This window comes from Arvicola amphibius, chromosome 10, assembly GCF_903992535.2.
Source record: "Arvicola amphibius chromosome 10, mArvAmp1.2, whole genome shotgun sequence".
Taxonomy (NCBI): Eukaryota; Metazoa; Chordata; class Mammalia; order Rodentia; family Cricetidae; genus Arvicola; species Arvicola amphibius.
In genome coordinates, this window is record NC_052056.1 from 46,830,829 (window position 1) to 47,407,544 (window position 576,716).

The 576,716-nt window shown below is 42.0% G+C and overlaps 8 protein-coding genes and 1 long non-coding RNA gene across 17 annotated transcripts; 2 read left to right on the forward strand and 7 right to left on the reverse strand.

Annotated features, from left to right (window-relative positions):
- The first annotated feature begins 4,590 nt into the window (after positions 1-4,590).
- Positions 4,591-12,424, forward strand: Gcsam (germinal center associated signaling and motility). 2 transcript variants are annotated; one of them, XM_038346778.1, is made up of 6 exons: positions 4,591-4,720; positions 7,254-7,322; positions 9,451-9,507; positions 10,478-10,524; positions 10,857-10,885; positions 11,869-12,424. In XM_038346778.1, exons 1-6 carry the CDS (start codon positions 4,692-4,694, stop codon positions 12,184-12,186), a joined length of 549 nt encoding a protein of 182 aa, XP_038202706.1. In that variant the 5' UTR covers positions 4,591-4,691; the 3' UTR covers positions 12,187-12,424. The 2 variants fall into 2 exon arrangements, with proteins under 2 accessions (XP_038202706.1, XP_038202707.1); XM_038346779.1 differs by lacking the exon at positions 7,254-7,322 and having other exon boundaries at positions 4,692-4,720.
- A 6,069-nt stretch (positions 12,425-18,493) lies between these two features.
- On the reverse strand, positions 18,494-51,426 carry C10H3orf52 (chromosome 10 C3orf52 homolog). The gene is made up of 7 exons (XM_038346460.1): positions 51,329-51,426; positions 50,977-51,136; positions 45,598-45,733; positions 31,754-31,881; positions 24,577-24,647; positions 21,032-21,213; positions 18,494-19,894 (listed from the first exon to the last, which is right to left on the reverse strand). The coding sequence occupies exons 2-7, from the start codon at positions 51,112-51,114 to the stop codon at positions 19,890-19,892; spliced, it is 660 nt and encodes a 219-aa protein (XP_038202388.1). The 5' UTR covers positions 51,115-51,136; positions 51,329-51,426; the 3' UTR covers positions 18,494-19,889.
- Positions 51,427-53,465: 2,039 nt separating this feature from the next.
- Tmprss7 (transmembrane serine protease 7) lies at positions 53,466-90,002 on the reverse strand. Of its 2 annotated transcripts, XM_038346458.1 has the most exons (18): positions 89,955-90,002; positions 87,555-87,762; positions 85,390-85,520; positions 83,536-83,603; positions 82,289-82,482; positions 80,457-80,495; positions 79,517-79,745; positions 78,171-78,301; positions 76,724-76,836; positions 72,823-72,929; positions 66,912-67,048; positions 65,322-65,429; positions 61,926-62,036; positions 61,015-61,131; positions 59,991-60,162; positions 58,162-58,430; positions 55,863-55,999; positions 53,466-53,636 (listed from the first exon to the last, which is right to left on the reverse strand). In XM_038346458.1, exons 1-18 carry the CDS (start codon positions 90,000-90,002, stop codon positions 53,466-53,468), a joined length of 2,490 nt encoding a protein of 829 aa, XP_038202386.1. The 2 variants fall into 2 exon arrangements, with proteins under 2 accessions (XP_038202386.1, XP_038202387.1); XM_038346459.1 differs by lacking the exons at positions 80,457-80,495; positions 87,555-87,762; positions 89,955-90,002 and having other exon boundaries at positions 82,289-82,479; positions 85,390-85,482.
- A 21,445-nt stretch (positions 90,003-111,447) lies between these two features.
- On the reverse strand, positions 111,448-124,681 carry Tagln3 (transgelin 3). Its single transcript, XM_038346304.1, has 4 exons — positions 124,502-124,681; positions 123,287-123,461; positions 112,774-112,876; positions 111,448-111,589 (listed from the first exon to the last, which is right to left on the reverse strand). The coding sequence occupies exons 1-4, from the start codon at positions 124,679-124,681 to the stop codon at positions 111,448-111,450; spliced, it is 600 nt and encodes a 199-aa protein (XP_038202232.1).
- Positions 124,682-135,197: 10,516 nt separating this feature from the next.
- Positions 135,198-147,421, reverse strand: Abhd10 (abhydrolase domain containing 10, depalmitoylase). Its single transcript, XM_038346769.1, has 5 exons — positions 146,938-147,421; positions 144,333-144,516; positions 141,128-141,239; positions 140,499-140,636; positions 135,198-135,874 (listed from the first exon to the last, which is right to left on the reverse strand). The coding sequence occupies exons 1-5, from the start codon at positions 147,353-147,355 to the stop codon at positions 135,530-135,532; spliced, it is 1,197 nt and encodes a 398-aa protein (XP_038202697.1). The 5' UTR covers positions 147,356-147,421; the 3' UTR covers positions 135,198-135,529.
- Positions 147,422-149,637: 2,216 nt separating this feature from the next.
- Positions 149,638-364,812, reverse strand: Phldb2 (pleckstrin homology like domain family B member 2). Of its 7 annotated transcripts, XM_038346768.2 has the most exons (20): positions 364,609-364,812; positions 258,839-258,953; positions 226,061-227,397; positions 209,812-210,195; positions 203,107-203,250; positions 201,943-202,080; positions 190,192-190,320; positions 183,235-183,390; positions 182,199-182,309; positions 178,709-178,798; positions 175,663-175,782; positions 174,819-175,004; positions 173,374-173,514; positions 171,805-171,904; positions 163,387-163,591; positions 159,671-159,761; positions 158,643-158,789; positions 156,393-156,612; positions 152,618-152,703; positions 149,638-151,305 (listed from the first exon to the last, which is right to left on the reverse strand). In XM_038346768.2, the coding sequence occupies exons 2-20, from the start codon at positions 258,945-258,947 to the stop codon at positions 151,165-151,167; spliced, it is 4,035 nt and encodes a 1,344-aa protein (XP_038202696.1). In that variant the 5' UTR covers positions 258,948-258,953; positions 364,609-364,812; the 3' UTR covers positions 149,638-151,164. The 7 variants fall into 7 exon arrangements, with proteins under 7 accessions (XP_038202696.1, XP_038202691.1, XP_038202690.1 ...); XM_038346763.2 differs by lacking the exon at positions 174,819-175,004 and having other exon boundaries at positions 175,639-175,713; XM_038346762.2 differs by lacking the exon at positions 174,819-175,004 and having other exon boundaries at positions 175,639-175,782.
- On the forward strand, positions 364,172-406,668 carry LOC119825712. The gene is made up of 3 exons (XR_005287252.1): positions 364,172-365,027; positions 400,382-405,506; positions 406,532-406,668. It is a non-coding gene; the product is annotated as an uncharacterized LOC119825712 (long non-coding RNA).
- Positions 376,082-435,010, reverse strand: Plcxd2 (phosphatidylinositol specific phospholipase C X domain containing 2). Its single transcript, XM_038346771.1, has 4 exons — positions 434,848-435,010; positions 400,361-400,821; positions 392,372-392,613; positions 376,082-376,238 (listed from the first exon to the last, which is right to left on the reverse strand). The coding sequence occupies exons 1-4, from the start codon at positions 435,008-435,010 to the stop codon at positions 376,082-376,084; spliced, it is 1,023 nt and encodes a 340-aa protein (XP_038202699.1).
- Positions 435,011-457,755: 22,745 nt separating this feature from the next.
- Positions 457,756-536,603, reverse strand: Cd96 (CD96 molecule). Its single transcript, XM_038345996.1, has 14 exons — positions 536,445-536,603; positions 533,934-534,290; positions 521,437-521,555; positions 510,409-510,616; positions 507,159-507,214; positions 493,484-493,574; positions 491,249-491,437; positions 486,854-486,946; positions 475,618-475,689; positions 466,938-467,051; positions 464,177-464,242; positions 463,300-463,386; positions 460,178-460,301; positions 457,756-457,919 (listed from the first exon to the last, which is right to left on the reverse strand). The coding sequence occupies exons 1-14, from the start codon at positions 536,503-536,505 to the stop codon at positions 457,811-457,813; spliced, it is 1,746 nt and encodes a 581-aa protein (XP_038201924.1). The 5' UTR covers positions 536,506-536,603; the 3' UTR covers positions 457,756-457,810.
- Between the last annotated feature and the right edge of the window lie 40,113 nt (positions 536,604-576,716).

Genomic DNA, 576,716 nt, shown 5'->3' on the forward strand with positions numbered 1-576,716 from the left:
CCCATGAGATGGTGCCAGCACATTCAGGCCAAACCTTTCCAACTCAGTTAACAACCAAAAGTGTCCCTAACAGACATGTCCACTGCCCAGCTTGACCTAGGCAATCCCTCAATGGAGAGGGATTTATTGGTGATTGTAGGTTTTGTCACAGAAACATTTGAAACTATGATTATGTAACTTGGTGTTTTTGTGGGACTCCTAACAGTGGCAACGGAGACTGTGTCTGACTCTTTTGTCTGCTTTTGGGACCCCTTTTCCTCCTACTGGGTTGCTTTGTCCAGCCTTCATACAAGAGTACGTGCCCAGTTTTATTGTAACGTGTTGTGCCAGGATTGGCTGGTGTCTCTGGGAGGCCTGCTCTTTTTCTGACGGGAACTGAGGAAGAGTGGATCTGGAAGAAAGGGGAGTTGGGAGGGGAGACTTGGAGGAGAGGAGACAGAGGAAACTTCTGTCAGGATGTAATATATGAGAGAAGAATAAATTTAAAAAACTCAGGTGCATGACACATTTCACTGTATATTAGTCTGGAACTTGATCATTATAAAATTGATACAATAACGTAGATATATTTTTTTCACCATTTATGGGAGGTCAAAGGAAGACAGAAATTTCGAGTAATTTACAAAAAAAAAAAAAAAAAAAAAAAAAAAAAAAAAAAAAAAACCCTCACAGTTTTTAGGAGACAGAATGTGGAATTGAAAATAAGCTGTTACATTCTTCCAGTATGGACAACCCTAAATGAATACCTGAAGAATTAATAAAAATTTCAATGCCTATTTTTATGATCAAGCGTTGGGAATCATGAATGTTATGCCAACAACTTGAGATGGAGACAGAGGAGCCAAGTGTAGATGTCCCTGTCACAGACAGATCTGATCCTCTTGGGAACCTCAGACAACCTTTTCCCAGTATTAGTGACTAAGCAGCTCTTGCAGTATTGTTTTAGAGACTGCATTAGATATGCTTCTGCCTTCTCAGCTGAGGAAGAATTAAGTAAAGGAATTAAGATAGTAAAGCATACACTTGCATGTGTATACACACACAGGTAGATGTAAACACACATGCACACACACACACACACACACACACACACACATACACACACACAACATTATTATTGCTGGAGCCGACAAGAGAATGTGGTTACCTTCTCTTTGATAGAACTGGAAATGGACTATTGCAGACATCTGGCATTATGCTTGGTGCACAGCCAGGAATAGAGGAACATCTGGGATGTCTAAGGGTTAATCCATGCCCAAAATAGAAGGAGAATTGCACAGAGACTACCCACCGCACAAAGACTACCCACCGCACAGAGGCTACCCACAGCACAGAGGCTACCCACCACACAGAGACTACCCACATTCTACTTCCATCTGCGCCAGATATGCAGCCTGGTCGAGTGAACCACAGGAAGCAGCTGAAGACTGCAAAGACATGGGATGGAGAGTCCTCTCTCAGTCTGAGCTAAGCCCCAGGACAAGGGATGGAGAGTCCTCTCTCAATCTGAGCCAAGAGTCAGAACAGGGAAGAAGTGTTCTCTTCCAACAGCTCCTGAGGACATCACACGTGTTTTAGAAGCGGAGGGACCCTCGTTTCGCAGAGGAAGTCATGGAATTTAGAGATCAGGGCTGAATTACTCCATTTCACAGCTTCACTGTGTATTTCTACCTTATAGTTGTGAACTTGTTTGATCCCATGCCATTGGCTGTGCTGCTTAGATTGTCTGGGTTCTAGTTTGGAAAAGTAGGCTACTGAAGAGAAGTATTCAGCCACAGTTTTGGTGACTGTCAGTGCCTGGCTGGAAGTGTGGACTGGATTGTAAAGTCCTCCCTACATAAGACACTGATGTAAGAAATGATCCTGTCACCAAAGTGTAGTCACACTTTGCCACACCCGGAGCTCTATGCCCATTTGAAAAGAATACACAGGGTCATCGGCCTGGGTAGGGCACAAAAGGCTCTTTCATCCCATGATACTGAGATAACCACAGAATTATCACATTAAAAAAATTGCTGGAGTGTGGGATTCTTACAAATCCAGTAACCAATGATTATTCTGATCTCGTTACCTTATAATATAAAAGTATAATGGGATCATTTTTACATTGGTTGTTAACTCCCCCACACAACAACAAACAATAAATAGGAAAGTGCAAAGATCTTGGCTCCTAAATCTTCTAATTTCATCCTCACTTCTGTAGAAATATCCAGGTTTTTGTTCACAGTTCAGGGCACACAATTTCTCAGGGGTATTAAGTACTGAAGTAAACCCTGATGGGAATAAGGAGAAAAATGGCTCAGATTTCTTTTTAGAGTTGCAGCAGTTTCTTCTGTGCAGTGGGGAGAGTTTAGCACAAAGTCTGGACCACACTAACCAATGCCCCACCTCAGGCAAAATCAACACATTTCCTTGATCGGTATCTGACACTTCCACAGCTCAATGTCTCCACCTAGTGGTCAGAGTAAAACTGACGCCTGAAAACTGAGACTCAAGACCCAAAACTGATTTGCAGTCCCCACCTCTAATACGTCCACCTCTAGTCAACATTTGGGGAGGATTCAGAGGTGTGGCCTTGTTGGAGTAAGTGTGACCATGAAGCTGGTGTGTCGCTGGGGCTGGGTTTTGCGCTTTCAAAATCTCAGGAGAGACGACGTCCTCCTCTATATCTACTGACTAACTACAGATCAGGGTGGAAAATCCTCAGCTACTACTCCAATGCCATGCCTATTTGCTTCTCACCATGATGAGTCCCCTGAAACTATAAGCGAGCCCACAATTAAATGCTTTCTTCTCCTGTAAGAGTTGCTTTGTTCACCTATCACTCACGGCAATAGAACAGCAACTAAGACAGTTCCCATCCTGCTGTTGGCTTTAGATAATGACCCCTGTATTACTCAAGGCCAAATAAAGAAGTATTTTTCCCTCTGCTTTGCTCACTGTCAAGCCCAAGGTGCTCAGCACATAGTAGGTTCTCACCATATACTCGTGGAAGGGATGAATGAACGAATAAATAAACAAAAAAACATCATAAACAAGATTAAAGAAAAAATAGAGCAATGAAGAAAAAAAAAACAAGATTGCAGTCCCAGAATTCATTTTAAGCTTTTTCTCTATTGCAATATAATTTCTATACAGTTAATTCCCCCTTGGTATCATTCTGTAGAGAGCGAGGAAGGCATAAACACACAGCCACTACAGTCAAGACCAAGATCAAAATCCCCCCTAACATGAATCTGTATTAGAGGTATGTGGGGTACTGCTGGTAGGTATACCTGCTTTCTGCTCCTTGCCTTGCCTTGTCCGGAAAGTCACAAATCCATTACATGTCTGGTTTCTTTCTGTCAGGTAATGTGCTCAGAATTACTCTAATTGTTATGTAACCCAGGGGTCCGTTCTTTTCACTGCCAGGCGATATATTCTACCGTGTGGACATAGCAGGTTTTCATCCATTCACTGCCTTCAGAGCTCTATTTTATTTGTGAATTTTTAGTGAGTGATGTGGGAATTGATATAAAATTTTATATCCAGAATCCAGATTCTTAGAGGTTATACTTTCAACCTGAAAAAATACCTAAACATGGGCCTGCTAACTTATTTGGGAAGCCTGTTTTATCATACAAATGTGCCTTATTGATTTACATAAAGACTTCCAAGATCCATGACTTCACTAGCTCTGGGGAGTTGCCAGGCATGGTTTCCCTCTTGTTGAGTAGCTCTGAGGTCCAACTAGAGAGCTGTTGGTCACCACCATGTTATGTGTGCCATTGTGGCACCCTTAAAACTATTTTGCTGTGCTGGTCATCATGTGATTCATAGACTCATAGGCATTATTATCTCGGTAGGACTGCTGGTTGCCTCCTTCCTTTGGAAGCTTACACAGTGCCTTCTGCACCATAAGAATTAGTCCACAGGGAAGAGGCCTTCAGGTCTGTTCCAGATCAGTGGTGTCTGGGCCGTCTGAAGTGCAAGGTATCTTCAGCAATAGAAACTAACCTTCTGCCTTCAGGGGGCAGCCAAGAGCAATAGCACTAGGCTGTGTGTTTGGGGAGTCTCTTTGAGAGCCCTGACCAACAAAAAGAGGTCTTCTCATGTGTGGTGTTGCAGTTTTTGTTCAATGGTCTTTGGCTCTTGGAAGGAGCATTGCCAGCCAACATGGGAAAGTTTTATTTGTCAGAATGTGTTTGTGTGTGTGTGTGTGTGTGTGTGTGTGTGTGTGTGTGTGTGTGTGTAAACTAATAATATATATGTATGTCCAGCTAGACTGTGGCTTGATTCTGGGGTTTTTGTTGCTGTTTTGCAGGGTTTTGTTCGGTTTTGTTGTTTACTTGTTTACTGAGGTCCTCCCCCATTTGTCTTCCCTGAAGCAGTGATTTAATAAATGCGGGTGTCTGCCATGAAAAACTCCCATAGCCCCTCTGAAACCACAAGCCTGGAGTCTCCCTGACCAGCAGTTTCCGGTTTAGTTAATAGCTTGGTGCAGAGGGGTTTTGACTGGCTTTCAGAATAGTCTTTGTGCACGTGCCTCTCATGCTCCCCCAGCCCTCTTCCTCCTCCTGCAGGCAGGCGCCTCCTCCTTTTGACAGAGCTGCTCTGCCCCTGCTGTGAGTTGAAAGCTGCCCCAAAAAGTAAGGTGCAAGATCTTTGAGAAGGAAGTGGGAACACACTCGGGGAAGGGGCTGAGAAGCCTGATGGGGAACTGTCTACAGAGGAAAATCGGGTGAGTTCTCTTTCTGGGAGAGCAGGGACCTGGCCCGGTGATGAAAGAGAAAAGGAGGGCTACTCTTAGGGTGAGGGGAACGGAAAAGGAGTGTAACAAGAATTCATCACCTCCTGAGCTGCACAGCAGGTGACTTTCTTGCAGGTTTTACCTCCTGCTGGAGGAGAATGGTTGAAATCTCTCCATTTCAGGGATGCTTTTCATGGACTCTTGATGTTCCTAAATATGTTTATGAGCATCCACCCTTTTGGGGATTCTTTATAAATTTAAAATAAATAGACATTCCCTGCCACCATGAGGCTTCAGTTGGTGCATTTAGAAGCAGGTTAAGAAGGGTCATATCATTAGGGAAAAGACTTACTTCTTGTTCCTGGACGTTGGTCACTTTTATTTTGTTGGTTGTTTTGGCTTTGGGGGTGGGTTTTTGAGACAGGGTTTTACTGCGGAGCCCTGGCTGTCCTGGAACTTGCTCTGTAAACCAGGCTGGCCGCAAGCTAGGATTAAAGGTGTGGACCACCACAACAGGACTGTTCTCCTCACTTTAAATGGAAATAATAGTGTAATCCTACCCAGAGATTCCTAGTGTGGATGGCAGCTGCACACATCGTCCCTGACAGAGAAGGGTTCATTGATGGGAGGCTAATCTTGGTTTTCAGAATGATGATTTTCATTCGATCAAAGCAAACATACGTAAAGAAAATTCTATCACCCGAAACTAAGGAATTTCTATGGTATGAAATGAGGAGATCTATAGAGAGTAAACTGGCAGGGGGTCTTCCAGGATTGTGCTTGCATATAAAGGGGAACATAGAAAAATGATGTCCTGCAGAATGTCATTTACCCAAGGAGACTTGGGAGTGTACGTGTAGTTTCCTGAGAGCCAGCCTTACCTGAATGTTTGCCCAGGACTCTCTTACACCTCCTCCAATTGTTAATGGCCTTCTATAATGACTGCCTGCCGCTATATCTCTCTGTGAATGCCTCAGATGTAAAGATTGCTTTTCATTTTCCGTTCTTTTCTTTGGGAATTCCTGGTTCCTGCCTTTTTTCCTGGCACACAGCAGGTGCACAGTAAGTGCTAGATGGACAGCTGAAAGCGTCCCTGAGGAAAGAGAAAGGAAAACGTGGATTAGAATAGATGAGGGCATAGTGATGGATAACACACATGCACTTCCGTGTCTCGGAACTTTGCTGCGGGGTTGTGTTGTAACACTGATGTATATGGATCGTGAGAGAGATGAAAATATAGAGATACAGGTAGGAGAAGATGGAATGAGCTGGTGTTCAGACTAACAGTTACAGCGTTACATGCACAGTCTTCATTAACTCCTGTATCCATCAGTCATTTGTGTTTCTTTACCTAAGGAGAGCCAGTAATGCCTTCCTTCAATTTTTGCTTGGGGCTTACTCTATTTTGTTTCTAAAGTGAAAAGCCGTTTGTATTTTTAAAGTGAGCTTTTCTCATAAATATGCAAAAATAATAATTTTCTACTCAATGACTGGAACATTTTAGAGATGAGTGAATTCACTCCAGAAATCGCTTGGGTGCGAATCACTGCAGTCTTCCCTGACCAACTCACACTCTCCTTTCTTCGTGTGGATTTAGAATTTACATTTACTCCTATACATTCTTTCCATGGTTCAGATCTCATTGTGTCCCTAAATAAATTCCCCAGCATCCGCATTCCTGGGCTAATTGAAGTTGTTGCTTCACGACGTCAACTGGCGTCTCTTGTCCATCTTTCCTCTGGTACCCGTGTGGGCACACTCCTTACCATGCCTCTGCAGATCCTAGGATGAACACCATCTCTCCCTACAGGGAGAGCCCAAGGTCTTAGGACAGAGCACTTTCCCCCTTCCTGGTTGTGGATCCTCGAACAAACTGCCTAGATTTTGTCCCCAGTTCCTTTGTTAATAAATGATGGGACAATAATATCAACCCGTGGACTTCCTCTGAAACGAAACGGAATATTGCACATAGAAAGGCGGGCGTATACTAAGAAGTACTCACCAAGTTTATTTCTCCACACCCTCAACTTCCAGCAAATGGAAAAAAGAATGACTAAAGAGACATCTAATCCAAACAGGGAATGAATTTAATTATCTTTATTTAATGTTTATTTCCCCTTCTACTTTCCCTTGTTCTCTGGATATCTAGAAAAGATGGTGTCTCATAAAAGCCATTGCTTGCATGCAGCCCCTGAAACTGCAGCAAACAGAGAATGAACAGAAAAGGCTCCAGCCTCTCCCTGTGCGGTGGCATGTTCATGCTTGTGATGAGGACTCTCAGACATTATCTTAAGATTGTGGGTGTGGGCTACTTCTCTAGTGATAAGGATGTTCGATCTGAAATGGGCTACGTCCCGTGCTTCAGGAGGGGACATGAATAAATGGCAAAGCAATGAGGGAAGTGGTAAGGCGGTTCCAGGACTACACATACACAGAAGAAATAAAAAGCTTGGGTAAAAACACAAAACTATAGTGGGAATTATGGGAAGAAACACATGGCCCCTTTCTGATATTTACATCTTAGGTGGCAGCTGGACACTCAGGAGACACATTGGAATCTGAGACTCCAAAATGCCAAGGAGAGGACACGCAGGTAAGAGTATATGCTACCCCACTCCCCAGGAAGAAAAAGCCTGTCAGGGCTGGGGCTACACATTCTCACAGTGGAGACACAGTACCAGCCATAATGGCAGTAAGTGTGAAAACACTAGGAAAGAAAACAAAACTTCCCCACATTGGACAGGAGATATCCTGCTATTCTAAGAATCGCGTGTTTATTTGGCAACAGGAAATAAGATGCTTAAGTCCCTGGTACAGCTTGAAATAAAGATCTGAAATCCTGTTGTCTCTTTGTTTTTGGAATAAAGTACCTTTGTACTCAAATCTCTACATTGGCTTTGTCATATTAAGCTTCAGGTTTCTATTTCTGAGCTCAACACATTCTCCCATGACACGAGGTTGAAAGGCCTGTGGAGAGGTGCTTGTTTTTACGCCAGTGCTGTGGAAGCTAATACAGTTTCATGCATCCTTCCTGAGTGGCTTTTTGAGTACCTAGTCTTAAGGAACTCCTAAGAAAGGAATCTTGCAATGCACAGTTTCTCGGGTCTAAGAATTCCAAATTATGGCAAAGTCTGTTGTTCTATAACCTACAGAGTTAGCAGCCATTTTCACAGTGTTCCAGGATGTGCTTTTGCGAGAGGATGTAAAAAGAAACTACAAAATCAAGACTATGTTTGGGGAAAGGATGCTAAGATTCTTCCCACCCAAGGCTGCATATTTTCAGTGCAAGCTGAGAATTCTGTATCTCGAGGGTATCATTGACCATCTGTTAAAGCACGCACATCACAGGATGGTAAGGTGAGAAAAGGAGAGGGGGACGAGGACAAAGGAGAGAGAAATCATAGACTTGAGGACAGAGGCCTCATGAAAAAACAGGCACTCGGGATTGCTGGTGTCCCTCTGATGTTACCAGAGGTTTGTGTCTCTAATTTGAGGTCACAATACAACCTTTTCTTTGCTATCCTTTCTGAGGGAACTCCAGGAATCGTTTACCAAGAGACACATTTTTAGATGTTGTTTTGCTTACCTGAGCTCTCCTTAAATCAAGACACACATATTAAAATGCAAGAATACATTGCCGGGAAATGTATGAAAGAAGGAAAACCTCCAAGTCACTTTTACAAATTATCACCGTCATCTGATCCTCAACGGCTTCATAAAATAAGAAGAACATATACCCTCATTTTACAAATTAAATTGTGGCACAAAGGACACTAAGGATGACCTAAGGAAGAGAGCAGTGGCCATGCCCCAAAGTCGCTGATACCACAGAGAACCCAAAAGCCATCAAGATGTTCACCCAAGTTGGAAGTCACGGCCATGGGTTCTAGCCAGCCCTTTCTGTTCTCCTTCTGAGGGAACTCTTCAGGAAGTTCACTGGGGGCACGTTTTTGAGTGCTATTTCCCAAATGTCTTGTATAATGCAGCTTGTACCTGTAGTGTGTTAAGGGGCGCTTTTATGATAAACCCTGTAGGTAGTCAGCTATCCCTCCAATCCAGAAAGAAGCACAGAGTTTTAGACTTTATCCTAAATGCCTGACTTCCAAATAAGTTTCTCAATTTCTGCTGTAAAAATCATAAGCTTTTGTACTTAGCTATTCCATTGGAATTTGGGTAGCAGACCTGGTGGCTGTGCTCACAGCTACTCACTATAGCTTCAACAAGTATTTGTGGAAAACAAATTTGCTGTATATCAGATAGGGTGCCATACATTGGTGACATAAACCATAATGGGCAGGACGAATAGAGTTCCCAACCTTGTGAAGTTCACATTCTAGTGAAGGAGAGAGACGTGTGACTATTCTGTTAGAGTGGAGTGTATGTAGGAGAGATTAGAGAATCAGAGTTCAGTGACATCCTCTGGAGATGCTGCTTGACCCAAACAAGATGATTTCTCAAATGTCTGCATACTTGTACCTTGATTTTCTGGCAAATCTCCATCGAGAGGCATCAAGGAAATCCCTTGATTTGTGAGTTTTAAAACTTTTTGTGTCCCTTGCTGAGAATGAGACAGGAAGGTTTGACCCTGCTTAGAAACTGATGGCGTCACAGCCCTAGGCCCAGTTCACCCAAGGCATAGAATAGAAGCAGCAAGGGGAAAGAAGTCACCGTTAACAAAGTTCCAGAAACCAGACTCATCAACTTCCTGTCACCTCGCTCAGCTATTCCAGATGCTGGAGTTGTTGCCACATCGTTGAAGGGTGTTCCTGCCTTCCTTGGTAAGTGAAGCACTGCTCTAGTGAATTGGCTCCCTAGCTGTGTTTTTAGCATGGGTCTTGTAAGGGGCTTGTACCTGTGAGCTCCTTCCCCCTTGTGGCTATACCCAAGCCAGGTACCAAACCCAGATAAAGCCACTGAGAACCAGTCAAGGAAACAGCCTCCAGAGTGTGGTAAGAATCACGAATAATTGTTTCATGGGTGGTAGCGTCTTCTCACATGGGTAAGCCTCCGGTGTAAGAATGAAACTGCCCATTAATACTGAGAGTCTTCGCACTCCAAGTTCCTTGTATAGAAGCACACATCTCTGCCTTCTGCATAGTTTGTAGTCCAGGTGATAATTTGTTGTCCAAACTGAGACACTCTGGGGAGTGAAAGGACTGCTAAAATTAGCCTGCCACCACTCCGTGAGTGATAGAGACATTGACCAGACTTAGCACAGCAGACCCGGGGCCATTCTGATAAGAAATTGTGTCTTTGCCCACTAGATGACAATGGGCTCCCATCATAATTCCAGGGGGTCCCCTATGCAGTGTATTTTAATGGGAAGTGTTTGGGTTTTTGTTTGGGGGGAGTCACAGGTTAGGCTTGGGATTGAAAAATGCTTGCTCCTCCATTTGATAAAATATAAAACATATATATATATATATTAAAATATAAAACAATATATATTTGATAAGATATAAAACAAAATAGAGCTTTGTGTCAGAAATAGTCTCCAAATATATAACCTCTTAATACCACATACGCACATATTAGATTGCAAAATATAGACAGAAAAGGGGGGTTTACTTCTACATGACAGCATCTTACATTTTTCCTCTTTCTTATTCGTTCAATCCTATTGTTGAAAGAGGTATTATAAAAAGAATAAGAACTGCCAATTACCAATGATAGAAATGGAAGTTTCATAATATAATGCTCAAGGCTTTCTAAATATTGAAACAATCCTTCTACATTCTTTTCTTACAGGAAAAACCTAAGCATATTTAAAGCCAGACAAGAGTCCCCAAAGCAAAGTAAGTCATTGTTTTGTTTTGTTTTGAGATAGGGTTTTTCTATGGAACAGCCCTGAATATCCTGGAACTTTCCCCACCTCCCGAATTCTGGGATCAAAGGTGGGCACCACAATGCCCAGCAAAATAAGTCATCATTTCCCCCATCATTTTTACTCTTGATGAACTTACATTTTTAAAATGTCCTTTCTCTGTACTTTGGAGACCCTTGTCCATTATGGACTTCCGTAGACTATGCTAGCTGTCCCTTGGCTGTCTGACTGCCAGCACCCTAACCCCACCCCCTGGAGTCTCCTGCCAACCTGAAATTCATTGAGCCTATTTTCTTTCTGCAGATGAAGGGATGACTTCAGCTCCTATGCAGGTAATAAGAGCCCTTCTGATCCCAAGATGGAAGAAACACTGTAGATGCCGGGGCGGGAACGAACAGTTATTTGCAGAACCTGATGGCAGGAACAGCAGCAATCCTGTTGCGTAAATGACTGGAGAGAACTAACATTTGTTGAGCATGTTGTTGATGGCAGGCCATATGCTGAGTGTTTGACAGACATCTCATGGAGCTGTCATAGCTACCCATATTGCTGTATTACTGTGTTACTGTGTCTTCTCACTTCCTGGTTACTAAGCCTGAGAGCTTGAGTTATAGTCTCTGAACCCAGACCTCTGAAAGATGGCAGAGCCAGCATCCAAACTCCAGTCCCGCTCCTGCAGCAACATGCTTTTCACTGTGCATTGCTGCCTTTGGTTAGCTCCTGAGAATCCACCATTAGTTAGACCTTGCCTTGAATTATTAATACAGTAATCTGCAAATAGGGAGCCTGTGGGTGTTGTTCAGTGTGTGGAAAGTGCTGATCTAGCGTTCAGGAGGCCTTAAGTTTGATCCCAGCACAGCATAAGCTGAATGTGATGACATACATGTCCCCATGGCACTCACACGATAAAAATAAGAGGACTAGAAGTTCAAGGCTACATATTGACTGGAATACATGAGACCCTATCTCAAATGATGGCTACAATAATAATAATAATTTCTTGATGAGTAATTAAATATTATCTAATCCAGTGTTCTATGACCAAGGGAAGCACACAAGGTGGCCAGGGGTCACTATGGAACATGTCAAAAAAAGACACACAAGGTTAGCTATATACTTTGGGTGACATGAATACTCCATCTTCTAGTTTAGCGTTTGGAATGCCGCTGCAGCCATTTAGAAAAGATGGCCATGAAAAGGAGGGAGTGGTGGTGGTGGAAGACAGAATCTCCCCCATCAGGCCCGTGGGGGTCACTGAAGTATAAATGGAACGGAAAGAGGCCAGCTCTTATGACGACTCTCCTTTGACCTGCAGGACAATGCTAGCCAGATGTACACAGAGGAGTTATGCTATGTGCTTGTTGATCACAAGGCCCTCGGAGGAAGACCGCCAGGCAACTCTGCTGAGGGGTTCTATGAGAACGTCTCCAGCCAGACTGCAAGACACAGAGAGTCTTCAAGAGGAGCAGAGACTGAGTATTCCGTTCTCCGTTTCCCTTCCACCCTTCAGTCGCCACCTTCCACAGAGGATGAATATGAACTTCTTGTGCCCAGCACACTCCCCTCTCATGCCCCTCAACAGCCACGGCCATTTACAGCTGCCTTTGAAACTCACTTTTCTCATCTAAAATGATGTGACTAGATTAGAGTTTGTTTAGCACTGACAGATCAAAGGAGGAGTGAGAGACGCTGTTTGATGACAGATAAATGTAGGGTTTGGGGACACTAGTTGAAGAAGTCATGGGGCATGACGATCCTTAGCTTATTTCTTCTGGAGGAGGTTGGCAGGGCAGACTGCAAACCACAAAGCCTTATAGAGACTGACAGTGGCCAACATTCAAAAATTAGTCAGTTGTCTTGAACATCACTCTTGTTTCTAAGTGATGTTAAAAATACTGTGTGGTAGGAAGGGCTCCCCGTATCTACACCTGGGAGTACTGCAAAAGGCTCCTCTCTTCTCACTCAGTTCTTATGAATTATCCCCACAACTGTTTACATGTCCCCAGGGGGAATTCCCTCATCATTGTGAAATTCCAGCTCAGCATCACTTGCTATGCAATTTGCAATATTTCTTTTACTTCATGGTCCCAAGACATGTCCTACTTGGTGTCCTTTCCCTCACGGTCCCAATGGCTTATAATTTCCTGTACAATTGTTGTTAATATAATTTTAAATTACATTTTCAAACACTGAGTTTCCCCTCACAATTATTTTCCTTTTATGGTGCAGGAAGTCATCTCCAGAACATCATCCATGCTAGACAAGCAACCCACCATGAAGAGAGAGTTCAAACACCTCCACATACATCTCTGTAGAATCCACCCTGGTCTACAGAGTGAGTTCTAGGGCAGCCAGGGCTACACAGAGAAACCCTGCCTCACAAAATAAAACAAACAAACAAACAAACAAGCAAAAACATCAGTAGAATCACCACAGTATCAGAGAGTGATGGAGGAGAAAGGCCACTGACGAACCTTTTTGATCCCACCATCTTCTTTTTTTGACTAGGAAATCATAATTTGCCCAAAGGTACTTTGTCAGCATTAGTGAAGAACCTTATTCTAGCTTCCAAGTCTGTGTTCCTGCTATATACTATTTAGAGTAGAGTAAATTTCCCCATAACTAATCCAGCATGTGTCAATGTCCACATGGGGAAGATAACACACACACCCCTTCTCTGTGAGCACCCTCTGTGCTTCTTTATTTTTGCTGTTTTTCTTTAGAATTTCTGGAATTGCATCTACCCTACATTAGCCAATTCTGCATAGCCTGCTGATGAACCGAATCTGGCCCGCCACCTGTCTTTGGAGATAAAGGTTTACTGAAACATAAGTCACACTGATTTGTCTGCTTACTGTCTATGGTTGCTCAACCATGGTAGAGTTGATTTGCAACACAGACCAGGCTTTTGCAAAGCTAAAAATACCTTTAATTTAACCTAGTCTTGGTAATAATTTTGCAGACTTTTGACCTAAACAAGCACAGTTTGTGATTTACTTGAGATTTACTACGTTTGGTTATTGAGGCAACCCTTTAGGAGGAGATATCAAGGAAATGGCGGGAAAATATTAAAACACAAATGAGATGAGCGAGACTAAAGCAATTATTAGCAAATTAGACTATTTCTACCCTCACACCTGCATCCTCAAGGTGTTATTGTATTTACTTCATGGCCACTCTCCTAATTTTAGGGATGCTAAAATGGCAAGATGTTCATTGAGACGAGCTCTGGAAGCTATGTATTTAATAACTGCTTTGTTCTCAATGCTGAATACCTTTCTGCTTAAAATGTCGCAAGGCATTAGGGAGGCAGCTCGGTAGTAGGATCCTTGTCCAGCATGGACAAGGAATGCACACACGCACATGCGCACAAATAAATAGCGAAGGGAATATAAAGCAGCCCGAGTGGCCCCCTGAGAGTAAACGTAGCCACTGATGGTCCTCTGCATGAGTTTGCTGAGCTGTAAGCCGGTTGATCCCCTGCAGCTGACAGCTGACCAGATCTCAGGGCCTTGGTCTCTGCTAAGTCCCTTCTTCCAGGGATCTTGCACACAGAAGCCTAACTTTAGACTTTGGCCAGAAGTCACTTGGGTTGCTCTACAAGATGCAGCACATGACTTGTGGGAAGCAGTGTGGGTCAGAGACTGATTCAAGCCTTCGTTTCTTTTCTGCCTCTGACTCTGACCCACTTAGTTGAGGCTCAGTCTATTGCACCCACACTTTGGCGGGCTACACCTGACATATGGCCATCTAGTTGGCTTTCTACTGCTGTGCTAAAGCAGTGGCAAAAATCCATCTGGGGAAGAAAGGGTTTATTTGGCTTATATGTGCCAATCATAGTCCATCGGGGCCGGAGCTTGAGGCAGGAGGAATGCTACTTCTTCTCCATAGCTCTCTTAATTTGCTTTTTATACAACCCAGGAACTGCCGCTCAGAGGTGGCACTGCCCTAGTTGTCTGGGCCCTCCCACGCCAATCATCAATCAAGGCAATGCCCCACAGACATGCTAATCGGTCAAGCTGATGGCAATGATTCCTAAGCTGAGGCTCCTCTTCCCAGCTGACTCTGGTTTGTGTCAAGTTGATAAAAAAAAAAAAAGACTAACCATCATAACATTTATTAAAGACCCAGAGGAGAAACTATAGTAAAGGAATAAAGCCTAGAGCCCCCAACTTCCCTCAACAAATGGCTCTATGTTAGAGCTCTTCCCATGGATCCCACACCTTTGTGGCTGGTAGGCGGCGAAGATATTCTCAGTAATGCAATAAGCTGTATTTGTTTGCACCTCATCCAGTGAAGCATTATCTGTCACCCAAAAGCAAATATCTTTTATCAGGACCTCACTAAATCTAAATGCAGAGATGAAGAAGCATAGCTGTATGGTAAGCTAGAGGGACTGCACACCAGCCTGTCTGGACGGAAGAGTCACTGGGGGCTTTCAAGACACCTGCTATGGATGCAAATGCAATAATAGCTCGGGGAGTAAAAGTGCTTACCGGGCAACCCTGACAACCTGGGTTTGATCCTAGGACTCCACAGTGGAGGTGAGAACTGATTTCTGAAAGTTGTCCTCTTTCACATACACACACAGACACACATACACACAAATACACATACACACACAGCTCTAACTGGACTTAACATGTTATCAAAAAAAAGCACAAAATGTGTTAGGTTATGCTGAAGAGTAGAAGGGGAAAATGGGGGTAAGAGTTTTATCATATATATGTTTTAAATTCTCAAAAAAATCCTAATGGCTATCACAGGTTGATGCCATTGCCCTTTTCCACACATTTCAAGGGTTCTGATGAAACTGTGTAGCCTTGCAGAAAGTACACACCAACATAGGTGTGTGTGTGTGTGTGTGTGTGTGTCCCTCACTTACAGAATCCCTGTTCTTGAGAAAGAAACTGAGGCTGAGTTTCTAATTTACTCTTTCAAGTCACAGCTATAACGAGAAATGTCCCTCCTTTGTTCAGGCCTTCAAACAGCACACAGAAAATGGAGAGAGCCGCTCTACAAGCCACGGCAGGTTTTGTGGTTTCCGCTCACATTCATGTTAGCACCTATAAATAAACTCCTATTCTGTGAATAAATTCTTATTTAAAACAGAAGAAAGAAATGGGAAAGGGTGAAGACAAGGCAGGAAAATGTACCAGTGACAAGTTCAAATGCTGACATGATTAAAACAGCCTCTTAAGTCTCTCAGGATGGAGAGCATGGGGAGGGGTGGGATGGAGGGTGTGAGGGAACAGGATGCAAAGGCATGGGGTAGGGGACAGGATGGAGGGCATGAGGGTAGGGGACAGGATGGAGAACACAGGGTAGGGGACAGGATAGAGGGCATGGGGGAACAGGCATGGAAGGGCATAGAGAGGAAGAGAGGAGCAGGACAGATGGGAATGGGTGGGGGGACCAGGATGGAAGGCTATGAGGGGACAACTGCATTTCCAGGTCACCAGAGGAGCCTACAGAGGAAACGAGATTCTCTCTTGTGGCACATGGGTGGCCCCTTTCCAAACCTAGTCTCTGAAATTCACACATTTGACTAAATCTGAAGATATATTGGTTCAGCCAACTATTGAATGGATCAATGCAAATCAATCCTATTCTTCTGATCTTTTTATTTTCAATGTCTGGAGAAATGCCACAGCATCATTTTCATTAGTTCTCTGCAGCCGACAGCTACATCTGTCCGTCCTTCTCTTCCCCCATCACTTGTGTTCCTGGCAGATGATTCTCTGATGCCAACAAAAGCTGAACTGAGGATGCACTCAGGACAGCCACCAGGATGGGTGGCCACTCATCATGGGTGACTACCCAGTGGGCTAGGCTTTGTCTTTCACAAACTGTAGGACCATAGATGATCTCTCTCTCCCTCTCCTTCCCCCTCTTCCTCCCTCATACCACACTCCAGGCTTTGGCTTCTAGCTATAAAATGTGGAGCTGCCTTCTGATGTTGTGGATTATTGTCAATAAACATAGAAAAGACATTAAAGATTGCACAGAATACAGAATGCCCAGAATACAGGAGAGCGGCAACAGTGTCATGTACTTTATTTAATGGTGGAAGAGAAGGGAGAATGAGATACTGCTCCCACTTTGAACTCTGGGTTCATATCAAGCATCTGCACCGTTTAAAAAGGAGCTGGAGACAGTTCAGTGGTACAGAGCTTGTCTGGCATGTGTGAGATCCTAGGTCCAATCCCCAGTACAGCAAAGAAACAAACAAAACCATGTTAACTTTATCAGTATAATAGGCAAGCCAGGCTTGGTTGCCCACTTCTTTAATCTCAGTACTCGGGAGGTGAAAGCAGGCAGATCTCTGGGGGTTCAAGGGTAACCTGGTCTACCGAGTGAGTTCCAGGACTCTTACACAGAGAAACCCTGTCTCAAACAACAACAACAACAACAAAAAATGAAACAAAAGACAAATGAGCAAGGACAAAGAACAACTTTGCTTGTTCAAATCACTTCGGGGTCAGCTTGAGTCTACTTCTCACACAAAGTCTGCAAGCAGACTCCACTGGCCATTCTTTTCTCTGACCCACAACCCTACAGTTTGTCTGTATTGTTAAACCTGGCTATTTTTTCTCTGCTGTTTCCTGTTTCATACACACAGATCCTGTTTCTCTAATCACATTAGCAACTTCTTTTATTTTTTTTCTTCTTCACTGGTATCATCTATGCATGCACAAAACCATATGACTCACATCTACCAGTGGCTGGAGAGATGGCTCAGTGATTAAAAGTGCTTGCTCCTCTTTCAGGGGACCTAGGGTCAGTCCCAGCACCACTGTGACTTTCACAACTGCCTACAATTCCAGTGTCCGATGCCTTCTTCTGATCTCCTTGGACTCCTACACACACGTGGTGCACATACATACACTCAAGCACAGATTCATAAATAAAATGAAATAAATAAAAAATTTAAAAGATAAAAATTATCTTTGCAACAAAATTAAGTTGCAAAGCTAGAAAGGTGGACACCTGGCTAGAAGTTTTATTGAGAACAGGACAAGTGTTTCTACCCATAGCTAAATAACTTCCTGAAAGCAACAGGTTTTCATCCCAAATCCTTCAATTATTTCACAGGTACTTGTTGAACCTTATGATGCACCAGGCATTATTCCTGTCATTAAGATATGCGGTGACAGCAAGACTTGTTTTCTATAACAAAACAATGCGTATGTGCACGGGATTGTTTTTACCAAACATCTCCATATGCTTTAGCTACCCATAATTTATTATACCCAAAAGCCAAACCTTGGAAAGTCTTCTCTAGGGTCAAATGGTCAAAATCAAAACTAAGTTATTTTTATCTTAGCTTCTCCAAAAAAAAAAAAAAAGAGCAACAAAACCCAACCCCATCTCCATACATGGACAAACCCATCCTTCCAGCCTCACTCAAGATGCAATTTCCTGCAGAAAAGATTTATTTTGGTTCATGGTTTCGGCCCATCGTCATAGGGAAAGCAGAATTAATGGCAGCACATGTGCATGGTGGGGAGTGGGAGAATTCCACGTTATGGTGGACTGAGAAGCAGAAAATGAAGCGTGGACACAGTGGACTGAGCTACAACCTTCCAGAGGTCACCTGTAGCAGTCTCCAGAGGTCAATGAGGACCACCTCCTAAGGGCTATACAGTTTCTCCAAAGAGTATCACTGTCTGTAAACAAGTGTTGAACACATGAGTCAGCGGGGGACATTGTAGATTAATACTGTAACACTTTGCAGAAGAAGGACTGCAGAGAAATGAGAGGCCACAGCCAATCCCAGCCCAGCCTGGTCCAATTGGGCTTCATCTTATCCAAACAGAAGAGGAAGCTGCCTCCACGCGCACAATCACTTCTACCCCCATTTTCTGCAAGTCAAAGCCCACCTGACGTATAGTCTTAAGAGAGAGAAGGCCTGAGAGACAGATGATAAAACAACACGGTTGCAAAATAATAATAATAATTTACTGTAAAGGCTTCTAAGACATTATATATTAAAATTCCTCATTACTTTCCAAAAAGTACAGGCACAGAGAGGTTCACATTTGATGTAAAAAAATAAAGGGGAAGAAGAAAAATCCACCCGTTTCAGTAGTTTAAGGAACTATACTGAAAATGAAACAATAAATTACTATATAGAAATTATTATTACTATAACATATAGTAGATAAATAAGAAAGCAAATTCACATTGTTCAGAACCCTACATTTGATGCAGACTCATACATAGCTGTCTGCCACAGTGACCTGCATCCATGGTTAATCTCTCTGAGGTATCAGGCTGGGAAATTTCTCATTCCACAATGAAACTCTCTCCCCCAGAATTTCCAGAAAGACAATTTCCCCAACAAAACAAATATTCTATTCCCTCATGACAGGCATTCTCTATCTGCAGGTGACTGATAGAGTCACTAACTTCCTCGTGGCCTGCCAAAGGACAGGCATGCCTCTTTTGACAGTTTCAAAAGGACAGAGAGTCTCTGCTTAGCAATCATCTGCAGTAAGACATACAAGTAACAAGTCAAGAAACTGTGTCCTACAGAAAGGCTGGTGACACCAGCCAATGCAAAGCCAGTATGTGGTATCAGTAGCAGAAATGAAGCAGTCCTAATGATCCTTTGACGAGTTTTACATAATACAGCAATGATAGTAATAAAAACCCGAATGGCTGGCAACCTTAAAAGATGGCAGCATGTTCAAAACTCACAGACTTATGTTTTCAAAAAAAAAAAAAATACTGAGGCATCTCAGGAACAATGAAGAGATGAGAAACGAGATGCATCGAACTTATTTCTGTGAGTAACACTCAGTGATATGGCTGAGCTCAGTTGTTCATATACCTAGGTATAGGTGGTGGAGGTAGATGCGGAATTATGGTTCCCAGATCTTGGAGGGACCTTCCTGTTCCTCCCTTTCTCTGCTTGGAGGTCTATCAAATATAATTGTGAGTGGAGAGAGGGCCTGAATGAACAATTGTCTCGGTTCCCTGTCCCCTGACTACTTGCTTTAGCCTTGCCCCATGAACATAGGTTAACAGCCAGGTACTCTGCTTCTACTACAGGAAAAGCATCCATGCTCGAGCAGAGGCAGCCAGTGCTTCAAAGGCAGCAGAAATCTTGGGTTGTGGATCTTTGGTTTGCCCCAGACCTCATCTAGCTCCTGAATCCAGCTGGGACAGCTCTCACAAACAGCTTTCACGCATTCAGCCAATGGAGCCAGGCTCCCTATCTGTGCAACATGACTGTCTCCTCTTGCTGGTCACTACAAGATAGGTTTTTGAATTCTCTTCCTTTGGAAACTGCAGAGCACTGCTTTCTGACACAGACCGACCTCCACCACTTCATTCTAGAAAGAAAACAAAGACAAACCAAAGTTACCGCCATGCCTAGTTTCCACTGTCAGCTTGACCAGAACTGGAATCACCTGAGAAAAGAATCTCAGTGAGGGGTTGCCCAGGTCAGCTTGGCCTGTGGGCCTGTCTTGGGGTGGGGGTGATGTGTTGACTGCCTTAGGTAATGTGAGAGGACTCTCTCTGAAAGGGGGCAGCACCATTCTGCAGTCTGGAGCTCTGGATGGGGTGAGAGTTGAGAAAACAGTTGATCACTGAGTGTAAGTGCATTCATTTCTTGACTGTCGTTGTGATAATAATGAGAAACCTGAAGTTCCTGCTGCCCCGAGTTCCCTGCAGTCACAAACTGGAACCTGAAATCAGGCTTTATCCCAGCAACAGAAGTGAAACTAGGCCAGTCACTAATTTTCAGAAACCAAAATTATTTTCAACATTTGTTGAAACACTTGGCTTTCTGGAGTATAGAATAGTAGATCATATTGGGATGGCCATTAATTATGAATAGAGAAACTTTATTCTCTGTGTGCATGTACAAATACACACGTGCATATAGGTAGAATGCATGTAGCACACTGGACACTCTTCAAAAGGCAAATAGCATTTCCCTTTTGGGTGCTAATTTATTTGCAAAATAATTTAGATTTTTAATTGCAAACTAAGTGGATATTCATTTATTTTTGTATGATTGGTGACAAATATGTGATAGTCTTTTGGAGAGTGAAGGCATTTTGACATTTGGCCCTTCTTTGTACTCTGACTGTAACAATAGCTAATGTATGAGCATCTCAAACCACTTTCAGCATGACAGGAGAAACGGACAAGGGACACGGTGTTAGGTGACTGGCGTAGGTGGAGGTCCTCACATTGGCCCCGGTGGACACTGCGGGGAGAGTTTGCTGTTCTGTGTGGGGTTCCCAGTCCCCAAGGCCCACTTTTCCCTACACTGCTTTCTCACTACGTACTTCCTGTCTGCTTACAGGCTGTAAGCTCCGGAGAAAGAGACGGGCTTGTGTTAGAGTGAGTAGAATAATGACTTGGCACAAGGCAAAGCAACAGCACAGCCATGCCAGGTCATCTGCCCCAGTCCATTGGCTTAGCATTCCAGGTCCTAATTCTTTGCTTTATCTGCTTACCATAGAGCAAGAGAGATTCTGGGTCCAGCCCGAGACTCTCACAACTAGACAGATTCTTATCGTGGAAATTCTGTCGCACAATGCCAAGCACCAGCTCTTTGCTCATCATGAACTCCATGAAGCCATCATCCTCAGCTGGAACTCCGAACTGCAAGTGGTAGGTTACCGTGGCGTTTTCAACGCTGGAGGCCGAGTCATTGAAACAGACAGACATTACAGTGAATAACGAGAATCACAGTGAGGCTCAGAAGCCACTTTTAGCGTTAACACTTCTTTGACTCCACATCTTCCTGTAAGCAGCTTCAGAAGGTGCACTAGCCTAAGAGAACGCATTGCCCTTGACCCCGCCTCTGCAGGCCATCACACAACCATCACCAACTGCTCACACTTTAGGGGGCCACCTTTGAAAGGGAAGGACACAGCCCCGCTATATAAAGAAAGACTAAGAGTTGGCGCAGCACCCACCTACATCAGCCTTTCATCCTGTAGGGGCAGAGCAGGAAGTCTCCCTCTCCTCCTCCTCTACGTTCATCGTTCATCCCCTGTTCTCAGTGTTGCCACTACGTGTATGCATCAGAGCTAGTCAGTGTAATGAGTTCTTTTAAAATGTATAAGTTCTCTCTCTCTCTCTCTCTCTCTTTCTCTCTCTCTCTCTCTCTCTCTCTCTCTCTCTCTCTCTCTCTCTCTCTCACACACACACACACACACACACACACACACTTTGATCACACCCTCCCCCAGGTTTAACCAGTTAACCTATAAACATGATTATGGTCTGAGCCAAGGCTCATTACCCTGAGCTAGCTCCAGACCTTGTGATCCCTTCCCCCCCTCAAAAAAATGCCCTGTGCTCCAGCAGTGAGTCCTACCTCCTGTGTTTGGGGGTAATTTCCCCCTATATCCACTTCCAGAGCCCCCTAAGACATGATGACAAACTATGAATCTTTTATTAATGAGACCTAAGGAATTTCCAACCCCAAGGAGGCCCTAACCTTTTCATCTTTTAGCACACTTTTTTTCCCAATTTTTTAATAGTGAAAAATAATTATAGGTTTATCCTTAATTAGTAGCTTAAGCTGTCCTATAGAGGCTACCTTAGAGTTATTCTAGTTATATGGTTAAGATGACCCAGATTAGGCTCAGCAATAAAAAAAATCAATAAACGGTCACATCAGAGAGATTCTTCTAGGCAGAGTATTATAGAGTCTTCAGTCTCTGGGGTTAATCGGGCCACTGCCCTGCTAACAATAGGCAAAGAGCTCCCTCTTGAGGCCAAATGTCACATAGGCTACTGTCTATACATTTTATAATGCAGAGGGAAAACTCAGTTTGCAAACTTTCCCCAATAGCAAAGAAGTGTGCCGAGCTTCGTGAACCAAATAAATAATGAAGTTTAGACTCTAACAAAGCCCAGGTACCAGGATGCCACTAAAGGCAGTTTTAAAAGCCCATTTTCTGTCTCCAGTCCATTTAGCTGAGTTTGAGAGTGACCTGAGTTATCCCCTAGCAATGCAATTTATCACGACGGAGGATGGACAGGCGGGCAGGCAGCAGTTCTGTATGCACACTGCTAAGGACATGGGCTCGTTGATGAAAAGGACCTGAGGTGGACTTTCAGATCAAACTGAAAGCAAGGTGAGAGCATCAAGCTGCCCAACGCAGTCTGAGAACGCCATCCCTGTGACCCCTGTCTCCCTAACCCCACCCCCACCCCCGCTGATTTATAAAAGGCAGAGATTTGAGAGCTGTTTTTCTGTGGGCTTTACCACAGCAGCCCACCACTGGAGTGGGTCCAGCGACTGATACAGCAAACAGTATTTTCAGGTTCCTGTTGGGCCAGCTGGGTCTGAGATAAAGAACTCTCTGTAGATGTAAATGTGCGTTCAAGGGACAGGAGATATCTTTTCACATGCAGAAGGGCAGCGACCTTGAAAGTTGGATCAAGCCAAGTGTGTGAGGTCCAACTATGCAATTCTTCCTTTCCTGCTTGCATTTTTGTGTCAGTGACTTAGGATTGAAGGCAATATGGTCAGAATTGGGCAGCAGGTGCCTGCAGAGTCTTATAAAGAAGAATGAAGACAGCCTTAGACTGCAGATACTTTCTCATCCTCCACCATCAGGCCACCACTGGCGTTAGATGCTTCCCACAGTTCTATGAATTTGAGTGGGAGAATTTTAATAGACAACACTGACTTTGATGACTACCTCTCAGTGATACCTGAGGAACAATTGACAAGGCTTTATCACATAAATCTTGTTTAAAATACTTTCAGTAATCTCTGTGATATAAAACTATAATTAATTAACTGACTCCTTACACACACACAAGCACACAGACACACATGCACACACTTTGGTCTATATCCCCAAACTATTAAAAATTTTTATGGAATTAAGAAATGTACACTGTGTATAGTAAATATGTTCACAGAAAAAAATCAAGGCAAACTGTTGGGGTTGTTCATTCTGTAGAAGTGAGTGTAATTAGTCATTGGATTGGTGTCAGCACTAAAGAAAGGAGGCAGAAGATAGACTTGACTGACAGGTTTGTCTCTATATTCTTAATATTAAATGAGGAAAATATAATCCTAGATCTCTTTTGTGGCACATGAATCGTGTCACTCCTGGTCCATCACTCTCTGAGATTTATGTCTATTTCTAACCTAGATTTATGTCTACGCCTGTCATTTCCATTTTTTCTGCCTTGTGAGATGCCAGCTGAGCTAAGTGGTTTCCAGGACCTAGTCCAGCACGGCACTGTGGTTCTATTATTGGCCCCTTCCCTGCACCAAGACTCCTGGAAATCGCTGTGGGTGGGTCAACAGTGATGGGCTGGGCAGGTGGGTGGGTGCTCTTCTGAGCAAGAGGCCAAGTTCTGTGCTCTAACCCTGTGGAGGCCCAAAATGTGAGCCTGTTTCCACGTGGACCAAAGGTCAGAGGGTTGGAGTTTTAGGCTAGTTCCTTAAAGGTTATTGTGCTTCTACCTCAAACAAAGGTCCCACCTAGTTATTGAACAGAGAGTTCTGCTCTCTCAAGGCTATTGTCAACAGGTGTGGCTAATTGCCAGACCTTGTGCTCCAGGAATGGAGAAGTAGTTTGTTCCCACCTCAAACAAAAGTCTAAGGATCCAACTAAGTTCCAGTTCCCTTTATGGAGATAACTTTGGATTCCACCCAGGGAGTGGTTTGCCTGCCGAAATATTTTGGTCTAGGGTGTAAGCATGACTTGTTTTGTTCTAGCAATATAACGTTTAACTGTGAATGTAGCCTGTGACTTTCAGTTGGTCTGTTCATTCCCTTGTATCATGTTAATGCAGTCTTTTGTCTTACTCCTACCTTTTGGGGTCAGGGGTATTTTAAGCAGTTGGAAATTAAATGCGGGCAAAACGGGAGAAATTTAGTACTCACTGGAATTCCCTCCCAATACTATCCTATATGTTTCTCCATTTTATTATTTTCATTTGCGTCTTCATATTCTGTACTTCTAATCCCCACGCCTTTAACCTGGCAAGAGGTATTTTTGCTGTGGCTGGTCCCCGACATTACCTGAAGTCCACGATGTCAGCAGAGGTGAAATAACGACTCAGCGACGGTGACTGTGTATACACATCGGTGAGCTAAACACACAACAAGAAAAAACACACAAGTCACTGGTGATCATCTCACAAGTCAACTACAGAAGCAAGGGACTTCCGGACAAAGGGGAATTCACCCTGGGTAGGCATTCACTAATCCAGGAGCTCTAGACTAAGAGTAAGACAGAGGAAGCTGATCTCAGATCAAAGCGCAAGCTAACACTCAGTGAGTTCAGTGTTCAAAGAAGAGTCTCATTGAGAGTCAAGCACATGCCTATAATCCCAGCATTCTGAAAGCTGAGGAAGCCAGACTGCCCAGGAGTTCAAGGTAAGCCTGGTCTTCATAGTGAGTTCTAGGTCAGCCAAGACTGCACAAGGCTCTGTCAAAAAAGTAAAAAATAAAAATGGGCTTATTGATAAGGTCCAAGTAGCTCACTGGGAATTGTCTACATCACTTAGGAGCTGAGCTGACACTTGGTATCCTCAGTGGTACTGTGGTCAGCAATCCTCAAGCAGAAACTCACAGAGGCACCACAAACTGCTCGGGGAATGAGGGGGGGAAAAGGGAGAAAGGATCTGTTCAGCACAAGCCACTCAGCACCAGGGACATCACTGGTCGTGGGCGTCTTTCTTTCTTCTGCAGAACTTCATTGGTAGGAGAAAGATCTATCCTGAGTGTCAGGTCCAGCACTTCCCCAGGCAAGGGAACAAGTGATGAAGTTCCGAAGATATGGAGGTTTTGCAGTAAAAATTGTATGCGTCTTAAAAATGATAACGCCCATGTTTCCACCACCTGTGTTTCACGCCTTCACATTTGGCTGTGCAGTAGCTCCAGAGTCTATGATTGTTTATTATTTCCTAATGAACCAATTCGTGGATTGAAATTACCAAAAGTCAGCAATATACAAATGATGGTATAAGGGTAGGTAGAGGCTGCAAACCCAAAATGAGGCTCATGAGATTGGGCAAACGAATCTGGAAAAGAGAGGAGATGGGGAGACCAATAGAACACATGTGATGGGAAGGAGGAAGGGGGACTTCTTAGGACAGACCACCATAGCAAAGATGGTGGCTAGGAGACACGGGAGAGGAGCTAGTGAAAAAACAGACAAACCCGTGTGCATATGAAAATATCACTTTTTTATTTTGTATTCTAATTATAAATGGTCGAAATGAGACGGGCGGTGGTGGCGCACGCCTTTAATCCCAGCACTCGGGAGGCAGAGGCAGGCGGATCTCTGAGTTCGAGGCGAGCCTGGTCTACAAGAGCTAGTTCCAGGACAGGCTCTAGAAACTACAGGGAAACCCTGTCTCGAAAAACCAAAAAAAAAAAAAAAAAAAAAATGGTTGAAATGCATTTGCATTTGATACATCTAACATACTCAACATCTAGCCTAGCCCAGTCTACTTTAAAGATGCCCAAAACACTTCCTTTTGTTGGGCTACAACTGGACAGACCCATCTAATACAAAGCCCATTTTATAATAAGGTGCTATACTCATACAAACTGTCTAAGTATTGTCATTAAACCCCAAACCAGAAAGGCTGTATATGTGTGATTTCACACCACCAAAAGTCTGGAAACTATAAATTAAGAATTAGGCATTCTTTCTTTCTTCTGTGGCACTGACCAACACCCTGACATTGGTATGCACCCTTTCTTCACTTATGCTTGGAAATCACTACTTCTCATAGAATCATAACAGCATTTTATTTATGTTCAGACACATTCTTAACAGCTTGATCAAGCTGGTCTCAGATTCCTGACTCAGTATCTTCCTGCTTCACATTCTCAGGTAGCTGATGTGTACCATTGTGAGCAAATTAAGACTTACCTTTTTTTTTTCGCTGAAAATTACATTGAGAATCATGTCTAAGAAACATCTCAGTGAAGGCCCTTCAGTCTCCCACAGAGACTGCATTACATCATTACCCCAGTTCATCCGTTTACCCACTGATGGTCATGTAACTTCCTTCCATGTTGTCTTTACCATAAATTATGCTGATGCAATAATTTGCAGACATTTCTGTGCACCTCTTTGTTCATGTGAGAATCTCCCCGAGGCACATGGCAAGAAGTGGAACTACTGGTCCAAAAACAGCTGCATCTTCAACTCAGCTCATTCCTGATGAACGTTCTCCATTTTCCTATCTCCCTGCACTCATCCCTATTCCACTCCCCATACTCTTACTAGACTTAAAATTTTTCCCAACTTTGGGGATGTAGGACCGTGTGTCACACTGTGTATACTGCCTGTCCTACTATAGGGGGAGTACCTTTCTAGGTGTTCAACTCTCTCAGACCTCTTACCTCTGAATCATCTGTCGTTTCCTTTTCTTAGCTTTTCCCTATCTATTTGGAGTGGTTGGTTTTATTTTCAGACAGTAGTTATTGGCGTTATGTGACATCATTGTTCTCTGGCCTTGAAAAATTATTTTTGTTTTCCTGTGCATTTTGTCTGCATTTGTCTATACGGGTACTGCACAGGTACATGGCACTCATGGAGGCAGAAGGCATCGTATTCCCTGGAGCTAGAATTACAGATGTTGTGAGTCGACATGTGAATACTGGGAACCAAACCTGCGTTCTCTGCAAGAGCAAAACGTGCTCTTCACCACTGTGGCATCTCTCCAGTCTGGTTTTTCCAAGCTTTGATTAGTTCTCCCATCAAGGTTCAGAGATACAAATCCTAACTCCTTTGTACTAGAGAACACATGGCAGATGAAATTTACAGTGTTCCTTCTGCATTTACATTGGAAAATTAAAATTTTGGTTCCCAGTGCACTAGTTCTAGTGTAAGTCAGCAGTGGGCTGGGATCTGGTACCACTCTCAGCATGAGCACAGCTCTGGATTAAAGTCACAGCTACCTCAAAAGCAAGACCGGATCCATTCCTGCTCAGCCCTGTTCTGGACTTTTCACTTCACCAGTGGTGAGCTTGTGGTGAGCTAGCCATCTCCAGGTATACCAGGAAGCCCTGGTGAGCCGTGAACTTATCCAGTAGTAAGCATTGTAACATACAACACACAGGAGAACCCTATGAAGGTGCACACCTTCTTTCCTGCCGAATCTCAAGGAGGTTGCACAAGCAAGCACTCCCACCTAACTCAGTGGAAATCCAGTGGTACTCAGGGTTTGTATAGTTCTAATCTTAGAAATGGAACCTTTAAAAGAACTCCACATGAGAGGAATTTTGTCATTCCCTTTCTACAGATTAAGAACCAGTATTCCAAGAGGTTAAAAACTTGCCAGTTTCTTCATACACAGCTCGTAGATTCTGAAGGCCAAATTCACTTTTATATGTGACAGACATGAAGCCCGGGTGAGAGATGTGTCTTTCACTGAAGTATCAGGAAAGGAAAAAACATAACACGATAAGAGCTTCAGGGGGAAAAGAAGTCATCTCAGTTCTTGAGCTCCAGTATGAAGAAGGTGGATGATGGACGAGGGGAAATTCAGGTTCTAGAAGGCAATGTTCACTGCTCAGAATGGAGAGAAGGAGATGGTAGCTGGAGGATGTTACAAAGGATGTTTTTTCAAGCACTAAAAATACTGGTAATAAATAGTAACCTCTCTTCTTGTAGACTGTTCCTATCACTCTTCATAAAAACTTAGGCGTGTATGTTTAGTGTGTGTGTGTGTGTGTGTGTGTGTGTGTGTGTGTGTGTGTGTGTGAATGCACCTGCCTGTATGGAGGCCAGAAGTCCTCTTTCTCCGTTGCTCTCCACTCTGTCTTTTGAGCTAGTGTCCCTCCCTGAGTCCAGAACTCACCAAACAACTAGACTAGGTGACCGACAAGCTCTAGGGGTCTTCCAGTCTCCCATTCCTGACTCATTCACCCCAATAATAGGATAATAGATTCAGGCATCCATGCCTGGCTGCTTTACATGGGTTTGGGGGATCCAAATTCAGGTCCCCATGTTTCCACAGCCACCTCCCCAACACCCACTATTATTTCCAACCTGTTCTTTCCCTACATTCCTTCCGAAATCCACCCTAGGATCTAGCACTCTGCACATAGCAGATGCTCAGCAAAATGTCAAAGCTAAAATTGTAAATTAAAAGTTGGAATGTATGGCTGGTGCACAGTTAGTGCACACTCTAAGGGTCTCTTTGCTAGGCACTGTCTGCCTGATAGCTGTAATAGCAATGTTTATGGTATACAAAATCCTCTAAAAACTGTTTTTGTTCCTACATCCCTTCCTCCCTGTCTTCTGCAGGGTTCCCCTGGTTCCACCTCATGTTTGGCTGTGAGTCTCTGCATCTGCTCCCGTCAGTTGCTGGATGATATCCCTCCAATGACAACTGAGCAAGGTACCAGTCTATGAGTATAGCAGAAGGGGTTGAAGACGCCACAAGAACACGGCCCACAGGACTCATAGAGGCTCACAGAGTCTGAAGTGACAAACACGGATCCTGTATGGGTCTGACCTGTGTCTTCTGCATATATCTTATAGTTGCATAGCTTGGTGTCCTTGTGGGACTCCCAGCAGTGGGAGGAGGGGTGTCTCTGACTCTTTCACCTGTACTTGGGACTCTTTTCCTCCTACTGGGTTGCCTTATGCAGTCTTGATATGAGGTTTTGTGCCTAATCTTATAGTACTGTGTTAGGCCATGTTCTGTGGATACCCCTGGGAGGCCTGTTCTTTTTTTTTTTTTTAAGGGAAACAGAGGATCTGGGGAAAAGGGGGTGTTGAGAGAAGAACTAGCAGGAGTGGAGGGAGGGGAAACTGCAGTTGGGATGTAATGTAAGAGAGAAGAACAAAAGTTTTAAAAAGTATTTTTGTTTGGATGTTTTTATTTCTTCAGAGTTTGTTTGTTTGGTTGTTTGTTTGGTTTGGTTTAATTTTGGAAACAGGATTTCACTCTAGGCTAGGCTGGCCTGAAACTTTACTATGTAGGCCAAGTTGCAATCTTCCTAACTCAGCCTCCTAAGTGCTGGAATTAGAGCCATTAGCTATCCAATGTACCTACTCAAAAGTTAAGCACTTAATATTCTGCAGAACATCAAGTGTACTATCCTTGGCTGGAATGACAATTATCAGAGAACTGTGTGAACAAGAAGGCTCCCGGAGCAAGGAATGATGTGTTGAGACCCGAATCTCAGAATGGCAACAACCAAGGGTAGCTCTGGTCCACTGCTTTCGTCACACTTTCCCTGGAGTGGCCACCCAACCAAAGGATGAGAACTGTCAAATACAAATTATCGGAAGGTAGCTTGAGAGGTTGCTCAGTGGTTAGAACCACTCACTGCTCCTATAGAGGACACAGATTCTCAGCACCAAGAGCAGGTGACTCACAACCCATCTCTCTTCAGTTCTGGTGTCTGACACCCTCTGGCCTCCATGGACACTGGCATGTGTGTGATGCATATAAACTCACAAAGGCACACATGCATTCTCATAAAATATTTTAAATAATTAAAAAATTGCAGGAAGTCTTTGCTGTTGTTGTTACACTCCTATGCAAGCTAAGACATCCAACCAAGGTCACCAAAGCCGGATTTCTACGCTACCAGGCTGAAACTAGGCTGTGTCCAACTGTCTGTGAAATCAGGATTAAAGTGACAGCCAGATAGGCCAGTTTCAACTTGAAAATGACGTTCCCTCAAGGCTTTATTTATTTTTTTTTGTAAAAGCCAATAACCTGAACCAACCTATGCTTAACAAACCAGTTATTTTCTGCCATTCTATATCTCTCTGTCTCCCCTTTACAAGGCTGTCATCGTGGATGACTTAACCACTCTCTTCTTGTTACTCCCTTCTTCAAGCCCTTCTAGTTCTATAAAACCAAACTCCTTTGCTCAGACCAGAGGATTTTTTTTATGGATTAAGGTGTTTCCCATGTCTTGGAGAGGAATAAAACCAATTAAGCTTTGTCTGGTGCATTCCTGCAGCTAGCACTGGCGAGCTTAAAACAGGAACCTGATGACCAAGAGGAACGTGTGGTCTACATAGGAGACTCTGCCTCCGAATATTCCTGGGTCTGGCATGAACTCCCATCGTTGGTAGCCAAGACTGACCTACAAAATTTTCAATCTGTCTGCAGAGCTTCCATCTTGCAGAAGACTCTTCTACATTTCCCATCCCACAGATCATGTACCCAACCTTCCAACCAGGAGGCTGGAGGTACACTCTTCTTTACCCCTTTCCAGTCACTCAGTTCCTCTGAGTAAAGTTGCCTTAAATCTCAACTCTTTCTTACCGCCCCCAAGGCTGCCCCAATTGAAACTGCCTTCATTTCTCAGATGCACACTGCTGCGCTGTCTCAAAATGAGTCTCTTCAAGTATTGTCCAGAACCACACAGGAGGAAGAAAATGAAAATCTAGCCTTGTCACTCTACAACTTAAAATCTTTACACAGTCTACCCAAAAGTGGGGAGATCCCATGACCTACTCCCTACTTTCCTGTCTAAGTTAACCCCTATAGATCCTCAATACAGCACACTCAAGCCCAGTACACCAATGCATAGACCCTTGAAATATACATATCCTGCCCTTCCATCTTTCTGTCCTTTACAAGGAAAGTGTGTGTGTGTGTGTGTATCCTATATGCATATATACCCTATATGCATATATATCCTGCATATATAGCCTGTATGCATATAGATATAGATATAGATATAAATATTGTAACATCTTTGCCCTTATTTTATAACTATCCTGAGTACCAGCTCCTTCATCTGCTTCCACCCCCAACTCACATAATTTAGATATGTACCTCCTTCGTAGATGTAGAACACTGTGTGAGAGACTGGGGAGATGACTCATTCATAAAGTATTTGTTGTTTAAGCAGGAGAATCTGAGTCCAATCTCCAGAACTCACATAAAACGTCAGACGTAGTAGCACCCGCCAGTAATCACAGTGCTGGGGAGGCAGGGACAGCAGGATCCCTGGAACACACTGGTTAGCCACCCTAGCCAAACTGGGTGTTCTCTGGGTTTCAGGGAGAAATTCTATCTCAAAAAATAAGGCGGAGGGCAATTGAAGAAAAGACTTAACGTCAACCTCTGGCGGCTTTGCCACACGGAAGACCCACTGGCAAGCATCTCCTTCTGCTGCTCACTCTAGAGCTTTGCCAACCTCTCTAACAGAACTCATAATGCAATGTTGAGACCTCCATAGACAACACATAAGGCATAATCACCCTTTTAGTGAGCAAGTGAGGCAAGTCCTCTTCATTGGCACACTCCTCTGGAATCTTGAGCATGACGAAGAATGTTTTGTTTGACGATAATTCAGGTATTTCATTCTCATCTTCATCGATGTAAGTTACTAAAGAGATTCAGGAGATAAAACTGAGATGAGAACATGCATAGAATAATGAATTGAATAAAGACAGATGTGGTGGTGTACACCTGTAATCCCAGAACACAGAGGCAGGGGAACCACTTCAAGTTCCCGGCCAGCTGGGTCTACAAAGCCAGCTCCCATGACTTCATGGTGAGACTGGATCTCAAAATATACAAAGCCAAAAAAAGACATCCGCTCTGTTGGCTTCTATAACTAAACATAACGATCCATACTGATGGACGCTGAAGCCTAGACACAGGAAGTACAAGCAGGAATTCTTCCTTTGAGCACAAAACAGAATAAAAGAGAGTCGCTTGTGTTCATTGTGATAAATGTCTTGTTGGTTTTAGGGCAAAGGGGTCTCTGACACCACTGAATAGAGACCAGGGGAAGGACCAGGAGGAAAGAATTGGAAAAACATGAAGTTGTTTGCAATACTGAACTTGAAGGTTAGCTGGGTCCTCAGGTGTCACGGCAAGGGCTAGAAGACAGCATGGACCCATACAGGGAGTGATCGCAAGGGAACCACCCATACAGGGAGTGATCGCAAGCATGGACCCATACAGGGAGTGATCGCAAGCATGGACCCATACAGGGAGTGATCGCAAGGGAACCACCCATACAGGGAGTGATCGCAAGCAGCTTCAGGGAACCAGTTTTCATTTCAGTACTGTCAAAGACCGTGAAGAGACAGTGATATCACGGACAAACATGGAGGTACAACTAGAAAATGGGGATATGAGTCTATGTCTCCAAGCATTCTAAGAGTCAGGGCATGGGCATGAAGTCATCACTCCAACCACAGAAGGGGGATGTTGACATACTCTATTTGCAGAAGGGAAGCCAAACTTCACTTGGAGCCCCAGGGCCTGCAGAGCCACTCCTAGGACAATGAGCTCTGTGTGGCTTGTGTTCTAATGACTGGTGCTAATTGATTTTTAAACAGTTAAAGCTGGAGGAATGAAGGAATGCCACCCAAGGAGCCAGGAGCCAGAAGCTGGCACTGGCATGCTTATTACAGCTCTTCTGGCTCCAGTCCAGCCTCACAGACTTGCTCCACACAGGGGGCCACCTCATCTGGCCTGTGAAAGGCGTGGGCAGCTGAGGAGCTAGGTGCTCTCAGACATCCCCCTGAAATCCTATACAGCATATGTAACCTACTCCCCATCTTTTACTGGCCTTTGAAAGACCATGCGGGAATGGATTCAGAGTTTGTGACGGAAATACGGATAAAATGCAGGGTTGTTCTGTCTCAAAAAATCCAGGGGAGTAATTGAAGATGACACCCAATCTCAAAGGTGGCTTCCACATGGGCATGCACACACATACGCGACAAATGAACATGTTCAACAGTCTTCCCCAGCTGTTAACTCTGTGAACTACAATAATGACCAGTGTAGCATATGCCCACGGATGCAATAGATGCAAGGATGTTATGGGAGTAGCCAACTGCTCTCTGATTTAAGTCCAGTCCACTAGAGAAAGCTTGTGCCCGGTATTCTAAAATCTGTCCAGGAGCCCATGACTAGGGAACTCATAGGCCACAGGAGTAAACATATTACTATCACTCCGCTAAATGGCCAAAGTCACAGCAAACTGCCTCTAAATTCCTATCTCTGTATCCATAGATTAGTGATGCTCCCAGACCTTATCGGAGAAGTTTTTAGTGCAAGGGATAGTGGTGAACACGGAAATTCAGACCTGATCACAGTGCAGAGAATGTGTCTCAGTGTTCAGCCATGACTGGAGCATCTACATCTCTCTCTCTCAACCCGCCACCCAAGCTCAGGGATGACTGTGGGAGAAGGATCGAAAAGATTGTAAGAACTTGGAATCAGGATGACAAGAATGAAGCGGTGTCTTCTAGACATGACAGGACGGCTGCAGCCATGAGCTCATAGCAGTTGTGGTAGTCTGCACGAGGCCCACGCACGACCAAGCTGGTCAGCATTAACATGGAGGAAGTGGTGCTCAGAGCCTCCTCCCTCTAGGAGCTATTGGCAGTTAAAAGTTTCCAGGGAAAGGAAAGACAGATTTTTTAATTTCTTTTTAACTTTTTACTGATTTTTTGTGGATTTCACACCATGCATCCCTGTCCCCTAGTATCTACCCCCAAAATAAAATAAAATATAAAAGAAAAAAATCTCATCTTGGAAGCTGTAGTGTGTCTCAGTGAGTCACACAGTATACCCTTCAGATCATATACCTCCTATTGAGTCTTCACTGCAATGAGTCATTGGTCTGGCTTGAGGCCTCTGGTTTCTGCTACACTGTCAATACTGGGCCCTCAGTGGGACTCCTTTTGGATATCCTGTTTTTGCCCTGTATCGTGGAGATCCTGTTGCTTTGCATCTGCAGGACCAGTCCTTTCATGTGCTCCAGCAGTTTGTAGATGGATGTTGGGAGGGGTGGAAGGGACAACTCATAACCCTGGTTCTGAGGCTAGGTGGTAGCTTGATCAACCTGCCGGCTCTCCCTTATTCTCACCACCAGGATAAGCTTTCCAGCACTGCCTGGCTAGCTCTCCTAGTGTTGCAAGCAACAAGGGATGGGACCACTTCTCCTGCTCAGGCCCTCAGGGCCAGCTCACCTGTATCCACACCTCCAGGGCCAGCTCTGCTATGCTGCCAAGGTGAGGTGCAGGGCCCACTGTCCTGAGTGCTGAAACTTGTGAGGGACAGGACCAGCCCTCCCACTAGGAGAAAGAGTATTTTAAGGTGTAGCCCAAAGGAAGTCAAGCATGCTTCAGGAGATGGTCCCACTCCTGGGAGTATATGATCTGCACAAATTAGACGTGATAGATCATTTAGAAAAACAAATAAACAACAAAAAATGACATAGAGTTGGGAAGGGTAGGGAGACAGCAGTGGATCTAGGAAGAATTAGAAGGAAGAGGGAGGGTGAATATGATCAAACTATATTGTATGAAATTGATAGAAATATTAAAATTGAAAAAAAAACTACCACTAACACCTGACAGAAACTTCTGTACACTGACCCACCCAAAAAGGGAATGTTCTTTCTGACTTCAGAAATCAACTGTAGTGAGGAGCAGTGGGCTACGTTCCTGCCTGGCTCCCGGCTGCCTGGCTAGCTTATGCCCCGAAATAACAACACACAAACTGTATTCATTTAAACACTGCCTGGCCCATTAGTTTCAGCCTCCTACTAGCTAATTCTCACATCTCTTGCTTTAACCCATATCTAACAATCTATGTAGCACCACGAGGTGGTGGCTTATCGGGAAGATTCTAGCATACGTCCATCTTGGGCTGGAGCTTCATCGCATCTGACCCAGAGAGGAGAGGCATGATGATTGCCCAAGGCGTCTGCCTCACTCCCAGCATCCTGTTCTGTCTACTCCACCCACCTATGTTCTGACCTATAGGGCCAAGCAGTATCTTTATTAATTAACCAATGAAACCATCAGATAGATAGAGGATACACCTACATCAATCAATTATCATAGATTAACTTTGCTTATTTTAAACTTTAAATAAACAGAACCATACTAGAAAGAAAAACAAACAAGCCAAGCATGATGGCCTATACTTCTAATTTCAGTTCCAGGAGGGGACAGGCAGAGCTGCAGGGTTCATTGGCCACCTAGCCTAGCATACTTATTGAGTCTGAGACCAATAATAGTATTAGTGAAAGACCAGCTGAAAAATAAAATGGAGGGCCCTGAAGAACAACAGTCAAAGCTATCCTCTGGTTTACACACACACACACACACACACACACACACACGTGCACGTGTGCACATGAAGAATTCTGATACTTGCCAGTCAACAGTGGCACACATCATTAGCCCCAGCACTCAGGAGGCAGAGACAGGGATATCTCTGTGGTTCAAGGCCAGTCTGGTCTACATAGTGAGTTCCAGAACAGCCAAGGATACACAGAGAAACCTTGTCTGGAAAAACTAAAAACTAAAAAATAAAATAAAAAGAATTCTGACACTTATTCCCAAGGAGACAGTATTGTGAGGAATTAAGGGCAAGAATGGTCCATAATTCTTAATTCATGATTATTAGCAAAGCTGACCTGAAATTACCAGCCTTGGAAAGGCCTGCTCAGGGTGACTTCTGGCTAGCATCTGGAGCTTGGATTTGAAAAAGATTCCCATCAACCCCTGACTCATAAGGGTGACCACTATGTCTCATCTACTTGTATAAACAGTATGGTCAACATCTCCTTTTCCTTTGAGAGCCTGTAAATTTGGTATACTCAAGACAGAGGCTATGTAACCAACGCCCAATGAAAGTCTTGGCACTAAGTGTCAAGTGGGCATACAGAATGGATTTTGCATGGGTCTAGTCACAACTTACTGCTGTAAAACTTGAGTCCCAAGTACCCCGACTGGGAAAGAACTCTAAAACCAAATCCTAAACCCCTGTGGATTCTTTTATAATAAATGCCTTTATTTAGTGGGTAGTCATAATTTTAAAAATGCCATGACTAATCATTTTGGGAATTCTCACACACAGAAGGTTAGACCTTAATTTTTATTTATTATAAATCATTGAATATTTTTTGTCTAACTCCAAAATGTATACCATCTTATCCCCCCCAAAAAAATGAAAACTACAAAAAATTGTAAATCAACTTAAAACCCAAAGTACTTGTCATATCATCTGTTATGGTTTAGAAATGAAACTGCCCCCCCCCCCATGGCTCCTGACTGTGTGATGCTGCAATGGATATCTGGGTGCTCTCTACCCACCACACAGTCATCTCTCAGTGACTCAGAAAGGAACAGGGATGCTGCAAGATGTGTTAGAAATTCCAATAACTAAATGCTATACTCAAGATGCCACGAAGACACAGCAAGTTCAAAATGAACTCTCTAATACCGTCTCTGATGACATTCACTTAGCTTGTAGCATAGAAAGAATTCAGTCTCGACAGAGACGTGGCTTTTCATTGCGTTCATTAAAATAAAAATAATAACAGACTGGGCCAGTCAGAATAGCTTTTATACAACTAATGACAGTTGACCCAAGCAACGCTTTCCACAGAGATGAAATGGAATGGCTTTTCCAGTATGTAGGAGGAACATGAAGTAGATCTTCGGCTGGACTGTAAGACTTGAAGCTGGAGAGGGAGCTACTAAATGCTAGGTGATGTCAGGAGGTTAACAGAGCGCTGTCAGGAGCCTCTCTAGAAGAAGCCAGAGGATGTGCTTGAACCAGAACTCACACTTCAGATCAGTTGGGACCAGAAGAGCCTGGAGACATCAAGGCTACTGTGTACAATACTGGGAAACTTCTTTTGCCTGACAGTGAAGGAAAGAAGGAAAAAGGGAGGGAAAGAAAGACAGAGGACAGAGCTGGTTTATAGTTGGACAGACTTAGGTTTTCATGCCAGACTAGCTACTTATTAGTCATGTGATCTCGGGGAGCCCACCTAAATCTCTGAAGCTGTCCCTTCAACAGAAATATTAACACCAGTGTTGCAAGTGAAGGTGCAGATGAAGAGGAATGCAAATAAATACAAAAAAAAAAAATACAAAAAATATACAGCACAAAACCATAGTGTCAGGGACTGTCGCTGTTAGGGAATGATTGGAAAGATTTTGTTACTACCTAAGGAAAGGAGAGAAGAAAGCAAAATGATTCTATGGTATCAAGCCTGTCCAAGAAGAACAGTTACTCCAGTAATCATTAAATAAAAGAGCCTGCTACCATTTTATAGGTCTTACCTCACATCACTCCCATGAGCTCAATGTTATTGTGTTTCTTTAAGCCTTAAAGAAGACTTAAAGAAAATGTATAATTTTTTTTCAGGCCAATAGGTTAATATGTAGTAGGACCAAGGTACATTAATAAATTCAGATTTCATTTTTATTTTATCAATGTAAACATTTTTTAAAAAAAATAAAAAGTGCAGATGATTAGAGAATTTGTCTAAAGCTACATAGCCAGATGTTAGCAAAGCAAGAGTATTTGGTCTCCCCAGTCATCTTGAAGCTATAAAACGTGGCAAGGGAGGAGCTATGCTGTGCTCTGACTGTGTGTGTTTTCCCAGACTCAAATGTTGAAATCAATTACTAGTGTAACTGATCAGCATGAATGGGATTACTGTTCTTTTTTTTTCAAGCCCCAGAGACCTGCTTAGTCCCTTTAACCAAAGGCTATAAGGAGTCAGCTACCATTCAGAAAATGATCACTACTAGTTAACATATCTTCTGACACTTTGAACTTTGACCTCTGAAACTCTGGAATTATAAGCAATCAATTTCTATTGTTTAAGGGGATTGGGCTTATGGCATTTTGTTACAGTAAAGCTAAGAAGACTGGGGGAGAATACAAATGTATACTAGTTTCACATAGATAATAATGGAAATGGTAATAGTTCTTTCTAAGTGGAGATATCTTATGAAGAACATCTCTAAAACTGAGCAGCCTGAGAAGGTGTGCACCAAATTTTTCTCCCAAAGGACAGGCTGCTGCCCATGCTATCAATGAGCTTTCCAAGCAAGGAAAATTAAGAATATGAAAGGTGACATCTCTCTGTCTCTCCTTTCTCTTCTCCTTCTTTCCCTACTCTCTCTCTCTCTCTCTCTCTCCTCTCTCTCTCTCTCTCTCTCTCTTTCTCTCTCTCTCTCTCTCTCTCTCTAAGTAATAAATGTCCAGTTCTGATCCATACGATGTGACTGTTACATGTCCCTACTCATGCACCCGCTTGCAGCTGGGAACCTGCTCAGTCGCTCGCCCACCGTATGGCGAACAGCTTGCCCCGCCGAGGACCTTGGAGCCAGCAGCTGGGGGACCCACAGCTGGGGACTCGCCGGACTCGCAGCTGCTCTGTGAGCTCGCCACCTGCTCACACAGCCCCCTTGGGTGGCTCTCCGGGGACCCGAGAGTCTCTGCCTGGGACTGGCTACTCTGTGGGGCTGCCAGGGACCCGCCAGCATTTCCCGCCGCCAGCTGCAGGGATCTCGCCAGCATTTTTAAAAAAATCATAAAAACCATTCTAGACAGGCAATTATTTTAATAAATCCTGTCGCCATTGGTCAATAAAAAGTCTTCAAACAAGAAAAAAAAAAAAAAAAAAAAAGAATATGAAAGGTGGGAGAGTTAAAGAAAAGCCTCATAGACTCACAGTGCAGATGAAGTAAGAAAAAGTAACAAAAGTAACCTAGCTCCAAACACGTGGACTAGCAATTATTGATTGTGAAGTCTGACCTTTATCCTCCTTTGGTCCTATATATAGTGTCATCTCTATCAGTTGCATTGTACTCCCTGAATCTCTAGAACTCCATGACTCTATACATACGTGCATACACACACATATGCACTAGAGAATGGTATACCTTGGTATGGTAAAACTGTGGACAATAGGAACAACAGGTCTAGATGCATTCAGAGAGCAGGACTCAAAGGCAGACCCAAAGTCTATAATATCAGTTCCTCAGAAGGCTGAGACAAGAGGATCATGGGTCTGGGCAACTTGGTAAGACCCTGTCTCGGAAAAAAAAAAAGGCAACAAGCTGGCTGTGATGGCACATGCCTTTAATCCTAACACTTGGGAGGCAGGGGCAAGCAGATCTCAGCTTGAAACCAACCTGGTCTATATGGTGAGTTCTAGGCCAGCAAGAGCTACAGATCCTGTATTAGAGAGAGAGAAAGACAGAGACAGGGACAGAGACAAACATACAGAGAATAAGGGCTTGAAGATGTAGCTCTGTGCTACAACATTTACCTAACATATATGACTCTACATTTTCTAGTGCATAGGTGTGTATGCACCTACATATATAGTCATGGAGTTCTAGAGATTCAGGGAGTACAATGCAACTGATAGAGATGGCACTATAAATAGGACCAAAGGAGGATAAAGGTCAGACTTCACAATCAAGTAATTGCTAATCACGTTGGTATGATAAAACTGTGGACAATAGGCAAAACAGGTCTGAAAATATTTAGAGAGCAGGACCCAAAGGCAGACCCACCTCTAAATTCTCAGTAGAAGAAGAGAGAAAAAAAAACAATACTTCCATGACAGGGCAACATGAAGGAGAGATGAGGCTACTTCACTTAAAAGACTCTTTGGATGCATAGGATATTTTGTAGGGAAGAAAAGTAAGAATTGAGTCTCGGGAAGGTGGAAAATCTCCAAAGATTTGGTGGAAAGACTGAAAAGCGAAAAGGTGAAGTAACTTTAAGAAAGTGGGTCTAGGAAATACCAATTAAGTTTCTGCCCTGAGGGACCTTTGTAGGTGACAGCTGCCAAGGGTTTCCCCATGAGTCACCCAAACCAAGAAGTATCTCCCTGTGAAAACAGTGTGTCAGGTTCATGTGACACCAAAAAAAAAAAAAAAAAAAAAAAAAAAAAAAAGAAAGTCTCACCTTCTGCTGAAGAATTCAGTAATCCACTTACTATTGCATGGCCTAGAAAGTCTCTGCTTCAATTGTGCCACAACATTCCTTTCTAGGAAAGGCCCTATGGACTAAGACCGTCGTCAGCTTTAATGCTGGGGGAGGTTTTGTGGGGGTCATTCAGCATGTTCTAACTTGGCGTCACATTTAAGCATGCAGCTGTCTGTCACAAGGCGTTCCACAGTGTGGTGTTACTCTTTTCTAACCAGGGTACCAGAGTGAAAGGAAGCCCTTGAAGGTGCCTGAGTGGTCCCCCAAATTGTCCACAAAGAAAATGACTCGGAGGGAAAGAGGAAGATGTTCTCCACGTCTCCCATGTGGCATGGTAGTTTGAATGAGAATGGCCCCCATAGGCTTATATATTTGCATGCTTAGCACCCATTTGATGAACTATTTGGAAGGAATAGGAGCTGTGGCCTTTTAGAGTGGGCATGAATTTTTGGGGGGAATGTGCCAGTGGGGGTGGGGTTTGAGTTTTCAAAAGCCCCTGCTAAGCCCAGCCTCTCTCCTTCTATCTTCCCACTCCTCTCTGTCTCTGTCTCTCTCTGTCTCTCTCTGTGTCTCTGTCTCTGTCTCTCTCTTTCTGTGTGTGTGTGTGTATGTGTGTGTGTGTGTGAGAGAGAGAGAGAGAGAGTCTCTTTCTCTCATTCTCACTCTCTGCCAGCAGATCAAGATTAGCTCTCAACTACTCCTCCAGCAACATGCCAGCCTGCATGCTGCCATGGTGATAAAGGACTAAATCTTGAAACTGAAAGCAAGCTCCCAATTAAATGCTTTCTCTTCTAGGAGTTGCCTTGTTCATGGCATCTCTTCATAGCAATAGGACAGTGCTTAAGACACCCCCTTTACCCTTCACACCAAAGATTTTATAATTCTTCAGGGAGAAGGATATTGTCTGATGTGGAATTCCCCTCTGGATGCTGTGAATACCATTGGTTAATAAAGAAACTGCTTTGAGCCTATAGCAGTGCAGGGCAAAACAGAAATAGGTGGAGAAAACTAAACTGAATGCTGGGAGAAAGCAGGCAGAGTCAGAGAGAAGCCATGTAGCCCCACAGGAGACAAATGCCAGAACTATACCTGGTAAGCCACAGCCACGTGGCAATACACAGATTAATAGAGATGGGTTAAATTAATATGTAAGAGCTAGCCGATAAGAAGTTACAGCTAAAAGACCAAGTAGTGATTTAATTAATACAGTTTCTGTGTGGTTATTTCAGGTTTGAGCAGCTGGAACAAGCAAGAGGCCTCTTTACTACAATTGTCCATTAATAGAATTCTCTGCAGAGCTGGAACAAAATCAGTTCCCCAAATTCAACAAGCTTCACTAGTCTCCACCCAAAAAATCACCAATTTAAAAAAAAATGTCAATGTCAGCTGAATCTTGTGGCATGATGTCCTCTTATCCCTATTATATACACGGGTGAGCTGCGACTCTGGATTACCCAGCACTTCAGTGCACAGCAGAGTAGAGAAAGAGGTGAGGCCACGCCAAATGCTAGACAATAACATGTGTTCAGTCTTCAGAGGACTGAGAACAAACACAAGACCAACCACTTTGCCTTAAATATCACCACATACAGGTGAGTGTTAGCAATGGCAATCACACCGCTTCACCTGATGCCCTGCCATGGGTTCCTTGCTGCTCAGCTAGTTTCCCTTTGTGTGCAGGATGTGCTCACTTTTTCTACATCCATTCCAACTGCATAGTTAGTTCCACCTCAATGCCCAGTTTGCCGGGGAACTAAAGAGTCTTGAGATTGGAGTTCCAGAGATTTGAGAGAAGAAAGCCTCGGGAAGGGACTGGGCAGTATGGATCCCGAGGAACCTTTTGGTCTCACTAAATCTTGACCCCTGGTACTCCCAACACCACTCTCTCCCCTATTTCCTAAACAGTACCTTAAGTTCTGCAAATATGTGTGTGATTCATATCAGTGGGCTTGGCAGTTGGGCAGTGGCTGAAGATTGCCGGCTGTCGTCCAGAACTACTAGCAGAGCAGCTCTGGGTGTGGCTATCACGATCCCACAGGGAAGCCTGTCCTCTCACTCCTTTTTAATCTATTGTGGTCTACACTGACCCTGCTCAGATTTAGCCCTGAATTTTTAGTGACTCAGCAAAATATTATCAAAGTGATCTAAAAACATTCAAGAAAGGTTACTGTCTTAAAAATTGATCTCAGATTATTTCAAAATGCAAATTAGAGATATATGCTAGTGTATTCATTATGCTGTGATGAAACACCATACCTAAAGCAAGAAAAATGTTTTGGGGTTTGTTTGTTTGTTTTGTTTTGTTTTTTAGGCTTATGCCTTCATAACACTGTTCATCTTTGAAGGAAGTCAAGACAGGAACTCAGGCAGTGCAGGAACCTGGAGACAGGAGCAGAGGCCATGGAGGAGTGCTGCTTACTGACTTGTTCCTCACTGCTAGTTAGTCTGCTTTCTTCTGGGCCCTCTCCCGTCAATTTCTAACTAAGAAAATGCCCTACAGGCTTGCATACAGCCTGATTTTATGGAGGCATTTTCTCAATTGAGGCTCCCTCCTCTCCAGTGACTCCAGCTTATGTCAAGGTGACCTAAATGTAGCTGGCACATTAACTGAACATGTAATATTTTTCTAATTCAAAGTGCTTACAGTAGTTTCCATTTTTTTAGTCTGTCATGATTCTCCCTGCAAGCCTTAGAGTCCAATAGGCAAGGTTCCATGTAAAATAAGTACTTCCCAGAGAAGGGGGAGGGGAAGGTATTTTGTAGGTTTCTTTTATAACTTTAACATATGTTAAAATGCAAATTTAAAACCAAATTAAAGTTTACACTATAATATTAAATAGTTACTTTGGAATTTTATAGTATGGCTTTTCACATCTCCCAAAAAATCTTCCAAGGGAAACCCAATAACTCTCTGCAGATAGCTTTTTGTGGTTGAAGTCAGGTGATTTCTAAAGAGCAGATAGACATCTAGTCTTGTGTTTCAAGCCCTGAATATTAAAGCATCTGCTGTATGACTAGCTCTTTGGTTGCTACCAGGCAAATCAGTCAAGCTTCAGGATTGCACCAGGCCCAGGCACTTGAGACGGGAGGAGACAGTGTGACTCAGCTTTGGTTTCAGCATCCACCTGTGGCAGCTGATGTGGAGACAGCTGCTCACAACAAAGCCATTGTCCTCAGCGTGGTGGAGCAGGTGCAGCACACCTCAGAGATGCTCCCTGCTTAAACCAAGCTCACAGCCTCAAGGATGTCCCCATCCCACCGAAACAACGTCAACTGAGTAGACAGGGTGCTTATCTGAGAAACTCAGAGGTTGTGAAAATCTTCCAAGAAGGAACAGGCAAATTGGCTTTCTGGAAAAAAGTGTCCAAGATTCCCTCTGGAAATACTCAAGAGCTCCATGTCCTTGTGACATTCTGTGACCAGGATTGCCACTGAGATCCAGACTCAGACTCCTTGGAGGTAGCACCTTAGAAGAACCCCAGCTCTGGAAGAGCACCCCTTCCCTCGACCACCGCCATGTACTAGTAAAACAATTCTCCCTCCTCCCCTTATTTTGATGTAAAAATTATCTACTTCATGTAGTTTAATATCTTTAAGCATCTTGAAAATTCAGGGAATAATTTTTAAAATAGTAACAACCTAAAAGACTTTAAAATGCTGTAGAAGAATATATATATATATATATACTGTAATCACTATATAGAAGACTATATATACTATAATCACTATATAGAAGACTATACATACTCTAATCACTATATAGAAGACTATATACACTATGATCACTATAAAAGATTGTACATACTGTAATCACTATATAGAAGACTATATGTACTGTAATCACTGTATATAGGACTATATTACTAATCACTGTATAGAAGACTATATGTACTAGATATTCTGTTCACAAACATTTTAATAACCTTTAAAAATTATCTTCATATAACATTAAAATCATGAAGATGGGCTAGAATATAAAACTCTGATCTCAGGTTAAAAATGCAAATAAGAAAAAGAGAAGAAGAACATGTGGAAAACTAATAAAGGAAGGGGATGACTAAAACTGTGTCGCTTTTAATTCAAAGCACAAAGCCATAAAGTGAGATATGATTTATAAAGTATATAGTTAGTGTTCTGCAAATATGTTTCATAGACAAATTCAACACAAATATAATAGTTATTTCTAAAATAAGTTAAAATAGCTTATTCAATAAATGGTTCTCAACCTTCCTAATTCTGACACTTTAACACATTTCCTCACATTGTGGTAACCCCTATCCATAAAATTATTTTCTTGTTACTTCACAATTATAATTTTGCTACTGTTATGAATTATAATGTAAGTATCTGATTAACAGGATATCTTATATGCAATCCCCAAAGGAGCCACAACCCACAGGTTGAGAACCACTGGCTTATTGCTACCTACCTCAGTAAAGATGTATTTTAATTCTCTCAAATATATTATTTATTATTTATCATGTGAGTACAAAATATACAAAATGATTTCACAGAACAAATTACAAGAAAATTAAAACAATCAGGTATTAAAAGGTAATAAAATGTAGATTAGTGTTCAAGTTCAAATTTTAAGCAGCAGAAAGATGGCTGAGGGTTAAGAGTGCTTAGGGCTCTTCTGAAGGCTCATGTTCAGTTCTCAGCACCCACACACGGTAGCTCACAGCTTGTCTCTATAGTTACAAATGCTGTAGCGCCCTCTTCTGGACTCCGTGGCACCTGCACTCATGTGCACACACCAACATCACACACACACACACACACACACACCTAGATGCAGGATTTTAAAATAATAAAAATTAATATCAGAACAACCTCAAGAACCAGTGAGAAAATTTTAAAAAGAATGGTCTTCATACTTCTTCAGTTTTAAGCAAAACACACACACATACACACACACACAGAGAGAGAGAGAGACAGAGAGAGAGAGAGAGAGAGAGAGAGAGAGAGAGAGAGAGAGAGAGAGAGAAAGATTTGTATATATCTCACACTCACACAACATTATTCCAAGCCAGTTTTGTCCTATTTGATTTTAGCTTCTGTTTTTGTTTTTTGAGGCAAGGTACCCCCTAGCTGGCCTCAAACTCACAATATAGACCAAGCTGGTTTTTAACTAGAGAGTCCTCTTCACCTTGGCCTCTCAAGGACTGGGATTACAGGTATAAATCATGCCCAGTTGCCCAACCCTTGTTTCAATTCGTGCTACAAATAGTAAAATCACAATGAGTACATTTTCCATTTCAGTGTAAGCCACAGCTTTTGACAAGGTCTTCAAATGTGTCAACAGAGTCAGTGGAATCCTTACCTCCTATAAGGCATAAGCTTATGGTAATCACTACGACGAAACACAGGAAAATGGTGACAATGACCATCCACAGTTTACATTGTCCAACCACCGTCTTGTTACAGGGACTCCAGGGACTTTCCTTGCCCTTGTCTGGCTAGAAAGTAAAGAGAGATTGTGAGGTAGTCATCGGGTTTCGACAAATAGTATCAAAGTCCAACTAGAGACCAGTAACCCAGAATTCAGGTCATCAGTCATCTGGCTCTTAAGCTCAAGGGGTTACTCTACACTGAATCAAACTAAGAACAGGGCGGAATAGAGCCTCGAGAGGAAGTTAGTCACAGGCCCTCTGGGAGTTCTGAAGGGGAGATGGGAGGCAGGATTTTGTTCTTAGAGTTTTAAATTTTTGTATTTCTTTTATTTGTTTCTATTTTTTCTTTATTTCTTTTCTTTTTTTTTTTTTTTTTTGGCAGAGTTACTATGTGTAACAGCTCAGACTTTCCTGGAACTCCTTTTGTAAACCTGACTGGCCTTGAACTCACAAAGATCTGCCTGCCTCTGCCTCTCAAGATGCTGGGAGCTGGATTTAAAAGGCATGCACCACCACTGCCTGGCTTGTATTTATTTATAACTCACATAAAAACTGTATATATTTATGGAGTTCAATGAGATAGTTCCAAACCCATGTGTCAGGTATAATGGTAGATCCATCAGCTCCAATGTTTATCATTTCTTTTGTGTTAAGAATGTGTAAACTCCTCTCGACTAGCTGCTTTAAAATGTACAAGTCATTGTCAACCATCATTTCTCTACTGTGCTACAGAACATTGTGAAGCATTTACTCTGTCTATACCTATTTACCACGTGCTCCCCATCCCACTGTTCCTTTCCCTTGCTGGGATAATGATGTTTCTGCTCTCTGCTTCTGTAAGATCAACATTTTAAACTTCAGTGTACACGTGACAATGTGATATTTGTCATTGTGTATAGAAGAAAGAGGTTTTGAAGGTATTAAAAACCCAGAAAACAGCATTTGCTGATCATAACAGAACTACCTAAGGACTGGGACGAGGTGCAGAAAGAGACAGGAAATTGAGATGAGAGCAAAAAGCTAGCGCCCACGGCAAAGCAGCTGGGTGTTAACTTTAACAAAAATTACCTCAGAGATTTAGTTGGTCTATGGTTTAATATTTGGTATTCATGGTTTGGGTCCATGGTCAGTTAACTCCATGGCAGAATACCACAGATGAGGGAATGTGAGGCCATTCACCTCAGAAATCAGAAAGCAAAGAGAAATATGTCAAAAGAGTTGGGCACAAAACATAACATTCCGGGACAAACCCCCCAAAATACTCTCTCCTAGTACACTCTACCTCCTAAAAGTATCCAGTATTTCCCAGTCATGCCATCAAATTATGAATTGGGATTGGAGAGATGGCTCCGGGATTAAAAGTACTTGCTGTTCTTGCAGAGGACCGGGTTCAATTCCCAGAATCCACTTGGCAGCTTACAGTTGTTCATAATTCTAATTCCAGGGTACCTGACACCCTCATGCAGATATATATGAAGGCAAAACACCAATGAACATAAATAAAAACTTTTTTGAAAAGGAAAAAAAAATATGAATTGAGCAACAGACAAGCCTGTCAGTAAAGTCAAATCCCTCAGGATCCAATTATTTTCCATAAGCCTTATCGCTGTACACTGTTGCATTTGGAAACCAATCCTTAAACATGAGCCTAGAGTGATGGCTCAGGTCCAACAATGAAGGGTTTGAGTGCTGTTAAGGTTAGTTGGATCTAATTTGGTGTGCACCACTGATCTGCTGAGAGGCCTCAGGGAAGTTCTTCCACAAGGCGCCTTCTATATATGCTTGCAAACTCCAACTTACATTCGATAATTGCATTAGACAGCCATGGAATTTCCAAGACTTTTCTATGAAAACAAGAGATCCACCACCTCCCTGGGTAAACTACTAAACACGTGACATTCATAGACATTGGCAGGACTGTCTATCTTTGATCCAAAACGTTTGTCTTCTTGGCTCAATTAAGAGCAGTTATTGTAAAGACTAGGGGTAAACCTGTCAGAACACGGGAGAGTCTGCACTTCCACCTCTTCACTGTGGCATCGAATCTAAACACACCTTTCATCCGAACACAAAAGAATCCGTTGATTCTTGTACTCGACTGAACAATGCACAGCAATTGGGCTAATTTGTTAGCTCAAATAAGCCTTGGTCGCCACAGAACACTCAATTTACTTGGCTATTGTTAATGCAATGATGATGCCATCACTTAAGACATCTCTAGGTTGCTGAGTCGGGGCCCAAGTGGTGAACCAGAAAAGAAATCCAGAATCACCTTATCACCTACAATTTCTTTAGCAATTTTTGCCCAACAGTATCAACCTGTGATAACAGTTGACAAAGAGGAGTTCAATGGCTCACATTCCTTTTCCTCTACATTCCAAATCTAGATTAAGGAAGGAAGAAAAATTCTTCACATACTCTCCTAGCTTACCTTTTCCAAACAGAAAGACACCTACAGTAATGGGATGCTTATGATCTCAGTACTATTCCCTGCCCATCATCCATTTACCCATCCATCTGTAATTCCCCCTCATCAGCCAGATCTGCCATTCTGGTCCTCATACGTCATTTAAAAAATAAATATATTACCTAACTGTATATATTTATTAGTAATATAATTTGTAATTGAGGCAACTATAAATGAAATGATATAAATCAAGTCACATGTATTTATCTATACATGATAAGATCAGTTAGCAGGGGCCAGCAAGATGGCTCAGCAGGTAAAGGTCCTTGCAGCCAAGCATGACACCCTGAGTATAATCCCTGGGACATGCATGGTAGAAGAAAAAAATTGACTCTAGAAAGTCATCCTCTGATTTCCATATGTGCAGCATGGCACATGTAAACACACACACACACACACACAGAGAGAGAGAGAGAGAGAGAGAGAATAAATGCAATATTTTCTTAAAATTGATTAACAGCATAGACCTTGAGACCCTGGATCCCTGGGTCCAAACTTTAGGGGGCTCCACTATGAGAACCTGAGCAGTTTGGCTGCATCTCAGAGCCTAAGTTTTTTCACTTAGTTCTTTCATCTGTCAAACCATGGAAACTAGCATCCCTCCTCCTCTCCCACTCCACTTTCATTTCTGTCACTAATAAAACACTCTGGCAAAATCAACAGAGAGGAAGAAGAAAGGGCTTGTTTGACTTATCCTTCCAGGCCACAGGCCATCATTGAGGGAAGCCAGGGTAGGAGCTCAAGCAGGAACTTGAAAGAGTCCATGGAGGAATGCTGTTGGCTGGCTCCCACACTCGCTCATGCTTAACCAGTTTTCCTATTGCCTAAGGGCTACCTCCCTAGGAATGGTAGCCCCCACAGTGGCCTGGACCCTGCAATATCAATTGACAGTCAAGACAATCCCTTGCAAACGTATACCAACCCGATACAATTACTCAGCTGAGACTCCCCTGTCGGGTGATTTTAGGTTGTTGCAAGTTGTTTATGGTAACTAGGACAGCTCCTTCTAAGTTGGTAGTAGTTAACTACATTTACGTGTTATGGTATTTCACATAAAACAGGTTACAAATATACAAATATAGTATGGAAAGAAGAAGGACTTAAAGAAGCATCAAAGTCAGAACCTATTATCACACAATTTAAGACCTTGATACAAAAATCGTAAGCATCTGAAACCTGGACTGGTGCAAGCCTGTCCTTACTGAACCCCATTAATTGACCTTTCATGCTGAAATGCATGTCCACCTGTTCTACAGAACAGAGGGTGATTAACATATGGTGGGGAGGGTGTCCACCCTCTCCTTGCTAAAATGCCACCATTCAAGTATTTCTAGAAAGCCCTTTGGGTTCTCGGGGAGCCCTTTGCCTTCCCTCCATTCCATGGGTCATTAGAACTTTACTATTTAGTGGCCTACAAAGCTGTATTACAAGGAAGTCTAGCGCATCTGTACCGTCTGACTAACAAGGAAGTCACTAGGACCTGAAAGCACAGTCTCCACAAGACAGGTGCTAAGCAATTATAAAAGTCTAATACTCAGCATGGATGTGGCGTGTTCTCAACTGTTGTTCACGGGCAGCCCAGGGCTCCCAGAAGCGCATGGAGCCTGTGATGTTATATAGCTTCACAGCCTTGTCCCAGGTCATGAGTTTTTTTTTTTTTTTTCTGGAGAATGCTAAATCTTTGGGGTTGTGCTGGGCCTGGTTGACTTGAGACAATTAGCTCTAATTCCCATGCCCAGACCCTGCCCTGGAGGATTATACAGAAAGTTCCTGGCTATGGCTACCTGCACTTGCCTTCAGCCATATTTTCCAAACTTCATTCCTCTGTGGTCCCAGTTCATGCAAACCTAAGGTGCCAACTTATTCTCCAAGGTACTTATGAAGTAAGATATTGCCACTCTGTTTCCAGGAATCACTGTGGGCCAAGAGTAAAGTTTTCAGGCTTTGAATTTTCTACTAAAATCAGCACTTGGGCACAAGAGAGATGAAGGTGGAGCAGGGTGAGAGAACCCAGGCTAAAACGATGTGTCCTGGGAATTGAGTGAGCCCAATAAAACTCATCTAACCTTAGGGGTTACTCAGAAGACAGGTCGCTCAGAATTCAAGCTCTCTGATGTTTTACAAGTATTTGATCTGTGGATAAAGTTCAGCCACTGACATGGCTGAATCAGAAGAGTTTAACAACCTGCACACCCCCAAGGACTTCCTCCGAGATGAAAAGACAGCAAAGCTATTTCTGAGGTAAAACTTTGATATTATTTCCCTTTTTCTGAGCCGGTAAATTCGCCAGGACCAACCCTCAGTCGGGCCGCAGTTCTCCTCCTTGTGTTCTTTGCCTATCTCTCTTCCGGAGGAAGCAATGACCAACGTAGGCGAAAATAGTGTGTTTGAAGATGGGGGAGGGCTGAGGACATAGAGCCTATATCTATAGGAAGTGGTAGACAGTATGCCTCCAGTGGTGGTGGAGTACTGAGGGGGAAGGGAGAGGAGGGAGAGGTGGGAAACAGGGAGAGAGAGCAAATATGAATCAATCCATCACTCTCTATTCTTGCGAAAGAAAGAAAAAACAATTTTAAAAATTCTACAACTTTCAAACAGTACCTCTACCTCCTAATCGTTCCTCTCCATTGAAAGGAGCAGCCACGCCCCACTCCAAGGTTCCTGAAGTGTCTCTAAGTGAGGTCCCTGTAGTGGAGGGGTCTAACCTAAGACATTTTTGCTTTCTTTAGCCTGCCCCCCTCTTTGTGTGTCCTGGACGTTAGAATGGAGGAGCCCTAGCACTCTTAAGCGGTGTCAGGACCCTTTCCTGCTGTCACATGCCGCCAGAGCCCCAAGTCCTTACCTGGGCTGGGCTAGGGCTCTCCGCGGAGGAAGGCTGGATCTGGAGGCTGAGAGGCGTCTGTTCTTCCTGCTCCCTCTCCAGCTCCAGCGTCGAGAGCTCCAGCTCTTCCCTGGGCGATGGGGCTCTGTCCTCTTCCATGGCAGCGCAAAGGACAGACGCTCTACAGAGAGGGAAGACCCAGGCACCTAAGGGTGCAGAGTCCAAGACAGGGAGAGTCCTCAGCTCACACTCCACCCACCTGGCGCGGCAGGTAGACCTGGGGCGGCTCCAGATCTACCTGTGGTGGCTGGCCTGGAGGGGAAGGGCGAAGCCAGCAGGAGGAGGCTCTCTGGCCTTGGACAGCTGACTTTACCCCGGAAAAGTAGTGGCAGGTGGGACCCTGCTGCCTTGGGCTCCAGAGCAGAGGGCTGTTTTTCTGGTTTGTTCAGGGTGCTGCCTGCAATGCGTTTCCCTGTGGATGGACCCAGACTGGATCACATGGCCTGATTGCAAGCTGGACTGTGGCAAGGAAGGGATTGGCTGGGCTGGGGGCGGGATGCAGTTCCCAGTGAGCCATCTCCCAGACCACTGTGTTGCTGAGACTTACTCCAGTTCTCACTGTCTAGCGAGGGGCTCATCTACCGAATCAACAAACAGGCATGAATAATCTTCCGTGTGTCGGGCAGCCTGCTGGGTTGTGAGCACAGGAAGATGAGTGTTACCCAGCAGCATAATTCCCCTTGCAAGCTGATTCAGCCGTAGGGGCAGTGCCAGTATCGCTGATAGTACTTAGTTAGGACAGCCTGTTTGGGAAGTAGCAACGTGTTAGTTTTCCACGCACAGGGTGTTACTCGGGAGAGAAGACAGTGACAGGCAGAAGCAAGGACTCATAAACGTTACTGATTTACTCGTTGTTTCTCTTTGAGAGGAGGGACCATAAACACACCCCACCTGGGGAAAAAAACACAGCGCCTGTGTCGGTAAGCACACACATACACACAATGTCCTCCACACCCTATGCATAGTTTACAACTGGCTTAGTGAGTCTGGAATTACATTTGTACGTATACACCAAAGTGTGGTTTGGGTGTTGGTCCAAAGACCTTGCCTCTCAACTTTCTGTGCAAGCCATTGCACTCCCTCATTCCCTTCCCCCAACAGACACAATTACTAAGACCAATTTGGGGACTCCAGAAATCTTGGGAATATTTTTAAGTGTTGGGATCCATCCCAGGTAAATGGTCTATCCCTGGGTTACATACCCCAGTACCAGACAAATGTTTATTCTTAATCCCAAGGAAAGTCTTTTAGAACATCAAAATATGTTCTGTGAACCAAAAATATTCATGATCTCAGGGCAGTCAGAATTTTCCAGTCATTTTTTCTAATTTGGGAAATAACACATCCTGCTCTCTCTCCTTTCATTTTTGAATTTTCTCTGCAGTTCTATGCAGTATTCTGAGCCCTGTTTAATAATAGTATTGTTATTTCTCCTTTGACTTTGTTTAAGGGAAAATAATATTTTTTTCCTCCATTTTATTTGTTTGGTGCTATGGTTACCTCTGGACTCTGACAATGAAAATATTATTCTAGGATATAGAAGCTCTCTAAATTAAGGTAAATCAAGAACTAGAATGTGTTGAGCAGGTACTGTAGACGTACTGTTTTTCAAATCATTACTAACTTTGAAAATAAAAGAAAATCTTGACAATTTAAATTTTACTAAAACAACCAAAAGCCAGGAGATAACATACCGGAGAAGTTTGACCTTCAGAACACTTACCCAAAATGCCTTTGGCCTTTCGCTGTTGGCCACCACTATCAAGATCAAAATTCCACGGGCGTATTTCCGTCCACCTCTGGCCATACAGCTTTCTACCACTCTAGTGAGGATTGCAAACCCATAGTCTTGTCTGGGGTGGATCCATGCTTAGTTTTGTGCACAGGTAGATTAGTTTCTCCGTATACAGCATGCCCCTCTACAGCCATGGTCCGACATGATGTGGGCAGAGCAAATTGGACTGGAAAGCAACACCGTCCCTTCCTCCTCTGCCAGTTAGTGAATTTTGCCTTATGTCTGTTTGTGAGGTACCACTGTTTTGTGCATTGGGTTTTGTGAGAATGCCAACAGTCAGGTAAGGCTTCCCTGAAATATCTTAGCTGTGTGCCGTACTTGTCTCCATCCTTGCAAGCATCTCTGCTCTCACTGGAACACATACGAAGGACGCCTATCTTAGTTCTCACTTTACTTTAGAAGCTTGGTTTGTGACAGGACTTAAGTTTTCTTCCATCTATGAACCAATAACATTTTGACATCTTAGAATGAATATCATTACATCCTTGGGGAATTTTTATGGAATACATATTAATTTGTTTACCTTGCAATGAATATCAGACGAGCTTAATCCGGCATTTCCGGTTGAAAAATAGGATTCGTTTTATTGATGATAATTACATTCTTTTTCAAGAATCGATCACATAAACCACAGTTAAAAATCCAACTGGTACAGTTACAAAAGAGAAGGGACATACTTATGGATCCAGGGAACAAAGTTTGACACCCTTGTGTAAACACCAGGAAAATTTGGTCTTCCACATCCATGTCCCCAGCTAACAATGCCGGTCAGAATCCATTTTCCATCACTCTTTCTTCGGCAAGACAAGGGTCCACCTGAATCTCCCTACACAAAAAGATAATGTGAACATGATGGCATGTGTCTCATGAGCACCAAGTCCAGCATTTAGGTGTCAGATACATTGTGCTCATTCCAACATGATTTTGCTTGTGTGACCACTATGAAGGAGAAAGCAATTCTCACCAATCTTCAAAGAATTAACTACTAGTAGTCATTGCAGCAACAAAAAATACTAGCAATCCTAGGGGCTGATATCTAATTAGCGACGGCTATATGCCCGGTAGTGTCTGGGTTCATTTCATTATCATACAAATCATGGAAGACTGACTTCCATCTGTGGGCCATTCAGCTTCAGCAGCTGACTCATTGACCCAAGGTGAAACGAGAAATGACTTAGTCATCCAGATCGACTTAAGCCACCCCAAGAGCTGCTGGCTGCCAAATGTTTTCATCTGGGAATGCCTCTGACATCTCGGTTCCACAGAGCAAAAACTATAATAATTTAAGGGTCAAACAGTCCCTACATCCTAGATCTTTAAGTGCAATATCTGGGGTTTTGTGTTTCTATTTTGGAGGGTGGGTAAAGTTACAGCTTGGATATGAAGGTAAGAGAGTATCCCCTGTATCTCCATTCAAAAATTTCATAATTCGTTAGGTAGATTCTGACTAATAGAGAAATTGGGTCATTATTGTTGTTGCCAGCTCTATAGGTCTGATTTAATGCCCAATCCTGTGCTCTTGTGTAGAACACAGCTATATAGTTGGCCAGCCACAATGAGCACCTGATGTACAGTAACATTAGGATTAAGAAAGGAACGGGTTCCCATCCCACCCAGGCACAGTCACTGGCTGTGTAACGTGGAGGGGCTCTATTTACGCTCTGCTATAGGATAAGGGTAAAGGGGTGATGTGAAGGAATCTATATACAGAACCTTGCCCAGTACTTGCTATATCAGTATGATAAGATGAGGTGCTGGCATTGCAACTAAAGTCGGCAAGATGTGGGAAAGGCCGCCACTGCTCTTTGTGCTCTACATCCTTTAGTTGTTCATTGTACATCAGGAAGGGATCTGTACAGATTGGAATTAAAGGCTCAAAGTAGTATCCTACAGCTATCCTCATTGCTCCCAGGGCAACCGTGGAGCCTACATGAGTGTGCTCTGACTCGGCCTCCTTCCTCTTCCCTTCCCCAGAATATGCATCAAAATGAACCCTATAGTTTTGGTGCTAAGCGAACAAGTAACAACATTGAAGTACTCTGTGTGTATCTATGTGTGTATGATATTTTTTCTGTCTATTCTTTTATTTTTAAATGAATTTATTTATTTCTTTTACATCCCAGCTGTGTTTCTCCTCATTCCTCTCCTTCCAGTCCCTCCCCTCAGCCCCCTTCTGTTCCCACCTTTCCAATCCCCTCATCCATTTCTGTTTAGGAAAGGGCAGGTCTCGCATGAGTATAGACAAAACATGGCATAACAAGTTGCAGTAAGACTAAGTACCTCCCTGTGCATTAAGGCTGGTCAAGGCAACCCAGTATGAGGAGTAAGGTCCCAAAAGCCACTCAGTATGAGAAGTAGGGTCCCAGAAGCCAGTAAGAGTCAGAGAAACCCCTGTCCCCCCTGTTAGGAGTTCCACAAGAGGACCAAGCTACAGTTCATGCTGGAGAAGACATGGAGCAAGGGGAACATTCTTCCTTTGCTGGTGGGAGTGCAAACTTGTACAGTCACTTTGAAAGTAAGTGTAGTGATATCTCAGAAAACTGGAAATCAGTCTACCACAAGACCCAGCTAAACCACTCTTCAGTATATACCCAAAGAATGCTCAATCATACCACAAGGACACTTGCTCAGCTATGTTCACAACAGCTTTATTTGTAATAGCTAGAACCTGGAAACAACCTAGATGTCCCTTAGCTGAGGGGTGGTTTAAAAAATAATGTGGTACATTTACACAACGAATTGTTACTTAGCTGTTAAAAGCAAGGACACCAGGAAATTTGAAGGCAAATTTCCTTCCTGGATGGTGAAGAAACCCGGACTGAGAAAAGCAAACATGGTATGTACTCACTTATAAGTGGATGGTAATTTTTAAAAGCTGTTCTTCTTCCATGTTTCCCTGGTCTTAGGCAACTGACTCATAATTAGCATCTGGGTAATTCAGATGAAGGAAGGACAAGGCCTTCCCTAGATAGCTCCGGTATTGTGTAGATCGAATGTGAATGTGTTTACGGCAAGCATGACATGCTAGGCGAGGGGAAGGCAGAAGACTTACTTTGCAGGCATCGCTCTTGCCAGACATAACCCCTGCACAGAGCATCCTGGACGTGATGATCCCGTAGGTGGAAACACAGACGGTTTGATCAATGAGCTCTACCTCTGCTTGCTGCAAAACAGGGGAGCCTTTCTTATCTGAAAGACACAGGAGGATGGATATCGTGGTGACAGTAAGGATTACACTTCTTCCAGGTTTCACCTGCGCAATCAGCTCAGATTTTCTCCTTGAGGCCTCATTGTGCGTCTCTGGAGGTGAATTCTATTAGCCCCATTTTGCTTCCAAAGAAATGAAGCCTTGTGAGATTCAGGTCTTGCCCAGTGGTACACAATTAGCAAGGAACAGCAGAACACAGCCAAAGATTTGGCTTCAGCACCTTGGCCACTGTGTCCTGTGGGACTGAGCCCTAGCAACGTTTAGTACCTGTGTTTATAGTCCAAGAGTGCTCCTCAAAGGGAAGTATACAGCTGATTCATGAAAATCTCCAAGGAAGCCCTAAAAGTGACTTGCTTTTCTATGGCTTCTTCCTTTCTAACTTGCCTGCCTATAATGAGTCAAAAACATACATATACACTCATGCTCATCATGACTCTGTCTCGAGTGAGTTGGATAGTCTCTTCCACTAGTGAGAGATGACGAAAGTATTGGTTATATTTTTATCAACTTGACAAAAACTGGAGTCATCTGAAAACAGAGAACCTCAATTAAGAAAACGCCCCCATTCAGACTGACTTTCAGACAGGTTTGTAGAGCATTTTAATTAATGATTGATGGGAAAGGATTCAGATACATCCCTGGGCAGGTGGTCCTGGGAGGTATAAGAAAGGCAGCTGAGGCCGGGCAGGCAGAGGCAGGCAGATCTCTATGCCTTTGAGGCCAGCCTGGTCTACAGAGCGAGTTCCAGACAGCTAGTGCTATACACAGAGAAAACCTGTCTCAAAAAAAATTAGAAAGAAAGAAAGAAAAAGAGAGAGAGAGAGAGAGAGAGGGAGGGAGGGAGGGAGGGAGGGAAGGAAGGAAGGAAGGAAGGAAGGAAGGAAGGAAGGAAGGAAGGAAGGAAGGAAGGAAAGAGAGAGAATGCTGAATAAAAGCCCGAGCAGCAAGCCAGGAAGCCTCATCCCTCCATTGTCTCTGTGTTTCGGTTTCTGCCTCCAGGTTCCTTCCTGCCTCAAATTCTTGCTCTCACTTTTTTTTAATAATGGTCTGTAAAAAATCTTAGTGCAGTAAAATAAACCCTTTCCTCCTCAGCTTGCTTTTGGTCATAGTGTTTCTCACAGCAATAGAAAAGCAAACTAAGTCAATAAAATCACCAGGCACAACAACATGTAAGCAGAGTTACAAGTGTGTGAACAGCTGCTGTCCCTCCTTGGGATTCTTAGACCTCAGCAACCTCCATTTGATAGCAAACGTCATTACTTCCATAAGTTCACAAGGGTGCTGAGACTCTGAGAAACCACCAGAGAGGATCTTTAGAGTACCACACCAAAGCTCAGGAACAAACTGAAAATTTTCATGTACTATACCTGCCCTTTCGCCTTGGAAAAGACATCAAAGGGATCTGAGATCCCAGGAGCAATACTTGAGCACTAACCCTTGGGGAAACATTCAGGCAGTTTTGGATTCTCTTCCTCACTGTGTATTTAAATTCAGCTACAAATCATGAGCCAGGGGAAACCTGGGCAAGTTGGATAGTGAGGCTTCCCAAGCATACAGCTTGACCTTTACCTGCCAGAAAAGATTCCTTTTCTGGATGTGTGAAGGGATTGCAAAAAGCCATCCCCACTGGGGGGACTGACCTAAGATGCTGTGATGCCTGGGTCAGAATTTGCAGTCTGAGGTGGCCCCTGGCTGGATTTCTTTCTCACTCCCATCCCTTGGTTGCTAGTCCTGGTGTGAGACATGCTTACATAACCTTCCAGACAGCTGTCTGGACTGGCACAGTAGGGTATGCATATGTATGCTCTCTCCTTTACAAAATGAATCACTTCTTTAGATGAAAAGGAAGCCTAAAAATAAAAAACAAAAAAAATTGTCTAAAGTTTGAAACTCCTGAGTTTGAAAAGGGCTCATGGCCAGTCCTGCCTTGCTCATAAAATTCCTCTCTCCCTTTATTAATTGAGTCCTGCTTGTTGGAGGACAGGTAAAACGGTCAAAAAAACACAGATAATAATACCCCCTTCCAGGGCCTCCCTCTTCACTGAGATGTATACTCAATCATCCCTGGGAATGCCAAAGCATTAGGAGGGCCCAGATGTCTTCCCTTTGTAGGGCAGGGGAGTGACCATTCACTCATACACACCTGCTTCGTGCCTCCGCCCCCAGCCAGTCACCCAGCACTTCTCCCCACTGCGCACTTTCTGGCCAGCTGGGGGAAGACATATTGGCTGAATGATCTGTTTCAGGGTCTCAGGCCAGGCTATACTGAGCTGTAGCAAAGCAATATCATAGTCAAAGGTTTGACTGTTATAGTATTCGTGGACCACAATCCTTCTCAGTGGAGAGACAAACTTGGCGCTCCCCTGCACATACATCCCAAGGTGTGCAGTCCATGGAGTGGGGTCAGACAGCCTGGTAGAAAAGGAAAGAAGCACAGGGTTAGTAACTGTCTGAAAGCAAGTACTTACAGAGCCATGATCAGGATGCACAGAGGAGGGCCTTACTGCCAAGCCCTGTCTTAAACCCTGGTTCTGTTCAGTGTCATAGCAAGATCCACAACCTCCCTTGTCTCCTTGCTAACACAGAAATGATGTAAGTTATCATAGTAATAGCAAGTTATAGCTGTATTCCAGAAAATTCTCTCAGTGGTATTTTGAGAAAATACCTCAAAATTTTCTTGCCTTCTGTCCTCTCATGAACCAACAACACACAGGTCAAAAATATGGGTGTCTTCAATTAATTTGTTACTCTTTTATTTATGCTAATAATATAGACACACAAGGACAGTAAGGTATTGTTTGGGGCCCCTTTTTTAAAATTCAAATGAAATGACTATCAACAGATTAGACACTGAAGGGCTTTAAGCCTCAGAACATTATTGAAAAACTTTCCTGTGAGCTATCAGAATTTTTGCAGATTGGTGTAGTGGTTGCTCAGGCCTTTGCCAGTCCATCTGAAAGGGGCACAGAACTCCCTTTTAAGCTTCAGTCTCCCACAGAATCAGTGTAGCAACCAGGGAGAATATGGGCGCAGAGGACATGGAAACTTTGGAAGAAAGCTAAGGATGTGGTTCAGAGAAAGACTAGCATCATATTTGGAGCAGTTATTTTACTTATTGATGAAGTTACTTCAATAATTAGCATGAATCCTGTAAGTTCCAGGGAAAGCTAAGATTCAAATTGTATAACTTCACTGTAATACTCTACTTAAAATTTTGGATTAATTAGTGTTTTGTTTTACTTAAGATCCAGCAGATCTTAGACAGGTTTAAGATATTTGTTTGTTGGTTTGTCTTTTTTAATTTTTTTGTTTTTAGATTTATTTATTTTTGTGTTCACTGGTGTTTTGCCTGCATGTATGTCTATGTGAGGGTGCCAGGTACCCTGGAACTGGAGTCCCAGACAGTATAAGCCATGTTGGTGCTGGAAAATGAACCCAGGTCCTCTGAAGCAACAGCCAGTGCTCTTACTGCTGAGTCATCTCTCTAGTCTTAGGAGTAAGGTTTTAAGTGAGGTTTTCTTTTTTATTTTTTTAATGTTTTGCCTTTACCCTTAGTTCAAAGAGAATCTGTCCCTTAACAACCCTACAGGCAAAGGCAAACAGAGTCCTTCTGATGCCAGTCCTGGCTTCTGGTACCCCTGCCTCATCCAAAAGAGATCCATGCTCTCCAACTATCCTCCAGTACTGCCCTCCTCTACATTCCGTACACTGACTTGGGTTTGCCCCTGTGGTTTCAAAGCCAGTCTCCATTTCCTCAGCCTAATGAAAGTATCTCCAGCCTTGGTGATTCCGTTGTGTTCTTTTTCTTTATATCAATGGTATCTAAAAACAAAACTGGCGTATAACTGGTCCCCCCCCCCCACCCAAAGACATAAAGGAAACCAACTAAATTGTTCATTTCCACTAGAAAGCTTTTTCCCCAAACTGGAGGTCAGATATATGGTTTTGAGAGTAAAGATTGGGACAGCCTACCTGTTTCCGTGGAAACAGTGGGCTGCTGAGAGAAGCCACTCCCTGGAGATGACGGAGGCACCACAGTAGGCTGATCCAACAAAGTGAAGGCTGACCTGCCATGGCCAGGTCCCTTCTTGGGAGTCAGAACCCCCAACGATGCGATGGAGGGAGGAAGAGCCCCTGCTACAGCCTTTAGGAGAGGAAGGGTCATATGACTGAAAGGCAGACAGAAACAGAAACACACACAGAGAACCAGAAATTCAATCACATTATGGCTGTGTTGGGAACTGAGTCATCAAGCCATCAGTTGGCAATCTCCTGCATATCTAGCAGAGAGGAAATCTATAGGTCTATCTGGAATCAGGGCCAACACAGCACCCCTCCTTTGCTCCTGAGAGCATGCCCTGACTTGGAGTCTCTACGCTGATGCATATGGGGTAGGAAGGCCTTGTAGTAACAGCTGACATAATCAGCAGCTCATGGAGTTAGGTGATGTGGGAAAGAAACAGTAACTTCCAAATCTAAAAGAACTGAGACTGTCTTTGAAGTTGTGCTAATCTGAGAGAAGGTCATTTAGAAGAGAATTTGTAAGTCCAAGAAGTGGACAGCTACTGAAATTTAGTTATCAGAGCCCTTGCTTTTCAGTGTAAATGGCATCAAAAAGGATGGATCGTGAACCTGTTGCCTCATGATTAATGAAAGGTCACATGGCTGAGGAGGACATCTGGCATAAAGAACTTTGGTGTTGTCCTTATGGAGAGTCATAGCTAAAAGTCATCCACTGGAGTCCACTGCTTTACACACAGGTGATTTCCTCCTTGATTTTCTTGTGTGTTAACTCTTTTATCAAGGAGGAAGCTGGAACAAACCTCAGAGGTTTTTATTTCTTTGGAATAATGTCGGATTCAGGTCACCAATAAGTATTGTTATTTCCTAGATCCAGAGCAACCTCTGTTTGAGGAATGGTACTCTGAGGCCATGGACATGACCAGTGGATGAAGGAAGAGAGAGACATGAAGCAAAAGAAGCCACTGCTACGCACTGCAGCCCTCTTCGTCACTTCCGTCTGGACAATCCACGATCCCATCACACTGCGCATTTTGTTTCCTGAAGCAGATGTCATTGCTGCACTTAAAGGTCCTGTTGGTGCACGGGATGCCTAAAAATGAGCAAAAAGAAGGAACACTTTGGGTTTTTGTTGTTGTTGCTGTTGTTGCTTCTAGCCAGAAACAGATTTGAGGGAATGACATGGAACTCTGCGAAGAGTTATAGTCACAGCACCCGTGTTTTCTGCTCTGAAAAAGGCTGGCAGAATAAATGGGGAACCCCACAGGGACATGTTTCTTCACCTAAGCAGATCCCTTGGAAGGCAGGCCAATAGCACACAGCTGAGAATCATTCCAACTGCCTCTCCACACTCATGATGAACACAAAATAAAAAAAAAAAAATTGACCATATCAACGGCCTTGGGTCATGGCCTCTTAGCTATCGCTTAGTTTTATTCTCTAAGAAACAAAAAAGTCACATTCACATCACATGCTGTCTTTTTACGGGAAAAATAATGAAGTGATACTCTGAATTTTACAATGCATTTGTTCACAACCTATGGGGTTAACTTTCTACAGCCGTATTAGCAGGAGTCCTCACAGTGTCTGGCAGGCTCCTCTCTGACAGACCGTCATTGTCTAACCTACAGCTAGCATGAAAAGCCAGTAAAACCATGAAAATATGCCAATATTTGCACGGGAGCACATCCAATTCCACCCCACCTACTGTGAGCAAGTATGTCATTGTTTTTTTAGGCTGGATAGGATTCTCCGAACAAGAGATATCAGGGCTAAAACTGAGAACAGTCTGGGGAAACTGGGGCAAGATGATCTCTCTGAATGCAACAGAGCTTTTGGCTGACTGAGGTGCTACAGAAAGAACAGAGCCCTGTGTGTCTTGCTCACTCCGAGTGCAGTTCTGCTCATCCTGGCCATCCTCACAGTCCCAGAAGCCATCACAGACCAGAGGGCCGCGCTGCCGGAAGATGCTGGCATTGCAGGCAGGTTTGGCAGTCACTGTGGTGAGAGACAGACAAGTTATGAACACAGGACATCAGCTGGTCTCCCTGACGACCAGCAGTGTCCCTCTTAAGCTGTGAACCTTAACGTGGCAAATGCAGGGGAGTGACAGAGTGTGTTTTTTCTTGAAATGACACATCCCTGGAAGGAAGCAGAAGTTCGGTGTAACTACTTTTTCGGGTCTTGGTTTTGCTATTGTGTAAGTGCGTTTAAATCAGGTGGTTTATGTCACGTCAACTCATTGCTTCATAAAGAATCATATTTTGTTTTCCTTTTGAGATAAGATCTCACTGCGTAACCTTAGCTAACCTGGAACTCACTATGCAGACCAGGCTGACCCCTGAACTCAAGGAGATCCTCTTGCCTCTACCTCCTGAGTGACAGGTTTAAAGATGTACTCCACCATGCCTGGCATAAGTAACCCTTTTCTAAGAAAAATAATCCTCCTCATCAGCTATGACCTGAGTTGAACTTGCCAACCCTCCTGAATAAGGTGCAGGGGATTGAAATGGGAGCTTTTGTCTCATTCATTTCTTTACCTTGGGTCCCTAACCAAAAATAATAGGTGTTCACAAAAAGCTTGGTGAATGAATTAATGTGAAAGCACTTTAAAATTGTTTTATTCTGATAGATGTATACCCTAAACACCACCACTTCCTTTTTGACATGCATCTTGAATTACCTTCACAGCCACAGCAGGCACAGTGCACCAGCAAATGCTAGGCTTCCTGAGCCTCCTTATTCCCCAGGAAAAGTGAGTGCACTATCCGCCCCATTCTGCAGCACCACGATGCAGGACAATCAGACGTGCTAGGGAGTCGAGTCAAAGCAGGAACTCAGTTTATTACTGTGAGCGTCAGCTTATATATGTGAAGTGACATCCTGTGAGATGGGGGTACCTCCAGTCAATGAGAGGCAGCCAAACCCTCCTCCTGCCTGGAGGGGCATCTACCCAGTTCTCAAACTCAAGCCAGGCTTTTTTTCTGCCCTATAGTCTTCAAGGCATAGGCTCTGAGATAATTTTGGCCCAACATCAAGCGCCTGTAGAAGGGACGTTTTCACAGTGATTTCGGGATTGTGAAATTAGCACTTTTACTGTCTCTGCCTGGGTCACCAGAGTATTTCTCATCCTAGCCCCTCTGAAGAGTGAGGAAAGTACACTGCTACCTTGAAATAGTTGGTTGTCTCCAACAGGGCCCAGCTGACAACCGGAGGATAGCTTCAAAATTGATGCAGTGAAATATAATGATAAAAATATTAGTCCTTATAAAGTAATGGCAATGGCTTTTGTCTGGAGCATCAGAGCAGAGAGCAGTAGTGAAAAAAAGAGAAACCTTCAACCACTAAAACTGACAGCATCTATTTTCTTAAAAAATAGAAGCCAGGCTGTGGCAGTGCATGCCTTTATCCCAGCACTCAAGACAAGGAGTTAGAAGGATCTCTTATAAGTTTGAGGCTAACCTGGAATCTCGGTCCCAAAAAGTACACACCCCCTGCCCAAAAATACAAGAAAGAAAAAGAAAAAATAGAAAAGAAATAGAAGATTTTATACATTTAGAGTGCTAATAAGCCATAAATTAAAAAGATTTTGGTTTTTTTTTTTCAATTTAAAAGTATACAAAGGAGTTAGGCATATAGTTCAGTGTTAGAGTACTTGCCTAGTATAAGAAAGACACTAGGCTTGATTCCAGTAACACACATATACACAAAATTGTAGAGAAATGGATTATTTTATGAAAATAATTTTAAATAGTTGCAGTATAATAAATATAATGTCTGTCCAAACATATGGAAAAATTGCATACTGTCACTGTTACAAGAATATTTAAACATGGGCAAAAAGGTTGACAATAACTTTATATTGTCCTGCAAAGTTATCTTCTAAATATCATTCCCTGAAACTAGAAATAAATTCAGGGACAGGTTACAAATGACAATGAAAAACCAAGCTATAAATCCTCTATCTAGACTAGGACTATCTTGTATCCATTCCTTTGTCGTTACCAGCATGATATCAGTGTATGTGTGGAGGAGGAGGCAGGAAGAATGTAAGACAGCAGTGTCTTCAGACACGGCAGGCCTAGTGCACATATGAGCTCACAAGACTGTGGTAGCAGGCACAGAACCTCCAGAACTTCAAGCCAGACTGGATCTCAGCACTGGGAAGGGGAAATGGAGAGGAGCTAACCAAGATGCTATCTCCAATTGGCGTCTGCTTGCAAAGGAAAAATTATTTTATTCCAGCAGATTCTCACTGGGTATACTAACTACACTTGAAGGGCTGGCCACAGGCCTAACAGTAGATAGCCAACATAGAACAAACTCAGTGGAATTTTTGTAGACTTTTTCTCTCCTATTGCTTTGTTTGGTATTTTTCTTTTTCTACCTTACCGATCTTTTGGTTACAAATTATGGTTTCCAATTTTGTACTTTTATGGGTTTTGTTTTTGTGTCTGTGTATGTGTCTGTGTGTGTATGTGTGTTTCTTGTGGGGTTTTTTTCTGTTGACTTTTTGCTGTTCTGTTTTCTTTGCTTGTTTTGTAAAGAGAGAGAAAGAGGGTAGAACTGGTGGAGAAGTGGACAGGGTCTAAGAAGAATGGGAGAGGGAAAATCTTTATCAATATATTTTATGAAAGAAACTTTTTCAATAAAAAAGTCACTATAACAGAAAATGTAAATAAATCCAGCTTGTTCAGCATGTCTGTGTTCCAAGAGCAACCACACTGAATTTACTTCTTGCAGATTTTGAGCTCTTCAAGGAGAAGGTTCTGAGCTTTGACATAAGGATTGTGTTGACATAGGTCATTATCCACAAGACGTTAGTCCCCACAGTCAGAGTAATGCCACAGCCCTGGGGTATGAAAAGTGATTTCCATCCCTCTTGACTATGGGCACAGCTCGGTGACTTCTGAGCTATGGAATGTGAGATAAACTTTTCAAGGCCAGGCCATATGGGAAGTCACATGTTTCTGGTTACTTTTCCTTGCTTTTGTTACTACTAGTTCCTTGGTTCAATGAAAGAAAACACCATAAAGATTAGCCATAATCCCCGCCTGGAAGGACTCAGTACAGAACGGCCCAGTGCTTGAACCTGAGCCACTCAGTTAAGCTGAGCCTCTGCGACTCATGAATGCGAGATGAAGAATAAATGATGGGGTTAATTACGCCATTGAGTCTTGGGATAGCTAGTGATTGCAGAGCAACTACAGACACTGGTGTTAGCCAGCAGCAGCAAAGATTCCAAGGAGTGACTTCTTCATAACAAAGTCATATTCCACCTACCACAGAAAAGCTCGTCACTTTCATCGAAGCAGTCATTTACCCCATCACAGCGCTGGGCCTGGGGGACGCACAAACCGGATGAGCATCTAAAAGACCCAGCAGGACAAGCTACAGGCAATTAAAACAGAAGAAGAAGAAATAAAGAGAAAAGAAACAGAAATTCTTGGCTTGGTTCCTAAAAGTGATCAGACTACCTTAGCAAAGAATTACGAAGTATTAGTTGGTTAGAGATTTGGTAGATAAACTGAAGCGATGATACAATTTCTCCATCCAACCAAGACTATGCATAATTCTTAATGCATAATTAGCATTATCAAAGAATAAAAGCAAATTAAAGCTACAAAAGCTGAATATAGTAAAACCAATGTCTGTTCCCAAAGCCCAGAGCTCCTGCTTCCTCCCTCACTGCCCATCATTCCTTCCAATTTAACTAGGCTACTTATCAAAGATAAAACCATTGAGCCAGAGCTTATGGGTAAACATTACACCAATAATAAGTCCTCTCTCCTGTTACATGAAAGAACAGAGAACACATGTCAGACCATCTACTGTCTCAGGGGCAGTGGGAAGAGTGGGTGGCCTGCTAGACCATCATCAGGTTGTGTGAAGCCATTAGTAATGGATACGCTTTGCTTCTCCCGTGTCCCCACTGGAAATTCAAACACTCTGCGTATCAGAATGCAGTACTGAATCCAGAAGTGGTGTGTTTGGATTTGGCAGAGTGGAACATGTTAGAAAGAAGATTCTTCTCTTGTCATACCCTCGTGGCATCTCCACTGCGTCATTTTTATTTGTCTCCTTTCAAAAGAGTCTAAAATATCTCCAGGTCATTATCTATACTCCATAGCTTCAACCACTTCCCCCAAATGTTGCCACTTCCTGGCTATGTTCTGTGGTTTCTTATACAAATTTCAACTTTCTGAAAGCTGACCGTTGAGTCATCTTAACTAACCATCTCTCCACAGTCACTGTCAGCCAAGGAGAACACAGAATGCCGCTCACAGAGCCCCCGTATGTTTGTATAGACACTATGATCACATGGATTTGTGGCTAGCACAGAAAACCTCACAATGAGTCCTGTGGAGGCTGAGGCAAGAGGATTGCCACAAGTTCGACACCAGCCTGGTCTACATAGGCTAACCAAAATTACAGTTAGAATTTGTCTCAAAAGGCAAAAAAAATAAGAAAGAAAGAAAGAAAGAAAGAAAGAAAGAAAGAAAGAAAGAAAGAAAGAAAGAAAGAGAGAGGAAGGAAGAAAGAAAAGAAGAAGGTGAGGGCAGAAAATAAAAAAGACCAAAATATAAGCTTTTCCTATATTTTAGAAGTCAAATGAAAAAAATGTATTTTAACTCTACGTAATATCAAAAGGCTATTTTTCTATAATTTAAAATATATCACTAATACATACTTTATTATATCTTTTATTAATTTGTTTCACATTACTTGCCTACTTTAGAAGATAAATAATAGCAAATAACAAAAATGAGTCAGTATTAATTCCTTAAATTCTCAAGGCCTGAAGTAAAGAAAGATTAGCCTTGCCTTATCATTAAGGATTCCTCAGATTTTCTAAACTGATTCCAAACTTACGTTGATTGATGTTGTAGCTGCCATATTCTACCAAGAGAGGCTTATCTGAAAGTCTGGAACTGCATTGGAGCTGGATATGGACCAAGGAGCTGGGCACCCGGAAAATGGTCTCGTGATCCATGTAGGAGCCACAGTACCTGAGAAGACAAGAGTCAGGGGGTCCGTGTGGGGTGAGGTCCCCGAGACGCTGTTCCTTTGCCAGTGAACATAACTGAAGCTTTGGTCATTCAGGCTCCGTGAACAGAGAGGCTTCCGGCAGAGCTAAGAATGACAGCTACTTTGTGTTGTGGGACTGTGGTGTGGTAAGAGTTCTCCCTCGCTAAACAGAACATAGCACTGTTGACCTGCCGCTTTCTTTATTAACACTGCAGATTAACAAGACAATGGCTCAAATTCTCCGAGTTTTCGTACTTTTACAGTCAAAAATACATGTAACAAGAATGACCTGCTTTTATCCATAAGCTCTTCTGTAGAGTGGAGCAGAATCTGTGAGCTCAGGCTGAAAATATGCAAATACTCCCACCCACAGTTGAGACAAAAGACAACAACATTAATTCAATCTTAATTGAAATCTGATTCGCACTGCGGGGCTTGTCCTTGGCAGCTTTTCAAAAAAGGAACAATTACCCACAGTATTCCCTACCTTGACTTTTTCTCTACTTCCCATCCTTTCAGGTGAGCAGGGTTCCCAGGGTCCTCTTGAGTAAATGTCAACCTAGTTAATAATTCTCACTATGTGAGCATTGTAAATAATAGAGCATAGAATATTACTTTATAGCAAGATAAGTTAGTTTACTGCCCGGTGTAGGTGAGGCTTTTCCAGTGGGAAACCTATGGGAAGTGTCAAGACTCTATGGGAAATACCTGATACAAGAATAGAGGCCGCGATTGCTTGGTACCTGTGAATGCCAAACACTCTAGGCTCTCAAGGCTTTGGGGAACTGCTAATGTTCCATTGCTGTCAGGAGTACTATCAACAAATTTGAAGGCAAAAAAAGACACCTATATTATTCAGAAATCTTTGGCAGTTGGCCAAAACTCAGGAAGTTGAGAGGATATAACCTGCTATGAGGACACAGAAAGAAGTGGCTACTGCAGGGTCTGAGAGGCACCTAAGGCCAAGTCAAGCTGTTAGGAGCATACCGTAGCTGGTCATGTACACTGAAAACATGGCCATTGTCTTGTCTGCTTGTGTTTTGTGCCTTCTCTTTGCAGCTAGACTTTTCTTGCAAAGGTGAGCTCCTTTTGGTGTATTGGTATGGTTTGAGTGTGAAGGTGCTCCTACAGGATCATGCAGCTGAGTAGTTGATTCTAAGATGGTAACACTGTCACAGGAGGCTGTGAACACTTAGGGGACAGGTCCCAACTGGAAGTAGATAGTTAGGGGTGGAGTCCTAAAGGGTACATTATCCTGGCCGCACCCCACCTCACCCCACCCCTGCCCCTGTCTCACCTTCTGCTTCCTGGTTGGTCTCTGCAATGTGCCTAGCTGCCCCATGTTTCTGGCCACCAGACAGAGCCACTCCTACCATGGTGACTCCTCCGCCACAACAAACTAAAATCCCCTGAAACTTCGAGCCAAACTAAATCCTTCCTTCTCTTTGCCTCATATTTTGTCATAGCAACAAGGAAATTAACTAGCATACACGCTAAGGAGGAAGTTGAGGAGAAGGGAGCCTTTGTACCTATGCTTGGGCTGGAGTTTGAAGATTAGTGCACTGCAGGGCATGGCAGTGAGTTATAGATTAAAAGTGTAAAAAGTGGGAGAGGGAAGAAACCCAGCAAGAGTCAGTTTATATTCTGTGTACGGTCACACGACAAGGAATGGTTATCATGAAGAAGTGAAGGGATCTGTTAAAGTTCAGACAGCAAAGATGTTCCTGCTGACTCAGAATCTGTACACCAGTTGGCCTGATGCTAGATTCTAGCACTTTCTTAGACACCAAAGGCCTGCTTGGCTAGGGTTGCACAAAGGTCGCTCTTCACTGCTCTAGGATTCCAATACTGTATTCAGCTCCCCTGGATACAAATACCCCATTGATGTTGTCTGACGTTCCCGAGAGAACCTTGAATTTCTTTCCATCAACACTGGTTTTTGTTGTTATTGGGTTTTGTTTGTTTGTTTGTTTGTTTGTTTTCCTGCTTCAGCATTGCAGCCCACATTCCCTCGTCCCACTTCTCAGTTTGGTTTTGATGAAACAAAGCAGAGGCTTTCTTCTCTAGATGGACAGGACTGCCCTGGAAAGCGCTGGGGATGTGCCTAGCGAGGGGACAAGCAGAAGCAGATGAGTCTGATAATTCTTCAGCTGGCCTAGCGGACCAGAAAGAAGCAGATCTGCTTCAGGGAAAATATTAGGGGCAGGAAGTTTTCCTGGTATTGGTTGGAAAGAGACTCTTCTACTTGCAGCAAAATGTCCTGGATTATATCATATTTGTTCATTCTGAGGGAAAAGTCTTCTCTCCTTTTCTTCCTTTCTTTTTTGTTTTTTTTTTTTGTTTAGTTTTAGTTTATTTTTTGTTTTTTTAATTTCTTATTTAAAAGTTTTTTTTTTCATTTTACATACCAACCATAGTTCCCCCTCCCTCCCCTCCCTCCCCTCCTCCCACTCCACCCATCTCCCCCACCCCATCCAGTCCTCAGAAAGATAAGGCCTCCCATGGAGAGTCAACAAAGTCTGGCATATTAAGTTGAGGCAAGATTAAGACCCTCCCCCTAGGCTGAGCAAGGTATCACTCCATAGGGAATGGGCTCCAAAAAGCCAGTTCATGCACTAGGGATAAATCCTGGTCCCACTGCCAGCGGCCCCATGGACTGCCAAGCTTCACAACTGTCCCCCACATTCAGTGGGTCTAACTTGGTCCTATGAAGGTTCCCTAGCTATCAGTCCAAAGTCAGTGAACTCTCTCTGGCTTGGGTCAACCGTCTCTGTGGGTTTCCCCATCACGATCTTGACCCTTTTGTTCATATAATCTCTCTTCTACCGGCCTCCAGGAACTAGGCCCAGGGCTTAGCTGTAGACCACTGCATCTGCTTCTATCAGTTACTGGATGTAGATTCTATGATGGGAGTAGGGTATTCACCAATCTGATTACAGGGGAAGACCAGTTCAGGAACCCTCTCCACTATTGCTAGGAGTCTTAGCTGGGGTCTTTTTTGTGGATTCCCTAGCACCAGATTTCTTCCTAATCCCACAATGGCTCCCTCTGTCAATGTATTTCTTTTCATACTCTCCCTTTCTGCCCTTCCCCCAACTCAACCAACCCTTTCCCTTATGTCCTCCTCCTCCTTCCCTTTCACTTTTCCTTCCCTCCTCCCTTCCCAGTTTACCCAAGAGATCTTATTTATTTTCCCTTCCCAAGGGCATGCATGCCTGTCACTCTTAGGCTCCTCCTTGACACCTAGCTTCTCAGGGGTTGTGAGTTGTAGCCTGGTTATCCTTTTCTTTACATCTAATATCTACCCATGGGTGAGGGCATACTGTATTTGTCTTTGTGGGTCTGGGTTACCTCACGCAGGATGTTTTTTCCTAGTTCCATCCATTTGCTTGCAGATTTTAAGATGTTATTTACCACTGAGTAAACATTACTGTGTAAATGTACCACATTTTATCCATTCTTTGGTTGATGGACATCTAGGTTGTTTCCAGGTTCTGTCTATTACAAATAATGTTGCTATGAACTTTGGTCCTGTCTAGCTGGTGTTCTGTAAACTTCTTGTACCTTCATAGGTGTGTCCTTTAGGTTAGGAAAGTTTTCCTCTATATTTTTGTTGAATATATTTTCTCTTTCTTTGAGTTGGAATTCTCCTTCTTCTAGCCCTATTATTCTTAGATTTGGTCTTTTCATGGCATCCCAGATTTCATGAATGTTTTGTGTTAAGAATTTGTTGGATTTGACATTTTCTTTGTCCAGTGAATCTATTTTTTCTATCGTGTCTTCAATGCCTGAAATTCTCTCTTTCATCTCTTGTATTCTGTTGGTTATGCTTACATCTATGGTTCCTGTTCGTTTACCCAGATTTTCCATTTCCAGAATTCCCATGGTTTATATTTTCTTTATTGATTCTCTTTCAATTTTCATGTTCTGAACTGTTTCCTTCACCTGTTTGATTGCTTTTTCTTCATTTTCTTAGCTTTCTTTAAGCTGGCTGCTGGGTCTTTCTCTCCTTTTCAAGGCACAGTTTGTCCATTCCTAAACTCAAAGCTCAGAAGCGTGTGCTTCGGGTCTTCACTTTCCTTATATATGAAGTTCCGTGTTCTTAAAGCTTTAGGGATACATTGTTTTGGGTTTATTTTATTTTATGTTTTTAGATGAGGAAGTCTCACTGTGTAGCACTAGCTAGCCTGGAACTTGTTATGTAAAGCAGGCTATCCTGAAACTGCCTTTGCCTCTGGCATGTTGGAATTAAAGGCATGCACCACATACTTTTGACATTCAGCTTTTTACATTGAATGCTAACAAAAACAAGTTTAAATATAGCTGTAATCAAAAAGTGGTAATATTTTTCCTAGTCAATAAACTACTAGAAGACAGGCAAGTTTTGAATTTGATCCCATATAAGAGATGCTTGAAGCTGGGCATGGTGATGCATGTCTTTAATCCCAACACCAGAGAGGCAGACATATCTCTCTGGGATATGTAGACAGCCTGGTCTACGTAGCGAGTCCTAGGACAGTCAAAGCTATGTAAAAAGCCCCTGTCTCAAAAAACAAAATAAAAACAGAAAAAAATAACATAAACTTATTTCAAGCTATATTTCAAAAATGAATAAAGGTCACATCTTAATAATGGGGTTCAGTTAGATCTCTTCCAGTGAAAACAGGAGCATGGCTACTTTACAGATTGCCTTTCTAATCAAAAGATGTCTTGTTCAGAAAAACCTCTTAGAAGGCTGGCCGGATGGCTCAGTGGTAAGTGCTTCCTGTGCAAGGATGAACACCTGAGTTTGAAAACCAACACCCACATAAAAAGCCAGCTGTGATGAATACCTGTAATTCAGCAATGGGGGTGTGAGCGCAGGAAACTCACTGAGGCTTGCTGGCTAGCTAGCCAACAACAAAAAAAAAAAAAAAAACAAACCCTCCAGTTCAGTGAGATGTGGTCTCCAAAAGATACAGCTGAGAGTGATAGAGGATGATACCTGATATCAACCTCCAGGATGTCAGCATGGGTATACACACACACACACATACACTCTCTCTCATATGCATGTACAACATGCATACACATAGGCTTGCACTCCGCACACACACACACACACATAGACTCAAAAGAAAAAAATTTAAATAAAAAGAAATGAAGAAGGAGAAAGGCTTGTGGAAAAGGAAAGTTTTATTCAGAAAACAACAAAGAGAGAAGAATTGACTGGAAAAGACTTTAACTCACAAGATACTTCTTAGAGTATGAATTGAGAAGCTATTCTGCCAAAAGAGATCACAACTGTATTTTTGAATGCAGTTTTATAGTTTTAGGCATGAACCAACAACAATAATATCTAAGGAACAAGTTAAGATATAGGATGATGAGACCTATGTGTTGGATTCAGGAATCCCAGGCACCTATATGTTTGAGATTCTGGTCAACCATTTCCTAGCGTTAGGTTAGCCATGTCCAAAGCTGGCTAGTAGTCTCTTATTCTTGTACTTCAGAATGAGAGGCCCCTTATTATTCTTCCCAGTGGCTCCAGGATTCAACAGTGCCTTTGTAAGACACAGAATACCCCCAGGAAGAGCCCAGCAGCATAGAGAAGGTGTGGGGCTGAGGATCTGAATTCTGCTATAACCACAGGTGCCAACTTTCATGTATATGTTTCTAACCCGCTCTATTCTTAGTTTCCTTCTCTCAGTAAACTGAAGACTCCCAGGGGACAAGGAACTTTCCATGTGACCCCTCACGTAGGAAAATCACTTACATGTGTTCATTAATTTCCCACCATCCATGCTCACAGCCTTTCATACTCTTCTTGGTTAGTGAGTAGTTGTAGAATCTCAGGGCTATGCCAAGAGTTGCTAGGGGAGTCTGTGAAAAGCAAAAAGCAAGTCAGAAAATGCCTCCGTAGAACTCGTTTCAAGTTAAAATGTCCTTGCTTGCCCCATACTCATTCTTTTGACTTGCTGCCTTAAAGATGTTCTGCTCTTTGTGGTATGTAGCACTTGGTGAGATGTACCATGGTGGGAGGAGGAGAAGGAACCTGGAGAGGGGAATTGTAGGAAGCAGGTGCTATAAAGTGGACTTGGGAAAAATAGGGGTGGAAGAATGGATAATGCAGGGGGAGAGGAAAGAAGGGGAGATAGGATATTCAATAATGTCAAAGAGAAGCATTATTTTATGTTTACTTAAAAATACAGATATGTTCACATACACATATGTGTACATGTATGTATGTGTGTTTGTGTTTATGTATGTATTTTAATGGGGTTACAGCACATGGGTGACAGTGTTCCACCCAAGAGTCAAGCATTGCGTAACAAAAATTCCAATACCAGTCATGGAAATTTTTCCTTTGTCGTTGTTGGTCAAAGGAAACAAGATGGGCTATTTCAATTGCCCTTGATTCCCTTCCAGAACTTGAAGGTAAGACCCTATTATTGCTGAAGACTCATTCATTAGACACAGGCTTGGAGGAATAGGGCTGGAACTGAATTGGAAAGCTCCTCCCTGAGAACCGTTGCTCATAGCATTGGAAAGTTCTAGGAATGTTGCCAAAGGAGAAAAGTAATCAGTAGATCTACCCAGGTATGAAGTCTATAAGCCACAAAAATGACTTGCTGAGCAATTTACTTTTCTTGGTGCAATAGTGGCGCTTTTATCTTTGAGGTAACCAACAGCTATCTAATTTGCCTGAAGGCCTGGTGGATGGCAGGGAAATTACACCTGATACTGTAAACCTACACAACCATTCATGATTGGTGAGGTCATCGTCCCTGGAGGAAAGGCTACTGCCATCATTTTCCTACGCCAATATAATTTCTAGCTGTGTTCTAATTACTTATCCTACAGATGTGTGTAGCTCTCGCTCCTCATCAAATCAGCGTCTTTTTGTAAAGATGGATACTATTACATAGACACGAGCGATCAAAATACAGACTGTGACATGCCCAACTACAGCTGATAGGTCTGCAACTCAACCCCTATACCAAAGGCTCAGGAAAAACTGCTGAAAAGTAGGGAAAAGATGATAAGTGTGTTTGCTGCTAGACAGTGTCTCCTATGATTACACTATGCGCCCACAAAATATCAACATATGGTTGCCTGAACAAGACCAGCATAATTACAACACTGGCTGACAGACTATTGTAGACAATGAAAATTCCACATGGTCCTGCCCATACGTGAAGACATACAAGTGGTCAGTGGCTCCTGAGAGAGAAGAATGGTTTCTTCCGTGGAGGAGCTTCTGCAGAGACTGTCCAGTTCAAAACAATTTATTCTGGATTAGCCTCATACGTACACACGTGAAACACTACATGAACTCGGTAATTAAATAGACATAAAATAATAATAACATAAGAAAAGATCATGAATCTGGCTAGGGACAGGGGAACACAGAGGAGGAACTGAAGTAGAGAGGGAAGAATGGAAGTGATGGAGATAAAGGGCTTGTGTATGAGACTGACAAATGATGAAATTGCTTTTAAAAATTGTAGGAAATGTTTTACCATTCATTCCTATTATGTTCTTCTTTAGACTGATTTTATCCATTGGCATACTGTTCTGACAGATACTGTATTTGGTTATGCACTTATGTGTGAGTTGTAAGTACATACATGTATACAGTTGCTTCTTTCTAACATAAATATAGGCAGTCATTCATTATTACCCACTTTTGAGAGAGACTGAATCGGACATTTTACTGCTCATTTTAACATGATAATTAACCTGTTGGGCCAGTAATATGATCCCCATTTTACAGAAGAATAAAAACCGTAGCTGACAGAAAATGACTAACTTTCTAGAGGTTAGGAAATTCAGACCAGAGAGTTAACCAAATCTTTTACTTGCCACTTTCTCCACAATATATCATGAGGGACTCAAGTAGAATAGACTCAACTGAGTATTAGAAATTGTTGTGGCAAAGATGCCTGCATATTTCCTTCATAGAGGCAGAGAACAAGTGACTCCCTTCCAAGCCACCCCACCAACTTCCTCTGTGATATGGAGAGGGGATTTCCATGGCTCACTGTAACTGCACTGAAGGCTGCTGGGCCTTGTCTCATGTCCCTTCTATGTCCCTTCCTCTATTCCTCACTCCCTGGTATGATATGACCTTTCCCTTATAAAGATTTCTTTTCTGCAGCCCTCAACCATAAACCTCTAGCAAAATAGAAAGTAAGCCAATATTCTTATTTCTACTCTTACTACAAATCACAAGTGTTTATGGATTTTCATTTTAAGGCTCTGTATTATATCAGAATGAAAATTTGTTCTATATCACAGGAATTTTAAGCATTTGGCAGAATTACAGGGGAAGGTGCATTCCTTATTCTGGTTGTTGAATGAATTCAAAAAGAAGCGTCTGTGTTTTGGAGGGACTGGAGAAGGAAAACATGGTATTTTCCCCTCTCCTCTTTCCTTAGTTCTTCATCTATTCTCTCTTACCCTCTTAGCTACCCAATCCTCTGACCATCTGAGACACTAAATTCTGAAAATCTGGCAAAGGGCAAGCAAGGATCAAGCTTCTTGTTTATAGATGACCACACTATTGACAACAAATAACTTAAGGATACTTGTCACCAGGACATTGAAGCAAACATCAGATTTGGTCAAAATAGTAAAAATCATTTGAAATATTAAATTTGCGTGACTATGTATAAATGATCACACATATCGACTTTCCTCCTGCCTCAGGGTCCTCACCTCAACTGTTCCCGTGACTGCAACACTCTTATCCTAGGCACCGATAGGGGAGGTCCCTCTTTTTCCTCTCAGCATCTCTGCAAATGCTCCCTTTGGTAAAATGCAGTTCTAGTCTATTGCTTGAGAAATAATATGCTCTATGTATGTTCAATATAGGTGCACACTTGATGGAGTCGTTTAACTGAACCCACAGATGTGAAACCCACAAATAGGGGGGATTCATTGTATATGTTGCTTGTTAGCATATCACCTGTCTCCCCCTACTGGAAGGCACATTCCATGAAAGACGAACTCTTCGCTTATTTTCTATTTCAGATTTTCTGTTTATTTTAGTACATGGTTTCAGGCCCACAGCTATCATTCAATGACATATTGATGAATTCAAATTATATATATTTGTCATTTACATTCAGTCCAATTAGTGTGATGCCACACACTAATGAGTTTATCATATGTACTAAGTGAGCGATAGTGACATTTTCCACTTCTGTATACTATTATAGTAGGAAAAGAAAAGCAGCTTTAAGACCAAGATTTAAGATAGCAAACAACGCCTTGACAAGCAGAAGAAGGAGATTATGAATTTCACATAAACTCATATACTGAATATAAATAATCAAATCTAATTTATTATTTTATTAATCTCCATTATGAATAGCACTATTTGTAATAAAATAATTTGTTGATTCTGCAACAATATATTTAGATTTTAAAAGATAATAAAAACAAAATAACTTGGAGAAATAAGATCAAATCAGTTGAGAGCAGTAGCTATCCTGGCAGCAGAGGATGTAGAAAATGGAAATTTTCATTTTCTAGATAATATATTTCAATAAGGTTTATATCTCCTAACATTAAATGGTATTGTTCTTAAAATTTCAGAAACAAAGGGATTGAAATATATTTTGCTAAGATAGAACAATTTCCCCCTGAGATACTAAGAAGATCTAGGCTACCTGAAATTTCCAGGTACACGTGCACTTCGGAGGATAGTAGCTTGGGTAATACGGACTTGAAATTTTCCCTTCAAAGCTGTTGATCTCCTTCACCAATATCGTGTTTTCACACTCTGAAAGAAGGTATCCACATACAAGGACCCAGCGTGAGGAGATGAGACGTGGCTGCACGCTTTCTCTACATGCGCACATTTACTCAACTAATGAACTGTCATAGTTTTGAATCAGCATCTCTTCAAAGAAAGAACAGCCCATAGATACCTAGCTAATGTCAGGTCCCAAGGAAACACCAGTTCCCAAAATTCCCAAGGTAGTCCAGATATCCAGAAATGGGCTTGGCCTGGACTAGAGGGGGATTTCTGGAGGTTAGATAAAAGCCAGCATTCCTCAGGAACTCTTCCCCCTCTATAAAAAGAAGTTATGTCTCTTATCATTAGCAGAGGGACAAATTGCTATCTGTGTGCAATTAGCATACCTAGGCTGCTGCTAGCCTGCAGGCTCCCTCAGTATGTAAGTACCCATGACACATTTCAAAGAGATGCTAGCATCCTAGCTCTTCTAACCTCCTCCCCTACCCTAAACTCCTCCCTACTCACTGGCTTCCCTTCCCTTGGCCACTCATTCCCCTTATAACATTACTGTTTCTCTCTGTGTCTGCCTTTTACACTTTCTCTCTCTGTCTCTCTCTGTGTGTCTCTGTCTCTCTCTCTGTCTCCCCTACCCTTTCCATTCACTCCCTCTCTCTCTCTCTCTCTCTCTCTCTCTCTCTCTCTCTCTCTCTCTCTCTCTCTCTCTCTCTCTACTCTGATCCTGTTTCTCTCAAGGCCAGGTCCAGTCTGCTGGTCAGGTTCCATCTACTACTTCCCCTCTCTGTTACGGACTCTTACAGATGCTTCTGACTGTTTAGCTAGCTAGCTAGCTATCTCTATCTCCCTATCTTTTAATAAAAACCAACTTCCAAGCTTTAACCATATCACAGGGTGATCATGTCAACAGTTTATACAGCTAACTCATTTTTCCTCACATTCTAGACTTGTTTTCCAAGCTTCATTTTTGCACAGACCTGTAGGACGTGACTACCTTCTTTAAACCATGGTTCTGGATTCAGAGACACACCAGAAGTAGGTAAGTGGTGGATCTGCTAAGAGGCCAGAGCTTCAGCCACAGACCCCTTCCTCCATGTCTCAATCACATTAATTCCAATCTTCTCTTTGCTCTTCCAAACACGCTTTCAATTCTCCTTTGCCCTTCTGAGTTACCTAATCAACATGTATATGCTAACAGTTCTTTACTGAATTTACTATGAACCTCTCTTCTGAGTCAGGGTTAAGGTCCAGCACAACTTCTTTGCCTGGCACAACTAATATGACAGCATACCTAAGGATAGAAAGATTACAGTATCTTCACAAGTATTGCAAGTGACATGTTTAAATTGGAGAAGACTTACTTTGTTCTGGAATGACTTCAAAATATGCCCGGATCCCTGACAGCCTCCGCACATAAGGAGACTTCAGTGTCACCAACATGAGATTATTTGTAGAAACAAACGACATTAGTGTTCTTGTAGGTTCACAGAGTCTGCAACCAGATAACAACACATGAATGATTGCTTGCTTCGTCAATTGGTCTCCATATTATACCATCATCTCTCACATTTCCAGAGCCATCACTCAGTTCTTCCGAGTTGGTCTCTGCTAGTTAGAGCTTCGTCAGCAAGTAGTCACAGATTGACTACTGCAGACGGAATGGAGCTGGGAGAGATGCAGGATTCCTCTAGTAATGACTACTGAGGGATTTTCTCAGATGGCCATCTTTGGGCTCTTCTGGAGAGCAAACAGGACGGGAAGATGGTGGGTACAATGGCGTGGTTCCCTGGATCAGCTGGATGAAAGATGATAGACAGTCAAACTATTAAATTTATGTAAGTTCCAGGGTTCTTTCCATGAAATGGTAAACACTTGCGCTGATGTTGCCCATTGCTCTGCAGTAAGGATCAAAAGGAGATAACAGTTCCATGCGTCTAGAAGGATGAGTAGAAGCTAACAATCACTGAAGGGAGACAGGAGTGAACTTACTTTTCATTGCATATCATATATTGTGTTTGGGCTTCTAATATGTACATTCCTCACCAAAATATAAATGCATATGCACACATATAAAACACTATGATACATGTAAATGTTAAAAATAAAGTAGTTCACATGCCCTTTTAATACAGTACCTAAAGAAATCTTAATTGCCATCATTAACTTATTGATTATTTAGTGTCCATGATAGAAATTTACTATTAAATTAAGAAACAGGTAAGTATTTGTATATTTAGTAGATATATATGAATGGATAGATTTATATGAAAATGTAACAGAAATTTGCTGGAGGATAAAATTGTAATGTAATTGTTATTATTTTTCTGGCCTCATTTTTCTTTATAATGAACATCTTTGTAATTAAAGAAATTTTTAATTGTTTAAGTGATCTAATCATCTTAGGGTATTTATTTTCATGCTCCAGTGATACAATAAACTTTACTGTATTTGAAGTGAAAGCCAAATTACACAAAATATCTGATGCATTTTTACATATCTTGCCCAAAGTCTTTCCTATGTGGAGTCTATGAGTCTTGTGTACTACAAATGAACAACAAATGCAAAAGCTGACAGACACTTGAAGTATCCGGAGTATCAGGGTCAGTCTTCGACATAATAAATACACTTAATATTTTTAAGCAAATGATTTGTAAATAAAGAGTATGAAAACCTTTTTCACCAGGCCACTAGGGAGCCTGCATCTTACCTGTACAGGGTGGCACTCCGGATTGGCAAGAGGGAGTCGTAAACAGTCAGGGAGTCAGTGACGCAGTTGTCGGCTTCCAATTGGACGGACTCAATTGAGAGACGAATCAGATAACCCACTATGGCCACTAGCTTGAAGTGACACATTAGCTGTCCTGAGGTTGCAGAAATTTCCAGAGGGTAGCGGAGGGTCAGATGATCTGCATAGAAGTAGTGCGAGCAACCTTTGTCTGTGGAGAAAGGTTGTCCTTAGTCTTGTCCCCTCTTCGCCCCCCTTCTCTCTCTCCTTTCAAGGCATGACCTCTCTAGAAATCTCTACAAAAGGGTAGCGAGCAAAACTCCCACATGGAGGACATTTGTTTTTCATGCCCGTCTAGAGACTCCATGCTCTTCTCTTTCAGTGACAGAGACTATCACTTTGAGAAAATGCCCCTACTTAGTCCATATGTTAGTTGGGGTTAAATTCACGTCTGATTCCCTAAGTGGGCATATAACCAGATTGGCCAGTTGGCTCAGGAAGGGGCACATCTGCCAATCTACATAATGGGATTCAGCTCAGAAGTTCTATGGGAACTTTCATGAAGTCTGTTGCAGGAGTCCCCCACCACAACTGAGACAAATGATCAACCCTAAGCTTTGACTTGCTACGAGAAGGGAAGCTACACGTGAGAGCAAAGCCTCGACACGTGAAGGCAGAGATAGAGAGTCCTGCAGCATCTCATTTTAGAGCTGAGGTCCAACCATGCCTGAAGTCAGCATATTCCACCTTTGTCTCAACTATGTAATACATCAGCCGATCAAGTTTCTTTTGTGCTAATGTCAGTCAAATCTCTGTCACTTGCAACAAAAGAGCATTAACAGATCATATCATTAGAAAAAGCAAAGTGTAGCCAGTATATATACACACTAGAGAGGGGTAAAGAAGAAATTCATGAATTTACCAGATCCTATGGTTGAAGAGTAGTCTGAGCGGAGCCCAGCTGCATTGAAACAGTATAGAAAGAAAACCCCGTTAGTTCCAGAGGTTCATTTGTTTAGAAAAATGTTCCTAGTCCCTTTTTAAAATAACCAGACACATCTGACATGGGTTGTGCTTCACAATAGTCCAGTGAGGAGCAGAGTTATCTCAGTATTTAAAAGTAAATACAATAGCTAGAAGATGCCAGCATTGCAGCTAAGGATCCAGGAGAATTCTACATACTATTTTATTTGCTTCCAAGCATTCTTAGTCATAAATTTTAAGTGATTTGAGGGTAAGAAAACAGCTATATAAATAATAATAATTAGTCCTATGACTGAAAGAGTAAACATAGTGTGGAATTTTCCACTACAGATTTTTTATTTGTTCAAACCAAATATCAGTTACCTACTATATGTCATGTGTGTATGTGTGTGTGTGTGTGTGTGTGTGTGTATAAGTGGTACTTATACATTCAACACTTATATCAAAAGGCAAAGCTTCAGAGACTTTGAGTAATACAGTGTAATACAGTGTTTTGCTGTCAAGACAATTGGCACCACTGTGTTTCCACAGGGCTGAGGCACAGCCTGATTGGGAGCATTGGTGGAGACAAGGTGTTAGGGAATAGGACTGGGGGTGGTCAGATCTCAAATGCTGGCTCTTCATAAGAAAGCAGGAAGCCTCTAGTCAGCTTCTAACTGACCGCAAAGCTGAAGAAAAAAAAGTAAAGATAAAGTGTTGGCCATGCAATGCATTTACATATTTTCTCCTTAGCTCAATAAAGCAAAGAAGATAATAAAGTATGCTTAGCTATTTTCACCATGTCCAAACATGCATCTTAATTCTTAGACCACACCCATGTCTGGTCACAAGCCACTGCAGTATGATCTTCCACGAAGGGCACTAGACCTATATGGGCAAAAGCAGGCATCTGGCCCACTCACTTGCACATGGCGCAGGGTACATCTGATGCAACCTTTATGGCAGTATTTCCCACCCTGAATACAGATGTGCAAAGACCTGAAAAGATGGAATCTGATTTTCACACGGTTAGGCTCATTTTCACACACAAAATCCGTGTTGCCATGACCCCATCTTAACCTCAAAAGTCTCCAAAAACAACCACTCTGGAGCCAGCAAAAGTGTCTTAGCAGGTAAAGGCTCTTGATGCCAATCCTGGTGACCTGAACTTGATCCTTACAGAATAGAAGGAGAGAAACACCTTCTACCAATGGACCTCTGACTTATACACATGTGCCATGGTGCACAGACACATATGCAATTTGATATGTAATGCTAAGAAAGACTCAGGAGAGCCAGTTCTCCTTTCCCCTCCCTCTGTGCTTGCTTCATCTTTCCATGTTATGTAGTACTTTCCCCTCACCGAACATGTGGCCTCTCTTCTGTTCTCTCTCATTTACTTTGCCTAGGAGAGCCTTCTTTCTAGTTTCTACCACCTCATCCGGGACCAAACTAAACTCTCAGTCCCCAGCAACAGCACTCATAAAATACAACAAAGGAAAAAAAAATTATTCTCTTCTGGAACTTTTTTGGAACACAGTCTGAAGGTGCCCGAGTTTCAGAAATGATGAAGGAACACACTCTAATAAATATAGCTGTGTTCACGAGTCTCTGTTTCAGTCACACTGTGTATAGCATTTAAGAATTTCCCTCACCAATGATAGCTTCAATGCCCAGCTAGTCCTCTGCTCCTGGGATTGTAGAGGAGTCTATATTACAATGTTACATCTGATAATGGTGTCAGAAGTGATACAGGAAGGTATGCATAAAGGAGAATTACCCAACAATCACCATTTAGTACCACAGAGTCCATATCCACAGCCAGACCCTGCAAGCTCCCCACAGAGGTGCGGTTTATGATGCTGGTTTGGATGGAGTCCTTCAAGATGGCTGCCACACACTCCTCACAGAAGATGTGGCCCTTGGCGTGTGGCATGACAAACACAATCCAAAAGTGGACCAGGAGACCACCTTTGTTGTTACTGCTATAGAGAAAGAGAGAGAGAAGTGTTCAAGGATGCTGCTCTTAGAAAGTAAACATTCCCAGGAAAACAGAAACTGACAGATTCAAGGCCACTGAGAACATCCTTCAAAGGAACCTAATGCCCTTCTGCAGGTTGTCTTTGGTGCTGGTATAAGGACTGGAAAGAGAAAATTTCATGCTCTCTGTGTTCTAATCATTGGGGTGGATTCAAGTCTGGATGAATTATGCAATAGCTCCATCTGCACAGATTCTTTTAAGGGTTATCAAAGTAGTCACTGTCCACTGCAAATAATGACAGTTCAGTTCCATATCTCAACAAGGCTCACACAGAATTACACCTGCTTGTCCAGTTAGCCTGCTAATGGTCCAGTTCTGCACATGCACAAGTTGAGGACAAATGTGGTTCAAAACCACATGACTAATATGCGATGGAGCTAGAAACAGGGTCCAGTTTCCTTTCTAAACTGACCATGGAGTCTGCACTCGTGGTTGTGCAAATACAACATGGTTTGAGGTAGAAGCATATGATGGTGTTATGTAGTAAAGCACTCAGGAAACGGGAGCTAAGGATGGCAGACAAGCGGATCCCCTCCAAGGCTTCTCAGTAGCTTTCCTATGTTCTACGAGTCTCTGCATCCGTACGAAGGTAAGAGAAATGTGATTACAGTATACGGAACACAGCTTTTCCTAGTAAATTATCATTTACCACGAGTCTCAGATAGTCTCTAGTAGCCAGTCTGTCACTGAACATATTTTAGAAAGTAGTGGTTTGAGTCTTATTCTCCCTCCACCATCCATCTACCATGGTGGCTATGTCTGTGGCCATTTCCCCCAGAGGCACTGAAGTCAGGATTCCATTTGGGTGAAAGGAAGACTTGGTAGATATAAAACCAGACATGGTGTGGCAGCCTGGCAGATGGCTGGGTTGTTTTGCTAATGGGGTGTTCACCAACAGCAAATGGTTTCTGAATAGGGAAATCTCAGTCCTTTTTGGGCCATAAGCAGGATGAATGGCAAGAATGGTAAGAATCTCAGAGCGAGAGTCATCTGTTACCTGACGTCTGCAACCACAGACTGCTTATAAAATTTGGAGAAAGCAGATGTTGTGTAAACCAGGTTAATCTGAAAATAAAGAGATTAAATTATATTAATTCTTTCAACTCAGTTTCCTTAGAGCCAAGTTCCAACTGTTAATAGTGGGGAAAGCAGGCCTCAACCCAAAGGTTTCTCCAAACCTAGACATTATCTCCTGAATTTAATTAACTCCTCATTCCTGAAGCATCTCTTAGAACTCTTTTATTCTGCTGTGAATAATCATCAGTTGTTCTTACCTATTTATTTCTGCTTTTAAAGTCTGTCATCAAGTTTAACTTCTGAGTTCTTCCCAGTACTATATTTTTCTCCACAGATAACAAATGTATTGATCACCTGTTCCAGATCTGGTAATTCCCAGGACAAATTCCAGTATTAGCCACAAGGCGGCGCGTGGTGACCATAGTCGGGCCAACTGTCTCCCGTCAGCAGGTCCAAAATTCCATAATTGGCTCTCAAAGGAGACCTTTTTCAGTCAATATACCATCTTTGTCCTTGTTTAGTTTTTCCTAAAGCTAAACTCATTCTCCTCTCCAATCTAAATGAAAAGCACCCACCTTACTGCCCAAATCATAGAAATTCTATAATATTGTGGAAAAGAATACGAAGCTTAAAATAGCCCTACAGCACCAAAAATATTGCCTAAACCTACTGGGCAGCATTGGTTCGGGTTCACCCTGCCTACCTAGCAGGCATAACTTGAGGTATAATCTGTGCACCTATATCTGAGGTGAAGGATTCCCTGCTGTAGCTATTGGTCATCAGTAGGAAGCCATCTGAGGACTGCTGTCATTCTCAAAGCCCCTCCTCATTTCCCATTGCAGCAAGGTCCCTGCAAACCCTCTGCATTGCTGCAGAAGTCCAAATGTGCAGAAACCTCCCCATACTCGCCCTGTGCCAGGAGCCCTGAATGGACTTTTTTCTACTAGATGCTTTTAGGAAGTCATCTGGGAAAGATATCAGAAATATGCATAATTCATGGCAGTTTTGATTTTGTATTATGTTTGATGTAAAAAAAAAAACTGGGAAACAACTTAAGCATCCATTAAAAGGGGATTTGTTAACTTTGAGACTATTAACACTTGCTTTTAAAAGAATATTTGCTTGCATAGAAAGCATGAAATGCAATGCTAAGAGAAAAATACCGCACTAACAGAATAGCTGCTAATACTCCATTATTTCAGTGCCCTCGTGTCCTTGTAAGCCAGAATCAGAGCTTTTTCCCTGGAAATGACATTGAAAAACTGATGATCTTTTTAAAAATATACTTTTCCAAATTTTACTAATTTTCATAATATGTATTATTTGAATAAAAAGGATGTTTTGCTTTTGTTTTTTGTTTTGTTGTTGCTGCTTTTAAGTAAAGAGATGGTCAGTATAAATATGTAGAAACCACAAGATTAATCAGTGCGTTTGAACTTCAGAACTGAAGGATATTTTAGAGATCACATGATAGTCTCTATTTTGCAGAGGAGAAAAACGGGGGAAAAGCTGTATCCTTTTAGGATTACAAAAAGAAAGAATGTGGCTGTATCTTACAGTGAACATGGACTAAATAGAGGGCAGAAATGCAACTATATTTTAAAACACAGATGAATTCATTTGCTGTTTTCCTCCAGCAGCTTCCTTTTGGGGCCCTGCCCTCTATTTCCTAAACTCAGTGAGCTAGGATGTTAGGAAGCCCACCTACTCCCGGTCGCCTGCTCCCGCAGGCTCCGCCCTCCTGCTCCCGCAGGCTCCGCCCTCCTGCTCCCGCAGGCTCCGCCCTCCTGCTCCCGCAGGCTCGAACCTCCTGCTCCCATGCCTGCAGCCTTACCACTTGCTGTACTGTCTTTGCCATGGAGAGAAATTCCCTGGACTCCTTCTGCCGGTACTCAGGAAGAAACTCAACGTTGGTGATGCGGAACATCCCAACAAAATAAAAGGCGTCTTTGCTCTCTGTCTTACCTACAAAACAAGAGAAAAAGGCAGGCAGTGAGAAAATTGTGGCAGCTAAGCAACTCCTGATCCAAATCAGCAGGACTCTCCTAAAATGATTGCATCTTAGGCAGATACACGCTCCCGCAAATCATAACCTGTGAAAGTCAAAATAGCCTGAGTGACATGTTTTCTACTGGCAAATACTTAAAAGCAAGGTTTAAAGGTAAAAAAACTGCACGTCTTGAACTTCTTCCTAGTGTCTAGAGAGTAAAGAACATACACAAATTTGTCAATTCCATACCTGCAAGCTGTCAGATGCTAACACACGCACCATCACCGTTTGGGGTGCAGTTAGCATGATGAGGAAAGACAGAAGAAATCCCCCGACTCTTTGGAGCTTCCACTGAGCTGCGGGCTGACTTGTGTGCCTAAGATTGAGGAGGGAGGCCACGTTTCTGCACTATCCAACATATGGAGCATTTATCCTTACCAGCATGACCTTCGGCTCAGCATGGGCTCACTCCTACTCAAATCTGCTCTGAGAACTGAAAGGCTAGGTTTCTTGGCATGAACTTTGCTGACAGATGGACAGAGACAAGGCTGGCCGCATCTGCATGGACTCAGGTGAGAGAGGAATTGGAAGTGACTGGGGGAATTGAAGTCTAGTGCTCTTGCACCCCCTCACAATATCAGGGCTTGAACCCTTGCTAGACAAGCACTATAGCACCAGACTACAGTCTCTCTTCATTTCCAAGGTCTCTCTCCTCTTCCACAGCTCTCCATGGATTTTTTTAAGTATTTATTTATTCATTCATGCATTTCCTGCGAGGCTGGGAATCAAATTCAGAGCACTGTACATGGAGTCAAGTGATGGCCACTGCACTATGTTCCCATTTATTGGTCTTTCAGGATAATCTCACAAGGACAGCCCAGGCTGTCCTTCAGAACCAAATCTTTTTGTTTTTGCCTCTCAAGTGCTAGAATTGCAGTGATGCTCCTCTCCCTCTGAGGCTAGAGCACAGTGGCTCCCGTCAAATTCACCCACTTAGAAATGTTCAGACCCTGATTTGTAGGTGTTTTTATGCAGGTCCTATTATGAAAGCATGATTGCTTAAATTGTTAGCCATTGGTGATTGAATTTAACCTCTAGCTTCTCTCCTCTTTCCAATATGGTCTAGAATTGAAAGATACAGCCTGGCAATGCCATGGATCCTGTCTTTCTGGGTACTTTCAGGTACCAATCATCTTATCATTATGAGAAAACCAAAACAAAAAAGCAATATTCTTAGAAGTTCCGTATTAGCAACAAAGAACTGGACCATGATGAAATATGACAACAAAAGACACCCCCATCTCCTATCATTTAGGAAGTTATAAGAATGTCAGAAGCCTCGTGTCGGAAAGCAGGGACTGAGACCATAGGTTTGTGTCTTTCACTTCTGTGCGATTAAGTGTACTTTACATCAAATGTATCACACACAAGGGAATGCCAGTGCAAGTCAACCAGTACTATGGTTACCAGGATGAATCAGTAAGTACTCCGTAGGAAAGAGTCTAGCTGTCACATCTGCCCCCAAAGGATCAATCAGGTTGACAAAAGCATAGTTACAGGGGCAGAAACAGAACTGGGAGACAAAGATGTTAATATGAAAGGGGGCTCAGGGAGCCGGAAATTTAAGGTTGCCTAGTAACAGGCTGCGGGTGGAACAAGGAAATGAAACAGCTTAGTATTCCATTCATTTTTTAAGAGCTACAAATGCATTGCATTGAAGAGTGAGTCAACTCCCTTCCCATCCTCCACATCTGGGCATCCTCCACAGCTCCTTTCCCATCCCTCATCCCTTCTCCTTTTGTCCACTCTTGGGAAGGAAGAGATGGCGAGAAAGAAGAAATGACAGACAGTTATGGTGGCTTTCCTGTTGGCATCTCAAACCCCTTTTTGGAAGCAGTGTGTCTGTCTGGGAAAGATGGGAATTCTATTGAAGAACCCAGAGATGGCCTAGGCCTGCTGGTTTAGGCAGGGCTCATCCTGCCCCTAAAGGAATTTAAACTTTAACTTACTGATATAGAGCCACAGAAGAGTCCAGGCTATGACTGCCAGGATGAACAAAAATACCGTGAAGAGAATGATCTTATTCTGAACGTTCCAAAGGGCAACTCTCTTCTTGGGTTGCTTGCAGGACCTGGGTTTGCCAATGGGTTTTCGAGGCAGCCTTCTCCCCGGAAGCTTCCCCGCGGTGCTGAGCACCTGAATGGAGATGTTGGATATCTTTCAAAGAAAAGACAAATCATCGATTAGAAGTCATCTCAAGCTTGGAGTGACTCATGCAGAAGGCATTGGTGCCAAAAAGGCCTATCAGTCAAACCTGTGTGAGTGCAGTAAGTGGTTTTGATCAGTTACCAAATGGAGCTCAGAAAATCTAGACATTAGGGCTGGCAAAATAGCTCAGTGAGTAAAGGTGCTTGCTACCAAACCTGGTGACCTGAGTCTGAATCCTCCAGGCCAGTGGTCCTCAACCTTCCTAATACCACCACCTTTAATTCTGTTCCTCGTATTGTGATGGAACACATGACATAGTTATTTCCCTTGCTGCTTCATAACTGTAAGTTTGCCACTGTTAGGGATGGTAATATAAGTATCGGTGTTTTCCGATGATCTTAGGTGACCCCGTGAAAGGGTCACTGGATGGCAGAGGTTGAGAACCACTGCACTAAACCCACAGAAGCAGGAGAGAAAATTCCTGAGAGTCATCCTCTGACCACACACATGCACACTCACTTGTGCACTTTTTGAAAAAAAAAATGTATAAAGAAAAGGAGAAAGTAGACATTGTGCCAACCATAGAGTCAACCTCCTAGGTCCTCTCCAACCCTATTGAATGAAGCCGAGGAGCAGAGGTCTGATCACATAGAGCCAAACAAACAAAGGGATCTGAGGTTGGGAAATGAAAATGGTGTCCTGATGCTTGGGTTGGCAACAGTCTTCTTTGTGTATTTCTTTGAGGTCTTAGTTTTTAATTTGAGATTCAGAAGGGACTGGGCTTTGGGGCATTTGTTTTATTAGACAAGATCTCACCATGTAGCTCAGGCTGCGCTTGAATTCATAATTCTTCTGCATGTGTCCTAGGTGTTGGGATTACATGAATGTATTAACATGCCCAGATGTTTTTATGACTTTTAAATGTGTGTGTTATCCTGCTTTTCTCTTGTCTCTTATTACTTCTGTCCCTTAGCAAGACTGAAAATAAGAATACACGTAGGTTTCTCACAGAAATACATTGATTTCCTCATCGCAACTTTCTGACTGCTGGGCTAGGGAGAGAGAAAGGTGTGGTGATTTGTGTAGGCCTGGAGAATGGGACGCCAACACAATCGCTTTGTCACAGACAGCCACTAAACTGATCGGTGACTCAGTTTCTCAATCATGAATAAAAGAATAATTTTAAAGTAAAGCAGGGAATGAAGCCGATGACTCACTGGCTGGTGAAATTGCTGGTTTATGTGCATTCTATGGCTTGAAAGGAGGAAAAATACATTATTTAACTCTACCCTTCCTCCTCTTTTATTTTCGCCTCTACCTCCTGTCATCTGATTCTGTGAGTTCTTTAATAATGCATATGAGAGTTTAACTTCTTAGACAAAGAGATTTATACACGTCGGGGTAACTAAACTCCAGTGATGAAAGAACTTTTAAACACACATGCTCTTAAAGGAAGCAATGGGGGGGGGGGGGAGGGTTGAGGAAGAAATAAGCTCCCAACAGCTGTGTTAGAGTCTTCTCATCTTCTTGCTCTCTCCCTTCTTTTTTCTTCAGAGTGCCATGTCTTCTCATCTTTAATCCTGCCAATTAATGGGAAAATATGGGGCCAAGTACACTTTGCATTATTCATGACGCCCTCATTCTTTTTGCCAAACATCCTTGTCAACCCTTGGAATGAAACGCTGCTTGTGTCTCTCCTGGTGAAACTGAACTAGACAGACTTCATTTCATGCGGTTTCTTGAAGGGGCGAGTTTGTTCTTTTGGAAAGAAAATAAACCACTGTAGGATGAATTAAGTGTGGGGTCAAGCTACTTTCAAGCACAGCGTAACTCCAAAGGGGTAAAAGAAAAAAAAAACAGAAATGCCAAATTGTAGAGTACCAAGACTCAAGCTGGATCTTTGGGTACCAGAACGCAGTAGGGGCAGTCTCAGTTAGTGCTACTAATTAAAGTTTAAAGTGGAACTTGCGTAGAGATCAGGACACTTTCCTTGGGGTTTCTAAAAACAGGCACTAATCAATTACCAACTGCAGTCTTTTAAAATAAGCTCACAGTCACAAAATCCATTAAATACTATAAAAATTAAGTATTTATTTTTTGTCCTCTTAATTTTTACAGCCACATGAATGCATTTCACTAACAGGGTCAACAGTACACACTGTTCAAGTAGAGTGAGCAGGGGCTTCCCACTCTGCACTTACTTTCAGGTCTGAGGATTTGCAAGAAGCATCACCATTTCCCTTGTCCATTTTCAGGCCTCTGTGTGTGACCACGTAGAGATGTCTGCAGGCCAGCCAGTGTTCACTCACTCCTACACATGCTCGCTCGAGAAGAACTAAGCGACAGTCACTGTGCGCAGCTAGCTTACAGAGGAATGGAGTCAGCTTACCTCCCTGGGTCCAGTTCGGAAACTGAAGCTGCCTACTTGCTTCACTGTAAAGTTAAAGGGACCTAGCGCTCAGCATTTCACCCACAATGGAAGGTTTCTGAATGTAAGTCTACGATGAGCCAAAGGTTCAGTTCCCTACCAGGAATTCAATTCGACACTCCAAGTACATTGCTACACGTCATTAAGACTGAGATTAACCGAATAGACCTTTTCCTTTTGGCCTCCATGTGTCCTCATCTTAACGGTGATTTTGGAATGGTCATCCTGCTGTCGCTTCTCCTATCTGCCTTCTAAAACCTTTCTAAATCTATAAGATCAACCTCTTGGCTCAAACCATCGGACAGAGGTTTAGTCTATTTATGCTAAGAAGTCTTTACTGATTATACAACAGAAAAAAAACAAGTAATTTAACTGGATGGATGGAGTCTTGGGAGATATAAACTGGAAGGCCAAAGTTTGAGGATATCCTCAACTACATACAGAAACCTTGTTTCCAAAGAAAGTAAAAATTCCATAAACTTTCTGCCTGGTTAATACATCTCGCGAGCTCCTGAAGGAACCCTCTCCAACCCTGCCCTCAGCTCTCTCACCCTTAGAAATCTTCTACCTAGCAACCTTTCTCCCATCTCTCCCCCCATTGTTTTGGATCCTATGAAAACCTAGGAGCCTTTCTGATGTAGATTCCCTATAGCCATCTCTTTAATAGGAATCTGGATTAGATCTGCGGATGGAAACAGCAATGCTAGAAGGCAAGGTCAGAATTCCTCTTGTTGCTGAGGAAACTCACACAAGCTAACATGTCTTTCTCGGAGAGCCCCATCTGGGCATCATGGGGATGCTTTATAATTTAAAGGAACTAGAAGGTTTAAAATTAGGCCTTTTTAGTGGTTCTTTCTGATTATTCTACTTTTTTCTAGAATAAACTCATATTCTATTAATGTAGGCAAAATATCCACACTAAGCAGTGATCCTTAAGCAATGGTCCCTAAGTAATGGTCCCTAGTGAAGACTTTGTCTCTGACACAAGCTTAGGCAGACTCTCCTGAGCTCTCTTTTTAACTGGACTTTGTTCTTGGACCCTGTCCATCGCTTGTCTATCCCAGTCATGGAAAGGAACTTGCTACGGTGATTCTGTGGAAATCCCCATATGCTTGATGTAGGATGACTCCTGATATTTAGCCACATTCATTCTCTGCGCTTCTGTAAGCCTTGGCCTGCCTTGAGCAAGAATCCTCTTAGGTTAGTCATTGAGGATTCCCTCTACTGTTGATGAACTCTCTTAAGCATTTTCTGTCTTCTTGATCTGCACTCTATTCATTGGCTCTAACGACTCAACTGTCTTTCCTATGTTGCTGTTGAGCTCATTTCTATTCTGCTCTCTTTCCCTTGTTGCAATGGTGCCCAATAAAACCAGTCTTTGTAGCCTGCAATGAGTTCATGCATGAAGTGATGGTTTAATGAGAAATGTTCCCCATAGGCACATGGATTCAAACACTTGGTCCCTGTTTGTGGCACTGTTTGCAGAGGTATGGAACCTTTAGGAGTTAGAGCTTTACTGGAAGAAATATGTCACTGGGGATGAACTTTGAAAGTTTATAGCCTTGCCTTACTTCCACTTTGCTCGCTCTGCTTCAGGTTTGGGGTTGTAGATGTGATCGCTTATTTTTCTTCTCTAGCCACATGGGCTGCCATGCCTTTCCTGCCTTTATGGACCATTCCTCTGGAGCTGTAAACTAAAATAAACTGTATTTCTTCTTCACAAAACACTGTTGGTTCTGATGTTTTATCACAGCAATATGAAAGTAATGATTACACTGCCCTTCCTCTTTGACATACCTAAGAGGGAGAAGTAGCAGCCAGATAATAAGATGCTGCGCTGTGTGCCAAATGTAAAAACTATATGACCACCCACGGCTGCTTTTCAATCACCATTCCAACAATTGTCAGTGATAAAAACATCCCATCTTGGAAATTTTTTTTTTCTCATGGTTTATTTTTTTTATATTTAAAAATTTCCATCTCCTTCCCTCCTCCTCCCCCCTCCCTCCCCTCCTTCTCCCCCTTCTCTCCCCTCCTTCTCCCCCTTCCCTCCCCTCCCCTCCACCCATACCTCCCCTCCCTCCCTCTCAAGGCCAAGGAGCCATCAGGGTTCCCCACTCTATGCTAAGACCAAGGTCCTCCCAACTCCCCCCAGGTCCAGGAAGGTGATCGACCAAGCTGAGAAGGCTCCCACAGAGCCCGTCCATGAAGAACAATCAGAGCCCAGAGCCATTGTCCTCTGCTTCTCAGTCAGCCCCCGCTGTTGGCCACACTCAGAGAGACGGGTTTGGTCGCATGATCCATCAGTCCCATTCCAACTGGAGTTGGTGATCTCCCATTAGTTCTGTCCCACCGTTTCCATGAGTGAACGCACCCCTCTCGTTCCTGACTTTCTCCCTCATGTTCTCGCTCCTTCTGCTCCTCATCGGGACCTTGGGAGCTCAGTCCAGTGCTCCAATGTGGGGCTCAGTCACCTTCCCCATCTGTCGCCAGCTGGAGTTCCCTCACGGTCCTGACTTTCTTTCTCATGTTCTCTCTCCTTCTGCTCCTCATCAGGACCTTGGGAGCTCAGTCCGGTGCTCCAAGGTGGGGCTCTGTCATTTTCTTCATCTATCGTCAGGTGGAGGTTCTATGGTGATATGCAAGAAATTCATCAAAAAAATTTTTGATTAATTTAAAATCTAAATTAATTGCTATCACAATTGAGTTTTCATAATTTATATCTAAATATCAAGTGATTACATTAATTTTCAAGCTTTAATAAATGATGAGTGAATGTAGAAGTTAATTTGCAGAATGTTCAGTTTTATTTAACAAGAAGTCTGTGACACATGTTCACTTTAAGTTTTCTTCCTTCCTCCCTCCCTTCCTTCCTTCTCCCTTCCTTCCTCCTTCCCCACTTCCCTCCTCCTTCCTCTCTTCCTTCCTCCCCTCCTCCCTTCCTTCCTTTCCTTCTCTCTATCTTTCTTCCGTCCTTACTTTCGTAACTGAAGCTCTGGAGCACAGGTACGGCACCACCAAGCCCAGATAAGGATAAGTTCTTCAACTGCTGGAATCATTTCAGCTCACACTCACATGGGCTGGGTGCTTGTCTCCGTCTACTCCCGAAGGACTGCACAGCCCCACACCAAAACAGAAGATTTGGAACAACTGTGCTCATAGGGACTGCAGAGACAAGAAAATGGAATTTAAATGATTTCATTTCTAGCTTCCATGTGACCACTCAGGGTTAATTTGGATTAAAACTTCACTACAGTTATGCAGAAATTGAGCAGTGAGGTATTATGCTTTTACATGTAATATTTTATGAGCAACATTTATTTTGTTAATTTTACTCTTACTAATATGGTAATATATACAAAGCTGAATAATTTTTCCCATTTTCTACAGACATTACTGGTCCCTTGGATTATATAATTTTTTTGAAAAGATAATTTCAAAGTATAGAGAAAGAAGGTGTTAAAATATAATCCAGTCCCAATGGATACACATACAAAACACTCCCAGCCCTAATACTCTGGGATCGTTTACTCAGGAACAGGCACCTGAGTAGAGTTGGGCAAGGTGGTCCTCCCCAGGGAAGAGCACACTCATTGGTTTTTCCAGTGCCAAATGGTCAGCCCTTAAAGTACACATACTTAAAGTAACACTTTATGGACTCACAGGTTATATTTAGGAATATACAAATACATACATACGTACATATATACAATAACAATTGACTGAAATAGAAAGAGACCATGAATTTGAAGGAGATAAGGGATGGGGCACCAAGGAGGTTTTGGAGTTTGGAGGAAGGAAAGGAAAGAGAAAAATGTAATTAAAATACAATCTCGGCCAGGCAGTGATGGCACATGCCTTTAATTCCAGCACTTTGGAAGCAGAGGCAGACAGATCTCTGTGAGTTCCAGGCCAGTCTGGTCTACAGAGAGAGTTCCAGCACAGCCAGGGCAATGCAGTGAAACCCTGCCTCAAAAAACCAAACATGAAAAATAAACAAACAAGCAAAATATAATCCAGTTTGAGTGAACAGGTATATGTCAAAACAAGCGTGGGTGGCTACATGTTAAGGCTGAAAATCTAAGTGTGAATAGATTTATTGATGCTGTTAAGTTCTTTCAATGCAAACTTCAAATTTTCTCTTGCTAAAATGTTGGTGGGGAAGTGCTCATCTCTGGGAGTGAAATACACTAGACAGGCACAGAGCTGAAGAGAGGTGAAGGAAGCTGGGCTGTGAGGCAGACAAGCTTGCAGGCGCCTTGGAGAGCAAGCAATCTTTGACCTTGTTGGTTGTTTTTACTCTTAAAGTTCTGGCAGACTCCCTTAAATTCCAGAACACATCACCAAAGACAAAAAAAAAGGATGAAATGCAGGCTAGTGTTCCCATCAGAAGCAGCTTGGAAGACGGTCCTTGTCAGCCACAAAGGCCCTGTACTGAGGGAGGCAGTACCTGCCTGTCAAGCAGACAGCACACAGTGACCCGGATCCAAGAAGAAATATTTCTCCACTGGAGTCGGCAGTGATCACAGAGAACAGAAACTTAACCTCAATGTAAATTTGATCTGTGAAAGCCTTGCAAGTGTTTCTACTTTCCCCACCAAAGCTACTTGCGTGGTGAAGACTCAGAGACGACACCGAGTCATTCATCCAGCACAAGAAAGGTTCTGAGATCTTGGCACTGGAGGCTCCCAGCAGTGGGAGGTGACTCGTCCATCTTTGCCCAACTGCAGGAGAGGCCAGCTTTTCAGCAGCTGAGAAGAGCTTTTCCGCTACTCAAGCTCCGCTCCCGCCCTGTTATGATAAATGCACACACAGAGAGCTGCCATCTGATCGGCACTCACTGCTGAGCCCTCGGGACAGGGGTGGGAGTCTCAAGGTTACTCAGGTCATCCGTGATGTTCTGTAATAAACTGCTGGCTTCCTTTTCCTTCTTATGAGGACTGTGATCTTAATGCTTTGTGTCATATCCCATGGATCTGATTTAAAAAGCAAAGCATCTTTGATCTGGACTTCCCTGTCTCTTTAACTGGATTTCCTCCTCTAGGCCCCACCCACGCTGAAACTGACCTCTGTGGTGGTGGACTCAATACTGAAAAATTAAGCTTCCTAAAATGACTCCAGCATCACATTATTCCTTCACAAACAGAAGTCCTCCGTATCTGTTCCCCCAGCCCGCTGCTCAAGATCTCTCTTAGGGTGACAACAAAGCCCCATCTGTGTCCTTCCACCACAAACACTAACAGATTCATGAAATCACGCATTTCCAGTCTTTACCTGTCAACGCTCTCATCCATCCATCTGCTTATACATTTATGGCATGGCATTCGGTGACACATGTCGAATATCTTTAATGATAAAATATATCACTGTTCTAAAATAGCTCTCAGAGGAGGGAAAGGCATGTAGGCTGCTGATTACATCCCGAGGCGATGTGGCCAATCCCAAAGATGTGAAGATTAGCCTGGACCACAGAGGAGCACAGCATCAGCAGCCCTCCCTCCTGGCCTTGTGCCTCTGGCCCACTCTGCTTTCCAGGTTTTAACCATGCTCTACATTCTGCTTGTAGCGCTCCTGCAAATTTCTGCAACCCAGCCTACAACAATCTCTTGTTTTTCCTGCCTCAAAAGCTTTATGGTGCATCCTGTTGTTTGAGACGTCCATTATGATAATTCATCAAGCAGTACTCTACAGAATCTCTGACATTGTCTTATTTACAGATTGTCATGTCCTCTGCCTCTTCAATATCCAACAACGCTTCATTTCCTTCAAGGCAAGATTCTCTCCTAATGTCTTCCATACAATAACCTTGAAGGGGGTCAAGGAAAGAGAGACTTGACAGAATTTTGTTGAGTCTGGGATTTGGTTTCACTCTATTTACAAGTTAATAAATGAGCCTCTTACTGTTTCAGAGGTGCTGGCAAAAGACATAAGAGTTGGGCTTAGAAAGCAGATTAGCATCAGCTCATTTGTGTTGCTTCCCTTTGCCCCTTCAGTCTCACGGGAGCATGTCACAACGCCGTGCAAGTGGATGCTGCTGTCACACTATGTTCATCACAACGGAAGGAATCTCTGCTTGGGGCATGTATTACTTTCCCAAGAGACAATAAACATATGGTCGAAGATGAAGGTAGCACCTAGTTCCCCGAGTTTCACTACAAACATACCCTGAGAAGTGAAGAAGATGGAGGTCAAAACAGGCATTCTTGGCACTTACAGTGCACCGCCATCTCTAAACTTCCACAGCACCACCACCGCACACCGAGAGATTGAAAAAGCCACCGCAGAGGCTTACTGTCCCACAGTACTTGAGGACGGAAATCTGACATGGAGGTATGGGCAGGGCGATGCTTCCTCTGAAACTCTGGATTCCTGGCTTCTGATGGTTTGCCGGCCATCATTGGTGTTTATTGGATTCGCTGTCCCCATGGGAATCTTGCTGCTTCAGAAGTCATCAACCATGGTTAGCTATTAATCCTTGGAGAGAGGCAAAATGAAAGTGTGGCGAGCTAGTAGCCCTTTTGTTCTGGTTGAACTGTCCCACGACAATGCTGTGTGTTTCTCGTTAAATTGTTTTGTAGGAGAAGTGCTCAACTCGGTCTACACATGTGGTTGGATTAAGGTGCACTGGGGTTCTTCTTATTGACCTGCTGCCCAAGCTCAAGTGACAGGCATTGTGGCAGACAGATTCACAACCATTCTGACTCACAGGCTTAACCAGACAAACAGCTGGAGGCCCAGACTGATTCAGAGGAAGCAACAGTCTCACAGAAAGCCATGGCTCTCATGAGCTACGTAAGACTGCTGGCTCACAGCAGGAGCTGAACTGGCTTAATGCTTGGCAAAGAAAGATCTCTTCTGCATTAGAAAGTATTGATTTTGGCAATCGTGAAAAGGTCATAATGTTAAAAGGGAATGACAGGAAATGACTAAGAACATGAAAAAAAATGATGGAAAATGAAAATAATTATGGTACAAAGAATGAAATGAAACATGAATGCAAATATGCTGGGCCCAGAGAAAGGTCAAGAAAAATGAATAAAACTATCCCTCTAGGACATTGTCGATGGGTGCTCTGCGGCAGATACTAGCCTGGGGAGTAACAGCACTGTCAGTGAGGAGTCAAGCCCTGCTCAGCCTTGTGGTTGGCATTGCCAAGTTCATGGCCATCATACTGCTCCACGCGCCCCGCTTCAGTGTGGTTGTCAGGGCAACCATTCCACGGACTGTGTGCAGAAGCTGGAATCTGAACAATGCCTCATTCAGCTGCTTGCTCCTCACCCCAAAATGCACCCAGTTAGTGGCCTCAACAACTTTGATGTAATTTATAAATGGCAAGTAAAAAAATCCCAATACATATTCTACTTATTTCTTCCAAAGTCCAGATATTGGGATTGAAATTCATATACCTGTGTCAGTGATGTGTGGTGCAGACCGTACTCACCCTGTTCTCGCTTCCCAAAAGATGATCCATTTCAGAATTAAATAATATCTTGCTACCACAAACAGCTTTGATGGGGGGTTGTTTTGTTTTGGTTTTGGTTTTGTTTGGTTGGGGGTTTTTTGTTTTGTTTTATTTTGTTTATTTTTGTTTTGTTTAGTTTTTCCTGCCTTCACTAAAAAGTCACATAGAACTTGTTAGGGGTTTTTTTTTTGTTTGTTTGTTTTATCTTTGAAGTTATAGGTTCATCTTCGTTCCAGACAACACAAATAGCATCTCTGTGGGGTTTGTGTTATGGCTACTAAATAACTTTTCATTCAGCCCACTGGCCTCTCTTTCTAATTTTGCCTAAACATTAAAATACCCAGATGAGTATTGACTTATAGGGGTCTCTTGCCTGTCTCCTGCTTGCTCTTCCCATGAGAATCATAAAATAGGTTGATTAAGTTCATGGGCCTACCAACACAAGGAAGACTCCAATGGAGTCTTGCTGCTTCTTCAACAGGCTTCTGTCTCTTGGGGGTGTTTGGCAGCAATCCTTCCACTTTCTCTTTAGGTATGAAGGGCATGTGCATAGATGTCTCTGCTAACTGATCCTTCACTGGATCCACAAGACCAGAAGGAAGTCTGACTTAAATGAGAGTTTTCCACTTTCCCAAGTTGAGTTTCTCTAGAAGTCACAGCAGCGTCATCCACCCACCGTCACCCACGGCTGCCAAATCCCTTTACTCTGAGCTCGGGCTCTTGAGACTCACTCATCTGCCTTGGTGTTTGAGCAAAACAGCGGAGGAGGGAACTTGTCTACAAGTCTTGTGTCAAACCTTGAGAGTCATTCTTCAAAATCATCTAGTCAGGAGGAGTGGCTGTACAGCAGGGGCCTTTACTGCCTGGCTCTTCTCCAGACAAGTCTACACTAGCTAGGGGACGTCATGTTTCTTATGCTAGTTGAAGGGTAGCACAGAATCTGATGCAGACTGAGTGATTAAAAATTTGGGGTTTTTGTATTAATTATTAATCAGTTAGGTTATTTTATAGAACGTTGTCAAGATCTAATTCCATGGTCCTTGCTTCTTTTTGCCATACAGGGGAGTGTTGCAGGCATTTGCTTCTCAAAATTAAATGCTCACTTATCTTACCTCAATTTTCCCCTCTGGAAAAGATCCCAGAAGAAAAGATAATTTCCATAATATCTATGTAGCTTTGCAGGAATAATTCTGATCTAAAACCCTATGCTAAATTTTCTAATGTGTTAAAAGCTACATTAAATATTGTCTATTAATATGCACACAGGAAAGTCTTAAATTCATCCCTTGAGCTGGGTCCAGAGAAATGGACACATCTGTTTTTTACAAAGCTACAGCTGGAAGAAGTCTTCACTGTGAGTTTATACTGAGGGAAGATGAAGTGCTATCCAGGTGCAAAAACCATGTTTTTACCCATGTATTTCCTAGAGCCCAGATCTAGAATGCAGAAGGCGTCATTATATAGTGATGCTCATAAGGCTTGGGAATCACAATTCACAATTCAATTGTATTCACAATTCAAAATTCTGGGTGTTTTGTTGTTCTTCTTCTTTGTTTGTTTTTATTTGTTTAAGACAGGGCCTCCCTCTATAGCCTTGGCTGGCCTAAACTCTCTATGTAGATCACATTAGCCTCTAACCCACAGAGATCTGTCTACCTCTGCTTCTTAAATGCTGGTATTACAGATATGAGTCACCATGTCTGGCCCCCAAATTCATATTTATTCTCGTTTTCAAAGAATCAAATTATGTATGTTATAAGACCATCATAATTATTAATTATATGGATTATATAGAAATCTTGACATTCAATACATGCTAAATAAATATCTTCTATGGCTTGAATGCACATGTTACTCTAAAAGCCATGTTAATATTTACAAGCCTACCCCATACCCCCCAGAAATTCCCCAAATGGCCTTAAGAATAGGGCCTTTCACTACAGGGGAGGTTCTGGCAAAGACCCAGGACTCACTAAAGCACCGTTGATAGCTGATAGTTGTTAGGGAGGAAGAATTATTCTTTTTGAAGGTGTTCTGTGTCCCAGGAGACAGCCCCACCCCCATGCACATAATAGCAATACTAATTTTAATTAATGAGGTTTAATTTAAAAAATAAAGAGATGAGGTTTGTAGAGCAATGTGTTGTGGAGGAATATGGAGAAAGTTGAAGGGAGAATATGGGGGATGAATATGGTTATATTTCATAGTATACATATAAAATTCTCAGGAATAAAGAAAATGATAATAAAAATCAATGCTATTCATTAATGCTTATTACTTTTCCTGTAATAAAATTATATAAAAACAGAACATTTTAAAAATACAAAAAGGAATGGAACCTCCGAGATCTGGGAGTATGGGGTGGTTGGTTAAGTTTTCTTCTTGGAAAGATGAACAAATGACATGAATTCCCAGCACTTCATAGAAATACTACAGTGGTACACATAATTATAGCACTGGGAGAGACAGGAAGATTTGGGGGGCTTGCTGGCCTCCAACCTAGCCTAATTGAGTCCCAGCAAATGAGAGACCCTGCAGACAGTATTCCTGAGGGTGACACTTAGGTTATCTCTTGGCCTCCACAAACATAGACTCTCTCTCTCTCTCTCTTTCTCTCTCTCTCTCTCTCTCTCTCTCTCTCTCTCTCTCACACACACACACACACATACACACACTCACACACACACACACAGAGAAGAAGAGAGAGACTGACAGACAGAGAGATAGAGAATGAGAGACAGAGAGAGAGAATAGAATGAGACCTTTATAAGGTGATTACATCATGAGAATTTTCCCTCATGATGGCATTAATATTTATAATGAAAGAAATTTCAGACAGCTCCTCATTCCCCTTCATCTCTTCCACTATGTGAAGACAAAGGTTTGGTCCCCATCCAGGGACACTGCTGTAAAGCTCCATCTTTGAAGGTAAGAACAAAGCATGAAACTCCTTGATCTTGGAGTCCCAAGCTCTACACCTGTAAGAAATGCGTTTCCATCATTATAACTTAGCCAGGCTCTGGCATTTGTGAGAATAGCTCCATTGGACCTACGGTATCTTTTAGGTGAAAGTCCCACAGCCTCTTAGTTTGTTCTGAAACAGGATCTCTTCACAGACCATTAGTCATTCGTGAATCTGCGTGATCTAAGACCATTCCATTCCAAGACTGATGTAATGTTCTCTCAAAGAAGTATTGATCCAAGAATATGGAACAGAATGGATCTTTAACTTTATCCTACAGAAGGCCATTCAATATGTGTTTCATTAAAATAAAGGTCAGTAGGACAATATTTGCTCTAGACAAACGTGCACTCTGTGAGCTTTATCTTTGCCCTTCAAACTGGCTTTACCTTCTTAGCTCAAGGCTACAAAGCTGTCATATTTATCTTGAGAATATATTATAGGCCAGTGGTCACATCAGAGCTCTGGATTGTGTTGACAGATAAATCAATTAACCACATTTCACTTAGGTTCTTTTGCCTAAAGCATTCAAGCGGAATTCTCAAAACAATAATTTCTCTTCTGGTGCCATACTTTGTGGTTATTCTCACCAGTCAATTTTTTTCCAACCCTGCCATCTTTATGGGTCCTTTTAAGCATGAATTGCTCACAAATTTTATGTCCTATGGGGCAGACATAAATAACACTGCAGCAGGGCAGTAAGCCTTTGGGAATTTCTCTGCAGCTGCCTGTGGACCTCAGATTCCACTAATGCCCTAACTTGATGCCTTTTCAAATAGTCACAGTCTTTTTGAGAATAATCATTCAAATGGGAGTTGGAGAAATTGGTAGAGATAGACTTTGTGGGAGACACTGTAAATTGGAAGTGAGGATGCTAACTTGGTAATATTAGTCAACAATGGGTAAACACGGGCCTCTACAAGGATATTTCTTATGGTTTGATTTTCAAGAGTGAAACCCAAAAATTAGGGGATTAGATAAGAGCTGACATATCCATGCAATGGATTTCCTTTTCTGTTTGTGTATAGTTTTATTTCAATTTACTTTTTGAGACAGGGTCTTACTTTTAGCCAAGACTGTCTTCAAGTTCATGGCATCTTCCTTCTGCAGAGTGATGGAATTACAGATGTGGACCACTGTGTCCAGCATATCCAGTGGGTTTTCAACAGTAAATTGTGCAGTAGCTTCCATGTGGAGGTATTCTTCATGATGAACGGATAAGCTTCCTCATCTGATCTTACTAGGACATGGCACATGTCACATACATGCTAAGAACATGTCTGTGCTCCTTGTTCTTAAGAAGACTTCCTGCTGAGCAGATTGCAGCTGGAGGATACATACTACAAAAAGATCATGAGGGCAGAGAAAGTCAGGAGATGCTGTGCATGTTAGCTGAAGGCTATTAAAGTTTGGGGATTTATTTTGAGAATGCATTATAGGCTCAGAGCCAAACAGAGCTTTGATTTTGCTGAGTTATAAGCCAGTTAGCCATATTCCACATAAACTCTCTCACTTAAAATATTCAAGAGGGATTACAAAAACCATAATATAAGTACACACGTGCTAGCATAGGTAAATTGTATGTGCCGGTTATTAGATGTAGAATTAGTCTTCCATCAACCACAAATTACTAGATGACTTTGCAAAGTTCTAAGGCAACAGGCACAGAGTGGCTCCTAGAAACAAATGTTCTCTTTGAGGACAATTACCTCAGATTCTCACCTACTGCAGGCTATACTATAGGTCATTCTGAGTGGTCATAGGCCAAAGAAAAGATTAATGTTAAATATAGCCAACTCTTTTTCTTCTCTTTGTTGCATATGCTAGAACTGCCCTGTGTTGATGTGAAGATACCGATTTCTACAATTAGCAGCCTGTTGGCATCGCACAGAAAGCTAAGCACTCACCGCTCGTCTAACGTGTGGTTTTAGTGGCCACAGGAGAGGTATTACTGAGGACACTTGAGGTTTGCATAATGATTCTTTAGAATTTACTCTCCAGTGATCACTACCACTTGCAATGGGAAAGGATACATAGCATGCTAAATAAGAGTACAATTTAAGAGGGGGGAAAGATTAAAACATAGTCCTGTCTCTATCTCCATCCATTGCCAGATGAAGCTTCTATGGTCATATGCAAGATATTCATCAGTATGGCTATAGGAAAAAGCCATTTCAGGCTCTCTCTCCTCAGCTGCCCAAGGAACTAGCTGGGGACATCTCCATGGATACCTGGGAACCCCTCTAGATTCAAGTCTCTTGCCAACTCTAAAATGGCTCCATTAATTAAGGTATCTTCTTCCCTGCTCCCCTATCCACTCTTCCTCCATCCCAACCATCCCTTCCCCCAGGGTCTCCCCATTCTCCCCTCCTCACTTTTCTCTCCCCATCTCCCCATATCCCCTTACCCCCACCCCATTTCCACTCCCCAGTTTCCAATTTTTGCCTGGCAATCTTGTCTCCTTCCAATATCCAGGATGATAACTATGTTTTTCTTTGTGTTCACCTTCTTATTTAGCTTCTCTAGGATCATGAACCCACATTAGAGCGCTGGACTGAGCTCCCAAGGCCCAAATGAGGAACTGAAGGAGGGAGAACATGAGCAAGGAAGTCAGGACTTCGAGGGGTGCGCCCACCCACTGAGACGGTGGGGTTGATCTAATGGGAGCTCGCCAAGGCCAGCTCTACTGGGACTGAAAAAGCATGGGATCAAACCGGACTCTCTGGATGTGGCAGACAATGAGGGCTGACTAAGAAGCCAAGGACAATGGCACTGGGTTTTGATCCTACTACATGTACTGGCTTTGGGGGAGCCTAGTCTGTTTAGATGTGTACCTTCCTGGATCTGGATGGAGTGGGGAGGACCTTGGACTTCCCACAGGGCAGGGCACCCTGATTGCTCTTTGGACTGGAGAGGCAGGGGGAGGGGAGTGAGGAGAGGGGAGGGAAATGGGAGGTGGGGAGGAGGCGGAAATTTTTAATTATAAAAAATAAATAAATAAATAAACAAACAAACAAACAAATAAATAAATAAATCATAGTCCTGGATCTGGATCTGGTGGTACAGGCCTGTATTACAGCTATCCAGAAGCCTAAAGGAAGAGGCCCCCAAGCTCAAGGCCTTAACGGTCTTCAGAGAAATGTCAAGGATATTCTGGGTATGACTAAGTGTGACCCTGTTTCAAAATAAAAAGTAAAAAGAGGGCTTGGGATATAGTTCACAATAGAGTACTTGCTTAGCATGTTAGAGGCCTCAGCACTGCCAGAACAAAGGGCTTACCGGCATAATGCCTGCTGTAGTCAGTGTTCTATTGCTGTGAAGGCAAACCATGACTAAGACAGCTCTTTATAAAAGAAAACATTTAAAGGGGGCTGGCTTGCAGTTTCAAAGGTTTAGTCCATTATCATCATGGTGGGAAGCATGGCAGCACACAGGCAGAAATGGTGCTGGAGAAGTAGCTGAGAGTTACATTCTGATCCCCTGGCCAAGAGACTCTGGGCTGTTAATGGACTTTTGAAACCTCAAAGCCCATCCCCAGTGACACACTTCCTCCAAAGACCACACCTCCTAATCCTTTCAAACACTGATACTCCTTGGTGACCAAGCATTCCAATCTATGGGTCTCTGAGAGGGGCATTTTTATTTAAGCCACCACAATGCCATAGGCCTGTAATGCCAGCATTTGGTAGCTGGATGGAGGCAGGAAGAGTTCAAATTTGGCCTAGGCTACATAACTTGTCTCAGAAAAACAAAATCAATCAATCCAAAAATTGGAATACACTTTGGAATCCAGTCCAACAGCCGTTCTTTCAGACTGAATAAATAGTCTTCCAGGAACTGGAGTCTCTCATCTGAGAACCTCCTCATGCTTGGGAACAAAGCATCTTAGAAGAGGGGTGGCAGGGCCATTGCGTCCCTCATTGTTTGCACAATAGGAAGACTCTGTGAAAGAGAACCCAGAATCTACAGTACGTCAGAAGTTGACCCTGGCCCATTTAATAGGAAAATCAGCCTCCAAAAATTTCCAAAGAAAACAGATATAACACACACATACTCGTGATATAATCATTTCCAGGAAAATACAGCCATACTTTAAGCCTTAACCTTTATGCTTTACAGTAACCATGACAACAAAAGGTCTGAAGTCAGCAGAACTGTTCTAGTCTCGAGGACTGAATTAACAGTATTACCAGCTTGAAGTCATGGCAACTAAATGTATTAGCGACAGCACTGAATATATTATGCCACTAAAGCTTCCTGTGGATGCTAACTAAAGTGATGGAGCGCAGGCAAGCAGAGAGAAAAGCCTTATGAAAAGCAAGCTCTTCATTGTCATTGGCAAGAGATGACCTCAGTGCCACTTGTTGGTAGGTGGGGTACCTTGAAAGAGGAGAACCCTAGTCTAGTTTGTCCGCCTGGCACTAGGCTATTAGTTGCTCATTCATCCTTCTGCCTGACTTACCAACGCAGCAAGAAATAGGCCAGGCCCTCCCACTGCAGTCCGAGCAGCCTACAGATGACACCAGCTGTAAGCAAACATTTCAGTTCCTATAGTCTAGAGCAACTTTTCCCAAGGCAGGGGAAGGATTTATAAAGCTGAGAGTCAGGGTGTGACCTGCCTAAGTCTCGGGCAGACCTACAAAAACCACAGTGAAAAGTGTTGCACGCTGTGTATCTCATGCTGTGTTCCGACCAGGCCTCTGGTGCCAACGCTGGTGGAATCCAGACTTTAAAAATCACTTAGTGTGGTCAGGCAAAGGTGGCCCAAGCCTTTAATCCCAGCACTTGGGAGGCAGAGGCAGGCGAATCTTTGTGAGTTCGAGGGCAGCCTGATCTACAAAGCAAGCACGAGAACAGCTAGGATTGTTGCAGAGAGACCATGTCTCAAAAAAAAAAAAAAAAAAAAAATAGGGAAAAAAATCCCTTAATGTGGACTGGAGAAATCAGTGTTAGTGTGGCTCAGAGAGTGCCCAGCACAGCATCGAGAAGGCCCCAGACTAGCTTCTCAGCACGGTATAGATACAGGTAGTAATACACAGCTATAAACCCAACACTCTAGAGGCAGAGGCAGGAGGAGAAGGAAGATCAGAAATCACAGGTCAAGCTCGTCTACGTAGTGAATTCAAGGGCAGGCTGGGCTTCATAAACCCTGTCTCAAAAAAAAAAAAAAAAAAACAAAAACAAAACCATAAATAAATAAGTAAATAGTGACTTAAAAGCAAGTAACTTTTTGTTTTGCTTCAAGATTCTGGCTTTTAGTCGTCCCTTAAGGAGCTCTAAGATGAAATGAGATGTAAGCATAGGGGTCACAGGTATTTCCCAAATCAACTCCTTGCTCAAGTCCACCCAGCAAGGATTGTCTTGGGGTCACAGCTCTTTCCTCATTCCGTTGCACCCACTCGGTCCAAGCAGACTAGGGAGAGTCGCAATAAAGGCATACACCCTAATCAACACGGGATGGAAATCCAATCTGGGGCTCTCTCTGCACTAGGCAAAAACTACCTACCACACTGCATCTCCAGCCTGTGTTGCTTCTTTTAAAGCCCAAACTGAACCAGTGCTTGTGCCAGAGCTTTCTTGGTTAGAGTGAGCCTGCTGTGGGATGTGGGACCACTTCCTCGAGATGCCTGGAGGTCTACCAGAGACCCGTGCCATGACTCTCAGTTTTGAACATATCTTAAGAACGTATTGTTGGATGCCAGTCAGTGGTGGTGTATGCCTTTAATACCAGCATACAGGAGGCAGAGGCAAGTCTATCTCAGAGTTTCAGGCCTGCCTGGTCTATTGGTCTATAGAGTGAGTTCCAGGATAGCAAGGGCTGCACAAGAAACCCTATATCAAAAGACCTATGTAAGTATATTGGTTTGGGGATTGGTTAGCCACTATGTAATTTTATCTTTGTCTCTTCTCCATGTACCTACTCACTCACTTACTGGAACTAGTACAGATTAATATATTTACTTTATAGTTTAGGTTCTAAGCTAATATGGTTATTTATTTTGTGGCCCAAATAGTACCGGTTTTGGAGAATGGGCCCCTCCTTCTTCCAAACAAAAGGGTTCTCTTAGAACATGTGCCTTTCTCTGCATTTCTCCTCCTTTGCCATATAGGCCACATTAGTATTTCTAGAATCTTAGTGTTTTGCTTACTGTCACCTTGTTGGGCTTATTTGCCAGTACCTTTATATTTGAACAAGAATGGATTTTTCTAATTTATATATTTACATACACTTCCCACGTTAAATGGCATATTCCTGGTGATATATTTTTCTTAATGAAATAATTAATTATGCTCTCAATGTAGGTCTTTATTAACATGTGCTTCATTCTTGAGCTTCAAATTTAGTGAGCAGGCTAGAGATTGCTCTGTGGGTAAAAGCATTTGCCACAAAGGCCCTTTGAGTGCCACCCTCAAAATCAACGGTGGAAGGAGAGAACTATTTCTAAACATTGTTCTCTGAGCTCCATAGAAATGCCGTGGCATGCACATGGTCCTTTATCTCATATTACCAAATAATATCATTTTAGAAGTGGTATTCTAAATTTACATTGTCCAGATCAGCGGTTCTCACCCTGTGGGGTGGGACCCTTCCAGGGGTCAAATGACCTTTTCACAGGGGATTATGATGGAGGATTCCCATTGGCTAATAAAGAAACTGCCTGGCCCATTTGATTGGCCAACATTTAGGTGGGCGGAGTAGACAGAACAGGAAAAAGGAAGTGAGGTAGATGGCTCAGTCAGATGCCACTCCTCTCCTAAGTGAGACTGCCATGCCTCTCCTCAGGGAGAGAGATGCGATGAAGCCAGCAGCCCGGTCAGACATGCTGAATCTTTCCCGGTAAGACACCGCTCGTGGTGTTAAACAGATTATTAGATATGGGTTAGTCAAGATGTGAGTAAGAGGCTGAAAATAATGGGCCAGGCAGTGTTTAAAAGAATACAGTTTCTGTGTAATTATTTCAGGGCATAAGCTAGCCGGTGGCCGGGAGCTGGGCAGGATGAAAAGCAGGCCTGCCTGCAGCCCCTCACTACAGAATGGCGCCCAACGTGGATAACTAAATCCACAGAAAGCCTGAGAAATCTTGGGAAAGACTAGAGTAAAGCATGTTTTCTTGATAAAAGCATTTTCTCGGGTCTGAGCAAGCACTCTCATCTAAGAGAGGCTTCCTGACTCAGCTTCAGCTGAACCCTGCAGCTCATTAAGAGGTCCTGCCACAAAACACTTAAATGGTGTTGAAGAAAAGCTTTTCAGTTTTCAGCTGTAGCAGGAAAAAAGTTGTGCTGTTTTAAAATGCCAGCTTTCTGGGTCATCCTACCAGGGCAAACTCTGACTCTTTCAAGCAGGCGGTACTGACTATGGAGCTTTTGATTGTTGTTTAACACTGCTGCAGCTTGCTTCCTGGCAGGGACCTTGAAACACTGTAGAATTGTGGCAATGAACATGGCTCTGGCTGGTATCTCAGCCACAAGGCTGAAATAGCAGAAAGCTAAGGAATGGGCTGGATCTAGCTGTCAAAGTCACGGCTTTAGTCCTACCGATATTGTTTCGTAAATTAAAGACTCATGTGGTCCAAAAAGAGAGATATACAGTAAAAGAAAGATTCAAAGTCGAAGAAAATGTCTAAATGGTTTACTATGTGTTGGGAATATATGCAGGCTAAAGGTTAAAGTTCTTAAAAGTAAAAAAGATAGAAAGAGTAGTTGGGTGTATTAAAAGAATACAGTTTCTGTGTAATTATTTCGGGGCATAAGCTAGCCGGTGGCCGGGAGCAGGGCGGGATGAAAAGCAGGCCTGCCCGCAGCCCCTCACTACAGGATTACATATCAGATACTATGTCTATCAGATATTTACATTATGATTCAGAACAGTAGCAAAATTGCAGTTCTGACATAGCAATGAAAATAATTTTATCATTGGGGGTCACCACATGAGTTACTGTATTAAAGGGCTATAGCGTTAGGAAGGTTGAGAACCACTGGTCTAACCAGAAAATTCCTTGTTGAAACTATTATGTCATGTACCAAAGGTTATGTTAAGAACTCTAAAGATGAACATGATTCTCTTTTCTTATATGTGATGGCTTTTACTCTTGAAAAGCTTTGGGCTGGAGAGATAGTTTAGTTGGCCAAACATTTTCTATGCTAGCATGAGGAATTTGATTCCCAGAGTCTGGATTTTAAAAGGTGGATGTGGTGGCCTACTTATAATCCCAGTGCTGGGTAGGCCCAGACACGTAGATCCCCGAGGCTTGCTGACCAACCAGCTCAGCCTATTTGGTGAGTTCAAAGCTTGTGAGAAGTCCTCTGCCAATCTTATGTGTTCTGCACTCTTGTGCATGTGTGCACCCATATACACACTTACACAAGCAGACATATAGACACACACACACACAGACAGACACAGACACACACACGTACATAGACACACAGACACACAGAGAGAGAGAGAGAGAGACACACACATATACAGACACACACACATATTCTCTTAAGCTTTGAAAGTTTTCTTCTCACTTTCAGTGGTCAAACATTTTACTACAATGCTACCCATTAAAGGCTTTTGGGTTTTTTTTCCCAGCATTTATGTGTGTTTTTAAAACAATTCTTGTCAAAAAAAAAAAAAACCCTCTGGAAAAGCCTTAATATTATTTCTTCAAAAATATCCCTCCAGCGTCCCTGTGGTATGCAGACATTCATGCAGGCAAAACATCTGCACAAGAAATAAATAAACTACTTAATTACATTTCATTCCCTAATTGGCTTTTCTCCTTTCTGAGACTCTAAACTCATGAATGTTATCTGTTATTTTTACTATTTCTTTTGTACTCACCAGACATTTGTGAGTTTTCATGGGGTGCATTTTCTTGGTATTCTAATTTAGTAATCGATCCTTGGCGTCCAGCCTCACAAGCCTCATTTTATTCTCTTCGTTTTGGTTACTGTTCTATAATGGAGCTTTTTTCTTCATAATGGATTACTGTTTTATGTTTCCAGGGTTTCCTCCTTGCCCCTGCTGGTGTATTTACTTGGCTTATTCTAAATGATTCTCTCTTGGAGCGAAGTACTGCTTACATCCCTTGGGGGTCTCTACATGCTCAATGAGTTGTTCCCTGAGGCCATATTATTGCCTTGATTGACAGTGAGCACAAATTAGAAAGAGCAGAAAATCTTCTCTCCACAGATACCAGGTTTCCTTCCAACTGTCCCTCCCTGGTGGATGGTATTTCCCAGACCTCCTACACCCATACCTACACCCACACAGGAACCCAACTGGCTTTCTCTTGGAATTTCCTCCTAGGTTTATTTCACTTTGGTGGCGTCTTCAGTTTCCCTCCTTTCTCATATGGCAGCTCCAAGGTAGGGTTTAAGGAAAGGTTTGCCACATTTAGATGGCACCACGGACAACTCAAGGATAGCTATGAAAGGGTCACAGGGACTTCCTGGGTAGTTGAGAAGGGTCTCATAGAAACCTCTGCAAGAGCCTAGAACTGCAAGGAACTCAGTCTGAAAACCTATCACCCAAATATTTAGAGTGGCTATATATATATATATGTATATGTATGTATATAATAAATTATATATATAATTTATTTCTTATTTTTTCTTATTAGTTGATGGTTCATTGTGTGAATAAAGATACTCCATTTCTCTTACTAGCTACATTTTTTTTTAATTTTTTTTTTTTGAGACAGGGTTTCTCTGTGTATCCCTGGCTGTCCTGGAACTTGCTGTGGACCATGCTGGCCTTGAACTCACAGAGATCTACCTGCCTCTGCCTCCCAACTGCTGGGATTAAAAGCATGTGCCATCACCACCTAGCTGCAATAACTGCATTTTAAAGAATAAGATGAACTGATAGTCTCCAGACTTATTTTCCCTGTTTTTATTCCGTGAAGAAAAAAAATGTTGAAAATTCATTCATGTTAGGCAGATCTCGATCTTGAGTAATCTTAAGAGTTTTAGGGGTTTGGGTTCTGTAAACGATGTGTAGAGAGCAGTACTATGCATTGCATCGTTCCTGGTCGCTGGGTGGGAGGACACTGCATAAATATCAGCTTAGATCTGAGATCCACCCTGAATGAAGAAAATTCATGCAATAGAAGCAAACAACAAAAAACTCTCTCATTTTTTTCTTTAAAAAAAATTGTTGTTTGAGAAAACTGTCCATCCACCCATCCATAATCTCCTGGGTAACCATACAAGAGCTCCTGATGCTTTGTCTTGTTTACAAAGTCTAACATAAACACACAGTAGGTAGTTAAAGAAACGTGGATAGGTCAAAGGCAGTGTTTGTGGATGCCTAACTTTAAGATCTCTAGTGGGAAAAACTACTTCTGATTTTTCCATTGAAATTACCAAGATAAACATAATAATCTCGCAAAAAGCTTCCTCATAGTTAATCCATTTTCGATACTCTATGCTAATTTCATTTTGTCAGTTACCTCTTGAGTGAGGCAGGAAGGAGCCATTCCAGCCGGCAAAGTCCCTGATAGAGAATGAAGTTACACTCTGAAACACAGACTAATTTGTTTATTAGGTACGTTCTGTAAGTCAAGGAGAGAAATTTTTGGCAAATAAATAAATAAATAATCAAACGAACGGAGATCCCAGGGCACAGGAGGTCAGAGAGAGGAAGCAGAGTCTTTGCATAGTTCTAAACAAACAAAGGGTGGCAGCAATAGGCAGCGTGGATTCCCAGCAGAAGGTGCAGCACTTGCAAGAACAGGGGGCAGAAGGCTTTGAGAAAGAGGAGAAGGTGAGCAGGTGACTACCTATTTCTTTGTCACAGACTGTGGTGCGGAGCATTCGTCCTCTCTACCAGGGTGGGCAAGATGTGGCATCTTACATGATCTGCCTGGGCATCCCGTACCCGGTCATGCCCGCCTGGGAGGCTCCCTTGTTGCTGCCCATCTGCAGGCCTATGACGTTCTGTCCCTGGCGAAGTTGCTCCTCTGAAAATCCTCTCCGATTCTGCTGGGCTTTCCTGGGTGGAAAAAGTGAGATGGAGCTATGTCACGTGACAGTTCTAAATCCTCCTCAAGATACGGATACACAGCTTCTATCTGAGGCAATCGAACAAACCAGCAGACCCTTCCCTGGGCCACAACTCTTAATGACCTCTGACCCACCATGAACTATGGCCTACCGAGAGCTATGGTCTACGGAGCTGTGGCTGACAAGTACATACAAGTTTTCTATCCCTTAGGAACCAAGATGACTCTTAGAATTTCTAGCAAAAAAAGAAAGGAGAACCCATAGCTGCCTTCTGGAAAACTCAATCTCAGCTTCTCTTTTTCCCTTCCTCCTCTTTAGAACGCCTCAGTCTTTACTGTCTCACCCTCTCTGGTACCTCTGCTCACAAAACTAACTCCTTTTACAAAACATATCCTAAGCCTCATTCCAACCTTCCCACATAGGACCAATGGTTAATCTCTGTTTTGCTGCCCAATCAACCTAGGAGTTTTCAAGGAGCAATCTATATCTCCTGACCAGAGGCTGCCAAATTTTGGTAAAGAGCAAGATTGTGAATAAATTTGGATTTGCAGCCATACAGTCCATGGTGGATCATCAATAATTCTGGAATTAGGACCAGGATTTCAATATGTTTCTAGGATGAATTTAGGTCAAGGGCATCTAAAAAACATAAACTACATCCTTCTATACTTCTCCAGAATGAGAAAAAAGAATTTCCGAGTAGCAGCTACAAGAATTCCTGTCATCTGTCTCCAAACACCTCAGTTTGCACATCTCTGTCTCTATTCTCATTGCCATAAAGATCGCTTAAGGCCTAGTCTATTTCAGTAGACTGAAACAATCATATAATTTATCACCCAGACCAGGACGCTTTTGAGAGTCAAAGCAGGGGCTGTTAGTTAACCTGCTGGGTTACAAACCGAGATGGTACTTGCCAAAGGGATGAATTCATTCTTCATTAGGTGCATAGGAGAAAATTAAGAAGATGAAAGAAGAAAAAGAACAAGGGAGAGGGAGATGCTAGGAGCTAAGAGAAATCCCAAGCACCTCAGCCCTGGTTGGGTGTCGGCTAGAATGGCAGCATCGGTCTTCCTTCTCAGTGGACCTTGCCGTGGGACCAGAAGTGTTTGCTTCTTTGTAGACAGTGTCTGACAGCTCCAGGTGTCTCTCTGGGGGAGGCAGGGAAGGACTCACCTGTGAAACCAGGACGGCTCTCCCCGGTAGCAGCCATCATCCTTGGTAACTGCAACGCTGCCTAGAGCCATCAGAGTCCTCTGCACAGCTGCCATGTCCTTCCCTGGAATCCAATGAAGAGGTTAAAGTCCAGCATACCAGGGCCAGGGATTTCGGAAGAAGGGGTGTCTGCACCCGGGAAGAGCTCTAGATAGAAGAGGCTATGGGTGACTACAATCACGGGAGAAGGACTAAATAACACTTCCCAGGGTGGCTCTGACATAAAACCCATCCCAATCCTGCTAATTATTGTATTCACACAAGAAGGCCCTTTCTATTTTATTTAAGTGTATGTGTAATAAACACTCCAAGCATTAGCCGCTCACATATGGATCCACCCCTGGCCTTGGGCCTGGCCTTCATGGCTTCAGCCATGGTCTGGTGTGATTTGATCAGGAGGTCCTGGGTGACGACCTGCAGATGAACACTTTCCTCATAAGTGGACAGAGAAAGGAAAAACGCAGACAAATTGGTTGCTTAGAGTAATTCTGCCCCAGACCCCAGGGGGCTCCTCTCTTTTAGTTTATCTGGGTTAGCAGGGTCTAAAATCATCCCTGTTCATCAAATTGAGTATTCACTCGGTGCTCTGGTCCATGGGCCAATGGAGAAAGAAATCAACACAGAAAGCACTCAAGGCACAAGTGATGCATGAACGGGACTAATGGAGACAACACATCACTGGCCCATGTGTGAGAGAGAACAAAGCGGTGGGGGGGGCATTGGGTAGTCTTACATAAGGGGTGGGGACATGGTCACAGGATTGCCCCTAGAGAAGGCAGCTGAGCCTTCCAACCAGCCAGCTCTTTCCATCCTCTTCCCTCCCTCCTTTTCAGAGGACTGGCAAATCTTATACTAGAGAAGGTGCTACCAGGGTGGGTGGATCAAAGGTCTGCACAGAGCAGGAAGGAGGGCTACAAAAGCTAAAAGGCAGGAAGCTAAAAGAGGGAGAAAGAGGCTGTGGGGCCTGAGACAGGGAAGAGCAGATAGGCAAAGGCTCTGAACGGACCCAGTGAGTGTCTGTGGTCTCTTTGGTGCACTTCCTGCAGCTCAGTCCCTGGGGAATACAGAGTTACAGGGGAAGGGCAGAGAAGGGAGCAGGAACTGTAATGAAATCAGCTATTATGGCCTTTAAGGAGGTCCTGTTCAGGATGCTCATGTGTTCCAAGACGAGAGGGAAGCGTCTCCTTCCCTCACATGGTTTCCTCCACCCTATGTCCGACACTCACTACAGGGCAATTGCCTGGAGCTTGAGGCCGGTGGGGATGGCTGTGAGTATAGAAAATTCTGCAGTGGAGACTCCCTCAGACTGCTGGGGTGATGGTGAGCAGAGTATCCATAATAGATGGCAAGGGAAGGAAACAAAAAACACTAAGAATTTGGAGAGAAGAAAGGCAGAGACGGCAGTGAGGACAACTTTTCTTTTCCACACACAAAATTCCTTTCTGTAACTATCACTATATCATAGGCTGCTGTGAAAGATAAACCTGTAGTCATGGCATTCTGGAAGGAGATGTGACTGGGTGTGTTCGTGTACAGCCAAGGGATTAAGGAGAGCCTAGAAGAAAATGAGTAAGTACAGGAAGTATGAGCTAGAGTCTGCCAATAAGCTCACCTCTTACAAAAAGCAGTAGGAATATAGTTCTGATAGATGGAGGGTGTGGGTCTGGCATGTACAGGATCTGGAGCAATGTGGAAAACACTCAGCAAGTCAGCCAGAAACATTCTATGACAATAGGAAGGACATAAGCTTTGTTCCAGCACAATGGGACTTCCTTCAGAAGGAGCTAGCTAATGTGTAAATATATACACTCAGAAAGGATAGAGCCGCAGGCAAGGGCTAGAGATCCAGGAACCTAGAGACATAAAATCAACACCACCCACCCTCTTCTCAGTACCGTGGATAAGGAAGTGAATGTATGACTGAGTTAGGCACATCTAAGGGAAGGAGGCATTCTTTCACAGGAACAAACCAGAAAGTTTCTTTCTTAAATTGAAGGTTTCAAAGAAAGAGATGTAATGTAAATCATGGGCTAGATGTTTTATTACATGTGGTCTGAACATTATGGAGTGGAGACTACTCCTCCCCATCTGTGGGCAGCAAATCAAATTCAAGGAGATTTGCTAACACCCTCCAAGTCACCCAACACACAAACCAGAGCCCAGCTCTAGCTCCTGTTGGACTGAACTCAAACTCCACAATAGGTGCATCCACTTCACTGTTATCCCCCTTGCCCCTCCCCTTTGTGAAATTGGTGAGAAACCACGTTCCTTGGGAGGAAGCAGTGACCAGAGATAACCAAAGGTGTCAGGGTATTGGTAACACAAGGACTCTAAATCTGGGCATTGATAATGGGTACCATAGGAATAAGGACGCACATCCCCAAATGATCATAAGCCATTGGATGTTTTTGTCAGCAATAATTTTGCTATATCTTCACTCCACTCACATAACATTAAAAAATACAAATATTTGGAGTCTACATGCTAACCAAGTTAGTTATTAGGATTCTAAGTAATTTAGTGACTACAAATCTGACTTAGCCAGTGCACAGCTCGTCCATTTTATGTGTATGCTTTCTAGTAGAGATTTTTGTGAAGAATTCCAGAATTCTTAGGCTGATGACATGGGAAACAGAGCTCTTGTCTGTTCCCGATTAGAAACTGAGATCGAGTGAGCAGTATTAGATGGATGAACCAAGTGGCAGGAATTGGGGCCACTCCTGGAACCCCACCTGTGTCAACAGGGGTCAAGTATGTAAATGTGTTTTGAAACAGGAAGGTCAAGGAAGATCTGCACAGTATGCTGGGCATAGGACATCAAAAACTAAGCTGCTGTGTCACAGCCAGCGTAAGATCTTGTGAAGCTTTTGAAATGATGCAAATGCAAAAACTTGCCTTGTCCAGCTTGCTTCTGAGCTCATCCCCACGCTTCGTTGTTTCCTCAAGGAAGTTTGCAGAGGGGGATGTCTCTCCAAAGGTACTATATGAATTTTGAATATTGAGGGGTTTTTCCCCATGAGAATTTGACAGAAAGTGTCAAGAATCTATATTACAATAAGCTTGGTCAGTAATACACAGGTGATAGTCTGAGAAACACAGGCAGTGTCTGGTGACTGTGATGCTTGCCTGACCACCAGCATAGCCTGAGCACCTTAATTCCAGTTCTGGGGTGATCTCCCAAGACAGTCCTTCTGTGGTCAGATAGACCCGCAAGCCCCACTCTAAACTCTTGGTTCTAGCTGACGAGTGCTAAGAACTACATATATTTTGTTAAGCAATAACCCCTCCCTTCAGAGACATCTCTCGCAAAGTCCAAAGAACAAAACTGATCATTAGAAGCGCTTTGATCCAAGCTGGAAGTCTGCCTCCTTAGCATCTCTTTGATTCCTGAAAGCCATCTTGGACACTTTGGCAAACGCTATGACTCTTCATGTCAGCCTGATTACTTCCTCTAAATACCATTCTCCCAAGAAAATAGAGAAATACAATCCTGAAAGACAAACTGTTCAGATGTTGACAGTTTTCCACACGCAAGCAGAGCAGGAATGAATCAGTCCCAGTGATGACATAAGAATTTACTACTGTCCCTGAGAAGGAAAGAGACACAGGCAGAGGAAGGCAAGCTTTCTTCTATTTCTTTATCATGAGAAATTAATGGGTTTTACAGCAGAGCTAATAGAATTTGAATGGACAGCACACAGCATGATGTGACATCTTACAAAGGGCAAAACCAAACAGACAGCAAGAGGAGAAGTGATCACTGGGACTGATAATGGAAAAAGATAAAATGATGGGCCACAGAAGATTTTTAGGGTAGCGAAAGTATGCTGCACAATACTATAATGGTGGACACATTTGTCCAAATTCACAGAATGTACTATTGTAGATAGGAAGAGGGAACCCGACTGTAGAGTGTGGGCCTTGGATGATGCAAGGCTTCACTGAAGGTTTAAAAATTATACAGGTAGTATAATATCACCCGGATGGACAGGATGACATGGAGAGGCATGTGTGCATCAGGGCATGTTATACTTAACAGTGTAGGAGTCACTGCTTCCAATTTCTCTCCCTCCCTAACCCCCTCATCTATCTATCTATCTATCTATCTATCTATCTATCTATCTATCTATCTATCAAGTAGTTCCTCCATCTATAGCCCAAACAGACCTTGAATTTATGATGATCCGCCTGCCTCAGCCTCCCAAGTGCCATCATTCACACTGTATTCATTCTGTATTATCACAAAATAATAACACCTCAAAATAGCCATACACCCCAAACTGCTAATCAATAAGCCTCAAGGAATGGAGCCCAGAGTTCTGCCTTGTAATGTCCTAACTTGGTGCTTATAAAGTTTAAGTTTACACGCAAGATATCTTATGCATGTCTTACATGGATCTACACCAAGTCCTGTAGATGATAGATAGATAGATAGATAGATAGATAGATAGATAGATAGATAGATAGATGATAGATAGATAGATAGATAGATAGATAGATAGATAGATAGATGATAGACAGACAGACAGACAGACAGACAGACAGATAGATATTGAGTTAGTATTTTTATGGGACCCCTGACTGTGAAAGCAAGCAGGCCTCTGACTCTTATGCTAGCTTTAGGACTCCTTTCTTCCTATTGGGCTGCCATATACTTCAATATGAAAGTTTTTGCTTCATCTTATTGTATTTTATGTTGACATGTTTGGTTGCTATCTCTTAAATGCCTGATTGTCTATAATTAGAGATAGAAAGAGAATGGATCCAGAGGGGAGGGAAAGTAGAGAGGAACTGGGAGGAGCGGAGGGAGAAGAAGCTATAATCAGGATATATTGTACAAAAAAGAATCTATTCTTAATTCAAAACAAAAGAAGAAAACAAATGAGAAGAAAAAGGGAAAAACAAAGGCAATGCAGAAGTCACTTGAGTAGGAAAAGTGAGATTTGACACTATTTTCTATTCTATTTTTAACACAAAAGTCAGCCTTAAATTATTTGTTTTAGAACTGCTATTTTCTTAGTCTTGACCAACTCTGTGAACTCTTAGAAGCTGATTTTTAATATACACATCACAGAGAAAGCGAGCTATGATAGAAAAATCACTTCCCACCTCCCTGTGAAACTGCTGCTGCAGGCCAGGGAGAAATGGAAGAAGATAAGCTGAGCATTCTCTCTGAATTTTATGGATTTTTGTTGTTTCCATTCTGGCCAGTGGGAAGAGAAACTGTAAGGTAGTGGCTCTCAAAGTGGGGCTCTCAGGAGAGCAGAAGCAGCGTCACCTACAAATTGGTAAGAAATGCAGATACTTGGGCCTTGTTGCAGATTTAACATGTCAGGAACATGTCTGTCAGTCAGACCACGTGCCTGTGATGCATGCTGGAGATTGAAGCTAAAGGAAAAGCTCACAAAATACAATGGCCAGCAGCCCTTCTGAGTGAACACGGCTGAGGGTGCTGCCATGGGAAAAGAAGGTGGAGGAGTGGGCATTCGTCATAGCTCAGGTCACTGTGGGTACCGTGCCGTATCCCAAAACCCATCTCAGACTAGGAGAAATGAGACTTCAACTTCTGCTGTTGAGGAACAGCATACATAGTGACACCTCCTGAGAGAGCACAGGTGAACCTCCCAGGCTCTACCCTTCCCTGTAAACAACATCTCCCCAACTCCCATCATCAGGAGAAAAGAACAGACAACATAAAACCATGCACCCATTATCCTCCATCAGTTCAATTGTTGAGAAGAATAATCAGGCTGGTTGCTCTTTGAGTATTGTCTACACTGACATTTTGGAATTCTTAACATTCTGACACTAAGTGCTTATACAAATAGGCCCCAAAGGTCATTGCTGATGAGCTTACTGAAGCAGAAGAAAAGTCGACATTTATTAGGCAACTAGGAATCATATATTGTGCTGGAGAGTTAACATGTTTGTTCCATACAATTCCTTTAGGGGTTGGGGGTGCTAGACCAATACACAGAAGAGAACCAAGACTCTAGGCAGCTGAGCACTGTAAACAGAGTCACACAGATAGGATGCATTGGAAGACGGTTTTCAATGTATCTACTCTAAAACCGGTGCTATTATCATTCTACCGAGGGCTCCCAGGTCTGACATTGGCATTGCAATGTATCATAGGGACAGATGACAAATTCAATGTCTTCTAAGAAAAAAAGTCAGTAAGGTAACCCGCATGAATGACTGCCAGGGTGACGGTCATCCAGGCAATCCTATCAGCTTTTAAGTGTGATAATTAATCAAATCCATCTTTTAAAGAGGAGTCTATGACCATCCAGTCCCCACCCTTCCTATTAACCCAGAAAGGGCAGGCCACTGGCGATACTTATACTATTCCTTGTCAGGCACCATCTGAGTGTTTCTAACACATTGCTTCCTTTGTTTCCCAGACCAATAACATAAAATAGGTTCTATTAGGCCCATTTGATGCAGGAGAAATTCAAGGCTAAGACACTTTAGCTGAGAAGTGATGGCACACAGGCTCGGTCCATGTTCTCTAGTTTCTGCCTTGGGAGCCTGACTCCACCCCACCTCATAGGACAGCCCCACTGCAGGTTTTCTGACCGGACCTCCGACCAGCTTCTCTCTCCTATACACATACAGACTCAGTTTATTGTTGCTCCCTTCCTCCCATCTCCCTTCTGGTACTCTTGGCAAAGATGCTGCAGGCTTGCCTGTCCTATCCTCTCCGAGTCAAAGCTGAAACAGCCCCACCCCTGCCCTTCCCTGGCATCTGTGCCAGATCTAAAAGGAACCTGTCAGACAATTTACCTTTTCTCTTCACAGAGGGGCTCTTCCTGTCCCCTTCCATTCTTTGCAGTGACCCTTGCCTTTCCCGTCACCAACAATGAAGGTCACTCTGGCCCTTCCCCAGTGAAGGCTTTGGTAACTTTGTATTATCTCCATGATCAAGCTGTCACCTGGGTATCTTTATGAAGACCCTTGCGGCCTTGCTGGCCCCAGGTCTCTTCCAAACAATGTACCTAAAGGGGGCTCAAGAATGGTGGGGACTTTGGAGCCCCACCTATATGAGTAACTGAAGCTTAAACAAGAAGGCACTTGGCAAACCTGAGCTCCTGCAGCTTTGCTGATCTGCAACCTAGAAGCAGCTTGGGAAGGCACTGTGAGAAAAAAGAACCATATTTAGGAGACATGTGCCAAGCAGAGGAAATGGGGTACTGAGAGCAGCCAGGCATAAAGTACCTGCAGAGGAGGAAGGGAAGTATCCAGGAAGAGTGGGGGCTGGACCCACAGTAGCCACAGTCCCCTCAACTGTGATGCAGGGACTCCTGAAATAGTGGGAGGAACTGAAGTGTGAGGGCACGATTGCAGCCTCGGTCAGGGAGCAGAATGGTAGATGTGATGAGCTTTGCTTACGGCTAGTCTGACGTCTGATATCTGTATGACAGAGAGTGTGTACATCCTCATGCAGACATGTCACACAAGCACACGCCAACCCTGCTCTTTGACTACAGTTTAGTCACCAACCACATCATGCATTACAAGCGGCTGCTGCAGAAAGGACCAGAGCCTCCCATGATCAGTCCGCGATCTGTGCCAGCCACCAAGGCCATCCCACCCACTTCCCTGTTCAAAGCAACCTGCTTTCTACTCCTACGCTCCTGGGTCTGGGAAACAGCTCTGGCCTGAGCTTCAGACAGGGATCCTGGGAAATATCAAGTCTCTCGCCTATGACATCATCTTCAATCTCAGCTCCTTGGGGCTTCCAGCAAGTCATCTGGAAACTCCTCAGCATCTGTCTCCCTGCTGTCAGCTCTTTTGCACTTCCCCACCTTTGTGTAGTTCTAACGTTTCTGTGACCTGTCAATCACAGTGCCTTGAGAAACAGAGTCTCCGTATTTCATTTAAAGTCCTCCTCTTCTGCAATGGGGCAGGGATGGGTTGAGGTATGGCGAATGATGACTTTTATTGTCTGTCTTACTTTTATCTAGAAGCATTATCATATTCCAGAGCTACGTTTCACATTGCCCTGCTAACATTTATGCCTCCTAGCTTTCTTCTTTTTCCAGGAGTGTTTCTAACACAGGTTATGGCAGGGGTGTAGACTGCCACACATGCTGCCCACCCAGAAGTACTGCTCCTTCTCCCCTTCCCATTTTGAGTTCCCCTCCCAAGTATAGAGCCCCTCTCTATGGTGTTTCAATAAAGGGGGAAAGGAAGTAAAGCTAACCCTTCCCTAATGTAGATGGGTAGGCTCCTTTAGACCCAACCTCCCAGGTATCTCCAGTGCCCTTCTTCTTACGTACGCCCTGCACTATAGTGCTCAAGAGGGTTTGTCTCATTTGCTCTAACACCCTATCTCTTGGTTTCACATGGCTTTGATTCATCCTTCTCCATCCTCCTCTGCCTCCCTGGCATCACATCAACAGTTAGTCACTGACATGACGCAGCAGTACATTCATGGTAGAGAAAAAAGATGCTAAGGCCCCTGGCCAAAGAATGGTGTGGCCTGTTGAATAGGTCTTCTGTTTTGGTTTCAGAGCCCAGGGTGGAGCTCAGGATTGTGAACTATAAATTCTGATGAACACACATAACAAGGGCAGGCAGGTGTCATTATCTATGCAATGATGAGGTTGAAAAAATTTTCTTCATAGTTTAGTTGGAAGAACTGTGTGTCATTGTCCAGAAAAGCTCTTATCTATGTGCTTCTAGAGAAGAGGAATATCAGTGAAAAGAAACCGTATTAACTGTGGACAATCACCATTATCCTGACCTGGGAATCAAGTCTCAATGGGGACATCCCATGGAGAATTGGAGGCAGATGCCCATGAGGTCTGGTGGCTTTGCCAGCATTTCAGGTATCTGAGGTACCAGAAAAAAAAGTGCAAGTTTAGACCCCTGGCCTCTACAGGTTTGAACTGCTCAATCATGCAAAAAGCATGAAATCGGAGCCCTTTTTGAATGGAGACTTGAGGTTATTGTGAGGATGGAGGAGGTGATTTTTTTTTTATTTATAATTATCTGGGTATACTGTCCTATGCTTGGGATATCCATGGCTCTTGATCAAAGTATCATTAGTCTACTCTCTCTATCAGCAGGCCGTTTGGTCACCACCCAAGGGGTTCTGTGGGTTGCCCTGTGATGACAGCCAGTGACAATGGGTGTGTCAATCAATCTGGCAATTAGACAGCCTCTCTGTGCCTCAGGCAGGCCTAGTGGTGGCTGTATGGACTAACATGTCCATTTTCACTAAAGGGGACTGGACGCCACATGGCTATTGGTCCCTCAGATTCTCCAGCAACACCCCCATTACACATCCTTTTCTCCAATCATGGTGGATTGCTAAATAGTTCCATAGCTAACCTTTGATCTATATAGCTTTGTGAGATATTTCTCACCAAGTCAATTCACAAATGTGAATGAAAAAAACCATCTGGTAGTCTCCCCAAGTAGAATACTCACCTAGAAGATACAATCACTGTACTCTGGATAATATCCATCTAGAAGATACAGTCACTGTACTCTGGATAACGTCCATCTAGAAGATACAATCACTGTACTCTGGATAATATCCATCTAGAAGATACAGTCACTGTACTCTGGATAACGTCCATCTAGAAGATACAGTCACTGTACTCTGGATAACATCCATCTAGAAGATACAGTCACTGTACTCTGGATAACATCCATCTAGAAGATACAGTCACTGTGCTCTGGATAATATCCACCTAGAAGATACAGTCACTGTGCTCTGGATAACATCCATCTAGAAGATACAGTCACTGTGCTCTCGATAATATCCACCTAGAAGATACAGTCACTGTGCTCTGGATAACATCCATCTAGAAGATACAGTCACTGTGCTCTCGATAATATCCACCTAGAAGATACAGTCACTGTGCTCTGGATAACATCCATCTAGAAGATACAGTTACTGTGCTCTGGATAATACCCATCTAGAAGATATAGTCACTGTGCTCTGGATAACATCCATCTAGAAGATACAGTCACTGTGCTCTGAATAATACCCACCTAGAAGATACAGTCACTGTACTCTGGATAGTTGTTTAACAGAAAGATGGAGCGCTCTCTTGTTTTCCCTCAGATTGAATGGCAGAGGAGCAGATGGCTTTGTCTGTAAGCCCTAGTGCTGGTGAGTCAGAAGAGCACTCACTCACGCCTGCCTCACTTCTTTTCCACGAAATGTGATTTGTTATGAACGGCTAACTAGAGGAAAAGACACCCGTGTAACCAGTTCACTTCTCTGTGTACACTTCTAGTTTGCTGAGGTACTTGCCATATCCTCAGCATAAAACACCACAAGCAGGAAGGACAACACTGCCCATGGGGTGACAACTGAGAACAGACTTCCCTCCCGCAAACAGTGCCAGGAAGCCCTTACAGATAAGTGGCTTTTATAAATAGATGATAAAGAAAAGAGGAGGTATGGGAACGGGAGTCCAGGGGAAACAGACCCAAAGACAGAAGGGCTGTTTACCTTCCCATAGATCCACTGTTTGAAAAATGTCTGTGGTCCTGACACCATAGACCTCGGCCGCTTTCAGGAACTGGGAGATTTGCTCCATCTGCTTAAAAGCCATCTTTGACTCTGAGATCTTGGGGATGGGTTCTTGTCCTGGTGGATATAAACTGTTTATCAGCTTGCACAGGACCTGAAGGGAATGCAGGGACAGAGAATCAGTGTTTGCCTTTGCAATAAATGTCACAAGTCAGAAGTAAATGGTGCATCTACATGCACACACACACACACACACACACACACACACACGCACACGCACACGCGCGCTCCCACATTGAACATGGAAGAAGACTCCAGGGAGCCCATTCTCAGGCTACAGCTGACCACAGTCCTGCAACCGTAATCCGATTCTCTCATTTGAAATGATGCTGGGTGATGAGGACATGATCTCAGACTCTTAATGGAGGATGCGTTGGAGGCTGGTGGGGAAGTGGGAGGATTATGATCTGCTTTCTGGGATCTGCTCTCTTCACTAACTCATCCTATATGAGTTTATGACGTGTGAAAGAACTGAGTTGGGTCTTCTCACGGACTCTGAGAAGACGAAGCCAAGCAAGCCTTGGTCTACCCAACATATGGGTGGGATCACAGTTATGTAACAGTAAATCGCAAGCTGCCAGAAAAGACCGGCTTGCTCGACTGAGCTGAGCTGTCCTCCTGGAAGCCAAACACACAGCATCTAGACAGAAAAGAACCCCACTATCAAATAAGAATTCCGCTCCAGAGCCCCTGAGCTTCTCCAAGGGGCTCAGCATCCCCAGAGGATAAGAAGTTGACTAGCCTGACTCTTTCCTTTGTTTCACCGTGTAACCCGCGGGTTCCCCTGGGGGTAAGAAAAGCCCCAGAACGGCTGATGTACCGAGAAGGCAAAGGAGATCAAACGGCTGCACTTAGCTCTATTCTGTGTGGAAATATCCGAAGGGCTTCAATATTGCTTACAGCTTAGCAGGAAGCTTGATGCTCAGATGGGTGGAGAATCCTCTAAACTAGCTAGGGAATTGTACAGGGAGCCCTCATCTCAGGGCCCCGAGAGAAATAAAGGCATCCCCGGTCCTCCCGGTGAGACCCAGATCTTGGCTACAGAGGATTCCCCGGGGCCCTCACATAGAAAGAAAGGGCCTCAGGAGGGCTTTCTTCCACCGCTCCAGCAACCAATATCCCTGCCCGGCTTACCGTCCCGTCCATCAACCATTTCTGAAAATGGGCCCTGCCAGGGGGTGGGTGCTCTATATCCTCAGCACACTGCAGGATGATCCAGTCCACCAGCTTGTTCTCCAGGTCCGCATCATACTTCTGCTCAATCTTCTCCTGCACCTCTCGGCTTAAGCCATAGCTCGGGCCCCTGTTAGCCATCTCTGGAAAAGAAGAGAGGACACGCGCGGCATCCACACAATAGCAGCCACAGCAGTCCCCGGGTTTCCTGAGAACCCGGCTGGGATGTGGCAGGGAGGCCGAGCCCAGCAGCAGCAAAGCGGACAGAAAGCCGGGCGTGGTTTAAATCAAGGAGCCAATGAAGCCAATGGGGTTTCACCTACAAATGGGAAAGAAAAGCGCAGCCACGCTCCATGAACTCTAGAATAAAGCCCCGGCCGACCCAGGGGGGCTGAAACCCCCCTTTCAGTCCTGCCTGTCAGGCAGACTGGATGATGTACAAGGACTCACTCGCGAGCCTGAACCCCCAGGCAGTCGGGGGCTGGGTTGCGGATGGACGATGGTTGCTTGCTCCCCCTCTCAGCAGCACTTTGCGTGAGATTCCCAGGGCAGGTAATTAACAGGCAGGAGAAAAGATGCCTCGACAATCGCCCGCTGATGATGTGTGGAGTCTGGAAGCAAGGCGCTCTGATTTGATTTTCTCACGGCTGAGGCGGGTCAAATCAGGGCTGTTGCTAAGAGCCCTCCAAAGACAGCCCTCTCCTAGTCAGGCAAACCCGCCTGCCTCCCGCTGGGAGCCTCTTTCTCTGCACCACAATCCTTTCTCCTCCTCTGGGGATCCCAGCATTGTATCCAAGGCCCCACGCAGCTGCCTTAGGGGATCTGGGTCTCTGGGAGGGTCCATTCTGCTAAGTGCCCATCTGCCAGGAATAGTCAGACCACTTTAACCTTGTACTGAAGTGACAGTTGTTACGGGTCAGGATGGGGTGGGGGTGGGGAACACTGGAAGCTGCAATCATTTACTTTAGCTGTCAACCCAGTTTCATCCAGAAACTTCCAACCCGTGGAAAACCTCTGTGGCTTGGTTTGGCTCTATTCAAGAAATAAACCTTTTAAATGTTACTTTAAACTGAAAATATATAGGGCAAATTTTATAAGTGAACACAAGTCAGTGAGTGTTCTAAAAGTTCTGGAAAACTGCAAAGTCTTTGTCTATTTTAGATAAGGATGTCGAAGGTGCCAGGGACACGCATTTAAGTGTCACTTAACACTGGGGGAGGCAGACAAAACATGAGGAAAAATCATTGGGTTCAAGCTGGCCTGAACATGTCTTAAGAGCTAAAGAACTTAGCGGTTTGCTCCCAAGTATAAGATGTTCGAAGGTAAAGAGGACTTCTCACTTTAGCTGTGTTGTGTAAGTCCCTGGGTACTTCCATTCCAAATGTTTGTTGCTTGGTTTTTACCTTCATTCAACAAATATTTATCAAGTGTTTGAGTCGTGCCAAAAGTTGTACCTGAAAAAAATAATTATGGTTTTACAATGTGCTGATAAATTGGCTCAAGACCATAGATTAAGCAGTTCTAATGAGGAAATGGTCATTGTCCCTGTGAGGATTGGTTAGAGCCAAACACGAAGTTACTCTCAGACAACACATGTACTCAGAAACATCTGCTAGTTGAGGCCTGTACTAATGAAAACATCCCTGCTTAGCAGATAAGTGACCGGTTTTCTTGAGGAAACTTCCTGATAAGTAGCTGAGAGCCTGGAGAGAAAGAACTGGAAGGTGAGAAACAGGCCAGCTTTTAGAACATTAGTTTAAGGAGAAAAAGCAAGCTAGGGATGCGGGCTTTGATCTTCCTAAAAGCTCAATTGAAGAAGTCCCAAAGATGCAGAGCTGTCTTAGAGATTTGGAGCTTGGGAGAAGGAAATGCTTTAAGGTAATACTGCCAGAAGATCATCTGCAGAACCTTGGAAGTCACCAGTCCGCGTCATGGGTGGCAGCAATAATGGTAGTTCCAACCTGTAACTCAGGGGAAGATGCTCACAGAGAAAGCATGTGTCTTTTCTCCACTTTTAGATGCAATTCCAAAGAAAACAGTCTTCCTCATCCTCCTTCTGCTTCTCCTCCTCCTGCTGCTCTTCCTCTTCCTGTTCCTCCCCTTGCTCCTCTTCCTCCTCTTTCCTCAACTCCTCCTCCTTCCCCTACTCCTTTTCCTCCTCTTCTTTTGAAAGTTTTGTGCAGTTTCCTTTATATGATAACCAAATTGTTGGTATGTTTTACATGAATGATTGAGCCCATAGTTCTAGAAAGGATTCCATGCAAAGAGGAGGCACAGCAGGATATAAGTGTCCAAAATCCCAGCGAAGCCTTCAGAGAAAAACTGTTTAATGCTGTGGATATGACAATGGAAATTAGTTCAACCTTGCATTTGCTTGAATACTATTAGCATTATAGTAATTTGCTTCAATAACCTATTTTTTATTTTTTTGTTTGTTTGTTTTTCTCATTTTTTATTAAAAATTTCCATCTCCTCCCCTCCTCCTCCCCCTTCCCTCCCCTCCCTTCCACCCATACCCACACTCCCTCCCTCTCCAAGCCAAAGAGCCATCAGGGTTCCCTTCACTATGTTAAGTCCAAGGTCCTCCCAACTCCCCCTAAGTCCAGGAAGGTGAGCAACCAAACTGACAAGGCTCACAGTGAGTCCGTCCATGCTGTAGAGTTCAAGCTCATCACCGTTGTCCTTGGTTTCTCAGTCCTCCTCCACCGTCAGCCACATTCAGAGAGTCCGGTTTGGTCCCCTGTTCCATCAGTCCCATTTCAACTGGACTTGGTGGTCTCCCGTTAGATCTGTCCCTCTGTCTCAATGGGTGAACGCACCCCTCACGGTCCTGACTTCCTTGCTCATGATCTCCCTCCTTTTGCTCCTCATCAGGACCTTGGGAGCTCAGTCCGGTGCTCCTATGTGGGGCTCTGTCATTTTCTCCATCCAACGCCAGGTGAAGGTTCTATGGTGATATGCAAGATATTCATGAGTATAGCAATAGGATCTGGACATTTCTGGCACCCTCTCCTCAGCTGCCCAAGGAACTAGCTGGGGGCGTCTTCCTGGACACCTGGGAACCCTTCTAGAGTCAAGTCTCTGCCAACCCTAGATTGGCTCCCTTAATTAAGTTATATAATTCCTTGTTCCCATATCCACCCTTCCTATATCCCAACCATCCTATTCCCCCAAGCTCTTCCCATCCTCCACTTCACACTTTTCTCTCCCCATCCCACCCCACCCCCAAGTTCCCATTTTTTGTCCGGCAATCTTGTCTACTTCCAATATCCAGGAGGATAACTATATGTTTTTCTTTGGATTCACCTTCTTATATAGCTTCTCTAGGATTTTTTATGAATTATAGGCTCGATGTCCTTTATTTATGGCTAGAAACCAATTATGAGTGAGTACATCCCATGTTCATCTTTTTGGGCCTGGGTTACCTCACTCAGGATAATAACCTAATTTTTTAAAGACAGGTTCTCCCAGTGTAGCTCAGGCTAGCTTAGAATTTTGATCACCTGTCAGTACCCTGAACACTGGGATTACAGGCATGGAACTATGAGGCCCAGCTTTAACATTTTTAAAAAATGGCTTATGTATGTATGTATGTATGTGAGATGCAAAAAATTAAATGAAACATGCTAAGTAGGTCTAGCACCACAGCTAACCTTGTCAGCAGGAAACGCCAGCCAGATGGTATGGTGTGTTTAGAGGAAGGGAATAGGGAACTAGGGAAAATGACTTTAAGCACTGAATGACAAGTAGGTTATTTGTCAGATGAGTGCTTAAGGCAGAAGAGCTGTGGACTGTTGCCGGTAAAGGCAACTTGTTTATAAAGGTGGAAAAATGGGGCTGCAGAGATTGCTCAGTGGTTAAGAGCACTGGCTGCCCTTCCAGAGAGCCCAGGTTTGATTCCTAGCACCCACATGGCAGTTAACAAGTTCCTGTAACTCCAGTTCCCCTTTCTGGCCTCTGTAGGCACTGTGTGCATGCAGTGCAAAACACTCACTCATATAAAATAAATATTTAAAGTTAAAATTTATTTTTAAAAAGATTAAAAAGTCTTAGCATCAACAAATCGTCGGTTAAATGGGATACACAGAAAACTGGGGCAGGAACGCCAGGCAGGCTCCAGGTAATAGATATGCTTACGAGGATCCAATGTTAAGTTTTCAGGAACTTTGAAGGTTCATTAGTAAACTCTTATATTATTAGTTGTCAGATTACATAAATAATTATATTACAAAGATTAAATACTCAATGAATTTTCTTTCTTTTTGCTACATTGTCCAATAATTATTGTTTTCTTGAGGATAATTGTGTTTATGTTTCTACAGGACATAAACACTATGTGATTGTCTGCTCCTGGCACTTCTCAGCTTTGTTTTCAGAGATGTCATAGAGACAATTTGAAAGCAGTTTTGATGGGGGTACATACAAATGCCACGGGTGGTGGCAAGTGCCAGCAGTAAAGAGCCGGTTGTTAAAGCACTTACCGTCCTGACATTGATTTGCCATGTAAAGGAGTTTGATCTTTTTCCAGAGAAAGAAAACCACCAGATCTTGGCTGGGTAAAAGGAACGAGATTCACACTATCTGCTGTTGCAGAGTTCCTGCTGCTGCTACCCACCACAGAAGGACGCACAAGCAGGGTAGCTTACAAAGGAGAGAGATGATAAAGTTTGGTCCTGCTGCTTTGAGAGGCCTCTGATCCATGGAGTTCACTGGGCGGTTGTTTTATTGGTCTGGAGCTCAGGTAGAAATATGCTTGAGTCACCTGCTTGCAGGTAGTAGTTAAACCCATAAACCCGGTGATGCAGCTCAAGGAAGCAACATGAAAAGAGCGCCAAGGGCAGAACTAAAGGAAAATTAGCATGACAAGCTGGGCAAGGAGGGGAGAGGACTGGGGAACTCAGCGATGTTTGAGGATAAATGATGCCAAGTCCAAACTCATCCGTGCTTTGAAAGAAAAAGGCTGGAATACCTGCTGAGGATGTCAAGACAGTATATTCTATCCACAAGGTACAGACACAGAGAACCTAGGAACTAGCATCTGAGAAAAAGAGGGATGGGGCTGAGTCAAGGGCTTCCTAGAGAAACTGACAGGCCCCAGAGGCCTCAGACCTTGTGCTGCTGAAGACAGCGATGAATGAGGACCAAGAGAACTTCTTTAGTTAGGTGAAGAAAGTTAAGCTATCAGTATCCTCCTGAAAACTCAGTACAACCAAGATAAAATGAAAAAAATAGTAGAATCCCTAAAATGTACATCTAATTTAAAAACGCCTGCTTTTTTCTAGATATTTTTGTCATAAATCAAGGAATTCTATTTCCTGAAATGCACTGTCTTCTGGCCTCCTCTGGCACTTGTATGCATGCGTTGCACACGAATTCATGCAGTTACGTGCAAATAAACATGAAAACTACCTTTAAATCTTCAAAACAGACGGTTGGCCCTCCATTTCTAAAGATTCTACATTCAAGATCCAACTAAAATTATAAAGAACAACAACAAGAACAGAAACAAAAAAAATCAAGTCAAACCAAACCCGTCTGGAGCCTGGCATAGCAGTACAGTGAATGCCTGTAATTCCAGGATTAGAAGGTTGAAGCAGGACCATGAGTTTGCGACCATCCTGGAGCAGGGGAGGGGAAAGGGAAGAAAAGAAGAGGTATTGTATCTTGAAAATGTATGTTTCCTTATTGTCCCTTAGAGATACAGCCTAAGAATCATTTGTCTTTGCACTGTGTTGGTCTAAGTACTCTAGAAATGAAGTGTTCTGGGTCATGTGCACGCCGTCTAGGCACTATGCAAATAGTTCTCTGTCCTCCCTGAGGGACTTAAGCCTTTTGTAATTTTGATAGCCTCGGGGGGAGCTGGAACTAACTCTGAAATAGCAAAACATGGATGTATTTAATGTTCACTTACTCTTTTTTCCTTCTAGAAAATGAGTTTGTGCTCTTTTTCATTCTCTTCTCTTGTTTTGAGACAGGGTTTCTCTGGGTAGTCCTGGCTGTCTTAGAATTTGCTCTGTAGATCAGGTTAGTCTTGAACTCAGAGATCCACCTGCTTCTGCTTCTCAAGTGGTATGTACACGACCACTCAGTGCTCCTTTTCAACTCTCCCAAATCCATTTGGCATCCTCACCCCAGGGACTGTCCTAGGAATGGTAGCGCTTTCCAGATCTATCAAGATGCTTACAAAACTCAGCCTTACTCCCCAGACTTTTCACTGGCTGCTTAGAGACTTGCATACTGGATAGATTTGCATCAGGAAATATTTCAAAGGCATACATCTTTGATTAGCATTCCTGTTCTTGGTGATTTGCTGTATCCGTTCTCATTGTCCATGTTCAAATTGTTTAGTAGGTGGATGCCACTTAGAAAATCACACTGAAATTCAAGACAAGACACATGGAGCTGCTGTGTGTTCATACATTTCACATGCCATTGCATACTCGGCACAGAAACAAAATGGCCTGAGTATCGCACACACACGCATGCACGCACACACACACACATACACACACACACACACACAGAGAGAGAGAGAGAGAGAGAGAGAGAGAGAGAGAGAGAGGAACAGAGACAGAGACAGAGAGAGAGAGAGAGAGAGAGTCAGAGTCAATAATGGGCGACAACACACTGAACCCTATTAATTTTTTATTGAAAATATTTTTTCATATGATATATTCTGATCACAGTTTCTCCTATCGCCTCCTAGATCCACATCTAATCCCATACTTCCCTTCTCTCACTCTCTCTTTGGAAAACAGGCAAATTTAAAAAAAATCCAGAATAATAAACAAAAATAAAAAAAACACAAGAAACACACATCAAACACACACAAAAAATAAAGTCAGAAAAATACAAAATTGGAAACCATAATAAACAATCAAAAGCCCAGCAAGATAAAAAATATGCCAAACAACATAATAGGAAAAAAACTAGAAAAATTATCATTGAGATTGGTTTGTGTTAGCCATCTATGCTGGGCATGGCACCTATACTTAAGTGTGGTTTACATACCCAGTGAGATTCCATTGGAGAAAATAGATTTTTCCTTTGCAATCAGTTATCAATTGAAGACAGCTTCTTGGTTCGGGATGAGAGCTCATGTCCACTTCCTCTCCCACCCACCCAGTGCTGAGACCCTGTGCATACTACCATGGTTTCTAAGTTGTTATATAAGACAATCCTGCTGTGTCTACAAGACACTGTCTCCTTGGTGTCATTTATTCCCTCTGACTCTTACAATCTTTCTACCTCCTCTTCCAAATAATTGCCCAAGCGCTGAAGGGAGGAATCTGATGAAGACACCCATTTTAGGACTAAGTGTTCTAAAATCTCTTACTCTCTGTACATTGTACAGTTGTGGGTCTCTTTAATAGTTCCTGTCTGCTAGAAGTGGAAGCTTCTTGGCTGATGGCTGAGCACTTACCAATGGGACTAGCAGAATGTCATTTGGAGTCATTTTGTTGCTATGTTTCTTTAGCAGAACAGTAGTTTGGTTTTCCCCTAGACACATGGCCTATATAGTCTCAGGTTCTTGGTCACTTAAGCTGTGTTAGTCATGGCTTCTATCTCTTGGAATAGGCCTTACATCCAGAGTGGTTGGTTACTCCCACATTTGTGCCACTATTGTCCCAGTGTATCACATAGGTAGGTCACTGTTGTAATTTACAGGGTTTGTAGCTGGGCTGATGGTTTACCTTTTTTGGTAGTGTAAAGCGCAGCCTCCAGTACCACAAACACGAGTCAGTAGAGATGAAGGCTCCAGCTAGGAGCCAGTTCAACTTCTCCATGTTCAATGAACTATGTAGGTGTTGTCATCAGCAATGGGGCTTTACCATGAATTGTGGTATAGTGTTGGCAATAGCCTGAGTTGCCTCGGGATTTTCATGGGGCTCCTTTGACCAACAATTCCTTTACTTGTATCCTATTCCTGGCACTGGGCACACTGGAAGTTCCATTTGATGGTGAAAATATCAAGTTTATCTCATTTGAATTCTGTTATGTCAACTCTTGCCAAACTAAATTCTAAGAGGTTTTCCTTCTGTAAAAACAAATTTGGGGAGGTAAGTCATTGATTATTTGAACATGCATGACAAAAATACGCCAATTTAGGACCTTTCTGTAAGGAAATATCCTTTGGCTTCCTTGCTTAGTTCTTTTCTTCTCAAAGCATTATGGGTTGATGTCCATCAGCTCCTCGCTGGACCATGTTCCGTGCAGAAGACAAAATCAGGAATATTGTACCTTCTGCACATCACTGTTCTAAACACGCCATGCATCTTTACTAGTTCTATCTACTATCTAGGTTTATACCATTTTGCAGATGAGACAACTAAAGCTCAAAAGAAATCTGCTATTACAGATTTAGTCCATGTGCTGGGACACAGCCGGTCTTAGTTTGGATTTTATTGCTGCATTGACACTTGCTGACTCTGCCACTTCATTACATTTTGCTTAACCCTAGAGAACTCCAATGGGCATCCCTGCATGTCCTCTTCGTTTTCCAATACTCTTCATGCCTAGCAATGTCTAGCCAAAGGTGTCCCCAAATGGTCCCTCTCCTAGCTCAAGGAAACAAGGCTCACAGGAGTCATGTTTTGTTGTTTTATGATTTTTCTCTGAGAGAAGAGATAATCGTGGAGTTCAATTGCATGGGTATCAGAGGTTCCTGAGACCACCCCAGGTGTGCAGACTTGCTAGAATGCACAGAACTCACCATACAGCTCCTTTCACTACTGATTTGAATGAAAGGATCCAAAGCAGAGTGAGCAAAGGAAAAAGGCGCATGGGGTGAAGTCCAGGGAAATTGGGGGAGAGCTTCCAAGAATCCATACTGGAGTCACTCAGGCTGAAACTGGGTCTCCAGCAAAGAGCTGTGACAGCTCATGTGATGTCCACAAGGAAGCTTTTTAATAGTCAGTGCTTTTATGAGACGACTCAGAGGTAGTCCCCACTCCACATATACCAATATTCTGGGCACCTGAGAGGAAAGCAGGGTTCAGGACAAACCAGTGTTTACAGAGTTCATGCAAGCACAGAGAGCTACTGTGATCAGTGCTGGCCATAGTGGGAGTCCCTGAAACCCAAGTTCCCAGACAGCCAACAGCCAACTCATAAAGTATGTTTCTCAGGATGATCTGCCCACCAGCTCTACCACTTCCTTGCACAGGAATTTTAGCAACCTTTTCCAATGGCTATAAATACCCATTTCTTAAATTGTCCTTTGAACCAGGTTTACCATCTGCTGACTCTCACTTGTTTATAAGTCTTTGACATATACTCACTTATGAGTCATGTGTTCAACTTAATAACTTAGACATAACTCATGAAGACTAAAGTCTAGCCAAAATTAGTAACTAAAAACCCACAACTTAATATAAAGGCTAACATATATCAATATCAGTATCCCAGTGGCTATTAAAAAGCACGCTTTATACTAGCATTTTCTGTTGCTTTACCGACCACACTTCTGCCACTTCTAACTCAGGTAATCACATGGCTTTACACTTAAGGCAGACTGGTAGAAAGTATTCTCGAAAACAGGACTAATACAAAAAGATCATTTTTTCTCTTCAGTCTTACCAACCATTCTATAAAAATAAATGCATCATTAGGTGAATACCATTTAAATAGAAGGCATGTTTGCAGGAAAATGGGTAGAAATAAGGTTCTGTAAAGTGAAATACGTTAGGTATGGAAAGTGTGTTTTTTTCTCATACGTAGAATGTAGATTTAAATACACATATGAGATGGCTGGAGAAAGTAGATTATGTACAGAAAAGGGTCTAAAGGAGGAAGGGGAGCACGAAAGGGTAGTGAGAGAGGGAAAGAGAACTCTCTTATGTTGTCTCTCACACAGAGACATTTCAGGGCAGGAGCCTGAGGAGAGGAAAGGCATGGAGAAAAGCAGAGAGAGATAAGACAGAGAGCAGTGGGCTGTATATGAGTGAGGTACAATGACATGACAGACGTGTCAAATTATAATACCCATTATTTTACATGTAAACTAGAAAAATGTTAAAAACTGGACAACTCCCATAAGAATGAAAATTCAAAATTCAAGAATACCTTTAACATCATTATAAAAGTTAACCTTAAAAAATTAAATAGTAATTTTAGTTTCAAATATAGCATGGTATCCTCATTTTTCCAACTATGTTTCAGACAATTTAGAATCATTTAAAATTTATTGCAATAAACATCTTTGTTATGGGAGAGAGGGCCTGCTTTTTGTCCTGGCCACCCAGCTAGCTTACACCCAAAATAATCACACAGAAATTTTATTAATTAAATCGCTGCCTGGCCCATTAGCTCTAACCTCTTATTGGCTAACTCTCACATCTTGATTCAACCCATTTCTAATAACCTGTATGTCACCACAAGGTCGTGGCTTCCCGGGAAAGATTCAGCATGTCTGATCTGGCATCTCCATGGTGGCTCTCTCTCTCATTCTCCTTCCCAGCATTCAGTTCTGTCTACTCTGCCTACCTAAGGACTGCCCCATCAAAAGGCCACGGCAGTTTCTTTATTCAACCAATGAAAGCAACACATAGACAGATGAACCTCCTACACCACATCTTCCTCTATTTTGTGAGTTGCATTTTAAAATCAGAATTTTACAAACTTCCATATATAATGGTACCAAACAAAAACCAAAATATTCAAAATATTCAAGCTTTATTGTAGTAGAAGGGAACACAAGTGCTGGCACCGCTAAAGTATGCATAAGAAAGGTAAATATCTCTTGAATAAAAAAATAAGTACTATTTTAATGGGAAAAATCAACGATAAAAGGAAAAAATTTTCCAAACAGCAGCTAATTAATACTTTTGTCACAATTTGTGTAGTTGTGCAAAGACATCATTAAATAAATACTTATTGGATATTTACAAAATAAAAGAGATAAACCCTAATGTATCTGGGTCTTTGATTTACTACCATTCTTTCAATCTTCTGGGTGCATTAGAGAGCATAGCAATCACAAGGGTGATTCTAGTGAACTACAGTTGACAGCTTGTCAATCAAGTCATCAATAGTGCAAACAAGCAGATGAATATCTGATTTTTCCTTCATCCTGTGGTCACTGTGTTTCCGAAGGATGACATCTACATCTGGGCCGACAATTCGGTCAGCGACCTGCAGAGACGTGTGCCAAGGCATTATGTTGTCCTTCATGCCATGGAGCAAGCGCACAGGGCAGGTCACAGGAATGGGGCTATGTAACAAGCAGTGGTGTTCTGCTTCTTTAATGAAACTGTATGGGACCTGGTGATATCCTTCTTCGTTGTATTTAGATGGTAAGGTCCACTCCCCTTTCACTTCTATTTCCTTCTGTGCCTAGGGGGAAGAATAGAAACATGAATATAAATAACCCCAGTAGCAGACTTAAGAGTCTGAGAAAGGCAGTCCTTAAGCGAAGGGGCAGAGGAAACACAGGAGCAACAAGAGTGATCTTCAAACATTGGACCAGGTGAGGCACACACTTTTATTCTCAGCACCACGCAGAGGCAGGTGGATCTGTCAGTTTGAGGCCAGTCTGTTCTACAAAGTTCAAGTTCTAGGCCAACCAGAGTAACATAGAGAGACCCCATCAAAAAGAAAACAAAAAATAATTACTGCATGCAAGGCACTCTACTTTTATAAAAGAAATAAGGCTTACAGTTAAATGTCATATTCAATGTCCAAAGACAGAACTATTTGAGCTAGCAATCAAACTCAAACTCAGATTTCCCTACCATACAAGTTTTTTTTAAGATTTATTTATTATGTATACAACATTCTGCCTCCATGTATGCCTGCATGCCAGAAGAAGGCGACAGATCTCATTACAGATGGTTGTGAGCCACCATGTGGTTGCTGGGAATTGAACTCAGGACCTCTGGAAGAGCAGCCAGTGCTCTTAACCACTGAGCCATCTCTCCAGCCCCAACACAAGTTCTTATATCAAGGTCTACTTTACCCCAACTTGAAAGGGAAGCTGGAAGGGGAGAAAAGTACAGCAATTTCTGGATATTGGTCCCAAGACAGTGATGTTTATACAAAGCAAATCTTAAGAGTAATTGCTTTTGAAATTTCAAAACAATTATTCATGTAATTTAGGTTGAAAGAAAGTTTTTAAACTGCATAGCTTCTGTCAACATTCTAGGGATGAAATTTACTGGTTTTTGGATAACACCGAAAGAAGCCTTAGAAATGCTCCTTAAAGCTAAACAATAATACTTCTATAGAGTCTAATTAAATGAAACACTAACATATTACTTGAGCATTTTTATATTATTTGTGTTCAATAATTTTTCTAATTAAAAATTGGAATTTTTGGGCTGCATGGACGGATCAGCAGTTAAAAATGCTTCCAGATCTTGCATAAGATCCAGCTGGGTTCTCAGAACCTACTATGGGCACCTCATGGTCTGTAACTCCAGCTCCAAGGGACCTGACATCCTCTTTAGGCCTTCATGGGCACCACACTAACTGCACATACCTGCACACATATGCACTGGCGCACACACACAGTTAAAAATAAAATTTTTCAAAAATTGGAATTTTCTATGCAAAATAGAAAGCACAAAAAAGTACATTAAAAATCACTATAATCCCACCTTATGACTGTATCATTATTATTCTGATTTATTTTCTTCCAATAGTTTTCCAATTTTTTTAAGGTTTATAACATGTAAAACATATTGTCAATTACATATTTACAGAGTTTTCTATGCTTTTTACTTATTTAGTACATGTATGTTTTTTAAACTTCCAAAAAAAGATTTTAAACGCTTATAAATTCCTATTTCCACAGTATTGAAAAAAATCAATAAAATTTTGTAAATCTGAAAAATATATGAATCCATGTTAGTATCACAAATGCAAAACAAGCTTTTAAAGCAAACATGATAGGTATCTTTTGACGGAAGCTGCTTGTTCATTCTCAGCTGCATAGTCCATGAAACAATCACTCAGAAACTATATTATTTACATAGTTTAGCTAACAGCTTAAGCGTATTTCTGGCTAACTCATATCTTAAATTAGCCCATTTCTATTAATCTGTGTATCGCCACGCTGCTGTGGCTTACCAGCAAGGTTCTGGCATGTCTATCTTCTGTGGCAGTGGCTACAAGGTTGCATCCACTGACTCCACCTTCTTCCTACCAGCATTCAGTTTAGTTTTCCCACCTAGCTCTATTCTGTTAAGTCACAGGCCAAAACAGCTTTATTCATTAACCAATGAAAGCAACACATATACAGAACAACTTCCCACACCAGTTATTCTCAAGCAACACTGTACTGTACTCCAGTAATGAAAACTTTGTTCCACATATGCTAATTGTGAACATACTCAATAGTTAAGTTTCATTTTAAGCATCCCTGATCCCTACTTGTTATCTAGCTTCAAACTGAAGGTATATAGTTCATTTGAAGGACAAAGTTTTTTCCAACTAAACTCTAAAATAGTTTGGCAATAAGTAAGATAGCATTACCCAGAGAATATAGCGATATTTTGTTTGTTTTTTAACAAATATAGCTTGCCTGGAGATCAGAGCTAAGCCACTAGAGGCCAGTTAGTGGTGGCACACACCTTTAATCCCAGGACTCAGGGGACAGACAGATCTGTTAGTTCAAGGCCACCCTGGGCTACACAAAACTGGTCCTATCTAAAAGAGAAACAGAGCTCACCCAAAGGTAATCCCAGCACTTGGAATCACATGTCTTTAATCCCAGAACTAGGAAAGTGGAGAGAGGTGATATGGCTGGGCGGAGAGAGGACTATAAGGCAGGAGAAAGGAGCTCAATGCAGTATAGGCAGTCTGAGGAGCAGTGCAGTCTGAGGTCAGTATCTTCCCTTGGTCTGAGCATTGGTAGAGGTGAGAACTTTCTAGGAGCTGGCAGCTTTACTTCTCTGATCTTCAGCATTAACCCCTATATCTAACTCGGGGCTTTTATTATTAATACCAATTAGAATTTGTGCTACAAGAGAAAATGTATAGGATACATGCATGAGTTGTACTCTAAGAAGAAACTTTACCAAGGAAATATGGTTTTTAGCTGCTTAGATTCCAGATGCCTATGAACTCTGAGATCCTCTAAAATATGAAGAAGACAGTGATCACAGACAGTTCTTTCTAGATAATAATGAGAAACTCTGCACACAATAGCGCTAAGCTTTGGGAAGTTGGCAAAGCTTCCCACTTTGGCTCTCACCTGAGGGCTAGTGATGAATGGGGAGGCAGTGCTCTCAGTGTCCCTGTACTTTCCTCTGTGCTGTTCAGTTTTGCAACAGCTTGACAAAAGCTAGTCATTTGGGAAGAAGGTCTGTCAACTGAGAAAATGTCTCCCTAATACTGGCCGACAGGCAAGTCTGTAGGGCCTTTTACTGATCAATTACTGATGATCAGCTCACTGTGGCTGGTAACAAACCTAAGCAGAAGATCCTGAATTATTAAGGAAGCATGATGAACACACCAAGAGCAAGCAAGGAAAAAGCATGTTTCCGTGGCTTTTGCTTCAGTTCCTGCTTTCAGGTCCTGTCCTGACTTTCTCCCAGTGACAGAGTGTGACCTGAGAGTTGTAAGATGAGATAAACCCTTTCTTTCCTCCCTAATTTACTTTTGGTCATGAAGTTTTATCTCAGCAATACTAACCCCACCTAAGACATCTTACAATTGATTTTTAATTTCTACCTATCCACATGCTGAACAATCTAGTTACATATATGTGCAAAGAATGTGTGTAGATCTTGTAATTTACAGTAAGTCAAAACAAACAAACAAATAAAGGTGTTTAAAGAACTCCTTTTCAAGCTATAATATCCTCAAGAAAATTTCCTATCATGAAACATCAAGAGATGTTGTGGAATAATCTTTTTGTACACTATGAAGAAATGTTATTCTGATTTGTTTAACAGAAAGCTAAACGGCCAATAGCCAGGCAGGATTTCCAGGGCGGCAACAAATCTGAGAAGGCGGCAGAGTCACCTATGGAGGCAGAGAGAACAGACATGCAAGAAAAGAGGTAAAAGCCACAAGTCATGTGGCAACACCCAGATGAATAGAAATAAATCAATGAAGTTATAAGAACTAGTTAGAAACAAGCCCAAGCTATCTGCTGAGCTTTCATAATTAATAAGAAGTCTCCTTGTCATATATTTGGGAGCTGGCTGGTCGGACAGAGAAAGATTGGCAACAAAGAGCATGAAGCAATGGGTCAGTTTCAGATTCACAAAGAAGAAACAGTAGGAAAAACTCAAGCAATGAGAAAAAAAAAAAAAGAGTGAAAAAAATCCAGATATCAGAGACAAGTACAGGGAAAACCAATGCTGTAGTTTTGCTCTGACAAAAACTATCAGGACTCTCATGAGGTAAGTTTATATGCAAGCGTGTAAAACTTCAGGTGACATCCCTCAGGAACACTGTCCATTGCTGATTTACTTAAAAAAAAAAAACAGCACTGTGTGCTGCTTATGTATATGCCTGTCTGCTGTATGTACCAGTGCGTATGCACATGAAGGTCAGGAGAGGGGCAGGGGTATCTTCTATCATTCTCCACTCTTAGTCCTTTTGCAGCTCTTTCTAACCTCTGAACTTAATGCTCATGCTTTCTCAGACTAGCAAATCTTAGTGATCTTCCACTTGGAACTGGGCCTGTAGATGTTTATGGGAACACCTGTCTTGTTAATAGGGAGCTAGGATCTTTTTTGTTTATTAGGTAAATGGAATAAAGAAAATAAAGCTAAAAAAGAAAGTATGCAGCATGACTTCATTGACGTGGCTCACGTATTTAACAGAATGTTTACAAGGAGCCATAAGAAAAGGAAACCTTAAGACAAGAGACTGCACAAAAGAGCAGCAAAGAAAAACGATGGGTCACTATAGTAAGACAGACACAGCCAGTGCATAAGCCCGGAGAGAAAAGGCAGAAGAATGTTAGAAGGCAGTCACTGGGGTTGCCAAACGGCTCATGACTTACCTCAACAGAAAGTGCACGGAACTGAGTCACCAGGCCATCTGCAGCAGTAGCTATACCAATAAGAGCTACGACCTTTTCAGGCCGTGCAATTGCAGCATGCAGCATGAGCCATCCACCAAGGCTAGATCCGACCAGTATCTAAAAACATATATGGACGGCTTTCAACAAGATTCTCATACTAGTCTATAAAGAAAATGGCTTAACAGAAATGTATGGACTTTGTATTTTACATATCCATGTGGATCCTAGACTTTTAATATGGAACACAGTAAAATTCAATTATAACTACTGTAACAGTTTTTTGTTTTTCTTTTTGTTTCTCCTGTGTAGTTTTTGCTGTGCTGGAACTTGCTTTGCCGACCAGTCGGGCCTCAAACTTAGAAATCTGTCTACCTCTACCTCCCAATATAACTTTTGCAAAGCCATTATGTCTATAATATAGAACTATGAAAACAAACTTTGTTCAATGAGAAGTGCTTATTGCTTATTAGAAAGTAAAATAGAATAATTTTTAATCAAACTTGTTTATCAAAATCATAACTGACAAAATATTATCAGTTGATATACTTAAAGAAACAAATCAAACATTACTCGAGTCAAAAATCATTCTACTTAACAAAAACAGTTACCTGTGGCCCTTCAGCTACCTCATCAAGTATAGAGAGGACATCCTTTCTCCACTTCCCCACTGTGCATTCTGCTAAGTTACCGTCTGAATTTCCAATTCCTGAGTAGTCAAACCTGGAAAAAGGGAAAATACATACTTATACCTAAATGTCTGTATGTGGACATTTGTCCCATGCCTGCTTCTTTGATTTTTAAAGCAAAGTAGGCCATTCTTCATTACTACAGTGACAAAACCAGAGAACATCATCCAGCACGCATTCGAGCACATCCTACCGGTAACTTCCAAGAACCTCTCACGTCAATCACTTTCTTACCTGCTCTACTGCTACCCTTAGTACGTTATTATCTCAACTGCCATTGCTGTATTTCATCCTCATAGCCCATTCCCAGTCAGAATGATCCTTTGAAATGAAATATCATACATATTTTGTATATTTAATAAAACTCAAAGCCCTTACCATACTTCCCTGACTATCACTCTGACCTCAGTTTCTAGAGCTCTTTCCTTTCCCATTGAATTCTCTGTCACTCCTGAAGCTAGAGGTGTGAGCCATTCACATTCCTGCACCATGAACTTTCACCTCTGCTTGGCATACCTCTACCTCCAGATGTACACTAGCTATCCCTCGAGTCACTCCCTTCTTCAGCTCTAACACTGGATATCCCTCGAGTCACTCCCTCCTTCAGCTCTAACACTGAGCTCATGGAAAGCTCTCTCATCATTCCCACACTGAATCTGCTTCTCTCACAGCTCTATGATCTACCACTGTCTTATGTCTTCCTAGCGATTACTGCTACGTAGGACTAGCATCAACTTCATCATGAACTCTTCCTTCTAAATTTTCCTAGGGATCCAAGTTCAAAGGCTGTCTAAAATCTGAATTTTACCTTTTCTTCAATAAATTATGAAGTACTGTATCATGTCCCCAAGTTATCAAAATCCCCAGTCATTTGGAACTACTCCCAATTCTGGCTGAACCCCTTTATATCTATGAGCTTTTGCATGCTATTCCACTGCCTAGAAAACTCCCCACCAAACTTCTCTCCACTCTTTAAGTCACATCCCTTCATCTGGAGAACTTTCCTAATTCAGTACCTCTGCTGGAGAGACAGACAGGTGGATCCCAGGAGCTCCCTGGCCAGTCAGTCTAGCCTACTTGACAAGCTTCAAACCAGTGAGAAACTTTGTCTCTGACAATAGGGTGAATGACTCCTGAAAAATAACAACCAAGGTTGTCTCCTGGCTTCCACATGCATGCACATAAGCATGCATGGTCATGCTCACACATTTGGAAGGCTGCTTTACACTCACTACTATTACAATGCTACACAAAAAGAACTTATTAAAAAAATCTGTGGTGAAAGGGCTATAGTTCATAAATGCATATTTATATAGCATCCAATATGCAGAAAACTACATTATTCCTGGGACTGGCTGTAGCTCAATCTGAAATGGAATTCAAGAACTAGTAAAACAGTGATTTCTATTTTTATGTATGTTTTGCTGTATGTGTGGATGTGTTCCCACGGCCAGACCCACCCTGCTCTTCCGTGGGCTGGATTCAAAGAGCTCACACTTGCACAGAAAGTGCTTTATTCACTAACCCATCTGCCTAGTCCTAAAATGCTCATTTCTTTATTATTTTTCAGACAAAAAAAAAAAAGCAACAACAGCAGTATTTCTATTGCTTGTATATTCCCCTCAGAGGTCTCTCCACAGACAGAACTGCCCTTCTGCCCACACCTTTATCTTCTTTCAGAGTCCCTTGCCTTGTCCATCCACCTCCCTCCGCAGTGTCTCTCACCTTAGGTACTTTCTTCTTTTTTGAATCACATTCGGATGAGTACTTCTGCCTAATAACCTCCAAATATTTTCATTCCTTGCTTAAAGGCAAGTACAATGTTTTACTATCAATATATTAAGCTCTAGTCTTCAAAGTAAGTTAAATCAAGAGTTTTTAAAATATATTTGAGAATTGAAATAAATTTGCTAGTCTGACCAAAGGAATTAGACTAAATTCCTCTGAAAGTCATAATTTCTGCAACTATACTGAACAGATAATGCCTAAAAGTTTTATATGGAGGGGCTGAAGAGATGGTCAGAAGTTAAGGGCACTGCCTGCTCTTCCAAAGGTTCTGAGTTCAATTCCCAGCAGCCACATGGTGGCTCACAATCGTCTGTAATGAGGTCCAGTGCCCTCTTCTGGTCTGAGGGCATACACACAGGCAGAATATTGTATAAATAATAAATAAACAAATAAAACAATAAAACCCTTTGTTTTTTTAAAAAAGTTTTATATGGAGCTGTATTTTCTAGAATTACTGAACGAATATTAATGAGATGTTTTTAAACATTTAAATGAATAGATTTTTAGGATGTGAGCACTAAGAAAAAAACTCAGAAATTATCTTTGGTCCAGCTTTCTCTTACTAGATAACAAACTTGTGTCTACTGTGTGTTACTGATTTGTTTTATCAGTTACTGAAAGAATTTAGCCCTCAATCCTTATTTCTTCAATTCTATGTCAGTGTTTTCCCCATTAAACTATATTCCCTTCTTAAAAATAAATTATCAAAAAATTTGATAAACCTAACAAATTTTGTTATATGAATACATTTTTATTAAGATATCTTGAGTGAAAAAGAAACAAATATGAAATTAAGTTTTAACTAAACATAAATCTTGTTTATTCTCACATACATTTAGATAATATAAGTAAAAGAAAACAGAAATGTAAATTATACAATATCAATCTTACAATGTTATATTACTTTTAAAAATACTTTTTTGTGTGTGAGTTGTGCTAGGGATTGGATCCAGGATTTTGTGCTAAACACAAGCTCTAACCCTGAGCTATATACTCTCAGTCCTAAATATCTATTTTAGAAAGTAATAAAACAGTGATCAAATAAATTCTATGTCTTTAGTAGAAAATCCATCAACATAAGTCATTACAAGAAACCCAATGAGCATATATGTTTTTGCCAAACAGATTACTGTATGTTTAGAACTTAGTTGGTAGTTCCCTTATGGTACGCTTTTCTGCCCATCTAGCCAGCATGACACAAAGACCTTAAAGACCCTAAACTACAAGATGAAAGTCTGTACACTACTGAAATAAATTCATCTACTAAAATGCTGGCATTTACTTGAGTTGGCTCTATTATAATGCTAAATGGTAATATAGTCTCTAATATTGTTCCTACCTTATATAGGCGTGACCTAGAGATTTGCAAAACTCCTCAATTGCCAGTGCCTTTATACCATTCATATCAGAAAGATAGCCCGGGATGAAGATAATTCCTGGGTTTTTGCCTTTTAGCTTCTTATAAGCCAGGCTTGGAAGGTCTGGTCGGTTAAGGAAACAGAGTGATACCTTTTGTCTGCAAGCTAAACAAAGTACACAAAGCATGAATTATAGTTTGAAAATTAATTTGGAAAATGACATTTTCAAATCTTAATTTTAACTCATTGCATTTGATAGGAAAATCAAAATAGGCTTCGAGCATGAGATATTTAGTTTTAAAGTTTCATCAAAATTTACTCTCTTAAAGCAAGGACCAATCATACTTTTCCAGAGTACACAATGAGGCAGAAAGTTCAGTGAAACAAAAGACAGGCTCAACAAAAATATCTTCATGTTGGCACCATGTGATTATCCCGGACAGTACACCACTTAGCCTCTCCCTGAAGGGTTCTTTCTGTTTTGTTTTAACAATGTTTCAGGAATTTCACATTTTCTACTTTTGGTCATATAAGTGGGGGAAAAGAAGTGCATACATGTTCTGTCTTCCCCTTTCCTTTGCCTTTACAAAATTATTTCAAAGATGAACTGGCAAAGCTGCAGGCATCAACAATGCCACAATTTGGAAATCAGATGTAAGATACTCCTGAGTTGGGAAAGCACTTAGCAAGGAAGCAATGATGGCGGAAGCCCTGAACTCCTTTTGACCATGTTACCCCTGAGCAATCCTCCCCAGGAATGCCAGGAAACAGGGAAGAAGCCACTGCAACTTCCTACCAAATGGAGTTTCAAAAGGTTGTTCCTTTAAAGATAACACTGGATCAAGCAGCACTCTGGGAAAAATTCTTCTCATACAACTCTGTAATCGCTGTGTTTACTTTTGTTGTCTGTTTTTTCTGTAAGTGATACACAAAGGGTTATTTAAATATAACAGGAAAAATTGTGAATCTTACAGGGATACTCCAGTTCATTGTTTTAATTTCCCCAATATAAAATTAACATTTAAAAAAATCAAAGCCATATAAATACAAAAAAACCCCCCCACACTTTCTTCCTTCCAAAGACAGGCTTGAATATTCCTGAACATTTTTCCAACCAATAAATATTTTATTTTTAAATTTTTTTAAAAAAATTACTTATTTAGTGTCATATACACATACTATGCATATATGAGGAACTCAGGACATGGGCTCTCCCTCCATCTTGTAGGTCCAGGGTGCCAGTCTCTGTGGCCAGTGCCTTTACTTGCTGAGCTATCCTTGGCTAGCCCTCGTTTAAATAAAAAAAAAACCACCACCAACAAAAAACATTAAATGATCTCTCTCATGTGTACTGCTAAAATTTTTTTCATTTTCAATTTGTCCAGTTTGTATTTTTTTCAGTTATTAGAGAGTCTAGAGTGACAGTGAGCGCTCACGAGTCACAGGCAGGAAGCTATGGCTAGGAGTTCCAGGTCACCCTTTTCTGCACAGTGACATTATTATTACACTGCACACAGAGATTCTATAGTGAAACCTTGTGTCACAAACACCAATAAACCACAGACACTCCCCAAGCACACATGAAGAGGTTCAAAGGTTCAGAGCATGGGAAAATACGTTGACTTAAAACCTGGTGAAAACACAGCTCCTGGGGATCAGTCTGTGTTGGTCAATAGTCTGTATCAGCAGCGATGTTCACTTCCCATTTCCTGAACTAAACACTCAAATAATCCTTTTATCTCCTTCCAGACATTACTTCCTAACACATGAACTGCATCCTAGGTAGTGACCACTGAATTTGTTTGTGAGCTATTAACGCAACATTACCGAATTGGCATACCATAGTTTGCTCACTTTGTTTTTGGTGTGCGGTTAAACTGGTTACATACGTTAAAATCATGTTACTTTATATAATGACATTACTATTCCAAATAGTATACATCTGTCAACAGCTGTGTGGCAAGGAGCAAAAAGCACACCAAGGATATCATTCAAGGATAACAATATGCATATATATGTTTATATTATATATTGCTCACATATAACACACATATAAAATATAATATATTAATGTATAAATCATATATTGTGTGTATGTAATATTAATCCAAATTTTGGTTTCCATTGTAAAGCAAACAGTTCTTTTGAGAAGAAAAATCAGACACTAGGTAGGTCCAAAGATGGCATCTATACATACAAAGAACATGTCTCATTCTGTATGTTTCCTCAAGTCAACCATGGGCAGGACTAAGCATTTATCAACATAACGGTATGAAAAGCTCTAGAGGCAGGTAATAACCAAATACATTACATGCATGTCTGAATTTATTTTTTTTTTCTGGTCTCGGCGTTTGATTCAGAGAACGCAAACGCTCCTTAAATTGCTGTGTAAAACGCAGTCAAGGACCTCCAAGAACGGCCCAGGGTTCCAGCAGAAAGCCGCCTCTGCCAGCCCTCTCCAGAAGTGCTCAGGGTGCCCAGAGAGCCACACAGCAGTTTTGAATGCAGCGCCAAGCCCCTCTCGGCAGGCGGGCACCGGACGAACGCCGGGCGAGCCCGAGCCCCGCCTTCCTCCCGTACACTAACCTGGCAGCCACCATGCCCGTGGGGGCTTCCGAGCTAGCGACGCGATCGGGCCTCGGTGCCGGCCGAAGGACACAGCCGCCCAGCCCCACCTCCGACAGGGTACCCAGGCCGCCATCCTCCCAGCCGCCCCTGCGCCCGCTACAGACCCGAGGTCACACGCGCGCAGTCCGTAGGAAGGCGGGGTGGGATGGGGTGGGGAGTTACGCTGCGTCGCGCGGGATTTGCGTCTGGAGCAGAGCCGCATGCGCACGGTGGTGTCTGCCTGGCCGCCTTCTTTTAGGCTGTTTATCTCCCTAAAGGGCGTCTGGCTTGTGACATTGCGGCGGCCTTGGCCGGCTTTCTTCACAGTGAGCTGCGGAAATCTCGGCGAGGAGCCAGGGCCAAATTGAACGTTCATAGAAGGGAAACCATGTTTCATCCCGTGACAAGAATTGCTAGGCTTCTTGCATTACTGGTCCCCAAGGCTGCGTTTCAGCCTGTGCGAGCAAGGTTCCCAAGAGGCGACCTTAATCTAAAATTCACGTCATTGGAGTAGCTTCGAGCATTCTTTGCTCTCCCCAAACAAACATTTACTCAGCAGATTGCCAAACATTCAAATGAGGAGCAGTCACAAGCAAAGATACTGGAGACACAGGGCTGCTAGGTGAGTGACAACTAGCCCTTTGTCAGGTAATCCGGTCATGTTTATTACAACGCGCACAGTTCCCCGTACTCTTTGAACTACCACCCCGCGATCTGACTGACCTAAATAGAAAGAACACGGGTTCCTAAGGTCGTGTTTACCTTCGACAGCATCATTTTATTTTATTTTTAAGATGAAAAACAAGGCGGGAAGCAGTCAATGGCTGTAATTGAACAAACTGTGATACTAGGATCTCTGGAATCTGACATCCTTCAAAATAATATGGGGGCGGGGTCAAGTATCACTCTGTATATGCCTTATCTTGTGTATTCTGGTTGAAATTATTGTACCTAGTGCAGTACTTCAGGTAAAACCATGTCACTGTTTGTCTTGGTTAGTTTTGTCAGCTTGGAGCATCTAGGAAGAAGGAACCTTTACTGACAAATGCCCATGTCCATTAGATTGGCCTGTAGTCAGTCTGTCGGGCATTTTCTTAATTGCTGAGATGTAAGAGGGCCTAGCCCACTCTGGGCGGTACATCCCCTGGTGGTGTGTCTGTGCTGTATTAAGAAAGGCAGCTGAATGTGAGCCTAGCCACAAACTGGTAAGCAATATTCCTCCGTGGTCACTGCTTCAAGCCTCTGCCATGATTCCCTGCCTTGGCTTTCCTCCGTGCCCTGTAAGCTAAATAAACTCTTTTCTCCCTTAAGTTGGCTTTGGTCATGCCATTTATCACAACGACAGAAACAAACTTGAACTCTATCCCTTTAGAGATTTGGGAGCAGTTATTGGTACCAGAGTTAAAGCCAGGCATGCCTTTGGAGTCTTGAGAACATGATCTCTTAGAACACACTGGAGAAGCTTAATAAAGACTATATATATTAAATAAATATATTTATATATATTTTAAATAAATATATTTTTATATATTTTAAATAAATATATATATATTTTAAGAATCATTTGGTTTTGCTTCACTTACTTATGCCCCATTCCTAAATTATTTAATCAAAGTCATCTTTGTCTGGAAACATGAGAAGACATTGAGGAACAGATCATAGCTGTATGTTCCCTTTTGAGGTTATAGGGACTCCTCATGATTGTGAACAGCACCGAAACATCAAGGGAGTTCATTCTTGCATGAAGTAGCCAAGTACCCACCTGGATATGCTAAAATGAAATTCCCACAAATCCCATGGAATCTGAATGAAAGCTCTTCTGCTTCCTCCTGCTAGCTCGGTGTCAACAAAACTGTTTGCCAGTCACTGTCTCTCAAGTCATTGGTATGATCTACGGCCAGGGTCAAAATGGAAGTTTTCACAGACCCATTTTGCCAGTTCGGATATAGGACCAAGACAGATAGAGATGCCAAAGAACCGAGTCAGAAAGGTAATTTTATTCAAGAATTCTACCTCACTCTTGTATCTTAACAGCACAAACTTATCCTTGATGTTGCTAGCCCCATCCCTTTCTGCACTCTATTTTTTGAGTGTCTCCTTGTACTTTATATATGCAGCAGAATTTGGAAAATTATGTGATTTTTTTCCTAACGAAGGAAGTACTGTATATACACATAAAAGGGGGGAACCCATGGATTCCTCTCTCAATCCACTCTTACCAGCAAAACAAATCAGAAACCTAAGTGGCTTCGTGGCACTGTCGTTTCCCTGACAGCAGTGAGCTTGAAGCCAAACAGTTGTAAAGGTTTTTCTTGGTCACCGTTCCTTTCATCAGCATACAAAAGTAAAAGGACATTTTTTTTGAAGGCAGCTCCTCTCTCTGACACCCAGAAGAGGTCCCCACCCATTGAAGCCTCAAACTTTCCTTCCTGTTTGCATTGCACCTTCTAGGGAAGCAATAGCTAATCAATACAAATGGATGAGACTGACATGTAAGATGTTCAGCGTGTACCTCATTTTGTCAGTGATAGGAATGTAATCAATGTCAGTGCATATCTGCTGTTATGTAGATTCTACTGCTAACTTTTCCTGATTAATTCATCCTCTGTTATGTTACAGATAGGTGTGTGAGAGAGAGAGAGAGAGAGAGAGAGAGAGAGGAGAGATTACTTTCAAATGTGAAATCAGGTCAACACTTTAATCCAAACTCAATACATTTAGCACACATATCTAAAAGGTTCAGACATGCAAACTGATTAGAATACCCTTACCGTCCTCTGGGGAAAGTACAGTACAGAAAAGCTGTGTCTTTACATCAGCTGACCAGATCTTCACAATTGCATTTTAATGTTTTAGATCACAAGAGTTGACGGGGACTGCTACAGAAATCACAGCTGAAAAATACCTCGTACAGTCATGCTATTTCTCCCTCATTATTCAAGTAAAACCTGGCATCATCCAGTTGCAAAATCTTATTAATGGTAACATGTATACAGGTATAAAAGTACACTGTAAATTTAAAAAAAAAATTGTACCCAATCAGGCCTGACAAAGTTTTGTGGACATTTCTAATCATTTCACGTGTACAAGTAAGTAATGGCATTATTTTCTACCTCTAGCCATTTGGCATGTATTCAGAAAGAGTTCATTCATACTTACAAACACAAAACACAACAACTAAAATAAATGGCACTTGGAGAACGATTATAAAAGGGACTTGCCCGAAGTCATTTCATTAAAAAAATAGCTGTAGAAACAAGGCTATCTGTAGAGACAGAAGTAAAAAGATATAGCATAGAGAACATTACTTTGAATTTTGGTTGTCTTCAAAATAAGGATATTTTAATGGTTTTGTTTTTCAGTGAACCAAAGATGCCTTCATAGTTATGCCATGTCAGGGTGCAGTTAACAGCTCTGCCCCATGAGCAAGAGGAAGCAGGCAGTCTAAAGAAAATTGGTTGCTGGTTGCTTTTATTCTTAGCACCAGGAATGAATAAATCTTCAACAGAACAGGCTGCCCCCACTAAGCATTCTCCTTAATTACAACTGCCAGATATTGCAGGTTTATTGTTTCTAAAAACAAGGAGCTTTTTTTTCCTTTTTCAAAAATTTTTAAGAACCTGGTTTACTATAAGTGCACAGTAGCTTCTGTGGTGGGAGGCACTACAGAATTGACATCACAATACCATTTTAAAGAATATTGAAAGAGTAACACTGATGTTAAACAGGAGGCAAGCCATGTCTTTGGTTTGGGGGGAAGTATTTAAAAATTAAGGCAAAATGTCTAAAATATGTTGCCTTCTAAATTATTATTTGCTCATTTTTATAAGATGCTACTTCCTACAAAGAAGGCAGCTGATTACTAATGGTAATGGTTTGGGTGCTAAAATAGTATATTTCTAAGTACATATTTACAGACATCGTGTAAACCGTTCAGTGTATTTAACCAACATCAACCGATAAAGAGAGTGTATGAGAAATTCGCATCTAAATGAAAATAGTATTTTGGTTTTGTTTTGTCAAGGGGGCTGGGGCTGCAGTTCTGTCACTATGAGCCCTGTTTTCTTTTGTCCAAAAGGCTTCCCAGTATGAAGAGTTCTGAGTGCACGCAGCTAAAGCGACGTCTGTGGGGCCTTGCCATCTGAGACCGGATATGGCTTCATTCAGGCGAGAGTCTGCCCTGAAGTGGACCATTGCCGGAGTTCATTACAACAGGAAGTGCGTGTATCCTTCTGCTCCAGTCACTATAACGTCCATCCAGATCCGCATGGCCTCCGGGGAAGGAGCCACCATGTAATAGATTCTGTCGTGTGTCTTCACACTAAAGGTGAGTAGTGGGTTTGGACTCTGCAATTCAAAACAAGAACAGAATATCCAAGAGACACTGGAAAGCTGAACATTAGCAATGGCATGTGAAGGTTCTTATGCTTTCAAAGCTGCCCTTGACAGAAATTTATAAAGGTTTTTTATGCTACACTACAACTTTCCCCTCCACCCCTTCCCCCTTCCTCAGGATGTGCCATTTGTCTGGCTTTTCTATAAGAAATCTCATGCAGAGCTCACAGATTCACTAATTTAGTTGGTAAAGCATGGTGTCTAGCTGATGGGAGAATAACAGTGGTTATTCCTGACCTTTTAAAGGTCCTGATACGTTATGATTTGCACATATATATTTATATATAATATATATTAGATTTAGAATAGTTCCCTCCAAAAATGCTTGCATAGCAGCCTATGAGTGTCTCCCAGGCCATTACACCTTTCCTTATGTCACCATGACTTTGTCCCTAAACAGTGACCATTTATTTACCCAGTGTGTTTTCAATTTTAATTTGCAGCGGTGTTCTAACATTTTGTCCATCATGTGAGACAGCAACCTCTAAATCATTTAAAATCCCCAAATAACCTAACATGATTATATTCAAATTGCAGAAATTATCAAGTATTAGTTGTAGATGCTCATAACACCACCTACTCAGGAGGCTGGCTGAAGCAGGGGCATTGCAAGTTCAAAGCCAGTCCAGGCAATATAGTGAGACTGTGGGGGCCCACAGATGTGAGCCTATTCCTCCTTGACTAAGGTCAGAGAGTTTGAGCTTATTCTTGCTCTCTCAAAGTTGTTGACAATAAGCGTGGCTACGAACAAGAGATCCTGACCCAGTGTGTGGTTAATTAGTATTTTGAGTATAGAGGTGGATCCACTCCATCTTGCTATTCCTGCTCCTTCCGAGGAGATTGGCAGAAGGTTCCAGGGACTGGCTGCCTGCAGGATACTTGGTCTGTTCCTTATATCATGTTTGGAAGTCTGTTGCCTCCCCTTCTCTTTTGGAGTGGAGTATATAAGCATGTGGAAAACAAATGCAGGCAGGTTCAGTGTTCACTGAATTTCCCTCCCAGTGCTGTTCTATGTTTCTGTCTCTTACTTCTCTCATATCTCTGTTCCTTTTGCTTAATGATTCTAATCCTCTTGCTCTACCCTGGAACGTGCAAATTTTGTGGAGGCTGAACCCCAACAGATGTCACCCCAATGTGTGGCTTATGACAGTGAGACCCTGTCTCAGAAACAGAACATGAAAAGGGGCTGAGGATAAAGCAGTGGCCTGGAGTACAAAGGGCACTAGGGGAAAAAGTTGCAGAAATTGAGAAAATTGATATTTACCTTATTAGCATTCTTGAGGTGATCATAATACACTTCTTCGATAGCTTGAAAGTATATCACTCCCTTTAATTTAGCCTCATGCTTGTCTGCAAAGATATATGAGTGTGAAGTACTTTAGTGCCACCGATGAACAGGAAAAACCTCAGGTTCGTGATTAATTATCCTCATTAAAATATTTATCTAACAATAAATTATCTTAGATTAATTCAGATAACCTACGTGAGCCCACCAGGCTCCAGTGGACAGCCCCAAACCCCTGCTCACACAGATGGCTTTGGTTAAACTCAGTGGGTCACAAAATAAAAAGCCATGAATGTGGGAAGGAGATCAGTAGAGGACAAGACAGGGTAAATACAAGGATGATTGATAGCAATACATCTTACACATGTGTGAAACTGTCCAAGAATAAGGTTAATGTTTTCTTTATTTTAAATGCATTTGGCCATTTATTTATTTGCTTATTTATTTTGAGGCAGTGTCTCTCTACATAGCCAAGGCTGCCCTAGAACTCACTATGTAGACCAGGCTACCCTCAAGTTTACAGGCCTGCCTCTCTCTCCCTGCTGAGCACTGAGATTAAAGAACAAAACAAAATAGCAACTGAAACAACCAACCAGTCAATCACCACCACTCTGTGTCCTATTAAATTCTGAGGGTGTAGGTATGAGGAGAAGGGAAGCAGCTGTCAACAGTTGTTGGGAGAAACACGGGAGAGACCACTCCCTTTAGAGAGCAACCAGAAAAACAACCCAGCTAAAGATGCACAGACTCTCTTCTCGAGTTTTACTTCGAAACTTGATTGCAAGCAATGAAGTCACAAGCAGCGGTTGCTCTGGGCCTGTGTTGACTGACACAAGAAGTCTGAACAAGAGACTGATGAATGACTTTCTAGCCACACAGCGGGTCACCTTAGCTGTTGAAACAATGGCAGTGCCTGCACACATTCACAAGGAAATATCTTCCATGCTGTGACATGAGCAGAATGGATAACTCTGGAGTCAAACTGTGTAAAAGCAGTTAGGAAGGTAACTCAGACATAGCTTTCTCTAACAGTCCATGGCCATAAGGTTTTTAGCTTTAGCATAGTAAGAAAATCAAATTGTATGTGTGCACGTGTGCATATGTGTGATGTATACACAATGTATAGAATCTATTTTAGGTTTACCATTGGGAGACCAGAACACATGGCAGGAAAGAGACTTTTCGTATTCAGGCTTCATTGAATGTAAGTATTTTTTACTGAATAAGCGCCTCCCTTTCCCCACTAATAATACAGAGCTGGCTCATAAACACTGGCCCAGAATACAGACCTATATCTAAGTTACATTTAACCCAGTCTTCCCTAACATAACTGACCAGGGACCATAGTTGCTTATGTTTACTTTGGTTCTTCATTGGATAATATTGATTTAATTAATATCATGCTCAGTGGATTCCAGCCAGAGTCAGTTGAGAGAGAAGGTCAGCGTAACTTTCACACAGTTCTTGGAAAAGATCCTGCAGTTAATTTGAGGGAATACAGTAACACCTTATTTGCTCCCAACACATGTAAGATTAAAATCTGGAGACAAAGTAAAATGCCAGTGTTCCCAGTGGGCAGAAAACTGGGGAATGACGTTTTGTTTTCAGGCCATCTCATCAGGGAAAATGCACTCTGAAAAAACATGAACTTCTCACTGTACTGTGAACTGAGGGATCAGGGACGGATGTGGGTGAGATACTTTAATTCACTATCTCTCTCAGCAGCATTAGCCCCTCAGCTTACAGACCTCTTCTAGGCCTGTTTTCTCTAGAGGCTCTCTTGAAGAGCTGAGCTCATCTTGAAGAGCAAGGTCACGCATGACAGAGGCCCAGTGCTCTTTAAAGGTTTTCAGCATGCGTGTTAGCTGTATCTACACGTGAGGCCATTTACCTTGATGATAAGCCAAGGGGTGTGTGTGGCTTTTGTAGGGTCAAGGCTAGCCTGAGCTGCGTCATTGTGAGTGGTTAGAGATGGATCTTTGCCTATGCTTGAGGGTGTTTGGAAAAGGGATGGGGGCAGGGCCATGTAGAGCACATACAGCTAATGATTGACAGCTGTGAACAGGGCCAAGCCAGCATCTACCCAAGGCCGTTCCACAGCTCAGTCACTTCCCATGTGAATGCAAAAGAGCTGGAGGAATCTATTACTTTTCAGTTTGGGTACTAGGGCTTTGAATATGCCAGAAACTTGCTGCTTAAAATAAAACAGAAAAATCAACTACCCAGAGTTTCAGTAGAAGCAGGTCTTATATGGGTTAGAGGGAGGGAGGTTTAAAGAAGTTTGTAGGGTCCCTGAACCACATACCTGATTGATATACACAAAACTGGAAATAGGCTCACAGACTAGAAAAACATGGGGTAATGAAGATGCTCTCTCTTCGAAGGCCTTTCTTTGATCTTCTCTGTTGGAACATTCTGAGTGAGGCTGTCTATAAATACTAGATTGCCACACAACTGTGCCTATGTGTTGATGGATGCTAGATTGGATTTTTTATGAAGCAGGTATCTTTCCTATTGCACTGAGGTTGCTACTGTCGACCTTTATGAAACTCCAGATAAAAAAAGGCTCCTATGAGGGCCAGGCCATTTGCTCTAGCCAGCAACTTCAGAGCTAACTGGAGCCCCTCACTGAAAGGTGTGGGTCTCAAACTGCTTCTGCACCCCAGGCCTGGGACTCCTTGGGCAATATTTCCTTTTATCCATTGGTTCTGGCTTCTCATCCCATGCTCAGTGCAAATTGTAATTCTGACTATGCTCTCCTAAGTGCTTCCACAGTGACCCCGAAATATGGGAACCGGGGTGGTACACCACCCCTTCTTAGCAGCTGAAGAGACAGACTATGCTAATGCCTGTAATGGGCTTGTTTCACATTCAGTGCACAAGGAAATTAGATGCTAACGCGTTTATTTTGTTGCTTGTAGACAGGGTTTCTCACTATGTAGCCCAGGCTGGCTTCAGACTCACCATTCTGTTCTCATCCCTTGAGCGATGAGACTGCAGTTATGCACAACTGTGCCTCACCACAGACTCTTTTATAACCAGTTCTGTTTTCATAAGATTCAGTAGAATGTGCTTCCCACGGTTAAGCATGGAAGACTCCCAAACTGCTTTCAACACGTAATGAATGCTTTCTTATTCCCTAGTTTACTGATGAGCTATACTCTCTATACTTGAAAGGTCCGAGTACCTTACAAGGCACAGCTCAATGACTGGCAACTAGGGCTGCTTGGCTCTGTGTAATCTAAATAGGACATATGGCAAAAAGTAAATATATATTAATGGGGTATTTTCTCTGGCCTCGTGGTTCAAAGGGCAATAATTTAATGTAAATATACATTCTATTTAATATGTATTTGGGCTGTTATTTCAGAAATAGAATAGATTGATTCACATTTTTAATGTCACATGATTTCTATTTGTAAAAAATAAAATTCATAACATATTCAACTGTAAAAATATGGATACAAAATATAATGTATTCCTGCCAAACTATCATTGCCATTATTTTATATATCAGCCTTCTTTCCTTCCTTCCTTTTTTCTTTTTTTTTTTCCTTCCTTCCTTCCTTTTTTTTCTGTTTCTTTTCTTTTTGAGACAGTCTAACCATGTTGCCTAGGTTAGTCTCACATTCATGGGTTCAAATGAATCCTACTGTCTCAGCCTCGAAAATTTTCTGGTTTAGATCATGAATTTCAATTTCCTTTTATTTTTAGTAGATTTGAATGCATTGCTTCAATTTGTTTTATCACTCACCTGCATAATAAGAAAATGTCCGCTTATTCCGGTCAAAAACAAACCAGCGTTTCTTCCACGTTTTAATTTTTCCACCCATTTTGATGAGGTATCCTCGGCAAGTCTTCTCTGTGATTGACACATGGAAACAGGTGTCAATATTGTGGCCCGCCGTCTCCACATGACTCCGCAAATCGAAGTCTTCCTTCCGGACAGGCAGATAGCGAGTCAGAGGACGAGCCTGGAAAAAAGAACAGTTTCACTTCAGATCATATATGTTAGATGAGAGAGAGCCGAAGCCTTAAATTGCCAAGTAATTCACAAGGACCCAAGGTAAACAAAGCAGTTGTCACCTGGAGCCTAAGCAGCAGACATTTAAGCAGGGTACTCAGTGAGAAAGGGGTGCCTGAAAGCAGGCCTGTTGATTCTACTCCTTGAGAGGGACAGAAAAGACCTTACAAGTAGAACATCAAAGAAGTCAGCCCAGAAGCCATATAGGGAATGAGACATGCTGCCATCTAGCTGCTCCTTCCCCACCACAACACAATACAGTTCTAAGGTCATCCACACACAGCCTGATCGAACAGACACTGTCTGGTAGGCATAACCCCCAGAAGATCCCGCGGAGTTAAGGTATATTCTTTGAAAAGAGAAGTTAAAATGAACTGAGGGTAGAATCGATCCTGGAGCTAATGTGGGAAGCTGTATGGGAGCAGACGCCCCAGGGAACGTACACAGATGTCTTGTTTTCCTAATGATGAGGGCCAAGGTTCACATCATCCAGGAAGCACAGATCACCACGGATGCTGCTTCTTAATGCTCTCTCTCTCTCTCTCTCTCTCTCTCTCTCTCTCTCTCTCTCTCTCTCTTCCTCTCTCTTTAAAATTATGCTAAATAATTCCATGCTTTGGCCCTGAGGAAATGATCTAATCGTATAGTTGGAGGAAAAGCTTATAATCAAGTTTAAAATAGAATTCTGCCCTTTGGTTTGACTTCAGATGTTAAACAGGCATGGATGACCTTCACTGTCTTTATGGATGACCATCAGAGGTCAGAATATAGGTCAATGAAAGGATCCATTTCCGTTTCCATTTTTCCTCAGTGTTTTACCTTCCCTGTAAGGCAGCTGCCAAAGTCCCAGTCCACATAAAAATTTAAAGACAGCAGCCAGGCACTGTAGGACTAACGGGCAGCAACCAGAGCAGATGAGGGAAATGATGCCTTTGAGTCTACTGGATGAATGACCGACTTTGATGAATGATTAAGCTTTACATGCTGCAGTATTTTAAATCTTTAGCCTCAGGAAATATACATGATGGAGCAGCTAGAGTGAAACGAGCAGGGATTTTAAATCTACATTGACCCAGAAAGAGAGCTAAACCAAATGGATGTTTTTCCTAAATTTGGCTGTTTGTTAACTGAAGGAGCAGTATTATAGATTGGTATAGGAAAGGGGACATATGTGGTTAGAGAAAAAAAGAGGATACTATTACCACACTAGGAAACTGGGCTGTACAATTTAAGTTTATCCTGTTTTGGAAAGTTTGCTTCTAGATATTGCCTGATATCCTCCATCACAGTTTTTAGTTTGCATGATAATATATATATATATGCATTATAAGATATGTACATACATATATGTATATATGTATTCCAAGCTGTTACCTATTTATACATATATATATATTTTAACATTTTTAATTTGATTTTTTAACCTTTAATTGTGTGTGTGTATGTGTGTGTGTGTGTGTGTGTGTGTGTGTGTGTAAATATGCACTTGAGTTCTGTTCCAGAAGAGTCCATTGGGTATCGGGCCCCGTAGAGCTGAAGTTAAAGGAATAGGCAGTTTGTGAGCTGTCAAACATGAGTGCTGGCTGGGAGCAGAACTCCAATAGTCTGGAAGAGAAAGAAGTCCTCTTAAACTGCCAGGCCATCTCTCTGGTCCCCCATGTGTGTTTTTAAAAACTACTCCAATAGCAATAGTCAAAGCAGTACAAAACATATTCTTCTTTGAAATGCATCCAGAGAATAGATGGAAGTCTCTCTCTCTCTGAACAAGGGAATAGAACATGTGAGTCACATGTGAGTAGAGAAAAGTGTCAGTTGCTTGGCAGTTCTCTAGAAGTTCTAAAATGAGCACAGCCTGCGTACTAACCCACATACATCTTAACCATTCTCTTGAGCACTAGGTATTCAGACAAAATGAATGTCTTCTACAAAATGACCATCAGGGGGCAACCTGCACGTATGCATCCACGTTGACGGACCAACCTGTGCCCTTTGTTTTTCTCTTATTTTCACTTCTTTCTCTATTAACTTCTGCCTCTGGCTGGTTTCTTCCTGCAGTCGTTTTTCCAGGATTTCCCGGCGTCTTTTTTCTTCTTCCAGCGCTCGTTTTTTGGCTTCCATTTCCCGTTCCTAATTATCATATATAGAATTACTTGAAGACATGATACCTACACTTGAAGGGACCAGCTAATAAATACTCAAACTCCAATTATCATTAGACAATTTTCATGTTGTATCCTAGTTTCTTAAAGTATATAGCCTAGACTAACATAAACCATGATCACCTTCTGCACAGCTCCCAAAGTCATTTATGCCAACAATTAAATACTAGTCTTTGGTGAAAACTGGGCTTGTAAGTACAAACAGGCATTTCATTCTTCCTTGCAAACTGTCGTGCAATACTAGCCATGAAGTTTAGGCTTTTCTCTGGGAGACTGTCCTGGGTGACCGCCACAGGTCCTTCCAGTTCCTGTTATTATTCTGTAGCTTCCTGGCTGGAGGTCACAGAGGAAGCTTTGTGGGAAGTGGAAAAGGAAAGGAGGTGCCCTCAGGGCAGGATGCAAAGGCGTTGGGGGTGGGGTGGGGATTCCTAAGGAAGTTCTGATTCTGGCCTGAAATAAACTCACAATAATGTGGGGGTTTTGAATTTCACAATAGTGAGGTCAGCATGAGTTGGGAAGGACAAGAGTCCACATAAAGAAATATCATTTTTCCAATTCCCTCAAGAAAACATCTACATGGCCACCAAGGGGGAAACATGGTAGAAATCCTCCATTATCCTTTTCGCTCTCTGTAAAAACACAGACACACACGTGAAATTCCTGGGCATAAAAGCACAGCAAAGGGCCCTGAAGCCACCTCTCTTGCACCTTTCCATTTGGATAGGAAAGGAGGCTGAGTGGCTACCCAAGTTCGCAATGCTCAGTCAGGGCCTTCAAGGAGTGCTGGCAAGTGTAGGGCTCCTCGCCCCATACCCATCACAAGCTCCTGGCAGGAGCTCTCTGCCTTACCCTAGATTCAAGTAGCCGGGTCTTTTCCGCATGAGCCTGTTTCAAGAGTCTCTCCATTTCTTCTATCCTGGCAATATTAGATGTGCTGGCACTGATGCGAATAAAAAAAAGACTTTTAAGGATATTTGCTAAAGGAGAGGAATCATGGAGGGCATTGTGATTAAAATACATTGTATGCATATGTGAAATTCCCAAAGAATTAATGAAAATAAATTTTTAGAAAACCACATTTGTTCAGCCTGATAAGTCTCTCAGATACACACACTAAAATTACATATCAGATCTCTCTCTCTCTCTGTGTATGTATGTGTGTACGTCACACATACACACAGAGTCAGGTTTCATGTCACAATCAAAACATACAATTTGAAGGATATTACACATGAGTCATTGGTCTTAAGATTGACTGATCTCAGTATAGGAGTCAAAAATGGACATGCAAGACAAGACCAGTGTAAACCGGTTAGAAGCAATGAAGGCAAAGCTGAATCTTATGAAGTGTGCATCCAAAATGCAGCCTTGACATCTAACAGCGACAGCCAGTCTAACAGTGACAGCCATGTGAGCTTCCCTTCAGCTACTGACTCTCACATTGTCTTATGAACTAGACTATCATCTCGGTCTATGTAAATGATGCCTAATGTCTGAAGTCACGGTCTTCAGTTGAGGAATATGTGTTACCCCTGTAGCTTGCTGTACTTTGTATGTGTGGGCCTTTTACTTTTTAAATGATACCAGTGTCAAAGTGACTTGTACAGGCATGCTGAGTAAGGGGTGGTCAGTTTTGGTCAGAGCCTTCCCTCCCCTGTTAATTAGTGGGGAAAATGCACAAAGGGATTCAAGAACTGTAAAAGAAATACATCTTAGAAACGACACCACCCCAACAAGTGAAGGGAAAAAAACAAGAGTGTGAGTTGCAAGAACAGCCAGGGTCTAGGTCAGAAGTCGTATATCCAGATGTTTCATTCATGGAGAGCCCTGCTGTGTCCTGCACAGTGCTCTGTGCTCACTCAAGCCCCTACCTTGTTTCTAGGCTCATTTGAGAATGGACAGGCTGTTTTGTTTGTCATTCATAGAAAGTGTATAAAAATAAAAGTTTGTACAAAGGGGAATACACAGAGCCCTTCAGGTCATTAGAGTACATCATATAAAGCATGACTAAATATATGTACGTGGACACCTGTGTGTGTATGTGTGTGTGGGATACATGTGTTCTCGCACATGTGTGTAGAGACCAGAGATGGTGTTCTTCAGGAGCCCTCTACTTAGCTTTGTGAGAGTCCCAAACCTTCTTAGAGCTTCCCAGTTAGACTGGCTGGTTCTTTAATCCCAGGGATCTGGCTCTGCCTCTCCTTACTGGGATGCCAGACCTGTGCTGCCACACCTGGCATCTTTCTATGTATTTATGTATGTATGTGTGTGTGTATGTGTGTGTGATCTATCTATCTACCTATCTGTCATCTACCTATCATCTCTCTTTATCTCTATCCATCCACCCACCCATCCATCCACCCACCCACCCACCCATCCATCCATCCATCCATCCATCCATATCCAGGTAATAGGGATCAAATTCAAATCCCAGTGTTGTATGGCAAGTACTACATGGACTGAATCATCTACCCAAGACAGTATGAACCTCTGAGTCACAGTCTCACTATGTAGCCCAGTCTGGCCTGGAACTCACCAACTTCTTACCTTGACTTTTAAGAGCTGGGATTTACAGGTGTGAGACACCACATCCAGCCTCAATTATTTTTGGCAAAAATTAAACATAAGATGGCTCCTATTCTGAAGAGATGAAGGACCCTATTAACTCAGAGCACATAGGTTATCTTCTCAAAACTGTTAGTCCCACTAGGAGCAGACAAGGGAGTGGGAACTGCCTAAGAGACATTGGAATCTCACAGGCCTAACAACTGGGTGCAGTATCTGTTGGGGCCAATTTTTACCCAGGTACTTTACCCTGAGAAACAGAATACAATGACTTTATTTTTTTCTTTTCTTTTTTTCCCTTTTTACTATTCTTTCCAACAGCTGTTGGTCAAAATACAAAAGTATAAGTTGCTAACTTATAGATGGAAAGGGAACAAACATGACTGACCCAACTGAGAAAGCTGAGGATGTTATGTGCCGCAGGCCATACAAGAGCATACAAATATATGCATATTCCGTGCTGCTTTCCATGGTGACGCTCGTATGACTGTGTCACAAATAAATAACTCACAGTTCTTCAACCCACCCCCCATTAAAAACTTAGGACTGGGGCTATAGATGGTGGAGCACTTGCCTAGGGTACATGAAGCTGTGGGTTTTATACTCAACATCACACACATACACCTATACACAAAAGAAACTCACCATAACTAACCTCACTTGTCACATTTTATACAATTTATGTTCATTTAGATTTTATTATTTACTGTTTTTGTTTGTTTACTTGTCGTTTTCAGCTTTATCGAGTATGAGTCTAACTGACACATCTTTATGGTATAAAATGTGATAATATCGTATTTGCATATATAGTAAAATGATTACAAAAATAAAATTCATTAACATATTCATCATTTCACATAGTTATTTGTGTGTGTCTGGTGAGACACATCTGTCCCTTAGATCTCTGTATGACAGTATTCCTGCAGAGTTACCATTTCTGGTAAGTCATTGTGCACAGCCCCATTACTGTCCACAGCTGTTTTACCCAGGACTGGTCCTATTGTGCTGGCAGTTGCAGATAACTTTTGCTCATGGTCAGATATCACTAAGGGCTTAACTCAAAATGTTAAAAAAAAAAAATGAACCTAAAGTAGAAAATGCCAACAAAAGTAGAATATAAAGTAGAATCCCGCTCCAATGCCAATAACTACCTTGAAAGTACATCTTATGGGCTGGATGGATGGCTTACTGGTTAAGAGCATGTTTTGCCCCTCCAGAAGACCTGGGTTAGATTCCCAGCACCTATCTTGACTATATGTAGTAGCTACATATAGTAATTAACTAACTAATTAACTGTGTATAGGCCTGCCAGTAACTCCAAGGTATCTGATGCCCCCTTCTGGCTTCCAAAGGAGTCAGGCACACACAGAGTACAGATATATTTGCAGGGAAAAACAGTCATATTCATAAAATAAAAATAAATAAATCTGAAAATTTTAAAAAGCATATTACATTAAGGTAAGCTTTTACTCCGTATGCTGGAAGACACCATGATGAAGTCCACAGAACAAAGCAGTACAGAGACTATCTGGAAGGTGTTCTGTGAAGCAGGCCTTAGAGTTGTCTTGAAGCTAGTACACACAACAATCAAGGACTAAAAACAAAAATTGCTGTGCTGACGATTTTTTAAACTATGCATTAAAATATCCCAAAATTATATGTCTATTAAAGAAGTAATTCCATTCTGAAATTCTTGTGACACAAGCTTGGTTTTGTGGTTTATTATGTCACAAAAAGCCATGTGTAGAGTGATAGAATTACTCAGTTGTTGGTGCCTTCGCCTTCTCTTTCTGTCGAAACATCATTTTCATGACTACCAGAACATGACTGGAGCTGGCATTGGCTTTGCTCTTTATTTAGACTGTCAATAAACACAAGGGTCAGAAAAAACAGGTATCCAGTGTTGCACTGTATGTTTTATATCTAATTATAATATACATTTTGTCTCAAACTGATGAGTTTATGCTTGAAACTGGGAGGTGGTTTTCATCAAGCCTTACCTAGAGATATTGTCTGGAGAACAGGCAGAAATGCTGGTCTCCATGCTATCCGAGCTGTCCAGGCTCAACGTGTCATAGGCCTGGTCCTTGTAGCTGTGATCTGGGTAATGGAAACTATTCAAGTAGACATTTGACTCAGATGCTGTGCGGCTGTAAAATTCAGGTTTCTGTCTTTGTCCTTCACTCATCTGTTGGTGATTATAACCTAAGGAGAAAGCCATAAATATGTAAATATGTCTCATTTATCAAGCTCAGAATCCCACAACTCTACACACTCAAGCCAGCAACGAGAAACATCTGCATGTGAAATCTGGACACTGGCCTAAAATAGTCTGAAGTCAAGAAGATCAAAGAAACAATGTCATGCCCAGTGTGAGCAAGAATTTGAAAGAAGTGATCATGTGAGGGATTTTATTTGTCAGTGGGATCACTTGGCACTTCTTAAATCCCATCCCTACAACTCAGCAGAGCTGATAGCAATACATCAGGACATTAAAAGACATATACACACATATGCATGCACACACATGCACATATGCATGCACAGTCCCCAGAAACAGAAGCACAACTAAGGGCTCAGAATCCTCTAGAGATATCTGTGTTTAAATGAAGGTAACGTGATGCCCAGTGCAATGTCAGCATCATAGGACAGTCACTCCTGCAACTGCATCTGTATTTTAGGAACATTCACAAACCAGCAAGTGGATTTTGCAGGAGTAAGAGTTGAGAAATGTGTGTTTTTCAGAGTGTCTGTAATGTTTCCATCTGTTTCAGATACAATCGGCATTTGTCTCTTTCATAGTCTTTCTCTCTCTCTGCCTTTTGTTCTCTCTTTCTCCTCCAATTTCTCTTGTCTGCCAATTACTTATTTAAAATACTCAGGGTCAGTAATCCTTGCGATGGACAGGCTCCTTCTCCTTGCTATGCTGCTTTCCTTTTCCCACTTTAACAGTCAGCCCTTAGCTAACTGCTGCTAACTATTTGAAAATGTGAGTGTCAACAGGATCAAAAGCACCGTAAATAAAAGGCATTTTCTTTCCCCTTGTACTCTGACAGCTGGCATATGAGGTCATTGCCTTACCAGGGGTTATTGCTATAGCTACCTTTGTGTATTAAACACCACACTACCTTCTTTTCAATTCTCTGCCGTACATACACAGGAAGCAGGGACAGAACTGAAAAATCCCCAAGTTCATCAAAATGTTTTCCCATAGTTTAATCTTTTTGTCTGATAAGAGAAAAATCTCTTTCCCATTAACCAGAGATTTAACAGCAGGCCTTTTAAGAGTTTACGAGACCACTTCACATGGCATCTTTTCTGGGAACTACCTTTCAATGAGGATTTTAATTAAGGGGGGAAAATGGGCCTAAAGGAGACAAATAAAACAAAAAAAAAAAAATAAAAAAATAAATAAAACAACAATACCACCACCAACAACAAAAACCCATAAAATAAACCAAGCAAAACAGCTTCTACAACTGCTAACCTACATTTGCTTAGAAATAAAAGCCTCACCCATGATGCCTTAATAAAGTATCATCTATTCAAAGGCTCTATAAAATTTATGAGTGGCATGCGTATTTCTGTGCCCTTTGTATTTGTAGGGTTCTGGAAGCCTATGTGAAACTGTGCTATTCAAATGGATGTACCTATAGGAAAATGAGATTTCTGCACCCGATCTGCTGTTATAAATCACAGACACTTCTTAGGGACCTGGGGAAAGAGGTAAAGCACAGAGGCACACTGGGAGGCAGACACAACATCCTTACAGCAGGGATCAGTGCACACAGCGTCACAAAGCCAAGCATTCCTAGTGTGCCCTCTGTGTCACTGTTTAACAGAAAGGCAAGGAAGTCATCCCTCAGATATTTACCTTTTACATTTGAAGTTTTGGAATTATTAATTGTTCCTTTTACATCATTTCCAGATATTCATTAGGAAAGGAAGGGAAAATGACAAGAGAAATTATTTGAAAAGGCTACACGCAATTATTTCCTTATGACTTTTAGACAATGCTGAAGCATAGAAAGCCTTCACACTGGTATCAACGACATGGAAGACAGGTCCTTCAAAAGACATTCATGTAATTTAGACCATATGAGAATTACATCCCTGGCTGTGATTTCTATCCCAACCCCTCCTCCCACCCTCTCACAAAGAGCTTTCTTCAGTGAGGAAAAGTCAATCTAGAGGAGCAATTAACACATTCTGGGGACAGAAAAGAAAAAAAAAGGAAGGGCTCGTTCTTCTCATGGAGAAGTGACCCATAGCTTGCCTCTCCAATCTTCCAGAATTCTGGGTTTTGTTTTGTTTTCTTCAGAAATATCACAGACTAAGAAATGACTTTATAGCTTCAGGTGAGAGGGGTAGGAAAATAAAACACCCAGAATTCTCAGGCATGTGCACAATGAACAACCACACTACAATGTGAGCCACCCTGTGGCTCAGGGACCTCAGCTCCCCAGACCAACCCAAAATTTGCTGAGTTTTGCTCTTTGTGCAAGGGGCTTGCACAGTCATTTCAATAGCAGAATAGGATCTTAAAGTTCTACAGTAGCTTGAACGACAAAGCCTCTGGGTAATGAAAGCATTTCCAGTGTGAACAGGAGGTTCACTTCACCAAGCTACTCAACACCACCAACCGGCAAGAGTTGTTGTCTCTTACAATTGTCAACCTGAGATGGCATTCTCTGCCAGACAATTTTCAAAACAATACCCTCACCATTACAAATAAGGGCATGGCTGTGGCTTGGTGGGTGTGTACCTGTAACCACACTCAAGAGGCTGAGGCAGTACAATAATTGTGAGTTCCAGGTCAACCTGGGATAAATAACAATATTTTTTAAATAAAGGAAACCAACGAATCAATAAACGAGAGCATAGATAGATAATCTTAGAACGGCATGCAAGTGGGCTGGTTTGGGGACTGGAGCTCAGATCTGATCATCCAAAGGCATGGGTACTTTTTGTAGAGGAAACCAGAGCAGAACGGAGCTTGGAGAGCTTCAGAGAGTGGCAGCCCCAGGACTGCTGGGTCAAGAGAGGCAGTGCAGCAGCCACAAACTGTCAGGGAGGCTCTGTGAGGGAGATGAGGGTGTCCTGCTCACAGCAGTGCGCCTGCTTACGTAACCCGAAGACATCATAAGATTGGCACTGAATGAATTCACCTTTCACCTCTGAACTTCAGCTATCTGAGCGTTCAAGCAGAAATTCATCTCCTTTTGGGGATGGAGAAAGGGAGCTAACTTAGGAAACTCCAGAGCTTCTCAACCCACGTACATCTGGTTTTGTGGTTGTTTTTTCCCCCAGTTATATAGCAAGGACAATGTTCGGGAATGAGAAGAGCTTAAAAAAATAAAAACAAAGGCTCTTGAATGTACTGTGTGGAGAGGTAGCTCTAAGGTCTGCAAAGGAAGAAGCCATGCCTAGGCTTGTTCCATAGCACAGAATGTACTAGGAAACAACCACCTCGGCCCTCTTCCTTGCTCAGGAAAGTCGTCAGATTGGAGCACAAAGACCTGTCATTTTTCTTATTTTTAATGATGATTTCAATAATTCTGGCTTATCGGTGCCCAAAGTTCTCTTGTGAAGTAACCACACAGGATATGTAGTTTTCCCACCATATTTCAAACACATATGATACATCTTTAGTGGCTATCTGTGTCTTAATGTGGAAACCAGGATGATTTATGATTACAGCCAGGGCTTATGATGGAATAGTGTATGCTTCTGACAAGGCCCCGGTCACAGCTCACCTGCTGAGGAATTCATTCTTCCTAAAGACAGTCCACAGCCAGAAGAAGGGACAAGTCAGGAAGGGAGAGAGAGAAAGGCAGAGAAAGGGAAAGATACAGGGTCAGAAAGGCTAACATGGGAATGGGGAACTACCCACCCCAACATGCACTCATAGACATACATATTAGTAATAACAGCAGATGAACATAAATGATAGTTACATTTTACATTCAATCTAAGATTAGAGAGAAAAACTGAAGATTTTTAAAAGGGCTCATGAGACATGCATAGTTAGAAAAAAAGAGATTTGCTACAAAAGGAAAAAAAACTTTTACAAATATTCACCAATCAGAAAATAGTAACATTTTTCTCAAGCAAACAGTAGCAAATGGTATTCAAGAACTTAGGGTGAAATTTCCTATTCAAGCAGCTGGAGGGGTGACTCACTGGTTAAGAGCACTGGCTGCTCTTAAAAGGGACCTGGGTTCCATTCCTAAAACCCACATGGCTATTCACAACTCTCTGTAACTCCAGATGCAGGAGCTATGCCCTCTTCTGGAATCCTTGGGCACTAGACCCATATAATGGTGCACAAGGATACATGCAGGCAAAAGACCCATACACATAAATATCATTAGATCAACCCAGATTTGAGATGCCATTCAGTTATTGGATGCACAGCCCATGAAACTTTATAACAAGTTCTTTCTTATGCTATGTCTTGCTCCCTAACCTCACCAGCAGCCAGCCATCTTACTTATTCAAGCCAGGTGTTTACACTTTTCTTCACCCACCAAAGTCTTTCTTACCAAAGGAGCTTAAGTAAAACAAACACACCAGAGTTTCCCAAACCCACTTGCCTGTATGTCCACCTGGCCTCTTATAAGGAGAGGTTTTGCGCGGAGCCTGCACACATTTGATGCCCACTCTTGTCTCTAAGTAGCCTCTCCAATGAATGTCAGGCTACAATGAACCTTACAAATGAATGCTGTCACAGCATCTGTGTCTCCTGCATGGTCTGAACTTGTTATAAAAGCCCACACAAAAAGTCATGCAGCTGCCTTTGCAGGAACAGCAGCTGCCATGAGCATTGTGTTCCTTAAAAATGTACAGCATTCCCCCCCCCCCCTTTGGATAAAAGGAACAATCAGACTAAACATCCACCATTGTAGACCTCAAAATCAGAGCAAGTCAAAAAGATGACTTGACAGTGACCTTTCCATATTTATGGAAACAAAAATACCACACGAGGCTGTCATACCTTTCTTGGGCTTCCCTGCATTTAACAACAACGAAAAAAGGGAAGAAAAAAAATGATAAAAGTTTCATTCGTTCTAAAGTTTACAAAGAACAGTTGACATGCTGTATAAAAAAAAGCCAACTCCTGCAACTTCAGGAGTCCGGGTCCTCAGCTCTCACCTTTTGAACTCAGTTCCTTTCAATGTTCCAGCATTGTCAGTGCTATGAGAACAGTACTGATTGAAAAAAGGCTTATACTTACACCATCATCCTTGATATATCCATTATGAATAGCAGCAAAAGAATGGTGCACTTTAGTTAATTGTGTACATCAAAAGTAAATGATGAAGTCTACTAAATTTGACATAATGAAAACATAGTAGATACAAATTTGTCCAGGCTGCAATTTTAATCGCATTTGCTATTTAAATGCCATCAACAAGTGCTGTGGAAACAATTCTAAACGAATACATGATTCACCCCTCCTGGTCTCTCTGAGACACCCATATGGGCTTTGTATAAACTCCTGCCAAGTTTTACCATCTGCTGTGGCTTGAAGAAATCTCATCCCTGGCCATTCCTCCTCTGGGTAGAAGAGCAGGCTGAGTTCCCAGAGAACTAGGATCAGCACGTGTACAGTATAGCTTCTTCAGCACCATCCCAACAGAGTCTCATAAAGCTCTAAGCAGGACACTACTTCAGAAGTGCAGTAAAGCCTGAAGCTACAGTCCTCTCAAGTGCATAAAAGTCATGGCAAAGGAGAACAAGAACACAAAAGATAAAACCAGATAATAGACTTTGCAGAGCCTTCGTCCATAATATGACTCAGAGGGTTGTCTTAGGTTCTTTTTACTAAACTACCCCATTATTTAAGGGAAAGGCAGATTAGGAAAGTAGACCAGAAATTCCCTACCTTCATCACCTTCTCACAAAAACTTGGAAGCATGACACTGCAAACAACTCTCAATTTCATGGATCTACTCATTTATTACAATACCCAGCTTTCCATGCTCTCTCATACACACACACACACACACACACACACACACACACACACACACACGCAAACACATTTTTTTTCTTGGTACTGTGTTATGGAATATTAGTTTAAAGTGTGTTACATTCATTTATGCTGTGGAATATTTGTATAATGATGCAAAAATGTGTTGCGTTCTTTTATGTTGTATTTGTTTAACTCTGTGAAGCTGTGTTACTTTGCCTGCCTAAAACGCCTGATTGGTCTACTAAAGAACTGAACGGCCAATAGCTAGGCAGGAGAAGGATTGGGGGGGGCTGCCAGGCAGAGAGAATAGAGAAAAGGAGAAAGAGAGAAGAAACAAGAAAAGGAGAAGGATGATGGGCCAGCCACCCAGTCACACAGTCAGACATGGAATAAGAAGGAAAGAAAAGATAGGCAGAAACAGAAAAAGGTAAAAGCCCAGAGGCAAGAGGTAGACGAGGTAATTTAAGAAAAGCTGACTAGAAATAAGGCAAGCTAAGGCAGGGCATTCATAAGTAAGAGTAAGCTCTGTGTGTTTATTAGGGAGTTGGGTGGTGGACCCCCAAAGAGCAAAGAGCTAATAGTAGAAAAAAAAAACTACTACAGAACCAGGAGTAGTCATTTCTGATCCCCCCTTTCCTCTCCTAGTGTTCCACCTTTCCCTAAGTCACTGGAATACTGAGAGCTCATGCAAATGCAAGATGGAAAATTCATGAATATGCAGAAAGGTCTCAGTCGCACAGCCAAGTCAAGCTTGGATGCCTTCCACTAAAGTGGGATACACATTTTTAAGGGCAGCCTATTAATATTACAGAAAAATGGTTCAACAGAAAACAGAATTGACCTTCAAGTTAAAAGAAATGAGTGGGAGCTAAAATAGACTTCTATGCTTATTGTGAATACTAAGAAATATTTTATCGTCTTAAGAAATTATAATAAATAAAACAGAAGTCTAATCAAGTATATTTTATTTAAATAGTACTAATATAAACCTCAAATGAACACTATAACCTGCCTCAACCCTTTTTTGCTACCTAGCCCAGGCTGACCTTGAAATCCTGAACCCTCTTGCCCCCCCCCCCCAAGTGGGGAGATTACAGGCATATGTCACTTTGTCCAGCTTTATTAACTCCTTCTTGTGAGACAACGTCTCACTGTGTAGTTCAGGCTGACCGCCAATTTGTAATCCTCCTGTCTCAGTGTCCTGAGTGCTAGAAATACAGGTGTTTACTACCTAAAAAAAATTTAATGTTTGCTCCATTAATTAAATGACTCCTAATACTGATTTAAAACCTCATTTTAGTAATTTGCATATCACACATATTGTTTATATAAGCATATACACACATATATATGCATATGTAGTATGTATGTATATGTATGTGTGTGTATGATGTGTTATACCCTAATACCATCAGCAGAGAAGCCCATCAATCAGAATTCAGTTTTTTTAAGGGTAGTATGGGGAGGGAATTTTTCAATGGGTACTGGAAATTCATCCACGTTTAAACAGTTTCCAACTGTTTAAAATACCCCTGACCCCAAAAGGTAGGAGTCAGAATTCAATTTTAATTCACATAAAGGGCAATATTTCAATCCATCAATTCACAAATGCATCTGATAATCAGATGTCTGCCAACTTTGCTCTTGATATCGTCAACAGACCTCCAGCACTATGTTTGACATTGTATTAAAATCATCTGTAACATGTCTCCCTCTTTTTTCTCTATATCCCAAGCATTTCAAAATTAAATAATATGCCATTCATTTGCATTCTTGGTATCTAGGACAAATCCACTGAAAAATTAAAGCCAATATAATTTATTGATATAAACTACTGTACTAGCAGAATAACTTTATTTCAGTAAGTCTTGCATCTGGAATGGCATTTAGTAACTTCTTTCAGTCTCCCTTAAATACTATCTGATAACCAAATTACATATATAATATGTTGTTTCAAAGAACTCATACTAAAACCTAAATATACAGTCAAAGTCCTCAAGCTTATAACCAAAAGGCTCAAAGAAATTCTCTTCCATTAACAACGGCAATCCATTGACTCAAATGAGGGGTCATTTAGCATAGGGTGCCAGCCACAGACAAGGCTGCTAGTCTTGGTTAAGTGCCCTGGAAATTTCTCAACATTTCAGTGATTTCCCTTTTCTTTCTCTCAGTCAAATAGGAAGGTTAGTATTTCTTTCAAGGCCTTTCCAGTATGGAAGTTTGACTGAATTTGTATAAACAGGTATGCAAACAGGGAAGTGTTACCTTATTACAAAGATGATGTCACACACATCCTTTCCCAAGGGCAATATACCAATATTAAAATTTAGGACATGGTTGATCTTCCCTCTACCATCCCCAACTTTGTTCTCATTGCCTCTCCCTGGGGAATTCTTAGGCTTCAAAGAACACCATGACATGTGATATAAAGGCCACATACCTCTGAGCATCCTGCGAGACTCTGAGTCCTTCGTCATGGTTGCCAGCGAGTGGGGGAGCACACTGCCACAGCTGTTGCTCTGCCCCAGGGGCAGGTGAGCCTAAGAGAAGCAGGGGGAACACTTCAGGCAAGGTAAACTGAATCTCAAGTGGTACTCCAGGACGCGGGCACACTCCTGGTTTCAACCTCCTTTCTAAGGGCAAAGGACCGAGATGGTTGGTCTTAAGTTCTAATTCTTGATGCCAAGTGGTAAAGGCTAGTCACCCACTGTCACTCTCAAGAAACTCTACTGCGGACTCAGTATCAACAGCACATCCTCCGATGGCAACAATTCCTAAAGAGAAGATGGGCGGAGAAAGACACTGTCCGCAGCCTCGTGAGAGCGACAGAAAGCTCCTCATGCAGAAGGTGCAGAGGGCAGGTGCACAGACAGGATGCATGCACACCATGCAAAACCGCAGAGACCAGCCATCCGTGCCCAGATGTTCCAGTTTCTCTCTACACTTCGCTATGCTGAAACCCACTAAGATCCACTGGCTTTAGCATACTTTATTGGTTCTTTGCTTGTTTGGGATAGTGTCTGACTCTGTAGGCCAGACTCCTGCTTCAGCCTCCCGAGAGCAGGATTGCAGGTGTGCATCACTATGCACCGCTCTTACTCTTTTAAATTGCTAAATCATTGAAGTGAATAAAGTCCATTAAAAACACCAACTTGAGCCGGGCGGTGGTGGCGCACGCCTTTAATCCCAGCACTCGGGAGGCAGAGGCAGGCGGATCTCTGTGAGTTCGAGGCCAGCCTGGTCTACAAGAGCTAGTTCCAGGACAGGCTCTAAAAAAGCTGCAGAGAAACCCTGTCTCGAAAAACCAAAAAAAGAAAAAAGAAAAAGAAAAAGAAAAAAAAAAAAAAACACCAACTTGTCAAATAGATTACAATAAAGTTACTCTAAATATGGATATCAGAAGGGATGAAAGTCTACCCCAACAAAAGCTTCCCTTCTATTCATCCCCCTCCCATTTCTACAATAACCCTCTGAGCACCCCAGCAGAGGGTACATGCATCGGGCCACCAGATTTCATAGTCTGACTCCTCCAGTTTCCGGTTGAGGGATCCTGGGCTGTCACTTAGCTTCTCCTTCCTCTTCTTCCTCAGTTTACTCACTATTAGGGTAGTGACGAGTAAGCACTTACACAGTGGTGCTAGAGTCACACAAAGGGCTAAGCCTGGTACCAGGCATGCAGATGCCACCTGGTAACTATTGAGTCCTGTTATTCCCGAAGCGCAGGATCTCTGTTGTGGGTATAGTCAGAGAATATATCTGTCCTGTGAGTACGATACAATACCCACCACCTGTACTGTGGAGGCCGGAAATACACTCTTGAGTCTAGAATGTGTAATTCCAAATACCCTCAGAATGGGACAGAAGATGCAATTTGGTTGCCATATCTGCCCAATAAGCAAATGTAATGGCACAGTATTCAGTTATTTTTGCATTTCAAAGGCTTTTCCTTTGTTGGCGACTATAAGAAGATGTTACAGAAAGAGAAGGCCTTGGCTCTTCTGAGTCCTACCTTCGGGGTGCTGCTTCTCCCCATGGTGGCACTGCTGAAGTGTGGGGAGACAGAAGGAGTGGTTTTCTTTCGAGGCAAAGTGTCACTCAGATAGAGACCTTCTTTGTGCTGCTTTTTCCTTTCTTCCAGACTCCTAAAGTGCTTTAAATGCAAATGCAAAGCAGAACAGCAAAACTTGACTGACTGACACACATCACTGACACAACGAAGAAGCAAGGCACTCAGAGAAGCTTTGGAAGCCGGATTTGAAGTTTCTTTTACACTGACAGATTAGAGTTAGCTTTTGGTGTGACAATGGAAATTATTTATTTCTGCACCATGGTATTTTTTTTTTAAGAAAATCCCCCTTTTACTTTTGTAGTGCTGTTTACAAATTGCCAGAATGGTCACCATTGCTGTGATGGTCCAGCCAGGTGGATAGAGGAACAGCAGGTGGAGAAAGCAAGCTAGCGATTCCCCACTCCCTGTATCTATCTAGAGAGTTCTGTGTGGTGACACAGACCCCAGCAAGGGGGACGAGAAGTAGGAAACAAAAGAGAATGAAGAGAATGGGCAGTAACAGGAAAGCTGATATAGAATAGTAACCCCACAATCATATATACTCCAAACCCAGCATAAGGCTTTCATAGATGCCTTCCATCTAAGTTACTTCCACGTTAAAACCTCATGGCCAAAGAGATTCCATAGTAATCTCTCATATTTAAATGCTCCAATAGATTACATCTTTCTTTCTTCAGATTTCTAAGGCAAGATTTTTAGCATCTTAAAACATCCAAATGGTGATCTCCCTGAAATGTCTTGGATAGTAAAATGACTTCATAACGAAGTGTCCTTTGGATAGAGAGATCACTTTAGTGCGAATCTCAGCCTTTTGAAATACATAAAAACTAATGCGTGCCAGTGATGTCTTGGATTTTAACTTTATAATAATATACTTCCAGTAGCTAGTATTTATTCAGAGCTTCCTCCGAATTGCTGGGTTTGATGCTCCACATTCATGATCTCATTTGGCTCTTGTAACAATCCTGTGAGGTTGGTATTCTGTCTCTGTTTCATAAGTGAGGAATCTGGGTTGCAGAGACATTCAGTAAGTTTGTCCAAGGTCCTACAGCTAGAAAGTGGCAGAGTTGGAATTCATGGTCAGAGAACCCACATCACCATGATACAACCTCAGTGTTTGGATGATTAGTTTCTGATTTCAGTTAGAAACAGAATCAGAACACTTTGTTTTCACTGTGAGCAAATGGGATAAATTCCTAGGCTTTGGTTTTCAGAATTTGATAAACTAAGTAAAACCCTCCATTGAAATTGGTCTGTGGGTTAAATAAGGCAACAGATTTGAAAACTGATTACTTTGCTACCAAAGGTGTTGTCTGTTCTGAATGAAGCTGCTAATGAGACTACTATCACATTAAAATGAAAGGTCTGTCCACCTTTCTAGTTACCTGTTGCCCCAGCTGCTGTTGCCTTCTGTGTTTCTTAGCTGGCAGAGGAGGAGGTGTGTCATTTAAAGGGAAAGGATCGACAGATGTAGCCATAACTTCAGGCCAAACGGCTGATGAAGGTTGAGTGACAGGATGAAGAGAAAGGGTGGAAGGAAACAGAAATCCAGAACAGACGGCTGCTCTTTGCTTTATAGGAGAAAGAAGAGGGATACATAGACCAGTGTGAGATGAGAGGACGGAAGAGACAGAGACACAAAATCTGTAATCATTTTGCTCGGACTTGCTGTGCATTGATCACAAAATCACAAATGACGCACACCATCTTTACATTTACCCTCTTGCTAAAATCCCACACCGAAGGCCATGTGATCAGTAGAAGGAATTTAGGCTGCACATCACTGGTCACTCCCAGGAACACTTAACATGAAATGTTATGCTTAAAAAAGCATAACAATTAAAGCGTGATTCAATATTGCCAAGCAAAATAGACCACAAAACCCATCTGAGAAAGGGGATTCAAACCAATGAGTTTGAATCTAATTAAAATTAGGTTTGGTTAGATTGCTAAGACATTGACCTTACTTATTGGCAATTATGTCTAGCCCCCACTATTACCACACATTTTATGGTTTCTAACATTTTTTGTGTGTAGAACAGTGTTCTCCCATCCCTCAGACCCCAAATATGGTCTAAATCATAAACTCAGCATCATTCTGGCCCCCCGGAGCACATATACTCATTTTGCTTATTTTCAGTGAACTGTGGGTTAATTTCTGACATGAGAAAAAGCAGTGAATGAATGAAACACATGCCCACACACCTCTGGACTCTGGGGCTGGCTCACCAGCACAGCCGAGGCAGGCTCAGTGACAGCAGCGTCAGCATCAGCAGGGAACTGAGTGGAAGGGGATAGATTCGTGGAATTGCCACATGGCTCATTAATCTCATTTACACTGATATAGCCCTAAAAGGAGGAATTCAGAAGTTAAACACAAGGGAAGCAAAAGCTGAGGCATGCGAGAGTATTAATGTTCCCAGTACAATGAGTTAGCTGAGCGCAACACAGCCAGGTACCTGGGCACCACGCAATGTCTCATTAAGTGAATGATCAGCAATGAAAATGGATTTGCAGTGCTCAATCTTGGAAAATATCATTCAGAGTATTAAACATAATTTCCGCTGAAATCGAGATGACCATACGATAAATGTCCAGAGGTCTCAGCATAATTCTGTCAATGGAATGGCATTATCTCTACACATGTATTGAACAATCAGATACACAATAGACAATGCGATCACTCACTCTCTGATTGACGAGTCTTTTCCACAAAATATGCATCATCTCTCTTTTCTGTCTTTAGAAAATTACAATGTCAGATTAAGTGGGCTGATGGACTACTGGGTTTTGTATCAAGAAAACGTTTATAAAAATAGCAACTTAGCTTTAGTGGGATTTAGTTTTGGGTATTTCAGTCCAGGAAGAATGAGAAGGATGACATTCTTAACATTCATGTGTGTAGACACAGACCTCGGGCAGAACTACAGTCTAGTACTGAGTGGTGCTACCACTCAAGGTAATTCCCCCAACTCAGGCTCTTGTTGCTAGGACAAAGAAGTTCCAGTTCTGAACTCAGTAACCCAGTTTCATCTGTAGCTTAAAGAAAATGCCCATGAATCAAAATCTTTGAATTGAAACTCCTAATGTATCTTTGTGGGAAAGACACTTAAAATGATTTTCATGGGAAGCAATTACACAAGTCAATCAAGATTTTTACCACACCAATGAAACATATGAAGAAAAGCATAAAGCATATAAAGTAACAGTCTTTTGAGAGTGAAAGTGGGTTCAGTTTGACCTTGTGGTTCTATTTTAGACCATTAATGATGGAAACACTAGTAAAGCGACTCCATGCAGCAAAAACTCTAGCCTGGAAATGAAAGGCTTCATGGACAGCCCATCATTACAGCACAGCAGAGAAAGCGGGGGACGAGTGCTGTCAACCAATGTCCTAAAGTCTTACACAGCAGAAAGGGACACAGGTACTAGGTGATGCTTTATGCGGTTCAGCCGAAAAAAAGAAGGGTTTCATTTTATCTGTGGTAATGGATCAGAGAGTAAGTTAACATCTTTGAGTTAATTCTTTAGCTTTTAAGTCAGGCTTTGAAAATTTCCTTTTATGAGTCTTAGACCATATAGTTTAATTGCTTCAAAATGTTTTCTCTGTCAGATGTGGGCGCTCTGTAAAGAATCTGGTTATAAATTAATCACTCTTCAGAAGGAGGCTGGGGGAGAAAAGAGAGAAGAGGAAGGTGAAAGCAAGAAGATTGGGAATTGGGAAGTCAAAACATTTTACAATTCAAGTCTTCTTGTTACATGTTTAGAATGTGCAGATACTACACAGATGTGGTAGAAAATAGCTAAAAAGTTAATAGATCTCTGACACCCAGGAGTCTTCAGAAAAAGCAAAGACCAACTCAGCAATAGGACAGGAAAGATTTTAGCCTATCTGGGGACAGACAGAAAGGACAAAAGACCCATGTGATCCACTTGCTACCATAGCCCTCCCTCCTAAGTGTGCTTAGGGTCAACCTCCGAGTTGCCCTATAACCTATTCTTTCTTCATCTTCAGATACCCCGGCAAGAAGCATTAGCTATTCACCTCACCTGCAAATTGGGAACATGCATTTTTCTTGAAGGTTCCTTTGTTGTCTCACTATATAATTCAAAGTATCAGCAAGAACTTTCAGTTCTATTTGTAAAATACATATGAATCCAATCAACTTTCCATCTCCCTGCCATTGCTGGAATCTAAGCTCTGGCCTGGACCACTGTAGCAGTTTCTGACCCAGTGGTTTCTGAGTGGCCCAGAGTGACCTTTACAAATGGATATCAGATAATGTCATCTTTCTCCTTAAAACCATTTAGTGGCTTTCCAGAACATGCATACAAGCTGTGTTTCATTAACACAGCTCATAAAACCTACCTCACACCTCAGTGATCTTATACCTGTGTTTCATTCACAACCACATTCACCTCACTGACCTTGCCAGTTATGTGTTCCCAATAACGAAAACTATGAAATGGTATGACCTAAATAATATGCTATAAAAATACTTTTCAAATGCTTCTAAGATACAAACATGGTCATACTTACTATGATGAACATTTTATTTCATATATCTTCACATGTATGAATAATGTGCATGCACACGTACACACACACAGTTGTCTAGCTATGAATTTCTCACTCTGCTTTCTTATAAGTAAAAGCATTCTTTCTTTTGGTTAGTCAAATTTTTAAGGTAGCAACAATCCTTTTCCTTAGTTTATAAGTCATTATAGAGAAAGTGACTTTATTATTGGCATTATTCTCTTCCAAAGCAGAGTGAAGATATCCTATCAGTGTAGCTCTGGGAGAGACTATCTGGGCAAGAGTGATACCAAGGATAAGAGGATGATTGTTAAAGAGTATGCATGGCCAATGCAAACAGGGGCTCCCAGTGAAGGGAAAAGGTAAACCAAAGGGGGAGAAAAACAAACCATCTTCTCAAATTCTTGGGGTCATTTGCATATTCTGTAAGACTCATGCAAAAAAGAAAAAGAACGAGAAAGGATGAGGAAGGGAAAGAGGAGATTGCGAGACTCAAGGGACCTCCCAAAGTCACTGTCAAGACAAGCAGATGTGTCTCAACGCACACAAACATGCATGTGCATTACACACAAAGATAACATCTAGACTCCTTGATGAATAAATAAGGAACGGCAAGAAAATTATCAAGCATTATGAGTTTTCCCAAGTTATTTAAGTTAAGGTTTTTATTAGTTGATTTATACAAAACTGGGGTATATCTAACTTCCACGTTGACATGAGTGGACTTAGAAAACTTACCTCTTTCAGAGTATTGGGGTTAATAGGAAATCCTTTTCCCCCAGTGAGGCTGGAGTACTTCTTTTCCAAATGACAAAGATTCTCTTTTTCCTAAAGACATACAAAATCTATTATGCTCGAGACAAACATCGAAATCCCAGACACGCCCATTTCTATTTCCTTCCCTCACACTAGGTAAAGGCTTGTCATTACAGTTCTCACCTGCCATCTGCTGATATGATGTATGAATAATTTCCCAAACATGTTCAGTTAGATAGCCCATCATTCAAGATGAATGGTGTTACTTTTACAAAGTGACAGTAGTCTTAAGGGAAAGACAGGATGTGCTAATTGAAGCAGAAAATGGCAAGAGGAGCCAGGTTTGGTGGTACCGGCCTATAATTGCAGCACTAGGGAGGTGAAGGAAGGAGGGTCAGAGGTTCATGGTCATCCTCGGCTATATAGTAAATTAATGCTAGCATGGGCTACATTCGACCACTGAAAACAGACAGCAACACAATGGAAGGAGGGATGCTCAGTCCCTCAGGGCCTTCTCAACCTTCATTTTTTGGGTATTTTCTACACTCAAAGTTTTGTTTCCCTAAGTAACACACACTCATGTGGCCTCTGGCAATATAATCTCATAATCCATTTGAAATTTGAAATTTCTTTTGAAAACTTCACAGCATTTGTTTTTTTAATGTTTAGGTCCACAATCCACCTTGGGTTAATCAATTGTTAACCTCCAGGAAAATATTTATGAGGTATATTATCTACCATGGTATAATTTACATAACGATAAAATTCAAACACCTTAGGTATATACCTGATCATTTTGAACAAACAGAATAGCGCTGCAGCCAAGATAAAAAAAAAACATTACTATCACCCTAGACACATTCATGGCCCCCTTCATTCAAGCCCAAACACCGAAGTCAAGCACTGCCCTGGTTTTCTTGGTGCACTGCCTTCCTTCTTCTCCAGCATGACAGAAATGGAGTCATTCAGTACACGTTCCTGTACCAGCTGTATCCCACAGTGCCAGAGCTTACATAGTTAATCCCTGCAGCATGCTGAGGAGGACTTTATCACATGCATGATATTTTTTGTTAGTTCACAGTTCTCCTGATTGTGTTTGAGCAGAATGATGGGGGGTTGTTGTGCAAAAGCTACTTCAAGCAGTTTTGTATACATCTTTGTACACATCAATTATAAAGACATACTTTTATTTCTCCTGGGTAAATATCCACTAGGAATCCTGGGTCCAAGGTGGATATACATTCCAAGCTGTAAAATAAACTTGGAGGGAGTTCTCCTAAGGTGCATCACCAAGGTGTGGCTGCTTTTACTGATCCATGTTCTCATTGGCACTTGAATTTTTCACAGTTTATGATAACGACTGGAATCATCTTAGGTGATGAGAAGTTGAGTCACACTTGTTTCCATACTAACCTCAACCTCTTCCTCCATCTCCTTTCTTTCTAATTTTTTATTTCATTTATTTTATTATTGTTTCACATGTGGTGTGTGCGTGGGGGGGGGTATGAGCCACATGCTGTGGTAGATGGAAAGAGGTCAGAAGACAGCTTTGGGGAGCCATTCTCTTCTTCCTACCTCTTCATGACCTCCAGGGATGGGACTCTGGTCACCAGGCTTGCTTGGCTAGGGCCTGCAGCAGCTCACTGCCCTCTTGTTAAGTTAGTTTTGAGGCAGGATACGGCAGTGTAGGTCAGCATCAATATGGAGCCCAGGTTGACTTTGAGTTTACATTTCTCCTGGTTTAGGCTTCCAGACGCTAAGGTTACAAGTGGACCACTATGTCTTATTTAATGGGAACATTTCATCTATTGGTCAAATTGCAGCTTGGTTTTGTTGTGTGACTGTTTGAAACACCTTAAGTGGCACACTTATTTCACTCGCACTTGCCTGGCACTCAACAACATTATAACTAAAAACGAAGTGTACAGGACACCCCAAATATACCACAGTCTTCTGCTCTTGGGGGTGCCTGACAATACTTTAGCTCCATTTGGGAGCCCTTTCAATAGTAAAGTCACCAACAAAATGCACACATACACACACACACACACACACACACACACACACACACACATGGCACTAAACAGTCAGTACACAACAACACTTGCTGAGCATGAGATCTGACTGAGGCAGCAGGATGTCTTTCAGGTTCAACTGAGAATGTGCACATTGGGCTGATTCAACGTGTTTACTGTTCTGAGTCTGTCTGTGAATGACTATGGAAATGCTTCAAGTGCATTTTAGCAAGAAGGCCAAATCACAAATGCAGCGTTCATATAAAGGAAAGTCAGCTTAAATTTTAGCCCAGACTTGTCTCCCATTTCTACAAAAAGAAAAAAACGTCTGTTGGAATGTTAACTGAGATTGAAAGGCACTTACAGATATAGTCATGGGGTTCTTATTACTTATGAACCATAATTTTCATAATTAGATTAAATTTTATCTGTTTTTAATGAGGAATTATGTTATCTATGAACTCATTTGCTTATTTGTAAAAAAAATAATCTACCATTTAGGTATTCTTGGTTTTGTTTTCTCCTTAAAATTTCAACAACCGCTTAAGCATACATGATAGTGTGTAATTTAAGCTGTGATTTTGAATATTGTGTACAAAGGGAACAGTGGTTATGGGTGGCTGAATGGAGACAGAGTCTGACCCACAGAGCAGGGCAGGGGAGGGGACCACAGCACCATTCAGGGGTTTGGGGGAGCTGAAAAGAGCAGGAAGAAGCTTCCAGTATATAAGTGGGATACAGAGTTTCCACTACCCCCAATATCATGTCCCCAGGTTGGGGCTCTGACCTGAGACTCCATCAGCTTTGGTATTTGGTATTTTACTCCTGAAATTATACCATGGGTCAGGTCCAAGTTGTGGCTACAGCTTTTGTTTGTTTTTTTTCTTTCTCTTCGTCCTAGGAATCCTTTTTATGAGTCACTTTACTGGGACAAATAAGGAAGGACATGGGCCCAAGAGAGGATGCTGGTACTCTTCTAACCAAGGCACATGGAGTACCTCCAGATAGAGCTAAGTCACACTAACTTCAGTATGACATTCATGAGGAAGACCCCACTCACAGATAACTGCAGCTGGAAGCACTGGAGGACTTGAGCCAAAGTATTCAACAGCAGTATAAAGAACATTTCCCCTTACATCTACCATGAATTATTGTTTGAATATCTTTAACTACTTGATGAGAAGTCTGACTTTTTTCTCAAGGAAATAAGAGAAAGTGCAGATTTGCCATAGTTCTTTCAGGGATGAAATGACGTGAGGAAAACCTCCTTGCTCACTCTCTGAGTTTTCGGTAATCATCAGCAAGATTGCTACCAATGCGGAAGAAGGCATAGAAAGTGAATACAAATGGCTTTCCCAGAGTGTCAAGGCGTGACACCGGAAACGACAGCCCTCCCCCAGCCGAAGCTGTGCTTCCACTGACACTGCTGTCACCACCATGCAGCAGGAAGGACTCACTCTTTGGAGCATCATTATTAGGTTGTTCTTCTCTTTTACGAAGTGATCTTGTTCCCTCTGAGACTGCTGAACAATGTGACTGGCTTGCTTTTTCAGTGCGGAAATTTTTTCCTGGGAGACAAAAGTTATAGTAGAGACAAACACATGAGATCAGGGGTTTGCCAGTTTGTCCCGCGCAAGGAAGAAAAGGGGCTTAGAACCTGAGTAGCACTGCCCACCCTTTAGTTGACAGTGGCCCACCATGATCACCTAAGGCTAAGAAACATGGACTTTGACTGACCAAGCTCAACACTTCCTGACTTACAGCCAGTGCAGGTCACATGACTTGAAAGATTATTCTTAAAAATCCAGAATTCAATAGGAAGGAAATCCTGTTTTAGACCATGAATTGATTTGTTTTTAACATGCCGGTAAAAAAAACAAAAGAATTTCTCTATTAAAGCAGAAGTAGCTTTTTCTGCCCTTTTTTCTTCCCATCAACTTTATCCTTCAATTTTACCAAATTAGTACAGTGTCCTAGGGTATACTTATAAATTCTGGAATAGATGCTAAATTCTGAGCTAGGAATCTAGATGCTCAGGCCTGGGTGGAGTCCACAGTAATCAGAATGATTTTCTACTGGTCTGTTGCTAATGGTAACAGGCTCCCAGATAGCATTGGAGATTATTAATCAATGGAGAGAGAAAATTTCAAAATAGATTTTGTTCACAGAATTATTCTAACTCTAGTTAGAATAATTCAACTACCAGAGGGAGGGATTTGAAACAAATAGCTGGTTATCTGTGACTTGGTTTTTATGCGAGTAATAAAAAAGCGTGTGTGTGTTATCCACTAATACCTCTCTACCACTGTAACAGCACCTGTGATATGTCTCAATTCATAGAGCGCACAGCAGCATCTGTTGCAGGACAAATGTGATTAACAGAAAAGGATTCTCGGATGTAGCGGCAGACGAGGTGTATGAATGACCATGATTACCGCATCACGGGAAAGACTAAACTTTCATTGTTCACATCAACATCACCTAGCAAACTACCTTCCTAGCAACGATGTTCCGTTGATACTCTGCCACCTCCCTCAGGAGCTGTTGTGTCAAATTCTCCTTTTCCTCATCCAGACGGCTCTCACGCTCAAGCTGCTGGAATTCCAAATCTTCAAAGTGTTTGCTCTCAACATCCAACAGGTCAGCATCCTATGGAGAAAATGGAAGGAAAATGAAGCCCACCAGACTGGCTGCGGCCTACCCAATATGAAGAAAGAACAATGAGAAGTGCTCATTCCGGTGCAGATGTCTGGTTACAATGCGTGGGGCTAGAGGAGATGATGGAGGCAAGCCCAGCTGAGGCTCGTAGAGAAGATGGTAGGTCTGTGGTGCAGAGGGCACTTTGCACTTCACCAACAGCTTTTGTTTTTCTGTGTATGTAATTTTTTTTCTTTAAAGCCACTAGATGGCTTCAGATGGACATTGAAATATAAAAAGATTTCCATAAACAACCTAGATGTTATTTGCGGATCAACAGTCTCTTAAGAAAATCACTGTTAGCCAGGTGGTGGTGGCGCACGCCTTTAATCCCAGCACTTGGGAGGCAGAGGCAGGCAGATCTCTGTGAGTCTGAGGTCAGCCTGGTCTACAAGAGCTAGTTCCAGGACAGGCTCCAAAGCTGTCTCAAAAAACCAAAAAAAAAAAAAAAAAATTCTCTTTCCCACAGTTTACAAATAAATAGGTAAATTATAAAATAAACTAATAAAATAGCTCACAGGTTAGTCCAGAAGTAGATCAGAGACCTTTAAGGGTAACATAATCCACCGGAATATAAGGAGAAAACAGTAAATCATTTTAGGTTTATTGGTTTTTTTTTTTTCAATTTGGGTCCTTTTATAGGCGGAGAGCCGGAAAGAGGGGGAGGGCAACGCGCGCGACGAGAGAGCAGCGAGATCGAGAGAGAGCTCTCGCGCTCTCTCTCTCTCTCCTCCTCCCTCTCTCCCTCTCTCTCTCTCTCTCTCCCTCTCTCTCTTCCTCTCTCTCTCTTTCTCTCTCTCTCTCTCTGAAGAGGTTCTCTCTATATAGCTCCAGTTCACCCATAGCTCACCAATCCTCCCTCGCCTCCCTCAGCCTCCTTAGTACTAGGATTATGGGGATGTGCTACCATACCCAGCTGAATTTCTTAACGAATGTTTTCTAATGTACATACAAGTAGAAAAGCATATATACATAAGTTTAAATATATAAATGTTGAGCACCCATGCAATAAATGTTTATTATATATCATTATATAATTGACTACGTATTATAGAGGAGGGTTACATGCCTGAGAAATTTGATTGAAAGGAGCAATCAGCAGCACCTGAACATGAACTCTGTTGAGAAGGCAGTAGTTTGGGAAGGAACAGTAATAATGAGGCCTACTCCTGTATGAGGCACATAATATGTGGGAAGCCTCCGACTGTTCTCCTCAGTTTTGCTGTGAGCACTCAACTCCCTAAAATCTCATTTGGTGTGCTGGAAGGATGGCTCGGCAGGTAAAAGCACATGTTGCTCTTCCAGACATCCTGACTTTGGTTTCCAGCACCCATGCTGGGCAGCTTACAACTGCCTATAATGCCCACTTCAGGGGGATCTAATGCCCTCTTTGGACATCTGAGTACACCTGGAACCACATGCACATACCCACACAGAGACATGGATAAACATACGCATCGTTAAAAAAAATACATATTTAAAAAGAAAAACACAATTGGAGAGCAAGATCCTTTCATTGAACTTGTAAGGATCCATTACAATTGTGCACAAATCTCTTGGCTGCAAAGAGCAGAAGCAAAGCTCTCAACAGGAATAGAGGGAGATTGTGGTGCTAGCTTATGTCAACATGACAGAAGTTAGCGTCATTAGAGAGGAGGACCCTCAACTGAGAAAAATGCCTCACTAAAACTGAGCTGTAGACAGAACCGAAGGGCATCTTTTTAATTAGTGATTTAACACCCCTCACTGGTGGTTCTGGATCCTACAAGAAAGGAGACTGAGCAAGCCAGTAAGCAACATGTCCCCAAGACCTCTGCATCAGCTCCTGGCTCCAGGCTCCTACCCTGCTTGAGTTCCTGCTTTGGCTTCTCTCAGTGGACTGTGGCTTGTGGCATATCAACCAAATAAACCCTTTCCTCCCCAAGTTGCTTTGGTCATGGTGTTTCATCATAGCAATAGTAACCCTAAGACAGAGATTCAAAAAGTTAGGCACTGCTGCCCCATAAATAACGTTGGAAGCAGTTAAGGAAGCTCAAAGATGACGAAATGAAAAGGTGGTCCTCAACCTCTGAATGTTCCTGCAAACAGGAATGTACTCACTCTTTGTGCTCGGGTTGGGACACATTGTACAAATTCTTCCTGGGTCCATTAAAAAAAAATCCTTATTCTGAGTGCCACTAACAGAATTACAAATGTGGTCTGTGTAGCACATTTTTAAAATTATAACCTAAAAATATTTGACCGAAGGGAAGAGGCAGCTGGACAGTTAGGCTCACGGCTCTGCAAAGCTGAGACATTTAGGGCATTCCTTGATGCTGCTGTTTAATTACATCATCTCAGAGAGTTTACAGGAATGATTTGAGAAACACTGCATCACTAACTTGTCCTCCTTCCGGATTTCATTCACTGATAAAGTATGATATTTTCTAGTCAGATGGAACTTTTCTGTCTCTGCAGTAAATTATACTCTAGAGGTGAGTCACAGAAAGGTACTGGTTGCCATGAAATTACAGACAGAACCATACCAGCAAGGCTAATATGCTGGTGCACACAGGTTATGATGCCTAAGGGAGGAAAACATCATCTGAAAAACATTCTTACTTGGGTGTGGTAGCACATGTCTATAGTCGCAGCACTCAGGAAGTTGAGGCAGAGGATCTTGAGTTGTGAGACTCTCTCTCTGCAGGAGGTGTGCGTGCGTGCGTGCGTGCATGCGTGCGTGCGTGTGTGTGTGTGTGTGTGTGTGTAGGGTGGTAGGGGGAGAATGATACTAATTCATCTAGGCCAAACTTTAAGAAGTGCGCTATGAAGATGTTTTAAGAAAATTTGAATACATATACACACTCGCTGGTTTTCCAAGGGTATCTCAATATCTCGATGTCCAGACAATGATTAATATTTCAGCCTATCAGAATTGTTTAATTACAGAAATTAATTAAGGGAGAATTAAAATGTTGATCTTGAACAAAATGTCTACAGTCTTGGAATAATGTACTAGATGATATATATATATATATATATATATATATATACTTATTCATACAAGAACATATAACTCAGTTTTCAAGCTCTTCCAATTAAGCTTAATTTGGGGTTAAAGGTAATTAAGATAAAAAAATTTGGAGTCCCCCTGTTGTCTTAGGAATCATCTTTAAAGTGCACATATGGCTCACAGTACACACTCTTACTCCACATGTGGTTACTATACAATATGTGTCGTAACCCTGAAAGACAGCAACAGAGTTGCTCATTGGTTTGTGGGGAATATTTAAACCACTGAATGAAGATAATAGTGTATGGGGTAGGGAAGGGGGAGGAGGAGCGGAGGGAGGGGGGAGGAGGAGGGAAGGAGATGGAAATTTTTAAATATAAAAAAAAAATAAACCATGAGGAAAAAAAAATAGTGTATGGGGTAGAAAAGCTGAACACGCATCTAAGCTCAGCACCCAAGTTCGGTGAGTGTGACCGTCTCCTCGGGCAACTTAGCGTGCACATAAATGCCGGAAGCAAAGCTATGGGGAGTGGGAATAAAGTCTTTAAAAAGTTCAGCTAGTGAGACATTGGGAGGGGGATTTGAGACAGGCATAGTTTGAGACGGGGAACAGACACAGGCAGCTCTCAGTCAAGTACATGTGCAGCTGAATAAAATCTGGAACAAAGCTGCACTCCCCGGAAGGACAGCACGTGATGGCATCCTTCTACTGGCTGGCAGCTGAAAGGGCAACGGAGACACACAACAGCTGCATCCCGAAAACACCTGGTGCCAGTTCATTCTTGTGGAAGAACTTTTGGTTTTTTGAGTTTTTAAAGGCAGATTTTTACAAGCAAATCTTTAGGTTTTCATTGCCCAGCAGGGAGACAGAGAGAGAACAGATGTGGTATGGCTGGGTGTGATGGTAGAAAAAGGTCTCACAATCGGTTAAGTCCAACTCTGGAGGCAAACTGAGATGGGACACAGGGCGAGCAGCCTCTCTCCATATCATGTGGTGGAGTCATTTAAATAGGCCAAATGGAAAGGGGCAAGCGTGTCAACTTTCCTTCTCACACAGAAAGGCCGTGAGGGCCACAGAAGCTAAATGACTTATGGAAAAAAACTTTTTTGGAGCCAGTGATGGAAAGGGGCACTTTCAGGTATAGGTGCCACTCATACAATTTTTAAAGTCAAAAAAAATCCAAAATCAGCCATCTAGACCAGTAATTCTCCATCCTCCTAATGCTGCAACCCTTCATTGCAGTTCCTCATGTTGTGGAACCCCCAACCATAAAATTATTCTGTTGCTACTTCATAACTGTGATTTTGCTACTGCTATGAATCGTGGTATAAATATTTGCTAGACGGAATGTCTGATATGTGACCCCCCCCCCCAGAGGGGTCACAACCCACAGGTTGAGAATCTAGAGGAACGATTACTACAAACAGCATTAGAATACCACCACAGCTGTGTGTCTGCCTCAGCCACTTGAACAGCAGAAAGTATCCTGACAAGTAAAAGCACTCTTAATCTCGGCTTTCTCCCTGTCACTGACAGCAGCCGGGGATTGGCAAGCCTCTCCGGTCTACAAAGCCACCAGGAGCCACCCGCTGTCGCCTGCATGTTTGGCTGAAGCAGTGGTTTGCTGATAAGATGTCCGGAGTGCACAAGTCACTCAACTGAGACAGTTCAGCCCAGGTTTTCCAGGCAGCACACAGCTTAAGAAAATGATTTTACTTATCCTCTTTGTCAGAAAATAGACTGTTGACTCTAGTTTTATGCCTCCGGGAAGCTTTTGTGGTCTGAAGAGAAATGCCCCATGACAACACGGGAGCTTCCTAATATGGATGAACTTGGGCAAATTTTTACTGGTCAAGTCAAGAAGCCAGTGAAGGGTTACACAGGCCTGAGGCCTAGGCAACAGAATTAAGAGGTCTCTGAGGGGAGCACATGCTACCACGAGCTAAGGAAAGGGCCTATGTTAAGTTTTTTTTCTTTTGTTGGGAGAGGATGAGGAAGGAGTCTCTGTTTTTGGTTGATGGAACCACTTTCATATCATTTCCTTTCTTCCTGTGAGGCATGATTCTTAGAGCCGTAGGAGTTACCCTACAGACTCAAATAATACGAACAGTCATTAATGATATTAACAACTTCAAGTTCCTAACAGACTTTAGAAGCAAGGCTTATGAAGAACACAGATACGCAAACAACTAGAGGAAAGAAAGAATAAAATCCATACCCTGGACAAAAATCATGAACACAGTGCTAAGTCATCAGCAAAAAACAGAGTTTTTTAAAACATAAGAAACGAAGATAAAATCCAGCATTCCCATCTCTTATATGAACTAGCATAAACATAATTACAAACTAAAATATTAGTCTTTTTAAAATTATTTTTATCGAAAAGTACTCTGATAGCAAAGAACTATGATAGCAAGGGACAGCTTTTTTTGTTGTTGTTTGGCTTTGTTTTGCTTTCTTGGCAATGAGTTCAGCTTTACAGAAGAAAAATAAGCGAAGGAGAAAGATGGCTTAAAACATCCTGTAAATACGATTGTAAAACAAATGCCGTGTGCTATGTTGCAGTTTAAATTGTCTGCATCGGATACTTTTTCATGTGTGTTTGTTTGAGACAAGGTCTCGCCATGCAGCTATAACTGGGTAGAATGCACTATCAAGACCGGGCTGGCCTCCAGGGTTCTAGGCATAGGGCACCATACCTACCTTCTTAAAATAGAACCTCTGCAATACTTGAAACAGTTCTAATTCTGATTTCTCATTGCTTAACAATGTTCCATTAAATATCAAATGTTTTTTGTAAAAAAGGTCACAGAATTTGTTTCAAGTGTGCTACAGTAACTGAATTTTCTTCTCACTCATTCTTAAAAGATACAAGGGAACTTTCTTATGTACTCAAGTAAAATCATACATTGTTACTCACTTAAGAATAATTACTATTCCTGTGATTCCTTGAGAGGCGCAAGATTGCTAATGCCTACTTCCCAGGGATCACTGTTGATTTGAGCTGCTGGTTCAGAGATGACCCAGTTGTCAAGATACTCTGAAATAATGCGTGGCCTTGCCAGCATTTGTGAAGTCATCCATTTATGACTCTCTTTCCAGAAAGTAATCAGCAGGCTCCTTTGAACCATGCCTGCAGTAGGAATAGGAGAATGAGCTGGTATTATTCAACTAGCAGTCCCATTCTCCAGGTCCCTTTCAGCAGTTAAGAGCCTGTGTAAAAAGATTTGGAAGGCATCTGTAATACTCTGCATCTTTGATACTGGTGTTTGTTTTCACCATACTAATAAGCACAATGTCTCTAAACAGCAGGAAGAAAAGTGCCAAGGGGGTCGTGCAAACAGCCTAGGGTAATTTTTAAATAGAGCATAAAATCAAGCTAAGAAGAAAGACATTCAAGGACAAACAGTACTCACGCTGCAGTAGAGGAAGATGCCACTTGATTTAAGTGCTACAATCTTCGTAACATTTACAAGTCAGGAACAATTTCTCATTAATTACCAAGAAGGTCTCCAGAAACATTTTTGTGTTATAAACTGGAGACAGAAGTCCAACAAGGTAATCTTTCAACTGATTGACACCAAACCATACACACTGTTAGCACGCATATTTCTATTTTCAAGGACCTAAAAACTAGAACTTAGGCAAATGTACGCTACGTGAAGTGGTAAGTAACAGATAAGCGGAACTTAACAACAAAGGAAAAAAAACAGAAAACCAAACAAACCAAACAAGCGGTGCATTCCTGTTTGCTACTGACCCTCTTGAGTTGTTGCTGTAACTGCTCCCTCATGGACTCAGGACAATTGTCCAGCTGGGTCTTCTGCTCGGAGTAAAGCTCCTGAAGCCTCTCTAGCTTTTCCCTCTCAGCATCAAGCTTTACCTTCTCCTGAAGTTCAGAAATCAGAAAATAGAAGAGCGGACATTAACCTTCACACCCCAGGCAGGTGCTAGCGGACATTCCCGGTGGTAACAAACAGGCACAAGTATACACTAGGAATGAACAAACAAAGCTTGTTAGTGGTTACGGCAAGGAGATAAAAGCAGAATGGAAGACCCTGCCTTCTTCAGCCAGCCTCCTTCATTGGGTAGTGACGATCGCCTGCCATTCTTCCTTCCCTCCTTCCTACTACCATATATGGGGGGGCAATGGGAAGGCTGAATGTTGGTCAGTGGTCCACAAGGAACAAGAGATGCCAACCACATCATATGCTATCCTGGGCAAGAGTCCTCTGTCAGAAAACTGGATTAAAAAGGGGGACCATTTATTTACCTTGAAGTACTGTCATGGTCTGAATTGCCAGAGCATTTGCTAGACGGCTTCGGGAAACTACTGCAGCATGTTCTCAGGTCAGAAGTGCTTTAGATACACTCCTGGCAGCCTCCTCATATGAAAGGGTTCTAGCAATGGGGAAAGCTCAGAGATAAAACAAGAACATCTAGAGAAAAGATCTAATGAAGACACCGAGAGAGGAGAAACGATTGGCAGACCGACTCAAGCAGTGATGGAGAGAAATCAGGCAGATTGGACACAAGGTTGAGACCCTGACCCTGCAGACACAGGTGTCCTTACAATGACCTTCCCCACACACACACACAAAGGAAAAATAATGAAGAGACAGACTGTGAAATGAAGGAGAGAGCCCAAGAGCAAGCAGAGAAAAGGAGGAAGAGACAATTAAATCCTTCTGTGTCACACATGCCAAAGTGACTCTGTGATCTAACTATATTCAGTGGTGGTGTGGCCCAAGGAGCCCCTCTTGAACTGAACACTATTTGAAGGGAAGCTTGGGCAAGATACTCTCGTGTGTGACTTTCAGTGTAAACAAATCCCCTGTGATTTAACCCTCATTGGTAAGGTATACCGAAAGGTCCTTTACAAAGGTGAAGATTTGAAGTAGTTCTGGGACAATGTCCATTCTGTAATTTTTTAAATAAAAATAGCCACGATTTCCTCCATAGACACATACCTAGACTCTTTTTTTTTGTTTTGTTTTGTTTTTGTTTTTCGAGACAGGGTTTCCCTGTAGTTTCTAGAGCCTGTCCTGGAGCTAGCTCTTGTAGACCAGGCTGGCCTCGAACTCAGAGATCCGCCTGCCTCTGCCTCCCGAGTGCTGGGATTAAAGGCGTGCGCCACCACCGCCCGGCCTCATACCTAGACTCTTGAGAAAGATGTTATGGTTCAAATCTAAAGCAGGGTAACATTAACATCCATCTAGATTCAGGTGAGTCTCCACTTTTTTTGAGGAGATTTTAAATTTTTAAAGGTATTTTATGGAATAGTTTTATTTTCCTCAAAATAATTGAACCAGGAAGTCATAAACTTGAAAACTCTACCCCATTTATCAATCTAGGATAATTCTGCAACCACATTAACAAACTACAAGACAATTCCTCCAGGCTCCATCAGTCCACTGGCTCACTGCGTGGCTAGGAGAAAGCCAGGGCACAGGTAAGAGAGAAGCCATGTACGAAGAGGGTGATGCACCAGTACCTGCAAAGTCCACTCACTGCTTTCATAATCAATATCTGTCCCTTAATAGAAACAGCAACACACAACGCTTGCTGATTTCTAGCTAAGAAAATGTTATTTATTTCCAGTGAATCAAAGCTGATCTGCTTCACACAGCAGAAGTGTATCCAAAGAGTTCTATTTCTAAATACCATATCATCAGGCTAGGCAACAACCCTAGTTCTACACAGAAAGTTAAAAAAAAAAGACTACGCCTTATAATTAAATATCAAAGGGGAAAGACCTACAATGTAATGGTATTCTGGTAGGAAACAGTAATGCTATATTAAGATATTGGGTAATATAGGAAGAAAACCACTGCTGGGCAACACAAGTCTCAAATTCAAAGACACTACCAAAGCATTGTTGTATGTGCTCAGTATTCCTAATTGTTAATAATAAACACAAATAACTTGTGGAGGAAAAAAAGAAGTACCTCATGTTTACATGGTGTCTTCTGTCGGAGATGCTGGAAGCGTTTCACAATTCCATACAAGGGTGCAGTTAAGAGAATTATGCAAGCAGGCACCATCTGAGCCTTCTGCAGCTTCTCCCTGTGAGCCAGTGCTCTGACTACGAGGCTGCTCCCAGAGCAGAAGTTCAGTGGGGGCCAAAGCCAGGACAGAGGAAGTGAGAGAGGGGAAGGATGCAGGGAGGATTAGTGGCAGGTGGGCTCACACTGACTGCAGAGGTGACGTCACTCGCTGGGAGCCCTGGGTAGAACAACTTTCCGCCAGAAAGAAATTAATATTCCTCTGTTCTATTGATAGAGCAGGAAGTTTTCAAAGGAAAATTATTGAAGGAACTTCATAGCTAGCACATCACCTTCCACAAGGAAGGAAAGAAATAATAAATATTCTAGAGTCCGGGGATTTCTTGCTTTCCACATGCAAATTATGAAAATGGAGGATTATTCCCTTTCCCAGGCTTATGATAGTAAAGACCCCTATTCTAAGGACAAGAGACATAGTTGTATTCTCCAAACACCAAAGTAGAAATGAATATGATGTTTTTTTATAAAAAGGTCTATTTTTCATTGAAGATTTAAGTCAATTTTAAAGAAATAAATGACTTTAAAATGTAATGAATTTTTCTTTGTTGAAAAATAAGGCTATATAAAGACAGGTTATTCTCCAGCAAAAACCCAGTTTACAAGGAGACACTCGCAAATCCAAGAACAGAATAATATGCTCTCAGAGGTTGGCTGCTCCTTTAGGGACCATTCTCTGTTCTGGGTTGGCCTTGTTTTCTGGCAACTCAGGGACAAAATTGAGTTGGGTCAATGTCCATTACTAGGTCATGCCTGTTTTTAACATTTCAGACCGCTCTTCCTAAAGCTTTCCACTTGTATAAAGTTAATGGTAAATTATTCACAGATAGTAGAAACCATTGCATAAAGGTTGGCTCGAGCAGTTGACCCTCAATACCTTGAAGAGAATGCTTTTGGAATCACGAAGGTTAACAAAGTCCATGCATGCTCAAACCTTTTATAAAATGGTGTAGCATGTACATGTAACCCACTCGACCCTCCTGCACAGCTTAAATCACCTCTAGATTATTTATTACATTTGATGCAATTCAATGATGTGTAAACAGTTGTTATACGGAATTGGGCGAGGAATAATGACGGGAACGCTACATGTTTTTAGTACAGATGCCTGTTGCTGCTTTTACTATCATCGACTCTTGGCTGGTTGAATCTGTGGATGTGGAATGCAAGGATGCAGACAGCTGGCTATATTTGTTTTTACAGAGGACTTGTTCATTCACTCAGTAAAGAAGAGAAGAGAATGGAAGGTGGACAAACGAAGGCTGTTCATTCTCTTTTCACTGCAAAATGTTCCGAGCCCTGTGGTTCACTGCCCTGGTTACTCCATGGAATAGTACAGTAAGGATTTCCAGATCCTATTTCCAAACCTTGACTCGGTCACAAATACAGAGATGTAAGACAGACTGAGAAACATTTTTTAAAAATCTTTCTGCTTTTCCTCCATGTTGCCAGATTGAGAACTTCTGGCTTAGTCGTCTGGGACTAGGAGAGGCTAAGGCATTTACAACTTTATTAATTTCTAAGGACACCAGCCAATAATTAAAAATCAATCAAATATCGTTCCTATGGACTGGGGAAATAATTCAAGGTTGAGGTCCCGAGTCTGAGTGTCCCGAGCCCACATGAGGCAGATGTGACAGCATGTGAATGTAATGCCATCACTCCTCCAGCGGGGTGGAAGGTGGCTGGTGTCTCTGCAGCTGGCCTGGTGTCTGCTGCAGTGACCAAAGGCTCAACTGATGAGGATGAAAACCCAAGGTAGCCTTCTGATCTCCCAGGAGGGTCATGGCGTGTACCCGTGCTCTCACAGGATCACACACTCAACGAAAAGACCTTCCTAAAGTAACCGGCACTGCAGTCTTAACTTCAGAGCATAAGAAGCCTCTCTGGGGCTGGAGAGAAGTTCAAAAGTTAACACTGCTTACTGTTTTTCTAGGGTTCTTGAGTTCAATTCCCAGTAACCACATGGTGGCTCACAACTATCTATAATAAGATCTGGTGCCCTCTTCTGGGTACAAGAAGAACACTGTATATATAATAAATAAATAAATCTTCAACAACAACAATAAAAACCCAACAACAACAAAAAAAGAAGAAGAAGAAGTCTCTTTTATGAGTAAATTCCCCAAAAATGAACTGTGACAGATCCTACAGTCAAATAACACTCAGGAATGATGGTAGAGTTCAAGCTCAGGTGCCAATGACTATTTCCTAATCATACACATGACCAGGAGTCTGTTTAAGTTTACTTTAAACAATGTGAATTCATATGCAAGAATGACCAACATTTGTTAAAGAAAAAAAAATTCAAAATTCACATAGAAGTCCTTACCATGATAGGTCTTTGGTTAAAAGATTTACATAAGTTGTCCTCTTCTTAGCTGTATTTTTGAAGAGGGAAACTGAAATTTAACTTGCTGACTTTCTGTAAATTCTAATGGCATACCAAAAATATCCTAAGTACAATGACAAAGATCATTGTACCACTCATGTAAGCCTGCAACTCTCCATAAGTGGGTGCTTCAAGGGCACCCTGAGAAGATGCCAGATAAAACAAAGGACATCCAGTTAAATTTGATTTCAAATGAATAGCTCAGATTTTAATGATCTAAGAATTGCCGGAGGAACACATTAAAGATATTCTCGATTTACCTGACATTCAAGCATAACAGATTTTCCGGTACTTAAATTTGCTACTTCTTCCAATTCTACTAGCTTTTTAAAAATGGTATCAAATGTACATGCACTTGGACACCCACAGGGCCAGAAGAGGGCATAAGATGCCCTGGCACGGGCTGTTGTGAGCTGCTCTATGTGGGTACTGTGAGCTGGAGTCCAGTCCTTTGCAGGAGCCGCAAGCACTCTTAACTTGGAGCCACATCTGCAGCCCCCTATCTTCCTTTCTAAAAGTACTATCTCTTTTCCAGGCTCTTGAGGGTTCCTCAGTAGTTTATGCTTAAATTTCTTTGTAGTGGGAGAGCATAATTTGTCTGGATTGAATCTTTAAAAGGGGGGGGGGGTTATCACGAATTAAATTCGATGGGCAATGGTGGTGCACACCTTTAATCCTAGCACTTTGGAGGCAGAGTCAGGCAGATCTCTGTGAGTTTGAGGCCAGCCTGCTCTACAAGAGCTAGTTCCGGGATAGGTTCCAAAGCTACAGAGAAACCCTGTCTCGAAAAACAAACAAACAAACAAAAACAAAAAGAATTAAAGTACACTTCTGTAATTTTCAAATGCTCTGGCTCAGACCACAGCACACAAGAAGGTGCTCAGGCTGCATTGGTATGTGGAGCTCTGGCTCAGGTTTGAACTGATGCAGCAAGGTGTTAAACCTATGTTGCCCAAGTCCTGCCTGCTGAGGGGAAGACTTTCTATAGCTTTCCCCAAGCACCCTGAACAACCCTTTCCTTCCTGTTCCTAAAAGCCTGTGTTGGCTTGGGATAGACTCATAGATTAGCCAACAGATGAGCCAAGGTTTCAAACCTGTAATCACTTGAGCTTTATTTATACAGTTAACAAGTATTCTGTGTATAAAAACAGGAAAATCTCAAGAGAGAACTTCTGTAATCAAAATCACTAGGGAAAAAAAAAAGACCTATCTGGAATCCAGCTGGTTTAATCCCCACATCCCATGATCTAATTCCACTTCCTTTAGCCAGGGAGCTGACTTTGAAATGTAAGAAAGAGGCCCTGGAAGGGCCAGTTCCTCCTAACCCTGACTGTGACCTGGCAAATGTGCTGTGCTCCTGGTATTAACACCTCAGAGGAATGTGAGCCAGGCCTGGCTGCCTTCTCCCCCTCCCTCCCCTCCCCACAAGGAAAGGCAGGGAGGAAGCAACAGGTACTTTGGCAAGATAATAACGAGAAATAAAACGCACTTCACATGCAGCAATATTTGCATATTGTAGAAAATCTAGGCCATCAAAGCTGTCGTTGTCATCCAGGAGTAGGGCATGGCCCACGCCTCAGCTCAGAGCTCAGTGTGTGTAGACAAGGACAGTCACGGTGCTACAATGTGGACACCAATGCACAAAGAGACAAAAGGATCGTCTTCAAAGGGAAGGACGGCTTGAGTTTGATGGTTACCATCTGGGTAATGGAGAGACTTTAAGAAAAGGGAGGAAGTGGGACCTTCCCTTTAAATACCATGTTTGATTTTGACTCGTGACTATTGTACTTGTTACAGTCTAACATACACAGATGACACACAGAGACGCAGATCTCCAAAGAGAGGAAGTTGGGAAGTTATTTTTAATATAGTTAAAAATAGACAAAGATAGAAGAAGAAAACATATATAGCAGACTTTCACACTTTCTCCTAAATCAAGCTTTGCTCTTGAGGAGGAAATAGAGGAAAGGAGGAGAATTCTCAACCTTTCCAAACCCAGCCTGGTTTGTGGGGAATGTAAGAGCTTGGGTATAAGGGGCGTGTAGCCTCCCCACCTTGTCAAGGTAAGCAGTCTCCTCCCCTTTCTTAATGAGATGCAAAAAAGATGACGATCTCTTTGTTTATTGCCTTACTAAATAAACATCCCCTCCCAGTCCATGTTGAAGTCAGGGACTCATATTTGTTCAGGGTTTATCCATGGTTATAGTAGTGGCTGTATGTGTGATATGGTTACCATCCCAGAATAGCAACAGGCAGGGGGTTCTTTATCTCGAGAGTCACATAGAAACAAACTGACTGTGGTTCCTTAAGAAGAGTGAAAGGCTAGACCAGGAAGCAACAACAACAAAAAAGTTCAGTAAATGTACAATAGAATATATTATCCACATTTTATCATGTACGTACAATTACATGTATATTTGACATCTTATGTGGTGACATATAATTGTCATGTCCAATGTGTACAATTTTAAATAAGTAAAATAAAATAATAGTCCTCAAACTAGGTAAAATAAATAACAAAAGACCAGTCTCAAGGGCCAAGGAAACACTATCAGTAATTTCATATCAAGATCCAAATTCTGTTATGATATTAGCAGTTTTTCTGTGCTTCTAGGTCTCCCTTGTCTGCAACAAGCTAGTGCAGGGGGCTAGAGAGATGACTCTGTAGTTAAGAGCACTGACTTCTGCTCCAGAGGACCAGGGTTCAATACCCAATAACCCCACAATGGCTCACAACCATCTATATAAAACTCCAGTTCCACGGGGATTCTGATGCCTTCTCTGGACTCCATGGGGACTACACACACCGTGCACAGACATATATTCAGGCAGAATATGCTATACGTGAAATAAAAGAAAATAAAATCTCAAGAGAGAAAATAGAACAGAAGTAGATCAGAATGAGAGGACGTGCTGGGAGCATCTGAATCAGAGCTTGCCCACTGGGGAGGGATATCTTTGGGTTTTACTTTCCTCATTCCCCACTTCATGTCTGAGCAAAGTAACAGGTGTGTGGAAAGGGAAACACAATCCAGAAGGGCAAAGGCCACTTCCTCCTTCTGTCTTACACTCTGGCTCGACTGGCACTGTGAGCACAGGCCTCTGGCATGAGCACCTGGGCAGCCGATCCCAGCTGTCCTGACACTTGGCTACACAGCTCTTCAGCAGGTGTTTGGCTCAGCTGCCTTTTGTCATGCTCAGCCTGGACAGTCCCCACACTACAGATTTAAAAGAATTCTGTGATCTGATTTCTATTTAAAAAAAAAAAAGAACTAGCATTATTAGCATGGCTGATAGATGTGAAGGGAATAGGTTAAAGAAGGGAAGGGAAGGAAAGGGGCTGAAGAAGCAAAATCCAAAGGGCAACAAGAAGTGACTTTGATGACTTCAAAGAGAATGTTGCCTGGGAGAGGTAGTCTCTGGTAATGAGAAACACTGTGGTCATGGGTTATGTTATGGTGAAGGGGGGCGTTAAAGTCAGCATCCAGGTTGCTGCTGGAGCCGTCAGACAGGTAAAGGTGAAAGGTCTTAGATTCAGAAAGCTGTAGGATGTGTGTGGAGAGGACGTGTGTGGAGGAGCCGCAGAGGTGGCCCACAAGGAGTAGGAGATCAAGAGTCACATGTTGGAGGTGTGCAGTGGATAGCCGCTAGGAAACACCTGTGGGGAGTGTCAGAAAAGAGGTGTGGGCATGCGTGCATGTCAGTCACTGGCATTCCAGGCTGTTTGAAGCCGTGGCCATCTAAGAAATACCAGGATAAAAGAACTGAGTTCAGAACATAGGTAAATACCAGAGAGATGAGAGTAGGAGGAGGGAAGCCAAGGAAATATCTCAGTCACTAAAGTGTTTACCATGAAAACGAAAGATCCCCTAACCCACATTAAAATGTCTGTGTGTGGTGGCACACTGGGAAGGCAGGGACAGTGATCTCTGTCTGGGGCTCCTTGGCCAGCCAACTTAGCTTAATTGATGACTCACAGGCCCGTGAGAGACCCTGCCTCAAAAAAACAAGGTGGGAGCCAGGGCGATGCCTCAGCAGGCAAGGGCACTAACTTCCTGTTTAACCCGATGACCAGTTTTGTTCCTGATAATCCACGCGGCAGAAGGCAAGCACCAACTCCTATAAGCTTTTTTCTGACCTCCACACACATGCCATAGAGTATTCACAAACAGAATAATTTTTTTTTAAAGAACACAGCAGATGGGGCCCGAAGAACATCACCCAAGGTTGACTTGTAGCCTCCACAGTCAACACATGTGCACCGCCCCTCCCCCACAAACATAATGCAAGAGAAAGAATACCAGAAGAGGATGAGCTACAGGGCAAAGTTGGAGAAGGTGGGGGGTTGGGGCGTGGGGGGGGGGGAGAAGCTAAGAGAAAAAAAAATTGTCCACTGTATTGAATGCCAGTCAGAGTCTTGACCACAAGAGTCTGAAAGGCCCAGAGTAGGCTGGAAAGAGATGAAGTCCTTGGGAGTCTTAAAAGGAGAAATTCGATGTCATGGTAGAGACTAAGCCAACTGGAATGGGAAGGATGCTGAATCGGCAAATAAAGAGGAGACACAGTGTCTGCCGGTAAAATTGTCTGAGAAGTTTGGGATGTGGAGCAAGGGTATCTATTTTAATTGATGATATTCTAAGATAATAACAGCAGTATGCTACCCGTACAGGTGTGGTAAACTGGCAAGTTTTGTGCAGAAATGCTGAAGACTTGAGAGGTAGGAGGGGTCGGCTGAAAACAGAGGTCAGGAATTCCTGCGTCAGAAAATGCTGTTTGGCGGTGGCTGTTTAGAATGTGTAGTGACACCCATCTGGTCCAGTCTTTGTTTCCAGTCCCCTGCCCCCCAGTCCTCTTTGGGAGCCCCTTACCCAGTTTCTGACATTTTTCACATCATGTTGTGAGAGACAATAACTCCACCTGCCAAGGCCCACTAATCCCCTAACAGCTGCAGGATCTGGTCCACGCCCTGAACTTCCTTCTTGAATAGCTTGGCAGGAGGGATGGTGGGATGAAGCGGCCTTCTGGGCTTGTTTCTGCCAATGCTGTGGGATTTTCACCTCTACCTTAGGCCTCAAACACAGCCCAGCTTTCCCTGGGACGTCAGACCCAGCATTAGCCCAAATGGCTTCATGCTTGTGAGTCTGATGCTAATGACGGAGGAAGACTTGTGATGTGGAGACAGAGCTATAGGCGAGCTATGCACAGATAAAGTCACACTGGTGGGAGAGGCAGAGTGTCCACAGGGAACACAATGCCTATTCTCAGGTCCCCATGAGGTTTCCATCAAACTGCAGTATGATTAATTAGTACAGCATAATTCAATTTAATTGCTACTTTTGAATAGTAAAATACTAACCACACCAAAACAAGATATTTGATACCACCAACACAAGTTTCTGGATATCTCAATACAAAGGCTGTGAATGAGAAGATAAGTCATTAACTGAGACTGCCCATACACCTTCAGTGTGTGTGTGTATGTGTGTGTGTGTGTGTGTGTGTGTGTGTGTGTGTGTGTGTTGGGGGGAGGCACTCACATGCCATGGCATACGTGTAGGAGTCAAAGAACATCAGATGTTAGTTGTTTCTTTCACTTTGAGCCATGGTCTTTCTTGTTTTGCCACTGTGTTTTGTATTCCAGGCTACCGGGCCCAAGAGCTTCTTGGGGAGTCTCGTGCCTCCATTTCCCGTCTTGCTAAAAGAATGCTGGCATTACAGACACATGCCTCCATGTCTGCCTTTTCTCTTGGGTTCAAAAGACCTTAACTCAGGTTGCCAAGCTTGCACTGCTAAGGCTCTCCCTTTCTGAGCCATTCATCTCCCCAGTCCCATACATCTGGTTCATACACTTAAATCTCTGATTTGACTGTGAGTTAGCGAAAAACATGCCCACTATCCAAATAGGTTCTTTGGAATTTCCAAGGCTGGTCGTAGAAGAAGCATACATAAAGTATGAAATGAAAAGGCTGTGCAGTAATTAATTTTGACATCCAGAAAGTCAGAAAATGAAGTGGAATGTGTACACCAGCTTCAGGTTCTCATAAAGTGATTCTGAGCTCAGCCTTTGGCAATGAGATCCAATGCCCTTGTTTACAGGTCTCAAACACACAGGGGTCTTAGAAGGAAGTCACGTGCAGGGGAATTCCTTCCACACATGAGCAGTAGAACTTACTCAAATTGAAACTTTTTGTTGTTGTTGTTGCTATTTTTCTTTGCCTAATAGAGGACCCGATAGACAGGAAAGACTGTGTCAAATCTTGTTTGTTTCTTGCTATCCCAATTTGGAATTTTATTTTTACTTTTAGGCTTAGTCCAGCCGTTCCTAAATCATAATGGAAGAGGAATGCATACTGTCTCCACGAGGGGGAAATTCCCCACTAACAAACTAACACTTTTAATTCTAAGTTCTTCCAGTTATTTTCCATGTTTTTCCCTAGTGGCCATCAGCTGATGTTCAAGTTGCAGCCCGAAACCCATAAGTAAGACCTCAGCACGGTGTCACCTGTGGCCTGCAGATCACTTGGCAGTGTGTGGGGACCGCCCCTGAAGACAGCAGCACCTTTGTTCAAGGAACAGTGCACTTGCATTGGTGACAATGGCAAGGCCGGGAATTTGAGATGAATGGGAACCATTTATCTTAATGAACAAAAAAGTAAACAGAAATGAGGAACCACTGTTTGACTATGCCCAAGCCACCCTGCAAGGGCCCCAGTGATATACATACTCGGTGCACTAAAAATAATAAATAATTAGAGCAAACAAACAAACAAACAAACAAAAAAACAGTAGAATCAGAAGAGGTTAATGGGGAAAAGGAACTTACTCATACGCAAGACCAGACTGCCGTGACATATCAGAGTTTCTCAGCATCTACTGTCTGTTACCTGGCATGTCTTTGCTTTTTTTGTTTGTTTGCTTGTGACAACAGAGGACCTTAAAACTTTTTTCTAAAGCCACATTATTCAGCCCAAATCATGCAATTCCATTTAACATTTAAATTCCAGTAGTCGGAACACCTTCCTTTCCCGTAAAATGCGTTCTAATATCGTCCGTTTACCTTGGTCTTTTCGCCTACGATGTTCTTTTCCAGTTCTGTGATTTTCCGGTTCAGATGATCCAGAATCTCCTTCTCCTTCATGAGCTCAGCCGTCTCGGATTTCTGCTCTCCATCCAAAAGAGCACATTCCATATCCAACTAAGGACATAAAAGAACGCTCAGAAACATTTCACCTTCAGCAATGGCTGCCCACCGCTGAGGTGCCAGGTTTAACAGATTCTCAACAAGTGTTACTGACCAATCAGACTGTGAGGTTCTGGCATGAAATCTGGGGTGCCTGCCTAAGAAAGCTGGGGCAGCCCACTATATATGGGTTAAAAAGCTAGTCCCCTGACCACTTCACTTTTCTATGGCCACCTCTCCTCAGCGATAATTAGCCGAATTGCCTAGCCTTTAGCTCAAGGGTAAGCTGCCTGGAATATAGCCAGCTTGTCCTTGTCCCTGGAGTCAGAGGAGTGAGCGTTATCCCAGCCCCATAAGAGAGGCCCACATTCCTAGAGGATTCCGGGGAGGGGGGTGTACAGGAGATGACAGGTGAGGAGTCCAGTCCCCTCACTGGACACCATCTGTGAGTGCTGACTCCGCCTCTCACGCCAGGCAGGATTCCATGCTTTCTGGCACTCCGTATGATGGCAACATTAAAAGTGTCACCGCTTCTACTTCTACTAAATGAGCGAGTCTACCTCCTGTTCTGCAAATCTGTAGAAAGTTGGCTTTCTGTTTAATTCACATGTGAAGTGAATCCTTTAAGAGTACCTACATGATACTAGTGCATGGTAAGAATGCTCAGAAAATGTTAGCTGAATTTGAACTTGAATACTTTATAAATAGAGGTTAATTTGGCAACTGACCTTGCAAATTGCAAAAGCACATATTGAACAAATCAAAATAGTTTGGTTAGATATAAAGTGAATTAAAGCTGGCTTAATGGCTTAATATGTTTGTGTCATCAGATTACACAGCGTGCGCACACACACATACTCACACACACACACACAGTGTGAGGCAGGGCACTCTACAAATGATTCCCACTAAACAAGTATTTGCTCATGTTGATCTCTGTGAATTCACTTCTCAGGCTTCTTCCACAACGAGAAGAACTATCTAAACTTATGGGAAAGAAGAGAAAAGGGACAGAGTAAATGGTGAGCTCCCAGTTTATACCTCTCTGGAGGATTCATCCATTTGGTCATTTATATCTTTGATTTTCTGTTCAAGTTCCTCAAGGTTGTTCAGAATAACCATCCGGGCATCTTCCATTGCAGCCAACTCCTGAGTCCTCTGTTCCTCACCTATATCCTCTGGGGTCTGTGGTCAAGCAAAACAAACATGGGTTATCCACACTTCAGTTCTAGAATTTTCCTATTTAACTTAAAAAGCAGCTGCAAGGCTTAGTGTATTGGTGTTCCTTCATGTGGAATGCCTGGGAGGGCCAGCCTGGGCTACATGAAACCTTTTCTCTACCAAATGAAATACATCAATCAAAAAGCATTTTAAAGAGCACCTGGGGCAGTTTCATTGAACCACGATGTATTTTCTCACAGAGACTACGCTGCTCTACGCAATTATATACCCAGACGTGAGCCAACAAACCAACTTCCATTCACAAATTTATATCCTTTTACAGCTCAAAAGACTAAGAGACTATCCAGACCAGGAAGTGGCAGAAGGTAGAGGTGAAGTAGCTTCTGCAGTGTTATAAAGTTCAACACACACAGCAGGGAACCAGAGATGAGGCAGGGCCCTCCTTCAGGCGATCTGCTTGTTGCTATGCTGCTAGCTTCCTTACAAGCTCCACCTGTAGCAGCCACACTGCTAGGTCTTGCTGTGAGGGCTGCCTCCGAATAAATATTTATACTTATTTATTCTTTTCTAACACAGTTAGAACATCAGTTTTGACATGGCCATGCCACACAATGTCACACGGCATATTTGATACTGCGAGTGGATGTCTCGTGTGTTGTGTTAGTACACTCTTCACTAACCTCGTACAAAACCAACATGCCCACTGCTTAAAAAGAAAACAGACTGCATCAAAACTGCCTCTTCTCCCCAGGAGTTTGGATTAGCTATCTTGAGTGTCTCCTGGAGGAGATAGAAAACTTTACATATGAAGAGAGATGCCAGGGTGTTATAATAATATTTAATTTTTACATATCTCTGGGAAAAAAGCGATTTTTGGATGAGTAAGTTGTGACCAGATATCCCACAACTCAAAAGTGAAAACAGCAGCCCAATTGAGTAAATTCTTGAGGAGTTTTCTTTAATCATTAAAAGGACCATTCACAGGACATGGTGGCATCCCCAGGATGAGGGAAGAACTGTTGCTACTTCCTGAACAGTCTGATTCATACAGCAGGATGAGGCCAGCCAGGGCCACATAGCAGACCAGGTCTCAGAAAACCAAACCAAACCAACCAGCCATCCAACCAACCAACCAACCAACCAACCAAGCAAACAATGGGACAATCAAGCAACGAAACAACCAAGCAAACAACCAACCAACCATAAAAACATCACAGTAATTAGGGTATCCAGACAATCACTGCACCTAAGAGAACTTTACTGGGTTCATTTAATTTGTTCCCTAATCCTGATATAACTTTTAAAAATGTCTACCAAGTCATATTCCACATTATTCACCCATAGTCTTAATTTCATTACCCTATTTTGTAGTTCCAAAAGGAGACTGAATGAGTAAAAATGAAAAATCTTGGCCCAGTATGGTGGTGCACATCTTTAATCCCACTCCTGAGTCAGAGACAAGCAGATCTCTGTGAATTTAAGATTATCAATCTGCTCTAGTGAGTTGTAGGCCAGCTATGACTACAAAGACAGACACTACCTCACTGAGACACACACTACAGCTTCCATGACAAGATGATATTTCTTTTAAATTTTATTTTATTTTGGGGGAGCTTGCAGGAAAAGAGGGAAAATATGAGGGAATGAGTAGATGAATGGAATCGGGGTGTCAAGAGGTGAAATCCACAGAGAAACAATAGAAAAATTTTTAAACAATATAAAATCTATATCTCAGTAGGTTAGAATAAAGACACACCGGCCTTTCGAGCTTTGACATTTAGTTTTGTCATCTTAAATCCACTATCTCACCAACAAATTAAACAACTGCTGACCTTTCCATCACGAAGAGTGGAGTTTATTTTCTCATACTAAGGCGCTTGCTTAGGGCTGGGAGGAAAGTCTAACAGTGAAGGGTGCCCAACATCACTGCTTAGTAAATGCCCTAAAGGCCTTCAGAAATCTTCTGAAGGCCAGTATCCTGTCGGGCCAGCACAGCATATTAAGTTTCTACTTCCAACATGGTTTAAATATATTTGTCATCAGTGGAAGCAAAGCACTAAAAGAAGACAAAACAAGCTCACAGTCTGTATACTTTGTAGGGCAAGGAGGGAAGATAATTAACAATAGAAATGTTAAGTGTTTACATGACTCAGAGATTTTAGAAACTCTATCACAATGAGCATATTTAACAGGCAGGAGGCTGCTTTCTGCAACAAGGATACACAAGGGTTTTTTGGGAAGCTGTTGGGATAAATTCAAGAGGCATTTTAAAACTGAATGCTTTCATTTGTTTTTGAAGATTTCTTTATTTATTTGTCTGTGTTTTACCTGCATGCATATCTGTGCCCAAGGAGACCATCAAATCCCCTGGAACTGGAGTTATACCAGCTGTGAGCCATCTCAGGTGGGTACTGGGAATTGAACCCAGATCCTCTGTGGGAGCAGCAAATACTCTTATTCAGAGAGATAGCTCTCCAGCCACCACATGAATGTTTGGGGACAGAATGGAAGGAAAGTTTTATTGCAATCTCATTAATTAACAGAATAAAGAAAATCAATGGAGAACCAAACCCGAGACAGGAGATGGATATCTTTCATTACATGGTAACAAAAAAGCAAAATTTGTAAACAGATTACCCTCTATTCAATTGTGGGCTGTATTTTTATAGTAAGGTGCAGAACTGCACCTGTATGTGCATGAGCAAAGACGTCATCTTGGAGGTAACTTGGTCCACAGAGAGAAAAAGAAGAGAGGGTAGGAATAGGACGATTTCTCCTCCCTCCACTCTTTGTAGACTTCAGGCAGCCTGCAGAGGTGCGTGGCTTTGCATTGTAGATGGAACAATTACTGAAAATAGGTCAGGAGCTGTATATGAGTCAGCTGCCTCAGATGGTACTAGATAGCGTCACAAAGACCATTCAGATGGGTGTATAGCCAAGGACATAAACACCTTTCAGTGTTAGGGAAACTAAGTTCCTGACTGGTAAATTTCAGGTTTCTCAAAGGTCATAAAAATCTTTTTCACGAGAGATTTTGAGTGGTTTTTTTTGTTGTTGTTCTTTTTGTTTTGTTTTTTAAACTAGTCCTCTCTTGTCTACTTTCCCACCTACCAGTTTAACAGGCACCGTACTTCATGAAGCAAATAATCCAGGAGCACAGTACTAGGAAAAGGACAGACACCCCACATTGAGGGTTTGTCTAAGTTTTCTGTTTCTGCTCTTGAGTTATCACACACCTGCTTTCGAAAAGCAGATGAACACCTACCTCTTGTCACCCATCCCCCTCTCATTTGCACCCTATGTGCTTGGTAGCCATCTGAGATGAGTACCATGTTTTCTGTATCTACCAACATAGTCCGAGACAATAGATCCTGCAGCATCTCCAAGGCCTCCAATTCCACAAGACCTTATCTGAGCAAAGGAAAACCTCTGCCAGGATCTATTTGTTTAGACAAGCTTATCAGAGTCGTCTCCTAGAAGACTGCCTTTAGAGTGCACAGCTCAACGATTTTAACAAAATCAAGCCATTCTCTATAAAGGAGAAGAAACAGGAAATGAAACGGATGGAGAGGCACAAATCTGTAAGGAAGTGACTGATGACAATTGTCCAAGGTCTCAAAGGGGTCACTTACTTTTCCTGAGTATCCAATAACTTTTTCAAAAATATATTAATTTATGTATATCGGTGTTTTGTTTTCATGTAGGTCTTTGTACCATGTGCATATAGTATCCATGGAAACCGGAAGAGTACATCTCATTCCCTGGAAGTGGAGGACAGAACACTGTTTCCTGCCATGTGGTTGCTGGGAATATACCCAGGTCCTCTGGAAGAGCAGCCAGTGCTCTTAAACACTGAGCCATCTCTCCAGCCCCAACACAGTAGCTTTTCATTCCTCGGTCCTCCCTCCATCTTTTCATCCTAATTGCTAAGTTTCAACTTGCCAGCAGGAAAGCCAGACGTGCTACTGAGAACTTCTCCCCTCTGAGAATTTATCTAAGATAATTACGGCATGAGAAGGGAGAAGTGACTGATGTACACCATGCATGTAATCTGCCACAGTCCTGACATGTAGCCAGAGGTGCTCAGTAATATGTAAGGAAAGTATGGCTATATAGTTAAAGTAAAAAAATAAAATCACACATATGAGCTTCCTTAAATCCATGTGAACACTAGTTTTAGGACTTAGTACCATGATGTCAAATTCTAATGTTTCTTTATAAAGTCAATACTGTTACTGTTAATATTTGCATTTTTGTTCAGGGTTGGTCATGTGTGCATGCGTGTGTGTGTGTGTGTGTGTGTGTGTGTGTGGTGTTGGTCTTCTTTTTGTGGGTAGTGCTGGACATTAAACCCAGGGTTTTGTGCAAGCCTTTTAACCACTGAATTATATCCCTGATGTTTTTCTTAAAGAACCAATATTGGGCTGGAGAGATGGCTTAAGGGTTAAAAGCACTTCTTGCTCTTATAGAGGACCCAGGTTCAATTTCCAACAACATGGTTGCTGAGAAGCATTTGTAACTCCACTCCCAGGGAACCAATGCCTTTTTCATTAAAGGATCTCTTGTTATTATTATTCTGTGACCATGAGGGACACAATTTCAAGATGGCATTATATTAAGACCTACTTTAATTAGTAAACCCTATTTGTTTTTAAATAAATAAACCTACCTCATACTTGTGGTAGCATTTTCCCTCTTATTTTGGTATTTTAATTTAGCTAAATGAAATGTATCTTTAATTCTAAGTAACCTCTTTGTAGAAAAGATGGCAGAAAATTTTTAGAAACCATCCTAGAAAACAAAAATTCTTAATCTATGGGAAAAAATAACACTAAGAAAGTCACAGAACTTCATTTTTAAAACCCTCAAACTTGGAGGATATTTGTAAACCAATATGCAATCAGAAGACTAGGTAATAGTTATGACTACCAGTAAATATTACATCTCTAAAGTGGGTCATGAATAAAGCCACAGGAAAGTCCTCTCATGACAAATGCTAACTTGCTACCAACAAGCATCCCTTATAATTAAGTACAGCTTGGACAAGTAAGTTTTGAAGAAAGAGGACAAAATGAAAAATACTTTAAAATACAAAAGGGTGCCTATTTTATGTATAATTAAAGATAAATTTAAAACACCTATTAGTTGGAAAATTGAAAAACTGGCAGTACATAAACTTCACAAAAGCATGGGGAATAAATTGTGTCCATAAACTAGTAGTGAAAGTGTGCAGCAGAAAGATAATTTTTAAATTTTTTTGAGATTATAAGTATAGCATTTATCCCTTCCCTTTTCTACCTTCAAACCCTCTCACATGCCATTCCCCACTCTCCTTAGAATGCAAGGCCTCTTTTCTCACTCGTCGTTATTACATATGTATATCTATATACATATACAGCCTTAAATGTAATCCATTGAGTCAGTATGATGTTACTTGTGTGTGTTTCAAGACTGACCATTTGATACTGTCTCACTGTTTAGTACAGATAACTTAGGAGTCAGGCTCAATGCTGCTCAACAGGTGAAAGTATAAGAAAAAATATATATACATATTTATGTACACATACATATGTGTACACACACACACACACACACACACACACACGTGTGCACGCTCGCGTGCGCGCCAATACAGCATCATCTAGCCATAAGAAGGAAAGAAATTATCCCAACACAGGACAATGGTTGAAACTGGAGACCACCATGTTAAGTGAAATAACTCAGTCTCACACGTTTTCTTTCACATATGAGATGGGAGGAGTAGGTGAGTAGACTGAGGACTAGGAAGACGGTAGAGTAAGAAACTGGCGAGGGACAAGGAAAAGGAAGGGTAACAGAGGAGAGGAATATGACCCAACTACATCGCAGCTGTGTGTGCAAGTTTCATGATGAAACTCGCCAACTAAAGCATGCTCAATTAAAAAAAATTTAAAAATCCAATGGATAAAAAATTTCCACCAGGATTTTGAAGAACAAAAAGGTCCGTGCAGTATACACAGACGACCCTTTAATGGTGGGAGGCCACAGAGAGCAGTGGGTGCGTGTACGAATCAATGCACAGGCAATCTAACAAGGCAACAAGACACATAGCTGCACTTTTGAAAGGTACAGCTGAGAGAGGTGGGGAAAAGATGCAGAACGGCTACATCTTCACAGAGCCAATGTTACTTTACAGCAGTGTGTTCAACCTTCCTAACGTTTTGACCCTTTAACACGGTTCTTCATCTTGTGGTGTTCGCCAACCACACAATTACTTTTGTTGCTACCTCAGAACTGCAGTTTTGCTGTTAGGAATTGGAATGGAAATATCTGTGTTTTCTGATGTTCTTGGGTAACCCCATGATAGGGTCCTTTGAACCCCCCAAAAAAGGGGTCACAACCCACAGGCTGAGAACCACTGCTTTTCAGTGATCTCCCTAATTTGCTGCACCCTGCCAGCTAAGTACCTCTTCCATGGAAGCTGTACTCCAATGTCAAGAAAATGCCCGTGAGCAACTTCTCATGTCCCTGTGAAAGCACAGCGCGGTCTTAGGCCCGGGTTGTGATCTTTCCACCCAACGTTACCTTCGGAAGGATACTGAGGTAGGAGGACTCGTTGGATGTTTTCAGAAACGCAGATGAGGATGGTGGGGGCGTCCTGGTGAGGTCACCAAGCAGTTCATCATTCCTGATGCCCCTGGGAGCCAGGAAGCTGGCGCTGTGACTGAGGCTCCCAAAGCCCGCAATGTCAACATCCTGGAGAGAGCCTTTCCGATGGCACCTATACCTGGCGTCGGGGCACAGCAGAGCCTCCTCAAAGACAGACTCCTCATCGGACAGCTGCAGCTTCTCCAGCTCCTTGTTGATTTTCTGCACATCGGCCACGGTGGTGCCAGCGGACAGACGTCGGCCCTCAGGCTTCGTGTACTCAGCACACAGACTGAGGATGGTCTCCAGTCGCTGCCGCTCCTACAGCACGGAAGGAGGCAAGGTCACTGAGGGTGACAGAAAGGAGACAACTCCAGACTGACTGCGGGGCTGGAGGGCTTGTTGCGAACTGATCCACAGATGTCCTTCCTCCTGCTTGCCCTCCCTTCCTCCCTCCCTCTCTTCCTTTTTAAGATAGGATCTCTTGTTGTATATCCTTAAACTCCCCTCTTGAAGGCTGGGACTAGTATGGACAAACCATACCTGGCTTCTGACACCTTCTGTGGCTGCATTTAAGGACTAGATAGAACTCTTTGTGGTTCCTGGTTTCTCCCCTAAAGACGGAGTCATCTGACTGCCCTTCCCGGTATATACCTGGTCTGAGTATAGCATACATCAGATTCTAACAAGCATCCCCTTGGTTTATCATGCCTCTAATTGAAGAGCTTTCTTTAAAACTCAATGTCCTACGCAGTCCTATTTCCCTCCTTCTCCTAACCCACCGTTAACAACAACAACATTGTAGCTCTTCCAACATTACAGGGCTAACACTTGGGCTTAAGGCAAACACTCTAACTTCACAGCGAAATGTTCTTTTACTGTTAGACACACCAAGAGAAAAATGGCATTTAAACTATCTTTCAGTGCATAGTTTTTGTCCGTGTCTTCATTTTTTTCTTATATCGAAAATTTCAAAGCTTTTAATAATGACTGGTCACCGTGTAAAGGTCTTCTTTACTTTTTCATATGAACAAAACTATCTTTTAAATGTATGGCTGGGTTTAGAGGGATGGCTCAGCCATAAAAGGCATGACTGACCAGTCGGGTGACCTGAGTTCAATCCCTAGGACTTCCATGATGAAAGGAGAGAGCTGACTTCCATATTTGTGCCGTGACATGTGTGCACACTTGTGTGCTCCTGAACACACACACACACAGACAGACAAATAATATATAATTAAGATGTGTAATTGTTGCAATAAAATAAAGAATGTTTCACATCAGGTCCAGATACAACAACATCAGTATAGCTTAAAATCCAAAATCACTGAAAGTATGATTCATGTAGCTGGAAAATAAAGTGATAATCTACTTTAAAAAAAAGGGGCCATAGGCCATCAAGGTCTCAAATAATGCCACTCACTAGCTGGCCCCACACCAGATTCCATATAAGAACACAGACATTTATAATTTTAAGCACATTAATAACATAGTTATGAACAGCAGGAAATAATTTACCAAATGGTTCTCATAAGCCTAGAGAGACTTGATTGGGGTGGGGAGCCCCACATAAATCTAATGCCACAATGGAAACAAGTACCCAAACTGAAGGCCATCTGTTGCAATTAAATTCTACCACACTGGAAAGAGACTTCAAAAGTCCCCATAGGAAAACACTTGGCAAACTGGCACTCCGTAATAAAATAGGAACATATTCTGCACACCGTGCTGCTTATTTTCATTCCAGTTGCAGCTGATCTGGGAAGGCAAGTTCAGAGTTAGCTCTTTCTTAGTCGCGGTAGCAACAAACAGAGAAGTAACACACCGCTGTGGCTCCCTGGTTTCCATTCAAAAATCAGAACTCATTTAAAGTGTATCTGACGTATGGATGCCCTTTGAAGTAGCCCCCTCCCTCGAAAAGAGTAATAACTCCATCAAAAAGTCCATTGAACTGGTCCCTGGGAACTCCCACCTCCCTGTCACTGCGTGGCCTTCTGGGCTCCAGCTGCAGGTCTGTCATCACGGCCTCTTTTCAGACAGACACTCTTAGCTGTACAAGCCTGACTTCTTTCATCCAGGAGTCCTGGCTGTTATTTATCTCTGCAGCTGCCACCAACTGCCAAGTCCTACCCACCTCGGCCCTATGGAGACATTAGCATCTACTGACTTACTTTAAACTCACCCGACAATAAAGAAAAGTCTACACATAAACCCATAAAAAACACTCTGTGAGAGCTTAGGTAAGAAGAAAGGGACAGGGGTTAGTTTTATCTTACCCTTCCTCTACAACACCTGTACCGGGGACTGAATCTCCGGAGAAAACCCCTTTCTGCAATTTGGGTGTAAGTTGAAGCATCTAGACTCAGTCTCGGTCTTCCCAGACCACACAGGATGCTCACAGTAGCCTTGCCACTGGGATTATCTGATATTACAGATTTGCATTTACCAGGACCCTAATAAATGGTATGATCTTCAGATGAAGGGAAGGTACTCCTGCCTAGACTAGGAGACACAGCAACGTTCCTCCGACATCTCCTTCCCAAAATAGTTGCCTCTGCTGCCTGGGCTGTTGCTTAATTTCAGAGGGAATAAATGATCCCATCCCTAAGATAGATGCTATTTCAGACAGCGAGAGGGAGTATTCAAAGGCTTGTGCACAGGAAGTTTGCTCTACTGGTATGTGTTCCGCTATTCTTATCACCCCAGTCACAGCCAGTCTGTCCAGACTGAATCAGACACACATGCAGCACCACTGCCGACAAGTCTAAAAGCAAACCATGTGGTGCCGAGACACACTGGCCCCTTAAAAGCTACACAGAAGAAAAATAAGCTGACGCCGTGCGTCAGCAGGGATCCGGCAGAGCGTTTCAGAAAGCACTCCAGGAAGCCTTTTAAGGAAAGCCCTGGGCTGAAGTGACCCTCCAGAAGCTTCTCCCTTCAGCTTGATCCATTCTGGTGTCGGGTTCCCCACTAGTCATCACATGGGGATCCTCCACCTTTCCTGTATGACCTCAAGCCAGGGTACAAACCCCTATCTGAGATGTGGTCTTCCTTGAATCTTTGCATTGCAAAGTGCAAAGCTGAGAGTGGCCTGCTTTGAGATCTCCAAATCACCCTCCCCAGGTTCCCACATCAGTATTCTCCCATTCAGAAGACTGGTAGACTGGTAGCTAGCCCAGATGCCTAAAGTCACTCTGATGTTAACTATGTAGAAAGCAAAATGATTGTAAAAACATTTTCTCTCTCCCTTCTTATTTCCATTCTCCTATTTCTGCACCCCACATATAACAAGGATGTTTTGAAGGGGTCCTAATAATTTAGAAAATGCAATGAAAATATTATTGTGCAATTCTTTGACCAGAGACATTAACATCTGTTGAATGTCAGTAATAATTTTTTATTTCCAAACTTTCTACTTCAGAAGATTATTTCTGACATTGCATACCCTAAATGGGGTAGTAAAAAACCACCCATTCCCCCTGAAGCTAACATCTGCTGCTCTAGCCCACAAGACTGGGAAAATACTGAGTAAATAAAGTATGCAGAAAACCAGCTACCAGTGCATAAAACAGAAATGAAATGCCTGCTGCTGATGTGTTGTAGTATGCTGGGTCGATTATTTCACAGAAAAAGTGTCACCCTGTGTAGTTACAAAAGAAGTTCTTCTCTCTCTTCTTTTTCTACCTCTTTGACAGGTAGATATGGCTCATTTTTCTCTTTTTTTTCTACTGCAAGGGATTCACTGTCTCCACAATCATGAGTTTGGGAAAAATCTATCAAGTTACTTGTTTCCTATTGCTGTATATAGGATGGGCAGGTGAAAAAGAAGAGCCCTTCTTCACTCATATTTTAAGAGGAGGCACAAAAAAGTGACCAGCTATAGAAACAGCAATCCATAGAGACTTACGCAAAACCCTTTGGATTAAGGATGGAAACGTAGCTCAGTGGCAGAGCATAAGAGATCTAAAAATGAATGGCACAATGAGAAGAGGTGGAAGAAGTTCCAGGATGCCAGGAGCACATGCTAATGTCTTTATTAAGTAGGCCTGGCTTGGTGATGATGATGGATGCCTATAATCCCAGCATTTAAATAGTTACAAGTCTCTCGTGTGTGTGTAACCCTTCCAACATTTAAATTCCTTGAGGTTAATAACTGGGGAATTAATACTTTCTCTTTGGGGCCATGGTCAAAATGGTTTTTCTCTACCATACCACCAAATAAATGGCCTTCAGATTTAATGAAGTGCAAGAAGCAATGAGTGGTTGTCCAGTACGACAAGCAGGAAAGATTTTTTGCACGGCTACCTTAGCTATGGCACCCTGACACACCAGCTAGTGCTGGCTTCATCAGTCTTGGTCCCATGACAGGATGGAGCAGATGTCTTAATGAACCCACAGTGGCCATGAAGTATATATAGAATAAATAGCTCTATGTTATTTTAAACCTCTGAAATTTATTGCATTCTTTTTTCCCCTACAGAAATTCATTACGACTGATAATTTATGCTTCATTTTATCAGGAAAACTGGTCCAAAACTTGGAGAGAAGAGACACAAGGATCTTGGTAAAGAATCCTTAGTTATTCACCAAATAAACATTTAGCTTTGTCCAAAGAGCGACCTTCATTTAGGACAGGGTTAGTACTATCTAAGGAATACAGGACAGAAGTTGGAGACTGCAGAAAGACTAGTCATGTGATTTTCTAGGGAAGCCTTGGGTCAGTGTCCATCACTCAACACGAAGACTGAAACACTATGGCCAGTCAGTCATCAATGAGCCATGCCAACACGACAAAGATGCAATACAAATTTGATAAACAACACCTTCTCTGGTGTGTGTGTGTGTGTGTGTGTGTGTGTGTGTGTGTCCTGCCACCTACCACAGTCCAAGGCTGGTAGAACAGTGCATCCTGACTTGCCCTGGAGAGAATGATTCAAGTACCACTTCTGTTACCCTCTGCACTCTGCCCTGTGGGCTTCTTCCTTTGGCTGATGTCTATTGATTATTTTCTCAAATGTCTGGAACTGTAACCATTATTACAGAGAGTTCTGTTCTGTGAGAACTTCTAATGAATTATTGAATGTGATGCTGGCTTAGGAACTCCTGGACTTGTGGGTTGTATAAGAAATAAAGCACTGTGTAGAGAAAGAATCGTTTCACCTTGTAACTGGCCTTCCCATTTACCCAAACTTGCCTTTCTACTCTTCTGCTCAATTTGAGACAAATCGTCTGATTAAGAAGCTATTAAGATATAAGTACCTTGTTCTTGTTATTTGGATTTATAAAATACCTTCATGTGACATTTAACATTGAACTAAGACTAGTAAAGACCATCTGAGAAGTCTACTTTCAGACTCAGAGCCAAGGAAGTACCTCTTTCTGCCACCTTTGGTTTAAATAGAATTCACTCTGTGCCCATCAATACGGCTGAGCTGGAATGGGGCACATGAGCAGGGCTGAGCTAGAGTGGGGCACATCAATGGAGTCGAGCTAGAATCTGTGCCCATCAACAGGGCTGAGCTGGAATGGAGCACATCAACAAATGGAAGCTCAATAGCTTTCTGTGGCTGTGTTTACTTGGGAAGCAATTGAAGGTTTTTGGAAGGTGGCAAATACTAACTGATCACCAAATGCCTGTTATGTGCAAATTACTGTGAAGATTTAATTTTAATGCACGTATTCTCCTCCATAATAATAATCATCATCATGGGAATAAGACATAAACAAATAGCTAAGACATTTAACTCCGATTTTCAATATTCCTTCAAGATACTAAGTACACTGAAATAAAAACAACCCATTGCCTAAGGGGATGAAAACCATCTTGCTTAAATGTCCTGATATTTTGACCCTAGAGTTTGAATTCTGGTTCTGGGTAAAGCGTTGCCCCTTCGTGCAAGGCACGTGCCTTGTGTTTCAGCTTAGTGTTTGGAACAGGATAACCAGCGCTAGGCTGAGATGAGACGTCTCTCCCACCGTGAGAGTAACCTGAAGGAAATCGTTGGAACATCTCACTGATATTCACGCCTCTATTCCCACCAATACAGACGAACATATATTTCCCGCAGCACACTAAATCCAATGGAGTAGATTCGAGAAAGAATTAGTCTTAATAAAATCCATTTTCTAATATACAGTCCATCCGTGACATAAAACCTGGGGTGCTACTCACATTGCCCTGGGCTCTGCCTTAGAACCTCAGAGGTTTGCTGAGTAATCGCATCATGCAAAAAGCCTGAGCAGTTTGTCACTTCCTGCCTTTGCTTATACTCAGAGACATTCAGCATCCCGTCACCACACTGTTCTCCAAACACGCATTTTACTCTTACATACGTGTGCTACGTCTCCCTCAAACCTATTGCCTCCACTTCTCTTTCTAGCTGTGTCCCTGTGTTAGAAGGGGCTAGTAATTTTAAAAGAGGTAAAAAGAAAAATACTCTAATTATTAAAAATGTATTTAATTATTAATACATGTAATAATGTAGTATAGAACTATAGATTTATACTAGATTCATATATATATATATATGCTGAGGTAGTGCTTAATTTTATTTTCACACATATCAAACATGCCTATTGCAATATAATTAAACTAATTCTAGTAATTTCTACCCAGCAATTTTTTTCAGCAAACATTTCCATCTATCAATTATTTGTATTTTGTTAGGCAAACTCATTTTGACCGTCGTCAGCAGACCCTTTTAATCAGGATCCTCTTGATCCCTATCTTTTTGAAACATTTTGTCATTTAAAGTCAACCGGCAAGCACGTGGGTTGTGAAGTTTGCACACATTATATTTTGTTCAGTGAAAACCAGTTTGTAGTTGGTTTCCAGATGGTTAAATCTTTACATTCTAAAAATCTATTCTTGGGTCCAAAGAAACAACTCAGCAGTTAAAGGCAGCTCATATTAGAGGATTTGGGTTCAGTTCTCAGCACCCACATAGTGGCTCACAACCATTTGTAGCTCCAGTTTCTGGGGAGCCAATGCGCTCTTTTTTGCCTCTACAGGTACTAGGCATGCCTGCGGTACACACAAACACATGCAGGCACGAATTCTCACACGTAAAACAAAAATAAATCACTAAAAAGCCCTTTATTTACCCTCTCTTAAAATACAGTAATTCTTCACGCACGAAGAAGACAAAGGAAAATGTAAGAAAACTACATGTAAAACGAGAAAGTGGACTGTCACCAAGAAAATCATTGTAATGCAGTCAATGAGCCACCAAACATGAAAAATGCTCTTATGTTAAAATTTAAAAACTTCTCACAAAGTCTTATACACAGGAAATGCGTCTGCATTTGGGAATGTTAGGAACGTGATGGCATTTCCCTTTCTCCAAGGGTGACTGGTGAAACTGTAGTCTGCCTAGCACGTCTCAGAGCCCAACTGCACCATCTGCTGAAAAGAGCAATTAAAAAATAGATAAATAAACAAATAAATAATAATTTTAAAAAGGGGCTTTTAACACAGCTCAGCATTTTCCACAGATTCTGTCTTTTCTCAAAGTCCAAATGACAATCCCAGAGCAAGGGTATGATTGTAGCAATGTTGAATAAGGAACATCAACTCATTTAAAACAAATTATTTCAATAGAACATGCCACACAAAAAGATCTCCCTAAAGCCAAATGGACTTCATTTGACCAAGCCTGTGGCTGTTCTGAACTTCCTAAAGCTAATCTTCCTAATTTTGGCCCCTGGGAAGAGGAAGGAGACACACTCTTCCCTCTTCCTCTTGACTTCTGCATGTTTTGTGTAAAACGAAAAGGCCATGGAAAAGAGGCCAGAGGAAGGCACATTAGCTAGGGATGTAGGGAATGGTGTGGGGAGAGGGGGCACAATAATGTAGCCAGTACGATGACACCTGTCTCAAAACCTGCGTTCAACACCCAGGACCCACATGGTAGAAGAGGAGACTATGACTCTTGCAAGTTGTACTCTGACCTCCACAGTCATGATGTTGCCCAAGTGCAAACACACACACACACACACACACACACACACACACACACACAGTCCACAAAGTTAGCAAATAAAAATGTAACAAAATTCTTTAATGAATTTACTTTTTTTAAAAGACAGAAATGAGCTGGGAGGGGGGAGGTGCAGCTCAGTTCTCACAGTACCCATCTAGCCTGCACAAAACCAGCCTGGTCTACAAGAGCTAGTTCCAGGACAGGCTCCAAAGCCACAGAGAAACCCTGTCTCGAAAAACCAAAAAAAAAAAAAAAAAAAAAAAAAACTCTTGAGTTTGATCCTAAGCATTGCATAAATTAATCATGGCGATGCACGCCTGTGCTCTCAGCATATGGAAAGTAGAGACAGGAAGATCAGAAGGTCGAGGCAGCCTGGGCTACACGAAACCCTATCTGAAAAGAAAAGGAACAACAACAACAACAGAGTTTGGTATGCTGGTGCATATCTTTAATTCCCGCACTTAGAAGGCAGAGAGAGGTACATCTCAGTGAGTTTGGGACTGGCCTGGTATGCATATCAATTCCATGCCCGCCAGGGCTATATAGTGAGAACTTATTAAACCAAAACCGTAAGAATGAGTCTGGGATTCTCTTTGCCTCCTGTGTTATTGTAGGGCATGGGGGAGCAACAGCATACAAAGCCATGACTCGGTCTCCAGAGAACAGGACTAGGTGACAAAAGTCAAGCCTGTATGTTATGGACTGTAGTCATTATAAAAAGGAGACAATTATTCAAATAACGAGCGGATACGTGATTACTAAGAGGGGAAATAGGTGTGGCTTTTACAAGGCCAGCATGGCAAGGCCTGCTGCAGTGCCTTGCCGGCCTGCATACCCTGTCCTCCTATGCTATTGCAAGATACTTTGCAGGAAATTGAATAAAAGATAAACCTATCTTCTAAAATTTCTAACCTTAGAAATTTTAATATTTGCATGTGAATCTACAATTATCTGAAAACAGAGACCCCTTCAAACAGATCTGACCCTGTACAATGAGATGGCTGAAATTAAACAATCCCTGTGTTGGTTAGAATTTGTCGACTTTGACACAAGCTAGAGTCATGTAAGAAGAGGGGACCTCAACTCGGAAAATGTCCCCATCAGGCTCGTCTGTGGGCAAGAGTGTGGAGCGTTTTCATGATTGATGATTGACGTGGAAGGGCCCAGCCCACTCTCGGCAGTGGCATCCCTGGGCAGGTGGTTTTGAGTTATATAAGAAAGCAGGCTGAGCAAGCTCTAGAGAGCAAGATAGTAAGTAGTATTCCTCTGTGGCCTCTACTTAGGTTCTGCCTCAGGTCCCTGCTTGAATTCCAGTCCCACGTTCTCTCAGTGATGGGCTGTGGTGTGTAAGCATAAGCCAAAGAACCTTTTCCTCCCCATGTTCTTTTTGGTCATGTTCTTTATCGCAACAATAGAAACAAACTAGGAAATCGCCCATGAATGAGTTGACGACTGTTTTTCTATGGTGATACTGGTAAGTTTCTTTGCTTCTTAAAATAGCAGTCTCAAATTTTAGGAACAATGTCTGTTGTGAAACTTCCCGTGAGCCTTTCTAGAATGGGAAACGATTAGTAAGAATTATCACATTAATTATTAATTATCACTGAAACCTATTCTCCTAGGAGAATAGTTTCTTAAAGGCAGATCCATTTTTTTTTTTTAAAAAAAAGCTTCTAATTTAGATACACCAAACAATTTGCCAATGATTGTGGAGGTCACACTTACTGAAAAGTCAACAGACCCTTCTCAAGAGCTCAGGTACTGTTGGCGTCAATATAACGTATTTTCAATTTTCTTTTAACTTTTGCATACTTTGTCTATGATTTTTTTTTGCAGGAGCTTTGTTTCTTATTTAAAAATGAGTGTTTCTTCCATGACTGCCTTCACGGCATGCAGGGCTCTTTTCAGTCAAAGCAGCCGGCTGTATTTAGCAGGCAGCCTAGAGGGAAGAGCTTTGATGATTCAGAATCCTCAGTGCGCACCTTCTCAGAAACATTTCTGAATGCATGGCACCATCCAGAGGCCAGAGCTTGTACTGCTACTGTAGTAGAAGAACCTAGGGTTTGCTCTCAACCACAGAGCAGCCTGCTTTTAACGGTCTCTGCCACAGCTTACTGCTATATAGAATTACATAGGTCTTAGCTCTGCATGGCCCTCATGTGACATCACTAAATTAATGCTGACCGCTCTTCCCTTCCATATGCCTTGCCTGCACGTCTCTCTCCAATGGGGGGGGAGGGAGAAAAGGTGTGGCAATTCTTTGTCCTTTCAGTTCCCAGAAGAAAACAGGTGGTCTTCGTTTCTTAATGATTGATCCCTCAATATTTAATGAATGCCTATGTATATGCCATTACATTTCCATTTAAAGATGAAGGGAGAAAGTTATCACTTTGTACTCCAGTGGACCACGTTGGTTCTCTATATTACCCAGTGGTTATAGATTTATTTATTTCGAGACCAAGGAAAGCTGTTTGCTAAGGAACATAGCTTATTTGGATATAGACAGAACTGTCGACCTAATTCTGCTGCCCAATGCTGTATACTCAGTTTCGCCTACTTTTTAAAAAGCTTTCCTTAATGTAAGCACGTTTAGAATGACTCTTTGGCACATATGTATGGCTTGCATTCTATTTCTAAGCTGGGTCCATGGTTAAGAGCACTGACTGCTCCTCCAGAGGACCCGGGTTCAATTCCCAGCACCCACATGTCTGCTTGCAGCTGTCTGTAGCTCCAATTCAAAAGAATCTGACATCATTATGCCAATGCACATGAAATAAAGTTAAATAAAGTTTTTTAAGCTGGGTCCAGCAATGCCTGAAAGTGAAGGAAGACAAAGAGTGGTGGGGAATCACGGCGACTTCAAATGCACAAGCTAAGGAAAGGTTCCGCAGAAATCACTCAACTCCATTCTCAGCCTGCACCCTTATAAGTCAGCTGATGACTATTCTAATCCACAATACAAAGACAGTCAGCATCTCTGAATGTTTCTTTAAGAACCCCAAGCCACCGAGTCATTTGTTTCTCAGACCAACCTCTCACACCCTTTGCAGCTCATCCAGCTAACTTCCCAAAGTACAGTCAGGCTGCAGCAAGCAGAAGGGCCACGTCGGGAGGGCAAACTGTTTCGGGGGATTGGGAGGACAAAATCATCTTCCACACTTAAGCTTCATGTTTCAAAGACCCACTTGGTAAGATTAAAAAAAAATAGATTAATGCTGCAATAAAGTAACAATAGCCATTCTCTTAGAATCAAAGCCTACCTCTTCTCCTGTGCAACCAAGAAACGCTGTCAAATTTAATTCAGCCCAGCTCTGACACAAAGTCATGGATGCTTTGAGCTGTTTTGCCAGGTATGGAATCACAGGAAGCAGGGAAGGCACGAATAAGAAGAGATGCACGTCACATCACAGGTGATGTGGATTTGGCCTTTTGTGCTCCCCAGTTTGGGGTTACTACACAACTATCTCGATGAGAACATTGAATGATATTAGCTCTCATCTTTAAAATAGCATCCATGTTTACATTAGAAGACTGGAAAACAAGCAAACGAACTGTATAAATATAAATGTTTCTTAAATATGTTCAATCACACTCTTATTTAATTTTGGAAACATCAGATTTATGATCTGATCAATAGTGCAAACACAAGATTCTGGGACCTGCTGGGACCCACAGCCTTGTTTCTCATAAGACCCAGGAGAGCACAAATCCTTACTCAAAACAGCAAAGAAACATGAGACATGATAGTTTGATTGTCAACTTGATTGAAATGGGATGACATGTCTAGCAGTGTCTCTGTAGGCTTGGGGCCCCAGTGGGACAAAAAGCTAAAGAAGGAAGAAGCCAGTCAGCTGAGCTCTGCTCTTCCCGGGTGAGAGCATCTATTGCTGTTGTCATCACCCGTGGATATCAGATCCCAGCTTCTTCAGCCTTTCAACAGGGCCTCACACCAGCGACTCTACAGGAGAGCGTCCAGGCCTCACCCTCAAACCGACACTCACCATTAGTTCCCTTATCCTGAGGTTTCCACTCCTCTGACTGAGAAGCTACTAGGTTGCAGGGCTCAGCAGAGGGCCATGATGGGACTAGGCAACCTTTGGTCATATATATAAGCCGATATACTAAATTCATGTTTGTGAGTATGTGTGTGTATGTGTGTGTGTGTAAGATTATAAGATAGATACACATACTCTTTTTATTATTTTAATTATGCATATGAGTATGTGCACAAAGCACATGAATGCAACTGCCCACAGATGCCTGAGGTAACCAGGACCCCTGGAGCTGGGTTTACAGGCAGTTGTGAGCCACCAGATGTGGGTGCTGGGAATGGAACTCAGATCCTCACAGCAGTATGTGCTCTCTTAACCACTGAGCCATCTCTCCAATTCCTCCCCCCCTCTCCCCTCTCTCCCCTCTCTCCCCCCTCTCTCTCTCTCTCTCCTGTTCCTCCATGAATTCTATTATGGAATGCTACAAAATTTCCAAAACATGGAATAACTCTTTTCATCTTTTTTTTTCAATCGAAAGAAAAACAACTCATATTGTCTAGGGACCAAGATGTAACCAACAGCTACAGAATGAGAAAAACTGGGATAGATGTCAAACTGGACAGAAAAAAAATGGATTACTTTCTTTAAAAAAGATGTGTGTGAGACCCCCAGTACTTCAGTCATCAGACTCTGAGGCCAGTCTCAGCAGTAAACAAGACAAACACTAGCCTAGCCACTTACAGACGAATGCTCTTTCATCGTAAAGTGCTGGAAGAGACACTACAATCACAAAATACCTTCCACATACCAAAAAACTGCTGACTCGGACATGTCATATGACTTATGGAAATATCGATATGTAGCTTTCAAACAAGCAAACCTTAGCCTCAGGGAGTCTCATACACTATGATTAAAAAAGAATTCCTGCAAACCACATGGTGTGCCTCAAAGAGAGCTGGCATTCTATTACAACATGTTTAGGAATCAAGCATCAAATGTGGCCCTGTGCAGTTCTAAACCACAGCAACCCTGTTTACCAAGCCTTGCAAATGACTACCATCAGCCCAAAGGAAAACACTGCCCAGCCACAGTGCAATCTGTGGAACCCACTGGTCCTCCACAATAGGATGCAGATGCTTTTGGTGATGCTGCCAAATAATGCACTTATTTGAGACAGAGTTAAGTGTAAGATTTTAATTTTCTCTTATTTAAAATACCTGGGCCATAAGGGACCATGGCCACATCTGGATGACTAGGAACATGGAGATATCAAATGGATGAAATCTGATCACTTAATAGTGGTTTCGCTAGGCTGGGGAACATCTTATTGGTCAGTCAGCATCCCAACTCTCCTTGGACCACAGCTCAGCAGGAGAGGATTGAAATGCCTACTGAGCATCTGAAATGGCTGTCTCAAGCTCCACAGCCTCACATGTGCACTCTTGGTGAGAAGAGCACCATCCTAAGACCTCACACGCACAGAGATCAAAACAGTTTAATCAAAGCCCTATACCTGGTTTCTTTAACAAACATACACACACACACACACACACACACACACACACACACACACACACGATGCAGAAGGCAATGTGTAGGCAAGGGCAGGAAAGATGATTAGAAATGAATAGGCAGCTAAGAACAAAAAAGATGGAAAAAATATTAAAATCAAAACTTCTTAAATAACATGACAGTTTAGAGGCTATTTAATACAGACGTGGAGTGATTGCATTTCACTAATAAGCCCTTAGAGGTTCATAATTACGGTTTCATCTTTAATGATAACTTTACTTATATTGGGCTTTCAACCAAAATTGAACAAGTTAGAAAAAAAACACAACCAAGTTAAGAATAGTAGTACTGTACTTGCGACCCCACTTTCTGATGCACGGTTCCCACAGTAGTGGGCTAATTAACTCGTCAGTGTTTACCCACTCTGCGTTCAGATAAGAGGGTGTTTGCTCTCTGAGACTGCAGCCTTCAAGTGGATTCACTCTGAGAGTTAACTGACCCTCGATGCCCGTAGAGTGAGCACATGGCATAGCTGGCAGACCAGGCCTGTCTTTTCTTGGCTTCGGGAATAAATTTTAAAAGACAGTAAAATGTTGCCTTTACTGATTGTGAACTTTTCATTTTCCTCGTTCTCCACTATTGACTTTTTTCTTCGGCTTTTTAAATAAATTTGATAGGCAACAGGCTGGATCTTCCCACAGCCAATGGCTGTCCCCATCGGTGGCTAGCAGTATTCCGGCTTCTGGTTTTTGCTCTGGTCACTGATTTACTGTTACTTAAAACTGAAATCCAGCCTAGACAGGTGAGAGATGGCAGAGTATTTCTTTGTAGTTGTGATTTATAATTTGTCTGTATCTAACCAGGAATATATATTTGTGTCAAATAAAAGAACACTGGGCCTTAAAGGAGAGACATTTTGTGTTTCGCTGTGTTCTCGGGGCTTGTAGCTGAAGAAGTAGAATTCATGTTAAGTCCTTGAGAAAGAAGAAATTGCTGTGTGCAAGGGAAACATTTTTCCTGTCTCTCAAGGACAACAATAAAAAAAGACTCCAGGTGCCTGCTGCTCAGATTGGTTTATAGCTATTAAAGAGCATCTAAATAAATCCAACATTTTCAATTTCCAAGAAAATGCTACTTTATTCTTCCATCTCAAGCAAAGCCCTTTCCCACACAAACTGTTCATTCGCCAGCGCTGTTCTTCTCTGAGAAAGTGAGCTGGACAGTCAAGGCCAGGCCTGGTCGTGTGTGCCTCTACTCCTAGCCCTTGTGAGGTAGAAGCTTTGGCTACATGTGGAATTCAAGGCCAGCCTATGTTACACAAAACTTTAATCTCTGCATATTTAATCCCTATATACTACAATCCCTATATACTACATAAAATTACCAAAACTTTGAGTGACATGTGATTCTTGTTCTGAAATATCAAACAAATGTTGCATAGTGTAGATGGTTTCTGTCCCTATAATACAAATTTTATTGTATTGTAGGCACAAATCAATTTTTCCATGTGATTGAGAAACCTTATTCCAACATACTTTTTTTTTTTTTTTTTTTTTTTTTTTGGTTTTTTCGAGACAGGGTTTCTCTGCAGCTTTTTTAGAGCCTGTCCTGGAACTAGCTCTTGTAGACCAGGCTGGCCTCGAATTCACAGAGATCCGCCTGCCTCTGCCTCCCGAGTGCTGGGATTAAAGGCGTGCGCCACCACCGCCCGGCTCCAACATACTTTTTTGAGTAATTAAAAGACCTCTGATGATCTTACACTTTTGTAAACCGGCCCAGCCATGCCATAGCTTCTCTCATTAAGGAAGTCATTAATCACTAGCAAAGCAAAACAGTCTCTGACGGGAACTCATTCTAAAATAAAAACCCACTAAAAGAGACCAGAAAAATAACCCTTAGTGCCCCCTTCATCGATGGGGCTACTGAGGAATCCTTCCTTCCATCTTCGTCCTTTTACTTCCAATGTAAAACTTTTCACTTTCAAGCATAAGCTCACTTTAAATCGAAAAAGGGTGTGAACTCGGCGCATTTTGTGGTGTAGGAGGTGCTGTGTGAAGAAACAGCATGGCTGAAGAGAGTCTCGTGTTATGGGAAGAGTGTGGGGAGAAGAACCTGAGCTTTACTGCACCTGGGACACCCTTCACCTTTCCAGATGACTTGCTCTACAAATTCTTAGGTTATTAGCTCACTGACTACTGCTGTCCTAAGCACACAGGAGTGAGTTTCATGCCGTAAGTACCACTGTCACTTCCTCATAGCCTCAGAAAAATTCACAAGAGAGAAGAAAGTCAGCAAAATTCGCAACTAGACATTCGCTTTTCCCAGAACGTCTGGTGGCTGTGCATGTCCTTGGGTTCCATCCCTAGCACATGAAAAAAAAACAAGGTGGAGGGATGATGATAAGGGAGAGAAAAGAAACATAAGAACTCTTATATGGCAAAGGAACATAAGAACTCTGCAGAACTAAATAAACAGAAGGCTCTAGCTCTGGTGGGCTTTGGAAATTTCAAAATGCCCATAGATGTCCCATGACAGTAGCCAAGGAAGAGTTACGTGGGACAGAGAGCAAGAGGCAGTATGGACAGCAGTGGCTGGCTGGTCCACATGGAAATTCCACACGCCTACATGTACCCTGGGAGTCTGTCTCCAACCCTGCGGATGTAAGTCAAGGCAAGAGTGAGGTCAGAAGAGGAAGATTACCAGGCGCTCCATCTCCTGCTCCCTGAGTCTCTCCTCCCTCTGTCGGCGGTGATAATCCATCAGATCATCGCGGCCTGAAATGGAGCTGATGCTGCTTTTCCGTTCTCGAAGGACAGGCTGGGGAGTTTCTGAGGACTGTCGTAGGCTTTCCAGATCAGAATCATCCAACTCCATAGATCCACAAGAGAAGTTCCTCCTGGCCACAGGCACTCGGTCTGGTTCTCCAGAGATGAAGGAATGACTCGGGCTGGTCCCTGAGTAAGAAGCCCTATCAAAGTCCTCTGAAGAGGTAGAGGCCAGGAGCATCTTCCGAGCCACTCGAGGGCTGGCAGGGACACTGAGGGTGGAGCTTACGTAAGGATTCCCATCTGACAGAGAGGTTTTATAGGGTGAAGCCCCTGAGCTTAGAGAAGAAAAGTTAAGGTAATTGTCATTATCCACTATGCTATGAGGTAGATCCTTTTCCCCTAACTGACCTCGTTTGGAATTGCCCAGGGAATTTCTTGGAGGCAGGCTGAGAGGAGGCATCTGGCTGTCTGTGGCTTTATACAACCTGGGAAGAGATCGGCTATAGGCACCCATGTTACTCAGGCTGCTCCCTGAATACTTCCTTGTTCTCACACTGATATTTTCAGAGGCTGGCTCCTTATGTCGGCTTAACCTGGGTTGAAGTGGCAAGTTGTCCTGTAAGTTCATTTTCCTAGCTTGCTTTGGGCTTGAGGGCATGCTCGCTGCACCAGATCTGCTGACCGGTGCGGAGCCAGCGCTGCTCAAAGATCCTCCATTCCACATGGTCAAGAGTGAGCCAGAGGCTTTTCTTCCTTCCAGCCCCCCGAGAAAGTAGACGTTGTCATGTGATTTATTCCTAGAGCTGTATCTGGAATAGGGGGGCTTCTCTGAGAGCCTGGAAGACCTCTCACTGTCCCGACCAGTATAATGATCCAAATCTGCTCTCCCGAGTGGATAACCCCCAAGGGAGGCTGCGGAGCTGAGGAACGAAGTAGGAGGCTTCATGGAAACATTTTTATCAGTTCCATCACAAAACTGTTTGCTTCCCTGGAGTTTGACCAAGGAGGGGCTGCTCCTAACACTGGGGCCCAAAGGAGAAGGGCTTCTCTTGGTGGACACAGGCTGTGAGAGGGTTAAATACGAGCCAGAATAGTCCCCGTTGGCTTTAAACTTCAGACTGGATGAATATTTCCTCGGGCTTACACTCTCCATCATGTTTTGTGGTTCGATCTCCAGGGAACGTACCACAAATCCTTCCTCTAAGCTACCATTTTGTAATTCCAGCTGCTTCTGTATGTGGTTATCTCCTGCCATGATATTGCTGGACCCTGTAAAAGGAAAAAAGAAAAAGTTTTAGATAAAAAAAAAATATGAAACTGTACTAGAAGCTGAAAAATAAGCACCACTGATCAGGGATGTATATTTTTGGTACAAAAAAATAACTCAAGATGACAACAACAGAATTTGAGGGAAATAAATCTCTAGTGAGATGACAGTGCAAGATTAGGCTGGTATGTAAAGACGGCCATTTTCCTCTTGGTGCGCTAGTCTTAGGAAAATCATCTGCTTCCTGAATATCTTGTGTATCCCTAAAAGAAACACTCAACAGCTCTTCCTTTAGACGTGTCTGCTAACCTCATTACCAGTTCAGTCCCGAAGAAACAAAATCCGTATCTTGACAGAAGAGGAAGGCTTGTGTTACGCAGTGATCCTGCAGGAGAGGGCTGAAGAGTGGTTCATTGGGGGAGACAAGGTGGAAATTCACTTTTTAAGCGGAAAGCTGGAAGTTCCTGTGCTCGTCAGAAAGAGGCAAGACATACAAGACCAAAAAGGTGTCCTCAAGTTGGTTGTCTCATGGTCAAAACCCTACATTATTCTGTGCTTTGAATTCCTTGGTACCCCGAATGTGTTGTGCTTATCCTAGGTAGTGAGCCCTCTTCTCTAACAGAAACACTCTGAGCCTCCGGTCCGTCTATCAAACCCACCCATCACTCAAGAGACAATATAGGATATTATCTTAAATGAATAATATTTTTTTCAAAAGGAAGTATATGTTTTGAGTCTTAGATTCAAACATTGACTTAAAGTTTTAATCTATGAAAAGATTCTTGAATTAAAGCTAGCACTGAAAATGAAAAGGTTTATAATTCTGAGTGATAGGAACTATTTTTAGATACTAAAAATGAAAACACAATTTTAATAAGTACATACAGAGCTAAGACTTTCCTCTAGCCTTTAGAGACCTTGCACACCAATGTCTGATGAAAAGGATGTCTAGAATTTTTATCTTATAGTCACCTGCTAACTCCCATTGTTTTATAGGCAAAAAACTCAAAACATTTTTTAGTCACATCCATCCTCAGACCATAGGGGTAAATCTTCATTCTCTTTTTTTAGCCTCTGATTCCCTAAGCAAACTCAAACAACTCAGCATGGAACTGCTTCTTATCCACAGGCTGAGGTCAGGAGAATTTCCCTACTTTCTTCCCGATGATCCCTGGATTTGCCTATACAGAGCTACAGTCCTGTGCCCTGCCCCAAGAAATTCTACCTTGGATTCACTATCCTCAAAGCTTTATGTGGCTATATGTTAAGATGTTGTATATTTTTAGATTTATTTATTATGTAAAAAGTGTTTTGCCTACATGTCAAAGGACGGAACTCTACGATCTCACCCATGTGACTGCTGGGTATTGAACTCAGGACCTCTGAAGGAGAAGCCATCTCTTCAGCTCTAAAATGGTGTGCTTTTAAAGAATAGCTTAAAAAAAACTCATAAAGCATTCAAGTTATACCTAAAATTTGGTTCCTGATCGCCCTGCTGTCTGGCTCCTACAGGCCCCTCATTACCTGTGGCCAGTGTCCATCTCCCACAAGGCAATTCCAACCTTGAAGGCAATGTTAGTCTAGCTTGAGACATTCCTTGCCATGGTCCTTTGGGGGCATGACAGTAAGACGGCCCCTAGCCGTGGTCTTTTCCAGAATTCCTTTCACCCATGGTAGGTCTGTCATTTAGAAATCTTAGTAAGCCTTGGCCAGTTCTCCCAACTGAAGTATCTCAGGACTGAGGAAGTAAGAAAAGAGATGGGTCCTGAGGACTTTCAGTGTTATCTATTGCATAGGAAAAAGCAGCCTAAATGCCCAGTGATGTGTAGAACAGCTACAGTTACGCACAGGTATCAAAATGTGCGATCATTTTAACACCTGTAATCATTTAACATCATGAACACAACATTTAAAGTATATTTTATACTACAAAGTATATTTATAAAATATGCATCAAATCATTCAGTGAGTATAGTTTTCCTAACCACATCCACAAACATTGATTATAAATACAGGGACCACCGGTACACAGATGACAGTTTTCTTACAGTGCTCAAGGCACAAATTGGAGTCATCGTGGTTTCTGTCATGTCTTCTCTCCTCACTGCATCTGTCAGCAAACCCAATCAGTGCTGCTCTTCATCCATATTCCAAATCTTATACGTCTTGCTATTCCACTGTTGCACCCCAGAAACCAGCATCTTTTGCCCCCAGTGCCTACCCCCTCCCACACTAGAAGCAATGGACTGAAAATACTCACACCCAAAGTGATTTTACCCAGGGTACTAATATTGCTAGTGATTTCATACCAGTTTACATTGTATGCATTTTGATTTTCTGACAATAATCTGGCATAAGATATTGGAATATACTACCATCTTGGATTTTTGTTTGGTTGGTTTTGTTTTGTTTTTGAAGCCAAGGTTTCCCTGTATAACAGCCCTGGCTGTTCCGGAACATGTTTAGTACACCAGACTGGCCTAGAATTCACAGAGATCCTCCTGCCTCTGTCTCCCACTGGGATTAAAGGCATGTGTCACTACCATTCGGCACCATCTTGTTTTTAACTTGATCAGATTCTTGTGCGTTTGAATACTTGGTCACCAGAAGTGGCTCTGTTTGTGATGGTTGTAGAAACTTTCGGTGGTAGAGGAAGTAGCTCACCGTGGGAAGGGTTTTTGGGTGCCCCACTTCTGGTTCACTACTTCCTAACTGTAGATCAGTGTGACCAACAGTTCCTCATTCCTACAGCCATACGTTTCTTGCAATGATGATGGACTGTATCCCTTTAAAAGGCAAGCCAAACACACCTGTTCTTCCTTTAGGAGATTCCTGTCAGGTATTTTGTCCCGTAAGTGAAAAATAACAGATACACTAATTGTAAAGATTTATCATCAGATACTGATGGAGGAGGGTCTTCTGTCAACCTGTTGGTTTCATTGGTTAATTAATAAAGAAAACTGCTTGGCCCAATAGGTCAGAACATAGGTGGGTGGAGTAAACAGAACAGAATGCTGGGAAGAAGGGAGTCAGGCAGCCGCTTCAGTCAGTCACCATAGTCAGTCGCCATGCTTCTCCTCTCCAAGACAGACGCAGGTTAAGATCTCTCCTGGTAAGCGACCACCTCGTGGTGCTACACAGATTACTAAATATGGGTTAAAGCAAGATGTGAGAACTAGATAATAAGAGGCTGAAACTAATGGGCCAGGCAGTGTTTAAAAGAATACAGTTTCCGTGTAATTATTTCGGGTATAAAGCTAGCCGGGTGACGGGACACAGCCCTGTGGTTCCATCTACAAGATACAGATAATTAGTTCATTCATTTTTTTTAAACTGAGTTTGTCTACCTAGCTGAATATATATATGCATATTTACCTGAACTTGGTAACTCTTAGTCCTTAATACCAACTTCACGCTAAAGGAGATCGGCAAGACACATGATCTTTCTAGCTGCATGAGGAACATCAATAGCTATAGACACCTCTCTCCTCCCTACTTCCAGAGCACTCTTCATGTGAGGTGTGATTCCACGACCAGAGGCCTAGAAATAGGAAATGAGTAGGAACTACAGGCCCATATATGGGCACGGGTAGGGTGGGCAAGGGCCTGAGACGCAGGTGTAGAGGCCCAAGTGGGGATGTTTTGATGAATTCCCCAAGTAGCTGAGGATAGGACTGCAGGCAGAATGCATCAGAGACTACAGTTGGGTTTAAGGGGGAAAAGGAGGAGTTGGGCTGGTGGGAGAAAAAGTTAATGGCTGCAAGGACACCTCACCAAATCAGCACAAGCAAGAGGAGAGGGACAGCAAGCATGTAAGAAAAGAACTGAAGGAAATCCTGAGTTTACAGCCATCTTTATGTTCAAGGCTGCTGTGTGTGTTTGGGGTTTCCTGAACATTTTACACGAACAAAGACAAGGTCTTGGTGAAACTGTGAGATCCCTGCATTATTTTATTGAGAAAGCAAAACAGACCCAAAGTGTGTGATGATTCCACACACTCCTCTAGGTCTGTGAGCCGGAAGGAATGCATCTGGTGCCCATCTGAGAGAAAGGACGGCTTGGGGAAGTCTAAACAGGAAAGAAGCTAATGTACGCTGAAACGCTTGCATTTACTTTCTGATCCATAAGTTTAATCCTTCCAGTACTCATGCTATCTATCTTACCACCTAAAGCACACATTCATCTTACTGTCAATCAGAAAATACCAGAAAGTTAGAACGTAGCAGCCTTTTGAAAGATGTTACAGAAAAACCACAGCACTTTTTCCCCTGGAGGAGAAAATTACTTCAACCAGTTGTCTAAAGGAACGTTGTTAAATGTTTCTTCAGAGAGTCGTTTCCCTGTGGTATGGTTTAAATTGTCTTTTAAAACAATTCTCTGGTTCCTCTCACACCAGATGACAATGAAGCTCATCTGATTCAAATCGTAACTCTCCAATAGTGAAGTTACGAGGTAGCCACCACCAGGGGAGTGTGCGTTGTCATTTCCAGCTAAAGAAGGCACACCCAGAAAGCCAGGCTTTTTAAAACAAAGGGCTTGCTGTGCTGTGAGACAGAAGAGGACTTAAGGTCTGGCTGTCAGGTGCAAGCATCCCATTGGTTCTAGCCAAGTAAGTGACTTTGGAGTATTCCTACAATACATAGCCACCTCTGAGGATCACCGATACAGTAGGAACCGGTCCTAGAAACGCTGCAAAGGTAACGATAGGGAAGTGGACACCGTGCCATACCATATTGGTGAGCAGAAGCAACTTTAGGAGAGCCAACTTTTAAAAGTCCACAAGGTGTAGGCCAAAATGTCCATAATATAATGGCTTGAGTTCATCCCAAGTCCTGTGAGAGCTCTGGAGCTGCGGGTGGGGCGGGGACTGGCCCTGTGTTTTGTGGTAGACTGTGGTTGATGCCTAGTATGAAGGCTCTCCAGCACGCTGGTGGTCCAGAGGCAGGCTTAACTGTCAGCACTGATGTTTACGATATGGCACTGTTAGGATTGAAGCATGTACTGATGACATTAATTGAATTCGGGGCCAGTTAAGAAGCCCCTCAGAAGCAGGGCCCTTCCTCATAGGAGTTTTGTGGGTTATTTCTGTGGCAACCATTGACAGTTGATAGGGCCTGGGGGGATACTTTGAGAGGACTGAAGGGAAAAGCTGAAAAGTCTATTTTAAACACAGGGCCTATGCTTTATAAGGGAGAACAATGGGCACACGAAGCTCTCCCTGTCTTTCTCCTGAGGGCATCAGGATGTGAGGAAGAGTGGACTAACTAGAGCCTTAGGAACAAACACTTGCCCCTCTCTCCTAGTCTCCTTTCAGAAGGCAAAGGCTGCCTAGCAACCCTTGTTCTCCATTAACCCTTTGGTCTTCTCAGTGCCCAGACTGCAAACTTTACAAATCACTAGTCTTGGCCCTGAACCCTTCTCCTCCATCTCTGCAAACAAGCCTCACCTCTCCACATGTCCCTACAGCCATCTGTAAACACTCCCTCCCAGCAAAGGCTCCCAGGCCTCTCTCCCAGGAGAGCTGCCTTCATCCACAGCCAAAGCCTAGGCCTTCCTATTGTCTGAGTCTCATCCACAGGACCTGGCTTTGCTTCTTCCTCATCCCAGCTTTCCAACCTCTACTCCTTCAAACTCCTCCTCTTCAATCATGATTTTACATCCCAAGACAGAGGATGAAAACATTAGTAGAATACTCTTTTTTGTTTGTTTGGTTGGTTTGGTTTTGCCTTTCAAGATAGTTTCTCTGTGTAATTCTGACTATTCTGTACTCGCTCTGTAGACCAGGCTGGTCTTGAAGTCAGAGATCTGCCTACCTCTGCCTCCCGAGTGCTGGGATTAAAGGCACGCGCCACCACTGCCCTGCTATAGACATAGTATTCTTATTGTTCTGTTTTCTTCAACAAATGGATTCCAACCCTTTCCCTTTGTATCACGTTCATTGCTCAAGAATCTGTTTGAGTAAAATAACCACTAGACTCACATAAGTAGGCTGATGATCTCCAATGAAGAGGCTTCACTGCCTCTCGGAGATCCAAGAAAAGCAGTCGCAAGGGAGGGAAATGTATTTTTAATGACTGAACAAAGACCTTGTTTTACTCTAGAAGACTGTACCTTTTACAACAGAAAGCTGCAACCCTTAGTGTGTACACACATACAGACAAGAACTCATTGTCCACATATCCACAGCAGCCTAAAACACACAAAGCCTTTTTGTAACATCCAGAGATGATCCTTCTGAAACCAGACTTGAAGCATCCTCAGGCACAGCAAATGTTGAGGGGATTAACACCAGGCCTGGGGAGAAGCGGTGGGGCCACCAGGGGTCAGAATGCTCAGGTGATGTCTCCACTGACTACAGGGTTTCTTTCCTTTGCCTTTTTAAAAAAATTTTTTTACTTTATCGTTTTCTAAAGCCATCCAAAAGAAGAATGATCATTAAGGAAAGAGAAACAAACATTACACAAGACTCTACAAGGAAGAGAAAGGAATGGAAGGCAATGGAAGATGAAGATAACACTGAATACGGACATGGACAGAAGAAACCAGGCCACAGGAAGAAAGGCAATTTCAGTTTCTTCTAGTCACCGGAGAGGAACCTAACCCGGGGCTACCACTCCTTCCAGCTCCCTCTAGGTACCTCTTTGTACTGAAACCTAAACTCTGTAATGAACACTGAAGATGGTACCCAGAAGAGTCTAACAGGGATCACAGTCTACAGCCAATGTCCATACTTTAAGTAAGGCTCTCTCTCAGATCAGAAGCAGCTTACTCTGGATTGTTGTATTTTATCAATTCCTGGGACTAAGTCTTGAGAACTTAGAAGACACAGTCAAAGGGCTACAGAGCCAATTATAGGTTTCTTTTAAAAAGAGGTTTTGTGCTAGTCCTTTCAATAAAATGCTTGTCTGCAGGAACTTTACAACATTCTTTAGACTATCCAAGGAATTTGGCTGCTGTTTCCTGTGATAAGTCTTTGTAGTGGGGGAGGGAGACGGAAAGCAGATTCGGCCTCAGAAAATGGGGGGGGGGGGAAGGTCACTGAAGATCCCTCCCACTGGCAAAATCCCAAGTTTTACCTAAATTATCAAGATGTAAGTTTTATCAATTAGACTCACATGTGGGTTTAAACAGTTATTAAAGAAATTTTAGCAATATGTGAAAAGATAACAGATTCATTGAGTAAATGTATAATAAATTAAAGTAGATTATTCAAATTAGAAGTATGCTGTCTTTCACTGTAGAAATCACAAGGGACAAAAGAATGCTCTTTTCAGTATCGCTGTTTGTGTGCGTACATGCAGGATATGCTAGGGTGGTGCACATTCCACAACCTGCATGGGAAGATCAGATGATAACTTTGTAAAAGCAAGCATCTTTACCTGCTAAACAACCTTGCCCAAAAGAATGCTCTATTAAAAACACTAAAGACCTCCTATGGCAGCACACATCTGTAATCCCAGCAAGGAAAGTTAAGGTAGAAGGGTCATAAGTTCAAGGCCAGCGTGGTCTACGATGTGAAATGTGTCAAAAACAATCACATCAGCTGGGCAGTGGTGGCTCCTGCCTTTAATCCCAGCACTCGGGAGGTAGAGGCAGGCGGATCTCTGTGAGTTCGAGACCAGCCTGGTCTACAAGAGGTAGCTCCAGGACAGGCTCTAAAAGCTGCAGAGAAACCCTGTCTCGAAAAACCAAAAAAAAAAAAAAAAAAAAAAACCCAAAAAAAGAAACAAACAAACAAAAAAAAAACAATTACATCAACAAAATCTTACCATGAAAATGCATTCACTTAATTCTAGAACACTAGAGGGTATATTGGGGGAAAGGCCCAAAACAAAAACATGTGTTCAGTCACAATGGGGGAGAAAGGGAGGGAGAGAATCCAGTCTTGAAAAGGAGCTATTCCAGGTTAAAAGACTCAAGAGACTTCACAATGAAATGCAATGGGCGTGCACGATTTGCAGTCTACAGGCCCCAATCCATCTGCTTAAAAATTGTTAAAAACGCCTGATACAACCAGAATTAGAATGCTGACTGAAAGTCAGACTCATTGCTGTTTTCAAAGGTGCAATGATATGTTTTTTAAAGCTCACAACTGCCTAGAGCCACAATGTAACTTATTTATAGATGAATAGCTAGGTGTTGGGGACATGATTTGTAACAATCCATACTCAGAGGGAAAATGGGGTCTCCAGATGAAACCAAATTAACAAAGGGAAGCAGTCTGAGCTCTAGGTGCCAGGGTCACTATAGTATACATTTGCTTCTTCAAGACATGGTTTCTCCATGTAACAGTGCTGTACTGGAACTCGTTTTGTAGACCAGAGTGGCCTCTAACTCACAGAGATCTGCTTGCCTCTGCATCCTGAGTGCTGGAATGAAAGGCGTACATCATCACAGCCGGATTTCATCACTGAGAGCATCGCAAAGTGTGGCCTCACGCAGGTAGCCAGACCCTCATTACAAGGCAATTTAGACTTATTTGACACCGTCATGCAAGAGGTCAGTTGAGTGAAATGTCACTGTGTGCCAGTGGGACAGCACAGTAGGGAAAAGTGCTTTCAGTAAAGTTGAGAAGAAAGAACAGAGAACAGCTTCAGAGTAATTTCCTGATTTCCATATGCACCACATGACAAGCAGACACCCACATACCTCACCCTTCCCAACCTCGCCCCCCTAGGTTAATTTTTTTCAGAAAAGAAAAATCACTGTGAGGCTCACAACCACACTACAAAGCAAAAAGTTACAGTGGTGACATAATTTCTTCATTACTTTAACAGTTGATTATGCAGAGTGGATGTTGTAAGACACTCATTTTCTTTCCCTTTTACAACCTGCCTTTCGACCCCTCGCTGCAAGTAAGGGGAATCCTTGACCCTATAACGATCAGTAAACACTTGGCTAAGTTCAATTTACTTTTAACCAGTGCTGTGTTTTCAAAACCTTCACATTTATTTTTACTTGTGTGTTTGCATGAGAGAGAGAGAGAGAGAGAGAGAGAGAGAGAGAGAGAGAGAAACAGAGAGAGATAAAGAGAGACAGAGAGAGAGAGACAGAGAGAATAGCTAAGACGTGTATGCACATGATTCAGGAAACCAGAAGAGGGCGTCAGAGTCCCTGGAGCTGGAGTTAAGGAAGATGTAAATCAATTGCAAAGGGGACTGGGCCATAGGTATTTGGTTGTCCAGAAAGGCAGGAAGTGGTCTTGATTGTTGAGCCATCTCTCCAGGCCCTCAATGTTGGTGTTTGTTTGTTTGTTTTAATATCCCTACCCAGAAGACCTAATAAAGGAAATGGTTACTTTCAGATGTTACTTTATTGAAATGGGTAATCCAGTACAAAGAACACTGGACAGCTTGCCAAGGACACGAGTCAGGAGGTCAGACCTCTGTCTGTGTCCACCAACTAAAAGCAATAATACAGGGACTGAGTCGTTCATTTGTCTCCATCTTGCTGAAGCAGAAGTTTGCCAATGTTTGAAATGCTGAGAGTGAACTCGACACTGCTCGCTCCCCAAGGTTCTGCACTTCCAAAGATAACTGGTTAAATCGCCCAGGAGTGCCTGTTACATAATGCAGGAAATGGAAATGACCACAGAACACAAGCATGTTTTAGTGATAAGATAGCAGCTACCTAGTTCGGCAAAGCTTTCCCCGCTCTGCTCCCCACGGCATGCCAAGGGCATGGTAAATCATCTCAGTACAACCCAGTGAGTTCTGGTCAAAACTCCGCTAATGCAGATAGCGTCGTATAAAAGACATATTTTGTCTGCATTCCTAAGTCTTGTAATTTCCTTAATAAATCTGAAGTTGTTTTTGACAACCTACTTCAGCAATGATGCAAGCAGTGTGGCAGGCAGACACCTCTTCGCAGCCCTTTGCAAGACCTCTTGGCTATTCACGCTGCGTCTGAGCTGGGCAGAAGAATGAAGGAGGCGGTTTCCACCACATTAATCTGCTCTGAATTTACCCGTGCAAGAGGGTCTAAAAGCGAGTCTTAGAGAACTCTTATAATTTCCTCCTTTTCATAATTTGATAGGCTAATTCCCAATCACACTACCAATCTGGAGAAGTCACCAGCAGTGTGCAAACAATTGTTCTAAAACGATAAACACCAGCTTGCCTTGCTCTGTAGAGTGGCAGGTCTTAGAAAACACTGACCCCGCTTAAGGTAGCCATACTAAATACTGGCTTGTACGGATAAGGAAACACACTTCATCTAATAAGATCAACTGGGCACATTTAATAAAGAGTTCTTATATGTACTAAAACAGTCTATAAAGTTTGGCCTGTTGTCTCGTGTTATTTGTCTGCTTCTCCCCAGCAAGCTTCCGAAGTCCTTGGCCTTCCCACACTTCCATGTGATGACTTTTACTCTTGGGTTTATTTCCCTGACCACCGACTGCCAGAATGCTTCAGAAATCTTAAAGTAGATACAACACAAAGCTGGTTTTCGGCGATGTGTAAGATGCACCCCTAAATGTCACAGACATATCTATTTTGCAAATTAACCCCTGGAAGATTAATTTCCTGTATGAGACAAACACAAATTCTTGCTTAGTAAATTTTAGGCTGAAGGGATTTGAAAGACGTGAACCACTCCCTTTGCCTTTATTTGTTTTCAAAAGACAAGAGACACATTCTTCAAATCCTAGGAAATATTTTCAGCCACTAACTTTCTTGTCTTAATTACTAAAGTCTCCTGCCGCAGCAGCATATCAGGGCTGGGAAGGGGGTGACAAGAATGACCAGCTGGAAGGGGATCGCTACCTCCCTCTAGTGAAGAGACTACAGGGGGCAGATCTCCGGAGAGCCAGTCCTTGCAGAGTTCATCCTAAATGTCTCCATATGTTTCTCTTTGAGAGGCACCACTTGGCTAGTTGCCAACATAAGACTATCCCTTAACAGCTTGTGGAGCTTTGACGTCCCCCAGGAAAGGCACACCAAAACCTTTTCTCTATCAACCAAACCTCCCAGATACGAGGATCAGAAGGACCACTTAGCACCCAGGACTTGAATCCATAACTACAGGCCTAATGTCTAGCACTAGTAACGTAAACCAATTAATGGTTGCTGCCATTTCTAACTGATACAGGCCATACAGGTACAACTTTTCTGATACCCAAAAGCTCATTGAAGACACAGGCAGGGTGGTTCATGCCTGTGAGTAGACAGAACAGAATGCTGGGAGGAAGGCAATGAGTCAGTCACCATGATTTTTTGACCCAAGAGAAGGATGTAGGCTAAAATCTTTCCTGGTAAGCCACCACCTCGTGGTGCTACACAGATTAATAGAAATAGGTTAATCAAGATGTGAGAGTTAGCCAGTAAGAGGCTAGAGCTAATGGGCCAAGCAGTGTGTAAAAGAAAACAATTTGTGTGTTGTTATTTCGGGTGTAAAGCTAGCAGTGTGGGAGCCGGGTGGCGGGACGCAGCCCCTCTGCTCCTTCTACACAGTATCATGGAGAGTTTGAGGTAAGCCTGGGGTACAAAGTAGGTTCCAGGCTAACCTGGGCTACAGAATGAACCCTTCCCCCAAAGCAAAGCAACAAAAGATCAACAATAGATGAAAAAAAACTCACTGAGGTAATTCCTTCCTAGAAACGGAGTCATTTGGTAATTACATACCTACTAAATTCTAACAAGAAGTTAGCAATAACTTTGTATTACTACCAAATCTTTACCACTAGGAAAACAGATGGAATGGTAGACACTATGTGGTTCAGGATAAGTGGAGGAGCAGAGGTCAGAAAATTCCTTCTGTCTGGTTACTGCCAAATTCTGTGTAAGGCTTGGGGTAATGTCTTCAGATAAGTGAATTCTGTTTATTAGAAAGAGCCTCTCTCTGCCTGTCTCTGATCTAGTACTCACTGTCTAAATGTGGTGGTAAGAATGAAAACAGCCCAATAGGCTCATTTATATTAGTCCCCAGTTGAAGAACTTGGGAATGATTAGGAGATTATTAGCCCTGGTGAAGGAGGAGTGTTGCTGGGGTGGGGCTTTGAGGTTTCAAAAGAACAGTCCAAGACAGGCTCAGTTTGCCCCCCACCCAGCCCCCACTTCTGCCTGTCGATCAGGATGTAAACTTCTCAGCTACTGCCCAGTACCCCAGTGCCATGCCTACCAGCTTCCAACATGGACTAGCCCCCTGAAACTGTAGGTGAGTCCCCTAATTAAATACTTTCTAAGAGTAGCAGCGGGTATTTCACGGTTCTGCCCTAGAACTCATAGCAATCCTTCTACAGCGTCTTTAATCCTGAGATTACAGAAGGGGACCTACCAAACTGCAAATAAGACGCAAAATGTTTTGTTTGTTTGTTTGTTTGTCTGTTTGAGATAGGGTCTGATTTGACTCAGGTCAGCTATAAGCTTGCCACCGTTCAGGTATGACCTTGAACTCCTGGGTCTTTGTTGACAGGACTGGAATTACCTACCACCACCCCTGCTTCTTTTGTAATTCTGGGAAGCAAACCTAGGGCTTCCTGCATGCCAGGCAAGCATGTTGCCATCTGGGCTACATCCCAGGCTGCTAAGATTTCTAAGGTTCCTTTTACTCCCACAGTTATTTTCCTCAGCTTGCCCCCAGTGGTCAAGCTTGAATTGTCTTCAGATTTCTAATCTGAGTTTGATACAAGTGAATGCATTGTATATACACACACACATCAGCTAATGGATCTCCCCTACCTACCCATCAACTGCTCCAAAGCCAGCTCACTTCCATAGCTGCCAGGAATCTTTCCCCCTCTCTGCTCAGGAGGCTTCACCTCTCCCCTTCTGTCTGGGATAACCCTGTCCATTCATGTGCTCTGATCCTAACTCGCAGAGCAGAGAGCAGAGGGGGAGCCACTCAGATGCTCTGCTTTGTACCTGCGTTCAAAGGCAGCATCTGCTATGTCTGTGAGACCATCTGTTGCTCACTTTGACATGGAAAAGATAGTGCAGGCCTCGGAAGTGGTGTCACAGGTCGCACCCACCCAGACATATGCTCCATAGTCACCAGAGCTTACGTCATCACCCTCATCCAGGACTTTGTTTTCTCGTGAGGAATGGTATTGTTAAACTCTCACAAAGGGTCAAGTCTGGTTGGTTTTTAGTTTTCTGCTAAAAGAAGAGAAAATGTTTGTGTTTGTTTCTTTGTTTTTAAATCTGGCTTGCCTAAATATCAGTTATTAAATTCTCTAATTTCAGGCTCTAACTAGAGCTGGGTCTTCCCCTAACTCACTCAAGGTCTTATCAGTCTTTTATGGGCATATCACCTCTGAAGTGATCTGAACGTTGAACACCAAGGCTCCCTTGTGCTCAAACTCAACTTTAAGCCAATTCAAAGACATCAAGAAAACCCAACAAGGATCAGCACTACATTCTAAGACTCTTAATGCCAAGGACAGGAGGGGCCACTGCAGGTGAAAAGGCTTCTAAGACACGGGCAGTGTTGAGCAACAAGAAATTGGGTGAAGACCCAAATTGAATTAAGATCCCTAATTTGCTAACTGGCTGACCTAGGAAAACGCTCTAGAACAGGGCTTGGTCCAGAGAGGCCTCTGTGTGTTCTGGATGTTGCAGGATATTTAACAGCATCCCAGATCTCTACTCAATGGACTCTGGCTGCGTTTCCATACCCTCAGCTGTAATAACCAAAATACACCGTGCCAGCATTGCCTTCAGACCGGATGCCACCTCCTCTTCCTGGGAACTACTGCTAAAACACACTGCAAGGATTTAAGACAAAGACATCATTCGGGAGGTGTCTGTGTTTCAGATGGCTGGCATTCCCACATCTAATAGTTAAGCACAGAGAGACTTAGTGACTCAAAAAGCACAGGTATTCTTGGAAGCCATATAAAGCTCTGCCTTTCCCTGTCACCTGTGTCACTACCTCTCTGCCCAAGGCTGAAATGTACCATCCTGTAAGGTCACCTGCCATAGCCACAACCCCGGGTGCTTTTAAACTTATGCAAAACTCATCGAGACTCCTGACATGATTTCTTCCTTATACTACACAACCCACCATGCCCAGAGTTGAAGACCAAGACCATGAAGAGTTGAAAGTAGTGAAGATCAGAGTTCGGTCAAATCAGCTTTGGCTTTTTCTCCCTGTCCTGGGAAAGCCAGCTAAAGTGCTCAGCTTTGACCAGAGTGGTTGAAGCGATGTGTTAAGTCTTCGCCCACCTTCTTACCTAGCTTTTCTTGCTGCCCCCTCCCCCCCCTAGGATCCAGCAGACATCTCTGTAGTCATTCTCACCCTGAAAGAGCAGCAGCTGCCAGCTGCAAGGAAAGGGATTGAAGCCTGAAAATTGACTGCGAAGATGACTGCTCTTAACCAAACAGCTCATTTTGCCGCTTGTGGAGAGGGCTAGGATTTGCAAACTTCCCTGCCTCAGGAGTAAACGCTACATTAGCTGAAAGCAAAAGCCAACTCCCCTCCCCTTTAAAGGCCTTTGTCAAAGTTTGGAGACACTGTACAGAGTTTCTTCATTATACCCGATGTTTAAATTCCACAATAAATTTATCAGGAAAAATAAACAAATAAAGATCTCTTAAACAACTAAGTCCCAGATATGAACAGGGAACCTGGAAAAACCCAACTGTTGCTTTTCAGAGAACCTTAGCTCTCTATTAAAACAAATATTTACCCAATTGAAGCCGATGGCACTAGGCATATTCTGTTAAAACACTGGGCCACTCTAAAGGTTTATTTATCCCAAATCCAACTACTCTGTTGCTATCCTACCAGGAACAAAGAATTCAAGTGCTCCAAGGGCAAAAGTTTAACCCTATGGAGCTGTGGACCATATTTGGAGCCTCCCAGCTAAATCCAGGCGTTTGAAGCCCAGAGGGGGTAAAAATCTCAAACGTCCAAATTAAGCCCACGTTGGAAGCTTAGTTACAAGCATCATAGTTGAAAATTTACATCTGTAACTCACACATTCAGATTCCGGAGGGAAACGCGGCTGGCAAATATTTATACTAACGCCCTCCACATTTTATGTCTCTTCTAGGTCCCTCACATCTGCGACGGGCTATAACTAGCTGTGCATCCTAGAAATCTCGAGTTATTTCAGAACCACAAAAGGAAGACTTCCAGGGAAAAGGGCTGGGCCCGGCTAAGGGATTTCCAGCCTTAGCTGGTCCACATAAAATGCTGCAGTAGTCTATCCCCTCACTTAAGAGAGAAAGGTAAGGGAGGGACCGCTGGAAGGAGATTGGATTTGTTTAACTTTTCCAAACAGGAAATCCCAATCCGGGAAGGGACAGCCCGTCAGCCTTTTAATTTCCTGGCGGTGGCAGGAGTTAGCCAGGTCCTTGGTGCTTCAAGTGCCGATAGCTAAGGCAAAGTTACTGAGCGCACCAAGAACAGTTCGGCTGCTCCCTGCCGTGAAGGGAGCTGGTGAAACTGAGGCTCGAAATGCTCCCAGAATTTACGGCTGCCGTCTCTAAGGGCAAAGGGAGCACCACACCATCAAGGTTTAGGGAAACGATAACTGAATCGCCATCAAGGGCTCCGGGTGAGAATCTCGGTCGGGAGGCTCACCCTGCAGCCTCACTTTAGAAACAAAGTACAGCTAGAAGCCTAATTCAAAAAGGTCCTCTCGGAGTCCCGTAATCTAGCTGTGGACTTTCTCTTTCCCCGGGGTCCACATCTCTGCCTAATCAATCTAGAGTTTCCGCGAAAGGTACCTTCGGGACCCTTAATTAAATCCTGCCTTTTCACCACAACCACTTTGGATGCGTTATCCCTACTGGACACCCCTTCCCCAGGAGCCCTCCACTCAACCTCGTTATGCATAAGGGGGCGGGGGACAGTATCCTAGGGTTGTACGGTTCGGGCTTTACAGACCCCTGCCCGGGCTTTTGTCCCTACAGCCTGCAAGGGAAGCAAAGAAAATCTGCGCCCACGGCGCCCACTCACCAACTCATCTTTCTTTGGAGCTGCAGTTCTCTCTACCGGTCCCGCTGCCCTTGGGCCTGGCCCTCGCCCCGGTCCTCCTTCCCTGGAGTCTTAGTCCGGTTCCCCTCCCGCAGTCGCCGCAGCCGCCACTGCCGCCACTGCCGCCACAGTCTTGCAGCCAGCTCGTTCTTGCAGCCGAGCACCACCGCGCACTCCAGGCGCCCCTCCCGGTGGGGGCGGCCACCGCCTCCTCTCCGCCCCCGACCTCCGCGGCAAGACAGGCGGCTACCAACTGGGCTGCGGGGGAGGCTGTGTCCCCAGGCAGCCACTAGGGTGCGCAAAAGCAACTCAGAGCGCTCCTCCAGGCCCACTGCAACCCCCTACTCACCTGAGGTCACAAGGCCAACGAGGGCCGGAGACTGCATAAGGCAGACGCACCGCTTTGCTCTGTGCCACACTCTGCAGCGCCCCTCGGACTGCGATGGTGGACTCCACGTAGCTCAGTCCCTGCCCCGACACCCTTCTGAAGCCCAGCAAGCGGGTCCTCCGGGTTCCAGCTGGGAAGTCCCGGAGCCTTCCGGCTCCCGGACAGCAAAGCGGTTGCTGCTTTTACTGCTGCAGGAGTGGACTGGCTGTTGGTCCCATCATCCGGCTCCACTTTCTCAGAGCTGTGTTCGCAGCAGTGTAGTGGAAACCTTTGTGCTTGGTCTCTTGGTCTCTCTCTCTCTCTCTCTCTCTCTCTCTCTCTCTCTCTCTCTCTCTCTCTCTCTCTCTCTCTCTCTCTCTCTCTCTCTCTCTCTCTCTCTCTCTCTCAATGGACGAGAGAACACACGTCCTCGGGTGGTGATTTCCTCCCCAATGATGAAGTTTCTGCTCTGGGAAACTCCAGGTGACCGCACCTCTGCCAGACACTGTTCTCCCCGGAGGCAGGTTTACCTGATGCGTCAGAAAAGCAGCTGTGCCACACAGCAATGAAACAGCCTGGGGTCAGGAGACTTAAAACTCCGTGGTACTGATTTCCTTGGCATGGTGTCTCATAAACGGTTCTGTTTTCCATATAGTTAACATAACCAGTGAAAACTAATGTAGATTTTTTCCACCATCGCTTCCCTGGGAGGTTACGAAATAGACTGGGGACACCCGCAGACCATGTTGACACGCGCAAATGTAGCTCTTTGCAAACTTCTGGCCCAGTGGGGTTTAAACGATGAAAGACAACCCTGGAGGAACTCACAGCTTAAGGAAAGCACAAGGACCGGCAAACTCTAATTAATAACAATGTAGCCTGGACAAGTTGTTTTAGCTACCAGCAAGGATGTCTCCAAGACTGTAGCATAGCAACAGAGGTACCTGTGATGCCCGCACCACGAGGCAATTAATCAGCCTCTGCTTCGTGTATGCAAAATGTCTGAGTGTGAGTACACTCACTTAACGAAATGTCTATTTAGAATATTACATTTGTATAAGTAACAGTCTGAATTTTTTTTTTTTTTTTTTTTTGGTTTTTCGAGACAGGGTTTCTCTGCAGCTTTAGACCCTGTCCTGGAGCTAGCTCTTGTAGACCAGGCTGGTCTTGAACTCACAGAGATCCGCCTGCCTCTGCCTCCCGAGTGCTGGGATTAAAGGCGTGCGCCACCACCGCCCAGCTCAGTCTGAATTTTTAAATTAAATATATTTCACTATTTATATGTATGCGTGTTTTGTGTATGTGTGTGCACGTGAATGCAGGTAAGGGGGCGGTGGGGGAAGAAGAAATGTTTGTGAGCCTCTCGAAGTGAGTTTTGACAGCTAGACTCCGATCCTCTACAAGAGTGGTGCAGCTCTTAGTAGTTGAACAACCTCACCAGTCCCTAAAGTTTGACTTCTAATTTCTGCTATAAGAATGGTTAGCATTTTCAAGTATTCTCTGCTCATTGCCACCCCAGTAGCATTTACTCCACAGTAATAAATTCACATCAACTTAAAATCACTTATCACATCTCAATAAAAATAAGACACTCTTACCTTCGTTTACGTTTCTATTCACTTACGGCTTAACGATAACAAAATGCCTTTCCAGAATTAAGAAACTCTGTCTCCACTTTCTACCTTCTTTTACTCCAGTCAGAAGCTGCCTTTATTGTGTGCCCTTGAGCTTGAAACTCACAACTGAAAGATTGCTCCTTCCCAGGCATGGTGGTACCTGAGGGTAATCCCAGTCCTTGAGAAGCTGATGCAAGAGGATCAAGAGTTCCAGACAAGTTTGGGCCTCATAACAATTTGGGACCAGCCTGAGCTTGAGCTATGTAGTGAAGACCTGACTCAAAATACCAAAGACTGCCTATTGAAATCAATAGGGTGGTTCCTCAGAAAATTGTGAATAGATCTACCATAAAATCCAGCTATATCACTCTTGGGCATATACCTAAGGGACCTTCCATCCTACCACAAGGACAGTTGCTCAGCTATGTTCATTGCAGTTTTATTCATAATAGCCAGAAACTGAAAACAACTTAGATGTCCTCAATCATTGAATGAATAAAGAAAGCGGTACACTTACACAATGCTGCATTACTCAGCTGTTAAAAACAATGACATCATGAAATTTGTAGGCAAATAGATGGAACTAGAAAAAAAAAATTCGTGAGTGAGGCAACCCAGACCCAGAAAGTCAAACATGGAATGTACTCACTTAAAAATAGATATTAGCTGTTAAGTACATGGTAGTCAAGCTACAGTCCATAGTCCCAGAGAGGGTAGGAAAGAGGAGGGATCTATGGGGGAATGCATGGATCTCCCTGGGAAGGGGAACTGAAATAGATTTTGTGGGTGGACTAGAGGCAGGACAGATGGGAGCAGAGGGATCAGTTGTGTGGGGGAGGGTGTGGCACCAATGACTGCTCATGTAACTCAGTATAAGCAAATTCCAGTACTGCTTTCTTAGCACTGAGGTTGGGGGGACACCTCTCACTCCTGTGCAACAATTACCAGCTGAAATCTAGTTCCTTTCAGCTCCTTGTTTCCTGAGTACCCAGAGTTCAGATTTGGGACCTATATTCAATCTACTGCTTCCATTAGTGCTGTCTTTCTGCCCCATGGAACTAAATACTGTCAAGTGTCCTCTACCCACACATTGCACCTCCAGACCAATCCTCTCTCTCCAGAATCTCAGGCCCCCGGCAGCTGCCCACGTGGCTACCTACTGACCTAGTAGTTACTGTTCTCAATGCTGATTCCCTGGAACGTTTTCCCGTCTCCAACCGCTCTTTTCCAACTGAAGTCATCCCCATATCAGATCTAAAACTTTACGTCATCCTCGAATTTAATTTCTCTCCAATGCCTCAGGAAGCCTTTCCTGCTTTTTCTAAAATAAAGAATTCAGCTACTGACGGCCTCACTGCTAATCTCATCTAGATACCATCTGCCATACTGTCTTGGCTTTACTCTTGCTCTCTTACAGGATATTGCCAGCCCAGACACCAGGGTGACCACTGTAAAATGCTAGGCAGCATGATCTACTCCTTTCCTTAAAATTCTGCTGTGACCCAATTCAGTTCAAGCAGAAGCCATGTGGTAGCCTAGAAGGACATTACTGACCCACTCTTCTCTAACACCACCTCCTGTTTCTCTCACCCAGTTTTTGACACCATATCCTTGATATCCCTGCCTTTGTTTCCTGGATACTGCATTTGCCTCAGGACCTCTAGAGTGCCCACACCCTTAACTGCTACCTCACCTCTTCTCTAGCATGAATACAATCAGAGGAATGTCTGCAGAGTGACTAATTCCTAATCAGTAGACAAAGCTAATGTCCACTGTCCTGCTGTCTCTGATGATAGCTACATTCCTCACAGGACAAGGGGTCATTTTATTTATATTTACATGAATCACACTCTAGGGCTGGGGAGATAGAGAGAGGGGCTATCAGAAAGTACTTATTTCATGTGATTTTTAAAGTCACTTAACGCAGCAGAGCTTCTCTTGATGAGTCAGTGTGGTTTTCCCTCTGTTTTATAATACCATGGCAGCCTGAAGACAAAAGAGATCCACCCAAAGGTACAAGTGGTAAATTAAATTAAATTAAGTGTTAAAACGAGACCTTTAATCTCTTAACGCATGCAGGGGGGGGTGTCACTCAGTAAATAACTACTACTAGCAGAAGTGTCAGACTCACTTATAGAAGGACCTAAGCTCTTGTCTTTTACCTTTTCATATTCTGAGTCCCATTTTATCTTATATTTACTTATTCATTTTAAATAATTCACTGAGACTGGTTTTGAACTTCTAAACCTCTCACCTCCATCTTCTGAATGCTGGGATTGCAGTTCCCTCTATACCTGCTTTATGGAATGCTGGGATATTGAACCCAGGGCCTTGGGCCTGCCAGGCAAGTGTGTTACCAACTGTGCTACAGCCCCCAACACACATGTGGTTTTTTTTTAAGTAAAATTCTCTCTTGTGTTACAAATCAGAGCTTTTCCTCCTAGCCTCTGCCATTCCCAGTCATCCACTTTTAGGGTGCAGGCTGGAAACTGCACAATGTTCCTTCGTTCATTGTTTACCTCTCTGGGATCAAATATTATAAAATTTGTTCTTATCTGACTGTGTCCTTCAACTTCTCAAGTGGGGAAAAGTAAAGTTTTGTCTCTGTCTCTGTCTCTCTCTCACACATACACACTCACACACACACACAAACACACACACACACACACAGCTAAAATAATTCTAACAATAAAAGAACTGCTGGGGTCATTGCCATTCCTGATTTTACTTTATGTACAGAGACATAGTAATAAAGACAGCGTGGCACTGTCATAAAAAAAAGACACATTGATCAATGAAATAGAACTGAAGGCCTGAACATTAGTTCACACACCCACAGACACCCGATTTTTAATAAAGAAGCCAAAAATACATATTCTTTGGAGAAAAGACAGCATCTTCAACAAACGGTGCTGGTGCCGGGCGGTGGTGCCGCACGCCTTTAATCCCAGCACTCGGGAGGCAGAGGCAGGTGGATCTCTGTGAGTTCGAGACCAGCCTGGTCTACTAGAGCTAGTTCCAGGACAGGCTCCAAAGCCACAGAGAAACCCTGTCTCGAAAAATCAAAAACAAAACAAAACGGTGCTGGTCAAACCAGATAGCTGCATGTAGAAAAATGCAAACAGATCCAAACTATCACTTTACACAAAAATCAATTACAAATGGATCAAAGTCCTCAGCATAAGACCCGCTAACACAAATCTGACAGAAAAGGAAGTAGGGAATGCGCTTAAATTCATCAGCACAGAAAAAGACTTTTTGATCAGAACCCTGATAGCACAAACATTAAGATCAATAATTAATAAATGGGACCTCACAAAACTAAAACTCTTCTGTGTACCCAAGGACACTGTCATTCAAGCGAAAAGGCAGCCTAAAGAAGCCTTTACCAACTATACATCTGACAGAGGTTAGTAAGCAGAATAAAGAACTAAAAAACAAACTGAACATCAAGAAAATAAACAATTTAATTTAAAAATGGGCTACAGACCTAAAGTAACTTTCAGAATCTTAACTTTCAGAAGATAAGGCTGAGGAAAACTTAAAGGGTCAGTGTCTTTAGTCATCGGGGCAAGCAATGTTAAAACTACTTGGAGATTTCATCCAGTCAGAATGGCCAAGTTCAACAAAACAAATCACAGCACATGTTACTAGGGATGCAGGAAGGAGGCAGCACTTCTTTGCTCCTGATGGGAGAGCAAACTGGTGCTTCCACTACGACAGTGTATGTGGAGGTTCCTCAAAAAGCTGAAAACTGATTTACCACAAGATAGAGCTGTACCAAAGACCACTCCATCTTACACAGAGAAGCTTGCTCATGCGTGCCCACTGCTGTTCTACTCATAATAGGCAAAACTGGAACAGCCTGGATGTCCATCAGTCGATGTGTGGGTCATGAAAACGTAGTATATTTTCACAATAGGATTATTTGGGGGTTAAGGAAAATGAAATTATGAAATGTGAGGTAAATGAATGGAGCTAGAAACAACCATTCTGAGTGAGGTAACATGGACCCAGAAAGATAAGCATGTGTGTTTTTTCTCCTATGTGGAAGTTAGCTGTCATGCTTTAGAAATGTGTGTTTTATCTAGGAATCCACAGACGTTAGGTAACTAGTAAGGGACCAGAGGTGAAGAGAGGGTCTTCCAAAGAGAGGAAATAAAGTATAAAGTTACAGGGAATAAAAGGCAAAACAAAACAGCAGGATTACACAGAGTGGGGAATGGTAGAGAAAGGTAAAGGAGGGAATACAGAGAAGAAGAGCTAATACTAAAGACTTGTTGGAAAAACTCCAGTATAAAAACATTCTCAAATGCTTATATAAATAAATGGAGTTTATGTGGAGTTAATCCTATAATGGGAAAGAAAATACCACAACTAGACATCATATATAGAAATACCGCCAGCTCCATCCTTTTGAGTTGTTGGCCATAGACTCCCTGGCCAAACATTAAAGGCCATTGTCAATACTATTGGTTATCCTCCACAGCATGATGGTTAGACCCTACTGCTAAAGACCCCACACACACCCTTAGAACACAGAACACAGAGAAATTGGGCTGGTGCTCTACCAGAGGTTTCACCCGTACTGACTGTTGTTCATAGAGCTGGAAGGTGCTGTACTGGTGAGTAAAAGTAATTATCAATTTCACCCTGTTATCTGTTATCACAGACTCTATGAGCTATAATAGCTTCCTGCCTTCAAGATGTGCCTTTCTTTAAAAAAGCAGTCATCTATTTTCACATGAAAATTGAAATCATTGCTAAGGAGAATTATGTAGGACTATTGTAATAGTGGGCATATCTTACATAACAGTGATAATTCGTACCACATGAGAGTGGTACACATATTAGGAGGGTAACTAACCAAGTTTTGATTGGATTTAAGGTATTCTTCATGAGATGGAAACCATACCTAACACAGTTAATGAGGCCAAGAATCTGAGGCTAGAAATACTGGTCATGGAACCTAGGGGAAAACCTACTACTATTATTCTGCTTAATGAACATAGCACTAAAATGGCCCCTAATAACATAGTGCTACGCCTATAAACCATTGAATCACTCAGTTCTCATCAGAGAAGCTTCTTCAAGCAGTAGATGATAATTAACAAAAAGATTCACAACTGAACAGTGGAAAGAGGGAGTGACAGACTTTGGAGCACTCAGTCATCAATGGATTGTAAGAGTCAGAGAGGGTAGATGAGTCTGATAACGTGTCTTCCAGGCAAAACAGAGCTGGTGTACATATGAACTCACAGGGACTGAGATAGCGCACACATAATGCACACACATTTAAGCCAGATGAAATTCCACCAGGGAGAAAGTGCCTTGGGCACATTGATCCACCCTTAGCCAAGAAACTACTTGCTAAGAGGGAAATCCATTTTCTTCAATGGAATAACAACTGGTGTATCAACAACAGCCTAGGACAGGGCCCCACATTTAGGTGTCGGTGACCAACACAAATTCAACTCGATGTCTTTTTGTGTGTTTTTTATTTTTATTGTGAATTTTGTAGAAGAAGATCTGGGAGAAATTGAGGAAAGGGAAAGCTTATAATCAAAATAGATGATATGAAATTCTCAAAAAATATTAAAAAGAATTATAAATGGATCATTCCACTTGGATTTATATTTTGATTGTTATTGACACAATCTCACATAGTCTAGACTGTCTTCAGATCCATGATCCTCCTGCCCCAGCCTTCCAATGCAGATATATAAGAAACTTTGAAATGCTTGGAATAATTTTGCAATTATTTCTTGTCATTTACAAAGACTATTTGAAGCTGATTGGAATTTTACATCTTGACTTAGTATATCTTTTCCTTTCTCTGCAGTGAGAGCTACCAAATTTTTACAGCCTTGAGTCATCCTCCAACACTTGCAGCAACTGCCTGGACTGCTTTGTCCTTCAACGTTACAACTATCTCAAGACTCGTAAAACTTTTCAGAGTGCTGAAGAGAAACAGTTGATCTGGAGGCAGGCAGACCTAGGTTTAAATCATGATTTGTTACTAGCTAAGCAATTGGAATGCATTGTTTACCATCAGGGAGAAATAAAGCAATCAAAAGAAAAGTCTGCAGTCACCCTGCCCTTCTGTGGAGCTGTCGCTTATGGCATTGGCCATTGTGATGCACGTTGTCCTGGGTAAGCTGAGAGTCACGTCATGTATTCCTTTTAGAGCATAGTGCCAGGACAATTGGTCTCTCGCTTCAAAAATGTACATATCTTCATTTCTTAGAAAAGCTGTCACTCATTTTCACACAAACTTGCAAACATTGTTAAGAAGAACTACATAAACAAATGGTTCTTTTCATACCAGGATTTCCAGGAAGCACAGAGGCAAGCTTCTACCATATCATTCTATAATAATAGCAAGGATTTTTTTAACCTCTTCTAACTGTTCTGTGTCTTTGAAGTATATTCATTCCAATAACTTTATTGGATGTTTAGATTTTTGATTTTATATTCTCAAATACATACTTAAATAGGTACACTATAAATAACATATTAGTTACCCAGGCTAACACCAGAAAATGAACCAAAATTAAAAATGAGTCAGTTTATCCTACCAAGGGCACAGGAAGACAAATGCCTTGTTTTTGTTTTTGTTGGGAGGAGGAGTTGGGATTCTTTTGGGGGTATGTGGTTCTTTTTGAGACAGGATTTCTCTGTGTAGCCCTGACAATCCTGGAACTTACCAGGCTGGCGTCAGACTCAGAGATCCACCTGCTTCTGCCTCCTGAGGGTTGGAATTAAAAGCATGCATCACCACTGCCTGGCTAAATTCCTCGTTTTTTAAATCTCTTTGGAACATCAGATAATCATGCTCAAAGTGATGCTTTAAGTTTAAGCTATGACAAGATTTGTCTTCTATTTAAAAGAAAGGTCTAAATCCAGTTGCCCCAATAAATTTATGCATCAAAGTGGTTTATTTTGTGTGTCTTGATCTCATTTTTTCCTGTGAGTTTTTGTTCTAGTGATGCAGGAAAAGGATGCTCTCTCTCTCTCTCTCTCTCTCTCTCTCTCTCTCTCTCTCTCTCTCTCTCTCTCTCTGTGTGTGTGTGTGTGTGTGTGTGTGTGAGTGTGTGTGTGTGTGTGAGAGAGAGAGAGAGAGAGAGAGAGAGAGATTATGTGTGCGTCTTACTAATTAATGTACCCCAGCTGCATTTACTTTGGCTCACTTCTCTCATGACAATCACTTTTCACGCATGAAGGTTTAAAACAAAGAGGTGGGTTTTTCTATGTTATTTTTATTACAGGAAATAAGAGCCTTATGTTCCTTGATATCACAGGGAGCATAGATTCTCTCCTGTCTTGTGGCCTTTATTCTTCCTTCCATCTGAATTTTGCCACCTGTCAAGTTATCTCACATCACAGATTCTAGTTCATCTGTAATAATATGTGCAAAGTACTGGAGACTTCTCATAGCTCAGAAGACCAGACCAGGGTTCAGAAGATGAGAAGTGTCAAAAGAAAATCAACTTTACTAAGCAGCTCAGAAGTGTGGATGTTGGCATGTCTCTCCATAAAGGTTTTAGTAACCAACATATAACTAAATCAGGGTTTAAAACATGACAGGAATGCATATTGATAGCAGAGTTTCTGGGGCCAATGAATTCATCAGAGAAGACAACACATTTGACCTTCATCTTACAGGAAACGGGATTTCTAGGCACAGTATGGTGTGAGCAGTACAGGAAGACCGTAGGTCCCAGGCAGTTTGGGATATGGTAACAGCCTGTAGAGAAAATGAAAGTGAGGGAGAGGGGGCTAAGATCTAAGAAGTTGGGAGCAGATTTGGGAGTGGATGATGGAGGCTTCCCATTGGCTAATAAAGAAACTGCCTGGCCCATTTGATTGGCCAGCCCTTAGGTGGGCGGAGTAGACAGAACAGGAAGAAGGAAATGAGGTAGATGGCTCAGTCAGATGCTACGCCTCTCCTCTCTGAGGCAGACTGCCTTGCCTCTCCTCAGGGAGAGAGATGCAACGAAACTCCAGCCCAAGATGGACGTATGCTAGAATCTTTCCCGGTAAGACACCACTTTGTGGTGCTACACAGATTATTAGATATGGGTTAGTCAAGATGTGAGAATTAGTTAATAAGAGGCTGGAACTAAGGGCCAGGCAGTGATTAAATGAATACAATTTGTGTGTTGTTATTTCCGGGACATAAGCTAGCCGGTGGCAAGGAGCCAGGTGGCGGGAAGCCGGCCTGCAGCTCCACACTACAAGTGGAGATTGAAGAGATGCGAAATTGAAATTCAGACTTCACATCTAATACCATTTGAGTTACATCATATCCTTGTTCTAAGTTGTTCTAAGTTTTTCTTTGCCTGACAAACACTAACTATAGGAAGAAGGACCTGATTATACAGAGAAAGGATGCGAGAGAAAAATGTGTTCCAACTCCAAAATTTATACTCTAATAAAACCCTGGAAATGCTATTTCCTGTGTTAAACTAGAGGTGCTTCCGTTATCAAGGATGCTCAATTGGACATTCTCAGGTGCACAGTTTGGACACTGAAATTGATCCCATTTCTCACCACCATTTTACTGTTCTCATGCTATAATGACTTCACGGTTAGAGATCTTAAAGTTCTTACAGAAATATGCATGAAATAGGTCTGATCGAGTTTTTAGATCAAATGTCGGTTTGGTGGTTTGAATGAAAATGGTCCCTGAAGGTCCACAGGGAGAGGCATTATTGGGAGATATGGTCTGGTTGGAGGAAGTGTGTCACTTCAAAGTCCAGAGTTCAAACCAGGCCCAGAGTCTCTCCCTTCCTACTGCCTACAGATCCAGATGCAGAACTCTTAGCTACCTCTCCAGCATCATGGCTGCCTGTGTCCTGCCATGCTTCCTGCCATGATGATAATAACAAAACCTCTGAAACTGTAGGCCAGCCCCAATAAAATGTTCTCCTTTATAAGAGTTGCTGTGGTCAAGCTGGGTGGTGATGGTGCACGCCTTTAATCTCAGCACTGGGGAGGTAGAGGCAGGCAGATCTTTGTAAGTTTGAGGTCAGCCTGGTCTACAAGAGCTAGTTCCAGGACAGGCTCTAAAACTATAGTGAAACCCTGTCTCGAAAAAAAAAGTTGCTGTGGTCATGGTGTCTCTTCAGAGCAATAGAAACCCTAATTAAGACAGGTGAGCTGGAATTTGTTGATATACTCAACTGTGTCCCTAGAGGCTCAGGCCTGCTTGCTTGATTATTTTCAAATGTACCACTTTATAGGGATAGGTTCAGTGTTTCTCTCAAGGGATTGAGAAACTCAGCCATTCAATCCATCATTATGTGGCCTCAATCTCTGTTCAGAGATTAAGGTTTAGTACCCAATGTGTTTCAGTAGATTAAATAACCGATTCCAATACTGACAACGTTACCACATTTTTAGACTTACTTGAATTTCTAACTATTCTCAAGAAAGGGAATTTCTGTAAGTTACAAGTGATCCAGAAGAAGATTATTGGAACACATTTATTGTGTTTAAATGAGAACACACACACACACACACACACACACACACACACGAACAAAAGTCCTTTGTAGGACATTCTCTTATTTCTGATCTCCAGAGATTGATTCATTAGGTATCAGTATTATATTTACAAGACTGACATTATTTCTAGAGAGACTGGCATGGTGGTGCAGAACTGTAATCCCAGCATGCAGGAGACTGAGAAAGGACGTCATGAGTTCTGGGTCAACCTGGGTGACATAGTGAGATCCTGTCTCACAAAACAAAACAGTCCACAAAACAAAAACAAAACAAAAGAAACAACCAAAAGACATCTCTAGAGCTCTGGCATAATTATAGGAAGGAATGATACCTTCATGATTAATATTAGCATTACCAGAAGTTCCACAACTTAATGCATAAGAGGGAAGTTGTAGACACTGGAATGAATTTGCCATTCAAAAAGCATATGTGAGTATGTCTGAAGAGTGCACCAGAATTAGGATAGAGTTTTCTAGGAATCTATTTCCTCTAAAAAACAAATTCTAGATATGGTCTGAGGACCTCCTCTATTGCCTCCTCATTCCACAGCTGAAGTGCTGGAGGAGAAAAAACACAGAGTCTCAGCCTCCAAGTCGGCTGGGTGCTAATGAGCAATCAACAAAAGTTCTGAGGCGGTTTAGTGTTCCCTGATGAAGAAAGCTGCTTTGGTCCCACATCCAAAGGTTATCAAAGTGACTATTCATGTGGAAAATTCCTTACAAGGCAGTTTTGAGGGGGTCCATATCCGTGGAGTATAATGCTACCCATGATGAATAATTCACTGACAATTACTTCCCAAAAGAAAGTTGTAGCTTTCATGGGCCATTAGTATTTCTTGCAAAATGTTCAGTGACTTCACAAATAGCGAACTCTGTGGTCTATTGGAGATATCAAGCCTTTCTCTTCCACTCAAATCCCACAGCTCTCAGTTCAAGAAAGAAGGATGGCAGGGGTGCATTGGAGGAGTATGGGGGTCAGGCACTGCTTGCGCCAACATGCATGTCCCTTGAGCATAAGGGGACCACACAAATGGAGGTCATTATCGCCTTCCCCTGGCCCACCCCTGTCTTCTTTGTTGTGTTCTGCAATTAATTAATGGAAGATTAGCCTCATATCTAGTCACTCAACTGCTCAATGTGGCAAAGATCTTTATTCTTTCTAACCCTCGGTAGCAGCCCATTGCTGAATCACATCCACTTCTGTCACTGATTTGCATTTGTTCATTTGGTTGTTTAGCAGCACAGGGGCGAGAGTCTGTCGAGAGTCTGTCGCACAGCGGACAAGCACTCTGTCACCAAGCTACACATCTCAGTTTGACCTCCCGCATATCTTTCAGCGGTTCTCTTCTCTCTATCTCACTTTCTTCATGGATCATTTGTTATTTTAACACCTATTCCTTCCTTCAGATGGCTAGGATAAATCCTAAGAGTGCAGGGGCAATGGAGCCTCACCCAGCCTGGGGATGAATGGACAGTGGATGTTGACTGAGTGCAAGACTCAGTGAAGCAGGGAAAGTTGTGAGACTCTGAAGGGGAAGCTAACATCCACAGGTTGGGAAAAAGACTGGATGTATCAAACCTAAGATCCAAAGAGCAGGTGTAGGGAGATCTCCAAGGAACTGCTCGGATTTGTTTATTTGTTTGTCTCTAAAACTATACACACACACACACACACACACACACACATATATATATTGGAGTCAGAGAGATGGCAGTGTTAGGAGCATTTGTTATGCTTTCAAATGACCCAGGATTAATTCCCATTATACATGGCAGCTCACAACTCCAGTTCTGGGGGATTTAATATTCTCTTCTGACCTCTCACATCAAACATAGGCAAGGTGAACAGACATTCAAGCAAGCAAAACACTCATATACATAAAATAGAATAAAGAAATCTTTAAAATTTTCATATATTTGTGTGTGTATGCCCATGCATGCATGTGCACTCTAGGACATGAACACACATGTGAGAGTGTACAAGTCAGAGGATAAATTATGGGAATTGTTTGTTTTCCTTCTACCTTGTGGATCCTATAAATGAAACTCAAGTCTTTAGGCTTGTCAGCAGATGCATTTATGAACTGAGTCATAAAAAGCCCACTAATTTGAAGCTTGAGTTTATTGTTGGATGTCAAGTCTCAGAGGGCAGAGACAGCAAATACTGGAATGATAATTCCCCAAATGAAACTTCTATTCTCAATACTACTAATTAAAAGATTTAGTTATTTTATCAATTTTCTTCCCTCTCTACAACATTCCAGCTTTGAGAGGGTAGGGATCTAACTCAGCTATATACATCCACTCCTGTCACTCAGATATGATAAAAATACTGTAACATATTTGTTAAATGAATAATTATATAAACCGGTCATCTAGCCGGGCGATGATGGCGCACGCCTTTAATCCCAGCACTCGGGAGGCAGAGGCAGGCGGATTTCTGTGAGTTCGAGACCAGCCTGGTCTGCAAGAGCTAGTTCCAGGACAGGCTCCAAAGCCACAGAGAAACCCTGTCTCGAAAAACCAAAATAAATAAATAAATAAATAAACCGGTCATCCATAGTGAAAAATCTAATCTCATTACTGCATCTATGGAACTCTTCAGCCGACCCTTGCAGTCCATTTAGACTTGAGACAAAATAAATCAAGAGTCCTCAGTGGAGCCTGAGAGTAAGGGCATGGAAGCAAGCCTCTGGTTACTCCAGGCTGTTCTCTTGCTAAGAGACTGCCATATTCTCTCTCCCCTTCCTATGAGTAGGAATTCTACCCTCAGAGGGAACTGTTCACACACATCCCACTCTTCTCATTTTTGACACACACTCCCTACAAATTACAGACTTGCAGACTCTCACAGAAGGATAAGAGGATCCCCTCTGTTTACACAGAAGTACAGTCAAGGGAGAGAAAGAAGGAGAGAAAGGAGGAGGGAGAGAGAAGGTGAATATGAACCCATGTTTGCTTTCATTTTCTTTTTTTCTGGATAACCTTAGCATAGAAGCTTTCCATTTAACACCTTGATTCTAGAGCTATCCAGAATGACTAAATGAAATACTGAATCTCATTTGAAATTAGTTTCCTAACACAAGGGGATTCTGGAGCACAGAGATGACTTCAGGGGATACACAAGCTACCTCGTGTATCTCCAAATCCTTGATACAGAATAAAATTCATGAAGAACATACACATTTTGTGAGTCCATTTGTTCTTTTCAAATAGTGTGGAATAGTTTTGGGGAATTTCACCCAGTACTATAGCCTTGTGAGCCGGAATGTTTGAGTACAGCTTGACCCTTCCTGGGAGGAAACAACAGGATCAGTGTTCTGGTGCCTTTCTCTGTACAACCCAAAACTCTCCTTTTTGTGTTAATGTTGATTTAAGAAGACCGATGGATGGCTTGGTATTATCTCTCTACAGTAGCTACCTTGATTTAAACTTATCTGCAACATGTTTTGGTGAGGTAGGGAACTACCTATAAAATAGCATTTAACTAAAGCAACATGCTGGGTTTGCCTGCTTCTGGCTACTTTCATATTTCTTGTACTTGCTATATTCTTGCAATTTATACTTGAGAATTCCAGCTAATGGTGGTTTGGATGAGACTGTCCCCAGTGGGCCCATGTATGTGAACCCTTGGTTCCTAGTTGGTGGCACTGTTTGGGAGGTTTAGGAGATGCAGTCTTGTTGGAGGACTTATGTCACATCAAAGGCAGAAGTCCTTTTGAGTTTAAAGACTTGAACCACTTCTAACTTGCTTTCTCTACTTTATACTTGCAGGTCAATATGTGAGCTCTCAACTTCTGCTCCAGCTGCCATGCCTACTGCTTTCTGCCATACCTCTGTGTTATGATGGACTCTTATGCCCCTGGAATTGTGTGTGCAAATAAACTCCTTTTCTCTAGAAGTTGCCTTGGTCATGATACTTTGCCACAGCAAAAGAGAAGTAAGTAGCGTATAGTTCAATCCTAATATGTGTTAGTGAGTCAACAGAAGCATTGAAGAACCATGTGTAGATGAAAACAGTTCTCACCAAAGTGTTGTAGGTCACCAGGTCCATCATCCTTGGGTTCCTCTCTTGGTTCACCTTCTTCTTCCATCAGAATCACATGATGATTCTCAGAAGAGACCTTGGGATCCATGCCTACCTGTTCTCACCAAGAAAACAAAATAGATGCTATGACTGGGAAGTTGAAAGCTAAAGTAACCTATGGAAACTGCAGGTCAACAATGCTTCATTGTGAAGCCCAGACGTTGAACGTCTGGGAAACTCTAACTGCTGTTGGAGTTGAAAGCAGACATCCTGGGGTCAACATGGTACCTCATCACTGACTCTTCCTTAGAACATCAACATAAACAGCAGCCTCATCACCATCAACAAAAGCACAGACTTGGGGTAGAGTAGTTATCTTCCATTAAAAGTGGACACAAGCAAGGAAATAAATAGCTCTATTTTACTCCTTAGGACTACACTCAAAGGATCCTTGTGGAAGCCTGAAACTTTAGATAGCACCAAAACCTATATATGTCCTCAAATTATTAGTGATATTAAATATTAAAGTAATAAAAGAATGATATACTGTAACAAAAGTTATGTGAATTTTTTTCTCCCATTCTCTCAAAATCACTTATATCTTAGCATCTTTGCTATCTGATTTTAATTTTTACTTTCTTATGGAGTTAAAAACAAAGGCGTTTCCTTGGCATATCATAATTGCTTCATCCCAGTTTTGAATGTTTTCCTCATTGCATCCCAGCGTTCTTAACACAGACCACGTAGGAGGAAGAATTTATTCTGACTCATGGTTCAGGGGTTTCTGTCCATCACGACAGTGAAGAGGCACAGCAACATGAAAAGTTCATAACCATTGTAATGCGAGTATATGGTAATGTTCAGGAAGAAAAAAACTGGGCTTGAAGACCAGCTGAATTGCGATGCTTGGGCTGTGACCCCACTGCCATGTCTACCAGCTAGGTTTCAAGTCCCGAAGGTTCCTCCCATACATGGGCTACCGACTGGGGACAAGGTGGTAACGTACATGCTCCTGTGGGAGATATTTCACACCTTAGACCATAGCAATCTTCTCTCCCCAGACTATGAGCAAACAAAACGAGAAGTATTACAGCACAACAAACACCAGTCTAACAAAGACAACTGCTAAGTGGTTAGTGGAGGGTAGAATATGCACTGTGGATGCTCTGGACAAAGGTTCCTCTCAAAGGCAAGATGAAATTTGATGGAATGCAATTTTTTTTTAATGTTCGTCTGAAGGGAGTGAGATTCAAAACGTATGAGTTGTTTGTGAGGAGAGTTTTTCATTTAGTATTTTCACACCACACTTGACTATGAGTTCCAAAATCCATGGGAACTGAAAACTTGCATAAAGGGAGACGAACAGAGAGAGCAATAGTTAGGTCAAGTTCCTTGGGTTAGCCGTTGCTTCATTTTCTACTTTTTTTTCTATGCTTAGTATTTAACACCCACCCTCTTAGGTATTTTGTTTTATATTGCTTCTTTTAGCTTTTGCAAAACCTGATGTTTCAGAGAAGGAAACTGGCATCCTTGTTCTAAAGAACTTGCCTAGAAACTCTTGACCTTCAGTCAGGATCCCGTAGTTTTCATGTACCCAGCATCCCCTTCAGACTGGGGGAGATGGAGGGATTCTATTAGCACACAGTGTCTCCTATTTTATGTACATACTGTGAAAATAATTTCTCATTTCATTCCCACAATGATATTCCAGGCTCGGCATTACTATGTACATTTTACACGAAGAGGTACAGGCTGAGGGAAAGTCACAGGGTTGTCAGAAACCACAGAACCAGACATGTACAGTATCTCATGAAGTACATTGAACCCCTGTCTCCAAATCAAATGCTGAAAAAGCAACAAATTTGATTTACATTCTTCTTGATGTATCAAGAAGAACTAATTTTCAATGACAATAGAGCTGGATGTAGAAAATTAAATAGAAAAATCTACAAATTGTAAAGGTGAGAAGCTAAAAAAAATGAAGCTGGGCACTTATTGAAGAAAACATGATTCATGGTGACAGAAATCTGGCTCAGTGGTTAGGACTGTGTACTGCTCTTGCAGAGAACCCAAGTTTGCTTCTCAGCATCAACATCATCTCAACTAACTGCCTGCAATTCCAGCTTCAGAGGAATCCAGTAAGTTTGACTTCCACGGACACCAGCACTTGTGTACTCACACACGCACATGTGGGTGCACACACAATTTAAAAGACGTTTTTAAAAATATAGCAAGTCATAGACTGAGATATACAGGAACTAAAACTTAATAAGGCAGTGTGATGCATGATTTATTGGTACTGATAGGAGGCACAAAGGAAAGCATTTTTGTAATTTGGCTAAGTGATAGATGAGGGGGCCATTATCTGAGAATAGAAATACAGGAAGTAGAACAGATGTGGAGTGGCTTGGAGAGAGAGGGGGGGATAGAGAGAGAGACAGAGAGAGACACAGAGAGAGACACAGAGAGAGACACAGAGAGAGACACAGAGAGACAGAGACAGACAGAGACAGACAGAGACAGACAGAGACAGACAGAGACAGACAGAGACAGACAGAGATACAGAGACAGAGAGAGACAGAGAGAGACAGAGAGAGACAGAGAGAGACAGAGACAGAGACAGAGAGAGACAGAGAGAGACAGAGACAGAGACAGACAGAGAGAGATACAGAGACAGAGAGAGACAGAGAGAGATACAGAGACAGAGAGAGACAGAGAGACAGAGAGAGAGACAGAGACAGAGAGAGACAGAGAGAGAGACAGAGACAGAGAGACAGAGAGAGACAGAGAGAGACAGAGAGACAGAGAGAGAGAGACAGACAGAGAGACAGACAGAGAGAGGGGGGAGTTCAACTTTGGACCTACTTAGCTGTAATGTATCTGCAGAATGAAGTGAAGAGTAAAGACGATTATTAGGGAAGTGTGTCTGGAGGGTGTAGACCTTGAGATGTTCCTTTTTTCCTGAGATGGGAGTAAGCAAGTCACGCTAGAACAGGGGCTGAGGGAAGAGAAAGATCAAGAAGAAAAACCAAGGAGAGAAGATTAAGAAAGATCCTGGGAGAAGAGAGAGAGGAAAAACATGGCTGAGAACAGAGTTGGTGTGTTGGTCTTGATTAGCACCACTTTCAGGAATAAGTAGAAGGAGAAGAAGGGAGATATCAGGTAGACAACGGGCCTGGGTCAGGAAGGCTCAACAGTGGGAGATTTTCACACTCTCATTCCTTTTGTCAATGAGGTACAAGGACAAACTTCACTGGAAGTTAACCAGGCTGAGGACTCTTGCATTTGCCTCTCACAGGAGACAAATGCTGACCTATGAACTTCTACACATATTAAAAAGAAATGTGCAAAACCCCTGTCCTGCAAACAATTCCAACAAGAAAGGAAAAAACACAGCCTCAGAAGTAAATATCGGCAAATCACACATCCAATAGGAGATTTGAATGTATACTATATCAAGAACTTTTTTATTGATTTTTGAGACAGCGTTTCTCTGTGTAGCCCTGGCTGTCCTTCATTTTGCTCTGTAGACCAGGCTGGACTCGAACTCAGAAATCCATCTGGTTCTGTCTTCTTTGGGCTGGAATTAAAGGCATGAGACACTACTGCCTAGCATAAGAGCTCTTAAAGATCAAGTTCTTTAAATGTTATGGCTAAAAAAAGTTTTTAAGGAAAATGTATGGACATCCAAGAAGCACAGAAAGAAATGCTGAATATCATGACCCGTATGGGAAATGCACACCAGAGCATAATATGTATAATACCAACTCCCACACAACATGATTGCTATAATGAAAAAGATATTATATCCAGTGTTGGAGGAAGTGAGGAAATTATGAGATTAGAATGCTCACATGTTCTTTGTGTAAATGTAGAATGTGGGTGTTTACAATAGCAGGTCAACTTCTTACAAAGCTAAGCATAGATGGGATATGGAGATAGCCTAGTGGTTGAGAGTGATTCCTGTTCTTCTCGAGCACCCAAGGTCATATCTCACCATTCACATCAGGTGGCTCACAACCACCTGTAACTCCAGCTTCAGGGAATTTGAGAATTTGATGCCTTTTTCTGGCTCTGAGAGTATCCACACTCATGTGATACACATATACATGACACACCACACACACATAAAAGAGAGACAGACAGGCAGACAGACACAGAGACACAGAGAAAGAGAGTTTAAAAGATCTACATTTAAGAGTTAAACACAGCGCTTCCATGGCGTTCAGAAGTTCCATTCCTATGTACACACCCCCCAAAACTGAAACATTCTGTACAACATCTTGGATGCAATTGTTACTCTCATTACTTCCAAGGGCCAAATAGTGTAGGCAACCCAGATGTCATTGCACAGGTATGAATAAGTCAGATGTCACTTATCTACGCATCAGGTCATTGTCAGCCAGAAAGACACAATATCACATTATTTTTATTATGGCTGAACCTTGGGCACTTGATGATACGTAAAAGAAGACAGTAAAGAATATGACATATTTTGTGATTCCATTTTTTTCATTTAATTTTTAAAAACATTTATTTATCTGTGAATGCATGTGGGTACATGTATGCCAAGGTGTGTATATGGAAGTCAGAGGACAACTTGCAGGACTAACTTCTCAGCTTCCTTCATATACATTGAGGGATCAAACTCAAGGCATTAGACTTGGGTACAAGAGCCTTTACCCATGCAGGCACCTCCCTGGTCCTATGTGATTCTATTTTAATGAAATGTGCAGCATAAGCAAAATCAGCAGTTACAGGATATGTGTGCTCTACAAAGTTGAAACTGCTCCAAAATAGTCTTAAAAAGAGAAGGTTGAGGTTTCAATAAAATAAAATTGGCAGAGGCAAGAGCTAAATCCTGTCATTGATTAAATAATGACATCAGTCATCAATTAGATCCTCGGGATCTATGGGGCTTAAAGTCAGGCCTCTCTGTCTCTATATAATCCTCTTTTCCTAGTCTTTTCTTATTAATAATCCTCTTTTCATGGACATTGTTGTCCTAAAATCAATATGGCTGAAACTGATTGTAACATGTAAATATATTTACAACTGATCATCAAACACCGCTGTAAATACTACCTAATAATTAGATTAACTTTTAGAATACAGGATACATTTGTACTAGAAGGATGATTCCAAGGTCAAGAGCACTGCTCTTGCACAGGATTGGAGTTTGGTTCCTAGAACCCATGTTGGTCCTCTCATAACTACCTCTGACTCAGCTCACTAGGTTCCAATGCTTTCTTCTGGCCTCTGTGGGCACCAGCACACATATCAACACACTTGCGTACAATTGCACAGGCACATACAAATAAAATAATAAAAGAGAGGGATCACAACAAGGTAGGATTTGCTGTTGATGTGCAAGAATGACTCAATATGACAAAAATCTGTTTATCTAAGTATGGTAGAAAATATATATGAATAATCACATGATTATCTCCAGATGTATACAGAATAAAATTTTTGATTAATGTATGACCCTGTTCCTGATTTTTTTTTTAAAAAAAAAAACCACCCAAGAGAATAAGATTTGATTGTACTTCCTAAACACAATGCCTTGGTCCAAAAATAAATCCTATGAAAAAATAGTAGAGGGATTTCCACTCAGGTTAAAAAGGAATGGTGTGTTCACTACTTCTACTGCTTACCTGGGTGTTACTCAAGGAAACAATAGGAGTAGAAAATAGAAACCAAGAAACAAAAGTATATCCAATAGATGAGAGCTGCTTACATTGAGAACCTGAGAAAGTCAATAATAAACCAGGCAAAGTACAAGAACAGCACAAAGATATTTTCTTCTTCTTGGAAATGAGCTGTGCACATAGTGCCCAAGACCCCTGCAGACTTTAATGTGTAATCCTTCAAATGCACACACCAGACAACTGTCGCTGAAGGATCCAAAAAGGAAACCATCCCTGATGGAATGGCTTAGAAAGCCCAAGTTTCATCAATTGTCCCGGTCATCTCCGGTCTAGAAACACATGTCCCATTTGGATGTCATGTCTCTTTAGCCTTTCCTCAGCCTGGAGGAACGCAGCATGTGGCCTCTCATAGACTTCTTCATCCTCCTTCCCTCTGCTGCCCAATTAAAAACTCACAGAAAATGCAAACACAGAGACCACAAACAAAACCCCATCTTGCCAGACATATAAAATGGCTAATTAGTTGAGCGTGGAGCAGAACCTGGAAGTGATGTTATGCTTTTATCGTATATGAAGCATAAAAGCTTTGAAGCCGGCTATAAATATAGGAATACGTTAGTCCGCTCACTCTTCCCTTATTCTTTCTAGATCCAACATGCAACTGGAAAATGGATTTCAGATCTGACTCACTTCCAAGTAAGTTTGTCAAAAAGTCTGCCCTTCTAGTAAATGAAGCCAGGCTTGCTGGGAGCACAGCTGTCCCTTTTGTGCTAGTGTGTGTTCTTTGGAGGTCACTAACCTATTGCCTCAGGCTCAGTTGACATTTTCTACAAACCTGCCAGATTATTACATAGAGTGCTTGTTTATATTTCTTTACATGCAAAGCCTGCAGATTTTTTTGTAATTAATATTTTTGGAAATGAAATCATTAATTTTCATTCATATTGACTCTGAAGGTTGCTTAAAGTGTATTGTTCAATGAATAACCAACTTTCTCAGCCTCTGGGGATATAGTTAAAGGAGACACAGCTCTCATATGTTACTCTCGGCAGCCTGAGACGGTCCCCTGAGGAATGTATCTCAACCTGTAGGTTAGGACCCTGTCAGAATGGGAATGACCCTTTCATAGTGGTGACCTAAGACCACTGGGAAGAAAATACAGATATTTACACTACAATTCATAACAGTAGCAAAATTGCAATTATGAAGTAGCAATAAAAATAAGTGTATGGTTGAGGGTCCCTAGAGCGTGAGGCACTGTATTAAAGGGTGGTAGTAATAGGGAGGTTGAGAACCACTGTCCCGAGTTTTAGGAACCTCAGCTCAGACCAAACCAGGGTTCATGGTTTTGTTGACACAGAAAAGAATTTCAGGGAACTAGCCAGTTTATGAAGCCAAGTGAGAAATTTTATGAAAGATATTCTAATATAAGCGTAAGCATGAAGCCTAAGAGAAAAAGAGGTGCACAAAGTAGGTGGGGTATGTCCAAGTGTGAGCGCTGAAGAAAGGATTGAGGTCCATCCCACCCCAACATCATACACATTCGAGCCTAAAGCCGGGCTCACTGCCACTTGAGCACAAAATGTCTGTGTATGAAATAAGCATTAACTCTGTGCTGGCGGCCTCCACAGCAAATGCTGGTGATTGTTCTGGAGCTCTGCTTCCCAGCTAATGAGAAGCTTCAGTCAGAGTCTGGGAAGACAGGCCTCTTACTCTCCTGTCCCCCATAAACTCCCTTCCTATACTGCCTCATAATCGTTATGACTTATTGGAGAGTATCTATTTTTATTATATCTTCTGAACAGTCTCCCCCAAATATGACTGGGTATTTCCCCCATCTCATCCAAAAGTAAGCCAGAGTAAATACATCACATTGAAAGTTCCCATTTCTCTTTCTATGGAACAGTCTAGATTTCTCAGCCCTCAATGTCCAGGCTGAGGGGGCACTTAAAAATAACTGACATTCTATTCCCCAGAATCCTTTTCATCAGCAGAACCTGCTGCCTTTCTGCGTCTGTTATTTTTAAAGAAAAATAATTTTAAACTATTTTTGTTGGCATTTGTTCACTAAGCACAGTAATGGGCTCGCAGAGACATTCTAGCCCAAGCCGCTCGTGTCCTTGGGCACTATTCTCCATCCCATTTTTCTCCTCTTTGCTGAAGGTCCCTGTTGCTTCCCCAAACAGTTTGCTTCTATTTGCATGTCATGTGTACCCAACCGATTTTATATAACTTTTGCAAAATCTAGAATCCACAAACAAGAGAGAGAGAGAGTAAACACTTGTCTTTTAAGGTCTGACTCATTTCACTGAAGGTCTCCGGTGGCATCTGTTCTTCTGAAAATGGCATGGTTGCCGTCTTCTTGATATTGGGATAAAACTCCACTGTGTTTCTGTCCCTCACCTTCTTGATCTGTTCACCTGCTAGCAGGGCCTAGGCTGATTCCTTAACTGGGTGTTGTGCTCTAGTAGACATATGCATACAATCATGGCTGAGCTCCATTTGCCTTGAGCTGCGGCACTGCATGTGGGAGGTCCATTGTTAGTTTTCTGAGGAACTTTCACACTGACTGCCACAGGGCCTGCATCAATTTAAATTCCTAAAAGGAACAGATACAGGTTTCCCCCTCCTCCCAACCCCCAGCTGAGAGCTAGCACGGACTAGATGAGTGAGCCTTACCAGATGACTTCTAGACTTGCCCTTGAATGACTCCAGCTGATGTCTGGTGGGACAGACAAGATGCTTCCTCTGAGCAGACCTGTGAGCAATTCCAATGCTGTCAATGTTTTAACGTTGAGTTGTGGGGTGTCTTTCTTAAATGAAAGAATTAGAACTTTTCACCAGCTCTTGTTGGGGGGGTCACTTGGCACAAAGTACTGGTGATACTGGGGAGAAAAACCCTATTCTCAAGCGTCACATAACCATCATTCTTTTCAAACTTTAGGCCTTTGTAACATTTAATAAAGTGCTTTCCATGTGGTGTGTGTTGTCTAAACATTTGTTGGCTTGAACTGAAATAGAGTCATGACATGCACTAGCATTCAGATGTGGCACTTGGCCTCTGGCTGTCACAGCTGTGTGGTAGGGAGTGTGCCACCTCCTTGGTCTTCCACTTCCTCTTTTTGGAAATTATCATTGGATCAAATATTCAAGAGATGGTATAGCATAACAATTCTCATCCTGTGGGTCATGGCCCCTTCATCAAACTCCTGTCTCCAAAAATCATTTATATGACGAGTCATAATAGTAGAAAAGTGACAGTTACGAAGTAGCAACAAAAAAATTCATGGTTGGGGATCACCACAACATGAGGAACTGTATTAATGGGTGGCAGTGTTAGGAAGCTGAGAACCCCTGCTACAGTGTCTCAGATTGAATGGTTCATGGTAGTTCTCTCTGTCTTTTTCTGTCTCTCTGTCTCTGTCATCCCTCCCTCCTTCCCTCTCTCCCTTCCTCTCTCCCTCCCTTCCTTTGTTCTTTCCTTACTCTCCCCTCTCAGTTTTAAACAAGAGAATCCAGCAGAAAAGTGGGCATCCAGCTCAATTGAGAGGATCTTGTGTGCACAGCAAAGGCTCACGTTTGGCACTGAGAGCTCACAGAACCTTACAGACTCACAGAAGGTTAAGTTCCGAGAGGGTTGATATAGCGGTAGTGGGACTGGATATATGAGAGACCGGATATGTGAAAAGCAGTCAGGAAGCTAAATTCAGGATATGATGAACTGAAAAAAAAATGTAGTTGGATGGGTGTCAGGTCAGGAATAAATCACAGGCTGATACTACAAAGGCAAAGAATGTTTAGAAGGCCTTAATAGACTGTTCTGGAACGTTTAAAGGACATTTGACTAAAAGAAAGAAATGTCCAAAACCGTTTCAGTAATTGGACAACGTTTATTGAAATTTGTTCACATAGGATACTTTACAATTGGGCCATCTCAGCTACACAATGCTATATGCTGTAGTAAAAGTATATTGTGCTAACCAATATAAAAAAATGATAGCCTGCAATGAGACTGTGGTAGAATGGAATCCTGGGAGAGGGGGATGCCACTGTCCCCTCTGCTGAATTGTGAGACTTTAGTGAAAAGAGCCAAGGTCAGTACAAATTATGTCATCTTATTTTTTCCTTCCTTCAGCTAACACTTTAGATTAGCACATGGAGTGATGGGTGGGCCTCACCATGATATCCTCTTCCATGTGATATTATACTTTGTTCTACTATTGCACCCCCATCTCCGCACCTCATTTGCAGCTGGTGCCATTTTTCCCCCAGTTAGGTCCCCTTCCGCTCTTTTATTACATGACATCTGATATTTGTTAGAAACAGAAGAAAAGCCTAAATGTTATAAAAAAAATAAGACGCCATATTCTTCTGGATACTAAGAGCAGTGTGGCATTAAAATCCCTACACTAATTTATTTGTATAATTCTTTCTTTCTCTCTCTTACTCTCTTTCTGTGTTTGTGTGTGTGTGTGTATGTGTGTGTGTGTGTGTGTGTGCGCGTGCGTGCGCTAGTGAAAAGGTGAGAACACATTACGTTTTCAAATTTCAAACCATTACAAGCAAATAGCGCAATTGACAGAAAAGTAACATCTGTACAGATTCCTGGATTCTGGGCAAAGCTGGTGACTAGAAGCAGATTAACTGTATTTGGTAGTAAGTGGGGGCTGACCCAATGCTTTGGATTGTGGGTAGAGCTGCAGCAGTTGCTGGCAGCAGCCAAGGATGTTCTCCAGGCCAGACTTCCTAGGCTTTGGTTATTTGTAAGGACTCAGGCATGAGATGTCATCAATGTGGAATGAACTTACTACAGCCCAAGTCATATGGTAAAAGCAAGGCTCCTGAGTCAGCACTGTGGGTACTGAACCTAGATCATCCTTCCTGGTGTCTGATTCCAGCACTGGAGGAAAGGTCTCTCTAAAAGGAAGCTTACTTCACCATCTGTTCTACCAATACCCACCTCTCGACTTTCCACCCCAGTATGAGAACTGGAAAGCAGTACAATATCCTACTTATGATATCAATCCATATGATCTCACCTCCCGACTTTGGACTTGCTCATATCTTAACTTATGGTCTATGTGCACTTACCATTGTAACTATATTTATTTCATATTCATTCAGCTACATCTGTTTACATAGATGTCTATAGATGAATAGCTCTATCTGTCTATTCTTATAAAGGACACTCGGTATTTATTGAAATTTGTCCTTGAACAGTTGTATACTGGAATATATTAAGGAGAGTGCAAGCGTATTATAGAAATCAGTCCCACATGGGGTATTATAGTGGTGCACTATAAAGCAGTGTTTTATTGCAGGACTACAGATTACTTCTCCAGATGGATTTAAATTGATGCTTGTAAGGAAATGCTAGTGAAGGAGGCCCTGTGAGCTCATCGACTCTAGAATATGCTCCCAGTAGAAGCCCTTTAGCTTTATCACTGCAGATGGCTTTGAGGAAAAGAAACACGTGGACGTTTCACTACGTGAACGCTGTCTCCAAAGCCTAACAAGACAATTCTGAAATGCACAAAAGCCTTTTTTTAAATCCTGCTCGGTATTTCATTTGTTTTGTGTAAGATAAGTATAAGTGATTCCTTATAGATGATAAAATGCATATGCAAATTGTTTTGTAGAGTCTGTTGTCTCCATGATTTTACTGCCTACAGTTTCCTTTTATGCAGATTTTTAGTAATATAGGGATTTTTAAAAGTCCTCTCCCCCTTCTTCAAAACTAAAGATAAAGCATGATTTCCTATGCTCCCCACAGCCCTTCCTGCTCACAAGCACGTGGGCTGAGTTGCTCTCCCCATGTCTCTCGTTCATGACTTTTAAAAACAAAGGATTTATACAAACTCATGAAACCATATGCATTCTTTTCAAAATCACAGCTCAAAGGCAGGATAATTTCACAATAATAGAAAACAAGCTTGGTTTGTTTTAATTTTTTCAGTCTTTCCTAAAAAGAAAACCAGCCTCAGTTTCTCTTCATGGACTAGTGGTGGCCAAACAATTATAACCAGTTCCGTTAGAAATGACTTTATGCTTTCTTTATTAATCTCATGGAAGCCTGGAAGAGAGAGGAGAAAGGGCAAATGCTATCTCTGACCGTCGGAAGCAATGCAGAGAATATAAAGGTCTTCCACGAATTTTAGTAGCTTTATATGTATCATGTAATGTGACTCTGGGGAGGGAACAGTATTATTAATTCATATTTACCCATAATAGTTTAGCTAAAACCTGTAGTTGGGCTGGGCGGTGGTGGCACAGGCACACCCTTAATCCCAGCTCTCGGGAGACAGAGGCAGGCAGATCTCTGGGAGTTCGAGGCCAGCCTTGTCTACAGGGTGAGTTCCAGAACAGCCAGGAGTACACGCAGAGAAACCCTGTCTTGAAAATCTGGAAGAAAAAAATTCTATAGTTTGTGATCAACTATGAATCTGAATCAAATTAAATATTAGAGTCATATGCAAGTCCCATTTCTCTTAATAATTCTCAAATATCAGTTTGGTGATAAGAAAATGTAAAATACTGTGTAATAAAAATTTAACAATTTATATTGTGAATTTAGGATCAATAACATGAGTAGTCTTCTTGACTTCAGATAAATAAAAAAGTGGGATTATGAAAAATACAAGGATTAATTTTTTTTCTTTCAGAGACTAGAAGAGCGAGAAAACTGGGGATTCCCCGTCAGGAAGAGGGCCAATCCCTCTGCCGCCTTGGTTTGGTTTTCTGTGTGTTTGTGGATTGGGACAATTCTTCCAACCCCGTCCAGTTTCATTCTCTGCCAATCAAAGACTTGAGGGTGATGGTGTAGGAGCTGAGAGAAGAAAGAAGACAAGTGACCCTGCCCTGAATCAACGACCTTTTTATACTTGGTGTCTTGGGTCTAATGCTAAGGACACAGGTCTTAAACTCTGGGTGAGAAGTCACTTAACTATCAGAAAAAAAAAAAACATTTGAAAATTAGAAAGAAAAGCAGCCTTATAAATATTTGTCTACTGCTCCTTTGATCTGGCCCGCGGTCGTGTTTCCGTTTCTCCATGAGAGAGAAGAGGATGCTGCATGCTTTGGGAACCAGGAAGCCAGGAGTCTTCATTCTCTGGGCGTCTGAGGCTTGGCTGGGGAGCAAAAAGTATACTGTAGGTTTACTTGGGTAGAGTAAAAGGGGATAGTTTAAGTCGTCTAGAAGTTAAAGCCATTTGAAAGGCTTCAGAGCATCTTAACCAGAACGGCGAGTACGGCTCAGAAGTAGTGCGGGCTTGCCTAGCATGTAACAGTCCGTAAGGCTCTATTCTCAGAACCAAGGAGGAAAATTATCTCAGCATTCTGGGCGATCTGTGTTCCTAGACCAGCTGAACAGGGAAAGTTAGAGAGACGAAACCAAACGATGATCTATCGACAGACGTGACTTGGGAATTTCTTTGTGATCCAGTTTTCCTGTTGCTTGTGGGACAGTGCTGTCTTCTAAATCGATCTGAGCATGTGCTGTGGGGCCGTCCCGGGCAGTGCAGAGCAGCTTCGCTTGGCTGTGTGTTTACAGTACGTGGACTTCGTTACTGTTGGCTTCTCTTCCCCACTTGACTCACCCTGTCCTTGAGAAGGGTCAATTGTCTCATTGTTGTGTTGGAAAAATAAACCGATTCTTCATAGCTGGGAGCCAGCTGACCGTAGAAGTTACAGTTGCTGGCTGCCGTTTTACACACGAAAACCCTCCTGCACAGAGGCAGGTGGCTGTGAGCGCCTCGTTCTAGGGTGCACCGTTCACAGGGCTTCCTTGTCATGCGCCTAAGCTGTGCCAAACTTTGTGAGCTTCTGAGTAATTGAGATGACGTTTTTATCTCCCTCTACCAGACGTCCGTGTCTATCTCCTCATTGTTTCCAAGCATGACTGGGGAAATACTGCTTTTGGTGTCTTCAGCCCCTTCAAGCCCTGCAAAGGATCAATCCTAATAACATGATTACATTTCTGCCCTCAGTCACACACACTGAACACACACTCTAGAGCCTCCGATACAATTCACCATATGAGAAAACGAGGCTTATGGAGTTAAAACTCTTCTGGGGTGTTCAGCTGGCAGGCAGAGAACAGGGAAGAAACTCAGGCCTTTCTGACCAGTTCCCATTCAGATAGCTCTGTGCCTTGTAAAAGAAAAAAAAAAACTTCCTACCACTTTACAAAGCGTTTCCTTAGACAGTGTCCGTCAGCCGCTCTAACCGGATCCTTAGGTTAGCTTTCAGTTCGTTCCAAACAGTTGCTTATTCTCATTTAAACAATAAAACCATCATCAAAACAGTGTATAACACCCTTTACAATAGCAAAAGACTGCTGGTACGTAGATGACCAAACTAATATCTCCTTGGCCAAATTTTAGCCATGTAAATCCATAGAGTGAGTTTCTACAATGTGTATTTCAACTCTCAACTTTATTTTTGAGATGAGACGATTCCCCTCCCCCCATGTCTCTATGCCGGGTGTGTGTGTGTGTGTGTGTGTGTGTGTGTGTGTGTGTGTTCATAGGTCAGGCATCATCTTCTATTGCATTTCGCTTCCTTTCCCAAGGCAGGGCTCATCAGTTCACCTCGTCCAGCTGGACAGTCTTGCCCTGGAAATCTCCGTCCTTACCTCCTGTGCACTGGGATTATAGGAAGACTTCCATGATTGCCTGCCTTTTCCATCCATTCCAGGGATCCGAACTCGGACCCCACACTTAAACAGCAGTTTATTCACTAAGCCACGCCTGTCCCACCCCCCACAGCTTCATAGAGTAATTTTTAAGTTTAACCTTAAATAGCCTGGAAAATCTAATTAAAATTATAGCGGCAGAAATTCATTTTTGTTATATACTTTGATTTGGCTCATTCATCGTTAATCAAACACTGACAATGCATTGTTTATGCATGATTCTTCTTAGAAGGATAGGAGGATATAATCAATAACTTTAGTTTGCTGGCTATGGCATAGCTGCCTCTGTGCTAGCATTCTTGGGAGGCAGAGGTATGCTTGCAGAGTGACTAAACTGGCAGAGAAGGAAAAGGAGGTGCACCGTATTGACTCAAGCATCACATGTCAACTGCCTAAAGTGAGCTTTAGTCCTTGAAACCATTCAGGCAATAATTTCTACCTGTCCGTATTAATAAGGTAAAGGGGATTCCATTGCTTTATATTCATTTAGAACAAATAAGCAGATATCTATCAATTTAGAATTATATTTCAACACCTGTGTTAGCATTGCTCTTTCTAAACCTTCTAGTTTTGAAAGGAAACCCACCAGTGCTATAATAATGTTTTCTTGGCCAATGTACAGACTTGCGCTTGTAACAGGTAAGGGATTAATGACAAAAGATGATTCCAAACAACCAAGCAAGTCTTGTCTGGATGCCATCCTATAATTAGAAAGGCCAGCTATGCGGTCTGTTTGCTCCCAGAAGTAGTCTGCCTGCTGGAATAGAGAAATAGAACCCTCTGCCAAAAGGGTACTGATCAGCTGATTGGCTCACACCCTCTCCATCACCACATGACCACATCTCTCCAGGCAGCACTGCCTAAGGAATGTGGAACGCAGAGCCGGTGCATTCCTACCTGGGCGTGGAGCACACTTAGGACATTCCTGCTGGTCTTCAAGGGTTTCCCCTTTGTCCTACTAATGCCATTATGTTGTTCTACCCCTATGCAGAACTCTCCATATTTGTGGGGAAATGTTGGGCACAATTTCTTTTGAAGTTGCCAAAACTCCTTAATGTTTAAGCAAAGAAACAAAATGCAGAAGTACTTAAACTTACCTACATGCCTTGGAAAAACATGTTTTGAAATACAGAGTTTTGTGAGTGAACTTACCCAAAATGTCTTGGGCTTGGACCTTTGACTAACTGAATAACTTCAGCAACTTTCATATTGACGGAGTTTTACCTGAGTATATATTTTGATGCTTTATTTAAAAGACTTATTTGATCAGATCATCAAATACTTAATATTATGATGTATTAATGTAAGTAATACTAAACATGATGAAAAGAAGTGACCGATGAATGAAATTAAAGACAGCTCAAGTTTTATTCCTTATAATTATTTTAAAATTTAAGTCCCCAAATCACAGAGCAGCTGATTACACTCCGGCCTCCTTTTCTTTCCCACTTCTCTTCCAGGATAATGATTTCAGTGAGCCCAGAATGAGAACATCAAGTGAAAAACAAGATGGACTACTTAGGACTTACTAAAAGTAGGAACTTTAGCCTGCATGTCCCGCCAATAGAGAATGTCTACTTCTCATCTCTCTGTCCCATGCGTGAGAGGTATGCTTTTCTGAGGTATTCATCTACATGATGAGTTTTAAAATGGCGGAATGTTTTGAAAAAAATATCTTAGCCTCTCCGAGTCCTTTCCTTTTCACAGTGTAAGACCCTCATATTTTAGCAATGTAGGCTGTATTGGCAGTTAAGAAGCTGGATATAATTTAGGGGAGAAGAATCATAACCTTTTACATGTTTGTCTGATTGTTCTATGGTGACTTGTGTCCATGGTGAAAGCCTGAATAATGAAAATTTGTAGGCTTTTACAAATCTTTATTTTCTTAGTTTTTATATTGTGTGTGTATGTATAATGCATGTATGTATATATGTTCAAGTGTGGGTACGTGCAAGCTCAAGTACATAGGTGTGTCTGTGTGGTATGCAGTGCATGGGAGGTGTGTGTGGTGTGGTGTATGTGTGTGTATGGTATATGTGTATGGTATATTGTATGGTATATGGGAGGTGTGCGTGTGGTGTGGTGTACGTGTGTGTAGTATGGTACATGTGGTGTGTGTTGGGGTGAGGTGCAGTGTGGGGCTGTGGATCATGCTGGGGTTGGGTGGGTGCTTGCGTGTGAGGAGACCAGGAATCGACACCGGATGTCTTCTAGCATTTCTCTAACCTTGTTTAACAGGGGCTTTCTCACTGCACCTGGCGCTCATCACTTCAGCTAGACTAGTTGGCCAGAAGCTCCAGGGATCTACTGTCTTTGTATTCCCAAGACTAGGGAGTTTTCCTATTTTCTCAACTATAGACTATTAATAATGTTAACAGTCCAATGTTGAAAACTAGAAACATTTCATCTGGACTATACCATGGACCAGTCACACTTTGGATTTACAGACTGAATGCTAAGCTCTCAGAGATTAGAAAAGATCATCAAAAGTTGATGTAGAGACAGAGTCTACAAGAAAAAAAACCACCAGAAACAGCTGCTCCACAGGTTCAAGAACAGCCAGAAGCAAGGAATTGCTGATGTCTCAGTAAATAAAAGACTATCTCTGACTCTTTTGCCTGTTTGTTGGACCCTTTTCCTCCTACTGGGTTGTCTCAACCAGACTTGATATGACCAGCCTGGTCTTATTCTAGCTGTCCCTGGGAGGCCTGCTCTTTTCTGAGGGGAGGTGGAGTTGGGGTCAACTTGGGGGAGAAGGGAATTGGAGGGAGAGAGACTGGGGAAGGGGAGGGAGGGGAAACTACAGTCAGGATCTAGTAGAAGAAAGACGAATAAAAGATAAACAAAAGACAACATTGCTCAGGCATTTCCACATAGGACACACTTTTAAATGCCCAGGTAAAGTTTGCATATGGAAAGACACTGGCTTCTATTATGGGACACCATAGATTCTTTGGGATTTCGGTTAATTTGCCCCACACGTTTTCTGTCCTTGCTCTCTGTAGAACTCAGCTTTCATCCTCAGAATGGTTCTTCTCACTGCTGTATGACAGCTGTCAGCTGCAACACAGGACAACATGCTTCTATTTTACCTTCCAGTGTAGCAAAATCTCCCTTCCTGAAGTGTCCCCAAGTGCAGAAAGCTCTTTACCTGGAAACCCTATTTTGTTTTAGGATCTGCACCAACTCCAGAACTAACTGTGGAAAACATAGTGAGATTACCCTTCAGTAATCAGGTCACTGAGAAATGTAGCTTGAGTCAGGAAAGAAAGAATACCTGGGCAAACTCACAACTCTGTTGACAGGGCAATAAAGACAAAGGTCCCTGGAATGCTGAAGGCCAGGAGTAATGACCTCCTATACAGTAAGCGCAAATTCGCCATGTGACTTAGCATATATACTAAAACTAAGTCACCAAAAGAATCAGATAATTTATTTCCAAGGTGTCAAACTCATGCTGGTTCCTTGAGACCAGCATAACTTAAACTGCATCTGTGAGGGGCTTCTGAGCCAGACTTCCCGAAAGAAACTGGAGCACAGCCACTGGGGAAGGACCAGAGGGTATGGCAAGAATGCCCTCCTCCCTCAAGGACAAGATGGTTACATGTGTCTAGAAACCAGGAAGCAACAGAGCCACAGCCTTACTACCCTGCTCTCCTGTGTCTTTGATGTTGGGACGTTTCCCTCACCACAGAAAGACACACAAGATAATCCTCCAGTGTACACAAGGCTTGGAATTGTCAGGGTGAGTGAATGACCCAGCTTCTGCTATCCAAAGTAGAAAATCCAAATTTGCCACAAAGTGTAAGTTTCAAATACTGGAAAATTTGTTTTGTGCGTGTTTTGAGCTTTTTGGTTTTTTGAGAGTTAAATATATCCTACATTTATTTTTTCATCATTTTTCTTTGTCTTTTCTTTAACCTACCAATGAGTGGGCTTAGTGGTTTGGATTGTAGAGTTTTGGAAAACAAATTTCTGAATTTCTGAAACAGATAGGAAAGGAAGATGTGAAAGCACAGTCCTTTGTGTCCTGCTAGATTTCTAGGAGGAGAGAGAGGACACAGGAAGTGGTCTGCAGGTCTGGCCTTCAAGGTTGAAAGGTTGGTGTGATATACAGCAATATTAGGTGGACTAGAACCCATTGTCTGTCACACTTCTTGCTTGAAGTGGAGGCTTCCTCTCAGGAGATCCGTCTTCAGCCCTGGATGGAATAATGGCTTCCCAGAGTTGCTACAATGAAGGTCCACAAGGCACATGTCTTAAAAACCATGGAATTTATTGTCTCATGGCTGAAGCTAGAAGTCCAATTTTAAGAGACTGGCAAGGTCGTGCCTTCTGTGCTCTCTTGTTTCCTCTGAGCTCAAATCCTGGGAAGTCCTTGACTTGGGGCCACAGCACCTCAGACGGTCTCCCTCGCGGCACTATGTTTTCCCTTAGTGTCTTTCTCTGTGTCTCTCGTCACTGTTGCTGTTTTGAGACAGTCTCATGCAGCCCAGGCTCATGAGCTGAAGCTAGCAAGTTTAGCTATAAATTATCTTGAACTCCTGAGCTTCTTGCCTCCAGCTCCCACATGCTGGGACTACGGGCTTAAAATTCTATTTTCAAATAAAAACACAATCCAAAGTATTGAGAACTACAACTTCAGCATAACTCTTCGTGGGGATGCAAATCAAGCCAAACCTGGAGGCTACATGGAAGTAAAAACAGTGGAGAATAAACTGAGACAGCACGGAATTGAGCAATGTCTCCAAGGAGTGCAGACAGACTCAGCACTCCCACTTGTCCCAGGAAAAGTTCCCTGCCGCTCAGCATCAAGGCCATGTGACCCTGGAGCTTGGAATTCCAAAGCAAATCTGACCTGTAAACTGTGTCTGGGAGAAAATGTGATAAACCTCAGGTGGGGTTTGCATATCTGGTAAGGACTCAGGAAGGACTGGGTCATCAGGGGAAATTACTGGGCCTAAATGAGCTGGGAGAAGCACACTGTAAATTACAAATGCAACCAGTTGCAGCCTGCCTTCAGCAGCAACACCAGCACAACGATCACCAGAAAACAGTCCAGATCCACCACAGCACCGAAAAAGACAGCAAAGACCTGCAGGGCACAGCCAAGGTTCTAGAAACATATTTTCCCCAGGCTACATCAAGACAGCCAGCTAGTACACCAGTGGTTCTCAATCTGTGGGTCATGACCCCTTTGGCAAACTTCTATCTCTAAAAATATTTACATTATGAGTCACTACAGTGGCAAGATTAGTTATGAAGTAACAGTGAGAATACTTTTATAGTTGGGATCAACACACTATAAGGAACCAGAGGGTCACAGCTTTAGGAAGACTGAGAACCACTGCTCATACCATCCTGGAACTCAGTCTAGAGAAGGAAGGGTGCCGAAAGGTCCAAGATGAAACCACGTGACACAGAGGCAAGTAAGACTTACGAAGAAGCTAAATCTTCACCCTCTGCTGCCTCTGCTCCTCTCCCACCTCCACTCACTGCACAGCTACCTAGAGGCCAGGGGACTGGTTAGGGACATCAAAACAGTCAAGAAATCAAGAAGATACATTTTCTTTCAGCTTCTCAATGATCGGTGAACTCATCATACAAGTCTACATTATGCAATGGTTAGGTCATCCTAACAATTCAAAATATGTTAATAAATGCATACAGATCATGGTTTTTACAGCCATCTCCAGTTTGTTTGCCAGGGATTTCGCTCTCTATGTGCAGGTGTTAATACGTAGGCCTTTTGCGTAGTTTGTGGAAGTCCAGCAGAGTATTTGTCAGTGTGCAAGTGTAAGGCCTGACCCAGGGACTTCACAGACCACCCCACAGGGTGTCTGGCTTCTCTGAGAGGGCTCTTAAATCAGAGTTTAGGGGTGTTATTGGGCTTACATGTGTTTCATCCTCACACTCGGGAGTTTACATTCAGTGATTAATACCTTTCTGTGGACAGTACGATGTTGGACAGCTTCGTTTGAAACTTTAAGTTGTAATTAAAATGCAAACTTATCAAGTCTTTAAAACAATGACAGAAGACTCATACAAACCCAGGACAAATGGTGTGTACATTTAGAAGACCCCTTCACCCCCACTTTGACCCCTTGGAAACGCCTGGAATTACAGATCTTTTCAATGACTGACTCTGGGCCCAAGGAAAAGGGCACTGAAGCATCTTCACCACTGTCTGCACCCTTTCAGACCCTAGGTCCCCAGGCTTGCAGCTGCCCTGGAAGAAACCCTGACTGAGCAGCCAGCATTCCTGTCATCCTACCTGCCACTGACAATTGTGGTCATTTCTCTGAGCAACTGCCATATGACATCAGAGGCTCCTCCCAGGCAAGGCACGTGCTTACTGCTTCAGAGTACTGCCCATATGCCATCGTCATATAAATCTAGAACTTAACCAACTATGTTACAGTTAAGAGTACAACCAGACCCCTGTATCTGTGGTTCTGCCATGATTAACTGAAAAATATTTGGAAAATATTGTATCTGTATTGAACATGTTGAGCAATTTGTGCTTGCTTTTGCTGCATCAATGACGTAGTATGATTATGTATATAGCTGTGGTATTGTTCCAGGTATTTTAAGTAATCTAAAAAGTACACAAGAGAATGTATATAAGTTACATGTAAATTGAATAGTATATTATGAAGGGATTTGAGCAAGGTCAACTAGTTTTCAGGAGCATTGTCCTATATAGATACTCTTGAACCTAAGAATGCATTCGTTGGAATAGAGTCTGTGCTGGTTATTTTTATACTACCCTATATTTAATTAACTTTAAAAAGTTTGGTACTCACAGGGAGGCCTAGCAGGGATACCTAATGACAATTATTTATATTTGTTTTTATATCTAAAGCTAGAGTTAATCAAAGGCAACAATAATGTCATATATTTATGTGTAGTACTATGTCTGAGATATGATATGTAGGAAACACAGTCTTTTTGTGACCTTGGCGTTGTCTGCAAGGGTGAACTTTCCATAAATGATGAAAAAGTAAAGACAAAAACTCAAGCATTTGAATTCAGACTTTCCCTTCCCCTTTGTCACTGTTTCTGAGAACTCAGAAGAGATCCTAGGCCGTGGACTTCTGCTGCGATGTTACACATATCTACACTTAAAACTATGGCGAGCAAATTCCAGGCACCTGAGGTGGTACGCTGACTGCTGAGGACTACTTTCCATTCAAGGAGCTGAGACCACTCTGTGAGTCTAGAGAAGCTTTCCGGGCTCCTCGATACCCCAGAACTGAGAAGCCCCCCTAGGGGCACCCTTCTTAGCCCCCTGCCATTTTCCACAAGGAAATCAACTGCTTGAGTCTTGGCCTCTTGGGTTATTCTCTGTGATTCTCTGGTAAATGATTTAAACATTGGCAATGTTATAGCAATAAATGGCCCCCTCTGTCACATTTAAGTAAAACTGATCTATATATAACCCACCTGTTAGTGTTGAATACATGCTATTCTTATCGTTTTTAGATTTACCATTTTCCTACCTATACATCTGTTTCTCTTATCTTCTTTAATAAACTTTTTGTGAGTTCTAACTTGAGTGTCTACAGAGCGTGGCAAACTTGATTTAAAACCCTTAATGAGCCATGAATTAATCCAGATGGCACACAGACAAATATGCACACATAAGATATCATGTGTAAGTGAAAAGTACCTTTTTAAAAACAGATACTTTCCTTTCTAATGGAAAGTGAAGAATAAGCCAGGAAAAGTACTGTGTGAGAAATGAGTATGTAAGTTTATGTCCTGAGTGTCTGGCCTCAAAAAGTGGTCTGGAAGGGTAATCAGCGTAATTATAAATAACTCGACTTGCTTTTATTTATGAGGTTTGGTTCATTGCCCCAATTTGCCAAATACAGAATGTCCTGACAATTGGCCTTATACTTTGCCTGTGGAAATGTAGTCATGCCTCGTAAAGCTGCTACCTCGTGGGGGTTATATGACACCTCAGCACAGGGCAGTTTGCCTGCCAGCAACCTGGGACAGAAATCAAACCTGGAGCTCCTGCCCATTGGTCTCTTGGAGGCTACCCGTATTTTCCTAGCTAGAGTGGAAAGATGAACGCATGCAAGTACAACTTTAAAAACGTGAGAACACTTGGCAAACACGGTCTGAGTTTTAGTAGAATTACCTGCTATTGCTTCCAAGAACGCTTTAGCCATGACACCCGTGGGAGTTAGCCTCGTGAGTCAACTTGAGGAGGACAGGAAACTGTTTTGTCAAACACTAGCTTCGATATTGCTGTGAAGGATCCCCCTCAATGTATTTAGCATTTAAACGTTTAATAAGGACTTCTTCCACAGCAGATACATTCACAGCAACTCATTCAATTAGTTGGAGACCCTGAGGGGAAAATCAGGGATTTCTGCCAGCTCTGGGGTTTGAACTGCAACTGAAATACTTCCACAGATTTTTAGCCTGCTAATTTACTTTGCAGTTTTCGAATTTCTAGATCTCATCAATATGTGAATGAATTGTTTAAAGTTTCCTCTCTCCCCCTTTCCTGTTTCCTTCTCTTTCTCTTTCCCCTTTCCTCTGTCTCTTCTCTTATCTCATTCTGTCTCTACTTCTATTGGTTCTGTTTTTCTGGATTTTCTTGAGTAATACACAACCGTTCTACACTCTCCAATACATGGACTTGGAACCATGGAAGAGCCTGTCTCTCAGGCTCCTGGGCCCAGGTTGCTAGGTATTGGAAGATTTCACAAAAGGCATGTAAAGTTCATTGAGGTGATGGGCTCCGTGTTTCTTTTGGTTCTGTCTCATTATTTTTCTTTTGGTCCTGCCATAATGGCATTGACGACGTTGATCTTGTGCTCAGATTCACTTCCATTCTCAGATTGAGAAGCAAACCTTCTCTGATGTCAACAGAGAAGGAGACATTCTGAGGCCCTTAAATGAAAGCTTTGTTACAGAATTTGGAGTTTCCCAATTGGCACTTTTTGGCAACAGAGGTCTAGAGGTGGAATCTTGCCTGGCTTTGGAATTTGTCCTACTGATATGTTGCTATTTTAATTCTAAAGTGACTTAGCAACCTGACAACTCTCGCTGTTGACAAACTAAAGCACCACCCTTGTACAGTCATCTTCTGTTATCGCTGAGGACTCGTTCCAGACTCCCTGTGATCTGGTCAGAAAAGGCCAACAAAAGAATCTGTGTCTCAAACAAAGTTTTAGGCTAGAGGATCGCCCCCTCCCCATGTCCCCTGCCAATTCTGATTATGACTGTGATGGCTACAGAAGGAAGAATATTATTCACAGCCATAGCTGTGTGGATACTCAAGGCCCTTATATAAATTGCAAGCGTGTTTCCTTACAGCTTATGAACACACATCTGTGTAATGAAGACATTTCTAGTTTATTTACAATATATTGTATATGCTATATATAAGTATATAGCATAGTTATATAAATAACATAATTCTTGATGAATAATGATAAGAAAATTATATATATTTAGGGAAAATGCAATTCTTTTCAAATATCTTTGATTCATGGTTAGTTGGCTGTGTGGATATGTAATTTGAAGATAAAAAAGAACAGCGAGGCTTGAACCAAAGTCCACCTGCCTCAGGAGTCACTATGAGAACTTTATACTGGCCATGCTCCTCTGGCTGTCCTTTCATGGTGTTACCCTTCTTTCTGACCTATCTTTCCTCCAAGCTGGGGATGTTAAAAGAAGAAATCACAGTCGTATTTTCTGTTTACGACCTGAAGGTTCTGTTTTCTCAAAGGGAATTTACAGTTATGACTGAGGGATGGTTGTAAGACTACTTGTAGCCAATGTCGGAAAAGCTTCAGATGCGAAAGTAGTATATGTTCAACCCATGCAAGGCACAGTGAGGTATAAAATGTGTCTAATACTTAAACCTAGAAAAGTTTCACACTAAGCCAGGCCTAATTTTCCAAACAATATATTCTATACAATTCCAAGAAATTTGAGAATTTAAAATCTGTCTTATTTGCAAGGTATGAAAGTTATTTTTTAATCAAAGTTGGAAGATACTAAAATGAGGTTTTAACCATGCTTGAACCTTATTTTAACTTTTAAGAATTTAGACACAGTATATGGGCAACCATCTGTCTATGGGCTCTGGACCATCTGTCTATGGGCTCTACACTATCTCTGCCAATCATCACAACAAGGAAGGGATATGGGACTTACATAAAGTCTGACTGCCAGTTCCCCTGACAACCCTGATTCTATATGTGATAAAGGCAAAAGGATCTGGCTAAATCCTTCCCAGAAAACTCAAGGAAAACAAAGAAAAGTCACCTCAAGCCACTAGAGCAAGAGCAGTTTGACATTAGTCCAATGTTCCTTTTGTCAAGACTGTCTACTTGAATATTACTTTTCTCCAAAGTCATACGACCATTAAAGGCTGCGAGCTACTTCATGCTATGCCAGCTATGGCTGCTCAGTGAGGTCTCTCTAGCTTTGTTTGGTTTCCAACTTAAAAATTTATTTGATAAATATAAATGTGTCAAGAGATGCATGAGTCTCACTGACATTTGCTTATCTTTGGGGAAAATAGATAAAAGAAAATCAATACGAGCCATGATATGAGACTGGGGAATATGCTGGAGGACAAACACTGAAGTTGAGTAAAGTAGACAGTCTCTAAAAAAAGTATGGTATATCTGTAGAAAAAGTGTTGATGCTATTTCTAGGATATTTTAGTTTGGGTGTATTTTAGCTAACTTCTCAAAATACTCTAAGGTCTAAGTTTTCTTAAAAAGATTAAAAAATATATAATCCTCTAAGTTGAAAGGGCAGCTTTCTTACCCAATGTTATAAGGGTAAGGGCAATCAGTACAGAAAGAGAGAGATCTCCTGTTCCATCATGCAATCAAGGTTCAGCTAGGTCTTCCATGACTCACGAAGAAAATGAAGGACCATGGAATTCCAATGACGTCTATCCTGGATTTTTATGGATGTTGCAGAACAACTTATTGGTTAGTGTTCTCCATCTTCCAAGTTAGGGACATGTATCACTGTATTACATGCTAAAGTTTGTTCTCACTAATTCTTATACTCAGTCCCTAATTTCCCATAGGAAGTGGGGTGCTCAGGGAGATGTTTAGGCTTAGCTGAGGTCACGAAGATGAGAGTTTCATAATACAACTAGTGCGTTAATAAGGAGAAACAGGAGAGAGCTACCCTTCTCCACACTCTTCTTCACTTCTGTCTCCTAAGAGCACAGTGAAAGAGAAGCCATTCCTAGCCGAGAAATGATCCCTCATCAGATGCCAGCTATGTTGGCACTGTGATCTTGGAATTCTACCTTTCAGACAATAGAATAAATACATTTCTTAAATGACCTACTTCATGGTAATTTGTTACGGAAGTCAAAATTAAGACAGGTGGACAAGAGTACTGGAAGGAGCAATAATGGAGCCACAAGCAAAATTTGTGAGGCAAAGCAACCTTATAGAGCGCAGCCAGCCTTGAACTAAGGTTCAAGACTTACCTGTCTGTAATGTAGTGCTCAAAGGCTAAAGACAAGAATCAAGAGTTAAAGCTAACCCAGGTTAATTGAGACTTTGTCTCAAAATAATAAACAAACAAATAAAAAATCAATAACAAAAAGATTTATAGTGATGTTTGTGGTACAACATGGAGCTGATGGCAGACTTCTGCAGGACTCAGCTAGTCTCGATTATTCTCAGGCTTACAGAGCATGTCACAAGAGAATAAGCTTTGGCTCCCTACTGGGATTTTTCCTCTAGCATCAGGAAGGCTCGGGCTATTCAGGACATTAGTGTAAAAAGCTTAGATGTTGCAAGACCCTCTTCAATCATAACAGAGAGAAACCATGACAACAGTACTCCAACCAAACCTCTGTCTTAAATAGAGGAAGCTGTCCTAGGCTATTGGAGACAAACTCCATCCCTAGAGCTCTTGGGCAAGGGTGACAGGACACTTACAGAAGATCCCACTATGAGAAAATGTATTGTGTGACAAAAGCCCATATTGAGAACTGGACCAAGTAAGACACAAGAGACCCCAGATTAGATTCTGATGTGGTGCCATATCTCACTTTTTGAAAAACCCTAGCATGGCCCACCTTTCAGGAGGGCTCTGATTGCATATATGTGAAGCAGACTTATGTCTCAGCTCAGTGAAATGCATGGAATTTTTCCAGCTGTTCTATGGCTAGAGCACTTTCTGCCACTCTTTGCTGTCCTTGCCTTCCAGCTGTTCTGTTTCTGCATAACTTTCAGTTTTGTATACCATTCTGTGCCGTGGACTTTCACGCCTAACGTTTACATCTTCTTCTTCCTGATAGCTGGAGAAGTTTGGTATAAAAACGCATGTCTAAGAGGCTTGCTTGAGCTGTACGTCATTAACTTTCCTGCTCCCAGTTCGTTATTTTGTTTGTTAGAGACTGACTAAAAACTAGAAGGGAAGAAAGTCCAAATAAATGAAAAATTACCTTTTTCTTTCCCTGTTTCAAAACAAACAAACAAACAAACAAAAAAAAACTTCCCGAGCTTCCAAAATATCGAGTTAGACACATTCTGGATCACTGATTTTTAATCGGCAAATTAAAAGCTTTTGTTTATTGTGTACAATATGAGTTTTGAAATATGTGTGCATTGTGGAATAACAAAACAGCTAATAACGTATGCATCACGTCACCAAGTTTGTCATTTTTTTTTATTGTGAGAAGACTTAAAACCTAGCTTCTCAATAATTTTTTAGAACAAAATATTAGAGGTTGACAGTGGAGAGATGACTCAGTGCTTAAAAACACTTGTTCTAGCCGGGCAGTGGTGCCGCATGCTGTTAATCTCAGCACTTGTGAGGCAGAGGCAGGAGGATCTCTGTGAGTTCGAAGCCAGCCTGGTCTACAAGAGCTAGTTCCAGGACAGGCTCCAAAGCTACAGAGAATCCTTGTATCAAAAAGCAAACAAACAAACAACAAAAATACCCTTAAAAAAAGAAAGAAGAAGAAAAAAGAGCTCTTGTTCTCACAAAGACCTGGATTCAGTTCAGCACCCCAATGGTAGCTCTCTGAGGCCTGTAACTCCATTTCCAGGGGCAACTGACTCTTCTGGCCTCTTGGGTTACACATACATGTATATATACGAAGCACTCACACACATACTTTGTTTTGCAAAACAGAACAAAATATTATTAATTATAGGCACCATGTTGGATAATAGATCCTTTAAACTATTCTTTCAAGCTGAAATTTTGTGACTAACTTCTAACCGACAAAACCAAAACTACTGGAATAGAAATTTTCCTTCAAGCAGGATACAAGAACGGGTTTCCTCTTTGGAGATGTTCCAAGAATACTGAAAGATAGATATATGTGGCTGATGAGTTGGCTCAACTGGTAACGGCCATTGCTGATGGATGATACAAGTCAGATGACATCCGGTTAAACTCCAGAACCCATGTGAAGATGGAAGCTGAGAACCAACTCCAAACCAACAGAGTTGGCCATCCACATATGCGGTAGCATGTGAGCACACATCACACACACCTACACTCTCTCCCCCTTTCACCCGCCCGCACTAAATCATGACACAATGTGATAAAGCAAACAAAGAATCAAGCCCTAACCAAGCCTTTCTAATGCTGCCCCACAACTTCTTTTCAAAGCTACCACCTTCACCCTGGGTTTCCCCCAGAGAAAGCTGCTGTCTGTTCTGTCTAGTAAACCATTGGTACAAGATTTGAAAACAGATGGAGAGATGTAAAACATTAATTTGTCTGATGCCAAGCTGTCTATATTCATTAACTTTCTTTGCAGAAAGACAAAAACCAAATGTTATTTGGTGGTCTGCCACACCCCCAGCTGTGTCCTTCCCTCAAGGACAGTCTTCTCAGGTACTGACCGTGGAAGTAAAATCAGGGGGGAACTATTCTAGAGTGATTTCTATTAAGTGAGCAGACCCTGAGTTGGAAGAAAACTTCCTAGAGTGCAAGAGGCCTTCTGAGAATGTCCTACAGAGGTTGTTATTTCTCCTTTCTTCATTGCTTCCTTCTGAAGTTGAACAGCTCAATTATGAAAATTATGAAGTTGAAACTACCCATTATGAAAAAAAAAAAAGTCGTTGATGTTTGCCCTATACCACTGGTTTTCTAGAAATTCCACTGGGGTAGAAGGCCCTTAAAGTTTGGTCGGGTTTATTTTTCATTCTCTAATGTGCATATGTATTACACTCAAGTCCAAAGTGGTTGGTACCTTCTGCTCACTTGGTCCAATCACCATAATGTCATCCATATAGGGGACCAGTTTGATATCTTGTAGAAAAGACAATCAGGATCCCTTCAAGCTAACTTATGACACACGGCTGCAGAGTTAGTATATCTTTGAGGTAAATCTATTAAGGTATACTGCTGGCTTTGCCAGCTGAGATAAAATGCTTCTGATGGTTCTCCCTGACCAGCAGTGACAAAAAGGTATTTTCTAGATGAGAGCTGTATAATTTGTGCCAGGGGATGTGTTAACTAAAGGCACTTTACCTCAGTTAAAGCTTCACTCTGATGGCAGCGGCTGCAACCAGAATTACTGCTTGATTAAGCTTACAATGGCCAACTGACATTCTCCTGGACTCTGCACAGGTCAGCTAGCACAGTTAAAGAGAGTTGCGGTGGGACCACCACCTCTGCACCTTTCAAGTCAAGTCTTTTACGGGAGCAGTAACTTCCGCAAATCCTCCAGGAATACAATAGTGTCCTTAGTTCATTGTTTTCCTTGGTAGCGGTGACTGGTGACTCCAGTGGCTTCCATTTGGCCTGTTCCAGCTATAATAACCCTCACCCCACAGGTCAGGGAACCGGTGTAGGAATTCTGCCAACGTCTGTGTATGTATACATTCTGGAACTGGCTAAACAACTACAGAATGGACTCGGGGACCCACTGGACATACTGTGAGTTAGACTTTAGTCACGCCATTAATCACCTGACCTCCATAAGCCCTGCCTTTAGCTAGAGGGTCACAGTGTTTCTTAGGGTCTCCTAGAAGGAAGGCCAGTTCAGGGACAGAATCCAGCCACCACTAGATAACTCAAGCATGCTTATTCTGTCTTTCCATGCTTTCCTTTTGAGTATCGAGCTGATAAAATATTAACTTTTGGTCATTTAACTTTCATAAATTTACAACCTGTGTGCAGCAGCCTTCGTCCAAGGCATCTGTCTTGAGCTCTGTACATGTCAACTGAAAACAGTGGTCACAGCAAGGTGCCTTTGACATACAAATGATATTCATATCACCTGGCAACACCTCCAGAGTGAATACAGTGCTTTGTGAAGAAAAAATAAACCTTTCTTGTCCAAGTATTCATGGCTTTGGAAATGAACTTGGAGGTAAGCCATATCAGTGAAGCTCTTGGGGGTTTCTGGTTTTTATCTGGGTTTTGGAAATCAGGTTCTGAGCAGGAAGAAAAGAAGGAAAGCAGAAGGTTTTTGTAAGAATGGCAGAGAACATTCCAAGCAATTTTCTCTTATCCTAGGGCATGTTTTGAACATACACTGATGAAAAAAATCACCAGCCTTCGCAGGTTAAAGGCAGCAGCCTTGAAAACAGCTCAGATGTGGGCCTTTGCTCTCTCCTGGCCCTTTTAAGTTCGTCTTATCAGCTTGTTGCGTAGTGCAAGCAAATAAACTTGCTTTGAAAAAACAAAACTGCTCCAGATGCATCAGCAAAGCAGGCCTAATATGCTTTGCATAGATGGGCCTTAAAAACCTGAAACTGGGGCTGGCGAGATGGCCCAGTGGGTCAAGCGCTTATCATGCAAACTTGAAGACCTAAGTTAAATTCAGGAATTTATGGTGGAAGGAAAGAACTGATTCCCTGATCTCACATGAATCAAGGTGATGGAGGAGGGGCTACTTGTTGGTCCCCCAGCTGCTTAGCCCTGAAATAATCACATCGAAACTATACTATTTAAGATACTGCTTGGCCAATTAGCTCTAGCTTTTTATTGGTTAACGCTTACATCTTAATTTAACCCATTTCTATTAATCTGTGTATTACCACATGGCTGTGGCTTTCGGGCTAAAGATCTGTCCAGCTCCAGCAGGGCTACATGGCTTCTCTCTGACCCCGCCTCCTTTCTCCCAGCATTCACTTTAGGTTTCCTTGCCTAGTTCTGTTCTTTTGCCCTATCACAGGCCAAGACAGTTTCTTTATTCATTAGCCAATAAAAGCAACACATAGATAGAAGGACCTCCCACACCATCAAGGCATGTTAGTGCCCACACATGCACACATACATAAACAACCACAACAACTCTTTCTATGATTGTGAATAAAAAATTATAACATAAAATTATAACTTAACTTCCTTGGCAGAAATGATGATATCCTAAAGAATGATAATGTACTCCTTCCTTCAGCTATCAGACTATTGGAATAATGACCCCAAGAATTAGACTTCCACAGGAATCTCGTGCTAGGGAAGAGAAAAGCTAAAGTCCTGCTTGCTAGAGGAAGAATCTACCTCTCAAGAAGTTACTCTACCAAGTTCTGAGAACTTGTTGGACTGCTTTTCAGCATAGACCCAAGAGAAGGCAATGATGAGCTGAACCACATCTTGACCAGGATTAATTAATTATGCATCTTATTGGCCTTCTATTTAAATCTGTACTTCATATCAGTAGCCTGAAGATGGACTCTGGGTGACTGGAAATCTTTATCTCTTCCTTTTCCCACAGTGGCCACATTGAATTAAGTTTCTTTTCTCTGCTTTTTGCTATCATTTTTCTCTTTAATTAGCATGTTGGACAAAGGCGGTCAAGCTTTGTTTATTGAGACTATTAGTAGCCAGGCTATGACCCTACAATAACAATGAGATCTAGAGAAGAGTACTTTTAAAGACATCTGGGTCATTGTTTCTCAAGGTGTGTGTGTGTGTGTGTGTGTGTGTGTGTGTGTGGTGTGTGAGGGGTAGTAGGGTGGAGGTGGGAGACTCTAGGTCAGTAAACTTATACTGAAAATAAACTACATAACTAAGTCTTACCTGTAGCAGAATTTGAGATTCCCAGCCCCAGTCCTGTCTCATTCAGTGATGAGGAAACCAAACTACGTCTTCAGCAGAGACTCTGGGCCTAAGCCTGAGTGAAAGCAGAATCCTTCCGACTTTAGCCTAACAAGCTCTTTTCATCACTTGATGAAGGGGCTTGGAGTTTTCTATGCTAATGACTACATCCTGCTTTCTGCAAATACCAGGCCTTGCAAAGCCTCCTTAACTGAGGTGAAGTTTCTGGTTTTGTAGGTATTTTGATTTTATCAGTGAGTGCCAAGGGCAGCGCATTCCTAAGGGCGCTGCTCTAACAGGCGTGGCCAGTTGCTTCAACCCTAAGCACTGCTCTGATGACTCAGGATGCCCCCTGGCTCAGTCTCCTCTTACACATGGATCATGTTTGAATCCACTCTGTTCCATGGTGGCAGAGACATGGCTGCTCTTAGAGACAGACTCTGTAGGTGTCCTGGAGTGTGTATTTACGTCATTCACCCAGGATGCTAGCTCTTTGGGAATCTTTCATGTGTCTTCTCTGATTGCTGGTTTGGAGAACCTGCGACCATCACCCAAGAAAGTCACCCAACCTCACCTCCCATTGTTCTCTCTCTCTCTCTCTCTCTCTTTCTCTCTCTCTCTCTCTCCTCACTCCTTTTCTTCCTTTCTTTTAATTACATACTATCTCTCTTCAAAAAAAAAATTAAACATGTACAAAAGGATCTGTTGTCAAAAACTGGGCATGGTAGTTTAGGCTCCTAATTTCAGCTCTCAGAAGGCAGGCAGTGGGATCACAGGTTCAAGACCAACCTGATTTCTATGGTGATAGTGATGCACCAGGGAGGCTTCCCTGGAATTTTCAGCAAATGATCTGATTCATTAAACCCTACCTTATTTTATTCTTGCTATCTATCTATCTATCTATCTATCTATCTATCTATCTATCTATCTATCTATCTATCTATCTACCATCTATCTATCTATCTATCTATCATCTATCTATCTATCTATCATAAATTTATCTACCTATCTGTCTATATCTATCTATCTGCTGTCTGTCTGTCTGTCTGTCTGTCTACCTTTTTGTTTGTCTGTCTGTTTATGTTGACTGAACCTGGGCCTCACACATGCTAGGCAAGTGCTATACTATAGGACATTTCCAGCCCTGCCTTGCACATTTTCAAAAACACATAACAGAATTTCAAACGCACAGCACTGAATTGTTAACTGTAACCCCAGAACTACCTATCTTACTGTGTCTAACAAGGACCCTATATCATCTCCCCGAGGCATTGTTTAACTTCCGGCATTTGAACACTTTCTTTGATTGCATCATTATTGCTGTCCTCAAGCCTCTGCAGCTGACTAGACCAATAAATTCAATTCACAGTGCCTCTTACTTCATGTGTATTATCTCATTGACCCGAATTTGCTGCAACTCTAGCACCAATAGGCAGCAGAGCTGTCCTTCTGATAAGCTGTGCCTTAGAAATGAGGAAGGGGGAGTCTCCTTCAGGTATTTCAGGGGTAAAAACATGTCATATAGTTGTAGTTGGCATTAAAGAAAGAGAACTCAGTTTTTAAAAAAAGGACTTAGTGAGTGTATCTATGTTATCTATGGTAAAAGTGGGCAAGTGTGGTCTATGTGGCTTGGAAGAGGCCTGTGGCTGAATGCAGGCAGACTCTTCAGAATTATTGACATGCCGCAAAACCACAGGCTCGGAGACAGCCTTTTCATAGGGAAGAGGTTGAGTACAGGTCACCCCCAGGCAGAGGAAAATATTTATTTTACTATTTAAAGTTGTTTTCCTTTCTTTAAACAAACTATCCTTTAGTTCCACAGGAGAATTTTCTTCTGGCACTTTCTTCTGGCTATGTGAACCAAAGAGAGATTTTCCCAGGGATGCACACATCACTCAAGTCTCCTGATCATTTCATCGAGTAACAACTAATGTCCATGTTCCATTTTATAATAAGATAATTGGTCAATTAATAAACCAATTAATAAGCCAGTACCTTATCTATACAGACTAATTATTATCAATGTAATAGTTCCTTGATTAGATAGCTACCAGTTCCTTCTGCAAAATATAGAGAGCCCTTCCATTTCCTGAGAAGTAAAACTTAAATATGCAACTCAAACAAAATATGCTATTTACATGTCTGCACCAATGATTTTAATAAAGAATGAAATGCTTACTTTATGAGATATGCTTTTCTTTTTTTCCCCTTGTTTAAGCACTAGCAATAAAGTTAACAACAAGACCCTGAGTAATTTTTTATTTTTATATTAGTCATGAAAATTGCAACATTGTAGTAACTGGAAAATTCCTTAGCATTCATAAGATAAACTCTACTCCTTTTATAAACTGGTTGAAGACCAAGGAGGGCAAGAGACTTGAGGCTTGTCTGGGCTTCATAGGTAGGCAGAGCTTTTAGTTAGAGGAACAGTCTGTTTCGTCTTGCAGTTCAAACTCATGAGAGATAAACCTACCACTCCAGACTATGGATTTAAACACCTAACTCTGTCTGTTGGCAGATGAGGCATCAGAGGACCTGAAGGTGAAGGAAAGCCTTTTTTCAAATGGAAATCGTCTCTGTCACTCACAAGAGACCTTCATGCATGATCATATAATCACCTAACCATTAGAAAAACAAGAAAGTTATGACATATCTGGGTCCTGCAGCTGGTGTCTTCCTTCGATGTCAGAAGTCAGGTACAGTGAGGCAATCTAGTCTACAGTTGAAAGACCATTGCTAAAACCTCCCAAACAAATCATGTTTTGATTCAGTCATGGGCTCTGGGTTGTGGTTAAACATTACTAAAACCAAGGGAAGCTTTGAAATCCTCCTTACCCAGTAACCTTCTCTAAGTAGTAAATCAGAATTTCTGGGCTTAGGCCCAGGCATGGGTAATTTTTAAAACACTCCCTAGCTGATTTGAATATTCAGTTATAACTGAGAAATACTGAGTGAGACTTAAAATTAGGCAACAAATGAACACACAAACAAAAAGCCCAACCAACCAACCAACAAACAAAAACAAAATCAAAACTTAGAAAAAGATAAAAGAAAAGAAAAAAAAAACTATACTTAGTCTAGCAAGGAAATGGAGCAGCGTTCAGCTGAATGCATTGAGCAAAGCTGTCTCTACAGTGCATCTCTGAGACTCACTCTTCGATTAAAACTTAATGGAGTCAGTGTTTGAATCTATTCTTCACTTACCATATTCTCTCCTTATGTTAGTTATCTCAAAATGTGCTTTAAATGACTGTCTAGCCAAGAGTAACCATCATTAGCTAATGATGGGGAACAGCTATTTCTAAAGCTTCTCTAGCCTGTGTCATGCACTTTGTATATTAATTTATTCTTCACATCAGAGCTATGCATTGGACATTGTTCTCCTCATAGTCTATGAGGAGAACAGCTTTCAGAGACATTTAGTTGGTTGTCTAGGCATCGCAGCATCTCTGATTCCCAAGCGTGGCATCTCTGCGTTGCTTCTCTGTATCCTCACAAGGTGGTAGGATTGTGGACTGGTGCCTTACTGAGGACCTACAGTGCATGCTCTTCCCTGGACTTAGGGTTGATGTCAGTCTCCAGTGACTCCCTCACTATTTTGACTTTGGTTTTTTCATCTTAAGAATTCACAAAGGAGAGAAAGGATCAAAAGATAAAAATGAAGCTGTTAGTCATATTTTTATGACGTGTCCAGAAAAGGTAAAGTTATAGGGCATGTGTTGGCAGTTGTTTAGGGTTGGGAGGATTACCGGCTACAGAGGCATGAGGGAACACATTTTCTGGAATATTCTGAACTGGAGTTTGGGGATAGGTACATAAATATATATACATTCAACAAAATCAAGCAGCTGTCTATATATGAAAAGAGTATCTCAATATGTAGACAGTCTCCAATTTTGATGGTTCAACATAATGTTTCAATGTTACAATGGCATGAAAATTGTATTCGTATGACCATCCTGACTTTTGCTTTTAGTATATCATTCAATAAACCACTTGGTACAGACACTTTACTATAAAGTAGGTATTGACTTAGATGATTTTGTTTAACTCTAGGACAGTGGTTCTCAATCTGTGAGTTGCAGCCCCCTTTCAGGTCAGTTCACATATCAGAAATCCTGCATATCAAATTTTACAATTTGATCAAATTATAATTTATAACAGCAGCAAAATTACAGTTATGAAGTAACAAAAGAAAATAATTTCATGGTTGGGGTCACCACAACCTGAAAAAAATTTTTTTAAAGGGTCATGGCATTAAAGAAGGTTGAGAACCACTGCTCGAGGCTAACTTAAAACTATAGTATAGTCAGGGTCAGAGAATCTAAGCTGTGTTGTTGAGTAGTCCTAGGAAGAGAAATGCTGTGTTTTCTCTCGGAAGTGGCTCCTAGGTTATATACAGGCTCCTCATATAGCTATATTAAGTCATGTACATATTTGTGATATGAAAGTGCCTAGGGAGACAAAGGAGACTCTCTGATGTATGAGAGAAGGGAGAGAAGTGGGGTGCTGTGGCATGGTATTGGGGGTATGCTCAACATACAATGTGCATTGCTACAGACTTAAACAGAAAAAGAACCTGAATCCCTCCTTTCCCTTCTTGTATCCTCCTTCTCCCACTCCACATCCACTGATTGCTGATGGGAAAAATGGAGCCCCATTCAGTTATCTTGAGCTCACTGAAAACTCCGTTCAAAGACTGGTGTCAAGACTTGAGATGTTCCCGCAGTTCCAATTCTTGGATGTCTAGCTAGTGGTGGTGGGACGATTTCTGAGCCACCCTAGAGGTTCTGCAAGCAAAGGAGGGCGTGCCCTGGAGGGAGGCTCTGTTAGACCAGACCAGAACGGACAGGAACTCTAGAAGTCAGGATCCAGCAGAACTGGTCTCCGGATTGGAGAGAATTCGTTAGTCACAGCCTTACATTCCATTCCATAGCGATCACTGGGGCAGAGGCATTCTGATGCAGAGTTTGAAGAACCACGGAAATGCGGCTAGTTGTTGCTCTGCTCTCTGCTTCTCAGAAGAAACGTGGGCTTTTTGTCCTCTGTGTTCCCCATTCCCAAGTAGCACAGGGTTGCTTATTTCAAAATCAGAACATTCCTTTCCAGACCAAGGACAGAGGCCACACTTTTGCTGTGCCTGGTGGTAGGATTCAGGCATTACACTGCCCTGCCCTGTCATCCGGCAGGATGCACCCAGGCAGGACCCTGGCCAGTCCAGGGTCCTAGTACCCACCTACAAAAGGTCCATTTAATAGACAAGTCCTGCCTCCTCCCTCTCTCTTCCTTTCTGCCATTTTCTCTGAGGAGGCAGCTTTTTGTCTGTTTTTCTCTTTTTTCCCTCCCCTCCCCTCTCTCTTCCTCTCACTGACTCTCCCATTCTCTTTCCTCCTGCATTCCCTTTATCTCAACAACCTCCACCTCAAGCTCTGTCTGTATGGTGTATTTGTCTCCCGCCCATGCCCTCATCTGCCAGGGTCCCTCTTGTGCAGTATTCATAACACTGGAAATGGGACAAAACTCTCTCCCTGAAAAAAACTCTTACAACCAAATCTCTAGCTTCTGTGGGGGCTCCCTAATCCAATATTCCTATTTTATATTGTATTTATTCCCTTTCTTTTTCCATGGTCAACCACCATTTTAACCTTGAAGGCAAACTTTGAAAGAGGGACCTTAACTTTTACCTTTTTCTGACAGGACAAAAAAGCTCGTGTTCCCATAACCCCCCACCTCCCACTCTGCTCCGGGCAAGAAGAATAAGTCCAGGAAAGATTACTTGGTTCCTTTTAAGGAGCAAAAGAAAATAATTAACTAGGAGCTACAAGGTGGAAATTTAAGTGCTATGGTCATTTCCTAGCCTTCAAAAGGGATAAGTATATTGTTTGCCTCCCTCTACTGTAGCAAATGAATGCCCGTGGAAAGAAAAAGAAATCTCAGAACTGTTCTGTGATCCACAAATAAGGACAAGCTGTGATTGCTCTATTTTGCATTCGTCCAATTAGTAGGAGTTAATGTTTCCCCTGAAGGACAAATACCAGGCATTTCCCAAGAGGTCACACATCATCTTGCTCTGTGCTGGTGTAGAAACAAACTCAGCTGGAGAAAGCAGGAAGTGAATATCCCAAGGTCTCCTGCTGTACTACAGAGGTGCAGTAAGATGCTGCGAGGCATTTTGGGTTTCCAGGCAAGAGTTGGGATGCGAAGGTTACTTGAACAGTATCTAGGATAGCAGAAGACATGAGCTTTCTGGAAGGTTTTCGTCTTGGTTCCTCTGCTTTATACAGCATGTATTGTGGTTAGAGCCACTAGAAATGAATGTAGCTACTGGTGGGTTTATGCTCCCCTCTGAGAGGTTTCTTAGACACGTGATCAGTCCTCTGTGGAAGCTTGCAGGTTGAGATGCCCTGCAGAATTCTGGGAGGTCACTTCCAAGACTGGGAAAAGCCATAGTCAGGAGCCAAGAATGCTCACACTTACTCAGAAATTTGATTTTTTTTTAAAGCATGCCATTTGTATGTCTGAATGGAAGCTTATTGCCTTACATTGAGCTATAGCTTTCTTACTCTTACTCTTAGTAATCACACTTTAAAAATGAGCAGTCCAGTGAGTTTTGGTATCTTCACAAGTCACATAACTACCACAAATCCAGTCTATCAGAAGGTTTTCATCACTCTAAAAACACCCAAACCAAGCATATGAATAGCCACAGCAGTCTCTCTCTATGCTTGCATTCTCTAGGCTATAGAGAGACAACCCCGAATCTGCCTTCTTTCTCTACAGACATGTCTCTTTGGTTGTTTCATGCAAATGGAACCATGTAATCCACAATCATTTTCGTCTGGTTTCTTTCACTTAGCATAACATCTCCCAGGTTCATCTGGGTTGCAGCATGGATCACAGTTTCCTTTTTTTATGATCAAATGCTACTGTGTTATAAGTGCTGTTGAGAAGTTCACTTGCTCTGTATTCCAACCCCTGTTCATGACCACACTGGGAGCCGGCTTTGACCTTTGTGAGTCTGAGACTGTAGAGTGCTTGCATAGGCCTATTGTCCTGAAGCTTTAAATACTCTCCCTTTTTTTCCCAAAAGGATTTACATTTCAATTTTCATCCCCTCTGCAAATTACCTAGATGTATTGGAGGGAGCTGTGTGTGCCAGTTCTGTACCTGACCCTTTAATGTGACCTCATACTTCAATTATTTAAAGCTTTATTCACTGTTATTATTGTGAATGTGCATCACAAGTGTGCACAAGTGTGTGTGCACACTTTCACATCACATAGGTGGAGGGAAGAAGACAGCTTTCTGGAGTAGGCATGCTCCTTCCACCTTGGAATCTAGGCCATTAGGCTTAGCATCAAGCACCCTTACCTCCTGAGACATCTTGCTTCCCCAGACTCCACTGCCTCTTTTTTTTTTATAACAGAAAAGTGCAGAAGCCTGCTCTAGATAAAGTTTTTAGAAATTTGTCTTGTTTTTCATTCCTCTGTATGTTATCAGAGCTTGGCAGCTTTGGGCAAGCCTTTCATCCTTGGTGAGCCTTCATTCTGGTGCCTGTAAGGATTGGGAGATTTTGCATGTCCGTGCTTTCTGAGATAGAATGGAAACAGGAACGAGCTGATGGAGGCTGGTTGTGGAGGCTGCTTGCAAACATATTTGTCACATTACAATAGTATCCCAAGCATGAAAAATGCCCCAAATAAGACAGATTTTAAAAAGACATCGAGGGCGTTTTTGCTTTTGTCTCATGACATGCCTTATGGAATCTCACACATAGATTGAATTGCTTTCAAGTATGGCAGGCAATGGTAATATGAAACAGAAAGACTCTCCCCATGGTTGGGCCTCTTGTTACCCAGTGTCTGAGATGAGAATTGGAATTGGGACAAAGACTGCTCAAGAACCTGCGGTGACTATTGTGGGTGTGCCTAAAGAAGACTTAACCTTGCAAAATTCCACCCATTTTTAATCAGCTCTCTATAGTCTGGTAGACCCTGACCATATGTGGGCAATGTTTTGAATACAGAAAGTGAATAAATAACACATGACCACATAGTCAGTGACAAACTGACATTATTAGAAAAATCAATTAAAGGCACAAGAAGAGCTAGATCAGGACCACTCTGGCCAGCAGTCAGTGAAAGCTTTGCTAAGTAAAGACGTGAAGTATGAATAGGAGGTGGTTAGGAAAGATTTCAATTGGAAAGGTACGAGAATTCTGAGATTTTTGAAACAGGTTATTTGTCTTGTGATTGTTTATGTGGGGCTTCTCCTTTTCCTCCTTCTCCTTCTTTTTCTTTTTACTTTTCTTCTCCTCTTTTTCTTTCTTTTTCTTTTCTTTTTTTTTTTTTTTTGGTTTTTCGAGACAGAGTTTCCCTGTAGTTTCTAGAGCCTGTCCTGGATCTAGCTCTTGTAGACCAGGCTGGCCTCGAACTCAGAGATCCGCCTGCCTCTGCCTCCTGAGTGCTGGGATTAAAGGCGTGCGCCACCACGGCCTGTCTTCTTCTCCTTTTTTTTTAAACCTTACAGGTCCTTTATGTATATATTACGGCTTCCAGTTCTGAATTCTTTATGGACTTTTTGTGTGTCCCAGCTGTATCTTTGTGTGTTTTGTTTTTTATGTTTTTTTATTTGTCTGTCTTTCTTTTATTTCCTGTTAGTTTGTTTAGTTCTATTCTAATTTGCTTCTTTTTGTTTTATTTTATTTCATTATTAATCCTTAGATGCCTGTTTTTTTTTTCTAATGAGAGACAGAAAGGGTGTGGGTGGAAAAGGAGGTAGGGGAGAACTGGGAGGAGCTGGGGGAAAGGAAACTGTAATCAGAATATATTGCATAAAAATATTTCCAATAAAAGAAAAAAATGAAAGAAAAATATAAATAAGCATTTAGAATAAAAAAAAATCTTAAAGTTGCTTAAAAATAAAAACAGGAGCTAAGTGTGATATAAAAGCCAGCAAATGTGCTCATGCAAAGCAAGTTGGGAAGAGGATTAGGGACTAAGGCTGGGAAGATTGTGGTTTGAGGAGCTCAGGATGGAGATTCAAATTCTTTGTTTACTTCTACACTCTGATTTGTATTTTAACCGTTTCTCACTAGTGTGGAAACGGTGAGAAGTGGGCAGGTGTGGATGTAGGAGAGGTGTTTGAGTGGATGTTATGAACCACAGGCGTGGACAACGTGATGATTTGATGAACTGGGTTTCCTAGGCAGCGCATCCTCTCCTCCGTCATTTCTCTCTCGCGTTAGTTTTGGGAAAAAGAGGCTCTTCAGCGTTGCTGAGATGTAATTTCCCATGACAAGAGTGGAGACAGAACTAAGCTTTCTTTTCAAAACTAGTAGACTATCTGAGGGATGGGGTGCTACGCTGGTTTATATTTGGTTCTTATGGCTCCCTAAACGTTTACCAGGCATTACTTGGTTCTATTCATAGTGGTAGAGAACCAGTCATACTCAGAATGGCAATGAAAAGAAGATGTAATGTTATTGCCCAGAGGGCTGTGGCTGAAAACAGAAAACAGCTGGAGAGCATGTGGTCCATTCTACATCTGGAAACCATCAAAGGCGGTGGTGGCAAAGGCATTCCAGATGGCTCTTTAGCCACCTCCCCGTGCTCCATAACCCATCTCCCAACATCAGATGAAAGTGGGCAGGCCTTGGGCAAGGATGAGCATGGCAAGTATTAACCATACGCTTTGCCATTCACAGCCTAGGAACGGAGGCTTCACAGCCCAGGGTATCTCCTTCCATTGCTTCAGGTGGCTAGAACAATTTAGGTCACAGTGAACTAGGCACTCGTTTTGGTGAGAATATAAATTGTTTGATCTCTCTTAAGGATAGATCCAATGATATCTATAAATGGCTTCCAAACATTTATATTATCCCCTCTCTTAATTGGATTTCTGTGCACTGAAGTTACTTAATAGAAATTGTGATTCATTGATCGATTATGAGAAAATACGCATTGTTGCAGAGGCTAGCCCTTTGAATTTCCAAAATGTACAAGTGCCCAGATGAGTCACACCTTAGCAGGACTGACCTAGGAAAGTGGAGCCATCACCATGGAGTCACTTGTCCAAGACCCAGCATGCCCACTCTAGAGAAACCAATCCTGGCACCTGCTCAACAGGAGTCTGGCACAAAATGTTTTTCACCAAAGCCATGAGCACATTAGTAAAATTTTGTGTTTAACGTCACATAGCAAACACACTATTTAGGATTCATCAGGAAATAATTTTGACTAAGAACAATCATTTATGTCCAATGTTATTTATAAAACTTAAATCTACTTTATTGTACTAATATGTCAGTCTTCTGAGAACTGGTTACTTCTAAAATGTGCTTCTCTGTATTAATTTTCCTTCAAGTAGTCATGTCTTTGTTGAATTATTGTTTTTAAGAAAGCAAACAGGGTAAAAAGTGGACCCCTTTACATCAGAACAGGGCTTGGGCTAGAGATGGCTGTTAGCTCTGTCCTGTTGCTCTAGGTGCAGGGTATTCCACTCCAGATTCTGCTTCACCCTATACTCGCCTCACCAGACAAGTGTCTCCTGTGAAGGTTGCCTCCCCTAGAAACCACTGTGCTTAGGAGGTGGCAGACATATTATTAGTTCTCTGGATCGCAATCTGGGAGTCCCATCTGGGATCACTCAGCAGCCCAGAGAGAGCTCTAATGTCTCAAGTGCTGTGGCGAGAGTGTGAAGACTCTAATCAGGGCACAGAAACTTCTGGAAGGTGAAGAGTAAAGTTCTCAAGGACCTCAGCAGTCGCTTCATTATTAGAAGAGTGATATCTACCTGAAAAGTTTTTTGGTAGTTGGAAAGGAGGTATCTGGAACGTGGGCAGGGGAGAGTGTGGTTTTCAAAGAGCTAGAACTATCCTCTGTATTGTGATAGTAGAGGTCCTTTTATTAGCAATTTACCAAATGTATAATCAGGATGTATAAAATGTATGTCAGGATAAATAGAATATTCAGAGATAGTCTGTTGGGCCCTCACACAATGGAGACTTGATGACAGGTCTTTCTCCTAGCAGGAGCAAACATTAGAAGGCCAGACTTCTGCCTTCTCGTAGCTGCCTAGCTGAACACCTTTCAGGCGCTAAGATCCAAAGGCAACTTAAAGGTCCCATATCTAATGGAGCCCTCAAATCAATGGGCATGATAACACCTTTGAAGTGACAGGACACCATCTCAAAGTTGTGAAGGATCTGGATGATCACAGACTTAACAATATGATAGCATGGGAATCTAAGGAGTCATAGTTTTCAGAATTTTTTTTTTTAAAGTTTTTTGGTAATAATTTTCTTTTACATCCTGGCCACAGTTTCTCCCCCTTCTTTTCCTCCCAGCCTCCCCCACCTCTATTCTCACCCCCCAATCCACTCCTTCACAGTTTAGGAGTGGTTCCTTTTCTGTTTAGGAAAGGGAAGGTTACCCATGAGGATAAACAAAACATGGCATACAGGTTACAGTAAGACTAGGCACCTCCCCATGTATTAAGGCTGCACAAGGTGACCAAGTATAAAGAGTAGGGTTGTTACAGCCAGTAAAACTCAGAGATGGCCCCTGTACCCGCTGTTAGGAGTCCCATAAGAGGACCAAGCTACACAACTGTAACATATATGCAGAGTGCCCAGGCCAGTTTAATGCAGGCTCCCTGGCTGTCAGTTCCATCTCTGCAAGTTCCTATCAGCCAAGGTTTGTTGATTGTGTGAGCCTTCCTGTGGTGTCCTTGATCCCTCTGGCTCCTATAATCCTTTCTCCTCCACTTCTGCAGGATTCCCTGAGCTCCACCTAAGGGTTTGGCTGTGGGTCTCTGCATCTGCCTCCATCAGTTCCTGGATGACCCATCTCTGATGACAACTGAGTTAAGCACCAATCAGTGGCTAGCAGAATATTGGCAGGCATTGACATTTTCCCCTCTAGTCATGTTTGGCTCTATCCCAAGTCTCTGGGTCATCTGGCCTGTGGGTCCTGGTACTCCTGGCAGTATCAGGGGTGGGCTGACTCTCCTAGCATGGTTGTACGTACTCATTCATAAGTAAATATTACCTGTAAAATAGAGTTTTAGGAGACTAATGAGTCTCCTACCATGTAAAGGAGGTGCCTAAGACTCGACTTTATGGTGTTTAGTCACTTAAAGTAAGGACCAAGCAAAAATACTCAGGACACCAGTGATGGCAGCATGGACTTCTGTGTGGTAGACATGGCTCTATTATTATTCCATGCATGGACTAAGCACACAATATAGATTATTTATTGTAATCCTTAACCTCAGGAGGTAGCATGTTAACATTACTATCTTATAGTGAGAAAAAATGCATCTCAGAAAAGTTACTGTGAACTTTTTTAAATCCGCAAGATTAGTAAGGAAATGTGAACTCAGGCCATTCTGAATTCAAAGCCCACGGCTTCTTCCACAACAGTATAGTGCATGTATACATGGCTGACTGTTCAGTCCTGCCCCTCTTCCCCCTCCTCTTCCGCTTTCTCCTCCTTCTTTAAAAAAGAACGCATCTATTGGGAAAACAGTTTTGCTCTTTTAACCTCTGTCCACACAAGAAGGTGTCAGTCAATTATGTAAGCAACCATGGTGGTACTACTTTAATTGTTGGTTGAACAAATGACCACCTAGTTCTTGCAGAACATATTATTATCCCTTCTGAGAGGACAGGCTAATAAGGAGTTCTATTCAAGCCTAGTCTTTTCTTCAAAGAAGCTTCTCATCAGATGCCAGGAGTCTGATAGAACCTTGAACCATAAGTATAATTAGTTGTTTATCAGAGCCTTCTTCCATGGGCCAGGCACGAAGGACCCTGCTCTGTCTGTTGCCTAGTTGAAAACCCTGCTGTGATAACTGGAGGAAGGACTATCTGTAAAAGTACCACATAGGGATTTGATGTGTTGATGTTTGACTCCAGTGGCCCACAGTCCTGTGATGCTGTCCCTCTGCTGACAAGTAAGAAGAGAGCCTGTATTTACCGAGCACCTATTTATTCTCTGGCTGCTGACTGTTCCTACAAGCTGTAAGCATTTTGAATGCACTACTCTGTATCTAGGAAGCCATGCCAAAGTCACCGTCTTACCTTTGACTCTTCAAAGAGAAAGGACAAATGAGAGAAGAGAACAGGGAAGAAGCAGATGGTTGTTAGAATAATCTTCTTGACATTTAAAGACCATGTGAACTGTACTGGGGTCACAGACATGGCTCAGCAGGCAAAGGATCTTGCAGATCTGAATTTAGTTCTGAGACCCACATGACAGAAGAAGAGAATCAATTCTTACAAGTTATCCTCTGATCTCCTCTGTACGTGTGTACCCCGAAGAAGTTTACAAAAAACTTGATAAAAGTTAAGAGCACTAGATCTACCACCATTGCATTCATAAGAAGCAGTAAAGCATGCATCCAAGTGGCCACTGGAAATCACATCCATGCAAGGAGCGTCAAGGTCCTCTGCTTCCAGTTTCTGTGTCTAAATGCATTGCTCTTATTTCTTGGCTGAAAGGTCCTACTGTTTCCTATTGGCCAGAATGCACAGGGAGATAAATGTTGATTAAAGTGAGGAGCCCATTTGTAGCTAGAAGTCTTGATCCAGAGTTCATGTATGTTCTCATCCCAGTCTTTTCTGGATTAGAGGATTTATTGCTTATTTATGATATTAACATTATAAATATTTGCGGATTACTTTTAAAGGCTTATTTTGGGAGCTCAGCAAAAACTGCATTTGTTCAAAAGTATTTGGTATGTCTTCCACTTGGTTCTATTTTTGAGAAGTCCATTATTGAATTGGATCTATCCTAGAATAACCCCGGGTAGGTTGCCAGTGACTGTACCCTGGGGTGGTCCTTTTTCGGGCTTGTGGCTATGGAATGCATGACCTTTCTTCCATAATGTTCAGTGTCTTCTTTAAGGCAAAATGGAGCGGCAGGAAACATGCAGAGCTAGAAGCAGAGCCCAAAAGACTGAGAGAGAAAGCCTAGAGTTAGCACAAGTCATTAGCAGTGGCTTTGGAACCCAGGAAACAAGTGCGCCACTCTGACCTTGAAATGACAGAGGAGTCATGGCAGAGTGGAGGGACCGTCATTTCCAACGTTTGAGACCCAGGTGCAGGAAAGAATCCTGGAGAGAGAGAGAGAGAGAGAGAGAGAGAGAGAGAGAGAGAGAGAGAGAGAGAGAGAGAGAGAGAGAGAGAGAGAGAGAGATCTTACGAGGACCAAAGAAAGAACAAGAAATATAATTTACAAAGACCATTTTATCTAAAATGAACTGTTCACTAACATGGCATACTTCAGAACATATAGGAAATTTGATCATCTATTAAACCTTTTAAATAGGGACCATCTCCACCTTGAGTAGACTGAAGTCACATGGATGAGAAGTGTAGGGTGGAGTCTTAGGCTGTCTGTGGGTCACTCAAAGTACAACAAGACTATTGATTCTCAGCTTCCATTGCCGTCACAGTAACCAACCAACCCACTGGAATTCAGAAACTAGGTATTTCTGCAGGAGGAGAGAAATGTCCAACACTGGCTCAAAGCATCACACTAAAGGATCTGCCTCTATTTCCTAAACTCATTCACGTTAGGCCACCAGTTGTTCAGACACTTCATTCAGAAAGAATATTCCTGAATTGAGAAAAGCTGCTATGATTCTGAAAGACATCTACCGGTCTTCACAAGACCCCCGAGTCATTGTTAGTTCAGCTGTATTTTAAGCCTGTCCCTTGCTTGCATTAGATTTTTGAATGGCTCATTTTTCTCTGAGGTGATACCTACGTGCTTTAAGTGGAGGTTGATGAAAAGATGGAATTAATGTTAAATAAAATCATTATGTGAGGTGGTTAAATAAGCCTGGAGATCTAAAGTCTAGTACAGGAATGGTAGTTAGTAATGTACTGTACGCTGGAAATTTGCTAGGGAAACAGATTTTAAGCTCTTGCTACATATGTAGCAATGAGCGATGACAGTTACAGGAGGGTATTTGGCTGATTTAATTATGTGTATGTGTATCATTTAACTATGTGCATATGTATCAAAACAGCATGGTATATACCATATATGCAAATGCATTACTTTATTTATTCATATGTATGTGTGTACTATACCATACCACGCGTGTCTCGTTATATTGCGTAGGGAGGCTTCAAACTCACCATCCTCCTATCTCAGTTTCTCAAGTCCTGGAATTTCAAGCTGCACCTCCACAGCAAACCCTAGGAAATGGTCTAGTGTGGATGCTATTGGCTTAGAACAGAGTCAAAGGTCTCTATTGTGTTCTTATCTAATCTTTCCCTTTGCTTCAATGAGGACTCTAAGGATCTCTGCATCCTTCTGTTTCTGATAGAGCTTACCCAGGGAGACCTCTAGTAAATACAGAAGCCACCCTAGGGCAGGGAAGGCCCTTACAGGGAGGCATTCACCAGTACCTCAGTATCTACCAGTGTAGTGATTCTCAGAGCTTGGTCCCTAGGCCATCAGTACAAGCCTCAATGGGAACTTGTTAAAAAAAAAATGTTAAGTTCCTAAAACCTACCGCAGAGTACAAGATTTAGAGACTGATGTGCAGGCTCTGAGCTCTGTTTCAGCATAGCTCTAAGGCCACTTAAACAATGGCTGTAAGTGTGCTTGCCTCTCTTGAGTTGCTGTCCACCCATGGGCGTGCCTTTATTTGAAATTTAGTGATGGGAGAAACAACTGCATTGGGGTGGGAAGGGGGAGGCAGGGGATCTTGGAGGGCTCCATTATGTCAAGTACTATATTGTCTCTTCATTTGCTCTGGATTTGACCCTGCCAGCTTATCTCTAAGGAAACAAGAGCTGGAATTTCACAATATGGGAATCCGGGGGCAAGTGCTCCAAAGCAGAATGATGTGAGAATCTTTCCCTAAGTCTCTAAGGGGATGATGAGTAACCTCCTCTGAGCAGGTTAGGCGGAGATAACCCCTCCCCCATTGCCAAATCAGTGACTCACATACCTGGTGACTCCTGTACAGATGTGTCACTGATCCTCCCTCGAAACAAAATGTCCTGACTGAACAGGCAGCAAAAAGACAGAAAAGGGGCATCTGTTTAGGTTTGATTTCCAGATGATTTTAGGAAATCTTAGGTAAGCCAGGCACAGTGATGAATGTTTTGAGAAAGTATTCATCAGGAAGAGCTTATGGAGAATGTTTATGCTTTACAATTTGAGACTCCAGAGGCTTTGTCACATTAAATCTGTAGTTGTGAGTCAGTCTCTGCTTTGAACCTTGGGGCAGCATTCAGAGTGTCTTCATACGACGAATAGCCTACTCTCGTTGAAAGGGAAGAATTGTGCTCACCAGGCAGGGAACAAAGATGCTAAAGCACCATTCTTGTAACTGTCCTGGAAGGAATGAAGATTAATTCTAAAGAAATCTTTGTGCTATCAGACTGTTCAAACAACGGTTCCTGGAAGTTAGAATTTCTCCAGGAATCTCACACTGGGAGAAAAGAGGGCTGAAAACTAGTGTCAGCCGGTGGGAAAGCCTGGCTTTGGACACAGTTTAGACCACGTGTCAGATCATCTTGAAGGAGAAACTGGGACTCAGATAGGGACAGAGAAACTCCTCGTGACCAGAACTGCTTAGCTATGTATACCTCTTGCCTTTAAGCATACATTCATCTCAGGACACCTCAGAGACAGATTTGAGGAGTCAGTGACCTCTTTGTCCCTCCTCCCCACATGGATAAGTTTGTTTCTATTTTTGTTTGGACTTTTCACTATTACTTGCTTATTGCTGTGCTTGTTGAAGGCAGTCTAGCTTGTTAGGGCTCCAGAGACCAGGCTCTGACTCCATCAAATCTGGCAACATCTAGACCTTTGTTCTGATACTGGACTAGATGGTATCTATCCTTGTCAATACACTGAAGATATCCAAGACAATCATAACATAGCAGGATAATTGTAGGTCTTTGAAGCAGTCGTCACTGCCACACTGTGAGATCTTTGAACAGACAAACTATATTTCAATCTTAGGAACCCAGGATGTGCGTGGTACAAGACAAATTCCCAAAATTTCTTTGATAAATGATGAGGGTGTTAACCTTTGAATAAAACTGTGGTTTTTGCTTTGGGAGGCCATCAGTAAGATATGACACTAGAATGGTCAGGATTCTGTAAGATCTAGCATTAAAATGGCTAGGATTTATGAGAGTGGGCACATGAGTTTCTGTTTAGAAACCTGATTTCGTAGGAAATTTTACCTATTCCGGTGGGGGTGCGTTGAGACAGGGTTTCTCTGTGTAACCATGGCTGTCTTGAAACTCTGTAGACCAGGTGGGCCACAAACTCACAGAGATCTGCCTGTCTCTGTCTCTGGGTGCTGGGATTAAAGGCACACTGTGGCACCATCTTGATAATCTCACTTTTTATTAAGCAAAATTGTAGAATTTTAAGTTTTGATGGAAGTCTTGAATCATTTAGTAAAGCTTGGTTCAACTCCTTCATTTCACAGGCAAGGTAAGTGATGGCCTGAGGTTCTGCACTTACTGTGAGATAAGGCCTGGGCTAGTGTACATGTGTAGGACCCTATATAGTATACATATATGAATAGAATAGATCTAACACTTCTAGTCATTATTAATTCTGAACATACTTTTTGTGTGCATGTACACCTGCATGCATGCATGTAAGGTGTAGTATGTATAGTATATGTATATATAAATGTGATTATGTGCTATTGTATGTGCCCGTGTGTGTGTGTGTGTGTGTGTGTGTGTGTGTGTAGGTCAGAAGCCAGCATTCGATGTCTTTGTTGTTGCTTTTCTCTTTATTTTTAGTTTGTTTATTATTAGGGTGTTTGAGGAGGCAACACTTAGCCACTGTGTGTACATGGAGGTCAGAGAACCACCTTGGAAATTTGATCCTTTCCTTCCACCTTTATGTAGATTCTAGGGAGAACCAGATTTGTGCCACAGGGTCTTTACTCTCTACATTATCTCACTTGCCCACTATTCTCCTTATTTTTAAAACAGTGTCTCTCATTAGTAGAAGGAGTCTTTTGGTGGTAGCCAGTTTGATGCTTTGACTAGACTGGTGGACCAGTGAACCCCTAGAATCTGCCTGCTTCTGTTCTCTAGTGCTGGGGTTATAGATGCAAAAGCACCCAACATTTATACAAGTTCTTAGGACTTATTTTATTTGCTTGTTTGTTTGTTTGCTTATTTGTGTGTCTATTTATGTATCTATATATGTATGTATGTATGTATGTATGTATCTATCAATCAATCAATCAATCAATCATCTATCTATATCACGTGTGTGCTCTTTTGTGTATGCCCATGGATGAGTAAAAACCAGAAGAGGGCATTGGATGTCCAGCTTCATCTCTCTGAATTATATTCCCTTGAGACAGGGTTGGTTGTTCTCTGAACCTCAAATTCACTTGGTGACAATCGCATGCCAATAATCCTCCTATTTTTGCCTCCCATTGCATCGATAACAGGAATACATGTGGTTGTGCCTAGCTTTTTACATGGATACTGGGAAAGATGGATGAAGAACATGAAGAAATGAGTCATAAATGAAGATTTAAAATGTAGACACACAATAAAATAGTCAAACAAGCCAGTTCCCAAAGTCATCTTGGTGAAATGAAAACAGTAGCGAATATAATATTCTATTAAAGTTTCTGGAGAAAAAAACCGAGACTTTCTCATAGACAGTTGGTGAGACCATGCATTTGTATTGCTTATTTTGGTAAGTTTTTTTATATGCTGTAAAAGCTTAAGAAGGCAATAAGCTTAGTTCTCCAAATATCACTCTTCTTGATTCATCCTAAGGGAATTATTAAAGTTATATCCACAGAGTTTTATCACAGCGATCACCTTATACTATATTTAAAAAATAGGAAAAGCAAAGTTCTAACAATTGGGGATTGCTTGACTAATGGTCAACATGTCCAAATAATGGACCATTATGACTTTTCAGTTATGAAGCTGATGCTATAAAAATATGTTTACAGGGAGCTGGAGAGATGGCTCAGTGGTTAAGAGCACTGCCTGCACTTCCAAATGTCCTGAGTTCAATTCTCAGCAATCACATGGTGGCTTACAACCATCTGTAATGAGATCTGGTGCCCTCTTCTGGCCTGCAGACATGTACACAGGTAGAACACTGTATACTTATTAAACAAGTCTTTAAAAAAATATGTTTACAGGGCTTGGGAGATGGCTGTGGATACCATGTTTGCTACACAAATGTGAGGCCCACAACTCATGGCAAAGCTAACTTGATTTGGGAGCTTCTTGTAAATCCAGCACTTAAAAGGCAGCGATGGGATCCCAGGGCCATGCTGACTTGCTGGACTGGCTGGAACTGATAAGCTTCAGGTTAGGGAAGAGATTCGTGCTCAATAATAAAGTGGAGTATGATTAAGAAAGACAACCAATATCAACCTCAGTCCCTCACAAGCATGTCTACATACAAGCACATGCACACCTCACACAAGCATGTGACCTCATACATGCAAATACACACACACACACACACACACACACACACACACACACACACACACCAAGAAGTAAGTTTATTATTAATGAATGGAACCAATGTGCCACAAAGTACAGGATGACATTTTATCATAGGTTATAATGCATATGGATGAATGGGTAGTACCTATGTTCTCAAAAGCTGAGAAATGCTTTTTTGTTGCTCAAAAGGCATCAGACTATGTGGCAGTGACAACTAGTCCCCTATTTCAATGACTGAATCCAATAAAAACAGAGTTTGTGACACTTGTCAATATGGATTATAAGAGGGGCCCTGGCTGCTAGAGACCCGGCAGATGGGGCCTCAGAAGCTTCTCTCACTGCTGGAAAATGAAGGCCAACTTGTACACAGAACTTGAGTCTCTCAGTATCTGTTGTTTAACAAAAATCACAAGATCATGGTGTACTTCAAAGGGAGTAAGAAGTGCGGTTCATAATGAGCTCAGAAATTTTCAGTTTCTGCAGACTGCCCTAATGAATACCGTACTGCCATCCCCATTCTGTTTACTTGTTTGTTTTTTGATGTTTCAAACATTTAGCATGTATGATACTTGACTAATAAAAGTCACTGTTTGGACACATGGCCTTAATCTTGAGTATGTGGAATGCTGGCTCTTTTATTTTTATTGCCTGGTAAAATATTTCTCAGTTTTTAATCTTGATTCTGTTAACCAGCATATTTTACATCCACTTTGATGATCTTGGCATTTTTGAAAAGCATTAAAATTATCAACTACATGACACCAGGCGGGGTGAGGATTCTCACATGCCAGGGAGACTGTTCGTTGAGTGAGGACCTTTAATATACTCATAGAATTTCTCTAAATTTATTCATTATAACTTTTCTATGATCATTAACTTGCCATTTCAATAATAATGAATCTAAAATTCATCATGAGACTTGTTGAAATGGAACTCCTTTTAAAAATATTTTATTTTTACTTTTAAATGAGTGTGTGTATGTGTGTGTGTGTGTGTGTGTGTGTGTGTGTTTGTGTGTGTGTGTACATGAGCACAGTACCTTTGGAGGCCAGAAGAGGATGTTGGATTCCCTGGAGCTACAGTTACAAGGAGATTAACCCAGGACCTCTGCAGGAACAGTACATACTCTTAACTGTTGCATCCTCTCTGGTTTGGCTCCTCAAACTCCTTGATGCTCACCTGATGTTGGGTTTTGAGTTGACATTACTTGCACATTTTCAAAGCACCTTCCCACCTGGGCGATCAAGGCAAGATTTCTTGGGCCACTACTTGACTATTTAATATTTAACATCCTCTCTGTGATCTTGCTGATATTCAAGAACAAGACTATTGCTGTCTAAATCAGGAGGGTTCTTTACAAATGTTTATGTTTCCCTCCCTGGATGGTCTGTGAAGGGTCAGCAGGCTTGCTCCAAGTACTGTGTGTGTTGGCTCCTCCATGCTGTAGGGTAAAGGGGGTGGCTCAACCTGATGGTGACTATAGTGACTCTAACAGGGTTTAGAATTGCTTGAAGACAAACCTCTGGGCATGTTGAAACGAAATTGGAAGACTCTGACTGAGAACAACACATTGGCTGGGGTCCTAGACTGCACAAAAGGAAAAGGCTAGCCAAATCTAAAAATACGTCAGTCCCTTCTTCCTGACTGCAGACTCAGCAATGTCAAGGTCGTGCCTGTCATCGTCCCTTCTCTGCCAGAATGGACGACCCTTTGAGCTGTGGGCCAAATAAACCTTTCCTTCCTTAAGCGGACTGGGTCAGGTATTTGTCACAGCAACAAGACAAGTGATAAACACACACATCTATTGAAGGGCTCCAGGGATCTCTTTCGGAGCAGCTGGGATTTTCCCACGACCCTCAAACTGGAGCCACCAGTTTTAGAACTCCAGTAAGCACAGTTTCTAGAAATAAACACATAAAGCCGAGCAAGAAATTTAAAAAATGTGAAGCTCTGGAATTTTAGAAAGTTCTGTTTCAGGATAGCAATTGAAAACAGAGAAGAAAAAAACAGTATAAAGTATGAAGAAAAAAACAAAACCAAAAAAGAAAATGGAATACAAAAATATAGGTTGCATAAGGTCAGTCTATAAATACCGATTCAAACAGTGCTATACTATACAAACATATATATACATTAAATCATTTTTTTAAGGCACCATATGCCTTGAGTACTGAGGATGGAGTCCAGGGCCCAGAGCATGGTTCGCAAGGGTGTACTTCCCCGGGACCTAGGTTCCCAGCCACACTATGTATAAGAGTCCAAACCCTTTCTTTCCTTCTCAGAACAGCTTAAGAATAAAATCAAAACTGTTCTATCACCATCTATGCTCTGAGCACTTGCTCAAGATGATGAGGGATGTAGAGAGAAATGCTGCCCTGCTGAAATTTACCAGAGCAGAAAGGTAATTTCTAAGCAGGAGTTGAGCCCGGTAAGAACTTGGCACGCATACAGCGTACTAGAGAAGTAAGCTCTACCAAGTCGTCTTCGACTTAAAGGAGACTGGAGAGAGCCAGGAAAGGCTCTCGAGCAGAAATGTGTTTAAACTGACAGAGAAAACATATGTGTTTTTGTTTGTTTGTTTTGCCAAGCTGAAGAGATGGGCAGAAAGCACTCGGAAAATAAACTCAAGTCTAAGCTTTTGAGAATTATCAGTATTTGGGATGCTTCTGTCTGGTGCAAGGCATCTCTCCTTTTTTCACCATGTCTTTCCTTTTTACAACAGAGAAAGCAAAGACATGAGACAAATTTCTGGTGTAACAAAGCTCCCAGGATCCCAGGGTTGGTTATTTACCTCACAGTAGGAACCCGTATATACAACTAAAGTTATTTGGTTGTTCTAACCTGAGCATTTACTACCAGCTATAACAGTGATCACTGTCTGCTTCCGCCATGCATTTCTGTCGTATGGATGTAGATAATAAAATTCCTGTTTGTGCTTAGTTTGTTTTTTTTCCTATCCTGCTTCCATATCTTGACCTTGGCTTTGCCGACATAGTAGAAAAGTACACAGAACTTAGGAATAAGGAAGATGCAAATAAAATTCAAAATAACTGGTTGCATTTTGATGATTGTTTTGTTCATATCAATACCACATCTTCTTGTATAGCTAGCATCTCATCCTCCAAGTGAACTGCTCATCTTGGGACCTAAATGGAGTGCCCAAAGGCTTGAGGGAGAGTTTGTATTGTTCACTGAATTCTTTTCAAAATTAAAAAGAAAACTGTTTCCTCCCAAGCTATACTTATTGTTCTTGAGATCCTGAGAGTCGGAAATGTGGGGAGAAAAGAACGCATCTGCCTAATAGGAAGCAGGAAAAATTCTTGCTTTTAATCCATATTTTGTTTGGAAAATGTACGATCATTCTTAATATTTATATGGAACTGATCTTTCTGTGCATATCCACAAAATAAGATTCAACTATGATTTGATAAAAGTCAGTGGGCGCCAAATTTCCAAAGAGTAAACAGGCTCTTGTAATGAAGCCTGGGATGAGGCTGGGAATAAAATATCCCAAATCAAGCTCAATAGTGGGGCAAAATATGGGTATTTCAACTTCCTGGCAATCTTTTTTGAGGTGTTTAATGTAGACTTAGAAAAAACTTGGAGAAAGGAAGAAAAAGGGAAAGGAACAGTATGAAATAGAATCCCAGTGGAGAGTGAAGGTGGGCTTGGGAGCAGCTTTAGGGTTTAAAGAGAGAGGAGAGAGCCAGGGAGATTTTAAAGACTTGATTACCATGATCAATAGATGCCTTTTGCACAATAGATCATATTTTGGAATTTTTACCAGTTAGACTCTTCTCAATGGTGACGCCATTGTGAAAGATGCAAGGATGCAAATTTGTGTCCGAAAAGCTGGAAATTAACGACAGAGAAAATTCATATTTTCTAATGGTGAAAGTGGCAATGGTAGTGAAAACAGTCTGCATGCTGCATGAATATCAATGATCATCCACTCATTGGTTAAATGGTTATTAAGCACCAAAATATGTGTATTTACTGAACTCAGGAGAAAGTCAAGATTGTGTAGTGTAAAGGAACTTACATATGATGTATCACAGAAAAATCCTAGCATCTAAATGATATACTCACATATGAAAATGCCTACCAAGATCTAGGATTTCATCTCAGCATGGTAGGCTGATGTGAAAATCATGAGTTGAAGACCAGTCTAAGCTGGATAGTGAGAGTTTCACTGGAGAAACATTATTTTAATGTTACCTGTGTATTTGGATCATCTGCCTAGTCCCCAAAGATGCAAGCATGTTATATTTTGTAGCTTGGTTTTCTTTTTCTTTTTAACTTCCCCAATAGATACAGGGAGACTTATTCTTACTTATGAATGCCCAGTCCCTGCTTGGCTTGTTTCTAGTCCAGTCAGTTTTTCTTAACTTAAATTTTCTCATCTACATTTTGCCTCTGGGATTTTACCTTTCTGTATTCTATATGTCTTTTTTTCCTTCTTATTCTGTGGCTGGGTGACTGGCCCCTGGCATCCTTATCTTCTCCTCCTCTCACTTCTCATGATTCTCTCTTCTTTATATTCTCTCTGCCTGGTAGCCTTGACTATATCTCTCCTGTTTAGCTATTGGTTATCCAGCTCTTTATTATATCAGTCAGGTGTTTTAGGCAGGCAAAGTAACACAGTTTCATAGAGTTAAACAAATGCAACATAAAAGAATGCAACACATCTTTGCATCATTAAACAAATGTTCCACAACATAAATGAATGTAACACATCTTTAACTAATATTCCATAACAATAGTTCATTGGGATTTCACCAGAAAAAAAAAAGCAATGTAAGTTTTAACCCTAAACATTTAGTCTAATCTGACTTCTTTGGCTGGATTTATTAGCCTTTCTACTAATGTACAGCATGGCATTAAAACCAGATAATTCACTGTAACAATTACCTGACTTATAAATAAACTTTGGGTCCACTTTTTGTGAACCAGATTCATGTTAGAGTCTCCAGATGTTCTACATGTAAAATCTGTAAAAGGGAGGATGACGCACAGGCAAATGTTGGACTGCATAATTCAGCCACTCAGCAGTAACAGCTGATTGGGTTATTATCCTAAATAGACCAGCGTATGGGATTGCCAATGACCAATAATGACTGAGGAGTTGGATTTGAGCCTGCATATAGATTTCTAGAAATGTCTAAGTGGTTATAGAAATGCCAGTAAAAATCGAAGCATGCATACATTATAAAGAACGATGATTATTAACATGTGGTCCATAGGCCAGCATCACCTAGACACCAGTGCATGCCTCCCCTTAGCTCTAAACCAAGGTTCTGAGAATAGGGATAAGACCTCAAGTTTCCCATACTACCGGGTCTTCAGGCTATTGCTCAAATTGTGAGCCTGGCTATTTTAAAATAAAATAGTAAAAGAGAAGCTGTGTGAGTGGCCTAATGCAGGACTTTTTAATTTTTCCACCCATGACCACCTTTTGTCTGAGAAATTTGATATAATTTTATAATTTTTATATACCATAGGTATACAATCAAACTTATATTGATAATAAATCACATATTTGTCTTAAAATAACTTTTGTATACAGATAAATTTTTGCTGTTTTCCAATAATGAGGGCAAACTTACATACTAATGAGATGAATGTGTTCACTTATTTTGATATGGATAATTAAAGATTGGTCGAATATTTGATGCTGGATCTCAACATTTTTCAGAATTGATTGGTGTTTTGGTTTTATGGTCAATCATGCTGAACCTGTTGCTTTGCATAAATAAATAAATAGTACAAAATATCAGAAGGAGGCTTCTGACCACCTCAGAAACTTTTAGGATCTGTTCTAATCCCAAGCCAAAAATCATTTACTATTTCTAAAAACAAAGCTCAAGCCAACAACTCAAAATCAACTTTTAAAATCATTTTTAAAATAAGGCCTTCTAACTCAATCAATCTAAAGGCACACTAGTTTGCTATTTACGTGCTGATGAGATGTAGTAGGAAGATCTCAAAGCATTTGCTTTCTGAAATAGAACCATTCTATTTTGCTAGGACCGGAAAACTTTGTGCAAATAGAAAAAAACAAACAAGTAAGCAAAAACCCATGAAAATCATAACATAACAGTATCCAAGTCGGGGTATTCCAGGCCATATCCCTTGACATTGTGTGGCATGATGGCATACAGTGCAAAATGCTCACATTCTATGTTCAGAACCCAGACCACAGTGAAGCCTCCCCATGCAACACAGGAGAACACATTGTATTCAGGACTCAGACCACAGTGAAGTCTCCCCATGAAACACAGGAGAACACACTGTATTCAGGGCTCAGACCACAGTGAAGTCTCCCCATGCAACACAGGAGAACACACTGTATTCAGGGCTCAGACCACAGTGAAGTCTCCCCATGCAACACAGGAGAACATATTGTATTCAGGATACAGACCATCTCTCTATGTGACCCAGGAAAGCACATTGTATGTTCAGGACCCAGATCACAGTGAAGCCTCCCCACATGACATAGGAGAGACAGCTAGAAAAACACCTCAGACCTCTTATGCATTTCATTTTGAATTATTATTATTTGCGTTTTCAGGAACCTTTTATTTTTATATAATTCCTATATCTAATTATGGGACTCCACAAAAGACTGTGACACACAGTTTAAGAAGCTGGGGCCTAATGGACCATAGGAAACATGGGTCACTGCAAGTTGGATGCAGGACAATGAACAACTGTGACCTCCACAGATCACTCAGCTTCTGCTGAGGCAAGTCAGCAGAACAATCGCATTGTGTTTTTCAGGGATTCACACTTGGCCTCGATCTCTTGAGACCAAATTGGCCAGACTTGAGCCCTGGGTAGTAAGAGGAGATTTTCTGCAGGGTGCATTCTAAGGGCCTGGAGTCATAAAAGGAGCTAAAGGACATTTCACCTAAGGGCGTGCCAAGCCTATCAAGTCTGCAGAAACTGAAGTCAAGTGCAGCATTCTAGGAAAGGAGGCTGTGTTGGGCGCTGTGTGCAGTGTATGTATCTTCTAGTCTTTAATATGGCTCAACAAGGTGAATCTACCATCAGCTTTCTGTGGTTGGTGTAATAAAGCACCACTAACAGTTGACATATAAGAGGTGTTTCCTCACTGTCAATAAGGCAGTAACAAAAGCACTCTTTTGTTTTTCTCAGGGTCTTGGGTAGAGGCTCTGTTCTATGTATGTTCTTCTCCTTGACTTGCAGATAGGCATCTTTGTGTTTCCTGCATGTGGACCTGTGTCCAAACATTTCCATTTGACAGGAATAGCTTGATTATCTTTGTAAAGACTCTATCCCCTAGTAAAGTCACTGTGGTTGTTTGTATGAGAATGACCACTGTAGGATCAAGTATTTGAATACCTGGTCCCCAGTTGGTAGAACTGTTTGGGCAGGATTAGAAGCTGTGGTCTTGTTGGATGTCACTGAGGGTGGACTTTGAGGTTTTTAAAAGCTCATGCCATCCCCAGTTCTCTCTCTCTCTCTCTCTCTCTCTCTCTCTCTCTCTCTCTCTCTCTCTCTCTCTCTCTCTCCTTCTCTCTGCCTCAATCTTGTAGAAAAAGATATAAGCTTTCTGCTACTGCTCCAGTGCCAAGCCTGTCTACCTGCTGCCATGCTGCCATCCAAGACGGTCACTGACTGACATCCTGACATCCTGAAACTGTAAGCCCCAATAAACTGTTTCTTCTCAAAGTTGTCTTGGTCATGACATCTCTTCACAGCAATAGAAAAGTAACTAAGACAGTCACATTGTGAGGCTCTAGGGGTTGGCACTTCAAATTTAAGTTTGGTAGGACTCCAATCAACAAATAATAGCATCTATATTTTTTCAAATGAAGACTCATACACATACTATAGGAAGTCAGTTGAGTTGTGAGACAAAACCTAGTTTCCATGCATAAAACATCCATTTACTGGTATCTGTTAGTTTTTATAGACTTGCTAAGAAGCCTGTTCAATTGAGTCAGAAAAAGAGAAGACAATAATAGAGAAGAGTGTGCACCATATATAAAGGGAGAAAGGGAGAAATCACGTTTCCCATCTGGAACCATGTTTTTTTTTTTTTTTTTTTTTGAGGTTGGATACTTATTTAGTGGGTTATGGAAGGGAAGGGGAGAGGGAGGGAGAATAGAGACAAGTAAAGAAGCAGAGAAAAAGAGAGAGAGACAGAGACAGAGAAAGAGAGATAGAGAGAGAGACAGAGAGGAAGAGAGTGGGGGGAGAAGAAAAGAGGAGCCATGGAAGCAGCTACCTTTTTGGGTGAGAGACAGAAAAGCCAGTTAGAAGTTTTAGTACCCACAGTTTTTGTCCAGTAGATAATGCCACACATTTCTTGGGATCTTATGAAATTCAATGTGAGGGCCCACAGTTTTGAATCCAGTCCATCTTGACTATAGGTCAGAGAATTTAAACCTATTCTTGCTTTTCAAGGACAAACAATAGGATGTTTGACCAAAGGGGTGGCTGCTGAATGCTTTGTTCCTCAAAGCCAGACAACAGGTTGTTTTACTTAGTGTGTGGTTACCAGGTATTTTGAGATGTAAAGAGGTAAGTATGCTTGCTTGTTCTTTGTACCATGGAAGTCTTGTGCCCTCCCTTTTGATTGGGGTGTATAAAGACTGTGAGCAATAAATTTGGGGCTTTTGTTGCAGTATTCACTGGAAGCCCTCCCAACTCTATCTTTCGTCTCTTGTCTACTGCTTTCCTCAATCCTGAATCTCCTTCTGAGGAACGTACAAACCAGTTGGGCCGGACTTGACAATTAACTAATATAATATGTCTGACAATTTCCTCTCATTGTGTGGTACAGACAGTATCAAATGAATTGGGAGTATGATGCATACCATGTTAGTGTCTTTTGAAGGGAAAAAGATCAGTTGAGAGAAATCATACAAAGATGGAAAGTGAAAGGAAAACAGACAAAATGAAAGTATCTCTAGAGTTTTCATTTTCATAAATTCACATTGGGAAGAGGACTGCCCTGATTTCCAATGACTCACTAAATGATCATTTGTTACAAAACAGGAGAAAAGAAATACCACAAATAATAAGCCTAAATTTTAAGCTAAATATTAACATCAAATTATATTCTGCATGTATATTCTAGATTGTCACATAAGAAGACATGACCCATTTAGGAAGCTATCGTAATTCCATTTTAATAATTTTGATTTTCTGTCATTTCTCTTTTCCTCTTTGCTTTCTTCTCTAGTCCTACTTAATTGACAAGGAAAGAGTTAGAGCTATTTCAACTCCATTTATTCAAAGAATTTATGTATTAAAAGAATTTCATCATTGGGCTGGAGAGATGGCTCAGAGGTTAACAGCATTGCCTGCTCTTCCAAAGGTCCTGAGTTCAATTCCCAGCAACTACATGGTGGCTCACAACTATCTGTAATGGGGTCTGGTGCCCTCTTCTGGCCTGCAGACATACACACAGACAGAATATTGTATACGTAATAAATAAATAAATATTTTTTAAAAAGAGTGTTATCCCCAAATACTCCTTCTTATAGGTAGTTCCCTAGAGGTCCGTATAGGAATGTAACTTCTACCCTAGGAGGGGCTTTCAAAGAGTGGATACTAGAGTTCTCTCCCTGCTCCAGGCAATCACAGAAGCAGCTGGAGGGATGTGTGTTGTCACAGAGAAGCCTGAGAAGCGGTTGTCCTCAGAACTTTCGAGGGAAACTCAATATCTTTGGGGGAAAAAAAGCTAAATATTTTCCAGATCTTGTACCCGCCACTCTGAGAATCCTCCAGGGCTAAGTTTATAGCAAAACGATGAATTTAGAGCTTCTTTGAGGAATGAATGCTTCCGTCCAGAAACCCAGTAAACATCTAGGCTCTCACCAACTTAACAATAAGATATAAATGGGTTCCCAAATGAGCAATTGTAGAAAAATGCGAAACACAAAGCGAACGCTTTTATTAACTTAGTTATGAGAGGAAAAGCATATTTAAAAAGTATTCTTTAATTCAGCTTTTAAGTGAACATTTCATTATCTTCGGTTTTGGGTTTTTGTTTCATGATTATTATACTTCTACATATTTCCTTTTATTTAGCCTCCAAATTAAGTGAGATTCGGCCCACGAGTTGATTTGCATTACTAAAAGGTGCAAGTTGAAGAAGGCCTTAAGAATGAACATAGAACATCTGAACTGAATATCATCCAATTGTTTGCAAACCCCAGTTTTGGGCTATCTCAAGTTTAAGACTCCACCTGCAGCACCCATGTGAAGCCCATACCCAATCTCAGTTCTTGCTCACTAGACATGGTGATTTGAATAGAAATGGCCCCCATAGGTTCAAAGATTTGAGTGATTGGTTATTAGTGAGTGGTACTATTAGGAGGTATGACCTTGTTGAAACAGGTGTGGTCTTGGTATAGAAAGCATGTCAGTGGGTGTGGGCTTTGAAGTATTAAATGGTAAACCTTCTCTCTCTCTCTCTCTCTCTCTCTCTCTCTCTCTCTCTCTCTCTCTCTCTCTTATTGCTGCCTTCCAATCCACATGTAGAGCTCTGGACTCCTCCAGCTACTATGTCTATCATACTTCTCTGAATGCAAGCAAACCCTACTTAATTTTTCTTTCTAAGAGTTGTTGTGGTCACAATGACTCTTCACAGCCATAAAACCCTAAGACACTAGACACCCTAAACATTCATCTGTGTTTCTACATAATTCTCTTCCACAGTTGGCCACCTTTTCAATCCATGGGAGAAGTAAGCCCAGCAAAATAGTCCAGACTTTGATTCTTAAGGCTTGTTTTGAAGTGTGTAGATCAAGCATACAGTTAATAAAATGACAGGCAGGCCTTGGAAGTCAGAAGGCTGCCTCAGATCCCCTGAAAGTGGAGCTATGGACGACTGTGAGCTGTCATTCAAGTGTGAGAAACTTAACCTCGGTTCTCTGCAAGAGCATATGGATGAGCCATCTGCCCAACCCTGCTCCCTCATTTTTTAAAACACAACACTATTAAACATAAATCTGAATTTAGCCTATTTTTCCCCAAACCGTTTCCCACTATGCACCCTGATGTGAGATGAAAGCAGGTTCTTGTCCATTGAGAATATTTTCCCAGCCAATGTGTTTGGTTTCTCAACAGCACAGAGGGATGCTGGGCTGGGGAATGAAACCACACCCAAGATGTGGAGTTGATAAATGAACTGGACCACGAAAATATTTCTTTTAGGGCTAGGATTGGTGAACCCTGTGTTTAAATTAAAAACACCATGAATTTGGGGCCTAGAAAATATGACAGGATTCTTTGAAATCACAGGAATTTCACAAGACAAAAAATATGTGGTGTTAGGATACACATATGACTGAAATTATCCCAAGTCAGCTTTATTTTATTTTATTGAAAGATGAAAACAGAACAAAGAAAAGCCTGCAAAGCACCCAAGCCCCAGCAGTGAGGCCTTTTCTCAGAACCCTGCGCTTCTCACATTCCTTATCCCGACACGTCCTCAGACAGATGGCATTGAAGAGCAGATGCACCAGTCCCCTTGGCCTGTGTATCCCCAATCTCTCATTGTTTGATCCCCATCCATTTCCAGGAGAACTCTGTGTTCATTAGCATCAAGACTCAAGATCATTTCTTCTTCTTCCTACTTTGTCAATTTCTCAAGCCTGGAAGGGTTTCAGCTTGGAGAGGAACTCTGCAACTTAACAGTGAGCTGGGGAAATAGTCCCGTAAAATGTATCCTCATAGCATGGATCCCCTGGCGCATTTTACTGCTTTTGTCTCTTCCATGAGAGAGCCCTCAGCAGGAGAGGAGAACATGGAGGTCTCTTTTGAAGGCACACCCTGGGCACCGTCTCTCTCTTCTCTGATGTTTCTGCACACAGAGAGAAGCAGTGGAATGGTCCATACCTCCAAACACTGCCATCAGTAACTCATCCGACATCCTGGCTAAACGGTACCAAATAAAATCAAACCAATTACAGATTTCTCCCCAGTTCAGACAGCTTGGCCTCTACCTGGTGCCTTCTCTTAGCATAGCTTTTCCAAACATGGGGGAAGAATGTATAAAGACATCTCCAACTTAAGACATGACTTGGCAGCATTTGGGAAGAAATTTTGCTCTCTTGTGATATTAGGAATAAACTTATGGAAAGAACCCAGCCAGTCTGGTTCCACGTTAAGCCTATAATAACACTCAGTAATTTCCTACAGAGTTCTTGCTTGCTAAACTTCTGGTGGATAAAACCAGATAAATGTGTTAATTTACTCAATGAACAAAAGTTTATTGAATATCTGTCTAGTAGAGGCATTCTGTCAGATAAGAGGTTCAAAGACAGGTATACACTGAGTCATTGTCTGCCCAAACTCAAGTAAATAGGTTTGATCATTTCGACAGCATGGGTACCATGTCAAGTGATGAAGAGACCACAAGATTCTAGAAACACACTTTGCCTGAGATCTCAACATCACAGAACTCATCTAAAACGCATGTATAAAATGTGCATTGCTCAAGATATCCAGTTTATAGAGCTTTCCTAGTGTAGTCCTAGCAACATGACACATTTTCTGAGATACAGCACCATCTTTCACAGGATCCATGATTGCTGAGAGGTTGACAGTTTCATCTAAGGCATTTGAGCTTCATCAAAAGTGCCGTGAATGAAAGGGATCACTGGACACAGCGGAGACGCATCCTGAGGACAAAGCTTCAGGTGTTGAGGCTGTCAGGATCCAAGTCTTTCCTCACATGCATTTTACACTGCTGTGATTTCACAGCCCCTGGAGGGTCCCTAAAGTCCATGCTGGCATTCGTGTTCACACGCCCCTTGCACGTCCTGTCTCATCCCTGTGCCATACAATGGCTCTCATACTGTAGTATGTGCTGGAAGCATGAGGGAGATTTGATGAAAATGAAATTCATGAGCTCTTCTGGAAGTAGGACTCGGGGAGAAGAGAGAAAGTGTCTGTGTGTATGTGTGTGCGCGTGTCACATAGGAGCACGTGTGTGTTTAAGTGTTCTCACAATAGCCAGAGGTTGATGTTGAATGTCTTCTTTTATTGTTTCTCATTTCAGTTTTTGAGTCTGGATTTCTCAATGAACGTGGAGCTTACTCTTTAGTAAGCTACTTTAGTGGCCACGGAGCCCTGGCATCCTCTAACCCCCATCCCTTCACCTGCTAGTTCTGGCCCTACAGACAGATGGCGCTGCACTTGTCTGTCCCATGAGCACTGGGAATCTGCGCTCAGATCCTCCTTTACATTGCCCATCTTGGTACAAGCTCTTCTACTGATTCAGCTGTCATTTCCACGCTGAATTTTGAGCAGCGATATCAGTGCGTTGACATCGTTGTCTGCTTCTTCCATTATGGACTGATGTCAGATCTTTATGAGCCCCATCCTTAGAGTCAAAACAAAATGTTACCAAAATGTTTACTGAGGTTGTTTGTGTCTGTGCTCAAACGGTCAGAAGTATCTGGCTTGTATTTGTGTAGGAGTGGGCAGAGGAAGGCGCTCTTGGCCCCAGTTGAGAATCTTCACCTCTCGGGAGTATGCTCAAACTGTGACTCTTATGCACTCAACCCTCCTTCAGAAAAGCCGCTGACTAAGAAATCGTCCTTCCTAGGCTGTGTGGACACTGGAGTATAGGCAAAGCCCTCCGTAGAAGAAAGCAACTCTAGACGCCCTGCTAGAGAATGTCGACCTGTGGGTTCGGGCGGAGAAAATGTTAAACGATGTAAAGTTCACACTGGACTGGGTCCTCGGCACCCACTGACAATGCGGGAAACTTGTGCCTGCCGGTGTAGCCGATCTACAAGTTCCTGTGCCCGAGGCCAGAGAAATGGCAGAGCTTTAAAGAGTCTTTGGATTCAGGCTACCCAGAATTGACACCTGCAGCGTAGGTCCTGCTTATGGCTACTTTATTAGCATCTTCTTCCTCTCTTTCTTCTCACCTCATCCCTTTATCCACTTTTTCTCTTAAAATAAAAGAGCATAACATTTGTTTATTTGTTTAAACACAGGTCTGACTATATAGTTGAGGTTGGCCTTAGTTTGGAGATCCCTTTGCCCCCATCTCCCAAGTCCTAGCATGGCAGGTGTGTGTCTTCTCCCCTGGCACTAACCATTATTTTGAAACTAGAATGTACAGAACTTTTATAATACCAAATCAGAAAACACTGTCCAGCCTTAGAACAGGATCACCTTTTGAATAACAGCATTAATAAAAGGTCATGGATTTTTGGGCTTCTTTAAATTACTTGTTCTAAGTAATGGGAATGGATGGAAGGTCGCAGTATAAAAGACAATAAATTTTCAGAGAGGTCACAGCCTTCATTTCAGTACAGCTCTTAAGATTTCTTTTGGGATATGCAAAGTATTCTATTACTAGTTCTAGCCATGGTTTGTCAAAATGCAAATATTAAAAACAAGCTGGGGATGCAACTGGGGACATCCTCCCAAAGCGTGCTGAAGTCCTAATCCTGATACCTGTGGCTTTGGCCTTATTTGGGGAAAGGATCTCTCTGAGATAAAATGAGGTCATGGGAGGAAGTTCTAACTCCATGTAAGCAGTGTTCTCATTAAGAAGGTGGCTTTAACTCAAGAAGATGAAGGACTACAGGGATGGCACATCTACAAGCCAAAGACAGCCAAGGTCCCCAGCAAACCACACCAGAGCTAAGGAAAATAATATCCTAGGCAGCTCTCAGGAGGGACCAGCAGTGCTGACACCTCTGTCCTGAAGACAGCCTGTTTTTATTATGAATACCACCTAGTTCATGGAACTTTCTCACAGTTTCCCTGGGAAATTAATGAGGTAAACCTAACTCAGCAGCTTCTTTCTCAAAACCCAGGATTGCTGCAATGCCAACGGTTTTCCCTGAGTGAACCAACCACAGCATCCATTAATAAGGAGAGGGCTGAAGAGTGCTGAATGAAGCATCCCTGGATGTCCTGAGGCTGCCGGACTCACCGTCTTTTCTCACCCCAACCACAGCTGCTTCGTTAGGCTGGTTGCTTTGTTGACACCCATTGTCACTGACACTCTGCCTTGTATATGGAGAGATGGTTGGCTAAGGGAGTTCTCACACCGGCTTCTGTTTGCTCATCTGCAAAGAGGCACATTCGACCCTGTCCTGGGATAAGAATGGTTCTTTCTCTTTTGGCTTCTGGTTCTGACTCTGATGTAATATTTAGAAAGTCGTTTTTTTTTAATACATTTTTTTTCCATTGCTAAAATGGGCACGGTGATAATTCTTAGAAAAACATAAATGGAAGTACTGTGTATATTATCCAGCATTTTCAAGTGTATTTCCAGAATTTTATAATCTGTCATACTGCATTTGCATGTGTGCTTTTGTGTGCAGATACTTTAGACAAAAGGATTGTTTCTGAAGGAAACACCCTGAAAAACACAGCTTCTCAAAGGACATCCACTTGACATTTGCAATAGAATAGTAACAAATTAGATGTCAAATTAAATTTTCAGTGTCTAATTAGTAATCTTAAAAGAAAGATAAAAAACATACCCTCATGCACACACACATGTACAACACACATGCACACGCACACACATACATACACACACACACACACACACCAGGAAAATAGTTTAAAAAAGAATAAGTTCTACAAGAGCTGACTACTAAGCTGCTGAGGGATGATAAACGCTTCCCCAGGCAGATTTCCTACCCCAGGGAGCTTGACATTTGGAAAAGTACATCGATGATGTAATGAGAATCCTTCCCAGAGGAAGCACCTTCCAAAGAGGCATGGACCTTGGGACAGAGCCAAAAATCTTCAGCTGTGTGCCTCTGAACTGTCTTTCTCATTACCTAGCTTTTCCACTTAATGACGATCCTTCCCTTTCTTTAAAGTATTTTGTGAGAATACTGGAAAGGATCATGGATTTTTAAAAACAATATGAAGATCTACTACAAAGTAAAATAACTTAAATCCAAGAGTGGCTCTCTGTGAGTTCACTGATCCACATTAGATAAGTAGCTACCATGCCTGTCGCAATCACCACAGAGATATATTCAACCCTGCAGGACCAGGAGTCTGTATGTGCAACTGTGTGCTCTGTGAGGTCAATGTTAGCATCTTCCTCAACTGCTCTTCACCTTATTTTCTTGTGATAGATTCTATCACTGGGCCTGGAGCTCACTGATTTGGCTATGCTAACTGACCAGCAAGCCCTGTCATGTCTACGTCTAACATGCTGCGATTATAGCCATGTACCACCATGCCCAGCTTACACATGGGTACTGAGCTCAACCTCAGACCTTCATACTTAAGCAGCAAGCACCCTACCCTGAGAGCCAACGCCTCAGTCTCTGTGTTATGAGTCTTTGCACAGACTAAATGTATTGCACCAAATTCTCAACCATCTGCCCAGTTACTTACTGAATGTGTGGTTAAAGATCATACAGGGTAAAGATAAAACCAAACAGAGCAAATCAAAAGAACAGCTGTTTAAAACTTTAGGCTGTAGATCGTGTTATGCATCCAGAAAGCAAGGGACTCCTGGCACACTGTTTTTAGAGGGGCCCTTTTCAGCCTGGGAAACTTGTGTCTCCAACACACACCCACGAAGCCGAGCATTTTTTATCATGCTGCCATAACCTGTGCTCCGGTTCTGTTGCTTGGGAATAGACATTAACACATGCTTGATCTGCAGCTATGAAACATTTGGATGGGGAAAAGACATACTTGGTTGGTAGGAGCTACTGAGCTAAAAGAGTTTACCTTTCTAATCTCTGGGACGATGGGAATTGGGAAGAGTAGGGTGTCTGACAGAACTGCTGAGCAAAGTACCAGACCCAGATGAGAGTGTTTATTTGGGCTTTGGGTTTCCTTTCAGATAGTTTGTATTACCTCATGATCTGGGCTGGCTTCCCCATCCTCTGCACAGTCCTTGGGCTTGGCAAGGGAACTTGGAGGGGACAAAGCCTTCTCTCTCCTTCATAGGCTAGGCCTGATCCAAACTCAAAGGAGTCACATTCAAGACTGAAGTCGCTCATACACTAAGCACAAGTCAAGCCAGGGGATAATGGATGAGTGCCACTCTTAGGTCATAAATAATGTCCCGTTAAGTGTGGATCTCCAGACACAATTCCATCTGGCAGCATTCACTGCCACGTGTCTGCGCGTGGGTCAGGGGTGAAAGGGAGGCAGCGGTTCACTAAAAGCATTGTTTTCATTGGCTCCTAATTAAAGACTCCATAAACTGCTCATTGATGGCCAGAGGGCTCCGTGGGCCCTTCTGGATCTCTTCCTCAGGGGCAGATAAGAGTGGGAGTGGGTTCGGTGGTATGTGGAAGCATTCCAGAAGTGAATCCAAGCATTGTCTCTCTGGACTTTGCACATGGGTTTAGCAAGGCCATGCTAAAGTGCTGGCAGGGCAGAGCAAGCTCTAAGCTCGGGGGTGCATTTGGGTGATGGATTTGGGTCAAGAAGACATTTAAATCCAAGGCTATCTTGCCAGCCTTTGTGCACATAGGCCCATTAACACCGCCTGCAGAGTGGCAGTGATTCTGATGTTTGTGGCAGCATGAGAGGACATGGGGGAAGGGTTAATCGGCTGATGTAGAGACCAGCACTCAGAGTTTCCCTGCATTCCCTGCATTTTTGTAGCTGATGTGCCTGTTATCATTCATGGAGTAGCGCTTGGTCTGCAGAAAATGAGTGCTCTTTAGTGGATGGTTTAGGACCACGCTGTAATCTGTTGTCTTCTTATAATTCTCTCCTCTACAACCTTATCATTACATCAGCCCACTGTTTACAGAGTGCACCACAAGCACTTGTAGACCTCATTTTGATGTACTCTATGGAACACTAGGGTTTGGTAACCCAGTCATTGCGTCCAGGTTGACCTAACAGGACTTTATGTTGAAATCCCTTAGCGTTTCCTCTATGGACAAGGCTTCTAGTTCAAGTTCATGCAAAAATTATGTTTGCTTTCTGGAGTTTTCTGTGAAAATTACCCAAAACTTTGTTAGGCAGTCACCCTGGATATTACTTGGTAGTGACACTGATGGCTTCCCTAGGTTTTTCCTCATATGGAGTCATTGTCCCCAGTTGATGCTATCTGCTTTGCTTTTTCATAACTGCCCCCTGAAAAATACCAATCAAGATCAATCATCTGCTATCCATTCTCCTTGTCCTAATAGCTTCCAATTCTCAGTTTTTACCAGATACTATCAATGCTTATCAATTTCTATTTCCTGTGTGTCATTCACTTCATCTCAAACAGAACCACAAAATTTAAAAATGAACCCTGAGGTGTTATAGAATTGACAATTTCTATAGAACCTTAGTAGTCAGCTTCCCCCTACCCCCCACAACACAATGATTTAGGAAATGTCAACCACAGAGTATTTCCCATCAGGAGCCATCCATGGGTCTGTGACAGTGGCAAAGGCAGAGTTGTGGAGAATGAGATGAGCAAATTATGAGGACTGTTGAGATTTCACCATGTGTTTAAACTCTGCCATTTAATTCTACAACAATTAAACCCAGAAGTCATGATTATTATCTGAGTTTGCAGATGACAAAAATATGTTTTTGCCCTCTAGATTGTGTCCAACTTGCTTGAAACTGAATTCCAGGAAATTTTTTTTTTAAAAAAAAAAAGCGACTCTGCTCGTAGTGAAAATGCCTTTCCAAAATTCTTTGTGTGTCACCGTACACTTGATTTACCAATTCCACGGCAACTATCTGCAAAGGGCAGTGAGATATGGCAAACAACAGATGTTTACAGATGCCTTGCCATTGATGGCAGGGATTCAGGTCAGGAGACTTGAGAATTCCACCTTGAACTTTGTTTGTCGTCCCCAAGCTTTTTGTGACCAGAGTAAGCAGAGAGAGAGACAGGCAGAAGGCCAGATGCCAAAGTGAGGTAAACTTCTTAGGTGACATCATCGTGAGAAGGCCTCTTTGCCCTGGTTCTTCTTGACCATTAACTTCTCGAAGCCAAGGATGTCTGGGTCCAGGTAGCCCCTGCTATCTAGCAATGGCCCAGTAAAGGTTAACCAGATAAATGGCTGTCTTATTCTAAAGTATCTCATGGCATAAAAATACACTTTTCTGGGTGGAGTATTTGATATTAAATAAGCACTTGGAGAGCAAGTGTTAAGCTGGGGTGTACAAAGAGTCTGAAACACCTTTAAAGCTATCTGTGAAACATGCATGATTACACATAGAAATTTCAGAGAGGGTCCTCTGCTTTCACTTGGTCCTTAAGAAGGATCTTGAACCAAGGTATTTTTTTTTAAGATTCATTTCTTTATTTATTTTATGTGAGTGTTCTATCTTCAAGTAAAGCTTTATGGAAAATGATGGCATTAATTCTTCCTATGGATGGTTGTGAGTCACCATGTGGTTGCTGGGAATTGAACTCAATACCTGTGGAAGAGCAGTCAATGCTCTTAACTACTCAGTCATCTCTCCAACCCCATGAACCAAGTTACTAAATTACTCTTTAATAGTTTACAAAAATATTTTTTGTTGTTTTATTTGATCCTACACCTTTGCTATGAGAAAAATATTATGATCAGCCTCAGTTTACAGAAAGTGACAATATTAGAAAAATGGTAGGCATAGCATATAGAAGACTTCCAGGGCTCAGACTTGGTGTAATGTCTGTCCTGTCCCTTTAAGAGACAAGCTCCACCCAATCCCTCCCCTGTCTGCTGAGGCAAGCAGATCTTCCTTCTGCTTCCAGCCTGACTTCCTTTCTTTCCACTTTCTCTGAAAGAGGCAGCTTCTGACTCTCTCCCTTCTCCCCACTTCACCCATTCTCCCTTCCCCCCTCTCTTTCTTTGTTTCTCTTTCTCTCTGCCTCTCTGTTCTTCTCCTTTTTTTCCTTTTCCCCTTTCCCTTTCCCCTCCATAACTCACAAAATAAATATCCAACCTCACTCTGCATGGCATGCCTAATAGGTCTCTGTCTCTCACCTACCATGTGGCTCCCTGACTGGGATGGCTGCCTTTGTGGCCTGCCATGGTCTCGTGGCCTACTGCCCACTGCAGCCACTCAGAGAATGGTACCATTTTTGTTTTACCATAACATTTGGTGCTCCTGACTAGGCCAGGCTCTCTCCATGTTCCTTCCCTCCCACAGGCTAAGGATCCGTGGAACCCTAGACTCTAGAACCAGGTTTCTTCACAACAGCTCTGAATTCTATCTGCCTAAACCCGACCTCTGCCCACACCAGCAGCTTCGGTGAGTTTTCCCCTTCTAGTCAGCCAACCACAGCCTTCACGGCTACAGTTGAGCCCTTTGCTGACATTCATCTCTGGTTGCTTCCCATACCTAAAAATGTGACCGGACTAACTGGGTTGGTCCTCCCGTGCTAACACTGCACACGTTGTGTGATGCATTCGATTTGGGGCCCAGGGTCCCTCGGATTTTTCTTTTGTTTTTCTTTTTCCGTTCTTTTTTTTTCTCTTTTGGACCATCATGAGAGACCACTCAGGGTGGCCTCTAGCCTCTGGCTTCCAAGTTGCCCAGACTGGAGCCAGTCAGGCTTTAACACCCCACCTGTAGAGAGGAGATGTTCTTCTACAGGCCTTGCAGTGTTTGTTCACTGTTTTCAGCTATGATATCAACCCTCAAACTGTCAGCCACCCACCTGTGAATGCTCTGCCGGTGTCCCATCGGCTCCACTTTTTCTCAAACTATCCCTGCTACCACTACCGCTAATGCCACGGAACAGACAAGATTAGTCAGATTCGTGAGACAGCTGTTTTCAATTCCAGTCTTTGTTCCCTGCCATGGCCTGTGGTGTGGCTTGTGGCATGGCGGCTTGGCAACAGGGTGGATCACACCACTAGGTCTCTCTTGTTATTATGTCTAAAACTCCTGTGGCTCAAAAAACGTAGCTTCTCCATACAACTCGTGACCACCGCCATTTTGACTGAGGTCAGGTGACTTTACCACCATCTTAACTAAGAGCTGGGTCAGGAGACCATGTCCCACCATCTTTACTGAGGTATTCCCTGCCTGTTCCCTTGGTACTGTGTATTTTGTGCAGTGGCATGCCTTTGGTAGGGCTTACCCAAAGCACCCATTTTGCCCAATTTCTGTTCACTCTGTGTGTGTGTGTGCGCATACATGTAACTAAATACACCCATGTTTACTGTTAAATGTTATAATTGTTTGTTCATTTTATCTCTTTCCAGACTACAAAGCGATAAGTTTCATATTTTAAATTGGCATGTACTTTTAAGTCTTTTAATCCAAAACTGCTTTACCTGTTAAGTTGTGAGCCAGTACAGTCAAACTTGGGCCCAGCTCTCTAGGCAGATTCTATAACTTATCTAAACCCAGTAAACAGCCTTCAACTACTCAGAAATCTGGGGTATATGGAATTTAAATATTTAATTATTAAAAAACTTTTCATAAAAAAAGACAGGTTGGCTCCTAGCAGCAGCACTCTATTTCCTCCAAAGATGACAAAAGACAAATGGGCACAAAACAACATCCATCCACAATTCACTTCAACTGCCAAGCACTGACCACTGGGAAAAACTGCCTTTCATCTAAACTGAAGATCTCCAGACAGTGGACAGAATCACCAGAATTGACAGCCTAGCTGCTCAGGTCAAGATAGGCTTGTCTTCCTACAGATTCCTTAGCCCAAAGGATCTTCTGGTGCCTGGTAGGCCCTGTGCTAAATAGCAAAAGGCAAATATGACCCTCAGTGCCTGTGGAGGACTGTGAGAAGTAGCTCTAGGTCCCAACCAAGAAAGTTATCTGTAGTTTTTTGATCAATAGCCCCTCAAGTAAAATTTTATCCTTCTCAAAGATCTGTGATGCAGTTTGACAGCTGAAAGGTTTTGTCAGTTTAAAAGGACAACCTCACTAAATTTCAGTAAAATACAAGTACAAGTTGTTATAAAAGTGTGAGGACAAATACAAGTTAACAAAAGTTTTTCTCATGCTGTCTTTCATAGTCTTAAAATTATTTTTCATTATGCAAAAAAATCTGTCACAGTCGTTCTGATATAAATATGCTGCGGTTTAAAACTTACATTTTTACAAACTCAAAAATTCTTGTGAGTTCCAGGAAGCTGAATTAAAGAATCCACCTTAATCTATTCAGACACATCCCTCTCAATTCCATGGTCCTAAAATTTTTTTCTCCTAAACTTAGTCCTCTTTTCTGCCAATACCTTAAACATGTACAAGAGACACCAGACATTTCCATAATGCAAACACCAGACAGGAGCAAAGAGACCAGCTATGCCAGGATGTGACCAGCTTTTTCAAGTTCTCCTGCCAAGATGATGCTCACAAATCAGCAGGAAGCAGTCTTGAGAATCTGCTGTCGCAATTCCTTTAACCTGTTGTGCCTAACCTCCCACCTTTTTATTATAAAAAAGAGATGGAAATGTAATGGTCGGTCTTGTCCCTTTAAGAGACGAGCCCTGCCCACTCCTTCCCTTCCCTTGCTATTTGCTGAGGCAAGCAGATCTTCCTTCCACTTCCAGCCTGACTTCCTTCCTTTCTGGCTCTCTTCAGAAGAGGCAGCTCTGCCTCTCTCTCTTCTCCTCACTTCTCCCCTCCCCCTCTCTGTTTTTTCTCTCCCTCTCTCTGCCTCTCTGCTTTTCTCCCTTCTCCCCTTTCCCCCTTTTTCTTTCCCCTCCATAACCCACTAAATAAATATCCAAGTTCATTTTGCATGGTGTGCCTATTAGGTTTCTGAATTTCACCTACCACGTGGCTCCCTGCCTGGGATGGCTGCCTTCATGGCCTGTTGCCTGCTACAGCCACTCAGAAAATGGCACCATTTTAGTTTTATCATAACACTTGGAATTACTCTTCTTCCCCTCTGTAGTATGTGTGTGAGAGGGTATTTGTTCTTATGTGTGAATGGGTGTCTGTGAGTGTATGTGGGAGGTTATATGAACAGAGTATATCTGTGCAAGTATGTGAGTGGCTGTCTGTGAATGCATGTGAGAGGGTATATGTAGTAGTACCAAAGAGTTCCACAATATCCTGAAATGGAGTATAATAAAGGTTTGTTTATTTAGGCATAAGTTCACAGTAAGAATAGCAATCCGCAGTCCTCTGTGTGCACTAGGAACTGGAACTATATCCAGCAGAAAAGAGGCTGTGCATGCTATTTGTTTGCACTTATAGTACATGAGACCATGCCCAAAGTGGTCTGGTATCTTAAAGGCTATTGGCTGAGGCAGTTCTCATAACACCTTCCCCTTTTGTCTAATAAGAGAATTCTAAGCCTAATACAAAATTATATACAATAAAAACAAATATCAAGTATTGTTCAGGGAAAAGAAGAGGCAAGAACATACATAAAAAATTAGAATTACAACCAGCATGAGCAACATTAAACAAGAAACATGTGGGGGGTCCAAAAAGTCAGAGAGTTGGTACTTTTCTCAAGTTCCTTCAAAGTTATCATGCTTCTGCCACAAACAAAGGCCCCACCTAGCTGTTCAGAGAGTTCTGATCTCTCAAGGTTATTGTCAACAGGTGTGGCCAATTGCCAGACCTTGTGCTCCAGAAATAGAGAAGTAGATTTGTTCCTACCTCAAACAATGTCTAAGAATCCAACTAAGTTCCAGTTCCCTTTATGGAAATAACTTGGGATTCCACCCAGGGAGTGTTTGCCTACAGAAATATTTTGGTCTAGGGTGTAAGCATGACTTGTTTTGTTATAGCAACAGAATATTTAACTATGAATGTAGCCCGTGACTTTTAATTGGTATGTTCATTTCTTCATATCATGTTAATGCTGTCTTTTGTCTTACTCCTACCTTTTGGGGTCAGAGGTATTTTAAGCAGTTGGAAATTAAATGCAGGCAAGTTTTCAGTACTCACAAAAGTGCCCTTCTGATGGAGGAGAGTTATCTGTCTATGTTTCTTTCATTGGTTAATTAATAAAGAAAACTGCCTTGGCCCTTTAAGAGAGGTGGAGTAGACAGAACAGAATTGTGGGAACAAGGAAGTAGAGTTGGAGAGACGCTTCAGGCATTCGCCATAGTGAGTCTCCATGCTGCTCTCCGAGATGGACACAGGTTAAGATCTCTCCTGGTAAGCCACAACTCGTGGTGCTACCCAGATTACTAAATATGGGTTAAAGGAAGATACGAGAATTAGCCAATAAGAGGCTGAAACTATGGGCCAGGCAGTGTTTTAAATGAATACAGTTTCCGTGTAATTATTTCGGATAAAGTTAGCCGGTTGCTGGGAACTGGGCGGCGGGACGCAGCCCCGTCGCTTCACACTACAGATTGGCGCTCCAACGTGGTGACTAAATCCACTTAAAAACCTTGCCCGCTTGGGATCGGAAAGAAAGTACTCTGAGACCATGCCAATGGCTCACTGCTCCCTTCCTGCACCTGGGCAGATGGCGGAATCAGGCTTAGGCGAGCGGGACAGCATTTGCGGATTCCTGCCGCCATAGAGAGAGAGGTGTTTTCAGACTGCTCTGCGCGTCAGATTCGGCTGTGACTTGGATTAAAAGAATTTCTGTGCTGCACGCTCAGTATCAAAATTAAACTGCTGAGTGCGGCTCCAATGTCGACTGCTGTGTGCCTGGAACTGTGTGCGGCCCAGGGGCACCAAATGACTGAGGCAGGAGCGGCTTTGGCTCTGCTCCGCCATGCTGAACTGTACTGAGCTCAGACAGGTCTATCGCAATTACCATAATAACAGCGCAGTTAAGGTTTAGACTTGGCTGTAAACAGGCAGTACCGTATTATTTTAAGAAGTGGTTAACCTTTTAAGAAATGCTCCTGGATAGTAAAAAATTACAGATTCACAATAGAAAAGATTCAGACATAGAAGGCCTTTAAATGGCTCACGTAGGCTTAAAAGAGAGAAAAAGAAAATATAGAGAATAAAGTTAATGCCTTAAAAAAAAAAAAAGGTTAAAGTCTTTAAAGAGACAGAGTACAGATAGTTATAGATTAAAAGAAGTAAAGTGATAGAGTAAAAATAAGCCACGTAAAAATGGAAAATTCACAGAGAGTCTGGATTATGTATTTTGTTGTGTTTTCTTTGATTTTTTTGACTGTAAAGGAGCTAAGTACAGAGAGACATTTCATTATATGGGCTGCCAGGCTAGACCAGAATGGACATCTTAACGGTATGACTTCAGGATTTGGATCTAAGAACATGATGCTTTGGAAAAGAGTTTCTTCTTTTGTTTTCACAGAGGACGAGGACAAGACTCTGTGGATTGCTTCTATCCCAATATGGTATGATAGACCACGCCCTCCTGAAAGGTTGCTATGAACATCTTCAAAAAATTACTTCACTCAACTTCCAACTGAGAGGAACCTAGCACACAGGTTACACCATGAAAGACCTAAATAACAGCGCCCCCATTCAGCAGGAAGCAGTTTGGAGAGAAAAAACTGCGCCCATTTTCCCAAATATTGTTTATAAATGTTCTTTTACATTTAAAGGGGGAGATGATATAGATATGAATTTGCATTGGTATAGATTTTAAGGTCAATTTTGTTATATGTATATGTATTTCTGATCTTGATTAAGCTATTGTGATTGTAGTTCATTTTAAAAACTGTAATGTATAATTAGGAAATATAGGTTGTTAATGGATAATCATTGATAATAGTTAAGCTTGTAGTCATGTTATTAGATTTTCTAGATATGTAGAGATATATTTCAGTTAGATAGACATTCTTCATGTCTTTCAAAGACTGCAGAATATGGCATTTAATGTTTTAATAACTTAGGGTTTTTCATGACAATGAGACACGTCTGCTCCTGGCAGCACCAATCTACTTCGAGAGGAAGATGGGCATCGAAGAGGCTACTTATGGAGTTTGTTAGCCATTTGGGCAAGAAATGCTCTTGGCTGGACTGTTCCATAAACTGGACACAAAAAACCCGCAGAGAGAGGACTGCTGAACTTGCCTAAAGGTGAGATGGTCTTTCGGGGTTCCTGATTCATGAAAGAGTCTGCGAGACGTTCTGCAGGACACAGCAGAAAGTGACTGAACTGTCTTTGGAATTTCCTGCTTCATGAAAAAGTCTGCTGGACACTATGGGCCTGAAGGCTGAAGATGGATGCCCCAACGGTACAGAGGAACTTTGGGTGACTGTCTAGGCAGCGAGTTGTCTCTGTCATTTCTAAAGTTTGAAAGTTACAAATGACTTGTTTACTTAGGTAATATTATATCCTTCTGGAGTCTTTGATGGAGTTGAAGAATAAATAGATAGTTATAGATTTCCTTAGTTATGATAAAAGATAAAATAGATTTAAATATTGTAACTGTAATTCTTGCTTGATAACTGTTTTGTTACATGTAATTTTGCTATGTTAAAGTTGAAGCCTTTCTTTTTTGTTTAAACAGAAAAAGGGGAAATGATGGAGGAGAGTTATCTGTCTATGTTTCTTTCATTGGTTAATTAATAAAGAAAACTGCCTTGGCCCTTTAAGAGAGGTGGAGTAGACAGAACAGAATTGTGGGAACAAGGAAGTAGAGTTGGAGAGACGCTTCAGGCATTCGCCATAGTGAGTCTCCATGCTGCTCTCCGAGATGGACACAGGTTAAGATCTCTCCTGGTAAGCCACAACTCGTGGTGCTACCCAGATTACTAAATATGGGTTAAAGGAAGATATGAGAATTAGCCAATAAGAGGCTGAAACTATGGGCCAGGCAGTGTTTTAAAAGAATACAGTTTCCGTGTAATTATTTCGGATAAAGTTAGCCGGTTGCTGGGAACTGGGCGGCGGGACGCAGCCCCGTCGCTTCACACTACACCCTTCTGATACTATCCTATATGTTTCTCTGTTTTATTATTTTCATTTGCATCTTCATATTCTTTACTATATTTCTAATGCCCATGCCTTTACCCCGATGAGAGGTATTTTTGTCGAAGCTGTTCCCTGACAGAAACATATGCTAAATGTTTCAATAGTTATCCTATTTTAAGGAGTCTACATTTTATATTAAAAATAGCTCGGCTAACTCATAAGAGGAAAGTAACTATGACTATCTAAAACCTTCAACACTATCAAAGACCCAAGAAGGGAAAAATATTATCTGAGTTAACAGGAAATGCAATCAGGCAGCTACCAAAAGATGCAAGAAATGACAGAGACAACTGGCTACCTGGGCAATCACGCAAAGTCTCATTTGCAATGTTGGGGTAACCAACTTTGGCTAAGGCCTACAGTATCTGACAGACCATTTTCAGAAGCCAGAAAATTTGAAAAGCTGTCTTACCCTGTCTTGGCAATGTTTGGCAGTCATTTTTTGCCTATATCTTGTTTATACAGTTGGACACCATGCATTTTGTCAGTAGTTGAGGTAGGGAAAGTTCTTTGCCCAAAGGCCAGTTTTGTCAAGAAGAAAACAAGCTCCCAGAGAAGTGTCTTCAGTGCCTAACACTCTCTCGGGAATAGATCAGTGCTGCCAGGAGCAATCATGTCTCACGACAACAGAATCCTGTTATTTAAATGCCATATTCATTCTACAGTTCTTTGAAGTGTTTTAAGATTATCTATCTATGTGTAATACAACCTCTATACATCTAAAGAACCTGACTAGACTAACTATAAGTATCACAAACATGTATTACTATTGATCTCTAATTTTTAATACTTATATAGCTTAAAGACTAAGACTTCATGTTAAAAAAATTAAACAATCTTTAAGCAAATGTGCAGCAAATCAGGACATTGACCTCAAAGTGTAAACAATATATATAAGTATCTTGATCAGAGGTAGAAATGTATAGTGCAATATGATAAATATATCCTAAAATTGCAACAACATACAAAATATCTTAAGTAGAGGTAGAAACATGCATGCATACAATATGACAGAACAACTTTGTATAGGTGCACCAATATTGTAAACAGAAATAGGAATATATTTGATATAACAAATATAATTTGAATTTGTATCAATATATAAGAATCTATATCAATAAAAATTGTCTATAAAATAGCTCACAAGTAATAATCCCATCCTCTCATCCCATTCATTCCTTTTTTGTATATGTACAGATATATGTACAAAGTATATCTGCACATGTGTATGAGAAGTGTCTGTGAATGCATGTGGGAGGGTAAAAATACAGAGCAATCTGTGCATGTGTGTGAACGGGTATATGTGTAGAACATACCTGTGCATGTGTATGAGAAAGTTTATATGTAGAACATATCTGTGCATGTGTGTGAAAGGGTGTATGTGTAGACCTTATCTATGCATGTGTGTGAGAGATTTATATGTAGAGCACATCTGTGCATGAGTGACAGGGTATCTGTGAATGTGTGTGGGATAGTATATGTGTAGAGCATATCTATGCTTGTGTGTGAGAGGGTGTCTGCAGGTGGAGAGGAAGCAAGAGGAACAAAAAATATTAAAGTGTATTTTCTTCATTTATTCCCTTTTATCCTCTTTCACCTTTTCTTGTTTCAAAGAATGGAATCCCCTCTCTCCAAGCTTCAGTTTCTGAAGAGCCACTGGCTTTTAGCTGACTTTGGTCTTCACTTCAAGTCTGAAGGTGACTAGCACAGCAGAGTGATTTAGGAAGCAGAGAAGAGAACTTAGAATCTCTTTGCTTTTAAGTCTTAATTTCATATCCAAGCGATAGAGTTAAAATAGCACAGATTGGATATTAAATTAGTTTTCCTCTTTATTGGCAACCAACACAAAAGTGATTTCTGGATGTGTGTTTCCTCCCTGACATCTGAGGTTCATTTTCTCAACTGAAAAATAACATTGTGCATGGACTTTAGCTATAAATCTATTTTGCAATTGTATTTTTCCAGAAGGAACCAGTGACCTGGAGGAAAGGCACGGTATTCTACAAAAGCCACCACTTTCCATAGCTTTCTACACCTGTGTCTGAGTACCTCCCTTCCCCATAAGCATTTTGAATGGCAGCCTTATTCTTTTCTCCCACTTCTCAGGAAGTGCATTAATCAGAACTGAGAAGCTTCAAAACATTGGTGTGGTGGGATGAGCCAAAGGCTAAGGGTGCTTTATGGCTGTGCAGAAAAAATTGAATTCCAACTTGCTTGGGAGTCAAGCTTCAGACTTTGATAAGCGTGTCTCTGGTATGTATGCTCTTCTGGACCCTGGAAAGGAGAGGCCTGTGAAGGATTTTCAACTCTCAGCAGCTGAGACTGAGAAATTCCTCTTAGAATGACATCACTTGGGGATTCGCATGTTCTCACTAAGCAAGGATAAATTAAGAGCAGGTAAAGGAAGTCTGAGTCACCAAAGGATGGAAGGTGAGTTTCCAAGTGTAAGTACCATTCTCGAACCTGCCCTGAGGTCCGAGCCCCTCTGATGGACGCCTGCACCTTTATTGAGGAAATCACTGCAGCCCAGTTTTATGACAGACACAAACTGCTCCCTGGAACTCCCTGAAATTTAGAATGCTGCCATTTGCCTCAGCACACAATTTTAAACCCTCTGGAAATGGAAACATGAGTGTTGGGGGTTTACTTTGATCCTGCTGCCTATGACATCAGACAAAATTTTCTTGTGGCATCCATTAGTTACAGGGGACAAAAGTGTAATTGCTTTTGATCTTGAAGAGGTCTAGGTTCAAGATACCCCCATCCCTAAATCGATAACCACACATGAATTTATAAATCATACCCGGAGGCACGCTTTACGCAAGAGACGAAAATGCAAACGGCTAGACTATTTTCCCTTGTACTCTGTTTTTGAAAAGTTGTTTCGGGTAAGAATCCCAGATGTTGTATTTATTCTAGTCAGTTCCACCGAATAGAGCAGTGGGGGTCAGGAGGACTTTCTGTCACAGAGGAGAATCCATTTCTGGGCTAGAGACCAGAAGTCAAGTACTTTCCAAACATCGTTGCAATATGTCTTCCCTGTAACCCTTCGAGGTTGGATCTGTTATCTCCACTATGCAAACAGAAAGCTGTATTTCAAAGACATTCCAAAACTTGCGCAAGGCCAGGCAACTTGAGAAGTCGCATCAGGGTCAAGTTCAGGTGTGTCCAATGCCAGTACTACACTGTGGCCAGAACATCAATCCTCTTCCTGTCTATAGGGTATTTTCTTAAGCAGATTTGTTCAGGGTTGTCATAAGGATACATCCCAGATGGGTACCATAGAAGCAACAGAAGTTTTATTTCTCATAGGTCTGGGGGATGGCAAGTCTAAAGTCAAGGCTCTTGCAAACTTGCTGACTGGTGAAGACATCTCTTTCCTGGCTAAAAGAGGCCTGCTCAATGTGTATCTGTGTGACAAGGGCACAGACCAGCTAATACTACAGCATTGAGGGGGCTAGGATTTCAACATGGGAATCTGGGGAGATGAGATTCAGATCCCAGCTTGAGTCCCTTTCTTGCAGCAAGAGAAAAATGAAGAGTATAAAGCCTTAGACATTGTGGAGCACTAAAATTATTATGTGCTGGCTATATCGTACCGATATGTAATGCTAGTTTAATTAATACATAGTACCTATTGCTGGCATGTACCGAAGCTGTACTGCGCTTGAACCACCGTGACAAAGTTTCCCAAACATGATTCCATTTGATACTTACGACAATCTAATGAGATCAGGTGTATCACATTTCTGATCTTATAATGATGAAGCTGTCTTGTAGAGAGTAAAATTATTGTCACTTTAGGTACTAGGCCAGGATCTCAAGTTCAAAATCTTCAGGCCAATAAGAAGTACTAACACATTGGAGTCCACTGAAGGGGACAGACAGGGCCAGGACCCTTCTAGAAAGGAAAGGCGATAGGAGGTGAATGACTTCCCGAAGATTTCCATTGCCTAACATTCATTTCAGGGTTGCTCCTAAAGTTAACGGCAGCTATGGCTTCCTGACTTTCTCTGGGCTATGGGATGGGGGTTGTTGGAGATTGAGTATGTCCCCTGCTCTGGGGATGAAGAAGAGGTGCTCAAAGCAATGGCTCTGGCACCGTTTTTCTCCTCTTTCCTTGTTCATTGCTCTCCATTTCCAGAAAAGCAAAATTAATTCTTTAGACTGCTTAAGAACCAGACAGGTTTGAATTCTGTGGTGTTTATGAATCTGCTGAGAGTGCTGGGACATGAAGTCATATTTTAACCCAAAGCAAAGAGTTAGAATGAAAAAAAAAAGGATTATTTGAGAGTCTGTGGGGATCAGAGCTGGGTATTGTATTACAGAAATTTTCCATTTCAGACACAAACAGCACACAGCAGTATGTGGCCAGAAGGGGCTGAGAGAGACTCCAGGAGGCCTGGAGAAATAATACTGCCTCTATCCTGAGGCACGCGGCCAGGTTCTTGGGAGGGAGGGTTGTCTAGATCTGGTTCCGATCACATTGGCGGGGAGGATACTGATGGCCACGGAGTCCCCAAGAGTACACCTTCAGAGACTCCCGAAGACCTCCTTAGTTAAGGAACTTAACTTCTCAGTGCCTCAGTTTCTAAATCCAAAAATGGGATAACAACTTAGCATTTGCTGAGTATTAAAAACACTATGTGTTGGCTACACAATACTATCAAGGTACTGCCAGTTTAATTATGGTGTAATCCATATCGTTGGGGGTGTGTTAAAACCTTACTATGCTTGAGGCGTTGCGTTAAAGCTTGTAAACCATTTCATTTGATATGTGTGACACCCTGGTAGGAGCGATGTATCACATTTCCAATTTCATATTGGTAAAGTTGCCTTGTAGAAAAGTGTCTAGCTAGAGAAGAGTCATCATCTTAGACAGTGGACTGAGATTTCAAGTCCAAAGCTAATGGGACCCTATTACCTACACATTGAACTGATTCCCCCAGGGCAGAATCTGACGAGTGAGGTGGGGCCATCTTTTATGGATAAAGATGTCCTTGTGATGACATCTTACCCCATCTGTCAGCAGTGCCCCTTTCTGCATATCACGGAAAATCACACACACACACACACACACACACACACACACACACACACACACACATATTGTCTTGCTGGTTTCTTATGTAAATAAATTGGCCTTGGGTTCTCTACAGTATTGCCTGAAGTGTGGTATTTCTGAGCAATGTCACCTAGGAACTTGTTAGAAAGTTCCCCTAGTCCTGCTCAGGTCTGTGGTGTCCGAAACGCTGAGTCTGGGCCTCGGCATCCAGGTTTGAGCCAGTCAATTGGCCTTGGAGGTAAATAAAGGAACGTTAAATCAAAAATAGAGGCTAGCTATGGTTCTCAACAGCTGCTAGTGACTCATTCTCCCCACTCTACCCTTCTGAGTTCTGCCCTTTTTAGGACGAAGGATTTGCCCGCGTCTTGTCTTGTGTGATAGATTTCATCAACAAAGTTTGGGCCCTTCTGAATGGAAGCTGTACTGAGCCAGCTGAACCCTGCTCCCACCGTGTGGGCCTTGAGCCCGTTTCCATTCTTGGGACTCTGCTCAATTTGCGGTGTGAGTGATCGGCATCTAATTGTCCTTTATGCCACAGAAAGGATGGGGTGGGAGAGGGAGGAGTCAGAGAAGTTAGCTCTACATCAAAGGGAACAGTAGCTGAGTGAAATTAGTATGAATATAGGCTTAGTTTTAAAGGTCCCGGGCAGCATCCTGGCCCAAGTTCAGGTCCTCACGAGCAGGCCTCTCAGAGGCTAAAACAGCTGGACCTGAAGCAGGGAAAAGTCAGGGTCACTGCTTTGTCCCAGGGCTCTGACTCAAGCTCTCCATTCCTCTTGGCCTCATCATCTCTGAGGGCTTCCAGTGAGAGAAACAAAAACTGCGCACACTCACAGAAAGAAAAACAGCTCAAACTTTCTACCTCTTAGCTTATTTTCCAGAGGCCAGTGCAAGAGATTCCTTGCAGGCCCCTCACAAATCTGCTTCTTAATAAGTGAGGAAACGTTTCAATAAAACTTCTCCACTTGCGAGTTTGTTACCAAAGCCTTATTATTGTTGTTGTTGTTATTGGAGATGGTGTTTTTCTTCACTGAAAAACAGTAAGAAATTTTACTTGGCTTTTGCCAGAAAAATGGAAATTGCACTTATTAATGTGACCTGTTCTTAGAATCTTCAAAACAGAACTCTATTTTTTTTTTATCTCAACAAAGATTTGTGAACAGTAAGCTCCTTTTTTGGGGGAAGTATCTCTGGATTCCATTTTGTAAACTTCCAAATAAGGTAAAATAAAAATGTTGGAAATGCAAGCGTGGTTTCTGCTGACAGAAGTTGTTTTGGAATAGCCAGGGAGTTTTGCTCAGCATTCCCAGTTGCTATCTGGGCCTATTAACTTACCACAGGCATACGACAAGGACTAACGCCCTAAGTCCGAGTTAGTATCACTTAAATGCGGGCAAGATAAGCTATGTGTGTGGAACAGAGAGAACCCTGTGGTTTGAGAGGCATTTTTAGAAGAGTTAATGGCTCGGGTTCAACATAGAACTCAAGACTGGGGCCTGGAGAGATGCGTCAGCAGTACTTTCTGCCGTTGTAGGAGACACGCGTTTAGCTCCTAGTACCCATGTCAGGGGGCTCACAGCCACCTGCAACTAGATATGATACCGTCTTTGGGGCCCCAAGGGTATCACATAGATGACATACACAACGATACATACACAAATACATATTTAAAAATATAACCTTAAAATATAGAAAGAACCCAAGACTGAGACTAGGCAGGGCCGAGAGGATCCTACTGCTCGCTGGTCAGCCCATATAGATGAATCAGCGAGCTCCAGGCCATGCTGAAAAACACAGAGTGTGAAGAGGGACTGAGGAAGACACTGGCCATTGACTTTGGTCCTCCAGGTCCACACACATGTGCAAGCACACCCCCACACATTTGTGCTTACTGACTGTAGAGGCAAAGAAAAGAAAAGAGAAAAATTAAACACATGAGACTTCCCATTGTCATGCCTATTTGACACCAGGTTCTCTGTCTGGAAAGTAGCATACTGTTGCCATTTTACATCATAAACCAACAATAACCACAAAAACTCTGGAGAGACATTTAACTATAGTCCATAGATTAAAAATAAAAATTCTAGACAGCAATAAACCCAAGTCCAAAATTTGGCTTCATCTGTTTCTAACCGCTGAAAGCTATTTAGCTTCTTTGATACATTTTTTTACTTGAAAATTTGGGTTCAAAACACCTCAAATACCTGCATGAAAATTTGTTTTTATAAAGCCCAATGCTGGATTCAGTAGATGGCATTCCTTTGTTATCTTAAACTACAATTGGTAAAAACAGTAAATAAACACACTCAATAAATACTCATGGGAACACATGCACTAGATATATGATGTATCACACTCATATACGCAGTTTGTCCTCCTGACATTGAAATATTGAAAACAAACCCACAACATGAATGTTAAGATGTGGAGCCTTTGGGAGCTAGGTTGGTCATGAGGTTGGGACCCTCATGAATACATAAGTACCTTATAAAAGAGATTCCAGAGAGCAAGCCAGCCTTGCTACCCCGTGAGAAGATAAATCTCCAGACACGCACCATCTCCTCTGTGGACTTCTCAACCTCCAGAGCTAGGAGCAATGAACTTCTCTTGCATATAAGCTATCGAGCTCACTATGTGTTATCATTGCATTTGTATTCTGATCAGCACTGAAAAGGAATTCATTTCCTTCCTTCTGTTATTTTATAAAATATCACAGAGGGCTCTGACTCAGCATTTAGGAGTACTGCCTACTCTTCCAGAGGACCCAGGTTCAGTTCTTAGAACCCACATGGCAGCTCACAACAATCTGTAACCCTTGTTCTAGGGGATCCAATGCCCGTTTCTGGCTTCCCTTGGCATCAGGCATGTAAGTGGTATTTATGTATGCATATGCTTTCAGGCAAAATGTCCATGCATGTAAAAAATAAAATGAAAAGTCATAATGATTATATATACATATACATATATATACATAAAGATTATATATACACACACATATATATATTCCTAAGAATTTGAAGCTTACAGACTAAGAATGCCAGGCCTCACACTGGTGAGATAGTGTGAGCAGGCAACCCTTACTGCCTACATACATCTTCTAAGAGATTATCAAATAGCTTTCATTTTATCAAGGTGACTGACTCATCCTTATTACCAATTTTATCCTATGGAAGATGTCAAACTATCTGTTCTTTAATTTATACCAAGAACAAAACCCAAGCAAAGCCAAATGAAACAAAAATAAAGCCTTTAGAAAATTTTACTGGAAATAATTTAATGAAAATGTGAATTTCTGATAGATTCTGATGCTACTATTTAAAACAAATATACTCTGTAACTCAAGAAATAAACCATTAATGAAAAACCTATAATTTTCCTTACATTTTATAAACTGATGCTTATAAAATTAAATCATAATTCAGTATTTTAATTTTTTACATTTCTTTCTCTTTTGTGTATGTGTGTGTGTGTGTGTGTGTGTGTGTGTGTGTATGTACTTGTATTTGTGGAGGTCAGAAAACAACTTGCAATAGTTAACTCTCTCTTTCTACCTCGTGGTCTCAATCTCATGTTACAGTTTTAGGGATAAGTGCCTTTATCTTCAGAATCATTTTACTGGCTCCAATATTTTAAAAGTGGGGTATTTGTGAGAGAAAATTGTCAGAATTTAAAATTTCATTAGAATATGACAATAGACATTTCTTTCTTTAAAAACATACAAGTGTATATATACATACATATATACACATATTTACACATATACATATATATATATATACATATATATATATACATAAGCACACATATATATATACACACAGGAGGGGGAGGAAAGGAAGGAAGGAAGGAAGGAAGGAAGGAAGGAAGGAAGGAAGGGAGGGAAAGGAGAAAGAGAAAAAAAGAAGAAAGAAACTCTCACAGACCAGAGGAATGCACAGGGGCCGTAAGAGCTCACTTTGGTGGTGGGGGATAGTCTTCCACTCTACTGAACAGTGAGATTATCCCCCATATGGTAGTTTTTGTTTCTGTGGTTTGTTCAGGGCTCAGTCAGTCTTCAGTGATTTTCTTCAAGGTCCTCCAAGGCAGTTCACAATTACTCTGTGAAGCATTCGTTCTGTCACGGGCTCACAGAGATCTGCCACAATCTAATAAGCATTGGCCTGTGTGCTCTGAGGTGCAGCTGAGAGCTCCTCCCACCTCCTTGAAGTGGAGTCTCTCCATCTCCTTGGTTTACATTTTCCCAGGCACTGAGTGTTTTCACTCATTCTTGCTACAGAACCCACAGGGGAGTCCTCAAGATTCATGGTTCATGTCTCTAGTTAGAGGCTTTACAAAATGAATTGAACATGCGGTGGTAATCAGTAATGCTGTGGCAAGGAAGGCTTCAGAGTTACAGTTTAGTTGGCTATTTGCTTCAATACTTTTAGTGCAGCCCATATAAGGTATCTCTCTAAGGTTCATTGTGTAAGAAACACTGGGGAGTAGCTCTTTAGCTCTGGCCCCTAACTGGTCTGTTCTGTCAATTACTGTTTGTACACACACACACACACACACACACACACACACACATATGCATACACACATACCCATATACACACTCACACAAATACACACACTTACGTACACTTACACATACATTCAAACACACACATGCTTGATGGGAGAATTCTCCTCTATATGCTATGAATATGTTCCATTACCATTGGTTAATAAAGAAGCTGCTTTGGCCTATAGCAGGGCAGAATATAGCTAAGCAGGAAGTTCAAACAAAGATACAGAGAGAAAGAAGGTAGGGCCAAAGAGACGCCATGTAGCTGCTGAAGGAGACAGACCCCAGAAACTTACCGGTAGGCCACAACCTTGTGGTGATACACAGATTAATCAAAATGGTTTCATTTGAGATGTTATAGTTAGTTAATAAGAAGCCTGAGCTAATAGGCCAAACAGTGTTGTAACTAATATAGTTACTGTGTGATTATTCGGGTCTGGGCAGCCAGGAAATGAATGAAAAGTCTCTGTTTGCACATACACACATATGTACACAAGCTCACATATACATACACAAACACACACACACAAACACAAACTTTTGTTGCTCTGCATTTATTTTTAATGTTTAGTATTTGTTTAATGTTTTATTTGCTGGGATCACTGCTTAACTACAATAATATATTTATATATTTAATATATATATATTTCTTTTAATAGCAGGGGAGATGAATATTTTGGAGGATTTAATTGTTCAGAAGGTTCATCAAATAAGTATTTTTATCAGGTACGTTTAAGAAACTTGAAGTAGAAGAAGATCTCCTAGGTTACTCCAAATTTTCGTACTAACTTTCAACTAGTCTTTAAGGTCTTCACTGATTATTTATTTATCTATATATTTTTAGAGAGAGAAAGAGAGAGAAAGAGAGAGAGAGAGAGAGAGAGAGAGAGAGAGAGAGAGAGAGAGAGAGAGAGAGAGAGAGAGAGAGAGAGAGAGTCACAGTGTAGTTCTGGCTGTCCTGAAACTTGCTATGTAGACCAGGCTGACTTTGAACTCACAGAGATCTGCCTGCCTCAGTCTCCCAAATACCTCACTAGAATTAAAGGTGTGCCCTACTACACCTAGAGACATTGTGAGCTGTTAATGTGTTCCTTTCTTCTTTAGTCTCTGGCCCCGATGTTTCTTGCTTTCAAACTTCCACAGCAGCCAACATAATGGAACAACTCATGAACTAACACTCACTTGTATTTTCTCTTCTCTCTTTAACCTTCCCCCACTCCCCTGCTCCTCTTTCTCTCTTTTCAGGGCCCACATATACTAGGCAAGCTCTCTACTACCAAGCTACATCCCTATGGTGTTTTTTCAGTGCTTCATTTTTTTTAAAAAATTGAAGTCTTCAGTTTTCTTGCATGTTTTAACCATGCCTCTGAGACTATGGTGGCCATCCTGAGAACATGGGTAATAGTTCATATTTCTTTTCATTCTCCATTTGTAGTCATACAATGCTTGTACTCAGTTAAATGAGGTTTTGTTTCTAATTTGATTCTCCCTTAAAATATTAACCTCTTGCTGTGTGGGTAAAGAATATATCATTTCCTTCTGTACCCCAAGAAACATATGATCTGGGAGCCATTGCTTTATCCTAGCTGGTGCAGCTGTTAGGGACTCATATGACTCCCTAATCCTTTGTCAAAACTTAATTGGACAGCTGCCGTGATAATATGCAGTCTCAATGGCAGCCTCTGTTGAGGAAAATAATACGCTATTGTGGTAAGTCTTACAGATTAATGATGCTTCTCTGCAAGAAAATGGCCGATGGACAAGGGTTCCCGACATGGGAATGAAGCTACACACTGGGGGGAGATCACCTTTACTATCTGCCACGAGATGGGGTTGCATTCTTTGAATTTAGAACTTTTGGCAGTTTTGTTCTAGTAAGCGTTTAATTAGGCAGTGTCAGTACAGCTGAGGGGTGTCTTAAAGCCCTTCCTAACAAGGACACCATTGTTACAGGGAAAACAGTCCTTTCATTTGCACCACTAAAATTACAAGGGAGAAAAATGGGGGGGGGGGAATACTCCTGGCAGCATATTTTTTTAGTTCAGCTGTGACTTCTCAATCTGAATCACCAAAGCCCGTGCCAGGCAATTTTTGCTTATTCAGCAGAGTGATTCAGATTCTTGTAAAATTAAATGTAGGCTGACAAATTAAATTTAACAACACCACCCTGCAGGACATTGTAAACGTGAGTGAGATGAAAACAAGCAGGGGACGTGTTTCTGTAACAGGCTAATGTTGAGTCAGACTCAGTAAGGCACGGGAATCATGTTTCTAAATGTAATTTAGTGCAAGGCATAGCAAGCCACAGTTGCAATTAATTTTATTACACACATGCAAGCATGTGCATGCGTGCATGTGTGCGAGTGTGTGTGTGTGTGTGTGTGTGTGTGTGTGTGTAGCAAGGCTTGTGCATGCCGCAATACCATATGGAGATTGTAGCATCTATATGAAGGTCAGAGGGCAACTGGCTGGAGTCAGTTCCCTCCTTCTCATTGGGTCCTAGGATAAAACTTAGGTCATCTGGTTTGGCAACATCTTTATCCACCGAGCCATTCTACCAGATCTGTGATTAATCATTTTTACAAAGATGTACCCATATCCCCTTTCATACATTAATAACAAGAGTGTCTTTGTTTCTGCATAGATTTGTTTTGGAGAGCCAAAGAATTTCCCAGAAACTCTCTTTGGTCCTTGAGTTAAGCACGTCTCTGGGTTTGCATCATCACAGTGTAAGCAATATTTTAAGAGTACTTGGAATAAACATCTTACATTGCTAGTGATTAAAATAGCCCATCTTTAAATTATCCTCAAATTAGAGTTATGTGATTTTTTTTCAAAGAAAAGGGGCTTGTTGCTGGGGAATATTATTTTAAGGTGTTTGACTTTTGATTATGTTGCATTTGTTTAACTCTATGAAGCTATGATTCTTTGCTTGTCTAAAACACCTTCTGGTCTAATAAAGAGCTGAACAGCCAATAGCGAGGCAGGAGCAAGGATAGGCAGGACTGACAGGCAGAGAGTACAAATCGGAAAAGAAGTTTGCTGATGACATGATAGTTTACATAAGAAACCCAAAAAATTCTACCAAGGAACTTCTACAACTCATAAACACTTTCAGTAATGTAGCAGGATACAAGATTAACTCAAAAAATCAGTAGCCCAAGAAAGAAATCAAAGAAACATCGCCATTAACAATAGCCACAAATAGCATAAAGTATCTCTAACCAAACAAGTGGAAGACTTGTATGACAAGAACTTTAAATCTTTGAAGAAAGAAATTGAAGGAGATACCAGAAGATCTCGCATGCTCTTGGGTAGGTAGAAGTAACATAGTAAAAATGACAATCTTACCAAAGCAATCTACAGATTCAATGCAATGCCCATCAAAATCCCAGAGAAATTCTTCACAGATCTCGAAAGAACAGTACTCAATTTCATATGGAAAAGCAAAAAACCCAGGATAGCCAAAACAATCCTGTACAATAAAAGAAATTCTGGAGGCATCACAATCCCTGACTTCAAACTCTACTACAGAGATACAGTACTGAAAACAGCCTGGTATTGACATAAAAACAGACAAGAGGACCAATGGAACCGAATCGAAGACCAGGATGTTAATCCACACACCTTCGAACACCTGATTTTTGACAAAGAAACAAAAAATATCAAATGGAAAAAAGAAAGCATATTTAACAAGTGGTGTTGGCATAACTGGATATCAACATGTAGAAGAATGAAAATAGACCCATATCTATCACCATGCATAAAACTCAAGTCCAAATGGATCAAAAATCTCAACATAAAGCCAGCCACACTGAACCTTATAGAAGAGAAAGTGGAAAGTATACTTGAACACATTGGAACTCAAGAAATTGATCATCAAAAGAACAAATAATCCAATAAAAAATGGAGTACATACCTAAACAGAGAACTCTCAACAGAGGAATCTAAAATGGCTGAAAGACACTTAAGGAAATGTTCAACATCCTTAGTCATCAGAGAAATGTAAATCAGAACAACTCTGAGATTCATCTTACACCTGTAAGAATGGCCAAGATCAAAAACACTTATGCTGGAGAGGTTGTGGGGTAAATGGAACACTCTTGTATTGCTGGTGGGAGTGCAAGCTGGTACAACCCGTTTGGATGTCATTGTGGCGATTTCTCAGAAAATTAGGAAACAGCCTACTTTCTTCTTTATTCCTTAGTTGAAGCTTGATAGCTCAAAAATTGAAGTCATTATGGATTGAATATGAAATACCTTCATATGTTTTGGATGCTTGGCTCCAAGCTTAGAAGTCCAATTCTGGAAAATTATGGAAATTCTAGGAGGTAGAGCTTCATTGGTGGAAATAGATTACTTGGGTGAGTCTTGGAACAGTGTCATCCCTTGCTGAATCAAAACTTATCCACATTAAGACATCTTTATAGGTTTTAATGTATTTTTTAATTATTTTAATTTAACATTTGTGTGTATGCTCGCATGAGTGCAAGCATACATGAGTCATACCACTGGGATAGCAGTCAGAGAATAACTTGTCTTGCATTTATGTTGTGTATTCCAGGAGCTTCTGAGTGATTCTCGTCTTTCCACTTCCCATCTTGCTGGAGGAGAGCTGTGATTACACATGCCTGCCACAGGATCTGGCTTTTTATTTGACGCGGGCCACCACACTCAGTGAGTCCTTTTACCCAATGAACTATTTCCTTTGCCAGTGTCCTGAATTACTAAGTTGCAACAACTGACATTTTCTCCAGCAGCAATGTCACATGCTCATTAATACCTCTTCACACTCAATGTTTTTTTTTTCCACTTTAATTAATGGGAAACGCTACCTTTTTAGTTCAGTTTGTATGCATTTTATTGCCAGTTCTATATATTCATGATCATGGGTCATGTACCTTACTTCTGTGTGATTTTCCAGTTCACTCAAGTTCCAATTTTCCACCCAACCTCTGGCTTTAGTGGCATGGGTTAGTTATCACTCAGTTAGAAGCAGTTTTTGACTGTTCTTTGTGTGGCGCATATTCTTTCCTAGCTCACCATTTCTATTTTTATGAATGTTTATAGTATTTGTAAAAAGAGTTTTAAACATTTAGATAGCCAAATCTGCCCTAATTAACTTTTGCATATATTCTTTGTTTCACACTGGATGAAAGATTAAAACTAGCATGCAAGTTGCTCCATTAAAAGTTTGATGTACGATCTGTTTCTAAAAAGAGGAGGGGCGGACAATTCAACAATCTGTTGGTCCTACTTTAGGAAACATCAACACCATTTAAGGGGATAAAAATTTTTCATCAGACCATAAATGTTCATCTAAGTCATTCATGTAGTCCAGGTTGAAAGCTCTGAAATTTGCCCTTCTGACTGAAACTGTTGAAAATGTGTTCTAGGTCAAAGTTGCATTTACCAGTTAGTGTGGATGATTAGGCTTCCTTCCGGGTGGACCACCCTGTGGTCTAATCGTTTTGTCTCATGCATCAGGCCCCTTCATTGCCATTTCTCCAGTTCTGTTTGTTCACCATTTCTATCTTAAGTTGTTCCAGGATAAACGAAGTTCAAGCACAGCAGAGGAGAGGTCAGGTTTATAACAGGACTGTCTACCAGGCGAAGGTCTCTCTGGCCAGTGGGAATGTGAGGGGCGTGGCTTGGAATGTGAGGGGCGTGGCTTGGAGAGACTGTTTCTCAATTACTGCTCCAGTTCAGGGAACACTTCCTCTTTGTTTCCCTGACTTTTTCTTTAAAACCATCCCTCTGGCCTTCCTTCTTTCCTTTCCACTCTAGGGAGCAAAGCCTCCCTACCCATGGCTACCATCACTCTCTACTCTGGAAACTATAGGAGAGTTAGGCAAATTCCTAAAAGGAAGTGGCATTTTCTTCCCATTCTGAGCTCTTAAAAGTGAAGGATGTGACTCCTAATCTTATTTTTATTTGACATACTGCATAGACCTCAGCTCCTCCAACTGTCTTCCTGAATATCCACCCACTGGGAACCTGTCTGTGCTGTGTTCATTCCCTGATGGCTTTACAGCCCCACATGATGGGGTGATGGCTGCTTCTTTGGTTTATCTGTGCTATGAGCCCTGGGTCTCCTTTTTGAGAACATTTTTCAACATAAATACTCGTCTTGAATCTGTATGCAGCACATAGTCCAACATGCATCAGGCACTCTGCAGATGTCTTCTTATTGGATCTGTGCTAGAAAAAAAGGAAAACATTTGGTTTCCCCACACTGTTATGACCTTGGCCTGGGTGGAAGTGGGGGAGTGATGGCTTTCAATACAAATGCATTTGAGGGAGTGTAGCACCATTATTGGAGATTTACCAGCTAGGACTTGAAAGAGGATGTATGGTAACCTCAGTTAATTTATTTAGGGAAAACAGCCAAAGATTAAGAAAAACCAAACATGGTTGGAATACATCTACAAAAGAGAGTTAAGAATATGTGCAGCTATGTGCATAATCCACCAAGTGGTACTGAGGTCACTGTCTCCATGGATAATTCTCCTCAAATTTCATTAGTTAATTTTGTTGATAATGTGACCTAAAATTGGGTAGATGGTGATGGGCTATATGGCTGAGCATGCCATGAGTTGCTGAAGACATCTGAAGTTCATATAGTTAACCACCCCTGAGATGGATTTAGATTATTGCAGCAGAATTGTTTACATGCCAAAGGTTCTTGGAGTGGGACTTTTCTAAAAATGATCAAAATATGTTGTAGCAATTTTAAAGCATGGAGGATGCTATCAATAGACGTCTTCAAGGCCATTCCTTTAAACGGATCCTAATTAATTCCAGACATTAAACAAGTATTTGGGCTTTATATAACCCACATCTAGGAATAGTCCTGGTGGCATTTTTCTTGTAGAATTTTCTACTGTCTTTGTCAAATTAAGATACCTTCCATCAAAGTACACACACACACACACACACACACACAAACACAAACACACACTCACACACTGTGTAAATTATTTTAGTTCCAACTTAACTATAGAATATACTCAGAGTTCCCAAGTACTTGAAAATTTATGGTATGAAAACCCTTTCTGGTTAAAATGCTGTCTCTTACCCCTTTGCCGCAGTAGGCAGTGTAAATGGGAATATAAGGAAGAGCTGTGCTTTTTCTGAGAAATGTCTACTAGATAAGCTGTTGTTGCCTTAATCATTGAGATGGGAAACAGATGGGCTGAGTGAAAGTTACAGGCAGCTATATGAATGAGTAATCAGGGCTTTTGGAAGTAGGAAAACAGAATACACTATTTGAGAGAGCATTCACTATAGAGTTTTTTTGCTTTATCTTTTTGTCCTAGAACTCATAAGGTTGATCTCAAATTTATAGAGATTTGTCTGCCTCTGCCTCCCAAATGCTGGGATCAAAGGCTTGTACTAACACACCCAGCTTTAGAATATGATTTACTGCATACTATAAAACCCTTTCTCCACTGCTAGAAAATAATCTAGGATAGACAATCCAGCTAAATCCAGCTAAAAATAGGAACTAAGTTTAATTAAGAAGCAACAGCACACTCCTTGACTGTAGAAGACCACTCCAGCTGGTACTTTGTCATTAACCAAATAAATAAATAAATGAGAAAGTATACTGTATTTTTATATCACTTTTTTTTGTAACATGAGGAGCGGTCTGCATCCCACCGCCCGGCTAGCTTAACCCGAAATACAGAAACTGCATTCATTTAAATACTGCCTGGCCCATTAGTTTTAGCCTCTTATTGGCTAACTCTCACATCTTTTTAAACCCATTTCTAATAATCTGTGTAGCACCACAAGGTCGTGGCTTACCGGGAAAGATTCTAACCAGTGTCAGTCTCAGACCAGAGACTCATGGCATCTGCCACACTGCCCTTCTTCCCAGAATTCTGTTCTGTCTTCCCCACCTACCTGAGATCTGCCCTATCAACTAGGCCAAGGCAGTTTCTTTAATAACCAATGAAAGCAACACAAATACAGACGTACCTCCAACACCATTTTTCTTTTTAAACTTGGTGGTCCTGCATTAAAGCATAGAGGTCTGTTTTGAGAAGAGTTTGATCTCAATGCTCTTGGGTCAGAAGCCATTCTGATGCTTTTAGTGTATGAAGAGATAGTACAAGGTAGCATTATATGCTTACACTCTTCCCTTGGGTTTTAGTTGCATGTGTATGATCAATAACTTGGAAATGCTGTATTAATTTCTTTCCTGTTGTGTCATAAGCTACCCCAATGAAGGCAGATCAAGGGAGAAAGTGTTTATTTAGCTCATGGTTCCAAGTTCAATTGATTATGGTAGGGAACTTGTAGTACCAGGAGACTGACGCAGATGGTCACATGCTCACAGTCAGGAAGAGGGCAGTGCATGACTGAATGCTAGCGCCCTGCTTACCCTCGCCATCTTTATACAATCCCAGATTCCCTGCCCAGGGCATGGTGCCACCCACTCTGGGTGAGTCTTTCTACCTCAGTGTTATTATAATAACCCACCAAGTGATTGGTGGTAAATTCTGCCAAGTGGACGATGAAGATAAATCATCAAAGTGCCATTTGGTGATCAATTGTTTGTTTTATAGGTTCTTAAACATGACTATAGCCAATACAGTTATGGGCAGTATCATCTAAACATTACTTATTGAGTTGCCAATACTTCTTACTGAGAAATCATCCAAAGAAGTCAATTAGATATTACGAAAGGAGTGAAAGCTTAGAGGTAGGAAGTCTTACTATGACTTTTCTTGGTTCTATAGAAAAGCACTTAATGATCCCACCAGGAGACACAGACTCTTCTCATGAAATCCATAACATTGACTCCTCCTGCAGAAAATTATAATATGTATGTATGTATGTATGTATGTGTGTATATAATATATATATATGTGTATATATATATATCCTTCAAAATGGGACAACAATGGGCAGTGACATAGACTCTAAATCCCTCTGAGACATAAGAACATCTATGTATAATATTTTTCTTACTCTCTTGTTTAGTCTCTTTAGAATGTGGCTCTTCAGTGGGAGTATACGTTTGAAGTGATAATATAAACCAGTGTGGGTCCATGGGAATGCCACGTTTTCTTTATTGGAATTTCAAAGCAAATCTTGGTGTTCAGAGTAACTAGTGGCTTTCTTTGAATAGGACTTCCCTGGATGTTTCTTCCATATAATGTGTGATGGTTAATATTGATTAATAATTAATATCTCCTGAACAGGACAAGCCTTCTGACATGCCTGTGACGGGTTATCTACTTTAGGCTAAGTGAGAACCCAACTTAACTGTGAGCGACATCATTCTCTGGAATGGGGTCTTAGGCTGTACACAAGGAAAGAGAGCTGTGCTGGATGGCTGTAGTCAACATGACATAGCTGTAGCCATCTGCTAGGAGGAAACCTAAGTGAGAAAACGTCTCCATTAAGATCGGCCTATAGGCAAACCTTTGGAGCATTTTCTAGTTGATGGGGAAGAGCCCAGCCCATTGTTGGTGGTGCCATGCCTGGGCTGGTGGTTCTCGGGTCTATAAGAAAGCAGACTGAACGAGCTATAAGGAGCAAACCTGTAAGCTGCACCCTTCCTTGGCTTGTGCACGAGCTCCTGCCTCCAAGTTCTTACCCTGCTTATGTTCCTGTCCTGACATCCTCCAGTGCTGAACGATTATGTGGAAGCACAAGTCAAATAAAGTACTTCCTCCCCTAGTTGCTTTTGTTCGTGGTGTTTTATCATAGCAGTAGTAACACTGTATAAGACTAGCCTGGAGCACGAGCATCCATCTTTTGCTGCTTCCTGACTATGGATACAATGTGACCAGTGCTCTGGAATTCCTGCCTTCCGGACTCCCCTGCTGTGATAGACTAGACTTCAAACTCTGCCCCAACAACCTTCCCTTTCAGTAACTTTGGTTCAGGCATTTTATCACAACAGCAGGGAAAGAAACTAATTCACAGAACTATTTTATTGTCATCGTATTTATTCACAGTGTTAATTATCAATCAGTATTAACCATCACACACTGTATGGAAGAAAGCTGCCCAGGGAAGTCCTGTGCAAAGCAAGCCACTAATTTCAATGAGCAAGCATTAATCCTTCCTTTTTAGGAGGAGAAGTGGAGCACAGGATGAAACAATCCTCCTCCCTGGGGGCGGGGAGTCACAGAGCTTGGAAAGGAAGTCACAGCCCTACCAGTCATCAGCACGCCCTTCGTTTCTGCAGATCATAAGAGAGAAATCAGAACCTCTCCAAAGCAAACTGCCCTTCCAGCTCAGGCCCGCGGGGAAGATCTCTGATGCGCTCACTCTCACTTCCTTGACATGCTATGCTTCATCACAAATAGCCTTTCATGGAGCTTACAAGAAGGAACAGGAGCTCAGGCGTAAGTCAGCAATAAGCTGGCTGAGTAACTCTGGGTGAGACAGTAGGCTGGGCTCAGGGAGGGGCAGCAGGACAAGGGTGGTCTCAGAATCCAGAGCAGACACTTCCTCAGCCCTTGGCTCTTTTTCAGTTCCTCAGCGGAGGCAAGGATCAGACCTATATTGGTCCTTTTGCTCACATCCCCCACTCCTTCCTCCAAATGGCACCAAGTTCCATCCGACTCTCTGCCACGTGTCTTTAACCTCAGGCAAATCGCGTCACCTGTAAAAGCTGCTGCTTTTTTTTTTTTTTTTTTTTTCTCTCATATAGTAAGGGAAAACGACAGCTCCCTGAAGCGCTCATCAGTGCCACAAGTGAGATAAAGTTCAGCATCTCTGCCAGGGTTGTTGCTGGATGAGAACGCAGGCGTGGCTCACGGCAATCTCACAGCTGAATGGTCCCTTCTTTACACAGATGCTGGCCTCTGCACTGCATGACATGCCCAGAATTATACATGCAAGATATAGGAATTGATTTACTGGTTTTATTGATATGAGTTTGTATTCACGTGCATGAAGTCATGTGTACCATGTGTGGACAGAGCCTGCAGAGGCCAGAAAAGGGTATAGGATTTTCTGGAACTGGAGTTATGGGTAGTTTTGAGTCATCATATGAGTCCTCTGTAAGAGCTGTCAATGCTCTTAATCTCTGAGACAGCTCTCCAGACCCTCAGAGTTTTCTTTATGTAAAGATTTTATTAGCATATACTTGCTTGGGCAACCAAGCACCCTCTGATTAGATTTCTTGCCTTCTCCATAGAAGGGAATCAGTGCCTGATACTTAGGCCCTAGGGGAGAACTTACTACAGTTGTTCAACTCAGTGAACGTGGTGACAAATCGCTTGCGAATCCCTTACACTTATAACCTAAGGGGGTGCGGGGAGAATCATACACTTAGCCTTAGTCAGAGAAGCTGCTTTGCAATAAATGTCAGTGAATGGAGAGACTCGTGGCTGCTCAGAGTTCTGAGAATAAGGGACAACTGAGCACTCTCTCCCCAGACCAGAGAACACTGTGGAGCAGGAGGCAGAAAGAATGTAAGAGTTAGAAGGTGAAAGGAGAACTGCAAAATGCCATCTCCCGGGCATGACCCAGCCCTGCAAACGCCAGCTCACAGCAGCAAGGCTTGTCTACACTAAATATGACCAGCCTGGGCCTGTCAGTAGCAGGCACTCATGGGTCTCACAGAGGCTTAGAGGAGCCTACCTCTCCTTCATGAACTACTGGCTACTTAGGGACTCTGGGGTAGTGAGTCACTGATTATAGTTGTGTAGTCTTGGGAGCCCACGGGGTCCTATTGTATAATTCTAAATCCCTGTTCACACAAACAGGCCCGGTTAAACTCAGTGACTCACAAAACAGAAAAAAAAAAAAAAAAGACATAACCATAGGAGGAGGGGGCGTTCGTAGGTTTGGGAGGGGGATCTGAGAGATAGGGAGTGAGAACAGTCAGAATACATTCTACAGATGTTTGAAATTATCAGTGGATAAATTTAGTTAGTAATAAAATACAATCCTGGCCTTAGAGATAGCCTATGGTTGTATAACTGAGAGGAGATTAACCGTCCAATTCATATATTATAAAAGATAACACTGTAGTTTTTCTTCACTTGGCTTCTTTCTCCCTGTCTATTCAGAATAGTTGGGGAAAAGGTAAGACTGCCTTTCATCACATGATTGGTAGAGATGTATAATATATGATTAGACAATACATAATACAAACCAGATCGGAGTTACCTAGATTGCTTAATAGTTTGAGTTCTTGACTCCTTGCTGTGATCAGCAGCTAAATGTTCATTTACGTATAAAATCAGAGTGAAAGAAGAGAACTATTATGGTGAATGTTTTAAATTCTAAAATCAAAATGTGAATAGAAAAAGAATTTCTGTATTTACCCAGGTTTGTATTCGAGTATATTAGTTATATCTACTGGGTTTCATTATGACATTTTCATGCGTCTGTATGCTGTAATTTGGTCACTTTTCCTCTCTTGCCCTATGTCCTAACCAGGGCCCCTTCTAGCCACACCCCCTTTCTTCTTTGAGCTGGGTTTTGTGCATGAGCAAAGGTGAGAAGTTATTTGCATGGGCTTTACCAGTGGTTACTGTGCTGGGTAGCAGTTTCCTCCACGTTTAAAGCCTTCTATTTAGGAAGGAACCTTCTTAAGACGGGATGTTTATAGTGAGACGAAATAGCAGTGGGTCATCTTACTGGCCTTCCAACATTGTCATCCTCCTGCCTTCCCAACCATCTTCTCTTCCTCTTCTTCTGGACAGGGCTTCACTGTGTACCTCTGGCTGGCTTGAAAATCTGTCCACCAAGCTGTCCTCAAATTCAAAGAGATCCGCCTGTCTCTGCCCCCAAAGTGATGGAATCAAAGGCATGCATCACCACATCTGGCTCCAATATCTTTTTAAAAGTCACTTTCTCTGCTAAAGTCATGGTTTTTTATTTCTTAATGTAACTCACAAATACTTGCTGAGATTCCAAAATAGTCAGGGTACTGTATTCGTGATTAAAATCACATCCACCCACAGACACCCCTCTGAGACTGGGGTTTTGTTCAAGGGTTAAGTTTAACCCCTACATGTGATAGATGACAAATTTTGTTTTCATTTTCACTTTGTTTTTAAGACAAAGTCTCACTGTGTGCCCTTTGCAACTCACAGAGATCCTCCTGCCTCTGTGTCCTGAACACTAGGGTTAAAGTCATATGTCGCCAAACCTGGTCTGCAAAATGGTTCTTAAAAACAGTATCTAACATGTGTCTGTTGCCAAACTTTGCGAAACCCGTCAACAGATGTTTATGATTATGCAAGTAGACACACCTGAGTACATAGTGAATCCTAGACACCCAAAAGAAGCCTTAGCACAAGCCCAGATAGACAATGGTGGAGTTGGGATAAGGATGACTGTTAGCTGGCAAGTTCCCACCACAGTCATGCACTGTATGTGGACAGTGAGGAATCTCCCTATTGTAGACAGATGCAAGACACGATGAGTTTCCATAGAGGCCCCTGAGGTTCTGGGAATCAGTTCTGCTTATGCCCATGATTGCTGCCTAGAAAAAAGTTAAGATTCTGTGAAATCCAGAAGTTTGGAGTTGAGGTGTCATTGCCCTGGAGATGGCAGACTCGTACAAGGTTTTCTTAGGCTGTCAAGAAGCTTGCCGCACAGGTCTTCCTGGCGAGCTCTTCTGCTCGGTTTCTGGATTTCCTTTCCTCTGGCAACCTGCTTGCATCCTAACCACAAGCTCTCAGCTGCTCACTCTGTGACACCAAACGAGATCACCACAAAGTGGCCCTGAGGACAAAACCCTCTTTCCACAGAAACTCATTGCAGCACCAGCCAAAGGCACTGTCCAAGGTTTTTCTTAAGAAATGCACCCACAAAAACAGCAATCCAGGGATGACAGACGATCATCTGGCTTACTTAGAATTTTTACAAGAAGTGTTTTTGGTAATGTTTTGGCTTTATATAAAAAGGGGGGATTTTATGAGTGTCACCACAGTGTAAGTAAAACTTAAAGCTGTTTGAATCCTGCCCTTCAAGCGCAGATGGAGGTCTTCTGTGAAAACCTCATCTTCATTTTACATTCTGGGAAACTCTCCAAGTTATGGAAAATTGCCATTATTTATTATTATCACTAATTATTATTTTTATATGTAGTCCATTTACTGTTCCTATAAAGAAAATTGATCTGGCAGTTACAGACAGAAGTACAAAAATTTTGAAGTTGCTGTGGGCCAGGATAGGAGTTTCATTCTCTCTACTTACCTCAAGCTTATTGATTCTCCTGAACCAAGGTCCACAGCAATTCTGAGAATCTGTTTGGTTGATAGGCCAACTAGGAGATGACTACATAGATACACTAGTGGGTCCCCCACCCTTAACAATACAGCTGCTTCAAGGGACACAGATTGGAAAAATAGAGTTTTTATCTATCTATCTATCTATCTATCTATCTATCTATCTATCTATCTATCTATCATCTATCTATTTCTGGCATGAACTCCATTGATGTCTTACTTTGCTCAAAGGCAAAGACTTTGGTCCTTAGATTTTACTAAATAACAATTACTGTTTTTGTTTTCATTACTCCACAAAATCTAATTAGAGTAACAGCATTAGAGTTCTGACCTGATAGAATTCTAGCCAAAAGCAAGAGAACTGCTGTTTGAGTGGGTCTCTATAGCCTGAGAATAGGTTGTGCAATCATTTGGCATTGTTCAGAGGTGAAAATAGCTGTAGGCTTCTCTGTTCCCATTTGAAGTTCTTAAGTATCTAGAAGAATCGTTGTGTAACACACACACACACACACACACACACACACACACACATACACACGCGCGTGCGCACACAATAGTTTGAGGTCCAGGCGCCCATGGAGCTTGTTAATTAAGAGACACTGAGAAAATCTCTCAGTGGGATCAGGCCTTAAGTTTTTTTTTTATCTAAAAGGATAGAACCTGAACACAGAGCTCATCTCAAGTGGTTGTTATGATATTAAATCGAACAACCAACACACCAGAAAGTTTAGAAGAAACAGCTTTCTCTAGGACCAATGTGACCACAGAAATCAACTTGTAAAAAAAAATCTTTAGAGGGTCAAGGATGCTAAGTCATTTGCCAAAGCCCTCATCACCACACTATAAACAAATACTATGACAATAAACAAAAGACGTTTCCTCTATATTTCATTAAAAATTAACCAAATAATCAAATAAAGAGTGTTTGTGATGAAGGACAGAAAGAATTTCTGTCAGAGCTTCTCAAAGGGATCAGAAAGCAATCTGTGGACATTGCTGGTTGTTTCATGGCATTTTCCTTGAAGGGAGGGCTCATTACCTCTACAGGGTCAAAAGCTTCAGCTGGAGGACCAGGAAGGGGAATAGACGGCATCTCTGAGGAGCCAAGTAAATGCTTTTGAAAAGGACTTTTCACCCCTTTCCGCCAGCATAGCTCCTATTGTGTAGACTTCTTTCCCAGGGTAGTGGCACAGAATATGGGATTTCAGACCAGATACATGCTAACTCAAAGGTTACCTCACATTCATGGATCTGTAATGCGGGCAAGTTATATAGGTTTGTCTAATAGGCTGAGTGGTGGTGGTGCACACCTTTAATCCCAGCACTCGGGAGGCAGAGGCAGGCAGATCTCTGTGTGTTAGAGGCCAGCCTGCCTGGTCTCAAAACTACACAGAAAAACCCTGTCTCGAAAAACAAACAGAAAGAAAGAAAGAAAGAAAGAAGGAAGGAAGGAAGGAAGGAAGGAAGGAAGAAAGAAAGAAAGAAAGAAAAAATTAAGAAAGGGAAGGAAGGAAGGGAAGGAAGGATGAAAGGAAGGAAGGACGGAAGAAAAAAAAGAGCTAATAAACAAGATGAGTAAATGGCATTTTATAATGTCGTCATGTAATGTTTGATACAGGTCGCTCATTCTTCTCTGACACTGGCCTTTTACCTCAGCTTCCTCTGTTTCTTCTGATGTTTTAGGTAAGAATGATAGCACTGGGATAAGGGTCATGTGGGGCCAACTGACTAAGGAGGTGGACATGGTGATTCATATACAAATCCCTACTTGTAAGGCCTTTGCTGTCATCTTGAGCTGTGAATGGGCAGGCCATCTAAAAGAAAAAAAAAACCCTTTGTTCAACAATGTTTAACTGGCCACATTGCACCATGGCTTGTCTTTACATTAATTGTGCAAATACTGGGAACTGTGGCGGCTTTGCCATTTGTGCCAGACAGCTAACGACATTTTCAAGATAAGTGTGAAGTTAGCAGAAGCTGGGATTGGAGGGCAAAGGAAGGCTTGTTGCTGTAGATTACTCGATACTTTCTTAAACAACAAGCCTCTCAGACTCCAAGTCAACATGGGTTTGTGTAGTTGTAGATGCTGGAGCTTTGCTAGAATGGATTGCTCATGGTTTCTTCTTAAAGGCTCATTCTGCTAATTCCCTTGGCTTTAGGCGAGTGGACATTAGTGGGAGTGGATGGGATGGTAAACTCCTGAGTTCCCAGAGATGTGGTGGTGTCATTTCATCTTCTGGTTCTCCACTCCCAATAGGGACCATGGGTTTGAAGGGCATGAAATGAATGGGGCTGAGTCCTAACCTCAGAATGAGCCGAGTTCACTAGGCCATATTTCCTTCCGTTCCTTGCCTGTTTCTTCCTTTACCTCCATCAAAGAAGTGTGTGGTCCACTGCTTGTGCCTTTTGGTTGTAGTGGCACCCAACTGGCCTCACTTAGGTCAGAGCAGAATCTGTGGTGAGCACTGTTTACCTTGCTGGCTTGGCTCCCTAGATTAGGCTATTCTGTGTGCTCAAGTCTGTGACTCACCAGAAAGACAACAGATTAGGAACCAGGCAGAAGTGAGTCCAATTCTGGCTCTGCCTCTGACCACAGCATCACCATGGTAAACTCAATTAACTTCCATGGTTCTGACTTCCTAATAGGTCAAAGGAATGGCAGTTTCTACTCCACATCACTCATTCTCAACAATAGTCTTCCACTTGCTAATAGCCAATGTATAGAAAATCCAGATCTGCCCCCATGACCTTCCAGTATGAGCTAGATGATATGCAGAAAGGACAAGGAAGTCCTGGAAGGCAGCCTACAGCACTGTGGGTAAATCTATCCAGTATATTTGAATTCCCTGATGCAGTTGCCATTTCCAAACCTGCCTCTGTCATGTGTATGCTATTCACAGACACATTTGAGGTTGCAGCTAGAGACGCATTTAACATTTTGGAGGGCATCATTACAGAGTTCAGTTCTTCATTATTCTCCAAAGTATTACCAGGAGGTAGCCCAGGCTTTCTCCAAGTCACAAGCAGGGTTTAATGTCTGCAATGGTTTGGGTTCCTGCTTCCAATTAACCATCAAGACTACTAAAAATTCAAGCCACAAACTTCACCTGAGGGGATTTCCTTTGTAGCCATAAATGATTGACCAAATCAGTATCACACATTACTTTGTTTAGTGTGTGGCCCAATCTGTTCCCTAAATGGAGTTCAGAAGAGTTAGGCCTCCCTACCACTAGCCACCTGACTAATAATTGTCAGAGGTAGAAATCATTACAGGTCTGTGCAGTGGCCATGTGCCCCTTCTGGAACTAGTGGAGTTACCATCAGACTGAAGAAGAGTGGTTTTTATTTGATAAAAATAAAGTTTCTCGAATGTCTACCCCTTCCCCATTATTTCTCTACAATCTTATTCTCTTCCGAGGATCAGTTAACATCTTGTGGGATCATTAGATGATCTTTCCTGGTCAGTGATAGACAAGGTTCTCTGCAAAGTCACAGGCTCCTGTCCTTGAGGTGAAACTAGGCATCAGGTCTGTGTGTGAGTCTTGGTTGAGTTAATGAATCACTGAGCTGATATGGGCCTTGGGGTGCTTACCACTCTGAAAAGAATAAAGTCATTTAGGGGTTAACAAAAGCATATGGGCTCTGGCTTCGGACCATGCCTTCTATATAACCATGTTTGTGTTCTATGGAGACTCAGTTAGACTAGGACTTTGGTGGTCTCCTTTAAAGGTAGGTGACACTGAGTAAATGATTGACCTGGCTGCCCTGGTGATAAGCTTAGGTAAACACACTTGATTCTGCTCCAGTAATGCCAGAACTTTTTAACCCCCTAGGCTCCAAAGCAGGAAAATGCATGTGGATTTCTGAGAAAGTCTGTCACTTGGAGTTAATAGCCCTCTGAATGGACAGGATATCCCTCAGAAATATATGCACCGTCCCCTCCGGTAATCTTGTAAGAAGAAAGTAAGCAAAGTTCTGGAACAACGAGCTATGCTGGTGGAACCACCATCAGTGAGAACTTGCCAATAAATGACAAACACGATATCCTATGATGAAAGAGAAAAATAAATCTCAGCAAAACTTGAAACATGGAACAACCAACAACTTACAGAGGAGAGAAGATGGAAGGAATTACAGCTTGCTTTCAAGAATACATTAATGGACAGGTAACTGAATTATCCTGTGACACACTGAAATCTACCACCTGTCCTTCAGCAGGCCATTGTCCAAGACATCCTAACTATGGGATGAGGCAAGGCATTTGAGCTGTGATCTTGAGAGAAGGAGCAATGGCTGGGTAGGTTACCTACCTCTGCTGCTGCCTTCCAATCCAGATCCTTTCCCAGCTTCCCCACTCAGCTGAAGAATCTAGAGCTGGGGCAAGAAGCATCAGCACAGGCTTCCAGGGCTCCCCATGCAAGAAGGTGGTGTGTCCCCGTTGTCTCCTTCCTTGCTGGACACTGGCAGCAACGTGCCTAAGGTCAGGTGCGCACAGATGTGAAGGAGGGAGTCTGTGTTGGTCTCAGCGGCAGATCTAACCAATCAATACACACCAGGTTTACTCAAATCCAACCAGAGAGCTGGGTGACAGAACCAGAGAGCAGGACTGGGAGGTGGTGGCAGAAAGCAGACAGCAATTAGCTTGTCACTGGGTCTATGGACAAGAGGCCTTGAGAATAATCTACATGAGAGGGAAGAGCTTTACTCCAGCATATTTTACCAGCTTCAGGTAGGAATTTTTGGGATCCTTTATTAAACTTCCAATTTAGTAATAGAATTTCTTCTATTGACTATTTTTTTTTGAGAATCATCTTACAGTTCTTTGAAGAAATGGGGCTGTATGGATCGAAAACGTGGTATATATTAGATATATTACTATATATTTTACCATCATTTTATGGTGAAGGAGCAGAGGCTCAATGGGGTGATGGGCACACAACCAGCAGGCAGTGCTAAAACTGGGATTAGAGCCAGATCTGCTCTGAAAGCAATGCCAGCAGTAATCTTCCCATGACACAGTCTGAAATAGGCTGGCTAATATCTCCAGAGGGTATCCAGGCCTGGTTCCCAGAAACTGTGAATTTATTACCATACACAGTGAAAATGGACTGTGAACATTTGATTATGTTGAGTGTGTTGTGTGTGATGTGTGTGTTTCATGTTTCAATTAATTTAATTGGGGTTACTCATAGGACCATGGACAACTTACCAGTTGCTGTACCACTGAAGAAAATGCCTCTCCATCTCCCAGCAGCCAAGTGCTTCTAGGTCTTTAGGAAAATTAAGGATCATAGATTAAGGATCTTGAGATGGAAGATTATTGTAGTTTATTTAAGTGGAATCTTACATAATCAGAAGAGGTCAAAATCAGAGGCTATGGAATACCAGAGGCAGACAAATGTTAAAAATGCTCTGCCAATAGCATGGAAGGTGAATAAGAAGCCCCCAAGTCAAGGAATGTAGACATGGTCTAGTTGCTGGAAAGACAAAGAAGTAGGTCCTCCTTGAGGACCCTGAGACAGAACCTGCCCTCAACGGCTCGGGCTCTTTTTAAACCTTTGACCTGAGACCTGCAAGATAATGAATTTGTGTTGTTTTTGTTAAATTAGGTGCAATTTGTGTGGTAAGAGGGGATTGATATTGTACACCTTGCTTAATAGTAGTGAGTCTCAGTACCTTCCCCGCAGGGCATGCGTTTATTCAGCCAGTCTCCATTTGCTGAAACGGTAACCACTTGCCCTGGTTATTCCCTAAACCCAGGGTACCTGGGAAGGCATCTGGAAGTGGCGGAAAACTACACCATGAAGAAGCACAGAGCCTGGACTTTAGCCAATCAGGGTTTGCTTTCCCGGTGAGAGTATTACCTGGCAAGAGTGTTCTTTCACCCCTTCTACATCTAAAGTCTTAAAACTCTTAGGTTTGAAATGTAAATCTGGGCTGGAGAGATGGCTTGGCAGTTCAGAGAGCTGGATTGCTCATTCAGAGGACCCAGGTTTGATTCCCAGCACACACAACTGCTAACAACCATCTGTAACTCCCGCTCCAGGGGTTTCGGTGCTCTCTTCTGGCCTCTGAAGGCACTGTGCATGCACACTGTGTGGAGACATACATAAGCAAGATGCTCATAACACACGTAAAACAAACAAACAAAAATCCTGACATCTAAGTCGTGTAACAACTTGAGGACATTAGAAAAATTCATATTAAATTTCTATTTTAGCTGGGCAGTGGTGGCACATGCCTTTAATCCCAGCACTTGGGACGCAGAGGCAGGAGGATCTTTGAGTTTGAGGGCAGCCTGGTTTACAGACCGCATTCCAGGACTGGCTCCACATTACTGGGAAACCCTGTCTCAAACAAACAAACAAACAAACAAAAGTTTCCATTTTATAACTCCTCTCCACGCTTCCCATATTACATGACTTCTGGATCCGTCCATCTAGCTATGTTCCATGGAGAGTTCTGATTTACCTCCCTCTGCGGCAAGGTAGTGTCCACACGATACAAGGCATCCAAGCTCCCCCCCCCCCCCCCCAGTCTACCAGCGAACCTGCTTCCCCTCTTGCCGCAGGCCGTCTGACTATTCCATGTGACTCTTCAGATTCAGTATGGTCTTTTCATCTGACTTTTCTGACTTTACCTCCCAAAACAGAGCACCTGGACTGAATGACTTAAGTCGAGTCTTAATTCTTTACAAAAGGGAGGAGCAAGCTTTTCCAGTGGTGGTCTAAATTAGCCACACTTATCTGTTTAGCAGAATTTAAGATAATTCATTTCACAGCTACTGGAAGTCAGTGGTTTGTAACTTCCTAGCATCACAGATCCTTTCTTTAAAAGATTTATTTTTGTTGTTTTAATAGTATTCATACGTACGTGTCTGTGCATGGGTGTGCGCGTGTGAATGCTGGTGCCCACAGAGGCCAGAAGAAGTCAAATTCCTAGGAGATGGAGTCCCAGGTGCCGCCAGGTCACCCAACATGGATGCTGGAAAGCAAACGTGGATCCTCTGGAAGAGCAGTTATAGACCCTTAACCACTGAGCCATCTTTCTAGTCCCAGGAATACAGACTGTCTTTCGAGAATCCAGTGAAAGCGATGGACTCTCTGCCATCAAGAAGCACACATTTAGCTACGATCCCTGTACATTATTTTATCACTGTGCAGCATTTCAGCTCCCCTGCACTATTCTCTGGGGTGTGGTAAGTTCACAAGGCTGGTGACCTTAGCAGAAATTAGTCTGCTGTCTTCTCCCTCTGTGCTTCGAAGAAGGGTCAAATGAGGTCTCCTGGGCCTAGACTGAGTGAACACCCAGTGAATACCAAGCAAAAAAGTCTTCAGATCCCACAAAAGCCGACTTCTCAGGTTAAACAAAGAATAATGTTCAGCGGCCTCCTATGCACTAAGGACTTTGCTTCTCAGTACCATTCTCTCCAGGATTAATCCCACCCTTCAGATGCTTGGTCCCTTGGGTAAAGCCACCTGACAGCCCGAGCCTTCTATCACATGATGCTCCTGGACACAAGCCCACTCTTCTCTGTTCCTCCCAGCTCCATGCTACCCCAACTGTAACCAGCTGAGAAAACACACTGATCTGACACTTGCCCAGGCCATCCTGGGTGAGGTCCGAAACACACAGCCACTGTCCCTAGATTGCAACATCTCGCCCTCTGTGAGACTGAAAGATTTCAAGTCTTAAAAATAATAACATACCTTTGGTCAAAGGGAACAGATTTGCAGAGAGGAAAACAACAAGCTGCTGGTTGGAAGAATTCCTTTTGGGGGAAAATGTTATACTTAAACTAAAATATCTAGGACTTTCAGGCATCTTCACCGCAGGAATTCGCAGAAAGGGAATCATTTGCAAAGGTGAAGGGGTGGCATTTGCTCTCTGCCTTCAATTTTTACCCAGTGTGGCCATGGATGTGACGAACACAAAGACCTTCTCCTCCCTCTGTATGAATTGTTCCAAATGTGGAAGATGGACAGAAGATGTGAAGTTCCCTCCTGACAAAATTAAGAGCTGATTTTCTATCTCACATAGTAGCCCACATATGTACTTATTGGGCAAAGAGCGTCTAAGAAAGAACACGGCCTAACTCAGTTCTAGGGTACAGTGTGTTGCAACATCAGCTTGTAGCCCCACCCAAGGAAAACTAGAAAGAGTCAATAAGGGAGATTAACCCTCTAGTTTCTCCACAACGTGCTCTTTAACAAGCTTACATCTATCTTGAAAGGGACACTTCTAGCTTTATTAAAATCCCGCTTTTACAAAGAAAGGGCAACCACAAAATAAATCCAATGCAAACAAAATTGCATAAACCATATGCTAGATACTGCTGCCTCTTTCTTTGTAGATGTTAAAACGTTTCCTCACTCAGCTATGACTTCGCTCTTAACTGACTGTAGCTACTGAATGGTTAGTGGTAATTATTTTATTGACAGGCATGGCCACCTTTAACCCACATTGCCATGCATGTCTCTGTGGTATGAGTCCCACTGTCTGAACACTTACTTGGTGCAGGAATTCCACAACTTTTTATACACCAAAAAAACATATTTTCACTGACTCCTTCTAAGATAGACTCTAAGAAATAATCACCATTTCTGGTGGTTGAATCTAGACATATAGATGATGATGACTTCCTAGACATTATCTCTAGTGTCTTCTTCATACTCTACTGATTTTTTTTTTGCCATTGATTGCCCCACAGTCGGGGTGTGAGCAGAACGAGAATGAGCTAATCTAGGTTCACAGCATCATCTAGGCCTTTCGCTGCAAAGCTCCCATAAGTGAACCACACTGTCTGAAGTCACCGCTTCTGTGTCTCAGTGGTGAGTTCCTGACAAATCATTCAATCAACATGTGTGCTGTCAGGCACAGTGTTGGGTGCTATTCAGAGAGGGGAGGTACGAAGCCACAGCGTCCCAGCCATAGCTGCTGCTGCATGTTTACTCTGCACCAGGATCTCTATATAGAGATTCAGATACACACTTTGCCTAAGGTCATCCAGTTGGGAGGCGAAGGAGTTCATATAGAAAGCCAGGTCTGTGCATGTGCTATGCTTACAGCCTGGCAGTAACATGAGAAATTAATTTATGGTTAGCTATTACAGAGTCCATCCTCAAAGCAAGAGCTTTTTTGTCACAGAAGCAATGTCTCCACTGAAGTACTTGCTCAGAAGTTGAAGAAGAGGAAAAATACCTCTGCACTTACACCACACAGATCATACCCACTTTCATCGACTTGAGCCTGGGTATAGAATTCCACATACACGAGGTTACAATGTTGAAACCTGGCATTTTGTACAACTCACACATTATACATGAATACAAGTTTTAAAAAAACAAGTGGGAATCCCTGATCATGGTGCACATGACAGTTGGTCAGAGCTGGTGTGGCAGATTTCCTAAAGCAACAGCTAAATACAGGCAGAGAAATCCCCCTTTGGCATTGTTCTTAAACTGCAGAGGTAGCTTTAACAGACACATCATCAATCCTAATTACTTGCTCCAACATTTGGTTTTGTTGAGATGCATTACTATTCAAACTAAATTTGGTCTCTGCTAAATTCATAAAAAGGATTTTAATAACAACTCATTATTTTGGAAACTTATAAGGCAAAAAAAAAAAAGAATGGGGAGTGGGTTTAGTAGGCCTAGATAGCCCATTAAAAGTAATTAAAAGAAGATAAATACTGTGATCTCCATTGCAGCAGAAACAACAGATTACTTTTATTTATTCATTGTATGTGTGGCTAGGTCATTGCTGAGTATTTTCGCATTCAGCAATTATTCAAATTAGGGTGAGCCAGGGATGGTGATCAAGTGAGACTCTGGATGTCACTAAGGACTCTGCTAACATTAACAAAAATCATTGAAGTGCTAAGGAGAAGCTTGAAGGAGCCTGGTAGACATGGCTGCATACACATTCCACACTCAGTCTTCTTGATATCCACTCTTCAGCTCTTTAAAACAGAGGTAGACATAGGTCAGTAAAAATACGCTCATTCAAACCAAGGAATCACAGCTATTAAAGATTCATGTTTATTACTAAGATTAAACCTTGATGAGGGGCTCAAATCCAACACAAGAAAATGCATCATATGATCAGAACTATTAACACTTTTTTTTCACAGTTAAAATGAGGTATTGTAGCGTCACAATATTTTAGGATGAATTATGTGATTTAATCCAGGTCACAGGAAAGAAGAAAGAGATATAATTGAACAATTACTTCCTAAAGGGAAAGAAGCAAAGTGAAGTCCGTATGAAGGTGACAAACCACAAATACATTTCAGAGTATCAAGCAGCCCTATATGCACAATTTTATCCCTAACCATAAAATTGGTAAAATTGGTTATTATTTCTTAAGTTTAGCAAACCACATGCGTTGCAGTGTAAATCAAGTAACAGAAGATAAAACACAGTCTCCATTACAGCATTTATCAGATACACGAATTATCTGAACTGACCAAGACTTATTTTTACTATGACAATTCCTGTGATTTTAAATTACTGATCGGGAGGGGCTAGGTATTACAGTTAGTATATTCACAATACAAATAATGCACACACAACCTGCATTTAATACTTATGAATACGGGGGTAATAATTAGTAGCAGCAAGGTAATATTATTTCTAAAATAAGATCTAAGATTTATCATCTTGATACTATAGATCAATAACTGACATGTCCTTAGTGCTATAAACTGGGAACAGGTGTGACAGTGTACAACTGTACAGGTGTGACAGTGCAACTGTACAGAGCTGCCAAAGGCCTACTGACTTTTCAAAGTGCTGTGCTTTGTAGTGGGCTTAGCACTGAGAACAAGCCTGTGCTATCTGAATTAAGTATTGGTCCCAACTTCAGGGCTCCAATAAAGCATAGTTCTATGGACTGGGTGGGAGCAGGAGGCAGAAGGATGCATTTGAGAAAGCTAAAAACCAGCTACCACTACAGTCGGAGCATACCTTCTGCAGCCTCTTGTGATGACGTCATTGGCAGATGATAGGAATGCTGGGAGATAGGAGGAAGTAGCACTCTGTGGAGGGAATGGGAAAGAGTGACAGAGAATGCCTCTAGACTGCTGAAGCAGTTGTCTCAACAGCCATGCTTCTGAATTTTCCCAAAGAATGGAGGGAAGTGGTTTATTCAAACCATTTTGTTTGATAAATCCTAAGAACAAGTTCGCCGGAGTGGATGCTAAAACACGGTATCTAAAGCAGAATATCTTTATCTCAGAATATTTTTAACAGTGTCTAAAACTTTGTTCTTTTTTTTAAAAAAAATCATTAGCATCACTGTAGGGTTGCTTCCGAGTTAGCATAGCTCAGACATATGGCCATTAGTGCTAGGGTTTGTAGCAGGAAGTTGGGGAATCCAAAGGCTGTGGAAATAGGAGGTCTCCTGGGGGCAGTAAAGAGCTGATTAGAACCATCTGGAATTAAGGGGAAGTTTATGTCAACCCTACTTGTTATTCAGTCAGTTCATTCTCCTGTGTCCCAAGGTGACACTATTGTGTCATGAAACTGGGGTACCACCTACAGGAAGCATCTGCGGATGGGGGTTAAGATGTACTAGAAGATGACTGGATCTAGAGGGATATCCATGCTCTTCTATGCTGTACCAAATGAGCTTCCTGTCAGCTTTGATGTCTGATACACTGTCTATTGCTTCCTGCTTACATGTTGAGAATGCCCACCTCTTAGGGGCCAACATACATTTTGGCATATTTCTTTGAGCCCCACACATTATTTAGACTCCAGAAAGCATACTACATAGTCAAGTTCAATCAGCAAGTTCAAACACACTCTTGGACAATGACCCCAACCATATTCTCTGCACATGTGTACAGAGGGAAGAATCATTGCAAAGGTACAGCCCAGAGGGCAAGGCATCTAAGCCCTAGGACCTTATATACGTCATGAACTAGTCAACTGAGATTGGCAGCGTCATTAAAGATGAAAGAACCAAGGACAGGTTAGCCTCGGGTCAGTTGCTCAGCTAAGGGAAGAGACCACGTGACTGTGACCCATTCATTCTCCTGTTCTGCTTCCCAGAACTTAATAGACAGTCACGTACATCATAAACATCTGTAATGATGTCACTTTGTAGCCCTTTTGCTTCTCAGAGAAAGCAGCAACCTTTCCTACCTTTCACTGTTTGCTAATGACTGGGTTGTATCATGATTCTTTGGGATTGCTTCCTACTAGTAAGACAAAAAAAAAAAAAAACCTGCATGGCTATCCTGACACATCAGAAAGCTCAATTTCACCTCAGAATGCTGCATTTCATTGCTTTCTTGGATAGAAACATAAATTTTCAGATGTGAACATGAAGTTATGAAAAACCTGAGATTCTTAAGGTTTGTCATTGCCCCTGCTCAGATCTTGTGCTTTTCTTTGCATGTATATAAAATCCTGGATTTGAATTCTAGATTAACTGTTCTAAAAAAATTCAGGGGTCTAGACCTGGCAATAAAGGAAATGATGAGGATCAAATAGCAAGCAGCAAATACAAGGAATTTTTTGGCATGACTTCTAAGACTGCCATGATATCAGACCAAACCCCCAACACTCGTCAGTTCCTTCCACCAGGTCCATCCTGAGCTGTCTGTTCAGTCCTGAGAACATTGTCTCTATCCATAACATACATGGAACTTCCAATAGGTTTAGGCTTTGAGACAGTTTCAAGCCACAGAAACCTAAAAAGGTCTGGGCCATGAAGGAAATATGGCTGTCTTGGGATGGTGCAGAGAGCTCATGAAGAACTCGGTAAAATTTTCAGGTAGGAATGGGCCCAATTAGTAAAGCAGCATTCTAGTTGCTCTTGAAATGTATTCTGAATCATTTTGAGAGCCTTATTTTGATCTGAATGATTCCCAGGATTTTCGCGATCACGTCATATGTTTGGGTCAGAATTCTTACTGGTAAATATTGCAGAATGAGACATGGGGCCTATATTCTGTTGCTATTCTGTCCAGCTCACCCTAGTTTCTGCTTGGCCTTCAAGGAACAGAATATATGCTACAGCCTTTACAGCATAAAAGAAGCTATCGTCTCAGGGCAGAGATTTGAGTACTTCTAGGGAAGACTGTGAATAAGCCTCTCCCTACTACCTATCAGACTTTCCCATATCAAAAAGGCTGAGCCCCTAAAGCAGCATGGAGGAGCTTGGACGTGCACTCACTACAGGAGCAGGAGGCCTGTGCACGTAGCCTTGGAAGTGTGCTGTGCTTCTGTGTTACGCTTCACGGTGCAGCATGCAAACATGGAGGTGCACTTGAACGTCAGAAGTGAGGTACAACTATGTATGTCAGAACCGAGGCAACGGATGATGTAAAAAATTCACTGAACAGTCAACAGCCTTAAAGTGAAATATGTATCCAGGGCAGATACCTGCTGTCACACCCAGCCACATAGCACCAAGCACCTGGGCAAAGCTGAGGCTCCAATAATACAGAGCAGAATGCCTCTTCCTCTTGCCATCTTATCTCTTTGCTAAGTAACAAAGGGTTAACGGATGGAGAATGATCTACTCCCTGGTAAATGATTGAGAATTAGAACCAAACCAAACAAACAAAGTGCAATAATTAAAAACAAAACTAAAAACCTGAGAGAAGGCCAAGGTTTTCACAGCTTCTCTGAGGATCTCTATCATAATTGGAGGAAAATTAAGATGATGAGGGTACACACTCCTGTGCCACGAAGAAGCCCCATGCAGGGAAGAAGGCTCCATCAAATTTGACAAGCTCATTCTGGAAACCTCCTCTGGGGGGGGATTAATATGCAAGAACAGTAGAAGTTAAAGCAGGCATTCCCAGAGGCATTTGTGTTGTAGCCTCCATGAACTACGGAGATTAAAATCTCAAGGCCTAAATTACTTTAGGAAGAAAAAAAGGCCAGATGATCAACAGTGAGGGGCATGCATGTGTTTTCAATAGCTCACCCAAGATACTCCCACTGCAGCCAGCATGCACGGTCTGACTAGAAAACCGAAGGAGAGATAGGAGAACTCCTCGGAGAGGATCCAGCAGTCTCTGTAAATGCCTCCAGCCTCCCACCCAAGATTGCCTTAGGAACTGGGAATCTGACGCCTCCTCAGGGATTCTCAGACAGGGCTGAGGGGTACCAAAGCATGCTCATGCCTGTTCTTGGCTGTTATTCCTAGCCAACACTCTACAGAAATGCCTGTGTAGTTTTTCATGACCCTTTCACCTCTGTCCCCGTGTATGCCTTTGGCAGTGGCTTCCTGGATCGCATCCATACCTATACACCACCCTTTGCAGGATGGGGGTAGGGTAGGACATCTACAGCAAAGAACAAGGCCACTCACAGCCCTGAGATGCACCATCCAGTGCATGGGTGGAAGACCACAGCAGCATCCGTCCTGGGTAGGAAAAGACCAGTAAACATCTGTGTGAGTGCTCTCGAGGCAGTAAGCACTGCAGATACTTAATCTATGAATAAATAATGAATAAATACAGGTACAAAGCAAAGGAAACAAAAGAGGTCTCTTATCAATAAAAAAAAAACACCTCTTATCAATTAAAAGAAAATTCCCTCTAGAGTTTCCAAGCTCTCATGCAGTGGTGCTTAGTTGGCAGAACAATTCACAGGGAAAAGATCAAACGGAAAAACAGGTGGAAATGTTCCAGCATTGCTTCTCTTTCTCACTTGCCAATTTACAAGTCACCATAATGTCCCCGAGGTAGTCTTGTTTGCAAGGAGTTGCAGACTGGCTCCAAACCCACTTGGAGCTTGCTCCAGTAATGCATTGCACGGTCCCACACGTCCTGTGTCAGCCTCCATTGTGTAACGAGCAAGCAGATTTCTGCTTAGAATTGTGACCCGCAGCAGACCAGGCTCCAGGCAGACCACCATAAAATGGGATTCCAGTATCTACGTGAAGACCTCGCTCCAAATAAGACGGTGCCAAAGAGATGCAGGTGCTTGCCTGATAGTCATTTGGGGAGAGAGCTACAAGATTAAATCAAAGAATTCTGGCATGCAACACACATGCATGTTTAGCTCTTATTGGGCCCTTGCACAAAAGATTCCCTACCACCATTCCTTTCATTTCAAAGAGGGGCCCAAAAGGAAATGAAAGGAACCAATACTTTCAGATAGGGAAACACATTTCTGATGCCAACCAAGGGTAGTGTGTACTTTTTACATGAAGAATTAAGGGAACCACTTCCAGAGCCAGCCTGTGGCTGAAGAGTGCAATTATAAACACATCTTGCTCCCATAGAGAAGTGGTGATATTGTACAGTTCAAGAAAGAGCCTGGTGCTTGGCTCCCTAGGAGCCCCTCAGAGTTCTAGGCTAATGGCAAAGACCTCCCAGAGGGTGGTCCTTGCCTGTATGCGCCATTCCCATTCTTCTGGCCAGGAATGCCTTTCCAATGTAGCCTTCACACAGGCGCAAACGCCCACAGAAGACAACAGGAAGTTGGGACAATTTAGATGTTGCATAGCTCATGAAACCTGGAAACCATATTCCTTCTTCCATTTGTGACTAAAAGCCACTAGGTAGGTCCTGACTTTGGCCATATAAAATATGCGCTCTTCCCTTAGACGTAAGTTTTTAAAAGTCTCATTTGGGGAAATGCATGAAAATCCCTGGAGTTCTATCCAAATGGCTCTGTAAGGAAAGATGGGGAGGACCCTATTTCTCTTCCTCACTTCACCATGACTGCCTGGGAGTGAGCCATCCTAACTGGAACTCTCTAGAATCCTACCTTAGATCAACAATCTCAACATGAAATTAAACAAAGCATTAATTCAACACTTAGTCAGAGCTTGGTCCTCTAGAAGGTCATTTAGTTCAATCACAGTCGTGGCAAAGTCCACCAGGTCCACGAAGTCAGATGTGATGATGTTGACACCCATGGCTCCAGGCTTTTGAGTCTTCACCCAGTCAAGGATGGCAGGGAGATTCCTACATGGAAAAAGTATTGGGTGAAAAGAAAACAGACAGAGATAGCAGTGGTTAGACAACTCCAGAAATAGAAATAAGATGTTTTTCTTACTACAGAAAGTATAACAGGAACATACAAGTCCCTGAGGTGAGACTCACATAAGCCTTATAGTCCCACAGATATGGATATGAATGTGGAGTTAGCATCCTACCTGAGAACTTATCTTTCCAAGGTTTCTCTTATGCAAGAAACTATTTACTCACAGATCCAAAAGACAGCCAGGGTTTCAGAATACCAAGTCCAACAGTCCTCTCATTGTTAGGTTCTTAGAATTCCTCATGAAAAATCTCAAATATATGGCAAACCGATAGAACTGTTGTGGTAAGTGGATCTACCTTATCTTTTACCACTAATATGTTACTACTTTGCTTGCAACATATCTATTCATGCATCACTATCTTCCTGTCAATGCTGCTTCTATTTTTGACATACTCCACTTAGAAACATATAAAACCCTTACATATGTCAGTGTGCATGTGATTAATTGCATTTTCCTTATAGTTCCATATATTATCCCATTGTATGACTACAACATAGCTTACCCATGTTCTTATTGTTAGATACACCAGTTGTTTTTAATTTTGGATCATTATGAACAAACTATTATGGGCATTCTTCTATGAGTCTTTTTATGGGTATCATTTTATTTTTCTTGGATAAAAATCAAGGGATAAAACTGGTCTATGTGAAGGTTTATTTATATTTAGTTTTATAAGAAGCTGCCAGTCCCACCAACAGAGCAGAAAATCTCTGGACAGTTAATATTATCCTGAAAAATTGGTCTCTCTAGTGTTCTGAAGTCTCATTATTCTAAATGAAGTATGGGGACTCATACCTGTAATCCAAGCACATGGAAGGTTGGAGCAAGGACGTCTAATGGCCACTGTGTACCTTCTTTATACAAGTATCTATTCAACACTTTGACATTTTTTCCATTTAATTTTCAAACATTCTTTTTGTATTTTCATTTGTTCTCTAGACTTTCATGCAATGTGTTTTGATAGTATTTGCCCTCTATTCTTTGAAATGTTGAGTTTTAGAAATTATTTTTACATGCTGAATCCTATCCTTTCATAAGAAATAGTTTGTAAACATTTCTTCTATCCTGTAATCCTGCTTTCCTTTAATTTTCTCAATTTTGATTGGACTAAATTTCTTAATTTTCTGTGGGGTGTAATTGTTAATCATTTTTCTTTCTCTTAAAAAAAATTGATGTGTTTTTTTTGGACCCCGTAATCTACAAGTCCCACTCTGCCTCCAAACCCACCCATCACCCGTGACCTCAGAGGCTCACTGAGACACAGACTGCTACTGCACACAGTGGACCAAGATGTGAGTGACCATTCCCCTCACCTGGACAGTCCAATCTCTAGGCTCTAGGCCCTTGGGCAAAACCCCAGGCCCTTCTCCCACCCACCTCAGCTGTACTAGCTTGTCAGCTGGCAAGCCTCCTGCAGACAGGCTGCTCCAGCATTGCTCCATAGGACACTGTAATCTACAAGTTCCCCTTTGCCCCCAAACCCACCCATCCCCTGAGACCTCATCTGCTCCCTGAGACACAAAGACTGCACAGAACGGATCAAGAGCAGCTCCTGAGACACAGACAGTAACTGCAATGATCAGTCCAAAAGAGAATCCCTGAGACACAGAAACCAATTGCAAGGATTAGACCTTGCAAAAAAAAAAGGCAAAGGCATTACCTGTACCAATTAGAAGCAGAGATGGGTAGGCACCAGTGCAAGAACATACTCAACAACCTCCAGAGCAATATGGCAACACCAGAACCTAGTGGTCCTACAACAGCAAGACCTGAGCATTCTAATCCAGAAGAAGCAGGAAAAAACAGCTTTAAATATAACATTATGAAGATGATAGAGACCTTTAAAGAGGAAATGAAAAGCTCCTTTAAGAAAATGGAAGAAAAGACAAAAATCAGAAGAAATCAATAAATCTATTAAAGAAAGCAAAAAAAAAAACCAAGATAAAAACAATCAAACAGGTGAAACAGCCAATTCAAACAGTTCAAGACTTGAAAATTGATATAGAGGCAATAAAGAAAACACAAACTGAGGGAATTCTGGAAATGAAAAATCTGGGTAAATGAAGAGGTGCAAGCATAACAAACAGAATACAAGAGATGGAAGAGAGAATCTCAGGAGTTGAAGATATGACAGGATCTTTCAAAAAAAGTATCAAATGCAACAAATTCTTAATACAAAACATCCAGAAAATCTGGAACAACATGAAAAAAACCAGACCTAAGAATGACAGGGATAAAGGAAGCAAAAGAATTCCAACTCAAAGGCACAAAAATATATTTAAAAAACCATAGAAGAAAACTTTTCCAACCTACTGAAGGATATACCTATGAAGGTACAAGAAGTTTACAGAACACCAAATAGATTAGATCAAAAAGTCCCCTTGTCAAAAAATAATTAAAATCCGAATAAATGAAGAATATCAAGAGCCGCTAAGGAAAAAGGCCTAGTAATATATAAAAGCAGATCTATCAGAATTACTCCCGACTTCTCAAGGGAAACCAGGAAGGCCAGAAGGTACTTGACAGATGTGCTGCAGACACTAAGAGACCAGTGATGCAAGACCAGACTACTATACCCAGCAAAGTTTTCAATCACCATAGACAGAGAAAATGAAATATTCCGTGACAAAACCAGATTTAAATAATACCTATCCACAAATCTAGTCTTTATTATTATTTTTTATTAAAAATTTCCGCCTCCTTCCTGCTTCCTCCCAGCCTCCCATTTCCCTCCCTCTTCCCCCACTCTCGTTCCCCTCCCTCTCCAGTCCGAAGATCAGTAAGAGTTCCCTGCCCTGTGGGAAGTCCACGGTCCTCCCACCTCCATCCAGGTCTAGGAAGGTGAGCATCCAAACAGGCTAGGCCCCTCCAAAGCCAGTACACGCAGTATGATCAAAACCCAGTGCCATTGTCCTTGGCTTCTCAGCAGCCCTCATTGTCCACCATGTTCTGGGAGTCCGGTTTTATCCCATGCTTTTTCAGTCCCAGTCCAGCTGGCCTTGGTGAGCTCCCATTAGATCAGCCCCACCATCTCAGTGGGTGGGTTGCACTTCCTTGCTCATGTTTTCCTTCCTTCTGTTCCTCATTTGGACCTTGGGAGCTCAGTCCTGTGCTCCAATGTGGAGCTCTGTCTCTATCTCCATCCATCGTCAGATGAAGCATGCAAATGGATGGAAATAGAAAACACTATCCTGAGTGAGACAACCCAGACCAAAAAAGATGAACATGGGATGTACTCACTCATAATCGGTTTCTAGCCATAAATAAAGGCCATTGAGCCTATAATTCATGATCCTAGAGAAGCTAAATAAGAAGGTGAACCCAAAGAAAAATATATAGTTATTCTCCTGGATATTGGAAGTAGACAAGATTGCCAAGCAAAAATTGGGAACTCAGGGGTGGGGTGGGATGGGGCTAAGGGGAGATGGGGAGAGAAAAGTGTGAAGGGGAGGATGGGAGAGCTTGGGGGAATGGGATGGTTGGGATAAAGGAAGGGTAGATATGGGAGCAAGGAAGTATATATCTTAATTAAGGGAGCCATTTTAGGGTTGGCAAGAGACTTGACTCTAGAGGGGTTTCCAGGTGTCCAGGGAGATATCCCCAGCTAGTTCCTTGGGCAGCTGAGGAGAGGGAGCCTGAAATGGCCCAATCCTATAACCATAATGATGAATATCTTGCATATTACCACAAATCTAGTCTTAAAGAAATTACTAGAAGGAAAACTCTAACCCAAAAAATTTAGCTACACCCATGAAAACATAGGCAACAGATAATGTCACACCAGCAAAGCCCAAAAAAGGGAAACACATAAACACTACCACTAAAAATAACAGGAATTAAAAATAACTGGTCATTAATATCTCTTGATACCAATGGACTCAAGTCACAGGCTAACAGAGTGAATATGAAAACAGGATCTATTCTTCTGTTAAATCAAGTGGGTGTAACTATCCTTATATCTAACAAATAGATTTCAAACTAAAATCAATCAAAAGAGATGGAGAAGGACACTTTATACTCATCACAGGAAAAATCCATCAAGATGATGTTTCAATCCTGAACATCTATGCCCCAAATACAACAGCACCCACATATGTTAAAGAAACATTACTAACGTTTAAATCCCATACACTAATAATAGGCAACTTCAACACCTGAATCTCACCAATGAACAGGTCTGCCAGACAGAAACTTAACAGAGAAATAAAAGTAATAACAGATATCATGACTCAAATGGACTTAACAGACATCTATAGAATATTTCACTTAAATACAAAAGAATATACCTTATCAGTACTTCATGGAATTCTCTCTAAAATTGACCACATACTTGATAACAAAGCAAACTTCAGAAGACAGAAAAAAATGGAATAACCTCCTGTATCTTATCAGATCACTATGGCTTAAAGTTAGAATTCAACAACAACACTAATTGCAGAAAGCTTATAAAGTCATGGAAATTGAACAATGCTCAATATAACCGTAACTGGGTCAAGGAAGAAATAAAGAAAGAAATTAAAGACTTCCTAGAATTCAATGAAGATGAATGCACAACATACTCACACCTATGAGACACGATGAAAGCAGTGCTAAGAGGAAAGCTCATAACACTAAGTGCCCACATAAAGAACATGGAGAAATCTCAAGCTAGTGACTTAACAGCTCACCTGAAAACTCTTGAACAAAAAGAAGCAAATTCACCCAGGAGTACATGACAGGAAATAACCAAATTGAGTACTGAAATAAATAAATAGAAACAAAGAATACAATACAAAGAAACAAAGAGCTGATTCTTTGAGAAAATCAAAAGATAAACTAACCCTTATCCAAACTATCCAAAGGGCCGAGAAAGAATATCCAAATTAAAGACATCAGAAATGAAAAGGGGGATATAACAACAGAAATCCAGAGAATAATTAGGTCATACTTTGAAAACCTGTACTCCACAAAATTGGAAAATCTAAAAGAAATGGATATTTTTCTGAGTAGGTACCATATACCAAAATTAAACCAAGACCAGATAAACAATTTAAATAGGCCTATCACGCCTAAGGAAATAGAGGCAGTCATCAAAATTTTCTAACAAAAAAAAAAAAACAAAAACAAAAACAAAAACAAACAAAAAAATCTTAGGGCCATATGGTTTCAGAATTCTACCTACCGAAATTTTAAAGAAGAACTAATACCTATACTCCTCAAATTGTTTCAAACAATAGAAATAGAAGGAACATTGCCAAACTCTTTTTACTAGGCTACAATTACTCTGATACTCAAACCACACAAGGGCTCAACTAATCAAGAAAATTACAGACTGATCTCATAAACATTGATGCAAAAATACTCAATAAAATGCTTGTAAATCAAATACAAGAACATATTTAAAAAAAGCCAAAAACAAAAAAAATCTACCATAATCAAGTTGGCTTCATCCCAGAGAGTCAGGGATGATTCAACATACAAAAATCTGTCAATGCAATCAACCATAAAAATAAACTGAAAGAAAAAAAAACACATAATCATCTCCTTAGAGGCTGAAAAATCCTTAGACAAAATCCAACAAAGGTCCTGTAGAGATCAGGAATACAAGGAACATATCTAAACATAATAAAAGCAACATAGAGCAAGCCAGCAGCCAATATCAAATTAAATGGAGAGAAACTCAAAGCTATTTCACTAAAATCAGGAACAAGACAAGGCTGTCCACTCTCCATATCTATTCAATATAATACCTGAAGTTCTAGCTAGAGCAATAAGACAACAAAAGTAAATCAAGGGGATACAAATTGAAAATGAAGAAGTCAAACTTTCACTATTTGTAGATGAAATGATAGTACACATAAGTGATCCCAAAAATTCTATTAGGGGACTCCTACAGCTGATAAACACCTTCAGTAATGCCACTGGACCCAAGATTAACTCAAAAAAGAAAAAGAACAAAAGGAAAGAAAGAAATCAGAAATCCTCTTATATTCAAATGAAAATTGTACTGAGAAAAAATAAGAGATGTATCACCCTTTAAAATAGCCACAAATAACATAAAATATCTTGGGGTAACACTAACCAAAGAAGTGAAAGAGCTGTATGAAAAGAATTTTAAGCCTTTGAAGAAAAAAACTGAAGACGATATCAGAAAATGGAAAGATCTCCCATGCTCCTGGATAGGTATGATCAGCATAATAAAGATGGCAATCTTACCAAAAGCAATATACAGATTCAATGCAATTCCCATCAAAATTCCAACACAAATTTTCACAGACCTTGAAAGAACAATTATCAACTTCATATGGAAAAACAAAAAACCTAGGATAATCAAAACAATCCTGTACAATAATGGAACTTCTGGAGGCATCACCATTCTTGACATCAAACTCTATTATAAGGCTACAGTAATAAACACAGCTTGGTCTTGGCATAAAAACAGACAGGAGAACCAATGGAGTCAAATCGAAGACCCTTGATGGAGGACTCTCATTGGTTAATAAAGAAACTGCCTTGGCTTTTTGATAGGGCAGGATTTAGGTGGGCGGAGTAGGCAAAACAGGATGCTGGGAGTGAGGCAGACGCCTTGGGCAATCATCATGCCTCTCGTCTCTGGGTCAGTCGCCATGAAGCCAGCCACCAGGTCAGACATGCTGAATCTTTCTCGGTAAGACACCACTCGTGGTGTTACACAGATTATTCGATATGGGTTAGTCAAGATGTGAGTAAGAGGCTAAAACTAATGGGCCAGGCAGTGTTTAAATGAATACAGTTTGTGTGTTGTTATTTCGGGGCAGAAACTAGCCAGGCAGCCGAGAGCCAGGTGGCGGGAAGCGGCCTGCAGCTCCATACTACAGAAGACCCTGATATTAATCCATACACCTATGAACATCTGATTTTTGACAAAGAAGCTAAAGTTATATAATGAAAAAAGAAAGCATCTTTAACAAATGGTGCTGGCATAATTGAATGTCAACATGTAGAAGAATGAAAATAGATCCATATCTATCACGCTGCACAAAACTCAAGTCCAAATGGATCAAAGACCTCAACATAAATCTAGCCACACTTAACCTCATAGAAGAGAATGAGGAAAGTAGCTGTAAATGCATGGGCACAGGAGACCACTTCCTAAATATAACACCAGAAGCACAGACACTAGGAGCAACAACTAATAAATGGGACCTCTTGAAACTGAGAAGCTTCTGTAAGGCAAAGAACATGGTCAACAAGACAAAACGACAGCCTACAGAATGGGAAAAGATCTTCACCAGCCCCACATTCAACAGAGGACTGATTTCCAAAATACATAAGGAACTTAAGGAACTAGACATCAAAATACTAAACAATCCAATTAAAAATGGGGTACAGATTTAAACAGAGAATTTTTAACAGAAGAATCTAAAATGTCCAGAAGACACTTAAGGAAATATTCAACATCCTTAGCCATCAGGAAAATGCAAATCAAAACAACTCTGAGATTCCATCTTACACCAGACAGAATGGCTAAATCAAAAGCACTGATGATAGCGTATGCTAGAGAGGATTTAGAGTAAGGGAAACACTCCTCCATGGCTGGTAGGAATGCAGACTTGTACATCCACTGTGGAAATCAGTATGGCAATTTCTCAGATAATTTGGAATCAATCTACTTTAAGACCCAGCAATACTACTCTTGGGCATATACCCAAAGGATGATCAATTTATACTACACAGACATTTGTTCGGCTATGTTCACAACTATGTTGTTTGTAAAAGCCAGAACCTGGAAACAAGCTAGATGCCCCTCAACTGAAGAATGGATTTTTAAAACATGTGGTACATTTATACAATGGAATACTTACTTAGCAGCAAAAAATAATTACATTTTGAAATTTGCAGGCAAATGGATGGAACTAGAAAAAAAAAAACCCATCTTGACTGAGGGAACCCAGACTAAAAAGACAAAGACGGCATTTACTCATTCATAAGTGACTATTAGATGTGAAGCAAAGGATAAACAGCCTGTAGTTCATGACCCCAGAGAAGCTAGGGAACAAGGAGAACCCTAAAAGAGACATAACATGAATTGCCCTTGGAAGGGAAATTAGACAAGATCTCCTGAGAAAATCAGGAGCATGGTTGTGGGAGGGTGGAAGAGGAGAGGGAGGGAAGAAGGGAAGGTGGTAGAGAACATGAGGGAATAGGATAGTTGAGATGGGGGAAGGGCAGACAGGAAGAGCAAGGAATGGGGCTATCAAGAAACCTGGCACTAGGAAAATTCCCAGGAATCCACAAGGATGACCGCAGCTAAGACCCTAAGCAAAAGTGGAGAGAGTGCCTGAACTGGCCTTCCCCTGTAATCAGATATGTGACCACTTTAACTGTCATCATAGAACCTTCATTCAGTAAATGATGGAAGCAGATGCAGAGATCCACAGCTAAGCACTGGGCTGAGCTCCCAGAGTCTAGTCGAAGAGAGGGAGAAGGGAGAATATGAGCAAAGGGGTCAAGACCATGATGGGGAAACCACAGAGACAGCTGACCTGGACTAGAGGGACTGGCTGGACTGGTAGCAGGGAACCTGCATAGGATCAAACTAGGCCCTCTGAATGTCGGGGACAGTTGTGTGGCTTAGGCAGTCTGTGGGGTCACTGGCAGTGGGACCGGGATTTATTCCTAGAGCTTGAACTGACTTTTTGGAGCCCATTCTCTTTGGAGGGATACCTTCCTTAGCCTAGATATAGGGGGAGTACCTTGGTCCTGCCTCAACGTTATGTGCCAGATGTTGTTAACTCCCCATGGGAAGCCTTATCTCTCTGAGGAGTGGAATGGGGGGGATTGGGAGGAGTAGGAAGAGGGGAGGGAGTGGGAACTAGGATTGATATGCAAAATGAGAAAAGATTGTTTTAAAAAATTAAAAATATGTAAGAAATAGTGTGTCCTTATGAGGATATGTGCATTGTGTAGGGGTGTTCATAGAATCTAAATAAAGGAGTTGGATCCCAAAGATGTCCTCTCTTGTTTTCTAAAGCTTCAGGGGCTTCTCCTTTCTTTTACTCTCTAAAGCTATTGCCAGTGTGGTAGTCTGAATGCAACTGACCCCCATAATCTCAGGGAGTAGCACTATTAGAAGGTGTGGCTTTATTGTAGTGGCATGGCCTTGTTACATGAAGTGTGTCACTGTGAGAGCTGGCTTTGAGGTTTCCTATGCTCAAGAAACTGCCCAGCATCTCGGTCTTCTGCCTGTAAGCTGCCGTGCTCCCTATCGTCATGATAACAGGCTGAACCTCTGAAACTGTAAGCAAGCCACCCAATCAAATGTTTTCGTTACAAGAGTTGCCGGGGTCGCGGCCTGTGTCTCTTCCCAGCAATAGGAACCCTAAGACAGCAGTCAATTTTTGCAAAAGGCATAACATAAGGGTCAGGGGTTACTTTCCACACAGAGAGTTAACCCAGTACTGTGTCTGCCTCCGTAACACACTAGTATTTAATCAGCTGTCTCTTGAATACAGTTGCTGGGGTTATTTTATAAACAGAAGGCTTCCGATGTGACAGAGGCTCAGAGCCAGTGACGTAAACAACACTTTGAATCCAATGTGACCTAAATGTGAAGAAGCACAGAGGAGCAGAAGAGAGCAACCAAGGTCACTCGCTGTCTTGCATCTTGGTAAACACAGCTCTGCTCACCAAATGCTCCTCAGCAAAGGAAGGTGGAAACTGGCTTACATTTGATGGTGGGACCGGGAATTCTTTGGGTTGGATTTCTCTAGCTAACATGGATACCCCGTCTCTTCTGTGACTCATGCCCTCTCTGGTTGCCAATTCCCTCATGTCTATTCTCCTTTGAAGCTGCCCTCCCTTCTGCCACGGTGTGCCTTCCTTTCTTGGTCTTCTAGAGTGATGTTTAGACTATGGCTGCGTTTTCCACTTCCTCTTCCTTCATCTTACGGTAATAAAAGCTGAGTTCTTCTCTTAACCCCGGGGGGGGGGGGGGGGGGATATCAACAGTTTACCAAGGGCTTAAAAAAGTCTTATAGATCAATTTACATTTTTATTTTAATAGCTGGTTGTGACTCACAATTGTCCTTCATTTTTGTCTGGGACTCTTGAAGAACTTAATTTACTAAAATCCTTTGTCCCTCTGCTCCACTTCCCTGGGAAACAGGGTGCATCAGAAAGATAGTACAATAGTACATTCACAGAAAGCGTTCAGAGAAATGCCCGCCTACTGAATGTATCATGTATTTGGCCAAGGAAAAGAGCTCATCAGCAAACGAGTAAAAAAAAAAAAAAGTAGAGAAAGATTTGAGGAGTGTGGGTAAGAAATTCCTTAATATATCCACACAACAAAATGTTGAGAAGAGAAACCGAAAACACAGAACCCTGTTACAGACAAAGACCAATAATTCACAGCACTCCAAATGATGGACGATGGGTAGTGAGCCTGTCTGCATTCACGGTTTGAAAACAGCCTTTGTCAGTGCCTATGTTTGGAGATCCTACGCCATCTGCTGGTCATTCTGGGAAAATGATGCCCGACAGCTTGGATCCACCACCACCGCTGCCGCCACCATTGCAGACTCCACACCTTGGAGGATTCCAAGAGCGTGCACGGGGCTTTCGGGAAAAGCTACGTAACCGTGGTCTCCAGGGACAAAGAGGTCTGTGTCAGCTTTGGGTCGCATGTGTCAAGCTTGCCCGGGGCAAGTATCAAATGAACCGGTTGACGTAAAGGGAAATGTGGAACCCGCTGGCACTGACCAGGAACAGAGAACTTTGCAAATCTCTGCTGGGCCAGGTATCCGCTGCAGCACTTGGCTTCAAACTTCACTTTGACCTTGAGGCCACCTCATTTCTTTACCGGTCACCGTCATGAGCATTTTCAGATTTCCCAGAGGTGAAGCAAATCACAACCCAGAGATCTCAAGAACTTGTACAGGGTCACCCCATTGCCCGTGGGGGACTGTGTTAGTTCACTTGGGGTGCCAAAACAACACACACACTAGTGATTTCAAAGAACTGAAGCTATTTCCTCCTGTTCTAGAGACTGTCAGCACAAGATTAAGATGCTGCAGGGTTGGCCTTTATTCTTAACTTGTAGGTGATTTCCTCCTGCCCATAATCCACTGCCCCCACATCCACCCCTGTGGTACTTTCTCTGTGTGTACACACAGAACTCTATGATCTCTTTATTTCTTGTTTGTTTTTGGAGACAGTGTCATATATTCCAAGGTGACCTTGAATGTCTGCTGGAGTCACAGGATTATCGGTTGGTGCTGCCTGTTTAGCTTCTATTGTCTCCCCCTGGTTTAAATTTCCTTTGGACTTCAGTGTGGGCACATTAGGATTGGGCCTAAAGGCCTTTCAACTTAATTACCACTTTAAAAGGCCATTTCTCCAAATATACTCACATTCAGAGGAGAAATGATTAGGGTTTTATTCTACTTGATGCTGTAGGATATTTATTTGTTTACACTGTGAGAAGATGTGCCACCAGATTGGTTTAATAAGAAGCTGGATGTCCAATAGCTAGTCAGGAGAGAACAGGTGGGACTTCTGGAGAGAGGGAGAGGACTCCATATGAAGCTAGGTGCCCAAGAGAGGCCAGTGAGACACAGAGGAAGTCAGACATACAGAATGAAAGAGAGGTAAAAAGCCACATGACAGAACATAAATTAATAGGTTCAGGCTAATTTAAGTTATAAGAGTTAGTTGGGAATAAGCCTAAGCTAAAGGCCAAGCTTTCATCATAATAAATCTCCGTGTCACAACTGGGGGACTGACTGGCTGCCCCCCAATAAAGTCTAACAAGAAAACTTGCTACAATTTGAGACAGGCGCTCACTATATAGGTCTGGCTGGCTTCAGATCTACAAAGCTCTATCTGCCTCTGCCTCTCTAAAGGTGTGCACAATCACACTGACTGGATTAGAATTTCAATGCAAGAATTTGCGAAAAGGGAACATACTTTAGTGACTTCCATAGGGACCCTATAGGCTTCAACCACAGGCCTCCTGTCTCAGTGCTGTCTCAGAGTTCCAGTGATCATTTGGTCCTCAGTGTTAGGCAAAATTCACCTGTATTTGATATTATTGTGAGCTTTATGGGTTTGAATTCCAGGATTCTTCAGTCTAAACTACGTCAAAAGTTCAGTGTAAGTGGGCTCTGTATGTTTGTGGCTTCCTTCCAAAATGATGAACCACAGTGAACAGAATCTCATGTCCAAAATTCATCTGAGAATTGTGGATTAGCTTCCCACTGAGGAAAACTACCTCCGGCAGTAGGAAGACACTCCCAGTCTTCCCCAGGTTTGAGCTGCTGATTAGTAGGATCCACTAGACAGCACACATCCCTGTGTGGTTAGTCAGGTAGGACAGCCTCTTGGGGTGCTGGTACTCAAGGGGAGAGCCTACGATTACTCTGGTGAAATGACAGTCATGTGATTTGCTGACATTTGGGAGCAGGTTCCTGGCCAGGGTCACATTTCTCTTTTCAGTTGATGTGTAGGCACAGGGATGTAGGATCATACCTGTAATACTCCCATGACCAGAAAGAACTGGGAAACTAACATAGCTACTCATTTAAGTGATATTCTCACTACCAGCCAGGAGACCTTGCCTTTGGGCTCATGCTATCTTCACTACAACAAACAGAGAGGCCGGGATTCTTGGGCAGCCAGACTGAGGAAGCAGCAAAGTCTAGCGCTATTGTGGGTTAACAGCTACAACCAGGGTGAGCTGACCAGATCCAGGCTACTGACTTAGTCATGGGCTCCAAGGGGACACCAAGGAACAGGGCACAGGCACCATCTCTGCCCATACCAGTGCTCACACTACACAGGCTGAAGCCCAGCAGTCCCCACAGACTCTTGGTTCTTGGAAGCTCTGTCAGGCTGCCTCACTTAGCTTCCCTGAGGGCTAATGTAGGACCCAGCCATGACAAACTCAATAGCAGCCTGAGTCTCAGTAGTTTTCCCCAAGGCAATACCTCATTCCAAGAAAGACCACAAACTGCGAGTACCCCAACACCAAACAGGAACAGACCATCCAAAGGGAATTCTTAACGTTCCAACACACACCTGCCAACACATACCCATTGTTTTTCACCAGGACACCCCTAGACAAATGTCAGCCAATCAGGGGTGCTGAACCTTAGAAATCCCTCACTCCCACCTTTGCCACTACAAAAACCAAACTGTAATTGATGTCAGGGCTCTCTGACCACTCCAATACAATTGGACACATGGAGAACCCAAGTTTGCAAACTTGTGTAAGAGTAAAGGCTCTTTGCTTTTACATACTGTAAGTCCCAAGTCCTGGTCTCTGGCCTCTATCTTTGGAGGCCCCATCCCTGTACCCGCCAAGCCTTGACCACTCCCCAGAGGAGAGTCAAGACTAGCTGCCAAAATCTTGACCACTCCCCCAGTCTACTTAAACTGCTCCCCTGAAGGTCCCCTCATGGTCTCTTTCCTCTCCCCTTGGTGGTTGCCTTCTCGGCTTCCTGGTTCCCCCTTGGGGCCACCCAAGAGTGCAGGAATCCCATTAAACCTGGATATTTTTTAATTTGGCTTGTTGTGATTCGGTTTGATTGGGATTTTTGCATCGGCAGAGACCTCGCATTAGGAAAAATTCCTAACACATACAGGACTAGATCTCCTAGTTGGTTTTGGGAGGAACTCCATGATCTAGGCATAACACTGTCTTATATAAGACAAAAAGTGTCTTAGATGGTGTTCCCCTGCTCCCCTTTGAGAGGCTGTCCATAAGAATCATATTCAATCATTTGCAAAAGGCACCTTTTACTCAGAGGAAAGGACTTTTATCCTGAGTCTGAAGTAGTCCCTTAGAACAGCTGCCTACACAGGTTTGCAGTGGCATGGTCTTCACTCTGCTCTAGAAATGGTCATGCTAATTTTTATTGAAAGACTGTCCACAGGGCCAAGGCTAGAGTACTCACCTAGGGCTCTATACCTGCCTCTTCCTGGCACTCTTTCCATTCCTCTTGACATTGCAAAGCTTATCAAATGAATAAATAAATGGCGGTAAGCTGCAAACTTACCAAAAGTATGAGGAAAATGGAATGGGAACATGAACATATAATACATGGAAAGGAGAGTTTGTGAGTCTAGATATTTTAAAGAGATACCACATTGGTTTAAGGGTTTTTGTTGTTGTTGTTCTTTTGTTTTGTTTTAGTCAAACATGGTAGCTCACATTTATAATCCCAACACTCTTGGAGACTGAGGCAGGAGGATTGCAAAGTGTCAGTCTGAAGCCAGCCTGGGCTCCAGAGTGAAATCTTGTCTAACTCTACCATACCCTCACTCCCACCCCACATCCCAGCCAGAATCCCTGCCAGAGAGTATTCCCATATATCCTAGTCATAGCCTCTCCTGGCTTTGAACTCTCAACACTCTTGCCTTAGCTTTCCAAGTGCTGGGAATCGCAGGTGTGCAGCACCATGGCCAGCCCACAGAATTCCTTGTTTCCTGCTGAATGCAGGTGGCTCGGTTGAGACTAGGAAGAACTGCCTAAGAAGGGGCCTCTTGTTCTGTCCATGGTGGCCATTATCATGAGTCTTCGGCAGGAAGGAGGAGCACAGTTGTTGTTTGCCTGTCAAACTCCTGAATGGGCTCATGACTATTATCTGAAACCGTGCTCTCCAAACTCAGAACCAGATGAGAGTACCTGTCCATGTGACTGGCCACGTGACTGGCCACGTGACTGCCCAAAGCTTTCACTAGCCGAATGGCAGTCACCACCCAGAACTCAAGAATGAAACAGATGCTTGTAAACAGAACTTTTAGAAGAATGAATACATTAGTTTCTGCAGCCTGCATCATATACCCACATGTGCATATATCCACATATATATATACACACAATCTGCATATATACCCACATATACATCTCTCTATATATACACACATATATATATGTATGTATGTTTATACAACCTGCTTATATGCCCACATGTGCATAGACACATATACTTTATCTGTCACTCACTGGGGCTCAGGACAAGGAACATCATCTCATTGAAGATCCCTGCTTAACTGTAAATCAAGCCTAATTCTGTCCCAAGGGAGTATTGGAGGCTGTGGCATGGAACTCAAGACTCACGGACACCAAAGAAGAACTAATTCCTGAAGGACCAGCTTCCAGTCCCTAGCACAGAGCACAGCAGCTTGTTTACTGCTTAAACAGCCAAATGCACGGGCCGTAACAGGATCACCATGGGTGTGCGTCATAAAGAAAACACACAGCGACGTTGACTCAGAGTGCTTGTCGTGGTATCAAATCAGAGTGAGTATTTATGGAATAATGCAAACATTTTGGCGAAGTGTCCCAGGATCCTTTGGAATTCCTCTTGGAACCCACAGCTTGTCAACAGTATACTTTACAAGTTTTGTGTTTGTTTGTTTTTGTAATTTTCCAAGTCTAGAATTTTACTGTTGTATATTTATAATAAAGTCAAGATAAATGTGTGTGTGTGTGTGTGTGTGTGTGCTTGTGTTCATGCAAATGTATTCATTTGAGTGCACGTGTCTGTGCTTGTGTGGGAGGCCAGAAGACAACCATGGCTGTCAATCTTCGGATGTCATCCATTTTGTTTGAGGCAGTCTCTTACTGCTTTGAAACTTGTCAATTAAGGTAGGTTTGCCAGCCAGTAAAGCCTCAGGCATTCAGCTGTTTCTGCTTCTCTAGTGCTGAGATTCTAGGATCACATGGGTTCACTGTGCTCAGGATTGTTTTTGCACGGGTTCTGGAATTTAAACTCAGATTTTCATGCATGCAGGACAAGAACTGAGCTATCTCCATAGCCTAAAGTGTGTGTGTGTGTGTGTGTGTGTGTGTGTGTTCAAACTTCTCCTACGAGTGGGGCTAGGTATTTGAACCTATAGTTCCAGTATCAGGGAAGCAAAGAAGAGTAGATTATGAGTTCAAGGCCAGCCTGAACTGTCTCAGGAAACCAACCAAATCAGCCAACCAACCAACCAGTCAACTAACCAAACCAACTAATCAACCAACCACCACCACCACCAATGAAACAATAACATAACCCCTACCTGTGGGATGAAGTCACCTCTTACCTGTGAACTAGTGTGTTCTTGAGGCCCCCTACTAGGCCTCGGGCAATGGTCTTCACTCTTGGGGTGAGGATAGCCTGGGAGACATGGAAGGCCCCACGTGGGGCTCGCTCACTCAGGGTGGTCTCCAAGAAGAGGATCAGTTTCTGCACACTTGTGGTATTTGCCCAGGGTGCTGGAATTTTCTTTCCTGGCCACAGGAATGGGTATTGCTTGTAGAAGGGACAGTGGTAGAAAATGAGAACCTGAAATGTTCAGAGCAGATAAAGGACAGCAACATATAAAAGCTGAATACTTGAATGGGGGTGGGGATGGGGGGTTGGGGAGGGAGGTGGACAAACATGCGCAGAAGTAAAGGAATTGTTCTTGTAAACTGAAATAAAAAAATAAAGTCACATCTCTGTGCAAGATTTTATGGAGCTGGATGAGAGATTATAACCTCATGATTGTGGGAAGCTAGAATGCTGAAGTTTGGAGTCTAGTTGTCTAGTGCTCGCCTTGATTCTTTTGGTAGCGATTCACTGCTCACATGGGTACCAGACTGCCATCCTTCTGACCAGTGGGCTAAAACCTTTGGCCTGTATTCATAGCAGACCACCAACTTCCAAGAGCAAAAACGTCCACTGACTGCATCTGAGACCTATAGTAGCTTCTTCCACCGTAACCCACCCATTTGTGGTACCTACCAATGTTGATTAATACATTGCCTTATAACTTTCTTTACTTCCGAGCCTAATCAAATCACATGTGGCCATTTCCACAATGGACATGTTGTTCCTGACCACCTGAGTCTGTGTTCTAAGACCTTTCCAATTTGGTTCACAAATAAACTATTTCTTATTCTCTTTGAGATGAGAGCTGTGTTTTGCACAGGTCATTTTTTTTTCTTTTTATTATGTATTTATTTATTTTTACATGGCAGAGGGATGGGGTGGCGACTTTTGGGAATTAGTTCTCACCTTCAACTAGGACCTAGGAATTTAACTTAGGTCATCCATGTTGGTGGTATGCCTTACCCACTGAGCCATCTCAATGGTCCTATTGATTATTTTTTAAAAAATAGAGAAGCAAAGATTTACTGAGAACTTGCTGTCTAATTCAATGACTTCCTTTTTGTCTAAGCACATGGGAAAAGCACAGGCCACCTTCTCAGTTTGTCTCGGATAAATTCACAAAACAGACAAGATTATAAAGGAAACTGACATAATATAAAGGAATTATACCTACTCATATGACAAATATATCTGTAGGGAATTAATGCAGAGCCTCACGATAAATGCATTAAATTATTTTGATAGAGTCTGATAATCTCCATTAACTATGAGTTAGTGATAAGCATGAATGTATTTTAAGACAATCTGCAGAGAACCTGACATGGCCATATCACTGAGGATAACTGGCAGGCAGGGCCAGCCCTGCGGAAGTAGGATATTACCGCCAGCATGCATGACTGGTGGCCATGTGGACACTTCAGCTCAAGGTGAGTAAAAGTGAACCTGTAGTTTTTTGTTGTGGTTGTTTGTTTGCTTTAACCAGCCAGACACACACTCATTAAATTCCATCCCATACTCCCTAGGAAGTCTCTAGATCCTGAACTGAAATCACGTGTACCAGAAATCATGTCTTCTGTGCTCATGGAATTGACACTTAGCTCTTGGAGTTTAGATAAACACTGTGAACTCATTTGTGAGTGAATAGATTTTCAATCGTGTGCCCTGGCTGTGATGAAATTGCCCTTCCCAGGGGAGGACACCGATGTGCCACTAGCATCAGGGAAGACTTTACAGAGGCCATGAGCCTCCAGCGGGGCCACTCGAGATGGTGGTAATTTTGAAAATAATTAGCCAGCTATATCCATAGCATTAATTAGTTTCTGGGAGGCAGCTGGGGGACAGACTTGCTCTTCTGATTGTTCCAATTGTGAGTTCTGCTATGTGGCTTTCTAGAAGAGCTGCATTTTTCCCCTTAGGGGCACGGGTGAGCTCTTCCCAGAGGAATGCCCAGCTCATGTTTACAGTAGACTGTAATCTTCAGAGTAGTTCTGCAAGCACCCAGGAGCAGGGATTCCATCTGCTCCTCTCACTTCCAGGTGTTCAGGTGATGGTGACAGTGACTGACCTTTTGAAGGCCCGGAGCTAGGGAGTGTCAGGCAGGGGGCTGCCAGAGGAGTAATGTCTACCCTCCTGGATCTTAATGGTTCTGAGTAACGCTGAGCAGCCTGCTGACTGTGGTGTTAATGAGGTTAATCACAGGCTCACTGTAAGCAGATTGCTGGGGAGAGCCAAAGATTTTCCTCCTGGCATTGTAACTAGCTGGTTTGGAAGGCTGAAGCCCACAAGGAAAGCTGCCCTGGACAATGGGCTAGGGGCAGGGGGTAGGCAGGAGGCTGGGCAGCCCTGGGACAGGCCCAGCAGGTGGTACCCAGGACATCCGCCCCTGGGCCTACATAGGTGACTAGAGGGCAGTAACAACTTTACTCTGCAGCAGAAAATGTGTTTTCAGTACCAATGACACAAAAGGGGCTTTTTATCCTTCCCTCTTTGGAGGGTGGGGTGTGCTTCTTGGGAAGTCTGATCTGACGGTTGCTTGCTGGGATTCTCTCCTGACAGTGGGAGGCTAACAAGCCAGCACCAAGGCTAAGGTTACAGAACACAGGTGTAGGGGCACTCAGGGAGCTTAAGAGCATCACTCCCCATCTCCCTCCCCATCTCCCTCTCCACCTCCCCCCTCATCTCCCTTCCCGCCTCCCTCCCCACCTCCCCCCATCTCCTTCCCAACCTCGCTCCCCACCTTCCTCCCCACTTCCCCCTATCTCCCTTCCAGCCTCCCTCCTCATCTCCCCCATCTCCCTCCTCCCCTCCCCCCTCATCTCCCTCCCTTCCTCTCTCTCCACCTCCCTCCCCATCTCCCTGTGCTGTTTTTCTTTGAAACCTCTCCCCTACAGCTCAGTAGCAGTTCATGTTCAAGTTTTTCTCTTGAGACTAAGACGGAAAATCTCATTTCCTTTAAGAACAGTCCATTGGGTAACCTCTTCTCACTGCGGAGGTTGCTTTACTGGGAGCCTCTGGGTTGCAGGTTCACAGTGTACTTTTCCACACACCAAAAACCCCTCTCTTCATACCATACGGAACATCAGATGCTATCTTATCCTGCAACTGCATATTGATCATTTTTGTTTATTATTATCACAGATTGATAAATTATGTTTATTATTATTATTATTATTATTATTATTATTGTCTGCAGGTGTGTGCGTACCATAGCACACACATGGACATCAGAATGTAACTTTCAGGAGTTGGTTCTCTCCTTCGAATATGAGATCCAGGGGTTGAACTTGGGTCATGAGGTTTTCATAACAGGTGCTTTTAACCCTTGAACCATCTTACTGTTCTTTTTGTTTAGGATTTTTGAGACAAGTCTCACTAGGTAGCCCTATCCCACCTGGAGCTTGCTGCGGAGCATGAGCTCAGAGCAATCGTCTTGCCTCAGCCCAGGTGCTGAGGGTACAGGTGTGCACCACCACGTCCAGCTTGATTGCTTTGCACTTCCCTAGAATTATGTATTTCTTCCCTTCTCATTAAGATCCCCAATGCTCCTAAACTGTAGGCTAAATCCTCTAGTTCACCCTGCCCTTAAAACCTTATCTACTAAAGTATGCAGACAGAACCTGTGAGCTGGGGCATGATTACATGTGGAGTAAATGAAATGAGACGGCTGGTAGAGTCCCTTCTGATATTAAATTCCAGTAATAAAACATGGGGGGGGGGAGTGAGCAGGACAGCTCATTATGTAATGAATATTTAAAGCCTGACCACAAGTGTGACAGAGCCCAGCATGGGGCCAGTGACTGGTGGCTCTCTTTGAGTGCTCTTGTTTCCTGTTAAAAAGAGACATGGCAGGAGAAACAGGGATGGTGGGGGGGGGAGGCACAGAATTTGATGGTGACCTTGTCCCTTTTTCTGATCTATCATTCCACTCCCTTTTCCCCATAACTTTAAGACTATTTGTAGTGGATACTGCAGCTAAATCAGCATGTGTGTGTGTGTGTACATGTGTGTGTGTGTACATGTGTGTGTTTATGTGCATGCACGTGTGTGTGTGCGCGTGCGTGTGTGTCATGCATATGTACTTGTTAGTGTGGGTATGTGCATACAGGTGCACATGCTTGAGTGTGCACACATGTGGAGGCTAGAGTTTGAGGTTGGGTTTCTTTCCTTGATAGCCTTTCACCTTTTTTATGTAGAGGTCAAAGGACAAAATTCAGGGTTCATTTTCCTATTTCCACCTGTAAGTCCTGGGCTCGAACTCATGCTGTCGGGGTTGGAAGCAAGTTCCTTTATGTGTGGGATCCTCTTTCGTTTCTCTCTTTCTTTCTCTCTTTCTTTCTTTCTTTCTTTCTTTCTTTTTTTTTTTTTTTTTTTTTTTTTAGAACAGAGAGTCTCTTGGTGAATCTAAAGCTCTGACAGACCAATGACTTTCAGGGACCTGCCTGTTCATATCTGCCAACCGTCCAGTATATCCTCTGTGTACCAAATTATACAATGTTACCTGACCTCAATTTAACCTTATCTGAACTCCACATTCAAATGCCATCCTCTGTTTCTCAATGGGAACAGTCTGGGACCCTTTGAGAACAGGTTCTTAATGAAAAGAAAGTGTTTTTGTTTCACAATACAAGAAAGCAGTTGTGAAAATCAAGGCCTCTGGCAAATCCTCAGAGAGTAGCAGGAGCTTTGGGAATATTGGAGAGGAGCCAGCCAGTGAAGAAGTCCTGAGCCACACCACCCACAGTGCTTCCTGGGCACGTTGCTTCACTCTCCATTCCTCAATTTTCCCATCTATAAAATGGGGGTGGGGTGTAAAGTACCCATCTCAGGGTTTGGGATTAAGCTCAGTGTTTGCATAGCAAGCACAAGGCCCTGGGCCTGGACTTCAGCTTCCAGTGGGGATAGGGGTGAGGGATACAAAACAGCAAATGCCTATTTCATAGTGTTGAGAAGAACAAACAAGCTAATCTAGTACATTCTGGTGTATTAATAAACTGGGTTGGTATTCCAAGAGTTCCGGGTACGACTGGGCTGCAACATAGTGAGACTTCACGACAAATAAACAAATAAATAAACAAAATTAAACCCGTGAGTCTGAACAGTATTAAAGATAGGTGTGGCAGGACAAATGTTTATGAACAAATGGCTGAGCTCATTTCCAACACGAAACTTCTTTGAGTTAAATGGTTTTTTTAAATTTATGTATTTATTTGTGTGTGTGAGTGTGTCCATGTGTTTGTGAGTGTATATACATGTGAGCCTGTGTGTGTGTGCATGTATGTGTGATTGTGAGTGTATATACATGTGAGCCTGTGTGTATGTGTCTGTGAGTGTATATACATGTGAGCCTGTGTGTGTGTGCATGTGAGTGTATATACATGTGAGCTTGTGTGTGTGTGTGCATGTGTGTGTGATTGTGAGTGTATATACATGTGAGCCTTGCATGCACATTGAGGCCAGAGGAGAACACCAGAGTCGTCTGTCACTCACTCTTCACTTGTTCCTTTGAGACAGTCTCTCCCTGAAACCGAGACTCACATTTTCTTGGCTTAGCTGGAAGCTCACATGCCCTAGTGACCCACCTGAACCACCCCCTACGCAGCTGGAGGTAAAGTCATTTGTGGGGGGACATGTGGCTTCTTATGCTGGTGTTGGGATCAGAACACCTGTCCTTATGATTAGAAAGCAAGTGCTTTTTGCTGCTCAGTCATCTCTCTATCCCTTCCAAAATACTTCCAAGTTGTTCTTAGGGCCAGGGATGGGGCTGTACCATGGCAGAGCTGCTGGCCTAGCATGTATAAAGACCTGAGGTCCTTCTCCAACGTTTGAAAGAAAGGGAGCAACTCTGAATGGATGTGTGCTTTTTGTTTTTCTCAGAGAAAGTTTAAATCATTTTTTTGAAGCTCTTATTTGCTGCTACCACGCTTTGGGATCAGAATGGAACGCATCTGGGGCCCATCATTTAACTGAGTGGTCCTCAGGGGTGTAGGCTTGGAACCTCATCTTTACTGGGGGCACATGTATAGGATATTAAGCCCTTAGAGTAGACAGAATAATGCTCTACTGAACAACTGGCTTACTTCGCAGTTTTGTCTTGGGCTGATAATAGCCAAGCATTACAAGGAAATTTAGATGCCAAGTAGAGTGCAGAGAAACTTTATTTGGCAGCTGTGGTTGTTTGAATGAGGATGCCCCCCAATAGGCTCATTGGGTCCCCAGTTGGTGGAAACATTTGTCTCAGCTCAAGAGGTTTCGGAGGGAAACGATATGGCCAACTAGGCTAGAGCCCCAGTTTGGGTATTTTAGTAAAGAATGTGGCTGCTGTTTGTCCTTGTCCTATGAATTTTCCTGAGGCTAAACAGAAGTCAATGAAATCATTTCCTTGGCAGGGGAGATTTCAAGACAGCTTAATATTGACTCTGTGTGGTTATCATGCTAATATGGTAATCATTCTTCTACAGGTCTACAATGGAAAAGAGCAGCTGGCGCAAAGAGAAATAGAAAATACAGTTTAGAGAGGAAAAAGGGCACCAAGAAATTTACTGTTGGAGCCAAGACTTGTGCTGACAGAGATGAGAGGATTAAAGAGAGGCCTGATCTAAAGTGGAGTAAAGGGAGGGGTGCCTTCAGGGTGCAACCTCACCCAGATAAGCTTTCAACTTGTGTAAAAGGAAGCTTCTGCTCCAAAATAGCAGCAGCAGATCAAAGCTGCTACAAACACGATTCCAGGGTGCCAAGTTGGTAGTCAGACTTGGCGCTGTTATCTCTGTGGTTCTGGCTTTAGAGTCAAGAAAGATGTCAGCGAAAGGGGCTAGGAAATCTTCCTCCATGTTGAAGGAGAGCCACTGACACTGGCACCAGGTGAGGAACTCCCTGAATGGGGGCCCTGAGAGGTTGAAGCTGTGGAAGTGGAGCAGGAATTGTGTTAGAGACACAAAAGTGTGAGAGGTGCCAGAGTCATGGGATATCTGCCAAAGAGAGCTGCATGCAGGCAGTGGAACCACCTCAAGAGAGTCAAGTATTCTGCAAGCAGCAAAGCCGGAAGGGCAGAACCATGTCGGTCCTTGACATTGGACATGAAGCTGCAGGAGTCGGTAGTGTTTTATGCTGGGTTTTAGCCTTGCTTTAGTTCAGTATTTCTTCACTACGCCTGCCTCCTTTCCTCCCTTTGGGAATACTTCATGTAGGTTCTGTGCCGTTGGATGTTGAAAGCATGTAATTTGCCTTGTACTTTTGATTTTTACAGGGGTTATAGTTAAGACATCGCCTTGGGTGGCAGAAGAGACCTCAGACTTTTAAAGTTTTGAGACTGTGAAAGACTACGGGGTTGTTGAATTCAGATCAAATGCATTTTGCAGTATGATATGGCTACAAGTCTACGAGGACCAGGGAGGGGGATATGGTGGTCAAAGTAAGAATGACCAATGTAGGCTCCTATATTTGCATTCTCGGTCACAGTTGGTAGAAATATTAGGGACAGATTAGGATGTGTGGACTTGTTGGAGGAAGTGTTCACTAAAGGTTGGCTTCCAGGTTTAAGAAGATTTGTATCAGTCTCAGTGCTTTCTCTCTCTGTGTCATGATTGTGGGTCAAGATGGGAGCTCTTAGCTGTTGCTTTGCTTTGCTGTCATGGACGCTAATCCTTTGAATCCATGAGCCAAATTAAATGCTTTCTTCCATCAGTTGCCTTGGTCATGGTGTTTTATCACAGCAAGGAAAAAGTAACAAAGACATCAAACATTAATTCCATTTCTACCAGGCCCACTAAATCTCTTGTAGCTATCCCAGAGTCCAGGTACTATTCTACACATGCTCAGTACTTCCACTAATCTATTTTTCCAACCCCTAAGCCTTGGGTTGAACGATTTTGCAGGTGGCAACCTAAAAAGAGTAAAGAGTTAAGTTCTTGCTCTCAGAAGCACACCACTCCTCCGCTCTTACCTGGCACTTCTTCTCCCACAGGCTTTGCAGCGTCATGCTCTCTACACTGCAGACTGGGCACAGCTTGCTCCCAAAGGCCTCCTGGATCCGCAGAACCAGGCATTTGTGGTGGGCCTCATCCATGGCGTAGAAGTGGTTGAAATCCAGGAAGATGATCTCTTGAGGGTGCTGAGTGAGGAACGCATCAATCTCCGTCAGTCCATCCCAAACCTTGATGCCAAAGAGCCCATGGATGAAGTAGATCTCCTGGTCAGTATCCCCTGGCTTGGAGGACACACGCAGGTCAAAGTAGCGGATCCCAGCCTCCAGTTGCTCCCGGAAGGTCAGGTTCTGAGTTACAGACCATTTCTTCATTAGCTTCTTTACCAAGGAGATCCGGGCGAGGCGTTTGACAGCTTGGGTTTGGTCAGGCCCCACTGGGGACTTTTCATCTACCCAGTAACTGAATGAATCATGGGAGCCTGAATAAAGCAATCAAGGGAGAAAACCAGAGTTGAGACTATTTAGCTGATAAGACGACAACAGATAAGAAACAAGAGCGCAAATACATTATAAATAAGCACTTACAAAAACTTTCTGGCCTGCTGGGAATGAAATAAACAAAAATGAAAGTAATGCAGTCTTATTAGCAGCTCATTAAGCCTAGGGTAATACCATAATTCTCACATATTGCTAGTGTAAGGTAAATTAATAACTTTTTAGAAAGCTCTTTAGAAATATGCTTAGAAATCAGAGCTTTAAAATATTCATTGCATTTTGATCTAGTAATTTCATTTCAGGGAAGCTACTCTGCAGGAAATAAACTCAAACCTTTGGAAGAAACAAAGATGGCAGCCAGAGGCTATGACAATAGATGAACAGGAGGAGGCTTAAGTGTCTCTCATAGGATGTTTGTCCCTGGTATTCATTCTGTTGAAGTGTGGAAGGGTATAGGAACACTGTGCTGAGCTCAGGAATTTTGGGGCAGGCATATCAGTAAAGAATAATAATCATTCCTGATGCCATCATAATAAAAGTCTGTAAAGACCAGGACTGGAATAACACGTTTCAGCACAGTTAAAGTTGTCTATAGCAACCCACAGCCACCACTATGCCAAATGGAGAGCAGCTCTTATTCTGAAATCTTAGCTGGTCCACTGTAACTGAGAAGGAAATAAAAGGTATAGGAGTATGAAAGGGAGAAACCAAAACAACCTTATCTGCAGATGATGTCATTTTGTTCATAAAACACCCTAACGGTTCTGCCAGAAAATTCTTAGACTGATAGAGTTTTTTCTCAGCAGAATGGCAGTATATAGTATTAACAGATAATATTAATGCCAATAACAAATATCTTGAGAAAGAAATAGGGAAACAAGAATACTTACAGTAGCCTCAAAACAAACAAGGACACAAGCACCCTTAAAGTAAACCTGATGAAGGAAGTAAGGGATCTCACACTGAAAAATATAAAATGCTGAAAAACTGAAGAAAATACCAGACAACAAAATACCCTTTCATGCTCACGGATTGGCAGAATCACGAGATGACAGACAGCTCTCAAGTAGTGAAGTGCAAACGGCCAATAAGCAGAAAAACGTTTAAGCTTACTAGCCATCGGAGAAAAGCAAGTTAGAAATACATCGCAATTCCATAGCATTCCAGTCTGAATGACAGCCACTGAGAAAACAGCAACAGAGGCTGGAAAAGTGTAAAGACATCTTAGAACCTTTGTGTGCCTTTATTGTAGCAATGTTTGGTACAGCCATGACGGAATTTAGAAAGAAGTTTCTCAAAAAACTCAAAACACATCTACCATACAACCCAGTTCCACCATATACCCAAAGGTCCTTAAGTCAACACACAACAGAAACACGTCACAGTGTTCACTGCAGCACTGTACACAACCATCGTGAAGCTGACCTAGGTGCCCAACAGCAGAAGAATGGTGAGATGACACGTGGTGAACATGCCAGCTTCCAGCCGTAAAGAAGAATGAACTTATGTCGTCTGCAGGAAAACAAGTCCCGCTAGAGATATTCACAGTAAGGGAATTAAGCCACTCTCCGAAACACACTCAGCACGCTCTCTCCCGTTTGTGGTTCCTATGTCTTAATTCAACACATGAAATGTGCATACAGGACATGAGAGCAGAAACAAAACTGAATCGGAGGACAAAAGAGACTAATGTGGGGAGGGCTGAGAAAGGGGGGATAAGGAGGCACGGAGTGTGTGCTCAGTGTAGGATATATACTTGTATGAAAATGCCTGTATCGAACGGTACCGTGAGCAATGAATACATAATGGAGTTCACCAAAACAGAAAATCTCTAGGACCTTTCTCAAATACACAGTACATTATTGTTTTGTATAATCACCTCAAATATTTTGATGGAACTAGTAAAATAGGCTCTCCCTTCCTATTTGTTTAAAATATAGTACATGAAATATAAAGGAATATATCTGTAAGCAGTGTGTGCATACCTTTGACTATACAATGCCATTATATAAAAGGAAGGTGTACTTAATCTTACACTAACTTGTGTACTACTGGAGCCATAATTTTGATCTTCTATAATCTGATTTTCCTTAAAAACTTAATTTATTCCAATTTATCTTAATTTCAAAACAAAATAACCTTAAAAATAATTGCACTCACTAGCCCTTGGGTTTAACCAGAAGGCACCAGGACTAGGGCATAAAAACAGAACATAACACCTACAAATATACAGCATGTACGCATGTGTGTGTGTTGGGATGGAGAAGGGGCACATTTGCTTATTTGTGCATAGAGGCCAGAACCTTGAAACAGACTCCCACTGAATCTGGAACCAAGGCTGAGGACCAGCAAGGCCCTGCAATCCTCTGGCCGCAGGCCGCAGGCCCTCACTCTAACTATGGGAACCTGGTCCTTCACTATCACACCTGGATGCTTTTATTCATACTACTGCATTGTCATTAGCTCTCTATTGGACTGAATTCTAAAGCAACTGTTTCACACATACATATGTACACACATACACACATACATGGATATAATAAAATAACAAGAGACAGTTGGTCACATTATTTCCTTCTTCTGAGAAGTATCATCCTCTACAGACGTTATCCCATTGTCTCAGAAGTAAGTGTGAACAAAAGAAAAGCAGGGCAGAAATGATGCTTTATTTGTCTGTAGCATCCAGAGCATGGAAGAGATTCAGTCAAATACTAAGGAACAGTATATATATTTGTTAACCTTTCAATGAACCGAATTTCACAAGTGAGAAAATTACCAGCATATTTCAGGTGAAAGAGAAGCTATTACTAACAGGAATGTGGGGCGAGTCCCCCTGGGCCTTCTGCATTGGATCCTGTAGCTAATGAGGCTCACTGAGTTCTGCTTAATGCTCTGCTTCCTTTGGCTGTACAGAAACAGGGAATTTTTATACCTCCTTACTGAGAGATTTATTACAAATCCCTTAGATATAATGGTGAACAGCTAGTTCTGTCTTCCTTCTAAATTGCATTAATGAGCCAGCTGTTTGGGACACAGCATATAACAGAGTGCAAGGCACACAGTCAACTTAGTTCTTGCCCGGGCACCAGGGAATAGCTGTTAGCCAAGCACGGAGGACAGGCAAATCTCCTCTGGAGTGTGCTTGCTGGTGCTGAGCCCAGTTTTAGCTCCGCAGGGAGATGTGCTAACAACCTCCAATGTTTTGCTCAGCTGAGAACTGTGCAGAAATGTGACAGCCATGGGACCCAAGGGGCCATTTCTCATTGCACAGGACACACACCATTCCCAGTCCACTCCACCGAAGAAAGAGAAGCCCACCCCACAGGAGTGAGAGCGAGCAGAACAGCCAGTCTCCCTTTGACTCTGTCTTCCTTTCAATCTCCCAACCATCCAAACATCCAGGGTTCCATCCCCCACCCCACCTGTTGTCTGCAGGGTGTGTTGTTGGTGTAGACGACCCAATGCTCCTCAGGGATTGTCTTACTTTATCACATAAGTCAAAAGCAATCATCATCCAATCAGACACCTTTTCAATTTTTTTTTTTTTGCCCTTTTTACTTATGCCCCGCCCGAAAACTTTTGTTAACATAGAGTGGATAGGATAACAGTGAAAACAGTGTTAAGTGTTTGTATCTGGTTGGGTAAAAGGGACGGGATGATGGGGAGGAAAGACTTTAAATCCAGTCCCAAACGCCAAGTCTCTGTGACTGGATTATTTATTGGCAGAAGTTCTGGAGTACTTTGTAGGGGATGGGGAGGTGGGGGGATGGGGGAGCTAACAAATACTTCCTGAGGGTGACATCAACAGTAAGTTTTAGAAATAAGTCAGTCATTGTGTGTTCAGACCACCAGGTGGCGCCTTCCCCGGGAAGCCGGAACCGTAGAACTCACACCTGTAATCCCAGTACCCAGGAGGCAGAGGCAGGAGGATGCCATGAGTTTTATGTAACCTGGACTACATAATGCATAGCAAGAACTGTGGATATATGAGTCCCTCCTTCGTGGTCTGTCCTCCCAGGACTAATTTTAGCCCTTACAGAGGAAAGAGGTGGGGCTGGAGAGATGATTCAGTTAGGAAGCGCTCTTTCTGCTCTTGCAGAGAGTCAGAGTTCAGTTCCCAGCACCCACATGGTGGCTCACAACCACCTGCAGCTCTAGTTCCGAGGAAGGAGATATCATCTTCTGACCTCCATGGACTCCTGCAGACACACACACACACACACACACACACACACACACACACACACACATTCATGCAAGCTAACAGAAATATACATAAAAATAAAAATATATAAGTCATTTTTAAAAGATGAAGATTTTTTCTCCTAGTTCTAGAAAGGTAGTTGTCTGCTATCTCTTTAGTTTTATAGTTACTTTATATTAATTTCTTCTTTTTTTATAACACCACATCACTTTATGTTTCTTTTTCCTCTTGATGTATGTGAAACCCTGGAACATACATGTGTTGGGAGCATAGCACGGAGGTCCTTGTGCCCACAGATCAACAAAGAAACCAGGATGTTAAGCACATAGGACTGTCTTTCCAATGGGAAAGATGAAAACCTGCTTTTCCATCCAGAAAGCTGAGAAGAGGGAGTGATAAACGGCCGGGTGATCTGTGTTACCTGTCGGTCCAGGCCATACCAAGCTCTTACAACCAAGACTGGACGTGACTAGTAATCTAAATAACCTGATAGCCAGACGCTCCCCGCAAGCTCCCTCCCACAACAAGGACTAGATGTAATTAATAGCCCAAATGTTTTCCATGCTATCTGTTGACCGAGACCAGGCCAGTCCCTTAGGCCCTTAAGTTAGTACAGCTAGTGTATCTTCAGAACCCATCTTCTTGGAAGAAATGACATATACTATGAGTTGAGTTTCAGTGCAATTACAGTTCATTGTGCAACAGGGGTTGCCTTATACAAGGGAACTTCTTTTTCCCCCAAATTATACTGGTCTTAAATACATTGGGAATTAACCACCTGTTATTAAACTCCCGGAAGTATGATCCTGATTGATGACGTCAGTCTGCATGGGGTTTTTATTCTTATCTCTTCGAGTGGTTTGAATCCCTTTATGATACCTTCAGGAACCCCTTCATATATGGAATGATAGTTTATAAAGGTAAACAGTGATTCTCAGTTTGGGTCATATAGCAGAATCTCAGGGCTTTAAAAAAATAGCAGCGCCAGAATTCCACTCCATAAACACCAACTCAGAATCTCTTTGATGTGGGGGTCAAAAATCCCCAAAATGATGCTGTTGAATTCCCAGGTCTGGCATTCACTGCCACAAATGTAAGATTAAACTTGCCTAACATTTTTAGGTTGTTCCAAGAAAGCTTTCAAATTTTGAAGCACTATTCTGGTGGTGAGGTGTTCTCATACCTAGGGTACCTAGGGATACCTGTTTTTTTTTTTTTTTTTTTTTTTTTTTTGTCACTGACCCATGAAGGTCCCCTTTGACCAACTGAATAGTTACAGCTTATTAGGGGAGAGAAGGATATCAGGAGGCCTTGCATTCACTATTGTGCTTTCTAGGGGTGACTGGATAGGTGGTTTAAGATTGGTTATGGCCTGTGTAAGTTCAGAACAGAGACAATGGAGCAGCCAAATCACAAAGGAAGAAAGGGTGGAATGGGGGAAAGTTTGGCCGTGTGTTTCTTCAGACTCATGGTTACTCCCTCTTGGACAGCATTGCTGGACAGGATCATCTAAGAGGCCAGGAAGAAGAAAATGAGCTGGCCATGTGAATTCCTGGGACAGGCAGTGTGTTCCTTATCTGGAACACAAATCTCTGCTCCCTTCTTTCTGCTGATTGTTTCCTGGGGATTCAAGGTGAGCACGCCGCAGCGTTTATTTAAAGCACTGTCATTACCTAGTCCTCACAGATTGGGGGAGTAGTCATTTTCTGAGCTCAGTTGAAGGGAATTTAAAGCAAATTTCCTGAGAACCCAATTTCTAAATAACACAAAAATAATTCAGACAACACAGTCTGCCATGAGACATCCCATTGTACCACAGTGGCACTTCAGAACAAAGTGACATTCCTTATAGACACAGAAGCAAGAATGGAGGAAGAGGAAGAGGAAGCTGTGAGGATGATGAATTTCATCCTCACATGGTGTAGGAGGTCCTTCTGTCTATGTGTTGCTTTCATTGGTTAATGAGTAAAGAAACTGCCTTGGCCTAATAGGGCAGAACTTAGGTAGGTGGAGAAGATGGAATTGAATTCTGGGAGGAAGAAAGCAGAGTCAGAAATACGCCATGAAGCTGCCAGAGTCAGACATGCTGAATCTTTCCCAGTAAGCCACTGCCACGTGGTGATGTACAGATTAATAGAAATGGGTTAAATCAAGATGTGAGAGTTAGCCAATAAGAGGCTAGAGCAAATGGCCAAGCAGTGTTTTAATTAATACAGTTTCTGTGTGGTTATTTTGGGACTAAGCTAGCCAGGTGGCTGGGACGAATAAGCAGCCTCTCTCCTGCAACACTCACACCTCTGGGCCACAGCAGGGAGAGAAGGATGGTGACCCACAGTAAAGAGCTCCTGACCTCATATATTTAGGGACCTATCTGCTCGCACCTGCCATAGGCACAACTCTGCCCCTGGGAGCCCTCTAATTCTGAAGCTGAGTAGGCCCTCTAGGTGGTTCACTGGCCCCAACTCCCCTGATCTGATTTCTCTAATCTTGGAGATAGTGCCTCAAGGTCCCAACATCGTAAGAACTGGTTCTTAGAGGGAGTGAGAACAGTCAACAACAACTTACTCTATTTCAAAGCACAGCTATATGTGTAGCACATAAGCAGACATACACTAATCTTAACTTTTTAAATTTAAAAACCTATTTTACTGTTATTTATTTGTGTTTATGTATCTGTAGGCCATGTGTGGACAGTGTTCAAGGAGAGCAGAATAGAACATTGGATGCCCTGGAGCTGGAGTTACACGAAGTTGTGAGATGCCAACATGGGTGTGAGAAATTGAATTTTGGTCCTCTGCAAGAGCTGTATAAGCTCTCAACTATTGGCCATCTCTTCAGATCTTTAGCATTGAAAATTACGTGTTCTGAACAGAAATTTTAAAAAGACCAATTGTGGGGAGGCTATTGTGAACATCCTGAGGAATACTGCCCTAGACTGAGACCCTGGCTTGTCTGGATAGCACCTTGGCTGTCTTATTCTTATTGGGCAAGCCCCTCAGTCCCTTCAGAAACTTTTCCCAGTGGTCATCCCTCAGAAGACCTTATATGGAAAATAATGTCCCCATCCCTTGTTCCAGAATAATAATAGATAACCATTTAAATATCTCATCTTCAGTTTTTTAAAGTATTCCTAGGTATCTTTCCCAAGAATAAGTCATTTCTATGTCTATTCAACCTCAAAGACCCAAGTTTACAAGCTGTTAATTTAGGCCATCGATATTTATAAGCAATGGATGATAAAACGAATTGGGAAAACAGCCATAGCTCTGAGTAAGCGTAATGTGGAGTAACCACATGGTAACATGATGCCTGAGTTCATCATTCTGGCTCTGTTGCTTTCTTGCTATGTGGTAGGAATGCTGTGCCTTGGTTTCCACATTTGTGAAATGGGAATGACATTAGTAACACTCATTAGTTTGTTACAAAGACTAAGTGAGCACTGAGAGGGGTCCCTGACAACAAAATCACCTCAGATCCATCATTACTCATTATTTATTGCTTTTTCTCTGCCAATTATATTTGGAACCAAATCACTGAGGTTCCAGCAAATATTTATAGTTGGAGAACTGCCAAGCTTCTAAATGGTTAATATTTCAAGCTGGGAGGGAGGAAGTCAAGTATAAGTGATGTGTTTTTTATTATATACAAAACTCAGCGTCAAGTATAATCACTTTAGATTATAGTATTACATGATGTGAGCCCAAATTGGCACTAAACTTATTAGTGATCTCCAGTCTGCTCTTACGTCAACAGTCGTCAATAAACACTGACTACCTAGTGTGAAAGCAGGCTATTGAGAGCCCCAGAGATGCTCTTGAAATTTCTGCTTCTAGCTGGATGGAATTAGGCATCCTCAAGTGATTCTACGGAAAAACAAATTTAAAAAATCTTGTGTTTTTTGTCAGATTTTTGTAGTGTTACATTTACATATTGATATGTCAGTTGATATCTAATGGCCTTGGTTACCTCCCTGACTACATATATGTCTGTGAATGGACTCAGATTGGTCAATCCCGAAATGACAGAGACACAAAACCAATTCTCATGTAAAGAGGGAGAAACCACCTCCCTTTTAGTTGGGAAAATATGTTAAAAGACTTAACATAAAATCCATTTTCATGGAAGTATTTTTACTAACACCAACAAAAGTAAGGTATAGGAATATATACCTTACAAGCATTATTTCAAAGCCAATCTTGGTTAAGTTCTTTTTTGAGAACTTAACTAAGTTACATTTTTCCATGAAAAAGCTGCATTCTTATTGAAATTTGTGCTGGTTACTTTTAACCATCAACTTCGTACAGACTAGGATTGCTCATAAAGGGAGTCCTAGTTGAGGTATTGCCTAGATCAGACTGGCTTGTGGATGAGTCTGTGAAAGTTTCTCTTGTTTGTTCATTGACTCCAAGCCTACTGGGCGGCATTATGTCAAGGACTGACCCTCTGGCTTGTGTAGGAATAGGAAAAGCTAGCCACGTAGTGCAAGCAAGCAAGCTAGTAAGCAAGCAAACAAGCAAGCTTCCATTTGTTTCTCTCTGCTCCTGACTGTGGATGGGATGTGACCAGCTGCTTGAGTTCCTGTCTTGATCTCACCTAAATGAGGGAGGGGAATAAAGCCTTTCCTCCCCTAAGTTGTTGTTGGTCAAGACAACAAATAGAACGGAAGCATGTCATTTCTTTTGTGAGTAAGATGAACTGGTCCAGTCGCAGCACTCAGTTAGGGCTCGACTACATCACCTCAGTCTGAACGTTACTTGTGTGACGTGTGGTCTGGATGTTCTTTTCCCCAACTCTTAATCTAGACTTTGTCATATGAGGCCACAGTAATGTAAGCAGCTTGAACAAAACTCCACGTCAAACCATACAAAAAGCCCACTGGTTACAGATAATTTCAAAAATTACACTGAATGTCAAGTGTTTTTTTTCTAAAATAAATGTGGAACATACAAGTTCTATGTCCTGGGAAAATTAATAAGATTTTAGCTACAGGGACTGTTTTCTGTCCCAATCCAACAAAATTAAGAAATATTAAAAATGCCCAAATACAGAAGACCAAAAGTTTTGCTTATACTTGATCTTAGCTAAGCTACATCAGTCACATGATACTGATGGCCAGTCATTGGCTTCTTGGTAGCCATGAATACAGAGTTGGGTTTTCTGATGCTTTGTGTAAACAGCAAGAGACAAAGCAGTGGCATACTCTGCAGAGAAAAACCATTAGGGTTTAAGCCAAAAACCGACAAGTAGTTTGCTTCCATCTCTTAAAGGAGAAAAGAATAGACCCTTACTGGAACTGGAATCAGAAAAGGGAAGATTCAGCTGGACACTAGCTCAGGTGGCTGTTCTAATGCCAAGTTTCAGGGTTGATGGCTTGGTTGCTTGGGGCTCATGCTTGATTTAAACAGAGGCTGGAAGACTGTCCATGTAGAATTTCTATTAAAAATATCTCATGATGGGAGCGAGGGAAGTGCTTGTGATCTAAGCATTCAGGAGGCTGAGGAAGGAGGGTCTGAGATTCAAGGCGAGTCTAGGCTATTAGTAAGAATCCGTTTCTAAAATCTAAGAGGGCTAGAATGGCTCAGTAACAAAGCACTTGCCGTAGCAAGTACAGGGGTGTGAGTTTGAGCCCTAGAACTGCAAGGCATAAGATGAGGTTCAGGTCCTCCAATACATTATCTCACTCAAACTGCTTAAGGGACTATTTTTTTTTTAAAAAAAATTCCTCCAAAATTTAAATGTATTAAAGTTTAAGTATTAAGCATATGTCCCCACTCAGGGCTGGGGTTGTAGACTTAGCAGAGCTCTCTTCTCATGCATGAGGTCCTAGGTTCAGTTTTCAGTCCTGTGCTCCTGGCCCCAATGTTTCTATGCAATCTCCTTTGATTCCAAACTCTGAATGTTTTTTCTAAGGTCTGAAGGACACACTGCTGTTTTATAAATGACTAAACAAGTATGTCTCAGTATGGAGTTAGTGAGCAAGGCTAAGCTTTGGGTTGAAGAACCATTTGGGAAGTTCTCACTCCTCAGCATGTGCTTATACTCTCAGACTAAAGTGATAACAAGGACTCAGATGCATTTCAGATCTCAGGACACCAGCTGGACTCCCTAGTGTGTGAGACCCTGACTTCCTCTGGAGACTCTGGCTATATCACTTCATTTTCCAGCATCTTCCTGACTCATGACAGCTGCCAGCTCTGTAGGGTTTGGGGGTTTCTAGGTATGGCCACATGGAGAGGCACACCAGTGGAACAGTAACAGAAGAAGCCAGGGTACTGAAGTAAGTCTAGGACTGGTTGGTGCCAGGATTCACTAGTGACTCCTTATGAAATGGGGCGCAGTGGTAAGACAAAACAAAAAGCACTATTTTACAAGACACTTAGGAGGAAAGTTGACTCATAGAAAACCTCTAGTCGGGCTGGAGAGATGGCTCAGCGGTTAAGAGCATTGCCTGCTCTTCCAAAGATCCTGAGTTCAATTCCCAGCAACCACATGATGGCTCACAACCATCTGTAATTAGGTCTGGTGCCCTCTTCTGGCCTGCAGGAATACATGCTATTGTATACATAATAAATAAATATTAAAAAAAGAAAACCTCTAGTCTTGAATATAGACACATGATAAAGAAAAGCAACTCATCTGTAATCCTCCAAGCACAAAGATTCTGGGTAACTCTGGTATCTTCTATTCGATATGCACAGTTAAGATACCCAACTCTAGCATACGGGGGCGGGGGCGGGATAGGCACTTGTGGAGGGAGAAAAGTCTGGGGAGACTTCATCTACTCTGGTAAGAAGGGGACAAAAACAGAGAAGTGAAGCAGAGGATGCTGTGAGTCAGGGTTAGGGATGACATCCCAGAGGGCTGTGGGGCTGAGGAGAGACCGTGAGAGGGGAGACCCAGGGGAGATCTCTCAATGATTTCTCATCTCCATTTCTCGTAAAACAAAGAAGACTTTGAAAATGACCATGTGCATGGGTGGCCAAACATTAATTTGTCTGGAAGCACACATGGGTCTCAGTCCAACCCTGCTTTGAGGTCTCTATCTATCGGAAGCTTTGCTCTGTGGGACTACACCGTTGGTTGTTTGAATTGGAACCAGAATCGTCAGGCAGCTGCAGATTAGATTAGTCAATCTAGCTTAGATTGACTGTGGTGCCACAGGCAGGGCAGACATGCGGGGAAACGTGCAAGAAGAGAGATCCTATGGTCAAAATGGACTCTTCAAAGGCTCACAGTTTTCTTTTTGGTATACTGGAATTTAAACCTTAATTATTTAAAGGATAGCAGTACAACATAATATAAGCAACTGATAGGGATGTAAGAAGCATTCTAAGAACAAATGGAATGTACAACATAAATGCGCAAAGAGAAAATGGGAAGTTACAAGAAACTACCAGAAACAACATTGGACGAAGAGTACTGAAGTAAGCACAACACCAAGAAAATGTATTGTTCTACTAACTAGCCCAAGCATGAGGCAGGGGACCTCTTTGCAGCAGCTAACAACAAAATTCTGACCACAGAGAAGGGCCATTGGAAGCTTCTCACTGCCTTGAAGAATACTGAGGTAGTGCAGTTGTTTTTGGGTTTTTGAGATCTAGGACCAGGGGTTCCACACCCACAGATGCAGCTGATGAGAAACTTCCCATTAGTAATAAACGCCTTAGCCTCATGTGATGTGGGATTCCCCTCTGTATGTTGTGAATATGTTTTATGACCATTGGTTAATAAAGAAGCTGCTTTGGGACTATGGCAGTGTAGAATAGAGCAAGGTGGGAATTCCAAGCAGAGATAGAGGAGAAAAGAAGGCGGAGTCAAAGAGATGCCATGTAGCTGCCAAAGGAGACAGATGCCTCGTGGTAAAATATAAAATAATAAGAATGGGTTAATTTAAAATGTAAGAGTTAGTTAATAAGAAGCCTAAGCTATTGACCAAGTAGTACTGTAACTAATATAGTTTCTGTATGATTATTTCAGGTCTGGAAGGCTTGGAACTAATGAGCAGCCTCTGCCTACAAATTTAGAAGCCAGAGCTAGATGAACGCTTCCTTCTCTCTTCCCTGGTTATACAAGAGAAAGATGGAGGCTCTACTGAGGTGTTCCTCTGAGCCCCACTCCTTCCCAGTTTAGACACTTTTTAAACCACTTCCCTCAATTCTCTGATAGGCAGGAGGAAGATACAGAAGGGATGGCCAGACCCTGTACTGTGTTGACATTTAAAGGTCAGATCTCATTACATCACAAACAATGATATTCCTTTCCACACATCTGAGAAGGATAGCTGTGAGGAGTACTGGAGGAAACCTTAGTGAGCTCATTGAGCTAAAAAGACTTCATTTGCTGTGATTTTGCTAATGCTTTAGCTGAGATAGCTTTTGTGTCACAAACAAATAAAAAATAAAATAAAATAAATAAAATAAAAGGATAGACTCACCCAACTACTGTTTTCCCCTGATTTTTATTGATCTTTTTGTTTTGTTTTGTTTTGTTTTTCAAGACAGGGTTTCTCTGTAGCTTTGGACCCTGTCCTGGAACTAGCTCTTGTAGACCAGGCCTTGAATTCACAGAGACCTCTTGCCTCCTGAATGCTGGGATTAAAGGTGTGAGCCACCACTGCCCAGAAGCTTCTTAATCAACAGAGTAAGAACTTTAAGAACTCATCAATCGCCGAAACCAAATTCAGTTTTCAAATATCTTATTTTATAGCAGACCTCTTTTCCTTATCCTTTTTCATTTTGTGGTGCTAAGAAACTCCAGAGTCTTGGTCCATGAGACAAGCTCTACCACTGGGCTATAAAGGCAGCCCTCCAGGGTCTTTTTGGCCACTCAGATCTTAGTTCCAGAGATCAGGTATATGCTACCTCTGCAAGCCGCTGTCTGTGGAAAGGGCACATGGCTAATTTCACTTATATTTCCCTATTTAAAAGTAATTTAGCTGGGTGGTGGTGCACACCTTTAGTCCTAGCACTTGGGAGGCAGAGGCAGGTGGATCTCTGCGAGTTCAAGGGCAGCCTGATCTACAGAACAAGTTCCTAGACAGCTAGGACTACATTGAGAAACTGTCTTGAAAAACCAACCAACAAAAGAAAAATGAAAAAAGTAATTTATCTTGGAGAAATCACGTATTTGGTCACACAGCTTGTCAAAGCATCTGTAGCACTCACACAAAGAGTACTTGTGGAAAACTTTTAGTCAAGACTAGAAAGATGTTACTTCTGCAATGCTTGAACCTCAGGCTTTACCACTTACCTGTCTCTGGTCCCTCACACAGGTTCTGGTTTGAAAATAAACTTTTCAGTTTCTCGTGTACTTACTGCCAATTGCAGACTTAGACATCTTGCTTCTATCATTTCTTCTCTGTCATAATCCTGAAGGTAGCAGTTACATATGCTTATTATAGATGAAGAAACTTAGGCTCAGACTGGCTTTGTCATGGCTTCAGAGCTGCAAAGTTTGCAAATGGCTGCCTGGGACAGAACCAGGTCTTTATAATTGGTGCTACGCCAGGATACTGTAGGGATGACGCTGTTGCTTCTGTTCCCTGATCATGTAAGCAAGTCAAATATGCTGCTCACTTACATCTGGTGACATCCTTTGGCCTGCCTTTACTCCTGAGTCCTCTTTACCCAAGTGCTGAAAGATCAAGGAAGAGATGAAAACTTCTTAAAGTTTTGTAAAGAAGCTGGACGGTGGTGTGCATGTCTTTAATACCAGCACTTGGGAGACAGAGACAGGTGAATTTCTGTGAGTTCTAGGCCAGTCTGGTCTACAAGAGCTAGTTCCAGGACAGGCTCCAAAGCTACAGAGAAACCCTGTCCTGACAAGCAAAAAAGAACAAAAAAAGGAGAGAACTGAAAACATTTCTGTGTAGGAACACATGAGGGCACTCTAACCTTCTCTCAGCTAAAGAAACATTTTCTGGGACTTCCACAGCTTTGGCACAAATGCTTTTCTTGGACTTCAGCCTCTCCATTCCTAAACTAGGATGGCTGAGAAATGAGCCTTAGCATCTCTTCTCTCTCAGGAGTTGGCTACTTCCACTCATTAGCTGCTCATTTAAGGAATTTAGGGCTCTATTCACCATTGCAAAGACAAGGTTTTGAGGCTGGAGAGATGGCTTGATCGTTATGCCAATATTCTTACTGCTCTTGCAGAAGAGCTGGGTTCAGTTTCCAGCACCCACATCCAACAGCCCACAAAACCCTTTAACTCTAGTTACAAAGGATATGACGGCCTCTTCTGGTCTCCATGGACACATGCACACATGTACGCATACACGTGCACAAGCACACATATCAACACAAATAAACATTTTAAGCTACGTTAATTTATTTCTAACTATATTTAAACAGAAAACATGCTTATGGATTTAACTTAACCATCTTTGCAAAACAGCAAACCATACCTAAAACTAAGGGTGTGTGCATTTATTTTTGATTCATCTGAGAACTGGGTATATTGCTGGAGAAATCTGTCCCCTCCCACAGCTCTGCAGTATCTTCATGTTGGTTGACAATGGCTGGACAGCACCTTGACTCCCCTGGTGGTCCATCCAATTCCTAACATTTGTCATTGTTCCCCTTCATTACAAAGGCTGTTGTCTCACAGCTTTGTGGGTGACATTAATACTCTGGGGGGACTCCAAACCCCCAAACCAGCTCCTTCCTAGTAATCTAGTTGGTTGACTCTTTCACAGGGTAGATAGAGTAAGATTCATTTGATGGGGCTACAAATCTGGCTCAGCAATTAAGAATGTGCATGAACTTTCCCTTGCTTTGGGGAACTGTGTTTGGTTCCCTCATATTGGGAACACTCATATTGTTCCCAATGCATTGTTCATACATGTACTTGCCTTCTCCCCACAAATGAAATCCAGGGAGGGGAGTGTCTCAGATCTCTTCCAAGACAAGCCAGGGTCTTCTTTCTATTCTATGAATGAAATCCTAAGCCAAGTGCTCTGCCAGATGGAAGGATGTGGAGGCCCAAAAATGTGAGCCTGTTTCCATACTGATCAAAGGTGAGAGAGTTGGAACTTACCTCTAGTCCTTCAAGGTTTTTGTACTTCTACCTCAAACAAAGATCCCTCCTAGATTTAGATCAGAGTTCTGCTCTATCAAGGTTATTGTCAACAGGTGTGGCTAATAGTCAGACCATGTATTTCAAGAACAGAGAAGTAGATATGCTTCTACCTCAGTGGAACTCCCTCCCTTTACTACTCTATGTTTCTCTGTTTTATTGTTTCATTCGCACCTTCATATTCTTTATTAATATTTTCTAAATGCCCACACCTCTCGTAAAAACACTAGAGATATTTATCTGCTGTAAAATTACCTGGCAAGAGGTATTTTTGTTGAGGCTGGTCCCCAACCAAAGGAGGAAGGGAAATCCAATAAGAAGTGTCTAAATTACACCAAATGGTAGGATTATAGTGAATCTGTACCCTCATCTCAGCAGGGAAAGCAAATACAAATACATCTCATCCCTGAAGACTGGCTCTCTGAAGAGCTTGTTGGCTAATGCTTTATGCTGCTCTTTCTGTCTAGTGCAGGAAGTTTCTCTCTGCAGAAGCCTTGCTGTTGATCACTACACAGAGCACTTAAACCGACAGGCTGCTTTTGTTCTGGGTCAATAAAAAGCCTCGTGGATGTCTGATCTTCGAGAAGGAAAAAAAAAACGCAACTTGTTCAGAAGAACAGGCCAGTGGGTGGTCCTTCATACATCACCAACATCATGGCAGCGTGCTTTAGAAGCCTGGCATGGAATCAGACAGTCCCAGATGAAAAGAAAATTAGCCTTCATTACATCCAACAAAAAGAACTGAAGTTTTAGCCCAACACGGTTCAGACGCCAGCTCCATAATAGCCTTTTATTTAGATGTGGTAAAACAAATTTGACAAGAGTCAGTTTTCAAAGTTTTACCACTGATATCAAGAGTCTTGCTTTTGACAATATGTTTAATTCCTTTGTGCCTCAATTTCTTAATCTGCAAATTGGGGAGGAATGCACCTCCATCACTGAGCTGTTGAAAGTATTTAACTAGGCTTATGTAAGACAAGGAAAGCAATGCAGGAGTCCTAGATAATCTTACATTAGTATTACTAAGTAAGTTATCCCTCTGCTCCTGTTGGCATTTTCGTACTCCTTATATCAAGTGTTGAGCCTCTTAAGACTTTGCCATGTAGCCACAAGCTTTGGCATATCCTAGGCATCAGTACCTGTTTTCTGCTTGCCCTAGTTTCTCCTTACGACAACTAGAAACACTCATCCCTCATGCCTAAGTTCTGTCGATATTTCCGGATTCTGTGTCTCTCGCCTCCTCCGTCTCTCCCGCCTGCCACCTTTTTTTATTAGATGCCTGTTTAGAAGCAGACACCAAGTATATGCTGAGATGACGAAACGTGACGTGTGTGTGTGTGTGTGTGTGTGTGTGTGTGGTAAAGAGAGAAATAGGAAACAGTCCCAGGGGCACACAGGTGGTGGGGATACACGAAGAAGTCACTCCTGAGACGGTTCCTGCAGGATGAATTGTCACTGGCCAGCTGAAGCAGGGGCGTTGGTGGGTGGGTGGAGAAAAGAGCAATTCACAGACTGGGGTCATAAAATGATCATACTTACTTCAAGGAGTTTTCTTTAGGCCCCAAACTATCTGACTTCATATAGGATACAAAACAAATCCAATGCTGGACACCTCTTTAAACAGGCTGGACTCCATTTCTACCAGATTTCCCCACCTCTTTCACCTGTCACTTCTGCATCTCACCAAGTCAGCCCTTCCTAGTTCCTGGAGGTGCATTGTGTCCCCGTTTCTAATTATTCATCTACTTCCTTCTGTGTCCTTCTAGGAGTCAAATCTTGCTCCTGGGCCTCACTTCCTCAAAGGTATGCTGTAGCGGACTGTACCAGGAAGCAAGCGCCCTTGCTTGCCATCCTCTGGCCCAGATGGTATTGATTTTGGAAGCACTGGCCATAGTCTGAGTTTGCTGGCCTCGTTCCAACTGCTGGATATTGCTTACACGTATATGAACTGCAGCTCACTCACTAAGAATTTGGTAGAGCATCCACGATGCCATTAGGTATAAAATGAGGTAATCGGAAAGGATGGTTCATAGTAGCTATATAAAATATTAGATTTCTTTGCTGCTAGATAGTGTTCTATTACACTGCACTTAATTCTTATTTCATCTTTGAAGGTATTTGAGATGGGGTCCAGCTATGCAGCCCTGACTGGCCTACTGCTCACTATATACATCAGGATGGCCTCAGATTTATGGTAACAGTTTATAGATTATAGACATGTCCTGTTTATCTATTTAATTCTTCATTTTTTTCTATGTAAAGAGTTTAGTCATACCCAACTAGACATGGTGGTATCTATTCAATTAGCACTTGGGAAGTAGAGACAGGGGGATCAGGTGTTCAAGGCCAGTCTCAAACAAACAAAAATCCCCAAACCCCAGGTTTGGTGATGCACACCTGTAATCCCAGAATGTATAAGTAGAGGCATGAGGCATGCTATTGCAAGTCTGAAGCAACCTGGTCTATATCATCAGCTCTGGATCAACCAAGGCTACGAGAAAACCCTGTTTCCCTACTAAACAGACAAAAGAATTTGAGTTTACTAGAAAATAGAGTCTTGACCTGCATTCCCTAGAGGTTCCGTGGTCTCATGGAAAAGTCTAAGGATGTGACTTTAGATGGGGTTTTGAAAGGGTTAAATATTGAGGTCAGCTGCGTGGAGGAGCAGTCACATGTGGACACAGGAGGCCAGGTGTCTGGCAATGCTTTGTAAATTGTCACGTGTCCATCATGGGGAAGTCATGCTGTCTGCGACCCCACAGGGAGTGAGAAACTGGAAGTTACATGTTTGGAACCCTTTTATACTGAGCCCTATGAACCCTTCCTGAGCTGACGGTAGCCTATAGCCTTGCATGGAAACAAACAGTAAACATGAACACACAGCTATCAGTGAGTTCTATGAATCTTAGCAAATTATCAGGCATAAGGGAATCGCGTTATCTGGATAGAGGTGAGCTTCTGGATTGTGTAACTTGGCACAGACATTATAGTTTGCTCCATTTGACAGACAGGGATCCTACAGCACACAAAGGCAAAGCTTTTACTCAAAGGTCAAGTAGCTGCTAAACCTACAGGCACTAGGAGCAGACGTTACACCCTGAATGATGGATGCTGCTGTACCTCTTTCCAGGCAAATAAAAATAGGCCAATGATTGGGTAAAGGGGCTTGTCAAGCAAGCCTGGGCAAGCTATATTTGATGCTTGAGACCCATATAAAGGCAGAAGGAGAGAACCAACTCTGCGAAGTGGTCCTCTGACCTTCGCACGCCAGTGGAGACCCATAAGGCCCCATACACATACCATATACATGTAGACACACAAAACCACAACCACCCCGCCACACACCCCAACACATACATATACAGGTACACAGGCAAGTTCACAAAACTGAAACAAAAAACCTTCAAACTCCTAAAGAGGGACACGATGTATACATGTAGCGTCATGTATACAGTATCACAGTGTGCCTGGAAAATATGTGCAACTGTTCTATAGCAATTAAAATACTAAGAAAATAGGATATGATACAAAAATATTAAAAACATATAAAAGTGAACATATATTCTTAAATGGTGGTGTTTAGGGCAGGTGTTTCTGATGGGAAACAGATTAAGACAAGGTGTTACAGTGTAGACCAGACTGACCTCAAGTTTGGAATCTCTCAGCTTAATTTGTAGTGCTAAGACAGATTAGATCACTTTTGTTATGTTTCATGTTTGGTTTTTTGGGGAACAGGCCCTCACTCTGTAGGTTGGGCTGGCCTGGAGCTTGTGCACCAGGATGACCTCATACTGTGACAGTCCTGGATGGCTCTGAGCCATCATGCCTGGACAGGACAGTGTTTACAGAGAAGTATTTTGTCTCACAACCCAGGCATTTAATCTCTACAAATTGACATGAATAAATCAATTTGCATGTTGAACTATTTCAGTGGCCTGCGCTGAAAATAGAGCAATTTAAAAAGCTCTATGTGAGAAATGAGCCTTATGGTTAGAAAATACAGCAAAAGACTCACTTAGGAAATTCCTCACCATTCTTGGAAGCTATTTTATTGTACCTGGCCCTTCCATCTTAATAACTTCCATGTGACCCTGATCCAATTCATCTGACGCCAGGATGTCCTGCTAAGTGCCCGCTCTTCCCTCTGTGCTCTGCTGCTACTCAGCACGTCCTTGATGAACTGAGGTCACTGTGTGGGAAGAATCTCCATGTCTGTCTCCATCACTCGACTCTAAGACAGACAAGACAGGGTCATGTGTAATACGCATCCATCTCTCTATTCTCTAAGGTACTGAGTACATGTATACAGAGGACGTGCAAACACTACCTGAAGGGGCAGATGCTTAGAGCCCTGCTTAATACCAGTAAGCTTTGGTCCTCTGATTCTTTTGCAAACCTCTCTCAGTTCCATTCATCTTCCTCTTACAGAGAGAGCTTCTTCTAGCTACCTTTGACCTCAAACACCTGTTTACCCCTGGCTCTGTTTATCGTCATTGGTCCTTCTGGCTTATCTAAGGCAACGAAGAGGAATGTGCCAGAAGACATAGAGGATAAAAATAAACCAGAAAGGATAACGAAATGGCAGCTATAATTTTAAAAAAAAAATCTGCTGTGAACAATTTAAAAAGAAAAGTCCTAAAGACTAGATTTCCTGAGTGAGTTTCTCATAGCATTGCCTGGGGCCTCCCAGTAGGCCACGCCCAGTAGGTCCCTGGAGAAATGCAGCATTTGTGGAGTACCTGTACACAGGACTAGGCATCCTTAGGATAGTCAGAGATAACCGACAGAGCCAAGACTTGGGATCAGGGGAACCATTTAGAAGTCTCCCAAACCAAAGAACATCATTATACCTCATTGCCAATCTAAGGGGATAAACTTCAACTCTCAAGCTTGATTATTTTTCATGAGCCATGTGGGACAGTGTTAATAATAACCATCAGACTGCCAGCAAAATCTGAGCAAGCCATGTGGCCAATTTAATTTTTAATCAGTTGCCTATTGAATTCATAATTAGTCACAATACACCAAAGCAACCTGTAAAGCTGAAACCTGGAGGCAGAAGGCCTTAATCAACATATTGTTTTTATGTATGGAGAAGCCAAGAGGCCTCCCCACTGTCTACGGAGAGACATAACCCAGGGACCTGGTCTACCAACGCCTGGCTGGAAGGAAGTTGTAGGAAGGAGTGGTTTCGTGGTTCTCTAGAGCTAAATGATTTTCAAATGAAATGTTTATTTGTAGAACACACATAAGAAGAGCTTTTCTGGCCACAGGCACTACTCCACAGGCTACAGTCTTTGCCTGAGCTGTCCTGAGAAACAGAAAGATTGTACCAACCCTTCCGTCCCAGTGACTCCGCAGGGAATACAAATATGCCATTACCCCAGATGGTCCCCAGTGCAACCCCCATATCCTGATTATTCCATGTTTAAGGGGTTCCAATATCACCCCTGGGAGGCATGGTAAAGCTCTTTCCACAAGTATGAATGTCTATTGTCTTTCAAAAGATTTTCCTGGTCTTCAAATGTCCAGTACACTCTGATACTCATCCAAAATCAACACTGTCAAAATCAGTGGTTCTCACCTTCCTAATGCTGGGACCTTTTACTATAGTTCTGCAGGCTGTGGTGATGATCCCCTGCCATAAAATTAATTTCATTACTACTTCATAACTGTCATTTTGCTACTGTTATGAGTCATGCTGCGAATGTCTGATATTCAGGATAGCTGATACTCGGCCCCTGTGGAAGGGTTATTCGATTTTCCCAAAGGGGTGTTGCGAGCTACAGATGGAGCACAGCTGGTCTAGATAACTCACTTCAAAGAAATCTTCGTCGGTTCGGCTCACTTACATCCTACTCTGCCTCCAAGCAGAGGACACCACCTTCATGAGAGTCACCCCTCATAGAAGGGATCCTTTTCAACTCTGAGGTAATCCTGTTTCATTAACATTTTAAAATGAAAGTGGGCAAATCATATTGGGAAAACCAGGAGAATGTTTAGGGTGGGAACGAAGTTATAATAAGTGAAGCCTTCTGCGACCAAATGTCCCTGCATTTTCACAAAACGTGAAACCTCAGGGATCAATGTGTGGAGAAGAGTATTTGATGATTGTGGTAAAGCAAGCCCAGTTTCCACTTTGCAGAAAGCTTGTGCAGGTGCAGAGACAACTGTCACCCCACACCACCCGCAGGGCTGCAAAAGGCGTGGTTGGGGCAAGAGTTCAACAGGAAATGACCGGATCCAAGAAAAACAGGTAGAAGACTCAATCAGCTCATAAAAGAACCAGCTCTCTGAGACTTGACATCCAGAGCGTATTTCTTAAAATAGGTAAAAATCTTAGTTAAATTCTAAACAAAGTTGTATACTCTAAAGGAGTGACCACTAAGAATATGGCTCAGTAACAACATTCTCATGACATTCCTGGAGCGCTGGGTTTGATCCCCAGTACTGGCTGCATAAAACTAAGCCTGGTGACACATGCCACTCAAGAGCTGGAGCCAGAAGGACCATTATTCTTGGCTGCAAAAAGAGTTCAAGGCCAGTCTGGAATGTACAGGACTTTGTTTCAAAAAAAAAAAAAACCAATGAAATAAAACAAAACAGGGATGCCAGTTCAAAACTTAAATCATCTGATATTGCATAGAATAGCTTCAGTGAGTACAGGGAGATGGGCCAATGGTGCAATTAAGACTTAGCTCTGAAAAATCATCTCCACTATGCTGTATACCAAGTCTGAAATGCCCCTCCCCCACCTGAAGCTCAGTAGGTTTCTCATCGATGCTCACAGCTGCTGGCTCACCAGAACAGGTATTTGGAGAATTCCTCCTCCTCCTCTTCCTCACTATCCAGGTCATCTTCACACCTGCTCCTCTTTCTGGCTAATCACTAAGTCCAGCTGACATTTCCTCCTAAGCATCTCCAGCTTCTGTCCCCTTTCTGTGGTCCACGTGGTCACTTGGGTCAGGTTGCTTCCTGCTTGGATGACCCCCTGACACATGCCTTGGTTACAGCTGTCACTTGTTCCCATACGTTTTGAACTACAGCCAGAGTGCTCCTTTTAAACCACAGGGCTGACATTTTCGTGCACACTCCTCACACTGTTTGCTTTCCTTGGAAAATCTCAGGTAGCCCTGGCTGGCCCCACACTCACTATGGAGACTAACCAGGATGCTCTCCTCTTGCGTTCTGGCACTACAGGTTTGAACCACTATGCCCTAACTTACACTAGAGCATTGTGTGCGCTTTTCCAGAGCTCTCACAACTAAGTTCGATCCCCAGGACCCCTTTGACACTCTTCTTGTTAAGGAGAAGTTAAGCCCCTATGGCAGACTATTGGCCCTCTACATACTTTATGACCTCAACCCCTATACTTTCCCCTTTGTCAACCGAGACACATCTATAATAAATTATTTCAGTGCATTAATGGGCCTCTCCGAACTCCCAGGTCTTGTTAGGATGCCCTTGCCATATGCTCTTCCAGATGCAGCTGAACCTCCCCTATTATTTTATATGTGTATTATGCTGTAAGGGGCTGATTAAATGTGCTTTTCTCCAACCAGCTCTTTGAAGGCAGGGCCCATGCTCTTATTGACAGTCATGGGATTACTAGTGCCTGGGAGAGAGCCTGCTGTACAGAAGGTAATCAACAGATGGATTGAACATAGTAAGTAAAACAAAGCCAAAGCTGCTTTTCTCTGCTCTCTCTCTAGCTCTCTCTCCCTTTCCTTCCTATCTTCCTTCCTTTCTTTCTTTCTTCCTTTCTTTCTTCCTTCGTTCCTTCCTTTGTTCCTTCCTTCCTTCCTTCCTTCCTTCTTTTCTTCCTTCCTTCCTTCCCTCCCTTATTTCTTTCTCTCCCCTCCCTCCCCATGCCCAGCTAACTCTAACAGCAGAGGAGTAATTTTGATTCATTTTGTACTAATGCAGCCAGTGGTCTTTCATCAATTCCTGCACAAAGCTTTCGGTGGCTGACTTGAGCACAGAACTCAATTTCGGCATGCCATGTGAAGTTCTTTAGGACCCTGCTTCTTCCTGCTTTTCCAGCCTCATCTCCATCCCTTCGTTTAAATGAAATCTATTCTGATCACAGCAGATTGTCTGGGTTTCTTCAAGGTCATCATCATCTTCTGTACCTCAGTTCCTCTTGCACATGACTCTCCTCCCTCTCTCTGCAACACCTTCCAGTTTGTTATTTCTACTCAAAGGTCACCTTGAAGTAGGGTAATAAGAAAAGGAAGATTGAGGGACTCAGGAAGAGAGAGGAGACTTCAAATCTGAGAGTCTGGCTGAAGTTTCCTAGTAGCTGAGGGTTAAGAGTTTCAGCATATTTGATATTTGCTGGAAAAGTTGTCTATACATGTTCATTTATATGTAGACCTTTACAGATGGGAAGTTAAAATAGCCCCCAAAGATACTTCAGCATTTATGACTTTTGAGTGGGGCCTTTCTCCTTTCCCAGACATAAACATGTAATTCTGGATGTTTTTCACAAACAAGACTTGTAAACTAACTTATCTTCATAGCAATAACAAGCCTTACCTTCTCAGTTGTGATTTTCGCCAATACAGTCCTGAAACCACATTATGATTTCTTTTACCTTCCTTGAAATCTTTTGAGATATACCTTCAGGAGCCTCTAAATCACGTATATGTCTATTGTGAAGACATTTAATTATGACTTTCTAGAGATGCCTGCAATCAAGACCATGTTCACTCCTTTCCTAAGCATGTCTCTTTCTATTAACTGGCACACTCTAGTCTACATCAAAAGTCTAAAGCCCAGCCGGGCACACTGGCATACTCTAGTCTACGTCAAAAGTCTAAAGCCCAGCCGGGCACACTGGCATACTCTAGTCTACGTCAAAAGTCTAAAGCCCAGCCGGGCACACTGGCATACTCTAGTCTACGTCAAAAGTCTAAAGCCCAGCCGGGCACACTGGCATACTCTAGTCTACGTCAAAAGTCTAAAGCCCAGCCGGGCACACTGGCATACTCTAGTCTACGTCAAAAGTCTAAAGCCCAGCCGGGCACACTGGCATACTCTAGTCTACGTCAAAAGTCTAAAGCCCAGCCGGGCACACTGGCATACTCTTGGCTCCCTCCTTCAATCACAGCACTTGGAAGACAGGAAAAGGAAGATCAGGAATTCAAGGCTAACCTCAACTATATACTGAGTTCACAGCCTGTCTCAACTCCAACCCAAAGAAGAAAAACAAAGTAAACTTCAACTCTGTTTCATACTGCCTGATCCTGACATCTTGGGGCAAAGCCAAGAATCCTGGTGAGGAGTAGTGTTTCTGGAAGGAACGCTCTGAGGTGTGCAATGGCTCCCGACCCCGGCTCCATCAGCCAGCCATGGACAATCTCCTGCCTTGCTTTCCTTCCGGGAACAGGACTGCGAGCCAGTTTCCTGGGCGCGATAGATTCTGTGTATTCTTCTCTGTTATTTTGGAATTTTAGATTTTTTTCTAAGATAATCATTTCACAAAGAGTAGAGAGAAGAATATTCTGCCTGATATGATACAGTATGTGGCACAACGATAAATACTGTGAATTCACGATTTTCCTTTAAGTGTGTTATATTCTTCTATATAGCCAATGAGAACCAGAAAAGACACTGCTACTTCAAGTCAAGTTAATGCCACATACTCATTACTACTCAGGAGGCTCCACATGAACTCTCCAAGCTTGATCTAAACTCAACTCTAAGAAAGACTGAGCAGTTCCCGTCTTCACCTGGCTCTGTTCGGCATTCTTCCCCTGTTTCCAGTCGCGCTTTAAGAACATTGCTTTTAGAACATAAGACTTCAAATAATACATGTTCATAAAATATTCATCTAGGTCTGACAGAGTCCTTAATATTTGAGTTCCTCCATTATTGCAGACTATGGCTGTGCTCCAGAACACTTATGGGGTACAAAGAGCTCCTTCATTCTCTTGTTCTTTCATCTTTGTGGGCTTGGACCTCACTGTGTAGCCCAGGCTGTCCTCAACTCTGCAGCAACCACGTCAGACTTCCAACTGGTGCAGATCACCTCACTTGGCTCTATTTTTTTAAAATTAATTTCTGCTCAGAAAAAATACTGATAGGATATAGAGAGTGTACACACACACACACACACACACACACACACACACACATACAATTCAAGAGTAAGCAGAGATTGTAAACCAACAGTTATTCTTTTAGAAATTTTCTGTTCCTGGAAGACAGTGTATTCACAAAGGAGGGGCCCTGTCTCAAGAACTGACATGACTTAGCTGTCCCACTTAGAGAGCGCTGCTGGCCTCTGTAACCCAAGTTGTTTCCTCCTGGAGTTACCTGCAGATCTGCAAAGGTACTCCTCCTATACTATTCGCTTCTCAGGGCTGCTCAGGAACACAAAGCACGGAAATTTTAACAGCACAAGTAAGACAGGGAGGACACAGATGGCCTCCTACAAGCCATATTAATAAGCACACAGATCTAGTGATAGATTCCTACAACCTAAAGTTGTTCCTTGAGGCGTGTTCAAATTCTTTTCACACACACAAACACAACCGCTACTTATGTCTATAACTGATCTCGGAAGACCTGATTTGAGGCTGTAACTGAGTCAGAGTCGGTAGAGTTGCTTGAGATCGTTCCCAAAGGCAAAGTTCCAGGAAGCTGGAGCACATCACCTATATGCCTGTACTGTGCCTGTGCTCAGAAGCTCCTCGGGGCTGGAGAGAGAGGTGGAGGTGGGTGACCTGTCACACCTGGCAGAGACCAGGTCAAAGCATGTGTCAGAAACCAAAACTCTGACTTCCGAAGGATGTCTGGCAGAAGCACATGCAGGAGAGAGCTGCCCAACTGTCGGTGGGCAGGGTGGCAGAATGTTCATGAGGCGTGAGCAGTAAGAGACATCAGAATTTGGACCCTCTCAGGAAAAGGCCAAGATCATAGCAATTGTGTGCTGTGGGGGAGCACATGCGTGGTGGTGTGTGGAGGCTGAGGCATCTGTTTGTATGGATGGTGAACGCACTCTCCAGTCACAAGGCAGGGGCTGTAAGCGATAGAAAGGTAAGTTCACAGGAACACACTCTGCAATACTTCATTCTAGGACAGGAAGCGATATGGCCGGGTCAAGGAGGATGAGGGCTAAGAGAATGACAGGAGAAGCACCGCAAACATGGCCTGGCAGACGACAAGGTCTGGCAGCTGAGTTAGGGGTAGGTGGACAAGACAGAGCCAATAACTTAAGGAGACTTTTCCAGCTCTCGTGACCAGTTGTTTATGTGGTGTTTAAGACTCCCTTGCTGTTTCCAGGTAGGCAACGATTGGCCTCTATCCTATTCCTAACTCTAACCCTCCTAGGGGCATGGCCTGTCAAATTATGGTAATCTGATCAGAGGGACTCTCAGGGTTTAATTGGATAGTGGGCTCCTTAATTAGACTGTAAATTACCTGAGGGTAGAGATTGCACCTCAGGCCTCTTTCCTTGTTCCTTCTAGGCTCAGGCTTTGGATCTTGTGAGTGCCTTTAAAAAGTCACACAATAATAATTGTATGGAACTTCTTTGTACCAGAAAGCATACTGTATGACTTACTTCTCACCTTCAGCAAATAAGGTGGGATACTTTTATCTTGCTCAAGGTTTCAGTCCTTGGGAGGGGTAAATTCAGGCAGTTATATTCTTAAACAATTCACAATCCTGCCTGTATGCATGCATGTATGTATGTATGTATATATGTATGTATGTATGTTTGTATGTATTTTTATTTATATTTACTTTGTGGTGCTATTGAACACTAAACCTGGGGCTTGGTGTATGCTAGGCCAGTGCTCCACCAGTTACAGCCTCTCGGCTTTTGGTATTTGGGGACAGGGTCTTGCTACATAGCCCAGGATGGCTTTAAACTTAAGAGCTTCCTTTCTCAGGTTCTTTAACATTGAGATAACTAAGTCAGAATCTGTAGAGTTGCCTGAGATCTTTCCCACACACTCCATGCACGCATACCCCCCCCCCCCCCCCCCCAGTTAGCGCACAATTGCTATGATCTGCAGGCCTTCAGAACTGCAGTGAGTCTGGGATCCTGCTTCTAACAGATACAGGAGATTGCTGAATTCTTGCCCTTTTTCTGTGATGTTGGGACAGACGTCCAGGAAGTGAAGAGCTATCTCGGGAGAGAAGACTGTTAGTTGGAGGTGCCGATGTTGAAGCTGCTCTCTCTCCACCATGACCACCCAAAGTGAAAACAAAGCTGGACTGGTGGCTCAGGGTTGTGACACTAATTACTCAGGATGCTGGGCAAGAAGATAGCGAGTCTAAAGAAAGCCTGCCTGGGCAATCTAATGAGACCCATTCTCCAAATAAAAAGTGAAAAGACGGCTGGGGAGATAGGTTGGTGGCCAAGTGCTTATTTGCATGTGTGGGCTCTGGGTTCATTCTCCAGCACTACAAAAACAAAACAAAACAAACAAAAAAGCATCCCTGCTTAAGAAATCACTTTCTTATACGTTTTAATTATGGAATCAGCATTATTTATTTTGACTATGCCCTTGCTTTTCCTTAGCCTCAAGTCCACGAAAAGAATGGTTTGGTTCTGGGTTTAACTCAGAGCTCTAGACCAACACAACACTATTACACAGTCTGCTTGTTCACCTTTGAAATGGTCGCTGAATGGTGTGACTTCCAAATCTGAGCAATGACCCCTTCATCCTGGTCCCTCTCATCCCCAGTGACTTCATCTCTGTGTCACCCAGGGGAGAAGAGAGTGTGTACCCACAGGGAGGAGAGTTGCAGAAATCACCAAGTGGTCATTAGCTCAACTTCATGGAAATGGACATGATCCCACAAGGGTAGGAAGCAAGAGAAGCCAGCAACCCGAGAAGACAGAGCCATCTGGAAACTGGAGCTGTCACAGTCACCCAAGACAGGACGGCCCTGAGGAAGGTGGGTAAGGCAGAGGCAGACCAGGTCAGTGGGAGAAAGGTGAAAAGGGGAAGGAGAAACCAGAGCAGGGAGAGACAGCAGCGGGAAGGTGAGACACTTTAGGCTGGCAAGGAAAGCAGAAAGGGTGCTGGACCAAAAGCCTATTTCTTTTCTAACTCTCCCATCCATTTCTTTGGCTTAGAATTTTCATTTGCTAGGGTGCTTGTGACAGGAATACAGTGCATACCAACAAGGAATGAGTTCAAAAGTTTCCATGTGACCTCATGTGGCTTTCTACCAAAGGCAAACCTAGGCGGTCTATTTTGTTTAGCTCTGACCACGTTGGAGAAGGAGCTGGGCTCCAGAGACTGAGGCATAAGGATAGCTCCAAGTGGAAGTCAGACTTGGCTATATAGTGAGTTCAAGTCCGGCATGGGGTACAGTGTGAGCCCTTTGTCTCAGAATATTAAAAGTAAAAACGAACAACACAACATAACAGCAAATACGACAATTGGACACCGACGTTCTCCCTCTGTGGCCTTCTGAATTATTCAGTCAACAGTCACCAGTGTCTGCTCATCTACTGCTGACTCCATTGAATTGGGGTCATAAACTGAGACAAAGACACTTCCAGCAACTAATTCACAGACCGGAGGAAAAACAGCAGGGTGAGAACTTCACAAGGCAGGACTGTCAAGGGCCATAGGGGTGGGGAAAGGAGGTGCCTCCATCCACTTTCTCCATCGTGTAGCTCAATTAGACTATTTTATTGAGACCTACCCCTCCCCAACCCTAATCTTCAATAGTGTCTCTTGCAGTCCTGACCCACTTACTAACATCCCCTCCCCCCCCCCCCCCCTCTCTCTCTCTCTCTCTCTCTCTCTCTCTCTCTGTAGGGTCTCATGTAGCCCAGGCTTAGAATTCACTCTGTGGCCCAGAGTGGCCTCACTCCATAGAGACCTTCCTGGTACCTCAGCCTCTCAAGGGCTGGAGTCAGAGGATGGAGCTACCCTACCCTACTCTAACCATTCCTTAAATACCATTTTCCCAACAAAGCTGAGAATATGAGACGGAAATGCTCTGCCCATCCTGTGTGCCTCTGCAACACATCATCTGTATCTATTTTGATGTTTATCGCAGGTTGATCTTAACTGTGTAGGGTGGGGAGGTCCTCAGAGGTAGCTAGACATTGCTGGGTTATAAGCGTCTTTGGAAGTAGGGTTTTCTTAAAATGCACTCAGGATCTAATGAGGTGAGAATGGGGAAGGCTAAAGTGGATCCTGCTTCTTTTACAACAACTATGTTCTTGTTGTGTAAATTCATTTCTTGTTTTAAAGGGGTATAAAAAATGTTCTTCCCTAAAAGGACTTAGCAATCCTTTCCAATAGTTTTATTTTAACAAAGCACAGGTTTTTAAAAACCCTAAATCAAGCTGGAGGGTGGTGGTGAACACAACACCTTTAATCCCAGCACTTGGGAGGCAGAGGCAGGTGGTTCTTCTCTGGGAGTTCCAGCTCAGCCTGGTCTACAAAGCCAGTTCCAGGACAGCCAGGACTGGCACACAGAGAAGCCCTGTCTTGAAAAACGACAACAACAAACCAACCAACCAAACAAACAAACAACCAACCAAAAAAAAAAAAAAACAAACAAAAGAACCCCACACCCTAAATCAATCTTTAATTTGAAAAAGATTAAGAATTTCGTTGAACTCAGTATATTTTTTAATATCTTTACTTTTTGAGGTGAGTCTCATTTTGTACCCCAGGCTGGCCTGAAACTTACTATGTAGTTCAGACTGACTTAGAATTTGCAGCAATTCACCTGTTTCAACTTCCCAAGCCCTGGGATTATAAACGTGACTCACCACACCCAGCTCTTAATCAGTATCTTAATTACAAGTAGAAAACTGCTACTTTGTACCACAGAGTCAGAATCAACAGCACAACCCAAGACCTTTAAACTCAAGAAGGCTCTTCCCAATAGACCAAATATCTTATCTTGAGTAAAAAAGAAAGAACATTGTTAAAAACTGAATAACAACACAAACAAAAAAAGGAAGAAAAGGGCAGAGCAGTAATATACACAGAGGAAATGGATTCACTCAAAATCAGTATACAGCCAAGTGTGATGGTTCACAATGTAGTCCCAACCAGAAGGGAGGCAGAAGATGAAAGATTTTGGTAAACTCCAGGCCAGCCTGGGCTACAGAGTGAAGCCATGTTTAAAAAGAGAAAAAAGAAAGAAAGAAAGAAAGAAAAAAGAAAGAAAGAAAGGAAAGAAAAAGAGAGAAAAACAGTGTACATTATATATTTAAAAAAGAAAGAAAGAAAAGAAAAAAGAAAGAAAAACTTTTCCCTTTCAGAAAATATCAATAACATCAAGGAAAGTATTTTTATAGTAAACTTTAATTTTCAAAAAGTAGCATTTATAATTTCAAGACCTTTTACCTTGTAAAGATCAAATGACTAGATACAGTTGGGAATGAGAATAACTCTGAGATTCTCCTCCGAGATATTTCATTGTGTTTGAGTGACCGTGGGGCTTGACAGGTGGGGCTCACAGTTTCGGAAGTGTAGTAATCCACCAGGGCTCTGTTGAGAGCACACAGCCACATGTGTTGTCTCTCATCAACGCCTAGGCACAGGCAGCAGGTGCTCCTACATCTGATAGAATTAAAACCACCCAGATCTATGATTGCCAGATCCCTCACCCTTTCCCCGACCTCTCCCATATCATTGCTGCCACAGTTCCCTTCCTGATGGATCTGGCTCAGCATTCAGACACATGGGGTCAAAGCATCAGTTCTGAATTTCAGCCTTACTGCATTCTAATTCAAACAAATATGTCTGTCTATCTGTCTGTCTGTCCATCTGTCTGTTATCTACCTATCTCTATTCATCTATCAATCTATCATCTATCTGTCTGTCTCTATCCATCTATCATCTATCTATCTATCTATCTATCTATCTATCTATCTATCTATCTATCTATTTATCTATCTATCATCTATCTATCATCTCTCTGGACAGCTTTCCTCTGTAACTAGCTCACATTCAAGCTGATATATGACTGCTCAGATGAGAACCAGTGAATTCAGGCTGGGTGTGGTGCAACAGGCCTGTCATCCCCGGCGTTTGAGAGAGCGAGGCAGAAGAATCAGGAGTCCCAGGTCAGCCAAGGCTACATGAGATTGTCACAGACAAAAAATGAATAACAACAACAAAAGCCCACCCAGTTTTCTTTCCCATCCTGCAGAGTATGGGCTGGGAAATCTGCCTTTCCAGCCAGAAACCATATCTACTGCTCTTTATTTTCCGAGGCCCCTCAAGGGCACTGAGGCAGTGAGCGAGTGTTTTTATTACATAAGCATCTAAATACTAGCTCTGCCACTCAGCATACATGGGGGAAAAAGGTAAATTTTCTGGATGATAATTTCTTTCTTTCTTTTTTTTTTTTTTTTTTTGAGACAGGTTTCGAACTCACTATGTAATAGAGGGTGACCTTGAACTCCTTATCTTCCTGCTTGTACTCTGCCCCATTTCTATGTTGCTGGGGATCAGGCAGCAGACTTTATCCATGCTAGGCAAGTACTCTACCAACAGAGCCACACCCCAACCCCTAATTTCCTTTTTCAAAAATGGTGGTATTAATATCTATCGATTTCATGGGAAGTATCAGTACTCGAGGTACTGTATGCCAGTGGGTATATCAGGGTGGAGCTCAGTAATGGGTAGCTATTACCAGGCATGGTGGCCCAAGGCTGCAATTTGGAAGGCAGAACAGGAGGCTGTCAAGGTTGAAGCTAGGCTAAGCTAAATAGGAGAGGTGTCTCTCAAAGAAAGGCTAGTAAAAAAAGTGTGTATATTTTGGGGGTTGCAGTGGTTATGATGAAGGTAGCAATAATGCAGAGAAAGGGGCAGATGATGGCCCCTTCCTGAACACCTTCCATATATTTTAATTTCTCATAAAGGCTAATCTGAACCTGACTGTCAGCCTTTCTCCGGGACGTATTAAAAGTCAGGGCACAGTAAAGATAACCTGCAATGAGGGGTGGGGTGTGCATGGATAGTACTTAGTGATTCAGTTCTGAGCTGACTTTCCTACATATGTTTCTTCCATTCCTGGGGAAAAAGACCTCATGGTAGTAAATGTGACGTGTTTATGGGAGTAGGGAGCACTATTTTCTTTTTCCACTTAGCTTTACAAAGTAGGGTCAACAAACCCTGAGTGCTTCCCAGAGCTAAAACTGCGTTCCCAGTCTGGTGGCGGCTCTCAAGAATTCTGTTTCCTCTGGCAATTCTAGTAACTGAAATACAGCATAGAGCAAGAACAAACACGTAGATTCTTCATAGAGTCAGTCAGAATGCACAGTCAAGCCCAGTGGAGCTACAGCTTGAACTCTCCAGAGTACAAGGAAGAAGGAAGTCAGCCTACCTGGACATGCCCTGAGTGACAGGGTCATTTAGGACCTGCCTAAGATGCCATTCTGTTTGCAAACACGAACCACCTGCCATATCACACAGTAGAAATAATTCCATGGGAGAGCCCAAAGGCAAATGAGTCATGTTAAAAGTGTCCCATGCATCGTTTTGGAGATGACTCCATAGGCATCAATTAAACATGGAAAAGGCATGTTTTAAAGCATGGCCATCTGGCATTTCCCAAGGAACTGTAGTTAAGGGCCAGTAAAACAGAAGGGATGGTAAATGTAACAAGATTTTGCAACCTTTCCCTTGTTCAGCAGCAGCGAAGGCCCATGAGGACAAAGATCCTGGAAGAGCTCCAAGAGGTGAGCCAAGCCAAACCTGCATCCACAGCCAGCATTCCTCTTCCCCATGCATAGAAAGCAGATGGAGGTGGCATGAGGTCATCTTTTAAGGCAGAAAACAGCAGACAGATCCAGGGAATGCTTGCGAGTGTGTCTTACACTCTAAAGGTGAACTTTAACTGCTACGTGTCCAAGAAAGAGAAAGAACAGGTCCATCCTTTGCTCCCTGAGTCCCTTCTAAGTGCCAGCATCACAGGACTGGGCCCATCTCACCAAGCCAAACTCAGTGTGGTCTCAAAATTCTTCCCAAGATAACTATGCTTTAAAGTGAAAAGATTAATTGCATGAGAGTCAAGCTTTAAAGTCTCTGGCAGGGAATGCGGCAGGAACAGAGGTGCTTTTCAAGGCTACAGTTCTAGATCAGCCGGGCAGACACCTGTGTATATATAGACAAAGCTTCAAACACCATCACTTCATCACACCTAATGACTGCCCGAGAGGACAGCTTGCATCCTCTATTTCTGGCTTTTACCAACAACAAAACTATGTGTCTTCATATCCAGCCCCGAGTTTGAACCTATTTTCTAACATTTATCTGATTTTTTTTTTCCACACAAGAGCAGATCAACAAGAAAAAGATATATTTTTTTCAGCTTCAATTTTGATCCAGAGCTAAGATTATTAACGACTTTTTATCCATCATCTTTGATCTACCCCCCCCCCCCCCCCTTTTCCTTAAATGATTCAAATCAAGGAGCCCTTCACATACCCGAGGCTCAGTCTTAAGAAGGTTAGCATTCTTAGATCAAGGCTGCATGTATAAACAGAATAAAAACAACAAAACAGCGGTGCCCTGACCCCTTCTTCTGTCTGTCCCTTTTGCTAGTGATGCAGTCTGCTTGCCCCTCTTTAAATCTCAGCTTTCCTGTTAAGTTTTTTATTTGGAAATAAAAGAGATCACTGACCATTATTGTTTTTTTCAACACAACAGAAAACAACCCAGCCCATTAACAAACACTAAAATGGCAGAATTAAACACAATGTGAACAAGTAGTTATAGATGAGTACCTGGGATTGCCAGATTGGAAAGGGGGACGTTGTGGAGGTGAGGGGGGAGCGAGGCCATCCAGTCGGCATTGCAGACCTCCGAGGCCGCCTTTGTCCCGCTGGGATTGGGAGAGCAGATGGTCCCCATCCTGAGTTTCCTCCTGGCCTTTCTAAATGCTAGCATCCCTCTTATCCACGAATTAGACAGGCTCAGCCTAGAGCCAGTCACTCTGTGATCATCACCGCTCGGGGCTCTCTAGACATTTCTGAGCCACATGGGTCACGCCAGCCTTTTCAAGATGCTTTTCTGGCTGGGAGATGGGTTAAATAGGTGCTTCTCTACCCGCTGCGCCCGCAGTCCCCACCCTCTCCGCCTCGCCTCTGAGATCCACTCCTTTAATCTCCTCAGTGTCCCTGCTCAGTTAAACTTCTTAGTCCCCCTCTGGAGACGGGGGAGGCAGACCCGAAGACACACAAACCTCACTGACACTCACGGCATCCAGGAACAGCCACACCCGCAGCTACTCACACGACAGGTGCCCACAGGGCATAGAGACATGCCAGAGGGCTGCACACACGTGCGCGCCCGTGTTGCACCATCTCTAGTTCATGGGTGCTTCCGTGGGTGTCGCTGGGCTAGTACACAAGCTGGGCCTGCCTGCCACCCGCCTCCCCGGCTTCTCTGCCCCCTGCCCTGTGTTTTCCTGAAAGGCTCTCCGAAGAGTAACCGGCGGCCCCGGGACTCTGGCGGCCCCGCCCCGCACTGCCGGGCAGATTTGCCAGGCTAGGCGAGTTGTGATTGGCCTTCGACGGAGTGCGCTCTGATTGGTCGACGCTCTGGGGGCCCGCCCCTGCATCCCGCTCCCACGCCTCCCCAGCCTCTTAGCTCCTCCCTTCTCCACTCCAGCCCCCTAGCGTGTGGACTGACCGAGCTGCGGCCTGCTGTTCCCTAAGGGGAAATGTGCATCGTGCTGGCTGTCTTCAGATTGATCTTTCCAGCTATATCTTCGAGGCGACCACAAATAGTTCTCCCCTTTCCCTCCGCCTTGCACTCACTGTGGTGAAAATTACCCAGGAAGCACTCCATTTTCCGCAAACCACGAAAGCAGCCAGAACAGGATATCTAGAGAGGTGCTGCGCCTGGTGTTTGGATGAGAGCTACCAAAGGACGGTTTGTGTTTGAAACGTTGCAAACTGACAGTTCTTCTACGCAGCCGGCTGCAGCCGGTCGGTGTCATTATTCCCACTTTACAGAGGAGGAAATAATGGTGCTTTACATTCGAATTGCGATGTTTGGAGCCTTCTTTTGAATTGTTTGTTCCATCTGCTCTTGGCGGTATAACCACAATGCAGAAAGGGTTGTTGAAACACTTCCTTCTAATGGATGAAACAAGCCCGAGGCAGGTCACATGGGGCAGTCTTTGCAAACCTCATTTTGAAATGAGGTTCCCTAACCTGGTCTGTAGAGCACAGACCCATTTCTCTGTTGCCTGAAATGTTCCCACTTCAAATAGTACTTAAATGTAGTACAGAGTTTCATGACCTGATCTGATTGCCTAGAACTCATATTACATTAGCAGATTTCTTGTATGTGTTTCTCTGTGAGCATGCCTGTGTGGAGTTCAGAGCATTGACTGTGAATGCTTCCATTCACTCCTTCCATGATGTGGATCCCAGGGATCCGGCCAGTTAAAAAAGAATAGCAATGGTAATTTGCAAACAGGCAAATTTATTTTTAAATGAGGTGGCCTTGATGGTAGGAACGGCCCTGGAGACCGAGGAGGGCCTTAGGGAAAAAGAAAACAGAGTCCAGGACTCACACAAGTAGAACACCAGAGGCTCCTGTCCAGAACCCTAGGCCAGCTGTCATTTCATCACCAAATGACCCAACTTCATCTCTGTACCGCCAGCCTACCTTTCCGTAGCCACAGTTCCTGAGACACAGTGATGTCTTTTGACATAATTTTTCTTCTTCTCGGATATTCTTAACATTCATTTAAACTAGCTTTGCTGCATAAAATTACTAAGTCTCCATGGAGGAGTGTTGCTTGACTGCTCATTAAAAGGAAGTATATGATATTTATCTGGAATCTTCTGGTGTTTAAAGGGCATTGCAGTGTATAGTGTTCTTTTGATGATACCACAAGATTTTTACCAATACGTCACCTAGCTGTTAGACTCCACAAAATCTCCCCACAAGACAAAAAGTCCCTCAGTGGAGCAGCATCTCAAGATTTGTTTTTGCAAATTCCACATTTCTGGTCTTCCTTTGAGTATATATGTATGTATTTAGTTTCCAGACAGAAACAGTCTTCTGGGAGCGAAGACCAATAAAATGTGCTTTTGAAACTCAGCTGTGCAGTGCTCCTTGCTCTGCCACTTCTCCTGTATTCTCTCTGGACTGAATATTCTTCTTAAAGAACTGACAGTGGTACCAAGTGTTAAGGAGCTCTGCTCAGATGCTTTCTGTAGGTGAAGCAGGAATCCTTGACTTACAATGCAGAAAATCATGCCAGGATAGTCCTTGTGAAGCAAAGCCGGAATTTAAGAAGATTTGAATGGGACTGGCGTCTGGCTCAGTTGGGAGAGTGCCTGCCTAGCATGGACCAAATCTTTGGTTCCAGCCCCAGCACCACATAAACCAAGCATGGTGGTGCATGTCTATGATCCCAACATTCCAGAGGGTGAAGCAAGATGACCAGAAGCTCAACCCCAGCCTCAGGTACATAGTGAGTTTGCGGATAGCTTGGGCTACATAATAAGTCTGGACATGTTGCCTCATATCTATAATCTCAGCACTTGGGAGCATGAGAAAAGAGCGTACAGATTTGAATCCAGTCTAGTCTGTATTAAATAAGACCTTGTTTTCAATGGACTGGGCCTCCCCCCCTCCTCAGTCACTAATTAGGAGAATGTTCTACAGGCTTGCCAGCAGCCCCATCTTATGGAACCATTTTCTTAAGTGAAGTTCCTTCCTCTTGGATGACATTAGCTTTAGGGCCAAGTTGGCATGAAATTATCCAGCACAGGTATCCTGATTTTTACTTTCTTGTTTCCTTCTGTTTGTTTGTTTTGCATGTGTATGTGCATTGGATGTTTGTATGCACAGTTATGTATATTGGTGCAAGTATACGTAGAGGCCAGAAGTTAACACCAGTGTCCTGTTTAATTGCTCTCCACTTTATTCTTCAAGTTGGGGTCTCTAGCTAGACCTGGAGCTCACCAAGTTCCGCTCAGACCTTGATAAACTAATTATATGAGCTAAAACAATAGTGAAAAACAGAGAAAGGAGATTTGCCCAATGTAGTCATATACTTGGTGAAGATGTACAAAGGGATTCAGTAACCCCCCCACCACTAAGTTCATCTTCAGGGTCATTATGAGGGTAAGGTGTAAATAGAAGGTAAGATATTACTAAACAGTCCAAGTAAGTTATCTCCCATTCTACCCCCACTTCCATTGTTTTGGCTCCAAATTTCTCCTTCATGGTCATTTGGAAAATTGTAAACCTTTATCCAGAGATGAAAATTTAATTTCTTGGGATCCATTGCTTCAATAGATCTGTACCAAAGAGAGAGGTACAGATGTCTCTAGACGATACTCATGTAGTGATATTTCATTTGTATTTTAATAAATAAAGCTTGCCTGAGACTAGAGAATAAAACAGCATCCCTGCTCAGCCTTATAAACTAGACAGTGGTAACATACACCTTTAATCCCAGTAGCCACACTAGTTTGCCATAGATACCGGGTGATAGTGGTGCACACCTTTAATCCCAGCACTAGAGAGTAAAACAAGAAGGGAGGAGACAACTCTCAGACATGGTCCAACTTCTGAGAATTCCTGGAGGCAGGATCGCCATTTTGGACTGAGGTAGAGGAAAGAGCCAGTGGCTGACTGTTTTGCTTTTCTGACTTTAGGTTGAACCCCAATATCTGTCTCTGAGTTTTTATTAATCGTGCTACATGCTCATTTCTTCCAGACAGGCTGGTTACAACCTTGACTGTCTGTGTTTTATTATTTTCCCTTTCTCCTTCCCTCTATTCCCTCCTTTGTCTCCCCTTCCTTTTCCCATCTTCCCTCCCTCCATTCATTCCTTTCCTGTTGGAGTTTGGACCTGGGTCAAAGAATCCCAAGCTAACACCAAAAGATTTAAATTATTATTATTATTTTTATTATAAGGGACAAACTCATGGAACAGGAACAAGAAGTCCAACCTCAGGTGTGTAACAGGGAACCCAGAGAGAGTGAACCCTGGGCAGGCCAGCAGTTTGCTCTGGGTACCCAAAAGGTCATGCCCTAACCTGGTCCAACCTCTTAAAGATCATTGACTGATAGAGGTTCCCCATCACCTCCCACTTTCATCAAAATAATAGAGTTTAAAACCCAATACAAAATTATATACACTAGGAACAGATATCAAGTATAAAATTAGGATTACAACTAACATAAACAATATTAAGCAAAGAACACATGTTAAATGTTTTATCCTAAAGAGTTTAATTCTTATACTGGAAATGGCTTGGTTAAATCATAAGAGGAAGGTAACTATGACTATCTAATCTTTAAATCCATAAAATGCCCTAGAAGGGAGATAATATTACTTGAGTAGGTAGGAACTGCAATCAAGTGGCTTGCAAAATGTGTGCTATAAGACAGAGACAGCTGGCTACCTGAACAATCACCTAAAGTCTCATTTGCAATGTTGAAGCAACCAACTTTTTTAGAGTAACTGACAGGCATTTTTAGAGGCAGGAAAATTTCTAGAACTGTCTTACCCTGTCTTGGCAAGGTTTGGCAGTCTTTTTTCTTGTGACCTGCTTATCTAGTCTGGACACAAGTACTTTGTCAGTGATCTAGGAATGGGCAGTTTCTTGCCCAAGGGCCAGTTGTGCCAAGAAGAAAACAAACTCCAAGTGGAGTGAGTGTCTTTGGTACTCAACATTTTCTTGGGAATAGATTGGTGCTTTCATGAGCACTCGTGTTTCACGTCAACAGAACCCTAAGTTTAAATGCCATGAATCCTTGAAGTGGTTGAAGATTACCTATCTATGTAGAATACAATCTCTATGTATCTAAAGAACCTAATTAATCTGACTATATGTATAACAAACATTAATAGCTATTGACTTATAATACTTAATACATGTATAACTTAAGAACTAAGACTTTATTTCAGAATATTAAATAATCTGTAAATAACTGTGCAGTAAATGAGGACAATGACCTCAAAATGTAAACAATGTATAAGTATCTTGATCAGAGGTAGAAATATATAATGTAATATGATAAAATATCCTAAAAATTGTATCAATATATAAAATGTCTTAAACAGAGGTAGAAATATGCATGTATACAATCTGACAAAATAACTTTTTATAGGTGTACAAATATTGTAAACAGAAATAGCAAATATAATTTGAACTTGTATCAATATACAAGAAACTATACCAATGTAAATTGTCCATAAATCATAGCTCACAAGTATTTACTCTATTACTCACTATTATTATTATTAGTGTGAGTAAGTTCACACTAAATTACCTATTATCCCATTCCATTTTCCTTCTCTCTCTACCCTATACAAGTAATAATCAACTCCTAAATGGTGTCCCCAGCCCTTAGGAAAAACTATGTTGGAGTGTTGATACAAGTCAAAGAATCCCAAGTTAACACCAAAAGATTTCAAATACACACACACACACACACACACACACACACACACATTATAAAGGGCAAACTCACAAAACAGGAACAAGAAGTCCAACCTCATGTGTGTAATCAGAGAGAGCAAGCCCTTGGTGGTGGTAGGCTGGCGGTTTTCTCTGGGTACCCAAAAGGTCACACCTTAACCTGGTCCAGCCTCTCAAAGGTCATTGAATAATGAAGGTTTCCCATCACTTTCTGTTTCTCTTTCTTTGCAGAAAGGGCCACAAAGAACCAAGCATACTCTAGAACTTACTATGGAACTAAATAGCACCTTGGATGCCTGAATGGTGAGGTATTGGGTAGGAAAACCAGGGATGAGAATAAAGATGAGAACTTCTTTATTAACTCCTTTAGAGAAGGAGGACAAAAGCAATAGCTGGGCCCAGGAGATCTTGCATGAGCTGATGACTTGTGTCAAGTAAGTATATTAATAAGTACAGCACCATTTTTATGATTTGAAGGGGAAAATGGTCAAGGTTATTGGAGAATTAAGTCAGACAATGTCAGCAAAGAGAACAAGGTATACTTCCACCATAGCTGCTCAAGGGCTATATAACCATAGCCCATAGAGAAGAACCATAGTTCCCATAGTTCCCAGGAGCTGCGACCTTGACTCCAATGTGGCACTAGCTCCATCATCAGACAGGCCTTACCAAGTCCATTCCTGGACTTTGCCGTTTTATAGGGGCCTCTGAGAAAGCCTCGGGTTAGCTGGCTCCCTACTCTTGATTCTTGGTAACAAGTGCAGGAAGCTGGCTCTTTCCCTTCCCAGGTTTACTTTCCCCTTTCTGTCCATGCTGCCTCAGAAAGAAAGAGCCGCTTAAGAAAGCACCAATGAGCTCCACACGGTGGACAATGCCTGTAATCCTAGCACTTGTATGGCTGCAGCAGTAGGCCCAAGAGCTCAAGGCCAGGGCAGGCTACAGAGTGAGCTCCAGGTCTTCCAGGTCATGATGGGCGACAGTGGGAGAAACCCTGTTTCAAAAACAACAACCACAAAACTACTACAGACATTTACAAACATTTCCAAATAAAAAAATAGTATTCAGAACTTGAGAGTTCATGATACGATGCTGTCAAAGGGACAGGAAACGAATAGGAGGGATGAAAATGTAAAATTAATGCTAATGAATAATCACAACCAACTGGAGTTGCTTACCATGCACAAACCGTTCAGACAGATTTCAGGAATGGAAAGAAAGCAGAATAACTCTGAGACAGTATATAATCAGTAAAGAAAAGAAAGTGGGGCCAGGGGAAGGGGAGAAAAGTGCATTGTAAGTAGTGGGGTGACACGGGATGAAGCCACAGCCCAGACGTTTCCGGACACAATAAAGAGGCATAGAGTGTGACAAGGGAAGGGCCAAAGGACATGGGAGGCAGCCAAGGAAGGACTTGAGTTCTAGGAAGGTCTGCTCCTGGAAGGTGGGGGTGTGGTGGAGTAGAAAGGCAGGTACAGCCGAGGAAACATGAGCAAAGCTGTGGCAGCGAGCGTGGGTGTGAGCAGACTATCACACTGGCGCGGCCGTGGGAGTAAATCGACAGGCAGCACCGTTGCTTCCCACACCAGCCTCAGGCACTTGGACTCTTGCTGCTCTCCTGCTCTGAGGCTGAACACGTCCCAGTTTTTAGGAGCAGAGCTGAGACTCCAAGGCTCTCCACTATTATGCCAAGGACTCCCTGCTCTACGCTACCTATCATTATCATAAATCAGGCAAAGCATGTTTATGACCAAAGCGTATTAAAGCGTTGACCCTTTTCTTTGGGCAAGAGAAACGATTGTAAGTTTTTAGAACAAGGGAAACGAAACTACCTGGTATTGTAGGAAGATTCCTACAGCAGAGGGGTAAATAATGGGGAAACAAATATAGTTTAGGTAAATGATAGAAATAGATTACCTAAACAAAAATAAGTTGGAGAGCCTCGCAATGAATGCATGGCCTTCTTTAAGTCTGCTGCTTGCCTTTCTCTTTCCTTCCTGGAAATTCTGGAGCCTGGGTGGGCAGCCAGACAACCTCTTAAATCATATTTCATTACGTTAAATCCTCATCAAACTCTTCATCCCTTTTTATTTTACATATATAAAGCCAAACCTGTTCCTTCTTACCTTTCCATTTACAAATTTTGTTTTCTGAAATGTCCTCTCTAAGACTCAAGTGAGGAACACAATGGATTCCTGAAAAGAGCTATGCTATATTTCGAAATATCTATATTCTGATGCTGGATTATTTGTTGTGTTTGGATTCGTGGTATAAATGATGAAAGAGAGTGCCAGGGCCACACCTAAATAGTTTCCACCTGGCTAAATCTGTTTGCCAGGATTCCTAGCCTGAATTTTCTATAATTGAAGGCACTCAAAGATCCTCAAAGCAAATACATAGTCTTAGAGGTGTGGAGACTGGGGCTGTCTCTAGATTCAGAGCCTACTATACCGCGTAGACTTTATTGTCCAGGCCATGTGCTAGGTGAAAGAAGTACAGATCTCAAACAGGATCAGCAACCAGGCCAGGTGTATCTGATCCAGGGATGTCGCTTGAGATATGAGAGGTTATATGATGCTCTGAGTTCTGCAGTGGTCCCCCCCCCCCCCCCCCCCCCCCCGTCTTTCTTTTTCTGTCTCTGCTCCCCTCCCCCTAGCCACATATACTTATTTCTTTCTTTTTCCCTGAGAGGGTAGAAAGGGTCCTAAAACGAGGAGCCAGAATGCAGAAGATGGAATGTCATGTAAATGTAATATAAATTATTTGTTTCGTCATGTCACGGCACCACAATTTCAAGAACATGTGATACAACACACATACGCCTGACCATGAGGCAGCATTCATGTGTTTGGTTCACATGTTTCGTGATCAGGGCTGGAGCCCCAAACCCTTGCTCTGCTATTATTGTGACTCGGGGCCTTGACTGTACCAGGACTGTACACGCGTGAAACTGGGTGAGACAGCAGGGTCTTAGCAGGAAGTAATCATGGGCTCTGATCACATGCAACCCTTTGTTTGTGGTTCACCGCTGAGACTGCAGAGGGAGACAGGAGAGGATGTGCCAGGGGTTGGCTACATTTGGAAACACGCGTGTTTAGTGCGCGCGTGTCTAGTCAGAGCCTTTGTTCTTTCCAAATGTATGGCGCAACACGATTTTGATCTAAGAAGAAAATTTCCCCAGCAACAACGCAGTATTTCTGCGAAATTTCCTAAAGGAGAGTTCCCCAAATTGATTATGGTAGTATTTGTTTTCATATCCATTTCCTCCTCCAACACCGTCTTACTCCTGCGGTCAGACCCACCTTACACCTCATGCCTGAAAGCCCTTAGCCCTTAGGCAACAGCTGTGATTTCAGAGGCGAGAGCGCCACCTGCTGGCGCTACAGTAGAGTGCCTTTCAGTTTCCAATTACTCCGACAGGTCTAACCACCGGCACCAGGAACAATGGAGAGACTGATCCTGAGGTTCCTGGTTCAAATGCCAACCCTCTTGGGTGAAGTGACATTTACCACCCTTTAAGACAACTCCCCTGGGGATTTTTATGTCATAAATATTTGAGACTTAGTCTTTGAAAGGCCAAACTTTCTTATGTGGAGAAAAAAAAAGAACAGGTAAAAAGAGCAAGCAATTATTCTACACATTGCACATCAATTTACATATTTAGAGAAATGTACCTTTGGCAAAAATAGTTCATCTGAACTAAATTGGCAGGGAAATCAGCTCCTCTGTCCCCCTTTCTTTCTATTTTTTTGCTCCTCCCTCTCTTCCCCCATCTCCTCCCTGCCCCCCTCCTCTCCATTCTCTTCTTATTCTCTTATGTTGCTCAGGTCAGTTTCCAACTCAATTCAAGACTGGCCCTGCCTGAACTCCCAATTCTCCTGCATCTAAGTCTCGAGTGCTGGAATTACAGGCCTGTGGGACCACTTTCAGCCCGTCCCCCGCCACCACCTCACCCTGATACCTCCCTTATTCAGAGACTTTTAGTAACATGTCCCTTAGTGAGAACTCAGTTTGTAATTGTAATTAGATGGGGCCTGCCCATGTGTTGTCATTTAACAAACTCAATCTTCTAAAGGAATGTTTGCTTTCGGCCAATTTTGGTTGACTTTGGATTTGGTGTTGGTGGTATGAGTTAGAAACATCACAAGGCTTCCTCCCTCCCTCCCTCCCTCCCTCCCTCCCTCCCTCCCTCCCTCCCTCCCTCCCTCCCTCTCTCTCTCTTTCTTTCTCCCCCTGAAAAGGCTTGAGTGTTTCCGGGCCTTCTGATGCCTTTGGTTTCAGATGATGCAGGTCTGCTCAGCTGCCATCTCAGCAGCAACTGAACCCAGTCCTTGCCTGGATCCCTTCTTTTCAGCCATCACTTAAATCAATTAAAGAGCTATCTAGGCTGGCCGTCCTTCCTGGGAACTTCCGAACTGGAGGTGAAAGTGAACTTTACTCTCCTCCCGACCCGCACCCCCACTCCCCAGTCTAGTATAAAGAAGTGAAATGTGTTCTAAAAGATAGAGCTAGGGAACGTTGGCCATGTGCTGCAGTACAAGAGAAATGAGACCCTGGGACCGGAAGTAGGTGTTGTTGAAGCACTTGGCGGCTGTCTAGTTTGGGTTTCTAACTGCAATGAAACACCACGGTTAAAATGCAAGTGTGTGTGTGGGGGGGAGGGGTTTATTCAGCTTATACTTCCCACACTGCTGTTCATCACCAAAGGATGCCAGGACAGGAACTCAAACGGGGCAGGAACATGGAGGCAGGAGCTGACACAGATGTTATGGACGGTGCTGCTTACTGCTTGTTCCCCATGGCTTGCTCAGCCTGCTTGTGTCACGCTGACCTAAGACTAGCCAGCATGTGGAAAACCGAGCCACAGGACGTTAGGGTCTCTCTAGCCATTTTTTTTGTGGATGGCTTTCCTCTTTGTGCGGATGCACACACTTTCCTTCCCCTCTTCCCCTTCTCTTCCCTCACTTCTGCTGAGCCTCTTCTGCTGGGATGGGGAACTCTAGGGCGGATCGATAGCAAGCATGGTGCATTTGGTAGTAAAGTCATGCTATTACCACCAGCAGCTTGAGACTATGATTTTACAAGTGACTTTCTAAGAGCCTGTTGGTCACCCAAATTAGCCTCTGGGTACAGTTTCATTTTCCTTTCTTTTTTCTTTCTTTCTTTCTTCCTTCCTTCCTTCCTTCCTTCCTTCCTTCCTTCCTTCCTTCTTTCTTTCTCTTCCTCTTTGCTCTTTGTTTGACCATGAGGAAGTTTACCTACAGGATCCAGTCAGTCTCATCAGCAGCAAGTGATAATATCCAAGTCAGATCAACTTATATAATGGAAGCAGACAAAGAGATCTCTGAGCCACCACACCCTCCACTCTTCCATAGCCTGATGACTTTGGCCTTCAAGTTTTAGACCACTATGTCTTGCCTGGCTAGGCTGGTGGTTTGTAGCTATTTATTTGAGATTGTAGTGATTCCTTGCTCATATATTTTTCTTTTTACCCGTTGGTACTTCCTTGATACTACCGAACCATGTCACGCTATAACTGAACACATATACATATATTTCAATATATATAAATATGAATAATATATATGATTCAATTGTTCATTCTAAGTCATTGGCCAAACAAGTCACTTAGGTGTTGGCTTCTCCTAGCCTCAATGATCTGTCCCCTGAAGGATATTTAGAAAAACGTTGATTGGAAATGTATGCATTGGTCTGTGATGTGCTGTGGGTCACCAATAGTAGAGCTCAGCTGAGCGAGACACTGCTACACTCTTGCTAATTACTTATTACACCAGGCATTTGTTCCCTCCTAGTCAATCATTCTCTATCATTTGCCACTCGCTCGCCTAGCACCCTACCGAACACTGACTTGTCCCGGTCTCACCCCTAAGCTAGGGATGCTGAGGGATGCGAAGGCAGCTGTCCTTAGCCCAGAATGCTGGAGTCCAGACCAGGAGTTCATAACCGGATCTTCCTAAACCAGGGCGACACTGCAACCATTGTTCTTCTTGCATTTCTTTCTTTCAGTGTGTGCGTCCGGGGTGGGGGTGATGCCAGGGTGGATGTGGAGGTCAGAGGACAGCTTGCTGGAATCAGTTCTCTCCTTCCACCATGTGGCTTCTGGGAACTGAACTCTGGATATCCGGCTTGGTGCTAAGTGCCTCCCCTGAATGCATCATCTTGTTGGTCTGGCATTGCAAATTTTGATTGAAATGTTATGGCTGCAGATGGGCAGATGGCTCGGTGGTTAAGAGAGCTTGCTGCTTCTTAAAGGACTGGAATTCAGTTTCCTGAACCACAGGAAGCAGCTCACAGTTGCCTGTAATTCCATCTCCAGGATATTTAACACCTGCTTCTGATTTTCACCTCATATCACCACGTACTCATAGGGACATAGATACAAATAAGTAAACTAAATATCTAAAAATAAGTAAATAAACTTCATACCAACAACAACAGCGAACAAAATTTTCATCTCAGTAGAATATTGAGTAGATGCGAGTTAAGTGTTTCTTGACTATTTACTGACTTCTTTATTGAAGACTGGATGTCATCTATCCCAGACTAGTCTCAACCATCTTGCTGAGAAATTTGGCGTCGACTAAATTTCTCATTATTGTGCTCCCAGTTTCTAAGTGCTGGGATTAAAGGTGTGCACCATCGTTCCCAGTTTGTGAGGTGCTGGGGACTAAACCCAGGGCTTCGTGCAAACTACTCAAACCTGTATCAATTGACCCACAGTCCCAGCCTCTGCAAGTTAAGCATTTATTGAATAAATAACTAGTGGTCAAGTCCTGTATTCAAATATAAAGGTGATAGAAAGAGGTCTTGTAACTTGGATGAGAATGGCCCCCACAGGTTCATATATTTGAAAGCTTAGTCATCAGGGCGTGGCGATACTTGAGGACTAGGGGGTGTGGCTTTGTTGGAGGAAGCCTGTCACTGTAAAGGGGCTTTGAGGTTTCAAAAGCCCAAGCCTGGCTCAGGAGCTGTCTCAGTTGGCTGCCTGTAGATCAGGATGCAGCTCTCAGCTGCTTCTCCAGCAATGTCTGCCTAATGAGATGGCACTCTCCTCTGAAACTCTAAGCCAGCCCAATTAAATGCTGTCTTGGTAAGAGTTGCTGTCATCAGGTGTCTTGTCACAGCAATAGAGTCAGTACAGGGCTAGAGGAAGAGACAGGGAAGTGACTGCAGAGGCTGCCATGTCAGCGCCACGCGGGTACTCACAGGCTCTCTGAACTGCAACTGTCTTCACTGTGCTCTCCGGGTGTGGGGATCTTGCTTCAGGGCCGCTTAAACTGGGCTCTGTTTCCATAGTTCCCACTATGGCAGCAACAGAAAGCACCGCCTCAGGGTTTGGAGAAAGAAGGGAGGTCTCACTCGTGGGTGAGGTCTAGGCAGATGCAGCTCAGCTTCTTTTGATATGAAATTGTTTATGGGAGGGAGGCTAAGTCTGCCCTAGAGTTTTAGGGAAATCAAAGAACCTCATTCATTTCCTTCAGAAAGGAAAAAAAAAATGATTGAAGTTTTAGTGGATCCCAGCCAGGACCTAGGGCAGAACAAGACTCAGCAATGAAATGGAAAGAGTGAACTTGCCAGATAAAGCCGCCTTCATTTCCTTCTGAACTTTCACGTGGAGCCATGCTCAGAGAAAAAAGGAGAGCTCTCTTGGAGAGCTCAGCCCCAAGACACAGACTTTGGTGTTTGTTGGAAAAATAGGCTGTTTGTGGATAAATAAGCATCTTTGGTTGGGTCTTGCTTGGGCACTTTTATTTTCCTTTTCTATTAGAACTTGGGAACTAGAGATAGGAGGATTACACGTTTGTGGCTATCTAGGTAGCGACACCCGTCTCTTGGAATAAAACCTAACAAAGCCAAATTTGTACTCGAAAATAATTTTGAACTTAGAACAAGATTGAAAAATGAAAACTGCATAAGAAAGTAAGGCAAACTTTTTCTATTTCTAGAGTAAGCTGTTTTTAATAATTTACCCCTTCACACTATCGTTTTCTCCCTTTTTTTCTGCTGTGAATATGTATGTTTGTGTATGTGTAAGCAGGCACATACATGAACACACTGTGTATATGCTTGTGTGAATGAATATATGGTTGTGTATATGCATATATGCCTTTAATGCTCAATGTTTCAATGTGTATTTCATGAAAAATATTAATACCCTTTTAGCATAGCAATAGCTCAGTTGACAGTACAAGTTTTCAACCAGCATTGTATTGTTCTCAACTTCTCTCCCCATGCTCCTTATAGTAGCTTACCGTTTTTAGTAGAAGATCCAGTCTGGGATCAGGTATTGCAATTAAAATGTCTCTTTAGTTTTTTTCGTTTCTTTTCTTTTTTGGGTCTGAAATATTTTTAGAGTCTTTCTTTGTCTTCTAGATAGCTACATTTTTTTTTTCTTTTTTTTTTTTTTTTCTCATGGTTTATTTTTTTTATATTTAAAAATTTCCATCTCCTTCCCTCCTCCTCCCCCCTCCCTCCCCTCCTTCTCCCCTTTCTCTCCCCTCCTTCTCCCCCTTCCCTCCCCTCCCCTCCACCCATACCTCCCCTCCCTCCCTCTCAAGGCCAAGGAGCCATCAGGGTTCCCCACTCTATGCTAAGACCAAGGTCCTCCCAACTCCCCCCAGGTCCAGGAAGGTGATCGACCAAGCTGAGAAGGCTCCCACAGAGCACATTTTTGAAAAATACAATCTCCCTTTATTCTGGTTTGAATAAGAAATGTCTTCCACAGACTCCTTTATTAAAGTTCAGGTCTCCAGCTAGTGGTGCTCTTATTGGGTGTTCTAAAACCTGAAGGATTGAGGACTAGCTAGAGGACGTGGGTGCTCTTCCTTCTGTCCTCAGTCAAAGATTCCCATTGCCATGCAGTTCTGCCTCATGTGACCCAGACCCACGGAGTCAAGGACTATGCATGCAGAGTGAAAGCCATGAGCTAAATAAACCCTTACTCTTTTAATTAGTTTCTGTGGGACATTTGGTCATCACAAAGACAAAACAAAGGCACCTTTTAACAGACTGTTTCTTGTGTTCGATGTTTGTGACGGGGGATGGTGCTTTCTTTCTCTGTCCTAGCACTGTGGGGGGGATGTGTGCCACCTAGAGAGACAGATGGAGGGGCACAGTGTTTTTGTGTCGTTCCATGGAGACGTCATTGTGGTCAGGTGGTTGTTTGATGTCTCCGCTATTTTTTTTTCCTTGGTTGTCACTAAGGAGCATCTGCAGGAAGCCAGAAACCATACAAATACCCCAATCTTCCCTCGGACCTCCTCCGGGGTTTAGTGTCCATGAACGATTCTAGAGTGACACAGTTCTTATGATGATGACAAAATGAGAGAACCTCTGAATTCTCGGATCCCCCCACATTTCTCAGTCTCCGTTCAGCATTCTACTGTGGGCCTCCGTGTCTGTTGCCTGTTATTGGCAACCATTTGTGTGGCAGGTCTCAGAAGAACCCGCCCCTTCTGAGGGACTAAGTACCAGCACTTGTTACTGGTTTTCAGGACTCAGAACCTAAAGCGTCTAGGTCTGTTCATTTAGTCCACGAGCCCATTGTTACTCAGTGACTACCACACCTGAGGAACATGCCCTTTGTCCATGCACGATTTTCTTTGAAATAATGCCAAAGACTCCAAGCAACCGGCTGGCAAGAGACTTATGAACCCTTGTTTTTATTCAATGTTTTAAAAACCATTATTATGCTGGTGTTCAAATGATCCTCGCTCTATCTGGTGGAGTCCTTTCAGGCTGCTGCCTTCTTTCTCTTGATATAATCCAACATATCTCGACTATGTTTTTGTCTGATATTATTTTAAACAGACATTCTAGGCCTATTTATACCCATTGGTATTTGTTTAGATATTTTTATGAGAAATTCTAGATCCTTTCAGAAAAAAAACATATATTAGACACTGGTGGTGTGGTTTATCAGGAAAAGGTGCTTGTCACCAAGCCTGATGACCTGTTTGATCTCTGAGACTCACATGGAGTAGGAGAGTTCAGATTCCCAGAGGTTGTTCTTTGACCTTCAACATGCACAGCACACACACGAATACGCACATATGGACACTTACATGCATGCACACACACACATGCATAATAAATTTGGCTAAGTTTAACAACAGCAGCATGAGGTATAGGTGAGCATCATGGGGCCTCCAGCTGTGTTATCTGTGGATATTTTCAACTATGTACATACATGTATGAATATGCAAACACCTACACATTTACATTATAGAGGAAGTAATGAGTCCACACAGAGCGGTTTTCCAGACTGTTCCTTATTTCACAACTATCAGTTTCTTCTCCCAGAATGAGACTATGAACTTTCAACAACAATATATTTATATACTCACTCAGTTTTATTATATATACAAAGGAGTTTAAAAAGTACTTTGCTCATATAATCACAACCAAACAAAAACAAATCTTATTACAAATAATTCTAGATTTGTTTACAGTTTCCCCATTTGCCTCTCACCTCTACCCTACATCAAAGTAGAATATGTAATTAGTATAGTCTGTGAAAGTTCTTGGATTAGTTTATTTTCTTTCTTTCATTGTGATTGCCGTATTTTTCTGAAATACAAGCAAATTAGTCTGTTTCTGTTTTCATTCAGTTTTCCTGCTTGCTTTCTTTGTTCTGTGTTCAATTTTATTATTTGAATAGGTCAGATATTAACATATTTCTGTCTGAAAACATTATACAGAGAAATGTATGTAGTTGGAGGTTGCTTCTTTGTTTCCCGACTGCCCAGACTCCCGAAATAATCACAGAGAAACTATATTATTCAAATCACTGCTTGGGCAATCACTTAAGCATATTTCTAGCTAGCTCTTATATCTTTGATTAACCCATTTCTATTATTTTATATTTTACCATGAGGCTCGTGGCCTACCAGCAAAGTTCCACCTGGCAGCTCGTGTCTTTCCCCTCTGGCAGCTCCATGGCTTCTCCTTTACTCCACCTACTCTCTTTATAAACACACACACACACACACATCTGTTCCAGCCTGGCTATATTCTGTTAAGCCATTGGCCAAAAGCAGCTTCTTTATTATTAACCAATGGCAATAAAACATATTCACAGCATGCATCACCTCCCACATCAAGTTTACACATTCCCTCCCATTTCATTCCATGTCTCTCCCTAACCATCACAGGTAACCAACCCCATGATATTTTGCTTATTTTCCTTTATTTCCTTTTGCTAACATATGTGTACATAAACAGTTTACCTCCTAATAAACCCATGCTCAGTTGGAATAAAGCAATTTCAAATGCACTCATAGCCAACATACTCCACAGGTTGCCTTGGCAACACAGCAAATTATCGAGTCTTCACTGTTGCCCGGATGGGGATTGCAGTTAACTGGGCATGACACCTTACTGGAGCCAACCAGTCATCAGAGAACAGCACACTGTGTGTTACTTGTCCAGGAAAAGATCAATGTCTGAAATAAGGTTCCAACTGAATATATACTGCTTTCGTGCCATGATAAAATTAAAAAATTACCATTGTCTGCCAGTACTAAAGATGACTTTGAACTTCTGATCCTCCTTTCCCCACCTCCCAAGTGCATTGATTATAGTCCTGCAACCCCTCAATCCTGTATATGTGGTGCTTGAGACTCAACCCTGGGCCTTGTGCATGCTCTCTACCAGTTGAACTACATCCCATCCCTTATAGTCAGTTTTACTTGGTTAAATATGTTTTCCTAAGATAGTATATTAGAAATAGTCTGACAAAATTGAGGGAAAATGGGCATATGCTCCTGGGGTTTAACTGAGTGTTTCTTGTTTATAACTTGATGTCTGATTTGTTGTTTTGGGTCTTGATAGCCTGAGTCCCCACAATGACAGAGCCTTTGAACACATACCAGGAGTAATACAAATACTTGAACAGTTATTAAAGGATTCCTAGAGGCTAGCTGAAGAGCGAGCATTAGATTGTTGTTCCTACATTAATCTTTCTGCAACTAATGTCAAGATCCATCATAGTTGTACTTGGTAAATTTTTGGGATAACTTACATAAGTATTCTCTGCTCCTGGGGTCATACTCCCTCCTCTTGCTGGCAATGCCTTCCTGATACAGCATGCAGCCTTGTTAGCAATATCAGTATCTGGAAAGAAGCTGCCTTGCGGCAGCTGGAACAAAACCTGATTTTGTCCCCAGTTTCTCACTCTGTGTTGCTGGTTGGAACATCAGCCCATTTCTGCTGGTTAATGGCTTTTCTCCTGTGGTAGCAGCTCTCTCTTGCCAGTGCATATGCCCCTGCTCGAGGACTCTCACTCTGTTCTCCTGGCACAGCAATGGGTGCCATTGTCAAAAGCACACAGTTTTCAGCTCTGCCTAGGAGATACTGTCTGTTTCTGCAGAGTCAACCTCCAGGTTCAAGGCAAAGTTGCCTCCGAGACGCTCCACTGCTAGGAACCTCTGAGAAACAACCTTTCCTTGTCCATGACCTTGGCAAACTTCTCTAGATTCTGTTCTGCTTCCGATTTTACTCTTTTTTTTTCGTTACCTACTCATTTCCCTTTTCTTTCTAGGCCATCTCCTCCTCAGGGATCAATTATTTCTGCCTTTGTTCTGTTTTGTTTTCTGTTACAATTTTTTGAAGTATATTGCCTAGACACTTAAAAAATCACTAATAACATAAACAGGTCGTCTCTGTAGAGAAAATAAAAAGGGGGTATGGAAGCAATCAAAGATGGGAGCACTGGAGGTAGGAATGAGAAAACTGTGCCACCATTTTGATGTTGCTGCGTCTAGTTGTATGACCCTGGGCAACTCGACTTTATGGATTTACCTCTTTATTTGTAAAATGACCGTAAAATGACCTTTACTGTCCATCCTTGTTAAGGATCCTATGATTTTAAAAACTTAGAATGCAAAATGAATTTTGTGAAGCCAACTATACCTCTTCAGTTAAAACTAAAATGTAGGCTGAGTCAGAGAAAGAGTTCTTTTATGATTGAGGCATGTTCTTTATCCCCAAGTGTGGGTATTTGCCATTAATAAAAATACCTGTTCCTTCACTTGTGTGTACAAACATTGCTATAGCAGTGTTATAGGGTAATCATAAAATTTCTATGATATGCAAATACTTATGTGTCCCAGGAGGTCGTAGGTTATGGGGTTGGCTGGTGTAGCTTTGGCTTGCCTTAGCCGGTTCAGTTCTACACCATGAGCTTCTCATCTTGTTCTTGGTATTATCAAGCTAGCTTGAAAATGTCTCACAGCAATGCAGAAAAACAAGAGTATAATTCCAACATACATTCAGTTTTCCAAGCTTGAGTTAGTCATGCCGTGATAATGCCATTGATCAAAAGAAGTCACAGGACCAAGATCATTATCAAAGTGTAATAACGGTGCAAGTAGGTGAGAAAATTTTTGTGTCTGAATAACAATGTCGTCTAAGACAGGGTGATTCTATATAAATTCCTCTTAATGAAAATGAAGGTGGTGGTAAAGACGTGTATACTACAGAGGTAAAACTTTGATATTTCTGTAGAACATAATTGTGTCAAGACACACACACATATTTGGAGATAGGGTGTTCATATAGCCCAGGCTAGAACCAATCTCTATGTAGTAAAAGCTCACCTTGAATACCTTATCTTTTGCCTTCCCCTTCTGATTACTTGAACTACAGGTAAGAGCACCACTACTGGCTCTGAGTCTATTACTGATGTGGGATTCCCCACTGTATGCTGTAAATGTGTTTTACTACCTCTGGTTAATAAAAGAAGCTGCTTTGGCCTATAGCATGCAGAATACAGTCAGGCTGGAAGAGATATATATATAGAGAGAGTAGGCAGAGTCAAAGAGAGACACCAGGTAGCTGCCTCAGGAGACAGACACCAGACAGATGAAACCTTACTGGTAGGCCACAATCATGTGGCGGTACACAGATTAATAGAAATGGGTTAATTTAAGATATAAGAGTTAAGCAGGAATATGCCTAAGCTATTGTAATTAATATAGTTTCTGAGTGATTGTTTTGGGTCTGAGTGGCCGGGAAATGAACAGTCTCTGCCCCCATGTTTCTTAGAGAATGGAGATGTTGTTTGAGACTAGCTGTAGGGTTTCATTGGTACCCACTTCAAGGTGCATCTGATACCTTCATTTTACTCGAACAAGGGATGTCAAGCCCACAACACTACCTAAAAGATGCCTTAGCCCCTCTACTTCGTTTCTGTGAAAAGTTCCTTTGAGTCACTGACTTAGAAAGCAGATAAATGACTGATTTTCTAGTCAAATAGGAGATGAATTTGCAAATGGTGACCAGAACAAGACTACAGAAGACCAAATAAAGCACTTCAAAGGGGAGCCAACGTCAAAATACCAGCACACCTGTCACAGAACTTAAAAATGACATAGACTTACAGTGTGCTGTAGAATCATCTCTCCTTTTACTGAAACTATTTGTGTCTCCAAATCTGCCACTTTTTTTATCTTGCTGTTTCTGCTTGTATTCATGTCTCCAAATAAAACAAGAAACTAAATCTATAATAAAATGTAAACACATCACTGATAATTAAGTTGTTTAAATAAAATAATTGTCTCATTAAACAACAGCTATGTATATGAGGCAAGTCTTTGTTACTTGGGAACCAACGAGAAGTCGAGAATAATTAAAGGAGGCAAACAGTTTATTTTTCCATTTGTTGAGTTGTGTTAGTTATCTACTGCTATGTGGTAAATTATACCAAAATTTGGTGGTATTAAACAAGCATTTATTCATTTTACAGTGTCAGCAGGTCATAAACTAAAAAAAAGCATAGCTTGGTACTGTACCTCTCATGAGTTACAGAATCAGCTGAAGTTGCAGTCATTTGAAGACGTGGCTGGGGAATCTGGTACCAGGATGGTTTGCTTGCAGGGCTTGTGATTTAGTTGGTGGATCCTGCTAACAGAAGCCCTGGGGCAGGTGGGTGTCAGCAGGGTTGCTTGCATGTCATCATGTATGTCACCATGGCATGAGACGGGGCTTCCTCCAGAGACAGTGCTTATAGTGAGGCGTGGGTTAGGGTTACAGTGTATTTGATGATCTAGTCTTGGAAGTCATACTTTGGCTCTTCTGCGGTATCTTACTGTCTAGACCAGTTAGACTGGTCAATAACTCTCAGGATTATGCAACGCGATGACAATGAATGCAATTATGTCACTCTCTGTTTCACCCTGAGTGCTTCTCTTTAAGACTGGTTTAGAGAAGCAGTTGTACTCAGTGTTGGAGGGGATGCAGAGGTGTCCAACCTTTTGACATAGTGACATATGACACTGTGATCTACAACTGAGTTCATTTGGTCACATTCCTAGCTATCGTAGGATGAATACAGCATATTGTTCACAAGTTGACCATGCCCAAATGGGACAGGGCCACACAAAAGTCAAGTACCTGACAGAGTCTGGTCTGTGAGCAAGAATTTGCAATGGTTCTGTAGTTCTTATCTTTGTCTGACCATGTACTGATGCAAGCACCTCACTCCTCAGAGAGGAAGGCTTAATGGGCCAGGGGTGGTATCAGATAGTATTAGAAAACACAAACTTTGAAGCTGTTTTCATGTGCAGTTAGGGATAAGCACATTGCCAATGAACAAAATGGCTCTTCTGGGGACTAAAGTCCACTCAGTATTTCCCATGATCCTGTCTGCCAACAACATCTCTTCTTCCTTCCTGGGGCAAGGAGTGCAGGAGAGTTTGAGGTGACAAGGGAGAGCTGTAATCTATTCCACTGCGAAGTGTTGCCGAACACAGTGTTTGTCTGATTAACAAGACTGCTTTCCTCTTCATTTGTAAATTCTGCTGGAAGTGTTTCGGAAAACGTCCGCAGGAATAGGATCAATCTGTTACTTCCAACCCATTCTATCTGTTCTAAAACCGGTCAAAGCAGTGGGCTGGAAGAGCAGGAAAGTCTCCAGTTGGACTGCCTGTGGACTTGATGTAAGCGTCTCACTGCAGTCTGGTGCATTTGTGCATGTGTGCACTTGGGCACATATACACTGACAGTCAGAACCGAGGATAAAACCACCCAGCTCTAGGAATCAGTGGATTTCATTCATATCTAGAAGGCAGCTGGTTTCTTGGCTACGTATCTTCTTAATCTTTCTCCATTCTGGAGCATGTGGCCAGTGCTTGGACTGAGCAGGATTAAGAGAAAGGGCTAGGGAGTACTGGGGATGCAGTCCTTGTACAGGGTGATGTGTTTTCCTTCCGTGGAAAAGATCAACAGATTTCAGGATGAAGACCTTTCACAAACATTTGGAGTTACTATGATAATTTTCACATCTTTGTCTTAGAATGTTCTCAGGGAATGGGACAAAAGTCAGAGAGGACCACAATTTTGGCAACTGGTTTAGGAGGATGAAAAGGATCCAGAAGATTTTGTGTGGGCATGTTTTACAGTTTGATGGTAAAATGGTCTCCTCAGGCTCATGTTTATACAATTGGCCCTCAGCTGCTGACAGTGTCCAAAGGTCATGGGACCTTTTGGACATGGGATCTGGCTGGTAAGGTGAGGGTGGGGGGATTGAGGGGTTCCAGGTTGGCTGTTTCCAGCCCAAGCTCTGTTTTCTGCCAGTGCTGTTTAACAAGCAGCTGCCACATACTCCTGCCACCTGATTTCCCCTTTATGATGGCCTGCATCCCTCAGACCATGAGCTGGCATAGCTCCTCTTTTGCTGAACTGCTTACTCTCAGGTGTTTGGACACTGTAGCAAAAAACTTTAACCAATAAAAAGCATATGCTGGAAATCACTGTCCTCCCCTAGTAGAGCACTGAGATAAAAAATGGGAAGAATGCACTTTTAAAAAATGACAGCAGCATAATGTGTGCTTCTTACATAAGACAGGGAATCTCTAGAACTTGCTTGCACTGGGTGTAAACATTGCTTTATCCTCTGACACAGTGGCTCTCATCCTTCCTAATGCTTAGGCTCTTTGATACAGTCCCTCATGTTGTGTGACTCCAACCATAAACTATCTTCATTGCTACTTCATAACTGTCATTTGCTGCTATTATGAATAGTAATGTAATTTTTTTGGAGGTAGAGGGGTCAAGACCCACAGGTTGAGAACCACCGGTATAACTCTTATTTACATCTCAAGTGTGTGCAGAAGAGAGAGGGCAAGGTGTTGGGAAAGCAATTTGTTTATTTCCAGCATTCATTTGAGCTGCAGCCGGGGCTCAGCTGGTTGGTGATGATAGTAATACAGAACAATATCTAGCTTTCAATAGGATGGCAGAAACGCTTTACTGCGTGGCAAACCTCAGAAGCTCAGAGTGTTTCCATCTCATGACAAGGCAGGTCATGTCCAGTGGGCTCTTGAATGCACGTGTACTTGATGGGAGGCGGTGGTGGCTTGAAAGGTGGGGGTCTTTCCATGCTGAGAAAAAAACATTTCTCTTTCAGTGCTGAGAATGTGGGGTGGTGTTTTTTAAAATTAAGATTATACTGACAGCTTAATTCTGCAAATGATCTTACCATTAATTAATAATATATGTATGCACATCTGTGTGAATGTATATATACACACATCTATGACTAATGTGGTATTTTATAGTTTGCAAAGTGATTTTGATCCTGGCATCACTTATTTTGTATAAGTGATACATGTAACATTCACGTATATTTATATATACAGTATTATTATACTACATATAATAACTGTGATTATTATAATCACTGTTTGACAATTTGAGGCATAGAGGTTTAAAGTCACTTGCTTAAGGAAAGCAGGCCAGCAAGAGAAGTCTTGTAATGAGATCCCATAATCTCCATGGCAACTGCCTCCTAATGGAAGGAACTTTACTCTTACATGAGTAGAACATCCCTTCAGAGACAGAAACATAAAATTCAAGGACTTTTCAAAAGAGCAACTTTGCCGATGCTACCCTCAGTTTTTATGCAGACACTCATGTACATGGTGAGGGTCTGGTACAAGAAGGAAGCAAGGTATTCCTTAGTCCTGGTTTGGTTGACGGGATAATGCACACTTGACATTGTCTTTGTGCAAAGCCCTATTTCATGTTAGCACAATGCATCTCTGTCTTAGGAGCACCAAGCATCCAGGTCCATGAAAGATTTTGTTGTGCCAATGGTCAAGAATTTTGATAGCAGGAAACAGGGACATCTCTGTGAGAATTTTTGTGTCTATGCTCTGGCAATCAATAGCATCTCAATTTAGACAAAGAATGGGAGAAAAGAATGGGGAGGGAGAAGGAGAAGGGAGAGAGAAAGAGAATATTTTGTTTACTTTTATCTTTACATAATACAGATGTTTAAGGAGAGAATAATTGAAAACTCAGTATTTTGTACTTTAATTTTTATTAATATTAATACCACTAACTTAAAAAGATTTGTATTCATTTGTGTGTGTGTCAGGCATGAGAGTAAGTACCCTCAGATACCAGGAGACACAAAGCAACTGTTACTTAGGTTGTGAGCTCTTAGATACAGGTGCTGGGAATTGAACCTCAGTCCTCTGCAAGAGCAGCAAGTGCTCTTAAGCATTGAGCCATCTTTCCAGCTCCATAATCTGTAATTCCTATTACCTTGCTTGTAAATGTTTAAAAATATGCCAAAATGTAGATTTAAGTCTTAAGCATTGAGCCATCTTTCCAGCTCCATAATCTGTAATTCCTATTACCTTGCTTGTAAATGTTTAAAAATATGCCAAAATGTAGATTTAAGTCTAAGAAACTTGTACTTTTTTCAACAAAAAATTATGAATATGTTAAGGTCATATAGTGTCCAAGATCCAATCCTTGGATAAAAAAATACCAGAATATTGCTTTTGTTTGTCATTAACATGAAATATTTGTTGGTCATAGTTATAAAACAGGAGCATTCACATTTGACATGGTGACATCATCTTCCCCATCTTCCAATGTACTGGGCCACATTCATAGCTTTTCTGGGATGCATGTGGTAGGTAGGATGTCTGTCGGGCCCTCCTATCGCAGTCTTAAGGGACACTCTGGGAAGAGGATGCTATGCAGTGATGATTGTTACATTAGAGAGCAAACACACAGCGATCAGCACTGTGTATTCTGGGCCTTTCCTGCGGTCACAGCCTAGTCCAGGCTCATGCTTGATCACTGAATCAGAAAAAAGGGGTTTACTCTTACACCTACTTCAGATTGCTACGTAGAGAATTCAGGAAAATAAAGTACCTCTTTCTCCCTCTTGTGAAAAAAGGGAAAGGGCAGGAGAAGCCCACTCTGATGGAGAGCAACTGGAAAGTTCTTAAAAATTACTTCTCTTACTCAATTTCACACTTGACCATCTGGGCCCAGCTGATCCCAGTCAGGTCAAAAATGCAGGAAAATGAAAAAAAAATAATGAAGATTAAAAGAAGTCAGTTTTAGCTTCATGGTGAGGTGGGCTTGGTTCTCGTTTCATGCCTACTGACCTGTGCACAGCGTCTAATGTTCCCCCCGAGTGAGCTAGTGAAGATAGGGGGACTGAATCAGGATCTGTGTGTTGAGCCTTCACTGAATGATCCTGGGAAATTTTTCGCTGAGCTTCTAGAAGCCTGGATTGCTCATTAAATTGTGAGATGAATGCAGTGTAGTCTTTGTATGAAGTAAATATTTTACAATGGAAAAATGTAGATGTCTCTACACGTCTCAACATACTCACATTTCTTTTTGATACTGACACCATTTTCTTACTCCTAGCATGAACAATATTGCACAGAAAAGGAGCAAAGCTGCTACAACCACAGGCCAGGACATTCCATCTCTGGGCTTATTAACAGTGATACCTGCACAAGAACAGAAAGAGATGAAAGTTAGTGCTAAATGTTGGCATTGGGAAAAACAGGGATTTCTGTAGTTCACTGTAGCCTGGTAGTAGAAAGCTTGCTCAGCATGCATGAAGTGTTTTGTGTGGTCTTTGATGTCACAAAACATTAACTTTTTATATGGAGGAATGCTGTAGGATAATGCTCTTGTGCATTGTAAAGATTTGTCACTCATGTTGGTTTAATAAAATGCTGATTGGCCAGTGGCCAGGCAGGGAGTATAGGCAGGGCAACTAGACAAGGAGAATTCTGGGAAGAGGTAAGGCAGAGAGTGAGTCACCAGACAGATGCAAAGGAAGCAAGAAGAGAATGCCTCACTGAAAAAAGGTACCAAGCCATGTGGCTAAATATAGACAAGAATTATGAGTTAATATAAATTTAAGAGCTGTTAGTAATAAGCCTGAGCTAATAGGTCAAACAGTTTATAATTAATATAAGCCTCTGTGTGTTTCTTTGGTAGTGAACAGTTGCACGACTGTGGAGACAAAAACTTCTGTCTACAAAAGAGACATGTTTTTCCCAAGATGTTCACTGACTATGACCATATGTTCTTTTGTATAGGAGATGACAACTTAATAGTTAATTAAGTATCCTTCAGCAATTTTCTATGACTACAAGAACATATATGTATATGTGTGTGCCATAAACAGATATCATATATCCCATATATTATAAATGGTGTATTCTTATATATGATTCTGTTCCAGGCCTCTTAGAGCACACGAGTTATTTTCATAGTAATGTATAGAGATACATCTCATTCTGTCCCATCTCTGGTTAATTCTACAGTACTGTAGTTAATTTAATTTGTTTCATAATGTTAGATGATCAAATTATTTCAAGCTTTTCTTTTTCTTCTAACAATACTTGAGCAAAAATTTCTTAGCCATACAGTTTACTGTTTTTGAGACAGGGTTTCATGTAGTCTACGTTTCCTGAAAGTTACTATGTAGCTGAGAATGACTTTGAACTTCTGATTCTCCTGCCTCTACCCCCTGAGTGGAAGATTGTAGATTTGCCCTTCCATTCTTATGAGGCTTAAAGATTAAACCAGAGGTTTATTGCATGCAGGTTAAGTACTCTACCAACAATTCTCAGACATCGTTCATTCATTCATTCATTCATTCATTCATTTGTTCATTTATCCAGTGAGTCAGACTCAGACCCCTGCATATGCTTAGGCAAACACTCTACCATACCTTAAGAAATTAATATTTTTCTGAAAAAAGTTCAAGTTTCTTGGTCTCAAATCCACCTCTTGATATATTTCTAAGCCTCCATCGAAGCATTCACAAAAAATGTAATAAGAATTACAGATTATGGGGCTGGAAAAATGGCTTAATGTTTAAGAGCACTGTATGTTCTTGCAGAGGATCCAGGTTCAGTTCCCAGGCCCTGTGTCAGGTAACTCACAATCTCATGTACCAGTAGCTCTCTAAGGGATCAGACTGCCTCTTCTGGTATTTGAGTGCACCTGTACTCATACTCTAGCCATATTTAATATTATTTTGTGAAAATAATACTTAGTATTAATTTAGATAATAAAAATTATTTAGTTTGTTTTTTCCTGAATATTTCAATGTGGGTGATAAATTACTTGTGGGTGGTGATAGGTTTATGTTTCTTTTGTTTCCTAGTTTTGATTATTGATTTTCACATAGTAAAGTTTCAAAAAATAAGAATTAAAGGACTGACTGAAAATATTAGTTTTACGAGGTTGGGGCTGTAGGTCAGTGCTAGAGTAGTTAACTTTTGTGCATGAAGCCTTGAGTTCATCACTAAAAAACTAGTGCTATCAATATTTTGCATGTTTATATAGTTTTGACATCAGTCTCATGCTATTGCCGTGTATATCAGTATGATTAAATCTAGGGGCTCATCCATTTCAGACAGCACACGTTTTGCATCTTCCTGATGGCTGCTCCCACCACAACCTGCTATAGGAGACACTGAAGGTATCTTTGAAGCTCATGATATTCTATCCATAGCTACATGCTGCTTTGTTTCTACCAAGGCCAGGGAGTTCATAGCACAGACTTGTTGGGTAGCATGAGAAAAAAAAAAAAAGAGACCATCTTGCAGATAATGAGCCTAGAGCTGAGTTCAGTTCATGGAATCAAAACTTACTAGCTATAGCTGGAAATTATATAAGAGCCAACATTTTACAACCAGCATTTTAGAAAACAAAAGAAGAAAAGGTTTAAAACAAGTTTTGCATCAAGGCAGGTGAATCACCGTTTGAACACAGTTTGCAAAGTGGAGAATAGACCTTCCAATCTCTCTGAGCTAGGAAGCCAGGATGAGGATATTGGTTAGAACTTTGTCTTCAGCTTTTTTTTTTTCACGATGTATGTGGGATGATACTGTAGTGGCAATTGTATGGCCACCCATATGGAAGGTTATGTGGCTCTCAGGTCAGCTGAGCATGCTCCACACCATGGGTAATTACTGACTGTTCCTATGACTTACTAACCATGATCTCTGTGAAGGCTCAAACACCACTGAGTCCCTTGCTCTTTCAAGCTGTAGAACAAGGTACTGCATTTTGCACTGACATAATTATTATTAGTTGAGCTACAGGAATACTCTTTATTACAACAATCTTTCTTGACTCGAATAATGTTTTCATAAGCTTGCAATGTTTCTTCTACTTTTCAGCTGGCTAATTCTTATTCCATTTTATTCTTTCAGATTTTAATTTAAATTATGAGCACCTTAGCACATTTCCTATTCTCCATTTGAAATCAGGTCTTTCTCTGGATTCTGAGAGCACTTAGTCATAATTCTTGTCACAAACAAGTTCCGTTGTCTGATTACTTCTTTTTCACATGTCATCTCCAATGGACCATAATCTTTAGGATGCCAGTGTCCCTGTATACCCAACACATGTCAGAGTGTCTGGAAAGGCTCTGAAAAATAATTTCTGAGTAAACAAAACATAAAATAAAAGACAACTCACTGGTGATATAGTTGTGGTAATTTTTAGTCATTCCTCTTGCCGTTGTAGCGACATCTGGAAATTCTTTGGTTGTGCTAGAGATGACATCTGGAGATGTAAAGGCAACACCTGAATTCATCTTGACAGCCATCTCAATATGATCAAGTTGCATAAACTCGTAATTGAATTACAAGTATTACTGGGAAATTTTCAATGTGAATGGCCTCATCATAGTCATGCTAAATCTGATATGGCTAAAGAGATGTTTCTATATTAAATTTAATTCTAAAGACCTAAGTACAGCAAGACTGGGCTCCGGGGATCTGTCTAATGGCTACCAAATGAGTGGGATCTCCTGGTGGTTTAGAGAACAGAATCTTTATACTTCTGAATAACAAAACAAGGACGGCTGAAGAAACGCCACCCAAAACATATTTTTTGCATATTTTGCAAAATTCTGCAGGCGAGGTCACGGAAAGATATAGTCCTAGCCATACTCTCACAGGTTAGTTAAGATTCAGCGAATTAAAATTCTCATTCTCCATGCTCAGAAACAGTGAAGGTCATCAGAGATTCTTTTGCAACAAATTAACAAAACCATGTTGACCCTTCATTGCATGTCTGGTGGAAAATTAAAAATTGAGAGATATTTTTCTGGGGTCTAACTGGTCAAAATGTCGTTATATATGTTTCATTTGAAGCAAAAATAAAAAACACCCCAAGGCTCTGTCCATCTTGTCCGAGTGACTGAAGGATTTTCGCTCCTCTTGTCATTCTCATCATGAGGAAGCTCTTTAAAACACCTGCCTGCAACTGGCATCTCATCGTTCTTGTTTCCGTCTGGGCACTTAAGCATACTGCTGTCTTCTGTGTAACTCTGTCTTCCCCCAGTACTCACCGTGTGGAGCCAAGCTTGCTTCTGAGGGGACTGAAGTGTGCATCTCACTGGGTATCAATGCATCTGCTAATAGAAGAAGATAATGCAGTCCATTTTTCTAGTCAGACTTTTTCCTTCATCATGAATTGTATCTAACAACTGGGAAGAGGTACAGTAACGAATACTTAAGATAATCTTATTCAGCAGCCTTGCAGCGGACATTAGATTATCCCACATACAGTGGGAGTTGAGGGGGTGTGTATGGTTTTAACACCTCTGACTGGGAAAGTTTCGATGGCGGTCTCTGCTAAGGTCTAAACCTGCCTCCTCTCAAAGATGTTGACAACATGAGAGCACTGAGAAGTGAGTCTTTAAGAGGCCAGTACACTACAGGAGCTTGTCCCTGATGAATGGTCTTAAGACTCTCATGAAAGAGGCTTCTTGTAGCGTTCTCCCCAGCCTATTAACCTTGTTCTCTGTGAGGACCTAGCAAGGTCTTCATCAAATGCCTGTATCTTGATCTTGACCCTCCAGTCTCTAGAGTTATGAGAAAAGACATGCATTTTCTTTATAAAATATGTGGTCTTATTCTGCCACAAGCCTGAAAGTAGAATGACTTAGTCACTTAGGAATAAGAACAGAAGAAGCGCCTTTGACATGGAGAGTAGGCCGTCTTTGCTTTCACGCCCACCCCACAGAGAAGCAGAAAGGTGGCAAGAGAATGAAAGCCCTCGTGTGCTATGGTGACCTTTGGTCAAGTAAACAGATAAGCAGGACTTTGAAGACCTTGCTGGAGCATTCAAGAAGGAAGAAAGGCATTTGTGCTCGTGGGTCCCTGGCATTTCCAGTCAACTGTGTACTGTGAACTACATCAGCAGCGAACCTCCATGGCCATGGGTCTTTTTAGCCCTGGCACAGAGTCTGTGCAACACCTGGAAGCAAGCCTTTGCCTTGAGCAAAGAGCAATGACTAATTAAAAATCAGTTGTGAACAGGTCAGGATTTGGACAAAATAAAGAAGGCAGCAGATTTTTCTGGATAAACTTTTTTTTTTCTTTCTTTCTTTTTTTCTTTCTTTCTTTTTTTTTGTTAGTGTTGCTTTTATCGTCTTACTTCCACAGTCTGGCCTCTTTTAGTACCCTTTCAGAGTCTGTGAGGAAGAATGGAATATATTAATTTACGCTAAGATAAAATTGGTTGAAAAACTACTATCTATTTAGGAGAAATCTGTGTTTAAAGCAAAAATATTTTTCACTGCATGCTTATTATCAGTGAACCAATGAAGAAAATTCTATACTTATTAGCCAATGAATATTAATAGGATTTGTCCTAAATGTGGGAGAGCATTTTTTCTTGTTAGTACTGATTTTTTCTTAAATTAAAAAAAAAATCAAGCTTAATACAATGCAAGGAGCATTGCCACAATGCACACAGATTATAAAAATATCAATTCTTAAAATTATGCAAATTGATGATTCAATAAAATTTCTTTTTATACAACTGCAACATTTCTTAGAATAAAACATATTATATAATAAAATTAAAATATAAACCCACTTTGGAAAAGACAGGAGCTAGTTTTACACATTATATTTTGTTTGTTCTCCTTATATATCTCTGGACCTTTCTGCATAAGCGAGGCTGGCCTCACATCTGTGGTGATCCTGTTGCCTGGCTGCCACCTCTCTCAAGTGCTGTTATTACAGGCATGTGCCCCAATCTGACTTGTTTTCTTTTCTGCTTTAAGAGTTATTGTTTTACATGCAGTAAAAAATTTAGTGTCAGGGAGAGAAGTGAAGAGAAAGAAGCTCCCATTTGATTCGACATGTCTTAAAAACTTCAAATGAGTAAAAGGAGGAATTTCAATACAAAAATATGTTAGGAAATATTTTAGCAAGACGAGGAGATGACTCTCTTTTTTCTTTGCTCACTTCCGTGTGTATCAGTGTCTGTGTGTGGTGTGGGCACGTGTTCATGTGGATGCATGCATACAGAGATTTGGGACTTCATTTCGAAGTCACCCTGAATTACTCTTTCACTTCTGCCTAAGGAACACAGAGAGCCTGCTGTGCAACCATTAGACTTTACGAATATCAGGAATCTGAAAAATTCTAGCCAGGACTAGGGGTAGAGTTAAACACACACACACACACACACACAGAGAGAGAGAGAGAGAGAGAGAGAGAGAGAGAGAGGGAGGGAGGGAGGGAGGGAGGGAGGGAGGGAGGGTAGTAGAGAGGAGGCGAGAGAGAGAGAGAGAGAGAGAGAGAGAGAGAGAGAGAGAGAGAGAGAGAGAGAGAGAGAGAGAGAGAGAGAGAATGAAAGGCCATAACATTTGAAAGTTAAGTGATTTATGATCTATGAACACAAGTCTCCCAGGTGGCTAGTGAAGATGGGGGATGGGCAGGTTCTAGTGCTGAACAGCCTTGTAGTCATTGTGACCACGCAGGTACTGCGGGGCTAAAAGATGGTGGTTGTGCGCTAAGAGGGCACTGATGTTTCTGGAAATTTCTACAGAAGCAAGTTAAAGTACCTTGACTTTCTCTGAAAGCTGATGAACACCAACCCCTCTGGAGGCTCCTACTGCTCATGAGCCCCAACTGTGTTTGGTTGATGCACTGTCTGAGGCAAGCTACTGGTACCACAAGACCAAGCAACGCCTGGCTGCCCCGGAATGCCTCAAGGTGCTGGATGGGATCCTTTTGCCTTACGACAAGAAGCAGGTGGCGGTCCCTGCTGCCCTCAAGGTTGTGTGGCAGAAGGCTGTGAGGAAGTTTGCTTACCTGGGGCATCTGGCTGGAGAGGTTTGGTGGAAGTACCAGGCGATGACAGCCATTCTGGAGGTGAAATGGAAGGAGAAAGCCAAGATCCACTACTGGAGGAAGCAGCTCTTGAGGCTACAGACACAGGCAGAAAAGAGCATGCAGAAACAAGTCACCAAGTTCACTGAGGTCCACAAGACTAAAGGACTCCTGGTATGAGCCCCAATAAAGACAGTGCTTCCAAAATAAACACCCCCCCCTAAAAAAAACCTAAAACAATAAAATCTCCTTTTAAGGTAAATAATGGTAACGATGAGGCTCAGGACATGAAGATGTCATGTATGGATGTACTTGGCTGAGTCAGAGGCTTCAGGCCTCTGGGGACCTGAAGTGCTTTTTTTTTGCTTGTTTACCTCAAATTGGCTGGTTTCAATGTAGCCTCAGGCTTCATTGGACCAGGTAAATGGCAAGGGAAACCAGGAAGAAAGTAATTAAGATTCAATTTTCTTCTCCATGGCCTGATGACCTGAGCACTGGGGTGAAAATGTCTTCCAAGATGTCATTAACTTCACCCACTGGGGTATGAAGGTGTCCCGGCAGACTGTTCCCATTGCATAGGTGCTTAAAGTAAAACACACATTTTGGTTCCGTATCCTGGGAAATTTGGAGGCTGAAGTAGGATTATATTCCAAAGTCTTTTAATACCAGCCTGGATCTCATTAAGGTAATACACAAAATGACAGCAAAGGACTGCATTCAAACCTTCTTATAAATAAGGATAAATGCAATGCAATAAAAGTGGCAGAGGTATTTAAATATGCATGAGGCCCATAAAGTGAATCTCCCAAGACCGTGTTCACAAGCAGCAGAAGACCCTGAAATGCAGAAATCCACCCATTATCATTCTTTCTCTGCCCGTAAGCACTTCATAAATCTATTGAAATAAGCATATTGAGGAAAGAGGAAAAAAAATCTCATTACCAACGCCTGTCCTGAATCTTGCCAAATGTGTCATCCAATATTGCATGTCGCACTACAGCCCAATTCAACTGGCAGCAATGTGTTTCAAAACAGTTGAGGAGTGAGCATTCAATTTCAGCTTGTTAGGTTCTAATGGATTTCTGCGAATGATAATAAATAGAGCAACCTACGGCAGGGGATTTTTTTGTTTGTTTCTTCTTTTAAACTTATGGAGAGAAAATGGTCACGTCTTATTCACGTGGTATTGAGAAGGTGAGTCTTCACTGCCAGTGAGACATCCTTTGTCCAATGGATGTCAGAGTCCCTTCCTAGACCTTATTGTCTCCGAGACGATTTTAGGACAAGAACACTGATGAGGTGTCCTTGGACAAATGAAGTTGTCAAATGGTAAAGGACAGAAAATAGGGAAGACTTGGGGGTTGGAGAGATAGCTCAGAGGTTAAGAGCATTGACTCCTCTTCCAAAGGTCCTGAGTTCAATTCCCAGCAACCACATGGTGGCTCACAACCATCTGTAATGGGGTCTGGTGCCCTCTTCTGGCATGCAGGCATACACACAGACAGAATATTGTATACATAATAAATAAATATTTTTTAAAAAAGAAAATAGGGAAGACCATAATAGTTCATTTCATTATGAAATGTATCAAAGAGACTAAGAATGAAATACTAGATGTTACAGTATTGTATAAATTATAAGGCAAGACTAAGCGGCATGGGAATCTTTGTTTCCTAGTTTCTGAGCTAGAAACTGCTTTGGATCACTGTCCAGTTGGAGCTTCTGGCTTGCCCCCGCACAAGCTGGAAAACTCCTACTTTTCTACTTCCCCCAACCCTGCCCACACTAAAATCCCTAAATTAAGGAATGGAACCAAAAGCTCAGTTCCACCTTTCTGGCAGCCAGTCCAGCCCACTTTCCTGATATGACCAGCCCAGCAAAGTGCCTGCCCAGAGTCTTAGCCTTTGGCCATACTTAGGGACAGTCCCAGATGCTGGCTGGCACCCCATCATCCTTCACCTAAGGTCTCCCAGGTGAGACTTCTCTGGCCTGTTCCCTGAAACCAGTGAGTGTACCTGGGAGTTCTGAACAACTATGTTGTTATACTTGTAATTTGGCTTGATCTGGTTTACTGCATCAGTGGGGAAACCTATTATCTGGCTAAAAACATATGAATAACCTCTCCGCCCTATCTCATACTGATGTACAGGATGCCAAGAATATTTCCAGTCTTTCTTTTCCCTTCCTCCTTTCCTCCTCTTCTTCCTTCTTTCTTCTGTCTGTGCCCCTAAGCCCAGCAGGGCATAATATAACAACAATATAAATAGATATGACAGCAGGCTGAGAATGTCGCTCATTTTGGGAGAGTGCTTACCTAACATGCATGAAGCCCTGGGTTTGATCCCCACCACCACAGACAGACCTAGGTACTTCCAGTACTCAGGAAGTAGAGGCAGGAGGATCTGAAGTCCAATTCAAGTCATTCTCAGCTACAGAGTGAATTGGTGGCCAGCATGGGCTACGTGAAACTGCCTCAAAAAATAAATTTCTAACATACAATTAAGTAAATCATTTTGTTTTTACTGTGCATCTGCTTGAGTCGTCTTCTTTGTATATATGCAATTATCTTTCAATTCATTCACTCTCCAATGAGCACAGACTGTGTGCCTGTCACTGTTGTAGATGTTAGGATACATAGGGCAGTGAGACAGAGGTCAAAAGGTTTAGGTCATGTTCTTTCATACCCCACACCCTAGCACAACTTAAAAAATAATATAAATAATGAGTAAGATTACACATTCAAAAGTATTATGGTGAGAATTAAAATATGAAATGCTTTGTATGCACAATATAAATTTATCTTGGAGTTGTCTTTTCCAATAACATCCTCAATAAGCTTTTATCTCTACTGCTACAAAGTTTTCACTCCATAACCAAGAAGTGTCTGTTCGTTTATCTGACTGTCCCTCCTTCACTGGTATTTCACTGACTTGTCCAGACTGTCCTTAGGGACAAGGTACAGGTAAACATAAAGGGTTCGTGGCACTTGTTTACGCTCTAAAGAATAAAGGATGACAAGACACTAAGGTAGGTAGAGAATTTTAGCAGTCATTGCAAACAACTCCCCTTTATATTACACAACATAAGTGTGGACGTCTTCCTGTCTGTTGATGTAGGAGTGTTTCTATCTATCTGCTGTTTCATTGGTTAATTAATAAAGAAACTGCTTGGCCTGATAGGTTAGAACATAGGTGGGTGGAGTAGACAGAACAGGATGCTGGGAGTGGGGCAGATGCCATGCCTATCCTCTCGGAGACAGTCGCCATGATTCTCCGACCTGAGAGAGATGCTATGAAGCCAGCCACCAGGTCAGACATGCTGAATCTTTCCCGGTAAGACACCACCTCCTGGTGCTACACACATTACTAAATATGGGTTAAAGCAAGATATGTGAGAATTAGCTAATAAGAGGCTGAAACTAATGGGCCAGGCAGTGTTTAAATGAATACAGTTTGTGTGTTGTTATTTCGGGTGTAAAGCTAGCCGTGCAGGAGCAGGGCAGGACGAAAAGCAGGCCTGCCCATAGCTCATCACTACAGTGTGTCACTAATATTTTCTTGTCAATTTGTGTACTGGGCAAAGCCTTTCTAACTTGTCTAACTGTGTCTTTGCATATGTAAGATGCATTGAGTATATTAGTACATCCTGTCTATACTTTTTGATGGTTTAATAATACTTCATTCTCTTTAATATCCTCCTATTGTTGATTAATCTCTTCGCTTAATATTGTCTCACTTTTATCCATACACATAGATTTTGGGTTGTTATAAACAACAGTATGTTTGTCTTGTCTTTTAAAGTTCCTAACAATACTGTTCTGAATGTTATCACATGACTAATCTGTGTTTTAAACTATATTCTTAGCCGGGCGGTGGTGGTGCATGCCTTTAATCCCAGCACTCGGGAGGCAGAGGCAGGTGGATCTCTGTGAGTTCGAGGCCAGCCTGGTCTACAAGAGCTAGTTCCAGGACAGGCTCTAAAAAAAAGCTGCAGAGAAACCCTGTCTCGAAAAACAAAAAAACAAAAAAACAAAAAAAAAAAAAAAAAAAAAAAACAAAAAACAAAAAAAAAAAAAAAAAAGAAAAAGAAAAAAGAAAAAAGAAAAAAAAACTATATTCTTTATAATTAGTTATGTTTTTGAGATAGAATCTTATCTATAGCTCATATGGACTTGAAACTTACTATATAAAACACACTGGCATCAAACTCATGGTTAATCTCCTGTTTCAGTCCCTAGAGTGCTGGAGCTACAGATGTAGCCACCACATCTGGCTACATATTTTATTTTTAAAAATTAAAACATACATTTTCCCTTGGAATTTTTTTGTACTGAACACATTCATAGATTCATTAAGATTTATTTATGCTGCTACACATGGCTACTCTCCACTCATCTTTTGTTCCTCTATAACATTTTCTTTGTACATGCAGCAATTTATCTGTTCTATTGACCAGTGTCATTTAGATTATTCATAATTTTTGCTGTATAAATGGAGCTATCTCTCAGTATTTATGCTCATTCCTCCTGTACACAATAAACTGTGGGAGAGGGCCTATAACTAGGAATACGATTGTTGAGTAGGGTTGGCCCCTGTTCAGCTTTCACACATCATGCTGGAACCGTGGGAAGAGAGAGTAACAACATGTGTTCACATAAACAGCATATATAAGTTGTAATTACAGCATAGCAATTGACAATGACAATGCAGAAAAAGTGACTCTGATTTCATTTTTTATTCACCTTTCTTGATTCCCAGAGTCAGAACAACTCTTTAGATGTTTCTAAGCTGATGTGTTTCATAGTTTGAAATGAAGGGTTGCTTCCATTTTCTTTTGGCTTTTGTTGTTGAGTTCTAAGCTTTCCTTACATATTTTTTCTATTGTCCTTTGTTTGTTGTTGTTTTGAGCTGTAAGCATTCTTTACACCCTCTCTTTCCTTTCTCTCTGTAGGTATTTGTGTAGTACATGCATGTGGATGCATGCACCCATATCCATGCATGCAGAAGCCAAAGAAATGTAAGCAATAAATCATTATGGTAAATTTTCACTATGAAGTGTGCTTAGCTCATCAAGGACTCATGGATAAGCAGAAAAAATGAAGCTTCCCTTCTGTCTTCACTGGGACTATCACTGGCTAGTCTCAACATCCCGAGAGCTGGAAGTGGCAGACAGGCTTCTTCGTGACTGCATGGCAGACATCCTTATTAAGAAAAGGGTGTAGTCTCAAGCCCCAGGATGTTTATCAGATAAGGCTTTGCATCCTGAACCTACAGGACACTTGTAGAGTGTAAAGATTGTAACTCACTAGAGTACCAGTCTGAGGGTAGAAATTTTGGGGGGACCAGGGACTTTAAAACCACTGTCTGTCTCAGGCCAAATCAGCATGCCAGCCATTTTTGTTTCTTCTCTATGCTGGTGTCCTTTCTGAAGAACCCAAAACTGTTTCACTTTTGCTAGTCTCCTGAGTTTGTAGTTAAGGAGGTGAGGATCTTGTTTCTCACAGAGGGATGTCAGCCAGCTGTCCTGCTCTATCACGTTCTCCCTCATCCCCCTGAGAAACAGTCCCTCACTGAACCTGCCAGCTGACAAACATCAGCAATCTTCTTGTCTTTAAGGCCCCTTTCCACTCCGCAGTACGGGCTGGCAGGCATGCTTAGCTATGCTGGCTCTTGCTAAGGTGCTAGGGATTTGAACTCAGGTCCTCATGCTTGCACACAGCGATCAGCAGTTCCCACTGGGCCATTTCCCCAGTCCCTCCTTACACAGATGTAAGGGTATTGAGTCCTTTCAGTTGTGAAATATGTGACCAATATCTTCCCCCACAGTAGAACTTCCTTTTAAAACTTTTTTTTTTAAATTGTCTTCTTGCCAGGTGGTAATACATGTGTTTAATCCCAGCACTCGGGAGGCAGAGGCAAGCGGCTCTGTGAGTTCGAGGTACAGAGTGAGTACCAAGACAGGCACCAAAGCTACAGGAGAAACCCTGTATCAAAAACAAAACAAAACAAAACAAAAAACAAAAAAATAAACAAACAAAAGACCAAACCAAACCAAACCAAACAAAAAACAAAACAAAGAAAAAGAAAAAAATTGTCTTCTCGTGAACCAGATTTCTTAATTCCATGTAAGTTATCAATCCTTTTAGAACCAGTACAAAACCCACACTTTTATTTTATATTGAAATTTTTGCATTTTGACATCAAGATCTTCAACTATGCTTATTTTAGCTGTAAAGAAGTTCACTAATTGCACAGACTTTGATTAGTTTAGTTTTAATGTATGAGGATATTGTTTGTTTGTAAGTTTTTTTAAAAATATACTTTATAAAATCAAAATAGGTCTTAAACTATATGCAGTTTGCTTCTGTATAATGTGTAGTATAAAAGTCCATTTGAATGCTTTTCTTAAAAATAATCAATATTTCAGGTAAGTTGGCTGAAAAGGTCCCTTCTTTTTCACCATCATCTGCCATGCTACCTCTGTTCTGTGTCTAAACCACACTGATCTGTGCCTCTCCTTCAGTGCCCCCCCCTTCTGAGCACTGCTTTTTCATCCCCTGTTTTGGGGTACTGAGTTTAAACATAGGTATCGATTATTAGTATATTTAACAAAGGGACTATGTTAAATTATGAATGGTATCCCATTGGCTAATGAGGAAAGTATGTGACGTATTAAAGATTGAGATTGATCTAACTTTTGGACTTAGGTCCACCAAAGAGAGAAAAGCAATAAATACTATGTGAATACTTTTTTCTCTCTCACTCCCAGGGTCAGTCTTCCAGTGACACAGTGACCGAGCCAGCGAGTACGGATGAGCTCAGCAGTTACCTCTGATTTTGAACCTGAGGCCAGCCATGTCCTCGCTTCTTTTTATTCTACTTTACATGTAACCTCCCCTGTCAGTTCTTTGTCTTCTGCCACACAGAGGAAGTAAGTGTCCCCTGCAGGCTGTTAATGTCTACTAAGGTGGGCCCTGCAGTTGGCATGGTTCCAGTTTATAGAGGTGCTTTTACATTGCCTTCGACTATCTCTTCTGTTTAAAAAAATATAATATTAAATTTATTTTTTGAGAACTTTCTGCATGTATATAGCATACTTTGTTTATATTCTCTCCTTGAGTCCTCTAGCTCCTTCTGGTCTCTCTCCAACATGCACTCCCTTCATGTTCAATCTATCTGACTATCTGTCTATCTATCTGTCTGTCTGTCTATCATCTATCTATCTATCTATCTATCTATCTATCTATCTATCTATCTATCTATCTATCATCTATCTCTATCATGCGAGCGAGCGAGCGAGCGAGCGAGCGTCGAGAGAGAGAGAGCGAGCGATCGAGCGAGAGAAGCGAGAGCGAGCGAGCGAGAGCAGCGATCGAGCGCGAGCAGCGATCTATCTAGCAGCTAGCAGCGAGCATCTATCTATCTAGCGATCATCTAGCGAGCTATCGAGCGAGCTAAGCTATCTATCTATCTATCTATCTATCTATCGATCTATCTATCATATCTCTCTTTCTCTCATTTATCTATGTTTTATCTATCATCTATCTACCTTACTCCTTCCTTTCTCTCCCCATCACCTGTAATTCACTGCTTCTAATTAGTGCTGCCTATATATGCATGAGTATGGACCATCCACGGGAACATGGTCAACCTGTCAGGGACCACACCCTTAAAGAAAACCAAGTCTCTCTCCCCTAGCAGCCATCAACTGTCAATAGCTCTTCAGCTAGGGGTCAGAGTTCATTCTCTTTTATTTTTATTATGGATAGGCATATCCTGACTAGTTTGCACTTTCTACACATGTATTCAGAACTTGGTCTGACATCTTCATTGGTTTTTGGTTCTATCATCCTTCTTTACCCTCTCCTTCCCCCTCCTACTCCTTCCATAATGCAGTAGTTCTATGAACTACCTATGCATCAGAAGATGACCTTGAACTGGCTGTGTAGCCAGTTCTTGAACTTGTTATTCTTTCTCTTCATCTCCCCAAATCCTGGTATTACAGGTTGATGTAGCAAAGATGAGAATGTCTCACTGAGAAAAACAAGGCTGGAAACCCAATCAGAGACAGAGGAGGAAAGAAGGCAGTGTCAGGGAGACACCATGTAGCTGCTGAAGGAGAAAAATGCCAGAACCTTACCAGTAAGCCTCAGCCTCATGGCGATACACAGATAAATAGAAATTGGTTAATTTAAGATATAAGAGTTAGCTAGGAATATGCCTGAGCCATTGGCTAAGCAATGTTTTCATTAATATAGTTTTTGTATGTGATTATTTGTGCCTGGGCAGCCAGAAAACAAAAGCAAGTCTCTGTTTACGACAGGTGTGTACTATGACATCTTATTTTTGGCTCCTCATTTTCAAGACAATTTCCCAGTTACCATAGCAGCCCCTGCTGTCCTCCCTTGACTCTTCTCATGTCTGTGTATTGAGTTTTCTTCCTTGTATCATTAGTTGCCATGTATCTGTCTCTCCTCACAGCAAATTTGGAACTTAGATCGTGTTCATATATGTATCCTAATCATCTGTATCAGTACTTTAAACATGGTAGATGCTTTATGAGTTTTCAAGGATATGATTGTGAGCATAGGACACAGTGACTGTTCAATACATGTGCTGGGTGACTGAATAGAAGACACAAAGGGACCCGTGGTATACTCAACAGTTTTTGCCGTCTGCTCCACTGGATGTCTGGACATAGTTGTAGCCTTTAGTGGTCATTCTGGAATTGCTGGCTGAAAGATAAAATTATTTTCAGAATCCAACTGTTTTTTCTTATGAAACTGTAATTTAATTTTGCTTTGACACACTGTTTTTTATCTGTGTGACTTTGGAGACATGTGAAATGTCCTTCCTCCTCAGACACTGGCTATTCTGAGGCTGACACTCTGTGATTCATATTTAATGTCAACTGGTTACCGGTGTTTTCCCTTTTTCTAAGCTTGTAACTGGGTTACTTTAATATTACCTTAAAATCCCTTGACAAATGAAAGGTATGCTGTAATGCATGCCATCACAGTTTACTGTTAAGACTATAGAAATCATCACATCCTTATGTGGTCACTTCAGGGTAACTCTAAATCAGCTGGAAAACATAGCCTTTCCCCAAACCTCAAGGTTTTAGATACAGTAGTAAGATGATGAGTTGCTGAACATGAAGCATGGGCGGAAGGCCTGCTACTCTCCTTGGGGAGTTGCATCTGGTGCCGACACATCCCCCCATCTACACTGGCCATTGAAGACATACCTGGATACCTGTTTGTAAAACAAAATTTCCAAATTGCTGTAAGTATTTATAGTCACATGTTTAATGATGACACTAAACAAGAGAGTCTTTGGGAGGAATCTAAGAAGGCACATATTTAATGCCTTCATTTTAAATATGGAAAAAAATCTGAAAATCATTCCTTTGCTACTAACACAGTTCTCCTAAATTCAAATCTATTATATTCACTTTCCAAACACATATTGATTCAATATCTGCTTTGTACCGAACACTATTCTAGGTGCTAGGCTTGTGGCAATAAGTGAAGTCAAGGTTTCTGCTTCACAGAATTTACCTTACAGTGAATTTTCATAAGGATAAAATATTTTTTACCTGCTAACAATAATTTCCTATTTACTTTGATTTTTAGCTGACAATGAATTTTCATAAGAATATATTTTCACATACTATATTTTTGCATTTATTTCAGTTCTTAGTTTACAAAGTCATCTCCATCTTTACAACACACCCTTTTCTTTCTCTTTGTCTCCCTGGCCACATATGAAAATATGGCCCATGGTTGCTCCCAACATGAATGCTTCTCTGGAGAGGAGGCAAGACAGATGAAGGAAGAAGAGCATCCAACCACACGCTGTTGAAAACTTGTCTGCATCTTCTCAGTCTATTTTGGGTGTGTGTATTTCTCCTTTGTTCCCACACACACCTAAGGTGGCTTACGTAAATGCACGCAAAAGAAATGAAAGCGTGACTAAAAAGAGGAAATAAGAGTGGGGAAACAGGGAGAGTTGAGCTCTGCTGAAACCAGAATAGGGATAGGACACAGTGTGCATCTCCTGATACTTTGTTCCTTTAGCAGATAGAGTCCCACAATCGCCGGAATTTTCTAGACCAAATGATAGGAAAGAAATAACATATATTATTTGATTGATGTGCATTAAAAGGCAACATAAGTCAGTTTTGGAGAGTTATTCTTTTTACCACAGTTGAGAAAAAGATTTTCCAACTTCTTGTATGATGACTGTTGTGTAAGTTGTACAATGTCCTCAACAACACCCTTGCAGTACGATAGCAGTGAACTGTGTTTACGCACGCGGCTCCAAGTAGAGAACACTCTACAGTGCCCTCAACAACATCCTTGCAGTACAATAGCAGCGGACTGTGTTCACTCACACTGCTCTGAGTAGAGAACGGTGTGCCACCTTCCTGAGTGCCTCGATTTTAGAAAAATTATCTTAACCACTGAACCATCTCCCCAGCTCTGGAAAAATTCTTAATTGGAAAAAATTGGATAATGAAATTTTTGAAAAAAGGTGTGTGGCAAATAAATTGGTGCATGGTTTATAATTAGTTCACGTGCAGATATGTCCACAGTGAATATTTCTGCAATGCAGCCCAAAGAGATTCAATGTCATGTATTCCTCCATATAAACTGCCATCAACAGGGAAGCTTTTAGAAGATGCCTTACGCTACTTGGAGATTTGAATAGGCGGCAACGTCAGAAAGGGAAGACCTGGGATGGGGAGAACCTCAGCTCAGTCATGTGTATTGACTTATGCGAATGTTTCCGAACTCATTCAGAGCTCAACATCTTTCACAGGCAAAACTCTGGCATTTGTCAAGGGCTTAGAACATGTGAGCCCCAGGAAACAAAAGAGTCAGCGAAACTTGGCCTCTTTGTCCACACAGAACGTGGTTTCAGGTTTACTGATCTTCCACTTGGTTTTTGTTATCATTCTTGGCCTGTACAACTTTGCCTAGGTCATTGAAAGAATGAGTCATTTACTATGGGCCTTATTAACCACAGATAAGTAGAGTTGAATCCACCTGGGCAAACAATCATTTTTTAAATAAATTCAACCCACTCTCCTTCCTGAGGGTTAACACCATGGCTCAGGGTTGAGGTCTGCTCACATGCCACGGCCACATCTTACCAGTCATAGTCAATCCCCTTGCAGGCACTCTTGGTCCAACAAACATTTGAGGGCTTGTATCTCTTAGGTGCTGACCTTGAAATTTGGAATATTGCTCCTCTGCAGCCTACTTTTATGGAGGAGACTTGAATGATTAGAGGAGACAGAGAAGGGACAGATAATCAAATAAGGAATCCAAATCTGACAGCATGTAAAGCTATGTGTTCTCAGACCAGGAATGCCATGGGAGAATTGGACCAGGGAAGGACAGGTGGAAACTTCCCTGCATTCTGAGGCTTAGGTAAGCTTGTGGTAGCTGCCTCTCCCAGGGTATACATGCATGTAATTATCAAAATTTTAAAATGATAATTTTTAAGAAAGTGATCATGTCTGATTGTCTCTACATGCAGTAGAGAATTTTAAAAAGAATTTTATTTGCAGTTTTGACCCATTCACATTGGTAATATTCTTAGCATGTGAATGGGGCAGTTTACTTCAGTCTCTTTGGTTTCCAGGCTAAGACCACCTCCCAGCACACTAAAACCTCTTGCTTTCCAATAATTGATTTTACATTATGATACATGCTATAGACAAAAAGTATGAAAACCCAAATGATAGAGAGTTGATTGCTGTGTTTCCCGGCTGTTTATTTTTCCTTCAATGTGAAGACTTACTGTTATTAAATTCTGCAAGCGTTCAGACATACATCATTATGATTGTTGTTTCCAGGGAAAAAAAAATAAGCAGCCACTTCATCCAATTTGTTTTGTTTACCCTAGTTCAGAACCTTCCATGAGGTTAGCTGAGGTTTAAAGCCTTCCAGTCCATTGCACTTTAACTCTTTAAATGCGTCCCACGTGAAGGGAAGCAGAACTTCTTTAGAGTTTCTGTAGATATTCATGTAGTCTGGGCTGAATGGAGTGGACAGAAGAATGCTCTACAAAGGTTAGCTCTGGCTGTTGCCACACGCCATTGTGCCAACTGCTTCTTACCCTCCATTCTTGTTTGCTTTCCCGGGGACGGACCCCCTGCTTCTCAGAGAAAGCGTAGATGGGTAAAATTCCAGCGGTTCCCCAGTTTGGTAACTTTTTGAAAATTTTATAAGACAACTGCCCACGCATCCATGAGATAACGGTGACCAGTTTTATTTTTCATAGCCTAGACTGCCTAGATTAGATTAGAGCTAGCCTGTTAAAGGAAGCCCTTTCTTACTGATTCCTTCTGTCTTCTCTGTTCTTCATGTTCCCTGAGGGAGGGGTCTAAGTCAGGAACAAAAGGCTGGAGTCAGACCAGGGCATCGCGAAGCTATCTCCTTTTCTCTGCCTCACACAGACATAAAGCACAAAGTCAATTCATGTCAGTCCTCTGCGGCCAAGGCAGACCCTATGCTTGCAGAAGGGATAGAGGAGAAATTCCGGACTAAATTAATTTTTTTCAAGTTTCGGCACTTCATTTGACAAGATTTTTAAATTATTGATATATGTCTGCTCTAGTGGCTGAAAAAGACCAGATGACATTTATTATATGAAAATCACCCCCCAAAGGGCCAAGTAATTTGTCTGAAATTTCTTCCAGCAGCCAAGAAACTATTCAACAGAGCTCATTTGAACAGAGAATGATAGAGAAAATAATTTTTTTGATACCCAGTCCAGCTTATATAATCAACCAAGTGCAAGAATAAAAAAGGTTTGCAAGTTCACTCAGAACAATGTGGTTAGTCAGGCCAACTCATCCAAGACTTCCCTTGTATTCCAGGGATATTGCCTGAAAATTCAATTATTTTCCATATCACAGTGTTTTCACTCAGCCTTCTGCTGCATTACTATAGCATCTACAGGATGTACTTGGATCAATCTATCAATTTCCTGCACAAATGTGGAGTTTCTCTCCATCAGGTCCCCCCACCCAGCACAAAGGGCCCTTAAAGGTGGTACTGAGATGGCAGACTTGCGCTTAAGAAAATCTGGGCCATACTGACACATTCCAGTGAGCCTTATCAGTCCCAGAGGTCATGCTGAGGTGTAAACTGACCTTCAGGTTGGTGTGAAGGAGACACTCACGGAGATGTCCTAAAAACACTCCAAAACTCTAGTCACAACATGCTTGTCTAACATGTTAAATGAAGGGCTAAGAGGACCATATACCACCAGATTATTGGTCTGAAAGGGGTTCAAGACCAACTCAACAAAGACAACAGAAAGCAAGGCAGAGTTCTCTACATATGTGGTACAGTTGTAGACAGGATAGTTGTTAGTAATTTTAAAAATTGGTCACCTGGGGCTGGCAAGGTTGTTCAGCAGGTAAAAGGGCCTACTATGGGATCCAGGTGACCAGAGTTCAGTTTGTAGCATGGAGAGCAGAAGAGGGTTGACTCTCAAAGCTTACCCCACCCTCTGAGCCACCTTGCTGCCTTGGGATTTTCTAGAACTAAAAGAGAGCATGGCGTTTTTGTGTAGATGTTGTAGATCTGTACCTACAACAAAGATTGTATTAAGGTGATGGTAGGCAGAGGCAGAGCATGGAAGGGTGCTAGGAAGACAGGGAGCAAGGAAGGGTGCTAGGAAGACGGAGAGCAAGGAAGGGCACAAGGAAGACCCAGAGCATGGAAGGGCGCTAAGAAGACACAGAGCACGCAAGGGTGCTCTTTCCTCTGAATTATTTCTAATAAAGGAGGTGTGAGTTCCATTCTTGGAGACTGAATTTTTCAGGTACCTCTCTGGTCCAGCAAAGAGAAAGATTAATGCAGGCGTTCTGCCTGAGCAGGCACAACAACAACTTCACATGAGCAGGGATTTATCCACCATAAAAGGCATCTGTACTGACAGAGGCAGTGGTCTGACTACCTAGGCTCCTTTCTGACTTGTCAATCTTCTGCAAGACTTTACTTTTGCCATTTAATCTCTTTGTGTCTCAGTATTCTTTCCTGTGAAGTGGGTGGTAATAACACTTTAGGTTTGTGCTATTGGCAGAATGAAATGAAACAATGTATTTATAGTTGAGAATAATTCCAGACGCACTGGGAGAACTCGACAACTATCAGAGACACTGTTCAGCTATGTGACACAGCTATGTCAGTGGGGGAAAAAATGGTTCGATAATTGCTAGGAGAAAGCTGGAAGGCACTTGTGTGGCAATATTCTAAAAGCCTGTCTTTGTCCCCGTATTTAGCCAGGCAATCCTGGTGAGGATCTGCTATATGACTCTCCATTTCTACAAATGCCTTGTTGAGACTGCCATCAACATAGGCCATTGTAAATCAACATCACCCAGTCTTTAGGCTGCCTGCTCTTGCAGCTCCCATTCCACATACATCGCTTGCTCTTTCCTTTTCCTCATATGCTGAGAAGCCACAGAGACCGTTGGCCTCCAGATCACTCTAAACCCACAGCCCACTGGTTTAGCTCATCTTCACCTGGCCCCATCACGCCTCTCTCCCCACCAGTCCTTATGACTCCTGCCTCTCTTCTCAAAGATGCCTTCAGTTTACTTACAGCTGTGCTTAAGATGACGATTTTCGTTTGGGGCCCTGGTTAATTTCGGTGCATAACTGTTAAATAAGTAATAAACTTTTCAAATAAAAAGTTTAAAAAGTGATAAAAGGATAATAATTTGAAGACCCATTTTGCGTTTTTCTTCCAGTTGAGCCGATCCCTCCTTCTAGACTGCATGCCGCCTTCCCCAAGCCTGCTGCATGCTCACCATGGCACTCTGAGCATTGCTGTCGTAGTTGGTTGTGGTGGTGATAGTAATGGTGCTGGAGAGATGAGCCCAGGGATCTGCATATGTCCGTCAAGCTTTCTGCTTCTAAGCCACACCCTAGCTCTCTCTCCTGCCTTGCTCCTTTTATATATGGTAACACTGGAAACTAATGGAGTTGCCATCACACCCAAATCAGCAACATCCTCTACCTCCTTTCAACTCCCTGGGACTCCCTTGCTTTAGAACCCAGTGTCTTGACCTGCTGATGCTTTGTCTGTGCATCTTCCTTCTGATATCATCCAATAATGCATTTCCTGAGTCTGTTCTCCATCCATGTCTGGCATATTTATTTGTAAGTCTCTAGTTTTCTTGCACCCCGCCCCCACTCATTCCTCTGCCCTCTGCCTCCCAGACATGGTCATCTGCTTTCTTCAGGCCAGCTGTTACCACATGAGGAATGGGCCAAGGGCTGGAGTCAGAACAGACCCAGTATTGTGCTCTAAGTGTTCAGATTTGGAAATCAGATGGTGAGAACCAGGTAAGTTATTGATGAGGGCTCAGTATCAAAATCAATGTCAATGGATCAGAGGGTTGGGCGGAAGCATAAAAATAGGAGGCAAAGCAAAAGGGTCCGTGGTCTCGTGGGCAGAGAGATGAAAAGCAGGCCAAGACTCATGTAGCGCTGTAAGCTCTGTACAACAGAGCCACTGAGTCCCTTATCACTGTAATGTGGCCCCTTACAAATTCCCCAGTATGTTTGCAAGCACGCTGTGTTGTCTGTTGTAACATGAACAAATGTCTTGACTGATTACGCAAGCCTGAGTTCATGCCCCTGTGGCCTGTTTTACACAACATGACGAGTAGCCGATGAATTGCAAGCCTGAGAGCACTGTTTTGAGCACAACCGTACCTCTACGCTTACATCACCGCTACCTCACCCTCAGCTTGTCACATGTCTCTGTTTGCTACACCCAGGCTTTAGCTGTGTCAGCCGCCTGTCTTTTCATTGAACTTCACTGAGAAGACAGCTGGGATGCAGCACATATTAATGGACTCTCATGGAGTGGAAGGAGACTTCTCTGGGTGGCTCTTGCCATTTGTTTGAGCTATAAAGTTCTCCTTCTGGAATGGAAGCGTATTGCACCGGTTACCTCCTTCCCTCCCCCGATTATTTTAGAGATCATCTTTCAATGAGTACAAGCGTGAAAAGGGCACGCTTGCAGGCAGACATGGAGCTTTGTAATGCTGATTGAGTTGCGTATCTCCTTACACCTTGGACTTGAGAGCGACACACTGTCTTCTGAAGCTGACTTCTGTGTCATGGCAAATATGGACTCCTTCTGCGAAAAAGCCTTCAGAGATGGCTCCTACCAGATTCTGTGTCAGCAATGATGAGAGCTTTACAATGGTCCTCTAGGTTGCTGCCATTAAATGGGGGTAAGTCAATGACTGGGCCAATCAGATAAGTTTATTTGAGGTATACTTGCTAGTTACTGATTTAAACATGATCTTTGGCATATAACAATCAGTTAGAAAACTGTTTCAAACATAATCTGTAGTCACAATCTTGATGAGCTCTCAATTGGATTTTGCAGAGCAAAGGATATCTGTCCTAATTATACCCGAGGTTGATCTAAAGCCAGGTTTCTCAGATTCAGCACAGTTAACAATTTGAACTAAATATTGCTTTGTGATGAGAACCGTACCATCCTGTGTTATGCAATATTTGGGGGAAGCTTTCCCCTCTACTCACTGGATGCTGTCAACTCCAAATCTGTCTGAACACTACCAGATCGCCCCTCATTATGGGGAGGGTAAAAAATTAAACTGTGATCTAAGGAAGTTCTCAGGTCATTGAAATGATGGTACCTTACTTTAAGGAGGGCCTAGTTCTCCAGAAACTTCTCAGTACTGTCACCTTACTGGAGAACAACCACTACCACACACACACACACACACACACACACACACACACATACACACACATACACACACTCACATACACACACACATTGCATACAAATAAGTTTCCTGTGCTTTCTTTGTTAAACTGGCAGCTATGTATTTTATGTTTTATATTTCTTCACAGATATAAGTGGTATTTGGTCAAATGTAAGCACTTAACATGTTGGCTAGCTCCACAAACAAGTCAACTAGAAGGAATTATTGTCAGGATGTAAGTGCCATGAGGGTATTTTTCTATTTTGTTTGTTGCCACTTGGCCAGCATGTAGAAGAATAGTTGATGCCAGTAATTGGTGAATGAATTATTACCTTATTTTCTCTTTTAAATACTTTAAATTAAAACATAATTATGTTCTTCTAAAAATAATGTGTTTCATGAGCACCTGTCCCATTACCAAAGATATTGTCTTAGGGTTTCTTTTTCTGTGAAGAGACACAATGACCATGGCAATTCGTATAAAGGAAAAAATTTAATTGGGGTGGCTTACAATTTTAGAGTTTAGTCACATTATAATCATGATGCTACATGGCGGCAGGTAGGCATGCTGCTGGAGAAGTAGCCGAGTGTCCTACATCTTGACTAGCAGGAAACAGGAAGTGGTCTGCTTCATTGGGTATGGCTTGAGCATATATGAGACCTCAAAGCTCACCTTCACAATAATACACTTCCTCCAGCTACACCATACCTACTCCAATAAGGCCACACCTCTTAATAGTGCCATTCCCTTTGGGGTCCATTTTCTTTCAAACCACCACAGATATTATTTAAAGTGTGGTTATGTTGGACTCAATGCTTTCTTTTGTCTGTTTTCTCCAGTCTCCTTCTTTCCTTCTCTGATACATGATGCTGTCTCCTTGACCAAGCTTATGTACTGATACCTTCTCAAGTGATCCAAATATAACTGCTCATGTCATTTTCTCTAAGACATTTTTCAAGGTCTTCCTCTAGTAAAATGAATATGGTACACACAAGACCCCCCCCCTCTCTTTCACCTCTCTTTTTATCTCCCTTCCCCTAAAAATATTTTTGATCACCGGAAGCCATAGGACCACTGATAACTTTAAGCATAGCACTTCCTGACCCATCTTCCTGGAATATTTCCACTCCACAGGGTATGTTCCCTTTCACTTTCCTGTTTTTAATTATGGTTACACGTGTATGTCATTTCTATCATGTGAGGCTTCAAACTTTCTGATGGCATAATAAAAATTGCCATTATTTTTAACACCATAGGGTTTTTATATATAATATTATATACCTATAATGTTAGAAATAGTAAATGACATTTCAAAGTATAATAGTCTATCAATTCTTTTATTTATTGGGCTATTCAATTAATGTTTATGACCACCTACCTATACATACTATCTAGGTACATGTTAGAAGACAAAACAAGTCTAGTCTGGTCTGTTTAAGTGCCAGACTGGTCAGGAAAAGTGCTATCTAATGTAACTAGCTTCAGAGTCAGCAGACTGGTATAAATACAGCCTCTGTTATCACTAGGTGCTGATCATGTTTAGTGTCTCAGTGTCCTGCTTGGAACAAGGGAAAGGATGTTGGTGCTCTCCACTATGAATAATAAAGGACAAACAACAATACATTTAATATAAAAAACATTTAAAATGATACAGCACAGTGACTTATATTTGATCACAATTCCTACTCTTCCCTTGAAGAGATGGAATCCCAGCCTTTCCCCCTGAGAATATACTTGTTTCTAATGGATAGAATGAAGCAGAGGTGACACGCGGTGTGGGAGAAAATGATGTTAAAAGGCTAATCTTCTATAGCCATTCTTTCTTGAAGTACTTTGTCATGGGGAAGCCAACAGCTGTATTATATACAGTCCTACTGAGGGCCACTTAGTGAGCACTGAGGTGTCTTGTTTTGAGAGCATGTTTGAGCTCAGATGTACATGCTATTGTTCCAGCCAATCTTTCAGATGACTGAAGCTCAGGGCAAAGACTCAAACTCACAGCACTTAAAATCCTTAGTGTTGTCCAGCTAAGCTGTGGATTCCAGGCTCCTGGAACCATTTGGGATGTTTTATAATGCATTAAGTACCAAAGTAATTTTTCACACAACAATGTACAAATGATACATAGGGCACTGCAGAAGTTTAAGACATTATTATTATTATTGACTATCCTGGTATTTGCTGAGTGAAAATGTCTGTTGTAATTTATTCGCCTTTGGAAGTGGTAGCTAGAAAAAAATGAGAAGGGTGATGGCAAAGAGGGAGGAGAGGGGAGCAGGAGAGGGAGAGTGTTCTAAAACACCAAGAGCCTGGACGGGAAACTTCTGATGGGTGGTTTGTGGGCATTTTTCACCTGCCAGCCGCTTCTCACTTTCTGCAAGGTAGCTGTGTGTGACAGTGACTGTAGGCGAAATGTAAAAGGCTGCCAGCTAGAGAAACTGTTCACTCCTGCAGACTGCTTTTGTTTCATTCCAGTTTCAAGCAAAATTGATAGTTTTAATTAAATATGAAATGAAAGCCATGCTTCTACTCTAAATATACTTTAGGTTTTTTTTTTTTTTTTATATCAGAGGTCACCATGGATCTCTATAATGTGCAAAGGCCATGGGCATCAGGAATATGCCTTGTTGGCATCAATACCAACCTCTGAGACTCCCTGCCATGCATGACTTTACCATAGCAACACTGACCAATGGCTCCCACTGTTAATGCTGCTGTGGATGGGAGGGTTGAACTCACAGCACTCCCTAGCCATCCTGGTGAATTAATTTGAGGCTAGACAAATTTAAACACAAAATGTTCAGCCTATTTTAGACCCACAGTCTCTCCATTTGCAACCACTTTTTTAAGCTCCCCAGTGAGAAGATGGCCTGGAGGACTGCCAATTTACTATTTAATAATGAATACAGAATTTAAATTCCTCGCTGAATATTTACTGACTTCAATTTGCCCACGACTTCAAGTATTAGCTCTTAAAAACTATGAGAACAGCACTTTGGTTTATGTCAAAGGTCATAGCAAGGAAGGACATGAACCATTCAAGTCTCCTAGTTTTAACCACTCAGTTAGTTAAATCATTAGTAGGTTATGTAAATTAAAAGTAGTGTGAAAACGTCCTTACTTGTAGGAGACACATTGTCATTTGGAAAAGGTTGTGTGCCCAAGGTAGATCCTGTCACACTGGCGAGGTGTTCCGTTGGGACATTCACCGAATCTGAAAGTGTAAGGCAGATGTTTATAATGGATAAAATATTGTAAGTGAAAGATATGAATTCAGCTCTAAGCATATTTTATTTGTTCATTATCTAGCAATCAGTATTGAGGACTTGATATGGACCAGGCACTGAGATTAACTGGTGAGTGGGAGAGGTGTAGAGCTGTCTTTAATTTTCTTTAAACACTTTAAAATATTTATTTGTTCTCTCTCTCTCTCTCTCTCTCTCTCTCTCTCTCTCTCTCTCACTCTCTCTCTCTCAATAGAAGCTAAGATGTATTGTTTTACACTCATTTACTTTCCTTTGACCACCATTATGTGCTTTACAAATAGTTCTACTGAAGGATTTTTTAAAAAATTATTTTATTTATTATATGGGAGTTTTGCCTGCATTTATTTATATATGCAGATATGTGTACTAGGCAGCCTCCAGGGACCAGATGAGGGGATAGGATCTCCCAAAACTGGACTCACAGATGTCTGTAGTTCACCATATGTGTGCTGGGAATCAAACTCAGGTCCTCTGGAAGACCAGCATATCTTAACCACTAAGTCATCTTTCCTGCTCCTGAGGGATTTTTTTTTAATTACAAATGTGGTTAGTTAGTGTTTGAGCCTAGAAGATTTTGAGTTTTCTAGATACAGCATCACTGTTTAGATTAGAGTCATTAGATTAAGAAAATGATCACACTCTATAATTAGTCTCAAGTCTTCAAATGTAACACTCCCAACTTAATGTCTTGGAGTTGACCATCTCTTTTCCATCTTTCATGAACCACACATTCTATCCAAAAGGCAGTGTTTCAACCCAAAGGTAGTTCACTCATGAAAACTTCCTAGTCTTTATGCCATTTCTCGACATTTTCACATTTTTCAAGCTTTCTCATATGAACCTCTTTAAAATTGGGGAGTCCTTCTCTTGAGCTTAATGCTATCAAGAGTCTTGTCACTTTTACTGATGGGTCATGCTCCTCCAAAGAAAGAAAAATTGGTTTTGTTCCTCATTGTATTTACAGATATCGATACATAGAATGATGTATATGCAAATTGGCAGAAAGACCGACATTAAGTGCTTATCTGTCTGCTCTTTAGTAATAAGCATCCTCTTCTAAAGTGGCACGCTGTGAAGGTGGAGTGTGAGGCTGAAAGATGAGTACTTACATGGGTATCTCCATGGAATGGTTTGACAGAGGTTGTAAGTCAATGCATATAGTCAAACCCCACCCATTCTTATACTTATGAATAAAATATTTTTGGGATACAGTCATACTAACTTGCTTATGTGCTGTCCATAACAGCCTTTGTGCTGCCGTTCTTACTTGAATAATTATTACAATTACTTAAAATATTTGCTGTCTCACCCTTTATAGAGGAAGTGCCAATTCCTGGAATTGAAGGTATTGATTATGTTCTGTCCCAGATTGATACAATGTAAGGCATTTATTTTTCACTGATGGACATTTTTGTTTTAGAACAGTATTCTGATATACTTCATAAAGAAACATCTGTGGAAGATGAAGGGGTCAGCCTTGCGGTACGTTTTGGAGATTTTACTATAAGATTTGCATACTGAGAAGCGCTCTTTGCCCCTGTCCAGAACCCACATAGATTTCAACATGAAATCTAAGCTCATAAACCATCTGTCTGACTTCAGATTGTACCAAAAAGTAGAAACACTGCCTTGGTCAAAATAAAAATTGGGACTGTTAAAAAGATATGACAACAGCCTAACAGGGATAAGAGACTTCCCAACACTCAGGTGTAGAACCGAGTATGGTGGCCTCACAAACATTTTAGGTCACTCCATTTGCTGCAATGTTGAAAGGGATGGGCTTTCAGCCCTCAACAACTCTATTGTAGGCAAAGAAGCCTCTCACAACCCCATCAGCAGCCATGAGTTTGGCCCACCAGAACATCTGAGTGAGTTCTGAGGTTTCCTATGAACAGCTGACAGTTCTTTCCAGGTACACCTAAGAAATGAGCCAAATCCCAGGCCACATAAGATCCTTTCTTCTCAGAGTGGAGCCATCCTACCAGCAGGAGAAGTTTCTTGCAGCGTCTTGTTAGAAATATAGAACTCAGCTCCAGACTTGCTGAATTAGAATCTACATTTTAACAAGATGTCTTGGTGATTTGTGTGCATATTAGAGTCTCTATGCTTTCAGGATCCCTAGAAGCAGATACAAGTATGAATTTTGGCTTATTGTAGGAAGTCACAAGGCAAGAAATATTTGTCTAGAATCTTCCACTTAAATGCTTACTGTTCCTCTTCTCTCAGCTATAGAGATAGCTTTTGACTTTCTCCATACCCTGAAATAATATATGAGTGCACTTACACAAGTTAAGAACACAATGATTTGTTGATTTGTGTTTGGATGGGGCCAGAAAGGGAGCTATAGTTTTGGAAACCAGATTTTGGGAAACTCCAAGATTTATTAGCTTTAATATCTTGTTGTAAAGGCTAAAAGTTCATTTGGTGGTTAAAATTTCCTACTCACTCAGATTCTATACTTATAAAAGAAGAGGGACTTCTCTCTAAAATTTGAAATATAGAGTATGTTTGGGATATGAAAATCAGTATTCCTTTTTATCTTAAGAGTTTTCATTATTTTCTGATCTTGAAACAAAGTTTGGGTTGAATATCAGAATGCACTGTCTGGGAGCACATGGGAATAGTATTCTGTTTAAGAACTGAAGATCTTAGAGTCTTTTAGCTCACACTTCAGCTTCGGCCAAACTCAGCTTTGGCACATCTGTATGAGGCATAGTAAACTTCCTACTGTTCTTAAACTGCAGCCCTGCCCTGTGCCACCTTCTAGGAAAGAGCTGTGCTCATTCTTCAGGGAGCTGACTGAAGTTGAGTAAGGCTGTTTCCATATAAGTCCATCAAAATTTCTGAATGAGTGACTTTGAATTGACAGGGATTCTTTTTCATATTTATTTATATGGACACAGGTAGAGTCTCGGGGGAAATTGCCTTTGGCCCAGCATGGAATGTCACCTGCTTCTTGGTAGTGGGAAAGGCTTTGTACTAAGATATATAGTCCTTCATCTGCAGATCCAGTAACCAAGCATTGTATCTAGGATGCTGCCAGAGTGCAATACAAACTGTCCTGTATAAGAGGCTTCTGGAATAAATTAGTATATGCTTATGGATGCATTGTAGACAACTTTTATGAAGCTAGGATAATAGTTAAAGAGGTTAATAGCTCTATAGTGCTGTAATAAAGATTCACAAATCTGTTTGGTTTTGCCTGAGTGTTACTAAATCTGCACACTTGACAGCCATCCTTATAGCTTCTTAGAAATACACATGTCTACTGTCACCACATTTGCTGAGACCATTGTCATATTTTATATAGTAAAATCTCAATTATTTTTGTATGATTCAGGGTAATAAATTTGGTTATTAAAATTTCTTAATAGCTGGGGTGGCTGAATTTGTCAACTTTTTCCAGTCATAAAAGTCTCCATGTATGTACTGCGGTTTAACCAGGGTAGTGAAGTTACTATGGTACATAAGTCATCCATCTCTAAACAGTGAGGTTATGCATGCTGGGACTAATTACATCTTCTCAGTTTTCTTTTCTTCATTTGAACATTTGTTTATTTGTGCGTGTGAACCTGAGTGCATATGTTGTAGCACACGCCTGAGGATCATAGGACAACTTTCTGGAGTCTGTCCTCTTCTCCGGCCATGTGGGCCCCGAAGATGGGACTCTGTTGTCACGCTTGAAGCAAGTGCCTTTACCTGCTGAGTCATTCACCAGTCCAGAATATGTTTATGACTCAGGAATTTTCAGATAGTTTAAATTTCAGCTAAACCTAGGTGTTATTATTAATTTGCATGGGATGATAAATGAACCAGAATGCTAGTTGACTCAACATCATGATTAGGCTGTGGTAATTAAGAACTCTAATTCTAGCACTGGGGAGGCTGAGGCAGTAGATTGCCAGGAGTTAAAGATCAGCTTGTACTAGATACTGAGTTCCAGGCTAGTGGAGGCAATAACCTGAAATGCCTGTCTGGAAAATAAAAGACAAGAAGGAAGAGTTATTATCACAATAAAAAAATTACTGTGAGAAAATATTTATAGGAAAAGGAATCATTTTTGATTTTTATTTGGAGAAATTATTTTGAGATTCTACTTATGAATTGTTTAATATTTTGAAATTTAGTAATTTCGGGTTATGTGTACTGGTGCAGAAATAATAAAAGTCCTATCCTTTCCAATTAGTCATGCTCTGAGTTGGTGGCACTCTTGGCTAAGCCTTAGTGATTTTGCTCAACAGGAAACTCACCCAAGGGAAGCATGATGGCTTGTGATGAGATAGTCCACATTTTATTTCTGGGGCCGGGGGACAGAGCCATACACTGAACTGTCACGTTGTTTGATTGCGCCGGCCAGTCACCATGCATCCTTGTTAAAACCGACTTTACTTCCCAAAATCCACTTCTGTCAGTCTTCTTATCATTTGTAATGTATATTCCTGCAGGACAGATGGAAGCATGATTAGTCCCTGACATTTTCTCTTATCAGCCAGGTGAAGATGCCAAGACATGGCATAATAAAAGTTGGTTTTAACTTTGTTTTGAGATAAGGGTCTCTGTGTGTGGTCCAGAGCTGCCTTTAATGCACGACTCAAGTCATCCTCCATCCCATCTGTGTAGAGAGCCCAGAGACTGATGCTGCACCACACAGCCAATTGCTAGTAATGTAGGCTCTCAAGCAGTTGGCCTTTAGCTTCGGAGAAGCAAGGCCCATTTCTAGCAAAGCGGGCATTAACCTGTGGCGGTTGTTACAGGCCCTGTGTGGCACTGATCCATAATTGGGCTGTACTATGCATTTGTTATATGATTTTCTTCTGACCATGGGTTCAAAGGCTTGGGGTAGATTATTTCAACTCATTAGTGTCATTTAGTAATGGAGAAATTGGTGACTTGTACTTGAATTGGCTTGAACTCTGGGGAGGCTCTTCTGAAGACTCTGGCCAGGTAGTAAAAAGATATCAAAGGAATATAAAACAGCTCCGTTCTGCTTTGAGCTTCCCTAATGTAAGGAAGTGCATCTGGGTGAGGTCCTTGCGGAATGAAGGAAAGGGGTGTTGAGTGGATTGGACTTCCTCCTTACTATAAATGTAGTAAATGATATGTATACTAATTCTGATGCCCTATCATAGCCTTCTTCTGAAATAAGTTGTGTATTGATAAGAATTTTCAGTTCTAGTCCCATGAGCCTTCTCTAGAATCTTTTGTCACTGTTAGGATAATTCCAAATTGCATGCATTGTAGCGATAAATTACTAAAAAAATATGTCCTCAGAGGCCAGTTCATTCTGAACTCTCACCAAGTCCTGACAATAAAGGCTCTTTGTTTCTTTTGAGACTGGGGTCTGCTATATCTCTGGCTGACCTTAAACTCATTACATAGTCAAGCATGACCTTGAACTTTTGATCCCCTTTCCTCAACCTCCCAAATACAAGGATTGCAGACCTGTGCCAAAGTGCCTGGGCTCCCATGAAAGGTTCTTCCTGCTAATTCTGAAGCTATTAGTTAACAAAGTATTAGCTAGATGCTATTAGTTATATGCTGGTGGGCTTCTGACCGCACTGTCTGGCCTCTTGTGTGAGAACGTACTGGGCACATCCTATCTGGATGCTTTACTTAACAGGGTTTACTTAACAGGAAAATATACTTATCGTAATCTTTAACATATACATTCAGGAGTGTGTTGTATTATTGTTGGAGTGAACTGCTTTTAAAGTCAGCTCATTAACCAGTAAATAATCATCAAGGGATCTATAAATTCATCTACCAGCAGAAGCTGTTAATTTTAGAAATTAAAAGAAATAATTGAGCAAGAGCTGTGTGATTCAGCTATTGTTCCATGTGTTGGAAGGAAGAGTCAGTGGAAGGCCTGCTGTCCAGGCGCAGATGTCCTGAGCTTATTCTGGCAATGCTGCCATGGTTACCACCTATGAGAAATACTACTTTATACTGAAATTGTCTGTATGTTTTCTGCCCCAGAAACTAAATCCTATCAGTAAACTTGATCCTTATGAAGGAAACTTTTATATATCCATTTCTACTGCCATACCACCAATCCTGCCCCAGATATTCACAAGAGAAAGTGAAAGTTATCATCAATTGATTTAAAGCAGTGGTGTCAAAAATGAACATAATATGTTAAAATAACAAGGCAGAGAAGATAGTAACACTACAGAGTCAGAGATATTATCATTAACTACATGTTTATTTGAATGTTTTGTCCTTGTAAAGAATATTTGCTTTCACTAACACCAATTAAATGGTGTGTATGGTCTGAAGAAATCAACTATACCAGTTTTATTCTGGAAATACTGCCTTCTACACCCTTGGCAGAATCAGATGAACTATTAGAAAGTGACACCTGGTAGGTAAGATGATGTTTTATTTTCTTAGAGCAAGAATTAGTTTTAATGCCAAGATCAGCTTGGGCACAATGCTTTCTAATGCCTGGTGTTGCCAAACATGTTCCCACAGCTTTGTTTCCTCACCTTCTTCGTTGCCTTGAAGAAACCTTCCATCTATTAACCAGGTGATGTTTGTTTTGGGGAATACCTTCTTCAGTAGGCAGGTAAATACTTTCTACAACAGACAGGAAGAGGATCATTTTCAAACGCGGAAGAAATTCTTGCTCCTTGTGTCTCCATTCCTATGAGACACTTAACAAGAAATGATCTTGCCTACCTTTAATTGTGCACAGGCTACACAGGGGTTTTGCCTTTGGGGGCCTTGGCAAATTTGTGGCTAGAACTTTAGGTCAGTCTAGGAATGTCAAGACTCTACTAATGTTGCAGGAGGTTTATGGGCTCTGAGCAATAGAACTAGTATTAACTTAATACTAAGTAGAAATCAAAAAGTAGAAGGAAGAAGCCCCAGAGCCAGAGAAAAATGTGACTAGATTAAAAAGGAAAGGGGATTGAGACATTATTTTTCTATTTCCAAAATAGTGTGAAAGAGCATCTGTTGTGAAGGTTAATGGAAATCATTTTAAGTAAATATATCATTTGGGGGTTTAAGTTTTCTATAACATCCTTTGTTTTTCGTCTTGATTCTCTACGGTAGACAGTGCATACTTCCTTATGGTAGGTGACAAATATGGAACACCAAGGTGTCACATAGTTAAAGGAATTAGAAACAATCAATGGTATTGCATCCCAACAGACTTCTTGGTAAAATATTTTGGACTAAACATGGGAGGATGGGCAGCAAAGTGGTTTGAATGACAATGGCACCCATAGGCTAGTATATTTGAGTGTTTGGTCTCCAGTTAGTAGACTGTTTAGGAAGGATTAGGAGGTGTGGCCTTGTCTGATGTGGTATATTGATGAGGGTGGGCTTTGGTGTTTCAGAAGCCCACACAGGCCCAGTCTTGCTCTCTCTGCTGCCTGTGGATAAGATTTAAGTTCTCAGCCACTGCTCCAGTGTCATGCCTGGCTGCCTCCTGCCATACTCCCTACAAAGTTGGTCAAGGCTCACTCCCTGAAGCTGTAAATGAGCCCTGATTAAGTATATCATTTCGTGTTTCCTTGTCTATAGTGTCTCTTCACAACAAGATAATAGATGTAATTCCTGCATTACTCTTAGTACAGTTCGCACACCACTGTACCATTCATGAGCCGAGCAAGGGCCTGGAGATTGAAAGAACACACAAGAGACCTGGGTCATTCAAAAGGAGATCAGATAAATGCTGTTTATTCAAGCTTAAGAAAAACCTTACCTACCTAACTGCAGCACAATAGAATTTCCCCCTCAGATAGGTGGGAAATTACCACACCCGGGGTGGAATAAACATGCCCTATAGCTAATCACCAGGTGGGGCAGAGGGAGCACAGCACAGCTGGAAAATGCAGCAAAATGTCTGGCCGGAAACTGTCCTCAAGATGAACCCCCAGAGGAACCCCCACGTAGACCTGGGCCCTACAAACAGTAATTAAGACAGGTAATTATGTTATAAAATCAAAGATAAGTTAGATCTTTTCAACACTTTCATTCTTTTTGGAAAATACAGATTCTACTCCATAACATTGTGAACACATCCAATGATTTCAATGATGTTTATTAGTTTGCTTATCTGATGCTCTATAAAACTATAATTCCATTTCTAGCTATATATTTTCTTACTACCAATGTGTGAATTTTGCATATGCCTTGTCCTTGATCTTGGTAGCTAAACATTTCCCACAACTGTTGACTTTTAACAGTAGTTAACTGGTAAGGAACAGTGAACTAAATGTAATACTGATGTGCTGATCTACCAACTAATTGCCATCAAATAAGCCAAGCCTATAAAGCTGTGAATCCAAACTCAAAGGTGCCAGAAGACATTTTTCTGGTAGACTCCTCCTGATGTGTGGTTTCCGGCCCCTCAGTGCATTGCAGTTAACTAGGAAAAAAAAAAAAAAAACGACTTCCAAAGGGTTCAATGTATCTAGGATAGCAGCAAATACTGTAGCTAGTAGCATTTCTACTCTTTTAATATTTGTTTCATTTTTCAGTTTCAGACAATGTGGATATATACATGTGACAGGGTTGTAGAATTTAGGAAATTATGGGGCTCGGGACACAGCTCAATGGTAGAGTGCTTGCTTAGTATGCACTGTGATTTGGGTGTGGTATCCAGCAATTTGAAAGGTCCCCTAGAATATATACTCTTATTAAATAATAAAATAGAATTCAGTCTCTTTATCCCAAGAAGATGCTAAAGATTGGTTTTTTATGCTCGGTTGGTCTGGGATTGAGTAGAGAGACTTAAGTGATTACATGGTGACGGTGACGGCAAGGAGGGTTATACTGAGTCACCTCCCATGCTCTTGGATTTTTGTGCCTCACTTCCTCTACCATCAGCCAACTGCCCAAAGATGATGGTGTTGTACCACTGGGGACAAGGTGCAGTCTGCTGAAGAAGTCTCTGCTAACTCCAAAAGTAGCTGAGTAATTTGACACTTGAAATGATTCAGATTTTAAATATTTGTTTGTTTTTTTTTTCTTTCTGTGATGAAACACTGACCCAAACCCAACTTTGTGGAGGAAAAGTGTGGTTGCTTTTTTAAAAAACTATTTGAGGGTCTGCTGCCCAGCTCCCAAGTAATCACATGGAGAGTTATTCTTACTTATGAATGCCCAGCCTTAGTTTGGTTTGTTTATAGCTAGTTTTTCTTAAATTATCCCATTTACCTTTTGCCTCTGGGCTTTTACTTTTCTTTATTCTCCATATGTTTCTTTACTTTTTACTCCATGGCTGGTTGTGTGGCTGGGTGACTGGACCTCAAAGTCCTCTTCTCTTTCTCCTTTTCCTATTCCTTCCTCTTTTTCTCATTCTTCATCTGTTTATTCTTTCTGCCTGGCAGCTCCACCTGTTTTTCTCTCCTGCCTAGCTATTGGCCATTCAGCTCTTTATTAGGCCAATCAGGTGTTTTAGACAGGCAAAGTGACACAGCTTCACACAGTTAAACAAATGCAGCATAAGAGAATGCAGTGCATTTTTGCATCATGAAATAAATATTCTACAGCATAAACAAATGTAACGTATCTTAAACTCATGTTTCACAATAAGAAAGGGTTTATTTAAACCATCTTACAACTTGCAGTCCTTCTTAGAGCAAAGAAAGCCAGGGCAGGAGATAAAGGCAGGATCCTTAAGGCAAGTACTACCTACAGACTCTGTCTTCCAATATTTGGTTTAAGAATATGGGTCTTATTATAAAATGCCTCTGATCTCTAAAACTGAAATGCCAGGGGCCATAATAGTCCAATCTTAGGTCAAACACTTCAGGAAATATCAAGCACCTACAGTATTGCTGAGGAATTAGTGTTTTCCTCATTTAGAGCCTGGCTTAAATGAGCAAGAAGAAAACGTTAAATCTGAAAGAAAAATGGAGTAAATATGTATGGTAGTGCAAATGCACACAAAGGTGACTTTTATGGACAGGAAAGTAAGGGCCTGGATTGTATTGGCAGTGTCTGTTGGAAAGTGGTGAGGATTCAAACTTGGATAGCCAAGGTGGGCTCTTTAGCCAAGAGGAACAGATATAAGTTGGAACCTGGAAGATGTTGGCAGATGATTATAACAAGCCGAGATTGACAAGGCAGAAAAAAAAATACAGACCTGACTGTATATTACATATGACTCTATATGTACATATATATATATGTATGTATATATATATATATATATATATATATATATATATATATATGGCTGCTCATTTTTTGTAGCTGGACTTATAGTTCAGAGGAACTTAGCTCCACCTCTTCCACACTGCATTTAACCATATCTCTGTGATTCATTACTGGAAAGCAGCCCCATGGGGGCTCTTCTTAATCATTCAATGAGTGTTGGTCTGCAATAGCACAAAATAGCACTGAAATAGCTGAAATCCCCAAATTGTCTCCTCCAGTTCAAGACTGATGATTTAAGATTTTTCACCTTCTACAAGAATGTGATCGCTTCATGACTATGCAAAACTCATAGATTGCTAACAACCCCCATGCTCTGCAATATCGCTGATTAGATGTCTGGGACTCCTCAGTTATTTCCTAAGTTACATCCCCACTGCTGCCTCCCAGCCTAGAGCTTTAAAAAATAGCATGAAACGCATCAAGCTCAGATGGCCTTTCAGCATGCAGGCCATCAGCATCTTTTTGACTTTGCTGACTTACCAAATAAATCTTTTTCCTTGCTCCATTAATACTGCCTTTTGTGCGAGGTGAGTGGGCAGGCTAAGGAACAATTCCCCACCTACAGATGAAATACTGAATTATTGTTAGTTACCACAGCTGCATTGAGACACCAGCTTCCCCAATGGATTATTTTGCTTTTTTAGGATAAGTTTGAAAACATCAAGGTTTTAAAACTAGGAACAAAGAAAGGCACCAGTCACTGACCTGAATGCTTGTTCCTCTATGTGTTTGTGCTTTTCCCTTCTGACTTTTCCCTTCTGTGTTGCTGTCTCCTAGGATCCCAGGAGACAGTGTTGACTGATAAGCACCCTTTCAAGCAGGGACTGAGTGTCAGTGAGCCTCGCAGGATGGAATAGCCCCCAAAGAGGTTGATTCTAAAGATGGTAGGGTGCACCCTGTAAGAGGAGTCAACAGCTCGTGGGAACCAAATGATCCATTTCACTTAACAACAGGGGTGGGACATTTCCAGACCCCCTCTTGTGAGCCGGAGCTGAGCAGTCACCAGCCACAGCACACCGTGAGCAACACTGCTGCCCTCACCTTCTGCCCCAGTTCTCTCTGTGATGAAACTGAGAGCTCAAGTCAGTGCACTGAAGACGCACTTAGGGTTCTCCCCAGGGTGGCTATGCCGGTTATATCATTTATCGTTCACCAGGACCCCTGTTTAACGGGGTTGCTGGGATAGGCACTGAGCCTAGTCTGTTGGGGCTTCCATGGTTGGCACTTTTTTAATCCTAAAACTCCAGTAACAGAAAGGTAATTAAAAAAACAAAACAAAACAAACCTTTCCCAACTTTCCAAAGCAATTTTGATCTCACTTGGATCTTTCCTCTGCTCACTTCACCTGGGTTAGAAACGCAACTGTCAGGCTCTGCCTCATCTGCACTGTGACATTTCTCTCTTCTTCTATCTTGTAAACGTCTGTCTCTTCCTGTAGACATTGACTTTAAAAATGTTCCTGTCTCCTCGTGGTAGACTCTGCTTCCCCGATTTAAATACAAATGTGAATATATATTTCCCCATAAGTGGTGATAATCTTTCTGAGAAGGTAAGCCCAGAGCATTTCAGTTTTCCCAACTCTGGTTACATAACGTAATGAAAGCACTGCGGAATTCATATCTTAATTTGCCATTGTTCTTTGGATTTTCAGTTTTCTTTCACTTAATATCTTCTTCTGTGAGTTCTTTGGCTTTTCTGCTGGCCACATTCACAGCAGCCGTGGATTTTTAGCTAAGTATAAAACTTAATGATCTGACAGTTGGGAAGATACTTGAAGTCACAGAGGTCTTTGCATTCGGGGGAGTCTGTATTCCATCCTCTCCACTTTTTCTTACACTGTTCTCTGCTCGAGAAGCTGGATACCCACGCAGAATGCAAACCTACTAAGTCACCTATAGGTACTCCATACTAGCACACAATGACCTCCTGGAAGAGGGAGGGACTTAACCCAAAAGTGTCCTCCCCCTGGGATCAGGGATGAACTAATCATCATCCTAGGTGTGCAGGGGTAGGCTCATGGAGCACCAGAGAGATCAGAAACCAGTCCAGAGCTTCCCCTGCCTCTAAGTGCCTGCTGGGGCTGGGTGGAGTGGGAATGAGAGCAGAATTTCCTGACCATTCTGGGCTGCAAGCTGGATGAAAACATTTCCCATTCATGTACAAAATCATCCAAGAAAGGATGGAGAAATCAGACTGTTTTTAGGGGGCAATATGATTTCCCACTTACCTCTCTGTATCTGAAATAAGGCAAAGAAGTAAAACACCTGCTGTCAGTTGCCTGCGAAATGGTTGGTTGGCTGTTGGCTTTGCAGGCCATTGTGCCAGGAAAGGAAGGATACAGTAAGTTGCTGGCAGGAGACAACCAGGCAGGCCCAGTCTGTGAGGACTTGCCCATGTCCTTCTCCTCCTGGCATGCCAGACCCTCCTGCTTAAAACAGCTAAGTTTGTTCTTGAGATCTTAGAATCCCAAAGCAGAGGGACCTTTGTGGGTCAAGTTTGTGCTGGGAACGTTTGGCATTTCAGCCTCTAGATGACAGCACACTGCAGCAACTCCTCCCTCCCACCACCACCTGCCAGTGTTCACTTCACCCGTGAGTCCCTATTGTGAGCCTCCTGAAGAACGCCAGAGCGGGTGTTGTTGTTCTTCTTACTGCTAAGATGCAGTCAGCTGTCAAGCTGCAAGGAGACAGGAAGCAGCTAAGACGGGGAGTCAAGGGGAAACCTGGGTGTTTTAATACGTAAGAGTGGGTGGCGTGGGAACATTGGGTCCGCCCAAGAGAGTTGGATTTGTTAGGTAGGGAATATCTCTGTTTCTGAACATCTGTTTGTTGAGGGGCGAACAGTGAGTGTCTGGGAAAGAGGACAAATGAGTGAGCTGTCTTTAGACTCACCCCAGCATTCCAGTAAAGCAGAAGATTAAAAACTTCATAGCAGCATGCGTGGTCAGCTTTGGAATGTTATTGTGAATCCCCAGGCCTTTCCTACCTGTCCATCAACTTTGTTGTTTAACTAAAACATTCTGCATACATCTAGGCACACTCTGAAGACAGTGTGGAAGAGGAGGTAAGATGAGGCCAGAAAAGGAGGATGAGAAGGTCAGAACCAGGATGTTGCCAGAAGGAGTTCCAGAGACCAAGGAGGAGATAAGTAATGTGGATGCCCAGAACAAAGGCGCTTGATTTCCTAAGGCCTGGGAGTATTCCAGCTGAGCCCCATCTCAAAACTATGCTACCTGTTACCTTGATGTCAGACAAGAGAGGCATGTCCTGAAGTCAACATGGGTACCACCATCCCATGGAAGCATCTGCAAAGCATGAACAGAGAGGAGTTGAAGAAGAGCAGCCACAGCCTTACCAAGCAGCACCAAGATCATGCCCCCTGGATCCCTCTAGGCATGGAGGATGACTGGGCCAAGCCCCCAGAGCAGGGAAATGGCCTAACTTTATGGACCAGCCAGAGGAAAAGGAAGTGCTGAGGATGCAGAGGGCAATAGAATGGTGGGAAGAAACTGTGGAAGGGAGGAGCGAGCACTTGAGGAGGAGGGAAGAGCCATCCTGGAGATGAGGCAGAAAGTGAGAGGAGAGAAGGCTGGGTGTGCCTGTAGCCAGAAGAGGGCCTGCCTGCAGTAGCACATTCCTTCTGTTCTGCTTAAATTCTGACTGTGGGCATGCGTTCTAAAAACACTGACTTTCACCTTAGCTCTTATTCAGATAGGAAGCAAAAGTGGTCTATCGGGTGCTCTAAAGACACGAGCAATCGTGCGAGCCAACCTTTACAGGTATGAGCAGAGCAAATAATCTCCAGGGCTCCCAGTGTTTGCTGAGCCTTGGATAGAACTTCAAAGTGCTCTAATGAGACATACAAATTACTTTGTCGCAAATGTCTCTGAGTCGTTTCAGGTTAGAATATTTGGGTCAGCATCTCCAGCACTTGGTTTCAGGGGACCCGGAGATTTGAATGGAATGCACCTACCTGAGCAGCTCACCCTGAGAGGCTCAGGGACTGCAGCAGGACAGGGTGTTTGCAAGCATGCTGGCAGCCACCTGAGACAGCACACACAGGCTACTCTGTGTGATCCAGTGATGGAAGGACTAAAAGCCTTCTGTCTGAGCGATGACTATCTTTCTCTTCTGGCCAGAATGCTTTGCTTTATTCGTATATTAAAACTGTTTCATCTGTGCAGACTTTCTGTGTCTTGTGAGATTTTCAACAACCTAACTAAAACTAATTAGTGCATAATTAGGACAGAGAAAATACAATACCTCTCAATTCACTGGGTTTAAATGTTAAGAATAATAAAAAATATGTGGGTTGGCAATATGGGTCAGATGTTAAAAGCACCTGCTAGGCAAATCGAAGACCTAAGTGCCATGCCTAGGACTCGCCACAGAAGGGGTGAGCCAACTCTTGTAAGTTGTCTTCTGATCTACACATATGCACCATGCTACTGTGTGTCTGCACTCACACATACAGTGCACACACACACACACACACACACACGCACACGCACACGTGCACACACAAATAAAATAAAAGTTTTTAAAGAATAAAACTATTTTTTCTCACAAATATTTAAATTTAATCGCACTCCACATTAAGGTAGAAGGGAGAAAGAGTAGGTAAATGCAAGTCAAGTGAAACTCGAGAGAAAGAAGAGAGGCAGTATAAAGAGAAACGAAGAGGTGAGAGAAAATTTTATTTAAAAAAAGTGACTTGAGAGAAGCGTGAAGAGGGAGAACAAGTGGGGCTGTAAGAACGTTTCCCGATGAATAAAGAAAAGAGACCATGCTCTCCAGGGTGACTAAAGGAAAGAGGACATTCCTGTTTGTCCCGAAGGCACAATTTTAATGAGTTGACTTTGTTTCACGCCCAGAGACCAGACACTCATTTGTGAAGTAGGTTTTAGATTTTTGTTGCGCCTCTAAAATATGAACTGCATGGCCATCCATTGTCTTCTGATATTTTATTAAAAGGCTCATTTTTAAATGTTCAGAGATGCTTTGGGGGGAAAAAAAGAAAAGATTCTAATAGTTCACATGGAGAAAAATTTTCTGGGTTGCTGAGGCTATGTCTAAAATATTAACTTAGGGACAGAATAAAATAAAACTGGATATGAACATGGCCTCTGTGCTGGGGCTGCTTGCTTGTTGGGATGGGCCAGCCAGCACCTTCTCCTCCGTTCCGCCTTCTAATGAGTTGGTTAATCTGCATTGTCAACTTGGAAGGATTCTGAATCTCATAGGAAACATGCCTTGGCTGTATCTGAGGACATTTCTAAAGAGGTTTAACTGAAGAGGGAAGACATCCTGAATATGGATGACAATATCTAGTTTTTACTACACTCTAGACTGAATGAAAAGAGAAAAAGGAGCTGATCTCACAATGTGGGATTCCCCGTTGAGTGCTATGAATATATTTTTACTAGGCCACTGGTTATTAAAGAAGCTGTTTTGGCCAATGGCTTAATAGATTAAAGCCAGTCAGGAAATTCAAACAGAGCTATAAAGAGAGAGTAGGTGGAGTCAGGGAGATGTCACATAGCTGCCGAAGGAGAAAGTTGCCAGCTGCTAGCCAAAACCTTACTGGTAGGCCACAGCCTCGTGGCAATACACAAATTAATAGAAATGGGTCAACTTAAGATGTAAGAGTTAGCTAGAAATATTCCTAAGCTATTAGCCAAACAGTGTTGCAATTAATATAGATTTTGTGTTATTATTCGGGTCTGGACAACCAGGAAATGAATGAGCAGTCTCGGCCTACATGCTGATATCTATCATTCCTGCACTCTGGAGGTAGAGACAGTAGAATAGCAAGTTTAAGATTATCCTTGGCTACATAGTGGGGTTGAGGCCAGTTTAGCCCATTTAAGACCCAAGAGAGATGGGGAGAGGGACAAACTGAGCTCCAACGTTCATCTTTCTCACTGGGGACACAGTGTGGCCAGCCACGGCACACCCTGACAGCTATGGTTTTCTGAGAAATGACTGTATCCCCCTCTTAACTGGGGCACAGTTCTCTTTGAAGATGCTTCTGTCAGGTATTGTGTTAGACTAACGAGAAGAGAGGCTAATCACAGCAGAGCAGAGTAAGGACAAGAAGGGAAGACAGTGACTCCTGGTCTCAATGATGAACAGGCATTCTAGCACCAACCTTCTTGAGGAGACCTGGTTTCCATCGAAAGGTCTCACGTGGCTCTCTCTTAATGACCTGGCAGGTAGTGATGACAGTGAGACCTGCTTTCTGAGTGAGCTATCTGTGGAACAAATGGAAGTCTAGACAGCAGGCTAGCAGAAACTCGGGCCACACTGCGACCCTATAACACTACTTAGTCTTCTCTTGAAAAATGGAAACTTCCCTTTCTATATGGTCTCCTTACTAGTTTAAGCCACACTTCCAGGCCTGTGTCTGTCTGTTAAGATTGACATCCTAGGTGTCCAACAGTGCAATGGCTACAGGAAGTCAAATACACTCAGAGTCAGAGCCGTTTTATTTTTTTTTTTTTTTTTTATTTTTTTATTTTTTTATTTTTTTTTTTTTTTGGTTTTTCGAGACAGGGTTTCTCTGTGGCTTTGGAGCCTGTCCTGGAACTAGCTCTTGTAGACCAGGCTGGTCTCGAACTCACCGAGATCCGCCTGCCTCTGCCTCCCAAGTGCTGGGATTAAAGGCGCGCGCCACCACCGCCCGGCCAGAGCCGTTTTACATCACAAAAGAGGTTGTCCTACCTGATCTCTTAAAAACAAACAAATGAATAAATCATATGCATGAGACTTAAGAAGGCTGAGGAATGCATAAAGGTTCAAGTTTTGCAAAACTTAAACTAAATAAACACAGTTATTGGATTCTGCGAACCACCACCAGAGTTCTGCTAAAGTAAGACCCTAACTGCCACACTCATAAATATGTTGGGCTATGGTATGTTTTCCATTTATTAATGTAGATTGTCTTCCTCTCTAGATACCGTAACCTTACACTGCGTTTGTTTCTTGTGTTTTGTGTCTGGTCATTTGCTGTAGATATTAATTTTCTATATTCTATTAAAATAATAAAAGAGCAGAATGGCAAGGAGAGCCCATGGAGAACACCAGGTTAAAGCAGAAAGCATAAATCATAAAGGAGACAGCGTGGCTTTTTAAAGTTCAAACTGCTCAATAAACTCTGGGGATTCCATGCATGTCTCTCTCCTTACTGTATTAGCAGCTGCAGACTGTGGACTGCTTGGCTTGGCATCTTTTAGTCTGATGCAAAAGTATGCACGTGGAGGGACTCTGAACTTTAGACTAAATCCGCCTCTCTCAGATGGTGGAGCGAATCTGTATGCCGTGTGGCAGTCTGTTATGGCCCATTCTCGGGAACACATAAGATCATGATAGGCAGAAGGAGAATATTCTCAGAAGACATTGCTAGTGTATCCAATTCTGAGAGGCATCATCGTTAGAATAATGCTGGGTCTTGTTGGTTGTACAGAGAAGACACGTTAGTCACAGGCTTTGTAGGTTTAACTAACAACACTGGATCTCATCTTGTAACAGACTGAGTCCCCAGCAAAATCTCACACCGAAGGCTGTTAAGTTCAGGCCTCCAGTACATGGACACTCATTTAATTCCTCTCTGGATTGAGGGGCTAGGGATTTAGTTACCTTAACCGAGCACCTGCGGCTACTAGGCTACTACTTGGCAGCTGCTTTGCAAGCAGTCTCTCATTCGATCTTCGTATCACTCTAACAAGGCTGGCACCCTTCACTGCCCACTTCCACGTAGAAGGAAGATAAGGAAGCAAGGTTCCCATTGCTCAAGTCAGCATTTGGAGAAGCCAAACGCAGCTCCAGCATATTCTACACTGTGTCCTAGTCTTCCCTTTTCTCCATCTCAATTTGTTTCCTGGAATTAATCACAGGCACAGGAAGGCACAAGCAGAGGGAAGGATTGGTGAAGCAGAGAGAGACTGGTAGGGGAGGAGGGAAAAACACGCCTGAGATATCCACTGTGTGCCACAGACTCTGCAACTGTATATAGATTTAGTTCTCCTAGGAATCTTACGAAATATTTATTAGCCCAAAGTTTCAGAAATTAGCACTCTGAGGCTCACAGTGGTTAACTCCTTGACGTAGATAACAAGGCACAGTTAGATTCTGCTTCGATATGCCTGCTCTCTGAGCAAGGCACCCTTTCTTCTCATCCTCCCCGGTCATGCTCACACACACTCCACCTCAGTTCCTTGTGAGTCACTCAGCCAAACGTTCGGGGCTTTCTGGCTTGAACATCTTCTCTATAAAACAACAGCTGCTCTATTTTAGAGGCTGGTTGAAAGCAAAACAAAATAAGTATGTCAAGATGCTTGGAAGAGTTAGAGAGTTATTAATGATACAGCACCAATCCTAAGAATATTAGCGTAAAGGAGCCTTAACGTTTGGCGAGAGTTTCAAGCATCTCCAGGCCAGTCATGGTGACGTGGAGGTGGAGAGAGCTGAATATTCACTGATTCCTCAGGGAATAATGCATGTCCCTTTGTTTCCCTAGCCGCCATCTATGCCTGCTTGGGTCCTGAAGAGGAAATTTTATGACTTGTGGAACGCGAAGCCAAGTATTCCTTTCTTAATTTCCAACTGGGATTCTTGGATCTGGTTTTATTGTTTTATATCTACACTGAGGTCATCTTACTCAGAAACTCTGGCACCAAGAGAATCTGCAAGAGGTCCTAAGAAAAAGGGTATACATCTTCTGAAAGCTGTATTGTTGGGTTACTTAAACCACCAAAATGCATGAAGTGCACTGATAAACTTGGGGCTTAGTTGGAACAGAGGATAACTGACTAAACCTGTCCTTATTATTTTAAAATTTATGATACCATAAATAGACACGTAAACTTAGATAATAAATATCTAGGGTCCTCCAGAGTCACCCCACAGAATTTGAGCCGTGATTTATGGGCAGCTGTGGAATTAAATGACTGATATTCAGCAGGATCAAAAATCGTAATATTTGTGGGATGAGAGGCAGCTAAATATAAATTGTCCATATCATGTAACAGGAAATGCACGAGAATATTTATTTTCCTTGGAGTTTTGAAAAGCTTCGGTGAAGTCACAGGTCGCAAGACATTGAAATAAAACAGATAATAGTGTTGCAGTGTGTGGTGGCACACGACTTTAATCTCAGTGCTGGGGCAGAGGCAGTTCAAGGCTAGCATGTTTTTCAAAGTGAGTTCCAGAACAGCAAGGGCTACACAGAAAAAATGTGTATCAAAAAACCAAACCAAACTAAACAAAAAACAGGAATAGCAAGGATAGCAGCAACAATCTGTATTGGCCATTTGCCACACACAGCACACTCTTTTAAGAATTACTCACGCATTGATTTCATTATTAAAACCACAACAACCAGATATTGCTGTTGGATATGTCATGTTAGTGGAGACCTGACTGCAGTGGCATGAAGTCATTTGTTCTTGCGACAACCAGCTGGTAAGTGTGTCTCCATCCAATGACTGGAGGCAGAGAGCTATTCTGAAGAGGGTGAACTCAGAGCATCCTGCTCTACTTTCCCTTTTCTCCTGCCCTTCCTCCTGTTGCCAGGGAAATAGGAGGAGGGCAGGAGTGTACCATTCCTCTTCTCAAAGCAATGGGAAAGCCAGCTCACGGGAACAACAAATTAACTGTCAGATGAGCGGAACTCTTTCTTTTACCAGGATTCACACTGTTTTCTGTCCCACTTTCCCTCAGTTCAGACACATTTAAACAATTGAAATACCCCCACGCCCCAGGAAAGTAAGGCCTAAGGATGTAGCTCACACCTTCTGAGAGCAGTAAGTCAAAGCAAGTCTTCTATTCAGTTTCCAGAATCACCGCAGCTTGCCTTCCTTCAGAGCAGCAGTTAGCTGGCTAAGGGCCAAGGGATAAAGTCTTTGGAGGGGATGTTCCTGGCAACCGTGCAACCTGACACAGCTTGGCATGTAATGTTATAGATGTTTACAAGTTTTATGGGACTCACCTTTCCTAAGACATCCATGGTGCTATTTTCCACGATCATGAGGATTTCTGGCTTAGCTTAAAGATAAATAAAATACAGTTAGTGGCATTGGATTCTGTACAACTTGCCCATCTGTGTGTGTGCATGTGTGTGTGTGTGTGTGCGCGCGCGTGTGTGTGATAAGTGTGAGGGACATAATGTGCCTATAAAAGATTACTGGGCAGCTTTCAGAAGTTTGAACCTCTCTTTCTACCTTGCATTCTTGGGGGAGGGTTCAAACTCAGGTCACTGAGTTTGTGTGCAAGAGCTTTTTCCACTGAAGCATCCTACCAGCTCCTGATATGTATTTTGTGCCACAGTTCAGAGCTCTCAGCAAGACTGATCTCTGAGGTTGAAGAAGTCATTGTGCATTCCTTGTCTTCCTTCTCCTTGTAGGCTCACTTTCCACCCCGTCCTGTTTCTGAGGATGACCTTCCAGACAAACTATTATTGTTAATAGTTTTAATGTCCAAATATAATTTATTTGGGGATGATTTTTAAATTTTACTTTTTAATTGAAGAAAAACTTTTTTCATCCAATTTATTCTATCATGTTTTCCCTCTCTCAAATTCTCCCAGATCCCATCCACGTAACTCTACAGGTTTTTCTTTCTTTCTGTTTAGAAAACAATCAGATAAACAAATAAAATAACCAGAATTTAATAAAGAATAATAATAAAAATACATATATAGCCACAAAAGCAGAAACTATAACATACAGAGATCATAAAGACTCTCCCACCCACCCTCCCCCCGCGAAAAAAATAACAATCCAAAGCAAACCAGTATGAGACAACAAGTCTTCAAAGATACCATTGGGTTCATTTTGTGTTGGCTTCTGCTGCTGAGCCTGGCAGCCTGCCGTTAAGTATGGTTAATATAACCAGTGAGACTTATTACCCTTTGCAAACAGGTAACAGATGCAGATAGCTTCTTGGCTAGGGGTGGGGTCCCTGTCTACTCCTACCTCTCAGTTCTGGGACCGCATCTCAAATAAATTAATTTAAATCAAAGTTTTGTTTAAATGCCCATCATCTCCCACCTCATTCCCCTGCTCCTGGGGATTCCAAACCAAGACACAGCCCAGAAGTTGACAAACAAAAACAAATACAGGTAGAATGAAGACCCTGGAATGATTTGAAAGTCACTGGGGTGGTCGAGAGAGACAGTCTATGAATGCAAAGCAGTCACATTCTCAGGATTTGAGTAGAGGGAGCAAGCAAAGCCTCAAAAGTGAGTTGGTGGTGGGTGCAAAGTGGCAGGCTGCCTCTGTTCCCTGCTCTGCAGAGAGTAGACATCAGGTAGTGATAGCTTGGGAAGAAGAATAAAAGGGTATAGACCATGATGGATGGATTGGCAACACAGTCAACACAACATTTTTCATATTCCATTTGGGCTTATTTAATGTAGGGAAACACTAATGGTTGAAAGGCAGATTTTATCTATATTTTATGTGGCAAGGTTTCATTCTGCATCATGGGCTCAAACTTGTAATCCTCCTGAATAAGTTGCCCAAAATTACAGGCAAAACAAGTGTGCCTGTCAGAGGTACAGCAAAATCATGGAGACCCTCCTTCACAGCCAGGAGCATGTCTGTAAACAGTATATTTGCTTAAGAATTCCAGTGAGCAATGCAAACTTAATTGCAAAATAAGCAGTCGGTGTTCTGTATTTGTAAGCACAGTCCAAAGGGAGCTTAAAAAAGAAGAATGTATCCAGACAGAGAGGTGGAGGAGCAGAGACGATGCTAAATGTGGGATGTAGGAGCATATGTGCCTTCCAGACCAACATGGAAACGTTTGAGGGTGGCGAAGACGTGCAGCCATGGATTCCACATTGACAAGGCAATTAGATCATGCTGTGACACAAAGATCTCGCCTAAGTTAAAATGCATCTTTCTTCCCACATCCTGGATGTCTGCCTTCCTTAGCCTGCCAATAGCAAGGCCAGATGAGTCAGTTTGTGTTTGCGCTAAGATAGTCACACCCTGGAAGTGAACAAACGGTGCTATGGGTACAGTAAAAGCAAATCAGTCTGTTTGGAAGTCTTCATGGGACACTGTCTAGGCTTCATAGAGAGCTGATGCGAATGAATAATTGTGATCTAGTTCATCCTCCTGGGAGACTTGGGAGACAAAGGAGGCATAGAATTAAGGAGAAGAGAGAAGAAAAGGGGGGCAGGGGAACACAACGAGGTACAGGAGAAAGCTATATTCATGAAACTCCACATTAAGTAAATCTTGCCTCAGCTATTTCTGTCTTTATAAACTTCTCTGTGTTTTCTTCCACCGACCACATTTTCTGACCTCTAATTCAGTGCAGCATGTTTCTAAATAAAAATAAATAACTCCTTTTATATTTTATCTTATTTTGTCTGCCCTATCATTAAGAAATCGAGAAGCAATCTAGCAGTCCAGGCCCTTAGATTTTAGGTAGTGTATTTTCTCTTTGCTTACCTCATTTTCAAAAACAATTGATTGCCCATCCACGTGGCCACTTTTCCCTTTGCCCTCCTTTAGAATGACTTTAAGAACTACAGGTCATGGTCAGAAAAATGAAAAACTAGCCAAAGTCAGGAGCTTCTCCTTAGTAATATTTCTTTGCACCAGGAAACCAAATAGAATGCTCACATTTTTCTCATCAAATTGCAGCCTGCAGAGTCTCTACATTCTGAATGAGGTCATGGTGGATTTCACAGCTAGGTGTTCTGAGGATTGGGTCAGAGAGCCATCCCTGCAGGCTTGACTATCTTTGCAAAACCCCAGAGGATTCTCACCCAGCTGGGCCCTTGCAGGATGGTGTGGGGCCTCCTGCAGTTTCTCTGGCTGTATTTACCAGCCTCTTTTGCTGCTGGTGGCCTTATTGCACTTTGGTTGAGAAAATAACTCATATAATTAGACAGCCAAGCAATTAGACTTTGGCAGGTATAATTAAAGAGATTTCCAGTACCCATAGGAAACATTATGCCTGCAAACAAGGCAGAGGCCACCAGGAAGCTGACCTATATGTGACTTTCTGGTGGCTTTATTCTATTAACTGAGTAATTATTCTTTAGCCTTCCACCTTTGGTCACGCCCCCCAATGAGAATGATAGGAATCAAGGAAAAGAGAATTGCAGGAGTTACCCTTGTATGGCTGCTGTCCACTGTAAAAAGGGAACTCCCTTGTAAGGAAAGAGCATGACCAAAGGCATTGACATAGGTGGCAGAGAGCTCACTGAACAAACTCCTTACCAAAAACCTTGACTGTAGTGAAGGTCTTCCAGACTTCAAGAGGATTGACTCTCAGGTGGCAAGAGAATATCAAGCCATCATCTTGGATTTGGACCGGGGACAGGTGGAGTCCAGAGTCTGTACCCAGCTTGACTCTGCCTTTAAATGATGTGGAATTGCAGATGTGGTCATCGTGGGTGAGGAGAACTTCCTGGACTCCATCTTTCTCCTGGAGAGAGAAATAGTAGTCAGTTACAGAACACAGAATGTGTGAATCTGCCTCAACTGACTGATTCTTAAACACTATTTACTTGTTTTGAATTATGTGCAGGTGTGTCCACGTGTAGGTGCACATGAGTGCAGATGCTGTGGAAGCCAAAAGAAGGCATCAAATCCTCTGGAACTAGAGTTGGTATATTGGGATAGATGCGGATATTGGGAGCTGAACTCAGTTCCTCTGGAGGATGGACAAGGACATTAACAACTGAGCCACCTCTTCAACTTGACCAGTGCTATTTAAACATTAATAAAACAAGAACATTAGGGAGGCAGAGGCAGGTGGATCACTGTGAGTTCAAGGCCAGCCTGGTCTGCAGAGTGAGTTCCAGAACTGGCTCCATAGTTACTGGGAAACCCTGTCTCAAAAAACAAACCAAAAACCAACAAACAAAAGGGATGATGAAGAATTAAAACGGGAGCAGAGTGAGTCTATTACTAGAGGAAGTATTGTTTTCCTTACAATTTAATAAACATTACTCTTATTTCTGAGGAAGAGACCTGGTCAGTTATTCTCATCAAATTAGACCATGAAACCCAATATGGACAAGTTCAACAAAATGGCCATGTACAGGCTGCCCACGCATGCATCATTCATTTCATTCACTCTTCTTTCCTCACAACAGGAAGAGAAACACCCTTGGAACAGACCTAGCTTCTCACAGCCTTGCTTTCGGGGCAGGGGGGAGTGCTAATTAGACCCCAAGGCTCATTGAGGAAGTTCGGAGTTCATACTGTTAAAATGTGCTGAGGATGTTGGGGTTTTAATGGTGAGTTTTTTACACTAACATCATGATTCCACTTATCTTCTCTTCCCAGAATTCCCTAAGAAAAGGTCTAATTTAGTTCTTTTCAGAATCAGGAGTAGGATGAAGTCGAGACAAGAGAGTAAAGAACTTAAGGAAGACACATTTCAGAGTCTGGCACATGAAGGGAAAGAAAGCACCTGTGAGGAAGGGACCGCCTCAAAATTTGTCCCCTGGGTCCTCCTTGTTGCAGTTCTTCATTGTACTCACAGTCCTGACCATTGTTTCCTTTGCTTCAGTGGCTTTATTAGACCCAGAGAGAGCTCCTGAAAAGTGGGCTTTAAATGCTAACGTGACTTTCGTTACTGGCGTTTGCTGGGAGAACCTGACACCTCCATTTCCTGTCCTGTCTTGGGCTGATGAAGAGAAGCTCCTATTATTTCCCCCACTACTAAGGATGTCCACGCAAGCCTTGTCATCATGATTGTGAGTGTCATTATGATGCTGACTAGCTGTCTAGGGAGGATAGAACTCTTGGGGAGCACAAGGCAGTGTGCTGCTTAAATTCCTTCTCCGTGCTAGTTGAATTCAATCTTCTCAATTAGCTGTTTGGAAACTGCTCCCGGCACGAGTTTCCCTCTAGAGATTCATGTTCAATCTGTCTGAGCCCAGGCCTAACCCGGAACAATTTTAAAGTTCCTCAGGGGAGCCAGGCCTGAGAATGGCTGGTCTAAACATAAACTTTCCAGATGAATTATTATCCCCAAGGGAGATGGGAGGAACGAAAGGGGAGAAGGGCAGATAGGAAAGCCCTTGATAGGGGGAAAGACTTAAAATAATGAAAGTAACTCTCTGTGACTTGGATCCTCTAAATTTAAAAAGTTAGATTCGGGGTAGAAGTAGAGTCTAGGTCGGCAAGTGAATTCAACACAGGAAGACTTATTAGAGTAATTATACAGAAATTTCCAGAGAATACTGAATACCAGTTCTTATGTAAGCCATGAGTCTCTGAATCTGGGCAAGATTGTTAACGGTGTTGCATACAGATGGAATTCTAGGATTTCTTGCAAAGTATCATAAGTCTTACTCCCCCCCCCCCCGCCCCCAACAAGGTAAGCACCTCTACAGCTTTGTGAACCTGACTTTTAATCTTCCTTCTAACGATTCTAAAGAAAAACAAAGGGAGGATGCATTCCCAAGATGGGCCCAGGGGAGTCTAGAGTACCAGCAGAATGAAGTAGAAGGTGTTTCCCTCAGTATCACAGATCTGAAGGGTAATAGTTAAGGAAGCTGGCTCCCCCTGCAGGCCCTTCAGCACAACGTACTTCTCCGAGCATCTTATACATGGGCTGGTTTTATAAAGATTGTGTAGTTCAAAACGTTCTTGGAGCGTCTTTAATGGGCGTAGCTTCTGCCACTATTAGGCGACACTCTCCCAGCAAACTCCCCGATAATCTGGCTCTTACATCTCACAGCCTCACAGCCTCTTTCTCCCACAATGTTCCCCGAGCCTTAGGTGTGGCAGTGTCGATGTATCCATTGGAACTGGGACCCACAACTCTGCATTTTGATTGGTTGTGGTTTCTGTTTCAAAGAGAAGTTTCCTTCACAGAGGAGCGGCTCTAAAGACAAATGATTGCCGACCCATGAACTGAACAAGGACAACACTAACAGACATAACAGAGCGGACAGGGGAAAGAGCAAGGTGCCTCAACCCTACTCAGAGAACTACAGGAAACCAGGGACTCCTGGGAGTGAGAAAAAAAAATAGTCTTATCCAGGGAAGAGCATCCTACTGGCTATCGAGTACCAAATGGTCAGCCCTGGAAACATGCTTGTATGCAGGTAACAATTAATAAAACAAAAAAAGAGGTCACCAGTTTGAAAATGAGCAGGGAGGAGCTTGTGAGAGGGTTCAGAGGGAGGTAAGGGAAAAGTTACATACTTGCAATTTCAAAACTAAAAGGAAAAAAAAGTATTCTTGGCCTGCCAATAGTCAATCATGAATCAGAAAGAAGAAGCTCATGGGGCCCGGACCCTTCCTGCTGAATTGCTGACTACTAACAGATCCTGCAGGAAGGGCAGTAGCGTCTGTAACTGTGTACCCACTGAGGAGCCAACCGTACTCCAATGGAGAGTTCCAAAGCCATAGTCACACAGATGGTGCTGGTTAAGGAGGTGAATGTGGAAAAGGATTTTGTGGAAAGAGGGGGTTCTGGGGGTGGGAGAGAGATAGGAAGGGACCATTGGGTGAGGGTAATTTTAATGTTTCACATACATGTATGAAATTGTCAAAGAACAGATTTAGCCGAAGTTATTTTAAAGTGTTCTTGCCTGTTCACCACGTGGTTTTCTATTTGGGATAGTCCCATCTGTCATGTTGTTAAGGAGGGTAGACACAGGATGGAGACTGGTAAAAAGCTGCTTTTGCTTTGATTGTATATCAGGGATGGCTTACTGTAATACTTTTATTGATGAAGATAGCACACATCCGTGTGTACCAGTCTACCCAGAAGTTGTTTTGTTTTGCTCGCTTTCCTTTGATAGGGCAGCTTTGGTTTTTAAAGATGGAATTTCAGCTACTGAGTGTCCTGAAGCCTGTAATGTGAGGAGATCCTGAGGGATTCTAGGGTCCCCAGTGGCAGGAACCTGCATGTGAATGGCTGCCATCTCAGTGCAAACGGGGAAGAACTGGACAGAGCTAGTTTAGATAACACATCCAATACCTAGAGCTGGCGGGGGGAGTTCTATAATTATGCTCTGACCGCAATTGAAATGGTAAGTTCTCATTATTGAGGATTTTTTTCTTTTAAGCTACATTTCTTTTTTGAGATTATAATATAATTGCATCTTTTCCCCTTTCCTTTCCTCCTGCAAAATATCCCATATGCTCCTCCTTGTTTTTGTTTTAAAATTCATGACCTCTATTTTATTGTTTCTCTCTCTGTCTCTCTGTCTCTCTGTCTCTCCCTCTGTCTCTCTCTGTCTCTCTCTGTCTCTGTCTCTCTCTCCCCCTTCTCTCCCTCCCTCTCTCTCTCTCTCTCTCTCTCTCTCTCACACACACACACACACACACACACACACACACACACATACACACACGTGACCCTAAATACTTATGTACAACCTGCTCAGTCTATGTAACATTTCTTGTATGGATATTTTCAGGCTGGCCATTTGGTAATAGATAACCAATTGGCTAATAGATAACCATTTGGTAATAGATAGCAGATTGTCTTTAATCTGTTTAGTGCACGCTATGTTTTAGACATTGCAAAGCTTGTTCAAACATATCTTACACTCCTTACACAGTCTGGAATAAATTATGGTGAACTTGCCCATAACCATACAGAATAAGAAGGTACTTAAACCAAAGTATTTTAAAGCAAGGATGCTCAGAACCAAGGAAAATCATGCCTCAGGACTGCACATATAGGACAAATCTCAAGCACTAAATAACTAAACAATGATACTTTGAGGCATATCTGGAATGAAGAATGTAGGGTAAATCCCAGAAAGCCACAAAGCTTTATAAGGTTGTAGGCTGCAGGGGTCAGGGCAGGATGCTGGTTGCAAAGGTTCTTATGTTATACCAACCATTTGCCATGACCAGCATCATAGGGTATATTCACTCAACTCCTTCGTATTTGCTCAGAAATGGGCAGGCCTCCCATGGGCAGGAGCAAAGCATGGCATCATATTAAGCTGCCCTAAGATCAAGCACCTCCCCTGTATTTAGTCTGGGCAAGGCAATCCAACATGAGGAATAGGTCCCAAGAGCCAGCCAAAGTACCAGGCACAACCCTGATTCCATGACCAGGTGTCCCACAAATAGACCAAGCTACACAACTGTCACATATATGCAGAGGGCCCAGGTCAGTCCCATGCAAGCTTCCTGGTTCAGACACTGTGAGGTCCCATGAGCCAGGCTAGCAGAGCTCGGCCCAATGCTTAGCAGTTTGTCTCTGAATCCGCCCCTATCAGTCACTGAATGAAGGCTCTTCAACAACTGGGGTTGTCACCAAACCAATACCAGGGTATGGCCAGTTCAGGCTATGTATTCACCGCTTCCAGAAATCTCAGTTGGGGGCCCTTATGTTTTGATGAGCTGTAGACGTTTAACTAGCTGTGCAGTCTAGACACTTAGTAGGTGGTCAGTAATACAAGTTCACTCCTGCCTAGTTCTACCCACAAACACCCTGTGATTTTATGAACATTTACTGTATACCTAGATAAATGGAAAATTTGGAGAATTATTTCTGTGATTTAAATGGCTTTGTTCCTCTACCTCCCAAACTTATTCCCTGTTGGGCCAAAATTATCTCAGGACCTGTGCCTTGAGGCCTATAAGACAGAAAAACGCCTGGCTCCAGTTCAGGGCCTATACTTCGAGGTCTGTAGGACAGAGAGAGAAGCCTGGCTCGAGTTTGAGTGAGGATGAGTCAGCAGAAACTAGGTAGATAGATGCCCCTTCAGCCAGAGGGAGGGTTTAGCACCTCTCATTAGCTGGCAGTACCCCCACATCAAGGATGTCACTTAACATATATAAGCAGACACAGCAATAAACTGAGTTCCTCCTTTGACTCGACTCCTTATTGCATCTGATTGTCTTGCGTAGTAGGGCTGCGGAACAGGCGAATAGCACACTCCCCTTTCCCTGGGGAATAAGGAGCTCAGGAAGCCTAGCAACTCCCAATGCCATGGAGGTAATTCATCTATGAAATCTCTTCCCATATGAAAGGACTTGTGGTGATTGGTGTGTAGCTCACAGCCAACACTACCAATACAGCAACCAAATCAGAAACCTAAAACCAAACCATACCAAACCAAAACCCAAAGCAAGAAAATGAACAAAACAAGGTTTGTGGGAGTAGACCCCTCTCCTCCACTCTTCTGTCACATGGGGACACAATGGTCAGCATCAGTAGGACGGCATTTAAGCCACCGTCTCGGAAGCGTAGAGTACAGTCCCCAGCCATGCACCGTGATTCTGGACTTTCTGGCTTTCAGAACTGTGTGAGAGCAAGTCTCTGTTCTTCATAAAGCTCCCAGGCTCAGGTGTTCTGTGACAGTCACTCAAAGATGGCTAAGACAGTTATAAAGCCACACACTTCTCAGTTTATCCACCTCTGCTAACCCACTACCAGGCTATGTGATGACCTTTAAGACTGAAGAACCAGAGTGTCTCAGAGAATACTCTTCAGTGAGATGAATATATATATATATATATATATATATATATATATATATATATATATAGTACAATGCACATAAAATGTGGTTCATAACATATAACAAATAACCAACCATGGGATTTTATTTAAAAGTTAAATATTTTGTTCACCATGGGGTTTCTTTATATATTTTGAAAATATTGTATTAAAATATTTATCTTAATTACTGATTTTTGTTGCTCCCCTGAATGTTGCTTTCATTGATAAGGGCCTTCCTCATCTCATTGCAAATTGAGCCCTTTGGTTGCACAGCCCAGCCAGTAAGGACTTAAGCATACTGTTTTCTCTCAAAGACCATGTTGTTGGTGACATTGCTACATACATCCTTACAAGAAGCAGAGGGCTGTCTTTGCCTTATCTGCTTGTAGTCTATTTGAGATGAATGCTTCACCAGAAAAAGTTACAAATAGAGGCTCCAAGAAGGAACACGAATGAATGTGTCACTAAATTATGTAGAATTATTTGTTTTAACAAAATTAGTGTGATAGGGACTGAATAGGTTATATTGATTTATGAAAAATTAATGCCATGTGCATCTCAAGCACATATCATAATAAAACTCATCCATTGAGCCTCCTATGTTTTTGTCCTGGGATAAGACTTTCCAGTTTTGCAGGGGACATGGGTGCTATTTGATTTAGTGGTTATGTTTTGTCTCTGACTGGGTTCAGTTGCCTGGAGCCAGCTCTGAGTTAGCACTGGCTGCATTGTGCACAGCGCACAGCAGGTGTTGGGTGCTCTGAGCTCTTCCACAGTTGTTGCTGACTGTATTGATCCCTGCTTCTCTCTCTCCAATCTGCTTTGCGTCTTCACATTTTATCCATGTATTCTCCACCGTGCCAGCATTGTCAATGCAGGCTGCTTGCCGAACTCCTCACATTCATTTCCAGCGGTGCTGGACAAGTATATATCTAACCACCATTACTTGTTTGTAGTTTGGCAGATACTTAGTATTTTGGTAACAGCCAAGACAATGATAGTCAGCTGCTACTAAATGTGATGCTGTTTCTACATCTCAAGGTTTTATATGTTTTTTCAAAACTATTGCTTCTTGCTTGATTATAAAACAGCACAAATAAAAATATGATAAAAATTTTAAACAATGTAAGCATCTAGTACTTACTTATGTGATATTACCATGAATATTGAGTGATTTAAATGTTGTATCCTATTCCCCACTTCGTGATTTAAAAGAAAAAATATGAAGATCTTTTAACATTTTGTTTATTATTTGAGAATTTCATACATGTGTAGTGTTTATTTTGATCATAAAATGATCTACTTGCCTTTCCCTCCTCTTCCTCTTGGATCCCTCATCGTCTCTTGTTCCTCCATCCTGCCCCCTTCCTCTTCCTCTTCCTCCTCCTCCTCTTCTTCTCATTCTTCATCGCTCTCTATGTCTAGAGCTACCTACATCTGCATGGGTTTAGGACTGTCCTCTAGAACACGAGCAACCTACCAGGACCATATCTCTGAAGAAAATCGTCTCCCTCTCCTGGTACTCATCAACCATCAATAGTTCTTCAGTTTGAGTTGGGCTTCATGAATCCCTTTCCGGTTATTAGCTGAACTATTAATTGGACTGATCTTGTGTAAGTCTAGTGAAGACACCTGTAGCTATTGTGAGTTCATGGGTGCAATGGCCCTGTCCTGCCACATCTAGAGGACAGGATACTATTTCACAGAAGTCTTCTTAACCGTTGACTTTTACTGTCTTGCTGACTTTCTTCCATAATGCTCCCAGACCTTGTGGGGAGTTGACATGGTAGAGATGCCTTGTCTATGGCGGAACACTCCATAGTCACTTAGAATTGGTGCTAGTTGTGTGTGCCTGTGGCAAAAGGAAGCCTCTCTGATGAGAGGTGGAAACTGTACAAACCGGTGAGTATAATAAGTATTGAGATAGGCCTCTTTCTGTTTTTTTTTTTAATTTTTAAATATATTTCTATTATTTTGAAGATTTCACAGGATGTGCTTTGACCATATTCACCATGCCTCCACTCCCTAACTGCTTCCAGACCCACCCTCACCCTGGTACCTCCTCCCAACTTTGTGTCCCTCCCCCTCTGTTTTTAAAACTAATCCATTGAGTGCAATTTGTGCTATTCGTGTATTACTGGGTGTGGGGTCATCACTTGATTGTGGTAGAGACACCAGAATCCACACCTCTCAAGTAAATAGATTCTCCATTCCCACAGAAGCTATTAACCATCCACAGCTCTTCAGTTAGGGGTTCTGAGCACCTCCTGCTCCATGCCAGAATGTCGACCGCTTTGGTCTTGTACAAGTCTTATGCAGGTGACCACAAGCCACTGTAAGTTCATAAACAGTGGTGAAGGATCTCTATTTAGTTCACTGACTGTGAGAGCAAATGTTTCCTTTAGTCATTCTTTGGCATATACTGCCTGTATGAGTCCCAGGGTCTTGTTATAGCATATGTCTGTCTTTTGCTATTACGTGTCTTTAATTATGTGGTTCAAACATAACTCTTCAAAAAGCTTTTCTGGATTTATCTGGCAAATTATTTTCCCTGAGTACTACTATTTTTTTTACATTTTATTATAAATATATGAGGTGATAGAAAATATATCTAATAAAATTTTGTATCCCTGTAGAAAACCCAGCACTCAAATCTGTTTATTGGATTGAATTAAAATTTATACTGTGGGAAATCACAGGATGATAGTTTGTAATGAAAACAGAATATTAGAATGTACTTAGAAACTCCCAGAATATGCCTGAAGAATTTCCCTGATGCTGGTGTGTGTCCTAGGAATTAAACAGCAAAATTAGCACTTGCCGTTTATCTACCAACCCATTTCCCAACTACACCCACATAGCCCTCAATTTCCTATTTAGCACTCCACCGTTCACGTGGTTGCTCACAAGCTGGTCTTTTGTGTTTTCTTAGGTATCCGAATTATCTTGTGACAACCGAACATTAGATGCCCTGTGCTTGTGTCTGATGCCTGTTGACTTCAGTGTAGTACAGCCCTGCATATAACTCCCTCAAAACAAAGGATCGGCTCCATTTAACACAGGTGCCATGAGACCAGGTCCATATACCAAATGCATTTTTTACAGTGATATTGAGAATCCTAATAATAACTTTCCCCATGAGATTCACAACTGACTTAATTAGATTTTATAATTCCACATACATGACAACATGACTTTTATTTTCTGGAGACTTGGATAATGTTTGTCTATAGAACGATTCCCAAGGTTTAATGAAACACTCGGGGCGGGAGGCCTTTGCAGTTTCCCAGGGTTTCTGGGCTCAGCACAGCAGGTTTCTGCCCTGCTGAGCTTATCTTCATAATTTCTACTCTTTAGCCTTTTACTTAAAGCCACATTACTTCCTGTTTGGAAGAATCTGCGTGACCTCTGCAGACACACAGCAATGATGGCTGGGGAGAACTTTCTCTTTCCTAATACAGGGACATTAGATGTTTCCACACTAGTCTTAGTCAATCCTAGAGCCATCAGTAGTTAGGACACGGCTGAAAGTCTGTGAAGCAAACAGATTTTGACATTTAAAAAGAGAACGCACAGCAGGAATTTAATCAGCTCATTGCCAATCCATTATTCCCTTTGAAGGAAGGATTCTTTCAAAGGGATCTCTCTATTTGTCTATATTACAATCCGGTCTTTCAATGACAGTGTGGTGTGAGGGTCTGTTGAGGCTCAAGACTTACCCCCCCCCCATACACACACACTCTGCAACCTAATTTGCACTCTCTCCAGCCCTCATTTATTCTAAATGTCCTGATGGGATCCATAGGAAATGTCTCTACCACCTTCCAAGTTTCCTTGAAGGATACTGCTACATAAAGGAGACTAATAATTCATCTAGTATTTGACCCCTAATGAGCTGGCACTAATGAGCCGACCGAACGGCATGGATTTGGTGACCATCAATTTAACACGAGGGTGGTGAAAAGGTGACTTGAATGCTATTCCTGGGACTATGAGTCGGACGAAGGGAACTGAGTCCTGAAAGTTGTCCTCTGACCTCCATACCCGTCATGGTACATAACTCCATAAATAAATAAGTGCAACGTTTGAAAGTTCCTATTCTGACCATTTGTAGTGGTTTCTAAAGGTTGTGGTTACAATGGGCCTATAGCCCCTGATTCAGCAACAGAACCGAACAGCGATGTGCTTCCTCAGAGCCCGTTTCTCTCATGCACAATTCATGTGTGTGTTTGCCTGTGTGTATGTTTCTGTATGTGTGTGTGTGTGTGTGTGTGTGCAGGCACCTATGGAGGTCAGGGGGACAACAATGAATCCCTTGTGTGCTTTTTCGCATCCTCTGATAGAGCGGGAAGCTTTCCTAACTGCCGAGCCATCACTCCATCCTCTTCTTGTATTTCATAAGCATCAGGTTTTGCATTTCTCGATTAAAGCAATGCAAGATTATGGCAATGCAAGTTCTGGGAAAAGGAGTCTATTTCTCTACATATGTTATTTGTAAAACAAATATTGGTGACTAGAGACTTCTGTATGTGACTTTTCCCCAGGGCAGCATCACTCCTTGTTTTCTCTGCAGTCACGGTCTGGTTTATAATTTGAAACAGAAATCAACCTCTAACAGCTAATTTCAGAGCCCCACCGCATGCATCGCTGCTTGCCTAGCTGGAAGACACCCCCGTGCCCTTTCCTTCCTTCCCCAGCCACTGGCATAATGCCTGTGTCTCATCAAGTATTTCTCTATTATTGCTTGCTATTCATTTCAACTCATTAATATTTAAAGATCATTATAGTTATTCACTGAAAAGGGCAACGCTTACCACCAACCATGAAAAGGTGAACTCAGGTGAAATTTCCGAGGAGGTATTTTGAAAGCATGGTATTTCCAGAGTCCAATTCGTCTCTGTTTCTATTGTATAGTTGTGTTCCTCTTGTGTAACTGGAACAAAACATAAGGTGGAAGATGCATGGATCTTGGCATATAAGGTACATTTTATCAAACAGACAAAAACAGTTTAGAATAGAAATTCATCTATCTTCAAGACACCTATGAAGTAACGAGGCAGAACCTCACTGCGGACCACATAGTTTAAATGGCAAAACTGAGCCAGGAGAAGCCTGGGGAATGGCTCATCACTGAAAACTCAGAGAGATCATTTGACAATCCAGCTTAGAATTTGATGTGCTCTTCTGCTTTAACCCCGAATAGGTCCATTTGCCTTCAGGTTCCACATCCTCATTAAAAAGAATATGAAGTCTTATAACCTAGCTTCTATTTGCATTTTAAAATTTGTTAGGACTTGCTTTTTTTCCTCACAGCAGCTGGAGGTTCACAGCAAAAATGAGCAGCAAATCCTGACAATTCCCATGTACGTGTAGTTCTCATCTTTACACATGGAGCTCTTCTGCATCAGCATCGTACACATGAGTAGTGCGTTGTCATAATAAATAAGCCTACATTCACAAATCATTATCTCTCAAGGCCCACAGCTTGCTGTAGGGTTCATGTGATGTACATCCTATAGGTTCTGACAAGCATATAGTGACATACACTTACATTAAACACAAATATTTATTGCTCTAGAAACCTTTTCTCTCTTCTTCTGCTGGGCTTTGGTCTCAGGAGAAAATCCTTAAGCACTCAAGTTCCATATGACCCAACATACACTAGAAAACTTACAGCAAGTATAATGCAAAGGCGTGCAGAGTTTTATGTTATGTTTTTAAGGGTAGGGCAAAGAAAATATACAGTTAGTATATAATTATTACTAACTTTTATTTATTACTTGACTTTTTGATCTTTCTATACCACCCTGGATGGCTTGGTACTTGCTATATAACCCAAGCTAATTTCACATTCTTCACAATTGTCCTGCCTCAAGTATGAGGGTTACAAGTGTGTAATATCACACCCCGCTCTACTTTTGAAGTTTGCACAGATTCTGGGCATAACGTTTTAAATATAACTGATATCCTTTAGACAAACAGAGAAAGTAATTAAAATTACCAAAAAGTATCTACAAGAATATTAAGCTACAACATGTCCCCACTAGCAAATGGTAACAAACTACTAAACCACGGTAGTAGCAGCTGTGGAGAAAGAAAACAGGAAACTGGGTGGTGCTTCTCTGAATGGCCTTTGGAACCAGAAAAGTTCCCTCCCACGGTGGGTGATCTCCACAGAGATAGCTGGCTGATCTGAGAAGAGCAGCAGGGATGGAGAAGAAGGTGTGCAGTCCCCAGATCACCAGTTTCTTCTTGGGGACTAGAAGAATTCCCCCATCTTGAGACACATGAGTGTTCATGGGATGTCCCCAATGCTGTGAAGAATCCCTTGGCAGAAGAATCCAAATTAAACTAGAAAGATCAAGTATGAGAAATCAAGGAGGAAATTCAAATAAAAGTGGGAGACGGGAGACAAAAAAAGGAAGTATATCCCAACAACCTCACAGCTAGTGTTTACCTTGAAAATAGCCAATTGGGGACTCTAGACAGAACAAAGTCTACAGAGGAGCTAGCCTGGCAGGCCATCCATGGTAAGAATAAAAGCATGCTTAAGCCTAAGCAATGGGAAAATGAGTACAGCAGAACAAACCGCAAAAGTTACAGTGAGAAAAGGGCCAGAAAATAAAATAGCATCTATTAGCAAGGAAAGCTATGTGGTGATATAGCCACATATGAACAAAAGCTACCACTTCATTATTCAAAATGATATGAATGAACGAGAATAATCTAAATTGTATAAAAGTTGGAAAGGCTGCTAAGTGAGTTCATGGAAGAAAAGGAGACTTGTAGAAGACAGGTGACATAATTCAGGAAGTCAGCTTCAGAAATCACTCTAAGAACAAGAGGAAATCAGTGCAAAGCTGAGACTATGTGTGTACAAAAGCTAATGTATTGAGAGGGATTTATAAAGTTAAATAAGGAAAATATTTAAATAAATAACTAAAAATAAGATAATCACGTAATACAGAAAATACAAAGGAAGAGTGTGTGTGTGTGTGTGTGTGTCTGTGTGTGTGTGTGTGTGTGTGTGTGTGTGTATAAAACAGAAGACTTTGAAGGGAAAAACCAAAAAAGCATGGAATTATACAAATGCTAAACATTATAATTGAGAAAATTTCTTAAAAAGTGACTATAACATTGCTGGCGGAGGCTGCTAGTTCATTTCCCAATCACCCTGACTCAAAAAAACACCAACATTTGACACCTAATGTGGAGCTAACTAAATCCACGTAAAACATGAGAAAGCTTGTAAAGGAATCTTAGATACAAAAAAAAAACAGTTAAATATGGCTTTTCAGTAGCAGCATTTTCTCAGGTGGGCTCTGTTTGCGATAAGCAAGCAGAGGCATGATTCCTTTAAGAGAGGTCTTCCTGAATCAGCTACTGCATAAAACAAACAGACAGACAAACAAACAGGCAAAACCAAAAAACCATGTGGTTTCATAACGGCAGCTTCCTGGGCTGTGCTACCAGCATGAACTCTGGCTCTTTCAGGAGGCCGAGCACATGAATGGGTTTTGTGAGCAGTGTGCTGCAAGTTACTTGGTGGCAGCATGGGCCAACTGGTTACCAGAGTTGAGGTGATGAGCATGGTTCCCACCCAGAAGTCTTAGAGGCAGTGAACAGACCTCCACCATTTTGGACTGAGTAGAGCCAAAAAGCAAAGCAGCCTTAGACCTAGCCAAGCTGCTTTGCATTTTAAGAAGTCTACGTGGATATAAAAAGATTACAGATATACAATAGGACAGATTCAGACATAAAAGACTTCTGAACAAGACACAGTATGTTTAAAACATGTGTGTAGGCTTCGAGAGAGAAGAAAAAGAGTAAAGAGACAGTAAGTGTAATATAAAAGACTATAGACAGTCATAGATTAAAGGAGTAAAGATAATATAATAAATATGAAACTTGTAGAAAAAGTAATGGAGTAAGAAAAATAAGCCATGTAAAGATGGAATATACACAGAGAGTTTGAATTATGTATATTATATTTTAACCATGAATGAGATAATTACAAAGATACATTTCATTGTCTGGGTTGCTAAGCTAAACCAACATATGTATTTTAAAAGTATCATGACTTCAGAATTTGAGTCTAAGGATTTGTTGCTTTGGAAAAGAGGTTCTTCTTTTGTTTCCACAGAGAATGGGAACCTGTGGAATTTTTCCAGACTAATGTGGTTTGATGGACCAAGATGCTCTGAAAGGTCACCATGAATACACCCCAAAAAATTACTTCACAGAACAAAAAGCAGGAAGCAGTTTAAAAGGAACTATGTCCAAATTCCTTAAATCATTTTTTATAAATATTTGTTTACATTTAAAGGAGGATATGATATAGATATGAATAATTTTCACTGGTATGGGTTTTAATCTAGTAATACAAATTTTAGGTCAATCTTATTCTATGTATATTTCTGCTCTTGATTAGGGCATTGTGATTGTGCAGTTCATTTAAAAAATGTAATGTGTAATTAAGAAATACAGGTTAATAGGTAGTCATCTATAATAGTCAAGCTTGTAGTCATATTGGTTAGGTTTTCTAGATGTATGGAGATATATTTTAGTTCGATAGGTATTCTCCAAATCTTTCAGAGACATTCAGTATATGGCATTTAAAATGTTTTAAGAACTTTGGACCTTTTATTACAATGAGACACATCTACTCCTGGAAGCACCAATCTACTTCAAAAGGAAGATGGGCATCAAAAAGGCTCATCATGGAGTTTTTAGTTCTTGCCTGAACTGTTTGACTGGACTTGCAGTGCCCACAGAAAAATTATTCCTGAAGCTGCCTAAAGAAGGTGAGATAGTCCTTCAGGATTCCTGTTTCATGAAAAATTCTGCTAGACATTCTTTAGGACACAGAAGAAAGTGACTGACAAACTGTCAATATAGGCAGAACTGTCTTTGAAATTTGCTGTTTCATGGAAAAGTCTGCTGGACACTATAGGCCTGTAGGCTGAAGATGGATGCCCCAATGGTACAGAAGAACTTTGGGTGACTGTTCAGGCAGCGAAATGCCTCTGTCAATTTTAGAGTTTTGGAACTTGCTTACAATGCACCTCCTGTTTACTTAGGTAATATTATATCCTTCTGAAGTCTTTGATGGAGTTGAAGAATAGATAGCTAGAGTTTTCCTTAGTTATGATTAAAGATTAAGTAGTTATAAATATTGTAACTATAATTCTTGTTTGATACCTGTTTTGTTATATGTACTTTTGCTATATTAAAGGTAAAACTTTCATTTTTATTTAGACAGAAAAGGGAAGGTGATGTGGGATTCCCTTCTATATGCTGTGAATATGTTTTATTACCATTGGTTAATAAAGAAGCTGCTTTGGGCCTGTGCAAGGCAGAATAGAGTTAGGTGCAAAAAATTAAACTTGGAAAAAAAAAGGCAGAGTTAGGGAGAAGGCATGTAGCCACCACTGGGAACATACACCTCTGCTGGAGCCCACCGAAACTTTGCTGGAAAGCCATAGTCACATGGTGATACACAGATTAATAGAAAGGGGTTAATTTTAGATGCATAAACTAGCCAATAAGAAGCTAGAACTAATAGGTCAAGCAGTATTGCAAATAATATAGTTTCTGTGTGATTATTTCGTGCCTGGGCAGCTGGGAACCAACAAGCGGCCTCAGCCAACATAACATATGCTTAGAGATTTGTGGATGTAAGAAAACCGACTTAGGATGGACACCTTAAAGCAGAGTTTTATGAAAGTATTTAACAAAATCAGTAATAGAGGAAGAAAATGAGACTACTGTTAGCAGGATTTTGGTAGCAATTCACTGGCAGAAAATATTGATGGAGTGTATTTAATATATGCAAGGAAGGAATATATGCCCTATAGATTTTAAATCCAAGAAAACTGACCTTTTAATATAAAAATGTCAGCTATTTTTAGGGTCTCATTGCTTTCATCAGCACTTCCAAGGGATTTTCTGATAGAACACAGTCCAGATAGTCATCCTCATAAAGGCTTGCAGTGAGTCCTGGTTCTTCACATTTGCCTCTGGTAATAATTGTTATAAGGAACTGGATACTCATGAATATATTTTCTAAACAAAAAACAGTGGAGGTCTAGGAAATGGAGACATAGAAGGAGAGACAGTCTTAAAGGGGAAGAAGGCATAGGTTAAGAAAAAGACAAGTAGCCATGCATGGGGGCACATATCAAGAGGCAGAAATATGAGAATCTCTGTGAGTTTGAGGCCGGCTTGGTTTATAAAGTGATTTCCAGGATGGCTAGGGCTGTTACACAAAGAAACCCTGGTTTAAAAAAAAGACAAGTCCAAAACTGGGCAAGGATATTAAATTCAACCATTTCATACCCTTGAACTAAGGGCAACATCAAATTTTGAATCATCTTTTTCTTGTAAAACTGCTGTCACATCAATCAAAACTCTAGGAATCTTCATCCTTCTTACCCACTGCATATTTTTTCCATCACCTGCCCCCTTGGTCAGACAGACATATTCTACCAGCATGGCACCTGCAAAACTCAGCGGCTTTTTTCCTACCCAGAGGCCATTGACACACACTGGGGACTTTATTTTAGTGTTCCCAACTCCAGAACTGTAAGAGACTAATGTTTACTTTCATTGACCAGCCTGTAGTGTTGTGCTAAAGCAGCACAAATAAACGAAGCTGGTGGGAGTCCAGGTAGACATTCAGTGCAGACCACCTGGAACTGAGAGCCCTGAGGGCCGAGGTAAGATGTCCACATGGTCTACACTGACTGCAAAAGCTCATCTTTGGGAGGAGGACACAAGAGGAGGCAGCCTAGATCTCTTATGAATGACGCTAGCATGAGAGCCCAACTCTAGGGACTTTATCCCGTCCCAGTGCTCTGCCTCTGGACACCATCAATGTAAGAATTTAGATGTGAAGTTTTGGTGTTACTTAAGGAGGGGGCTCTCAAATCCCAACACTTAAGAGGACAAATCTGCTTATGGTTTTTACAGATTGAATGGATAATTTCACTAGAGGTATAAATTCTTATTAGACTGTTATTAATCTTAGTATTTTGTACAAATCTTCTGATGAGAGGAGCCTTGATTTTCTGATTGTTCTATCTATAAGGAATAAGTTGTTTTTTCCCCCTTTTTTGCTTCTATTCTTTACTTGTTTTTACTGCTACTTTTATGATTTTTCATTCTCTTTGACTTTCAGTGTTCTATAGTTACTGTCTAGGTAGATGTCTCTGAGTTTGTGTTATGTGGCCCTTCTTAGACTTCTTGGGGGAATAGACTAACTGATAGAAAACACTAAAATATTGGGTGACACTGCCATCATCAAAAGCAATCTTCTTGTTTCCCTTCCTTCCTGTTATAACTTAAAAGTGTTTTGTTAAGGCATGAACGGAGGAGGGGAGTAGGTGGGAAGAGGAGGCCATTAGCAGGAGTGGGAGGGAAGCAAGACAAGGGAATGTGGGAGAATAAGATCAAAATATATTAGATGTGTGTAAAAATATCACAATGAAACCTATGTTTATGTGTAAGTAATGAATGTTATTACAAACTTAATAAAATTTGTCCCTACTTTTGAAGAGTTTCATTATCTGTTATGGATCTCAATGACCCAACTTCTCAGAAATCTTAGTCAGTATATAGAAATCTTATACCGATTCTGTGGTATAGTTAACTCATTTTAAGCATATCCTGTCCATTGGCTTTGGAGTATAGTTAGGTGCCTTGCATTACTTAAAACCGCCCCCACCGCAACACCAACACAAAGCTTCGTGGAACCACTCAGGCTCTTTCCATTGCTATTGACCAGTGGCTAGAAGCTGTGTCAACACTTCTGTCCTCCCTCCCCTGCCTCCCACTCCCTGCTCCTCCTATCTGATTTCTTTTCTGTTCCATAATGCCACCAACACAAGCTCCTGCGAAGTGGTCAATACCTTTCATGTTCCTAAATACAATCCAATAACCATTTGTCTTCCCGGAAACATCCGAATTGATGGCTGTTGCCTATATGCAATTATCTTTCTAGGCTTCTGCGACCCGGCTTTCTTGTCTTACTCTTACCATTTTAATCTCCTCATGTCAGCACTGTGTTCTGACTGAAGCACCACACGGCCCTTCTCATTTGATTTCTCTACCTAGACGATCTCTCTCATGACTAGAAATTTAGTCAGAATCTGTGCTCAGAAAACTTACAAAAATGGCATCTTTGCTTAAGTCTCTGTGCTAGCTGAGGGGTAGCATAACTAACGGTGTGCATGCTATTGTCAACTTCCTGCCTAAGTCAAACATACGGAATATAACTTGAATGATCTCTGTACAGTCTGGTCAGACCCCAGCATCCCTTACCACAGTGAGTGAGTTACACATTCTGAAAATCAAAGCATCATGCTTGGCAACGCTTTGAATTTCAGATTCCACATATGCAACGCAGCATGAGATTTTTATGGAGAACCCTCTTAAACACGGCTTTGGTCTGAACATTGCTCTCCTTCTCTGTCACCCTACTCAGAGTTGCCAACATGTCTCCTCTGTGTTTCTTCTATTGCATTATTTCCTAACTCAGTTAAACTTCCACTATCCTTCCTGTTTTTTCTCAGTTCATTTCCTAGACCTTAGTCAAAACAAACAAAAAATGGCCCCATATTTGAGATGCAAAATGAAAAGTGTTAAAGACCACACTAATCTTGTTCACTAATCTTGCTTTCAGCTGCATTCTTTTTACTGTAGTCATAAGTCTTTAGAATCCCCACGGTCGACACAGTTCCTGCACCACAGAGCCTGTGCAAAGCCTGTTTGCTAACGTAAAATCCTAGGTTCTCCAGCTCTTGGTTAATAATTGCTCCAAGGGACTGATGGTCTCCAGAAAACCTCTCCTGAATTCCCCAGGACACTTCTTCATACACTGCCTACTTCATCCCTGCGTCAGAACGCCTCACATTGTTCTTTGACATTTAATTGATATCAGTCCTTATTGGTCTTTGAGATGCTGGAGGACAGGGCCGTCTTGTCTGCACCCTACATCATTGTATCGTGGTACTCAGCACTACAATCTCTCAAAAACTCTTCTGGACAAAGACTGCCTACAAGACACTGAGGAAAGTCAGCATTCAGGCTTAATGACAAATTGACCTACAGGAGTTTAATCACAAGTGTAAGACTTAGCTTATAAATGTTCTATTTTCTTTTCTCATCAACATCTTTATGTTTTAAAAGGAAAATGGTGGTAAACTTAGAATTTACAGTATGGTATCTTTTGGGTTCTATGTTTGTTTATGCTTCAACATTTAGTACCTCCCCATAGGTTTTTCCATTTCTATCCACAGTTTCTGCACACTAAGACACACAGGGACAAAATATTATGAAAATGGAACAACTAGCTGCCTTTCTTTGTTGAGCCCTCAGGGGGACACGAGACCAGGACTTGGAGCTCACAGTTTTGTAAACAGACCAGGAAGAATGACTCAGCTGACAAGAAAGAGGAAACAGGACGAAATAATTAAACTCTGAGCTTTGGCTTGGTCTTACATAGACTCGTATCACTGCAGTTTGCATGTTTTTATGTTCTTCTTAAGGGTTTTCACTTCATGTGTGTGCCTTGCTTACACACCCAGCTTGGGACCATGAATATCTTACAGGAGCTTTTCAGGGACCCTGACATAAACAGGAAAGAAAGCAAGGAAAGATCAGGAGAATACAAGGCAGAAAGATGGCACACCCTTGGGTGGGGACTTGACCATGCTGTCGGAAGGCAGGCACCGCCTCTAGGCTAAATTCTTTCACTCCTTAGCTCCACAGTAAGCCTACGTTTCTGTCACTATTATGTAAAACTTTCTTCTCTTATTATTTGCTTTTTTATAGATTGTGATCCCGTAGTGAATATACAATACTAACATCTTTTTTTTCCCCTCACTAGGTCGTTTTTTTCCATCTGACTCAGAGGATCAACAGCAAAGCTCAGAATGAAGATTGAAATTTTCCAACCACAGAAAACATATCTGATCCTTTATCTATTCGCAGTTTTCAGTGGCTACAAGCTTAACCACCTCGCATTGCCTTTTCTTTTAAGAAATGTACTTTTCTTAAAGGCCACATCGCTCATTTCTGAATACCTTTTTCCATACAGTCTTGATTGGAACCATAATATACCCTCGGTTTTACAGAGTACCACCCCCTTGTCCAGAGGACAGATCCTGGGAGTTTTGTAGGCACAGCAATGGAAGATACAACCATGTTGCCCTTTTACAATGGAGTATTGATCAGGTACCAAAGCTGAACTTAAAGCTAATGACTAGTTGTACTTGTGCTAATGTCTGACAATATCTCACTGGATTCCAAATCAGACCACTGTAAAAAGAAAAAGAAGTTCATTTTTAATAAGAATTAAAAGATAAAGTTCCTTCCTGTATTATTATTATTACTACTATTAACACCAGCCATTTGCAATGCCGTTACTTTATTTTAATATTTATTTATATTTTATTTATATGCATATTTTGTCCTCATGTATATATGTGTGCCTGGTGCCTGAGGAGGTCAGAAGAAGGCATCAGATCCCCCATATCTGGAGTTACATCATGTAAGTCATCATGTGGGTGCTGGAAACTGAACCTAGGTCCTCTGCAAGAGTAACAAGTACTCTTAACTGCTGAGCCATCTCTATAGCCCAACTCCTACCTTTTAATAGGAACTGAAGTACTGTACACAGATCACCTTAGTGGATATTCAGGATAAAGGTACCGATGAAGGAAAAAGTGTAAATATCTACATTTGTTATGTCAGAAACCGAAAACCTAGAAACCTGAAATGGTTTTGAAGTGTGAATGATGCTGTCTATATATAGTAAATGGCACATCCAGTGCCCCGCTGATGACCAGAATCTCAAGTACCCACAGCTATGCATTGCTCTCAGCTGGTCTTCTGTCTCTTTATTTCAACCACATTCCACCTATCCTGTCGTCAACTGTTTGGAAGTTGTATTTCATTCTGTTGATGGAATCCGACTTTATACAGAGATTATCCAAACACCATTGCCTAGGAGCAGCAGGAGTTAGACATGGGGAGGAGCTGAGAAGTCCATCCCTGCAGTGTATCAGGACAGCCACGTACCCCTTGCAGCCAGAATTCTTTTCTCTTATTACCAGGCTATTTATCCCTTGAGTCTAAAACATTCAATTTCCCGTACGCTTTCCATTTGTTGGTTTTTGTGTGTATCTGTTCCCGTTAGCAGGAATAGAAATCATTTTACCTCAGAACTGGGTCATGTAGGGCAGGTGTTATCATGATAAATACGAAAACAGGCTCAGAGAACTTACAAGATGGACCCCATGTCAAATTCTTTTCTAGCCAGAGTGGACCTAGAACTTAAATTCAGGGTTCCACCACAAATGCAGGCCCTCGAAGCCTGTACAATCTGAATGCTACATGTTCAGGAGCCTCTCTGGTCCATTTACTTGCCTTACAATAAACATCCAAGTTCACTTCTGTAAATTCACTCATGAAGCCATGCCACTTCCTTCATCTTTTGTCCCAGCACCTGGCACCAACAGGTTGGTGTGCACACCGGGAGTTCAATGCCACCCTCAGAGTTTCTTCCGTCTTCATTCAGACGCCCGTGTCTACATGCATTCTAAGATCAACTCATGTGTGTTTTATACTCAGTATGTAAAATGCACGAGTTTCCTTCCATGTCTACCAGACTACCACTATATTTCTTCTGGGTAGCTGGAAATGGTTTTCTAATTTATTCCCATCATCTTTTCTTTGTCAACATTAAAGTCATTTCCATACTGAAGCCAGGATCATGTTTTTATAACAAAATACAATCAGACCACAAATGTTATCCTAACTGCTTGCTAGAAAAAAATTTTCATTTTTTTTTAAGGGTCTTACATAAAAGTCAGAGCTTTGAACGTAGCCAACAAGATCTGACATGATCTGGTCCTCACTGTGTCTCTAGCCTTACCTATGAATCTACACTTGCACATTCCTGTAGTGGGGAGCTGTTACCTATGAATCTACACTTGCACATTCCTGTAGTGGGGAGCTATTACCTATAAATCTACACTTGCACATTCCTGTAGTGGGGAGCTGCGGGCTGCGCTCCCGCTGCCCAGCTTTCAGCTGCCTGGCTAGCTTATGCCTCAAAATAACAACACACAAACTGTATTCATTTAAACACTGCCTGGCCCATTAGTTTCAGCCTCTTACTCACATCATGATTAACCCATATCTAATAATCTGTGTAGCACCACGAAGTGGTGCCTTACCAGGAAGATTCTAGCATAAGTCCATCTTGGGCCAGAGTTTCATCACATCTGGCTCAGAGAGGAGAGGCATGGCATCTGTCCCAGAGAGGCGAGGCATGGCGATTTATTAACTTCCCTTCCCAGCATTCTGTTCTGTCTACTCGGCCCACCTAAGGGCTGGCCAATCAAATGGGCTAGGCAGTTTCTTTATTAACCAAGAAATCAACTCAAACAGAAGACCCTCCCACATCACATTCCCATTTCTTTAAACCTTGCAAAATATTTCCCATGGCTGCCTCCACCCCACTTCTAGGTCACTCACAACTGTAGTGAAGAGCTGCAGGCAGGCCTGTTTTTCATCCCGCCTGGTTCTCGGCCGCCTGGCTAGCTTTTGCCCCAGAAATAACAACATACAAACTGTATTCATTTAAACACTGCATGGCCCATTAGTTCCAGACTCTTATTATCTAATTCTCACATCTTATTAACCCATTTCTAATAATCTGTGTAGCACCATGAAGTGGTGTCTTATTGGGAAAGATTCAGCATGTCTGACCTGGTGGCTGGCTTCATGGCATCTGTCCCAGAGAAAAGAGGCAGGGCAATTGCCCAGAGAGGAGAGGCATGACAATTGCCTGAATCCTCTGTCTCACTTCCCTCTTCCCAGCATTCTGTTCTGTCTACTCCACCCACCTAAGGGATGGCCTATCAAATGGGCCAAGGCAGTTTCTTTATTAACCAATGAGAAACCTCCATCACACAACCCCCACCTCTTCTAACTTGCATTAACAAGTACTCATTCCTCAGACTTCAACCTGGGTGTTCCTTTCTCAGCCACCATTTCCCTGGATTCTGCTATGCTCTCGTACCTCCGATTGTTCTCCTTAGTAATACTCGCCACTTTTGCAACATCACACTTGTGGCATTCTGCGATTTGTTGCTACTTCCCTTAGCAGACAATACTTCTTTCTGCTGAGCCTCTGCATGTTCAACACGAAATCTAGAACATGGTTGCTGTCTTTGTGTGCTTGTTAAATGGGGAAAGCCACATGAAAGCATGAGGCATCCCTTCTTGTGTAGGTTATACTCACGAGGTGCCACAACGAGGTTGTAGACTGTAGTCTGGATGCCTTCTGGATACACAGTAAAGCTGCACTCATACTGTCCACTGAAGTTGGTAGAGATATTCCTTAAGGACAGAATCCATTCTGTTACATTCCTCCGAATTTTGATGGAAGCCTCTTGTGCCTCATGGGCATGCCTCTGAGTATAGTAGTAGCCGTACTGAGGGTGATAAACAACGATGGGATCGTTTTTATCAGTGACCTTAGACCACTGTGCCTGTACCAAGAATTCTTTCTCCTTTGTTGTTTGGCAGGTCAAGTTGATGTCAGATCCAGGTGGAGAATATATGGTTTCTCCTGTATTGACTCTTTCTTCCCATATGCCTGGAAAAGAAGGATGTAAGTAATCAGTTTGCATAATTCACCTGGAGTGCCCCTTTAGTGTGTGTGTGTGTGTGTGTGTGTGTGTGTGTGTGTGTGTATGTGCACGCGCGCTCGTGCATGCGTGCATTCTTTAAAAAAACATTTTTGGTTAGCATACAAAACACAGAGTGATTCTTAAAAACCCTGTTCAGCTCACTGATAGGAGAGAGCCACTGAGATTTCTTCCCAGCTGCCCTAGGTGTAGAAAGTCTCTCGCGATTTTAGATGAATAGAAGAAACAATGAACACTTGCATATTTCTGTCTGTTCATCTGCCCAAAAAGTAATTGAAGGTCTCTGACTAATTGTGAATAAAATTGAGCATATTTGAAGGTTTATTTTATTATTTTTAATTATGTTTGAGTATGTGTCTGTGTGAATATGAGCACAGATGTCCATAGACGCCCATAGATTCTCCTGGAACTGGAGTTATAGCTGGTTCTGAACTGCCAGATGTGCAGACCAGGGTCCAAGCTAAGGTCCTCTGTAAGAGCAGGAAATGCTCGTAATTGCTGAGCTACCTCTTCAGCCGACAAATTAAACTCAGTTAAGTGACCTGGTAAACTTAGCATGAAACTGATAACACATCTGAATGTGGTTGACCTTTCTGGGTCAGTATCTGTAATAACTAGTCTAAGTACAGTAGTTTGTTTTCAGACTTTCTCTCTAAATTCTTTGTAATAGAGTGACTTTTCTTTTAAAAGAGTATGTGTTTATCAGTAGCATTTAAACAACTCTTGTTTTAAGCTTCATATATCATAAGAATGATATCTTTATGTTACCTTATCAAAAAGGAAATCAAAACACTGAGAAATGAGGTAGATCATTTAGAGGCCACTCCCTTAAGAGAACATAAATTCTCTTTGCAGTTGGTCACATCTGTAATTTTCCTTTAACATTAACGTCATAACTCCAAACTGCCTCCTACATTTAGTCTGGTTGAGTAGAGTAAGAGCCTTGACATTCCCTCTGAGGAGAAACGGACCTTCATCTCCATGTAGGTAAATCTCCAAAGGAGAAAGGAGGAGATGCCTCAGGTAAAGGTACTGTAGGGCATCATCTCTACCTGGCTCATGAGATGCTCAACATAAAAGAAGATTCTCTCTCCCATCAGCAACCTGACTGCATGGTACAGACCACTAAAAATTTGTTCAGCATTGAGTCTTTGATATGTCTTCATAAATGCTGGTCTGCGTTTGAGACTTTACCATTACAGAAGTTATACATTATTGTGACAAGCCCTCCAGAGCTCACAAGGGGAAAGGATAAAAAGATGACAAGCTGCTGAGAAGAAACAAGCCCTCAAGGGCACTGGATGGATAGGAGTTACTCTGCACTTGCAGATGCACAAAGCTTGGGTAGAAAGAGGTCCACACATCTGAGTGCAACTCCCTGGAAGGGATCTTCAATGACATGCCTCTGAGCCTATCTAGACCACCAATTCCAATGTCTTTGATTCAGAAACTCTTACAACCTTCACAGCCAAACACAGTTAATTATTAAAACCCTCAGGCTTTCAATAATAATCTTGTACTGTGGTATTCAGATCTAAGCTTTTGTCCTTCAATTTTGAAGTAGGCCTTTTAGGTTCTGGTTCCCATGGCCATAAGGACTCCACTTGGCTTTCCAGAGCACTCCTGTATATGCCTAAGACACAACATATATCCAACCACTAACGACATTGGTATTGCAGAGGAGAAATGCTTGTTAATCTAAAGAGAAAAGAAATGCTTGAGACAGGATTAAAAGCTTAGCAAAACTTTCTGCCCATGGTCACAATTGTAGGGCTGTTTTAGTTTTCTGGAATTGTCTTTATAATGGTCCAGGAGCATTTCATCTCCAAGACACAATTTTCCAATTACGCAAGACTCTTTGAAGAGGGAAAATGGTGAAGAGAGGCCATAGCAATGGCACAAACCATACATTCCCTTCTTGGCTCATGAGAAATCCTGTCTAGACGCTAGCATCCTTTCCTGGCTGTCACATGCATAACCGACAACCTTAGCAACAGTTTGCCCTTTAGTGATCAACTCTTGCAGCAGTCATGAGGCATTTAAAAGGAGCAAAGCTTCCGAAAGCAGCCATCTGAAAGGACAGGATTGAACAGATGTCTTACCCCTGAAAAACTGTATCTGGATGATGGAGTAAACTGCACAGTATGTCCATTTTCTCCCCATTGTCTCCCGAACAGCTCACATCAGCATTTCTGTAATGATCACAGGAGTCAGTGGATGTCTCTAGCTAAGCAAATGCTCGTCACCCTATTCGTGCTCAAAACCCCAACTCTACCACAGGGCTGGGGTTGTTGATCGCTTGGCATGTCCCCAGGAAATGAAATGCAGACAGGAAAGTAGTGTGGTTCAGGGCTAAGTATAACCGCCACAAGAACAATGCAGAAGCTGTTCTCTGAAACCTTGTGTCTCACCTCTAAAAGATTTTTTTCATATCACAAGATTCTCTCCTTCACTCTCTTTGTCAGTCAAGCTGCTTCTAAAATCCAAACAAAGGAAATCGTGCAGAGCAGTCCCCATGTGCTTTTTATACATTTCCTTTCAAGAATACAAAGTCATTTAGCAGACATGAGCTCTTAGCCTCTCATAACAGTGTTTCAAACCAACTTTAAGATATATTTTCTGTTCAAAACTGCTCTAGGGTGCAAGAACAATGGTTAACATATTTGATTTTAATAAACTCTGAAGAATAACAGGGAGTAATGCCAGCTATCCTACTGAATTCATTGTCTAGTTTCTTGTCGGAAAAGCCACATTTTGGGGGAGAGGAGAAGTGAGTGTCTCTTCCCTTGTCTTGATAGGTTGGAGGCCAGAAGGGGCAATCCCTCATTGCGATGGTCAGGAGCTTTTTTAGATGATGGCACAAGAGCTTTATCTGGCTACTCTAAGAACCATAAAGAACTGCATAGCACATCAGTGAGTATGTTAAGCCCCCTCTAGCTAGTTTTGTTTGTTTCCTTTTGTTTTGTTTTTGACTCCTGGTTCATGATTCTAATACCTAGGAACTTCTGTGGCCTAAAGACAGGATTTTACTAATTTTTCATTGGGATCCATCTAGATTCCCAGAGAAGACAGTTTTCAGATACTCATGGCATACCGACAGAATGTATCTGATAGCTTGAAGTGACAAGACCCAAGTGGCAGCCCCTCCATGGCTGTGTTTCTGCAGCAGGTGGCAGCAACAGCCTGCAGACCAGAACAGCTCTCCCAGGTGATGGGATGGCCTCCACGGCTTCTCCGTCCTGGTAATATTTTCTAAAGGCCGTTTCAGCAGGGGGATAGGCATTCTCTGTACTTAAAAATAACTCCTTTATGAAGCCATATCAATCTCTCCTATTATCCTCTTTGCTCACCAAATCCCAAAGCACACAGCATTTCTTCTGCCTTATATTCCAGCTTGCTGCATATGAAAAGGAAACAGAAGCAGCAGTTTCACAACGTGAAGGGAAACCTTGAACTTTTTGAACTTTAGAGGCAAATGCAATTATTTCCAAAGGGGAGCTGAGACACACATTCATTTCTGCTAGAGATGCAAGCCAGGACTGTGTTTGGACAACGTTTTTAAACAGTCGATCTAAACACTCAACAAGACGAGGGCGCAGAGAAGAAGGAAGAGAACAAGAGGTAAACTTATTTTTGTGGTTGCTACAGTGATTAACTCAAATACAACTGGATTTTTATTTTTAACCCACTCACGTAAATTACAAGAAAGTGAAGTGTTATACCTTTTGAGCACTTCCCAGTGTGTTTGAAAACAAGACACTCAAGGATTCAGTTAATCGAAAAATATTTATTGTGACCTTTCAGGGATCACTGAAGACACACACGTGTAGGTCATTTAAATATAATGGAAAAATCATGATCTTTGTTCTCAAGAAACTTGCTATTCTGCCAGGGAAAGGACATCTGTGTGCATTAGAAAATGAAACAAACAAACAAAGCTAAAGTTCCACCCTTGCAATATAACGCGCTGCCCGAGTGAATCAGCACCACAAAATTTACAGAACAAAACAGGGAGAGGTTTAGGGAGAGAATGGCCAGAATCATCTGAAGTATGGAATTTGAACTTGGCCTTAATGCTACTGAAGTCATCCTGGAAGAGACTGGGAGGTGAGTTATTCCGGGCAGAGAAGCTAGAAGAGCTGATGCTTGTGAGCATTGAAGTTCAAGGCAGATGCAGTGTACATCTGAGCTGTTTTTCTGGGGGCAGTAGCTGGATGTGAATGAAAGCCACCGAGAAGCAAATTTGGAGCACAGAGAGCTTTCAAGTCCAGGCCATGAGCATAATTTCTCTTGTTCACTTGGGAATTAGTATAGGTTCGGGTCCCCCCTCCCCACTCCCAGCATCAGCACAATGCAGTATTGTTTGATCACAAAAGACGAAGAGGGTGGGCATAGGCAAGTTGAGTGGATGAGAGGTAAACAGGGAGGCAGAATGTGATGGCTCTGTATAAGAACAGGTTCTCCAAGAGTCAGGCATGAGCGTGGAGGAGCTCAAGGTGGCCCACCCTCACAGCTGTCTTATTTGCCTCTGAGAAACTCCAGAGAGATGGGGCGTCACTATCTCCAGAGGTGGACCCACTGTTGACCTCACTGGGCCCCAGTAAATAACTCCAATCCCATAGTACTATAGATGATCTTGGTTACACTGTGGGTCACAGAACAAAACCAAACTCATCAATTTGGGAAAAGAGCAGGTATGGAGGAGGGGGTCGATAGGGATGGGAGGATGATAAAAAAAAAAAGGCCAGGGGAGAAAGTAATCACAGAATATTTTATTGTATACATGTATGGAATTGTCAAAGAACATAATCAATTGTACTGATTTTTTTTTAAAGGAAGACAGAAGACCTGTTGAGAAAGTACGCTTCCCTTGACATTCTACGAAAGTGCCTGCTGGGTGGCAGTAGCATCCACACTATAATGGCAGTGTGGCCTCTCCTAAGAAAAGGGAGTACACGATGAGCTGCCCTTTCTCTGCTCTGTCTGCAGTTCTCAGAACAGCCATGGCTGTGGAATGGGTACTATAGGAATCATTTTCAGTAAAACTCTAAGGCAATGCCACATCTATTAAAACAATGTAATACTCTCCTTTTACAAGATCCAAATGTTGAAATAAGGTCATCAAAAGAATTCCAAAAATCCTACCTGTCCGTTGTTTTAGCAAATCATGTAGCTCATAGTTCAGCTATTTTCCAATAATTTTTCTTTTCCTAGGAAAGCTGCCTTTCCAAGTTGATGCATCCCTGCCCCCTTGAAAAATACCCCACAGCTGATAAGTGGCCAGAGACAGGCAAAGCACAAAGGCCTGAGCACTTGCTTTGATTATTATAGAAACAAACTGCATAGTGTCTGCCAGCTCCCGAGCTGTGCTACAGTGAGGCCGTGCTACATCCTTAACACAGACCAACATCTCCTTCTTCCCCTCTTGCTTCCCTCATCCACTTGAAAGCATTGATCCTGAGTGTACTGCTCAGCCAATTCCCTGAGTACCAAGCACACTAAGTGTGTGTTTCTGTTCCTTCCTCTTTGCCATGATAAAACACCGTGACAGAAGCCACTTAAGGAAGAAAAGGTCTGTTTACATTTACAGCTCCAAAGGGAGATAGTCTATCGTGGGAGGCAAAACATGGCAGTAAACCAGGTAGGCATGGTGCAGGACGGGAAGCTGGCCTGTCATCGTGCATCTGTGTTCAGGAAGCAGCGTGAACAGGAAGTGATGCTGTTACAAAGCCTTCGTCTTAGCATCAGCCTGGGTCGTTTGAATGCAACCCAGACCCACTGCTGGAAGCCTTGTCTGGCTACAAGAGATGGCCAGTTGAGACTCAGTATCCTCCATTATTAGGAGTCCTCATTAAGTTCACCTTCACAGAGTCAAGGAAGTTTCTACTGCATTAGAAACCCATATGCCTCCAATTCCAGCTGTCTCCCCTCTTACTGTCTCACTTCATTCCATACTCCCACTTGTTCCACCCACCCCAGCCCACACCTGTCCTCACTTCCCCCAGTCCACTCTTAAAATATATTCTATTTCCCTTTCCCCGATAGACCCATGTGTCCTCTCTGGACCCCTCCTCTATCTAACCTCTGTAGGTCTAAGTATTGCTGTTTGGTTATCATTTACTTAATGAGTAATATCCACTTATAAGTGAATACATATTTGTCTTTCTCAGTCTGAGTTATCTTATTCAAGATGATTTTTTTTTGAGTTACATTCCTTTGCCTGTGAATTTCACGATGTTGTTTTTATCAGTCGAGTCCATTGTGTAAAATAACCACATTTTCTTTATCTATTCTTAAGTTGAGGGACATCTAGGTTGTTTCCATTTTCTGGCTATTATTGACGAAGATGCTGTGAACATGGTTGAGCAACGGTCCTTTGGGTATATGCCCAAGAGTGACATAGCTAAACCTTGAGAGAGATAGATCAATTCCCAGTTTTCTGGGAAACTGCCTTATTGATTTCCATAGTGGCAGTACAAATTTGCACCCTGCAAGAGTGAAGGGGTGTTCCTCCTTCTCCACACCCTTACCAGCATAAGCTGTCATTTGTGTCATTGACCTTAGTCATTTTGACAGGAATAAGATGAAAACTCAAAGTAGTTTTGATTTATATCTTCCTGATGGCTAAAGATGTTGAACATTTCTTTAAATGTTCCTCGGGCTTTTGAGTTTTTTCTATTGAGAATTCTTTGTTTATATCTGTACCCATTTTTTAAAATTGGATTATTTAGTTTTTTAATATCTAGTTTCTTGAATTCTTTATATATTTTAAATATTAGCCCTCTGTCAGAAATGGAGTTTATAAAGATCTTTTCCCAATTCTGTAAAATGCCACTTTGTCCAATTGACTTACAGAAACTTTTCAGTTTCATGAGGTCCCATTTATTAATTGTTCATTATAGTGCCTGCACTACTGGTGTTCTGCTTAGGAAGTTGTAGCCTGTGCCAACGTGTTCAAGGTTATTTCCACTTTCTCTTCTGTCAGGTTCAGTGTGCCTGGTTTTATACTGAGGTCTTTGATTCATTCAGAGCTGAGTTGTGTGCAGGTTGGTAAATATGGATCTATTTAGATTCTTCTACACGCAATCATTCAGTTTGGCTAGCACCATTTGTTGAAGATGCTGTCTTTTTTCTAGTGTGCATTTCTGGCATCCTCGTTAAAAATCAGGTGTCCATATGTGTTTGGAATTCTGTCTGGTCTTTAATTAAGTTTCATTGATTAGTGTGTCTGTTTTTAGTGCCAGTACCATGCTGTTTCTTTATTCGTATAGTTTTGTAATACAGTTGAAAATCAGGGATGGTGATACCCCCAGCAGTGCTTTTGTTGTAGGTTGCCACTTGTTTGTTCCCGGCTGGCTAGCCTCCTGAAATAACCACTCAGAAACTGTATTAATTAAATCACTGTTTGGTCAATGACTATAGCATATTCCTAGCAAGCTATTACATATTAAATTAACTCATTCCTATTATTTTATATTTTACCATGAGGTTCGTGGCCTATTGGCAAGGTTCCAGCTGGTGGCTTGCATCTTTCTCCTCTGGTGGCTGCGCGGTGGCGTCTCTTTGACTCTGCTTTCTTTCTCTGAGCACCCAGTTTAGTTTTCTCCACCTCGCTCTGTTCCCCTGTGGCTCTGCTATAGACCCAAAGCAGTTTCTTTGTTAATCAATGGTAATCACAGCATACAGAGGGGAATCCCACATCATACTTTCATTCTTCAGGATTGTTATACAGGGATTTCTGTTTTTCCTTAGTTAGTTGAACATTGTCCTTTCAAGCTCTGTAAAGAATTGTGTTAGAATTTTAATGGGGATTTCACTAAATATGTAGACTGCTTTTGGTGAGATGGCCATTTTTACTGTACCAATCCTACCAATTCATGAGCATGGGAGATCTTTACATCTTCTGACATCTTCTTCAATTTCTTTCCTCAAAGCCTTGAACTTTTTATTACACAAGGCTTTCGTTTGTTTGGTTAGAGCTAACCCAAGATATTTTATATTATTTGAGGCTATTGTGAAGGGTGGGTGTTGTTTTACTGATTTCTTTCTCAGCCCGTTTGTAATTTGTATACAGGAGAACTACTTACTTATTTTCTTTTTTGAGTTAATTTTGTATCTAGCCACTTCTCTGAAAATGTTTATAAGTTGTAGGAGTTCCCTGGTGGAATTTTTAGGGTCACTTATGTATAATATAATGTCATCTCCAAATAACAATACTTTGATTTCTTTTCTTTCCAATTTGTAATACCTTGATGTCTTTCAGTTGTATTTGCTTTAGCTAAAACTTCAAGTACTATATTGAATAGATATGTAGGAAGTAAACTTGTCTTAATCCTGATTTTAGTGGAATTTGAGTTTCTTTCCATTTAATTTGATGTTGACTATAGGCTTGCTGTAAATTATCTTTATTATATTTAGGTATGTCCCTTGTATCCTAATCACTTTGGGACTTTTATCATAAAGGGGTGTTAGTCAAAGACCTGTTTTGTATCTAATAAGGTGACCTTGGTTTTTTTTTTATTGTTTTGTTTTCAAGTTTATTTATATAGTAGATTACATTTACTGATTTTCATATATTGAATCATCCCTGCATTTCTGGGATGAAGCCTACTTGGTCAAGGTGGATGATCTTTTGGATGTGTTCATGGATTCGGCTTATAAGTATTTATTGAGCATTCTTACATCTATGTTCATAGAGGAATTTGGTCTGTAATTCTCTTTCTTTATTGAGTCTTTATGTGGTTTGAGCATTTGCACAACTGTGGCCTCATAAAAATAATGTTCCTTTTGTTTCTATTTTGTGAAATAATTTGAAGAGTATTGGCTTTAATTCTTCTTTGAAAGTCTAGTAGGATTCTAGCTAAAACTATCTGGCTCTGGGCTTTTTTTTTCATTAGAAAGCTTTTAATGACTGCCTCTATTTCACTAAGGGTTATAGGTCTATTTTCATTGTTTATTTGTTCTTGATTTAACTTTGGTAAGTGATACCTATCGAGAAAATTACCCATTTCTTTTAGATTTTCCAATTTGATGGAGTACATATTTTTAAAGTATGTCCTTACAATTCTCTGAATTTTCTCAGTGTCTGTGGCTACATCCCCCTTTTCATTTCTGATTTTGTTAATTTGGGTATTCTCTTTGCATTTTTAGTTAGTTTGGATAAAGGTTTGTCTATCATGTGGATTTTCTCAAAGAACTAATTCTTTGTTTCATTAATTCTTTGTATTGTTCTCTTTGTTTCTATTTTTACTGATTTCAACCCTCCGTTTGGTTATTTCTTGCAATCTACTCATCTTGGGTGGGATGACTTCTTTATGCTCTTGATAAAGCTAGGTGGCTAGTTGTAGATGGCTCCAATTTTTTTTTTATGTAGCCACTTAATACAATGCACTTTCCTCTTAGCCCTGCTTTCAAATTGTGTTTCATGTGTTTAAAAGGTTGGTTGTGTATTCATTTTTATTGAATTCTATGAAGTCTTCACTTTCTTTATTTCTGTCTTGACCAGTTTTTCAGTCAGTAGAGAGTAGTTCAGTTTATATGAGTTTATAAGTTTTGTAGATTAAAAGGGCTAGTCAAAGAAACACACCCTGGCCCTGAAACCAGAGCCAGTGAAAGAAACACTTCAGCTCTGTACTCAGAACTAAAGAAACCCACCCTGACCCTAAAACCAGAGGCAAAGAAATGTACTTTGGCCCTAGATCACTGAAATAAATATGCAATAGTTTTAAAAATAGACCCAAAAGGGCCAGTGAAAGAAACAGTGTGGACCTGAAACTAGAGCCAACTCTGCCCCTAGCCAACTAAATCAAGCAATCCCTGAGCAGACAAACTAACCAATCCCTGAGCAGAAAATCTTCTCTCTGGGAAAGCTCTGCTCCTGCTAAGCCCTATGTAAGCCCCTCTGCCTGTTCAGTTGCTGGCTGTCCTTTCCTACCCTGAGAGAGGCAGCCACTCTCATGGATTCCTCCTTCCCAAATCTCTTTCTTTAAAGAGATTTGGATGAATATCTTCTTTTGCGGGCACAGAGCAAAACCTTTGCTGAGACATTCCCTTAAGGGGGCTGAAGAGAAAAAGTAACAACTTATTGATGGAGTCAGAGAAGGTTGTGACATTTCTGCAAAAGTTTCCCATTTATCAGTGTAAAGCAGAAGTAACAACATCTTGGACCAGATATGATAAGAAACCAATACCTTAATGACAGCACTTGGGAAGCAGAGGCAGGTGCATCTCTGTGAGTTTGAGGCTAGCCTGGTCTACAAGACCTAGTTCCAGGACAGGCTCCAAAGCTACAGTGAAATCCTGTCTCAAAAAACAACAAAACAAAGCAAAGCAAAACAAAACAAAACAAAAAGAAACAGATACCTTTGCTGGGAAGCTGCCTTTAAGGGGTGTAACAGAATTCCACTGTAATGGCTCTCTCTTGGAGAGAAGCGGGATTGCCATATACTGCAAGGAGACCAACCCCTACCACACTCCAGTTTCAGGTATAGCCCGACTTCACAAAAAGTCAGGATATCTTTTCCCCCAGAGCTACAGCACTCGCAAACTTTATATTGTTGATACCTAGCTTTAATTTGTGGTGTTCTGATAGGATGCTGGGAGTTATTTAAATTTTCTGTATCTGTTGAGACTTGCTCTGCTTTCAAGTATGTGATCAACTTTGGAAATAGTTTCAGGAGGTGCAGAGAAGTAGGTACATACTTTTGTGTTTGGGTGGAATGTTCTGTAACTATCTGCTATGTTCATTTGTTTTACAACGACTTTTAGTTTCAGTATTTCTCTGTTTAGGTTTTGTCTGGCTTGTGGAGGCCCAAAAATGTGAACCTATTTCCACCTTGTCTGAAGGTCAGAGAGTTTGAGGTTGCTCAAAATTGTTGACAACAACCAGGGCTACACATCCTGACCTAGGGTGTGGTTACTTGGTTCTTTTGACATTAAGATGGCCCATACAGGTAGATCCACTCCACTTTGACCAATCTTCAGGAAATTCATGCATACTTCTGCTCCTTCTTTTGAAATGGGAGGTTTGACTTTGGGAGTAACTGCCTTCAGGATACTTGGTCTAGGGTAGATTTACTGCCTAAGCAACAGAATGCTAAAGACTTGCTATCTCAAAGTATTGAAGCAAGTAACTGTTTTAGTTGCCCTTTGCATCTTGTTAAAGCAGTCTTTTGTCTTCTTCCACCTGTAGTACTGTGGTATAAAAGTGTATGGAAACTTAAACGTGGTGATTTTCAGTATTCCCTGGAACTCCCTCCTGGTACTGTCCCATGCTTTCTGTTTTATTATTCTCACTCGTGTCTCTGCCCTCTTTACTATATTTCTGGTCCTCATGTCCCTACCCTGGTAAGTGGTATTTTTGTTGAAGCTGGTTTCTGACACTGGACAATCTGTTCACTGGTGATAGTAGGGTACTGAAGTCTCCCACTATCAGTGTGCGAGGGTCAATATATAAACACACTTGTAGTAGTGTTTCTTTTACAAATTTGGGAACATGGATAAGAGGTGTCTAGAAGCCAGGATAAACATTTCCTGGCCTCTTCTTCTGCATGGTAAGTACTAGAAAACCAAACTCTTAGAAAGGCTGGCTGTTGGCTCAAGACATCAAGGAAGAAAGCTCCATGCTGCAGGTCTCTACTCTTATTGCAGAGGACCTTGGGTAACAAGTCATTTTCACAGTTCTTCTAGATTCTTCACTCTGCCACTTTAACCCATTGTCCTCTGTCTTATCAGTGCTTAACCCCTCTCTCACCCCATTTCTTATGTTTAAGATCCCAGGCCTTTGTTTTCACTTCCCATTTAAAAAAATCTATTTTCAACAAATGGTACTAAGGATGCTGAGAAAGAAGCTCATGTGTTATTGGTGGAAATGTAAATTTGCATAGTCATGAGGATTCCTCAAAAATAAATAAATAAAACTGTCATATGATCCAGCAATTCTCCTATGAGGCAAATTGCTATTTGTTCTAAGAGGGACAGTGGTGAATGGCCAAAGTGAGAAAGAACATTCAATAGCTTCTTCTTAAGAAATGGTTTGTAGATATAGGAAATGCTTTGAGCTTGAGGTTTGCTACAAAACAAAATTTTCATTCATTGGAAATATTAATCCAGCTTAGCTGTTAAGTCAATGACCTTGGCTAAGTAACATGTCACAACTTCACTTTCTTGAACATAAAATTAGGATAACAACAATGCTTGTCCCCCAAGACTGCTGTGAAGATTCTAGGGTGTAACATATGTGAAAGTCCAGTATCTGGTGCACACATCAGCTAATAACATCACAGCAAGAACTATAAGTGTTTGGAACAAAGGACAGGAGTAAAAGGGCAAAGATGGTTTCTAGATATCCCTCTTCTCAGATCAATGGTGTCAGACAGATAGGCCATCTGACTTTTCTAGGCTTGCATTTCCTCATTAGTAAAGTAGTAAATGGCTAAAGATTACACAAATGAAAATAGCTTTCTAGTTCACTGACTCAAGACAGGCTTAATGGTCATCACTAAATGATTTGGTCTGCCATTAAATTATAAAATATGAGATTTCCATGAAATATAGAGAAGATGATAGTCCATGTAAAACAGAAAATTACAATAAATTATATGGGTAAATATCTTTGTTCTGGCAGTTTTAGCCTATAATCCCTTAATGCATTTCTTCCTCCTGGAAGGAGGCTTTTTCTTTGACCTTAAAAATCAATGCTGGAGTGAATTAATCATAGCCTGCTGTAGTGATTGGATTAATGGGCAGATCTTGCTAGGACTTACATAAAAGCCTAAAGTAAATTGCTACCGTATGCACAGAACTACTGGGTTAGACACAGGGATGCCATAAAAGAAATTTAAGATTGAATTAATAATTCCATTGCTTTAAGAACATGCCTCTAAAAATAAATTGAGAGTTCAAATTCTCTATTATTTGTCTCCATAGAAATTTAACCAAAAAACTATTTTTTTAAAAAAAAAACTAAAACTGTAAAAAGTTGCAGGAAAGTTAGCAACTATCAGCCCCAATTAATTTCTGAATTACTGTAGATAAGAACAATGTCAATATTTTCATCAAACTCACTCCCGAAGATCATGTGTGTTTGTGTGTCTGTATATGTGCACACGTGCGTGGGGGGGCGGGGTCAGGTATAGGACACACCCATGTCAGGTACCTTCTTCAATAGCTCTTTCTTAGACAGCATCTCTGATTGAATGCAGAGCTCATTGGTTTATATACACTGGCTGGCCAGCAAGCCCCAGAGATCCTCTTATCTCTGCCTCCCTAGCCTGGGATTACTAGGTAGAGCTATGCTTAGGGTTATTACAGGAGTTCTGAGGCATCAAACTAAGGTCCTTAAGCTCATGTGACAGGCCTTTACCAACTAAGTTCTCCCCTCAGTCCCCATTCTGAATTTTAATTGGCCTCAGGTCATTCAACAACCAAGTCTTTTAGGCTATCTAGAGAAGCAGTTCCAGTTTCCACTGTGGTAGAGAGGAGGGCAGAGCAAAGCAACTTAGTCTCCACATTGTCCTGATTTAAAATACTTGGCACAAGGGTTCAGGGAACGATTAGTCAATGCCCACAGGTTTTCATAACTTTCTTCACAATGCAGGTGACCAAACAAGAATAAAGCCAAATGAATCTATACCCACGAGACTGGACTCAAAATCTTATATTGGACTTGACTATTGAATTTTCTTCCACCCAACTTCACATATTGCTCCTTATTGCCCTGATGGGAGCTAGAAACGGCCTTGGGTAACCGTGTTTGTGACATAAAACATCTTAAATGGATGACATAATTACCTTGGGTTCTTCTGCCATTGGAGTGCCATAAGCAATTTAGTGTTTATGTGTTAGTGATGTTTGGGGCTTCATGGAGACCAGAGAGGAATGCCTTGAAAAGTGGTTGCAGGAACGAGAGCGTGTCTTTAGTGATGAACGTCCTAACTTGTTATTTATTGCTGTGTGCCCAAGTGAGGACTTTTTTCTGCTGCCTTCTTCTATACAAGTTACCTCGCTCATCTCCTCTTACGTGGCTGCTCTGTCTACTTGTTGCTCACTTTCCCCTTTGACACAGTTGTCAGATGTCTCTCTTTCCCACATCAAATTTATCATATGGCCTCTGTCCACATGTCGTCGAGTTGGCCCTTTGATATCTTCTGACATAAAATCTCTCTGGCTCAAGGCTTCAATGCAATAAAAACAATAAAATGCTCTTTTTAATTTGAATCATTCTTGGGTTATAGTCTGGCATTTCTTCCAATAATTGTCAGTTTGATGACACGTCCTAAAGTCTGCTGGTAGACCAAAGACCAGGAATGTGTTCCATTAACTAAAATAAAATGGGGACTGGGGGGTGTAACTCAGTTGATAGAGTGCTTGCCTTGCATCTCCGATGCCCCAGGTGTGATCCTCAGCATGGAATAAAAGCAGTTGTGGTAGTGTGTGCCTGTAATCCTAGAAGTTAGGAGACAGAGACTGGGGAATCAGAAGTTCAAGGTTTTCTTACATACTGAGTTCTGGACCAGCTTAGGCTACGTGCGATCCTATTTCAAACAGAGAAACCAAGCAAACAATGACACAAGTGTTGAGAAAATATGGATCAAGGGCACTGGGACAAGCCTGGGGTGTTCTGGAGACATTGGGAGCCTCTGTGACCACTAAATTTAAGGAAGTATCTGGGGTCTCCACTGCAGTTCTTACTGAATGAGCCGTGACCTCCTGGGGGCAGCATTGTTCATCCATGCAGAATAATTCCACTCAATTTTTTAAAGTTATAATTTGAAAATATCTCACTAAACTAGCAGGTTTCTGTAAGCTTTTTCTTACATCCTTAGTTTTGGTTAATATGTCCACTACCCCATCCTCTATCCTATCCCCTTGCTTCCTGCAAGTTTAATCCAAGAAACACCAGTATGTTCCACTTCAGTTCCTTCATATCACATATGGTCTACTATCCCTCCAATGCATTTTTAATTGGGTTGTGAGATAGTATGTGTCTATATGGTTTTTCACAATTCTTCCTTTGGGTTATCCCTTCCCTGAGCCCTGTGATAACCCCTATACACCCTCACCACTCCCTGCTTATGCCTCCACACCTCCAGTATTCCTCTCTCTATGTCCTGTAAATATTGTCATTGTCAAAAGCCCATGGTTGAGGAGACCATAGGCCCTTGAGTTGAACCTGCTCCTGTTGTACTCTAGGCCTTTGTTAAATAAGCTTCTTTTTTAATGGACAACAGTCAATGCAGAAATGCATACCTGGGCAAAGTGCTGAAAATAAAAGTCTGAGAGCTCAGCCATAATTGGGACACCTCATCCCCAGTCCATGCTGCCAAGGCTAAGCGAATGATGTGGGATGTCCTTCTGTATATGTGTTGCCTTTATTGGATAATGAATAAAGTACTTTTGGTCAACGGCTTAGCAGAATATAGCCAGGCTGGAAGAGATATATTTAGAGAGAGTAGGTGGAGCCAGGGAGGCACTATGTAGTGCCAAAGAAGAACATACTGGAACTTTACTGCTAGGCCACAGTCTCATGGTGACACACAGATGAATAGAAATGGGTTAACTTAAGATGTAAGAGTTACTTAATAAGAAGTCTGAGCTAATAGGCCAAACAGTATTGTAATTAATATAGTCTTGTATGATTTTTAGGACTGGGCAGCCAGGAATGAATGAGCAGTCTCTGTTTACAAGGTAACATCAAGGAAAGCACATAAAAAGAATGCGAGAAGTTGAGACTGGAGAAGCTAAATTCAGTGTTAAAGAGATTGTACTGCTCTTGCAGAGGACTTCAGTTCAGTTCCCAGAGCTCATGTTGGAGAACTCATAACTGCTTGCAACTCCAAATCCAAGGGATCCAACATCTCCGGCCTCTGTTGGCACTTTCATTTACATGTACATAGCCCCACATGCCATAGATGCCTACATGTAATTAAAAATGACAAAAATACATTCATACAAAATAATGTAAGAGCTGGAAGATGGGGAAGAATATTGTGAAATGCTATTTTTCAGAAATGATGTAAGTTTTCCTATGGACTCACAGTGGCTGTGGTTACTGATACGAGATTAAGTCATCCAAAAATTTTAGCATAGATGAGGTAGACACTCCCCCAGGTCCTCCTTTGCTGAGGAGCTATTGGTAGGGGAGAGCCGCCAGGGTGAGAGGGGGGAAAGAATCATTCTTTCTAAAGGCTAAGCCCACTGGTAGATTTCCATGTGCCATTGGATCACTCCACACCAATGCACATATGGGCAGTTTCCCCTGACCTTGGTAGGTGATCCCCAAAAAAGGACATCAAGTTTCAACGGTGGTGTGTTGAATGAATACAGGGAGACTTGAAAAAGAGAAATGGTGGATATAATCATATCTCATTATGCACATGTGTGAATTTCTCAAAAGTAAAGAAAAATTATTTTAAAATGAAAGTATAGATCTTTAATAAGAACAGAAGCTATAGATACAGAGTTGTTAAAACTGAATTTCTGAGGTCTGGAATGTATGAGTGGTTGGGATTGGGCAGTGCGCATGCACTACCCCACTTTACAAGGCTGTGAAGAGAGAATACACAGGAAAGTATCTGGGCAGTGAGGCAGCTGGGCCGGTGCACAGATGGAGTGACCAGACCCCTAACAGACGTCTTCTGAGAAAGAGAGATCATGAGATGGATTGTGACGAAAATTGAAATACGGGCACCAACCAAGTTCTAAAAGTTTTTATTTGAGTCCCTGGTGTGTGACTGGTGAAAAGTAGCAAGAGTAGAGACCTGGGGAACTAGTGAAGAAGTAATTTCTTGACTAGTGACTGAGAAGATGGGGACAAGAAGGCTAAATAGGTAAGATTCCTGAGCAGCATCAAGGCTGGAGAAGATGGTAGTGGTGCTTCTGCTGGATCCAGCAGCGCTTGATGTGCAGGGTGCGGGACAGCAGAAGGCAGCTGGGCAAAGGGAGTGTGGCAGACACAGTGAGATGAGGGAGGACTGGCTATCTGACTACTGTGTACACAGAGACAATTGGAACCTCAGAAAATGACGAAAGGACAGGGCGAAGAGCTGGGGTAAAAGGGATGAGAGGTGGGAACAGGATTTCAGCCCCGGTGTCACCAAGAGCTTACAAAGGAGCCCTTGTTTGAGTGACAGCTGAATTAAAATTCAGTTGCTTCTTATCCCAGCAGCGCATGGCTGTTCCGACTGGCACCAACATGTGCTAGAAAGGTACCGCACATGCCATTGTTCTCCTGAGTGGAGTAAAGAGGAAAAGGCTTCACCATGGCCAGAAACACTAAACTGAGACCCACCGACTGTGTTCTTAGGCTCTGTAGAGTGTGGGCTGTTTCTTAGAGGAGTCATGATGCAGAAAACAACTTGGCCCATGTACTGTTATTCACCATGCTGTGTCTTTAGGTAACTGTCACCAAGGCGAAGAAGGGATCAGGGTATTCTTGTGAAACATGACCTGGCATCATGCTAGTGTTCAATTATGGGCTAAGAGCCGGCAGGAAGGAAATTGCCAAACACGTTTTACATCCAAGTACAAATGGTGCCAGGCCTCGGTTGTCTCTTTATCTTTGGATGGCTTCCAAATTTCATCTCAGGAGGTCTTTATTTTCAGGAGACCGAAAAAGAAAAAAATCAATCACTTAAGTCTTGATGAGGTTAAGGTGGAAGATTAGAATGGATTAGAGTTGATTATAAACAATTCTTCTGCCTGCTTCCTGGGGACCAACAGAAGTCTGCCAGACCCTCATTAAAACAATTATTCTCAGGAGCCAGTGATAGGATACATAGTTTAGTGACCAGACTGAAAGTTAGATTGAAGCCAAACTAGAGAAATTTAGAGAAAAAAAAAACCAGAAAATAAAATATACACTAAATCTCACAAACCTCCAGCCTTCAAATGAGAGGAATCTTTCTTATAACCAACATCATCTGTTATCTGTCAGTCAATCTGTCCATCCATCCATCCATCCATCCATCCATCCACTCATTATCCGTCTTCTCTCTCCCTCGTGTGTTTGGGTGTGCACATGGATTTAATCTTAGGTAAACATAAGCAAAGATCATTAGCTTTGGGGGTGGGCCAATCTAGATTCTAGTAGTTGATCCCTATTTTCTGAATTTAATGACACACAAAGAACAACGGTGGTGGTAGAAGGTGAGCAGGATGTAAGTGAGTGGATGCTATGGGCCTCAGAGACATTTGAGGTCAGAATATGTGCTGCCTCCTCTACCTTACAAGACGATGCTTATGCTAGTCCCAGGCTTTGTGCTCTTGCAAGGCTGGCTCCTCCATCAGAGCAGATTCCAGATGAGGAGTTCCTATTACTCAGAAGAATGGCTGCATGGTCCCCAGATGTGTTATTCGCCGGGTGCCAAGGTTTGACAAACTAAAATCCCTACTGTGTGACCTTGAAGACATTGAAAGCTATTTCTTCATCTTTTATGAATGTTAATTGGGTCAATATAATCCTTATGTGATTCTTTTTAACATTTTGAGTCTTCATAATGAGACTTTATTTTCAAAGAATTTTTAATAAGATGAGAGTGAATAGCAGCCTAATGTAAAAATTAATGTAAAATTTGAAACATTTTAATGTAAAAATGAAAAAAAATGGCATTTTTGTCACATACAAAAGAAAAAATACAAACTTCAGACTCCTTTTGCTGTGCCAATCCATCACTTTAGACAATACAGAAAGTTTTTCGCATCTGTGGGGCATGAACGGTACTACAAGGGGTTCTTTTGTGTTCGCTTTGTTATTTTCGACATGAAATTGTTGCTGCTATATACATGCTTACAAATGGCATTGTTTTTGTTTTGCTACTGTTGTGCTTCATTGGTAGTTTTCTTCCTCAAGAAGTCAGCGTTAGTGAGCTCTGAGAGAGGACAAGGACATTTACTTGGTGACTCAACAAGAGCCTGAGTTGTTACACCAAGGTTTATAAGGGCCCTGGAGGAAAGTATGGATTAAAGGGCAGGTGACAGTGTTCTTCCTCACTGAAGTGGCCCAGCCAGATCGTTTAGAGAGGGCCCTTCCCACACATAGGCTTAAAACTGAATTTGAGCTGCCAAAGAAAAGCTGGACCTTGAGGCCTAACACCACCATTTATACTTTCATGAGCTCTAGAAGAGCATTGCTTCACTTGGACGTCTTTTGTCTTATCTGGAATGGGAATTCCCAGGGTCTTTGAAACTGGAACAAGAATTCTCTTGGGTTTTTAGAGGTGTTAAATTGATTCACTAGAGGAGAATAACTTAATACAAAGTCGGACGCAGTGCGCATGAAAGTAATACTTGACTATCCTGAATAAAGGTTGTCTTTAAAAGCTATTTTGGGGGTCACATTTAGGGTCATTATGGCATATGCAGAAACATGGGTGCAAATAATGTTGTAACAATCTCCAAAGCATGATTATTCATAATATATCTGTGAAAATATATTCTGACAATAAGCATGTTCTAGTTTCTTTCTCTAATTTTGTGGACCAGGAATTTGACCTAGGGAAGAAGAGTATAGCACCCAACATCATACAGTTCTGTGTCAGGGGGTTCATCAGGAGTAGAAACCCTTGCTTTAAGTCCTGTGCTTTCTTTCTCTTTCTCCCTCCCTCCCTCCCTTCCTCCCTGCCTCCCTGCCTCCCTCCCTTCCTCCCTCCCTCCCTCCCTTCCTCCATCCCCCTCCTTCCCTTTCTTTCTTTCTTTCTTTCTTTCTTTCCTTTCTTTCTTTCTTTCTTTCTTTCTTTCTTTCTTTCTTTCTTTCTTTCTTCCTTCCTTTCTCTCTCTCTCTCTCCCTCCCTCCCTCCCTCCCTCCCTCCCTCCCTCCCTCTCTCTCTCTCTCTCTCTTTCTTTCTTTCTTTCTTTTGATGCTATTTCTGCTGCCACAGTACCAATGATGTATACTGTCTTAGTTATGGTTACCATTGCTGTGACAAAACACCTGAACCAAAGCAACTTGGAAAGGAAAGGGCTTGTTTGGCTTGTCTTCTCACATTGTAGTACATTACTGGAGGAAGTCAGAACAGGAACTTAAACATGATTGGGACCCAAAGGCAAGAGCTGATGCAGAGGCCTTGCATGGGTGTTGCTTACTAGCTTGCTCTTAGTAGCTTGCTCTTCTTAGCTTTCTTATTGTAGTGAGGAGGCCGCTTGTTGGCTCCCTGCTGCTCAGCCCTGAAATAATCAAACAGAAACTGTATTATTTAAATTAATGCTTGGCCCATTAGCTCTAGCTTCTTATTGGCTAACACTTACATATTAATTTAACCCATTTCCAATAATCTGTGTTTCACCACATGGCTATGGCCTATGGGGTAAAGTTCCCAGCATTTGTCTCTGACTCTGCTCTTCTTTTTCCCAGCATTCAGTTTAGTTTTCCCCACCTACCTAAGTTCTACCCTATCAGGCCAAGGCAGTTTCTTTATTAAACAATGATATTCACAGCATACAGAGGGGAATCCCACATCATCTTATAGAACTCAGGGACCTCCAGTTCAGGGTTGGATCCTCTCCCATCAATCACTTATTAAGATCTTACAGAGGTATTTCTCCAATAGAGGCTTCCTCTTTTCAGATGACTCTAGCTATGTCAAGTTGACATAAAACTATCCAGGACATAAATACATGAACATGGTGCCCTAAGAATCTGGAGGCTAAACTTGAGTATTTGGTCTGAGAAAATAGCTGAACCTGGAATGTGTTCAAAATCAGAGAACAAAAGGGAACACACAGTCTGACTGACAGTAACTACTTCCATAAATTTATGGAAGAATGAGAGCTGACCTGGAAGCTAACCACTCCGGCGCCATAGACTTCTCCTAGTGGCCTGATTGACTTCATCCTAAATAGCTCTCCTGGACGGTGGCAACTGAGAGTCTAGACATAATGGATGGAATCAAAATAGATTTGAAGGGCTTCCAAGTTTAGCATCTACTACCCTTTTCTTAGACATCTCTTTTTCAGATTGGGCACACAGCCAAAATTCTAAAACACATAATATGTAGCACCCTTTAGGGAACACTCACCCAGCGCCACTAAAGGACTGCATGGGATTTTAATTGAGTGCATTTGTAGCGGTGGTATCAGAGACCAGTCTGAATGGTTGTCAGGCTGGCTGGCTGTATACCCAGGAAAGCTTCTCAAGAGAACTTGCTAAGAAAGAGGATCCCTGCCTGCCAGGTTCCTCGATGCAGTTATCTGAGAGCTTGGGGGAATGGGACGGTTGGGATGGAGGAAGGGTGGATATGGGGGCAGGGAAGTATATATCTGAATTAAGGGAGCCATTGTAGGGTTGGCAAGAGTCCTGACTCTAGAGGTGTTCCCAGGTGTCCATGGAGATGTCCCCAGCTAGATCCTTGGGCAGCTGAGGAGAGGGAGCCTGAAATGGCCCTATCCTATAGCCATACTGATGAATATCTTGCATATCACCATAGAACCTTCATCTGGCGATTGATGAAGCAAGAGACAGAGACCCACATTGGAGCACTGGACTGAGTTCCCAAGGTCCAAATGAGGGGCAGAAGGAGGGAGAACATGAGCAAGGAAGTCAGGACCTCGAGGGGTGTGCCCACCCACTAAGATGGTGGGGCTGATCTACTGGGAGCTCATCAAGGCCAGCTGGACTGGGACTGATATAGCATGTGATCAAACCAGGCTCTCTGAACGTGGCTGACAAGGAGGGCTGACAGAGAAGCCAAAGACAATGGCACTGGGTTTTGATCCTACTGCATGTACTGGCTTTGTGGGAGCCTAGTCTGTTTGGTTGCTCACCTTTCTAGACCTGGATTGAGAAGGGAGGACCTTGGACTTCCCACAGGGCAGGGAACCTTAACTGCTTCTTGGACTGGAGGGGGGAGGGAAGAGTAGGGAGAGGGGGAGGGAGAGGGAAATGGGAGGAGGGGAGGAGGTGGAAGTTTTTAATTAAAAATAAATAAATTAAATAAAAGCATCTCTATTTTATAAAAGTGTCGAGAATGCTTTGAAATGGAATCATCACAGTAGCTCGGTGAGAGGTATTGAATGGGAATAGAAGAAACCAGTACCAGAGGCACCAGAGGCACCGTGTAAGAACTCCAAGACTGAAAGCCTCCCCTGTGACACGAGCATGGTGATGTAAAAGGTGTGGTTAGCATCTTCACTTCATCCTGCCCTTGTGAAAATCACTTCAGCTTCCACGGTCAGACTTCACTGTATATCCATCAGAATACAAGTATGCACCCCAGCACATCCCCTTAGCATTTTACTCTTCCTACTGCACTTTCCTGTGTCCTTGACTTGGGTGGAAATTACAGACTGAATGGTCTTCAGTGACCCTCGTATCTAGTAGCACTATATATGGTAAGAATGCAATAAACGTTGAAAATGTACATCAAATGCGGCTTCCTATCAACATGGCACCTCTAGGCTCTACCTATAAGAACTTTGACGAAAAGCCTCACATCACTGAGAATTTAGATTTGTCAGGAAATTGCGAGGATTAATCCTTCAGCTCAATTTTCATGAGATAAAAACTCTAACCTAATGAGCCTTACACCCCCTACAGTGTAACTTCAGGAGATGAGCAAGTGGCCCTGGGCTTTCCACATGGTTTTCATCATTCTTAGAGATTCAGCCAGTGGCTAGTAAACAAACGCAGATGCTTATCTGGAAAGCAAAAAGCTGTGTACCGTATACATCAGCCCTTAGATCAACTGGGATGCTTCGGGAAGCATGTAATCTCTTGAAGCGGATTCATTAGCAACTGGTGTGAGTTATTTGGGGGATTTATAAAACCAGAATGCCAGAATGAGAAAACAAAGAAAGTGTTAACTCATTCTGGCACTCTAAGAATTTCCAGAACATGAACAAGAGTTAGTAACCCGTGAGACAACCCTGCTGCTTATTGAAACCAAAGGGAAGGGGGTTCCAGTTGAACATGAACTATGTTCCCTCTTTGTCATGGTTTAGGCAAGAGAGGGCAAACATAGCACACTCTGGAGGAAATCTTCTGCAAGATAGTGGTCTAGGAGTAATACTAAGGAGAACTCACCTCCATAGATGAGTAAGAGAAAGCTCAGATTTGTAGCAAAATATTTATCTGCATTAGGTGAGGGTATCTGTATACCTTTTGGGATCCGATTCAGATTTGTCTATTGACCTAGTCCTTGTGAACTTGTTTTGGTCCATGGATAAGAGAGCAACAGTGTGACAATAGTGTGGTGTTCAGTGCATAGCTACTGAAATACATAGGTAGCATACAAGCGTGCATCTGGTCAAGGTTGAAACGTTAGATGTTGTTTTGACTGGGCATTGAGTAGAGAAACTTCATCTGTACCTACTTTAATGTAAACCTTCTGTTCTCTTCAAATTCTCAACATCCTCAGATTCCTGGAACTCCTTTATTCTTGCATTCTAACAGAATTATTCCATTTGTGTCATCTTGTCAATGTTCTGGTTCAGTAAGTCCTCTCTCTTTGGCAAAGAGATTGTAGTCCGATAAAGGCACGTTCCTCTGGGAAAGCAGCATGCTTCCTTGCCTTCCCACTCTGTACAGAAATGGTTCTTTTTTTTCTTTAACCACTTTGCTCTACTATCCATCCTCTTAGATTTTACTTATTATATATTCACAAAGGAGGAAGATGGAGGGAAGTAGAAGGAAGGGGAGAGACATCTATGCCATCCATTTGTTAACAATGTTCTTATTCACGCTATTTCAATAAAACTTCGGTAAGCTCAGGACCCCCTTTGCAATCTGATTAATGAGAATATCGCATGATGGAGAGAAGTGTCCTTAGAGTTTTCCAGTGTCCTAGAATAGGTTTAGACCATGTTCTTCAAGAGAATATATGCAAGAACAAACCCAGTGAAAGTGAGGGAAGTCAGTCAGTGGCAGTGCATTGAAATAATCATGGCATATTGTAGCAGAGGCCCTTGACAATACTATGATATAGACAGTACCATGGAGAGGCAGCGACCATGCTGAGGGGTAGCGTTGGTACCCTGTCCAGCCCTGTGGAGGTGACTGTGTCACTGATGCTGCCCTGTCTGATAACACAGAGCTGCTGAGACCATGCCAAGCAGTAGCATTGGTACCCTGAACAATCCTGGAGAGATGACAGTAGCACTGATGATGCCCCATCTGTAGCACCCAGTGGGAGAACCAATGGGGGCTCTGTGAGTTTACTGGTTCAGGGCTCCTTCACCTGGTCCACAACAACTGGAGGTCTTGGAATCCATCAACCATAGGTGAACATGGAATATGAGCATAAGGTAATGGCACACATTTGTAGTTTAAAACATGAGATACCTCCTAAGAGCTGAGGAGTTGATGTGGAGCTGGTTAAGACATAAAGAGAAGGGTAGTTAGAGTCAAGACAGAGAATTTCCTTTTCAATTTTATTTTATTTGAGACATGGTTTCTCTGTAGCTTTGGAGCTTGTCCTGGAATTTGCTCTGTAGACCAGGCTGGCCTCAAACTCACAGAGACCCACCTGTCTCTGCCTCCTGAGTGCTGGGATTATAGGTGTGTGCCACCACTGTCCAGCTGAGAATTTCTTTAATGTCACTGTTTTTCTGTAATTTGATGCCATGCTAGAAAGTAAAAAGAATTCAGAGATGAAGGTGTATGGTTTGAAGTCATATAAGTCACTTATGACAAAAGAAAGTAACATCAGTGAGCAACTTAATCCAAAGTAATAATTATCCAGGTGTTCCTGGCAAAGTGGAGACAGAAATCGGCTCTTTGTAATCCAAATTCCTTTTGGAAGTGCCTGGAAGTTTGCGCTTAGAAGCCCTATACTAGATCTAGAAAACATCATATTGAGTGAGGTAACTCAGACCCAGATAGACAAATATCATATGTACTCACTCATAAATAGCTTTTAGATATAGATCAAAGAAAACCAACCTACAATTCACAATCCCAGAGAAACTAGACAACAATGAGGACCTTAAGAGAGACATACATGCATCTAATCTACATGGGAAGTAGAAAAAGACAAGATCTTGTGAGCAAATTGGGATCATGGGGATCATGGGAGAGGGTTGAATGGGAGGGGAGAAGAAGAGAAGGGAGCAGAGAAAAATATATAGCTCAATAAAATCTCTGTGAGTTCGAGACCTGCCTGGTCTACAAGAGCTAGCTCCAGGACAGGCTCTAAAGCTGCAGAGAAACCCTGTCTTGAAAAACCAAATAATAATAATAATAATAATAAATCAATTTTTAAAAAAGCTCTATATTATATGTCCATCTACTACCTAAAGTAAGGATCTGGAATCTGAGCCCTTTTTATGGTTCGTTACACCAGGATTCTGACTTCCAGACTTTGTTTTGGAATTGGATAGATTTAATGTAATACTTGTGTTGCAAGAACAGTATATTGTCTTGTGTAGGCTCCTAGTATTAGCTTGTTATCCTCAGTGGAATAAAAAATGGAAAGGTTAGTGAGACTAATTTGTTTTAATGCTTAATGAAATACTTCAGTTATAACTGAAAGAAGTAGTACCAAGGAGAGGCTGAGACCATGCCGAGGGGTAGCATTGGTACCCTGAAGAACCTGCTGCTGCCTCTGATGACACGGAGCTGGTGGATAGGTATCCTCTTTCAGTCTTCATTTGACCAGCTTGCGATTTGTTATTTTATGACTTTTAGGTTAAGCATGGTATAAAAAGCCAGCAGAGGCAGGAGTTTTGTGATGAAGCTACGTGGGAGGTAGACCTTGCAATTTCAGGTATGTTCTTTACCATTCTATGGGCCTCGTGAGCATTCCCTGGTCACCAGTTTGAAAACTACTGTGCTTGGAGAGTGGGCACGAAAGCACAGGAATTACCTAGGCCCATTTGAGGAGATTTGTTAAAGGCCAGGTATTGAATGCAGCCTGAGTCTGGATGCCAGGGAATGCACTTAGCTCAGGAGCCAGCTGGAATTACAGCTGGAAGTCACAGAGAAGCTCTGGGTGAGGGGTGAGGAAACTGATTCCTCAAAACACATTTTCTTTTCTCTGTGATTTAAAAGCCAAAATCTGTACAATGTTTGTCAACTTCACGCTCCTTTAAAAATTAGACACAAAGAGGAGAGAATCCCCAGAGGAGATTGGAGCAAAGAACCTTAAAGCAGACACAGTGAAAGAAAGTACATTTTAAATTTTATCAAGTAGCATGTAGCAATGTCACATGAATAACAAGTGCCCAGGGGCATGATTTAAATGATGGCTTAGAATTTATCCCCATTGCCCTCTGTCCCTTCTTTCAAAGTAAATGGCAAGGAAGGTTGAATAAGAAATGTCATCTAGGCTTCCCATTCTTCTTCTGGCCACTTCAGGCACAAAACAATGTTTATGCTTTATTTTGGTCACCTTTTGTTAGGCTCCTCAATGCAATCCATCATGTCCTCTAAAAATATTAGCCATTCTGCTTGACCTAGAAGAAGACAGTGAGTTCCAAATTGACTTGCTGACCGGGGTAAGTGATCGACAACACTGCTTCCCAGCTATTTTAGGGAAGGCCTACGTATGACATAACTCTGATGGATGATGGGAAAGCACACAATGGGCCAAAAGAAAAAAAAAAAAAAGAGGCAATGAGAAAAATGTAATCAGGCTATTTCCCCATCTCCCTCTCCACCTGCGGCCCTGTGAGACCACAGCATGTCAGAGAGACCTTTACTGGAGTTTATAATTGTTCCTTTATTTAGCATGGCCCAAGGCTGTATTATCAAGGACTCTGCAGACAGACTTGTTGAAACAGCCATGGAAAGTAAAGGATAAAGAATAGGTAAAACCAAGCTTTTCCAGAGCAATGCCTTTTTCCCACGCGGGAGGCACCACCTGTATTCTTTACCCACCCCTCATTTAGTCCACTCAGCTTCAACCTTGTCTAGGGCAAGACCGTATCAACTTAGATTTTAGAGATACATTTATCCTTAATAAAAAATTATAATGAAAGATTTCTCTCTGTCAGTTTCATGATGATTTTTGTTAGCTCATCCAAAATGAATTCACTTTCTTTTTTAAGAATTTAGTGGGTCTTAAATTCTAAATAGTATTAAATACTAGAGAAGAAAAAATGAATAAGATCAAATTTCTTCCTTTAAGGAACTCCTAATTTGGGTTTCATATGAAAATCATAATTTATGTTGCCATGTCCCTAAGCCAGCATAATTCCTAGCTGCATTCTAAATACTTACCATTATACACACTGTAAATGGAATTCTCTCTGTTCACCAAAGAAGCTTCTTTTTTTGCGGCAGATGGAGAATATTACAGAAATCCACAACCAGTCAAACTGTAGAAAACAGCTGACAGTGGGTGTCACCCACCTAAGGCTCAGGGAATGTCAAGGAGGAGGGGCTGAAAGATTGTAAAGGCCAGAGGACAAGGATGTATGTTGGGAGAGACTGCTTCTTTATCTATGGGATGGGACAACTTCACCCAGGAAATCTTAGCAATATGGTGGCCTAAACAAGACCTAAAAAATGATAGCAATTGATGAGCCAACATGAATGGGCACACTCTCAAAAGCCCTCACCCTTAGATGTAGAGCCATAGGAAATCATTGGCTGTTGAGAGAAGGAGCTTTTTTCTTCCTGTCTTCTGGTATTTCCATTATATGTGTCTTACATAACTGTCACAGTTGTTAGATGGCTTTCTATTTATTCTCATTCTTTTCTCTTCACTTTTTACTTTGTGTCTATCTACAAGTTCACCAAATCTTTGGACTTTGTCCAGTCTACAAAAGGGTCATCAAAAACCTTCTTTACTATTAGGAAACTTTTATGGTTTTACTAGCATATCAATTATACATGGTAATGGATTTCCTGAGGATATTTTATGAATGAATATTATATATTGCCATCATACCCATCTTTCTTCTACAACTATCTCTTGTCTCCTCCCTGCTCCTTTTAATCCTCTTATTCTTCACAGCTAGTCCAGGTTCTTCACCATTGACTTTCCTGGGTTTTATGGTTTAACAGGAACGTGGACACCTTACCAAAGAAAATATCTCTCCCTCCTCCAACAACTATTAATTGCCTGCATATTCTTAGGGAAGTGGAGTCTTGTGAGTCCTTCTCCCTTCCTTCATGGGATTTTAATGGGCCCAATTTTGTGCAATAATCACAGCTTTTGTGGCTTCAAGAGTTCTATGGCCTTGACATACTTAAAATGTGTTCCAGCTCTACCCACATCGTCCTTCAGCTCAGAGCTTCTCAACCTTCCAGTGCTGTGATCCTTTAATCCAGTTCCTCATGTTGTGGCAACCCCTGACCAGAAAATTATTTTCATTGCCACTTCATAACTGTAATCTCACTACTGTCATGAATCACTATGTAAATATCTGATATGCAGGATATCTGATATGCGACCTCTGTAAAAGGGTTGCTTGACCACCAAGGAATTGCAAGTCCCAAGTTGAGAACCACTGCTTTGGGCTGTCACACCATTTGTGTGGTCTCTCCGGCAGTGTCCCTGGGTCTCGGAGTGGGTGATATAGATATCTCACTTATGGCTGAGCAGTAAACAGCCATTCGTTCTCAGCAGCAGTGTGATCAGTTATGAGTCTCTGCAGTTACTACTGCCCACGGTGAGAAGAAGCATCCCTGATCGAATCAGACAGCAGGGCACTTTTATTTTTAGCATTTCCTTTTGATCCTTTCTTAGACTCTCCATATGCCTGCTTAGTTATCAGAGTACTGTTGATGTCACTTTCTCTATCACAGCTTTGAGAATACTGATCATAGCTATTTCGGATTCCTGTTCTTGCAATTCTGTGCTATATGTGATCCTGGTCCAGGAGCATGATCTCTCTGTGTAGCCTGGATTTTATTTATTTATCCATCGTCTAGCTTGCTTTACAAACTTTTATTGGAAGCTGACTGTGACAGGTACAAAAGAGGAAGTGAATTGCTTGTAGTTCTGTTTGGTTACCAGTTAGACTGTATTTACCATTTGCTATAGCAATAGGTATCAATGGCTAATTTTTTTCTGTGTTGTCTGTTTTTGCTTTGTTTCTTTTTCTTTCCTGTTATCTTTGAGTTTCCCAGTGATCTCTTTTTGGGCAGATTCCGAGGTTTATATTGCTCTTAGTCATTGTCCTTGTTATTATACAGGAGCCTATCTATCTAGAGTGATGTGTATTAGGGAGAAGAATCCTATAATCTTGTGGTTAGCTTTCAGTGTTTTGGTGAGCTTGTGTTCACGCTCTATAACCTTCAAAAGTACAGCTCTTATCCCTCCTTTTGCTACAAATATGAAACAGGAAGATGAGGGAGATCTAGATGCCTTGTTTTATTTCTAGGAATCAGCAACCATTTCCTTAAAAAAGCAAAAGAGTAAGTGTTTTAAGCTTTGTGAACAATATGGTTTTCATTATACCTACTTAAACCTGCTATTAAAGAATAAAAGCAACACTCGGCAATCCATAAACAAATGGGTGTTGCTGTGTACTAATAACACTTCAATAGTCAAGGAGTGAACCACACTGAGATAATATTTCATTGCACTAGAATGACTATAGTTGAAAATGCAGAAGTAAACAAATATTGGCATTGGTGTGTTGGCCTACATGAGTTCCAAAATAGCCTGGGATAGAGTATAACAAAAGTTTATTTATTAGGGTGTAAGCTCACAGAAATAGTAGTGATCTGCAGTCCTCTGTATGTAATGGGAGCTGGAACCCAATCCAGCAGCCAAAGGGCCCATGCCTGCTTTTTGTCTGCACTTATAGTACATGAGACCACATCCAAAGTGGGCTGGTATCTTAAAGGCTATTGGCTGAAGGAGTTCCCAGAGCACCTCCCCATGTGTCTAAATGAGAGTCTAAGTCTAACATAAAACTATATACAATAAAAAAAGAAAATACCAAGTATTGTCTCTGGAAAAGAAGAGGCAAAAACATACATAAAAATTAGAATTACAATCAGCATGAACAGCATCAAGCAAGAAATACATTCTGAATGTTTCAAAGTTATCCTGCCCTAAGAAGACTAAGTCTAATATTAAAAATGGTTTGGCTAAGTCATGAAAGGAAATTAACTATGACTATCTAGTCTTCAACCCCATTCAAAGACCTGAGAAAGGAAATAATATAACTTGAGTAAACAGTAAGTGCAGCCAAGCAACTTTCAAAAGGTACAAGAAATGACAGAGACAACTGGCTACCTGGGCAATTACCCAAAGTGTCATTTGCAGTGTTGGGGTAACCAACTTTGGCTAAGGCCTAGAGTATCTGACAGACAATTTTCAGAGGCAAAAAATTTGAAAAACCATCTTAGCCTGTCTTGACAATGTTTGACAGACTTTTTCCTTGTATCCTGCTTGTCCAGTCTGGACACTGTACATTTTGTTAGTGGTCAAGGCAAGGACAGTTCTTTGCCCAAAGGCCAGTTTTGCCAAGAAGAAAACAGGTTTCAAGTGGAGTGTCTCTGGTGCTCAACCTTCTCTCAGGAATAGATCAGTATTGCCAGAAGCAATTATATCTCATGCCAACAGAATCCTAAATTATTTAAATGCCTTATTCTGCAGTTCATTGAAGTTTTTGAAGATTACTGATTTATCTGAAATACATCTCTGTACATCCAGAAAACCTAACTAACATGAATATGATGTTTGATTATTACAGATGACTATCTATTATCAGTATTTCTTAATTATACATTACATTTTTTAAATGACCTGTACAAATACAATATCTTAAATAAGAGCAGAAATACATTTACACAATTTAGCAAATTGACCTTAGATTTGTATCAGTAGACCACACTCCATACCAGTGTAAAGTATTCATCTCTGTATATCATATCTCCCTTAATTATTTATTTAGAAATTGACTGTGACCATTAATCCCTTATAACCAACCCTTTCCAAACAAAAACAAGTATTTATAAATAATCATTTAGGAAATATGGGGGTAGCTTCCTCCAAACTGTTTCTTGCTGTTTTTTGGGTGAATTACTTTTAGGGGTTCACAGAGACCTTTCAGGCAAGTCTTGTTCCATCAAACCACATTAGCCTGAAAGGAATCCATAGGTTCCCATCTTCTGTGGAAACAAAAGCAGAACCTCTTTTCCAAAGTAACATATCCTTAGACTCAAATTTTGAAGTCAAGATATCCACCATATGAACCAACTGAAAAATAAAAACCATATGATCATCTCATTAGATGCCAAAGAAGCTTTCAACAAAATGCAATATTCCTTTGTGATAAAGGTCTTGGAGAGAGCAGGTATACAAGGACCATAATAAAGGCAATATACAACAAGCCAACAGCCAACATTAAACTAAATGGAGAGAAACTCCCAGAGACTCCACTGAAATCAGGAACAAGACAAGGTTGTCCACTCTCATCATATCTATTCAATATAGTTCTTGAGGTTCTAGCTAGAGCAATAAGACACCATAAGAAGATCAAGGGGATACAAATCGGAAAAGAAGAAGTCAAACTCTCACTGTTTGATGGCAATATGATAGTTTACATAAGCAATCCCAAAAGTGCTCCCAAAGAACTTATACAACTCATAAGCACTTTCAGTAATATAACAGGATACAAGATTAACTTTAAAAAAATCAGTAGCCCTCCAGATGATAAAAGGGCTGGGGAAGAAATCAGAGAAACAACACCCTTCACAATAGCCACAAATAACATATAATATCTCAGAGTAACCCTAACCAAACAAGGGGAAGACTTGTATGACAAGAACTTTAAATCTCTGAAGAAAGAAATTGAAGAAGACACCAGAAAGTGGAAAGTTCTCCCATGCTCTTGGGTAGGCAGAATTAACATAGTAAAAATAGCAATCTTACCAAAATCAATCTACAGATTCAATGCAATGCTCATCAAAATCCCAGAAAAATTCTTTACAGACCTTGAAAGAATGATATTCAACTTCATATGGAAAAGCAAAAAACTCAAGATGGCCAAAACAATCCTGTACAATAAAAGAACTTCTGGAGGCATCACAATCCCTAACTTCAAACTCTACTACAGAGCTACAGTACTGAAAACAGCCTGGTATTGGCATAAGAACAGACAGGAGGACCAATGGAACCATATAGAAGACTCAAATATTAATCCACACACCTTTGAATACCTGATTTTTGAAAAGAAGCAAAAAATATCAAATGGAAAAAAGCATATTTAACAAATGGTGCTGGCATAACTGGATATCAACATGTAGAAGAATAAAAATAGACCTATATCTATCACCATGCACAAAACACAAGTCCAAATGGATCAAAGACCTCAACATAAAGCCAGCCACACTGAACATTATAGAAGAGAAAGTGGGAAATACACTTTAACCCATTGGCACAGAAGACCACTTGCTAAATATAACCCCAGCCACACAGACAGTGAGAGAAACAATTAATAAATGGGACCCCCTGAAACTGAACAAATATCTGTAAAGCAAAGGACACAGTCAACAAGACAAAATGACAGCCTACAGAATGGGAAAAGATCTTCACTAACCCCACATCAAACAGAGGTCTGATCTCCAAAACATACAAAGAACTCAAGAAATTGGCCACCAAAAGAACACATAATACAATAAAAAAAAATGGAGTGCAGTCCTAAACAGAGAATTCTCAACAGAGGAATCTAAAGTAGCTAAAAGACACTAAAGGAAATGTTCAACATCCTTAGTCATCAGAGAAATACAAATCAAAACAACTCTGAGATTCCATCTTACACCTGTAAAAATGGCCAAGATCAAAAACACTGATGACAACTTATACTGGAGAGGTTGTAGGAGAAAGAGAACACGTCTGCCTTGTTTGTGGGAATGCAAACTGGTACAGCTCCTTTAGATATCAGTGTGGCAATTTCCCAAAAAATTAGGAAAGAACCTTTCTTAGGATCCAGAAATACCACTTTTGGGTATATATCCAAAGGATGCTCAATTGTGCCACAAGGACATGTGCTCAACTATGTTCATAGCAATATTGTTTGTTATAGCCAGGACCTGGAAACAACCTAAATGGCCCTCTACCAAAAAATGGATAAGGAAAATGTAGTTTTTATGTAATGGAGTACTACACAGCAGAAAAAAACCAACATCTTGAATTTTGCAGGAAAATGGATGGAGCTAGAAAACAGTATTTTGAGTGAGGTAACCCAGACACAGAAAGACAATTATCACATGTACTCACTCATAGGTGGTTTTTAAACATAAAGAAATCCAGCCCACAAATCACAATCCCAGAGATCTTAGACAATAATGAGGACGCTAAGAGAGACTTACATATATCTAATCTACATGGGAAGTAGAAAAAGACAAGATCTCCTGAGTAAATTGGGAGCATGGGGACCTTGTGGGAGGGTTGAAGGGGGACGGAAAAGGCAGTGAGGGGAGCAGAAAAATGTAGAGCTCAATAAAAATCAGTAAAAATACTAAAAAAGATACCTTTAAAAATATATAAGTTGGTTACTTTAGCTGCTCAAGAATCAAATGTCTGTCTGCAACCAAAAAATTTAAAGCAAACACAAAAATATACATAATCCAGACTCTCTGTGTATATTCCATCTTCACGTGACTTATTTTTCTTTATTTTTTTAATCTATTACTGTCTGTATTCTTTCATATTACTTTTACTGTCTCTTTAAATACTTTGTTTTATTTTTGAACCTATTTATTTTTTATATCTGTCAATACTCTTTTTCTTCTCTCTCCCAAGCCTACATACATTTTTTAAAAAATATTTATTTATAGCCGGGCGGCGGTGGCGCACGCCTTTAATCCCAGCACTCGGGAGGCAGAGGCAGGCGGATCTCTGTGAGTTCGAGACCAGCCTGGTCTACAAGAGCTAGTTCCAGGACAGGCTCCAAAGCTACAGAGAAACCCTGTCTCGAAAAAACCAAAAAAAAAAAAAATTTATTTATTATGTATACAATATTCTGTCTGTGTGTATGCCTGAAGGCCAGAAGAGGGCACCAGACCCCATTACAGATGGTTGTGAGCCACCATGTGGTTGCTGGGAATTGAACTCAGGACCTTTGGAAGAGCAGGCAATGCTCTTAACCTCTAAGCCATCTCTCCAGCCCCCACCTACATACATTTTTAAAACATACTGTGACTCATTTAGAGACCTTTTATGTCTGAGTATGTCTTTATTATATATTTGTAATCATTTTCTGACCAGGAGTGCCTCTTAAAATGCTAAGCAACATGGCTAGGATGAAGGCTGCTTTGTGTTTTTGTCTCCACCCAGTCCAATATGGCAGAGGTATGTTAACTACCCCAGCTCCAGAGATGCAGTGGGTTTGTGTCTTCATTAAGCAATTTGTAGCACTCTGTTCATAAACCCCCTTTAAATGCTTTATAACAGAGGCATTCCAGGATGCCAACAAAAATCAGAAGCCAATTTTTAAAGAAGCTGCATTGCTGTTTGCAGTGTTTGTTTGCAGGAAACAGAGATTATCTGAAAAAAATGCAGCTAACAAGAAGCTGTGCTTGGTTCCCATTTTTGTGGGTCTAGAAACCCTCTCTTTTATCCATAAGCATTTTTTTAGGTCTTATGTGGATCTATGCCCCCAAATGGTGGGCACCAATTTGTTGCTGTACAAAAGAGTTCCAAAATAGCCTGGAATGGAGTATAACAAAGGTTTATTTATCAGGGGATAAACTCACAGAAGTAGTAGCAATCTGCATTTCTCTGCATGTGCTGGGGACTGACACCAAATCCAGCAGCCAAGAGGCCCACATGCTATTCATCTGTATTTATAATACATGAGACCACATCCAAAGTGGCTATTGGCTAAAGGAGTTTCCATAACATTGGTGTGGTATGATTGAAACAGCCTTTCATTCATTGTCATTTGGGATGTAAAGGGCACCAGCCATATTGAAAACGTTTGTTTTTTAAAGAATTAAACATAAATGCACCAAGTCCAGAAATTCCAGTCCTATATCCACTAGATGGAAATAAAGGCATTACATAGTTCATATTTACATGTTAATGTTCATAATTGCCTGAAATGTGTCATTAGCTACATATCAACTGACTTTAAATGAATAACCAAGTTGTGATATATACATTTATTAGGATATTACTCAGTAACTAAAAATTAATGGATATATATATATATATATATATTTGTTATTATATATATATATATATATGTATATATATATATATTTCAACAAAGAACATTGAAGCCATTGTGGTAAAGGAAGAAAGAAATCATAAAAGACCAAAGATTCTGTGGCTCCAATTATATAAGGACTTAGAAGATCAAGAATAGACAAATAGAAACACAACAGTCTCTCTAGTGGTTTGTCTAGAGCTAGAGGTGGGAATGGGTTTATCTATAAATGAATATGAAGGGCCCCTCAATTGTGTGGAAAATAATACAACTCAATGAATTTATCAAACATCATTGAGTTGTATATTTAAATGATGAATTTTATAGTGTGTAAAATATACCTCAATAACATTGCTGTTGGTTATGAATCATTTATGAAAATAATTTATTTTCTACAGAAGAACAAGCAAAATAAACAAGGCAAATAGTTCTCATGCAAAGCATTGTTCTTGCCATTGATGTACTCAGAAAAGCCACTCGTGAATATAATTTATTTTCCTGTTTCTCTGCTATATCTTATTTTTCTTTATTATTACTTTTAGATGTTTTCCAGCTCTTAAAGGAAGCTTTTATTGACTTAGATATTTCTTATAGGCATGACTACCCTTTTGACGTGGTTATCTGTAAAGTTCACCCCTGAGAGCTACACAATCCAGTTATGAAAGTATTACAGAAAACATCTCGTCACCTTTTAAGTAAGCTTATGACATTGTGATGGTAACCATTCCTAGTTCTCTTGGGTCACATGCAGGCCACAGGTGGCATGTTGGACCCCTCTGAAAGCTGTATGTATTCCTACTTTATCAGCACAATACCAATTTCTTTATTGTTTTATAAAACGTTGCCTAATTTTTCTTGTGTCATTCAGCCAAATTTAGAAATTTGTTTCTTCTTTTTTAAATTTTCTAAATATTTTGTCTTTTCTATTTATTATTATTAGTTAAAATTTATTCAAATTGATCAAAGAATAAGCTTTGAAAGGTTTGAATCTTTTGAAATGTCTGGGACTTGTTTAGTGATTGACATACACTCTGTTAGTGACTGCAACAAGTTCAGTGAAAAGGGGTTACTTTTATTTTATTTTATTTTATTTTTAGGTGGATGGGTATTTCACCTGTTCATTTGTCTGCGCACTATAAGCATGATTGGTACCTGTGGAGAGTGTAAGATAGTGTCATATTCCCCTTGAACCAGAGTTAAAGATGGTTGGAAGCCACCACATGAACACTGGGAATTGAATCCAGATCCTCTGGAAGAAAAGTCAGTGCTCCAAACTGCTGAACTATGTTTCTAACCCTTGTATCTTTTTTTAATTTATCAAATTCCGACACTAAACAAGGAGGTATGTGGTGTGGGAGGTCCTTCTGTCTATGTGTGGCTTTTTTATTGGTCAATGAATAAATAAACTGGGTTGTCCTATAGCAAGGTAGAACTTAGTTAGGCAGGGAAAACTAAAATGAATGCTGGGAGAAAGAAGGGTGGAGTCAAGGAGAAGCCATGTTGTCCCGCCAGAGACAGACACCTGAACTTTACCTGGAAAGCACAGCTTCATGGCAATACACAAATTAATGGAGATGGGTTCGTTTATAATGAGTTAGCCAGAAATACGCTTAAGCTATTGGCCAAACAGTATTGCAAATAATAAGGTTTCCAAGTAATTATTTTGGGGCTGAGCAGCCGGGAACTAACTAGCAGTCTTCTTACTACAGGTATATTATAACCTGCAGCTTTCTGACAATGGATTTGCTTGAAAGACTACAATTACTAACCTGTGTTTCTAGACTCCATCCTGGCCTCTGCTAAGATTTAATGAATGAAACTGAAATAAATTGGCTTTTCCAATCCCCTGTGTACTCTCTTTTGCATGTTCCTGGTAAATGCAGAGAGAGAAAGACCCCATTTTTCTCTGGCTGCAAACAAGTTCCTCTGGCATTAGAGAATGGTGGTTTGTTTTTCTAACTCGGGGAATCAAAGTCTTTCCAACCTTTCCAAGATCACCGGGCTTGTTCAGGGTCAGAGACTGGTATGTTATGTCCTGCAGCTCAGGAACGTGTTTCTTAAGCTCATCCCAGGGCTAATGAAATTACTTGACCTTCAGTTTTGGCATATGAGTTTCTCTTATCTTGAACTTGCAGTGATGCTACAATCTTTACAAACACATATTTAAGGCTATTTTAATAAGAAATTAAGAGAGCTGCTGTTAGTATTTCAACTCTTCCAACTACTAAATGTCATGAACACTCAGTACAGACTCTCTTTTTTGTTTGTTTGTTTTGATTTTTGAGACAGGGTTTCTCTATGTAGCTTTGGTGCCTGTCCTGGAACTAGGTCTTATAGACCAGGCTGGTTTTGAACTCATGAAGATCTGCCTGCCTCTGCCTCCTGAGTGCTGGGATTAAAGGTGTACACCACCACTGCCTGGTCAATTCTACCTTTCTTAAGATTCCCTGTGAATACAGACCTAAATGGCATCTCTGGGTTTTTGTTGTTGGTGGTGGCTGATTGGTTGGTTTAAAGTGGGAAGAGATGAAGATATTTTAACTTATATTTTACTATGCTAACGATGAACTTTATAGCTCTTTTTAAAATATTTTTAAATAAAGTATTCATTTATTTTACACCCCACTCTAACTGCAGTTTCCTCTCTACTTTTCTCCCAGTTGCTTCCCCCACTTCACCTTTTCTCCCCGCTACATCCATCCTCTTTTGTTGTTTTTATTCAGAAAAGGGCAGCGCTCCCATGGACATCAACAAAACATGGCACATCATGTTGCAGCAAGATTAACACTTGTTTTGAATTTAGGTTGTTCAAGGCAACCCAGTATGAGGTATGAGGAAGAGTACCAAAAGTCAAAAAAAAAAAAAAAAAAGAGTCAGAGACAGCTCTTGCTCCCACAGTTAGGCGTTCCACAAGAAGACCAAGCTACACAACTGTCACATATAAGCAGAAGGCCTAGGTTAGTCCCATGTATGCTCCCTGGTTGTTGGTTCAGTCTCTGTGAGCTCCTATGAGCCCAGGTTAGTTGATTCTGTGGGTTTCTTATGATATTCTTGACCCCTCTGGCTCCTTCAATCATCCCCCCTCCCTTCAGCATGATTCCTGAAACTTGGATGAATGTTTGACTGTTCTGCATCTGTTTCCTTTGATTGCTGGATTGAGGACTCTCTGACCACAATTGGGCTAGGAACCAATCTGCAAGTATTGTTAGCTATCCTTGTATCAACAATTTTTTTTCTCTAGTCCTGTTTGTTTCTATCCTAGGTTTCTGGGCAATACAGACTCTGGGTTCTGTTACTCCAGTCAGGCATGGACTCACTTTCACAGCATGGGTCTCAGGTGGGGCTCATCAGTGACTGGCCACTTCCACATCTCTCTGTCACCCTTAAAACCACATATCCCATAGGCAGAACAGACTGAAGATCAAAGGTTATGTTTCTGGGTTGGTGTCCCAGTCATAGGGGATACCTGGACATAGGGGATGGCCACTTCAGGCTACGTATCCCTTATTGCTAGGAGTTTTAGCTGGGGTCATCCTTGTAGAATCCTGGGAGTTTCCTTTGCACTAGGTTTCTACTTGATCCGGAAATGACCTCTTTTCTAGTTGTCTCTTTCAATACTTCCCCTCTGCCCCTACCTGATCCCTCATGTGCCCATTCCCACCTGCCCCCAGTCCACTCCTGAATTCTGTTATACTTCCCCTTCCCAGGGAGATCTGAGTATTCCCCTTGAACCCTCCTTGTTACCTACCTAGCCTTTCTGTGTCTATAGATTGTAGCCTGGTTATCTTTCATTTTACGGCTAATATTCACTTAAGAGTGAGTACATATTGTATTTGTCTTTCTGGTTTTTTTCTAGTTTCACCCATTTGCCTTCAAATTTCATGATGTCATTGTTTTTTAACAGCTGAGTAATACTCCATTGTGTAAATGTACCACATTTTCTTTATCCATTCTTTGGATGAGGAACAACAAGGTTATTTCTAGGTTTTGGCTATTTGAATAAAGCTGCGATGAACATAATTGTGTAAGTGTCCTTGTGGTATAATTGAGCATCCTTTGGGTATATGCCCAAGATTGGTATAGCTGGGTCTTGAAGTAGATTGGTTTCCAATATTCCAAGAAACCGCCACATTGATTTCAAAGCAGCTGTACAAGTTTGCACTCCCTCCAGCAATGGAAGCATGTTTCCCTTGCTTTACATCCTCTCCAGCATGAGAAGCTGTCACTTGTGTTTTTGATCTTGGCAATATCGACAGGGGTAAGGTGAAATCTCAGAGTCATTTTGATTTGTGTTTCCATGATGGTTAAGAATGATGAACATTTCTTTAAGTGTTTCTCAGCCATTTGAGATTCTTTTGTTGAGAACCATCTGTTTAGATCTGTACTAAATTTTTCATTTGGATTCTTTAGTTTTTTTTTATGTCTAGCTTATTGAGTTATTTATATATTTTGGATATCTGTCCTCTGTCAGATGTGGGGATCCTGAAGATCTTTTCCCATTCTGTAGGCTGCAATCTTGTCTTATTGACTATGTCCATTGTCTTACAGAAGTTTCAGTTTCATGAAGTCCCAATTATTAATTGCCGATCATAGTGTCTGTGTCATTGAGATTCTATTCAGGAACTTGCCTCCTGTGCCAATGTGTTCTAAGCTATTCATCACTTTCTCTTCTATCAGGGCCAGTGTATCTAGATTTATGTTGAGGTCTTTGATCCACTTGGGCTTGAGTTTTGTGCATGGTGATAGATATAAATCTATTTGTATTCTTCTACATGTAGACATCCAGTTATGCAAGCACCATTTGTTGAAGATGCTTTCTTTTTTCCATTGTATAATTTTGGCTTCTTTGTCAAAAATCATGTGTCCATATGTGTGTGGATTTGCATTTGGGTTTTTGATTTGATTCCATTGATCCACATGTCTGTTTTTATACCAATACCAAGCTGTTTTTATTACTATAGCTCTGTAGTAGAGCTTGAAGTCAGGGATGATGATATCTCTGCAAATTCTTTTATTATACAGGATTGTTTTACCTATCTATTTGTCTTGTTTTCCATATGAAGTTGAATATTGTTCTTTAAATATCTGTAAATAATTGCATTGTTATTTTAATGGGGATTGCATTGAATCTATATCTTGCTTTTGGTAAGATATCCACTTTTACTAAATTAATCCTACAGATGTGAGTATGGGAGATCTTCCCATCTTCTGATATCTTATTCATTTTTTTCTTCAAAGACTTGAAGTTCTATCTATGTATGTCTTTTACTTGCTTGATTAGAATTACACCAAGATATTTCATATTATTTAAGGCTATTGTGAATGGTGTTGTTTCCCTGATTTCCTTCTCAGTTCATTTATCATTTGTATATGAAATACACTGAATTTTTCTTGAGTTAATCTTGTATCCAGCCACTTGACATGTCATAATTTTTTAAAGCAACCTGACTTATAAGAGTTTTGAAGATGTGGAAATTGTAAACTTATCCTTTTTATTGTAACACATATCCTTTTTAGTACAATGTCCCAAATGGTTCTGAACATATGGTGAGACATTCAGCTTGGTTATATCATTAAGTAGTCAATTAGCCTTTGACTATTCACTACTGTCAGGAGGAATACAGGGGTCAACGGTGCTCACAATGCATACATGTTTCCTCAAAAATGTCTATTTTATTTATGTATCTTCCTTTCTTTATATATCATTGTCATAAGGTTGATTTATCAGTTTCATAGCTATCCATTGACAAATGACAACTGATATTATAGTGTCTATTTTAGGTCATCATACACATCTGGAACATCAGCCAAGATCCCATTATTGCTGAAAGTCTTTCTTCATTTGTATTAGTATCATGGCCATCTTAATGGAATGTTACCATTCTGATTTTGTTCTTGTTTTGTTTTCTTTTCACACTGTATACCTTCTTCCAGGCACAGAAATTTGTTATATAGTTTTATCTAGAAGTCTTTTAGTACATAGATCAAGAAAAGCTTGTATTTTTGGAACCTGAATTTTCACATCTGATTCATATGAGCTTTTGCATACACTTCCTCTTCCGTGCTGAAAAGAAGTGCAAATGTACAAGCCTATTTGGATAAACTTAGCAGACTGAAAATACATGTACAGTAAGAAGCTCCATTGATTTGCACAGCTCCTCTTCAGATACAGAATACCCAACTCTAATTGGAGCCATCAACATGGCAGTTGACTAGAGCACTTAAATGCCACATAGAGCACTCAAAACTCCTACCCAGGGAGATAGGGAAGATGTCTGCATTATTGGAAGAAGAAATCAACAATCAGGTAAGAGATAAGCTTCTTAGGGTAGAAGGATGAACCTTTAAAGACATGTTCAAATATCAACAGACAGTACCTGTATTGATTAGGTTTCTTCTTTTTATTTTCTTAGCTTGATAGAACACAGTTATGTGAGAGGAAGAAAACTTGGTTGAGAAAATACCCTCATCAGAATGTTCTGAAAGTAAGCCTGTGAGACAATTTCTTTCTTTCTTTCTTTCTTTCTTTCTTTCTTTCTTTCTTTCTTTCTTTCTTTCTTTCTTTCTTTCTTTTAAATTTCCACCTCCTCCCATCTTCCCATTTCCCTTCCACTCAATTGACATAGATAGGCCCAATCCACTATGGGTAGTGCCTCTCTGGGTAGGTGCTTTGGACTTGTATAAAAAGGCAAACTGAGAAAACCAAGAGGAAGAAGCCAGAGTTCCTCCATGGTCTCTGCTTCAGTCCCAGTCTCTAGGTTCCTACCTCGATTTTCTGCCCTGTCTTCTCTTCATGATGGACTATAAGCTTTAAGGTGAAATAAACCCTTTATTACCCAAGTTGCTTTTAATCATACTGTTTACCAGCAAATTAGAAAAGCAAATTAGAACAGCACCTCATTTTCTAAGATGGACCCACCAAGTTACCAGCAGTCTCAGCTGCCAATGGTACCTATGTGCCCCTTTCTAAGCTGTTTTATTATGACATGCTCCAAGCTGTATAAACTATTTTGAGCATTGTCAACAATTCATTACTTTCTTTTCCTCTCCCTCTTTTTCTCTTCTTCTCCATCTCTAGAAAATCTGCTTTTAGGTTTTTATCTTTCTTTACCCAAGATAGTTCCTACATATGAGAGAAAATACATGGCCCTTTGACCCTTTGCTCTGTAGGAAAGATTTATTGCATGGAACATATATTCTCCAGTTCCACTCATTTTCTTTCAAAACCATATTTATTTATGGTGGATTAAAAACTCCCTCCCTCCTTCTCTCCCCCCTCTCTCTACATATATGACATTTTCACCCATCTCTTAATGAACACCGAAGGT

What these genes read in the sequence shown, in the direction of transcription:
- Gcsam (XM_038346778.1), top strand. Translation starts at nt 4,692, where the DNA reads ATGGGGAACTGTCTACAGAGGAAAATCGG. An exon ending in GCCAAGGAGAGGACACGCAG is followed by an intron (nt 7,323 to 9,450) that starts GTAAGAGTATAT and finishes CACCTCGCTCAG; the next exon opens with CTATTCCAGATGCTGGAGTT. An exon ending in ACAAGAGTCCCCAAAGCAAA is followed by an intron (nt 10,525 to 10,856) that starts GTAAGTCATTGT and finishes TTCTTTCTGCAG; the next exon opens with ATGAAGGGATGACTTCAGCT.
- C10H3orf52 (XM_038346460.1), bottom strand. Translation starts at nt 51,114, where the DNA reads ATGGAAGAGGACAGAGCCCCATCGCCCAGGGAAGAGCTGGAGCTCTCG. An exon ending in CTCACTTGCTCACTAAAAGG is followed by an intron (nt 24,648 to 31,753) that starts GTGATTATGCCT and finishes TTGTGTGTTTAG; the next exon opens with CTCACCGATGTGTATACACA. An exon ending in GCTGACATCGTGGACTTCAG is followed by an intron (nt 21,214 to 24,576) that starts GTAATGTCGGGG and finishes CTCGGCCTCCAG; the next exon opens with CGTTGAAAACGCCACGGTAA.
- Tmprss7 (XM_038346458.1), bottom strand. Translation starts at nt 90,002, where the DNA reads ATGGACAAGGGAAATGGTGATGCTTCTTGCAAATCCTCAGACCTGAAA. An exon ending in TGAGCAGAACTGCACTCGGA is followed by an intron (nt 61,132 to 61,925) that starts GTGAGCAAGACA and finishes GCTCATTTTTAG; the next exon opens with GCATCCCGTGCACCAACAGG. An exon ending in CACTGTTTCCACGGAAACAG is followed by an intron (nt 58,431 to 59,990) that starts GTAGGCTGTCCC and finishes CTTTTCTACCAG; the next exon opens with GCTGTCTGACCCCACTCCAT.
- Tagln3 (XM_038346304.1), bottom strand. Translation starts at nt 124,681, where the DNA reads ATGGCTAACAGGGGCCCGAGCTATGGCTTAAGCCGAGAGGTGCAGGAG. An exon ending in AATGGTTGATGGACGGGACG is followed by an intron (nt 123,462 to 124,501) that starts GTAAGCCGGGCA and finishes CATTCCCTTCAG; the next exon opens with GTCCTGTGCAAGCTGATAAA. An exon ending in GAGCCGTCCTGGTTTCACAG is followed by an intron (nt 111,590 to 112,773) that starts GTGAGTCCTTCC and finishes TTTTCCACCCAG; the next exon opens with GAAAGCCCAGCAGAATCGGA.
- Abhd10 (XM_038346769.1), bottom strand. Translation starts at nt 147,355, where the DNA reads ATGAAACATGGTTTCCCTTCTATGAACGTTCAATTTGGCCCTGGCTCC. An exon ending in CTAGGTCACGCCTATATAAG is followed by an intron (nt 141,240 to 144,332) that starts GTAGGAACAATA and finishes CCCTTTTTCCAG; the next exon opens with GTTTGACTACTCAGGAATTG. An exon ending in AGGTAGCTGAAGGGCCACAG is followed by an intron (nt 140,637 to 141,127) that starts GTAACTGTTTTT and finishes ATATGTTTTTAG; the next exon opens with ATACTGGTCGGATCTAGCCT.
- Phldb2 (XM_038346768.2), bottom strand. Translation starts at nt 258,947, where the DNA reads ATGGATCCCAAGGTCTCTTCTGAGAATCATCATGTGATTCTGATGGAA. An exon ending in AGCCTGCCTCGGCTGTGCTG is followed by an intron (nt 175,005 to 175,662) that starts GTGAGCCAGCCC and finishes TCTCCTATAAAG; the next exon opens with CAAAGAGCAGCCGTCTGTTC. An exon ending in CCCGGCTACTTGAATCTAGG is followed by an intron (nt 158,790 to 159,670) that starts GTAAGGCAGAGA and finishes TATGATAATTAG; the next exon opens with GAACGGGAAATGGAAGCCAA.
- Plcxd2 (XM_038346771.1), bottom strand. Translation starts at nt 435,010, where the DNA reads ATGCTAGCATTTAGAAAGGCCAGGAGGAAACTCAGGATGGGGACCATC. An exon ending in TTCCAATCTGGCAATCCCAG is followed by an intron (nt 400,822 to 434,847) that starts GTACTCATCTAT and finishes TGCTTTATTCAG; the next exon opens with GCTCCCATGATTCATTCAGT. An exon ending in TGTGGGAGAAGAAGTGCCAG is followed by an intron (nt 392,614 to 400,360) that starts GTAAGAGCGGAG and finishes TGAACATTTCAG; the next exon opens with GTTCTCATTTTCTACCACTG.
- Cd96 (XM_038345996.1), bottom strand. Translation starts at nt 536,505, where the DNA reads ATGGGGAGAAAATGGACATACTGTGCAGTTTACTCCATCATCCAGATA. An exon ending in CAACCTCGTTGTGGCACCTC is followed by an intron (nt 521,556 to 533,933) that starts GTGAGTATAACC and finishes GTTTTGTTCCAG; the next exon opens with TTACACAAGAGGAACACAAC. An exon ending in TGGAGCAGACGGCAAAAACT is followed by an intron (nt 467,052 to 475,617) that starts GTTGAGTATACC and finishes CTGTGTCTGTAG; the next exon opens with CCTCAAGAGCTGCTTCCTCC.